Source organism: Mustela erminea, chromosome 12 (assembly GCF_009829155.1).
Source record: "Mustela erminea isolate mMusErm1 chromosome 12, mMusErm1.Pri, whole genome shotgun sequence".
NCBI classification, from domain to species: domain Eukaryota; kingdom Metazoa; phylum Chordata; class Mammalia; order Carnivora; family Mustelidae; genus Mustela; species Mustela erminea.
In genome coordinates, this window is record NC_045625.1 from 82,407,374 (window position 1) to 82,984,089 (window position 576,716).

Genomic DNA, 576,716 nt, shown 5'->3' on the forward strand with positions numbered 1-576,716 from the left:
AGCAGGGAGTTGATAATTTCAGTGTTAAATCCCATGTTTTCTTAGCGTTGAGTCTCACTTCATATGCTTTAAGCTGGACACAGCATTCAGCATTAAATTGTTTTAATACATGCGCGTACTCTGAAAAGTATTTGATGAAGTTGGGCATTTTTAACGCAAGATTGTAAGTACTACAAGGGATGTTTTGTGGGGAAGGCCTTTATTACTTTGTCTCATGCCTCTTCAGGATTGTATTTTAAATGACATACTATTATCTAATGCCTATTTTGGGTAGAAAACAGGATATAGAATTTAGCTGCATCATGCCAGAATCCCACAAACAGTGTTTAAAACTACAGTACTGGTTTCGCTTTGATATGCTAGGGAAGGGAACCAGCTCACTAAAGACAGTGTTGATCTGAGTTAGCAGATTATAAAAAGAAGCTCAGACAACAATTAGTATTAGCAAAGTGCTTCCCTGGGAAATTGCTGTGCTTAATAGGGTGCTTCTTGAAATGAAAGATTAACAGTAATAACAGAGGCAGGATGATACATTAATTAAAATTTTTAAATACGATAAACCTTTCATCATTTGTGTATATTTAGCAATACCACTTTCCTCATGTTGCAAGCTCAAATTTTGCTTTTAATGCTCTTTTTTTTTTCCTTTTTGAGAAGGAGCAGTGATTTGGCTTGTTTCTGTTGTTATTGTTTCAAAAAATGCCAAGGTTCCTCTCTGTCCCACTCTACTCCAGAATGGCTAGATGGGGCATCAGTTTTATTTAAAATAATAAGTTATGGGGCACCTGGGTGGCTCAGTGCTTAAAGCCTCTGCCTTCGGCTCAGGTCATGATCCCAGGGTACTGGGATCGAGCCCTGAATCAGGCTCTCTGTTCAGCGAGGAGCCTGCCTCCTCCTCTCTCTCTCTGCCTGCCTCTCTGCCTACTTGTGATCTGTCAAATAAATAAATAAAAATCTTTTAAAAAAATAATAAAACAAGTTACAGTATGCTCTTTTCTTATGAAAAGTGAAGTATCATTATATGTGTCCTATGTTACAGCAGAACTTGAAAATAGAAGCAGTAATTACTATAGTATCTTCTCTTTCACAGAAAGATTCTTAGAGTAATCCTGGCTGCCTGGAAGAATTCCTGTACCATGCCTTATAATTATATGAAGAACAGACAGGTAATACCTACAAATTTACTTTCAGTATCGAAATCCTCCGAAGATACACAAATCTCTTGTATTAAATTTTTTATATACTTCTCATAGTAATTATGGTATGATTGACAGAAGGTTTGTTTTCTGTGTAGAGGAGCTAACTGTGAGCTGAAATGGTCCTCCATCATGTTATTTTTGTATTCTCATATTTCTTAAATCGCTAGTGATCTCTCTAGAGTATGTGGGATTGGTAGAGCATCAGTTACCCATCTGTTTTATTTTCCGGGAAATTTTGTAGAGACTTACCCTGTAAGGTTCCTGGAGGAAAATCAATCACCAGTTCTCTCTTGTCTGTAACTAAGTGGGGACACATCTGATTGGTAACATTTAGCTCATAAGTCTTAATCTTAGTTACTCCATGTGAAGACATTTTTAGGTTAAACCATTTTGTGTGGCATTTATTATAGTAAAAATTAGAAATGACATGAATACGCAACAGGAGATTCAGTAAATTGGTATTTTCTTACAATGGTATTATATGTACTCGCAAAAGCAAAATATAAAATTACATGAAAAAGATCTCATAAATTAATTTTTGAAAGGAAGTTAAAGAGAAAAAAATAATGTTACAGAGAAGTATGTAAAGTAAGATTCTGATTTTATTTTAAAAATTAAAATGAATTCCCATTTTCAGTAATGGCAGAGCAGCACTCCTACTGAACACTATCTAAAATGTTAGAAAAAATATTAGAAGTTTTCTTCAAAGCAGGATAAAGAAATCCACATCATATTGAAACTGCAGAACACCCACAGAAAGATACCATCTTAAAAGTAATTGAAGATAAAGACATTAAATTCATAGCCAACTTCTTGTTATAGTCAGAAGATAGGAGAATGATAATGTGCTGGAGTTATGTAACTACAATTATAGAATTCTACATAGAGGAAGAGTTCTTTGGGGAGCAAAGGTAAAATAAGCACACATGCAATAAAATCATACACACATATATGATTCCCATTCATATAAAGTTTTAAAAATAGTCAAGTCTACAAAGTAAGCAAGAAAGTTAAGGTCACAATAGTGGTTGCATCTGGTCAGGAAAGAATGAGGCCACGATCAAGACTGGGAATTTCAGGGATTCTGGCAGGGTTCTGTGTCTTGAACTGAGCCATGTGGACATGTCTTACATATTTTATGTACTTTTCTCATTGCTACATTCACAATAAAAGAAGAATACCTTTTACGTTAGAGTACAAAATTGTTTTTAATAAAATACCATATTTGTGGACTAGCCAGTCCATAAAATATTCCTACCAAATTGACCTATAGATTCAACATAATCTGAAAATTCCAGTGAGTTTTTTCAGTGAAATTGATAAACTGCTTTAAAATTTATATGGAAATGAATAGGATTTAAAATAATCAAAACAGTCTTGAAAAGATGGCTTACTATAAAGGCACAGTAATCAAGAGTGAGCACTACAAGTGGAGTCTGGGAAAGGGAGAGAAAGAAGCAGGCTCCCTGCTGAGCAGAAAGCCCCACACAGGGCTCCATTCCAGGACCCTGGGATTATGACCTGAGCCGAAGGCAGCTGCTTAACTAACTGAGCCACCCAAGTGCCCCTGGTCAATTATTTTTTGGCAAGGTTGTCAAGACCACTCAATGGGAAAAATAGTCTCTTTAACAAAAGATTCTTCGAACAACTAAATATCAACAAACAAAAGATTCTTTGAACAACTAAATATCAACATGCATCCAACATAATTAATCTGGATCCCCACCTCACACCATATATAAAAATTAACTTAAAAAGGATTAGAGACCTAAATGTAGAGGTAAAACTATAAACTCTCAGAAGAAAACATATGTGTAAATCTCTGTGGCCTTGTATTAGGCAATGTTTTTGTTGTTAGGACACCAAAAGCACAAGTAACCAAAAAAAAAAAAAAAGTAAATTGGACTTCTTCAAAATTAAAAGCTTTTGTACTTCAAAGGACGCTATCAGGAAAGTGAAAAGAAAATCCACCAAATAGGAGAAAATATTTAAAACTCATATATTTTATAAGAGATTAGTCCCCAGAATATATTAAAAACCCTTACAACTCAACAGTGATAAGCAAATGACCCATTAACTTGTGGGGAAAGGATTAAGTATTTGAACATTTCTCCATAGAAGATATACACATGTCCAATAAACACATGAAAAGATGCTCAACATGGTTAGTCATTACAAAATACATACTAGAGCCATACTGAGATACAACTTAACATTCACACAGTGGCTATAATAATAATAATAGTAATAATACAAAAACAAGTGTCAGCAAGTATGTGGAACTGTGAGAGATTTTCATTTCCTATTTTTATCTTATGATGTTTTTACTTAAATTTAAATTCAGTTAATTAACATAAGGTATTATTTGCTTTGGGGTACAGGCCTGTGCTTCATCAGTTTTACATAATACCCAGTACTCACTGCAACACTTACCCTCCCCAGTGTCCATCACCCAGTTACCCCCTCCCCTCCAGTAACCCTCAGTGTGTTTCCTGAGATTAAGAGTCTCTTATGGTTCTCCCTCTCTGGTTTCACCTTGTTTCATTTTTTCCTCTCTTCCCCTATGATCCTCTGCCTTGTTTTTTAAATTCCATACTCCACACATCGGTGAGATCTTACGATAATTGTCTTTCTCTAACTTATTTGGCTTAGCATAATAGGGTAGTATGATCATGCTTTTAAATTAATGTGTCCTTAAATAATTTTTAAAGTATTCCCATTTTTGAGGGAGGGTGAGAGGAAAGGCTCATAGTTATGCAGACTTTGTTTTAACTAGTCAGTTTTAACTAGTCAGTTAAAAGTTGATACGGTATGTCACCTGAAAAAGCACGTTGGGTTATTTCTCCAAATAAGAATTCAAACAGCCATCATGTATCCAAGTTAGGCATCTGGGAGAAAGATGAACCTTGTGGCTAGACAAGGGAAGCATATTACAAATTGGATTTATAACGGAAAAGAAATACGTGCACTTTGGGATTTGCTGAGTTGCGTAAGTCTGTAGCAAAGTAGATCAAAGAATATAAGTCAATATATATCAAACTGAAGCGACGAGAGGGGAAAATATCCAAAACAAAGTACTGAGACCACACTCCTGGCTTGTTGATTGGCCTAACTGTGAACAATGTCACAATCTCGAATGACAGGACAGCATGCAGTTGGAAATGTGTAAAGATGGCTGGATATAGATAGGCTGAGCTACCTGTATTTTTGCTTAGTGACACTAATTAAACTGCCCACCCCGCCTTCCTCATATAGACATCCTAAACCTGCCAATTTGTAACCTCTGTTCAAGAGTATGGTTGCTTCATTGAGAAGCAAACCATCCAAAGGCTAACAATAGAGGGCAACATAATTTGGCTTATTATCTTAATAAACACTGGATAGACCGGGATAGCTGTGATTCTGTAGTAAACATGATTATGAGTAAACATGTCAAAAGTATGTCCTATTTGCTGAGATGAAGTTAACAACTGTCAACAATTAATAAAACCAAAAGTATTTTAATGTGGCTTCTGGATCTGTTAATTTCAATCATAATGCCTTAATTTGAACTATGTTGAGCATATAAGTACACTAGAAGATGATGAGGATATTGTTATTCAATCCAGAATTCTAGTTTTTAAGTTAAATCAATAGCAAAACATGTAAATGTCCCAATTTATCTAATTACAGAAGCAACATAAGATTGAAAAGTTTGAAAAACAGAAAACAAAAAATTTACTTGAGTTGCCTCAATCCTAACAATTTTTTAATATATGTTTTATATGTGGTAACAAAATGTTGGATCCTACTTTTTAACAATTTTTAAATTATATCATAGTAATTTACCCATATAGTATAATCTGCATAAATAGAAAATGTTGGATCTTGGATGTAGGATGTTGAAAATTTGAAACCCAATCAAAGAGACATTGTGAAATATTTTTTAAAACCTTAAAATCTTACAAAATCAGCAAAACAAATTTTTAATTTGAAAATTTGATTAGAATGTTTTTAACACTTCTAAAAATTCAATTTGCCGGCACATTTGGTAAGAGGATAAAATGATCAAAAAGTTAATACATTTCTTTCATCAAAGTTGATGCTTCAGTTTTTTTCCAGTGAACTTACTTTTTTAACAGATTTCATTTGGCACAGATTCTAGCTTCAGCAAATATTTGAAGAGACCAATATTTTAATTTTTCTTCCAATGGCCACCCTTCAAAACTACAGAGATGACTTTTGCAGGTTATATGATGGTCCCCCTAAACACAGATGGCTTTGGGGTGTAACTTTGACCTCCAGCCTTTGTTATATGCTTTTCTACCTGAGGAGCAATATCTAGGGTGAGTATTAGACCATCGGTCATTTATTCCCTGCCCTGGCTTATGATTCCACTGATGGGAACGGGTTCTAGGCTAGCTGCACTCGCACAGCCTTGCCCCTTTGAAGAACCTACCCCACGCTGATTCCTGGAAGAGTCACACTCAGAAAAATGGTCCCTTCCCAGAGCCTTAGATTTTCCAACAGGATAAAACAGGGTTGCTTTTTAATTTGTTTTTAATGAGTGTACCATTTTGGGATGAGCTGTGTGTGGTTGATAAAAGAAAGACAAGCATTCTTTTAAGTGCAGATACTACAACTATGATCTTATCTCAAACTAACAGTGACTTGAAAAACAACTGACCTCGCTCCCTAATTACTGCTACTACAGAAGTACTACAGATGAATTATTCTGGAACAAAGTTGATAATTACGGAAAATCTTTCCCAGTATTTAACAAATTTAGAATCATGATCCCTTACAAGTGAACTGACTCAGTTATTCCGCACATGCTTTATCTTGGAGAGCAGCACATCCAGAACTAACATAGCTCAAAGCTAGGTGTTCTCTTCATATTTTTTTAAAGGATCGATGATCTTTTTTTGCTTTTTTTTCATGACTAAAGCAGGCATCTGGTTTTACTGCCTTAAAAATATTCAGACTAAAAATATTGGAGCCATGATAGAATCAGCAACAAAGCCCGGCACCAAAGCTCACCCTTTCATCACTGTGTTAAAGGGGACCCAAAGTTCTCTGTAAGGGAAAAATCTGACCCTTCTCCAGGCACTCTCTCTTGCTCCTTTCTATCAGAGGGGCCATTTGATTTAGGGCACCAGACCTTCCGCAGCCCCTTCACATCCGTGAGAGAATAGAGGTCTGTCCCCAGCTGAACTGGCTCGGTTAGGCAGCTGTGTTCCTGGCCACAGAAAATAACCAGAACCTGGGTACTCATTACAGAAGGCAAACTCATTGTTGCCTAACTTCCGTAAAATCTCAGTTGAGAAACACAGTGTGAATGTGGGATTTCTGAACGATACAAAGATCCATGCATTCTTTCAAGAGTATCAGAAAGCCAGGTACTCATAAGAGCCAGTGAGTAGAGAAAGAGCACACACTTTCAAGTGTGAGATTCCTTTTATCACTTACTAGCTGCGTAACCTCCCTCTGGCCTACGCGATGGATCACTTCCTATTTTAAATTTTTGCTATCCTATTTTATGTATCCTCAGAAGCAGCCTTCAATTGCCTGAGATAAAGTAGGGGAAATTATTTCTACAGTTAATCAAATAAATAATTGACAATACGTAATAGAGAAAGGAAGTCTAGTGTATCTTAGGGACTTACACATGGCTTAATATTTTAAAATACATCAACATGGCAAATCAGTAGCCCAACTAAGGAAGGAAAAAAAAATTTCCGCTGATGCTGGAAAGGCATAAAATAAAGTCAAGACTATCCAACAACAAACAGAAACAGACTCATAAATACAGAGAACAAACTGGTGGTTGCCAGAGGGTAATGGGTTAAGAGGATGGGCAAATAGGTAAAAAGGAGGGGCACCTGAGTTGCTCAGTGGGTTAAGCCTCTGCCTTCAGCTCAGGTCATGATCTCAGGGTCCTGGAATTGAGCCCCACAGCTGGCTCTCTGCTCAGCGGGGAGCCTGCTTCCCCCCACCACCCCCCTGCCTGCCTCTCTGCCTACTTGTGATCTCTGTCTGTTAAATAAATAAACTCTTTTAAAAAAATAGGTGAAAAGGATTAAGAAGTACTAACCTCCAGTTATAAAATGTCAGAGAGATGAAAAGTACAGGACAGAGAATATAGTCAACAATACTGCAATAATATTGTATGGGGACAGATGGTAACTCCACTTAATTGAGGGGAACATTACATAATATATGGAATTGCCAAATCACTATGTTTTGCACCTAAACTAATAGAGCATTTTATGTCAACTATATTTTAAAAATCTTTATAAATTAAAAATGTAATTGAAGATTAAAACCGGGAAAATTTATAGGATAGTTATCCCTCAATCTTTCAGATTCTGTATACTCTTAAGTGCGCCCTACAGTTTTATTTGCCATGCAGACATTAATTTAATATTTGAGGATAACTGGGCCACTTATCCTAGTTAATATTTTAATGGTCATGAATTCATTTGCTTTAGAAAAAAACAAGGTATAATCTAAATGTGTACAGTTTAACCTCTAGTGAGAAATGGGTTAATTCAATGAACTTTTTTTGTTAATTGAGTGAACTTCTGTGGCATGTTGGTTTATATGAAATTAATAAATAATGGTTGTGATTATTTGTTATTCCAAAAAAAGACTATCCTTGATTTTTTAAAAAAGCACTTAATAACTCAAAGGACTCAAAGGCTATTATCTTAATAGAAGAAAATCTATCTGAAACCAATAGCCACATAATTCTTCACAGAAACATTCATTAAAATTAGAAACAAAATCAGGTCTAAATTTTCACATTATTTAACGTTTAACACTGAGTTAGAACTCTGGCCAATGCAAACAATATGGCACAGAATTGAGATCTACATTTGGGACAAGAGGAAATATAATTATCATTACTTACGAACAATTTATACACTAGAAAAACCATGATAATAAGATGAAATTTCTAGAATTAATTCAAGCTCAGTAAGATGCTAGACCTAAAATGAATATGTAATTGGCTCTTTGTTATCAGAAGATGGCATTTTTGTTTGTTCCTAATACAGCAGCAGTAATCAGTTTCAAAACATAATACAATTCAGCTGAAAAAATTCTATTCACAATATATTCTAATCTCCTAAGAAATGTGGAGGACCTATATGAAGAATGCCACAAAACTGCAGAGAGCTATAAAAGGAGAGACATCCTGTTCTTCGATGGAGAGAATGAATTTTGTAAATTTGTCAATCGTATTTTGTATGTGTAACTCAATACAAATAGCAATGCAGTCAGTTTTCTTTACAAAATGATGGCAAAGTTTGAAAAAACAACTAAGTGATGCTATCAATGGGGAACAGACTTCTGTAAAAATGGAATAATTTAAGACATACAGACAATACAAGCATAAAAGTAGACACATGTACAAAACAGGTTCTACTGTGTACAAGAATTTAATATGTGATCAGTGGGGCACTGGAAACCAACAACAACAGGAAAGATTATTCAATAAACTGGAAAATACTCATTAAGTATTTGGGGAAAAATCAATTCAGATACTCCTCATACTTTTGAGTGGGCTAAAAGGATAAAAGCAAAATACATAAAACAATTTCAAAAGATCTTGACAAAAATGGAAGAAAATCTCAAACCTCTCCAGTAGGGAAAACTATTATGGAAAGGATTAAATAATTCAGAGAAAAATGCCCAGTGGATCAAAATTTAAGTCTAAAAACTACCCCAGCACCTTAAACTAATAGAATGCTATATGTTAAATATACTAGAATTAAAAATAAAATACTAAATCTTAACAATAAAAAGATAAACTATGAGTTGGAGGCAACATTTGCAGGAGTGCCACAGATTTTAAAAAATGTACTTTTTTACACTTTATTGCAAATTTCTTATAAGTTTATTTCACTTTTTTTATCTTTTTTTTTTTTTAAGTAAGCTCCATGTCCAATGTGGGATTTGAACTTGAAACCCTGAGATCAAAGTTGGATGCTCTCTACCAACCAACGTGCCCCTAAAATTATTTCAAATAAAAAATATTTATGAATACCTTGATCTATGAAGAATTCCTGCAAGTTTTTAAAAACACTAAGACCCTAGTAGACGAATGGGTAAAGGATATAGACACAGTGTAGACACCCGTGAATATACACACACACTGACAAAGAAATTAAACAAGGTGGTTAACAGATGTGGGAGGAAAATATTGAGTCTTTGTAGCAAAGAAATGCAAATTAAAATAAGACTTCAATTTACAACTATCAAATAAGCAAATGTTTTTGGTTTTGTCTTTCATAATATAATAAAACAGGCACTCTTTCTCATGATGGGTGGACGCATAAATAAGAATAATTTAGTTTGTGTAAAGAGTATTGACATACTTGAATACAGTGTTCATCATTTACGTTAATGACTTGGAAATGACTTACATGTAAGATATTCAGGAGGTTATTAGATAAGTTATGAAATATTATACAGCCATTAAAATGGTGTTTATAGGGGCATCTGGGTGGCTCAGTGGGTTAAGCCGCTGCCTTCTGCTCAGGTCATGATCTCAGGGTCCTGGGATGGAGTCCCACATCGGGCTCTCTGCTCAGCGGGGAGCCTGCTTCCCTTACTCTCTCTCTGCCTGCCTCTCTGCCTACTTGTGATCTCTCTCTGTCAAATAAATAAATAAAATCTTTTTTTAAAAAATGGTGTTTATAAAGAAAAGTTTCAAGCCAGATATTTTAATTTTATTTTACTTTTAAAATTCCAGTATAATTAAAAAAAAAATTCCAGTATAATTAATGTAGTTATATTATTGTTATATATTATAATTATATTATTAATATGAATAATATTAATATAATAATATAATGTTATATAATATTATATTATATTAGTTTCAGGTTTAAAAAATAGTGATTCAGGGGTGCCTGGGTGGCTTAGTGGGTTAAGCCTCTGCCTTTGGCTCAGTTCATGATCTCAGGGTCCTGGGATCGAGCCCCACATCAGGCTCTCTGCTCAGTGAGGAGTCTGCTTCCCCCCCTCTCTCTTTTTTTACTTCTTCTCTTCCTACTTGTGATCTTCTCTTCCTACTTGTGATCTCTGTCTGTCAAATAAATAAATAAATAAATCTTTAAAAATATATATATATATATAGTGATTCATTAATTCTATACATTGCTCAGTGCTCATCACGGTAAATGTACTCTTAATCCCCTTTACCTATCTCACCCATTCAGCCGCAACCATCCCCCGCCCCAGCCATCAAGTTTATTCTTCATAGCTAAGAGTCTGTCGTTTGGTTTGTCTCTTTTTTTGTTTGTTTTGTTTCTTAAATTCCACATATAAGTGATATCATGGTTTTTGTCTTACTCTATTTCACTTAGTAATAGCCTCTATCGATCCATCCATGTTGTTCCAAAGAGCAAGATTTCGTTCTCTTTTATGGCTGCGTAATAGTCCTTTCTATGTATAAACCCATCTTCTTTATCCGTTCATCTCTCTGTGGACACTTGGGCTGCTTCTCTAATTCGGCTATTGTAAACAATGGAGTAGTGGAATTACTAGCTCATATGGCAATTCTATTTTTAATTTTTTGAGGAATCTCCATAGTGCCTTTCACAGTGGCTGCACCAGTTTGCAACCCCATCAACAGTGCAAGAGGGTTCCTTTTTCTCCACATCCTCGCCAACACTTGTTTCTTGTGCTTCTGATTTTAGCCATACTGACAGGTATGAGGTGATACCTCATTGTGGTTTTGATTTACATTTTCCTGATGATTAGTGTTGTTGAGCATCTTTTCATGTGTCTGTTGGCCATCTGCATGTCTTTGGAGAAATATCTGTTCATGTCTTCTGCCCATTTTTTAACTGGGTTTTTTTTGGGGGGGGTGTTGAGATGTAGATGTTCTTTATGTATTTTAGATACTAATCTTTTATTAGATATGTCGTTCATAAATATCTTCTCTCATTCAGTAGGTTGTCTTTTAGTTTTGCCGTTTCCTTCACTGAGCAGAAGCTTTTTACTTTGATGTAATACAAATAGTTTATTTTTGTTTTTGTTTCCCTTGCCTCAGAGACATATCTAGAAAAATGCTGCTATGGCCAATGTCAGAGAAATTACTGCCTGTGCTCTCTAGCAGTGTTATGGTTTCAGTTCTCAAATTTAGTTCCTTCAAACATATTGAGTTTACTTTTGTGTATGGTATAAGAAAGTGGTCCAGTTTTCCCAACCATTTGCTGAGAAGACTGTCTTTTTTCCTATTGCATATTCTTGCCTCCTTTGTCAAAAAATTAATTGACCATATAACCACAGGATTATTTCTGGGCTCTCTATTCTGTTCCATTGATCTATGTGTCCGTTTTTCATGCCAGTACCATACTGCCTTGCTTACTGTAGCTTTGTAGTATATCTTGAAACTTGGGATTATTATCTCTCCAGTTTTTTTTCTTCTTTTTCAAAACTGCTTTGGCTCTTCAAGTTCTTTTGTGGTTCCATACAAACTTTGTTATAGTTCTGTGAAAAAGTCTGGTTGGTAGTTTGATAGAAAATGCATTAAATACATAGATTACCTTTGGTATGGACATTTTAACAACATTTGTTATTCCAGTCATTGAGCATGGATTATCTTTCCATTTGTCTATGGCATCTTCAAGTGCTCTCATCAGTGTTTTATAGCTTTTAGAATGCGGGTCTCTCACCTCCCTGGTTAAGTCTATTCCTAGGCAACTGTAAATGGGATTATTTTCTTTTCTTAAAAAAGATTTTATTTGTTTATTTGGAAGAGGGAGAGAGAGAGGAGGGGCAGAGGGAGAGAGAATCCCAATATGGAGCTCTATCCCATAAGCCTGAGATCATGACCTGAGCAGAAACTAAGAGTCAGATGTTCAACTGACTGAGCCTCCCAGGTGCCCTGGGATTGTTTTCTTAACTTCTCTTTCTGCTACTTCATTATTACTGTATAGAAACGCAACAGATTTCTATATATTTATTTTGTATCCTAAGACCTTGCCTAATTCATTTGTCAGTTCTAGTAGTTTACAAAGGAATTTTTAAAATAATGTGATAAATGTGCTAAGTGAAGAAAGCAACATACAAAATTATTTGTACAGTGTGGCCACATATTTTTAAAAGATTTTATTTATGTATCTGATAGAAAGAGAGAAAGCACAAGCAGGCAGAGAGGCAGGCAGAGACAGAGGGAGAAGCAGGTTCCCCACTCTGCAGGGAGCCCGATGCGGGGCTCGATCCCAGGACCCTGGGATCATGACCTGAGCCAAAGGCAGAGGCTCAACTGACTGAGCCACCCAGGCACCCCTGGCCACATATTTTTAAAAATGAAGAGGGAAAAAAGGATTTTTAAAAGTGCATGCAAAACAACAGTAGGTGTTTTGGGTAGCAGACCTGATAGTAATTTTGTTTTTTCAACTCGTATATGGACCCAATTTTCCTCAAGGAGAATGTATTACAGTTTTATATAATATGACAAGCAAATCCCTGGTATGTCCAGAGCATTGGGGAAATCCCATGGTATGTGTTCATCATAGATTCCAGGTTTCTGACATTAATAAAAGCATTCTAGAGGGAGCAGGGTGGCTCAGTCAGTTAAGTATCCAAATCCTGATTTTGGCTCAGGTCATAATCTCACGGTTGTGGGATTGAGCCCCACACTGGGCGGCATGCTCAGTATGGAATCTGCTTGAGATTCTCTCCCTCTCTCTCCCTCCCCTTTGCCCCTCCTCCTGCTTGCCTCCCACAAGCCCTCTCTTTCTCTCTCAAATAGATAAGTAAAATCTTTTTTTTTTTAAAGATTTTATTTATTTATTTGACAGAGAGAAATCACAAGTAGATGGAGAGGCAGGCAGAGAGAGAGAGGGAACAGGCTCCCTGCTGAGCAGAGAGCCCGATGCGGGACTCGATCCCAGGACCCTGAGATCATGACCTGAGCTGAAGGCAGCGGCTTAACCCACTGAGCCACCCAGGTGCCCCGATAAGTAAAAAATAATTTTATATGAACTTTTAAGCCAATGGTGGCATCTTTTCCAGTTCCATCTGCCTACCAGCCACACAGAGGTCGGGTGTACAGAAAAAGGCTAACTGATCACATCACTTTGATGCTGTAAGATACCCAATGATTAGTTGTGTCTGAGGAGGAAAAAAAACCTTTTAGAAAAAAAGGCAATTCTACCAGAAATTTTTAATGGTGATTTTTTGTTTGCTTTTTTTCTTAAACTACTTTTCCAGAACACAAGAATAATAAATGCTGGATATAAAAGGTGCAAGTGTTACAGGTGTTTATGATGGGGAGAGTGACTATCACTATTAAAGTTTGATATATATTACTCCCAATTTTTTGGGTGAATATATAACATTTTAAAAAGAATAATGGGACCATTCTGCACCTGTTGTTTTGTAATTTAAATGTTCTGTTTAATAATATATTGCAGACAGCTTCCCTTGTTAGAACATATATGCCCCCTCTTTTATTTTAATGGTTTAAAATAGTCCTCTTTTACTTTATTCTAATTTATTTAACCAATGGCCTATGATAGTCCTTTTCACTACCAGCTCATTATTATCAACAATGCTACAAGAATATATACGTGTCATTGTGCATTTGTACAACACAGAAGTGTCTGAAATATTTGACTATGTTACAGTAAACACCCATCACTCTTGATTATTTGTGTGTGATAAATTCCTAGAAATTGATTTTCTGGGTTAAAGCTTATTGCTAAGCAGGCCTCTACCAATGTTGTTTATATTCACAACTAATTTATAATGAAAATGCATCTTTTTTTAATCTCCAACAATGAGTACATTATCAAGGTTTATTTCCTTTTAGCCAGTCTGATTGGTGCAAAATATTATCATTGCTTTCTTTTGCATTTCTTTAATTATTACAGAGGTTGAGCATCTTTTCATAGATCTCTTGATCATTTCTGTTCAATTCTAGAAATTAGCCATTATAGTCCTTTGTCTGTATTTCTATTTGCTTATCTTTTCTTGTTGATTTGTGAAAGCTCTTTTTATATCCAGGAATGTAGCCCTTTATTATGTTATTTGCACAATTTTCTAAGGCTTTCTTTTCACTTTTTATTTTCAGTTTCTTGTATAGAAAATCTTTAAGTTTAATGTGTTTTATTTATCAGTATTTTCTAATTCTGGATCTGTGTCATGCTTAGAAAGATTTTCCCTACTCCAAGAATGTAAATAATACTTACTTATGTTTTCTTCAAGTATTTTTTATGATTTTCATTTTTATTTTTGAAGCATCAGAATTTATTTTGATGTAAAGTATGAGATGAAGACCCAGTTTCTTCTGTCACAAATTGCTAATCAGTTGGCCTGTTACCATTCACCAAATAATCCATCTTTTCTGCACTAATTTGAAATACCGTATTTATGATGTACTAAATACTCATATATAGTTGGTATATTTCTGGGATCTATTTATCTTAGCCCCTGAGCCAGACGTGGCAGTTTGCTTTTGCGTAAATATACACTTAACAGAAAAACAAAATACTACTACAATGGAGTTGAACATCCCTAGACTAAATAGAAAATTCCTTCTTATTAATGTATCTTTCAAGAGGAATCTCTGGCAATAGGGTTAACATAACTTAAAAAGTCAGATTTGGTATCATACGCAAGTCACTGTGAGCCTTACCCACAGTTTTTTACCCCTACTTTACTTGTCAAGGAAGGATTAATAATGTTCCTCTCTCAGCATTTCTGGTCAGTGAGTTCATTGTGACAAAATAATAGAACCACAAATTGAAAGTCCTAGTAAAAGTTGGTGGCATCAATCTAAGCAGTGGAACTTTTCCTTTGAAAGACGGCCTGAGTATGAATGGATTTTTAGATTCATATGTAGACACGAGTAACTATGCATCTCTTTTTCTAGCTCATGTATCTAACTAACCCTGTGCAGATTCACACTGAACCCATTAAAAACAGACAAAGTATTTTAGTTTAAGGGAACATTTCTGGGTGGATAGAGTTGACACAGAATCAATGACAGGGGGAGTTGCCCTATTCAGCTTTCTTGCCATAGAGTGTGTGTGTGTGTGTGTGTGTGTGTGTGTGTGTAAACTCTCCTTTCTTCAGCTACCCCAGCATAAAGGAAGAGAATGACCCTGGAACCCACCATCTCAGGACCGCTGAAGGACCGCCATACTGTGCTGCCTGATTCCATTGTGTGGGTTTTGTGCGGGAACTCACTCCTCCTATAGAACACCTGTCCATATGGCCAACCCGCCTCTTAGAATAGGTACAAAGCCTGGGGTCCTCAATACTTCTAGGGGCCCACAAAAATGTTTTAACTTCATTTAACATCAGAAGCAAAAAAAAAAGGACTTTTAGGCCAGAGAAAATGTTTTGTTATGTAATATTAATATATTCATCCTTATACTAACAGAGTTCTAATCTTTAATATTTGTTTTTGAAGGATGGGGATCACAAAAGTCATAACACAGCCTTGCCTGTACCTCCAAAGATTTCTTGCCAAGGGAACACCAAACATTTTAGAGGTTATATCTCTATCCTCTTCCTGGAAATTCACGATTAAAGGCTCACAGGAATTCTGCAATAAAAATAAAACAAAACAACAACAACAACAACAACAACAAATTATAGAACTTCGTTTACTCCAAGGTTCTCAAGGCCTATTCGATCCTGGAATGTCTTTTTTCTCCTACATAATAACTACTGTCTTCTCCCAGAACTAGTAATCCACGGAAGAATTCAGGAAATAATTAACTCGCCATTACATTAAGATTCAGCATCAGCTAACATTCCTCAACCATCCTTTTCTTTTTTTTTTTTTTTTTAAGCAGACCATACAGAAGCCTAACGGATTATTCTTTGTTCTTTAGGAACAGAATTAGAATGATACCTGATGCCCTTTGAGCCACGTGCTAGCAACACAGTCCTACCTACCCACTCGGCAAGAGAATTTTATAGTTGCACAAGTTTTAGATTTATGCTACACAGCTCACTGAGACCCGTTTCAATTCAGTTTTCTTGATTGGTCTGCAGCAGTTTGAGGATGAAAATAATTCCCAAATGGCAAAGAAGGGTGAAAAGCTGCTTTCCTGAATCTCAGAACATGTTATTCCTTAACCTATCAGACCTTATTAAGAGTGACTTAAAATCTGTCAGTTCTCAAAAGGTTTCTCCAGTAACAGATTTCTTGGTTCCATTTCAGTTCCTGCAGTTCCCACAACCACAGCCCTATTCAATTTAGCAGGGCTCGGCTGCATGAATGCCGAAATTAAAATGTGCTTTCAAAATTCAATCCACAGCAAAACTGACCTAACTTAGAAGCATCTCCACAGTCAGATTTAATAAAACGATATGAGTCTGGAGGAGAAGGCAGAAGAATGATGAGTGTCTTTGAGGTATAAAAGAAAGGTAGACAGTGTTTTTTTTTTTTTTTTTTTTTTTAAGTTACGCTAACATATGTCCCTTTTTAAAAGTCAGTTTTCTGTTTCACAGAAAAAGTAAAAGACCCTCCGCTGTTTCTTTTCAATTTTCAGAGGTTTATCCATTAGGAAGATGATCCCTATTATTTTTCTGGAAGCAAATGCATTTGTCTACCCTTAGTGCTTTAAAGTACATGTATTTCTTGCCTAGGAGACACTTTAAAGCCTTTTGGTTAAACGGAAACCATCAAAGCTAGGGGCCATAATATTTTTTACAATTAGGAAACAAAATGTTTTTTTCTTAGGAAGAAAAAAAAAACAACAACAACAACGCTGCTCATTAAAGTATAGATTTCAGTTCTAGAAGAGAGAGAACTAACCTCATTCCCTGAACACACAGTATTTAGCCTAACAAACACGGACAACAACAAAAATGAAAACACAGTTTGGCCAGACCCTGCTTTGTCCATTTTTTCTCATCCCAGTTGGTGTGTACGCATGTGTATGAGAGAGAGACGATCTCTCTTGGCTGGCAGAATTGATGAAGGTCTAATAAAACGGCTCACACTGATTTTATTTCCTATTAAAGGCCTACCTGGGCTCCTTATTTTTGAGCCAATAGAGATACCTAACTTTTTTCGAAAGCTACTGAATGCTTGCAAAAATAGTAGCAAAGGGGGCACCTGGGGGGCTCAGTGGGGGAAGTGTCTACCTCCAGCTCAGGTCATGATCCTGGGGGCCTGGAATGGAGCCCATATGGGACTCCCTGCTTTGCGCGGGGGGGGTGGGGTGGGGGGGGAGTGGGGGGGTGCTGCTTCTCCCTCTGCCCCCACCCCCCAGCTCATGCTCTCTCTCTCTCTCTTTCTCTCTCAAGGAAATAAAATCTTAAAAAAAAAAAATAATAATAGTAACAAAAGAAAAAGAAACCTTTCTAAAGGCAAATCACTTTGATAATCTTGAACAACCCAACTGGAGTAATGGGAAGGACAGTTAGTAAATGTGTCACCGACCAACACATAGAGTAGGTACTCTGTGGTCAGCTAGGTGCTTGACACTGGGTTCCCGCTCTTGAAAGTCCCGTGAATCGGTCCGGGAGGTAATACAATGTACCTGAGACAAAATGCCGATCAGAAAGTAGGAACAGAGGAGTGTTTTTAAATTATGCTTCCGTATGTCAGTCCTATCCTAGAAACAGAACTGAGGTATCTCCTGCCAAAAATGAATAATGGTAGCCGATATCTTGGTTTATGAATTGGTAAAAGAAAAAAACTGGTTATTAGAATTTTATCAATTTTATATTTTTACCCTGTCCACCTTCCTTAAACACTGGAGTTTACTACCATTTTGCTATTAATCAGATGGTAAAGGGCTATGAATCTGTAGAAAACACATACTGAGAGAAAAAAAATTTTTGAAATTGCTGAGGACTTAATTTCACAGTTTCTTATTTTGAAGGAAATACACTCCTGGTTGTAATGTTTTATATATATACATATATGTATATATATAATACAAACAGCTATATTTTCTCCTGATTAAAGTGTTCTCAGTTTGCTGGATGAATTAAACATATCAATATATTATGGCATTTCTACCACATGACCATAATATTCAGTTATTTTTTTACTGAAATAAATTGGGAAACAACCAAGTGTATAGGGAGATGTGAAATGGAATGAACAATTTTATCAATTTTTGTCTGTTTATATCCTGACATTGCATAGAGGCTGTAAGGCTGATAATGTCACAAACAAATTTTCAGACAGTAAGATACACCTGTGAATGCAACATAACATGAGAACGTTTTCTTGAAGTATGTGGTATTTCAAATAAGCCAGGAAGGATAAATCAAATCTGGAAAAAAAAATGCTTTAGAATGCAAAGTGACCCAATAGTTATTTTTACAGCATCCGGTGGTAACGTTAATTTTACAAGCCACATTTTTAATAATCTTGGTTATTCAATAACATTGTCAAGGTCATTGTACATTGTAGATTTTTTTTTTTTTAACCACTAAATGAGTGGACCATTACTAACATTTTGACATACTTGTTTTCTGTGTACTTTTTAATCGTTGTAATCAACTGACCATACCATTTCCTATCTGGAATTTTTCAGTGCAGATGGAAACTTAAAACTTTTTCTCATGTTATTAAAAAAATCTGTGGATGTGGTATCTTTAACAGTTGTATACTGTAACACTGTAAAGATGTATCAATTCCCTTATTCCTGTATATTTAGGTGAAGGTTTCTCATCTTTCACCATTATAAGCCTGAGATGAACACAGTGGTTGGTGTTTCCGTTGGCCTCTGTCCATTTCCTGCTCCGTGTGGTCCCTAGGTCTCACTCTCTCCTCTATCAGCCATGTGGTTTGGGGAGGTCCGACCCAGCTCCAGGAGCGGGCGCCATGCCACTCACTGTGGAGGCTGGTTCCGGGGATAGGCAGACAACCAGTTAAAAAAGACAACACACTGCTACGACACTCCTCCCTCAGAAACTTCATTTTCAGAGGCAGAAATAGTCTATGTGGCCCCAGAGTGCCTTCCAGTGCATCACATAAGCCCAGCCATGGGACATAGCTCTGGATCAACTCATTCAAGGTCACACTGAATGGGAGTCATGAAAAATAAAGAGGGGGCCTCCTGACCTGTCTGGGGAACAAAAGGAAAAGAAAGGGACCTATCTGAAGCCAAGACAGAATTTATGTCTAGAGAAAAAGCTGATGAAACAAGAGTCAGCATGTAAAAGCAAATGTATTAAGGTTTAGGACTTGTACACTTCATAACTGTTCATTTTGTTCACACATTTAAAATTCTGTGACAAAAATGACTATTCCATGGATTACAAAGGTCTCTGGATTACCCAATGTTAGCAGAACTAACATCCTCAAGAAAGGGGAGCCTGGGTGGCTCAGTTGGTAAGTATCTGACTCTTGACTTTGGCTCAAGTTAGGATCTCAGGGTCACGGGATCAAGCCCCATGTCAGGACCCATGCTGGATGTGGGGTCTGCTTGAGATTCTCTCTCTCCCTCCCCACTGCCTCTCCCCTGTTCTCTCTCTATCAGATAAATAAATAAATAAATAAATAAATAAATAAATAAAATCTTTAAATCCTCAAGGAAAAACTCTTTACCCAAAGGCCAATGAGTGTTTGTTTTGCATATACCCTCAGCTCCTAAGATATAAGCTTGAGGGGACACCTGGGTGGCTCAGTGAGTTAAGCATCTGCCTTGGGCTCAGGTCATGATCTCAGGGTCCTAGGGTCAAGCCCTGCATCGGGCTCCCCACTCAGTGGAGAGTCTGCTTCTCCCTCTCTCTCTGCCCCTCACAAACCTCCCCCCACACCTTGTGTTCTTCTCTCTCAAATAAATAAAATCTTTAAAAAAAAAAAAAAAAAGACAAACTTGAGGACTGAGAGAGAAGGAAGGTAATCACTAAGGAACTTGAAATCAAGGAAGAGTATCTACTGCTACCAGAAGAGACATTTCTAGTTGTGGCTGTCCAGAGTCACACCAAAGGTTGGAAGACATGGTCACATCCTTGTGAAGTGTGAATGAATTTAGTGAATCCTGGAATCTTCAGGTCTTTGCTGAGAAAAAAAAACCTAATGAATAAAAGTTCATGGATGCCTGCCCTCTTCCCAAGTGACAAACAGTGCTTGGTACGGGCAGGGTGATGGAGTTTGGGACCTCAGAGATCACACCAAAGGAAATTACCTATGAGCCAGTGGGGGACAAATGAGTTTGCCTGTAACAGAGGGCTCTAAACTGGTAGGCACAGAGACTTCTGATCCACACGCAACGCCGGTCAAGGCTTCAACTTGAACCCCAGCCACTTGGCATCGTGTCTATAGTAGCTGCCTGGTACAGTGGCTGGAAGGTTGCCGTTGTTTTATATGCTGCCTTCGGAAATACTGAATACCCTGGTTAAACGTAGGTAAGCTATATATTTGAAGTGGCTTATAAGAATACCTGTAAAAAATTAGGAAAATACCAATAAAGCAGGCATAGAAAAACCTGCAGATAGAATAAAAGAACAAGACCAAAGGAAGCGCTAAGACATAGATATGAATGCACTGTGAATCCACTCATTTCCTACAATGACCTGCAAATTGGGCTTTCAGTTTCCTGCCGGCCAAGGCACAAAGAGTAGCAAGAGCACTTTGGAGGGCGATCTGTGCTGTCCATGAGGGATAAATACATTTGTGTCTTTTGTGGGAGGGTGGGGGACAAGGAAGGAGTGAGTTTTCCGAATATTAATATTTGGTAACTAATTAGTTTTGAAGGTCTCTAAGCAGCCATTATAACAGTTATTACTTTCACTCATATGGCACTTAATGCTTCACAAAGTAATTTACACACTTTCTTTCATTTGCACAAAAATCCTGTGATGCAAGATTTGAGGGGATGGTATTATTAAAGCAATAATGTATCTCTCACTCAAGCATCCAGGAACTTCGCCTCCCTGGAAACACAGTGCAGAAGGAGAAGATAAGCAGAAAGATCTCTGAGATAAGAAACCAAATGGCAGAAAGTCTATGCAGAGGAAAGAATCTCCCTCGGAACCTATATCCCCTTATTTAGCCTGAAATTCTTTTTTCTTTTCTTTCTTTCTTTTTTTTTTTTTCTTTTTTTTTTTTTTTTTTTTTTTTTTTTGGCAGACAGAGATCCCAAGTAGGCAGAGAGGCAGGCAGAGAGAAGGAAGCAGGCTCCCTGCTCAGCAGAGAGCCGGATTCAGGGCTCGATCCCAGGACTCTGGGACTATGACCCGAGCCGAAGGCAGAGGCTTTAACCCACTGAGCCACCCAGCGCCCCTAGCCTGAAAGTCTAATACTTAACTTCGTTCCTAAAACCCTAGCAGATTAAAGGTAACAAACAAGGGACTATTACAGAGAGGCACTTTGAAAGCCTCCCAAAACTGAGACATAGGAAAGCAGGGTAGTGTAGAAACTGAAAACACCACAGGGCTCACAAAGTAGGGTACGCAGGGGTGTGTCAAAAGGTCAGGCCTGGACCCTGGCCCTCTAAGAATCAGGTGTTTACACGGTTACATGGTTACCTCACCAATCTTCCAGGAAACAAAATGAGCTCATGGTCACTGGCTCCCGACCCTTACAGCCTTTCAGTGACCTGCCAAGGCTCATAAGATAAAATCCTTATTAAATGGCCCACAAGGTCCTGCAGATTCTGGCTTCTGCTGCCTGCCTCTCCAACTGGTCTCACATCCCCTCCACTTCAACCCCACCTGAGTGGGCTTCTTCTGCACACTTTCTTCTCTCTTTCCTGAACCTGTCTCACTGCTGCCTCTCCTGGGCAACCTGAAAGGTCATTTTCTTGGGGAGCTTTACTCAATCCTGGAGTCTAGGTTTCCTTGTAAACCCTTAGCACTTTTGCATTTGAAAATGGATCATAGTTGCATTGAATCATTAGTTTGATTGTCGCTACCTGTTTCCTCCAGGGTACTGTGAGCTCTGGGAGAACAAAGGCCATGTCTGGAATACATGCGCAATAAATATTTACTGGAAAAAAGAAAAAAAAAAAAGAGTATGTAATGTCACAGCACAAGCATGCTACCTCTTCCTGGTAAATATTTCAAGTTCACTACAAGATCTTTTTGACAAGGGAGAAGCTATTATTTTCTTTATTAAAGCAAAAATAAAAGATTCATTATGGAGTAGAATGCAAAATTCGTATGAATTTTAAAGCTAAAGCACAAGCTTCCAGGAATGCTTCTGCCTACGCCCCCCCGATTTTTCTCAAGGCATTGTGCTTAAAATAATACAGAAACACGGTGTGGTAAAAGATCCACTTCCCAAGAGATCTGGATAACCAAGGCTCCTCTCCGTTTTACTTGATGAGAACGCGTACGAAGCAGGCTTCGCAAACCGTAAGGCTGTGTGCAAATATAACTTATTATTACTGAGAAATCTGTCCCGAAGAGGGGGGATGGCTTGGTTCGTACTGCACCGCCCATTACAGGTGAGGCTGGCGCCAGGACCCAGGTCTCCCGAGGCCCGTCCCGCCCGCTGTTTTTCATTAACGCACAGCACCTGCCACCTGCTCCCGGATGCAAAGGTCCCCTCCCTCCCAGCCACATCTGGGGCTGATGCCCTAAGCCGGCCCCCAAGACACTTCAAGTTCTGACCAACCAGAATCGAGAAGCGGGCAGAACACCCAGCCGGGCACTTGGAGGCTTCGGAAGAGGGAGGCTTTCGGCCTCGCCCTCAGGACCCGGCAGCTTCCCGGCAGGGCTGCCGACGCGGCCGGCTCGCTCGGGCCCGAACCCAGGAGGCGCTCCCTCTAGCGGCGCCGACGCAGGACTGCAGCGCGCCCCGGAGCCGCCGTCAAGCCGCTTTTCTGAGGGGGCCGTGCGGCCGCCGGGCTGAGAAGTGCCGCGGGTCTGCCCCGGGGCTGGGGAGCGGGAACGCTCAGGAGTAACTCGGGAAAGACACCACGCGCGGCTGCCCGGCCTCGCGGTCCTGCGCGCCGAGGTTGGCCACAGCCGCTGCTTAAGGGAAGCGGGACCCCCCTGAGGCGCCTGCAGAGGCGGGTGGAGGTCCCCGTCAGGGCCCGGGGCGCTGCGGCCGCACTTCCCGCTCCGTGCGCCCCGCCCGCGCGCGCCGGGACTCGCCCTCCCGGCCGGGGCGCGACCGGCTGCGGGAGGCTCCCGCGCCGCGCACGCCCACCCACGCCGGGGCGGGCGCGCCGGGGCTGGCGACCGCCGGGGGACCCCGCCCCGCTGCTCGGGCTCGCGCGGCGCGCGTGCGCGCGGGTGGGCGTGGGCGGCAGGGGCGCTACTAGCGCCGGCGTGTGCGCGCGCGCTCCCCCGGGCGCCCTCCCGCGCAGGCCGGCCCGGCTCGGCCCCGGCGCGCGTCACGAGGGGCGGGCGGGCGGGCGGGCAGAAGGGGGTGGGGCCGCGGACCGGAGGGGCCCGAGCGGCGGCTGCCGAGCCCAAGCCGGAGCGGGGCGAGGGCGGCTGCGGTCCCGGCGGCGGCGGCGGCGGCGGCGGCGGCGGCGGGAGAAGATGGTGGCGCTGGAGGTAGGAGCGGCCGGAGCGGAGCTTTATTCCCAGGCTTGGCCCCGGCGCTGTCATTAGCGCCGCCTGCTCCCGCGGGCCCGCGGACCCAGCTGTCAGGCAAGGTACCACAGCCAGAGAGGGAGGGGGGCGCCCGGCGCTGATGCTGCCCCCGACGGAGCCCCGGTCCTTGCCGGCGGGGGCGGGGGGTGGGGTGGCGGTGCTCCCGGGCGCGACCCGGGCTCTGAGGAACAATAGTGCGGATGAACGGGGACAGCCGGCGACATCCAGGGGCAATGCCTTTAGCCATCGAGCCAACGGGGCGGGGGAAGGAGGCGCTGAAGGCAGGGACGCCTGGTGTCCGGTGCGCGCGGAGATGCGGGGCTTTGGGGGCAGCGGGCGTGCCTGATGACAGTCATGCAAGGAGTGTGTGCGCGCGTGTGTGTGCGTCTGTGTGTGTGTGTGTGAAAGGTACAGCCAAGGGGATGGGGGCGGTGGACTGAAGGTGTTGGAGAATGACATTTCCAGGAATCCCCGCTAGGCTCGCTCATCCCTTGGCCGACTCTCCCGGAGAGAAGAGCGCGGTGGTGGCAGCGGCGAGGTGGGCAGGATGCACTTGGTGTGTGCGCGGAGAGAGGCAGCGGGATAGGTGCGGATTTGTAAAACCCCATGTGTGTAAGTGTGTGGATGTGTGTGTACTCGTGTGATTGCCTCCGCGGCTCCCCAACCTGAGCTCCAAACCCAGAGATGCGCGGGTGCCCTGACTCGCCGCCACCCGCTGTCTGTGGGACAGTGTCTGGTCTTGTGGCCCTGCAACTCCGAGTACAGTCTGTGTTCTGCTCTTCCGTGTGCATGGGATTCTCACTTCCCCTTTCTCTGGCTTCTTGACGCGGGGATGTGGAAGTGGGCATGTGGCTTCGGGCGCATGGCAGGGAAATAGGATCATGGTTACCCCTTCTGGGCTTGTTAGCCTCCCTGGATTTGAAGGCAGCCTCCACCCTGTGGGACCTCTCTCCTCAGCCCCTGTTCTGTAAGGGTCTTGGATGCCCCTGACTCTGCAGTTTCTATTGTTTATCTCTTGTCTGACCTGAAGGCGAGGGGGGTCTTTCATGGCCACATTCGCCTCTCCGTCCCCACAACTTTGAATGTCAACTAGACCTCCGTCCACATTCCAACAGTGGAAACCTTAGGGCTGAAGAATGGTTGATCTTTATGTTGGTTCTTCTAGAATGAGCTCTGGAGGTGTGTATAGAGAGAGGGGGTCAAGGGGAATATTTGAAGAGAAGAGAAAGATCGTACAGAGAAATGTTTCGTACGGTTGGTCAGCGTCACACAGGCAGGGCGTTTTCCGAAGGAATAGGGACACTTTATTTCTGCTGCTGGTGTCACCCACTCTTCCAGCTCTCACAATGGCTAGGTGGTCCATATATCATTCACGACCCGAAATCTCCTAAGACCCCTGGTGATGGGGTCCTGGTTTGGTAAAGTCTGCTTTCCTAGCCGATGTAGTCTGCTAACAGAGAATTCGAAAAATGTCAGGCTGGCAGTAAGTCACCCAGTGGGAGCCAGGACACGGAATTGCATCCAGAGTCTATGGCTGTTTAATTGTCTCTGCGCGATAAAGATAGGCTTGTGTGGGGCTGGGTAGAGATAGGGAGATAGCATATTCCTGTGTGTGTCCACTGCAGTTTGACTCCTCGGTGCCTGTATTTCTCCTGCGGTATTTGTAGGAATTCATGCACCTCTGCGCTTAATATCTTGGTGCTTCTTTATTAAAATGTTGTGTGAGAAGATTCGCCTGCTTAGAACATATTTAAACTACAACACCTTAAATTCTGCTGCATTGCTGTCAGAATCCAAACTAGCGGCCCCAATCCTCTTTGAAAAGCCTGTAGCAGTCATGGCTATATAAGTAAATATATACCACATTGGCCTCCGAGGGTTCTTTCTCTTTTTCTTTTTTAAAAAAAATTCGGTTTTGTTTTGCCAAAGCCTGAATGATACTGCTGTTACATTGAAAATAATAAAACTAGTGCTGTGCATGTATGTTTTTTTTTCTTCCTATGTATCTTCTCTTAATTAATGATGATACATGGAGCAGGTGCTCTTGAAACTGTAAACATTAAATTTCCCCATGTCCTTCAGTCAAGCCTTCTAAAATGTTAGTGTGACTTTATTGGATCCCCTCCAAGATTTAAGGATAGATTTATAAAAATGAATTTTGAACCTTAGTTTTACTCCCTATTAGTTCTGCCAGTGTCTTTCTGGGAAAAGTACTTATGGAATTTAAAAGGCGTTAGAAGAGGTTCTGTTTCTTTCTTTCTTTTTAAAATTTTCTTTATGCTTGCAAGCAAAAGCCAGAGATATAAAGGTCTTATGGGAAAGTTAAAGGGTATTAGAAATTGACAAGGTAAATACACTGTTTAGAAGAAGAATAATTATAAACAACATAGTCGATGACTCAGGAATTAGTGATTTCCTTTCTAGTGTAAATGAGATGATTTAAAAAATACAGTGCCTGGCTTTTCCAAAGATTGGACTCATAAATTTAATAGTACAGCTTAACTTCTATAATTCAGTCTGGTAAACAGTTGTACCTTTTGTTTTGTGTGGATGCATCTTCTTCACTTAAAGGGCCATTAGTGCTTTTTTTTTCCCCCCATTATTGAGTTTCTTAAAGAAGTTCATTTTTCAGAAAACTTGGAAGTAAAAGACATTTGAAAATTGGCCTGTGCAGCTGAAAGGAATAAACTATGGTACCATGGGGAGATGAGATTTATATCCTACAAGGAAAAACTAATTGTGGCTAAAATTGAGAGAATTTCAAGGACTAGAAGCCAAAGTTAACCCTTTGGGTTAAACTCATTAACTCACAAATATTTAACTGCGTACTACCTCTCAGTCTCCGTGTGCTTTGGATGAGTTTGGGAGATTGAGAGGGCCAGAGATGTGAAAAATAAGAAGACTTAGACCCTGCTCAGAGGAAGTTCATGGTCTGGAAATCTGGGAGATAGGGTGTACCTATAACTAACTATAAAAATGGTGTGAAATGGCTACCTTGCCAAAAAGCTATATTCCTTCAGTGCTGTGGGTATTCATAAGATGTAACAATGACTGGGTGCCTGGGTGGCTCAGTGGGTGAAAGCCTCTGCTTTTGGCTCAGGTCATGATCTCAGGGTCCTGGGATCGAGCCCCGCATCGGGCTCTCTGCTCAGTAGGGAGCCTGTTTCCCCCTTTCTCTCAGCCTGCCTCTCTGCCTACTTGTGATCTCTGTCTGTCAAATAAATAAACTAAAAAAAAAAAAAAAAAAAAAGATGTAACAATGACTTCCACTGGAAGAGCTGGGGAATGTTACGTGAAAGAGGTAGCATTTGAGCTGACACTGAGACAGGTGGTGTTTGGGCTGGCTGGGAACGGAAGGCATCCTTGAGGAATGAGTAGCAGAGACTTGGTGATGGGAAGGTGGGGGCTTGCCCAAAGAATGGTATGCTTTGGCTGAGGCACACAGAATGCCAAGGGATGTAATGAGAGGTCAGGGGAGAAAGATAGGTTGTTCAAGGTTATGGAACAGCTTGGGTACGGATTTCATTCAGTAAGCACCAGGGAGCCATGGGAGGTTTCTGAGGAAGAGTGTTGACAGGGTCAGAACTCTGCAGTAACCCTGTAGCATTGTGTTGGACATAATGCAATGAGAAAAGACTGGTTGTAAGGAGACCAGTTAGAGTCTATCCTCAAATTTGGGGTAAGAGGAAATGAGACAGCAGGAGTGGAGAGGAATAATGTGAACGCTGAGCAGGAAAGTCAGAAGTCATTGCTGGGCGCAGCTGAGACAGTGGTTGGGTCGTTGTCAGAGAGAGGTTCAGAGGAGGATGAGGAAGAGGAGAAAGGAAAGAGGTTTCGTCCTGGACAGGACAGATTCATCCAAGTGAAGGGACTAGAATACAGGTGTAGGTTTTCTGGAGAGAAGTCAGAGCTACAAAGAGAATTGTGAGTCATCTACTTAGGAGTGATTTTGATGCCTCAGGAATGGCTAGTGAAGACAATGGAGTGAAACAAAGCAAAAGATAAGGGTAAGGATCCTTGGGGCATGTCTGTATGTTGGAGGGGAGAGAGAAAGAAGAGGATTAGAACAATATTAAACAAACAATATTAAACAATTTAATTTAATTCTTTTTCTCTCCCCTCTAATTTAATATTAAACAAATTAATATTTACTTTGTTTAATATTTACTGCTCCATTTACTGGAGCAGAATGGTGCCAGTCATATGGTGCCACGGAAGCTGGGAAAGGTGAGGGAGCCACCACCATCCACATCTCATCAAACAGCACATCCCAAGGGCTGAGGGTAAGCAAAGGAAAAGCCACTGGATTGGATTCCTGGCTTTCCTAAAGTATTTTTTAGGTAAACAGTGGTGGCCGCCAGGCTGCCAGGTGTTAAAGAGTCAGAGGCTGGGCGCCTGGGTGGCTCAGTCTGTTAAGCATCTGCCTTCACCGCAGGTCATGATTCCAGGGTCCTGGGATCGAGCCCCACATTGGGATCCTCCTTGCCCAGTAAGGAGCCTGTTTCTCCCTCAGCCTGCTGCCCCTGCTTGTGCTCACTCACTCTCTCTCTGACAAATAAATAAATAAAATCCTTCTAAAAAAGTTTTAAAGAAGAGTCAGGGGTGATGCATATGGAAAGTGTGGAAAGACACACTTCCTTTTTAAATAAATCGGATGGCAAAGGAGGAAGGAATCTGATGCACCCAAGAAGTGGCGTACTATAGAGAAAGTAATGTTTTTAGCTTAAGAAGACTAGAGCCTCCTTTATCGCCAGAGAAGAATCCACAGAGAGGAAGAGACATTGAAAATGTGTGAGAGAGTCTAAGCGGACAGAATGGAATCCTCAAGAAGATGGGAGAATCCTGGGGAAGGCAGGAGAAGGACTCTCGAGACAGAAGCCTGGGGGTTTTGAGGTGGAAAGAGAATCGTTAGACCGTCATCTTCTAAGTAAAGTCAAAGGACAGGTGGGCAGATTGAGACCGTAAGTAGAATAATGAAGTCTTGGAGTGCGCCTTGTGGAAAGGTAGCGGTGAGTCAGTTGGGGGGAACAAAGGTTACCACCTAGCTATGAAGGCCTGAACGTATAGTGAAACCAATAAACCCTATTTAAGCAGAGCTTGACAACTACTTATATAATTTTTGTAATAGAGCGCATTTAATGTCGTTAAATATAGTGGTTCCTCTTTCCCTTAAACTCAATGAAAAGAGAAAAATGTTTACCTTTAAAATTAGCTGAATAAAGACCTCCACCTGAAGTATTTCCCGTGACTTTTCTCTCTGAGGGACTGCTGACTTAAATCAATAAAGCATATAGTAAAATAATGGGGGAAAAATTGTTTTCAAAAAGATGAGCTTTCTTTATCTATAACAGCAGGATATGGCTTTACAGGGAAGTGTGAAGTCGATTTTTCAAAAGAAAAATCAAATATAGCACCTCACCCAACACCATACTCATCATAAGGACTCAATAAATATTTGTCACATGAATACATGAATAAATTTTTCTTTTTTGTAAGCAAGGTAGAGTATCCAAGATCCAAAATACGGGGATTTCTTTCTTATTTACACCATGGACATTGAATGAGTTGCATTCCATGGTCCATACAGGTTTATGGTAGAATTAAACCAATTTTATTTATTCATACCTGCAACATATGTTGAAGCTTAACCAAAAAAAAAAAAATTTTTTTAAACAAAACTGTTTTTTCACAAAATAATCGTGTATCCTTTAGATCCTTGAGCTATGGGGCTTTCATGATTCCAGATGAGTTTATAGCATTTCGACTGTGGTGAGTGATGATTTTGAAGTCCTCCGATGAAATCATTTATTCATTCCTTCAGCAAGCATTCACCAAGCGCCTCCTCTAGACCAGACACTCTTCTAGGTACAAGGGATACAGCAAAGGGGAAGAAGTCTCTACTTTTCACCGACTTCTTAGCAGGAAGAGAACAAATAAGCAAATATATATCATGTCAGGGGGCGACAAGTGCCGAGAAGAATAAAGCAGAAAAGATCATAGGGCGTGATAATGTAGAGGGTGCTGTTATTTTCATAGAGGGTGTTCAGGGAAGGCCTTGAGCAGAGAGAGCTTAATGGGAGGTGAAGGAATGAGCTGCACAGACATTTAGGGGAAGGGCCTTGGAGCCAAAGAGAGCATCGAGAGCTCAAGGCCTGAGGTGGGAATGTGCTTGGTGTGATCGAGGAACAGCAGGGAGGCCTCCTGGCTCTCCTTGCTTCACCAGGCCATGCCCTGTCTTCCCAATGGGTGGAGTGGTCAAGTGTCCCTTGAGGGACACTTAAGGACAATGTGATGCTTTGCCTTTCAATATTTAACCAGTTGCCCATAGGCCTCACCAGCTACCATGTTTGGGCTGACCTGCGTGTGAATCAGTGCTGAGTTTGTAAAAAGGTGGATGTCCTCCAGCAAACCTTTAAGGTTGGAAAACTTGAAAACTGGCTCTCTTGGGGCCATGATAAAATTCTAGTCAGCTGGAAGCTGTGCCTCTCCTGGAACGGCCACATGGCCCTTCCGCAGTCTGAATCTTCTTTAGTTATAGGGTTTCTTTCCTCCCTCCATGTTTCTTGCCCCATTCTCAAGTCTACAGTCCTTGAATATGTTTTGTTCACCTGGGCACACCCTACAGCCCACAGAAAAATGTCTGTGCATCAGTAAGGGGTCATCGAGCCCTTATGGAAAGGAATGGATGAGACGTTGCCAGAGACGTAAGTCATGGAGGTGTAAAGCTCGTTCGCCTTGACTTTTGTAGACAGCTGGTTTTCAAAAAGGACGAAATCACCACATGAGGCTGAAGTAGTTTGTGCGTGCAGGGCCTGGGATAAGGACTTGGGCGCAGGTAGATTTTGAGGGGAGGTGATCCCAAGAAGCAAGAAGCAGGCTCTGGAGGCACGGGAGAAATCCCTTGGGTGGATAAGCAGAAGGCAGGGTGGGCTAGAGGTGGGAGTCTGTCAGCTTGTTTGGGAGGTGTCCTGGCAGAGCTGGGGCGGGGGCGCGGGGCGGGGAGGACTGGGGACATGAGACAGGGCATCACATCCTCCTTTCCACATGGAACAGTGATAACATAAAGAATTTTTTAAACACATAAGAATGGTTGGAAAGCAGCTATTGGTGTTTTAATTGAGGGATTTTAATATATTGGGATAGTGAACCCTAGTTCACTCCCAGCCCAGCTCTGAGGACCCTCGGTTACCTGGGAGGCAGATTACCGTATATGCCCATGTATAAGGTACCTACAGTTATAAGATGGTTCCCAATGTTCCAATGATACGTTTTTTTTTTTTTTTTTTTAAAGATTTTATTTATTTATTTGACAGAGAGAGATCACAAGTAGGCAGAGAGGCAGGCAGAGAGAGAGAGAGAGAGAGAGAGGAGGAAGCAGGCTCCCTGCTGAGCAGAGAGCCCGACGCAGGACTCGATCCCAGGACCCTGAGATCATGACCTGAGCCGAAGGCAGCGGCTTAACCCACTGAGCCACCCAGGTGCCCCCAATGAGACGTTTTTTAAAGAGCCTTTACATCAGCTTGAAAACACACATTTGGGAGATACATATGAAGGGTGAGATGTCTGCTTGTATTTAATTTATTAATTTGCTTGCATATATTTAAAACCACATTATATAAAATTAGTAATTTAGAAAATACGACATCCTTCTCCCCTCCTATTGTAATGAAATCACTTATTCATATCTTCCATGTGTTTCTTTGACTTGAGGGCCACGTTTGGCATATTTCTATCAACTGGTTTGAAATAAAGCACTTCTCAACTGACACCGACACTACAAACTGTCCCAAGTCACTGCGTGTCCATTTAGATAACAGAAGAACAGTTGTTTTTTTCCCTTTCTTCTGCTGGGTATATATTCACGGTCTCCACAACCCAGCACCTCTGAATGGCTTGGATAAGGACATCCAATACAGGCAACGGTGAAGGAATTTTTTTTTTTTAAAGATTTTATTTATTTATTTGAGACACAGAGAGAGAGAACAAGCACAAGCAGGGAGGAGGGGCAGGGGCAGGGGTAGAAGCAGGCTTTCCACTGAGCAGGGAACCTGACATAGGGCTTAATCCCAGGACGCTGGGATCATGACCTGAGTGGAAAGCAGAGGCCTAACTGAGCCACCCAGGTGCCCCAACTGTGAAGGAATGTTTATTTAAATTGGTATTAAAATCTTGGCCTCCTTTGTGCATGTTTGCATGCCTCCGTCCTGTCATTCTTTTTCAGCCACGTGAAGTCCAGAAGCATCCCTCTCCAGTACCAATGGCAATTATTTCAGGCTATCTCCCGCAAGACTGTTCTCAAGAAACCTCTGAAACCTACACTTCCTTTTCATGAAATCTTCAGACTTAATGGAAAAACATGTTTTTTACCTGGTCTCTCCCTTTAAAATCCATTGTCATCCCACCCAGCATTAATGAATTGCTTGATTTAGGCTCCTGTGATCTTGGAGATAATGGGCTCTTTGCTTTGCTTATTCTCAAGAAAGGAATTGAGGGAACAGCCTCAGGAGATGGGAGCTTTCTATGGAGTCAAACGTAAGGGGACTTCCCTTTTCCAAAGTCTGATTTTGGGTAGCGGTAAACCCATCCCAGTCCACTAAATGTACTCTCCAGCTCCCTCCTCTCCTACTCCATGGTGAATTCACTAATGTGAAAAATACCGCAATCATTTATTTCATAAAGGTGTTGATTCGTTATCATTCTGAACAATATAATCATTTATATTTCTGATTTCTGATAAATTCTCTATCTTGAGATCAATTCTGTATTCATTAACAGGTACACCTTATTTTAAAGAGGAGGTGTACTTGACAAGTTCTGCACGTATTTTTCCCCATAAATTGTAGCGTGTTTTAAATGCAGAGGAAGAGTTTGTCAATGAAAGAAATCCCATTCAGCAGGAATAATTAAGCTCTTAACGTGGCTGTTGAGTGAATTAGGATTCTTACACTGAACTTTCCTAACCTGGATCTCCCCTGCTTCGGTGGCTTTAAAAATTTTTGGACCATGATCCCTAGTGAAAAATACAATTTCCACCAGAGCCCAGCAATATAGGTGAGTGAATATAAGCACACAGGCGTGTGTGCGTGCACACACAAACACATCACTGGAAGAGAAGTTTCACTCAAGAGTACTTGTCCTTTATAACGTGTAATACACTCCGATATTTTCTGTTTTGTTCTGTTCTGTTCCATATGGTTGGCAGCCCATTAAACTGATTTCAGCACTAATGGGCTCTGACACGCAGTTCAAAAAACACTGTTCTGTTGTATTGTATCCATCAACAAGAGTGCTTATTTTCTTACGGTGTGAAATAATTTCATGTCGGAAGGTTGGGTTTTTTAAAAATGTGTTTCAGATCATTAGCATATTTGGATATTGGGTGGTGTGTGTTTGTATAATGTCATAGTAGTCCTAAAGGGAAACTTTATTGTTTAGTAAATATTTTATTTCTGAAAGAAGGAATTATTCGTGTGGGAACTGGAAAGCGGAGTCAGATGAATGGATCCATTCTCAAATCTGGTGGCTTTCCTGGGCTGTGCAGACCACGCCCTGTCACTGGGCCCTGACCTCACCATTGGACTGATTACTCACTGGCCTGCCTAATCTCTCTGTACAATTCTCCCCACACCCCCCGCCCCCCTCCTCCCTTCCTGCCGCTTACAAACAGCAGCCCCCAGGCCCCGGAAGTTCAATTACTTAATCCTCAATTGCAACCAAATATATTTCCTCCCTGATGTGAAAACAGTTTTACACCCAGTTCTCTTCCAAATAACTTGAAAGTACAAGAATTTTTTTGTCCCCTGAGCTAATACCTAGGGGAGTCTTGTCCTAAAGGGGCTAGAATTTGTTCCACAGGTGGAATGTTTTCATAGTGTTAGGTAGTAGGAAAGTCTAACCTACTCTTACACTCAGGTATGAATGCCTCCTTTATGGCTCTCTAGTGTTCTGATAGGAGTACATATCATTCATTGTTTTAAATGTTCCACAGCTTCCCCATCCAGTGACTGAAAATAATAAGGTAACATTACGCCTGCAAAGTGCCAGGCATTGTGCTGAGTAGTCCATAGCTAACTCATCTGCTTCTCGTAATGATCTCATTTACTCTTTACAACCTCATCAGGAGGGGGGTTATGCAGCAGAGAGGGCTCTGAGGCTCCCAGAGGTCCTGCCAGCGATTAGGGCACTCATGTCGGGCTCCAGGGACACACACCATCTGAGGCTACTTCTGCCCTACAAAAACGTGTAAACCAATGAGAAAAGCTGTATTCCGATAGAACTTTATTTCTGGAGACTGAAATTTGAATTTCATATCTCTTCTACATGTCACAAAATTTTGGTACCTTTCTTCCTTTTTTTTTTTTTTTAACCATCTAAAAATATAAACCACTCCCAGCTCTCAGGTAGTAGTACAACAACAGACAGTAAGCCGGAACTTGGTTTTCTGACTCCTGGGCCCAGATAGTTCCTGCTCAGTCTTCTTTGTCCCAGGGCCCAGCAGTATCCCCTCAGCCCCACTCACCCAGCTGGCCTCCCTTCTTTATGATGTCCTTGTCCCACATGGTGTGTGTCTGTGAGTGTGCGTGTGCGCACGCGTGCGTGTACGTGTGTGTGTGCGCGCTGCTCTTGCAGTGAGGGCTTCTCTCTACTCTCAGCGCCATGAGACAGTTGTGACTTGGTACTGCCATCAGTTAACCCCCAATATTGAACTAGTCTCTGGATTGGGCCAAGCCTCAGTATCTCCAGCCGTAAAAAAGCAGAATGATGAAACTGCCTTTCCTATCTCTTCTCACATAGGACGGCTGGGAGGGTCAAATGAGGTATAAAAAGGTAGAGAAAAGTAAGGTAGATGCATCACTTCCTTCATCGTGACCTTGAGCAGAAGTAATGTCTCCCTCCTCTAAACAAGGAGTGGGCAAGCATTTCCAGTCTAGAGCCAGATAGGAGGTAGGTTCTGCAGGCCAGACAGGTCTCTGTCACAGCTTCTCAGCTCTGCCGCTGTAGTGCAAAAGCAGCTACAGCCAACATGGAAACCAAAGAGCGTGGCCCTTTGCCAATAAAACTTTATTCGTCTTTGTCGAAACTTGAATTTCATATCACTTTCACATGTCACAAAATTTGGATTCCTCTTTTGATTTTTTTTTTTTTTTTGACCATCTAAAAATGTAAAGAACCTCTCGCATCTCCCAGGCAGTCCAAAAACAGGTGGTGGGCTGGATTTGTCCCATGGAATCTAGTTTGCTGACCCCTGGAATAAATTCCACTTGTTAGCAAGCAACCACGGTTCACTTTGGACGACAGCAATGCGTGCCCACTTTATTCCAACTCTCTCTTGCCCTTCTAAAATACACATCTGCCCACCCACATTTTTCCCTACCTGCTTTGGCCCTGGGAAGGGTAATAGCATATAGATAGCATGCACGGAAACACACACATAGGAAGTATATGCTCAGAACGTGTTTGTTGAATAAATGGGGAAGAGCAAATCTTGCTTTTCTCTGTATCTTATTTTTCTATCTTTAACAGAAATTCCACCTATTCTCTAGTAAACTTTTGGGAATGACTGAGTCAACTTTTGTAATTAAATTTTGGGAGCTTTAAACTTCATGGCTTGATGTCCCTCCCCCCGCCCCCGCCATTAACTATAGAAGGAAAAGAATGTCAGGGAAGAAAGAAGGGGGAAACAGTCAAAACAAAAATCCACATTTCAGCAAAAAAAAGGCTTATTGGAGAATAATGAGAGTGGCCAAACATTTAGCTTTGGTCCCTGGGGCTTCCTATCACTCTAGGAGCTCCGAAGGCTGCCAGCTGCCCTGCTTTTTGCTGTGCTTTCCCAAAATTTTCACTTGGGGGCCAGAACTCTGTGCATTCGGCTATAAACCAAGAGGACCCGGTAGAATGTGCTTTATCTCTTCATCTGTATGTCCCCAACATGCGTCAAGGCATCACACACATCTCTGAATGGCAAAGCCTGGAATGTGGCTCCTGTTTTATTTTTGGATAAGTATAGGCCCAGAAGTAAAATAATTAAGAGATATATACGTTTACATTTTTCTTCTCAAAGTGAGATGGACAGAAACTGGGTGGTGGGTTTATAGCCGCATGTACATGTGCGTTATTTAACCACATGATGATGAATATGTTACTCTGTTCTATCATGAAGAAATTATATATGTGTGTGTGTGTGTGTTTAAGGGATGGGAAGAAAGGAATAGTCTAGAAAATTGGAACTGGAATTATTTATAGCATGTACCCTTTAATAACATTTGTTAAGGAAAGGAGCAGTTAGGTCAGCTTTCGAATAAGCACTTTTTTAGCGTGCCAAAATATATTAATTATCTGTAATCCGGGAAAAAGCTCCATGACCGGTGTAAAACACATTATAAAGTGTGCTTTCAGGTTGGCGTAGACGGCCCCTGCTCTAAAAGACGCCGTCTAGCCTGGAAGACAGAATGTTAAGCTGGTGTCAGAAGCATACATGACATTCGGTCATGTGAGGCCTTTGAAGCCTGTTTGGGCAAGAATGAAGGCGGAGGGGTTCAGGCTTTCGTTTCCTATTGTGTCTGAGCTGCTCTGGGTGAGACACAACATAGGGCTTGCTGGCTCTCTAAAGACTGTTTCCAAAATGACCCTTAGTGGGTGGAGGCAGAGGGGGATGGGAGGGGCGGTGGGTGGCAGGTGGCTTACCAGAGAGCCACAAGGTGGTGGGGAGCTCATTACCTGTCCATCTGCAGTTTCTTGTACAGAAGGAGGCTCCCCTTGATGAAGTCACGGGACTGTGCTTACGAAGGCAGAGGATGACCGTTTTGTTCCTCATGTTATTTGCACAGTGAATCTTACCTGCTCTTCTGAGTATAATTTTTCCTGTCTTAGACACAGACACCCCCTCCTCTATCTGTTTTCCCCTTGAGCAATTACAGTGGGGCTGGTTACGTTTCATGGCTTATGGGGACAGCTCCCTTCCACGCTGGAGGTTTCCAACAAATATCTGGTTATCATTGATTGTCCATTCGTATGCAGGTTATGACACTGAAGCTGGCCAGAGGTCTGTATTCGCTGGTTAGGTTTGTAGAGGTCTTAGACTGGGCTCCCTTAGAGCAGACACTGAGAAGAGGGAATCTCCAAATCCCAGTCTTCTTCCTGGGGAGTGGCTCCTGGCTCCTGGTAGTGTGTGTGTGTGGCATGGAGCAGAGGTCCGGGGTCTGTCTGTTACAGTGAATCCCCTGTTTCTAGAGCCTTCTCCACCCCCATCTTCTGCTAGGATTCTGTAGTCCATTTATTCCAAAGAAATGTGTCAAAATCTCTTGTATGTGGATCTTCTCACTTCCATTCTCTTTGTGGATTTATAACTTATCTATGCCTCTCTCCTCATTTCGGTGGGCTCCTGAGAGGAAAAGGATGAAAATCTACATGGTCAAGCTGCCACCTTTAACCAGAAGCTACTCAAAGCAAAAGCCAAAGTAGAATCTTTGAATGAAGCAAGCGCACATGCGTATGCACACACTTGAACATCGACGGTACTGCAACCTCTTGGAAATAGGCCAATCATTGGTAATTAGCCAATCCAAGTCTTATCTAGCAAAGTGCTATATTAGCTAAAAGCAGTAGTTATAATCTGTTATAATCATTAGTTGGATCACGTGAGCCAGGGGCTGTTACTGATATCTTTGGGCTAAGCTTGGGGATGTCTGTCTTCCCCAACATTTTCAGGTAGTAACCTAGACACAGGTCAGTAAACAGATGTCCCCTGAACTATGCTTCCCTTATCACATCAGAGTTAATCTTAGCCATTATTGAGTAGTAAATCGGAACCTAAGTGAAACTTTGGCAGTCTCCAAAAACACCATCTTGTTGTTCAAGGAATCTTGAATTAAAGCAGCTGCCCTCTGTGTGGGACAAGTTTACGGCAGGCTAGGCTCAGTACCATGCAGACAGCAACCATCTCTCCCGTTCTTCTGGCATGACTCCTTCCTATGCACTGAACAGACTTGCCTTTTCTTCCTTATTGGAAGAAAATCTTGGGCTGGTCCCTTAGATTTCCCAAGTACTCTTAAGTGGTGAAAAGTTAAATCCGATCTGTTAATCCCATGATACAGTCCTGGGTGATAATAAAAATTCTAAACTCCAACCTAATTTTTGATTTTTAAAAGTTGGAATATAACTTGAACATAAGTGAAGAACAGAAATCCCCAGTGGAGTGTGTGTGATTTTCACACATCTGAAAACCCATGTAACTGGATCAAGACCAGAACATGTCAGGCCCCTCCCCCCGTCAATATCAGGTAACCACTACTTTGACCTTTAGCCCCATAAAGCAACTTGACCTGTCTCTGCAGGTGTGGAGCTGCCCAGTCATATGGTCGGTGCATGTTTGGGTTTAGAGACATTGGGCAAACAGTTTTCCACAGTGGTTGCACCAGTGCCTGCCCCCCGCCCCCAGAGATTGTTTACAGGAGTTGTAGATGTTCCTCACCCTCGTGGGCACCTGCGTCATACCCTTCGGTTAGCCTTGGCCGTTCTGGGAAGTGTGCAGGGGCGTTGGGCGTGTCCAGTTTTAAACTTCACCTCCTCTAGCTCGAGCCGGCTGCTTCTGTGGAGCCCGTGTTATGACCACAGGAAACACACGCCTGTTCCCCTTACAGTAGAAGTGCCTTGTGCACTAAACACAATGCCTTCTCTTTGCCCTGCCTGCTCTGACGAGCCTTAGATCTCTCATGGCGAGAGCCGGACCCTGGCACCCGGCTCCCACAGACTCCCGCGGGCCTGCGCCAGGCTCGTGGAGTTTCTTGTGAAGCCTTCTTCGCTGGGTGGGTTCCTCAGCTGGGGCTGCCATAATGAAACACCACAGGCTGAGGAGCTTAACCAACAGAAATTTGTTTTCTTACGGTTCTGCAGACTGGAAAGTCCAAGACCCATGTGTCAGAAGGTTTGGTTTCTTCTGAGGGAGGCCTTGCTCCTTGACTTGCCAATGTCCACCTTCTGGCTGTGTCCTGTCACGGTCCTTTCTTGTCAGAGCACCTCTTCATGTGTCTTCCTGTTCTCACAAGAACATCAGTCAGACTGGATTAGAGCCCCACCTCATTTAACCTTAATTACCTCTTTAGAGACCCTGTCTCCAAATACCGTTACATTAAGGATTAGGGTTTCAACCTTTGGATTGGTGGGTGTGGGGGGGCGGTTTACAGTTTCAGCCGTTATTCTCATGTGTGTGTGTGTGTGTGTGTGTGTGTCTGCCAGTTCTCCAGAAACACGAGGGGACAGTGACCTTTGTTAAATCAAAGTACAATCAGTCATGATTGAACGTACTAGTTGGGAAGACTTTTTTGAATGATATAAGTAAAACACGTGCAATGAAGAGCATAAACTACCCATCCCTTCAGTGTACAGCTTGAGGACTTTTACATATATACACCCTACCACCCAAACTGGAATGTAGACCATCGCCAGCACCCCTTAGATTTCAGAATACTCCTTCTCAATCTCTGTCTGTTCTTCCTCCCCAGGGGTAACCACTATTATGGCTTCTATTACCATTTACCAGGTTTGATGATTCTTGAACTTCCTATGAAGAAAATCACGTAATACCCCTTAAATTCTGATTCTTTTATTTGGCGTATTATCTGTGAGATAAACCCATGTTATTATATACATTGGTAGTCCGTCCTCATTGCTGGAGAGTGTGCAGTAGTATAAATGCACAACAATTTGTGTATCCATTCTGTTGATAGACATCTGGGCTACTTACAGTTTTTGGCTATCATGAGCTAAGCTGCCGTGACATTCCTGTATATGTCTGTCTGCTTTCATTCATATTTCTTGGTGTTTGCTTGAGAGTGGAATTCCTTGGCCATAGGGTAGGTATGTGTCTAGTTGGAAACATTTTAATTGAATTTTTGTAATAAGTCTTTCTGTTTGGTGTAGTTTCAACAGCTACCCTTCACAACTCAAGTATGGATGTGGGCATACATGCTTCCCTTTAATGTGGCAATTTGTTTTGTTGACTTTTTTTTTTCTGATTAATTTTATCGTTGAGCTCAGTTCACTGAATGTGATTTTGTTACTTTTTATATCGAAGGTAAACAAGGCATATGGTTGTGAATTCACTGGATACTGAACAGGTTATTCATGCATATTTGAGGAATGTTTTTGTCACACTCTGTTAAGAAGCCAACAACCATCTACTAACAGGCATATTACTTTTTTTTATCTGAATCAACAAGGTTATGCATTCAGAATACTTTTCATTAAAAATAGTTTCTTGTATAACAAAATAAGCCAGTGCATATCTTAATTTTTAAAATCTTAGTTTTAAGCCTTAGCTGAGTCCTGTTCTAACCAAAATATATCAATTTTAGCTAGAATACTATAAAGCAGCTTTTAAAAAACACTCAGTAATAAAATGGCAAACATTTATGTACTGCTCACTTATAAGTAATGTCAGACACTGCTCAAAGCACTTGACATACATTAACTCATTTAATCCTCATCAACACTAGAAGGTATGCTATTAGGGTCTCCATTTTACAGATGAGGCCACTGAGGCACAGAGAGGTCAAGACACTTTGCCAGGATCACACAGCCAGTAGGTCCCCAGAGTTCAGAATCTGCAGGCATAACCATGAAACCACACTGCCTTTTCTTTTCTTTCTTTCTTTTTTTTTTTTTTTCTTTACCACACTGTCTTTTAACTCACTCTCACCCTTCTGTTTATTCATGGGGGTGGAGACTGTGGGAAAGAGCCTTCTGCTTTCTCAATTTCTAGACAGTTTCTCAGTTTAGATGGAAGCTAGAGCAGTTAAAATCTTTATTATTACTTTGATTCCAGGAATCAGATGAAAAAGAATGCCACCTACTATCGCTATCTTTAAAGAGCCCGCGATGCAATACCTCCCTTCCCCCTTTTTAAGTCCTGAGGTCATAGCAGGGAGAGCTGCTGGTGGCCTGGATGTTCCTACAGATACTCCGAGGTCCGGGAAATCTAACCTTACATGGGATGAGGATGATCCTGAGTGAGATAGGCCTTCACCGCTGTGGTCAGAACACTAACTCCTTACTCCGCGGTCACTTGGCCCACATTTGCTGTGCGTGGACACAGTCCCAACCCTGCACACGACCCAAGCAGAACCAAGCACAGAACACAGGTGCTCACGCAAAGCACACACGTCATCGCTATTGTTAAACCGGCAAGTGCTAGGACGGAAAGGTGAGGGTGCCTGTGACAAGGAGGGAACCCCTGTCAGGGTCATTCAAGAAGGACTTCTCTGTGTGAGGAAGTAGCCGAGGGCGTAAGAGGAAGTAACTCCAGGCAGAAAGGAGAGGCTGGACCCCGGCCCTGGGAAGGGAGGCGGTGTCTGGAGGGGACAGTGGGAGGTCAGCGGGCTGGGGATGTTGCCAGGGCCAGGTCAGGCAGGAGCTCCAGGCTGCCCTTTAGTCTGAGGATAATAAGAAGCCAGTTCAGTGTTTCAGATAAAGCAAAGAGGCGATCAGATTTGTGCTTTTCTGACAGTAGATTGGAAAGAGGCCAAGAGGGAAAAGCACATTTGTAAATATTTTGCACAATGGAAGGTGATTCCCATTAGAGCACATTCCAGAACTCCACATGGAAGGTGGTGATTTGGAAGCGGCTGGTGGAAGAGCGGGGAGCAAAAGATGGATGAGAGGTGTTTATCGGGTGACGTCATCAGGGCTTGGGGACGCCCTGGGAGGTGAGGAAGTAACAGGCATCGCTGGCTGCCTCCCAGGGTTGGTTTGTGCTGCTGGAGGGATGGGGTTTTCAGGCACGGAAATCAGGGCTGTAAGATGAAAGATGACTCAGTTGGGAGGGTGGGCGGGGAGTGAAGAAGGCCCGGACCAGGACGCCTCTGGGAGGCCTCCAGGTGGGGGGTGGGGTGGGTGCTTCGATAAGGAAGCCCAGAACTTGAAGGAGAGGTCTGGACTAGAGAAAATGCTAATCAAGCATCATATCTTTAGAAATTAGATTCAGAGGCCACCTGGGTGGCTCAGTTGGTTGAGCGTCTGCCTTTGGCTCAGGTCATGATCCTGGGACCCTGGGATCAAGCCCCATGCCAGGGCTCCTGCTCAGCGGCGAGTCTGCTTCTCCGTCTCCCTCCCCCAGCTAGGGCTCTGTTATCTCTCTCTCTCAAATACATAACTAAAATCTTGGGGAAAAAAAAAAAGAAATTAGATTCACTAATCCACAGGGATGCCTTGAGCTTTGGTAGATAAGGTGCTTTAGAAAGGCAGCATGGAGAAGGAGTCAAGCGGAGAGTCAGGAGTTAGACCAGTCGAATCGTCCTTTCTTAAAGCTTCAGACCTTCTCCGAGCTACATCTGGAGCCCTAAAACCATAGAGCTCTGCAATAGCATGGGTGGTTCGTGCTCTTAAGTGGAAAACCTGTCTACGGTTTAGAAAAAATTTTTGACCACTGTGAAATGGACAGATAGGTTGGAAGGAAAAATGGTTGAGCGGATAGGATTTACAAGTGTCTAAATATTTGACCAGTTTGTCTTTAAAATAGGTAAGCAGTTTGTACAAACTATTTATAAACATGTTTACCTATAAATTTGGCTAGTAGTAAGGTTTAAAGTATCAGCTGTGAATGACTGGAAAAGTTACTTTGACGTCCTGGGTTTTAGGTATCTTAGGGCAGCTTATTCAAGTGTCCTTTGTAAGTTTATCATGACGTTAAACCCATGCTCGTATTCTGACCCAGCCTCTGGTATCATTTTGTTCCTAACCACGTCCTCATCTCCCTACACATTTCCCTGGAGAACATTGCTCTTGGTGAGAAATGGTGAGGCCGAGGGTCTAGTGGGTAGACGGTGAGTAACCAGCATAAAGGGTTAATGACCATGATGCTCACTTTCCTGGCAGGTGACACGATAAACAGAAGCATCAAGGAAACTTCCAGCTCTGGCCAAGTGCCAGAGGGGTGCTGCAAGATCCAGGCCCACATTGGGGCCAGCCATGTGGCCCCGGGCTGGCATCCACGGCCCAAGCTCACCAGCCACACAGTGCTGGCCTCGAGGCGCTGTCTGTTACACTTGTGACCCTCCCCGCAGAGAGCCCAGCACCGAACCCCTGCTCACAGCCTGACCATTCTATTCAGAAGGACACGAGCTAACATGGGTCATTTTGCACCTTGGACTTGATTTCCTAGAAACCAATGTTGTCAGAAACATTTTACCTGGAGATTTTTAGACACTCAGTATTATTATTCCGTTCTTATGTATTGCCGGGTGCTCAAGTCTTTGTATTTTTGTAGCACACTACAGCCAACTTTTAAGGCTTGATTGTTTGAGGTTTGCTTTTCTGTGTAATGACACACATAAACGGTTTCTTTCATGACCTTGAGTTTAACTTAAGAATAAATCCGAGGAAAATAGTGTGAGGAAACCCAAGAGAGAGGTAATTGGCTTTGGTTATTGTCTCCCCAGAAACCTGTCAGATAGAGATTAAGGGAGTTGGGCTGGCTATCGGACTGTGGTCTCTTGCCCGATCTGGCTACTTTGCAAAATGTTGATAAACTCTTGGGGAGGTGGGTGTGTTTTTATAGCTTGATTTTAAGAGTAATGATTTATGAAACTTAGATACTTTATCTGAGAGCAGCAAGGAATAATAAACTAGCCGAGTAGAACTGCAGATCTGAGGTTCCATGATTTGCTTCCTTTTCATTCACTTTGTGAAGGAAAAGGTTAAGATCAATAGATAAACTTTCTAGACTTGAACAGTGCCTGCTTTCTGAACGAAAAGAGTCATAATCCCATTAAAATGTCTTGCTGCTAATGAAACCTCAGGCCCCGGCTTCAGATATTTTCTGTTTCTATTTTCATCAACCTGTGATGACACAGGTTTTATACCACGTTCCTAACGCACGGAAACCTGTTGAGGGGTTCTGAATATTAAGTACTGATGCATTTCGTGACAAAGCAGCGGGGTGAGTGGCTTTGGGCCCCGCTTTTCAGGGGGCCACATGTGTTCTCCCCAGTGATGGGCCAATGAGACAGGCCTTCCGCCACAACTGTGTTTCCCCATGTCCGGGGACTTGGGCTGAGAGGGCACTTCAAGGAGAAACAGTGTCCCTCACGGGTCCCTGGGTGCCTGGGCGTGTCTGGAGCTGCTGAATCCCAGCCCCCAACGCCCCTCCCAGCTCTGGAAGCAGGGAGAGACAAATGGAGCTCTGTTACTGATAGAGCCAGCCGGAAAGGGCGCCTCGGGTGCGCGGTGCTCTAGGATGGGCTCCCGCGCTCCACCTGGACACGGTAGGGCAGCGCCTGCCTGGGAAGCCACCTGTGGGCGGAGAGCAGTCCACAGTGCAGCCCGCTGTGGGCAGGCAGAGGTGGGAGAGAGGAAGGCCTGACGCCGGCCATGCTCTGGACTTCCTCCCAGTATTCCCGTCACCCCACGACGAGGGGGAATGTTGGGGTCGGGCCGGAAAGGCGAGGACGTCACTGCCTAGGAATCCCTCATGGGAACATCAGAACAAGGGAAGGAAGTTGTTCCTAAAACATTCTGACAGCCACGGAAGGTAGCAATCGTCATACCTGCACAAAAAACCCAAAAACAAAAACCAGACGGATTTCTGTATGTTCTATAATAACGTTCTATCACATAAGAATTATGATAGAAAACTTATTAACTATATATAAGCAAAATGAAGGAAATCAACATCGCTCATTACCCTACTAGCGTGAGATAATGACCGCTAAGATGACGGTATAATCTTTTCCTGGGTGTGGAACCAAAAATACTGCATACGTGCTGTTTTTCATCTTTTCTCTTTCCATTTAGCACTATCCTAAGTTTTAATAAATCTAGAAAGCTTATAAATAAATCTGGGAGCTTATCAAAATGAGACTTTTCCTATTTTCAGCTTGCTTATGTGCTAGAGGGCTGGCTTTCAGCTGGTTGTAAGAGTAGTGAGTGGATATACACCTGTTGGGTTTAAAGCACAAGAGAGCAGAAGCAGTGGGTCAGGATTCTTAGACGCGAGCGACAGAAAGTCACGCTGGCTGACCAAGCCGGAAAGAGTTACCCGAAGCATTTAGCTCTCAGAATTGCTGGGAGAAGTGGGAGCTGGGATGAGGGCTGAGCTTCCTGGAACAGCACCCAAAAACCAAGCCTCGGAACCGGTCTGGCGAGAAAATGCCTTCTCTTCTGAGCTCTCCATGATGGGCCCCTTCCGCATCAGGACCTTAACAGCCCCCGACGCTTCCCCTGTGCCAGGTGCTCAGCCTTCCAGGCTCTGCCACCGCTGGGGACACAGTGGCCTCCCCTTCCCCTGTCACACCACCAGCTCGTGAGTCCGCCTCTGTGCTCCTTTGCCTGGTCGGCAGAGCCCCGGTCCCCGTCCGTTTCTCTAGCTGCACGGGAAACCGGGCGAGCAGGTATCTCCCTCTTTGTCTCCTGTTTGGAGGGGCTCTCTTGCCCGCCTTACCTGGAGGCGTGAAATGTGAACTCCCACCAAACCCAGGACAAAGCTCAGTGAGCGGGGAGCCAAAGGGAGGAAAGGTGTTTTTGCAAGTGCCGTGTTGGTGTGAGTCCTTGCTTTAATCGATGTTTGCGGATAACTGACCGACTGTCTATCACAATCAGGGCCGAAAAATGGACTTCAATCCCGTTGGCTCACGTGGCTGGCACAAATCAAGGCTCTCTTACCTGCCTATCTTACAGGTCAGTCAGGATCAGATAAGGTGAAAAATGCTTTGTAAACAATGAAGAACTTAGAACCCCTAGTTATTCAGCCCCTCACCCAAGTTCTTTTTACCGCCTTTGCAGCCCAGCCTCCATCTGAAACTGTTCCCTGGAGGATCACCGTCTCCCTCTGGTTCCATCGTACATAGACTGCTGGTCACCTGCCAGTTGTGTGGATTCTTTCTGCACCCGGTGCTGTGTTATTCGCTGGGGCCCCCTTTCCAGAGCCCTGTTCAGACCCATGTCCTCACCCACCCCAGACCATCACAGACATTGGCATTCTCCTCAGTGCAAACAGGCGTCTTCCTAAATAACAGCTCTTATTAGCTACCCTAGCTCAGAAGCCATCAGTGGCTCCCTGCTACTCAGGGAATAAAGTCGGCTTCACCATTAGGACCCTGGCTCTCTATCCAGCATCACGTCACAGTTCTCAACAGACACCTCCCAGCTGCCTCTGCTCAGACTGAACACTTGTTGTTTCCCAAACACAACCAACCCCATTCTGTTTTATTTGAATCCTCTCTCTCTCTCTCTCTCTCTCTCTCTCTTTTTTGGTCAGTCTTAACAGATACCTATCTCACAGAACCTTTTGAAAGAATTACCTTTTGGCTTTGTTAATTTTTTTTAACCTTGTTTTTGTAGTTTTCTTGTTTTGTCTTGCTTTGTTTTTGTAGTTTTCTAATTTATTGATTTCTATCTTATTTTCTGCTTTTGGTTAATTTGGACATGCTTCCCCCCCCTTCTAACTCTTTAATTTGAATGCTGAGCTCATTTATTTTTAAATTTTGTTATGTGGTAAATTTGTTTAAAGCCCCAATTCCTCCAAATACTGTTTTAACCACACCTATGTATTTTTACATGTAATGTTCACACTCTAATTCAGTTTTAAATATTTCTTCTCTGCGTTCTTCAAGGCCTTTTACATACACTGCCTCCTTTCTGATACCTGTTTCATCACACATTTATCATCTCTCATTCTACCCTTCTTGACTTTGAGATTTTTTTCTTTCTTAGTACCCTCTTATAAATCTGGCTTTTAGTTATCTGTGTGGATTTTTAAAAATTTATTTCCAGCTCTATAAATTAGTTTTTTATTTTAATTCAAGTATAGTTAATAGACAGTGTTGTATTAGTTTCAGGTATCCGATATGGTAATTCACCAATTCCATAAATCACCTGGTGCTTATTATAATTGCACTCTTAATCCCCATCACCTATTGCCCTCATGCCCCCACCCAACTCCCCTCTGGTAACCATCAGATTGTTCTCTATAATTAAGAGTATGTTTCTTGGTTTGTCTCTTTCTCTCTTGTTCCCCTTTGCTCATTGTTTTGTTTCTTAAATTTCGCATATGAGTGAAATCATATGGTATTCATTTTTCTCTGATTTTTTTCACTTAGTGTAATGCTTTCTACTTCCATCTGTGTTGCTGCAAATGGCAAAATTTCATTCTTTTTTATGGCTGAGTAATATCCCATGGTATGTATACATATGTGTATGTGTGTGTGTGTGCACGCATGCGTGTGTGTGTGTGTAGATGAGTGTATATTTATGTATTTATAGCTCCCCCACATTTTCTTTTCTTTTCTTTTTTTTTTTAAATTAATTTTTTATTTTTTATAAACATATATTTTTATCCCCAGGGGTACAGGTCTGTGAATCACCAGGTCTACACACTTCACAGCACTCACCAAAGCACATACCCTCCCCAATGTCCATAATCCCACCCCCTTCTCCCAAACCCCCTCCCCCCAGCAACCCTCAGTTTGTTTTGTGAGATTAAGAGTCACTTATGGTTTGTCTCCCTCCCAATCCCATCTTGTTCCATTTATTCTTCTCCTACCCACTTAAGCCCCCATGTTGCATCACCACTTCCTCATATCAGGGAGATCATATGATAGTTGTCTTTCTCTGCTTGACTTATTTCGCTAAGCATGATACGCTCTAATTCCATCCATGTTGTCGCAAATGGCAAGATTTCATTTCTTTTGATGGCTGCATAGTATTCCATTGTGTATATATACCACATCTTCTTGATCCATTCATCTGTTGATGGACATCTAGGTTCTTTCCATAGTTTGGCTATTGTGGACATTGCTGCTATAAACATTCAGGTGCATGTGCCCCTTTGGATCACTACATTTGTATCCTTAGGGTAAATACCCAATAGTGCAATTGCTGGGTCATAGGGCAGTTCTATTTTCAACATTTTGAGGAACCTCCATGCTGTTTTCCAGAGTGGCTGCACCAGCTTGCATTCCCACCAACAGTGTAGGAGGGTTCCCCTTTCTCCGCATCCTCGCCAGCATCTGTCATTTCCTGACTTGATGATTTTAGCCATTCTGACTGGTGTGAGGTGATATCTCATTGTGGTTTTGATTTGTATTTCCCTGATGCCGAGTGATATGGAGCACTTTTTCATGTGTCTGTTGGCCATCTGGATGTCTTCTTTGCAGAAATATCTGTTCATGTCCTCTGCCCATTTCTTGATTGGATTATTTGTTCTTTGGGTGTTGAGTTTGCTAAGTTCTTTATAGATTCTGGACACTAGTCCTTTATCTGATATGTCGTTTGCAAATATCTTCTCCCATTCTGTCAGTTGTCTTTTGATTTTGTTAACTGTTTCCTTTGCTGTGCAAAAGCTTTTGATCTTGATGAAATCCCAATAGTTCATTTTTGCCCTTGCTTCCCTTGCCTTTGGCGTTGTTCCTAGGAAGATGTTGCTGCGGCAGAGGTCAAAGAGGTTGCTGCCTGTGTTCTCCTCAAGGATTTTGATGGATTCCTTTCACACATTGAGGTCCTTCATCCATTTTGAGTCTATTTTTGTGTGTGGTGTAAGGAAATGGTCCAATTTCATTTTTCTGCATGTGGCTGTCCAATTTCCCCAGCACCATTTATTGAAGAGGCTGTCTTTTTTCCATTGGACATTCTTTCCTGCTTTGTCGAAGATTAGTTGACCATAGAGTTGAGGGTCTATTTCTGGGCTCTCTATTCTGTTCCATTGATCTATGTGTCTGTTTTTGTGCCAGTACCATGCTGTCTTGATGACGACAGCTTTGTAATAGAGCTTGAAGTCCGGAATTGTGATGCCACCAACGTTGGCTTTCTTTTCAATATCCCTTTGGCTATTCGAGGTCTTTTCTGGTTCCATATAAATTTTAGCATTATTTGTTCCATTTCTTTGAAAAAGATGGATGGTACTTTGATAGGAATTGCATTAAATGTGTAGATTGCTTTAGGTAGCATAGACATTTTCACAATATTTATTCTTCCAATCCAGGAGCATGGAACATTTTTCCATTTCTTTGAGTCTTCCTCAATTTCTTTCATGAGTACTTTATAGTTTTCTGAGTATAGATTCTGTGTCTCTTTGGTTAGGTTTATTCCTAGGTATCTTATGGTTTTGGGTGCAATTGTAAATGGGATTGACTCCTTAATTTCTCTTTCTTCTGTCTTGCTGTTGGTGTAGAGAAATGCAACTGATTTCTGTGCATTGATTTTATATCCTGACACTTTACTGAATTCCTGTATAAGTTCTAGCAGTTTTGGAGTGGAGTCTTTTGGGTTTTCCACATATAGTATCATATCATCTGCGAAGAGTGATAGTTTGACTTCTTCTTTGCCGATTTGGATGCCTTTAATTTCCTTTTGTTGTCTGATTGCTGAGGCTAGGACCTCTAGTACTATGTTGAATAGCAGTGGTGATAATGGACATCCCTGCCGTGTTCCTGACCTTAGCGGAAAAGCTTTCAGTTTTTCTCCATTGAGAATGATATTTGCGGTGGGTTTTTCATAGATGGCTTTGATGATATTGAGGTATGTGCCCTCTATCCCTACACTTTGAAGCGTTTTGATCAGGAAGGGATGCTGTACTTTGTCAAATGCTTTTTCAGCATCTATTGAGAGTATCATATGGTTCTTGTTCTGTCTTTTATTGATGTGTTGTATCACATTGACTGATTTGCGGATGTTGAACCAACCTTGCAGCCCTGGAATAAATCCCACTTGGTCGTGGTGGATAATCCTTTTAATGTACTGTTGAATCCTATTGGCTAGTATTTTGTTGAGTATTTTCGCATCTGTGTTCATCAAGGATATCGGTCTATAGCTCTCTTTTTTGGTGGGATCCTTGTCTGGTTTTAGGATCAAGGTGATGCTGGCCTCATAAAATGAGTTTGGAAGTTTTCCTTCCATTTCTATTTTTTGGAACAGTTTCAGGAGAATAGGAATTAGTTCTTCTTTAAATGTTTGGTAGAATTCCCCCGGGAAGCCGTCTGGCCCTGGGCTTTTGTTTGTTTGGAGATTTTTAATGACTGTTTCAATCTCCTTACTGGTTATGGGTCTGTTCAGGCTTTCTATTTCTTCCTGGTTCAGTTGTGGTAGTTTATATGTTTCTAGGAATGCATCCATTTCTTCCAGATTGTCAAATTTATTGGCATAGAGTTGCTCATAGTATGTTCTTATAATAGTTTGTATTTCTTTGGTGTTAGTTGTGATCTCTCCTCTTTCATTCATGATTTTATTTATTTGGGCCCTTTCTCTTTTCTTTTTGATAAGTCGGGCCAGGGGTTTATCAATTTTATTAATTCTTTCAAAGAACCAGCTCCTAGTTTTGTTGATTTGTTCTATTGTTTTTTTGGTTTCTATTTCATTGATTTCTGCTCTGATCTTTATGATTTCTCTTCTCCTGCTGGGCTTAGGGTTTCTTTCTTGTTCTTTCTCCAGCTCCTTTAGGTGTAGGGTTAGGTTGTGTACCTGAGACCTTTCTTGTTTCTTGAGAAAGGCTTGTACCGCTATATATTTTCCTCTCAGGACTGCCTTTGTTGTGTCCCACAGATTTTGAACCGTTGTATTTTCATTATCATTTGTTTCCATGATTTTTTTCAATTCTTCTTTAATTTCCCGGTTGACCCATTCATTCTTTAGGAGGATGCTGTTTAGTCTCCATGTATTTGGGTTCTTTCCAAACTTCCTTTTGTGGTTGAGTTCTAGCTTTAGAGCATTGTGGTCTGAAAATATGCAGGGAATGATCCCAATCTTTTGATACCGGTTGAGTCCTGATTTAGGACCGAGGATGTGATCTATTCTGGAGAATGTTCCATGTGCACTAGAGAAGAATGTGTATTCTGTTGCTTTGGGATGAAATATTCTGAATATATCTGTGATGTCCATCTGGTCCAGTGTGTCGTTTAAGGCCTTTATTTCCTTGCTGATCTTTTGCTTGGATGATCTGTCCATTTCAGTGAGGGGAGTGTTAAAGTCCCCTACTATTATTGTATTATTGTTGATGTGTTTCTTTGATTTTGTTATTAATTGGTTTATATAGTTGGCTGCTCCCACATTGGGGGCATAGATATTTAAAATTGTTAAATCTTCTTGTTGGACAGACCCTTTGAGTATGATATAGTGTCCTTCCTCATCTCTTATTATAGTCTTTGGCTTAAAATCTAATTGATCTGATATAAGGATTGCCACTCCTGCTTTCTTCTGATGTCCATTAGCATGGTAAATTCTTTTCCACCCCCTCACTTTAAATCTGGAGGTGTCTTCGGGCTTAAAATGAGTTTCTTGGAGGCAACATATAGATGGGTTTTGTTTTTTTATCCATTCTGATACGTGTCTTTTGACAGGGGCATTTAGCCCATTAACATTCAGGGTAACTATTGAGAGATATGAATTTAGTGCCATTGTATTGCCTGTAAGGTGACTGTTACTGTATATGGTCTCCGTTCCTTTCTAATCTACCACTTGTAGGCTCTCTCTTTGCTTAGAGGACCCCTTTCAATATTTCCTGTAGAGCTGGTTTGGTATTTGCAAATTCTTTCAGTTTTTGTTTGTCCTGGAAGCTTTTAATCTCTCCTTCTATTTTCAATGATAGCCTAGCTGGATATAGTATTCTTGGCTGCATGTTTTTCTCATTTAGTGCTCTGAAAATATCATGCCAGCTCTTTCTGGCCTGCCAGGTCTCTGTGGATAAGTCAGCTGCCAATCTAATATTTTTACCATTGTATGTTACAGACTTCTTTTCCCGGGCTGCTTTCAGGATTTTCTCTTTGTCACTGAGACTTGTAAATTTTACTATTAGGTGACGGGGTGTGGGCCTATTCTTACTGATTTTGAGGGGCGTTCTCTGAACCTCCTGAATTTTGATGCTCGTTCCCTTTGCCATATTGGGGAAATTCTCCCCAATAATTCTCTCCAGTATACCTTCTGCTCCCCTCTCTCTTTCTTCTTCTTCTGGAATCCCAATTATTCTAATGTTGTTTCGTCTTATGGTGTCACTTATCTCTCGAATTCTCCCCTCGTGGTCCAGTAGCTGTTTGTCCCTCTTTTGCTCAGCTTCTTTATTCTCTGTCATTTGGTCTTCTATATCACTAATTCTTTCTTCTGCCTCATTTATCCTAGCAGTGAGAGCCTCCATTTTTGATTGCACCTCATTAATAGCTTTTTTGATTTCAACTTGGTTAGATTTTAGTTCTTTTATTTCTCCAGAAAGGGCTTTTATATCTCTAGAGAGGGTTTCTCTAATATCTTCCATGCCTTTTTCGAGCCCGGCTAGAACCTTGAGAATTGTCATTCTGAACTCTAGATCTGACATATTACCAATGTCTGTATTGATTAGGTCCCTAGCCTTCAGTACTGCCTCTTGTTCTTTTTTTTTGTGTTGAATTTTTCCGTCTTGTCATTTTGTCCAGATAAGAGTATATGAAGGGGCAAGTAAAATACTAAAAGGGTGGCAACAACCCCAGGAAAAAATGCTTTAACCAAATTAGAAGAGATCCAAAATCGTGAGGGGGGAGAAAGGGGATAAAAAGAGGTTCAAAAAGGAAGAAAGAAAAAAGAAAAAAAAAAAAGAAAAGAAAAGAATTTTTTTAAAAAAGAAAACACCTAAGAAAAATGTAAAAAAGAAAAAATATATATATTAGATAAACTAGTAAAAAATCGTTAAAAAAGAAAAAGGTAACAGTTAAAAAAAAAAAATTTTACCCGAAGGCGAGAAAAAAAACACAAAAAATGAAAAAGAAAAAAATTAAATTAACTGCAAGACTAAAAAAAAAATCACAGGGAAAAAGCCATGAGTGCCGTGCTTGGCTTTCTCCTCCTCTGGAATTCTGCTGCTCTCCTTGGTATTGAAACCGCACTCCTTGGTAGGTGAACTTGGTCTCGGTTGGATTTCTTGTTGATCTTCTGGGGGAGGGGCCTGTTGTAGTGATTCTCAAGTGTCTTTGCCCCAGGCGGAATTACACCGCCCTTACCCAGGGCCGGGGTGAGTAAACCCCGCTTGGGTTTGCTTTCAGGAGCTTTTGTTCCCTGAGCGCTTTCCGTAGAGTTCCGGAGGACGGGAATACAAATGGCGGCCTCCTGGTCTCCAGCCCGGAGGAGCCGAGAGCCCAGGGCCGCACTCCTCAGTGCGCCCTCAGAGAACAGCGCCCAGTTACTCCCGTCTGCCTGACCTCCGGCCGCCCTCCGAGCTCACCGAGCCTGCGACCGGTTCAAGGTAACACCGAGCTGTGAGCTTACTGTCGGCTCTGTCTCTGTCGCCGGCTTTCCCATTCCAATACCTGCAAGCTCTGCGACACTCAGACACCCCTGATCCTTCTGTGACCCTGCGGGACCTGAGGCCACGCTGAACCCGCGCGGGCTTCGCCCCGGTTTAGCCTCTGGAGCGATGTCCCTCAGCGGAACAGACTTTTAAAAGTCCTGATTTTGTGCGCCGTTGCTCCGCCGCTTGCCGGGAGCCGGCCCCTCCCCCCGAGGTCTATCTTCCCGTCGCTTTGGATTCACTTCTCCGCCGGTCCTACCTTTCAGAAAGTGGTTGTTTTTCTGTTTCCAGAATTGCTGTTCTTCTTCTCTTCGATCTGCCGATGGATTTTCAGGTGTTTGCAATCTTTAGATAAGCTATCTAGCTGATCTCCGGCTAGCTGAAGCAGTCTCAGCCTGCTACTTCTCCGCCATCTTGACTCCTCCTCTCCCCCACATTTTCTTAATCCATTAATCTATTGATGGACATTTGGGCTGCCTCCCTAACATGGCTATTATAAATACCTCTATGGATGTTTTAATCTCTGCACTGAACAGTGTGTCCCTTGGCAGTGTCTAAGGACTGTGTATTGTTTACCTCTTCTGGCTCCAGCCCCCAGTGTATGCAACAATGCTATGTGCCCACTATTAAATTGTCTGGAACAAAGGTTTTTTAATTTTTCACACCTATCTACTGAATGATCAATCATTAAATCTCAGTCTACAAGTCCTTGTTAAGCTTCTTTTATTTATAGGTCCCTGTGCTGTCCTTGAGTGTATTTAAAGAAGCTTAAACTCTTGGGGTGCCATGTTGGAAAGAGACATGGCTGAGTTGCAAGAGAAGAACAGCATCGCTGGGCCTTTGGAAATAGAGCTATTGGGTCTTATGAGTTTCCTAAAGCCAAACTGAAACTGCCAGAATGTAATTAAATAGTTCATAGGAATTGAGTCACATCTTCTATTGAGAACTAACAACAGAATTTGGGGGGAATGGGAACAAAAAACTGGTATCAACCTTGAAAAACTATAAAATGCCATAGACATCGTAGGGCATACCCGCCGTGGTATATTACCACAGGGGATAAATGGACTGTGATATTGGTCACTGAATTAAAACACGCCTGTGAAACAACATTTTATTTAACAAATATTTACGGAACATTTACTCTGTGTGTGATACTGAGAGTCTTGGTGATACAGTAGGGGACATAACAGTCTCACTCTCATGAAGCTTTCATTCTAGCGGAGAAAAATATAAATTAACAAGTAGATATGTATCATCATGTCAAGTTCTTATACTACTCAAGGACAAATAGAGCAGAGTAATGGCAAAGAATGTGACATAGGTGTTGGTATTTTCAGTAGGGCAGTCAGGGAAGGCCTGACCATTTGAGCAAAGACCTGAGGAAGTGCAGGAGCCAGCCTTGTCAATGATTATGGGAAGAGCCTTCTAAAAGCACTGAGCCAGTGGCATGGTTGGACTCCTTGGAAATCATAAAAAGATAAGAGATAATAGTATGAGCTTAGTATTAGCTCAGGTAGGGCCTCAGGTAGGCCAGGAGGCTGATCATTACTACCCCACTCTATATCTCTCTCGCAGAGTGTTGTCATATAAGCCATCCCCTCCCTGCTCACTGGACATTGGGCCTTAGGGCATGAGCTCTGTATCAATAGCCAAACAGACCTCAAGACCAATCGATCCAATTCTTTCTCCTGAGAATTTGGGCGTAAGACTTTATAAAGTGATGAGGCCAGGCAGGTCTGGGCCAGCTTGTTTGGCTCTTGTTTCCAGAACAAAAAAGAGAGAGAGAGAAAGAGAAGAAGCGTGAGGTAGATATGACAGAAAAGAAATGGATATAAGAGGCCATTGGATCTCGAAGAGTAGAGGCGTGCCAATTCTTGTCTCTGACTTTCCTGGAGTACAGCAGCTGTACTCCATTTTAAAAAGTTGTAAAATATCCATGTCCTTGTTCATAAATCCATGTATACTTAGGCCAGCTCAAGTGAGCTCCTATTTCTTTCAAATCAGTGGTCACCGAGTCAGACAGTTTTATCCCTCATGAGGTATGGAAGAGGTACAGAAGAGGGGCTGTCATGTTGACGCTGAGGAAGGCAAGGTCACTGGGACTGGACAGGTAAAGGAAGACCTCCTAGGAGGTCCACCAGCCTCAACAAATACAATAGCTGTTGGCACCTAGGGATGTATTTCTCGTTTCATAGTGCTTACTTCACAACCAACTGTTACCCTTCTCTTAAAAATTACAATTTATAATTAGAACTGTATGTATATAATTGTAATATACACACATAAAATTCATCTTTGTACTATGTGCAGTTTGATGAGTTTTGACAAATGTATACAGTTTTGTGACCTTCACCGTAAGGCAAGATCCATGATTTATGTCACCCCCAAAAAGTTCCCTTATACCTCTTTGCAGTCAATGCCCTCCCGTCGGCCTCAGCCCTTGACAACCACCAATCTGTTTTCCATCCCTCTAGTTTTGCTGTCATACAAAGGGAATCCTACGCTGTATAACATTTTATATCTTATTTCTTTTAATTGGCATAATACAGTTGAGATTAATCCATATTGCTGCATGGATGAGTAGTTCATTTTTATTGCAGTTTTATTTTTTATTTATTTTTAATTTTAAAAAAATAGGCTCCATGCCCAGTGTGGAGCCCAACACAGTGCTTGAATTGACAACCCTGAGATCAAGACCTTAGGTGAGATCAAGAATCGCACACTTAGCCGGCTGAGCCACCCAGGAACTCCATCACTTTTAAAATTTTTATCCCAATACATAGACATATTACATTTGTTTATCTACTTAACACTTGAGGCACATTTTGGCCTTTTCCCGTTTTTGTTACTATGAATAAAAATACTAAGAATATTCACACATTAGGTCTTTGTGTAGACATTTGTTTCCATTTTTAGAGGAGTAAATCCTTAGGAGTGGGATTGCGGGGTTGTATGTGAGTATAATTTGGTAGGAAACTGCCTATATTCAAATTCTCCAGAGAAAAAGAACCAATAGGATATGTATATAGAGAGAGAAACAGGGATTTATTTTAAGGAGCTCATGTGATTGTGGAGTCTTGGTAAATCCAAAATCTGCCCCAGTAGGCTGGAGACCTAGGAAAGAGTTGCAACTCAGGCTTGAATGGCAGTCTACTACCAGAATTCCTTCTTGTTCAGGAAGGCCCGTTTTTGTTCTATTCAGGCCTTCAGATGGTTGGATGAGGTAAACCCACATTAAGAAGGATAATCTTCTTTACCCCAAGTCCACTGATTTAAATGTTAATCTCCTCCAGAAAACACCTCCACAGAAACTTCCAGAATGGTGTTTGACCAAATATTTGGATCCCATGACCCAGCCAGTTTGACACATAAAATTAACCATCCTACTGCCAAACTGTTTTGCAAAGTGGCTGTACCATTTTGACTTTTCCACCAGCAAAGAAGGAGGGTTCCAGTTGCTCTGCATCCTTGTCAACACTTGGAATTTCCAGTCTTTTTAAATTTAGCCATCCTGATGTGTTTGTAGAGCTAATTCCCTGCATTCCCTTAATGACTGACTAATGAGGTTGAGTACCTTTTCATATGCTTATTGGCCAATCATATGTGATCTTTAGTGAAGTATTCAAATCTTTTGCTTATATTTTTTATGCATTGTTTGTCTTATACCTAAACTATATAAACCACTCTTACAACTCAATAATAAGTCCTTTAGCACCAACATGTTTGCAGATATTATCTCCTAGTCTATGACTTGTCTTATTGTCTTAATAGTGTGTCTCACTGGCTAGTTTTTCATTTTGATGAAGCCAAAATTATCAAATTTTTCTTTTATACTTCATGTTTTTTGGTGTGTCCTGTTTAACAAGTCTTCTCCTAGCCCAAGAGCACAAAGAATTTTCTCCTGTGTTTTCATCTAGAAGTTTTAGAGCTCCCACTCTTATATTTAGGTCTCTGACCATTTCAAGTTAATTTTTGCATATAGTAAGAGGCATGGCTTGAACTTCTTTTTTTTTTTTCCCCATGTATGAATATCCAGTTGTTCCAGTACCATTTTTTTAAAAAATGGTTTTTCTTCATTGAATTATCCTAACACCTTTGTCAAAAATCAACTAACCATATATGGTGGTCTATTTCCAGACTCTGTTTTGTTTCATTGATCTATATGTCTGTCCTTATATCAATACCACATTGTCTTGATTACTGTAGCTTTGCACTAAATAAGAAATCAACAAATGTTGATTCCTTGCAAGCTTGTGCAAATTCTATAGATCCCAACAGTTCTAAACCTCCCCCAAGGGGTGTTTGTCCTCAGATGAGGATTACTATCCCAAGTATTCCACATTTGCTTGGTTTCCCAAGTGTGAGGGTCCACACTGTTTTATGATTTCCAAATCAAAAATACTATATTCTAAAACTAGAAAACTATTTCTAGTAATTTTTAAAGCAACTTTTGTGTTTACATGTGCATATAGGATGTTTGTGTGTGTGTATATGTGTGCGTGTGTGTAAGAGTCTTAGAAGTTGCTCATAAGTGTACATTGCAAAATAGACTGGCATCAAATCTGAATAAAGCTTGCTACCATTAGCATTTTCTGTTATCTTTTCTTTGTAACTTCTTTGTAGAAAAAACAAACAAACCAAATTTCCTATAGGATGTCCCAGAGTCGATATTTGTTGGCAGTCCCCTGTGGTATCATTCAACGTGCTATCTTTCTCTGCATTTTATATAAATTGCTAGTCAGATCTAGAGCTTTTATCGGATTTAGTTTCAATTACTTTTTTGCAAGACTATTTCATGAATGGTTTTTCTGAATCTATTAATGTATCGAGCATTACAAAATGACAACTTTCTAATTTTACCATCCTCTCATTTATTAGGTGGGTGTCTTCTGTAGAGAAGTTTCCCCATGTCAGCTATCTGGTTATTTTTAATTACAGTTCACACTGGCAAGACAGGGTAATTGCTTGCTTCTTTTTCTTTGTTTTCACCCGTTTTCGAAATAAGGAGTTGATTTGCTCACGTTCTCCAGAGGTAACTGGGGCGGAGAAGTTTTTATTGTGAGTGTTGACTTTAGTGCCATGAATTTAAACACATTTGCTGTGTTGTAATCCATTACAGTTTGGTGGGTAGTTTGGTTCCTGAATCCTTTTGACAGAACCCTATAGTCCTTGATAGCTCCCGTGCTTCTGGTGTGATATGACGGTCCCGGTTCATTTTTCATATTCCTGCATCAGACCGGAAATCAACCATTTCTCCTAAGAATCCTGTTTCTTTTAGGCAAGGTGGTAAAGCCCACAATCCATGGGGGTACTCATTGCTACTAGGGTGGTCATTACTTCTAGGCCAATTGAATAGGCAAAATTGGTGATACGTAAATTTTTAAAAGATAAAATACATCATGAGTTTATGCTGGTCTGCCCCATTCAAGTTGAGTCCTATGGGATTACAGCTCCCCTTTAGAAGAGAAAAATCTGATACTTCCTTCAATTAAAAAAAAATCCTCAAAAAAGAAAAATTTGTAACTTCATACAACTTCAGTGGGCTTCAGACCTAAGAATGGAGAGATGAAGGGGCACCTGGGTGGCTTAATTGGTCATGTGTCTGCCTTTGGCTCAGGTCATGATCTCAGGGTCCTGGGATTGAGCCAATTATTGGGCCACATAGGGGTCCCTTGCTCAGCTGGAAGCCTGTTTCTCCCCCACTGTCCCTCCCCCTTACCCTGCACTGCTCACCCACCCTCTCAAGTAAATAAATAAAATCTTCCAAAAAAAAAAAAAAGGAATAGATGAAAATAATACAATGCCAATATCTTTTTTTAAATAATTTTTAATTTTTTTAAATAAACATATAATGTATTATTAGCCCCAGGAATGCTAATATCTTTTAATTGCAAACTGTCCCTGCAGCGTAGATGGTTTTGGGTTTTGGGTTTGGGGGTTTTTCTTGTTTTTGGTTTTGGTTTTGTTTTATTTGCATTTACGACTAAAATAAATGATAAGATTGGATTATCATGGAAATTAAAACCTCCCTAAATTCTCCTACGCTTCTAGGGGCCCACAGGTGAACCCACCTGTTGGAGAAGCCCTATCTCAGGCTGAATCTCTATGTTACTCTCTTGAGATTTCACTAAAGGTTAAACCCTTTTTTATCTTTATTCCATTAACCTCCTGAAAGGGCACTGAGGCAGCTGAATAAAAGCTTTTTGTCTCTGCTTAGTCTGACTCCAAGACTATCTTTTCTTAGTAAAGAGTTGATGTGACTTTTAATCACTTTATAATCTTTTGCTGACTTGAAACGTGAGATTCCATAAACCATCTAACTCCATGCATACGAGGCTTGCACACGTACACGGACCAACTGCTTAACCTCATATACACAGAAAGGAAGGGAGGGCCAGGAGCAAGGGCTTTATTATTCACTTTATAAAGTATTCACGTGAACGTTTTGTCCATAAAGCTTGATTTCCTAGTGCACTTGAAGTATGATTCTCTGCACAAAAAATCTGATGTGTACGCAGCTCTTCAGCATATCTCTTGAGCAAATAAAATTAGAGCTTATCCGTCATTTTCAGAGGTTGCTAATGCTGCTCAGTTATGGGTTTTGTAAGGAGGCATTCATGCTAAAGTCGTGATTCAGGAACTATATGCCATCCTTGAACAACATGGTCAGTCTGAGTTTCCAGAATGTTCTTCCTTTCACAGTCTCATATTCCTGGCTCTCTTTTCCCAATGTTGAACCCCTTCTCTGGCTCCCTTTTTAGGCCCATGATCCATTTTTCCAAACGAAAATATAATTTCAGCACTACTGTTTATAATCATGATTTTTAAAATATTATGGCCGCAGAGAAGATCTTAATATCACTTTTGCTTGTATGTGTTTTGGGTCCACATTTAATTGAGGGAGAATGTTAACACAAGACAAACACGGCTTCTCTGCTAGGACTTGTCTGTGTTAGAACTGCCTTTAGCCTGGGTCTGCTCCTCCAGAGTATGGAAACACGCTTTGCCATTGTGTTCACTGGCCAGGGGTTCATGACTAAAGCAGCTCACAACCATTTACTGAGTAATTTTCACATATGGAGCTCGAGTGTGACCCAAAAATGCAATTAATGATTAATTCATATTGTGATGCTGAAAGCTGCTGTTGGTGTCACCTTCTAAAATTAAGCTTCTGGTTATAATTAAGAGCCGCAGCCTCAGGGCATTCAGTATTGCTGTTGGCTTGATAACAGGGAGAGCTCTAGGATGGATCTTTTAACTCCTGTTCCACTAGGTCAGCTAGGCAGAGGTGAGGTCATGCTGGAGAAAACCTGTGTTTGAACCTGTTCTCAAGGGCATGCGTGGTCACAAATGCCTCGGTGGAACTGAATGTGGATGGAGAGGAAACTTTGATCATTTGAGAGCCGGAGGACCGGGACGTCCTCTTATCCTGCAAGTCACCAGCGGGACTAGCATTCACCTGAACAGAAGGTCAGGGAGGACAGTGGAGGCTGAGAGGTTTGGGAGTCCCTCCCTTTGTCTTCCGTGTAAGTGACCAGCTTGGATGACAGGAGCTGGGCGCGCACTGATCTGGGCGAGAGTCTCAGCCTTCTGGCTCAATTGTCCTTTTTTTGTTTACATACAGTGTTCAAGGTCCCACCACCCTTCCTGCATGGCTGTACATCACTGAAGCCCGAGTGATGCGTCACTCTAGATCCCAGCAGGAAACAGTCAGGTAATTTAGGAGACTTTAATAGAGGGACTATTTAAAACCGCATGCTCAGGGTTAAGGAAAACAGTAAGATAGGGTGAAACATCTTGGAGCTTGCAACCGTGAGGAATCTTTACCCGCAGCTAGGCCTGAAAGAGGATTACCGAACCCTGGGGAGAGTGGCCGGCAGCCTGGCTGGAGCTGTGGCCTCCCAGAGGGGTCACCCGTGGTGACCCAGCAGAGACAGAGCTAGAGGAATTGACACCCAGAGCTCACTTTCCTTCCTCTCCTCTGTCTCCTGCCAGTGCCTCCCATGGGCTGAATCCAGCCAGAAGCCAGAGGATAAGGAAGCCCATTGAGGCAGAAGGTCAGCCTTCTGGAACACAGAACAGAGGGAGAGTAGATCCGGAGAGGCCAATGGAAAATACCCAACAATATCTTTTTCCTACAATACATAGAACTGTGGATTGTTTCATACAGGAAAACGACAAGTATGGACGAGTAATTCAGATACCTGATTTCAGGTCGCCTCATGGGGTTGAAGTGAGCGCACCGGAAAGAGCTGGACCAAAAATGGTTGTTGTTGTTCTCATCTTAGTATTCATTAGGAGCTTACTTGGTGCCAGGTTCTATTATAAATACTTTATATTAACTCATTGTGTCTTCCGAACAACCCCAGGAGGAATATACCATGATTAGTTCCATACTGCAATGGAGGAAAAGGAAGCACGGGGAGCCTGGGGTGTCTGCCCACAGCCCCCCACCTAGGACGTGGGGAGGCAGGACTGCAGCCCAGACTCGGGGGCTGCATTCATGCCCCGTACAGCCTCCGACTCAATCAAGTCCAAGTACATAAAATACATTTGAGGAGGGACATGGCGGTGTTCAGTGATGATGAACTATTTGCTGACTATTTGCTTCCAGTTGACGGTTGGAAAGAGATTTTGTATGTTGTAAATATCGTCCTACACTTGAGGATTTCAGGCTTCTAAAGCAAAGATTGTTAATTTGTGGGGGGACTCCACCTAGAACAACTTACTAATGCTTTCTATCTCCCCCCCTTTAATGCTGTTTTTCTTTCCTCTATTATTCAGAAAAAAGGTTTTCCTCTTCACCCTCAGAAGGATGGTAACAATAGAATAGCCTCTACCAGTACCAGACACTAGCTGGAGGGCTTGAGAAGGATAGATTATTTGACCTTCATTAACAGCCCTGCAAGGCAACTGTTAAAATCCCTATTTTGCAGGCAAGAAGACTGAGTCCTAGAGACACAATTTCTTGCCCAAGGTCATACAGTTAGGAAATCCAGGTCTCATTTGCTCTGGTTCTATCTTTTCCACTATTGTTTCTCACCCTGTGACTTCCCCAGGGCCAAGGCTGTCAAGGCTGATGAACATGCTTTTATTTAACCAAAGCCCCTAAGTATTTTTCCCCCTGAACACTTACATTTTTGGGGGGTCATTTCCAAGAAGAGAGGCTGGGGAGAGGCCAGAGACTCTGGAGAAGGTAAGGACGGCTGTGGTGTCATGGAGAGAGGGGAGTGTTTCTAGAAAGAGAGCATGATCATCAATGCCAAAGACAGCAGTAAGTTGGATAAATTAAGGACGAGTGGCCTTTGGACTTAGACATGTGGAGATCATTGGTGGCTTGAGCAACAGCAGTGTTAGGGGAGGGATCCGATTGGAGTGAACTGAAGAGTCATGTGGTGGGGGCAGGGTGTGGAGGCGGCACTTCTGGACTCTTCCTTGGAGAGACTGGGAGGGATAAAGACATTGAGTGGCAACTAGGAGGATGGGTGGTTCTTTAAAGATAGGAGAGGATAGAACATGTTTGAGACTGATGAACAGAATCCGTGGACAGTGTAGCAGAGATGGGAGACCACTGAAGATGACAGATGACCTTTCTGACTTCATTCTGCATGATCTGACCCCATTAACTGGTTTGTTCTCCCGGTCACCCTCGTTGTCTCTCTATTCCTCTGGGCTAAACTCAGCCTCACCTGAGGGGCTTTGCATTTTCTGTTTCCTCTGCTTCTGGGTGTTTGTATGTCAGGTTCTTCCTCGACATGGAAGGTCTCAGTTAAAATGCTTTCTTCTCGGCAAAGGCTTTGCTGGCCACTCATGCGAAGGAGTCCCGCAGCGCCCTTCAGTTATCCCACTATGACCCTGTCTACCTCCTTTAGACCACAATTTTCTCCTTCAAGTCACCTTCTTATTGGCATCTCCGCTGACTGCTCCATTTAGAATTGTGACCCACTGCCTCCTCACAAGCACTTCTAATTGCTTTGTTCTGCTCTTTATAGAGAGAGACATATACATGTCTCTCTATATATAAAACGTAGCACATATCACCTTATAACATAGTATATAATTTACTATGTATTATGACTTGTATTATTATCCCTTTCTCCTGCTAGAACGTGATCACTGTGAGGGTGGGAATCTATGTGTGTTTTGTTCACTCCTGGTGACTCTCCAGTGCCACAGCACTGCCTGGCTGGCAAGGAGTAGGACCTCATTAATATGTTCACTTGAATTAAGTTTCCACTATCTGAAGGTACCATGACCAGTTGTTGGCTTGCTCATTAAGTCTTTGGCCCCAATCCCCCAAGAATGCAAGTAGGGACCTTATCAGGCTTATTGATTGCTGTAAACCCAGAACTGTGCTAAGAGATCGTAGGTGCTCAACTAGCATTTGTTGAATGATTGATGGTTGTATTCGCTAACTTGACTTAACTCCCAGATGTGAGACTTTCGATTTGCCCTGAGCATGGCTGATCCAAGACTCTTAACCTGTACTGCCAGTGTCCAGACCTTTGCCATGCTTCATCCTTCTGGAAGTTTCTGGAATGTCAACCACTGCAGTAACACAAAATATGGATTCTGACTCCATTTTAAGCAACTGGTATCATCATTATATGGGTGATATTATATCTGTTTTTACTTTATACCTATAGATGTTTAATAAATATTACTCAAAAAATAAGATTAATTATGATCTATTAGCACTAGAAGGAAACTTAGAGGTTACCCAGATGTATAGCTTGTATCCCGATTAATATCAGGAATGGGTTAATTTCAGGATCAGCTGTCTAATCACAATCTGTATTAAGATTTTAACTAAGGGGGCACCTGGGTGGCTCAGTGGGGTTAAGCCTCTACCTTCAGCTCTGGTCATGATCTCAGGGTCCTAGGATCGAGCCCCGCATTGGGCTCTCTGCTCAGCAGGGACCCTGCTCCCCTCTCTCTCTGCCTGCCTCTCTGCCTACTTGTGATCTCTCTCCGTCAAATAAATAAAATCTTCTAAAAAAAAAAAAAAGATTTCAACTAAGAACTAAGTATTCCAAATGTTAGTCACCAAATTCTTGATACTGACATTAAATAAGGGAAAGAGAGGACTCCTGATGAATCCTAAACATACATTTCAGAGTTATTATTGGTTTCAATTCAGACTTCAGCTACCATTTTTATATTTATGCCTTACATATGATAGGGGCTACATATTCTGAAGTTACCTTTAGTATAGTTTGATATTAGCAACCTTATGTGGTTAATTTTTAAAGTTGCTAAACTATGAAAAAAGTGATGAAATTATGGAAAGCCTAAGCAATGTAATTAAGAGTTAATATAAGTAGAGATTAATGCATGAAGTTTTATAGCTCTGTGAAAACACCTTCAAAGTGGAAGGCTCCATTCGGCATTCCTTCTTTTTAATTCGCTTGTATGCCAGAAATATGATATGGACTCACAGGTATAGAGATTCAATGGAAGCTTATTTGCAAAACCTGAGCTATAGGCAGATGAAGACAAATTGATTGTCTCACTGTTCTTCATTTCCAGGAATTTTAAGTAAAGCTACTTAGAAGTTCCCTTTATAGTATAATAAGATTTTAGAACATGTCACTGTGCCCATTATTTTTCATTGTCAGCTTAAGAAGTTCCTCTGGTTAATAAGCTTTCCATCGCAGGATCCAGAACATCTACGAAGCTAATAGGCATCCTTTTGAGGGGTTGTTGACACAGGCTCAGCTGGCTCTGTCCAGCACTGTTCGAATGTTTCTTCCTGTGATTATCTGCAGAGGCAGGAGGTCACCAGGGCACTCCTTAGCCAAACTTAATGACCCTGGTTCCTTTTCAGAGTGGGCAGAGAAGGACCTGTGACCTTCTTTTCTTCTCTCAGCCAATTAGTTTCTTATTTCTGCATAACAGCTTATCACAAATTTATCAGTTTGAAACAGCACACATTTCTCATCTCACAGCTGCTGTGGGTCAGGAGTCTGGGCAAAGCTTTGCTGGGTCCTCTGTTCATTGTCTCACAAGACTATAGTCAAGGTGTTTCCTGGGCTGTGTTCTCATCTGGAGCCTTGACCAGCGGAGCATCTGCTTCTTCAGGTCATTGGTAGAGGGTATCTCTTTGGGCTCTATGACTGATGGCCCAAGTTTTGGTGGTTGCTTCCTGCAGTCCACCCATGGGCTTTTTGCCCCCATCGACTTCGCATCATGAATGTATATTGTCCCAAATTAGCGAGGAAGATCTTTCACAGGCAGAGTCGTGGAAGTGACACCCTATCAACTATGCCATGTTTTCTTGGTTAGGAGCAAATTACACATTAGGCCTACACTCAAAGCAGAGGTGGGGATTACACAAAGGCACGGTCATTGGAGTCCCCTTCAGGATTGTCAGTGGTGCTCATGTGTCTCCCCTCGCCCCATCCCACTAGTCACAGCCCTCCTGTCACATCTTTTGCTAAAGTGAGTGTTGACATAAAAGGAGGAATTGGGGCCTTATTTTTTTTTTTTTTTCAAATTGTGGGACTAATTTGTGTTCCTATGTCAAGCTTCTTACCCTGTTGTGGGATTGCTCTTGCTTTGGGGTAGCAAAGAGTCTCTGTGGGTCATGGAAGGGAAACAGGATTTGTTCTCCAGGAAGGAGGGAATCTGGTTCTGGAGTTTAGGAGTAGCTGTCACATGTGTTTTGTGTAGCAATAACCCAGTTTCCACTCAGTGTGCCATTATGTCACCAGAAAGTCGTTGGGATTAGAACAACGGATTGACACCCAGATGGTGCACGTGCTGTCAAAGGAATTCAGCAGTCCGGGTGGGAGCTGGTCCAGATGAACTCACCAGGCACGTCCCACCCACAAATACTCGGTGTGTGCTGCAAAATTAGAAAGCCCGCCCTCCCATGCAGGCCAGTTAAGGAAGGCTCTATTCCCCAGGGAGCTAGTTAACAGAAGAACTGTTTTTCAGAATCTCATTGAGATCGAGAAAAGGAAAAGTAAAAACACTGGGGTGAATCTAACTGCGTTGAACTATAATGAGCCTCAAGACAGTGTTACTTGATAATGACACCATAAAAAAAGGGACCCTTCACCATTTTAAAAAAAATAGTAATTTTGAGATATTTAAAAAAAAAAAATCTCTGTCACATTTAGAGTGCCCATGTTTTTGGTAATCATGATGGGGTGTATTTCTGTTTTCGTTCTTACTAATGACTGGCTTTTGAAGTGCTCTAAGAAATACCCACAGAGCACATTAGTTTTATTCTGAATAAAGAACAGATCAGCTGTGTGCGGCATTGTATGGAGGTTTTTGAATAGTGACTAGAAGGCACTTTTAAGTGCTGACAGCCGGAATTACTGAGGTAGAAATCTGCAGAAGCAAAAGCAATATTTAAAATAATAATTTTGAATTTGTCCAAGTTTTTTCTTTTCAGTAAGTGCTGTGTTTCTCCCCCAGGCCTCAGGATTATAAACTTTGGGGACTTAATGGCTGGCATTACTAGGCAAATAAATAAGAGAAGAGATGCCCATTGACTTTTATGGATATTGGTATGCCTTAGGATATGAACAGGAAAATACTAATATTTCTGTTTTTTCTTAGGCTTTGAAGGCTTATGTTCCTATTCCATTCTCTCAAGGAGGTCTGGCCAAGTCTTAAAGAGTACATTCATATAAATGGCCCAGGTTGCCAGATGCTTCTCAGAAATCCGTTGACAGATAAAGAGAGCAAAATGTTTCATCTCTCCTTTTCCCTCTTTTTGAGGAGATGCTTATTTACACAGTGTAGTTTGTAGTCCTTTCTCACTGTCTTGTGTATTATTATAAAAACTGTGACTCTTTATCCTTAATGGGAAGGAGGATGACCTATTAAAATGGAGACATATAGGGATGGCTGGGTGGCTCAGTAGGTTAAAGCCTCTGCCTTCGGCTCAGGTTCGAGCCCCCGCTCTCTGCTCAGTGAGGAGCCTGCTTCCTCCTCTCTCTCTGTCTGCCTCTCTGCCTACTTGTGATCTCTCTGTCAAATAAATAAATAAAATCTTTTAAAAAATGGAGAAATATTGGTTTGAATTTTATTGATCAGCTCACCCCCGTGGGCATGTATGGCATCCTTTAAGAGTACCAAATGTACAGCTCCTCCCATATATATTATCAAAACCAAAACCAAAACCAAAAAATCAAGTGTATTCCTATGCAGCGGAAAGAACTCCGTGACCAAAATCAGAGCCAACACAGCTGCTCTTCACTGTTGGGTAAACGCTTACGGCTGAAGCTCAATTCGTCACCCCCATAACCACGTACATCACTGGTGTGCATGCTGCCCTTCACTGACCTCATTTATAAGCATGGGACTCTATTCAGGCTCTACCAATTGGTCCTAGAAAAATCGTAACCGTATTTAAAGGCTCAGACAAAAATTTGACATAACCTGTACTTAACAAATTGCTTTCTCCTAGACCTAGAATTACACTTAAATGGTAGTTAGCGTTGGAATCTGCCCCGGGATCCCAGTTAATCCCCCTTAGCAGATAACTCGGATGAAACCTTTTCAGATGATCAGGGTAGCATTGGAGATACTGCCCTAATAACGTGCTTAAGAATTAATCTGCTGAATTTGTTTCTAGAGAGTAATTCAGGCCGTGATGAAACTCAAGCCCAGGGACATATGTTGTCCTTTTATTTATTCAAGTTCAAGGTTGTACATTGGGTCAAAACCTCTTGTAGTTGTTGGGATGTGTTTCAGAGTTTAGCGGCATTTCTCTAATAATAATGCTATGGATAATATTCAATTTTACAAAGCACAAATGTAAAGTTTGTGTTCATTTTTAAACTAAATTATCTCCAGCTGAGGACAGCAATGTACACTCGCTGAGTCTACGAGTGACCCTGGTCTAAGGCCCATTCATGCCGGAGCCCTAAAACAAGGCAACGTCACAGTTTCCCACATGCACTCAACCCGGCATTTCTAGGCCTATTATGTGCAGTTCTAGGTGCCGAGGACACCCCACTGGTCAGTAAAGATGTGATGCCTGTTATCACGGAGCTTTCTTTGCATTTGAGGAAGAAGACAATAAACCGAACTATAAATGTTCAAATTAAAGAGGGCCTCGTGATAAACAGTGATCAGACAACTACTTTAAGATTGGGAGCTCGGGGAAGGTCTCACTAAGAAACAGAGACTGAAAATGGAGATCCCAAAGTCAGAAAGGAGCAGTCCCGGGAAAACACTGCAGGCAGAAGATACAGTTGGTACAAGCCTGGTGTGCCTGAGGCCCAGGAGGGAGAAGGTGGGCGCTGGGGCCCTCGTGGACGTGGGAGGGGGAGGTGGCCCGATGTCAGGGCCAGACTGTGCAGAGCTGTGTAAGGCAAGGAAAGGAATTTGAATTTATAGTAAGCACAGAGAGCCCCCAAAGGTCCCAAGAATGGAAGCTCTATCAAGGCCATGAGAGGCCTCCTGGGGTGTGGTTGTTAGCAGGTCCCAGTCTGTAACAAAGGCTGCTCAGTGACCGGTTTTTCCTCTGAAAAGCTGGGAGGGAAAACCTCAAGGTATACGTCCCAGTGACAGCAGAGAAGGAAAAGTCTGAAGCATTTTTTTTTTAATATTTATTTATTTATTTATTTGATAGACAGAGATCACAAGTAGGCAGAGGGGCAGGCAGAGAGAGAGGGGGAAGCAGGCTCCCCGCTGAGCAGAGAGCCCGATGCGGGGCTCGATCCCAGGACCCTGAGATCATGACCTGAGCTGAAGGCAGAGGCTTAAACCACTGAGCCACCCAGGCGCCCCTGAAGCATTTTTTTAAATGACTGTTGATGTCTGTGTAAACTCAGCTTCACGTCTGGGTCTCTCTGCACTTAGGAAAACTGAAACTGTAAATGGTGCTTTGTTTCGAAACCCTTGCTCAAGAGCACAGTCGTGATCACACCCTTTTAAATTTTTCTTTCTTTGAGTGTGTGTGTGTGTGTGTAAAGATCTATGTAAGTTCTTAGAAATTTGACTTCAGTGGGTCGTCTCTGGGATTCACAATACATTTGGCCTCCCTGGGAGGAAGGTCCAGTGCAGGGAGGAGTGTGCAAGGACGTCCTTTGGCAAATGGAGCACCTCACCGGGGCTCTTCGCTGGGCGTGGGGCAGCTGTATCTGGGGTTCCTGATGATAGCTGCGGGGACGGAACAAGGACCCTCCTACTCTCAAACAAACAAACAAAAAAATGCTTTTTTGTAGGTACTTTCCTTAATAATTAATAAGAGGAGGGAATGGAATTATTGAAGCTGTAAAAATTGTTTCAATTGAATGTGTTTTTCATTTAGGATCTTGGCTCAGTCTGAGCAAATTGCTTGGTACAGTAAGAATGAACATTATTTGCTCTGTAAGTGTGTGGGATGTTTTAATCTTAAGCCTAGCCCCATCCATCCTGGTGCTGATCTTATGCAGTGTGGCTGGCTACTCATTTAAAATTCACTGTATTGGAAATTCATGCTGCTCTTTATTAAATTTAGAGACCATTTGATTTTCCCTGAAAATTGGCTCGGGCTACACAGTGTCCTAATTTGGGCCTCCAGGAACATTTTTTTTTTCCTCATATCTGGAATCCCTCAGAAGGTCTTTGCCAGCATGTTCTAAATATGGGTTATAAATGAGTGAGAAAGAAAAAAATGGATTATGATGATTTATGTTTTACATTTTATGTTGCTTTACATTTTCTAAAAAATACATTCACACCCACCTTATATAATTCTCAGGATATCCACGTGAGAGAGGTATTACAAGAAATGGCAAATCAGAGACAGTAAGGTCACCTCCTCAAGGTCACAAAGCTAGAAGCAACCAAACTGTCCATCAGTTTTGCTTCCCACACTGTGGAGGGGGTCAGACTGTGTTCCCCAGCATCATGACCAACCATGTGCATGCAAATGGCAAGAGATCCTTGAGAATGCAACTTCCAGTCCCCCCCACCCCCCAACATGAAATCATCTGTCTAGGTTTGGAGTCTAGGGATCTACATTTTCAAAGCACCCCTCCCCCTAGCTGATTTTTATATGTAGTAAAATTGGGACTGGTTAGTAGATCTTGTCAGGGTCAGCCCTTGGCAAAAGTATAAGGTTGGGGAAGATTTTCTGTGACCCATCCACCTCCTGCTCTAAATCTTGTTCTTCCTCTTGGGATACCAAGCTCGCTTGCTGTTTTTCTTTTATCAGACACCCCAAAAGAGGATGTGTTGAAAGTACCTCTCTTCCATAGGGTTTCTGCCTTTTAACTGACCAAGTTGTAAGAGAAAAAGGAAAGAAGAGAGGGAGAGACACAGGGACAGAGGAAGGAAGGAAGGAAAAAGAAAAGATCCTGTGGAGAAGAGGAAGAGGCATGTGGGAATAAAGGAAACCAAGACCCTCTCTGGGTCTCCAGTAGAATCACCCTGGGGTCAGCTTTCCCATCGTGGTCTCTGCTCAGGCCTGGGCACGGCGCTCCCGTTCAGGACCATGTTCCCAAACAACCACAGACTGATCATGTTGGCTCTTGAGTTGGTTTCCTCAGAGCCTCTCTATATGGCACTTGCTGTTTTCGAGAATTTTCAAGTACTTTTCTATTTGAACCGAAGATCATGTCAGACCCTGGCCCTTTGGTGACAAAGCTTGGCCTCCTCTTTCTAGTGGGACCCCTTGGAGAGTATTTGGAGAGGACCCCGCGCTCTGCCAAGGGTGTGGACACTTAGTCATGAGGTCATGGATGCGGAATCTGTTGTTGCCCTTGCTGATCACAGAGACAGCACGTGCCGTTTCTGTGGGCTGTGATTGCCAAAACCGCAGCTGACTGGGAGCTGCTTCCCAAACACCAGAGGGGCTCGCCATACGCGGTTGAGAAATCCTAGCTCTCATCCTTACTGAAACTTGCGGGCAGAAATCCTTTGCTTGGCAGGAGTTGAGTTCCTGAGCTCTGGATCAGTTGTCCTAGGATATACAGAAGAATGCATCACAAAAGGATTCAAAAAGGCCGCTTGGTATAAAAAGGTATAAAAACAGGCTTTGATTTCATCAGCTCTGGCCTTAAATCCTATTGTCACTGAGTGACTTTAAGGCCAGAAACACCTCTCAGTGGCCCTTCTGTCTGCAAATGGAAGAGCTCACGAAACCTAGCCAGGACGTACCTTCTCTTCTAATGACCTAGACACAGACGCGCTCCTATTTAGTCAGCTGGGAAGATTAAGCCCTCAGCATAAGATTCACTTCTCTGTTTCACTTTCCAGAGATGGTTTTGCTGGTGGAAACATCTGTCACGTGTGAGCCTTGCTCTGCCTCTTACTCACTCCAAGACTTGGGGCAAATGGACTCAAGCTGCAGGGTCTTCATTTTGTCATCTTTGACAGGACGGGAATGGATTGAATCAGTGGCTCCCAAATGTGCCTGACATCCCCCCGATTCCTGGGAGCCGGCCCAGATCTACTGAGACACAAACTCAGACCCTAAGCTCTGGGGATCTGCATCTTTAAAAAGCTCCCCCGGTGTTTTGGGTGCTTCTCAGGTCAGGTAGCCACGGCATCACGTGATCTTTAAGCCCTCTCCGGCTCTGATGGACTTGGAGGCAGCATCTACCCTATTTATTCAGTTGCCATTTGGGAAAATAGAACATGGCTTGTTTCTAATCATAGCCAGCATTGGGTGCCAATTAATTGCTTTGTTTCTGCCAAGCACCATGGTTTATTCACTAGTAGAAAGTAGATTAAAGATCATAAAACATTTGCCTACAAAGCCTGCTGAGCCTGACTCACTCACATTTTCCTATTATATTCATGAGGAATAGTCATAGTGCTGTCTAATACTCATTCAGTGCTGTGTGCCATGCATGTACTCTCCTAAGTGCTCGAGGTAGGTCAGCTCATTTTATCCTCAACCCTTCATGTTGTGGAGCTACTATGATGCCTCGCTCCCAGCTGTGGAAACTGAGCTGCAGAAAGGATGGGTAAGGCCCTACAGCCCTGCAGTTCATCGGGGGTGGGGCCAAGACTTGAATCTGGGCAGTCTGACTCAAGAGCCGTGCCCTTAGATACCGCGGTCTGCAGTCTCCCTGTCGCCGGCTTTCCTGCTTTTACTCTGCATTTCTATTTCTGTGCTGGTTCACTAGAAGAACTGGTGGGTGTTCCCCATGATAGAACAGCAGAGGGCCACAGGTTTGGCAAGGAAAGACATGTTTGGCCAGTCTGAAGCTATCTCATGGATGCTGAGAAAGGTTGGGTCTCATTCTCAGAAGAGGATACGTGGCTAGAAAATCAAGGTGTGGGGGGAAAGTTCCAGAACAGACATGGATGACACAGGTGAGAAGCAGAATCTGAAGCATCAGCGACTGTGGAGGCTGCCTCCCTTCTGGTCCGGATGGACGAGGAACCAGCCAAGGGTAAAGGAGCAGCCAAAGGAGTAACACGAGAACCAGGAGGCTGCAGTTTCAGAAAACTGAAAGAACACCGGTTTTCTCAAATGACAGAAAGCCACCGTGTGGAGCGCTGCCGTGCCAAGCCAGCAGGAAACGAGAGATCGGGCCATTAGGACCTCACTGGTCACCTTCCAGAGAGGAAATTTCGGGGGTGCCGGAGGACCAGACCACAAGTATGAAACAGTGTCCATGTGTTATATTTAGTTTAATTAATTCACAGTTCCTCCAGCTAGTAATACCTGTGGAGTGAGATCGTGAGGAAAAGCCCGCTTGCATCAAGGAGACTGGCTTAGGTGGGTGGGTAGCTTCAGGGAAGCTAACCTGGCCGGAGGTGAGGGCAGCTGCCATCTGGTGGAAGCTTACTCGGGGCCAAACACTGTTACCCAGAGTCCGTCCATCCCCGCTTCACAGACCAAGACACTGACACTGAGTAGTGACAAGACACGCCCTCCCTTTCCCAGTTAGCACAAGGCAGGGCCCGGATTCGGGCCTGGCGCCCGCATTACTCCTGGGGCAGGGCTGCCTCCGTCTGCTCTCGTGCCCTCCTGGTGCCACCTGCCTCCCCCTTTCTGGAACCTCCCGGTTCGCCCGTGCAGCTCCTGAGCTCACATGTTCTAACCCCTCCCTGAGCATTTCCACATGGAGATCTCCATCTGCCAAGGACCAGGACAGGGCCCTGCAGTCACTTTCTCACCCCTGGGGTTTCTCCTGGCCAGCCACGGAAGAAAGAGGTGGCATGTTAGCTCACTTACAAACAGCCTCCAGGGACAGTCACTCCGTTACCCATTTTCCCAGCTTAGCATGTACTTCACAGCCTCTTGGTTTTCTTCTTGGTAATACCAATTTGCAGGGGGAAAGCGAGCGAGAATTTCTGTGAGGCTCTGCCCTGACTTACAGAATACTTTTCTTTAAAACCCACTAGACCATCGCCAGGAGAAGTTACAAGCCACCAGTACTAACTGCCACATCTAATTTGGGGAGAGAGAGCAACTCTGGTAAAGAGGGCCTGCTTTTCCAGAAGACAGACAGGGCTTTGAGACCAAGACGTCAAGGGAAGACTGTTTTCAGTTCAGTATTCAATTGCTCATTTTTGAGCATTGGGAGTCTTTTCAGTTTTCCTAATATTCTAGAGATTTCAGGCAACTTTTTATACAAAAAACCAGAATAAAAATGTTGAGTGCTGTCAGGGAATTTTGCTGGCTGGGAAAACAAGGAATGGAAAAATTGCTGTTCATGTCATTAAGCAGAATATAGTGTGTGTGTGTGTATCACATGTGCAGGGACAGCCTAAGTCCCTCTGTCAATGTGAATAATTAGGTCGGAGCATATCCTTTAAAAACCTAGTATTTAAGAAATGAGTGTGTGTCAGGCTCAAACTTTTTCATAAAGTGAGTTTTTTTGTAAGCAGGTGAAATTTCCACGTGGCTTTTCTGTTTGTCCTAACCTAAGCACAGGGGAGATAGGGAGGGGGCCTGTGTTCTACTAATGGAGAGATTTTGTTGTACGCTTTAAGATGATGGTAATAAGGATGTCTTGCCTTTGTGTGGTTCTTAAAGGTTGGAAGGGCCTGTGATGGGCATTCTTTTCTTTGAGTTTCATGGCACCCATGTGAGATAGACAGAAGAGAGATTAACCTGCCCTTCACGGTTGAAAGAACAGAGATTCAGAGAGCTTAAGCAACCTTGTAAGGTCACACAGCTAGTAAATAAGCAGGATTGAACGAGCAAATATGCTTGTGGTATTTATGAGTCTCAGACTTCCTTCCTTGATTTATAGAGATCGCTCTGTTGCTTCTTTGCTGGTCTGCCCAGCCTTCCCAAACAAATACTATGTAATCACTCCGGGGGTCTGTTTCTAAAGTAATGCTCATGTTATGAGTTCCTTTCCGTGAACGTAACTTATGTTCTTAGGGCTCTTTCAGATATACATTTCCTGCCCTTCACCATGAGATGAATTCCTTGAGAATGGAACCTAAGATTTACATTTCTCTTGAAAATTGCCTCCAAGCAACAAATACGGTGCTTGTTTCAATAAATGTTGACTGCTGTGGTTTTGTGGTCCATTGGCGTACTCAGAACCCCTTAGATAAAAGGGAGCCAGAATACATTAGGTGCCCGCCATGTGCTGTGACTACTTTACTAGCTGTTCCACGAAACTCTCGGTTGACTGTCACACAGCCCTTCAGGGTAAGCGTCCTCCTCCCTATTTTGTGCATATGACATTTGGAGAGATTGAAAGACTCACCTAACATCCCCAGCTAATAGATGACGGGTTAGGATTTGAACCCAGATTGTTCTGGCTCCAATATTTTTGTACCTCTGCCTCTGTATAACACATCTGGGGGGGGAAAAGGCTGAAAATATTTGCTAAGAATCTCTTATTGAGTTATTATTAATCTCTTATTAATCTCATCTTGAGTCCTAGCCTCTCTCTGTGTCCGTGCATCCGTCCGTAGCCTTGGTCCACTTCTGCCCTGAAGCTGTGAGTTTCACTCCTTCTTCTAACAAGGTCTGCCCTGCCTCTCAGCCCTGCCTGATTCTACCCCTGCCCCTCTGATCTTTCTTCACCCACATCAGCCTAAATCAAATATAAACGATGATCTTAATCTACTTCTTACCTCCAGTTTTGCCTCTTTCCGTGGAAGCACTGCTCCCCTACCTCATGTAATAGTTACTCAAGTACCTGCCTTACCCTTCTTCTGCACTGCCAGCCTCAGAGGGTTGGAACGTAGCCTACTTACTCAATCACGGCAGCCTCCGGAACAGTGTCTCTTGCACATAGCAAGAACACACCAAATATTGAGTGCATTACGTTCACGAGGAGCTGACTGGTGCCCAGAGAAGTAGCTGCTGCCAGCCCAGCTGCCTGTATCTGCAGCCAGTGAATGGTTTGAGAGGTGGTAGGGACGCGGCACGAGGCTACGGTCTGTGGCTGGGTGCTTTTCAAAGAGCCTGAGCACCCTTCCATTCCTGTGAGCAGAGACTAAAGTGACTCGCCCTTGGATGATGAGTATAGACAATGGTCTCACGATGGCCTCACCCCTCCCACACAGCACTCTAGCAGACATGACCGAGCAACTGAAATTGACATTTAAGAAAATGTATCTGCTGCTCTTGTGTTGGTGTGAGTGAGTGTGTGTGTGTGTGTGTGTGTGTGTGTGTGAGAGAGAGAGAGAGAGAGAGAGAGTGGGTGGGTGTGTGAGTCCATAAGTTTAATAGTAAAATGCTGAGGCTAGACTTTTAGCATCACCTGTTTTCAGTATGTCTGTGAGCCCCCAGACTTAATCTTCTCCTTGGCCAGAAGGTGGGATTTAAAAGAAGTACAGGTGCACAATAGCGTGAATACACTTAATGCCACTGAATGGTACAACCCCAAATGGCTGAAATGGTACGTTTTATGTTATGCCTATTGTATCACATTTAAGAAGTATAAATCCCAAAGAGCTGGTGTTGACCATTGCAGGGCCAAGCAGTAGGGGTGGGTAGAGTTCTCAGGAGAGCGGAAGTATAATCCCAGTTTTTTCTCCATTATGCTCCCAAATCCAGCCCGCAGTTCTGCAGTCCTACAGCAGATATACATCACGATCACAGGTCATGCTGCTGGCTCTTCAAGTTGGACGCTACGTATAGGGAACAGCCAGGAAATATTTGTCACTGATGGGACGGGTCAACTCTAGGGGCGATATGCGCATACTCACCAGATTGGATTCCGTTATTGATCGTTCAGTGTAAATATAACGGTTGGTTTCTACACTACACCATCCTGGTAGTGGGTGGGTCTCCTCCTCCATCTGGCATTAGGCTCTCTACGATCTGTTTGGAAGTCAACCACTAGAATATGAGCCCTACAAGACCTGAATCATTATTATTTTAACATCATTTTATTATTTTATTATTATTTTAACATCATTATTATTTCAACATCATTTCTCTGTCCCACTCCCCAGTACAATGCCCAGCAAGAAATAAGTATCAGCATTAGAATATGTGGTTGAATGGAGTGGAAGTGACATCTGTTTTGTTTTTGTATTCATTACAGCACCTAGCCTCATCTGTCACACACACAGTGTGCATTTGTAGGTTAACCCGATGTTTTAGATGAAAAACAGATCTCATCCCACAGTGGGTGTCACCTCCTTGTACGCAGGAAGAGCTAATTAAACATTACTGATTGCTATTAGAATTTGTCTAGGAAACATTAAAGCGAACACAGTGGCACACGGGGTGGAATGAGCTACATCAACAGGGGAAAGATAGGGGGCGATGGAAACATTGGATAATTAGGGCCCACACTGGGGAAAGCGTACTTACTGGGAGTGTGACCACAACCTGGGTTCTCAGCGTGGGTGCTCTTTACTTCCATTTGCTTTAGGTAATTGCATGTAATTATCCTCCGGGTCTCTGTCACTGCTTCTAAGAAGACCCAAAGGGCACCTCTTGAAGTAATGGCATTTGGATGTTCCTTTGTGCCTTCTTTTCTCCGTGGATGTTGGAGATTTTGTCTTCATGGGGACCAGAACCTTAAGTAAGACTTCAAGCCGTGGCTCAGCATCCCTTTGCAGTCGGTCCTCATCCTTCTCTGAAGTTTCCTTTTTAGGCCTTTTGATACTTTGAAGTGAGCTGTGAGTGTTGGTTATAGTTCTGCTCTGTGATCCGCCTACCCTCCTTCCCTTTTGAGTAATTTGATGATGGTACAGATTCAAAAATCCTTCCAATTAAAAAATAAAAGAGGAAACCAGATGGATTAAGGTGTACCTGATCTTGTGTGGGTGCATTAAGTCATCACTGTAGCAATTTCCACCTTGGTAAACATTTCTTTTTTTTTTTTTTTTTTAATTTGAGCATTCCTTTTTTTTTTTTTAAAGATTTTATTTATTTATTTATTTGACAGAAAGAGAGATCACAAGTAGGCAGAGAGGCAGGCAGATAGAGGAGGGGAAGCAGGCTCCCTGCTGAGCAGAGAACCCCGATGCAGAGCACGATCCCAGGACCCTGAGATCATGACCTGAGCTGAAGGCAGAGGCTTATTAACCCACTGAGCCACCAAAGCGCCCCTCTATTTTTTTTTTTAATGACTGAGTTTGCACCCAATGGTGCTCATATTGTAATTAAAAAGATTTCATGATTTACTAAGTGTTCTGGGAGGAATACCAGTGGGTATAGAAAGAGTGAATCGTAGGTTAGTTTACAGTATGATGTCCTTGGACTTAGTGATGATCAGCTGTGGTTCAGTGTAATCTAAAACAGTAGGTGTGGCTTGTTTCTACCCTATATTACTTTCTTAGCTCTAATATTTTCTAGGCATAATCAATATAATGACTAACATTCATTTATCTCTTCTATGTGACAGGCACAGGACCATGTGCTTTCATATATGACTTCACAAAGACCCTAATTACAGAACAACTCAGAACATCCCCACTTTATAGATACAGAAATTGAGGCTTAACCAGTTATGAAGTTTATCCAAAGTCAAACAATCAGTAAAAGGCAACCCTGAGATTATGACCCAAATAATCTGATTCTGGAGGCATAGCTCTAATCACTGGTTAGTATGGCTTTCCATGCACCAGTGGTTGGCACAAGGAGACCTGTTTTTGTCCCACTGATTCTTTGCTTTAGTAAATAAAAAGTGAGCACAAAATATTTGGGGAAAATAAAGAAAGTACGTGGTTTTATTTGGGGATGAGTGCTGTGGCATGTTATTCGAAGTGCATAGGGCAAGGCTCAGCTTTGAAGGTGAGAGGAAGCTTGAAGTAAAAGCTACAAATGTCTCCCTTCACCCATTCTAGAAGGTTCTAGAAGTAACCGCAGATGTAGTAGCAACTACTTTCTCTGTTTTCAATCCAACAGTTATGATCACAGAATAAACTAAGGGCTGACTTTCTCATTTTTTTTTAAAGATTTTATTTATTCATTTGACACAGAGAAAGGGAGACAGCAAGAGAGGGAATACAAGCAGGGGGAGTGGGAGAGGGATAAGCAGACTTCCTGCTAAGCAGGGAGCCCCATGCGGAGTTCTGTCCCAGGCCCCGGGATCATCATGACTTAACGACTGAGCCACCCAGGCACCCCTGACACTCTCATTTTTAAAGCCAATTAAAATCCTGGCTGGGACTCTGGGGATTACTTTCAAAGCGCTTCTAGCTATGTTTCTTAGAAATAAATGGGACAATGTCATTTTATTTTTTAATATATCCATTGACCCTCAGGAAAGGAAATCTCTTTGTCTGCTTTTTGACCACTTGCTTTCCTGCCCCCTCATGGCCATGTGTCACTTCTTTAAGGGAGCAGCATGGCCCAAGAAGACAGGAAGGACCCTTAATTGGACAGACTTGGGTTCAAGTCTGGGTGAGCCTTTTTAAACTTTTCTGTCATCAATTTCCATATCCGTATAAAAGTAAGTGATACTTGAAAGCGCACCCCACAGAGTTCCTATAAAGTTTCAAGTATAGTTATGAAGTTCCTGTCACCGTGCCTCCTGGCCTGTAGTAGGTGCTAACCTAATACATTCTAGGTCCCTCCTCTTGCCCTTTTTTTCCTCTGTCCTTCTCCTTCGTACCACCATTTACTGGTGTTGGGTTTTGTTAATCAAAAGCAATTCTCTGCTAATAGATGGGGACAAGGAGCCGTCCTTGGCTGCAGGGATCTTCTAGGAGAACACCCGTCTGTTTGCTTGCATAGCAATACTTTTTTTTTTTTTTTAAGTGAGTTGGAGATAAAAATCTAGTGAGTATACATGTGGATTCTTTTTTGTGTATATTTACAGTTGTTGAGCCCATTGGTGGGAGTCTCTGCCCATATTCTTCCTTCAGGTTCCATGAGGCTGGCACCCATGGGTCTATTCCTTATAGTTACATGAATTCCCTTTGAGAATTCTCCATTCATCCACTCAGTCATTCATTCACTGAGTACCCAGATCTTGACTGCGAGGTACCCTGTTGAGTGCTACATGTAACAGAGTCAAACCAACCAGACCCAAATCTCTGACGTCATGGAGCTTCCGGTTCCAGGGAAATTCTGTGTCCCTAAATGACCATTTAAAACCAAATTTAACATCAGTACATTCTAGACTCTTTGGGTGACCACCTTCAAGCTGAACGCTGCTGCAAGGTCCCCGTGCCCACAATGACATGTGTGTTATAAGTGCCCTGGCATCCGATGATTTTTCCTAATAGCAGGATAGGGTGAATATAATTGCAAATGATGCCTTCCGGCCAAGGCAAGTCCAACTGACGGTATGGGGCAGTGTCTGTGACAATGAAAGCTGCGTGGAGAGCCTGAATAGGAAACAGTGGTTGGAGAATTGAGTCATCAAATAACACACAATAGAACAGGGAGGCCATACTCCAACGATCCGGGCCACAGTGTGGAAATCTAATTTCAACAATATATCATTATATGTCGGATTAACTAATGCGATTCATTTGGATTTTATTGGCTTTGTGGATTTGTTTGTATTATCAGTTATAAATTTGTTCTGATTTTATAGCTATGGAAGAACTTAAAACATAAGCAATTTATAGCCTCATAATAATTTTGTTTTAGTTAGCCCAAGGGAGACCTGACATCATTTTTTTTTATGGTAAAGGAGGTCAGTACCATTACTTAAGTGCAGAGACATTGCTCCAAAGAAATCTTCTCTACAGGTAAAATCCTCTGGAAATATGAACCGTTTAGCAAAACTAGTTATATCCTTGATTTATCAGAATAAATAAGAAAAGGGCTATGAGGAAAGATTGTAGCTCTTGGTTTTACCCCAAAATCATTCTGAGTTCTGTTTTGCAGTTGTGAGCTCTTGCTTTTATGTTAGCTATCACCGACTTGTCCTGCTTTTAAGCACTTCTCATTGATTTAAAAAAAAAATTACACCTTCTTTCTTCCTTATTACACCTCTCCACTTAGCTCATGTGTATGCACACACACAGATACATACACACGTTGACCTGTAACCTCTTCTGACTTACCACTTACTTATTTCAGACCTGTCCTTCTTACAAAGTCCTTGGTACAGGGTTGCAATATTTGTTGTAAAACATCTTTTTGTATTCAGGTAACTTGAGCCTCTCCGAAGAGCATTAGAGAGAAATCACAAGAGATTATCTCTTTATAATAATCACCATTTTCTGCTATGTATTATGGAGACTCTGCTTTCCCCTTCCAGATGCTAGGCTCCAAAGCAGGACTGGGGAGGCGGTTCTCTGCTGGGACCTGGTGCGAGGCTCAGGTGAAGGATGACCACACCTCTCTCCCAGCTGGTCTGCACGGTCCGGGCTTGTTTGCCATCTCAGCTTATTAGAGGGGCCTCTGTTCACTCTGGAAAGTATGTCATTTGGATGATAAATTATAAGGTCACTGTAGTTACATGAAACACTTTGGCCATAAGGTCCTACTAGATCCAAACAGGGAAGCTGCCTCACAGACTCACTTCAACCACTGATTAATTCCCTGTCTTCACTGACTCTCAACCCTGGATCTGTGTTGGAGTCTCCACAATGGGGAAGTGTTTATGTGCAAAGAGATGGTGGTAGGCACATAATTGTTGACGCTGTCTCTCTCAGGGGTTGTGGTCAGCTCCAAGCAGTGACTGAGCTGCAGCCAGACTTTCTGAAATGCGACCTGATCAGTCAGGACATCTCATATCCAAGTCAAATCCCACGAAAGTCCTGTTTTGGTAAACTGCTAGGACCTCAATACCATAATTCCGGGCGCCTGGGTGGCTCAGTGGGTTAAGCTGCTGCCTTCAGCTCAAGTCATGATCTCAGGGTCCTGGGATCGAGTCCCGCATCGGGCTCCCTGCTCAGCGGGGAGCCTGCTTCCCTCTCTCTCTCTGCCTGCCTCTCTGCCTACTTCTGATCTCTCTCTGTCAAATAAATAAATAAAATCTTTAAAAAAAAATTAATAAATAAATAAATACCATAATTCCTCCAGAAATTACAAATGAAATTGCGTCATCATGTCTTGCCAAAAACGAGTATCTCGTTGCCTGGGTAAGACTCAGAAGTTTTGACTGGAACTTGCTCTTCTGGGGGATGATCACGCCTTTGGCAGAAGCTTATTATTTGGGGGTTAGAGCTGACGTTTGGGGGCAGTGATTGGGCTCAGGGGACGGTTTGTGGCATAAGGCATGTGGACACAGGATAAAAGACCTTCTGGTCATTTTGGAGCTGACTGTCTGCCCGACTGCGGCCCCGGCTGTGCTTCCCCCCCTGCCTCTTACTCTTTCGCTCTTTGGTTTGAACCTCTCAGCCCTCCCAGAGGACCAGGAGGAGGAAAGAAGGGGAAATTCCCACTTAGAGTTTTCCAGAAAAAGTCATTTGATAAAAAAATGGTTAAATCTGTTTTGCTTATTTTTATGCCACCGCTGGGTGTGGAGGAGGGAGTGAGTTCTCTTTTTTGTTCATTGGACCGAGGTTTTTCTCTTTTCTTGCACATGGTTTCTTCTCAGTAAATATATGTTGTTTTAAATTTATTGCAAATGCCTAGAAGAAAAGCTCCTTTAGGGGAGATCCATAGCTGGTTTTGTTCACTGTCTCTCCCTCTATGCCTGAAATGGTGCCTGGTGCTAAGGGGATACTCAAGAAGAAGGACAAGTGACCATCGCGGAGAGCTTGTGGCAACGGTTACGCACACGAGGAATGGGGACCTGGTTTCTTCTGTGGTGATGAGAATGTACTGGAGTTCCTAGCGATGACTGCACAGCCTCGAGCACATCTGAAAAACCACTGTTCTGTACATTTCCAAAAGATAAATTTTGTGGAATTTTAACTAGATCGCAAATTTTTTTAATTCAAAAACCATTTTTTCTTAAATGAAGGAATGAATCGATTACATGCCTTAGACATGTCATAATTGGTGCCTACTAAAGCTATCTTTGGGGTGAATGAATGATTGTTGTTCTCTACCCAGACAATCTCAGTGTTTCTCCCAAAGCATGGTAACATCTGAGTTCAGGAGGTGTGGGGCCTGCCATGGTACCCCAGGCTCAGCTGGGACTGACGGGAATCGAGCACAAAACGTAGCCTCTGGGAGAGTCAGTTTGTTTGTGAGTCAGACAGGAGTAAGTGCCGTGTCCGTGGAGACCGTCTGATCCCAGCGCAAGCGAGGAAGACGCGGTGTTTTGGGAGGACTTTCTTAAAACGGGAGGAGAGGAACCTCCACCAGGTTCTGATCTTGCCGCCTCTTTCATTCCTGCTCTGGTTACGTCCATGTAAGGTTCCTACGAGTCTGTTAGTCTTTAGAGAGCAAACTCTGTCGAAACAGACTAACGCCACCCCCCGAAACATTTGGCTGTGTGTGGACAGCTCCTCTGGAAGGACTGATCGGGAGCCATCCAATTCAGCCACTTACGAGTGGCCAGCGGGTGGTTGTACAGTCCCCGGAGTCAGCAGAGGCAGGTTCCGGAGGTGGGGATGATCCTGGCTCCTCTTTAGCACAAAGTCATACCAAATTCTAAACAAACAAACAAACATGCAAACACCCCAAATCACAAAACAAAACAAAACAAAAAAACCTTCCTGTACTTAGGCCATTTTCTCCTCTTATCTTCCCTCCGAGCTAGCATGGATGAAATTAGTTTAAAGAGTATTTACTGTTCTGTGAATGTTAAGTAGTATCATCTTTATTCCATCTGAAAATCTATGTTTGGAGAAAGAAAAGAATGACCTCCTGATCCAAAGAGGACTTGAAGACTCTTGGAGTTTGGAATATATTAGCATTTTCTGGGTGAAGCTTTTTCTGAAAGGTGAATATCCTTCTTCGTTTGCACGAAGCTAATGAGCTCAACAAAAAATACAGCCCTTTTTTGTTGTTAAACTACGCGGCTGCTGCACATACCATTATGCTGTTATCCATGTTTGCTTTTGTGCTCCAAAGCTAGAGTTAGGATACCTGATCTTTCTAGAGCTGTAAGCTTTACTACTACTGTTACTAGCATTAAACTGGTGTATTTCTTTTTTTACCGTGTGTACGAAGTGTGTGAGGCCCTTTATGGCTATTGCCTTGTTAAATGCGCACGATGACCCTTTGAGATGGTCATTGGGTCGATATCATGGTTTTAATGTCATACGTGATGGCCACGTGGTAGAGCTGGATACAGACATGACCTGGGGCTGCTCTCACTCCCGTGTCCTCGCACGCCCACAAGAACACCTGCCACCCCCATCTTCCAGATGGGAAAGCTAAGGCTCAGGGTCGTAAGGCCAGTGACAGACAGAAACAGGCTCAAACTGAAGTCTTCTGATCCCAAAACTTGGTGTTCCCTCTACAGAACCACTTAACCATAGACAGTGGAAATCAGAGGTCCTCACAGCCTGTGCCCTTCCTCCCCTTCTGGGAGCTTCCATGAAGAAGGCAGAGAAGGGGGGTCAACAGAAGGCCTGATATTTATGGTAACCCCAGCTGTGGAATAGTCCCTTTCCCTTATCCTTCCCAGAGAGTCAACAGATTAGGTAAGAAGGGGGTGCAGCGTCTTCCCTGAGATGAACCAGCGGGTCGATGTGGGAGCTTTGGTCTCATTTCCTGAGGGCACATGAAAGCTGTAATCCACTTACATGTTTGCAGAAATGCCACAGGGGAACTTTCAACCCATCTTAGGTCATTTTTACAAAAACCTCAGGAAGCCCCAGAGAAGAAGTACTTTGCTATTCTGTGCGGACCCTTCTAGTGAACACGCCAGTTCCTAACACTGTGGAGTCACAGACCTCCACTTTCCAAATTTCAGTGTGCCTCAGAATCCCCTAGAGGACTTGAGAAAACACAGACCCTTGGGCTTCACCCGCCCACCACCCCCACTCTCTGATTCAGCAGATGCAGGCGGGGCCCGAGGATTGTCTTTCTATCATAGTCCCAGGTGATGCTCATGCTGCTGGTCCAGGGCCCACGGTTTGAGAACTATCATGTTAGGGAATTTGGTGAAAGCTCTAGACCTCCTCCTCCTCCTCCTCAGGTAGATACCAAGTTGCCCGTGGGAGTTTATGAGTTCTTGAACTCCGGCAAGCTGGTGCGAGCACTGGTGAGTGGTTTGGTGTTGGAGGAAATATAGGAGGAAATATTCAATGAATGATTTGACGTCACTTTGGTGAGTCAGTGAGGACCTGCATGGAGGGCACTGCGTCTAGGATGCGTGGTGAATCAGGTAGGAGCTGCTCCTGGAGGACTCAGAAGGGACACTGCCTACTGGGGGTGAGTTGTAAGAAATTGATTAAAAACCATTTAAAGTATTTGCAAAGCTGTTACAGGCTGCGGCTAAAAGGCTTCTTAAAATATTGGCAATTGCAAGGAAATGCCGTTCTCTGATATATGCAATTCATATTTAGTCTCATCTTTTAGACTCACTTTTTAATTGCAATACAATATAGATGGCATCAAGTTTACCATTTTGACCATTTTTAAGTGTAGAATCCAGTGGTGTTAAGTACGTTCCATGTACTTAACATGTATGTCACCACGTCCTAGCTCCAGAACTTTCTCTTCTTGCCAAAGGGAAACTCTGTTACCCTTGAAACAACTCTCCTTCCCCTGTCCCCCAGCCTCTGGCAACCCACTGTTCTACCCTCTGTCTCTATGAATGTGATTGTTCTCGGTGGCTCGTGAGAGTGGCATCACACAATATTTGCTCTTTTGTGAAAGGTTTAGAATAATTTTTAAATCTTAAAACAGAAAATGTAGCGATAATACCCCTAACAATGAATGGAAAATAAACTAAAATAAAACTTAAAAAAAAAAAAACGCATAAAATCTTCATCTGTGGGCTTACCAGAGTCCTCCTTTGCTGACCACTGTGACTCGAAATCTATGTGTTAATGCACTGTAGGCCCAAGGCCCCTCTGGCGATGTGGATAGACTCCTTTTCCTCTCCTGCCAGGTGACTTGCTCCTAGCACTTCCAAGAACCCTGTCATCTTGACGGCACCAAGGCAGAGCTGGGTCTCCAGCCCCAACGTCATCTTTCATTCATTTATTCAGCACAGCCTAGGTGCCAAGTCCTGTTCAAGGTGCAGGGATCTAGAGGGGAAGCCAGAGTCCTTACCCTCCCCTTCTGCCTCTTAGCCCGGAGCTTCCCCTGGAAACCTGGAAACTCAGTGAGATACACTGTGTTGGTTCGATTTTGCAGAGGACGACTCTTAACCGTGGTGATGGGAATCTTTCCGCGAGAGCCTCAGTCCTTCCGTGCCTTAAGCACAATGTGGCAAACACAGTTTAACCTTCCCTCTATGACCTAGGTCTGTGTTGCACTGTAAATATTGATTTGCTCTCCCACTAAATGGCTCTGAGCAGAAGCGTGTAATTCCGCGGGCTCTGCTGCTACAGCTCTCAGCTTTTAAGGTGCCTTCATGTCCCCCTTTTATCTGCTAGCTCGAGGAAGATCTAAGGAGAGAATCAGGTAGCCTAAACCTTGAGAGCCAGCTGACTTGGCTGAAGACGGATGGTGACAGAAGGGAGACTTGGGCCCTTCCATATGTCTCTCTACTTCTAGATATTTAGAATTCCGATTGTTTGGTTGGGTCTATGGCCATGAGAACAGGGAGGACCACACTTCCCAGCCTCACTTGGAGCTGTGCATAGCCGCATGACTAAGGGCTCGCCAATAAGATGGGAATAGAATGCATCTTCAGGGAGGTGTTCTTAGGGAGTGGGTGTGTCCTTCTTTCTCACATGCTTCATACATGGATGTAGTAGCTAGAACTCCACCTTGAACCAGGAAGATAAAGAAAACACATCTGGGATGGTGGAACAGAAAGCTTGAGGCTGTCTAGTCTCACATAACCGGTACTCTCATACCACACAGGATCTGGATTTTTATGGAAAATAGAAATGAAGGTATACCTTGTTCGTTCACTCTTAGTTCGTGTCTTCATTACTTGAAGCTAAACCTCATTGTAACGAATACATAGATAAATTTGATGAAAGGATTTAGATGCCTTGAAAATAAGTATGTCCCACATCAGTGGTTAAAAAAATTTGTCAGCAGGGGTGGCTCGGTTGTTTGAGTGTCTGACTCTTGATCCCAGGTCAGGTCTTGATCTCAGGGCCATGAGTTCAAGCCCTACATTGGGCTCCATGCTGGGCATGGAGGTCCACTGAAAAAAAAAATTTGTCGTCACAACTCCAACATATAAATAGATAAAAAGAGGGGTGCCTGGGTGGCTCAGTCGTCGAGAAGCTGCCTTCGGCTCAGGTCATGATTCCAGGGTCCAGGGATCGAGTCCCATATCGGGCTCCTTGCACAGCAGGAAGCCTGCTTCTCCCTCTCCTACTCCTCCTTCTTGTGTTCCCTCTCTTGCTGTGTCTCTCTGTCAAATAAATAAAATCTTCAAAAACAAACAAACAAAAATAGATTAAAAGGAAGTGGTTCCTATTGGGTGGAGGTATGCGGAGCCCCCTGGCTCAGCTGCCCTTCCCCTCTACCAGGACTCTGACACAGTTCTTACTATGGATTGCTAAAGAACATCGTTTTTGGAAAGTGGTGTGTGTGACCTTAAGGTCTTTTCCAAAGCTCAGATTCTGGGAGGTAAGTAGAGCCGTCCTTCAGACCACCCTGACTGTTGTGTTCACCTTGGGATGCCTCCTTAAACATCTTACATAATCATTTACCACCAGCCCATTGGATCCGGGGTATCTGATGTCCCTGTGAATATGACCAGATTTAGCTATAGGCTGGGGAGCTTTTAGCAACTTCAATCATTTGGAAATAATCTGGGAACCCATGACTAAGCAAAAAATACTTGTGAATATGAAGGAACACAGTTAGTATCTATCCCATACCCTTTATTGCAGAGGCTTACTGTCCGACTGCTGCCAGTGGACATAAAATGGCATATGAATTAGAGCTCCACTAAAATACTTCTTGAAAGAGTGACATACATAGCCCCAAGCTCCGAAGAACAGATTGAACTAGGCAGTTTCAGAGGTCTTTGCCATTCTATAACAAACTGTCATTCTATTAATAAGCAGGAAGGCAGAAGTTGGGAACTAGGTAGATTTTCTTTAGCATGCTTTGAAGTTCCCCATAAGTACAGATTCCCATGGAAACCAAAGTAGAAGAGAAAAAGGAGATTTAAAATAGTCAATATTTAATTATTTAAATACTTCCTGAAAATGTTTATTTAAATTATGTGTTACAAGTATTAAATATTAGGGGCGCCTGAGTGGTTAAGCCTCTGCCTTTGGCTCAGGCCATGATCCCAGGGTCCTGGGATCGAGTCCTGCATCAGGCTCTCTGCTCAGCAGGGAGCCTACTTCTCCCTCTGCCTCTTCCTCTCTCTCTCTCTCTTTGACTTTCATGAATAAATAAATGAAATCCTTAAAAAAATTAAATATTAGAGAAGTATTCCTTTGACTTACTGCCTGTTTGCTGTTTCGTGTTAGACCTTGGGCAGAAAGGCAATATGATAGACAGGACCTGGGCGGTCAGGGGGAGCTTTAGTACAAAGTTGATTTGAGTCTCTGTTCTCCATCTCCTTGTTGTTCAGACCATCACCTCAAGAGTGAACTGTAACAATCTATGGTTGGGGAACATATATTTTGCCATTAATAATACCCTTCATTATCGTCATGAATTGAGTATTAAGTACTTCATACCATATTTCTCAATTAAGTCTTACAATTACATTGTAGTTGTTAATATCCCATTTGACAGGTGAGGAAAATTATGTCCAGAGAGGTGACTTGCCTTACTAGGGACAGCAAAGCATGCTTCTGGCCTCTTAGCAGACTCCAACAGCACTCCTAACCACTTTTTCCACACCAGGAGGTACTCCACAGTTGTTGGGGGCAATACCTGGTCATCAGAAAAATTTGGAAAATGGTAGGTGGAAAGCATTTCAAAACTCCTTGGGCCATCAGTTGGTGGCCATCTGATGGCCACCCATTAGTGTTTTTTGTGTTCGACAGGAATCCCTAGACATGTTATCATTATAGATCATTATCATTCCTAATCATATCATAATCCTATAATCGTATCATATTATGCACAACTTATAGTCACCACAACCACCCTCCTCTAGGACCTCATCTAAATAGTTCTAGGTCATTCCTCTTCCCTTCACCCACTCTCTGATTCCTCTCGCAGCCCTTGGTTCACCCTTCACCTGACCTTCTCTCTCATGGGAAATAGTAATTTGGATAGATAAGGAGGGCTGATGGCCCAAGGGCCAGTTAGACCTATTGGCTCACCAGAGATGGGAGCCCGAGACCTTGACTATACCCCCAGTTCCTTGTGACTCCAAGTGTGGCATGAGGGTCCGTAGCAGCAGCACCTAGAGCTGGGGAGAAATGTAGACTCTGGGACCCCACCCAAACACACTGGGTCAGATCCCGCATTTTAAAGACAACCCCACCCCCAATGCCTGCGCAGATAGTTTTAGGCACATTAAAGATCAAGAAGCAATACCGTTGTCCACAGCTGCAGCCATGCTATGGCGTAGATCATCCCAGAGGCTGTTGACAAGGGGCAAGGGTGGGCAGAAGCTGTGAGGAGAAGACCCAGATCCTGTGGCCCAACTCAAGGCTGTGATACATCGGTGAGAGGAGAAGGCAAGGCTTTCTCAACGGAAATAAGAATCATCTCCGCTTTGGAATCTGCAGACTCTGACACCCGGGGGGTCCAACACCTCTATTACTGTGCAAATGCAATAAAACCACATTTGGTCCAACTTGGAAATTATTATAGACAGTTAAATAAGAGTGGGGTAATCAAGGTCAGGAAAGTCATTTAAGAGAGCTTCACCGAACAAATTTCTTTTTCCTAAGTCATGAGTCCTTAAGGGAGTAAAAGAGCTGATGAAACAAAAGGTTTCCTTTTAGAAAAGTAATTCTGTATTTTGTTTATTTGCTTAATATGTTTTTTGGTTTTGTTGGATTTTTTTTTTTTAAAAGCCTAACCCTCTTATCTACTGTGGCTTTCATTGGAGCCAATAGGAGTGTGAAAGAATTGACCTCATTTGTAATTTCCTTTCAGCAAATGGTCAAACCTTTGTTTTCTGCTCCATTGTTCTCTAAACTGGTGCATGAAAATAATGCTTGTGCTTCAGGCCTGTGCTTGCGCTGTTAACCTCCTGTAATCTCCTGGTGTGCATGGTACATCCGTTCTCCACTTGCATATAACCTCAGCTGCTCACTCTCTGGGTCTCCTTCATGGTTCTCCTGGCCCCTTGTTGATGGTTGTCTGATAATTCATACGGTTATAATTCCATGACTATTTTTTCAGTTAAACTGGGTGGGATCTGTGCAAGCGAGATATCACACGCTGAATTTTTTTTCCTCCCAAAGCAACCTCATATCTTATATGCATGGAAGTGCAGTTTCTGTCTTAAAAACCGGTTCTAAAAGAAAAAATGTCATGCCTCCCAGTGATTACAAATGACTAGACAAAGATAAGATCAAGTGTATTTATATCAGCTTCCAAATATTACAATAAGAAGAAAGAAATACAGTCTGTTACTTGACTTTCAGTGGATAAGTTTTTAAAATATAATGGAAATGCAGACTCTTGGCTTTGTATTTTAAATACTTTACCTTTGGAAAATACTATGGTATCATGAGGAATGGACACTGCAGTGCCAAAGGTTAAGGTCTTCTGACAGCGATAAGTACTCTGCAGTATTTGAGTGACTGCATTTCTTATGTGGCATGATATCACATGTTATCACATGGTTGCAGATGCCTTTCTCACTTTACCTCATGTAATAGAGTAAAATGACATACCATCCCTATGTGTGTAAAAGGCCTCAGGCCCCAGGAATGGAGGGCACTCATATTTACGGTTTGGTTTTCAGGTTTGACTATTTTAGTTTTAACAGTATGAAGAAAAGCTTATCTAAGAAACCATGTTTCTTTGGACCCACAAACCCACAAAGCGTAAGCTTTGTGGGTCCATAAGAATGAAGGAAGATATCATAAAATACTGTAACAGTAGGATGTGGAGTGACTTCAATTTCCTGTTCAGTATGCTAATGGAGGTAATTTAGGTAAATTGCTAATGATTGAAAATGATGAATATATCTAGGGAGGGAGAGAGGGGGAGGGAGGAAGACAGGAAGGGGAGACTTAGACAATACAAGCAAGAAAATATAACCCAGTCATAATGCATTCTGTAAAATTGCTTTCAGCACCGATCAAGTAAGGTGAGGACACCTATCCCATCAAGGACGGTTAGGGAACATGAGCATGGATGGACGACCTGGCTTGTTGGTCCTGGCGCATCTGGCTGATGGCTTGTGTATTGGGCATTCAAAAGAAATGGCAGGCGTGGTCCTCTGTTTTAAGGTGTGCACTTAATTGAAGAGATCGGACATCTTATATATGAAGATACTTAAGAATATTGGGGGGACATCTACTTCTGAAAGCATAAAATGTTCTTCCACTGGAAGATTTTTATAGGAACTATGGACTTAGGAATCCATAGGAGCAAAGTACAAAAGAGACCTAGAACAAAGAGGAGGAAAGAAGAAAGGCGTTTGGAGGGAGCGGGGAAGTACGGTTACAGGAAACATTGGGATTGAACTCAGAAGCTCTATTTTGAAAGCATTTAGAAAGAGGGAACCTACCAGGCAGTGCCTTCTGTCCTTCTGGACCCTGCCTTGGATCACATGCGATTGTTAGCTCCTCTCACAGTCTGGGACCTCCATGCAGGGCCTCTTGGAGTCACGGCAGTGATGGGAGAGGGTCTTCATAGGTCTAGGTTTGCTCTCAACAAAAACTTCCTGCTGCAAGTTCCCAGTACTTAGGACTTCGGTCTGAATGTTGAGTTTGGAGCCCAATCCGGAGATTAAAATATGCCGAATATTCCCTGTGCTGTTTAGCTGTCTGTAGAGCATAGCCGGCCGAAGGACCTCACTTTCATCAGGTACCCAGGTGTGTCCCCTGCCCACCTCCACCTTGGAGAGGTGAGGCAGTGGGGGGCCGGGCGGGAAAAACCAGGAGAAGCAGGGAGTATGCACTTGGCTGGAAGAAGACTGACACAATTAATAGACATTAGAACATGATTCTCTGTCTGGAAATTGAGGGTGATTATTTCTCCTTCATTGTGTGCAGCATCCTTTTGAGATCGTTTGGGGAGGGATTTTGTCAGACTGGAGAATTGTGATTAATGAGGGAGGCCTTGCGGAGCCCGTCTGTGTGAATGCATTATCCTCAGTTGCTTTCCCATCTGTGCGCTCAGATCGCTCGGGGCCAGAGCTGTAAGGCCCTCAGAGCTGAGCTGGTCCAGCCCCATTATTTTGGATGACGAACAAACAGACCCAGAGAGAGTGAAGGGCTTACTCTCTGGCTCGCAGGGAGTCAGGGGCAGCACCAAGGTCTCCTGGGTCACAGCTTCCTGTTCCTCCGGCCACACAACACCAGTCCATTCCCCACTCAGCTCAGCGTTTCTAAAAATGTCTAAAATGAGAAGATAGGGTTCCCTTCCATGGAGAACTCATCATCTGGGTTGGGGGAGAGAGAGATTGGTAGCACAGCTCATCACTTTTTTAAAAAAGTAAGGCAGGAATGAGCTCAGGCATAGAAACCTAGTGAAGAGCATGGTGCCCTCCAAGGAGCCCTGGTGCAATTGGATTGGAGCCTTCAAGGTCTAGCAGGGGTGAGTCCTAGGAAGAAAGAGGAGAGCCCCGTCCAGAGAAGGGAGCAATGCGAGCCTCGCCACTGGTATCCTACCAAACCACTTCCTCATGACCCTCCACTGAGAAGTGGTATGGTCTCCTTGAATCTAGTAACCTCATTTCTCTTAAAATTCAGGGGGAGGTTGTGGCAGATATTTTGAATTATTATTTTCCTATTTCATCTAGTGGAAGATTGACCCAAAATGTTTGGCCAGAGACAAATAGGAAAGACAATCCCAGTGTGAACTACTTGAATCTGATTCCATCATGATCTCAAGTCTTTCTACTCATGATTTCAGCTCTTGTTTGGAAACGACTTGAGTTTTTGATGGACCACAGGATGAGTTTGTGACTTGATGTACTACAGACTGCCCCCATAACCTGGAAGGACTGACTGAAAAGCATGAGGTAAATGAGCTACGGACAGAAAGCTGTACGCCGAGACCACCCACCCCTTGTTTCTGGTGACTCTGTGCTCCTACTCTGTTCATGACGTACTATACATACCCCTCTGAAGAATGTTCTTCATCCTTGTGAAAGAGAAAGGTGGACTAGAGGGTCATCAGCTCCTTGTTAAATGGAACTATGGAATAAGGAGGTGAAAGAGAAGAGCAAAGAGTATGGTGGGAAGCCTTCTATGTTTGGGTCTCACCCCCCACCATTTTGTCTTTTCTCATGAGTGATAAAATCAAGCAACAAGCATTGACTGAACACCTTCTAGGTACAAAGCACTGTGCTGTGTGCTTTGAGGACGTAAGAACAAGATGCACTTCTCCTCTCAAGCACCTTATAATTTAGTTCAGGAGACACAAAACACTCTGTGACGGTCTCATGCCATATAATGTAGAACTCTACTATTTATTTGTTTATTATTATTATTATTATTATTGGCAAGTTGCCTTACCAAATCTGGCTTTCCATTTCCTTCTCTGTAAAATGGGGGTGCTAGCTTACAGGGAGGGATGTGGTGAGATGACATGGGATAATCGATGTGAAGTATGATGCCCGCTATATAATACGTACTCAGGGGGGGTGCCTGGTTGGCTCCATCATTAAGCATCTGCCTTCCGCTCAGGTCATGATCCCAGGATCTGGGGATCAAGCCCCACATCGGGCTCCCTACTCAGCAGGAAGCCTACTTCTCCTTCTGTCCCTCCCCCTGCTTGTGTTCCCTCTCTCATTGTCTCTCTCTCTCTCTCTCTGTCAAATAAATAAATAAATAAAATCTTCAAAAAAAATAGTACATACTCAGTAAATAGTAGTGGTGTGTCATTATCATTGTGGTGTAGAGGAGTTAAGGTCTGACATCTAAGATCTGATGTCCACACGGACATCCATGCATAGATCTTCAACAGGAACATCAAACCTAACATATCCAAAAATGGTTACTTTTCTTGTCTCATCATCTAATTAAATAGCATCACCATCTAACCAGTTGCTCAAAGACTTACAAGGCATTGATTTGCTCCCTTTTTTCCTTCCTTACTTTCTGACCACCTAGCAACTTTTGTCTGCACCACTTCTAAAAAATACAAAGAGTTTACCTACTTCTTTTCCACCTTCATTGCCTCCACTTTGATCCAAGGCACCATCATCTCTTGCCTCAACTACTGGCCTCTGCCTATTACACTTAGACTGCAGGAGCCTTTTGTTCTCCTACTGTGACCTTTCTAGTCCTCCAATGTGCCACACCCTTTTCCCCCTCAGAGCTTGAGCACTAGGTATTTGATCTGCTAGAATGTTCTTTCTCCCTCTTCTCTCTTTAGTAGCTTCATTGCTTGCTTGCTTGCTTGCTTGCTTGGCGAAGCAGGTCTCTGCTCAAATGTCTTCCCCACAGAGTCTTCCCTAAGATTGTCTGCTGCCTCAGTCCCCACCCAGTATTCCCCACAGCACTCTATCACCTCATAGGTGCTATAGAAGAGGAAAAAAGCACCAGAGTATCTCACAGGATGTTTTTAGGCAAGAGCTTGAAAGTGGCTGACATCACTTTTGTGCATATTCCTTTAGCCAGAGTTCAGTCTAATAGACCAACCTGCCTGCAAGGGGAGGCTGAGAAGTGTGCTTTTCTGGTGTGTCCAGGAAAAGGAAGCAACGTGGGGACACGTCATTCACTGCCACAGCTCACATAGCTGAGAATCCAAGTGTGCAGTTTCATCTAGATACTCAATGACACTGTCATCTTTTTGACCTTCTCCATCTCTGGATTCCCTTCCAGTTTGGCCACATGCTCAGAGAGACCCTCTCTCACGGAAGTAAAACGGACACAGAAGCTCCACATCTTGCCACCTACAGTAGTAAATAGTGAGAGTCTTTCCTGGAAGCCTCAGAAGTCTCATTGGGTCACCGTCCCATCACATAACTAATTGTTTTGACCAAGGGAATGTGATCTTAGAGCAATGTGTGTTCTCCATCCCAGGATTTAGAGGATGGGGAGGGGGGCAGCTGAACCATAGGGGATCGAGATTGGGGGTGAAGTAAGTTACCGAAAGAACTCTGATGAGATGTGGGATGAAAGGATGCCAGTGGCAAAAATGGCACATATCCACTACACGGCTTATAGGATTTATTAACCAACACACTACAATTCTAAAGATTCCTCCAATTAGTTTATCTAGGGATCAGTGGGCCAAAAATCATTTTGAAAAAAGATTTTTCTTTCTAGATACCTCTGGCAGCAATGGCCTGTATCAGAAGCATATTGTCCAGCCTCAACTATTTGCGAAAGTACACAGAAGTTCTTGATGCTTTGATTTGTCTTACTTTAGCCTACATTTTTTGTTGGTGAAGTATAAACCTGAGTGGCTTCATTCCAGTTAAGAGATAAGTATTTTTAGATGTGAGTTGTAATGGGCAGCAGGGACTCACCTTAAATCACCCCATCTCTGTTGAGGTCACAGAAATTGCAATTATACTCATGATAAGTTTGAAAGAAGACTGAGGAACTGAACTAAGGTAGGAACAAGACCATCATAGAGGAGGAACTCGTAGTCATGCTGTTACTAGGATGCCATGGTGTACACTGAAATCATCTAGGATTATGATGCCAGAGAGGGACTCAGAACCCAAGAAATGAAGCCGAGGGTCACAGAGATTGTTGACTCAATGAAACGATAATGGTTGATTTATAGCATGATCAGGTGAGCTTCAAAGCTGAAGGGGTTTTAGGGAATAAGGAGACAATGTGTGGAAGCAGCGTCAAGTAAGGAAGATACCCACTGTTCTTCCTGGTCTTGCTGTGGTAAAAAGGGACAGCCACCATTTCGAAAACCTTAAAGAGGAAGCAATGCACTCATGAAAACCTCAAGTGGTGGCTAGAAGAAGAAGATAAAGAAAAATGTTCAGCCAAGAGGTTGACTTTAAGATCTTCTGCCCAGTTTACCATGATAGTAGCTCAGGTATGGGCTGGATCAAGGAAGACCCTCGTGTCAGTCAACCAGAGACCGATTTCTGTTGATGTGCCCTCCATTAAGTTCAGCAGATACTGTGTGAGCAAAGCAGACACAATCCCTGTCCTCAATGGGGTTTACAGTCAAGTGGAGGAGATAGACATTAAATAATCAGATAAAAATCTGAATATAAGTAGAAGCTTTGATAATAGAAATGTGCAAACATTCAGAGTGTAATACAGGGAGATCAGATTCTGGGCTGATTCTCCACAGGTAGGGGTAAGAACATTCTCAGTGTCTATTTGGATACAATTGTTCAGTGCTCAGTATTAAGTATGGTAATGACCAAACCCTAGAATTATAGTTCTCTCTCTTTTTGGTGGCTATATGTGGGTGGGATGTTGAGTGATGGTCCTAAATGCTTGCCCCAGCAGAAATCCTATTGAGCACCCACAATAAGGGTTCAAGAACCCCATGACAGTAGAGGAAATTTCTCGAGCCAGACAGTCAGCCATTGTGGTAGGGTTCCATCAAGAAGCTACAAGACAGTCATATACATGGGTGGACCATCCAGAAACAGACCCAATTTGGAAATGCTGGAAGAGGTTTCCTGCAGGTAGCATCGCAAACTGCAGGCCTGTTTAAGACCATATGAGATGAGCAGGAGAAAGGCACATAGTCCCCAGTCCGAGTAGTATTAGAGTGCTCAGCAGGTAACCAGAATGGGCCTCAGGACAGGAATTAAAATGGGAATCCTGTCACCAGAGGTGGGCCATTGGTTGGGAGCCAAGTCTGATGAACAGGGAGGAAGCCTGCTTGTCAGAGCATTGAGTACAGGTCAGAAATAGTCAAGGGGATCTGGATACTGAACCTCGGATGTCAGACTAGTGCTCCAGAAATCCTGCCACCCGCCAGTCAGAACTGTCATGGGGACCTGGCTAGGCTGAGCCTGCAGCTGGGGTCAGACGACATCACTGGGACCCATGGAGGTGGCATCAGCCTTGGAACCACAGCCAGGACTAGATCTGTTCTGAAGTGTTCTTCTCTCACCGATGTGAGCCATTTTCATCCACCACCACCCTTGAGGAGCTCATGATATTGTAGAGATGACAAGCATGGAGATACATGCTTTCTATATACCTTCGTTTTTATCTGGGGTTGACCAATATTTTCTTTCACTGGCAGAAGTTGGGAGAGAAGGGCCAGTGACATTAAATGAAATTTAATTAGCAAATACACGAGAAGGGAGTATGACTCACTCCTGGAGAGAAAGCAAATCTTTGCCATTCTTCTGCTGACCTGACAGAAAAGCATTTTACAAGTGGGAAAAAAATGGCTGACATTTACTCAGTGTTCACCGTGTGCTGGACACTGTGAGTAGATGACGCCCTTGAATCCTCCCAATTAGGTAGTATTATCCCCATTGGGAGGATGAAGACGTGGAAGCCTGCAGAGGCATGCGCTTGCCTAGGGTCCCCCAGCTGGCCAGCCACCCCCCAGAGCCAGTGCTCCTAATGATTCTACAACACCGCACACCCCAGCGCTCACCGGGTGAGAGGAGGTGGGTTTACCGCTATCTAAAGTTTCTATGAAATGCAGGGCATAGTCAGGATGGAAACCCTGGTAATTTTTTTAAACTATGTAATTAGAAATCTCTTTTCAGATGATTTTTTTTTTCTTTTAAATCTCATTCATTTGCTGGATAATTTTCTTGAGCTAACTCTAATAACACCATTTTAGTATAATTACTTGAGATAGAGGAGCTCAAGATAGAATTCTTACGAACGGTGTCTGATTGATGAAGGGTAATTTTGCAGCACAGTAATAGATTTAAAATAAATTCCAGTTGTCAAAACCATTAACACCCAAGATTTCTATAGGGGCTGATTGTATGTGCGTTCATTTGTTTGCTTCACTCATTCATTCACTATATATATATATATAGAGAGAGAGAGAGAGAGAGAGAGAGAGAAGCAACGTAAGCCAGAGAAGACAGTGACAGGCAGCCTGCCTAAAATGTGCAGAAATATCCAGTTTACATATTCCTTTATCTCTAAGTCTATAGTTCAGTTCGATGGGCGGATCCATCACCGTCCCGTTGCATGATTGGCAAGTGTGGAGAGGGACGGGTCCCACCCGTGGTAGAGCTGTGTGAATGTCCTGCAAGCAGGTTGGAAAGTGCCTGTTTTCACTTCTGTGTTGTACACGGGGACATTGATTGAGGGTAAATGTCATGTTAAATGTTCTTACCAAAACTAATCCCCTGCCCAACAAAAAGACTTTTTTGTTTGGACCCCTGCAGTATCTAAAAGGGGGAGCTTAGCTATTAAATGGCCTTCCACAGATGCTTTATCTTTCTTTGTATCTGACCCTTTACTTCAGAAGACAAATTGTGGCTCTCCTTGATCTGTTAGGTGCTAGGCTTAGATGCCTGTGGGCACTTAGAATAGGTGCATCTGTTGGTGAAAAATGTAGCCTCTCCTCTCCCTCTTAAGTGAATCACTTGAACATCCCTAACGGAAGGGCCTCAGGCCTTTCCTAAGAGTCACATGGAGCCATGGCACATTTTATCTATTTGCAAAAAGCTACTGTGTCCTCAAGAAGATACCTAATACATTGGTCCTCAAGCCGAGACTCCTATTACCAACCGCCTGGGCCGTACTGGGCTGCCAGACCCAGTTGCCCAGGTCACCTTCAACGCCCCCACAACATTTCTGAGAGAGAAGCCAGGCCCTTGTCTTCACCTTCGGGTTACCCTCAAGGAAACTGAGGCTCAGTGGTTGAGGTGACTGGATCAGATTGTGCAGCCGGGAAGGAAGAAGTGGGGTTCGCCTTCATGTCTGCTGCCCCCCAGGGTCCTCTCTGTGGGGACTACTTATACCCTAGGGGATGGCCAGCAAGGAGGAGATGCACGAGTCTTTCTCTGTTCATTAAATATTTGCCGGGTGCCTACCATGTGACAGAAACTAGTCTACCTTTTGTCCTAAAACCAGATTTCACAAGGCAAAAACAAGACAGTCCTTAAAGTGTGGGAGTTTCATGGGGGTGGGTCCCTCTCCACCACACACACCTGAAGACAGTCTCTTGGCCCAACAGAATAACTTGCCCCCTTGCATCGTGTAGCCTCTTGGAAGCAGTCAGGACTCTTTGTTTCTTTCCTTCCCACAGAGACGTGTGGTGAGCTAAGCTTCTGGACGCACTAAGGTAAATGTCAAGGATGTTTTCTCAGTGAATCTTACTGGCTGGTCTTATTTTTACTTGCAGCAGAAATAATAGCTCTGGCCATGCGAACGTATAATCCTGAGGTGAGGAAATTGCAGGGCAGGGCGACGGGAAAAATGCATTTTGACACTCTTCCTTTGACTGATACCATTTATGTGGCCTCTGGCGAGCCTGAATTTGATGCAGGTCAGATGTCCCAGGAAATTATAATACCAGAAAAAAGGTGCCCGGAAATGATGCTGTGCGGGGGGGGGGGGGGGCATTTCAGTGGCGCCGTTGACTGGGGCCATCTTTGATCCCTGTCACCTGCTGCTCAGGACGTGGGTGACTATCAGTTATATAAGCTCTCAGAGGCTCAGAGAAGCATGCCAGAGAGGGATCCAGGTCAGGATATCCATCCAGCATCTGGAAAAGCAATTGAGCTATTCAACGTAGGGACAACTAGTCAGCTCCTAATGGGTCTTCGTTTTACTTAATTTTGGGAATAAGACCCATAAAGCTGCCCAGGCGACACAGCCAGGGATCCATGGGTGGATATAGTGGGAGCTGGAGGTACCTCATGTAGCCCCAGGATTCTGTCATCGCCACTACTGTGCGTCACGTGCAATACCATTCGGTGGAGCGAAAAGCATTTCATGCTCTTGGTTTTTCAGAAGAGGCCTGTCAGCAGGTTTTCTAGGGCAAAAAAAAATACCTTGTGCCATAGTCAAACTTCACTAAGGGCCCTATCCAATGTCATCCCGCTGCAAAGAGGAATCCAGGGCTTTGCTAGAATAATAGGATACGAATCACTACCAGTAGGACTCATTACTGCAGACAAGGAGGGTTGAGTGGAGCCTCCTTTACGTTTCATGCGAAGTCTGTCTCCTTTTCTCCATATCGGTTCTCTGTCCTGAGGTCGGGCCCAGTGAAGAAAAGGTTGTCCTTTGGTGCTCTGGTCAGAATGAAGGTTTCTAGGACTTGACTCAAGGCAAAATAATATTTGTTGTGCAAACACTCAGTGCTAGGCATTGTGCTAGAAACTTCCCCAGTATATGCCCTTGGCAGACATTTCTAATTGGCAAGTACATTCATCCATTCAGCCTGGATTCAGGCTCAGATCCTCCGTAAAGGGGCATCAAGGGTGGCTCAGTTGGTGAAGCATCTGCCTTCAGCTCAGGTCATGATCTCAGGGTCCTGGGATGGAGCCCGGCGTCAGGCTCCCTGCTGATAGAGAGCCTGCTTCACCTTCTCCCGCTGCCTGCCTTTCCCCTTGCTTATGCGTGCACATGCTCTCTTGCTCTCTCTCTCTCTCTCTCTCTCTCTGTCAGATAAACAAATAAAATATTTTTTAAAATTACTAAAAAAAAATCCTCAGGAAAGGGCTCTTGGCAGCCATATTTGATCAGTGGGGTTTGTCCCACATGCCTGTGCCATCCAGGTATTTTTAAATGATTTCTTCAAAGACAGAGACCATGGCTTCCCGTCTCCTCATGGATGCTTCGCTGTGTTCACTGCCCAGTAAAGAGTAAAGATCCTCTGTTAAATTAGGGCTTGCGTTTTGAGAATGGCACCCACAAGCAGATGTGGTTATTTTTTTTAAGGAAGTGGAGAAAAAAATCCATCTGGGGCTGCAGATAGCCCCAGCTCTGGGTCAGAGGCTGCCTGATACAGTGCAGGGTGCACGCTGTAAAAACCGCACTGTGGCTAATTAGCTTTTGAGAAATGGGATAGAACCAGGAAGAATCAAACTAGATCTACGACCAAACTGGCTTTTCTCTGTTTTCTCTCCTCCTCCCACCCCCACTGTCTCAGCTACCTCTCTTTTTGCGTCTTCTCACAGTGATGATATATTTAATCGAGATCAACAACTTTTCTTTGAATATCGTGATAGGTTTGATAAGACATTTAGCAATATCTGTTTAAAAGTCAGACTGCCAGCTTTAGCTCTCCCTTTCTTCCCTGACGAGCTGTGGAACCTTGGCCAAATTGATTTCTCAAAACAGTACAATGGCAGCAGCAACGCAGAGCTAATACCAGCCTCACTACGTTGTGAGGACGGAAAGTGCTTTCACCATTAGGTAGATGAATATAAAATACAGCCCCTGTTTATACTCTGATTGAGGAATTACACTGGCAAAATGGGAAGGAAACAAAAAGGCAGATATTCCCCTATGGTTGGAGACACCATGAAGCAAACTGCTTACGCGGGAGCCTGTCATCTGGGGAACATGGTGTCCCTCACGTGTCCTCTGTCAGTGACGATCCAGACCTGCTCAGCATTTAGTACCATCCCTAGAAACACTACTGCCCTGGGTGGAACCCGGTGGTGCTCTCCGTACTGCATAGCTTATGCTCTGCTCACATTGGTCACTGCATGATAGGTGGGGGGCGGGGGGCACCATATCATGCTTCACGTTAACAAACACTGAGTGTTCTTGGCGATGCTTAGGATTTTTTTTTTTTTTTTAAGATCTATTTACTTGAGAGAAAGGGAGCATGAGCAGGGGTAGGGGCAGACAGAGAGAGAGAGAGAATCTTAAGGAGACTCCCTGCTGAGCAGAGAGCCCGATGAGATGCTTAGTCCCATGACCCCGAGATCATGACCTGAGCCAAAAATCCAGAGTCAGATGCTTAACCAACTGAGCCACCCAGCTGCCCCTAGCTGTACCTTTTTATCTACAAAAATCTCATTGAAACGTCTGTAGGAACTAGAACTCAGCTATTTCTGGAACTCTGTTCCCTAATCCTCTTTTGCCCATTGAAAGAATGGCTTTCTATAAAGCGGTTTTTGTCACCTCCAGTTTTCTCATTGATTCATTGATGCCTCAATTCATCCATCCCTCCTTCCTTCTTTCCTTCCACCCACTCATCCATTCAACAACCATTTAGTGCCTAATATGTGTTAACATGGTGGCAGGCGCCGCATGTACCGATAGACACAAAAACACAGACTCTGTGCTCATGGAGCAGTATCATTGTTGTGACGTTCTGATAAAACTGCATTTGTTAACATACAGAAATCCTCGACAGCGGACACAGTGCATTGCTGAGCTGGGCTCTGAAGCCTGGGCAGGGAAAGAACAGAGGAGGTCCCAGTCATGGCCAGGGGGGTAGGCGGCTCCCTGCTCCCATGAAATCCGCCATGTCTTTCCTGGTTGGCCTCTCTTCTGCATAATAATATTCCCAGTTGTAGACAACTGATTTCTCAATCTTGGTAAAGTGTGAGTAGTAAAATGATTTTTATCATTGTAATAAAATTAAATGAAAGAAATTTTAATAAAAGCATTTTTAGTAACTTTGTGACTTCTAAAAATTTAAAACATATAAACTAAGTACAATCAATGGGCTTACTCTCAACACCTCATGGCCCCTTCTATCCAGATCTGCTAGGTGAAATTTAAAGAAAGGAGAAATCAATAAAAGTGAGAAGACCTCCAGAACCTCAGGCAAGGGATGGTCTGCAAATCAAGCCTCAAAAGATGATTTAAAAATCTTGATGCTAGATACCCCAGGCTTCCACACATAATCAGCACATTCCCACAAAGGAAACCACCATGCAGCCAGGTGTGCTTGGGTTTGAAGCCGTAGGGTCTTCAAGGATCTAGGAAAGGCTCTGGTGGTTGGATTCTGTGTTCCTGGTGTATGGGCCTGGCTTCTTGCTTCTCAGGCCATGTTGGGCTTTGCCAGCGGCTCCCCTGATGCTGCAGCTGGGATGCTCTGATTTTGCTTGGTTGATTTAATTTCTCACTCTAGAGGAACAGAGTGCAATCAGTGTTTTCTAATTTGCCTCTAGACTCCTTTAACAGTTACCTTCAGACTGCAAATCTGAGGCACTTCACTTTATATCAGCTACAAGGTACAGGAGAGAGTGCTTACAGAGTCACATGGGACAGAAGGATTTCTCACACTGGGCCAGTTCTGCCGATTGCCTAGGTAGCTGCCGTCCTGGGGGTGTCATGGTGGAGAAGTCCAGAGACGTGGATTCCAACTGTGTGACCTCGGGCAGCTCTCTCTCCCCTCTAGGACCTTATTTTTCCTCATCTGAAATATAAAGCGCTTAAATCAAAGTTTCCTCTACTGTGATTAGTTAGATCATTATAAGTGACTAAAAGATGAGCATTCTTTAGTTACTAGTCAGGTATTTTCATGGTCGATTCCATTTATGGGAAGTGATACCAGGTTTTCACAACAATGATCATTGTTTCTTTCATTTTATTTGAGTGACATTTTCCTGGTATAGTTTCTTCACTCTTAAGCTGAGCATGACTCATTAGCCACCTCGTCCCTGTGGTCCTGAATTGTAAACCCTACAATCTCCTTTCCAGAGCCTTTGCCCTTGGTCTTTCATTTCATAACAGTGAGGGAACCTCTTCATATTGTGTGTGGGCTGTGCTGGAGTGAGCCCTCACTGGAAAACCACTCGAGTGTTTTAATGTGGGGTGGGTCCAGCACAAGACTTCCCAACCATCATTCAGTCCCAAGCTGCCTTCGCAGCTGCTGCCATGTCTGTGTCCCATAGTTGACTAATAATCATTTGATATTTTCTTCAGACTGACTGGGTTTATTTTTCACTCAAGTAAAGTTATTTGTGAAGTTCTTTTTTTTTTTTTTAAGATTTTATTTATTTATTTGACAGACCGATCACAAGTAGGCAGAGAGGCAGGCAGAGAGCGGGGGAAGCAGGCTCCCTGCTGAGCAGAGAGCCCGATGCGGGGCTGGATCCCAGGACCCCGAGATCACAACCTGAGCCGAAGGCAGCGGCTTAACCCACTGAGCCACCCAGGTGCCCCTATTTGTGAAGTTCTTAAAAATATTTTTCAGAGTTACCTAAAATAGAAGTAAAACCAGTACCTCAAATATTGAGAATTAATCATGACCCTTTACACTGTTTAAACTTCAGTTCCCTAGGACTGCATAGGATTTCTTTTGCCAGAGTTTCAATAAGAGATCATTACATTGGTTTGTTTTGTGACAGGTTATCTACATAGTTAGAGGCTTTTAAAAAAATTTTTTTTTGTTTTTTATTCTGGTTCTACTCTCCTGACAAAATTGGAAGAAAGGAAAAATTAAGGTTGGGGAGACAATCTCTATATTACAGCTTTGTAATGATTTATAAACATTAACCAGCTTGGAAATTTTCTAGAACTCAGTAGCAGAAAACAAAAAATACCAATTTAAAAATGGGCAAAGGACTTGAATCAACATTTTTTAAGAAAGACATACACATTGGCCAACAGATATATGAAACGGTGTCCAACACCATTTTGAGTGACTGATCATCAGGGAAGTACAAATCAAAATCACAGTAAGATTTCACCTCACCCTTGTTAGAAGGACTATTATTTGAAAGAGAAAGAGAAAGAGAAATTAAGGGCTGGCAGGGTTGTGGAAAAGAGAGAACGCTTGTGCACTGTTGGTGAGTGTATATTGGTGAAGCCATTGTGGAAACAGTATGGATATTCCTCAAAAAATTGAAAGTATAACTACTGTATTGTCTAGCATTCCCACTTCTGGGTATATATATATCTGAAGGAAATGAAATCACTGTCTTGAAGAGATATCTGTACCCCCATGTTCATTCCAGAATTAGTCACAATAACCAAGACATGGCAACAACCTAAATGTCCATTGGTGGATAATTGGATCAAAAAAAGCTACGTGTCTATATACAACGTATATATATAGTGACACATACACACACACACACACATACACACACACACACAGGGACATTGGAATATTATTCAACCATTAAAAAGAAGGAAATCCTGCCATTTGTGACATGGATGGACCTTGAAGACATTATGCTAAGCAAAGTAAAAAAATTTTTGATTTTTCAGATCAAAAAAGAAAAATACTGTATAATCTCACTTATAGGTGAGATCATAAAAAAAGCTGAACCCATATAAATGAAGAGTAGAATGGTGATTGCTCAAGGCTGAGGACTGGGGGAAATGGGGAAATGTAGGTCAAAGGGTATAAATGTCCAGTTGTAAGTTCTGAGGATCTAATGTATAAATGGTGATGATAGTTTACACTACTGTGTTGTCTGCTTGAAAGTTGTTGTGCGAATGGAGTACCAATGTTCTCCTCATAATAACAGCAAGCAGAAATTGTAATTAGGTGATGGGTGTGTTAACTAACCTTATTGTGGTAAACATTTCCCACTATGTGCATGTATCAATTCATCCATTGTATGCCTTTTAACTAAAACAACATTATATATCAATTCAATCTCAGTAAAGGCGGGTGGGGGATTTTTCTGGGAGCTTTTAAACTCCAGATCTCTGTGCCCGTTCAATAAGTAGCAGTGGCCCCAGATGACCCTCAGACAGGTCCAGGGAATAAACCACATTTTGAAGTTCTCCACCTGCATGGAAAAGTCCCTTTTTAAAGACATTCGGTGGGGGTGGGGGGAGATTTTTGTTTTATCAATAATACATTTACTTGGGAATACATAAATAAGTATATAAGCACATACAGAAGTATATAAGCAAAACAGACATTGCTGGTACTTTTTAGGAGAAAAAGTTTGAATGTCACCAATTCCATATTACCTTATAAGGTTTGAAAGAAAGTGTCATAAGTGGGGTCAGGGGAAAGGAAATGTCACTGGATATAAATGCAACACTCAGTGGTGTTTCTGAGCCATTGCATGGAGTTGTGGGAACTCCAGATTCACAGTCACCTCTCTGGCCTCTCTGGGCCAAAGCTATAGAACTGAGGGTTTCTTCCCTTTCCCCTGACCTCGTGGCAGAGGTGGCTCTCCAGGTGTAATGGTATGGCATCAGAGCCCCAGCCTGGCATCTTTGAAATCAGCAGAAACAACAAAATTCTTCAGCAAGAATGCATTTTTCAGGGCAGACATTAATCTGAGCAATTGAGCTGATTTGTGGAGGCGACAGCCATCAACATGTAGAGTGGAGCCTGGGATTTCAAGACACAAAGCCCTTCACTTTGGCGATCAAAGTCTTAAGATGTTCAAAGTCAACAGTTCTACACTTTAAATTTTATTTTCTTTAAAAAAAAAATAAGATTGATGTACTAGGATGTTCCCTATAAATTATTTATAGTACCTCTCCCTCTCCCCAACCAAAAGGGGACTATAATAAAGAATCAATAGATTATACATAGAACATTTTACATAACAAAATACTGCATTACTGCTAAAATCGCATTTTTGAAGATAAATGATGTGGCAAAAAACCATTCAGGCAACCACCTTCTTGAGTGTCTACTATGTGTCAGACCCTGTGCTGAATGCTTAGGATGGACATGACAGCTCTGACCTTGATGGGCTTTCGGTCCAGTGGAAGAAAGAGAGGAGTAAACAGGCAAACACAATGCAGCAAATGCTCAGAATGGGGCACTTCCTATGGGCTCTGGGCCTCCTTCCCAAAGAGGGGAAACTGACCCAGACAAGAGGTCCTGAAAGATCACAAGAACATAGACACTTGAACCAGTGGATGGGACTTGGCCCTAGTGAAGACCAAGTGAAGGGGCTTTCTAGAATGACAGTGGATGCTGGGGGCTGGTAGTTGGGAGCTGGGAAGGATGCCTTCCAGCTAGAGCTCAGGTGGCTGGAGAAGGAGTGGGAGAGGAGAGATGGTCAAACAGCAGTATGTCTCCTGGTGTCCAGTGTCCAGGAGCTCAGTACCCATCATCCCATTTTGTGTCATCCCGTGACCATGCTAGAAAGAGACTGGGCAGGCTTCTGACCAGAAATGTCCAGCTCCAATGCCTCTGCTCCCAGCTCTGCCCTGAGCTGGATCAGGGGGCAGAGGTCCGATCATTTTCCTCATTTCTCACGTAAAGCAGTTCGGACATGGAGCCATGCAGAGTTATAATAACCAAAAACGGAAAAGGCCTCTGCCTCCCCCCAAAAGAGAATTCAATAAAAAAGTTATGTCCATTAAATGGCATATTGTGCAAGCATTAAGATGATAGTTATAGAAACTAGAAGCATGGGAAATTTTTAATGTAATAGATCTTTTTTCCAATGTAAAATGAAAAGGGTTCATTGTAGAAATTTGGACAATTTCAGAAAGATGAGTAAAGTAATCCTACCATCCACAAATAACTAGCATTAATATTTTGGTATAGTTATTTCCATGTGTATGTGTATGTATACACACAAAAATTAGGCTTGTAAATTATATAGTTTTTTGTCTTGTATTTATTACTTGACATTCTACTAAACACATTTTCCCTTGCATGCCATTACGTATTCTCAGAAAATGTACATTTTAATGCCAGTGTAATCCATTTTATAGACAAGCATTTAAATGAATAAAACACAACACAAAATTGTACAGACTTTGTGGTTACAGCTTTATAAAATTGGCATAAGAAACACATTAATAATGCCAGGGTTAGGGACAGTTTTTCTCTAATGTGGTTATGTCCATGACTTTGCTCTTTAAAAATTTTCAACCATTGGCGTTAACTCATTCAATGATGAAAATTGTTTCATCATTTTACAACCAACAGAATTACCAGTGAAGACCCAGTTGTGCTCCTGCTTGACATCCAATCATGAGTTTGAGTTTGGAGAAAATGCAGTGACCAAGTAAGAGGGGAATCTAGCCGTCAGTGATGCCATCTCATAGCACCCACCATCCTGCCGGAGAGCTGGAGAATTGTTTTGTCAATGTAAAAAGTCATAAAAACCAGGAGGGACTTGTTTTATGAGGCTGATATTGTTTCATGTTGATTTATTAAGCCTAATGCTTTTTTCTTTAGAACAGAGTCACAAACAAGCCAAGAGGGAAAATTGAGATTCTAATCAGAAAGGCTTTGGTGATTCATGGCTCTGAGAGTGGAGTGTCATTTAGCTTATAGTCTGCTAAAGGTTTGTCTGCGGCATCTCCATCATGATGTGGGGAGAGAAATATGAAAGCCCGCCTTTGCCAGCGAGGCCGTAATTCATTAGTTGGGTGAGGGGTGCTGGGGAAAGGGGTGGGGGTTGCTGTAGCAAAACAGATCCAAAAATTCCTTGAAAGAGCTACATAACTGGCAGAAAGCAGGGTTTTTTTCCTACTCCAAAAGAATTTACTTAGCCCCCTTTTAGGGAACCCTTCTGTCATGTATGTTTATAAAGCCCTAGATGTCAGGAAAACAGAGCTACTTAGAGGAAACCATAATATCTTTGGGAAGTCACTTTGAATCCTAGATAGGATAGATTATGAAATTATACACTGTTTTAAACATAATCCTATATGACCCTGAGGAAGCTTCACCTGATACCATGAAAGTCATTTATTTGCCAGGCCCTAGCCCCGGCTCCCGCAGCAGTCCCTAACCCGTCTCCTCCCCTCACAGCCATGCACTCGGCTCCAGAATGACAGTGTGCTGAGCCCCCTGAATGCCATTGGATGCCACGGGGTCTTTGCACGGCCACACACTTCCTCCCACCCCAACACTACATCTGGGGAACATTCTTCCTCCTTCAGAGCCCGAGAAAATAGCCTCTTTTCCCAGGATACCTTCCTCTAACAGCCCTAAATAATGAGTCCTCTTCATTTTCTCTGGGCCGTTGTGGCATGACCCTGTCATTCATTCATTGTACATCTCTCCATCCCAAGCCATCAAGGGCTGGGTCTCACTGTTTCCTTACCACCTGGCACATGGTAGGCACGCAGTACATTCCTACTAGTGTGAGTGCTTCCATTTCATAGCACAAGGTTCTCTTATTAAAGTGCTCTTAGGAGCCTTATGTCCTAAAGCCTGGGCAGGCTCCCATTGGGTCCAAGTGACGCCTGCCCCGCCCCCTTCTTGCTAGAAGAAGAGGCGATGACCTCAGGGCCTTCTCAAGCTTCTCAGAATGCTTATTATTATTTTCTGAATCCCCAGCTTAGAATACACTGGAACCTCTCCCTCAAGTCTGACCTACCCTCCAAGGGGAACAGGAATTCAGTGAGGGAGACTCACGCACGTGAAGATTGCTTGCCTGGCAATTTGATTTAATCATTTCTGGAGCTTGGTTCAGGCTGCTCTTACCTGCCTAGAAAGAAAAAAAGAAAAAGGCTCTGTCTGGTAGGTTTCTTGGCCACTTTGACTCTATATCATCCCAGAAGAAAACAGTGTAATTGTTGTTTTTCTCCATTTTTAAGCTTGGCATTCGCCTCTACAGCAGGGTTTTATTTTTATTTTAAGTCTTACAGAGAAAGCTTTCTGTTTCTTCATATTCGTAGAAATTTTTAGCGTTGCTTCAATCACCCTCAGGAATCACAGGAATCTATGTAAAAATGAATGTTTTTCCAGGGTTTCTCAGCCTCAGCACTGTTGGCACTTTGGGCTGGATCACTCTGTGTGTGGAAGGCTGTCCTGGGCATTGTGGGAGTTTCGGTGACACCCGTGAACTCTACCCACCCCCCAGAGGCTAGTAACAGCCCAACACACACTTGTGATCATCGACAATGTCCCCAGATACTGAAACATAGAATAGAGGGAGGAGGACATTCCCAATTAGGAGCCAGATACACATGTGTGCGCACGCACACACACACACACACACACACACACACTATAATATATAGAAACATATACAGGTAACACTTTTTCCTGAAATCTCCTTCATATAGCCTTGATGCCTGGCCTATTCTGCTTGCTACATGCCGCATACCAGACTGTCTCCTAAACCCCGTACCCAAGCTGTTTCTTTTAGCCCTTACCATAATTTGATCATGCAGGCATCTGGGAGGAAACAGGGCTACGACATTGCACACACGCAGCTCTAGGGAGGCAGAGCTCACTCCTGACCACTATACTGTCTTATCTTCTGAGGGATTGGTGCATCGGCTTACCAGGATCCCCCTAGGACTACACCATGAACCACTGAGATAAGTGACTTGTACATTTTTGCTATGATCTCTTCCACGGCGGGTAGAAAATGAGAGAGGCTGGAGAAAAAGAGAATATACTTAGAATTCTCGTGGATGTGATCAGAAACGTGGTTGGGGAGGGCCGGTCCTTTGTCTCCTAGCTACATGTGATCTAATGCATGTATTCTGATTGTGTTTTTTATATTAATTCAAAGGAAGATATAATTGTTTTTTTCCACTCTGAATAACCCATTAATCCAAAATGCAAAGTGCCTAGATTATCTGTCCCCAAATTTAAATTTTTAAATGAGCGAGTGATTCCCCCCAAACCTAGGACCTTCCATGAGCTTTTCTCCTGTTTTCTCCTTTTGTGGAAGTGTTATCACAGGCTGACTCTGATCAGAGGCTTTGAGAAATGAGAACTTTCACTTAGGGCATGTGAGACATTCCCAGGGAATCCCAGGGACTCCCACTGCTCTCCTGTAAGTAGAAAACATTTCCCCGTCACCTCCCACCTGGACAGCTGGGTCGCCCACCCCATGGGGAGAGTGGGGTTGTCCTGGCATGTCGTTCTGTAACTTAGTGTGGTGGGTAAGCTTTTTTGGCAGAAGGTATAAATCTTTCGGGGGACAGGGGGAGGCGTTTTCTGATGAAGATAAAGTCTGAAAAGGAGAGGAGGCACAGCCGGGGCCGGCCAGCCCTTCCCAGGATTCTCAACACAAGCCCAACAGTCTCCATTAATGCTCCCGCCTCCTGCCAGCTGAGGGAGGCAGCACTTTCTCCAGAACACGGGATCCTGGGATGGAGGCGGAGCCGAAGGTGGAGGGTCAGTGGTGAGGCAGTCCCCCAGCCAGGATGTCCGGGACCAGGGTGTCTTTTTGAAAAAGCCTCACAGCTCATTCCAACAGGCCTACCTGTTAGGAATCTCTGCGTTCATCAGACAGACACCAGAGGATGTGGACCAAACCCAAGGTTCCAAGTTAATGAGAAATATTGAAAACTCAAAGATTAACAGTTTGAATTAAGTGAATGACTACATGTCGGGTGCCCGTGGGACTGGCGGGAATTTCCTTAGTGTGGGAAGAAGCTTTCCTATCCCTGGTCTTCCTCTCTGCAGGTGTGATTTTCCTCTGCGGGCAACGCCCTTCTGCAACTGGCAGGTGTCGGTCCATCTCCCAGGAGCCCACTGCGGTGGTTTCCTCCCCTGTGCTCCCCTGCTGTATGCAGAATCCAGGAAATACTTGCCGAATGAATGAAGAATTCCACACTAGAATCTATGCTTTTTAATATTATTATTAATAATCATTGTAAAACAATAGAAACAATCCTGAAGTGCCTGAGCCATTTAATTTTGACCATTTCGTCATTCATTCAGCAAATATTTCTTGCATACCTGCTGAGTGCCCGGCATCGTTCCGACATCTGGAAATACAGGCAGAGCACCTTGGACAAAGTTTTAGGTTTCTCCAACCTGACACTCGCACGGGGCAAGGCAGACAGTAAACAAACAGCAAATACCTAATATCAGTTGATAATGCACCGAGAAGAAATATAAAGCAGGGCAGGAGGGTTGCAAGCTGACAGGTGAGGCGAGCCTGTCTCTCTGTGACCGGACAGCTGAGGGGGGGTGTGTAAGGAGCTGGGCAGCCAGCAGCAGGGATGCCGGGAAGATGTCCAGGTGGAGCGAACAGCAGGTGCCAAGGCCCTGGTGTGAAAATGAGTGCGGTGAGTTTGAGAAGCAAAAACAACAGTGTGGGGCATGAGGTCAGGTAGGTCGCAGGGGCAAAATCGTGCAAAACCTGACTGGTGGTAAAAAGAGCTTTGAATGTTATTCTAAGTGGGATAGGAAGCCCCGAGCAGGGAAGCATCAGGATCTGATCTGGTTTCTGTACCGTGGCGTCGCTTCAGAGCGTTTTCCTCCCCCTGCGTTCATTCGGCATTTATCTCTGGCATTCAGCACTGCCCTAGATCCTGGGGCGTGGTGGATAAAAGACAAAGTACATGCCTCTAAGAAGCACGCAGCGTGGTGTGGAGACCAATGTGCCACTGGCCAGTGATAGAACACCGCACTCGCATCGTGGTCCGCGTGGTGGAGGGCTGCCGACCCGGGACGAGGTCAGACAAGGGCAGGACAAGGGCAGACGAGGAGAGTTTCCAGATGAGGTCGTTGTTAATGACTCTCCTAAACATGTGCTGTAAAAGCAGGCGTTTATGTTGCTATGAGATATGTAACAGGAAGACCTAGCCCGGTGTGGGGGAGGCAAGGGAGCAACCTTGGCAGAAAGGAGTTTAGACTCAGCTCAGAGAGATGGGCAGTAAGCTGCTGGGCAGGCAGGAGGGTGAGGGGAGAGTCCTGATACGTGCCCAGCATGGGGGCAGGAGCATGATGGGGAGAGATGAAGTTGGATGGGTCAGTGGGGTCTGAGCCTGCGGGCCTTGAGGCCACAGTCAGGGCTTGGGTCATTCCCCAGAGAGCTATGGTGAAAACAAGCCTTTCAAAGGAAGGAAGGCCATGAGTAGAGTTGCGTTTTAGGAAGGCAGTCCGGGTGCATGGTGGAGACTGTTCCGGAAGGAAGCAAAGATGGGCAGGAGGACACCTGTAGTGTAGATGAGAACAGATGTTGTGGGTTTGGGGCCGAGTGGTGGGTCTGAATAGTGTAGGAGACGGGAGCAGGAGCCTGCGGGCAAAGAGGAACCACTTTGGAGATGTGCGGGAACCGCGTGTTGAGTAACCGATAACCTCGGGACGAAGCACGGTGATGGGAGGGGACGACCCTCGGTGGTCTTCGGGCAGGGCAGACAGCTGCAGGGAGATATCCAGGAGAAAGTAAACCTTCTGACACGAAGCCCGATGGAGAAGAGTGTAGAAGGGATCTGTCTTTCGGAGAATTAACGTGCGGATAATTGAGGTCATGGAAACGGTTGCTGGGGACAGTGAGCAGAGCCATAACCGAGGACACCGACACCCATATTCAGGACCACCTAAGGACTCCCACCAGATGTGTACTGACACTCAGACCCTTCGTGGCCTCACAACGGCATCTGCTGCGGGCACCGGGACACCGAGCGCCAATGTGCATTCGAGGCTCCCCTGCCTACGGGGGGGAGGGGGTGTCCTCATCATGGAGGCCTCCCTGGTGATAAAGGAGCCCAGGTCTCTGCCTGACAAAGGGTTTCCAATCAGCTTCACATTTCAGTTGGCTTTTGTGGTTGAATAATCAGTCTTGTTGTCTGCTTCCTACTTCAGGATTAGAAGGAATATTTTAGAATGTTTTCTTCTCTTGGCTTTATGCCCATGCTATGAGGAGCAGCAAAGGAAGATGGGCCATTTTTTTCTTACAGACCTGAGCTGCGGCCTTTCCACTAAAGTCACACCAACTGTGTTTCAGGGAGGAGGGGGCCGTGAGAGGAACGGGGGACGGCGGTCAAGGTACAAACTTCCAGTTATAAGATGAGTAAGTTGTGAAGGCGTGACGATAGCTAACAATATTTGGAAGTGGTTAAGAGAGTCCATCTTAAAAGTTCTTACCCCCCCCCCCCCACCTCACCCTCTTCACACAGACACACAGGTTGTAACTTTGGGAGGTGAGGATGTGTTAACCTTACGGTGGAAATCATTTCACAAAACATACACGTACTCAATCAGTGCTTTGTACATTTTAAACTTATACAGTATCATATGTCAGTTATATCTCAGTGAAGCTGGGCAGAAAGGAACTACTTCATGTGGTTTCAGAACGGTTACTAAATGTTATAGAGCTCTGACATCTCCTTAAACCAGAGGCATGGCAGGGTGGAAACAAACATCGAATCAATCATACTTGGCAAAAGCAGAATTGATCATTCTTGGTAACACGGGATTGTGGTAGTAGCATTTATTCTGATTACTCAGAATGAGAATTGACTTCACGGACCCTTTCTAATCCTGCTGACGTCCGTGTAGACTCACGTGACAGTCCACACAACGCCAGCCACACTGCCATGCAGTAAGTCCTCGTGGAGTCGTATCCGTCGTTGTTGTTGTTGTTTTGTTACTATTACTTTGTTGTACTTGCGTGCAGGCACATGGCTTCCAGACGGGGACTGAGGTAAGGATCTTGATCTTTTTATACCCTTGGGACTAGCAGAGTCCTTGACACAGGGTAGAAATAAAGTATTTTATATTGACTTCTAATTAGTTGATTACATCAGTTATCTTTTCCCACTTGGAGTATGAGCTCCTTAAAGACAGGATGATGTCTCCTACCTCTTGACTTCCAAAAACACTAGCCCAGTTCTGAGCACATGGTATTTATTTAAAAACTGCTTGTATTTATTTAAAAACTGACAGTCTGAAATCACGAGTTTCATGTTTGTCAGTTGAAGAAGAGCGTAAGATAGTAACAATCATCTTGTGATCTCTGACCCCAGCAGCAGAAGCCAGGTCAAGCCCTCGTCATTGACAGGCACACCTGTAACCTATAAAAATGATGGGCCTTTTGCAGCCCAGAGACGCTGCAGTTGAAACTGAAGACACCCTCCTTGTTTTTAAATATTGCTCTTTGATCAGGGTATTAATATTCATAAAGCTCTTGAAAGAAATTTTCATTAGGTATTAAAGCCATTACAGTTGTCACGGGTTTCAGAGTGTTGCCACAGAGACGAAATTGCCTCTGGGATGAGCTGCATTTGGGTGTTGGAAGACCTGTGCCCCTGACACCAAGAGGTGGAGGTCAGAAGTACAGAAGTCAGGGGAGGATGCTTGGAAGGAGGGTCTGGAATTCAGAGTTTGGGGCAATGTCTTTTATGCGCACTCAATAAGGAAAATGTCACGGGGAACGGAACCCCACCACTGGAAAGCAGTGGCTTGCCGTCACGTGAATGCTACCATACATACCTTCCTGAGAACTGGCCTTGAGGAGAGGCTGTACTGTCTGTTTTCCAAGTGGGTAGTTTGTATTTCTTGGCATTGGAGCCCAGTGACCTTCACAGTAACAAAAGTCAATGGGTACCACAGGAAGAATCCGTCTTTGGCAAAGCTCAAGACTTCCTGTTCTCTCAAACACCTTGGAAAGCCGTCCATCTGAGAGTCCAAAACGACAGGATCCAGCTCAGTTCATCTAGAAGCATTTGGTGTCTGCAGAGGGATCTGGATCTTGATGGAGGGGTGGACAGACAAGTCTAATAATTTTTTTCAATCAAAACCAAGTAAACAGTAAACTCGAAATTATATGAGCCAATACATTCTCTATTAAGATGAGTTGATAAGGTGGCTTGTTTGGGTGCTTCATTTTGTAGTACACAGCTCCTATAGCTCAGATAACCTTTCCTGCTTTTGAATTTGAGAATTCTTTTTATATTTCAGAAAATAGAGCATACACCTTAAATTGGATCTTTATGAAAATTCTATTAATACTGCAATAGCTTTTCACTTGTAATCATTTCACAAGAGGTGTTTTTGATAGTATCTCCTCTGCTGGTGATCGTGGAGGAGAAATTTAATAACAAAATCTTTTTCATTTCTAAGTCCATTTTGAGTGGATGGGGGAAACAAGTCATATTAAACTGAAAAAAATGACAAGTTGGATAAATTTATTAAGACTGCTGTGTAACCACAAATGCAGAGAATGTAATTCAGATTTTAAGACTTCTGTCAAATTTGGGTGACTTTACATTTCTAGAATAAGATAGACTAGAGACTTGCGTGTGGAAAGTGTTCTTTACAAGACTATGGGCCCTGCTGATGCCCAGAGCAAACATTCACTGGCGGCTTTTAAGGACAGTGAGGTGACTTTAAATTCTGTGCAAGATTTAGAAAACTGTTATTTCCAAAATAGCCGTGTAAATTCTATAAACCACACCTTTGGGAGGTGACGTCGATAGTGAATTTTACAGTAATTGTTTTGTGTGGTGTTCAAGTCTACCAACACTGTTTTATCAGATCATTTTTTACTTCATTCTTTTTAATTCAGTGTTTTAAAAAATCATCATAGTTTTAAGCCCAGAATTAAAATTTTCTATTCAGGCAGGTCTAGGATATTCTCTTTGCAGTAGACCAGGGACACCCAATGTTCTGTTTGGGTCTTTGGTTTGGTTTGGTTTATGGGGTCCTTAACTCAATCTTGAAAAGTTTTGACTAACATTTAGTTAGCGGAAATTCAAAAGAGAATCCACAAAATCTGGGATATTTTGAAAGTGTCAGTAATATTTACACAGTAAGGTTTAATTTTCTTGCTGTCCCACTGCAGGGATTGAAAAAATTTCTTCTGAATTGAAATTAATGTTTGATTTGACCTTACAGTAGCAATCCAATTCCTTCTGAATATACATGGAAAATATTACTAGATCTACTTTGGAAGTTCAAGTCAGTCCAACTGCTGCTTTTTTTTTTTTTTTTTAATAATGAAAACACTAACTGAGAAAGAACTATCACCTCCTACCAAAAAAAAAAAAAAAAAGTTAGAGGGGAAATAATAGAAATGAATATTGTGCTAATCATAATCACCTTAAAAGATCCCTGAACCCCCAAATGGTACGTTGTAGGACTGACAGATCCAACTAGAACCCAAAACCAGCTCTAGTCCAGACTCCAGCAGACCTCTAGACTCTGTAACAGATGATGACTCATTCATTATAGACCAGCAATGATCTTTCCTTGATGAGGTAGCATAATTAGCTCTATACCTGAGCTATCTACTTCCTCAAGCCCTGAGCATCGTTTCCTGAGGAAAAGGTACTTTCTTCCCTGTATAATGGCAGCATCACCTCCATCATTGTGCTAAGCTGTCCCCAGAGCCATGCTATTCGAAGAGTGATCCTCTGACCCCATCAATGAACCCTTTATGACCGGTCCGCCATGAGTTAAAGGCTTTGGCGCTGGGGTCCAAACCAACCACAGGGCTAAGAACCCAGTTTGGTCCATCTGTCAATCATAACACCTTCCTCAATGAGGAAAGCAAGCGCATTGATTTACATTCTGAGGGAAGCAAAGTGCCTGCCAGCGTCCTCGGTCTCAATGTTCTCTTTCTGGCTTGCAGGGATTTTCTCGACAGTTTGGAAAGTTCAGCTCAGAATGTATAAGATATGAGCACGCAGGGTTTTGTAGGGCACGGTTTACAAGGAGCAGCATGACGGACGGCACGTCTACGGAGCTTACAGTACCGTGGTTCTGATTCCCTTTACTTCCTTTACGTGGAAAAGTCAGCTTGTGCATAACTTGATTCCTAGGGATGCAGATTAATAAATGTAATAATATTATGCAGTGTTTGTGTCAGCTTGTGCATAAACTTGATTCCTAGGGATGCAGATTAATAAATGTAATAATATTATGCAGTGTTTCATAATATCAATAGTTATTGATGAAGTGTGTCCTAAGGTCCTGGGCCAAGTGCGTTACATACATTAGCATATCTTGTCCTCCCCACAGCCCTCTGTGGTAAGAATTTTTTTTTTAATTTTTTTATAAAGATTTCTTTTATTTATTTGAGAGAGAGAGAAAGAGCATGAGCAGGGGAAGGGGCAGAGGGAGGGGGAGAAGCAGATTCCCCACTGAGCAGGGAGACCCCACACAGGGCTCGATCCCAGGACCCCTGAGATCATGACCTGAGCCAAAGACAGATGCTTAACTGACTAAGCCGCTCAGATACCCCTGTGGTAAGAATTTTTATCATCTTCTTTTTTGGAGTTAAGGAAACTGAGGCTTAGGGAATGTTAATAACCTACCCAGTACCAATCAGCTCACCACTAGTTACAGCAGTGATTCAAAAGCAGGCCAGCTTCGCTTCAGGGTCCTTGTACTTTGCTCCTCACAAGCCCCCAAAGGCCAGCCAGATAACTGACAAATTGGTGAGTGAGATGCATATTCCGGGAACATCATGGACAGAGTTCAGATAGTCTCCGTTAGCTACAAGTAAGGTGGAAAGTTGGTTAAAATGCACCTTTTAAACATAACCATTAAGATCAAAAGAAAGGAAGGAAGGGACTCACCAGGTTCAAAAAAGGAAGCAGAAGCTCAAAGGAGCCAGCTAAGAAAGTTGCCATGAGGGGCCTGGGATCAGGGTCTACAAATAGACCCTCGTGTTAACTCCCACGCAGGCAAGGTCAGAGGATGGGACAGACCTGGTGCTCGCTGGCACCAAAAACTTCAGCCCTGAACCAGACTGAGCTCTTCAAAGGTTGCCCTTTTTTCAAGAAGGGGACTTGAAAAACCCCATCTGCCAAATTCATTCCACGTCCCCGTATGGGGTCTGGATCTACCCCAGCGAGGCCGAAGTCTGGCGAGTTGGCTTGTATCTGAATTGCACTCAGCCGTGACCTTGATGAAGCCCTCTGACCTCTGTCTGTTCTTGCAGCATTACCAAAAACACATCCTCCTCTTGACATAACATATGGACATTTTAGAACACCAAAGATGAAAGGAGCATTTTAAACAAAACCAGAAAGGGGGGGGGGGGGCGGAGTAAATAACTGAGAAAAAGGACCAGTTGCCATCAAAGGAAAAACAGCTCAGCGGCGGCATACCTGGTTTTTTGGCAACAGTAAAGACTGAAAAAACATTGAAATAACATCTTCCCAAAGCTGGGAAAATAACTATCAACCTGGAATTCTGTACCTGCAAACCATCATTTAAGAGTGATAATGGCATGGAATCCACATGACAGGAAAAGCTGTCCTGTAAAGAACAGTAATCTCACAAATATTATGTTGAGAAGCCAGACGCAAAGAGTGCCTACTCTATGACTCCACTGATGTGAAATTCAAGAACGAAGCTGACTTAATCAGTAGGGAGAAGTGTCTGAATGGCAGGGGTGACTACTGACAGAGAAGGGATGGACAGAGCCCTCCGGTGTGATGAAAATATCCCACATCTTGATCTGGGTGGTATTTGCTTGGGTAGAGATGCAAAAATTCATTGAGCTAAGCCCTTTGCATGCACGCCACACACCTCCCTACGTGTATTTTGACTCCACCCACCGCCCAAAAAGAACATATTTTTTTAAAGCGGGAAGACATAATAAAGACTTTATACATTTGCTTTTTATAAACACTTCCTAAAGAATGGCTGAAGATTTATTTCCGTAAGAATGAGATGGAACCCGGAGGATCAGAGTGGGTTGGAATAATGAACAGTGACAAAAGAAAGTGGTAATAAGAGGTTTCATTTAAATAAACATCGACTAACAACAATAATGTCTTTGGGGTGTGGGGTTTAAACCCAAGATGGAATTAAAACACTAGGTAACAACCAGTGTGTGTGGTGGATGGTAAGTGGAATGAAAATATTCAAAGATCCTTCCTGGGGCACCTGGGTGGCTCAGCAGGTTGAAACCTCTGCTTTCAGTTCAGGTCATGATCCCGGACTCCTGGGATCGAGTCCCACATCAGGCTCTCTGCTCAGCGGGGAGCCTGCTACCCTTCCTCTCTCTCTGCCTGCCTCTCTGCCTACTTGTGATCTCTGTCTGTCAAATAAAATCTTAAAAAAAAAAAAAGATCCTTCCTTGTTTTTCTGGAGGAGGGTAGGAATGTTGATTAACTTTGAATCAATGTTAAAAAGTTAAGGTAGTCACAAAAACAATAGCAAGAGAATATCTGTCATTTTGATTGATTGGAAAGTAAGAATTAAGATGTTATTTAATATAGGAAAAGGAGAAAACCAGAAGCAAAGAATAAGATTCAATAAATAAGAAAAAAAATAATGGAAGCAATAGGCATAGGTATATTAGCAATTATAATATAAATGTAATTTATTAACGGATGGAACTTTTGACATGTTGGAAGACAGAGATTCTACCTTACTATTTATGTGACTGACTCCCAAACCAAAAGCCATAAAGCCAAAGGGATAGAAAATGAGAAACCTGGAAGATATTTTGTAAAAATAAGAGCCTATATAACTACATAAATGCCATGCAAAGCACACTTCAAGACACAAACTTTTTTTTTTCAATAATTCATCAGAAAGATATAAAAATCCTGAGCCAGGACCCTCCAGGCAAATAAAGCAAAATCTGACACAATGACAAGGAGAAAACAGACAAATTCGTACTTACAGTGGGGGGTTTTAACGCACATTCCTCAGAAAATGATAACTTAAACAGGCAAAAAAGAACCAAAGATGTGGAAATGTTGAACAACATTATTAATGAACTCAATCCTTTGAATATAGAGAGACCCCTGATCAAAGGTGAGGCAATATACACTCCAAGCACAACATACATGGTTTACAAAATTGAATGTGCATCAGGCCACAAAAGAAATGTCAGTAAAGGGGCTCCTGGGTGGCTCAGCTGGTCAAGCAACTGCCTTTGGCTCAGGTCATGATCCTGGAGTCCCAGGATCGAATCCCCCATCAGGCTCCCCACTCAGCAGGGAGTCTGCTTCTCCCTCTGACCTTCCCACTCTCATGCTCTCTCTCTCAAATAAATAAATAAAATCTAAGAAAAGAAAGAAATCAGTAGAACCAGTAAGGAGTAAACCAGACAAGGTCTAAGACAACTGGGAACATCTAGACTTACAGCAAACAGGAGGGAATATGCCTTCTGAAGGAAAAGCCAATAAAATAAAATAAAAAAAAAAAAACAAAAATACTCTGCAGCCTATAGCCTCCAGTTTGAGACTTCTTTCTAAGTGCTTGCACTGTTATGAAATGATCTAAGCCCATCCAACATCTCCTGCTACCTTTCTGTCTCGTTGCTTGCCCTCTGATCCTGAGACAGCTCAGCTATTTTCAAAGACGGGAAAGGTATTGCCAGTGGATAGGACCTCCCTTCCGCAACCCCTCCCCCCACCACCAAGTCAGTCATCTTCGGAGTTGTAGACACTTCTGATAGGAGGCAACAGGGCATCGGAAGGTAGAGGGAGAAGAGGAAAGGCCATTGTCTTAAATTAGGTTTAAGGATTCTTTGATGAATCAGGGGTTATTCATTGCCCTGGTCCCCCAGATTTCACCCCTAGGAGAGGTGAAAGTCTTGTATGAAATCTTTCTCTGAAGATGTGAAGGAATTGATAAATAACTTTCTTCTTGGATACAGTTAAGGCTGTATGTGTTGAACACATTCAATAAGTGCTTATTTTCATGATGGGAAGAACTACGTGAACCTGAGGATACTTGGACATAGATTCAATGTGGCAAACTTGGGATTTACCAGGAACCCTATAGGACTCCACTCAGATATCACCTTCTTTTCCATGGTCTACAAATAACATTTTTTTTAGCATCGAGGTGATCATATTCTAGATTTGGTATATGTCCTCCTAATTTGTTAATCTACAGCATTCTTAACCTTTAATAAATGATTCATGGAAGCCTCTCATTTCGTTAGATTTTAGTAGCTCTCCTGTATCTTTTGCTGACCTGGAAATTCTACAGACAGCTCCATTTTTAGGCTGATGAAATGCAGTGATCCCTGAAGCTATCTGTGCAGTGTCCCACAGGAGACCTCCTTCAAGCTTGAAATGATTCCATTTATTATCATGAATCCCTGCCCTTGAGATCATCGTGTCTGAATGTTTGCTAATTTCCCTCTGAGCTCTGCCTTTGCTCACTGGCTATCACTCTGTCTCCTAAAATTTTTCTTAACTTTTTTTTTTTTTTTAAGTTACGAGCTGATCGCTAAATTCTGTATCTCATGAGTGGTTTTGGTTGATAAAAGAGGAGTAAAACAACCCACCACGGTTAATTTTACACTGTAATTGAAAAGCTAAAGCACTGTGGAGGGCAGGCATCTTCCCCATCTCTAAGGAATAAATATTGCTCAGATTCGTATTTTTCTGAAAGTGCTAACTCTGAGTCCCTTTGCAAAGAGTGATCTATAGCTGTACCTGGTCACACACTCACCCTGGGGGTCAGGATTCCTGCCACAGTGGAAGTTGTCATTGGCCGTGTTGGCGTGAAATGTGACAGGCTGTCCAGTGTAGCTGTGCCCACAAGCTTCCCGTCTTGGGGTACATGTCCGGCATGTCTCTGGTTTTCCATATTGACCCCAAAGATTTCAGCCTTTTGCGTGTGAACTGAACAAAGGTGTAAAATGCTTTGGCTTCTTCTTGCTGAACAAAGGAAACCTGGTTTTGTGCAGATCCAGGTATGTTTAAACGGGTTCAGTATTTTTTACTCGATATGAAGTGGCGGGAAGTGTCAGTGTGATAGTGACAGAGTTCTCTGAATTCTCTCTGTGTCACGGCTGTGCTTTAAAGGTTCCTGTGAAAGACTCCATTCAGGGCTTTTGAGTTTCTAGTTGGAGAATTATCTAATTAATTTTCTGATTGAGACTCAAGTAGCCATTCATATTGAGCTATAAATACAAAAGCAGTTTGGTTTGGTTTTTCCTCTCTTTTTTTGCTCTCCTACTTAACTTCTTCCTCATTTTGGATTCCTCCTTTAGGATTAAGTTAAAATCAGCAGGCACCTGAGTCATCAGATTTGATAGTTAAATGGATACTATCCCCATTATATTATAAATATATATATATAATATACATTATATATAATTTTTATGAATAACACAAAGGCCATAGTCGATAAGTGAGCACATGAACAATTCACTAAAGAAAAAAAATCCAGATGGCCAGTAGGCCTTTAAAAAAACTGTTCAGCTCACTAGTAATCATAGAAATGTCAAAACAACCATGAAGCCTCATTTCTCATCTTTGAAATTCTACTTGAGTAAGTTACTTTAGTTATTTCTAAGCATTTTTCTTATAAAAGGGCTTGGAAGACTTTGACGTTATCTTGTTGAATTGATGAATTTCGAGATATATGCCCAAGATGTTTGCCACATTGTTGATCCAACTCTACTCCCAAGTAGGCCAATGTTGGGGAAAGATTCCTGTCTCTACTCTACCACATCCATGGAGAGGATCCGTTTTTAAAATGCTGCTGAGTGAACGAATTACTGTTTGACTATAAGATATAATACTTTCATGAATTAAAGGTGTATTTTTGAAGATCTTATAGAACCCAGAAGAGATGATTATGGAAAGCTCAAGTGACACGTGGAGAAGCTCTAGCCTCTGCACTTCACACAAACAGGGCCTGAGGGAGGTTAAAGGGTGTGTGGTATCCAGCCCCTGCTCTGCACCAGGGTGGCTGTCCCCTCCCTGCTTCTCACTCCACACACCCTAAGGAGTGTTTAAAATCTGGATAAACACCCTTAGGGTAGCGCCGTTCCTTCAGTGCCCTGGAAAATGGGTGTGCAAATATCAAAACTGGTTGCTGTGGTTAAACCATCCGCTACTCTTTTTAAGAAACCTGGGTTGTCTCCAGGCAAAATGAAGCTCTGAGGTTGAAATGTTCTTGTCTGCGGGGCCTCATCTCCCTTTGTCTTGGCTGCTTCCTTTATGCGGATGGCGTCTTCTCGGGACACACGCAAGATGGCCATCATTCTCGGCCCTCTTGGCTGAATTCTCTGTCCTCTCGTCTGTTGATGTCTGCGGCGGACTCTTGAGAAACTGTCTTGCAAAGAGAGTCGCTCTTTCCACCGGTGGTCTAACCACTGAATCAAAAGGAACAGAGCAAGCGCTCACAGGAAAACTTCTCTTTGGAATGTGACATGTCTCCGTGTATGTGTGTTTTAATAATATTCTGTCTAAATATTTAGAATATTTAGATATTCTAAAAATATCTGCCATTCTTCGCTATTTTTTTTCTTTCTAAACATATAATGTATTACTAGCCCCAGGGGTACAGGTCTGTGAATCGCCAGGTTTACACACTTCACAGCACTCACCATAGCACATACCCTCCCCAATGTCCATAACCCCACCACCCTTTCCTTACCCCCTCCCCACAGCAACCCCCAGTTTGTTTTGTGAGATTAAGAGTCACTTATGGCTTGTCTCCTTCCCAATCCCATCTTGTTTCATTGATTCTTTTCCTACCCCCTTAATCCCCCATGTTGCATCTCCACTTCCTCATATCAAAGAAAGACAACTATCATATGATCTTCGCTATTTTTAAATGGTGCGCCTTATTTGAGAGGCAGTAGCAAAATCTCACAATCAAAATAATTTTATTTTCAAGATAGAAGAAAATTAGAAATGATGAAATGTTTTGACTGGTGCACCACCAAAGGACTGATAAAATCTGTTCTTATAAGCTCAGCAGATACAAGTCTTTGTTGTATATTATTTAAGGCCCTGCAAGTTCTGGGGGCTGGGGGAAGCTTTAGGGGCCAATTCTCTCTTTTTTATTTATTTTTTAATTTTTTTTACATAATCTCCACAACCAACGTGGGGCTCGAACTCACAACCCCAAGATCGGGAGTCTTACACTTTACTGACGGAGCCAGCCAGGTGCACCAGGGGCTGGTATTTTGGCACAAAGTTATCAGAAGATTAAATTCATCCTCGTCAGAACCATGGCTAGATCATAAGTGAGCCAGTTGTACCTCTATCTAACTTTGTTAAGTATGCAATGTATGGTGCCTACTAATTGTATGAAAATGTCTTAGAGTAAGGAGGATCAAGTTCTGGCTCTGCTGAATACTGAGCCTATGACCTTAATTTACTTAATGCCCCTGAGTTCGTTTCTTCACTCGAAATGTGGGTATAACAACACTCACTCGGTAGAGCTGTAATAAAGATAATGTATACAATATATAAGAATCACTATGTATTAATTAGTGTTAATACTTCCTTAAAATTCTATTAACTTTGTCTAAGTAGGTATTTAAGTAAGTTGCTTTTCAAATGACTTATTGATTGACCCAAAATTTTTTTCATTTTATTTTATTTTATTTTATTTCTTTTCTTTTCAGTGTTCCAAGATTCATTGTTTATGCACCACACCCAGTGCTCCATGCAATCCGTGCCCTCCTTAATACCCACCACCAGGCTCACCCAACCCCCCCACCACCGCCAAAACCCTCAGTTAGTTCCTCAGAGTGCACAGTCTCTCATGGTTTGTTTCCCCCTCTCATTTCCCCCAATACCCTTCTCCTCTTCATCTCCCCATGTCCTCCATGCTATTTGTTATGCTCCACAAATAAGTGAAACCATACAATAATTGACTTTCTCTGCTTGACTTATTTCACTCAGCATAATCTCCTCCAGTCTCGTCCATGTTGATACAAAAGTTGGGTATTCATCCTTTCTGATGGAGGCATAATACTCCATAGTGTATATGGACCACATCTTCCTTATCCATTCGTCTGTTGAAGGGCATCTTAGTTCTTTCCACAGTTTGGCGACCATGGCCATTGCTGCTATAAACATTGGGGTACAGATGGCTCTTCTTTTCACGACATCTGTATCTTTGGGGTGAATACCCAGTAGTGCAATTGCAAGATCATAAAGTGGCTCTATTTTTAATTTCTTAAGGAACCTCCACACTGTTTTCCAAAGTGGCTACACCAACTTGCATTCCCACCAACAGTGTGAGAGGTTTCCTCTTTCTCCACATCCTCTCCAACACTTGTTGTTTACTCTGATTGACCCAAATTGACCATAGTACACTTTGGGCACGTTTTTCAAGGTGATGCACACAGACCCTTTCCACTAACTTGTGTGTGCCCCACAGCATGCACTGGCATGCACTTTTCTGAGACCCAGGAATAGAGCTCTTGTTGCCAGAAAAACCCACAAGCTCACAGAAGGTTCAGTCCACACTTTTGTATTCATTAGCACCATGCTGAACCAGATAGTTTTAACTGGATGCTTAATAATTCTGATTCAGACACTTTATAGGGTGTGAGAAAGATAGATTCTATTTCTGCCAGGAACTTGTAATGTAAAGTACCAGAACAATCTGAAAAAAAAAAAATTTCTGGTCTTATAACTTAGAATTCTCAGTTCATCTCTTGGGCCTCTCTGGCCCAGTCTTAAACCACATCAAGATCTGTCAAAAACAGTGTCCACACCAGAAACCACCCAAAGTTCCATCAGCAAGGAAAAGAGGAAACCCTGTAGTATGTTTGTGTCACGGACTACTACTCAACAGTAAACAATTCTGAGTTATTAAAGAAAAAAATCTGAGTTATTGACAGATGAAACAACATAGGTAGATTTCAAAAACATTATGTCAAGCCAAAGAAGCCAGAGACAAGAGAGTATATATTAGATGATTTCATTTTGGAGAAGTTCAAGAAGAGGCAAATCTAAGCTATAATGATAGAAGTCAGAATAGCAGTTATCCCTGGGGCTAATGAGTGGGAAGGGGCAAAAAGGAATTTTCTAGCATGATAATTGTCCAAATCCTATAGATACAAGGTATGCACACGTGCGCGTGTGTACACACACACACACACACACACACTCATACACTCATTCGTTCATCAAGCTGTACCCTTAAGATCCATGCACATACAGTAGGTAAGTCATACCTCCATTTTCAAAAGAGCGTCCAAGGGGCACCTGGGTGGCTCATTGGGTTAAGCCTCTGCCTTCGGCTCAGGTCATGATCTCCGGGTCGTGGGATCGAGCCCCACATCCGGCTCTCTGCTTAGCGGGGAGCCTGCTTCCTCCTCTCTCTGCCTGCCTTTCTGCCTACTTGTGCTCTCTTTCTCTCTCTCTCTCTGTCAAATAAATAAAATCTTTATTAATTTGAACTCTGATTTTTCAACAAAATAAACCTTGTCAGAGTAGCTCCCAGTAGTCAAATAAATTGGATCCCAACCTTGTGAAGTAAAGTCGTAGCTCTGAAACTCAGAATTAAGAAGCGCCATTGACTTTAACTGCCTCTTGGAATGCATCGATGTTTCAGTCCAGAGAAAAAGAAATTTTATGTTGGAAATTCATCTCCCGTCTTGGGTTTGTTCAACTCCTCTGTAAGAGCATCAGGAGGATAAATTACTTAGAGTTAAATGTGAGTGTGTCTTTTGACTCAATGTAAATTGATTTTCATGCAGGACACCTTCATTTTCTGCATAAAGAATGAAGCCATTAGTTGATTACTCTTCGTTTGCTCTATGGTATGCTTTTTCTATGATTAGCACTGAGCGGAGCAGTGCACCTGACCGGCTCCGTCAGTAAAGCATGAGACTCCTGATCTTGGGGTTGTGAGTTCGAGCCCCACATTGGTTGTAGAGATTACTTTAAAAAAATAATAAATAAATAAAAACAAAAGAGAATCGGCCCATGAAGCTTCCCCTAGTCCCCAGCACCTGCACCTGCAGGGGCCTTAAATAATAAATCAAGCAAGTTGGGGGAACCTATGGAGGCATAGCCTTAATATAACAAACGCCTAGCTCATGAAGAGGGGAACCTATAGAGTCATAGCCTTAATATAACAAACGCCTAGCTCATGAAGATCGACTCGAAGGCGAATACTGACTCTCCTCTTTCACTGTTTTTTCTTTCAAAACCTTCATGATGGTTGAAAAATTTGTAAACAACCTCTTCTCTTCTAGTATTCAAAATCTTTCGAGATGTTTTTTGTTCATCTCTCTAGACACATTCCCACGTTTCCCACAGGAATCCCCACCCCCAGCTTCCTATCCGCAGTGAACAATGTGATTCCTTAAAGACTCCGTGAGTGATGCCGTGTCAGCTTCTCAGCCCGATTCCAGTCTCCCCGGCCACGCGCTCCCCCGTGTCTCTCTGCATTAACCACAAACACCGTACCTCACACAGAGTAGACACGGAAAGTTTACAGAAGGAAAGGGAGTGGAAAAAGAGCAAGACTGCATCTGTCTGAACAGTGGAGATTAAAAGGAAAAAATGATTTTCCATTTCATGGTACATAGGTTTTGCGCTAATAAAGATTTCACAGAACCTTTCAGAAGGTTTCTTCCTGCCTTCAAAGCCTCATAATACAGAACATTAAGATATTTGTTCCAGGGATTAAAAAAAAAAAAAAAAAAAGCTCACCTAGACCCTCATGTAGCCAATAGTTTAACAGGTGCAGGGAAAAAATATCAATGTTAAATTTAAAAGCCCCACAGTCTGCAGGGAGTCACAATCCGTAACAACACTATGAGGAGGTGTGACCTCGTCCCCTGGAATCTGTCACCAAGGCCTAATAGCTGGTTTCAGAACCATAAGATATCTTTATATTTCCAAACGTTTTTCTTTTCATGAAAACACATGTTTCATGAACATTATCTGAATGTTACGTGTTGACACTAGCTCCTCTCAGAGCTAAGGATTTAACATTACTCTTAATGAAGTTTTAAAATACTCATGTACATATTATATTTATATATGTATCTGTAATATCCATGTTGTATATATTTATGCATGAATATGTACACACAGCGATGGAGTATACCTACACATCTGTGAGATGGCCAATACATTATTTATACATGGTGAAGTGCAGTATAATGCACACCCTTGCTCCTACCTCAGGACCTTTGAACATGCTTCTCATTCTGGGATGCTTTTCCTTCAGGTTCCTAACTGCATGCTTACTCCCATCCTCTGTATCTTCATCCTTGGTTGTCCCCTTTACAACACTTCTCAGAATTCACAGCATACATTTGATGACTCCCCAGCACAAGTTCCACAAGGGCAAGGATCTTGTCTGTCTTATTCACTTAATATTCCTGGTGCTTTCCACAATGCCACATATATAACAGGACCTCATTACATAATTTGCACAACAAATGACTTAAAGGTCATCTGACTGACCCTCTACCATGCACATGAATTCCCAATAAGAACCTACAGTCATAAATGAATTGAAGGCCATTTATAAGACTATATGGGAACAGGCTGGTTACAGAAAGATAAAAGTAAAATAAAGCAGATGAAGAGGAGGAGCAAAATTTCAGAGACTGCTCACAAGGAAAGGAAGAAGAGGAAATCAGTCTGACCCATTTTGGAATGTTATTGACAGGTGACTGGTGGACAAAAGCTCCATCATTGGTCACAGAGTTTATTTTTTTTCCTTAATCCCTGAGAAATTAATATCAGTATAACACTTTATGGTTACAGGTACAGCTTATGACATTTAAAAATAAGTAAGTGGCTAAATAAATCATCAGGCCATTTAAGGATCAATCATGAGAGCATATCATGAACTGCATATTACAAGGTCCAGAGAGAAAACGCTGTGCACGCCTCACTAATTAGGGCCTCATAACCACCAAGTCAGCTCAGCAGGCATAACTATTAATATTCCCATTTTTTTCAGACATGGAGACTGAGTCTCAGAGACTTATAAGTGATATTCCTTAAGTTCATAGACCTTATGCGTGGCAGATTCCCAAACTGATGCCAGATATTTAGAATCTGAAGCCTCATATATAATGGAAAACTCAGTTCCAATTTCTGCTGCAATCCTGGGAAGCAAGTTATAAAAAAAGAAATTAGAAAATTGTATCCTGTGTGTCCTAATATAAGCTTCTTTTCCATGATGACACCTGGAAGATTTCCATAGAATTCTCTTTTTTTTTAATTACAGCTTTATTTCAAAAGTCCTCTAGTCCGACTTTCCTTCCTTACTTTATGACTATGGAAGGAATTGGTGTGAATTGAACGGTCTTGATTTGAAAGGGACTTAGCTGTGCAGTTACCCTCTTTTACCACGAGAGGTCACTTTGGGGCCAGTGAGGCCCAGAGCACTGAAGGATGGATGAGCAGTTGTGAAAGAACTCAGGAACTAAAAATCTGTAGACTGTGTCATGACTACTGTCACGCCATGAAGCTGATGACTCATGGGATCAAAGTGGCAGAAAATGAAATAGTTTCGGGTTGCAGACACTCTTAGATGAGGGGATGACAGGATACAGGAGGACAAAAGGCCTCACGCAGACCCCTTATGGGTCCCGACTACCCTTGACGTAGTACTTCTTTGCGCAAACCCTATCCTAAGCACCTGCTGTGTCCCAGGCGCCGCACTGGGTGTTTGGACAGTCACAGCAAGGACATGGGCCTTGCTTCCCCCGAACCCGACCATGCACTCCCGCTAATCTTATCTGCACTTTGCTGTGCAGGTGAGGTTGGAAGCCTCCGGTGCCCACCCCTGCGTGTGCTCAGCGCGGGTCCCCACTCTGCTCTGGGACTGCTGGAGGTTGCTTCTCCGCCCCCCCTCCCCCGCCTGGCTTCACGCATGTGACCCACGTGGCTTCTGCAGACATCGAGTTTTGTCCCCGTGACTTCTCTGTGCGCTCCTTCACCTTGTCCATTGTGAGGACAAGCCCTGTCCGCCTCTGGGCTTGCCTTGGGAGAGCTCTGTTTACCAGCTCCTCGGGCATTCCGGGCCTTCAGCTGTCCTGCTGCTTCAGCAGCTGCTGTAAAAAAAAAAAAAAGAGAGAGAGGGAGAGAGAGAGAGAGAGAGATGTCAGCTCCTTCTACTCTGGATGAGATCTGAAGGCAAATGGCCTTGTTTGCCTCAAAGAGAAGAACCAGCTGGCTCTGGGGAGAATGGGAGCTGCCAGCGCTCTACCTGGAGCATCTTGGGCATGGCCGGCTCTGAGGGCACCGATGGCCAAAGGCTGGTGGCACCCAGAGGCATTGGACCTTGTGCTTTGTCTTCAGGTTTTGTTTCTTACCCCGTCCCTTCCTTCTCCCTGTTTCTTCCCTCATGCCATCGACTCACTCATTTTACTCCTTTCTTCCCTTGTGTTCTTACTGCTTTCTGCTCCCTTCGGTGGCCTTGGCAGAAGCTGAGGGTGAGGCAGGAGCTGAATGGGGCCCCTTAAACGGAAATCTTGCTACTCGAGCTGTGTTCTAAGTCCAGGAGCATCTGAAGATCTTTGGACGTGGCGTGTGCGACCCCATTCACGCCACGGTCCCCACCGCTCCGTCTCATACCCACATTTAATTTGCCAGCCAGCCCGCAGCCCCCATCCCGCCCACAAACTTCAGAGGTTAAGGAAACATTGAGTCATACGTTCATGTTATGTTATGACATGACTTTTCCAATACCTGGGATCTCGGGCATCCCAACCACCATTCACCTTTTAATGGCTTCCACCGGTTAAATTGTCAGACATCGTTCCTGTGCAGGTAAGGAGACATTTCATTTTTTTAGCTTACTTAAAAATACGAAAAATAGGGGCGCCTGGGTGGCTCAGTCGGTTAAGCGTCTGCCTTCAGCTCAGGTCATGATCCCAGGGTGCTGGGATCGAGCCCCGTGTCGTGCTCCCTGCTCAGCAGGGAGCCTGCTTCTCCCTCTCCTGCTCCCCCTGTTTGTGCTCTCTTGCTCTCTCTGTCAAATAAATAAAGTCTTTCTTAAAAAATACAAAAAAAAAAATAGTACAAAAGAGCTTGCAGCCTCTGTCTACCCACTTGAATTTATTTCCTATTGCTGCTGTAACATTATCACAGATTTAGAGACTTAAAACAATAAATTGTATTATCTTACATTTCGGTAAATCAGAGGCAGGTGCGGGTGCCTTGAAGCTGAGATCGAGGTGTCCAAGGGCTCCGCTCCCTCCTGGGGGTTCCAGAGGAGGATCTGTTTCTTTGCTTATTCAGGTTGTGGCCGAATTCCGCCGTTATTGGGGTTGTCAGGCTGAGGTCCCACTTTCCAGGCTGGCCATTCTGGCTTCTAGAGGCCACTTGCGTTCCTCGGTTCATGTCCACCCCCCTTCACGAGCTCTAAAGTCAGCAACAGGGAGAAGGAGGGTCAAGTCCTCCTCGAGCTCTTTGCCTCCTCCTTCTCTGGTCTCATCTCTGTGACGCAGCTGGGGAAGGTGCTCTGCTTTTAAGAACTCATGGGATTAGATCGAGCCCACCTCCATAATCCAAGATAAGCTTCTCATCTCTGGTTCCATCCCCATGATCACATCGGCAAAGTCCCTTCATCACAGAAGGTAGCATCTGCACGAGTTCTGGAGATTAGGGCATGGACATCTTTGGGGGCCATTATTCTGCCAACCACACCCCTGATTGCAGCTCTCGGCTGGTGGGAACCTCACACAGTGGTTACATTTGAAACCAAGCCATGGGGCAACCTGCTGAGGAAAGCGCTGAACCAGGGATGGGGAAAGCTTGGATCTGCTCCAGCCCTGCGACTGTGACCCTGGCCAAGACTCTGGAGCTCTGTTTCCCTTAGGATGTTGCTAAGATGTCCAGCTTAAAATCATCTTAGAAATTGAGAATGAATAAAATTGATTAACATTCTAGTGTTCCCAATTTTCGATTCCTGGCATAACAGAGACCAATTCAATATTCTTCCCATTTTAATTACTAAGAGAACTCTTGTAATTAAATTTGGTCTTGGTGCCCAAACCAAAAAAAAAAAAAAAAAAAAAAATCAATGGAAATTACTGGATAGGAATTTCAGGAAAACTCTCTAAAAGGAACTGACTCAGCTGGTACATACCCCACCTTGCCCATGCCCTCCCGCGTCTGCCTGCCCAAATTACAGACGTGGTGGCAGGCAATCTGACTGCCATCTTGAAAGTATGAGGTTGAGAATTGAGGCATAAAGATGGCAGCCTGAGAAGCTGGAAAGAGCCAAGTCCCCAACAATGTAGATAGTGTATGACCCTTATACCGGCCCTAGACTGACCACTTGTGGGTTTCTTTTATATGAGAGGAAAAGTATGCCAGTAGTGGAGTTGGAGAGGGGAGCCAGTAGGGCTGCTCTTCTCCTAGTGGCTGAATTGAATTCCTTTAATTTCTGTGCTCTAACAATTGATTCTTAGCCTAAAGACTATCACAAGAGTGTCTTCTACCAATGGGAAATGAACTATGAAAAATAGCTTTTTTAAATAATAAATTTAGCCGTCAAATGAATTCAAAACAGAAGTGGTTATAAATGTATGTCTAATGCTTTTAACACGATAGCTATTTCGCAAACATTATCTCCTTTTATTACCAGAATAACGCAGTGAGGCAGGTGGGTTGGACACTGCATGGCTTTCGTTTGCAGTTCAGGAAAGCAAAGCACCAACAGCTTGAGAAGCCCCCTTACAGATCCTGAGTCATGATTTTTAGTTTTGGACTTGAAGCCATTTGCTCTTTCCTGCTCCTATGGTTTATGCCTTCGTGTCATATTTAAAGAACCACTGATTTATGATATAAGCCCAAAATGTTTTTCTTTGCCTCTGATGTGTTTTTAACATGGAAACACTAGAAGATTATCCTTCACGAGGCTCCCCCCAGGAATGGGCAAGCCACCCAAGCTCCTTCTGATTAGGGAGGAGTCGGTCATACCCACTGAGAGACCTCTCAGGATGAGGACAGCCAGGTCCTGGGAATGGGACTGTGACCTTGGAGGCCACTGAGGGGCATCATTCTCTGGGTTCTCTGACTCCCTCCAGCCCTCCTGGTCTCCTCAAATTAAACACAGGAGCCCCTTCTCCAGAGTCTCTGGGTGGGAACAATTCCTAGAGGAACAGAATTGTTGAAAGCAAAGACAACCCACAACCTGCACTTGGTGATGATTTCAGGGCCCTCAAGAAGACTGACCCTTGAGCAAGAACTCGCTCTGCTGCTGGAGTGAGCTTTCCGTCAGAGGCAGTTCAGATTTTCTAAGTCTCCTGGGTTAACCTGAAAGGCAAAATGCTGACTTTCATGATAATGAATGGACTCTAGGCCATAAAGGACAAACGAGAGCCCCAAAGACAAACACCACCTTTGCTTCCTCCGTCTGAACTGGAGAGTTCTCGTCCAAATCATGAACTTTTAGGAGGAAACGTACCTTGTATCATTTCCAAGATGATAATACTTAGGAAATGTCATTAACTGAAGAGGAATAAAGAAGAGCAGGCTCCCACCGGCCAGAGCAGAGAGCTAGCTTTTGGAAGACCTTCCTTTTCCCTGAAGAGGTAATGACTTTGACCGAGCTCTTCTCTTAACAGCTCCTCTGTTGAAGGTCATTTATTGGTACATTAATTGATTTAAATATCCTGTTTTCAAATTCTGTTTCTGTTAGCACTGAAAATAATTTCACATCTGAGTCAAAATGGTAAGATTCAGGACACTGAAAAATGTCCTTATGAATGCAAATTTACAGAGAACTCCCTATCCATGTACATTATAAAAGGTGCCCTGAGGGTTGCTAATTATAGTGGAGGCTGGGGCTGGGAATGTTGGCTGGAATGTTCAACAGGAAACTCTACACATGCATTTGATTTTATTCGTCGCCTCTTTTTTTTTTTTTTTTCATTTGTCTACACACAAATTTACTTTCATCTTACTGCCTAGAAGAATGTTATAGACATAAATATAATAAATTGGTTTTAAAAAATCCTTTTCTGAATGATAGAGAATATTTAAATTAACTGACTGCATTACTTTCAATTCCGTGTGGTCACAGGAGCTTGGCCAACAAAGGCTGGATGCAAAAAGATCTTTGTAAATGTGCCATAAGGAATATTTAAGCATGACTTGTAATTTGCATGGTGATTGCTGACATGTGAGCAAATGCTTTTACAGTGTTTTAATATATCCCTTAAAGGTACCTTAAATACTAAAACTACTGTTCATACCATTTTACAAATTCTCTGCAAAGATATTGCTTGGAGAATGTTCCATTTTAGCCTTAAAAGAACAGTAACAATAAAATAATAGTAGTGGAAGCTCGTATCTCCGCGGTAATTCCCTGATACAAGGACTCTACACTTTAGAAACATCTTCTGGTATTATTCTTGCAACGAATATCAGTATTGTATCCACCCCTGTTTTGTAGAAGAGGAAATTGAGTTGGAGAGGCCTGCAATTTATGTCAAATTATTTGGATCCAAATTAATGCGCTTTTACCGTTTGTAAAAATACTCCCTCCAGGGGAAGAGATGGTGACAGAGAAATTCCATTAACCCGTTATGGTAACTGAAGGAGATTCAGGCCTGGTGGGCTCACCAAAGAGATGCCATGGCTTCATCATTAAGGCCAGATCCTGGAACAAACCAGACTCTGCAAATTTCAATCCCAGCCCTTCTGCTTACCTGCTTCGTGACCCTGGGGTAGTTAACCCGACCTGTCTATTCGTTAGTTCCCACCTACCCGTCCTGAAGACGAGTAACAACTAATTTATAGAGTTGGGATGAGGATGCGGTAACATTGCCGTGCATAGGAGAGTCCCCCGCACGTAGGAAATGGCATCGGGATGCTTTTGATTGGAGCCTGTCCTTGTTGGCCCAGGTGTGGGGTATTAATACCAGTGCTATTTCCAGAAGCCTGATGGCCGAATCAGTGGGGTGGTCTGGACAGGCAGCAGGGTATGACTTTCTAAGCCCCATAATTCTCTTTCTTATGGTTTCTGGACCTCTTGGCTCTGCCCATGAGTGGAGAACCCACACAGCAGTCGGGCCCCCGGGCACGGTGCAGGCCATGAGAAGACAGACCAAGGAAGGGGAATCCCAGCACCACCGGCTGCCCAGCTGGGAGAGCTGTCAGGGACCTCCCTCCGGTTACCGGCCCCTGCCCCTCCCAGGACTGATAGGTTTCCATTGTAGATGCCCCAGAGGGCCATTCTTAGAAACTAAGGAACGCTGGCTGATGGGACAATAAAAGAAGAGTCGGTCTAGAGCAGGTGTGGCAGGTACCGCAGCTGGCCGGCGGGGGGTTCTGGGGAAGCTTCTTCACCTCGCTGGGCTGATTTCCCCTGCAGGGAAACGAGAGCCGCTGCGCTTGCCCACTCTCTCTCCTCCCCGGGAGTCCCCAGGAGATCGATTGCTATTTGTGATTGCTTTCAGTTTGGTTCAAAGAGAGGGGACTACAGAAGTGCTGGAGTGAAATGGTTTTTCTGTAATTCAGGAGCGATTAGCTGTCTTCAGTAGAGTGACCATTCAGTTCAGCCCCCAAACTTAGACACTCCTGAGAATAAAAGGAAGCACTAAGCAAAATTAAAATTATGTAAATGTTCTTGGAAGGCAGCTTAGCTGTTTCTTAACAAAACGAAGCATATTCTTCCCATACATATGACCCAGCAATTGTGGTCTTTTTGCTATTTACCAAAAGGAGTTAAGAGCTTAGGTCGACACAAAAAACATGAGCACGGATGTTTACAGCAGCTTTATTCATAATTGCCAAAGCTTGGAAGCAACCAAGACATCCTTCAGTAGGTAAATGAATAAATATACCGGTACATCCAGACCATACAATAGGATTCAGCACTGAAAAAGAAATAAAGGGCTATGGAGCCCTGGCAAGTGACAGAGGAGCCTTCAATGCAGATTAGTAAACTAAAGAAGCCAGCTGGAGTGCAGGGAGTAAAAAGTATGTAGTTGTTTCCTGATTTGTTCTGAAGGTAGGAGGGACAAGGGTTCCTCCCAGATTTGATATCAGCTGGAAGAAAAGGGATTCAGGCATGACCTCAAGGATTTGCCTCAGTAGCTGAAAGAAGAGCAGTCAGGAAGACTGGAAGGAACAGGTTTAGAAGGAGAAATCAGAAACCTGTTTTTAGACATAATTTCCAGATGCCTGTCAGCTATCCATGGGGAGGGGGCCAGGAGGCGGAGTGTCGGGAGGGACCCAGGGGAGTGGTCTGAGATGGAAATACAAATTTGAGAACTGTCCTAATGTAGATGGTTTTAAGCTGTGAGTTCGAGATCCTGAGGGGATAGTGTGGACACTGACAAGAAGGGTCCTGGGACTGAGGTCCCCCGGGGTGGGGGTGGGGGGAGCCTGGGGTACCAGCCAGGGGAACCATCCAAGTAGATGCGGAAGGAGCTGCTGAAGAGGGACCAGAAGAATGTGGTGTCCTGAAGGCAGGAGAGAAAAGCACTTAAAAAGGAGGGTTGAATGAGCTATACCAAATGCCTGCTGAATTTTGGTGACCCAGACAAAAGCTGACTGAGTGGAGGGCTAGGGATGAGAGCCCAGCTGGACTGGGCTTAAGACAGAACAGAAGAAGAGAAAGGACAAGCCAAGGGGCAGGCTCAGAAGGGTTAACCACCTTGTTCATGGGAGCACATCTTGTGTGTGAGCAGTAGAGCCGGGGTTCTAACTCGGTGGGAGCTTTCTTACGCTTAAGTCTAGAGAAATCAGCAAGGGAAAGAGTCCTAAACTTATTTATATACAGCTTTTTATATCTAAACTTATCAGCTCTGTCGCCTGGAGAAACTCATCATTTAACACACAGCCCTGAGGTCCTACGAGGTGGCAGGCACAGCGCTCGGTGGGAGGATCCCAGAGATGGAGTCCTGTCCTGACCAGACCAGCAGGTGGCACCGGAAGTTGGGGGTGGCCTCCAGAGGGGGTGCAACGGCCATTTGGGTTTGTCTCCTCTCTTAAACAGTTGGGGAGGTGGGATGAGGGAGGCCCTAAGCACCTTCCTTACCCTTAAATTCACAGGTTGGGATATGAGCAAATCCTTTCACCTACTGAGACGGGGAAAATCAGCACCGATTTCCCACCTCCCCCCGGGGTGTATCACCAAGGTATTTTAAAGATGTCAGCCCCTAATTGGAATTTTAAATTGGGAGAAGTGTGTGCGGCCACTTCAGGTGCAATTAGTGCAGTAGATTAGAATCACTCTGAAGTGACCTCTTTTGCTCCCCAAACTGTTTAAATTGATTTTTCCATTTTCTACCCCTGTAAGTGGACAGATGACATACACATAGCTGGGGGACTGCTAGTAGATTTTAATGAAATTACCCTTGTCAACCAAGGAAAAAAGGCAAAAGCTACCACAGCACACATTTTCACTGCATTAATAAAAATAACAAAAGGCTTCATCCCTTCTCGATGGGCTTTTACAGTATTTGCAATTAACCGAGAATGCCCAAGATTCTGTTGCATTTCACCAGCCCAAAGCCATCCTCAGCTTTGCTAGGTGGCACCCCTAAATAACATCCTGAAGTTTCTGTATGGAAAGAGAAACTCTAAATCCAATCAAAAGACAAATAATACACTGGGAGAAAATACTTGCAGCAGTGTGACAGTCAAAATATTATTTTAAAAGCCAGCTGCCTGTAAGAAAAAGATCTGGTAGAAAAGCAGGGAGTTTGCCGAAAAGAAAATGCAGCAGCCAATAAGCTTATGAAAAAGAGGCCACCTCATTAGTTGTCAGAGAGACTCCAATTAACACATGACCTATGAGACTGGCAAAAACAAAATATATTAGTAAATATATTCATACCATCTTTGGGGAGAGTTCCATTCCCCTGTGTCATGATTCATCATGGGATGAATCCACAAGGAATATTCCACAAGGAATAGCTCCTTGTGGACCCTCTCCTTGCCCTTGAATGCCTCCAATCTGGAAGAATGGTTGCATGAACTGGGGAAGGAACCTGAGTGTGTAGCCTTGGTGCCGTCCTGGTCCTCTTTTCCCGCTCTGCCTGCCTGCAGTGAGAATTCATCCCGCTGGGCTCCTAGCCATTTGGCGGGCTTCCCAGCTGGGCCCGACACTGTGAGGGATGCCTGTGGTTTACCAGTGTCCTAGTGACTAGGAGGGGTCCGTATATCTAAAGCAGAGGTAAAGCACTGGACAATTTGGCTAAAAATATAGAGGCAGATCATCTAGTCCAGCTTGTCAGATGATATTTGTGTGGCTTCTGTACATATCTCTGTTGCTTCAAAAGTTGGGAAGGGAAAGGGGACATGTTCATTGTTTCCTGGCTGCCCTCTTTACCTGAAAAAGAGAGAGAGAGAGAGAGAGAGAGAAAGGAAGGAAGGTGGGATGGATGGGTGGATGGGGTAAGGGAGGAAGTAGAAGGAAGGAAGGAATCAACCCATGGCTGCATGTGGAAAAATAGAAACTCATTGGACTTGAAAGGGAATTACTAAGATCTAGGGGAAGATACCTGACTGTATCTATTAAAATTTGAACAAGTATTCATTTGGATGATTAGATTTCTGGCCTTTGCGTTAACATAATCCAAGAAGGTACAAGTGGCTAGGGTAGGGATGCGTCTAGACTGGCCTTTATCGTGTCTGCACATTTTTATAGCCTCTGAATCCAATTAAGAGAATAAGTGTGCTATTCTCTCTAGCTTTCCATGTGTTTGAAATTTTGCATAATATAAAGATGTTTTATCGTGTGTATTATTTTCAACCAGCAGTCTACTTTTGGGAATTTATTTCATAGAAGTAACTATCAGCCCATATGGACACATATCTATGAGGATGTTTATTAAAATACTGTGTAGAAAAAAATACGGAAATAACCTAATGATGATCATCAATAAGAAAAGAGTTATACAGACTGTGTAGAAGTTGAAATCATTTTTCTTAGATTTTCTTTCTTTCTTTATTTATTTGAGAGAGAGCATGAGCAGGGGGAGGGACAGAAAGAGAAGCGGGCTCCCTGTTTGCAGGGAGCCAGATTCAGGGCTTGATCCCAGGACTGTGAGATCATGATCTGAGCCGAAGGCAGACGCTCAACTGACTGAGCCACCCAGGCACCCCTGTATATGTTGACATCATTATTACGCAGAGTGAATCAGGGGAAACAATCTTAAGCGACATCAAGAAAAACTCGCACCCTCCTCCTAATCCTTTGTCCTCGTATATGAAAACATCGGAACGACCAAACGCTGGGGAAGGGTCGGGGAGAATGGAGAAAATAGCGGCATGAAAGCGAACGGAGCCAAAATGAGCAGAACTGAGCACCGAGGAAGCATAGATAACCCAAGACACTTCGAACAAACACATGCACAGCAGCTCTCATTAGTGTGCTCAGCGAGATCCAAGGGCTCAAAACATCCATTTTAGAATATTAAAGCGGATAATCTAAAGAAAATCAGATAATATGAAAGGAAAGAGCTCTTCGAGGTTAAAGACAGGCTGTCCAAAAATTCGGGAGAAGGACCTGGGGAAATATAAGGTGAGGATGATTAGTAGAACGTGGGGCAAACAGAGAAAGAAATGGAAAAAGAAGGAAGATGAGAAGTAAAGGACCAGCCCAAAAGTCCTAACAGAGCCACACTAATACTGAGCTTCCTCCAAGAATTAAAAATAGAAATACCATAGGATTCAAAAATTCCTCTTCTGGGTGTTTATCCAAAGGACATGAAAACAGGCTCTCTGAGAGAAAGCCTCACACCTCTATGTTCAATGCAGTGTCATTCACAGTAGCCAACCTCATGTCTGTCGGGGGAGGGGTGAAGGGATCAAGACTGTGCCCCCCCCCCCACACACACTCACTCGGGAGAAATATCACTGGGCCATGAGAAAGAAATCCTGCCATTTCCCACCCATTTGGCTGGACCATGAGAGCTTTAGGATAAGTAAAATAAGTCAGAGAAAGATAAACACTGTGTGATATCACTTAGAGTCGGAATCTAAAAATCAAAACAAAAAAAAAAAGTGAACTCAGAATAAGATGGTGGTTCCCAGAGGCTAGGGAGTGGGGGGGGTAAGGGGAGGTGGTGTTCAGAGGGAGCACACTTCTAGTTAATAAGTAGGTTCTGAGAGTCTAATGTATAATACAGCAATTGTAGTTCATAATGGTACATTATATGCTTGGAAGTTACCAATGGAGTGGATCTGAAATGTTCTCACCACAAAAAAGAAATGGTAATTGTGTGATGTGACGGAGGTGCTATGGTCCGAATAATTTTACAATATGGAAGTGTAACAAGTCAACACATCATGTACCTTAAGCTTACACATTGTTATATGTCCATTATATCTCAGCAAAGCTGGGAAAACAAAAAAACTCCAACATCTGACCAATAGGAGTCTCAGAAAGTAAAACCAGAGAAAATAGCAGGGGATGAGGGAAGACATAACCAAGAAAATAATAGAACATTCCCCAAAGCTTCGGAGAGACACAGATCTTCCGATTAAAATGGCATATTAAGTACAGAGGACAGTGATTAAGAGAAAATGTAAAGCCTCATCTTCCAAAAACTTCCAAACACTAAGAATAAGAACAGTATGTTGAAAGATGCCGAAAAAGGGACACAGAGTATCAATTAGGCTAACCAGACTGCTCCTCAGCCCCACGGAATGCTGGGAACTCACTACCCAGCAGGGTCCACAGACCAGCAGCAGCTAAGGGTTTATTAGAAATGCAGAATCTCAAACCCCACTGAGAACCATGAATGAGAATCTGCATTTTTTAAAGATTTATGTAAGCAGGGGTGCAGAAGGAGAGGGAGAAAAAGAATCCCAGTCGACTCCCTACTGAGCACGGAGCCTAACGCAGGGCTCCATCTCGAGACCCTGAGATCAAACCGAGTTGAAACCCAAGAGTCAGATACTGAACTGACTGTGTCACCCGGTGCCCCCAGAATCTGCATTTTAACAAGATCCTGTGAACAGACTAGAATGCAAAGCATGATGACTTCATAACACGAGGGAAAAAACATGATGAGTGTAGAATTCTATGCCCAGTGATCAGTGGAGTGTAAGAGCCAGATTAAAGCACTTCAAGGCAAAATACAAAATACAAAATCTTTACCATTCTGGTGAGTGATACAGATGTGTGTGTGTGGGGGGGGGTGCGGGGAGTTTTGGGGAAATCTCAGTACTTCCTTCTTAATTTTATTGTAGAGCTACAACTACTCTTAAAAAGTCTTTTTTAAAGAGGCTAATGTTTAAAATTACAAATATGATCAATAAAAATACAACTGTTAAATGTTGGAAATGGAAGGAAAAAGATTAAGTAAACCAAATTGTCCTCTTCCGTCATCTTTCCTGACAGAACATCAGTAGACATCACCTAAATTAAGTCAGTAAATTGCAACCTATTAGGGAGAGTTCTAGAGGTAACCCACAGAACTAAAAACAGAAATAGTATTATTTTCTCCCACTACTCAGTAATTTTTTTTTTTTTTGGATTTTTATTTATTTGAGAGAGAGTAAGAGCAAGAGAGGTCACAGAAGGAGAGGGAGAAGCAGACTCGCTGCTGAGCAGGGAGCCCAATGTGGGGCTCGATCCCAGGACCTTGAGATCATGACCTGAACTGAAGACAGATACTTAAAGGACTGAGCCACCCAGGCATTCACTCAGTGATTCTTTTTTAAAGTGGAGCTTTAGTGACTTGTTTTGAGACCCGGCTGAAATAGCCTTGTGCACTGATTGATGAGAATAACATAAGCAAATTCCAAAATTTTATTGTAGCCACACACTGAAAGTTATTTTACTAACAGTAGCAGTCCAAGGTAGGTTATTTCTGGGCAATGGGCAGTTTTCCTGCACGTGCTCAATTCAGGACTCGGGGCCACTCTCTTCTTGAGATTCTGATATCCCACAGGTCTCAGACTCTTCTGCTTTTAACCAGCGGATAAAGAAGGAGTGCATGAAAAAGGCAAGCTCACTTCTTCGATGAGCTGTCCCAGAAAGGTCCTCCTCACTTCCACCTTCCTTCTCTTGGAGAGAGAACTAGTCATGGCCCCAACCACATGTACGGAAGGCTTATAAACATAGTTATTGGTGACAGTTCTACACAACGGAGAGTGAGCTTGACTTTTTGATGGGCAACAAACCATTTCTGCCACACTGTATATTCAAAAGGCCATGTGGAAATGGCATGGGGGATTCTGGACACTGGAAAGTCAAGTGTCTTGTAAGTAGAAAGGATGGTGTGTTGAAGAGATTTGCTTTGAGTTGTTGGAATATTTTTAATTCTTTTCCCTTTCTCTGACACCATTTAGCCAAACACCTTTTTGAAATTATTTTCTTTCATTTAGTCGATCTGTCTTTTATAACTGGATAACCTGGGAAGAAAAACTGGGCAATGTGCTTTTCTCCAGTGCTAGCTAACACACATGACTCTGAAGGAGCCACATGACCTCTCTACTCCAGGGTCTCCTGATCTGTAAAATAAGTGACTTGGGCTTTGCCAACTCTGTCAGTTCTAACTTCCAGCTACTTTGTAATTCTGTTCATCCATGAGCTAGTAATGTGGGGTTTCTAGAATGCAGACTTCAAGGACCTGCACTAGAAGTTCCCATGTAAGTAGAACAACGCTGAATGTTTCCTTTAACGTGCCCACCCCTGTGATCTACCCACAAAGACATCACTCACCGCAGTGAGGCTCAAGGAAAAACAGAGGCTGAGTCCTAGCAGAGCAGCAAGAAACCTGGTGCACGGTGAGAAGTTTCTGTCAGTGACAGAAGAGAACGCTTTTGCAGGAAGTCAGCACATCAGCCCTACCTCGAACTGCTCCCCAAAGAGGAAGGGAGGTCAGTTTCCCCAGTCCTTACATTCAGAAAGCTGTCACCATCCCCATAAGGTAGAAAGAACAGGTTATTTCCATTACCTAGGTAGAGTCTTTTTAAAATAGATTCGTGGCCCAAACATCAAAAAGTACAAAGAGGCAGGATGCCTGAGTGGCTCAGTCCCCGTTAAGCATCTGCCTTCAGTTCACGTCATGATCTTGGGGTTCTGGGAACGAGCCCCACGTTGGGCTCTCAGCTCAGCAGGGAGTCTGCTTCTCCCTCTCCCTCTGTTCTCTCTCTCTCTCTCTCCCAAATATATAAATAAACCTTTAAAAAAAATGCAGAGAGGCATATGATGGGATTCTGTTCTATCCTAGTCCCTGGCTGCCCAGTTCTCATTCCTCACCTTTGCCCTCTCCAAAAATATATATATATATATTTTATATATTTATATTTATATATAAAATTATATTTATATATATTATATATTTATTTATATTTTATATTTATATATTAAATTATATTTATATATTTATTTTTATATATAATATATATTATATATATAACCAACTAATACTAAACTAATATATATAAGTTGGTTATATATATATTAGTTCGGTATTCGTTTTTTGTCATTTCAGAGATCTTTATACATAAGCATTCTTTCCCCTCCTCCACATATATGATGACATTCGTCATGCACTGCTCTGACCTGGCTTTCCTACATCAGGAGGTTCTTTCCATCATCTGTGCCTAAAGATCGTCCTTGTTCGGTGGAATGCTCTCTATAATCTCTTTTAGCAGCTTTCTCATGATGGGTGTTTTAGTTGTTTCCGGGCTTTTACGAACACAAACTGTGCTTTAGCAGTTTCGGGAGAATTGGGATGAAGTCATTCCACACGCTTGTGCATGAGTGTGGTAGGCCAAGTCCCCAGAGGGGTAATTTTGAGAGATGCTTTCGAGTCACCCTTCGTGGACCCACTTGACCGATGAGGAAGAGTGGGGAGAATTGATGATGGCCAGTCAAGGGCCGCAAACAGCCGGCCTGCCTGCGGGGGTGCTCCCCACTCCGGGAGCACCCGGAATGGCTGGCAGGAGCACGGGGGCAGAGATTCCGTGCTGTGAGCCGGAGCAGGCTGCTGTGAGGCCGGCAAGCAGAACCACTCCGCGGCTCCGCTCAAGGTGGCACCAGCGGCAGGAGCCGGGCGGAGCCGCGGGGTGCTGGGGAGTGTCGGCCGCAGGGCTGAGCCCGGCATGACCCAGTCTGAGCCAGCCCTTGGTGAGCCAGAGCGGGTGGTCCCGGCTTGGATGGAGGCTCCAGGAATAGCCTGGACACGCACATGGCAGGGTGACCTTGGAGCCGGGTGACCTTGGAGCCAGTTGGCCAGGAGGTGACTCCCTGTGCCGCTCAGGGGCCTGCCACCCGCGCCTGCACTCATCAGGTCTCAGAATCAGGACGGTGATGGGACAGTTGCAGAGATGTGGCCAACCCACATGTCCCTTAAGCTTCAGTGAGGAGGGGTCATGAGTTAGTTGATTTTAAGTCATGAAATATATATATTTATATTTTCATATGTAATAGATTGTTTATATGTATTTTCATTATTTATATGTTATATATGTTTGTATTATATATACATATTTATATATCTATGCTTTTTACTTGTGTGATACGTATTACATATAACATATAAAGCATATACATGTATTTATAAATAATGGAATATATTTTTCAGGTACATTTTAGAGCAGTTTTAGATTCATGGCAAAATTTAGTGGAAAGAACGGAGATTTCTCCCGCCCCATACGTGCTTCCTCTCCCCAGCTGTCCATACTCCGCCCCAGAGGGGTTCAGTCATTACAACCAATGAAACTCCATCAACACACATTGCCATCCAAAGCCCGGAGTTCACATCACAGTTCATTCCTGGTGTACATTCTATGAATTGACAAGTACGTATTTTACTCTGCTATTTGCGCTCCCTTCACTCCTGTAATTCTCCGGTGACCTTATGAGGTAAGTGCTACTATTATCCCTATGTAGAGAAGGGGAAGCTGAGGCAGAGTAAGGGTAAGTGCCTTGCCCAAGGTTGTAGAGCTGGTGAGAGCTGGAACTGAATTTGAACCTAGACCATCTCATTCCGTGTGTGTTCTTAACCAGTGTGCTCTGCTGTCTCAGACTTATGTCCCCAGTCCCTGGGGTTTGCTTTCCACCTGGTCCCCTCCTGGTGAGAGAAAAGGGTTCTCTTTGTTCTTATTTTGCTTGCCTTCTCCAGAACCTCATGGCGTGTTTGAGGACTCTTTGAGCAATTTCCATTCTCTGCAAGCAGGGGTCCCACATGCTGAACGGCAGGAGCTGTGGGTTAGTGTGGCCATGAGCCTGAGAGCTCTCTGTTGGGGAGACAGAAGGGAAAGGGGGGGCAAGGGTGAGAGGTACGGAGAGGGGGGAGGAGTAGGTACAGCCACACTGGATGTGGGAGCACGGAGATCTCAGATTAAAGGGCAGCAGTGAAGATTGGAAGAGAGGGATACGGGACCAGTGTCCTTGGGACATCAATGACCAGGCAGTATAGAACTTGGTTCTGGGTCACAGCAACAACCAAGCTTTCCACACATTCATTAATTTGTTATTCATAACCTCCTAATTGTTTGGAGGGAAAATTCTGATAACAGGAGGGTCTTTGCTGGCCTGGGTGATGGCGGAGGGTGACTCTATGTACTTTGGGAAGAGCTTGAACCTAGCTAAATTGTTCTGCAAAAGAAAAGGAGAGAGTTTGGGAAGCCTAGAAGTTCGATGTAGAATTAGGCTATCCAATATGGTAGCCACCAGCCACATGTGGTTATTGAAATGTGGCTAGTCCTGAGATTGCTGTGAGTGTAAAATTCACATCAGATTTGATGACTAAGTAGGAAAAAAGAAGGTAGAGTGTCTCAGTAATAACTGTTTATATTGATCATATGTTCAAATGATAATTTTTCTGATATGATAGGTAAAATAAAATATATTATTAAAGTTAATTTTATTTTCTTTACCTTTTTCAATGTGACTGTAGATGTTTTAAAATTACATGTACGGTTGATATTATATTTCTACTGGACTGTGATGATCCAGAAGGAAGGGACAAGAATCATGAAGGCTCAGGACCACAGGGGAAGGTTCATGAAAGAGGGAATCCCTGAGGCTGATGACTAAAAAGGACGTTGTGGGAAAAGTAACCAATTAGCTTTTGAGGAGACGGTAAGGGGTGTGGTATGAGATACAACCCTTCATGTCCGTCTTCTTTATGAAATCTGCAGTAAAATCAACACCATTTAAAAATATTTTTGTTTTAGATGGAGCACCTGGGTGGCTCAGTGGGTTAAAGCCTCTGCCTTCGGCTCAGGTCATGATCCCGGGGTCCTGAGATTGAGCCCCACATTGGGCTCTCTGCTCGGCGGGGAGCCTGCTTCCCTCTCTCTCTCTGCCTGCCTCTCTGCCTACTTGTGATCTCTGTCGTCAAATGAATAAATAAAATCTTTTAAAAAAAAACTTTTGTTTTAGAAAGAGGATGTACCCGTGGCGGGGTGGGGGGCCGGGGGTGGGGGACCAGGGGGTGGGGAATGAGCAGAGGGAGAGAGAGAATCTGAGGCAGGCTTCATGCTCAGCATGGAACCCGACCTCAGGACTTGATCATGACCATGAGATCAAGAGTCAGATGCTTAACCGACTGAGCTGCCCAGGCACCCCAACACCATAATTTAAAATAATTTCCTTTGGAGAAGTTCATGTCTTCCCTCAAGGTAACCAGAAGGCTCTGGGTGCAGGGAAACCATATTTGAATTTCACCGGTCTGTCCTTGGGGCGTAAGTGAAATCAGTTGATGAGAAGAGTATAGCCAGTGCCCTGCCTCTCACATTCTAGTCAACATGTCCAGCGAACTCAGGAGAGTTTCCAGGCAATCCATGAATCATTCTGAAGAGAAAGTAGCTTTCTTCTTTTCCTATGTTGTGGTTCTTTCCCTGTTAACTTTTTGCTAACATGACTGATAGAGAAAGCGGGTCGTCACGGGAGGCTTTGAATCAATGTGGAATTTCTGGCTCATCAAATCCAAATTCAAGTCATTACCCGTGTTGCCACCTAATAGTTGCTTAATGGATTTTGTGTTTGGGGAATTGTGAAACTCCAGTGTCAGAGAGCAAACCTTTTTCTGGATACACTGTTTTTTAATCATCTAGGATAACCCTGGCATATCAGATTTAACGTATAGCTGAAAAAAAAAAAAAAGTTTGAAGACGATCGTCAGCGCAGCCCAGGCTGCTTTTGCGACCTGCGAATAAAAAATAGAAGCTTGAAAACAACAATTTAATCCGAAGCTTCATAGTTTGGATCTTGGCTAATGTTCTGGCGTGAATCTGGGGAAAGAAAATGCTAGAGAAAACTACAGAAAACTTGAGGGAATAGAGAGTAGCAAGTTAGCTGGCTTTCTAATGAGCCAAATAATTGTAAAAGTAACAGGAGCAGTAAATTTGAGGTGATGTGGTCTCAAAGGAAAGACTCCATTTTAATGAATTACCGTTCTGTTCAGCCTCAGTATGATATTCCCTTGTTTCCATGTCCTTTTGCAGTATGAAGTAATGAGCCTCTGAAAACTAACATAGCTGAACTGATTTTAGAGATTCACTATCTTTAACACCGTCGTGCTGAGTGCGCATGGCTTTCTGTATGATGACGGAAAGACCAGCACAATGATCCGGATTGCGTCATTCCTAGTGATTTAATACCCCTGAACTAAGCGTAATGTAGCAACAGAGGTAATAAATGTAGTGGGGGGGTAAAGAAAGGAAGTTATAAAGGGACATAAAAAAGGAGACTGTGAGAGAAAAACAAATATGGATTATGCAGATATGTTTGAGTTTTGTATCAGGTGCATTTCACGAAAATTCAAATAGACTTTTAATTGGCTTTGATTTCCAGAGAATGTTTCTTGAGTTTTCTACAGTACTGGCTAACTTCCGCTCTGAGTTTCCATGATTGCCTTAAGCTTATTTCATGTGTTTTATTGAAGTAAGAATAATAAATGTATATAATACATACATATATATGTATATAATATGTATATGTATATAATACATATAAATGTATAATTCGATGGTTAAAATGCTAGATGAAGAGCTAGACAATGAAGACGTCTGCACAAAGTCTGAATTTTCTCTTTAACGGAAAGCTGGGTTATCATCAGAGCTTTGGGGATGGCATGACTAAATTCATCCAAGGAGGTGAATTAATTTTCCTGCCCAGTTAGTGTTAGCCACAATCATACAGATTTCAAGGTGGACGAAAGCCATGAACCTGATTTTGCAATAATCACACAAGAATGCATTCACTCAAATGGCCTCTGTCCCTCTGCTTCTCTGCAAAAATAAAAGCTTATGAGAAAGATGTGGCCATTGGCCAAACCATTTTTAAAGCCCTCTTTTGGAATTGACTTTGGAGCTTGAACCAGAGTCTTTTTAAGACTCTTGGCTGTTGCACATATTCAGCCTTTGGGGATAGATTTGATGCTTGGAGAACATCAAACAGCATCCACAGCCAAATCTTGTAAATAAGGTGGATGATAAATCTGGATGATACCCTTGAGGTCGTAAATCAAATATAACTAAATACGACTGTAGAATATTGAAAACTATTTGCTGGTAGCTTCAAAACCCTTGAATCAACTTGGAAATCAATTCCAATATAGGACTGGCCGAAGTGTTTTGAGCAAAGGCAGCGAGTGCCCTTGGAACACATAAGTATGGAGTGCCCTTGGAACACATAAGTGCCAAGGTGACTATTCTAAAAGGGATTACACCAAATTTAGATGTTTGTTTAAAAAAAAATCAATCCCATCACTTTATAGGCTCAGTGAAATGTAATAAGAAAAACATGGATGGTGAAATCCAGACAAATCTACCTCCAACCCTTTGAGCTCTGACTGACCTTGGACAAGTTGCTTAGGATGTCTAAGCTTCTGTCTCAAAATTAGCACCTGGAGATAGTAATTCCCACTGGGACTTCTGGGAGGGTTGGGCCATAGTACGCAGGGCACCCTGTGTATTGGCCTACACACACAGTATAGGGTTTATGATGACTATTTGGTGGATTTATTTGTGCTCAGCCTTATTTCAAGATGACTAAAAGTAGCCTAAATGCTTCTTTCCCATCCCTACAAGGACTTACTTGCTAAAGAGTAATAAGAAATGTACCATGTGCTCAAGGCGTTTATAGTAACATTTAGTTGTTCTCATCTTTTTTTTTTTTTTTTTGCTTTTTAAAAAGTATGTATTGATCTGTTAAATACTATGGTATTATTATTATCATATTATAATTATATATGTTATATAATAATTATATAATATATTAAAATATTAATATTATGGTGTGTGCAGAAAGTGCACTGAGGTATATCAAGTAGTACTTGTATCAGACAGACACTATTGTGTTTTATATATATATTAACTAGTATCATCCAATCACCCCATGACATAGGCACTGTTACTATCCCCTTTTTAGAAATGATCAAGCTGGGGCATTTCCTGTAAGTTATCCAAAGTCAAAGAAAGTCGGGATGCATCCCTAGTAAGTGATACAACTGTAAGGCATTGAGGCAGACTGTCCCCCACGCCTGTCCTCTTAACCATTGTAATAGCTCATTAAGTGGATAGTTGAGATGATCCTTTAGAGATAAGTTAAATATTGGAAGAATATCAGGCACCATTCCTAGCCAAATCTTATAAATAAGGTGAGGGATAATCTGTGGTTGGCAAAAATCAAATATGACTTAATATTAGACTAGAATATTGGGAACAATTTGCTGGTAGTTTCAAATCCCAGCAATTAACTTTGAAAGCTGTTCCAATAACGGAGTCGCCAAAATATTTTGAGCAAAGGCGAAACATGTAAGTGCACAGACTCCCAAGGACCGGGACCACCTGTGCTGGGCAGGAGCTGGGAGGCAAGTTCAGCTCCCTGTGTGATGAAAGTTGAGTCTGGCAGGCATTCCATCATCGCGAGGGCATAAGGCAACAATCCACGAGGGGCTATCCCAAAAGCCATTGGCATTCTTGACCCAGAAAATGGGGAATCCACTGCCAACATTGGGGCAGTCTGTGTATAGGGGAAGAAATCCAATCACTGGGTGGCAGATCCCAGGCCAGATCTTAATTCTTGAGTGAGAGGCAAAGCTAGATCTAAAATTAGGATTGACTAGAGACTGGGAGCGAGCGGAGCCTGCAAGTGGCAGACTGGGGCAGTAGGAGAAGGTCAAGTGGCCTCCGTCCTTGGGAGAGGAGAGATGTCGAGGCTGAGACCCAGACGGGCATGCTTTTATGCCCATTATGCTTCCTGTGTGGATTTACCTTGTCAATTCCCTGAGCCCATGCAGCCTTTGGAGAAGGAGTGCTGTGGGGCGAGAAAACACAGCAGAGCCTAGGATAGAATTTCCCATTAGGGTGCCACCCTCATGATGTTTACTATAGCTGTACTATTTATCGTTTTACATCTATCTTTAAATGATTATTTCTTATCATCTGCCAACATGGGTATCACACATTTGGTACCAATTAGTGTCCCAACAGGAAATAGAGAGGCATTCAAATTAGGTAACGTGCAGAGAGGCAGAGAGCTGAGGAGAGGGACCCTATCACCCCTACAATGCGTTAAGCCTCAAGGGAAGGGAAGGGGGCCATCCTGGGAAGTCATTTGGAGTGGGTCACCTGCAAGGGAAACTGAAGATGTTCAGCCCACATGTCCTCCTCGAAGTAGGACAGGGTCAAGGACACAGACCTCTGGTTGACATCTGGCTATTCAGCAATACTCCTGGGGTTCAAGTACTCAGCTTACTCTGAAATCAGAGCTGTCAAGCCAAGCTTCGCACAAGGATAACAAAGAAAACAAAATACTATTTCACTGAAGTGAGATATTTTGTGTGTAAGGAGGCTTTTCCTGACCTTGTGAGCCTATTTAAACTGGAAATGATTTTCGGAAGGAAAACTGTATGATCTGTATCCATCTTAGTGCCCAGTATCATTAAATTTAATTTTCAAATGACTCAAAGGAGATTAAGCTTTAATGGACTCTATTTTTTTTTTTAATTTCTGTCTTCTGTTACCCTTGTAAATAGATGCATTGAGTTTAGAAAGCTGATGATTTACCTGGGGTTCCTGATGTCCTTTGGTTTCCCTGGCAGATGTTCCACAGTTGATCTCACTCATATAAAGAAATCAGAGAGAGTACAGATGATAGACAAGAACACCTGCGTGTTTGTACTCTGGGACCGTCCTTCCGTTTTTTTCTTTAGCGAGAACCACTCATCTTGCAGCCTGTGTGGACGGTGTATGTGTGCGTGTGCGTGTGTGTGTGTGTGTGTGTGCGTGTGACGAATGTGTGTACACCTGCAGCATTGAGGGCACAATCCTGTTTGGCAACCAGAACTGTTTGCTGCTTTGGAAATTAATACATCACCGCAACCTCGGGGTCACTGGCGGCCCCTCCGGTGGCTTGGCAGCAGACATCATGTGGACTGGAAATGTATGTGACGTGGTGAATTAGGACAGGGTACAGTCCAAAGAAATGGGACTTCCTTGCATTTCTGGCAGGAGACAAGGAACAACATTTCTTCAGTCCATGGGAGGTAAATGGACTTCTCAAATATACACAAAAAATATAAAAACATGGGGGCGCCTGGGTGGCTCGATGGGTTAAGCCTCTGCCTTCGGCTCAGGTCATGATCTCGGGGTCCTGGGATGGAGCCCTGCTCAGCGGGGAGCCTGCTTCCCCCTCTTTCTCTGCCTGCTTCTCTGCCTACTTGTGATCTCTGTCTGTGAAATAAATAAATGTCTTTACATTTAAAAAAATATATGAAAACATATATATGGAATTCTATTGTTCTTTCCGGTTTATTCAGGGGAGCGGATGGCTAGCACGGTCTCACCCTGTTCTCACTCCTGCGCCCCCCGCCTTCCTGGTTTCCTGATACCAGCCTCGCTCCCCGCCAAACCTTCCACGTTAACCACCTGATAGGACTCCTTTTCTTCTTTTTCACATTGCATTTCGTCTTCAGTCAGACCTGCTTTCTTTTTTTTTTTTTTTTAAAGATTTTATTTATTTGTTAGAGAGAGAGATACAGAGCGCAAGCACAGGCAGACAGAGTGGCAGGCCAGAGGCAGAGGGAGAAGCAGGCTCCCTGCCGAGCAAGGAGCCCGACGTGGGACTCGATCCCAGAACTCCGGGATCATGACCCGAGCCGAAGGCAGCTGCCCAACCAACTGAGCCACCCAGGCGTCCCCAGACCTGCTTTCTAAAACTACTTCTGCGAGTGTTAAAAGGGACAGTCTGCTGGAATCTCTTATCAATGACTACTTAAGGACAGATCCGCCGAAGTAATTGACAGCTTCCCCTTCCATTAATCCCAAACCAACAGGAGTCTCGGCTATCATTATGAGATACGGAACTGTTCTGCCGCTGAACTGTGAAATGTTCTCTTTATTAATGGGGCATTGCCTCGGAGTTCACCTTTGTTCACCTTTTCCAGCTGGTTCCCTCACTCCTGCAGCCGGGACACCACAGCAGCCCCTCTTGGTGTTGTATGGGAACTTCTGCAACGGTGGGGGGACTGTCCTGCCTCTGTCTTCCAGGTCACAGGACGCTTCTGCAGGAGGGGAGGGATTTTCTTGGACCAGCGGCTCCTCCTCCCTTTGCCCCGGCCTCGGGAGGCACATGGGTCCTAATCAAGACCATTGATTGGCTGGAGGCACTCTTCTCCCGGGTTCTTCCCGTAGTTCCCAGGATGCTTAGGGGCTCATGAAATCTAGACCCTTGAAGAACAGCAGCACTCGAGTGACCCACAGAGGGGATGCGGTTGCAGTGGTGGTTTTAACTCTAGGCTCCTTCCGTGGCTTCAACCTATTTCTCCTTTGCGTGTAGAAAATAGAAATAGGAGAAATTTGTGTTGTAATTATTAGAGCTGTCTGCCCTTGAAGGCTGGGACTATGCTTTTGAAACTTTTGCATGCCCTTTGCCTTTGCACGGTACCTGGTACATGTCTAATAAATGCCATATGGATCAATAAACGCCAACATCACTAGAGTTCTTTGGACACTTGACTCATTAGAAGAAGGTGGAGGAGGTTCAAGGGCGGATAAGGGCAGCGAAGATTCGGATGGAAAGAAGAAATGAGTTCTCTAAAGCCTGAGCATGCCAACGGCCACAAGGCCCTAAATAGTTGGGAAGGGGGGTAGATTTTTTTTTTCTCTTTAATTACTAAAAATTCATTGACAACCAACTCTGCAACCTCTGTCCTTGGCACTGGAGAATCAAAGATGAATGTCAAGTTCTCTTTTCCTGAGGATTCCATATTTATAAAGAACCATTGCTTTGTGTGACATGTGCTATAATATAAATTTTATATATATATATATATATATAATATATAATTGGAGCGATTGGGTGGAGCGATATATATATATAATATAAATTATATACATATATATGTATATATATAAATGGTAGACAAGATGTAATGGGGACAAAGTGAGGAGTTAATTAAGCCTTGTAACTCCCCTGATTAAAACCACTCAGTAGCATGCCAATACCCTTGAGATAAAATCCAAACTCTTTACCATGATGTACCAGGCCTGGCCTTGCCAGTGCTTTCCATCTCCCCATCCTCATCCTCCTCCACACCGTCCCCGTCTCGTTCACAAACATTGCTTCTGCCCTGGAACCCAGCAAGTGCCTTCTTGCCTCATGGCTCTGCCCTCAGATTTTTATGCAGCTGCCCCTTCCCTTATCATGCAGGCCCCAGCTCAGACATCACCTTCTCTGGCCATCGTGTGCATAACCCTCTCTCCGTGGTCACTTTGCTCTACCCTGACCATCTTATTTCTTCCTGAGACATTTCACTATTCGGGGCTCTCCCATTTGTTAATTTATGTAGTCACTGTCTGGTACCTTCTCCTTTCTCCTCACCTCCCTCCCCTGCCCCCCACCTCGTGCACCAGAATGGAGGGTTCATGAATCAGAGAAGCCCATCTTCCTTGGTCACCCCTCTGCCCCAGTGCCTGGAACATTGCCTGGAGACCGGCACATAATAGAGAGTCCTCAAGGGTGAACTTGCCCTGGGGAAGACAAGGGAGTCGCCAAGCACAGGTGAAAAATGGGCTGAGAACAGGTAAGGCAGCTCGGGTCAGCGCTGGGGGTGTTAGAACGCGGGGGGCAGGTGAGGTGTGGCGGTGGTGCTGGTGGAGTGATCGGCTCTTGGGCTTGGTTTGCAGGGAATAGGATTCAAGAACCCAGAGCTAGAGCTGGACCCCGGGGGTCAGGTATCAGTTTCACCCGTTCCATTGCTCGTGACACCCGGAGCAGTCACCTAGTCCCACCGTGCCTCCGTTTCCTCAGCTTTCGAGGAGCTGGTAATTCTCTCTAGGAAGACAGTGGAAGAGTACTATCTTCATAGGCCAGCATGGGGATTTAACATGTCTTCTTGTAGAAGATGCTTGGCCCTGCCTGGTATAGTTAGCACAACAGGGGAACCCTGGAAGAGTTGGAGAGATCGGGTCTGGGCTTCGGATTTGTATTTTGGAAAGATCGTCCAGCTAGCAGTGGGAAGGACAGCCTGGACGGGGTTGCGACATGAGTCGAGGAAACAGTTGTAGGCAAGACAGGGACCCAGACAAGGCAGTGACGGCGAGGGGGACGCAGGAGGTATTAAGACAATGGATTCGGTTGTTGGTTTGGGCAAGGGGGTGAGGAAAAGAAACGAGTCAGTAATGATTCCTAGATCTGAGCTGGGGCGACTAGGGGTGCTGGGGGTGCCCTTCACCCACACAGGGATACAGGAGGGGTCTAGCAAGAAAAACCCCATGTCTTTCTGGCTCCGAAGATGATGCTAAGATGCTTAGCACTCTACATACTGGGACTTAAGGTCAGCGCTTAGCATCTCATGTTTATAACCTTTGCCATTTAAGCAAACACCTTGAGAATCGTCTTTGTCCACATTTGAGTGTTTCCCTTTAGATTTCTATAAGTAGAACTATTGAGGTAAATGTATGTTAACTTTTAAAGATTTTAATTCATATTGCCAATCACTTTCCAAACAAGTTGTACATACTTTTTTTATTTTTTCACAGTAACTGCGATTTCCACAACCACCTAGCTTTGTAATTTTTTTTTAAATAAATGCCACTCCCAAAGTTACCAGGGTATGGGGAACATTCATCTCGTGGACTACCAGTGGACCTGATCCGCACCATTAGCTCAGTCCTCAGAAGCTGCCAGTTGCCTTTTTCTTACGGAAATCCCTCAAATCAACATGTTATTAACTAACATGTTGCCAATACTATGACCCAAACTATAGTCTTGAAACCCTGATAGTGAGTGAAATAGAAATAATCCACGAATAAATGTTGCCCTGAGACTTGGGGATGGGGGTATGAGGAGAATGCACTTAGTGAACAGAAATCTCCATGATATTGAGCAACATTACTTTTCCCCCAAAGAATGGGCTTCTTGGGGAGCCTGGGTGGCTCAGTGGGTTAAGTCTCTGCCTTTGGCTCAGGTCATGATCCCAGGGTCCTGGGATTGAGCCCCACATCAGGCTCTCTGCTCAGCAGGGAGCCCGCTTCCCCCTCTCTCTGCCTACTTGTGATCTCTCTATGTCAAATAAATAAAATCTTTAAAAAAAAAAAAAAAAAGAAATGAATGGGCTTCTTGTAACTTTCTTTACCATGATCTAGTGTACAGACATGCACGGACATCCTATTTCCTTTGAATCAGTCAGTAAGTGCCCTAGGAGAGGGCTCTGTTTGCTGGTCAAACAGCGATTTTAACCCAGAATAAACTAAAACTTTTTTGAGAGAGAGAGTGTGTGTGTGTGCCCATGTGCATGGGAGTTGGGGGGGGAGGGGTAGAGAGAGACTCTTAAGTCTGACCCTGAGCCTGACCTGGGACTCGATCTCACAACCCTGAGATCATGACCTGAACTGAAATTCTAGGAGTCGGATGCTCAACTGACTGAGCCACCCAGGTGCCCCTACACTAAAACTTCTTTTTAATACGTGTATCAGTAGATTTTCATCAATAAGAATCTATTTTCACTGTACACAGGGTTTTGGTCAATTCCGCACACAGTTACCATGAATTGTTGGCCAGTCACATGCTTTGAATACTCATTATTATATTGCTAACACTGTTCAGTATCCCCCTCTGCGACCACTTGATTTGTGTCCATCAGACTGAGATGTGTTCATTTAATTTGTTGTTTTTAATTTGTTTTCTTTTCCAAAGAGGCCTCATAAACGAAATGTGGGTAGACTGTGCTTGTCCGTGTGCTGTATTGAATAGTATATTTGTTTTGTACTTTCCATGGTCCCCTGGAGACCCCTTGGCTAGGGGGACCTCAGCACCAATACTTGCCTCTTCTGTTGGAAGCACTGGCATCCATCAAAGTCTGAATGGGACCTCACACTTGCTTTTGGAAAACTTCCTTCTGCCTCCTCTGAGTCACTGTTCTCAAGGGTTAATGAGGGGAGGTCACAATTTTGCAAAGGAGACTGGGTCTCACTTGTATGAAATAGGACTCTTGACAAGGAGGAGAGCAATTAGGATTGTTCAACTCTAGTAAGCCATCATTTTCTTCCGGGGTGTGCCAGCCAGCAGTGGGGGAGGAGAGTGGGTCCACCGGAGAATGGGAGAAAGATGGTATTTCTGTTCGAAGGTGAATCTGGAGCTCCAGAATGCCCTCCTTTACTTCTGGGATTGTCCTAGTGCTTAAAGGAAATTGCTGTGTTGTGGGGAGCTGAGTATAGTGCAGTCCATTGCAACAGTAGAGAGTCAGTCACATGTCCCTGATCCTCTTGGAGCTTTCTGCTAGTAAAGAGTTCACTTCCCATCCATTTTGTCCGGTTGTAATGTGGGTTCTCCAGAAGAACACTGAGAAAAGCCTACACTCATAGCTGAACCCATTTTCCCACAGGTGTCTTGAAATCATGGGACTCCTGCCCATTTTTGTTGTTCTGTACATCCTCTGTATTTATTCTGTATTTATTCTCTGTATTTTACACCAGACCCATTATGCTACAAAGCTATTTTGTGATAACAACTGAGAGAGGTTGAAACCAAGTCCATCTCTAGCTACAAGTTTCTCTGGAATGGGTCAAGAGACATACCCATATTTTTGAAGAAAGTAGCCATGATTTCCATGTATCTAGTACCAGCTATAAATGATAATTTGTAGAATCAGAGAATTTTAGGTCCAGGGTGTATGGGGAAGTATCCTAGTCAGTGGTTCTTTAAGTGGGGTTGTCCAAACACTGGCCTCTAGGAAAGGGTTTCCTCCTCACCCAAGTCTGGGAAACGCCACCTCTCCTGTTTTGCCTCTTGAATAGTCACCATGAAAAGTCAGCGTTTCCCACGGAGTCTTTTCCCCTGTGTAACAACCCTTAGTCAGTGAGTCTGATCTCCTCGTGGAGGTCCAAAATATTAAGCCACTTGTCCAAGGTGACAGAGGCAGTCACGACAAGCCAAGAACCCTCTGATGGTGGGTAGCAGGCCTCCCAAAGGCTGCGTGTTTATATTGACAGCCGGAGCTCAACACATTACGAGGTGGTTGGTTTTTTTCCCTTGAAATTTATTCAGAGAACGGTTTCTAAAGTATCTAGGCTCCTAGTTTAATTTGGAGAGATTTATCCCTTAGCAGATGGAAAATGTGTCAATTAGCCCATTCAATTTAGTAGTACTCTTTATTCATGTGCATCAGAAACGGAACCTGAATCGTAAGCGTGGCGGAGAGAGAACAAACGCTGCCGAGGCTCGCCGTCTGAGGGGTGGGTATGGAGAAAGCCAGTAAGCAATTAGACAAGTAGATATGTAATTACAAATTACGATACGTGCAGCGAAGAAAACGCACGACGCGCTGTCAGATTGCGTTTAAATCCGCAATCCTGTTTGAAATGACCCGGATTCAGGAGGGATGCTTAGCAGCTGTTTTCTATGGGTTCTCTGGGCGCTCCGCGAGCACGACCGGCTGAAGGCCATTAACAGCCCCTCCCCTTCTTGTCTTCCCAGACGGGTGGAGCAAAATGAGAGCGCACTGAGCCGGCCCAGCCTCGCTCCCAGCCGGCCCGACGCCCACCATGAACCACTTGGAGGGCTCCGCCGAGGCGGAGGTGACCGACGAGGCGGCAGGCGGGGAGGTGAACGAGTCGGTGGAGGCTGACCTGGAGCACCCCGAGGTGGAGGAGGAGCAGCAGCAGCCGCCGCCCCCGCCGCAGCAGCGCTATGCGGGGCGCCCCGGACGCGGGCGCGCCGTCGAGGACCCCCGCGCGCAGCCGGGGCAGCCGGAGGAGGAGGAGCGCGGGGAGAGCCTGGCGCGCTCGGCCAGTACGGAGAGCGGCTTCCACAACCACACGGACACGGCCGAGGGCGACGTGATCGCCGCAGCCCGCGACGGCTACGACGCGGAGCGCGCGCAGGACCCCGAGGACGAGAGCGCCTACGCCGTGCAGTACCGGCCCGAGGCCGAGGAGTACACGGAGCAGGCGGAGGCCGAGCACGCCGAGGCCACGCACCGCCGCGCGCTGCCCAACCACCTGCACTTCCACTCGCTGGAGCACGAGGAGGCGATGAACGCGGCGTACTCGGGCTACGTGTACACGCACCGGCTGTTCCACCGCGGCGAGGACGAGCCCTACGCCGAGCCCTACGCCGACTACGGGGGCCTCCAGGAGCACGTGTACGAGGAGATCGGGGACGCGCCCGAGCTGGAGGCGCGCGACGGGCTGCGGCTGTACGAGCAGGAGCGCGACGAGGCCGCCGCGTACCGCCAGGAGGCCCTGGGCGCGCGGCTGCACCACTACGACGAGCGCTCGGACGGCGAGTCCGACAGCCCGGAGAAGGAGGCCGAGTTCGCGCCCTACCCGCGCATGGACAGCTACGAGCAGGAGGAGGACATCGACCAGATCGTGGCCGAGGTCAAGCAGAGCATGAGTTCGCAGAGCCTCGACAAGGCGGCCGAGGACATGCCCGAGGCCGAGCAGGACTTGGAGCGCGCCCCCACCCCGGGCGGGGGCCGCCCCGACAGCCCCGGGCAGCAGGCGCCGGCGGGGCAGCAGCGGGCGGCGGGCCCCGCGCCAGGCGAGGCGGGGCAGCGGTACAGCAAGGAGAAAAGGGATGCCATCTCGCTGGCCATCAAGGACATCAAAGAGGCCATCGAGGAGGTGAAAACCAGGACCATCCGTTCGCCTTACACCCCCGACGAGCCCAAAGAGCCCATCTGGGTCATGCGCCAGGACATTAGCCCCACGAGGGACTGTGACGACCAGAGGCCGGTGGACGGAGATGTAAGTAGGCGCGGGTTTGGGCTCCAGCTCCACGCGTGGCCTTGCTTGCCACTGCGAAATGACTCCACGACATCAGTGGTCTGTGGGGACGCTAAAAACGTGTCCACCGCGAGCCTCGGAGACGGCTCCTGAGTGGAACAGGGGTGGGATGGAGTTCAGGGGTGGAATGCATTTATCAGCCCCTTCGAGGGGTGGCCATAAATCACTGCGTCTCAAACTGTGCCCAGAGCGGTTTCTTACTTAGAAGGTCTGGGGTGGGGCCTGAGAATTGGTAATTTATAATGTCAAGGAAAAACCAAGTTGGAATTGTGCATGGAGAGACTTCCTCGGGAACTTTTTGGAAAGGGGGAAAAGATACTCTTGTAACAGGGGTTTTCCTATGGCTATGGGTCAAGAGACCTACCTATGGCTATAGGAAAACCTCTGATTGTAGAATCTGAGGCTGGACAAAAAAGGTCTCTTTTCTAGGGAGGAGTAAACAGGACTAGAAAGAGGGAGGTGTGGGGAATAATGGCTGGAATGCCTTGCAGAAGAAGGTATGTTTTAACCTGAGGCCAGCCCGTTCTGCAGAGGCCGGTGGAGGAGGGGGTGTAGGCTGGCTAAAAGTTCAAGTACTTGGAGGAAGGAGAAAAGTTCAGGTGAGGATGGTTAGCAGACACTTTGTTCCGACTCCTGGGCAGTTCGGTTAATCATCGTCAGGCAAAGAAGGGAAATTTGGAGGGTCTGTGTCTGGATTTGTCATAAGTCAACAAGGCGACACCTGTGAGTCTTCCGTAAGTCCTGTGGAGAGGGAATGGTCTTGGCAGGAAGCCATTGCCAGAACACAGAAGGGTAGGGGGAGGTTTACTTTAACCTTCTCGGGTTAATGGAATCACAGGGCTCCGGTGAAGTTCGACACTGTCCGCTAACAGGTTCCCAGGTGGTGCTGATGCAGCTGGTTACAGGACCACAGTTTGGGAGCCACCGCCTTAAAGCAGCCCTTTGACGGACTGGAGCCTCCATGGGGTATCCTTGGAGGATATCCAGGAAATCCTCCTGAGCTTTTCCCTGCCAGGGGTGCTGAGGTTTTTACCCACCCTGGGTCTCACTGTGGCTCACGGTAAGCGCTCAGTGTTCACGTCTGGTGGGCCCGCAGCACATTTCTCCCCAAAATACCCACGTGGGGTATTTTGCGTTGTGCTTCCTCGGGAAAAGGTACGGAGAGCTATCGCTGCCTCTGCCAACCGCTGATTTTCCATTTTTGGATACCTAGAGAAATGTGATAACAAGGCAAGCTGGGGTGTCCCCGTCCGTTCAGAATAAATCAAGACGACCCCCCCCTTCGCCCCCACTGCCTGGCACTCGGGATTCTCCTTCTGCATCCTCACTTCTTCGTTCTCCTGAATAATTTTTCAGCACTTTCATTTAAAATGGGAGCTTGGACTAAAAGAAGGGTTAGGAGGGTCCGTTCGATTTCATTTAATTCTGCTTTCTGTGAATGCACCAGGTTATGGCTCAGTATGTCCTTTGGAGGGAGAAGCCCTTACTGGAAGTTCTTTGTTGTTCCTGCTTATCCGTGAAGGGCCATGCAGGCCGGAGGTATCATTCACCTCCACTTTAAGTAACTAACTAAACTGGTAGCTAATTAAATCGCTGGCTCCCTTAAGGAGAGGTGGAAAACCAGTGGAGAAAGGCTCTGTGTCCTCCCCAGCAAGGAGGCAGCACTGGAACAGGGAGGGCAGTGATGCTCTGTGTCTTTCCTCTGGTGTCCGGGATTCACACACGAACAGGTCAAGACAGGTGCGCTCACGTGTCCACTCCTTCCTGACCTCCAGCTGCCTCCAGGTTCCTCCTGGCAGGGAGGGAAATACTGCAGCATTTTGCAAATGTAGTGGAAATGGAGCAGATTTTCAAAAGTAAGGAGCTGGCAAGAGGCCGGGTTCCACAGCCTTTTAGAAACCTGGAAAGCCATTAGAGAAAAAGTTGCAAGAGCCTTAGGTCCAGATGCCGCCTTTCTCCCCCAACTTTCTTCCGTGCTTCAGCTCGTTGACATAACCGACTTCATCCTGTTCCTGCAGCCTCGCGACGAGCCCCCGGCACAACCTGTCTTCGGGCTGGGTGGGGGGGGTGGTGCTTTGATTCATTTGAACGAGGGGACCAACTCAAACCTCTTGTGCGATGTTTCTCTTGAAAGTAGAATTGAGGACAGGACTTCGGGGGATGCTTTAGGAGTTCCTGCTGGCGGAAGTTCAGCTTGATGCTGCGAGATGGCTGGGTAGGGCTCCCTCCGTTATGAAGGGTTACTCCAAAGCAAAACCCCAAAACCTGTGCTTTAAAATATCCCACCCGTCCGTTGGAAGCTGTTTGAGTTTGTGAGTTCTATTTCTTCTGTCCTGCCGTGTTCAATAGTAAAGACCTTCATTTGCTACCTCTTGGATGGTATCGTGAGGGGAAAATAGGCGTCTGTACATTCTGCTGATTTCCATCTCCGCATCAAAAAATATTTACTCGCATGCTCTTTCTGTGTGTGATGGTGTAGAAAATGAAAAAGCGCGGCTGATGTGTGGCCCGAAGTTTGCCTAGAGGGTTCTTGTTGAAAATACAAATGCCTGCCTCTCCTTTCCAAATTAGAAGGCCCAAGGTGGGGCCCGGGATCTGTTTTTGTTTGTTTGCTTTGTTTTAGTTTGTTTTGTGATCATCAGGACAGTTTGGATTTGAGACTTGACTCCATCTTGTATTAGCACAGGTCTGTGTTTAGCAAGCGGACTGACTTTCCTTGGTCATGGTCAGCAGACCTAGAGGAGTAGCCTTGGAATGCATCTTCAAATGGTGTGGTCACATGGTGGCCCCGTTGGTTAAGCATCCAACTCGATTTCAGTTTGGGTGCCAACCTCAGGGTTGTGAGTTCAAGCCCCACATCAGGGTCCAAGCTTAGCATGGGGTCTGCTTAAGATCCTATCCCTCTGCCCCTCCCTGCTCGACTCAAGTTTTCTCTCTCCCTCTCAAAGAAAAGAAAAGAAAAGAAAAGAAACCCACACAAGAACAACAACAAAAATGGCACAGTGAGAAGCTACAGTGAGCCCATAGAAGGAGATAAAAAAAACACCTGCATTACCACTAGCCAGTGATAACTGCTGGTTGCTACACCTGCTTTTAATGCCCCTCTTCATTTCCTCAGAACTCCAGCGTTTTGCTCTTCCCTGGGAGCAAACTGGCATTTGTTTCTGGGCGAATGTGAAGATAGGACTGCTCATTAGCTAGGACTCGGGCATACGCTAGAGGCTCAGCACCGATCGAAAATGACTGGTTTTTGAAAACGGTTACAACCTGCAAATGCTTTACTCCTTCTCAACATTTCTCTATTCCGAACGTATCTGAAAACTACCTCCCAACCCCCTCCTGGAAAAATACCGTTAAGGAATGACTAGTTCTGGAAAGTTTCATAGCCTACCAGACTCTCTTTAGGCAACAGAGATCCTTTCTGAGCGGAGAACAGGGGCCTGGTGGGATCCGAGAGGGAGGCAGGAGCAAGCGCACGATGGCGGTTGGAGGGTTTTGGCTCTTTGGAGCACTGTGCTGTGCACCTTGAAATGGTGTTTGTCTCTGCTCTCTTAAAGCTACCCTAAAATGACAATAAAATAATAAAAGTGTGTGAAGCCACAAGCACTGAGAGACAGCAGGAGAGAGCGGCTGAAGAGAACAGCACAGTTTTGGAACACCAGCGTGGGGACTGGCCGCGCAGAGAGGCGTGCTTCCCAGCATGTCCAGTTGGCCTCTTCCTTCAAGCATGGGGAGGACGGCATTGCCCTCCCCCATCCCCTGGAAGCTAGGCATGGCCCCTGAAATGGGAGTGATGATGTGTGATGCTGCTGCTGGGCGGGGACACCTCAGAGCAGGCTTCTCCCCCTGAAGACCCCTGTTAAGATGGCGGCGTCATGAGACCGCCGAGCCTCTATCTGCACAGGTCTCCAAGGGACCTTGATGAGCAGGGCTCTCTGATGGGACATGAAGCATGAGAGAGGGATCCGCTTCTGTTTTCAGTCGTGGGGATTTGGAGTGGTTGTTACCACAGTCCGGCCTGATCGATTCTGACTAGTAACGCTGATGAGGTTTCTGTTGGTGTGCCATGTGCCTGTGGGGAGGTGTGCCATGGATTCTCGGAGAAAGGCTCAGGAATCTGAGATGCCACGTACCTCAGATAGAGGGAGTCTGGCTACAAAAAAACAGAAGGTTGTTTGAAAGTCTGTCACCAGAGACACTGGATTCCTTCACCAGCCTGGGCCCTGGGTTACCCCTTCCCCTCAGCCCCACAGAAGGTAAGAGATTGACTGTAAGGGAGGGGACACTAGCCACAGCTGAAAATGGGAGTGAGACACCTGATGGAACAGGGTCCTACACCCCAGTGAGGCTCCGAGAACGCCGTAGAATTCTTAGCTGTCAGGCTTAGGAAACCTGCTCCCTTCCCCCGGACTCCATGTGGGTGGTTGGAGGATTCCTCTCTGAGGAAACAGACCCAAGAGCAGAGCCGTACAGAGCCGTACAGATGTTCATGTCTAGGGGCTTCCAAACCCAACCTGGGGCCCCCACCTGATCACTCCGCAGTGAAGGTTCCTGCCTCTCGTGAAGATTCCACTGGTTTTTTGGGGACCCACTGTTCGATACAAGTGGACCCCCAAGGATCCCCAAACATCTGAAGAAAATCCATAATGTGAACAGCAAAGACACAGAACAACAGGAAGAGGAACTTGAGGAAACCAAGGCAGTGCTCCGAGCGGGAGGAAGCTGTAAAACACTTCGTATCCTCAGAAAGAAGAAGACAAGGGAGCCATCAAATTGGCCACACATCGCCCCCCGCCCCCGCCAATTTTTGAACTAGAAAATGTGACAGCACAACTTTAATCTTTCAGCAGGAAGGAAATGAGCTGAGGGAATCTTTCAGAAAGGAGAACAATGAAGACAAAAGGATGAAAAGGAAGTGGGAATGCAGATGAAATGGAAAAATGATGAAAGACTGTTTCCTAGCACCAAAAGACAGGAGAATTACCTGGTGCAAAATTCCCCTGGGTGCCTGGAACCATGAAGTAAAAAAGGCCCCCAGAAATTTCAGAACAGGCAGGAGGAAGAGAGGAGCCTGCAGGCTTGCCGAGAGGTAGAAGCAGGTCACAGATGATCAGGACTCCCGGCGGTGTCCGTCTTCTCCAAAACAGCACTGGAGACCGGGACGTCTGGTTTCCGGTTGAGGGCAAAGGTCAATAAAGATGTTTTCAGATACACGGGGCCCCAGGAACTTCCCTCCCGTGCACCATTTCTCAGGGAGCTGCTAGAGGATTGCTCCCCCCAAATGGGAGCATCAATCGGGAAAGAAGATTTCCTTCAGGAAGCGGGGGATCTCCCACGGGAGAGAGACAGACACCCCGAGCGTGGTGGGGAAGGAGATCCCAGGTGACAGCGGCGTGCGGGGACAGGGCATCCGCCAGTCCAGTGTGGACCAGAGCCTGGACGGTTGCCAGACAGGGCAGAAGTGAGTGATTTCCTCGTGTATTGGGATTCCCTCATATATTTGTACCGAGAGGAATCTTCGATTGTTTTGGCAGAGTTCGGCATAAATTATTGATCAGTAACGCAGAAAACTAAGCAAATAGAGAAACAGTACAGTTATTTGCCTCATTCAAACAATTGTTCCCCGGGCAGGAAATGCGGTCCTAGGAGGCCCGTGTCTCACCAGGGAGGAGCGTATGTGCCGTCCTCAGAATGCAAACACCTGAACACCCAAAAAATATGGTATTGAGAGGATAAGGGAAAGTATAATATAAAAGAGGTAAATCCTAGTCTGTCTCATTTATTTATTTATTTTTAGAATTTTTTTAAAAATTTAGAGCGAGAGGAAGTGTGCAAAGGGGAGGGGAAGAGGGAGAGATAATCTCAAGCAGCTGAACTCACAAGGAGCCTCACGCAGGGCTTGGTCTCACGGCCCTAAGGTCACAACCTGAGCGAAAACCAAGAGTCAGCCGCTTCACCAAGTGTGCCACCCAGGCGCCCCTGAGCCCTGGTCTTTTAGAGACGCTAAGAAATAATGGCTACACTTGAAAAGCCAAGGTGAGGCTGCGGGAACACCCGGCTTATGAATGTGGAAGTAAATACCAGAAGGGACGCTGGCAGACTTGGCAATGAGACCGTGGCAGAAGGAGGGGGAGGGAACGAACCTGAGTTGTTGCCAAAAGCTTGGCTTTTCCGACTAGATTCATGTGTTTCTTCTTTGCCTTAACTTAAAAACAGAAAAGATTGGGATCACTCAGAGATCATCCACTCATTCTTATTGTCTGTTTTCTTTAAGAATGAGAAGCTAACACCTCTGGGTATTATGTGCACGATTTATAGAAAATGACCGGGCTGCGTGGGAAGATGCGTGTTGCGAGGTTCTCATTGTACCTCTGTGCTGTGCTTGTGCGTGTGTGAAGCTTGCACACTTCTGCTTGCCTTAGAAGAGTAAAAAAGGAAAAAGTAGGTCAAGGCGGAGGCTTTCTGATTTCAGGTTGAAGAGCTCTAATTGCTATGTGGATTTGCACCCGATGACGAAAACCCTGAAGAGCTCAGGATCTGTGGATCCCATCTTGGCACTGGAATTAGGGTCTGGAAGCCACCGAAGGTGTATGGGAAGGAAGGCAGCCGGCGTACTAACCCGCAGTGGGAAGGATGCTCGCTGGCCGGGCTGACTCCTCGGGTTTGTATGCTTAGTGAGGTTAATGGGTTTGGGTTTTGTTGTTTTTTTTTTTTTTTTAAGATTTTATTAACTTATTTATTGGAGCGGGGCAGGAGCAGGAGGTGAGGGAGGGAGAGAATCTCGAGTGGACGCTGGGCACTGAACGCAGACCTGGATGTGGGACTTGAACTCAGGACCCCAAGATCATGACCTGAGCTGAAATCAAGAGTTGGATGCTTAACCGACCGAGCCACCCAGGCGCCCCACGGGTGAAGGTTTCTAGCTTAAAAATGAAATGTGTTCAAGGTGCCTTCCTTTCCCAGAGTACGTCCCATGGCCCATCCTGAAACATAGGGCCAGCAGCAATTTGTCCTTTGTGGGGACAAAGGATGGGGAGTGATGCTCCCCATCTTAGCTGTCAGTTACTTAGTTGTCAGTAACAAAAAGGGGAGTCATTTTTCCATGACCGGGGAGGGTCCGGATCTGATTAGGGTAATTTTTTGGGAAGGTGTGATAATGATCTTACTATTCCAACATTGCGTTGACCTTGAAATCCCTTTTGGAGAACAAATAACTCATTTCAATTGTGGGGGAAAAAAAGAGAGAGAGAGAGAGAGAAGAGTATGTGCTTTCGCTCTCTCCCCCTGGATTTGAAGCATTATCGTTGATCATTTAACTCCCTTTTAGAGTTGACCCAGGGAGGCCTTGTTTACAGGGCTGAGGGGGTGTCTCCCTCTGATCTCCGACCAGAGCTGTGTTGGAATCACCGAGGCAAACTTGTCCAATGATCCGCACAGCAGAAGGCAAGGTCTCCGACTGGACCTTGTGCTCCGTGGAATGAAAGTAAGTGATGGGGAGATTGATTTTTTTTTTTCCCTTAACCTCCAGGCTCCAATCTTTTTCTCTTCACCTGACACCACTCCCAGGAGGAATCTTTCTCAACTTCTTAATGGATTGTCTTACTCGTCCGTGCATATGTGAAGCTGCCCCGAAAATAGGGAAAAGCAGCGAGGAAGGAAAAGAAGGACTTAGCCAGAGGGAAACTGGTTATCACTTCCCAGATAGAAATGCAGCACACAGGGCTGCGGCCGGTGTGTCCGACATGATCGCTTAATAAATTGAGGCTCAGGAAACTTCCCAGGAGTCTCTAGAAAAATTGTCAGTCCCCCCCCCCCCCCCCCCCCCCCGCCGAGCACTCTCGATATTTTCTGATAAGCGGGTAGGGCTTCAGAGGGGAGGGCAGAAAGGTGCAGGAGAGGAACAGATACATCGTAGATAATTGAATTCTGTTGTAACCCAATTAAACCCCGGGCTCATGGAGTCATGGGGAATTATGAAATGTGATTTATCTATAGACGTGATCATCTTCGAAATGAGACCTGCTCCCATTACAAGGGTAACTGGCTACATGTTCTTAATACGGAATGGAGTCTCTCAACCCGCTTTCTGGGGAACACGATTTTCACTGGCCGCTTTCTTGATCGTAGCCGTCGAGAGGATGTCAGAAAAACAGGCACTCGGCTACCTGCTGGGTGTGCCTTCTTGATGACTTGAGCTGATCAGACCCTGCCAGTGGGACTCCAAAAACCAAACAAGCTAGACATGGATCCAGAGAGACTCAGAGCTGGACTGGACATTTGGGCCTCAGTTTCCCAGACAAAATAGGGGACTATGTCTGGGCCATGTGACCTCAGCCTGACTTTCACAGTCATTGACAAAAGTCACAGAGCTTTAGGGGGCAAACCAGCCTAGATGTCTAATTCTCTTCATCTTGGGCAAAGACAGAGAGGTTCCCCTTAGGAAGTAATTTCTTACTGTAAATTCCAGGCCTGACCAGACAGACCCTGCTGGACGGAGACCGGTGACTCCTTTGGCGAGTAAGGATTCCCATCCCCCACACCCGGGGCTCACCTTACCCGCTGGCCTTGCATTTAAAAATTCCAGATCTACTTCTCTTTACCCAAACTTGTCCCCGTGCCACTCCCCTTACCACAACGGGCTCTCACTTCTGTCCAGATCACGGCCCCGTTAAGTAGAACCGAGGCCCCACTCTCTACACAGATGAGTCCCGAGATTCTGATGAGAATCTCTGGAGGTTGGGTCTTAGCATCAGTACTTATGAGGCCCGGTCAAAACTGGTAACCAGGCAGTTAGAGTGCAGAGGACATTTGAACACAGAATTCTTTACTGTTTTATTTCCCCCTTGTCTTGCTGGCGTCGGCCCGTGGCCTCTCTCACTCACCATCAGACCCTGAAGGCACCGTGTCGTACCCTCTGGTATCGGAGCACGTCAACACATGCAGAATCCCCAGGAAGCGTTTATTACGTGTAAATCTTTGACCTGCTGCAGTGACCTTGAGTTGGTCATTTGCTTTCCTCCACATTAGCACAGTGAGCTCAATTGATTCCCCAGAGTGACCTCGAGAGAACGTGGTTTCGCACACATGGAGTCCTCTGCAGAAATGTGAAGTGAGACCACAAGTGTGGTGCCTTTGTGGCCTTCATAGGTCAGAGCTCACTCAGCATTTGGGACTCGGCATTGGCAGACTGTGAGCTGGAGGAAGCCGGCCGTAGCAGCCCTTCTCCTTCACCTTGTCTGGGCTGGCCCACCCCTTTGCTTTCCCGCCATGCTCAGCGCTATGAGAACCCTCCTGGCATCCCAAGGTCTTTGCCTCCCCCCACGGTGCATGCCGTCCCCCTTGTTTCTCCAGCTCACTGGGCGGCTGCTTAACAATAATGGCAACATCCCCCACCCCCTTCGGATAACATATGCTTTTTACTGGCAACCCCCATTCGAGAGATGGATCAGAGAAAGCATTTTGAGGCAGGAAGACAGTTGAGCACTAACACTTCTTAGAAACCAGCCACTCTCCTGCCAAGAAGGAAATAATGCCCAAATCCTGGGGTGTGGAGTCTTGACGTTAACAGCTGTCTTGATCATGTGTACTTTTGTGCCTTTTTTTTTTCTTTAATTCTCAGAAAGATGCTGTGAGTGTGGAGAGACACTCTGGCCTCACGTCCTCCTTGTCCTCTTTCCCCTCCCCCCCGCCTTGAAATCCGCATCAGCCTTCATGGATTTTTTTCTTTTTTTTTTTTTTTTTTTTTTTTTTTACTGTTGCTAAGAAACTATTGACCAAGGTCAAGTGCACATGCTAATTCATTAAGACTCGTTAGCAAGCTTCTTGTCCTGTTGACCTTGTGGTTGTCTTGTCAAGCTTAACAAGGACAAGCGAAAGAACTGGTCCGCTGCCGAAGGAGTCTGTTTCCCTGAAGGTTCCTCGTAAGGTGTATTTAGAACTGAGAGGTTTCCTTCTGCTGGTCCTCACCTCCTCGGGGAGCTCTGGCCAGCCCTAATTTTTCTGGATCTGGATAGCAAGGGATGGAGTTGACATGGGATCTGAAGTCAGGTGGACAGGCTTTAGGATGAACATTCGTTCTGTGGGGGCCTGGTCTCCCCCAAGCAGATAAATCCCTGGCTGGAAGCAGGGTCGTCTTGGTGTGCGGGGAAGGGAGTAGTGATGGGAAGAGATGGGGACCATTGTGCTGAAGAGTTCGCTTGATTCTGCCCCCTTCTGTGGCCTGAAAAGGACTAGACTCGAAGCCTCCTTATCTCAGAGCGTCCTCCTGGCCTGCCGTGGAAAGGATTCATCCCAGTGTGGGCCGTTAAAGCCAACTTTGTTTTTCTATGTGTTCAAAAAAAGAGGGGCTGGCAGACCTTCCAGGTCCACATCCCAGAGACTCATCCAGAAATATAACATTCGAACGTAGGATCTGCTGCCATGAGAGCAAAAAGGGGCCCCAGCATGGTTCCCCGAGCAGGCCTCAGAGACAAGAGGAAACTTTCAGCGGGTGATGTCAAAGGAATAAATGTGTTCCCAACCATCTTCCATGCAACGGGCCACAAAATGATTGGGTTGAGTTGATACAGCCGTTCCCTTGTTCACAATTCTGGGTTTCGTTAAGCACCAGCTACATACAGGACATTGTCTGTGAATAAGAAATCGGGTCTGGCCGCAAACCGACGCTATTCTGCATTTTGTTAGCAAACTAGAATGAGTTGCGGGCGCTGGCCCCGGTCACGGACTGAAACTCTGACTCGTGATTTCTCATCTGCTCATTCAGTAAATATTTTTAAGTTCTTCCAATGGGCCAGGCCCTGAACAAGATGGGGCATAGCAGCAAATGAAACACGCGCTCTGCCTGGGACAGACAGACCCTGCCCGTGCAGTGTAGGATCTACTCGGGCTCGTCCTCTGGTGAGCCCTCAGCCGGGCCTCCAAGCCGCCTCCGCTCCCAGGCCTTTCTTCTGAATGCCCATGGAGTGTCTCAGCTGTCCACTGCTGACTGACAAACTGCCCCAAAGCAGTGGCAGAAAACGAGCCACAGTGATGATCTCCAGTGTCTGTGGTCAGGACGCTGGCGTGTTCTGGCTGGGCCTTGGCCGTGGGCTCTCTTAGACCCCATGCAGTCAACCGTCGGTGGCCTGTGGTAACCTCCAGCCTGTACTGGGGAAAGAGCTGTTCCCAAGGTCATTTGCTTGTTGGCAGCATGGGTTGGGGGACCGAGGGCCCCGTTCCCAGCTGACCACTGGCCAGAGGCGTCTTGGGTCTCTGCCCCGTGGGTGCTCTGCTCGATGAAGCGGGCAAGGTCAGAAGGCCTTTGAGGCTGACGGCAAGGTGTTTGTCACAGTCTTTTGTAACACAGTCACAGAGGGACAGCCTGTTGCCTTTGCTGCATTTTATTGCTTGGACTAAGGCCCTAGCCAGTGCTTCCTGCCCAGGAAGGGGATTACACAGGGTCTGAACACCAGGAGGTAGGGCTCTCGGGTCTCTCGGAGAAGCCTGTCCACCATGTTGTGGGTCCATCCTGGGCCAGTGGAGGGCTGGGGAGCTTCAAGCCTGAAGACACAGCAGTTGCTGGCTGGTCTGCCCCCAGCTGGCCTTGTCAGCCCTTCCCACCTCCTTGGCCATCTCCATTTTGTTGTCTGGCTGAGAATAGGCAGAGAATAGGCAGATCAAGTGACCCTGAAGGGACCGGCAGAGTGTGAAGCCGACGTGGTGCGAAGGGGCCTGGGTGTGCGGGACAGATCGTCCTGAAGGAACGCGCGTGCCCACGTGAGTTCTTCACAAGCAGAGGACTGTCACTGTGGTCCCAAGGGTCTGCCAGGGTCAGAAGAGCTTGTTACAAAGACTCCTTCATAAGTCAGGGCAGAGCTTTCATCCAGGGTCCTGATGCTCCCCGTGGACTTTGGGTTGGGGGTGACCGGAGGCCATCGGGCATGTTGCCTTCCCGCGCAGCAGCCTCATGCGGGGCTCTGGGTCCTCTCCAGCTGACGCAGTGTGTCGTACGCATCTATCACTTTTCTATAGGCCACGGCGCAGGGGAGGCTGAGAGGCACAGAACTGAAGGGTCTCGCTGGGCGAAGAGACCCACGCGGGAGAGGACGGCCCCGGAGGCCGGCATGTCATCAGGCTCCCGGACGTCTCTCTCCGGGGTGGAGTGTGGATCCGATGCTCTGTGCGCCCATCTCAGCCCCCGCCGTGCTGCGGCTGGTCTCCGTGGCCGGCATCATCCATTATTGACGAGGAATGGAGAAGGCCGTGGTGAATAATTAAGCAGGGCTCCGGTGCTGGTTGAACACGGAAGGGAAGGGAAGAATTCTGAATTCTGTTGTGCCAACAGGACTCTAGGTGTAGACGCCTTCTGTACCTTTCCAGAAGGCCTAGCAGGTGTCTCCGTGGTTTGTCTGATGTTAAGTCTCATGTGTGGTTCTCTGGGTAATAACCGAACGTATTCTAAGCGTTCCACAGCAGCGGGAAGACTCTGAGGGCTGCCGCCTGACCTCAGGGTCCATGACTCCAAACCAAAGCCATTTTTAAGAGTGACAGTGAGACCCCTGGGGCTAATAACACATTATATGTGAATTAAAAAAAATTTTTTTTTAAAAAGTGTGACATTGGGAAAAATGGCTTCTCCCATAAGTTGGGGAGAGTCCAAAAGGTAGGGAGAGTTCAAACTGGACTTGAGACTCAACACGCAGAGATTTTCTATCTTCCAAATAGTTAACAGGAAGAAGTAAGTATTGGAGAGCTGGCCGGACCGTCTGCTCCCCCGCTCACCGTTTTGCAGGGGGCTCCCTTGAATGGGGACCCACAGCTACGGGAAGTGCATCACACTGACCTAGATGATAGGAGGGGCAGGCCGACCTTCCTCTCCTCTGCCAAGGGCCCCTGGTTATGTTCCAGCCCCTGAGCCCAGTTTGGGATCACGTGTTGGTTTGAGCCAAACCACGACGGCTCTGGGGACAGATTTCTTGTTTGTGTGTGTCTGGTCGCCTGCCATCTCCCCATTACTCAGAGCACAGTGCAAGGACTTTGGAGGCACTCAGCAACCCCAAAGAGTGGCGAGGGTCCAATCCCAGGGTCCCGACCCCCAGGGGCGCCGGCGCTGTGTGGCCACCGTGTTCCCTAAACTCGCCGCCGAGGCCCAGGTGCGTTCTGACGCAGGCGGGGAGACAACCCCCTTTTCCCAGCCTCCACCCATTCTTTGCACATGAGCCGGATGCTTTTTCACAGGTTCTATAAACGCAGCAGCGTTTAGAGCGTGTGAAAGTTTCTGGTTGCACCTCAGAACCGAGTTTATTTTCCCCAGAAATAGTAGGCGTTGCTGCCAGAAGGGGTAGGCCGGCCCCTTCTCCCCAACGTCAGGTGACACGGGACCCGACCAGTGACGCACGACTGCTGGGGGCCCTTCAGACACCAAGGGGTTAACGCGGATGCCTCGGACACCCCGGGAGGTGGTCCTCTCTCCTGTTACAAGTTGCATTATTGACAGAGGGCATCGGATACCAGTGGAAACAATCCACCAGCCCGGCCCTGAGGTCAGGAGTTAGCCTCAGCTCACAGGTGGATGCGCCAGGCTGGTCCTGCTCCCCAGGCAGCCCCCGGAAAGATGGAGAATTTTTGGATGTACCAGTTTGAGTGTCACGAAGAAGAGGTAGGTGGCTCCTAGGGCTTCAGGACGATCTCTCCCCCTTTGCTCCTGGTCTTCAGCCTGTAAATCTTCGGCAGGTCCCTCCAGCCTAGGAATATGGGAATGGAGCAGGAGGGGTGGGGGGAGAGTGGGCGTTACCCCACATTCCCCAGGGTGGGAGCAAACCTAGCCTGGATTGCCTGTTGCTTGGAAGCTCAAGAGAGAGCTTCGATCAGGTAGAAGGACGCCGGGCGCTTTGCTTTCTCTCCGTCAGCATCATGGTGTCCGGGCTCCTTAGTTTCCAGCTTTGTTCTCTGTGTTGTGTCTTTTGCTTCCAACATGCTGATGACAACGAGGGAGCTTGGTGCCTTGCACATTAGGAGTGGCTTTGCTAGGTGAGGGAATGGGCACCGCGCACCTGTCCGGGGCCGGCACCCAGTAGGCCTTCTGGGATCGTTCTTAGTAGGTAATGAGTCGTCAGAGCAGACCGTGTGCTCTTAGCTGCGTCTCTTACAGAAGCTAAAAGGGACTGTGGTTTTCTCCTCTTATGGAACTCAGGTCTGGAGGTCTGGGAGAGGTAGTGCAGGACCCCCAGTGGGGAGATGAGACACAGTCTCCTGCATTTCTCCATTACACAGTGTCCTGCCTTTCAAACACAGGGAGGCCCTTTCAAGGGGTAACAGATAACCTGTGTTTCCAGATCCGCTTTATCAGCTGGTCAGTGAGCTCCGCTGACAACAATGACTGGTTAATAGTTAACTTAGCTTTTTTTTTTTTCATCATCTGAGCTCATGCTTCAGAAGCTTAGGGCCCTGTGGATGGTAATAAAATGAATAATTTGTGGACAGGGAGAGCCCCTCTGTGTGAAGAGACTGGCCCAGGGCAAGGCTCTCTGGGGCTCGAGCTGGTCCAAGTCTTGCCATTACTGCAGTGGCAACGTGGGGACTCGGGGTTGGGAGGACCCCCCCTTCCCCGGGGGGAAGACAGAGACTGAAAATGGTTAGAATATTTTAACCGACCGTTACCTCAAAATGTTCGGTTGGTATTAATTGAATCCATTATAAATGTGTATATAAAACACTTCATTAGGTCCAGGCTATTATCATTTTAATGACATAATTATGCTCCTACAATGTCTATACTAACTTTCCTACTTCACCACATTAAGGAAACAGAAATGTGCATTGATAATACAGTTTGAATTGAGAGTGAATAATTACGGATTTCTTAACCCGTTTCAATTTTCAGAAGCACGAATATATCTTGCAGCGAGAAAAACTTAATCATACAAATGTATGTCTCTTTTTTTATCACTCTAACATGCAGTAGGGTTAATTTAAAATGACTTCTATCAGTAAGGAAAACAGTGGACGTTTAGTTAAGAAAAGGGGATAAAGCTGGATAAACCCAAGATGCATAGGGGAAAAGCTCTTCGGGGATGCCGGAACTAGAGAAATCCCACACAGGTCCCAAAACAGAAGTTTGCCGGAAGGAAGAGAGGAGGTACCGTAGCCCATCGCCGGTAACCACACCTTTGAAATTCGGTATAGAACCAGAACCTTCGGGCTCATAAGGAATTGAATGACCAAGTGTTTGATTACAGTCTGTATGAAATGCCGCCTCTGAGATCCCTTATTCTCGCTGGGTCCACATTACTGTTCTGCTCACATGAAGATGCATAATTAGCAAGCGATGTCTGACCGGGAAGGAGTCAGACCATGACCAAGAGCCCGTGATCTGCACGTGGGGACCAAAATCCATGGGAGCACGTCTGGGCAGTGCTCCAGTGGTTTAGAACTGACTCTGTGTATAAACATATTTTTTTTTTCCTTTCTCTTTGGGTACAAAAGACTGATGTCCATGCATCCTTCCATACGCTCAACACATTTATTAAACGCCTGTTGTATATTTTATGGAGAACCTGGACTAAGCACTTGAAGAAGAAAAAGTTCATGAATCACACATCCTGCCTTCATAGTGCTTATTGAAGTATTGTAGGGGCACCTGATGGCTCAGTCGGTTAAGCGGTTGCCTTCGGCTCAGGTCATGATCTTGGGGTTCTGAGATCGCATCAGGCTGTCTGCTCAGCGGGGAGTCTGCCCCTCCTCCCAGATCCCCAGATCATGTGCACCCATGCGTGTTCTCTCTCTCTCTGTCTCAAAATCTTTTAAAAAACAAAGTACTGTAATCAAACTATCCTATAGTATTTATATTTTAATAAAACCTAAGGGAGGAAGTGATGTACAGAAGAATGGCACCAGTAGAACCCAAGCAAGTCTCATGGGAGAGGGCTTCCACTCAACCCAGAGACTAGGAAAGATTCCACGAAAGAAGTAGCATTGGAAATGAGCCTTTGGAGACTGGTGGACAGGTGCACTTCAGACGAGAGCATGGACAAAGGTTTTGCTCAGAAACGCTCAGGTTTGATACAAGAGGCAGCTCAGCTCGGCTTGATGGTGGAGGAGAACTGGAAGGGGGAAATAGCTAAGAAGTTAAGGCTCAACCTTGGAGTGCTTAGGTACAGAGTCTAGAATTACTTCTCCTTCTTCTTCTCCTCCCCCTCCCCCTCCCACTCCTCCTTTTTAAGATTTTACTTGCTTGGAGCACCTGGGTGGCTCTGTGGGTTAAGCGTCTGTCTTTGGCTCAGGTCCTGATCTCCAGGTCCTGAGATCGAGCCCTGCATCAGGCTCCTTGCTCAGTGGGGAGCCTGCTTCTCCCTTTCCTCCTTGCTCATGCTCTCTCTCACTACCTCTCTCTCTTAGGAAAAAAAAAAAAAAAAGATTTTGCTTGTTTATGTAGAGAGAGAGGAAGAGAGTACGCATGAACAGGAAAGAGGCAGAAGGAGAGGAGAGAGAGAATCTCAAGCAGACTCCAAGCTGGGCACAGAGGCTGATGTCAGGCTCAATCCCATGATCCTGACATTGTGACCTGAACTGAAATCAGGAATTGGACATTTAACCTGCTGAGCCACCCGGGCGTCCCTAGGATTTATTTTAAACAAAAGCAGGAACCCCTACAGTTTTTCACTTGAGGAGTATCTTGCTCAGAACTTCTTACAATGTTTTTTTAAAATGAGAGTCATGGGTCTGGGTGGCTCAGTCATTGAAGCGTCTGCCTTCGGCTCAGGTCATGATCCCAAGGTCCCCAGATCGAGCCCCATATCGGGTTCTTTGCTCAGCAGGGAGCCTGCTTCTCCCTCTCCCTCTGTAGCTCCCCCTGCTTATGCTCTCTCGCACTCTGTCTCTCTAATAAATAAATAAAATCTTTTTTTAAAAATGAGAGTCATTTCAATACCAAAAAATGAGAGTCAATAAGTACTTAGTGAAAAAGTGTCTGATTATCTTAGTTTGGGTAAGACTGCATGAGATGGTATCCTGCATAAGAAGGATACCATAGGGTGAGAAACTTACACAACAGAAAAGTACTTCTCACAGTTCTGGAACCTGGGAAGTCTGAAAGCGGGGTGCCAGCACCGCCAGCTCCTGGTGTAGACCCAACCCCCTCCCAGTGGCAAGATGGTGCTCTTCTTGGCACATTCTCACACGGTGGAGAACAGAGAGAAGAAGCAGGCTCTCTTGTGTCTCTTCTTGTAAGGGCACTAATCACGTCAGGAGAGCTCTACCCTCCAACGTGATTACCTCCCACAGGCCCCCTCTCCTCACACTGTCCTCCTGGAGGCTAGAGTTTGATGTGCGAATTTGAGGGGGACACGGTTAATGACTAAATAATGCAGTTCCAGATAGATGTGGTAAAACTGTGTCATTCCTAAAGGATTATTTTCTCCTACCCTTCGTTGTGAAACTTTTGTCACTGAGTTTCCTGGGAGGCAAGGACCAGCACGTGCTGGGGCTTGTCAAGGTTATAGCCAGAGCCGGCCGGAGCCTTTAATCGAGGCCATCACAGTAGAGGATCTTGGTGTGTGGTGGTTGTGCACAGGCTGCAATTCACGCTTGCCTATGCACCTGATTCTCTTTTGTAAACTTGTCACCAGAATAGCATCACTCTCAGCCCTCATATTTCAAAATACCCTCCCATGCTCGGATGGGAGACAGCGGGTATGCCAGAGACTGCACACAGTCACTGTACCTAGCCCCGGCCGTGGCCAGGAATGAGCTCTTCTTACCAATACGCCACGAAGAGTCTTGGGGCTCATAAATTAATTTAGAGTCTTTGTAGTAAGGTTTTAGGGAGTCTTCTGTGTGCTTTCTAATTTTATCCCGGAGTAAAATTTTAGTAAGGAAAGAAGCAGGAAGGTGAGATGAGGAAGCCATCCCCGTGGGTACGTGTTGTCCTTGTGAACTCTCCCCAGTGGCCTGAAGTCGTTGTTGCTGTTGGAATCTTCAAAGACTCTCGTCAAATGCTGGTGGGAGGCTTTGTGGGTACCCAGGCGCTGAGCTGACGTCCCGTGGGCGTCGTCCCCGATCAGTCCCCATGCCGGCCCCGGTGGCGGGTGGTGACTGTTGTCCTCAATTCTCGGGAGGATCCGAGATGATGAGTAACTGGCCAGAGTCAGAGCTGGGAGCGGGAGAGCAGAACTGAGATGCTGGTTGTCCAGATGCCGGGGCTGGAGGGCTGCAGCAGCTCACTGTCCGGAGACCTTGAGAGCTTTACTTGTCCGGCCACACTCTAAGCTTAAAACACCCCAGCTCCTTTCAAAGGAGCAATGGAACTTGTATTCCCTGAAACAACATGGCACTTTTGGAAATGGATCCTAGTAGAAAGCCAGATCACGGTGGATTTGAAGACCAGATCCTGTATCTTAGGAGCTGAGTGAGTTTTTATGTCCGCCAACCAACAAGCTTTGCTCCGGGGTCTCCCAAGTCCCCAGTACTGGGGCAGGAATGGCATCTGTGTTCACCAGCCCAGAGCCCTGCCCGCCCAGCCTCTGCGGGTCGCCTCTCCTCCCTGCTGTTCCTCGCGTCCTGCTCAGGCCTCTCAGGGCCCCTGTTGTGTCCCATTGTAATGATGCAGGCAGGGTTCGAAGGAGTCCTGCAGAAGTAAACCTTCTAAAATTAATCCACTGGGACGCCTGGGTGGCTCAGTCAGCTGGGCGGCTGCCTTCGGCTTGGGTCATGATCCCTGCATCCTGGGATCGAGTCCCGCATCGGGCTCCTTGCTCCGCCAGGAGCCTGCTTCTCCCTCTGCCTCTGCCTGCCACTCTGCCTGCCTGTATTCTCTGTCTCTCTGGCAAATAAATAAATAAACTCTTTTTTAAATAAATAAATAAATAAATAAAATTAATCCACTTAAAATGAGGACCAGAATGGGGAGGAAGGAAGGGTTTGGTTAGACCCTTATCTTGCAAAACAGTATTAAAAATTATAAACATAAGCTTAGTAGTTTTATTTATTGACTAATAACATGCAGGTTATAATTTCACTTACATGTGAATTCTTTAAAAAAAAAAAGATTTTATTTATTTATTTGAGAGAGAGAGAGAGCACAAGCAGGAGGAGCAACAGGCAGAGGAGGAAGCAGGCTCCTCACAGAGCAGAGAGCCCGATGCGGGGCTCGATCCTAGGACCCTGAGATCATGACTTGAGCCGAAGGCAGATGTTTAACCCACTGAACCACCCAGGCGCCCTGTATGTGAATTCTTAAAACAAAAAAGGACTATTGATTTGAGAAGTTGTAACTTGTTTGAGAAAGAACCCTCGAGTCCTACACTAGCACAGCCTTCTTCAGGTCACACTGTGACTTCTGCAGCATGACCAACAGGGCCCCTTCCAATCAAAAAGTGGACAGTTTCAGCAAAAACACACGAGGGTTGATGCAGGTTTCGCAAGGGCCTCTCTTAATGATTTGATATTCCAGTCACGCTCCTCTGAAGCACCTCTAGTGTCGTCATTCTCTGTCTTGTCGTCTGCTTAATCTGTGAACTGGTGTAACCACCTCCTCAGCGACCTGTGGTGGGTGTGAGCAGTCCTCCACCTGGGCCGACTCTAACTTTCTAAAAGCCTGCTTTCTCTTTATTTTTGCAATATTTGCACTTGTGCTCTGCAGTGCATTTGCAAGTTCCTGGTTTTCTGTTTTGTTTTGCTCTGGGCCTTGCGACCCCAGATGGTCCCAACCGTCAACAGAGACGTGGGCCGAGGAGATGCTCGGGTTGGAGGTGGGGGCTGTTAGGTGGACACCAGCATCGTGAGTGGTCTGCTCAGTCGTGACTGCTTTCGTGTCATTGTGACTTCTGTTCTCAAGGACTTGGTGGCCCCTGCTTCCAGAGCCCACCCTGTGCGTGTTTGTATGTCTGTCTCCCTAGCTAAGCCAGGCACAGACTGGGGTCTGGGCCTCCTCGGATGCTGTCAGAATTCCCATGTGAAATGAATGAATGACAGTCTCCGTGGAACTCGTACTTTTCCGTCTTTTGACTCCAGTGTCTCCAGAAGTCTTTCAAGATCTTTCTGCGTCCCTCCCACTCACTGCTTTGCACTCCGTCCTTAGGCCTTTCCGAAAAGAACACCACCCACTTGGAAAGAGCCAGTGACCCCTTTGCCTTTAGTGCAGGGTCTTCTCGTTGTCGTCCCATCGACTTCTCCAGGATGTCCTCTCTTCGTGCAGGTGGCAGGGCAGAAAGCATGGCGGGACGGAAGAGCGGAAAGTGACAGCTCATTCTCTCCATCCTTTAGATCTTGAGTTCAGCTGAGGAACTAGTCCCTAAGTGCCCAGACTGAGCTTCTGCCCTGAGGACAACAGGCCAGGGACCCACCAGGAAAACCCCACCTGCTGGGCAGAGAGTAGACGTGGCTGCTTCTTCACCAGATGGGGCTCCAGTGACCTGTCCTTGCCCTTCAGCTCAACCCCTGCTTTCCTGCAGAGCTCCACTGCCGCAGCTCTCTGTTTCCAGAACCTTCCTCCCTCTCCTCATCCTGTCCTGCGCCATGAATACTGCAGTTTTCAGGATTCAGCGGAAGTATCACCTTCCCCAGAAAGCACTGGGGATTCACCGTAACATATTGACTCATCTACCCATGAAGCTGATACGCCCCTTTCTCCCCTCCAGCCGAAGTGCTCCCTCCCAGCCTTGTGTCTTACGTCCTACATATGGGTGACTGTTCGTGCCACCCGCCACAGCCCTCCGTCCCAGCCCTGCCTACGCCCATCACCTGGAAAGTCATGTAGGGCAGGACCTATCTTGTTCCTCCTTGTATCTTGGGCCAATATGCAGAGCAGAGGTAGGCACGGGCATGTCCGTTGAAGGAGTAGATGGACGATCGTTATTGTGCCCGGTTCCTCTTCCCTGCAAGGACGGCCGAAAAGTTCCCTGTTGAGCTTGAGTTGTTTGTTTCACCTCTACCACCCTTAGTACAGCGTTGGCCGCTAGAACAGTTTGGTCGGAAATAAAATGAGAGATTGGCTTTCCCTCTGGATGCTTCTGCATCCCGAGGCCATCTCTGGCCTAAGGACGGGACTGTCATCTCCCGTCCTGGCATTGACGGACTGAAGTCTTACAGCTGAGAGCCCTGCTCTGTGGAGCCCTGGAGCTCTGGCAGTGAAACTGAGACTGTGCTGGTGGAGAATGTGCTAGAACACAGTCTGCAGAGGACAAGCCATTCAAGAAGCCCTCCCGTGATTGACCAGGACAGGGAGTTGCCGAGTTGTCTTTGGACATTGTAGATGCCCCCTACTAGATGCCCTGTGTGGCACGGAGTGAATGCCCAAACCCACACTTGCTTCCTGTCCTTAGTCTCATTTCCTTGAAATGGAATACGCAGCCAGTGACCCAGCAGGCCTGAGGCTTCAGCCGGAGAAACGTGGTAATGACTCCCTTTGTGTATCATATTTTATTAGTTAAACTTCGCCTCCAGTACGTTCTCTGAAAGGAGGAGGTGTTCTCAGATTTCTGGTCTTGATTCCTTTTTTTGAGTGGAGTATGGCAATATGGAAGCTGGAGAAGCGGGGCAAGAGGCTTTTAAAGCAGACATTGTAGATGAATCGATGCTAATAACTTTGGTTAGGGACCTTGGGGGCTGTTTGCCTACCTTGACTTTGTCAGCAGTGGGTTGGAGAGGCTGGGCTCCCACGTCTGGGGTCCTTATGTGGATACAGCTTTGAGCTTCAGGAGAGCTTTGCTGGAGCTCAGGTCAGATCTTTGCAGGCAAAGACCCCTTTTTTCTCATTCAGAATGCAGATTTAGCATTCCACACGTAAGAGCAGAGCATGAGAAGGCTATCCAGAAAGGGCTTACCATTGACCACTAAACAAGAATGGAAGAGATCCATGGTTGTTGCCCTGCTTTCCGCAGGTTGGAAAATACAGTAAAGCTGGAAATGACTCTGAAATCATTTCCTCAGCAAAGGTTTGCCGGGGGCCCGCTGCTTATGAGACCCATGGTCAGGCACTTGGATTCCAAAATGATTAAGACAAGAACCCTGCCAAAGAGTTTGGGGGCAGGGGAGACCCACACATAAGCAGATAATTACAAAACTTGACAAGCCATCAGGGAGAACATGACAGTGAATAGAGTCCAAGAATGCTTCAGCAAGACTTGCGATTTCAGAGTCAGCACTGAAGGTAGGCAAGAGTGCGGGAGAACTCTCTAGAAGGAGGTCATTAACTGCGCATGCAAGTGGAAGGAAAAGTGAATGAGCTCATTTGCATGCAGAAGGCTAGAGCATGGAGCACGGAGGGGACGTGGTCCCTGGTGCAGGGCACTGTGGGTCCCTCCTCTCCGGGGCTCCCTGGCAGGCACCGGGCACTTGTCACTTAGCCTCACTGTGAAGTCTGACCTGCCCCTTCCAGGTCATGGCCTGCTGTCTGGATAACCTGCCTTCTGCATCATCCTGAGGCAACCCAATGTTTGCAGTGTTGCAGAGAATCCATTTTTAGGATTTAGATTTGTGATAGCAAGTGGTTAGATAAGGAAATAGGAACTGCTGGGAACTTAAGAAAGGTGGGGTTTTTTTTTTTCCTTTTTTTTTTTAAAGGAAGGTGTTACAGTCCTCGAACCAGGTAATTAATTTTTTTAATTTTTTTAAATTTTGTTTTGTGGTTTTTAAAAATATTTTATTTATTTATTTGACAGAGAGAGATCACAAGTAGGCAGAGAGGCAGGCAGAGGGGAGCGGGGGGAAGCAGGTTCCCTGCTGAGCAGAGAGCCCGATGCGGGGCTCGATCCCAGGACCCTGAGATCATGACCTGAGCCGCAGGCGGAGGCTTAACCCACTGAGCCACCCAGGCGCCCTGAAACCAAGCAATTGAAGAAAAACCAGCCATCCTAGCTTCCCAGGGACCAAACCCTTAACATCTTTGCAACAGAGAAAATGACTTTTGGGGGGAAGTGGAGAGATGTCACTATCTAAGGAAGCTCTTCAAATTTGAAAAACTGGGAAAATGGAAAGGCGCTGAAATGTCATGGGACCTCACTTGCCTGTGTTTGAGTAGAACAAACAGAGCTAACTCAGCCAGTACCCTTCACTCTCTTGGGGGCCAAATGAAAAATTCTGTGCGTGATTTTTTTTTTTTAAAGGCGTGCAGGGCTGTTTTCCATCCAGGGGCTGTGGAGCTTGGGGTCCTTATGTCCACCCTTACTCGCGCCCATCCCCTCGGCTCGATGCTGGAGGGGCCGATGTCTACACATGAGCAATTAAGAGACTCCTTGGTCCTCACCTCCCCACTCAGAATCAGATACAGGGGCTCACGGAAAACAAACCCAGGCCTGACGGGAATAGCAGCATCTCAGTGTGGAGAAAGCGGCCCTTCACCACATCCCCATCGGTCAGTTCCTTTGGTGCTCCCTGCATTTTCCTAGAATTCAGACTTTCTGAAAAAGATTTATGTTTTTTAGAATTTCCCATAATGCTCATTGAGGCCCCGTTGTCTATGAGCATGCCCTTGCTCCAACTCAGCACGACTGATTTCATGGAACATTCTATCTTTCCCCGTGGAAGTACTCAGCTGAAGTTTCTACCTCAGCCTCCCCATGGGGACAAGTAGCAGGACATGAGGAACAGATTCAGCTGCCACCGGTGTAGCTCGGCTTCCTTCGTCCAGGACGGAGCTCCCCGCACATCGCCACACAACAGATGCTTGCACAGGTTCTGTTCCAGGCCTTTCCGTCAGGTTTCACAAGCTGTGCATGCTTGCTCTCAGAGGACCAGCGCTACAGAATCCTGAAGCATCCCTGTGGCTCTCCTGAAGGTGCCTTTACCTCTCAGGATTACAGGGGCACGCAGAAATGTTTGGGTCTCGGCCGGGGAGGGTTTCCAGTGCCCGTCTCAGGCCCATTCTTGTGGCCGTTTGCTTGCTTTGGCCACTCATTCGGTGAGTGTGTCAGGCCCCGGCCTGGGGCTTCCTCTTCCTTCCAGCAAGGCCGGCCTGGGCCACCACCCGAGGCAGTGACACACCTAATGGGGACCATATGCTCCACATCTGTTCTTCTAACCCTATTTCCAAACAGAGCATTTAATGAAGGACTTTTGAACGGTTTCAAGAGCAGCCGAGGTCAAGCCAATGTTTGGATGCTGACGTTTCTCTGAATTTTCCATGACCTGTGGATTCAATGAGAAAAAAATGCTTGAAATCAGGACGAGAGAAATACAGGTGGTATGGTTTCTGGTCACCAGTCCCAGCCACCTCTGAAAATCCCTGTTTTCATTTTTACATTGTCATTTCCAGGTCATCGTGGGCAGGTGACTTTATTAAGACAACGAGTACCCACAGTCTTTGTGAGAAGAATCTTATTTTATTTTTCTTAAGATTTATTTATTTACTTATTCGACAGAGATCACAAGTAGGCAGAGAGGCAGGCAGAGAGAGAGAGAGGAGGAAGCAGGCTCCCTGCCGAGCAGAGAGAGTCCAACGCAGGGCTCGATCCCAGGACCCTGGGACCATGACCTGAGCCGAAGGCAGAAGATTTAACCCACTGAGCCACCCAGGTTTCCCTGTGAGAAGAATTTTTAAAACCACAGACCTTTGTGTCTCCCCATTAGCTTTATTCATTCAGGGCTTGAAGTTCCAGTGTCAGCTTTTGCTCTGTTTAAACCCTTGGCCTAAGGAGGAAAAGTAATGGCTGAGCTTTCAAGGATTCCTTTGAAAACATGGCGGGAATTTAAGAGAAAGCACTGAAAACCCAGGCCTTTTAGGTACTGCTGGTGGCTCCTCTGGCAAGTTTTCTCCCCGTAGAAGTGTGTGTGCCCGTGCGTTGGGCTTTCTCCTCTCGACCCTGCCCCCCCGCGGGTGTTTGCGAGTCCCCAGACACTCACTGTGTCCTTTCCTTGCTGTGTTCCAGTCTCCGTCTCCTGGCAGTTCCTCCCCGCTGGGTGCAGAGTCCTCGAGCACACCCCTCCACCCCAGCGACCCCGCGGAGGCCTCCTCGAATAAAGAGGTAGGGAGCCATTTTGTTTCAGAAGCCGCCAGCCTGTGTTGTTTTCTTCTTCTTCTGGTGTGAGTTTTCTTCAGCTTCCCACACAAACCCCCCAAACTCCACCCCCGCCACCACCACCACTACCAGGGAGAGAAATCCTTACCTCTCCTCTTGAGCGTGGAGTTTAGTGACAGAAGCCATACCGTCCAGTCTGATAGCCACTGGCCACAGCTGTCTGCTTTGACTAACCAATGAAATAGAAAGTCACCTCCTCAGACACACCAGCCACTGTTCAGGTGCTCAGCAGCCACACGTCATGAGTGGCTGTTGTATCGGACAGGGGAGATGACAGAACATTTCCAGTCTTTCTGGAAAGTTCTCCTGGACCACGCTGGAAATGGAATATTACGAACTCTAGAGCAGCATCCTTCCTCATGGCATTACGAGCCTCTGAAACGAGGCTGCCATGTGGTTCGGGAAGTGGGCTGGTTTCTTAAATACCCATTTACTTCAGGCACAGGTGGAATAAATTTCATGACATCTGGTGACTGCTTGTCCTGGCTTACGGGGGGTGGTTCCCGTTCACACCTGTTGTACAAGCGGTGAACCCAGGAAACGCGTTTCTAAAGCAGCGCAGTCCCAGAGAACATGCTCCAGGGATGGAAACCGTCTGCTTCTGCGACGTCCTGTATGGCCGTCACCAGCCCCAGGTGCCTACCAAGCTCTTGAGGTGTGGCTCGTAGGACTGTGGAACTGAATTTTGCATTTTATTCCATTTTAATCAAATAGTCACATGTGGCTAAAGATGATTAGACCGTCCAGCTCTAAAGTGTCCCCCTGTTGGACAGTGAGCCATACGGTCCCCCTGCCGATGGAGGCCAGCCTGAGCCCCCATGGAGAATGCTGAAGTGAGAAAATGCTGCTGTTCCCACAGAGGTTCCTGGGGCTATGAAAACACAGATGCTCTTCCCACAGGGGAGCCCCTGCCTTTTCCAACTATTGTCTCTTTACCCCCAGGCAGATGCCACCCCTACCTCATTACGAACCAGGGTCGGGCAAATAGTGGCCTGTGCTAGAGTCCACATGGGGGTTCAGCGCACCCTAAATACAGACGCTGCCTAATCATTGCTGAGGGTAGGCAGAAAGATGTGCGCCGGGTAATGAATGATTGCTCATTTTCCTTCCTTTTGTTAATAATATTGTGCTAAATGCAAGAGAAGAAAGCCATCTCCATTTAACCCTGAGTGGCAGATCCCTTCTAAAGGGAGTCTTCATTAAAATAGACCCTTAAACTATCACTGAATATACATCCATTCGCCATTAACTACTCGTGCAGGGAGAAGTATAATTTTCAATAATCTGTTCCTTTTAAAGCAAACAAACATAAGAGAGACCTTCTCTAAAATGACACCAACATTAGGATGGAAATACTTTGTCCTCCTCTGGTCTTGTCCTCAGACCCTAGGTCACGGGAACAGGAGTAGGAAGGTCACTGTTTCTGTTGACCCCAGATCCCACAGCTTTGCCATATGCTTTTATTCATAGTACAGGGATCGGTGAGAACCAAAAGCAAGAAGAAAGGGGTCAAGGCCACAGTAATAATAAGAGCAGTGAGAGTTACCATTTCTTGAGCATTTACAGCATTCAGGAATCTGTCCAAGCAAATCACAGGTAGTATCTCATTTAATCCATACAATAATTCTGTAAAGGAAGAATCACTTCCTCATTGTTTGTTGAGGAAGCCTAGAGCTTCAGGAACTTACCTGAGGTCCAGGGCCCACAGGTGGTCAGGCCAGGATTTGAAACCAGATCTCCTGTGGGGCCAGGCTCTTGACCCCAGGTGAAAAGTGCCCCAGGCCACACACATACAGTGTAGACAAGCTAACTTGTAGGTCTTTATTCCAACTGTCAGACCTCCAGGCTCTGCACACGGTTCAGTGTGACCTCCTGGAAAATCCCAAAGATTCTGGCCTTTCATCCTCTTGAATGTGGCTTTATTAATTCTTGAATATTAAGGATCAACTGATGTTCGTTTCTGTCCAGTGTGAGAAAACAAAGGACTAATCAGACACCCGAGTATTCAGCGTTTGATTATTCATCAGATATAATAAGCCGGGCAAATTTGTTAGTTTCTCCGTTCCTACAGGACTTGGCACACGTTTCTGCATATCCTTAGAAATTATGATGAGAATCCTCTTTGTGTGCAATAATTAGAGATTCTTTCATTTCTCAAAACTCTTTTTTCAAAAAACTTACTACTGCAGAGACTAAAGAAAGCCAGTCATGAGCTTATGAATAGAGAATAAGTAAATGTACCAAATCCCCTCCATTGTGGCTCTAAATAAAACTACAGATTTTTTTTTTAAAGATTTTATTTATTTGACAGAGAGCACAAGCAGGGGGAGTGGCAGGGAGAGGGAGAAGCAGGCTCCCTACAGAGCAGGGGAAGCCCGAGAGGGGGCTCGATCCCAGGACTCCGGGACCATGATCTGAGCCGAAGGCACTCGCTTAACCAACTGAGCCACTCAGGTGCCCGAAACAGCAGCTTTTAGAATTATAGGCTGAAGTAATACTTTTGTAGCTTCTGCTAAAATCTGGGGACTGTCCTTGTGATTAGCATTTAGAAAAGTGTCCTACTGGCCCAAGAAAATCTGAATTAGTTTCTTGGATGTACTTGGAGGCTAACCATTTTGACAAAATAAAGGAAACCCTCACTCCCCCCGGACCCCTCGCTGCTGAGGGCAAGGCCAGTGGGGGTGTAGGGAATAATAATTTTAAAGCCTTCAGTCTTTATGAGGAAGCTGACTTCCACCTGCATACCATGAACTTAGGGATTTTTGTTTGTTTGTGTTTAACCAGAATGAGACAGACCTGCCACTGGCACTCACCTGGGCCTGTCTTCTCACTTGGAAAGTAAAACAAGTGGGAAGCACTATGGAAATGCGAGTTGTCTTTCCTCCTGTGCACAGAGCTTAGCTGGGTGTGCATTTTTCCGTGAATGCATTAGCAGCCAATGATCTTTCCTTCCCAGAGGACTTGTCTCTTTTGTTTCCTTAAAGATAATCCCTTCTGAAATAAGAAACCCACCATCCTTGGTGTAACGGACCATTGCACCCAGGCAGGCACATCCTGGTATCTTGTGTGATGAGTGTCAGATTCTTGTCATTGTCCTGAATTGAGTGAGATTCTTAAACCTGGGTGTCTTTGCCTCTGGTTTTTTGTTTTTGTTTTTGTTTTGGGGGGTTTTGTTTTGTTTTTTTTTTTTCACATGTAATGGTTAACACTACTGTGTTTAGAATGTTGTGCGAGTGGTAAGTGGTTGGTGTCCCTTTGCTGTCCCATCTCCCCCGTGAAGACGTTCTACACAGTACTTCGAGATGGGAGCTCTTCCGGTGGTGTCCCAGCCCTCTGTTGGGCCCTAACCCTTCCAGCCACCAGGCACCCCCAAGTTCACCATCAACCCAGGTCAACGTGTTGAGCAACTGTGCTATACTAGATCTCCTTTTCCTAGAAGGGACATATTTAAGTGATGACTTAACGCTAGATTCTTCTTAAGATTTATTTATTCATTGATTAGAGAGAGCACACGTGGGGTTAGGGGAGCAGCAGGCAGAGGAAGAGGGACGGGGGAAGCAGGCTCCCCACAGAGAAGGGAGCCTGATACAGGGCTCCATCTCAGGACCCTGGGACTGTGACCCGAGCTGAAGGCAGACGCTTAACTGACTGAGTCACCCAGGTCCCCGGTACCTGCTAGATTCTTAACACTGGAGATCTTTAGGCTTCCTGAGGATAACTCTTGGCCATGCAAACCTTCCTTTTTGCTCATGTGCAGGACTCTTGTCTTTGCCATTAGCTCCCCACCCCCCTGCAATGCTCACATCACCCTGCCTCAGATGTATCCACTACAGAGTCTGTGACTGGATAAAGCAGGAATGAATTTCTTGCTCTTGGGCCTCTCAGAGTTACCTTTAGGCCATTGACTTATGGAAGGAACCAAATGGTAAGTGTTGCTCCTCTGCGAGCTTTTAAACCACCATCCGGTCAGGTTCTAGAAGGTCTTAGCTGATCACGACCACTTCCGATAGTGCTGTTGGAAGACTGACCCTTGCTATGAGGTCTTACTTCGAATAAGAAATTCTGGGTTTTTCAGTTCACATCTGTGTTTAATGTGTTCTTATTTGAAGGTAACACATAATAATTACCCACATAATGGAATTTTTAAACCAGTAAGCAGTGAAAGGAGGCGTGGAAAACTCTAGCAAACATTTTTAGCACAATGAGAGATTACTGAAGCAAAGACCTCCAGGGAAATAAAATTCTCCAAGGAAATCCTTGATTTCAACATATAATCACGTTGTTGGTGCTTTTACGAATCCAGCAGGTTTTCACTTAGAAACCCAGATTCTTAATAAAAACTGAGCCTTTTGTATTATTTTGTATTGATTATGGGTTTGGGTCTGTGGGATATTTTTTTAAAGCTGTTGGACATCTCTCTGATTGTGGAATGTAAGGTTTTCAGATGACCTAAACTAGGAATAGAAGTTCTCGGCTTTGGGTAACTTTTAGTAAGAAATGTATGTGATTATTCACACTTTTCTTCCTTGTCCAAAAATGGTTGACATCTGGCTAATATCTGTCATTGGTGATTTATTTATTTTTCATGTTGCATGGATAAAGTTGTGTTAATGCATTTTTCATCACGGTTTGCCCTTTTTGAAACCTCTTTGTCTTGATTACAGTCAAGAAAAAGCTTGGCTTCATTCCCCACCTACGTTGAAGGTAAGAGCTGAAAAGGAAGTTAATTGAATATTGAATCATGCATGAATCTCCTAACATTTTGGATATTTGAAGCACTGGGCTGTGAGACCCTAGTGGGGAAGAAAGGCCACGAAGTCATTCACTCATAGTCTTAACAGTCTTAGCATCTTAGACTGGAAGAACAGTAGCCATGAGCCTGTCAAAGATCCTCCCCCCAACTTTGCTGACTGTGCCCATAAATTTGCAGGGAGGCTGAGGTTTGTTCCCAGCTTAGAGACAGTCATATGACATCTGAACCCAAGACTCTTTATCTCCATTCCAGGACACCTCTTAATATCAATCAAGGGCCATTCGAGTAGGAATGAACTTTAAGGGAGACATTTTGGTCCCCTTAATTTAGAGGGGGGGAAAATGAAAGACCTTCCCAGACATTCCCATCTCTTGCTTGGATGAGTTAAGCACAATGTTTATCAAGCTTTCACTCTGCAAGATACACACTTTCCATATAATAACTGATTGACTCCTCACATCTGTCTTGTGAAGTGGGCTTACTACCCCTGTGTTATACAGGAGAGAAATGAAGCATTCTTACTCCAGGTGCTAGGTGGGTACCTTTCCCAAGATGGCACAGTTATGAAGGATCAGAGCCAGGCCATGAGCTGGCAGTCTGATACCATAGCATCAGACTCTCCTAGTAAACAGTATTCTGTGCAGGATGGCCATGTATGGTTGTGCAGGTTATTCACTGCTCAAGGGCACCCAGTCAGAAAGCAAAGACCTCAAGGGAAATAAAATTCTCCCTAGTTAGGCCAGAACTTGACCCAAGCAAAGCACCCTAGGTTGAGATTGGACCACGCAAAGGGAGTATGTATTCTTCATCCACACAAAGGCCCCCTTTAGCTAGAGGTACCACTGATCCTCTGCCAGGGACAATGGCAAATGGTTTTTCCAGTAGGGTAGCTAGTCATTTCCTTGAAAGAGGATTTTCTGGAGATGAGCGAATGTGCAGAAACCACTATAAGTTCTGTCTGGCCCTTGGGTCCTGGGCGTGAACCGTCCGTGTGCCCCACAGCCTGAGAGTGGGTCACCAGGATTCGCACACCTTCCTGACCCCGCGCTCCTGAAGCTTAGGTCAGGCTCGTGGCTTTCATTCAGTTACTCAGGTCTCTTTCTTGAGTGACCTGTAAATTATCTGTGCCATTTTTGCAAGGTTCCAGAATTCCACGAGTACTCCTTGGGGAGTTTCCAGGAGTTTGGAAATTCCATTCTTCGTAGTCATTCCACCAGGCTCAGCATCCCCGTGAGTGTGACGATGACACCTGTATGCTTGTTCACCCGCAGAGCAGAGCAACACAGAGGCCCCCCGAGAGGAAACACACGTTCTAAGAGGCCAAAGTGAAACCTGCAGTTCTTCGATTTAGGGTCATTATAATGTTAAATTTTTTGACTTTTAAAGAATTCCCCAATATGAAGTTATGGACTTAGGGCTTTTTCCTTCCCAGATGTGATCTGGCGGCAGTGATGTTTGATTATGATCAGTTTCTCTGGAGGGTAAATGTCCTAAGATTGTATCTCAGATTATAGTGTATTTAGGTCCAATATTTCTGTCTCTTGCCTGGTTGACATTTATACAGTCCTTTAAATATTACTAGGATTGCTCTTATACCTATCTGCAGATCCACACTTAATATGGTCGAAGAGGGACCCTTTCAGGGAATAGAGCCAGCTCAGAGATGAATAGACAATACTAGAAGTCCCATAGAGAAGTATGTCATTAATTCTTCTTTTTCTTTGAACACTCATTATTTTCACAAAATAAATGGAAGGTTTTTACAAGTTACTATCCCAGATGAGATCTTTTTTCTCAATGCCTGGTTAAAAATGGCAAAAATGATTATGTTTAAATCACACTTAAACCCATCACAGGAATTTATGGTAGGTAGGAGACAGATAGGTGATCTTTTACTTTTTACGAACTGTAATGTGGGTGCAAACCTGTCCGTGTGTTATTTTGGCTAGAAACGCTTCCCTGCTCTACAACTAAAATCGTCTGTTGGAAGTACCCTGAATCCTTCTGACATCTAGCAAAGTTTCAGGGCAGGAAGTGTGTGACTGTTGAAAAGGGGAATCACTGGCGCATGGTGGACGCAGATTAACTGTCTGTCCAGAAGCCTTTCTCGGAAAGATCTAGAAAAAGACAAATAACAAAAAAATTATTTACTTACTACACAGATGCTTTGTGAAGACCTTTCCTAAAACACCGTTAATTTCTTTGTTTCAACCACTGCCTTGGCTTTAGAGAAATGATCAGATTATTTTAAGATTGTACCCTGATAAGTAGCTTATCACAGGAAGCAGCTGGTTAAGCTCCAGATGAGCTTGATGTTGGGGGATAAAAATAAAAATCATTTCAGATTAGCTTTCCAAAAGGAAAAAGCAAATTGTTTCCATTTCCAGTTATCTAATTTAAGAGCCTGAGGTTTGAACAGTAGGTTAAAACGTATATTTTTAATCTCCCCAAATATGGCATTCAAGCCAAAGAAAATATACATACGTTTCCATTGTAGAATTAAAAGCCTTTCTTGGTGCATCTGTTATAAAGTTATGTGTTAGTCCCAGACATGTTTTAATTTCAAGTAATGTTTACATATGGGTACAGTTAGGATCAGGTGCCCCCATTTTAAATATTTTAAAACTAAGGTTTAATTTCAAAGGCCAGTCAGTTGAGAACAGAAAATCTGACTTTCCTTGGACTTGATCGGTACATGGAGGCAAGCTGGGACCACGAGAGCCTCTGAGTCAGCAAGGTCTGCAGCAGGAGACTCCGGCTCTGGGGTAATTGTCCTCTGCCTCCCAGAATCAGGGTCAGAGATCATTTAGGAATCTGGATATTCTGAAGCAAATTTATACAGTTTGTTTTCCCCATTATGGCTACCGTGGGAAGGGGGGGGTGGGTGGCAGCTGAAGGAACTGTTATTAAAAGAGGTTTTCTAACAAAGCAGCCCCCGTGCTCCTCTAGCCACGTGTCTGGCACCCATTTATTTGATACCCACTGGGTGACAGACGCGGATGAGACACGAGAACCAAAGAGGAACATGACGTGGTCTTTGTCCCCAAAGGGTTCACAATCTAACGGGAGAAACAACACCCTTTCTCACGGACTTTACGTTTCATATTTAAATAAGCGCATCCCTTCTCACAGTAAGTGGTCTGGGCGACATGGATTAAGAGGAAATTGCTCCTTCCCTTTGAGAACGAGGGGTGAGCGAAGGCAGATGCAGGGGGACGCCTCGGACTCCGCAGGGGCGTCTGGTGTGGGGCCGCGCAGCGGGGTGAGGGGGGCCGCGCGTCCTGTCCGGGGGCTCCGGTAGGGGCCCGGCCCCAGGGCGGCCTCGCTCACCGCCACGGCTCTGTGTGTTCCAGTTCCCGGACCCTGTGACCCCGAGGACTTGATCGATGGGATCATTTTTGCTGCCAATTACCTTGGCTCCACCCAGCTGCTGTCGGACAAGACGCCTTCCAAGAACGTCCGCATGATGCAGGCCCAGGAAGCCGTGAGCAGGATCAAGGTGAGGGGCCGCGAGGGGCGGGCGCCGGGGCCTGAGCCGTGCCCTCGGGTCTCCCCACACCTCGTGCAGCCAGTGTGTGGGTGGGGACGGCGCACCTGCTAACACTCTGAGCAGAAAACACGTGTGCGGGAGCCCTGAGGTGGCAGTGCTGGGTGTTTGGGGCGATCCTAAGGGCCAGTCTTAAAATACACGTAGGAACGTAAACTTGGGGAAGCTGGTGTGGTGAGGAAGGATGTCGTTTCGAGCATGCCATCACCCGAGTGAGAACTGATTCCCGGATTTCTGCAGACCTGCTGGTCAGGGACTTGCACCCTCGCAGGAGCGCGGGGTTCCAGTGGGGTCTCCTGCTGATCCTGCGCAAGCCACATTGAACTGGTTCGGTTCCGGCACTGAACTGCTGGATCAGACCTAATCAGAATGAGTCCATGCCGGGCTACCCCAGTTGAAACTAGTTTGAGCCGGTCATAACCTGTTGGCATCTGGGGAGCAGGCCAGTTTGATCCGGGAACCCCTTCCGTCTGGTTTAAACCACCCCCTGCTGGGCTGAGTCGGCCAGGACTGCGTCCCCACGTGGCAGTGCAGGGCTCTAAAATCAGCACAATGCTGGGACCGCCGGGAATCCTGGACAGACTCCAGGCTCCGGGGACACATCCCATGCCCTTAAAATGCCCCCAGAGCCCCAGGGATAGCAGCCCTGAAAAACCCAGAGCCAGGGATTTCAGGCGACTTGGAAGGGATTAGGACTCACCAGATTTGGTCCTTTCCGGCTTCAGCTGGTCAAAATCCCGTTGGTCCTCAGAGAGCCAGTCCCTTTTCCGTATGGTCTGGTGCACACGCTCCCTGTCGCCTCCTGGAGTTTGTGTGGCCTGGCGGAGAGAGGAAGAAGCATGAGGGCAAGACAGGAACTTAGGGTCCTTCATCTGGGGAAAGTATTTCTTGAGCACTTACTCAAGTGTGCAAGGCTGTCCGCGGTCTTAGGAGGGAGAGGAAATGGCCAGTTAGAAGGTGAGCTCCTTCCCCTCGGCTCCGCAGCACCGGCAGAAGTGAGCCAAGCCAGCGACTGTGCAGGATGGACCCGAGCAGGAGGGAAGGGGGTGATGTGGTGGGTGCCCAGGAGAGCCGGGGCCCCCACGGGCTCACTGGCGGGACCAGGGACAAGGAAGCATAGAGGTCGTGTAGGGCTCAAGGCAGTGTTTCTGGCCCGTTTGCCCAGACTGACTCCCTTGTTCTTCACGGACTGGGAATGTAGGCAAGAGGCCCTCACTGTGATGACCCAGGCCCCTGCTGCCCCGTCGAGGTGCAGGGTGCCCTGCATCCTTGTCAAACTGCCTTCCATGGCTTCAAGGGCCTTAAGTTGCTGGCTTCTCTTAAACCCTCTGCTGATTTGGAAGAGGCACATTTCTCCTGAGCTCGGCACTGGTTCTCCCGGAGCTCACCACAGTACAGCAAGCCTGCGCGTCTACACCCGATGCTGCTGCGGCTGGCGTTTCAGGAGTTAGGTTGTCTAAACCAGAGTGCAGCTCCCGGCTGCGCCACAGTGACAGGCCACGCCAGGCCAATGTCACGGCTGCCCACAGGGGCCCGCCCACTTCTTGCAGGTGTCTGGGACCCACTCCACCACTTTATCCAGGGTCTCTGAACCTCAACCTGTGCCTCAGAGACCCTGCCTGCCGCCCCAGGGCCCGCTGCTGAGGTGGCCATGTCTTCTCCCAGAATTAGCCTCTGCCGGCATGATTGACAGTGGGAAGGTCCACTTCTCTCGAGGGAAGTCCCGCCCCTGCCCACAGAGAGGTGTGGCCCCCAGCAGGGTAACCCCATGCCAGCATATCATACGACCTTTGTACCTTCTGGGTCTTTTGGACTCATGAGTTTTACTGGTGGAAGAAGCATTAGGTGCCCATTGAGCTGCCCATCCAGGCTTGGCCTAATTCCTTCTGTCTCCCCTTATCCTGAAGAGAGGCAGGAATTCATCTAGGTCTCCCCAAAGTCTTCTGGAATTGAGGATGTCCCAGACACAGCATTCAAAACAGGAACACCCAGATCGTATGAGAGAGCCGGCTACTTTTCAGGCAAGAACTTCTAAAGCCGACGTCTGTCGGGACGTCATTCTGACTCCTGATGTCCCACAGTTCCCAAACAGAGCCCGTTAGGATTTTGTGAAGTTAATATTTGTTCAGCAGAGCCCTGACGTGCCAGATGGTTGAACCAAAGAGCACAAGGGAAATGGAAATGGAAACATTTATTACTCACAGGTCCTCAAGGAAGGAGCCAGCATGCCGCAAGGGGGCCGCAGGCTGGGGGTCCAGGCCACGTGAGAGCAGGCAGAGGGTGAGACCGAGCTTGGGGCACGTGCCTTTATGAGGGTCTGTGAGTGGAATACTTTTGTGGTTCCTGGGTTTGACTTGGCCGGTTCCTACCTAGAAGAGCAGGGTTTGGTAAGCTCCACGGGGGTCTTGTCTAAGGGATGCACATGCCGGAGGCCCTGGAGGTGAGGGAGACTATTTATTACAAGGGCCTTTGGGAATTTATATCAAGAGCTTACGTTTGCCTGAGACTCAGGGGGCTGTTATCCAGGGTATGGACTTGCGTGAGGGCCTAGTGTGCATGCAAGGTCACTGCAGGCCGCTTGACCAAACAGAACAGATGCTGAGCAACACCATGAAGCAGCTTCACCCCCGAACACAGGCCCGTGGTGCTGCTCGCGTCCCCAGGACCAGCGGGAGTGCAGGACCCATCCCGGACCAAGCATGCTGTGAATTACAGCTTCTGCGTTCCACAGTGAGGTCCCTTCCTGAAGCCCAGCTCCCCTGATGAGAAACCAGAACGTTCACTCAGAAGCTTCAGGAAATGGGTATCTAGAAGTTCCACAGTGGGTCTGAAGCGAAGAATTAGATGGTGGTGTTGATCAGAACAAGCAGGATGAGGCTGTCTGATGGTAAATCCATTGCAGACCTGCTACGAGCAGAGCAGGCATCTGGAGAACATAGATTTATTTTTACAGCACATTAGGGTGGTGTGAGGAGTTCATTATAGAGTGGTAGAGTTCAGTGGTTGCATTTCATTGATAAGTATCATTTCACAGCGTGCTCCCATGCCTCTGAAGGAACCGCTGCCTGCCATCAAATATTTCCTGCCTCCGGTTCCTTTTCCATCCATTGAAGTGTCTGTCAGATTGCTTTACCTGACACCCAGCCTCTTTCTCGAGTTCTAGGCGGAGTCTGTGCTCAGACCCACATTTACCCTAGCAAGTTGCTGTCAGGATGTGCACCGGCATTTTACGTCCGGCAGAGGGCGCCAGGGGTCCTGGAGCATCTCTCCCAGTCAGGCAGGCTGCCCCCCCCCCACCCGGGGGCGCATGCGCCGTGGTTCCCGCACCTGCTAGGGAGACCCCTTTCTGTAAGGGAGTTGGTGCCACGCTTTTTCCCAAAGGGGTTGACCTTTCAGAAAGGAGTTATTCTAGGCCACCTCTGTAAAGATGCCGAGAGGAAGGAAGCTACAGATGTGACTGTCCAGGAAGGAAGGAAAGAAGAAAAGCTTATGGATTTACTCGGAAATCCCTTTAGCAATATCCTGGACCTAAACCGATTAGTAATTTCCGCCTTGGTGCTGTCATCTGAACAAGACAGAGGGTGTCCTCCTCCTGTTTCCGACTCCTCCTCCTCCCCCGACTCCCCGCGGGGATCCCCGCCTTACTCCTCTTTGTTACCTCTGCCCACGTGGCTGGTTTGACCTGGTGGATGCGGCTGACAGTGGAGCCCCGCCTCACCCCGGCCCTGCGTGGACAGGGGTGTTCGTGCTGCTTGTCTCTGAGCAAACACCAAACCTGAAGTTTGGCTTTCAGAACCGACTTTAAATTTCTCTTCCATTGGTTGGTTGGGGTGCTCCTTGGATTTACACTTGGAGTTTGAAGAATGAATATTTTCTTAGTTTAAAAAACGTGTGGATTTATTTGCTAGCTAGGGAGAGAATTTGGAGTTGTGGTTTGGCCAGAAATTTTATACTTAACTCGAGAAGAAAACAAAGGAATCTGGCTCAGGAAGCAGAGTGTTCCTTTACAGACCCTTGTGATGGGCATCTCAAGAGATAAAAACCACCCAAGACCCAGTCCTTGACCTTGAGAAATGTGTAGTCCAGAAGGGAACCAAGAAGAGTGTTTAAGTAGCAATAACAGAGGCAGGCTGAGGAATCCGAAATTAAAGGCTTTTTCCATCTACCAAGATATAATAAGTAAGGTGGATCTAAATGCAATAGCAGAATCAGAAGACATCTGCCATTTTTCTTGAGTTTGTTTTTTTTTTTCCATCTCTGGACCCTCCCTAATGTACTCTTTCTGCCTTTGTTGTTCGCTATTTTTGAGAAGAAATAATATCCTTTTAGGAAACCCCCATCCGACAAGGAATGCATTCAAGCAGTGGATCTCAAAATGGGAGCCCTTCCCGGACAGCATCAGCGCCGCTAGGCAATGCTGGAAATGCAGCTTCTCGGGCCCACCCCAGTTAGAAACTCACGGCAGGAGAAGGGCCCAGGAATCTGTGTTTCCATAGGCCCTCCAGGAGGTTCTCCCGTGCCCTACAATTTGGGGAAGGGTAGACCACCCCCGCCTGACGGGGTATCTCTTCTCCCACTGCCCTGGGACATCCCAGGCAAGCTGAGCGCTCCTCACCCATAAGGTTCTGTTGGCACATTAGCTCAGGAGACACTGCAAAATTTCTCTCTTTTTTCGATATTTGCCATCTGTGTTTTCCTATTAAAGATTTTTGAGAAGTCCTGTACTAAGAGCTAATTCGCTTGGTGTAACGGGAAAGCCGCATCATTATTTGAACACGGAATGCACGATCACTATGTGATACCCACTTGACTCTGTGGTCAGATTCTCTGGAACATGTTTTGGGAGAAACCTCTGCCCTGCCTGGTGGCAGCATCTATGGCCCCCACCCCCACCCCCGCTGCCTACAGCGTGGGAACCATGCCGTAACCCTCCCCAGAGAACCAGACCCGAGGCCAGGGAGGCTAGGTCCCTTGTCTTCCTTTCTCTCCGCTACGTCCCCATGCTCCATTGCACCCTCATGGCCACTACATTTTCTGCTCTTTGGCCAGAAGACGGGCTCCCCTGCCGAGCCCTACCTGAGCCCCAGAAACTGCTCTGTGTCCACGCCGGAGTGTGGCGTCTGTGTCTCCATTCTTCCCACATTTGTGAAGCTCGCGTGATTAGCTCACAAATGGTGTTGGATGTTTTTCGGTCGATGCGTTTGTGTAAGGAGCTTTCATTATCAGACATGCTCATATCTGTCGTTACTAGCTTGTCCCCAAAGATCAGATTTTTCTCTTCTTTTATGGAAAGGTTTTCTTGAAATGCCACAAATCAGGACTTAATTGTAGAATTACAATTTCTATCACTGAAGCTCTGTGTAAGCCACATGATTTCCCAGCTGACTCGAAGAAGTCTGTGATTAGTGAAGAGGCTATTAACACTTAAAGCAGGTTCTTCCTGTGAACTCACTGTGAACTCCACGAACTCATTTACTCCTCAGAATGGAGGGGCTAGGGGATCCTGGGAGGTAGGTATTATTAATCCTGTTTACAAAGTAAGAAGTTTATAGATGCGAGACTTGCCTCAGTTGGACAACTAGTGGTTTGGAGTGAGACTTCCAGGGTTTGAATCTCTATTCTGCCTCTTATCAGCTGTGTGACCTTGAGCAAGTTAATTAGTCTCTCTGTGCCTCAGTTTCCACTTCTGCAAGAGGAGAATACTGCAGTGCCTACCTCACGGGGCTACTGTAAGCTTTCTCATTGCATACACGTGAATGACTTAGAAGGATCCTGGCTCAGAGCAAGGGCTCGGTGAATGTCCGCTGGGGAAAGGAAAGCTAGAATCCTCAGGAGGTTCCCTAGCGTCACTAACCTAGAGAGGATTAACCGTAAACCCTCAGGACGCATTGCAGAGTGAGTGGGTGGACAACCACTGTGCCACAGTCTGTGTCCTTTGCACCGCAGCCTCCTGGGGGCAAGCCGCACTCAGTCCCGTGAAACACAAGGATATTAAATGGATGGTATCGTTCCTTGCCTTATGACCCGTGCTGGCCCTACGTTTCTCCTGGGCTTCTCTGCTCCTGCAACTTCTCATTCCGGATCCGACCCCCTCCCAATGTCACGTGTAAATTTTTAAAATTTAGGATTTGAAAAATAAATAAATTAATTAATTAAGATTTGTTTCAGGGCACCTGAATATCCTGTGGTGGAAAGATGGTATTACTTTAAGTGCTTAAAATACCTTTAACTCCCTAAAAGTTACTTTAGAATACCCTTCATGAAACTCAGTTTGCCCTTTTGATCCCTTCCTCGTCACCCATTCCAGTAAACACACACACACACACACACACACACACACACACACAGGCGCGCGCGCACACACAGAATTTGGTCATTCCATTGTAGCAGACTTGGTTTCCTTTGAGAAGACCTTTCAGATCACTTCTGCTTAGAGTGAAGAATTTTGACCAACAGTTGTTAGGTTTTGGTATCAAAGATATTAAGAGATTCTTACATTCCTGGCAGGTGATTTCAGGGGAGGTCATAGAAAATACACGTGCGTGCACACACACACAGTAGGACCCCACAGCTGTCACTCATCATGAGAAGTAGAGCTTGTACAGACCAGAACATCCCCCAGCAGGACTTACAGATTCCACAGAGGAACCCACGTGGCGTGGCGTAGCCTAGCCTGGGCCCAAGGCCACCCCACAGACACAGACACATTTCCACCGTCACATGCAGTCAGGATGCCCCTGGCTACTTGCTGCCTTCTGACCTTCCCAGGGCTGACTGTTCCCCATGGATTCATGAGCACAGTAAGAGCTCTGGCGGGGAGCCTGTGTGGGAGCAGGGCTGCCCTAGTTTCCTGACTGTCCCAGAGAGTAAGTACGTGCTGTTTGGATCCCTGACTCATGCAGTCTCTCCACAGTGAGGTAAAACAGACAACACATTTGTCTCATTCGTGAAACAGAGGTGTGCTGCTGGGAACAAAAGGGCTTTTCCGCAGGTGAGTACCAGGGAGCGTGAGGGAGCAGACGATCGTCCACCCGCCCCCACCACCACAGCAGTCTTTTGGGTTTGGCCATTGACTCACCACTATTCGTGCAAGGTCTGTGTGTGTCCAGCAAGCCCTAGCAAAGCCAAGAAACTGCATTCTGACATGGGTAAATTATAATTCTAGAACAAACACAAATGTAGCGTTCATAGTGCACCAGGCAATGTTTGAGACCTTTGCATATATGTATTTTATGCTCACAATAGTCCCGTGTTCATCCTCATTTTATAGATGAGGAAACTGAGGCACAGAGACAGTAAGTGGCTTGCTCCAAGTCACACAACTAGTGGGTGGCAGAGCCAGGATTCAGTTTTAGACAATCAGGCTGCAGCCGATCTCTCTCTCTCTCTCTCTTTTTTAATCAACCATACTAGCTTCTACTTAGGAACAAAGGGAGGACTATTACATCTATTCCTAGTTAGGAATAGGCCATATTAACATGACACAAATTGAAAGCAAGAATTACTAAAGATGAAGAAAAAGAAAAAGAGACATAGCACCTTAAATACATATGTACCTTATAACATGGCTATAAAATAGATAAAGCAAATATGGGCAAGAGCCAAAGGAGACACAGACAAATCCACAGGAACAGTTGGAGATTTTAACACACCTCTCCGTAAATTTTAGAATGAGCAGAGAGGAAAAAACCACGTACCTAGATTTGAGTCACACCCTTGACCAACATCATTGACCTCACTGACAGTTGATAGAACACTGTTCCCCACAACGCAAGAATGCATCTTTTGAATTCCCCCTGACATTCACCATAGTCAGTTGTGTTTTGAGCCACAGGGCTAAGACTCAGCACAGTTCAGAAGGTTTGGAACCAGGGTATGCTCTCGAACCACCGTGGAATTACTTCAGAAATCTGTAACAGAAAGATAACTGGAAAATCCCCCGATGTAATAAAATTAATAACAATCCTAAATAATCCAGAGTCTAAAGGAGAAGTCACTGGAAACTAGATATTTTGAAGTGATCATTGCAACATATCAAAATTCGTGGGATACAGCCACGGCAGTACTTGGAGGGAGAGTCACAGTTTTAAGTAAATAAGATCAGGGGAAAAGGTTAAAAATCTGTAATTTAAATTTTCATCTCAGGAAGCAAGAAAAAAAAATCAGCAAATTTAATGCAAAGAAAGTAGAAGGAAATTAAGATGCGGATGGAAACCAATGAAATACCAAACAGGCCAACAAGAAAAAGTCACAGAACCAAGTCGGTTCTTTGAAAGCACCAAATGCCTTTTCCTTCTTCCTTCGGCCCCTGCCACCTACTCAATTTTGAGTTAGGAAACGGATTGTCTGCAGAGTAGGGTGTTTTTTTAAAGTCCGTCTTCCTCACCCAGAAATGCTTTATGTCGATTCCCTTTTCGACTTGGAGTCTCTGCAAATTCTTTTCTAACTGTTCTCCTGTCTCTGTTTGTTCCATGCTAAGCAGATGGCCCAGAAATTAGCCAAAAGCAGAAAGAAGGTGCAGTACAAACAACCTCATCAGCTTGGTGTTATGCCTGTTCTTTTCGTTTGTTTCTGTTCTGCCTTTTTATTATTTTGTGTTTTTGTTTTCTGCATCCAGCAAGTTTTCGTTCAGATTTCTTTTTGAACCGCCCCATTAGCCAACGTTTCTCAAAACTTAGTTGCCTAAAGTGGCTGTTTTCTGTTGCTCATTAGTCATTTCACATCCGAGAAACAACAGGGAGCAGATTGGAGATGCTAAATGAAGTCTGCGGTAGCAAAGAAGTTCCCACCGTTCAGGAGCACTAATGCGGCAGGGACTTGGGTCTATTCAATTCCAGTCACGTTTGACTTGCGGATTTTGTCAGATTGCTGGATGCAAAAAAGAAAACTCGCTAATAACCACACTGTGCAGAGTTAAACCCTAAACGAACCAGGCAGATGTGCTTTTTGGGTTATGGAGCTTCTAGGTGCTTCCAGGCTGCCCGTGGGGTGTTGAGGCATTTGGGGTTCCTTCCTGAGGGGGCGGCTTCAGGAGTGGGGACTGCTTCTGTGTTGCTAAGGTGGCGTATGAACACGAAGACCCTCTTACCAGAACTGCATCCAAATGACTTCCTTTTGCACCTGCTGCAAACATCGTCCCCCATCTCTTGGCCAGGGGCAGACTCCTAAGTGATGTCTCCAGGGTCTTGGGATATGGGCGACTTGCCCTTTTTCTTCAGCTTGTTGGGCCCCACGAGCCCTGCTGAAAGGGCATTCACGATCGTTGCTTGTAGAGTCAAATCGGCAGAGAGTTCCTGCTTCCATGGGGGAGACGCAGAGGGAATTTGGCATTTTTCACTAGGACTTGGCGATGCGAACACTTGTCCGCGAGTCCCTCCTCTGTGGTCCCTTCGGCCTTGGTGGTCTAAATCTGGAGTCAGTACTGCCGTTCTGGTGACTGTGTCTCAGTGCCTTTGTGTGTGAGCTGACCTTGCTGCCATGCACTGGAGTCGGGGAAGGGATTAAGCTCTGCCCCGGTGTGCGTTTCTCTTCTCAGGCTCCGGAAGGTGAGTCTCAGCCGATGACGGAGGTGGACCTCTTCATCTCTACCCAGAGAATCAAAGTGCTGAATGCTGACTCCCAGGTACGAGCCAACCCGCCTGCCTGTCCCAGGGGGGACGTGCCCAGCCCCACAGGGCAGCTCAGAGTCTGTGCCCGTGTCCCTAGCGCCGCTGTCCTCGCCAATGGCTCCCACGCACACTGGAGGGCTTTGTCTGCAGTGCCCACTGCCGGGGGCCGCGGGGCCGTGGGGCTGCTCTTGGGACCAGTCCCTTAAAGATCAAAGGGACACGTATGCCGTGGATGTTGTTTGCTAATAATCTCGTATGTTTTGATGAGGAGATTCATGAACTTGAACAGATCAGCCTTTGAAGAAATTGTGTTTAAAATCACACACACACACACACACACACACACTACAGCCATCACCCATGCATCATTCTACCTTCTTTTTTTTAACTTCTCCACCAGAGATTCTACTGGTTATAAAATGACTGAAGTTTTTTCCCACGGGCCCCAGACACTCCCTGCTCTGGCTATATTATTAGTCGAGGTACCCGCCCCCGGGCCTGGGTGGGGTGTGTGAGGCCGCCCGCTGTCTCTGCAGGGCGCCCCTGGGTCCCCGAATATGGACCACATGTGGCCAGGCTGTGGGGCGGCAGACTCTCTCCCGGGCCGTTAGTTGCCTCCTGGACTTAGCACCCTCTCCCTTGCGCCCCCAGGAGACGATGATGGACCACCCCCTGAGGACCATCTCCTATATCGCCGACATCGGGAACATCGTGGTGCTGATGGCCCGCCGCCGGCTGCCCCGCTCCAACTCCCAGGAGAACGTGGAGGCCTCCCACCCGTCCCAGGATGGAAAACGGCAGTACAAGATGGTCTGCCACGTCTTCGAGTCTGAGGATGTAAGCCCGCCTCCCCTGATGTCCCTCTGGGTGACCTGGGCGGCCCCTGGGGGGGCCAGATGCTCTTTCTCAGAACCCGAATTGGTCTCCTTAATCGTGCACAAAACAGGTACATGGGAAACAAGGCTGAATTAACAGGCAAGGTGTTCATCATGAGGCTTATAGGGAGACAGAAAATAAATTAGGTAAATATACTTAATATAGAACGTAATGGTGAGGAGTTTTATAAACAAAAATAACACTGGGACAAGAGCTGTGTCCGATGGGGTACTCAACAAAGTCGTCTCTGAGGAGATGACATTTGAGGAGAGACCTGTATCAGCTGAGAGAAAGAAGAGCAGTGCAAAGGCCCTGAGGCCAGGACCTGCTCGTGTAGTTTGAGGACAGCTTAGAATGAGAGAAGAAGAGCAGAAGGAATGTGGTCAGGCGGTCAGTCCTGTGGGGACCCCCGGCACATCTCACCTGGGCATGAGGGCAGTTCTCGGTTGTGTGGGATTGCCCTCTAGACCGCAGGAAATTCAGGATTCCTGCTCCTACCACCCCCCACCCCACAGTGGCAGGAGCACCCCCCGCCCACTCCCAGTCCTTACGAAGACCAGCCACTGCTCCTGTTATAAACCCAGGGATCCCCAGCCCCATCTTTCCAGGTGACACGGTCAACAGAGAAAAGTCATTTACGACAGAGGCAGGGCCCGTTCTTTTTGGCTTCTTCCCCCGTCGTCCCTGGACCTGCTGGAGAGGCGTCCGGGCACCAAACTACATTAGGACCCAGCTTCTCTGAAAGTCTGATAGTCCCTCGAGGGCCAGGACCACAGCCTGGAAGGTCTGGGACCACAGAGCCCCCTTCCCCCACCACAACCCGGAGGGCCATGTCGATGCTGTTGACTGAGATCTTCCTCCTGCCGCAGTGGAGTAAGCTCCCTTCCTCATAGTGAGCAGAGAGCCCTTCGCTCCTTCAAGAAAAATTGCCTGTGGTCGCCCTGACTCCTTCCAGGAGACGATTTCTCTCCAGGAGAGCATTACATCTCGCTGCAGTAAATTGCCGTCCTGCGAGAAGTCAGGAGGCAGAGGCTCTCTTCCCCGGGGACTCGGAGCCGTCACAGCTGCGGCCGCAGGGCCGTGGGGATGCTCACGCTTTTTGCAGCATCCTGTACTGGTCCAGTTCTCGAACACAGGCCCTGGGGACACGAGCACGGGGACAAGAGCACTGCGACGGCACACGGCCTGATGCGCCTCTCCTAGGCATGCTTCCTGCTGTCCCTTTCGAGCCTGAGACCGAGCGCTCAGACTGGGAGCGGATGGGCTTTAGAAGTTTCTCAGAAGGTTTCGAAAGCTGGATTTCCAAGCTTACGGCTCCTGTGTCCTGCAGGCAGGTGAAAAGGTGGAGTTAGGCCAGCTCCCCGGGCTGCAGGTGCCTGTCACCCTCTGCCCCCTCCGCCTGGCTTGCAGCTTCCAAGGAGGGGCTGCTTGTCCTCAAGAGTTCCCGAAGAAAGGGAAGGATGGGGAAGCGAGAGTTCAGACAAGAATGGGCCTGGGGATCTTGCCGCTTTGCTTCCAGAGCTGGGAGAACTGGCTCTGGAGCCTGCCTCCGCGAGCAGGCAGGGAGGCCGCCGAGCTGCTGTGACGTGAGAGTGGCCCCCGTCCTGGGCCGCCCACCCAGCAGCAGCCTGGGCGCCTGGCCTGTGCGTCCACAGGGACGTGGTCCCGACCGTGGTCCCGGCCCTGCTGCTCACGCCCGGGGCGAGGCCTCACTCCCTTCCCCCTCTTCCCCAGGACAGGGGCTGGGGGTCCTTGTCGTGGCTGGTGGAGTCCCCAGAGTCACAGAGGGAGAAAAGTTCAGCACGGCCGTGGAGCCAGTTCTTCTGTCCCTGTTCCTTAGCGGCTTTTAGCCGAACTCCTGAAGTCAAGGCAAGGAAGAGGGATTTAGGACTGTGTGGGTGTTTAAAACACTGCTCTCGAGATTTTCGTTGTTCTTCTAGGAGAGGCAGTCCCACAGGGTGGGTACGAAGGTGGGCTCTGGCATCCGTCTGCCAGGATTCGGCCCATGTCACCCCCTTCCGGGGGAGCAAACACCTTAACTATCAACCTCTGTCCCCTGCCTGTGCCGTGGAGATCATAAGCAAGACCTCCGGTTCCAGCTCTGATGAGCTCTCAGAGGGGCGCCTGGGTGGCTCCGTCAGTTAAGCCTCTGACTCTTGATTTTGGCTCAGGTCCTGATCTCAGGGTCCTGGGGTCGAGCCCCAGGTAGGGCTCCCCACTCAGCATGGAGTCTGATTAAGATTCTCTCTCTCCCTCTCCTCCTGCCCCTCCCAGTCATGCTCTCTCTCCCTCTAAAATAAATAAATCTTGGGGTGGAGCAGAAAAAGGGCTCTGAGAAGCAAAAGGGATTTTTGTCGTCAGCCGGCTGAGGCACCTGCCCCGAGCTGCCAGGAGACCGTGTGTGGGGCTTGTCCCGCTCACCCTCAGTCTGGCACGTTTTGCTGCAGGAAAATTACCGGTTGTTTATAGGGCAGGTTCTTCCTCGGGTTCTAAAGAGGTGTTTTGTTTTTTTTTTTTTAGTTTTTTTTTTTAATTTTTTTTTTAGATTTTATCTTTTAGATATCTTTAATATCTTTAATCTTTAGATTTTTTTAGATGTTATTTAAAAAAATCTTTTTTTAAAGATTTTATTTATTTATTTGACAGAGAGAGATCACAGGTAGGCAGAGGGGGGGGTGGGGGAAGCAGGCTCCCCACTGAACAGAGAGCCCGATGTGGGACTCGATCCCAGGACCCTGAGATCATGACCTGAGCCAAAGGCAGAGGCTTAACCCACTGAGCCACCCAGGCGCCCCTCTAAAGAGGTTTTTAGACAGTGGATGATAGAAGCAGCTTTTACCTTTCTGAAATCTAAAAGTTTCTAGATTCTGAAACATGGCCTCAAGAGCTCATGACGAGGGCCTGTGGCGCTGTCCTGCTTCCCTCAGTCGTGGGACAGGCGTCCAGATTGCTGCAGGGGTCCTCAGGTCGCGTTTCATGCAGCACAGAAGCGTGAGAAGTGCCCGGTGGCTGCTGACTCGCCGAACCCACAGCCTGGATGACTTGGTGCGGGGAGAGGCTATCAGAGCCCAGTGCCAGAAAAGGAGCCACGGAAGCAGCTCTCCTGTGCTATGAGCTGTGTGACCGTGAGCAGGGTCCTTCGTGTCCCTGGGCCTCTGTCTTCTCACCCAGAAAACAGGGGGCTGGACTCAAGCAGGGTTCTCAAGGGGGCCCTGAACCCCCTTTGTACAACAGATGTTTTATGATGCTCTGTTCCAGTCCTGAGATAAAACTCACAGATAACATAACCTGCCCTTTTGAAAATCTGTTCACAAGCTGAAGTACGGTTGTACATGCAACACAGAGGGAAAATAAAAGGAAAGCCAGTTAAAATAAAGCGAACCTTCCTCCAGTATGTAGATGCTTGGCGCCGGCCACGCCAGAAAGGAACAGTGGAGCCGTCAGAGGCTCTCACCTCCTGGAGTAATAGGTTTAGATGTAAGAATGCAGTGTATCGCTGACCGTCATAATCACTTGTATGTGACATCTTGAATGGAGGGCCCATAAGAAAATAAATACGCAGACCCCACCCCTGCGGGATCCCCTTACTGTGCGGATTCCAGATACCATGACGAGCACTGAGGCTAGTGATTTTCCAGAGTCACGATGCTTCTTTCCAGTAAAGTGCCAGACAAAGCCAGTCATCATCTTCTCCCACTTGACACGCAGCTGTATTCTTTTTTTTTTTCTTTTTTTTTTTTTAATATTTTATTTATTTGACAGAAATCACAACTAGGCAGAGAGGCAGGCAGAGAGAGAGGAGGAAGCAGGCTCCCCACTGAGCAGAGAGCCCGATGCGGGGCTCGATCCCAGAACCCTGAGATCATGACCTGAGCTGAAGGCAGAGGCTTTAACCCACTGAGCCACCCAGATGCCCCACGCAGCTGTATTCTTGGAACGTTCCACGTGCATTAGAGCTGGGCAAGTCATGCCTTTGTGTTTTATATAACCTGAAGTCGAGTCCCAGACACAGACCCACATGGTTTGTTCCCAGTGTTACATGCACACCAGCGTCCGGGGGCACTCGAGAACCGTTTGGGGTGTAGGATGGTTCATCATCGTGCAGGCCAGTCCTGCTCACAGCAGCAAGTCCAGATCTCTGAGTCCTGTCTCCTCAATGCCATGAGCCCCCTTGTGGTCACTGCCTTAATAAAACACGTCCCTAGTAATTCTGAGCACGGGCTCTGGCCAGGATTCGTGCCCCGTGTCGACCACCTGGCCCAGCTGACCCCCGGGGCTCCCCGTCCTGCTGCCCAGCTGACCACTGTCTTTCCTCTCCGGCTGCTGTCTAGGCCCAACTCATCGCACAGTCCATCGGGCAGGCATTCAGCGTGGCGTACCAGGAATTCCTCAGGGCCAACGGGATCAACCCTGAAGATCTCAGCCAGAAGGAGTATAGTGACCTGCTCAACACCCAGGACATGTACAACGATGACCTGATCCACTTCTCCAAGTCGGAAAACTGCAAAGATGTAGGTACTTCTCTGAGCTTGGCCGGGCAGAAGTCCCAGCAGCGTGGGGCGGCCCCACGGCGGAAGGAGGCGGAACGGTGTGGGGGCAGGAGGTGGGGTGGGGAGTGGGGTTGGCAGGACGCCGCTGAGGGACGGGCAGCTTTGGAGGAGAACGCAGCTCCCTGAGCTGGTCGGGACGACTGGGTGTTCTTGGGGAAGCGTAAAGGATTTGGGGGCCTGAGCCAAAGTCACAGAAGCATGAAGGTCAGAAAGTTCCGGAATTGACTGGGGAGCCATGAATGAGACAGCACGACTGGTGCACGGGGTGTGTGTGGGAGAGGAGGGGGGCCCCCACAGGGTTCAGGTCAGAACTGGGGGCCTTGAACGTCTAGCTGGGGTGCTTGGGCTTTATCCAGTAGACAGAAGCACCTTTATGAGAAAGCGATTCCTGTTCTTTTCTTCACTGACGTAGGTCAGGTGTCCTCCGTGCCCTAGAAGCAGAGCCTGGGACAGGGATTCCTGTTCAGGGGGTTTTGGGGAGAGTGCACTCAGGAAAAAGCGAGTGTGGGCACCAGGGCGGTGGGGACCCGAGAAGGAACGTGGCCTTGCTGGAGACCAGCGTCATTCTGATCCAGAGGGGCTCTGGGTCACAGATCTCAGGGTGGGCTTGTCCCACCTTGGGCCAAAGGGGTTGGCAGGCCTTTGTTTCCTGTGCCAGTCAGTCACGGCCACCAAGATCGAATGGGGGTGTCAGTGCGCTTGGGCTGTCTGAACAGAGCACAGCAGACTGGGCTGCTTCGTGGCAAAAAGACGTATTGTCTCCATTCGAGAGGCTTGAGGTCCAAGGTCAAGGTGTCCAGAGGGTCAGTTCCTTTTTAGGGCTGAGGGAGACAGGGCGTTCCAGGCCCTACACTCTGGCTTGGAGAGAACGGTCTTCGTGTGTCTTCACATTGTCTCCCCTCCGCGTGTACATGTCTGCGTCCAAACCTCCCCTTCCTGTGAGGACAGCAGTCATCCTGAATCAGGGCTCACACCGATGACCTCATTCAAATATGATTGCCTCTAAAGACTCCGTATCCAAATAAGGTCGTATTCTGAGGTCCTGGGAGTTTGGCCTCCAACGTAGGAATTTCGAGGGGAGCACAGTTCAGCAGCCCACCACGGGGACTGTCTCCTGTCGGGCAGCTCTCCAGAGAAGCAGCCAGCTGCAAGCTTCAGCAGCCTGGAGAAGACACAGGGACGCCAGCCTGCGGGGGCGGGGGGGGGGGGGCCGTTGTCAGACCCCAGCAACCTCCGGCCGTGACTAGGATTCAGTACATACTTACGCTTTTTGTCAGAGGCTTCAGAAAGTGTTGTGTCCCTTTGTAGTGTCTCTGCAAACCTTCGCAGGCTGCAGGCATCAGACCTGACTCCTGTCTCCTCCCTGCCAAGGAGGGCCACACAGAACTCCGTCTGCCTAGAAACACGGTCTTCCTACGTGCACCTCCAACCATGTTGGTTGTGATAACCTTAGCCCCCTCCTTTTTCCTTTCTCTTCAGCTTGCTCCTTGCAAAGAAATGTTTCTATAATGTCTGTTTACTTATTTTTACCTCAAGAATCTTAAATGCTGGGGGCGGGGAGGGGGGGTTGGTGAGCGCTGGGGAATAGGGCAGCCTGTGCAGAGACTCCAGAAGCTATTTCTGGAAATCGTAAATGCCCCCCGCCCCCCTGAACGTCCCCAGCCACACACCCTCTCCTCCTGCTCCCCGGGGACCGCAGGAGAAACGCACCTGGAGCCCTTTGTGTTCATGTGGCCCCGGCAAGCTTGCTCCCCTGGAACAGGCATCAGGGGACGGCATCATTTCTTACCAAATGCCGCAGAATCCAGAGAGGACGGGGCTTGTCCAGGTCAGAACCGGCAGGGAGATGCTGTTCTCCTTCAGTGACCATGGGAAGTGGCGGGGGGCTTGGATGTGTGCCGCTGCCCGGGTGGCTGCTGAGTCAGGTTTCTGGCTTTGCGTTTTCCTTTCAGGTCTTCATAGAGAAGCAGAAAGGAGAAATCCTAGGGGTGGTGATCGTGGAGTCCGGCTGGGGGTCCATCCTGCCCACTGTGATCATAGCCAACATGATGCACGGGGGGCCCGCCGAGAAATCGGGGAAGCTGAACATCGGGGACCAGATCATGTCCATCAACGGCACCAGCCTGGTGGGCTTGCCTCTGTCCACCTGCCAGAGCATCATCAAGGTACCTGGAGGTGGGAAAAGGGGCTGATGTTACACACCTGAGATGGAGGATGTGAGACCGCCTTTTATTCATTCGTGTTCTGAGCAGACACTCAGTGTCAGGCCCAGAGGAGGGGGGACACGGGTAATAAAAGTCCGGGCCTGTGCTCAACCTCTGAACCACCAAGTAACTAATGCAGACTCCTCCCTGAAATCGTTCCTACGTCGAAGCAGTGTATTTGGCTCACACAGTACTCCTGTCTGTACAGTGCACCCTGCAGACATCACTAGTCAATCGTAGCACTCCCTTTCCCGAAGCCAGACCCAGCCCTAACTGAATTTCCCGCCGCTCAGGAGCCCCGTCACTTAGAGTCAGCTAGATGCACTTGAGGTGGTGGGCCATCGCTGCTGGAAATCATGGCAACGCTTCAAGTCTGAGAGCACGGTTTCCTTTGCGGTGGCCGCGGCGGTGACCCAAGCGATCGCGTCCAGCCCCGGAGCTTGCATATAACGGGATCCACATGCGTCCGGTGTCGTGAGAAGGGGGGACTTGTGGGGCAGGCCGTGTGCTCCCTCTCGCACCTGAGCCTAGTTACTTCTCGTTCAGCCCACACGGACACTCTTGCCTAAGGCTGAGAATAGCTACTCACGTGAGGCTAAAACGTGGGTATTTGAGAGGAAGAAATTAGATTTTCTTCTTAGAAACCAAGCACTTGTGTGTAGTTTGTCGCACACAGCGGGACTTGCCGGCAGCATGGCCAGTAGGGACATTCCGCCTTCGTTACCGTGTCTGTCGACCCCGGCCCCACCAGGCCCCGAGACCCCCAGGCCGACCGGGATTCCACGACACGCTCTCGTCCCTCAGGGTTCCCTGAAGGCCTGGGAGCTAGAGCTCAGCCGTGTGCGTGTGTAGGAGAGACGGAGGGAAAATGAATCCATCTTATTCCAAACTAAGGACAAATCACAAAAGCCAGCATCTGTGGCTGGGCAGCCCGAGCGTGGAAGTCTGAGTGCGTGCAGAGGGCACAGGGATGGGTGCCTCTTTGTCTTTCGTGATGCAGATGTGTTCTGACTCCTCACAAGATTATCTTACCCAGAGGGAGAAAAGGGTCCTCTTGGGCCTCATTTATGTTTTGCTACATCTTACACTTAAATAACTTCTACCCCTTCTCAATGTACGTTAAAGATTCAAGAACCGAGGGGCACCCGGCTGGCTCCGTCCGTGGACGTGTGACTTCTGATCTCGCGGTCGTGAGTTCAAGCCTCACTTTGGGTGTAGGAGTTACTTAAAAAAAAAAAAAAAAAAAAAAAGAACCTACTTTGAACGTACGTATTCACTGAGACGTGTTTAACTGGGCCTCCGTGAGGCTGAGCTGAGCTACGGGGAAGCCAGAATGTCAGCCTGCGCGTGGAGGATAATTCATAACTGGAAGGTTCCATGTTAGGCGCCTGGGCATCTCAGTCTGCCTCCGGCTCAGGTCGTGATCTCGGGGTCCTGGAATAGGGCCCCATCGGCTCCCTGCTCAGTGGGGAGTCTGCTTCCCCTCTTTCTCCTCCTCGCCCTCTCCCCTGTCCCCAGGCTCATGCGTGTGCTCTTTCTCTCTCTCTCTCTCTCAAGCAAATAAAATCTTAAAAAATAAAAGGGTTCAGTGGACCCTAATGGCAACAGAGAGGTGAAGAGCTAGAGCCATGCAGAGGAAGGAGCTTTTTCTGATTTCGAAGGGGGACTTGGAAGGAGGGGTAAGACATAGGCAGGTGCATAACAGAAAGGAAAGCGGCCTTCGGGGGTTCCTGCTGGAACCGATGGGCAGGCGGCTGGCTTTGCAGGCGGCCGAGACAAGTCGGAGCCTGGCCAGGGAAGGCTGAGCTGGTGCCGTGATCTTGTGGCAAGGCCAGGGGCAGGGGCCGGATTGGGAATACAGGATGCACGTGTTTGGCAACTGAGTCGCACAGGCGAAGGTTCACGGATGCCCTTTCGCACGGGCGAGCAGGGCACTTGTGAGCGTGGTGTGTGCATGAGAAGCGCTGAGGGGCCGTGGGAACCAGACATGGTAGAGGCTGTCTGCGCCATGAGCTTGGCGTTGCTGGGGAGACGAGAAGCTGCCGGCGGCTGGGCGCGGCGCCCCTGGCGTCATTCTGGGAATGTACGCATTTGCTCATGGAGCCTTCACGGCAGCCTGCTGCAGGGTGGGGGCTGGTGTCGCGCCTGCCGTACACACAAGGAAACTGAGGCACGGAGAGGTGATGTAATCATTCAGGGTCACGCAGCGGTCCGCCATGGAACAAGGACACTCAGCCCCCGTGACGTCGCTCGGCAGTGTCTGGTTGGCCCCTGGGGCAGTGGTTCTCAGACGAGAGATCGTGTGTCCTCTTCCCCAGGAGACAGCTGAGGTCGAGACAGCCAGGGAGGAGGGGTGCTACGGCGTCTCGCGGGAAGAGGTGCAGGGGGCAGCCAGTGTCACCTGCCAGGCAGCCCCGGTCACCTCCTCCCGCCCCACAGCAGCCAGCCCCCTCCCCTGGGCACCTGGCTTGCAGAGGACCTGCCTCTTTCCCCAGAGTTCAGCTGCATCCAGGCCCAGGGAGGCAGGCCAGATGCAGGAGGCTGAGCCCACAAAGGCAGTGCCAGGCTCCGGGGCCACACGGGGACTCCTCTCCTCTCTGCTGGGCCGCCCGGCGGGGTGCACACGCCGCTTGCGCTGCGGGCGACCCGTCGGACCACCGTGGAAGCCATTTCTGCAGGGGAAGCCTTCGTTGCTGCCGGGAACCGATCTCGGAGGTCTGTAAAAGGGTCTGTGTGGAATCAGAGAATTAGAAGGCCACGTGGCGATGAAAGAGAGATCAACGCAGAAAATGCAGAGCAAGACATTAGGGCCTCCGTGGGCGCCCTCCGCAGAGGTGGACGGGGCTGAGACACGGCTCTGCGGCCCCGGTGTCCGGGGATGTGCTTCTGTGTCTGGTGCCGTCGTGGGGCCAGCCCACCCTGGCTGGGGGCAGAATTCGAGCACTGATTTCAGCTAGAAATCCAGCCGGTGCCCGGATGAGGACTTCCAGCGGGGGGATGGTGGTTTAAAACTCCCCAGACAACATGCTCTTCCGCCTCCCCCCATATCCCGAGTCCCAGCTCCCACGACTGCCCCCCCACCCCCAGGACCAGTGCCGGGAGCATGCGGGGCTTCCTCCGGGCGCCGGGGAGTGTCGCCTGCTTCGGTGCCGCGCTGCCGAGGCCGCTTGCCGTGAATTTAGCAAGCGCCTCTCACCCTGATGAATCACCGCTTCGAAAACTTGGACGGGAGACCCCTGGGGCCGCTGCTGAACGTGGGCGGCTGCCCCAGGTCCATCACGGGTCCTTTGTCCACACTGGTGATGACATCACCCATCCTCCAGTGCAGCTTGAGAAACTACGGTGTAAACCATGGACACAGAACGCATTTCTAGAATAGAGTTATAGGCACGGAGTCATTTTAATCATTTTAATTGCTTTCTTCCCTAGCCATTACTTCTCCTGTCGTAATTCCCAAGGCAACGCCTCGAAGCAGTCGGCCAGTTTATTTGCCTCCATGGTCCTTCCCTCCTGACTTTTTTTTTTTTCTTTCCTGAAGTAGAGCACTGCTTCCCCTTCCTTCCACAGGCTCATTGCCGTCTGGCTTTCCTGTTCCTATAGCAACCATTCTGGCTTCTCCCCTCCCCCGTCCTTTCTACCCTCCCCTGCCCCTCCCACAGGGTTTCTTAATCGGCTACACCCTTCCCCTGCGGTCAGCCGTGGGGTCAGAATGACCACTTGCGTCATGGTCCCCTCCTGTAAAATGGCAGCTCAGAAATCCAATGTCTAACGGGCCGCACCTCGAAGCATCGCTCGGGGTCGGCCAGCAGACACCTGGTCTGGTGTTCCAAACGGCCCCTCCCTTGAAGCCTAGCCCTGTAGCACACGTCCCCAGTCTAGAAAGTCACTCACTGAGGGACAAATCAGGCCTCTTAATTCTCACACACACACACACACGCACACACGGAACCCACCAGCACGATGTGAACTTTATTCTGTTTTTAGGTGATCGAGAAAATCGAGTCGTTCTCTGGCATTTCAGGGTGCCCGGAAGGTTTCCCCAGGCCTCATAAAACCTGCGTAACCCCAGCGGTTAATAGGTAGAAACATTCAAAACGGGTGGCTTTATCCGAGGCTGTGCCTTTCACTACTGTGCTGGTTTCTTAAGCATTACTTCCGTCTGGTTTCCCACGGATTCCTGATCTCTGGGTGTGTGACTGTGGAGGGAGCGGGGGACAGGGGCTCAACCCTCCGGTGGCCCCACATGTGTCTGCAGCCCCACCCCCACCCCCCTCCCGGTGCCTGACACCTGCCTGGGCACACTGAGTGTGACCGATACTTGCCAGTGACTGAGAAAGAGGAGGCACTCGAGGGAGAAATGTGGTGTCCCCGTGAACAGCACGGAATCGTGGGTGTGTTTCAAGAAATAACAGCCCAGAACCGTACCCGTATTTTCTCTTCCCTGTGACTTTCCTAATAACGTCGGTTCTCTCGAGCGGACTTTACTGTGAGAACGCAGCGTAGAAGCCACACACCAAGTCTGGGTTAACCGTTCGTGTTATCGATGAGGCTGTTACCTGTTCGGTTTATACACATCAGATTTTACTGCACCGGTCGGCGGGGAGGGGGTTGGCGCTCCTGACCCCTGCATCTTAAAGGGTCAACCGTACATTCATTTATATCTGAGCACCACCCCCCGAAACAAGCCTCCTTGATGTCGTAGAAACGGATGTTTTTAGGCACAATAGTCAAGACGCGGTGCTGTCGGCAGATAGGCTAGGGAAAGAGCAGCAGGGGAAGCTGTGAAGTCAGAGCCAGGACGGGAAGGGACCTCCGGGTGTCACCGCCGCTTGTCGGGGCCACAAGGAGCCTGAGGTAGAGGACACGGGGGGCAGAGAGTTGAGGCCCCCCAGCTGCCAAAGCAGAAGCACAGCGTGAGCACAGGCTCTGTGACCCCCCATCCGGCCCCGTGGGTGGGGACCGTGGGCCCCGTGTGCGGAAGCCTGGCTCCCCCGTGGACCAGGACAGTGGCTGCTTCGGCTCCGCTGCTGCTCCGCTGTGACATCGTCACGTCGTGAACCGGAGAAGTTTCCTATAGAAGCTTTCGGAACCACAGAGAGGGGCTGGTGAGGGCTGCCTGCGTGTGCACCCCAAGTCACCCTTAGCCCAAGGGCAGCCACGGGAGCCCCCAATCCCGCAGAAAGCCGAGCGGTTCAGAACACCAAGTGGGGGGGGCAGAGAGGCTAGAGGTGGGATGTTACACTGGGCCCCGTCCACACTCACGCCGAGAGCACCCGCGGCCGTCCACCGGGGCAGGCGCGGGTCAGAGGGCAGGAGCCCTGGACTCTTGCCAGGTAGGAAAGTCAGCTGGAAACAGGCCCCGTGCAGGCCAGAAGAAAGGATTTGGTGGCACAAATTTGGTGGCACAAATTTGTCCTGACGTTTTCCCCAGTGTCTTTGTTGAGCAAACCTGGCTCGTCATGATACACAGCTGCCACTGTCTGTGTGGGGATCGTGTCTCGGTGAAAACGCTTGGGTTTGGAGACGCAGCAGACGTGGGGTTGGATCCGCTGCCGGTGTGAGTTGCCGAGAGTCTCTGAGCCTCAGTTTTTTCTTCTATGAAATGGACATAGCGCTGCAAGTTGTCGAGGAGACAAGGAAGATGGCCCCTGCGGGTGGCCGGAGGCTGTGCTCAGTGATGGGTGGTGGTTCAGCTGGTTTCGTCATCGGGATGGATTTGGAGGGACAGTGACGGTGCAGTGCTCACACGTGCTGCCGACTCGGTGGTGGCCGGCGGGTCATGCCCCCCCCAGCACACTCCCCCACTCGGAGCGCACTGGCCGCGGGGGTGGGGTCCCTGACCTCTCTGGAGCCTGAGTTGGGTCATCGGGCTGTGGGTTGTCCCTGCCCGGGCACTGTTGGCCTGTGTGTGGGGCTGCTTCACGGGTCCCCAAAATAAGACCACTTGGGGCTCCTTTGGCCTTCGGTGTCATCTGCTTTGATCTCCTCTGCCCGCTCCTGGCTGCCGTCTCCACCATGCCCCGTTCCCATTCCAGGGCCTGAAGAACCAGCCCCGGGTGAAGCTGAACATCGTGCGGTGCCCCCCGGTGACCACCGTGTTGATCAGGAGGCCGGACCTGCGCTACCAGCTGGGCTTCAGCGTCCAGAACGGAATCGTAAGTACGGCTCCGCGGCCCGTCGCCGAGGCCTGGCACACACAGCTCTGGCTTGGAGCCGGATCCTACGTGTTTACTGAGAGCCGGGCAGGTCCCCGGATGTGTGCAGCCAGGCGAGGGCTGAGCGGGGGCGGCCGCTGGGCCTCCTGCGCGGGCAGATCCCGTCTAGGGAGAGAATTCTGGGCCTTCCACACGAGAAGGGAAAGGTGCTTCCCACAGCAGGGCCCTGCAGCTCTCCGGGGCGGGGCAGAGTGCTGCTCCCAGCTGCTGACTTGAGACGGTCTGGGATGTGCCCCCCCCCCCAGCCCTTCCAACCCCTCCGGGCCCAGGGGGGCTGCTCACATGAGCCCCTGCAGAGTTGCTGCCCCCCCAGCCCTGGAGGGTGCAGCACTGGGGTGGGGCGGGCTCCCTGGTGACTCCAGGCACAGCCCTGGAGGGAGCCCCCAGGCCCCTGACCCACGCCTAGTCTCCATCTCACCTTTTTAACCTGAAATAGCACGGTAGGACTGAAGAGTATTTTCATCACTTGGAGGCCTGCCTTGAAACAATACTTCCTTTTTTATTCTTTAGTGTGGTAAAATACACACAGTGCTAAATGGACCATTCAAACCATTTTTTTTCTTTTATATTTTATTTATTTGACCGAGAGATCACAAGTAGGCAGAGAGGCAGGCAGAGAGGAGGAGGGTAGCAGGCTCCCCGCTGAGCAGAGAGCCCGATGCGGGGCTCGATTCCAGGACCCTGAGATCATGACCTGAGCCGAAGGCAGAGGCTTAACCCACTGAGCCACCCAGGCGCCCCCATTCAAACCATTTTTAAGCCTACAGTTCAGTCGCATGAAGTAGATCCATTCACAGAACTTACCAGAACAACTTCGTCCCAGACTGAAACGTCCTACTCAGTACTTCTCCCCTTGGTCCTGGTTTGTTTGCCTCGTTCTGGACTCACAGGAGATCTGGGCTGTGAGGACGGTCCTGTCCACGATCTGTGACCCTCTTGACTTTCAGGTTTTAGATGCGCCCTCCCTCTGCTTGCCTCCATCTTTCCAAATTGAAGAACCTTATTCTCTTCCCCCTTGAGTTGCAATTAAGAGTTGTAAGTTATTAAAAATTTATTTCACGTATGTTTTCAAGGTTTAGAAATACCCTTGAGGCTCCCAGCCGGCGTGGAAACATCCGCCCCTCATCTGTTCTTCGTACCTCAGTGGCCTCGTGCTGGGCTGGGGAGCCAGGGTCCTTATGGTTTGGGGCAGTCGGCTGCTTTTATCCGCGGGCTTTGTTCACTTTGTGCATATTCAAATAACTTGAGAAGTTGTTCAGACGTGCACAAAGGGTGGACGGACAACAGCAGCGGATCCGCTGGTTTTGCCTGAAGTGTGGGAACCACCTGCGCAGTGTTTGACCCCAGGGTACCCCGAGGCCCACCATGTCCACACACCCAGACACAGCGCGTTGTCCCAGGACGCCGAGGTCTTGTCTACACGGGCTGAAAAGATGCATGATCTGAAGTGAAAAGTCACCTCTGTAAATTCAGAACATGTTTTTGGGGGGAAAGTCTGATGCTTTGTGTGCGGTGGTGATGGCTCGGCCCCCAGGGCTGAGCCCAGAGCCCCCCAGGCCCTGGAGAGAGCGCACCTCCAGCATGCTGTGGGCCTGGCCCTGCGGCGGCAGAAGCCAGCCGCAGTGGCCGTTCCGTGACAAGTGAGTTTGAACGAGGGAGCTGGCCATGCTTGGGCTCGTGTAACTGTGACCCCGGAAAGCAGGCTTCGAACGTGAGCCCGCTCGATGTTCGAGTCTCAGGGGGGAACATGGGACATGACATTCACCTGTGCTCCACGGCCTGCGAGCTTCAAAGCAGCTGGTGACAGGCCCACACGGCCCGGTCTCCCCGGCCCCAGCTGCAACGACAAGCGATCAGAGCTCAGCGGGCTGTGACACAGAGTGCACGGGCGCATGGTCCTGTGCGTCGGGAAAAGAAACTGAGAGACTCACCTGCCCCCAAAGTAACCACAGCAGCTTCTTAGGGATGAGAGGGCAGGGGGTCCAAGGACAGGCCCATCCCCCCCCACTGCGCCCCCACACGTGGTGCTGCCCTGAAGGGTGACGTGGCCTTTGACCCCAACAGATCTGCAGCCTCATGCGAGGGGGGATCGCGGAGCGCGGCGGCGTCCGCGTGGGGCACCGGATCATTGAGATCAACGGGCAGAGCGTGGTGGCCACCCCCCACGAGAAGATCGTCCACATCCTCTCCAATGCGGTGGGAGAGGTAGGAGCCAGCGGGGCTGGGTGGGGGGCGTCCCCTGTTTGCCCTTGGCACCCCTGGCCTTGCACTCGTGCGGCCCCTCCCAGGCCTTCCAGGGAGTGTCCGTTCGGGTCCCCAGCCCCGCGCGCCAGCCAGAGCCGTCCGGGCCGGCCCAGCCCCAGCCCCAGCCCCGCGACCAGCCGGGCCGCAGAGCAGCTCCTGCCGGTGGGGGCCGGTCTCTCTCGCATTATTCGCTCTCCTTCCGCTTCGGACTCGCGACTCGCGGATTCATCCGTGGGGCTTCCCTCAGGGGCCGCCCGAGTTCTGTCCGTCTGTCCAGTTAACGTGCTGGGGAGATGGACGTCTTCGATGGGGTCTGATCAACAGAACCCCCCCGCTCCAGGGGCCGCACCCGGCCCGGGGCCTCCTGAGGTCGGGAGGGCTGTCCCCAGGCCCCCTTCCTGCGCCACCCGACCTGCAAGGGAAGGAGGGGGCGGGAACAGCGACAAATCACCCGCATTCTCCTTAGGTTTTCCTTTTTGGTGGCGGGGGGACACAAAACCCCAAACAGCCTGCTGAGAGCAAGAACACGGCACTGGCTGGGAAAACACATCCCATCTGGTTGTCCCTGCCGTCCCAAACATGTTAGAAAGCCCGTGGGTTCCTCTCTTCCAGGAGGCCGGGTCACGTCCCTGTTGGTGGTTGGGGGTGGGGGATGGGGGTCTTCAAAGCCCCCTGTGGTTAGAGATGCTGCCCCCCCACCCGGGGCCACAGGGGCCGATGCCTCCACAGCCCCCGGCCTCTGGCCCCCTGACCCCCGGCCTCTGGCCCCCTGACCCCCGGCCTCTGGCCCCCTGACCCCCGGCCTCTGGCCCCCTGACGCGCCTTCCCACCCCCAGATCCACATGAAGACGATGCCGGCGGCCATGTACCGACTGCTGACGGCGCAGGAGCAGCCCGTGTACATCTGAGGCCGCGCCCGCCGGCGGCTTGCATGGAGGACTGCCCTCACTCGTGGTGTTTCTCGTTCTGCATCTGTGTGCCCACTGAGACGTCCCCCTCACGCCCAGCACCGGTTCTCCACAGGAAGAGAAGAATCCGCAGACCTCTTTGCTCCGTCTCTCTCCGGTCTGCACATGTTTTTCTTTTTCTTTTTTTTTTTTTAATGCCAGGGAAGTTTTTTCTGCACCCCCTGGAGGATGGAGAGCAGTCAGGGTCCACCGGGTGTCCGCCCAGCGCGGCACCGTTCCGGAGGGCCCCGGGGGTGGGTCTGGAGGAGGCCGGGTGCTGCTTACAGGGAGCCCTCCCTCCCAGACAGCGGCCCGCCCAGGCCTCGTAGGAGGTGCTCCTCGGGGCAGGGAGGGCGTGGACGCGGCCAGGCTTGCCCTCCAGCCCCTGGTCCCGGCTCTCCTTGGGGCAGCGTGTGGGAAGGTGGGGGGACAGCAGGGACCAGCTGCGTCTTTAAGGATTTGCCCAGCCAGCTGTGGACCAGGGACGCCCCGCATCTCTGCCCAGGATTTCTGAGCCAACCTTATGCCTCTTCTGTAGCCAGTTTTAGGTTCAACATCATTGTGTTGTTCAACGTGAGCCTTCTCAGCCAAGGGTCGAAGGGGAGCAGCCTGGGGCACCATCTCGTTGCAGAAAGCTCAGCGGTTCGGGGGCGGCCTCCCTGGGTCGTCCGAGGTTACCCACCATCAGATAAGCACGGGCAGGGGCTCCCCCCCCTCGCTGTCACACACATACGTATACGGTCCCTCTCACCACCTCCCATCACCAGTGAGGCACACAGGGCCTCTGGAAGGCCCACATGGCCTCTCCGGGAGGCCCCTTCCCCTGTTCGGGGTGGCCTACGGGGCCGCCCAGCCCTGTCCTGAGACACACTCTCCCTCGGGGGCTGAGGCCTGGTTCCCGGCATCACCTGGGCTCAGAGAGCATTAGTGGGCTCCCCCCCCCGCCCCCCACTCCACCCACATGTGGGGAGTCTGGGAACGACAGACTGCTCCCGCCCGAGGAAGAGGGCCCGGGTGCCCAAGGCAGGACCAGCTTTCTCCTCTGCTCAGGGCCCCTGAGGCAGCACAGGATGGTCAGAGGCCAGAACAGTAATAAACCACAAAACTAAGAGGACAGGAACGGACCTCCCCCCTATGCCTAAGAATCCCCAAGCGTGTGCTAGAAACACCTGCCTCGTGAGTCCGAGAGCTTCGCGTGTCCCCTTCAGGTGCCTCATCCGTGGGCTGGGTCTCAGTTCGGTGCGGGTGTTTTCATAATATTATTCTGAGCCAGTTGTCACTTATTCTGGGTCCAAAGAGCATTTTGTGTTCATGTAGGTGGGTGTGGGTCGGTCTGGTTTTCGTTTTGTTTTGTTCCTGACCTCAGCAGAGACGGGGGAAGAGAAACTAATATATTTTGTGATATTAATATAGTCCTGTTCTCTGCACCGGGACATTTATGTTGTGTCTGTGGAAATAGGAGTTCGGCGAGCACACGTCAGCTGGTGTATTCACGTGTCGGAGGGAGGGAGGAAAGGGGGTTTTAAAAAACAGGACCAAAAGCCCGCCCCCACCCCCAGCAGTCGGTTCCCCTGGGATTGCTGTGCCTCCTGTTTTCTGAGAGTCAGGAGAGCCGAAGGTTCCAAAGGCGTCGGTGGCTGACCCTCGATTTGACTATAGTACAAGCACTAAGGCAGAGGGATTGCCGCCTCCTGAATGTTCTCTGGCAAGGGGCTGCCCCCTCTCCAGGGGCGCCGGCGTGGAGAGTCAGGACCCCTGGACTTTCTGAGGGTGCTCGGCCCCACGGCCGGCCCGCCACAGCCGTGAGCAGCAAATCGTGGCTCCAGGCCCTCCGGTGGCCACACGGTAGGGTGTCTGACGACATAAGGAAGTCTCAGGAGCCATCGTCCGTCCTTCCTCTGGCAGAAAGACTGGGTGAAACAGGAGCAAAGCATTCCTGGCGGTATTTTAGGCATCAGGAGTCTTGGCTAATCATGGGAGGGGCTCAGGTGCGCCTGCTGCCCGAACACCTGGGCGGAGGCCTGTCCCTGACGCGCCAGCAGATGGGGGGGGGGCTCCCCGAGCACAGCCCTGGGCGGTCTCCCCTTAGTTACAAGGAAGCATCTCCACGCAAAGGCGAGGGGACAGTGGACACCCATTCTGTCGCTGTGGCACAGAAATCTTGGCACGTTCGGCAGCGTTTGCTGGAAAAGTCTGGTGAGCTCTCCGGAGAGGAGGGTGGTCTGTCCACCACGCCCCTTCCCTCCGTCGGAATGGTCCCTCATGCCCGGATAGCGGTGTTCCTAGAGCTCAGCTCGGCTGGGCCTGGCTCGAGCCCCTTCTTCGCCCAGCTCCCAGCGGACGGGGGAGGAGAGGTCACCCACCTGCCGTTAGCCAAGGAGGCGGGCTCGGAAGTGTCAGCACGTCTGTTCTGGGGAACCCCGTGGGACAGGGTGGTCTTTCCCTTCTGGCATCCCGATGTGTGTAGTTAGAAGTATAAATGCCCGAACCCCCATCTCCTGGGGGAGACTGTATACAGAGCAGCTTCCCAACAGGGCCCCGGGCAAAAAGCCACTCCTGCTGCTCGGCTGGGACATGCCGGTGGCTCAGCTTTGGCGACAGCTTCTCAGATCCAGCACCCCTAGTCTAGCCAGGATGCACCCAGAACGCATCATCTCTGCCTTCTCCCCTGGGAGCATTTCAGGGAGCCACCGTCCGCCTTGGGTTCACAAGAGGAGGAAACCCCCAGAGACCAAGACCCAGCGTCCGCTCCGTCACCAGAGCGGGCCCCACGGGACCCCGAGCCCACCCGGGGGCACTGGCCACCGAGCCTCCGCGCGCGCGGGTCTGCTGTCCGGACGCTGCCCACCCCCCCACCGGCCTCAAAGAGTCCCAGAGTAACCTACTACCTCCCCCATCGCTCCCGCCGCCCCCAAGGCCCCCGTTCGCACTCCACACCCCCATCTGCACGCTGAGGAAACCCACCCACGAGCCCCACTTGGGTCCCTCGACCCGGTGGTGTGGCTGTTACCACTGTTTACAACCAAGGGCCACCTCCTTCCGGATATGTTTACTCTCCCGCTGACAAGGCCGCTGGCTGGTTTGAGTTCCGCGTCTGTCTGCGCCCTCCCTGGTCCCGGCCAACGGGGACACACGCCCCGATCCTTCAGTCCCGCCCCCCACCCCCGTCAAGGCAGTGCGTGCGTGAGGACCCGGTGGGGAGGAAACTCCTTGTACATATCCAGTGCAGCCCCTGCAGTGTGAACTTGTATACCGTCTGTAAAGAGGGTGCAACAGAGCTTACTGTAAAGCTTGGGACAAGTAGAGTATTGTATTTGTAACAATATCGTTCTTTGTATACACAAAACTCGATCTCTATATATAAATATAAATTATATAAATACAGTATATACGCCCGTGAGCCTGGAACGTTGGCGCCGCACACCCACTGAATGTACTTCTCCACCAGCGTGGTCCCCGGGCCCGGCCCGCCCGGCCCACCCCTGTGCCGCGCGGGGGGCGGTGATGTAGTCGGTGTGTTCTCTTCCTTTACTTAACGGGACGCTGATGTCTGTAAGGGTTGCTTCAACAATAAATATGAACTTCACCTCTTGACCCTGGCCAAGCGTCCTATTATTTCGGGGAAGGGACAGTGAGGGGGCCCCAGGGAGGGGAAACAGAGGGTCTTCCCCATCCCCCACCCCGTCCACCGCAGGCCACCCCGTGGCCCTCACGGAGGCCCTGCCTCTGCCCAGCGCCCAGGCGTCTTCTGAAACTCGCTCAACACTGGCTGTGTCGCCTGCTACTGTGGACATCCCAGCACCCTGGGAGGGGGGTCCTGGGGGTCCCCTCGTGTCACCAGCACCGGGCGGGAGCAGCAGGGCGGGGGGGGGGGGGGCAGGCTTACTCATGGGTACCTCTCAGCCAGCCCCCTGGAGGAGACGACTGTCCCCTGTGGGTGCGACTGCCCCTGCCCGGGGGAGGGGGAGCATCTCACACCATCCCCCCTCCACTCCATCGCCCCTGCAGTTGCCGAACTAGAGAGAAAAATCCACTTACCCATCCCATCACACACAACCTTCATTTCAGTCCCCCATCGTTTCCCTTACACCGCACTCCCCCGTCCGTTCCTCAGTCCCCGCCGCCCCAAGCTTGCTTCCTCATCTGCAGAAGAACCTCTATCCGGTGGGGACCCGGCGAGGGTCAGCGGACGCGTTCAAAGCCTTTACAAGGTGCACAGCTCCCTACAGTGTGCTCGGCTCCCGGGAGGGCTGCGGAGGGGCCGCCCCGGCGCGTGAGAGCAAGCACGCCCACCGTCCCGCACCCGCAGACCCAGGCCCGCAGACACTGCCTGCCACGTCGCCCACCCCTGCACGGCCCCAGGGGTGCTGGCGGTGTCTCTGCGCAGCTCGGGTGGCCCCCGGACTCCCGAAGCCCCAACTTGGCTGGCAGAGCCTTAGAAACGGATGGAGCTGATTTCATCCCACCAACGCGTAGTTTCTGGTAAGAAAAACCTCTGGTATGTCTATGTGTCACTTTTTAAAAGTTAAAACTCCGACTTTCCTACACATACAGGATGAACACATAGCAAAGATGAACTCAGTCACAGAACACTAAAGCTGGTCCAAAGAGCATTTTGAGGGACCCCAAGTTTACAGACATTCAAAAGGAAGGGGAAGATAAAACGGCGAGGTGGGCTGTAGCTGGCCAGCGGCCTTAAAGGGGATCTCGTCTACCGAGAAGCAATCGTCAGCACATCTGGCCAGGGGCCGAGGGAGACAGCTGGATGGGGCTCCGTGCTGTGCAGGAAAGTAAAGCCTAGAAAAGAGCAGGTTCACCCCAGCCTTCTTCACAAGAGTGGGGGCAGCGCAGGGGTCTATCAGCAGACGAATGAGGAATCCAAACAGGACATCTAGAGCCCATATAGAAATATCACACAGCCTCGAAAAGGAAGCCAACGGTGACACAGGCTATAACACGGACAAGGCTTGAAGACATTAAACTAAGTGACCTAAAGCAGTCCCAAAAGGACAAGTACTGCAGACTTTCATGAGACAGAGCAGTCAGATTCGTAGAGACCGAAGAACGGTGGCTGCCTGGGCAGGGGGAGGGCAGAATAGGGGCTGTTGTTCAGCGGACATCGGATTTCAGTCTGGGAACACAGAAAAGGTCTGGAGATGGATGGCCAACAGGGTCACACCACGACCTGTTAATGCCACGGAACTTCAAACCTGAGGGCGGTTAAGATGGCAAAAATTTTGGTGTGCCTATTTTACCACAGTGTTTCCAGTTAAAAATAAAGCATGGGGTGAGTTTGGAGGTTTTTACGTGGGATGGCTAGGAAAGGACGCACTGAGAGAGAATGTGGGAGGTCCCTGTGGCTGTCTGGGGGATGAGTGTTCCAAGCTGAAGGGAGAGCACACACAAAGGCCCTGGGGCCAGATCTTGCCAGGAGTGCTGCAGGCAGCACTAGGAGGCAGACGTGTCTAGACAGGAGGAAGGGAGGCAGCAAAGAGCTAGAGATGAACTCCACTGGGCAGGGGTGATGGTGGCAGACGTAGGGCACTGAAAGAACTCTGCTGCTGCATGCAGACACACAGACACACACACAGACACACACGCTCAGCTCATACCACCACACCTCTGAGATCGCTTCCCAAAACCATCCCTTGCTTATTAGGGAACCAATTCGGCAGGAGCTGGGATTTGGCGCCATCTGGTGGCAGAGCATGAGAAATGCCTAATCCAGACAACCACCTGCCAAGAGCCCATGTGGGCGAGGGAATGCGGAATCTCAGCCCCCCATCCCAGGCCCTTCTTTTCCAGACAAGGAGTAGGACTTGCTGGAAGCCACACAGTGAGGAGCCCACCAGAGCCTCACTCCCTGGCAGCTGCTTACGGAGCGGGGCGGGGGGGGGGGGGCGAGGGGGGGTTGTGCATCCTTATCTTCAAATCTTCAAACTAGCCAGGCCTGGATTGCCTGGATACATTCCTGGGGGCACAGCGCTAGGACCTCAGCTGGGGCCACCTGTGGAGCCTCTGAGAGCCGAGCTAACCGCCGGCTCCCCATCCCTTCTGCCGGGCTGGAGGCGGAGGGCAGCCCTGCGCGAGGCAGGACACACAGCCTCACTGCTGCCCGCGCAGCCCTCCCCGGAGCCCACTGCACGTTCTGCTCCTGCTGGTCTCGCCAGCCGCCTCACCGCATCACGGCTCTCCTTCCCCACCAGTCTGATGGGCAACGGCCACATTTTTCTCAGCTTTCTAGTCACGGTGGCTTATAGTCAGAAGAGTCACAGACAAGGATTCAAAGTACAGCTCCGTATTAGACGAATCATCATCTCACTGTGCAACCCTGGCCAAGTTCACTAGCCAACCTGAGCAACTATTTCTTCAGCGGTCAACTAGGCACAGCTTGTCCCCCTTAAGAGGAGAGAGTCTGCCCTGGAGTCATCTCACATGTACAGCAGAGGCGGTCGTGATGTGCTGGGTACAGAACCGGGCCTGGAGGGGGCGTGTTAGGGAACTCTTCTCAGAGGAGGGCAGGTCTCTGTGAGGTTTTGAAGGTGCTGTAGGAGTTTTCTGAGTGCCATGGCTGGGGGGAACGTTCCACGTGGAGGCATAGGAACCTGGAAGAATGTGACGAGGGGATCCCACCGCACTTGGTGCTCCAGAAGCGCGGGGTGGGAGCTTTCCACCAGGTCGACTTAGCTACCCTGGGACTTCTTTCTTCCAGAATTCGCTTTCTGTATGGTTCCAAATTCTGTATGGTTCCAAATTAGGGTTGTTCACAAGAGAAGTCTGGGTGACCTTTGGATGGTAGGCACAAACATCGGCCAAAATGCCCTGAAGGTCAGCTCAAAGCTGGGAGCTGGTGCAGCTCCCGCGGCACCTGGGCCATCAGTGCCCACTGTGGGCTCGGGAAGAGACCATCCAGCGGCCCCTCCAGTGGCTTCTAGGACCCGGACTAGGCATGTCCAGCTGGCTCCTCAGGTCACCATGTCCCTGAGATGGGAGGTGGCAGGTGACAGACCCAGTACCACTCTGAGCCCAGTTTCCGGTCTCTTGTCCACAGCCCCAGGCACACCCACTTGTCCTTCCAACAGCCAGCCCTGCCAACCCAGAAGCACAGCCCACACTGGACTTCCTCCCCGGCTCCGGCAGCCGCATCAGGTTTAATCCCTACAGTAAACGTCAAACATCATTCAGAGCGACCAAACCCAAACAGACAGAGAAGGAAACGGGAGTGGAGAGGCTCCATCTGGGGCTGATCACAGAATGTTCTAGAAAGCCTGCGCAACTGCTTCAACTTTGTTCCCCTCCAGCTCCTTCCAGCTGAGAATACACAGCCCCTGGGGGTTGCCCCCACTCCTGAACTTTGTAAGACAGAGTTTGTAGATGTGAGAACCTTTCCAGTTCCGCGATGAGAGGGCTCTCATGGAGAGCCGCGGTGCAGGAGAAACTGTTCCAGCCCTGGGGTCCGTGAAGGGCATGGCTGGGAACTGCCCCCTCCCCATCCCTGGCCACACCTGGGTCCTCCCGGCGACCAGCCACAGCATCCCATTTGGCTGTCAGGAAAGTAAGGGTCAGAGACTCAGGAAACTCAGCCCGGGGACACACGGCTGCAGAAGAGTAGAGGGTGTCCCCCACCCCGGGGGCTAGAGGTGGAAGCTCCACAGCCCCAGCCACATCACAAGACAAAACCAGAAGGAAAGTAGGAGGCCCTTGTCTGCAAGGGCGGGACAACAGAGCGACTGCGCCCCTATGCCCCGAACTCACTCGTCTTGTCTCCAGACCGGCTGGAGCGCCTCGCTTGCCAGGAACAGGGAAGGATAAGGAAGCTTTGGTCTCGTAGCCTCCAAGGGCCCTAACGACCTCCAGATGCCACAGGGCTGCAGAGGACACCATGCAGCTGACTTTCCCCCTGGGGACCCTCACACTGCCCCCCCCGACACTCTAGGGGGGCAGGTGGGCCCTGGGTTTGGGGTGCCTCTGGCCATGTGTGCTGCAGCCGGCTTGCCATCACTCTCGAGAACCCACTGTGCAATTCTCAGAATTTTGTTATCAGCCCTTATTAAAATGGATGAGAGCTCGTTGGAAAACAAAGGCAATAAATAATCAAAACTCAATCACGAATTCCTTATTGCATTTCACCATAAATCCATGCTCTTCCGCTTCCCCGTCACCTGTACGACGGAAACACCAGCTGCTGCGCTGGGGCCCCTCCCTTCCTAACAGATCCCAGTGACATCACACCGAGAGCTCGCCATTGGCCGTGGTGGGTTAGCATTTACACGCCAGACAGAAGCAAACTCTTGACCTATCCCTTTTGTCGACCGTCGACAGTTAAGAAAGTGGAAGAGAAAATGCTCTTATAAATTAAACAGGAAAGTTTCATGTCTGTGGCCACCAAGCAGTGACTCGCACGGAAACAGAAGAAAAACCAACCATTTGCCCATTTGGCCAAAAAGTCCCTCGCATCTTTGATGGACAGGGACATTCTGACACACGCCCCCGTCGTTTCGCTTTGCCTTAACATAAACATAAACATCATAAACAACCATCAACATAAACAAAAGCATCAGCCAACATTCACATCAGAGCTACCCTCGTAGGTCAGTGGTGTGAGTGGTGTGTTTGCGGACTCGGGCAGTAACCAGGCATGGATCTGTGGTCTGGTTTGTAACACTACTCTTGGTGCTAGAACGGTAGAACTGGTGAGGATGGAGTTTTCGAGAAATATTGGGTCCCACTACAGTTACAGAGCTTTGGCATTACGTTAAAGATTGTTGATGTCAGATTACTTATCTGTACGCTGTGTGCTACACATCCTCTTCGCAAGTGATTTATAATGCATTGGGGGGGCATGTATTCTTCCCACGCGGAGCTGGCTGTTAACCCCTTCCCAGCACTCCCGCTCTAGGCCAAGCTCTTCAGTCGGCTTGGGCTGCCCCAAGCTGACTTGGGAAGAGCTGGTCTGCAAATCTTTATTTAACAACTAAGTACTGTTCTCATGGCCCGTCTGAGAGCGAGTAGGTCAACATGTCCACGAGTCTCCTTAGGTGTTTGTCGCGACACCAGGAGGCTCTGGCTCGTTGAGGGGAGGATGCATGCTGGGTAACATCTGAGGGTCCCCTCGGTGGGGTGGACTGCAGGGGGGGCGGGGGGCGGTGGCTCAGAGCAGGCTTCCGCCCAGCTCCCAGCTGCCCAAAGTCTCCAACTGCGGGACTGACGCGGTTCACCGTCAACAGCTCAGCCAACCTTCCTACCCAGCTCCCCTCCTCACGTCTTCCCTGGAAAACCTCCCGTACTCCATTTCTCCCAGTAACTTCATTGACAAACACACACTCCCCCACAGCCAGGCCCCCCAAGCGTCCTCATGAGACTTCCATCCCTTGAGCCCCTCTAAGCGCTGGTCTCCCGTCTCTACACACACCAGTCCCACAAAGCAGCCGCACCTCCATCTGGGAATAAAGAAACTGACCTGCACGTGGTAGGCAGCTTGTCCCGGAACCAGAAGAGGCTATTCCCACCACACGGTGGCTGGCGGGAGCACGCAGTCAGCGGGGTGGCCTGCACGTACCCAAGTCCCTGGGCCCCCAAGCAGGGTGCTTGACACAGATGTCACCCCCAGGGAGCCTGGGGGGGGGGGGCACCTGGAAGGGGCCATGGAGAGTGCCGTTGGCCCACCGGCCGTCCATACAGGGGGGCTAGCATTGCCCTAGGGGGTCCATGCAGTCCAGACAGGAGAAAATCCGTTTCCAATTTCCTTTTATGTTATTTCTTTCACTTTTCACCGAAGGAGAGCCCGGGGGCTGGCACAGTCCACTCTGCCGGTGCTGCTCGCTGCCCTACAGACTCCCTTAGCGCCGGCCTTGGACTTGGGTACGCGCTTGTGGGGGCGCGGGGCAGAGACTGCGGGTGCGGGGCCGGGGAGAGCCGCCACCCGGCCCCGGGGGTGCCCAGCCACGGCCCGCGCTCTGCAGGGCGGTGCGGCCGGAGACCGTGGGCCACGCTGGGCTCGGGGGCCCTTCCCACGCGGATCCCACCGGCGCTGAGGCATTTGCTAAGGTACTTAACGTCCTCATTGCGCTTCTGCGGCCTCACCTGAGCCACGGGGCCGCTGAGCGAGCTCACCTGCGAGGCCGAGGCCGGCTGCGGAGAGCGAGGGAGAGCCGGGGCCGGGTTTCCACGGGCTCCCGGCCGCGGACGCGCGCGGTGCGTGTCCGCCTGCTGACCGCGGAGAGGCCCGGTCACGGACCGCCCGGTCCGGTGGCCCCGGGGAGGACTCCAACAGCCCCGCCTGAAGGGGGCCCCGGTGTCCCCGCGGGGCGCCGGCTCTGCCGTCCTTCCCGCCCCGCCCGCCCATGCCTGGCACCTCAGTGACCGTCCTCACCACCTGCTGGGCCATGAGGCAGCAGAGCAACTCGCTGACTCAGCTCGGGATCCTGCTCCTGGAGGGAGACGGCGTCTGGGAGCCGGGATGGCGCAGATTCACCCCCCCCATAGACTGCTCGGGGCCTGCGTTATCCAAACTTCCCTCCGGGAAAACAGCAGCTAGTGCGGTGGTGTTGGCTGGGCTTCTGCGTGGTGGGTGAGGTGGAGCGCGCGGGCTAAGCCCTTCCCACTGACCGCTTGGCTCAAGTGATTTTCATAAAAATCAGGTTCGGTGGGGCCTAGAGATGGGAGAGGGTCTCCACCGACTTCCAGAGTTCCAGAACCTTCCATCCTGTGCAGTAGCTCTCACTGGCCAGCGTTCCAGGGGTCCCCGCCAATCTGGCCAGGAGGTGGTGAGTTTCCTGGGCTGGGACTCCACAGCTTTGGACACCAGGTGAGCCCCAAGCACAGCTTCCCCTGGGGAGGTGGTGACATCAGCTCGGGGCAGCTTCTCAGGGAATGGTGGATACGGGTGCCCAGAGCCCCTCAGCAGGAATGGCCAGCGCCCGCCGCTCCACAACTGGAACGAGACCTGCCAGCACTATGGAGGGTCAGGGCGACGCGCTGGAACGAGCAAACCCTGGAGGGCACTCTCCCGCGTCCTCGGAGGGCTGAGCACCGGGGACCCCGTCCAACCCCCGCCTTTACTCAGAGTCCTTGCTTCTAGGACCCACTGCCACCCCTACTCTTAGCCACAGAGACAGTGATATTGCTCCTGAAAACAAAGAAACCAGCCAACAGATAAATCACGTGGAAATGGAATTCTTAATAATGGACCCTTAACTTTAAAGATTTTATTTATGTATTTGTCAGAGAGAGCGAGCACAAGCAGACAGAGTGGCAGGCAGAGGCAGCGAGAGAAGCAGGCTCCCCGCTGAGCGAGGAGCCTGATGTGGGACTCATCCCAGGGCGCTGGGATCATGACCCGAGCTGAAGGCAGTGGCTTAACTGACTGAGCCACCCAAGCGTCCCTGGACCCTTAACTTTAAATGAACAGAGAGAATTTACAATTTCAAGAAGTCTGGCTATCTAATGCCTTTTACTGAACAATGGCAAATCTGATGATCTTTAGAGTAAATGGAACCTTTGGTTTATTCAGATTATGGTGATGCAGTCAGCAAGCATTAGCTTAGTATTGACTGTGCCAGGAGCTGGGGAGACCTCAGTGAACAAAAGAAAACCTCTGCCCTCCTGTAATTTATCTTCTAATGGAAGAGAAAAAAACAAAAAATAAATAAAATAAATAAAATATATGTTTATATTTTATTTATTTATATATTTATATATATTTATATTTTATTTATTTATATGTTTTATTTATTTATATATTTATATATTTATATTTTATTTATTTATATATTTTATTTTTATATATTTATTTATTATTTATATATAAATATATATTTTATTTTATTTATTTTTTGTTTTTAATATATTTTTATTTATTTATATATTAAATAAAATATATAGTTACCTGAAGTTATGATGTTGCTAGAGATAAATACTAAGCAAAGGAAGGACGGGAGTGCCAGGGGATTGAGGTTTTGGAGACGGTGGTCAGAAAAGGCCTCCCTGAGAAGAACAGGTAAATGGGCGAAACAGAGATTTCAGGAAACATTCCAGGCAAGGAGATGGCAGGTGCAAAGGCCCGGGGACGCGTTCAGAAACAGTGAGGCAGCCAGAGCAGAGAGTGGGAGGAAGGGAAAGAATAAGACCACCAAGTTAGAAATAATCCTAGGGTCGGTATTTGGGGCCCTGTAAGGGACTCAAAGGGTTCTGGCTTTTATTCTGAGCCAGATGGGAGCCACTGGAGGGTTTTGAGCAGAGGAAGAAATTGATCCGAATTACATTTTTTTTTAAAGATTTTATTTATTTATTTGACAGAGAGAGAGATCACAAGTAGGCAGAGAGGCAGGCAGAGAGACAGAGAGAGGAAAGCAGGCTCCCTGCTGAGCAGAGAGCCCGACGCGGGGCTCGATCCCAGGACCCTGGGATCATGACCCGAGCCGAAGGCAGAGGCTTAACCCACTGAGCCACCCAGGCGCCCCGAATTACATTTTGATCAGATTGCTCCGGCTCCTGCCAAGGAGAAAAGACAGAGGAAGCGATACTTATCTTGGACTCTTGCCTCTCCCTGTCTCCCATATCCAGTTCGCCCAAAATTTCTGCCGGTCCTGCCTCCGAAGTACTTACTCCTCCAAGTCAGGTTCTTCAGGTCCCCCTTTTCGGTTGTGCTAGGCAAGCCCCAATTTTAAATCGATGTGTAATCTTTATAGATAAGCAATTTTTCTGACTACAAAAGTAATCCATTTTTCTGTGAACATTTTCAAAAATTTAAGAAGGTAGAAAAAGGAAAATGTCAGACACACAAATCTCAGCTCCTAGAGAGAAGTGTGAACATTTTGCTACGTTTCTGCTCAGCCCGTGCCTTACGTGCTCTGCTCTATTTCCTAGATCTGTTGGGTTTTTTTACTTCACATTATATTGGAAACTTCTCCCTATGTCATTAAGAATTTCTCTGAGAACATTTTTCCCTCGCTACACATTATTCTATCACACACACCATTAAAGAATTCTAACACAAGAAAACGTAATGAGTCCGCTTGCTGGATATTCGATTTCTTTCCATTTTTTCTCGCTGTTTCTGCATTGTACCACGATCATTGTTGTTGTTCTTAAATCCTCCTCTGCTAGTGTTCGCAATAACATCCCAACGGGAGTCTGTATTTCCAGCTTTTTCCATTCCAACCCATGCCAGATGGGGTCTGCGGGCTCTTTCCAGGGTTCCCATCAAAGCCGATCACCTCATCCTGAAATTCCAGGGCCTCTGCAAGCCTGCTTATAACTCTCATCCTGCCTCTGCTCTGGCAACTCCTCCCTGCTTCTGGAACCGACCTCCTCCAAGCACAGCTTCTATCTCCAGGGAGACGTCGTCCTTTGCCTGTAACACCGACCACCCCATTCCTGCCTGTGGAAGTCCCCTGCCGTCCTCGGGGTCCCCGCCCCGTGTGACAGGCTCCCTGCCCTGTGACACCTCCAGCACTTTCTACAACATGGAGTCCAGAATGCCCTAATGTGTCTTTTCCCTGCATCTCTGCCCCGCTGTTCTGGAAGTGCCATATGAGGGTGGGCACTGTGTCGGTCCTGCTCACCTCCATACCCATATGCCAGCACAGGCCTGGCACGTGGCTTACAGCACATGGTGCATTCACAGAATGGTCAGCCATTGACTCGAAACTTGCAAATGCAGCAGGAACCTCAGTGCATTAGGTCGGTGACGTCACCATCTACATATAAACGATTGCAACAGGAGCCAATCTGCCTCTGACCGTGTGTCACGACTTCTACTGCGTCCTCTCTAGAACGAGCCACCCCCATCACCACGACATGGATAATTGCAGCAGCCTCCTGTCCCGTGTTCTCTCTTCTCTCTTCTTCCCCCTCTGCCCAGCAGCCCGACTGAAGCCCGAAGCATGGCAAAATCAGATTAATCCCCACTCAAGTCCTTTTAAATGGGTCCCAGTCCACAGGGACTAAAACCAGGGATGCCGGCCGCCTCTCTGATTTCCTTTGCCAGTGATTATTCCAATGCTTTCTCCGTACTGACCAGAACATTTCACGAACACATGCCAAGGTCACTCCTGCCCCAGGGCCTTTGCCCTTGCTGTGCCCTCTCCCAGTGACCATGTGGCTCATCTCCTCTCAGTCAGGTCTCTCAGCTGAAATGTCACCTCAGCAAAGAGGACTTCTCTGAGCTTGTCCCCTGAGACAATACAGCAGGGTCTAATCCGTTCACCCTGTCTGGGGCAGTGACACATGTCACCTCCTGTCCTTTGATTGCGCTTTATTTCTCTTCATAGTCCTTATTACCATCGCCGTTATTTTAGTCATTTCTTTATGGATTATCTGGCTTCTCACACTCAGATAAAAGCTCCGTGAGCACAAGGACGTCATGTCTTTTGTTCACTGCTCCGTCCCCAGCTCCCGGAACTGCACCCAACATCTAGTCGTCGCTTAATAAATATTTGCTGAGTGAGTGCATGCCTGGAGGCCTGAACGAAGGTGACCTCTTCTCTCTACCCCACAGGACGAGGGCTCAGATCTCCAGGAAGAGCGAGGAGTGGATTCTGGAGGATGACCTCAGTCCAGGCCGAACCCTGGTGACAAGTCCCGTGGCAGGGAGAAATTCTGAAGTCTCCCCATACACACGATGGCACTGTGGTGGTTTTAAAAATACGTCCACACATTTTTGGATACACCTCCCTTCAAAAGGCACAGCTTAATTCCGCTCCGGAGAGTGTGGGCTGGACTTACGGGCTTGCTTCTAACAAGCAGAAGTGGTGGAATGTCGCTTCCAAGGTCAGACAGAAGAAGCCTATGGCTTCCCTCTGAGGGGTCTCCCCAGTTTTTCTCTGTCTCTCAGAGCACACAGTCTGGGGGAAGCTGGCTGCCATGTCCTGAGCATCCCAGGGGACAGGTCTACACAGTAAGGAACTGAAGTCTCTAGGCGATGGCCAGCAAAGAACGGAAGCCTGTCCACAGCCACGTGAGCGCATCTGGAAGCAGACCCTGCCGTCCCAGCTGAGTCTTTGGACGGCAGCAGCCTCACGACTGACCCGAAGCCAGAGCCATCCAGCCAAGCTGCTCCCAGATTCCTGACTCTCGGCGCCTGTGACGTCATACATGTTTATTGTTTGGGGATCCTTTGTTACACAGCAGTACCTGACTGATGCAGTCAGCGGGCTCTGTCCGATTACCTGCAGTAAACGCCCTGCAACACCAGCACGTGCCCTTCCAGGTTCTTCCTGTAATACAAGTTCCAGGCGCCAACAATATGGTGGGTGTAGTGAAACAGACATAGGCTGCCATATTGGACTCGGCGAGATTTAATCTCGCCACCTGTGTGATCTGCAGCAGGTGCTTTAACATTACAGAAATTCCTCTTAATCATTTATAAAATGGTAATAATAAAGCAATCAGGCATGAGGTAACGATTGCTGAGATCAATTCTGTGACACACTAAGCACAAGCTATGCAGACCGTCAGAGTTCTTTCTCTTTCCCATTCTTTTCTCTTGCTACTCATGTGTCAAGGACTTCGCTGATGACTAACTCATCTCAAAATTCCAACCACAAATATCATGTTTAAATCCCAAGACTTATTTTTATTTTCCTTCTTTCTTTATTTAATCTATTTAATTTTAGAGAGGAAGGTGGGGGAAGGGGCAGAGAGAGAGAAGCGAGGAAGAGGAAGAGAGAGAGAATCTTAAGCAGCCTTCATGCCCAGTGTAGAACCCAACGTGGGGCTCAGTCTCACAATCCTGGGATCATGACTTGAGCCCAAATCAAGAGCCAGAGACTGAGTTACCCAGGTGCCCCTCGAGCCTTACTTTTAAACAGAGGTGGATTTACTGTGAAACTAGTGAAATTCAAGCACCACGGCCCCTCAATTTACATGGCCCCCTTTCAAGGTCTCCTACCTAGTTTTATATTCATAATTTTGTATTCTTTTTCCTCAAGAAGGGCCCCTAATCACAAGGAAAACATATCATACTCTGTAGAATGCAAGTAAAGTAGTAAATAAGAAAAATCATTGCACTAAATACATTTGCCAGTAAGAATAAAATAGTAAAATGAATTCAATTCCCAGCTTGAAACACTTTAAAAAGAGCAAGGTAAACCAAAAGAAAGCACAAAAATAATAAAGATAAAAACAGAAATTAATGAAACAATAGAGAAACAGGAAATTGACAAATAAAATCCTGTTTTTTAAAAAAGTCAACAAACTAATCATTTGCTAACTTTGCTAACATAAATAGGAGAGAACACAAATATCCACAATAAAGGATGTCAAGGAGGAATTAACCATTGCAACAGAAGAAAAGTGCACAGTGATAAGAGACGACTTCACAAGATGACTTTGCAAATAGGGGTGCCTGGGTGGTTCAGTTGTTAAGCTTCTGCCTTCGGCTCAGGTCATGATTCCAGGGTCCTAGGATGGAGCCCCACATTGGGCTCCTTGCTCAGCGGGAAGCCTGCTTCTCCCCACGGATGCTCTCTCTTCTTATCTCTGTCACTATCTCTCTCTCTCTTTCAAATAAATAAATAAAATCTTTTTTTAAAAAGTGACTTCTTTGCAAACAAATCTGAAAAACTATGTGAAGTGGATGATTTCCCAGGAAAATTAAAATTTCCCAAAGTGACCCCCATTAGAGTTAGAAAATTTAAATAGACCAATTCCACTGAAGAAATGGAGAAATTTAGTAAGGAACTAGCCTGCACAAAAGCTCCAGACATTCCACAGGAAAGTCTACCACACCTTCAAAGACCAGATAATCAAATGCTCTTAAAATATTCCACAGCACTTAAAAGGAAGGGAAACTTTTTATGAAGCAAACATAACACTGATGGCTAAAGCAGAAGCAGTAATATATAGACCAGTATCATTCATAAATATCCCTGTAAAATTTCTAAATAAAACATTAGCAACAGTGAATCTAACATCACATTAAGGAAATAATACATCATAAGTAAGTGGGATTTGTTCAAGAATTCAATGTTGGTTCACTACTATAAATCCATTAAAACCATAGTCCACATTAATAAATCTCAGGCCAAAAAAAAAATCTTGATTATCTCCATAAATGCTGAGAAAAAATTCAATACCTCTTCACAGAAAGAAATAAAAAGAAGAGAACACTCAAGAACTTAGAGACTGTGGTATACCTTCTTAACATGATGGAATATATATAATTTTGTCCCAAAGCTAGTATCTTATTTAACGGGAAAGCATCAGACGTATTTCCTCTAAGGTCAGGAACAGAGCAAGGATGTCCACTAATCTCTACTACCCTTTGACACTGTGCTAGAGATATCAGCCAATGCAATTAGATAAGAGAAACCAAGTTCAGCCATAAGAACTAGTGAATTGTGAAGCGATTATTGTGAAGATCACCTCAACTAAGTTAATTCAACAGCTCTGGAAGGACTCCTAATAAGTGTTGGTCATTATTACCATATTTAACTGATACACTGGTGTTAATGTTACAGTTGTTTCTGACAGAGGCAGAAGACATAGGTCAATTCTTTTGACATCCGCAGGTTGTGTCATCTTCAGCAAGCGAATTAATCTCCCTGGATGTTGGGCTCCTCGTCCATAAAACGAAGAGGCAAGCCTCTGCCCTTGACACCCCTGATATTGTGGTTTACGATTTATTGTCAAAACCCCACTTACCTGCACCAAGCAGATATAGAAGCAGTGGGAGAAACAGCTCCTACCAAAGCAAAAATAATTCCAGCAACTCTCCTTGTTTGGATCCTTTGCTGCCTGATATGTGTCCCCACTCCACATTGGATCCCCATTGGATCCTTCCGAATTCATGCTCAGTATCTAAAGACACTGGAAAGTCTCCATACACCTGGGACCTACGGCCACTTTTCAAGAGAGGAACTAGGATTCATTCAGAATTTTGGCCCTAGCTCCTTTGTTAGGGCAAAACACAAAAGATCCTGCCAGCTATTGGAATGAAAAGAAGATTCCTGCCAAGACAGGGACATGCCTGAGGCCAAGGGCACCGTGTGGCAGGAGGTTCTCACTCAGAAGAGAAGGTATTCATCCGATTCTGACAAAGACGCTCTCTTTGACCAAACCTGAATTGGTTCCTCCAAGTCCTCTTTCTGACCAGGCTCCAACCTTGAGCCCTGTCCTTGGCCCGCTCAGGCTGGTTTTAACAGGAATCCTGCTGAGTCGTTGAACAAAAATCCACCCCCCGCCCCCAGGCTTGGTATCTGGTCACCCTGGCCTGCCTCCAGAAATTTCCTCCTGAGTTGGTCTAGCAAGCATCTCCTAGCCCTAACGCCTCCTCTTGTCTTCTTCCATCCACTGACCACCGCCTGCCCTTGTGCTCGTAATCAGAGTTGAGCCTCATCTCTCTCCCCCACTGCAGAACACCACTGCAGCTCCTTGGTAATAAAATCTTCCTTACCAGCCTTATCAGGTGTCACGAATAATTTTTCTTTAACGATTTCCCAAGCAACCTCCTGCTGCCGCCAGCCCAAGTCTACAGAGCTTCACCCTGAGGCATCCCTGCCGGGACCTGTTTCATAATTGAGCAGGAAGGATCCCTTCAAACATCCTGATGATTCAGGCCCAGGACCTTTGGTCTTCCAAGCTGACCCAAAGAGGGTCCAGCACCTCCTGCCCCCCTGGGGCCAGGGAAGCAGCTCAGCAGCAGCCAAGAGAAATGTCACCTTGCATTTATTTTTTTTATTTTTTTTTTAAAGATTTTATTTATTTATTTGACAGAGAGAGATCACAAGTAGGCAGAGAGGCAGGCAGAGAGAGAGGAGGAAGCAGGCTCCCTGCTGAGCAGAGAGCCCGATGCGGGACTCGATCCCAGGACCCTGAGATCATGACCTGAGCCGAAGGCAGCGGCTTTAACCCACTGAGCCACCCAGGCGCCCACGCCTTGCATTTATTATTCTTATATACCTTTTTGGCTTGGCCCCTCTCCCCGCTCAGTGGTCTTTGTCCCCCACCCCCGGCCTGCTGCCCATACTCTGTAACTCAGTCAGCACCTGCTGAATGAGTGTGAGGAGAAAGGCTCCTGCAGCCAGAGAGAAATGGAAGGAACATGGTGCTCTTGAGCCCCAGACTTGGCTTCCACGGCAGCCGCTCCAGGCAGAAAAACCACGTAAACAAAGATGCGCTGGTCCAGGCCCCTCCCGCACTGCTCTGCTTATTTCTCTTCTGCGCCCTTCTGCTGGGCCGGGACGGGGTAGGGGAGAGCGCCCCTCTGTTCTGTTTCCCCAGCTGCTGGGTACAGACCAGCCACCTGTCTCCTCTGCCAGTTCTCCCTCACCCTGAAGGACCTGCCAAAGCACTCTCCGCTCTCGGGCATCCTCAGAGACACGCGGGAGCAGAGGGAAAGGCGTCTGCCTGTCTTCCCCCTCCCAGGCTGCTTCGGCATCCCCAGGACCCGGCACACAGAGCAGACTGGGGACTGAAACGACACTGGGAAGCTGGGGCTAGAACAGGAACCCCGACACACACCACACAGCCGGGCGGAGGATGTTCTCTGCTCCCGGTGCCTGACAAGAGCGGCTCTGGGGCTCTGGTGTGGGAAGCTGGTGGAGGAGCCGGGTGGGGGCCGTACGAGGAGCCTCTGCACTTGCTGTTCAAGTGTGCTGGGGACCTCAAACGGCTCTAAAAATAAAACCTATTTAAGGTGAGGAGGGTTTGCATTTTGTATGTCTTTTATGACTATTATTTCATTTTCCTGGTACATCAGTGCAACGGACGGAATGTTTGTGTTCCTCAAAATCTGTACACTGAAGCGCGAAGTCCCGGCACCAGGCTGTTCGGAGACGGAGACTTTGGCAGCGGACGGGGTTTAGGGGAGGTCATGAGGGTGGGGGCCCCCATGATGGGATTAGTGTCCCTCGAAGCGGAGGAGGAGACCAGCGCTCCTTCTCTCCCCGCTCCCTGAGACCCAGCAAGAAGGACCACCTGCAAGCCAGGAAGGCAGACGTTCTCCCGAGACGCCGAGTCTGCCGGCACCTTGATCTTGGACTTCCCAGCCTTCAGAACCAGGAGAGAGAAAGTTTCTGTTGCTTGATTCGTCTTGTTGTAACTGTCTTAGCCGACACAATTTTTAGTCAGTTTATTCTAATTTCCGAAAGCTTTTGGTCCATGACGGACTGGAGGGGGGGGAAACACAGTCCTTCGTCCCAGAGAGTGGGAGCAGCTCTGACCTGCACCAACAGCCCCACGCAGGAGCCCGACGTGCTGGTCGCCCGCGGCCGCACTGCCCTCAGCCCTGAGCCCTGAGCCCGAGTCCCAGCTTTGTCAGCTGCCAAGTGAGGCTGTGGAGCAACCGGACCTCACCAGTCTCGCTGCCCTGCAAACGTCCGCTTCTTTTGGTAAATATGGGCAGCCTCGCGCACCCCTCTCCCAGAGCTCACCACTGGGGAGGCCGTCCCAAAGCAAGCAGGGCTTGAAGGAATTCTGCCAGCCAGAGACACACTCATGGGCACGTCTGCCCAAAACAGTCCAGAAGCTTGGGACGTCCCACTCGGGCCTCAGAGACTTAGACACACAGCTTGTGTGAAAGGGTCCCAGTGACAACATTAGGAAGGCGCAGCCTGTGTCCTGACCCCATAACCGTGGTATGAGTTGGGGCCGGATTCTCGCTCCTCATGGGTGCAAAGGCAATGGTGACTCTATGAGGCCTCTCTGCCCAGCTGGAGAGATCTTGACCTTCGTTAGCGAAACCTTGTTTCGAAAGCTACTCATGCTAATTAATCAAGCTTCTGATGTAATTCTGGTAACTGCATTTGGGATGCTTCGTCACCGCCTCTGGACTGCGGATCCTTAAGAAACTCCGAATGCCAGCGGACTGCCCTCCCTGTGTATAGACAGGTATGGACGCCCGTGGTCATCGCACTGTAATGCTGAGGTTTGTCTAAGTATACCACACGCAGACTCACGAGCAGGGACATGAATTGTAGAACCTCGAATTCCCTCCCAGGGCAAATACATATAAAATACTGTATTCTAATTACATTGCAATTATATGTATTTTTACTGTAATATTCCTTTAAATCCGAGAAGCAAGACAGAAGTCAGTTTCCTGACTTCCCCAATACCTTCAAATCTCGCAAATACATGGGACAGGCCCCGGGGAGCCAGGTCAACTCTTCAAAGCAGAGACAGGTCCCCACTGCCTCCTGCCAGGTATCAAGCGATGCCCGCAGCTTCACGCACCCCTTTCCTGGTCTGGTTGTTGCTGGCAAATTCCCTTTCGTCAGAATGGCCCAGACCATTCCCGTGACTGTTTCTCCAAGGCTAGAAGCAGACGCCATCAGCCTGGGGGCGCCCACCTACCTTCCCCGAGCCTTCACGGTAAGGCCCGCGATGGCGGTTGGAGGCAGGGGTGCAGACTTCAGGAGAGGAGATGGGGGGGTGCATCTAAAAACTGTGCCGTCCGGGTGTGGGACAAAGCATAAACCTCGAGAGGTGAGAAAGGCCTGGCCTTCTCTCCCAGCCTCACCTGGAGACACAGGCTCGGGCAGCCACGCAGCCCGCTGGAGAGCACCCGGACCAGGTTCCGTGGGCCGCGTATGGCGGTCAGAGAGCCTGTGAGAGGCGGGGCTTGTAACACACTGGAGACCCCAGCAAAGGGGGCCAAGCCCCAGAGGGCAGCTCTGGTGCTGACAGCTAGGGCTTCTAGAGGAATCAAGAGGTGGCTCACTGGCAGAGAATTCAGGGTCTGGGGGTGGGCGGATAGAAGGGAGAAACTGCCCTGGGAAGCCGCATCCCCCTCCTCCACGAACACAGGGACCCCAGCACAGCAGGGGCATCTCCCCCCTCCCCCTACACACAGCTCTCCCTGGCTTCCAAGTCTGCCTCCCCAGCCGCTGCGGCTCCCCTCCCCACAGAGCACCTCCACACACGCTTCCCCTCTTGGTTACTCAGTCCCCAGACCCCTCTGCAATGCCGCCCCCGGCCTGGCCCGCTGGCTTGCAGCAGCCCACCTGGGCCCCCCTTAGCCGCGCTCCAAGCCTTACCCAGCACTCTGTCAGAGACACAGAAACACCAAACCGCGGCTGCCTGGAAGGTTCTGGAGATGGGCTGCTGGCGTGTGCCTGGCTTCTGCGCCACTGAACTTCGGAGCGACCTGGGACAAGGTCCTGAACCTCATCTTCCTCATCTGTAAAATGGGGACAGTAAGAGGCCCACCTCTGAGGCCGCTGGGTGGTGGACGGAGAGTGTGGGAAGCTGCTCACAGTAGCTCCAGCACAGGCCCGCCCAGCAAGGCCGGCAGCCCCTCAGCTCACAGCCTCCTACCCCAACCGCAGCTAGTCTCCAGCAGCTCTCCTGAAACGTAAACTAAAGCTGTTACCCCCTGTGAAAAACTCTTCTGGGGCACCTTACTGTTAGCAAAAAAATCCAGCCTGAAGCCCTCCCTACCTCTCCCTTCGCTCTCAAGTCCCACTGTCCTCTAGTGTTCCTGCATTGGCTGTTCCCTCCCCCTGGAACACCCTTCCCTGACCCTCAGAAGTCCAGCCCAGCTCAAACCTCACCTCCTCAAAGAAGCCGTTCGTAACTGTCCTCTTCCGTCTTGGCACGACTCCCCAGTCTGCAATCCCGGCTAGAAAGCAGCTCTGGGAAGCTGCTCAGCCAAGTGCCGCCCGCTGAAGGGGAAGGCGCCTTGTTGCTTAAACTGGTTCGGGGACCTGCGGGGACCTGAGAGGCTGCCCACCGCTGCCCCGAGTGCTCGGAAGGGAAGGCCTGGCCACCTACGCCCATACAAATGTTGTACACGGAGCCCAGAGGTCCAAAGTACATGTTTTTATTCTCGTTTGGGCCTTCACCATCTCGAGTTTTGCAAGCACGAACACATGGAATCAGCAAGAACCTCTCCCTAAACGTCTTTCCTTACCATTTGTCACTGAGCGAGCTCCCCGTTTTTCCTAAGAGACTGATGTGGGGACGACCTAAAACGAAGCTTGACACGTGCAGAACACCAGGGTTAACTGTCCTGCTTCTGTGCCCGTGACCCCCTGGCCCAGCAGTGGAAGGCTGTGGGAGCCAGCAGCCCTGTCTTTGGGGGGTGGGGGGTGCTCGGGGGGCAGGGGGAGGGAGGTGGGCAAAGAATCGTCAGCCCAGTTTCGGCCCACGTGACCTGGCAGACGCTGTAGGGAGGCTGCCTCCGGGGCCTCCAGATCAGGCCTCCGAAAGCCAAATGGGCCTGGAAGAACCCGTTTGTCCACCCCTGAATGTCCTCGGTCAGCAGAGCGAGGAGCTGGACAGTGGGAACACTTGTCCTCCGGGGAACCTGCTCCCCCTCCAGCAGCCGCTCCAAGGTCAGGGGGGATCATTCCACCTTCCAGTCCATCTGCTGTCCTGTCCCTCCCCGGCCAACGCCAGGGTGGAGGGGGTTGGGAGGCGCTGCGGGGGCAGGGGGACCCCACAGGTTCACAGGACGGTCTCCCGGATGACGCCGATGAGGCTGTGGGGCCGCTCGGCCTCTGCTCGCTGGAGCCTCCTCTCGGCTCGGGGCCTCCCCGCCGGGACGCAGGTGCTCAGGTCCCCGCAGCTCCGCAGGTGCAGGAAGCCAGGCCGTCTCGGTGGGGGCAGCGCGTGGGCCCCGGAAGTGCTGGGCTGCAGCGGGGCCATTATCTTGGGGACAGTAAGAGGGTGGGGAGGCGTTAGGCTGCACCTGAGGTGGTCCCCCCGCCTGCCTCCTCGCCCACCCACGCCCTGCCTAGCGTCACTGCTTTGGGAAAGAAGTAGGGAGTTTTCCCAAAGTAGAACACGCTAGAAATTCCAGAGGTAATTTCCACAGATGGCCTCTTTCCTAACGTTCCTAAAATGTTTCCCAGATTTTCTATTGTTTCAGCTGCCGACCTGCCTCACGTCACTCCCCTGATTCGCCCGTGGCAGATTCTTGCTCTATCTGTCGCAATCTTCTCGCCATTTTTACCCAGTTTCCCCGGGGTCCGAGACAGGGGTTCTGCCAGGGCCTGCCCGCTTCTCGTGGGGAGGAGAGGGGGCTGGTACCCCGGATTCCCGCCTCCCCCGCAGCCACTGTGACAGGCAGGGCTGGAACCTCTGTATTTCTAACAAGAACGCAGGTGCTCCCAATGTTCTAGAAAGGTTGATAACCACCTGTCTGGCATTCTGGCCAGCTAATGAGTTTATAAAATGTCACCCCAAACCGGTGATGCCGCCAACTCATCTGCTAACCCTTCAATAACAAAATGTAATAAACAACATAAAACTGTGGCCAGTTTATTCGTTAAAAAAATGCTTAAGAATGGTTCTAAACTAGATCTATTTTACAATGTAGCATACATGTAACTTGAAATATGTAATATTATCACTTACTTTGTAAAATGGCAACCATATGGGAAACCCCTCGTCCAGTTGGGACTGAGGAAGTAGGTACAATTTCCAGAATTTGCACAGTCATGCTATAGGACCTATAATATGGTTAGCACCTTGAGAAAAATCCCAGGTGTGTCGTGGCCACCTAACATCACAGAAAACCACTAGGCTGAAGTTTTGTTTAGCTTGTACCTTTCTGAGATTTTGAAGTCCTCAGGAGGTTAATCTCTCCAAAAGATGGGACATTAAATTTTGCTGACACACTGTCCCTATATGTGTCTTCAAAGCCCTATCCTTGTTTCCTGGTCAAAAATAAAATTCCAACATTCATAGGTGTCCATCGCTGTGACATGTAAGTTAGGGCAAGAGGTTTTGGTAGGGATAAACATCAAGATGGATCTAAAACCCGTTCCAGGCCCACTAGGAAAAGTGAACATGTACAAAGCTGGGTCGAGTGGGGAATAAAAGCTCTCCTTCTGCTTGTCCCTCCCTCCTTCTGTCTGGGGCTGGTGTGGCACCAGGAAGCCTCGCCGCTGGGGCTCCTGGGAGGTCGCAGCTGATGGCCCAGGGTCCATTGCAACAATTCCAGCACCTGAAATTCTATCCAGACTCGGCACAAAGACCCAGCAAACATCTGTAGTGAGAGCATGTCGTGAGTTTTAAGTACTCATTCATTTTCCCCAAAGCTACTTTCCAGGGCAGACGGAGCAGAAGATGCAGACTGACGGCTCGGCAGACGCTCTGACTCTCACCTCACTAGAGCTTGGCAGCCGTGGACAAGGGACTCCAAATACTTGCTCTGTGCGTCTGGCTGACAGGGCCAGGCGGAGGGGAGGAGGCAGGGACTGGCTTCTGGCACAGACCAGGGTTAGGAGGAGGTACATGTCTCCCCTACACGGATACCAACTATGGCGTGACCCAAGACCACTGGCATCATGACCGCTGCTTGAAAGCGGACAGCAAGAGGGTCTGAGGTTCATGTACGTCTTCGTGAGAATAACCAGACTGCTCTCCCGGGTCCCCTGAGGGGCTGGGAGAGAAACTGGCTTCTGGCTTCTGTCAGCAGATGCCAGCACGTCGGAAGGGAAACGGAAAGGAAAGTGAGAAGGAACTTGCTCGATCTGCCTTAACTCGCCTCGGACCCCGCAGCCCAGTGTGCGGGTTCCTGCACCCAGACACGGCCAGGAAACACTTTCGAGCCGCTGTGCTCTGAGGTCACAACAGCCACCCCACAGTCAAGGGGCAATGAAGCAAACGGCTTGATCCCAGGATACTGGGATTATGACCCGAGCTGAAATCAAGAGTCGGTCGCTTCGCTGACTGAGCCACCCAGGCGCCCCCGGGAACGGTTTCTTAAAGGGTTTTTCTCAGGGTCCTGGGATCAAGCCCAGGGGCTCCCTGCTCAGCAGGGAGTCTGCTTCTCCCTCTCCCTCTGCCCTTCCGTCTGCTTGTGCTCTCTCCCTCACTCTCTCTCTCTCTTCCTAATAAATAAATAAAATCTTTTAAAAAATAAATAAATATAAATGAGAAAACTGACGACCAAAAGGATTATGTTACACGCCTGATTTTATCTTTCCCCTGGGTGACTTCAGGTGAAGGAATTGTGCTTTTTCATCTATAATCTATGGAGAAAAGATAATTTATTCCTTTAAGTCCTATCGATCTAGGTGTCTTGCCATCATTTCACGGGGATCTGAAAATTCATGTCTGCCCATCATTGCCAGACAGGACACCCTGTCAAGGGAAACCCCACTTGGCAAACAGAGTGCTGATGGGGCCCTACGCGGCCCAGACCCCTTTTGTTCCCGAGCGACACCGCTTTCTTATCCCAGGCCTGTTCCACATTCCAGGAAACTGGTTTCTCTCTCTGGGCCTGGAAGCTTCTGGAAAAGTCATCAGGCCTGAAAAGAAATGCTCCGGGTTCCTTTCTCTCCTTCCCCAGACCTCCTCCCCCCAATTTCCTTGATACCCTGACCTTGAACTTAGGGCGCCCTGGACAGGAAATCGGAGAAGCTGTTGCAGCTGCTAGGAAACAAGCTCCCGGACTCTGGCGGAGGTCAGTAATAACACTACCTGCTCCAGGAAGCTGGCGCTCGTGATGGCCTCCTCCATGTGCTCCTCGTCGGACTTGAGGACGGATTTAATGTTCTCCACCAGCTCGTGGATGTCTGGGGTCATACTGCAGGACGACTGCTCCAGGAACCTCGCCACCAGCAGCTTGGTGTCCATGTAGGACTTGTAATCTATCAGGGACCGGGGCCGGCATCGCGCAGCTCTGCACCGCAGACCTCGCCTCAAGGTCACCGCGGCCAGGTCCGGTCTGCCCTCGGTCTGCGTCGCGGCTTCGCAGCTGAGCACGGGGGCAGCTGTGGGCGGAGACAAACAATACGCGCCCGTTGGCCTCACCCCTGTGAGCTCGCGCCCGACTCGAGGCAGCACGGGCCACAGCACGGGCCACTAAACTCGGCGTGGAACGCATGTTGCAAACACCAGCGACCATGCACAACTTGCTTTTCATCTTGCAGAAAGAAAAGGGGAAAAACAAAAAACAATGACATAAGCTCATTCCCTGAAGGTCCAACAGGATGCGTCCCCAGAACATTTCATGGTGCCACAGAGAACACAATCACCACGGGAGCGACAGATGACAGGGGAGGGCATCCAGAATGGAGCAACCGTGCTGGGGGGTGATGACCAATGTGGGGGGGGTGGGCGGGCGAGCAGAGGAAAGACGGGCGACCTGATGAGAAGAGGCTCCAAGGGAAGAGGAGGCAGGAAGGAGCCTCTTGGAGAGGCTGAGGAGAGACGAGACTATGAGAAGCGAGTGTTCCGCTCCCTCTGACTGTACCTTTGTCCTAAACATCCTCAGGGCGTGGTGCCGACTTATCCACGCTCACACCGGGGCTGGGAGGCAGCTCTAGGGCTGACTATTCACAGAAAGAAAAATCTAGGTGCGGGGAAATCAACCCGTCATTCCAGAAGTCAGTAGCGGCCTCGGAAATTCACCGCCAGGGGTTCTAATGTCCACAACGACCTACATCAGGAGGTTTAAGGACCAGCAGAACGTTGACTGTGCCATCGGGTGGGCAAAGGGGAAAGCAGGCCCAGTCTCCGCATGTTCATAAGCCAGCCAGCAGCCTTCAGTGTACAGAACCCTGGAGGTTTCGGTCTGGGAAGACCTGACAAGCGGGAGTTTGATATTCAAGGAAGAGAGGAAGTGGGGTTGGGAGGTTACGTAGAGGAAGGGGAGCACTTCTTTTCCTCTGGAGAAACAGAGGCGCTCTAAACCGGGGTTAGCGGCCATCCTCCAGCCTGCCACGTGCATGTCCCGGAGAGCCGGAGTTTTCCAGGAACACTCCCTGTGGACACTCCTGTGTGAGGACAGTCAGGGACTATACTCCGTCACGGGAAGGCAGTCGGTCCTTCTACAGCTGAGGACTCCAGCAGGTAAACACGTGTCTCCTTCTCCCTGCAGCACCCCGGATCTGGAAGGACCTCACTAAGCTGTGCAGAGAGCCAAGCTCCTGTTGAAGCAGGCAGGTGGCCCGCTCGAGCCCTCAGCTTGCCAGGTCGGGTAGAGACCTGCCGTGAAACGGGCCTGGGGAGCTGAGGGGCCGGGTTGCCGGCCTGTGGGTTTGCAGAAGTGCTCAGTCCCAGGCGGCGGGACTCCTCCCGCTCAGAAGACAGGCGAGTGTTCTCTCTGGCTCCCCGCACGGTCAGTCCAGAGCTGCAGCGAACAACACAGGCCGTCAGAGGGACAAAACCAAGACTGCAAGGGTGCGACACGCGGCCCCAGAGAGAGCAAAGAGAGCGTGCAAAGTCGTATTTGCACAGAGCAGGGCAGAGGCACTTGTTAGAGGAGGTCACCGGAAGAAGCCTGTGCTGGCGGGATTCAAGGTTTTCATTTTCTCCCTTTCTTTCCTTCATTTTACTTTTACGGTTTTCCGCAATGAAGAGCTATTTGGAGATGTTCAGGTATCCCACATTCAGAGAAAGCACTCAGGGTTATTTTAAGTCTTTAAGATTTTTAAAATTTAAAATTATTCAAATGACATCTAGAACAGACTCCACACAGAAAGGGAGAGAATGCGAGTGTGACTTTCACTCTAGCTAAACTTCTTAAAACAGGTCAGATTTAAATAACTCAACAACCTATACACAGTTTAAAAAAAAAAAAAAAAACATAACTTAGGTCATAAGAGAGGGGGTAAAAAAAAATACACGCCTTTAACTTTTTCCTTGAGAACACTTATTTCCATAGGACCGCAAGCACCCAGAAATCAGAACATTTGCCTTTTCTTCATGTTGTACCTAGAACACTTCTGTGTGCAACTAAATGCTTTTGATGACAATGAAAAGAAAAAACTCTACCAGCCTTCAACAATGGGACTGGTGAATATTCCTAATGTGCATGGAGAATATCTTATTTTCCCAAGACCTCTTAACCTCTCTCGAGACATCTCTCAAGCTGCAGGGCAGTGGGCGGCCAGAGCCACCCACTTTCGATGGGCACTTTTGGGCCAACACGCACAGCGCTGAGCAAGGAGCTTGGGGAGGGACATACCTCTCTCCGCGGAATGATGGAGCACAGGGTCGCTCCTTGATCTCGTCCTCAGGGCTGGGAAGACTGTCCGGCTTCTCGTGGGAGGCAGCTGGTTTGCATCGGGAGTTGAGATGGATGTGCTTTCTTCTCCAGGTGTGTTAGGAATGTCCTCACCTGTTTTTTTTTTTTTTTTTAAAGAAGCGAAACATAAATTTTTTCACCATTTGCTGCCTTCACAAGGTTGGGCAGGAAGCTGTGAGCCCGAACATTCAGGGGCAAGGGGACACAGTTAACCACATTTGCTTGGGCTGTTGGCCAGGTGAGTTTTTATTTCCCAGCATTGTGGGAAATGCTGCCTCTCCAAACCACCCCTCCACACCTAAAACAAGCCAACAAAAAATTGTAAGTCCACAAGTAAAGTCAAGAAGCCCTGCCAAAATGTCAGGTGTTTTGTGGGGTTTTTTTTTGTTTTTTGTTTTTTGTTTTTTTCCTGCAAAGGGCTTAGAATCTTCTCCAGGGAACCCTCCTGGTGTGGTGCCAGAAAGCTCCTCGCCACTTTCCAGTTTCTGGCAATGCAAGGTGAGCCTGGGCAGGGTGGGAGGAACACCTGCCCGGGTCAGGGGACTTCCAGGGCTGCAGACCATGAAGGCAGGCTGTGAAGGCGTCCACACAGCCCAGGGTGCAGGCGGGGATGTGAAAGGCAAGGCGGCCAAGGCAAAGAGTCTGTGGCCACCGTATGGATGGGGAGAACCACTCAAGAAATGGATGACTTCTGCTTAGGACAAGCACATCAGAGCCTTGGTGAGCCTGACTGTGGTCTGGGCAACTTTCTTAAGAAATGGGAGAATCACAACCGTCCTTACGGAAGAGAGCACTGCTGCCTTTGTCTAAGACGGAAGGTGAACAGAAAAGAAACTCATTGCAAACAGTGCTGCTGAAAAATCACCCCCACCGAAACTAGCTAGAGAGAGTCGATCCATTATTTTTCACCTCTGCCATTTCGTGCTGGTGCACAGTTCTCTGGGCCATTTAAAAATCTCTCCAAAGACAGAGAGTTGCAATCATGCTCCCTTAAATGACAAGGATAGCTGTAAACTGACTCTTGTCTTTTGAGGCAGGACGGAAAATCAGCATTCACTAGGCATGAAGGCGGCATGACCCAGACCCGAGGTTATAAATGACAGCACAGTCTCACAGCAAATCATCCTGCCATAGACAAAACTCATTTTTCCTTTTAGAAGAGCCCTTCTTATTTTAACAGGAGGAAGAAATCTTAGGTGGGAAAACACGGGAATGCCAAATTAAACTCTCTAATCCATTTCACAGGTCCCTGAGACAAGTCTGGGGACTCATCGAAGATTCTGAGCCTATCTTTATTTCTGTTCACACAGTATCTCCTACTCGCCAATTGTTGACAGTATTTTTAAAACTGGAAAGAAGAATGCAATTTTTTTTTAAGATCTTAAAAATTTACTTATTTGAGAGAGCATGAGTCGGGGAGGGGCAAAGGGAGAGAGATGAGCAGACTCCCCACTCGGCAAGGAGCCCGATTTGGGGCTGGATCCGAGGACGCTGAGATCATGACCTGAGCTGAAGGCAAACACTTAACCCACTGAGCCATCCAGGCACCCAAATAAGGATGTAATTTGAACCAGTGGCTTCAAGATATCTGACCTCCAACAAAATATATAGGTCATTATTATTTTGTTTTCAGTGAGTGTGATTGTATTTAAATTATTCCATAATAAGACTGATGAAAACACATGAAGGGAAAAAAAACCCTCAAGGCCTTAGGGTTTTACTATTAGCAAATTACCTCAGGGCAGGTGCAGTTTTAGGCAAGTTTGAGACTCTAAATTTTTGCTTTCTCTTGTCTCGTAGGAATTTATTCTCATTTCCTGTGATATTTATTGTATATTCTGCAGAATATTTGATGACTTGTTACAGGAGTTTTTTTAAAAAATTTTTCGCCAGTTTATTTATTTTTGCATTTTTAAAAAACTATTAACATATAATGTATTATTTGTTTCAGGGGTACAGATCTGTGATTCACCAGTCCTACACAACACACAGCACTCACCATAGCACATGCCCTCCCCAGTGCCCATCCCGCAGACACCCCATTCCTCCCACTTCCTCCCCTCCAGCAACCCTCAGTGTGTTTCCCGAGATTAAGACTCTCCTATGGTTTGTCTCGCTCTGTGGTTTCATCCTGATTCATTTTCTCCCCTCTTCCCCTGTGATCCTCTGTCCTGTTTCTCAAATTCCACATAAAATATATTGGTCGCTGGGGTGCCTGGGTGGCTCAGTGGGTTAAAGCCTCTGCCTTTGGCTCAGGTCATGATCTCAGGGTCCTGGGATCGAGCCCCGTATCGGGCTCTCTGCTCAACAGGGAGCCTGCTTCCCCGCCCCCACCCCCCTGCAGCCAACATGCCTCTCTGCCTACTTGTGATCTGTCTGTCAAATAAATAAATAAAATTTATATATATATATAAAATGACCTATATATAGGTCATTGTTTCATGATGTGTTACTCTAAGGAATCCTGCGTTTGGGCAGGAATCGTGTATTTATTACCTTGAGTCAGAGGCATGCAGATCGGTTCCAAGGGGCTCGCGGCACCTTCCGATCCTCCTGGCACGTGGAATGAAGACCCCTACATCACAGGAGAAAAGGGCTATCTGTGGGTATTCAGCTCGTCTCCCACCTGGACTCCGCTGGACTTAAAACCACATTCAGGACCCGTGTCCCAGGGTTCTCTGCGCGCCGGGCTGCGCTTCCCACCAGCGGTCAGCACATGGACCGTACCTGCTCCTGGTCCGTCTGGCTCACCACAGCTTCGTACGGAGGCGGGGGGTCCAGGGGACAGAACACTTCCACACCTTTGATTCGTGCTCCGTAGATATGGGGGAGGGGGATGACATCAGGACCGACCATCCTAGGGAAAGCATCTTGGCATCAGGAAGCAGGTCTACAGACCGTGGGTCTGACGGTGCTTGCTTCTGCGTGATGACGGCCTTTGCCTCGGGACGGCTCTCGGCAGACCGAGCAGAAGACCCCTGACCCCTCACCCCTGCATGACCGTCTCCTGGCCCAGAATCGGGGGGAATAATCCCAGCTGAGGGAGAGTCCAGAGTTTCTTAAGCAAGTGACGACCTATAAAATGCAATGTCATCGTTGCTTTTAAAGCCACTAGCCAGAAAGCAAGCAATAATCCACAGACAAAGCAGATGGGTGGTGGCTGGGGGAAGGGGAATGGGGGGTGACTGCTGAGTGGGTACGGGTCTCTCTGGAGGGGATGAACACGCTGCGGAGGCAGATGGGGGCGGGGTTACATAATACCGTGATTGTACCAGATGCCACTTAACGGTAGACTTCCAGACGGTTCCACTCATGCTATGTGAACTTCACCTCGATGGAAGGAAAAACAAAACTAGGGACTCAGGGCAACACGATTATTTCTTACATTAGTACACGACAAGATTTCTTGCCTGGGTTTACCTAAGGCCCGGATTTACCTGGGTCTGATTCATGGTAGAAACTCCCTATTTGTTAATAAATATTTCAAGGGCTGAATTACTTTTTCTCCAGGAAAGCGAACAACATCACAGCTCAGAGACAAGGCAGGATGAAGGAGAGTGACCCTTCCTAACTGTAGTCAGTCAAGCAAACGTTGGTTGAGCACCGGCGTCAAGCCAGGCACGGGGGCTTTTGTCCTGTGAGTGAGAAGCCCTCCATAGCAAATAACTAAATAAACCTCAAGATATTCTGCCTGTGTTCCTAGAAAGCTAAACACACACACACACACACACACACACACACACACACACACACACACACACACACACACCACACAGCCTAGATAATAAAGAGCCTCAATTATGAAACAGCGATTTAAAATACACAGAAACTTGTTGCTTTTGGCCACACTTCCAGTTATAAAAGAAGTCAGTCCCAGGGGATGTAAGAGACAGCACGGTGACCACAGTTGATAATACCGTATTCCCTACTTGCAAGTTGCTAAGATAGTAAACCCTCAAAGTTTTGATCACAAGAAAAACAATCCCGCAACGATGTGCGGGGACGGATGTTCACTAGACTGACGGGGGCCATCGCTCCACAATATGCACTAATATGGAATCATTAGGCTGTACCCCTGAAGCTAGTAGAATGTTCTAGGTCAGTTTTATATCCCATTTTAAAAAGGTACAAGGAAAACCAGAAAACCTGTGCTCAGGCCATGGAGCATTGGAATATGAAAAGAAGAGGTAATAGCAGAAGTTTCGTGCCCGTTCTCGAACGATGAAAGTGGTCACGAGCTGAAGGAGACGGGCAAAACGGCCCCGGCTCGCTGCACATTCAGAAAGGCGCTCTGTCGAGCTGTGGTTGTTTCGTTCTATCCCTGTGCCCATTTATAAAAATGCAACTGGTGGAGGAAAACAAGTTGAAAAAGATGTGATTTTTTTTTTCCTTGCAATAAAACTCAGTGAGCCCTGGGGACTCCTTCCGTCCTCTCCAGAGGGCCAGGCTTCCATCCTGAATTAGCAGGACCCCATGAGCCATCTTTCCAGTGCTCACAAATCCCCTGGCTTCCCCCTTGAGCCAGTTCCCCACATTTCCCCCGCTGCTGTGTCCTCCCCAGGAACACCTCCAGCTGTGTCTGCTGCTCTGTTAGCTCTGGTGATCTTTGATATTCCCCACCCAATGGCTATGTTCTCAGAGAAGAGAGGGTTTGCTTGGGACCAGGAGGTCAGAGGAACAGACTTCCGTTTTAGATCCTAAATGACCATGGAATCCCGGTAAGAAGCAGGAGCAGGGGACACATTTTCTTTAAATCAACCCCAATGAATGGCTTCTTATGGTGGTTACTGTGATGACCAAGAAAGCCTCCATGTGACAGAAGATGCTTCTAGAAAAGAAAAAGAAGCTTCCTTTCCGATGAAGCAGTTCTTATTCACATCTGTTTGGTACGTAGGGATCTATAGGGTGAAATCGGTGCGCTGTGTCCTGATAGGTGTTTTCCTGATCCCTTATGGCCCCCAACCCTAGCTAGGGAGTAGAATCACCTGGGGAAACCACTTGGGGAGGTTTGCAGACTATGGGAGGCCCAGGCCTCACCTCCAGAAATTCTGCTCTAATTGCCAGTGGTGGGGTACAGACAGGTAAGAAGAGATTTTTATCTCCTAAAAATCAGCTAAGCGGCCATGTGATGAATAAGGAAGCTGGGCTTCAGAGATGGTAAGAGAACCCCCCACCCCCCGTTGCCGGGCCCAGCGTCACCAGGGCAAGAGACCCCAGAGCCTGGGCTCCTTCAAGCTCACCCGAAACTCTCCAGGAAGCCTTCACTGGTTCACGCCCGTGAGCACTGAGTACGGACAGGAAACCCTCACAGAGCACACGAAATGAGTTCTGCTAAGGGGACAACCAGGCTTTGAGAACTCCCGAGAGAGGGATACAGCAACTAATACGACCCAAGAGTGTCCTCCCTTGCGTCCCGGGCTGGCGGTGAGGCCTGCGGGGCAGAGGCGCCCTGGGCACGCAGTCACCCTCCAGCAGAGCCTGGCTCCCCCTGACTTTGGGTGTTGAACCTCACGAGGAAAGGGAAGGAGTTTATTACGTTCACCACCGAGGAACAGATGCCTGTGTTCAGTTTGCCCTCATACTCCGCGTTCTGTAACACGTTACGGCCCCACGGTCCGACCAGAGCCCCAGTCACGGAACAGGTGGGAGGCGCTCCTTTCCGATCCCAGCTGCAACTGATTTGAGGATGGGGGCGGGGTGGGGGGGTTCCTGGGGTGGTGGAGGAGGAGCGCTCAGCCCCGACTGTCCTTACAAATCAAGTCCGGAGGCAGAAACCCATCTTCGGGCGGAAACTGCCATCAGGTTTCTGCTTCTGGCAGTAATTTGAGAAGTCCTTTCTCAAGCGGGGGCCAAGGCATGAAGGGGTTGTATTTATAGAAGGTAAATAAATAAACCTCTCTGAGAGGTCGTGATACCTTGCAGGAAATGGGGGGCTTGCATTGCGTGAAGACTCTTCACGTAACCGGTTGTGGAAACGTTAAAGAAAACACTCGTGACGATTCTTGCCTGCCGGCTTGTAAGAAGGAAAACCACCACCTGGCGTCAGTGGGTGTCTATAAAGTGGATATGGAAAAATCTAGCAAAGTGGGTCAAAAGCAAAAATACCTTTGCTACAATATGTATCGAAAGGTGAATAAATGTAGCCATTTTAACAGTGGACCGTCCTCTGGTATTGGGAGAATTTCAGAAAATGGGGCTGTTTGCCCACTGGAGATACGATCTAGGCCTCCACGCACAGTATATAGTATAGTGTATACAGTATATATTTTAGGCCTAGCAGTGTCTTCTTTCCCGCAGGGATGTATTGCTTTAACACCCTCCCCCATGTTCCTTCCGGAAAGTTCTGAATGGTAAAGCCCTTGGTGAGAAGCTTGTCTAGATCTGGCCGGGGGCGGTCTCAGGACTCAGAGGGGTGAATCCAGGGATTCACCAGTGTGGAAATACCCACACTGCTGAGTGTTACTGTGGAGAACCGAGAAGGGAATACGTTAGAGAGAAGGGCCGGCGGGGGAGGGGCGGTCCGCAGGACACGCGGCCTGGACAGCGCGACTCCTACACCGCATGAGTCACTTTCCCTTTCTGCCACTGCAGGAAATTAAATCTGTCTGTTGCCTCCTCTTAGGTCAACCAAGGGCTCACCTCCAATCTCAGAGAGCCAATTAATTCTCCGTCTCTAAGAGGGCATTTCTCTTCCCAACCACAAAATTACAGGCATTTTTTTTAACTGCCTTCCAGCATGTCCCTCTGCACACAGCCTGAGACTGGGCTAAGGTATGAGCAAGCGTGTCCGTCAGCACACTAATACGTCTCTCGGCCCCTGTAATTTCTGCCTCATTTCCTAATACACTACGAAAGTCATTCTAGCGCCCCCCCCAGCTTCGAAATTCCAATACACCCTCCCCTGCACAACCAGGAGGCTGAATTTCCCCGTGCATCCATGGGCACCCCTCCAGCTTTGTGGCCTTCTCGGGCCTTGCTTAGGTGGGCAAGGAGGGGAGGGCATGCAGGTGGGGTATAGGCAGGACTCTGAGCAACAAGTTGGGGGGGGTCACTCCTGGAAAAGAATGTTAACAGTGTCTGGGCGGTAGCTCACGCTGGTGACTTGATTCAAAGCCACAGGTGGCCGCCCAGAGCACTAGCAAGCCGATTCCAAAAACCCCAAGGCCGGCACCACATTTGTCTGACGACTCTCCACATCAACCTTGGGGCTTAAAAGTAGAAATTCCTGGCCGTCTGAATCTCAAGCTAAAGACACGAGTCTTTCTTACAGAATTCAAAGATTTTCTTTTGGAAGCTTAAGGTTTGCTGATCCTTGAAATTCGGCATAAGATCATTCCACCCACGAAGCCAACCCTAACTGGCTGATTCTTTCTCCAAAGCCTTCTATAGCCCATTTGCCATCCTGGGTTAGGTGGTCCTCCTCGGGGCACTCAAAATCTCTTTTTTGAGAATTATTAGGATCCTTGCAACACTCCTCTGTCACGACCTAGACTGTGAGTCCCCTGAGAGGGGAAGGAGGTGGGTCTAAGTCATCTGGAAGGTCACCAACCCAGCAGGGTGACTAATACGTGGCAGAGGACTGATTAAATGTTTGTTGAATGAATAAACAAAGTCATTCTTTAGAGAGGTACAATTCTAGAAGTCCCTAACAGCCAGACGAGCGCATGTAGCGTTTCCCTCTGCGGACAGTCATTTCTGAAATTTAAGAAGCTAACGATAGATTTTGAGCTAGAATTTGAGAAAGCAAATAAGCATGGTGTCTATTTTTTCTAGACCAGGGAGAAGTCATGAATAATTAATCTCTGCTTAATGGCTGGGAAGAATGTCAGGATTTGGGGACCCGCTGATGGTGTTATAATGAACATCGATTTGGCCTCAGCGTGTTTCCAGGGCAACCTCAGCCCTCAATCAAGTCACATGACAGCGGCTGTCTCACTGGGTGTCAGTTTTCCTGGGAAGCTAATTGAAATGGAAAAAGTATATCCTTAGGTCAAGGTGGGACTTTTCTTTGGTTTCCTGCTGTTTATCAGACAAAAGAGCAGGGTGGGGAAGGGGATAGAGAATCCTGAAAGGGGGCACCTGGCTGGCTCAGAGGTATAGCACCCAAGAGGCTTGATCTCAGGGTCTTGAGTTCAAGCCCCACATTGGGCGGGAAGCCTACTTTAAAAAAAAAAAAGAGGGAGAAAGAGAAAGAAAATCCTGAAAAATAACACCATCTGTCTACATTCTGGAGAGCAGTGAGCTCATGTTATGAATCCTGGAAACCTTTCCGTCTTCCAACCCGAGGGCACCTCAGGCACAGCCGGGGCGGGGGCACAGAGGAAGCCTACCTGCGGTTCATCCGGGGTGTGCACGAGTAAAACGTGGCGAAATAGGAAGGGGGGGGCACCGGCGGCACGAAGTCCTCGGGGTCTGGGATCCGTCCGTGTTCTTCCACATCCTCGGCAGAAATCTGAGATTCGTCCTGATGAAACGAGCACCTTGGTTAGTCAACAGGCTTCACGACAGCGGCTCCGTGGGACACGGTCATGGCGCCGCCGCGTGCGGACTTACGATGCAGGCTCTTCTGGCTGCAAACATCTGGAGGTAGCGAAGGGCGGCTGCCACCAAGCAGACGGTGGTGGTCAGGGCGTTCAAGGCACACAGGGCGAAAAGGACTTTCTAGAATGAGGAAACAGTAACACCCCTGAGCACATGGAAGCTGATGACCAGAAGGCAGTAGAAAAACTCCTTTTTTTTTTTTTTAAGATTTTATTTATTTATTTATTTGGCAGATCACAAGTAGGCAGAGAGACAGGTGGAGAGAAAGGGGGGAAGCAGGCTCCCTGCTGAGCAAAGTGCCCGATGCGTGGCTCAATCCAAAGACCCTGGGATCATAGCCTGAGCCAAAAGCAGAGACCATAATCCACTGAGCCACCCAGGCGCCCGAAAAAACTTCTTTAAATAATAACAATGATGTCTCAGTAAGGCTATTCTGGTGGGAAAACACATGCCAAGCACTTTGATGTCTGGCTCATGGTAAGTGCTAAAGAAATACCGGTTATTGATACAGCTCTCGTGCGGTCATGTATTTTAATTTTAAAAATTTATCTTAGAGGCTTCCTGTCCCAGAAAGCCCTGGTATTACAAATTTTCTTTTTGCCAGCACCACGCTGTTGTCTGGAGATGTTCCGTCCAGGAGAGCAAGGGGTGCCTCCTCTGAAGCTGGTGTCCCCGGCCTCCCACTCCCATCGGCTCCCCCCGCAGCGGCCTGCTGTTTGATGGAAGCCACTGATTCTATTTCAGGAGCCACTGGCCGAGCTCCCCTGGGCACCCAACGACGACAGTGGGGGAGCGGGGGCAGGCCAGCCAGAGTGTAAAAAGGGCATCTCTTCTCCAAACCCACATCTCAAAATAGCCGTAAGGGCACTTCGAAAAGTTTCTGTTGCCACGGTCCTGGCTCCCCAGGGAGGCTTTCCCCAAGAGGGGTCCTGGCTCACAGAAAGTTTGGGGATGACTCAGATACCAGAAATCCAGAAGCCGAAGACAGAAGGCCACTTTTACATTCTACACAATTCAGAGAGCTGGCCGTTGTGAGATTCCTCCTTTGAACAAGAAAACAAACCCCAAACAAAGATCTGGAAAAAGCCCTCAGCGAGGGATTATCCAAAAGCTAATACCTCGGGGTTTACCAGCTGAGCTCATCACTCACTGGGCTAACGAGTATAGAGCCGAGCCGTAAGTCTGGACTCAACTTTGATCCAATTCCCTACTAAAGGGTAATTTTTTCCTTCTCTGCAACTGGTACCATTTATTTTTAACCTCTCGATTATTGTAGTCGTGCCCATGAAACAAGAGGCAAGGTGCATGGATTTCCCTTGCATTTTCTAACCTGTATCTCTCCTAGGTGTCTTGGCTCACCAGCATCCAACACCCATGGGCGTCCACGGAGCCAACAAAGGAGCATCAGAACAAGGATAAATGGGCATGCAGTTCAAAGGTTTTGCCCAAAACAGGGGTGTTTGGCTGGCTCAGTCGGTAGAGCACGCAGCTCTTAATCTCAGGATCATGAGTTCAAGCCCCGAGTGGGGGCAAAGCCTTCTTTAAAAATTCAAGGTAAGGTTTTGCTAAAAGCTGCATCAGCTGTGTGCACCTACACCGTGCCTGCATCTGTACGGATACACGTGTATATCAATGTACCTACACACGTATGTACAGGTTCAGGCTCCTTTATGTCTTTTGCTATCCTGTAATTCTTGAACACAAAGCAAACCAGCCGTCATCATTTCAGGGTCTCACAATCATCTGTGATTCTTCCTGGAGTCACTCCTGTCTCTGGGTCGCTGACGAGGGTTGGCTCCTACCTACTTTCAGCAGCCCCATCGTGTGAAGGAGCTAACAGAGTAAGGATATTTCAAGTAGCTCTGCCTTCTCTGAGGGTTCCAGGGTGCACTACTGACGGGGTTGGGGTCCATTCACGTTACCTTAAGCAGAAGGTGAACAGCACTACAAGGCTGAACCGGAAAGAGCTTCAAGGCATTTTCTTTGTCTGTGCATTTGGCTGGTTGAAATTCTTCACAGCAGAAGCAAATCTTGCCTTCGCCTAAGTCCACCTTAAGGAGGGAAAGGCAGAACCATAATTTAATTACTGAGAGTAAATATACAGGCTACCCACGGGAGCACTAACCCCGCAGAATGAGACACGGTGGGACAGGCTCGGGTATGCCGTCGTAAGGACAAGGTTATTTTCTGAACACGCTAATGGCCGCCGCACGTTAGCAGGGGCTCTGCTCATCTTTGTCCCTTAGGATCCCAGGCTGATGAAGCACACACTGTTTTAGGATTAATGATCGTTATGCCAGAGAGGTGGAGAGCACATGATAAAATGCACCTTGGCGCTTAAAGTAGGGCTGCTGGATAAAATAGGAGACACGCTGTTAGAAAACTATTAGCTGTCCATTTGAAACCCGGATTTGTGTTTGTACTTGCTTAATCTTGTAACTCTAGCTTAAGTCTTCCTCTTGCAAATGACGCTCACCCCTTTAGCTCCCATTTTATTGCCAAAGCGAATCCTATGGCCCTACCTACCTAACTCCAAGAGGGTGAGGAAGTTCAAGCTCCCACGTGCCTGTGGGAAACACAGGGTGTATTGGGCAAACAGTAGCCCTAAACCGTGTAGGCTTAAGGAGATCTCTCAGCTGGACATCTTCAGTGTGGTCGCAGAATTGAAGTGATAAGTCATGAGTATCTCATATTTTGTAATGAAATGTTTTGCAAACTTTTAGCCACGTATCGAAGGTTCCCTTGAATCAAGTTGTGAAAAATGCAACACCTGGTTTTGGCTAATGAACACCCGTAATTTGGGCGCAGATGGTCATTCTTACTTGCTTTGCCTCCTGAGTTGTCGGAGTTGGCTATTCTAGTGTGGCTAAAAGGGAAAGTCATGCCCTTTTCATATTTGTTAAGGAGGCAGCTTTGACGTCACTAGCTGCAAAATTCTTCAGGAATCTTTAAGAATAACTGAACGTCTACAGTGTTTGAGTTACTTAAGAGGAAAGAAAGAGTCTTTTTTCTTATTGAATTAAGATTCTTACCTTCTTTGCCGGGGGAAGTGGGGTAGGGAGAGGGTGGTGGGGTTATGGACATTGGGGAAGGTATGTGCTATGAAGTGTGTAAACCTAGCGATTCACAGATCTGTACCCCTGGGGCTAATAATACATTATATGTTAATAAAAAAATAATTTTTTTTAAAGATTCTATTTATTTGTTTGACACACAGAGAGAGAAATCACAAGTAGGCAGAGAGGCAGGCAGAGAGAGAGGGGGAAGCAGGCTCTCCACTGAGCAGAGAGCCCGATGCGGGGCTCGATCCCAGGACCCTGAGATCATGACCTGAGCCAAAGGCAGAGGCTTAACCCACTGAGCTACCCAGGCGCCCCTAAAAAATAAAGAATTTTTTTAAAAAGATTCTTATCTTCTAACCAAACTTAACCCTCTAGTTACCCTCTAGTCACAGATTTACAGTGTTTTTCCAAATTAAGAGAAAATATAGTTCTTTATAATATGTTGATTAGGAAGCAAAGGGGAAAATTTCCACTAAATATTACACATTTGGGGGGGTTTGGGTTTCTCTTTCATTGAATATGAAACTCACATACACACACACACACACACAAAAAAAAATTTACATACACAAATCTTAAGCATACCATTTACCAATTTTAAGCAATGCATCCCCTGTGCCACGTCTTTCCAACCTTACCAACATCCAGACCATAACATCACCAGAGAAAATTCCACCATGTCCTTCCCCACGAATCCCTGCCCCCACCCTCTTACAGGCTAACACTGCTTTCATTTTTTTCCACAAGGATTAGTTTTGCCTCTTCCAAAACTCCAGGGATTCTATAAGATTTTTTTATTCTCTGTCCCCAAACCACCTTGAAAGGGGATACATTATTATATCAAACACCGAGGCCCAGATCTTGACATAAATTCTGCCTCTGACACCAAGAGTTACTGGAGTTACCTCCGTCGACTCCGTCTCTACCCTTTCCTTTCCAGTTGGTTTCTGTTCCTCCCTGGTTTGCCCACAGACACTGTTATCTCCGTAATGTCCCCACACCTAAATCCACACTCTGACCCCCAGACACACACAAAAGCAAAAGACTGTGTTTGTAATTTTCTTCTACTGTCTCACATTTTTGAAGGCACCCCCTGCTGCTAAAATCTACATTCGATTTTTACTTTCTAAGGGAAAACTACTGAGGCCATTCACGCAGGATTTCTCTAGCCAAGGTCTGGGCGAGGGTGAGGTGTGCGGGGCTGGGGTGTGCAGAGACGGGGCGGGGGGATTTTATTTCCTCTTGGGCTTTCTCTTAGCCCCTCTTGTATGAATTAATAATAGTCCTTACTAATAGTCCTTACTAATGGGCTAAATTCAGCAGGTAAGTGTTACTCCTAATGGGCTTCTTCCTTTGAAGCCCAGCTGAGATCTCCCGGATTTAACACTAACAGTACTATTTGGTAGTTACAAATAAGCCACCATTCAGTTGCTACATGTACCCAAGGCCCCCTTCTTCCCAAACACCAACCACACTCACTTTTCTCAACACCATGCCCTACGGGTTTCCAGCTCTTGTACTTAGGTCAGCTTCAGAATCTCACCTACGGATTCGGCCTCCCACAGGTAATACCCGGTGTCGTCTTACAAAGCACTTCCCTCCCACTCGAGTCCATTCTTGATCCAAGGTGTCCAGTGAAGAGAGAAGACAGACCGGTATTACTTAAACATAACCAGACTTGTATGTATCCGGAAACCTCAGCTATCCGGAACTTCGGGGTGAGCTGGTCCAGATGCAAGAATTTTCCAGATGGGTGAAAGTTAATCTCTTCACACAAGGCTTTCAGAAAGTTTAATCAGTATGCAAATAAAAATGAGTATCAGTGGCCGGGCGCAGCTGACACGGCAGCCCTGAGTCTCTGCACAGAAAGGTACCAGGCGACGTAGCATTTTGGATTTCTCGTTCTTTCTGTTCCTGACCCTTCCCCTCCCTTCTTCATCTCGGCTCTGCCCCAACATTTCTGCAGAGTTGTTCCAACTTCTCTTTGATCTCTTAAGCATCCACGAACATCCCTGTGCAAGCCTCTACATAAAAACCATCCATGTTGGGGCGCCTGGGTGGCTCAGTGGGTTAAGCCTCTGCCTTTGGCTCAGGTCATGATCCCAAGGTCCTGGGATCGAGCCCCGCATCGGGCTCTCTGCTCAGCGGGGAGCCTGCTTCCCCTTCTCTCTCTCTGCCTGCCTCTCTGCCTGCTTGTGATCTCTCTCTGTGTGTCAAGTAAATAAATAAAATCTTTTAAAAAGAAAAAAAGAAAACCACCCACGCTTCGACCTTGATGCTGTTCCCTGACACCATCATCCCTGACTCCATCTCTCTCCTCGTCACCAGGATTATGGTTCTCAGCACGGGCTGCTCATTAGCATCTTCTAGGAAGCCTTTTACAAAGGAGGACACCTTCTCTCACAACCAGGGGACTGCAAGCTGACTTGACTGAGTTCTCACACGGCCACCATGAGACTGACAAACAGTAGAGAGAAACGCTTGTAGCTGGCGGAGAGTCACCAGTAGAAACGTAAGTTGAACCCTTTAATAAAGGAACTGGCTGTATACCTTAAGTTAAAAATCCTTATTCCCCAAGCACGCTGGGAAACCGTTTAGCAGTTTCTTATAAAGTTACACAGACTTAAGTTTACCACGTGACCGAGCAAATCCCACACGCCTTTATTTACTCAAGAGAAACGAGAATGGGCCCACGGGAAAAACCACAACTCCGCAAAAATGTTTACAAGAGCTCTGTTCATAATAGCCCCAAACGGGAAACAATGGGAATGTCCATCAGCAGGAGAGTGGATTCAGCAAACTGTGATATTTTTATACAATGAAATCCTCTTGTGCAAAAATAGAAAAAAAAGAAAAAAGCAACGGACACAACACAAAATCATGGCTGGATCTCCGAAGTGTTATGCTGAGCAAAGTAAGACAGAGACAAAAAGGTACATACCTGAGGATTCCATTTGGGTGAAACACAAGAACTGGCCAGACGAATGTTCTAGCTCTGGTCTGGGGGGGTATACATGAATGTATACATTGGTCAAGATGAATGTATACACTGGCCAAAACTCAGTGAACTGTACACTTGAGATCTGTGCGTGTCAGTGTAAATTTTCACTCCATTTTAAAGAATGGATGGAGCCGCCAAAGGATTGAATGTGTAATTTTTAAAGAAATGAGACAAACCGAAGAAACACTGTACCTTCCCCACCAGGAACGCTCTCTGACCTGGGAAGGGGTTGTGCAAGAGGGTAAGGGTGGCTTGATTGTTTTTATCGGCCAAAACCCAAACTACTCCAGACAACAAGGCAATAGAGAATTAACCTGTTCAAAGCAAAGAGTGTTAGATCTGTAAGTGAGAAACACAGTATGGGGGTGGGGGGGGATACAGTAGGTCCCATTTTTGGAAAAGAAATCGCAATTAGGTCCACCCCCTACCTGTTTAGGTGGGATCACCTGAACACATGGAGGGACACCCCCAGTTATCAGCAAGAATTTGGGGGAACTAGCATGGTGGGGAGGGAATGAGGAAGAGTGTCCCCTTCCCCAAAAAGATTTCATTGGTCAAATAGCCTCCCTAATGGAAAACAACAGTTATGATATGGTCCCACTGATGGAAATTGTGTTTTTATGGATATAAAGACGTGCCCCCAAAATCTGCCTAACAGTTAATCGCGTTTACCCAGAAGAGTGAAATTTCAAGTGATTTTTAAGTTCTTTCCTATATGTTTATGACTTGTCTGAATTTTTACTGTTTTATAATCAGATACAATCACAGAGTGGGTTTTTGTGGTGGGGATAAATGTTTAATTAAAAATACACTTAAAGGGGGGCACCTGGGTGGCTCAGTGGTTAAGCTGCTGCCTTCGCTCAGGTCATGATCCCAGTGTCCCGGGATCGAGTCCCACATCGGGCTCCTTGCTCAGCGGGGAGCCTGCTTCTCTCTCTTCCTCTCCCTGCCACTTCGCCTGCTTGTGCACTCTCTCTCTCTCTCTCTGACAAATAAATAAATAAAATCTTTAAAAAAAAAATACACTTAAAGGGCGCCAGGGTGGCTCAGTGGGTTGAGCCTCTGCCTTCAGCTCAGGTCATGATCCCAGGGTCCTAGAATTGAGTCCCACATTGTGTTCTCTGCTCAGCAGGGAGCCTGCTTCCTCCTCTCTCTCTGCCTGCCTCTCTGCCTACTTGTGATCTCTCTGTCAAATAAATAAATAAAAATCTTTTTAAAAAATAAAATAAATAAAAATACACTTAAAATATTAAAAGATAAGGATGCCTAGACCCCTCCCCCTTTCTAGGTCAATGGACAATCTTTGGGAATGGGGCCCCATCCCGTTAGAAGATTCTTTACAAAGTGCCCGCAAGGGATGGGTACGCAGAATAGAGAACCACAGAATTTCTCAGAAAGTCCATTACATGTATCTTTGACCCCTCGCAATGTGGCTTCTGCTTTTCCAAGAGCTACCAAAGCTCCCTTTCCACTACTGCCTCCTGAGTCCTCTCTCGGGCTCTACCCACTCTCATTATCTACTCATCACTCAAGGTCCAGCTCACATACCTACATTCCTTATCTCTGCCCGGATACAAGCCCTTCTTTCTCTGCGTGCCCCAGGCGCTGTCTCCCTCTGACGGCCAGACCCGGCCCATCTACCTGCCAGCGGACACGTATCCATTCCCTCTGCAAACACCACTCAAGCGTTCGCCGTGCCTGTCCTGTTCCGCTTGCGCATCATAAACTTCTAGGTCAGCAACGAGGTCTGACTTTCCTTTCTACTCTCAGCAGCCTCTCTAATCAGTGTCTTGACATAAGAGGAGCTACAGTTTGGCCAAACTGTCTTTCCAGATAGGGCGACTTTTCACTTTCAGCCTGGGTCTAGCCTCTTGGCCCCTTCTAATTGGCTGTGTGATGAGTAATTAGAAAACCAAGCTTGGCTCAACATTTTGTTTTGTTTTGTTTCGTTTTGTTCCTGGGAACTCTGTCTGTGAAGGAGTGGGAGGCAGCTCCGGGGACCACTGAGAACTCCCAAATAGAGAAGCTAACATTGCCCTTGGGGAGATCCCGGCTCAGAAGAAGGGAGGAGACAGGTGCACGGAGATCTCTAGTCCAAAAAATGAAAAGGACATATGTCTGAGAGGTGGACATGTAGGACACTCTGGAAGATTATCTTTCCTAGGGGTTCAGGGACTATATCCTGAAGGAGTTACTCTTTGCATGGAGCTGTGAAGGACTGATATTTGGGGGAACAAGGACTGAGGGATAGGGAATTTGCGGGGAGAGATGGTGTTGTGAAAAGTAAGAAAATAAGGCCATGTCAGGCGGTCTTTGGAGCAAGAACAGGCAGTGCGAGCTGCCTCCGAGAGCTGGCAAGACAAGGTGAATTGCACAAGGCCTATAAAACCAGAAAAGTCTGTGAGCCTGGGGTCCCATGACGGAAGTTCATTAAACAACGGTGTGACAAAATCGGAAAACTTGTGAAGGAGTGTGCAGAGAGAGCACCAGGTTTGTGGTGAATCCCTGAGTCTGCCCATCAGGGAAGGCCTGGGCTTTATCAGTGTTTTGAGAAATGCAGCCCCTCCTCCAGTGGCAACCTCATGGTTTCTAAGGGGCCACACTGCCTTGTCACCAAGTCCCAAGTAGCTGAGACTGACTACAGCTTCTCAAGACTCCAGTCCCTTCGCTTTGGGCCACAGGGAAGTATGTGTCACTGAGAAGTCGTTTTCAGCAGTCCAAAGTTGGCCAGCAATTGGGTATACACCCAAAAGAACTGAAAGCAAGGTCTCAAAGAGATATTTGTATGCCCATTTTTATGGCACTTTACTGTCTTTGTGGTTAAAAGAATCATACGGTATGTGCGTGCAGTGGAATATTATGGTTGCCAGAGGCAGGGCCGGGTGGGAAGGGCAGGGGGAGGCCCCGGAGAGTGAGGGAGCTGTTTAATAGGTTCAGAGTTGCAGTTCTGCAACAGGAAAAGTGTTCCCGAGATCGGCTACACAACAATGTGAATATGCTTCAACCACTGAACTGAACTCTGAAAAATGAAGACGGTACATTTTATGCGACCACATGCATTTTGCCACAATCAAAAATTAAAAGAAAATATTCAGAGATGTTGCAGGCCCACAACCTCGTCTCCACAATCCTGAAATTCAAAAAGCCCTGGAAACTAGACGTTGTGATGACAGCCTGTTGCCCCGGAGTCCGGGGCGGTGGGGGGCAGGGGGTGCTACAGCGTTAAGTCGTGTCTGCGTCAGGTTCATCTTCTCAAAAATCGGGAAAACTCTGAAATACAACCGGCCTCCAGAAGTTTCCGAGACAGGACTGCTCTCCTGTATTCTGATCACGTCCGCTTTCCCCCTTCGGAGGAGACCGAGCCGTTCCCTAACTAACGACGCACGCATTTTACTGTGGCTCTGGGGCTCTGCTAGCTGGCCCCTGCTTTGGAAACAAAATGCCTGAATTCGGCCAGGGCAAGCGGGTAAACGAAGCAGAGAGCAGGCTTCCTTCGTGGCTGCTGCCTACCGCCTCCCACCACCACCCCCAGGAAAGCCAGGGTCCCAGCAGGTGCCCAGCGATGGTTTAGGTCGACTTACCAGATCACACCTGGGCACGCTGGACACAAACTGGGCGCCCTGGCAGCCGAGGATAAATCCAGCTAGATTTAAGAGGACACACACCACGGAGAGCAGCACAAAGAGATTCACCTGAAGTGGCAGGAAAAGAGGCCATTAAAAAAGACAGTAGCTAAATCAGAGTTTTGTCTGAGTAAAAATAAATAAATAAATAAAATTCATATTCTCTTCCTAGAGGACACACATTTTTTTTTAAGTCAGAACCATGTTCTTAATGTACCAACGTTTCGTTCATGTTGTAGAACTTTAAAACTGTGTTGAGGAGGACCACTGACTCTCAAGTCTTGTCAATAATTTCAAGTCCCTCGTTTTTTTTTGCCTCTCTTTGCATCTAAGGAAGTTCTGACTCCCTAGATCCGATCTGTTCATTGCATTAAAGCCATGGCCAATTCCTCCTTGAGCCCTTGTTATTTTTTTCTGAGTTTTGCAGGATCAATTGGTAAGTAGGTAAATGGAGAATTCTAGCATATTCTACTAGAACCCAGGAAAGTCGAAGCACTCAGAGCCCTTACTGGCCAGAAGTAAAAATAAAAGTAAGTCTTTTCTCAGTTCCAAACAGTGTAGGTACTAAAAAATAAGTCTACAGTGATCTTCTATGTACTTTTCTCCAAAGCTAAATGTTCCATATGTTACGCTAAATAATTCAGAATTGACAGCAATCAACCAAGAAGCCAGATTTTACTTAGTGCCAATTAGAGACTGCTATAGCTTTTCAACTTGAGGACTATATTGATGATCGAAATCAAATCTCATCACAAATAGGTCGTGATCCCAGGTTCCTGGGATCGAGTCCCGCATCGGGCTCCCTGCTCAGCGGGGAGCCTGCTTCCCTCTCTCTCTCTCTCTCTCTCTGCCTGCCTCTCTGTCTACTTGTAATCTCTGTCTGTCAAATAAACAAATAAAATCTTAAAAAAAAAAAAAATCACGTGATGTTGTTTCCTAAGAGGAATTCTTCCTGCCTCTCCAGGAGTAGTCTGACCTCCCTCCTTTCCTTGTTTTGTTGAACTCTAAAAGGGCTATGCGTGCTGTCATCAGATCTTGGGGGAACTGCCGGCCGCAGCTGCTGGGTTACTATTTCTCATGATTTGTCAGTGTCTGTGGGACTTACCTGGGTCAGGAGCAAGAAGAGCCACCCCCCTCCCCCGGGCACAGTGTCAGTCATTGTCATGCCAAAGCTTTGGAAAATGAGGAGGCCCAGTTAGCCAAGGACAGAACATGATCTTCTCACCTGGGCTTCTCCTGTGCACCGGCAGCAGCTACTCAAAGACACACCTAATACATCTGGAATCTTCATACCCAGTAACATAGTTATTGTTACTATGGGGAAGTCTAACTTTCCTTTGAAAATTATCTTTTCATGCAACAACAGATGCTTTGAAAAGAAGGCGTGGTTATAATCCTTATGCCCACCAGCACATCACAAATCTTCATAACTATGGGGCACCTGGTGGCTCAGTCAGTTGAGCACAACTCTTGGTTTCAGCTCAGGTCATGATCTCAGGGTCTTGAGATCAAGCCCCACATGGGGTTCTGTGCCCACCTCACAGTCTGCTTGTCCCTCTCCTTCTGCCCTTCCCCCATGTGCTCAGTCTCTCTCTCTCTCTCTCAAATAATCTTTTATAAATAAATAAATTAAAATCCTCATAACTAGCGATTAGCAGCATCAGATATAGAAAGAGTGAGGGTTCATTACTTCCAGCACAGGTTCCCAAATCTCTTTATTAAAATCTTCAATCCACGGGGCGCCTGGGTGGCTCAGTGGGTTAAAGCCTCTGTCTTCAGCTCAGGTCATGATCTCAGGGTCCTGGGATCGAGCCCTGCATCGGGCTCTTTGCTCAGCAGGGAGCCTACTTCCCCCTCTCTCTCTGCCTGCCTCTCTGCCAACTTGTGATCTCTCTCTGTCAAATAAATAAAATCTTAAAAAAAAAAAAAAAGTTTAAAAAAAAAAATAAAATAAAATCTTCAATCCAGCTCATCAAATGACACTGTTAAGAAAACCAGTAGGCAAGCCACAGACTGGGAGAAAACATTTCATGCATGTATTAAACAAAGAACATTTATCCAGATATAGGTATAACTCCTCAATTCAATAATAATAAAAAACAGACAACAGAAAATCGGGCAAAAGACTTGGACAGATATTTCACAAAGGAAGACATAGGAATGGTCAATAAGCCCACGAAAAGTTACTCAAAATCATTAGTCATCACGAATGCAAATTAAAACCACAGTGAGATACCACTTCACATCAACTAGAATGGTTAAACTTAGAAAGAGTGACAACAGCAAGTGCTGGTGAGGACGAGGAGCACACGGACCCTCCCGCGTTGCTTGTCTGAGTATAAAATGCCACTTCTTAAAAACTAAATGTAAATTTCCTTGCCAAAGAATTCCAAATACTGTTGACCCTTGTACAATGCAGGGCTCAGGGGTGCTCACCCTGAACCCCGGCATGCAGTACAAAATCGGAATATGACTTCCGAATGCCCATAAACTTAACTATTAATAGCCTACTATTGACCAGAAGCCTTGCCAATAACAGAGTCAGTTAACACATATATGGCATGTTATATGTGTTATATACTACATTCTTACAAGAAAGGAAGCTCAAGAAAAGAACATGTTATTATATTAAGACAATCATAAGGGAGAGAAAACATTTACAATTCTGTACTATTTTTATTAACAACAAAGTCTGGGGGTGCCTGAGTGGCTCAGTGGGTTGAGCATCTGCCTTTGGCTTGGGTCATGATCCCAGGGTCCTAGGATGGAGCCCTGCCTGCATTGGGCTCCCTGATGAGTGGGGAGTCTACTTTTCCCTCTCCCTCTGTGTGCTCTTTCTCTCTCAAATAAATCTAAAAAAAAAAAAAAAGAAAAGAAAAGAAAAAAGAAAGAATATGCATGTAAGTGGACCCATGCAGTTCAAACCTCTGTTGTTCCAAGGTCAACTGTGGAGATAGTCCATCCTCGACTCCCTATTCCCTAACCATGGGTTGTAGCAGGTGAGTTCCTTCCAAAGAATACATATGGAAGGGAGAGCGGGAGCAATCTTCTAGTGGAGAACCCTGAGAAGCCAGGGGACCGAGGTTAATATCACTGATAAGTCGCGTGGACGGCATGCACCCCTGACATGATGTGATGAAAATGGCATTTTACCTCTGTGTCTTGCTCTGCCAAACTGATGATAATCTCAGTCTAATCATAAGAGAAACATCAGATAATTCCAACTGAGGTCCGTGCTACCAAATACCTGACAAGTACTCTGCGAAATGGTCAAGTTCATCAAAAACAAGAGAAATCTGAGAAACTGTCACAGCCAAGCGAAGCCTAAGGAGACATGACAAGCAAACATAATGTGGCCTCCTAGGCTGGGATAAGGGACATAAAAAGAACATTAGATACAAATAAGAAAATCTGAAGAGTACGGATTTTAGTTGATAATAATGTATCAATATTGGTTCGTTAGTTGCAACAAATGTACTATACTAAAGTAAGGTGTCAATGATGGGGAAACTGAGTATGGTGTATACACGACCTCTATTATCTTTAAAATATTTCTGTAACTCTAACACTGTTTTACAGTAAAACATGTAATTTAAAAACTGCAAAAAAAAAAAAAAACTGAATATACACCTTCCTTTTGACCTGCTCTTCCTCTCCTAGGAACAGACCCAGAGAAATGACTGCAGTTACCCACAAAAAGACTTACAGAAGAATGTTTACAGCAGCTTTGTGCATATTAGACCAAAAGTAAAAATAACTCAAAATATCCAAGAGCAGGAGAAAAAGGAAACATATTGTGGCATTTCCGAATAATGGAATACTTCCAGCAATAAAGGGAACACACTACTGATGTACAACAACACACAGAAGTTCAAACACGTTGAGTGAAGTAAGCCAGATATTATATGATTCCACCTACATGAAGTTCAAGAAAAGACAAAATAATCGTAGTGATAGAAATCGGAAGACTGGTGCCTATTTGGTGGGGGGCGGGGATTGACTGGGAAGAAAGAGAAGAATTGTCTGGAATGATAGAAATGTTCCATATGTTCTTTGGGATGTTGTCTACATTGGTGTATCCAACTCTCAAAACCTAGCTAATTTTAGAACACTTTTGATCAGGGATTTATATAAATTATATTTAGTATATATTTTTTAAAGATTTTATTTATTTATTTGACAGAGAGAGATCACAAGCAGGCAGAGAGGCAGGCAGAGAGAGAGGAGGAAGCAGGCTCCCTGCTGAGCAGAGAGCCCGATGCGGGACTCGATTCCAGGACCCTGAGATCATGACCTGAGCCGAAGGCAGAGGCTTAACCCACGGAGCCACCCAGGTGCCCAATTATATTTAGTATATTAAAAAGAAAGTAAAATGGGCACCTGGGTGGCTCAGTTGGTTGGGCGACTGCCTTCAGCTCAGGTCATGATCCCGGAGTCCTAGGATCGGGTCCTGCATTGGACTTTCATCTCCATGGGGAGTCTGCTTCTCCCTCTGACCTTCTCCCCCTCATGTTCTCTCTCACTCTCTCTCTCGAATAAATAAATAAAATCATTTTTAAAAAGAAAAGTAAAAAAGAAAGACAATTCTGAATCCATTCTGCCAAGACAGGAATGTGAGATCATACAATGGATGGGGCTACTTCTTAAACGTCGGAATAACAAACGAGCTGAGAGAATGTTCCAGAGGTTCACTGCCTGGTAGACTTAGCTCCTGTCCCGCACTGGATGGGTTGCCAACGAGAAGTCAGAGTCAGATCACTGAACACCAACCCCAGAATGAGGACACAGCCAAGGCACATAGGCTGTGTACAAAATCACCGTGCCCTGTTCCCCATACTTATTCCTTCCGGTGGCTTTTTTATTACTATCATTAAAACTCTGGCCGAGCTTATTGGTTATTTGGTCATTCGAATTAGTCTAGTGCAGAAACAGCAGCATGTATCAGACATGGGAACTAGTAGGATACCAAGCTTGTCTCCTTCAGAGGCTGAATCAGGTTCAAGGGTGTATAATAGTGGAGTTACAAGGGACCCAGCTGGGATTTACAGGGACTTTCGGGATAGACCTCTCTGGCTTTCACCCAGCTATAATCGTGTAATTTCCAAGACCCAAATTTCCATCCCACTCATCACCAGAGGGTGTCCTCGCAAACAGAAGGCAGGAAGACATCAGCTACTAAGGAGGAACATCCTAGTCACAAAGTCTGCTCAGCTCTGTTTGCGAAGGGCAAGGATTTCTTACATTTCTTATATTCTCATCATTCTTGCTTTTTATTTTTTTTAATTTTTTAAAGATTTTATTTATTTATTTGACAGAGAGAGACAAAGCGAGAGAGGGAATACGAGCAGGGAGAGTAGGAGAGGGAGAGGGAGAAGCAGGCTCCCTGCGGCAGAGAACCCGATGTGGGGCTCGATCCCAGGACTCTGGGATCATGACCTGAGCCGAAGGCAGACATGTATCAGTCATGTATCAGTCATGTATCAGTCTTAACAACTGAGCCACCCAGGTGCCCCAATTCTTTCTTTTTAAAAAAGAAATCATTGCAGGTGACTTGAATTTTCTCTTTCCGGCAAGCACCTGAATTTGGAACCAAGATGCCTGGTTCGTTTGCCATGATATTTTTAAAAAAAAATTTTTTTTAAGATTTTATTTATTCATTTGACAGAGATCACAAGTAGGCAGAGAGGCAGGCAGAGAGAGGGAAAGGAGGAAGCAGGCTCCCCGCTGAGCAGAGAGCCCAATGCGGGGCTCCATCCCAGGACCCTGGGATCATGACCTGAGCCGAAGGCAGAGGCCACCCACTGAGCCACCCAGGCACCCCCACCGTGATATTTTAAGCAACCTCTGTGAGACTCACTTTTCTCATCAAACAGGTCTATATTCCTAGCCACCTCAAAAGATTAATGAGAGAATCACACAAAATGCTGTCCAAAAAAGTCCTCTGCACGCTGCAGAATGCTATGCAATCGGTCTCATTATTTATAATAATAGGCAGTTCCCCTTTGGGGGAGCAGCTTGTTATCACAAAATGGATTTCACTAGGCCCAGTACCGGCATTTTCTCCTCAACACCTGGGACATGCTGGAGTTAATGGCAGTTAGAGAGACACTCTGATTGTAAGAATAATCTGGAGGTATACTGTTTCCAAAACTTCTCTAAGAAGAATTCTTCCTACAGCCTGCAGATAAGTTCCTACAGGAACTCACTACATGTTGACCATGGACCCTTATGCGGAAGAGACCTCCTGACCCTCTCGCCTGAGCTCTTCCCAAGGAGGCTGGCCTATGAAGACTATATCCATGGGTCCCCTTTGGTCTCTTGTCTTTAGTGAAGTTCAGCCATTGGGGGGCCCTTGTGAAGACCGGAAGGAGGGAGGTGGGTGACGTGGGTAATTACTCCATAGGTTCCTTCCCTGTAGGCTGTGTCCCTTAACGGAAAGCCACAGGTTCTTTCAAGGGATCCTCGGTCCCTGATTCCAAATTCCAGATTCTAGTCAAGCCTCGGGACAATCCCAGCTTCACGGTTTCCTACACCTTGCACATTCCTTCATGAACAAGCCCTTTATGAACCTCTTCTCAAGGAATAATTTTCTCGTTATCTGTGCCCTGCCAGGACCTTGACTAATATTCTCTATAAATTTCTTCCTTACATTTGACCTATATTTTTTCTGATCTCTAAGCTTTGTTCCTATTGTTCTCAACTCACAGTCATCACCACCTGTCCCGTGAAGGGAACACCATGGGTTACATACAGTTCCTGAATTCTACCAAGACCAAATCATCATTGGAATTTACCATCAAGAAACGGAAAAGTCCAGAGTCGATGCAGAAGGGTCCTTCTAGAACTTGGATTTTAGACATGAAAGACAGTGGGACCCAAAAAGTGGAAGGCTTGCCCTCCATAACTGGCATCGGGGGCTTTTAAGGGTAAGGTGCAAAATCCAAGATCCAAAGAGCTGGTCCTCTCCCAGGACGGGCAACATGAGTGATACCTTTTATGCCTTTGGTTTTACTGTTATGAACTTGAGCCAGGAGTATTTTGTGATACGCACATACCAGTAGCTTGATGCAAAGGCATTATGCTTTGCATAACGGAATTCAGCTCCGCTCTGATCTTTTGCAAGTGTGCCCCCAGGCCATCCCAGGTCTCAATAAAAGCACGTTTGGGGAACTTGAGGCCACCGAGAAGGAACATCAATTTGCCCGTTCCCACCTGCTAAAAATTCCTCATAATCCCCATCACATAATGTCATTAAATAATTATGCCTCTCACAGCTTGGTATTGTTGAATGTCTCCTTTGGTACAAGAGTTCATTCCTTAACTAGGTTGACCTTTCCCTACTGTACAAGGACCTGTATTTTGCTGCTTCTTCCCCACTGCTCCAGACTCAAGATGCATCTGAAATGTGCCCAGGCATGTTTAAATAAATAGATGGTTCAGAGATTGTGTGGAAGTAGCGTGGTTTTAAAATGAGAGGTTTAGAATGGTGGAGTGAACATAAGCATTTAGTGCTACCAATTCCTAAAAACCCATTACAGGGGCAGCAAAGGAAATGTTTTAAATGCAGAAATACGTAAGGATGGAAAGAACAGGAAAATGGCACCACAATTTTAGAAGCTGGAAAGCCAGAGGGCCAGTGTGAACTGGACTCAGGGGTGCTGAGAAAAGAAATTCCTACAAGAGCCACGAGGGAAGTCAAAACCATGGGATTCACTCCTCAGACTCTCCAAATGTTCAGAAATGGGTGGTGGCCGTGACAGTGAGGCTAAAAACGGGACTGGCTGAGAGTCTAAGAAGCCATTAGAAATTGGTACAACCACTGTGAAGAAGCACTAGCATTTGTTCTTCCTCACAAAATTCAACACACATCGGCCTATGGGTCACTAGTTCACTTTAGGTATATGCCCAAGATAAATTAATGCATATGTCCCCCAGAAGACACACCGAGACACGTCAGAGCACTGGTTCATACTAGCCCCAAACTGGAAACAATGCCCATGTCCAAAAACAGAATGGATGGACAAATTAGAGGAAGCTCATAAAGGAACTAAAACTCAGTGCTACGTTCTGAATGTCTGCATCCCTCCAAAATATATTTGTTGAGATCCTAACTCCAAGGTGTTGGCGTTGGGAGGTGGTGCCTCTGTGGGATGATGAAGTCATGAGGGCGGAGCCTCATGAGTGGGATTCGTGAATCTGTGTGTGTGTGTGCACACGTGTGCACGCACTCACGTGGATGTGCGCTTCCATTTAAATATCAGAAGCTCATCGGGGTACCTGGGTGGCTCGGTGGGTTAAAACCTCTGCCTTCGGCTCAGGTCATGATCCCAGGGTCCTGGGATCGAGCCCCGCATCGGGCTCTCTGCTCAGTGGGGAGCCTGCTTCCTCCTCCCTCTCTCTCTGCCTGCCTCTCTGCCTACTTGTGATCTCTGTCAAATAAAATAAATAAAATCTTTAAATAAATAAATAAATAAATAAATAAATATCAGAAGCTCACCAAATTCTTTCCTCATGAAAAGAAACTTCTAGAAACTTCCAATTTAAAAAATACTATCACTTCAGAATTCTTTCCCTTTGTGCTCTTCTTTCTTTCTTTTTCTTTCTTCCTTTCTTTCTCTCTTTCTTGTTTTTAGAGAGAGAGAGGGGAGAAGGAGCACATGGACAGGGAGAGACAGAGAGAATCTTATGTGGGCTCCACCCCCACTGCAGAGCCCGGTCAGGGACTCGATCTCACAACCCTGAGATCATGACCTGAGCCAAAATTAAGAGTCAGACCCTCAACCAACTAAGCCACCCAGGGCCCCCTTTTTAGTCATCTTTCAATTTCCAAAAAAATACCCCTGGAAGTCATTTAAACACTTTTCCCTCATTTATAGCCTTTTGATACTGCTCAAGGTAAATGAAGACCAAAATACACTTTTTTCCCATGGGGCACAAAATCTGATCCAAAGACACAAAGATATAGGTGGTCTTAAATTATACTGAACTAGTTTGGAGGAACCCACCAATCAAGCAATAAACACAGGAAAGAGCCAATTCTTTATGATAAGCACTACATGAAGGCATTGTGCATTCTTACTAACATTCTGGAACAAACACAGAACAGATCTGAAGGGCAAACACGATTACTATCACTGCTGGCATGAAAATGGCTACCACCAGTGTGCCTGGTGGGAACTACGACTTTCTAGAGAAAGAAGGTGGCAACGATTGGGACTCCTGTCCCATTATATCACAGGAAGTAGGAGTGTAGGTGGTAAATGAGTAGGTAGAAGAACGAAGCACCCAGTCCTTAGAATGTAAGTTATATTTTCCCACTGAAACAAGAACGCTGTGGGATCAAGCTGGGAATCTGACCAGCATTTTAACATTTATGTCCTAAGCACCAGGGAGTCCAAGCTCCAAACCACTGATTAGTCACTGGTTAATAAGATGAATGTCATAGGACCTTTGACAGTTAATGTCACTGTGCAGTTAGCTCTTAATATTTAACATTTTAATTCCGTTTGGGGAACCATTTCAATACAAACATGTAGAATCATGAGCAAAGTTATCGGAGTAAAGCACACAGACACTGGAAAAAAGATTGAAGATACCAAAGGAATACTTTTCTGAACTACGTTAGCAAAATGAATGTTAAGATTGACCACCCAGCACCATGGCAACCAACAAAGCATAACAAATCACAGGCCACTCTCAAAGCCCAGACTCCTGCTGCTTTCAACCTATTTCAGGAGCTCACACATGCACTGACTTGGTCTGCCCGCGTGCCTGTAATCCTTGGATCCCTAACGAACCTACTCTGGGGCTTCACTTCCTTGACACCCTTTAAAACTTCTTCCAGAAGCTTGGCAGATATGTTACCAACGTCCATACTCGTTCTCCTTGCCAACAAGCAAAACACAGGCCCGTTGCTGTGAATATGGAACTAGCCGTCTCCCTTTCCTCCCAAAGATAGTTAAGTATCAGATTTACTCACATTATGGCTGTCCCCAGATTCTCTTTTTATAAAGTGTTTAAAATATAATAACATTTATTTCCAGTCCCAGGCTTCTTCCCATCCCCGCCCCCCAAATAAGACAGAAGAAGACGAATTATTGTCAGTTTGGGACACAGCTTTGAGATGAGCTTATAACCTCAGTTAAAGCATTTATAACTGAGAGTTGCTAATTCCTGGTGAAAACGTACAAATCTCAGGGGTACTTTTGAGGCTCCTTGCTTGTGAAGAAGAAATCCTGCCTTACCACGGGGCCCTATCCCCTGTTCCCTTGTAGACTCCCTGTTCCCTTGCAGACCACCCCCAGCCTCAGTCTCCCAGGCTTTCCTTTTAGGACATCAGCCCTCATTGCTCAGAAAGGTGACTTTCCTCATGACCTGAACGATCAGGCTTAGCCGAGGAGAGAGTGCCCTCAGTGCATCTGGCTCCATGAGTCCCTGAGGCAATGTAGACATTAGACAGCTCTACCACCCTAAATGCACATATACTAATTGAGAATGTGGTAAGGACCAGGAAAAAGACACTCTAATGACAGTCTCAAGAGAAATAATCAAGAGGATGATGTGACATGTGAGACTGGCTATTCAAACAAAATGGAAGGAACAGGAACATGGTTTGCTATGGCCCTTGGGAATAAGGTGGCAGGAGGAAATTGGGATTTGAAGATACCAACAGCCACAGAAAGGGGTTTTCAAAAAATATATTACTTATCTATTTGTTTATTTGACAGAGAAAGAGAAAGCACAAGCTAGGGGAGTGGTAAGCAGAGGGAGAAGGAGAAGCAGACTCCCGGCTGAGCAGGGAGCCCGATGTGGGGCTCAATCCCAGGACCCCAGGATCATGACTTGAGCCCAAGCCAGACACTCAACCGACTGAGCCATCCACGTGCCCCGGCCACAGAAAGGTTTAAACCACAGAAAGTTTGCAGATCTGTGATTCTTGAGACTCCACTTCTCTTACTTCATTATTCTTTTCTATTTTTCTTTGTGCTTCTCTAATTTTGGTTCTTTCCCTGATTCTAGTGGCTTCTCCACTGTCAGCTCTGGAGAAGTTAGGCAGAGTCAACAGTCTCCGTGGATGGCTGCCAACGAGTCTTCCTTCCCTCTGTTCCCACAGGCTGTCCCTCACATCAGGCAGTGGAGGACAATGCACAGTAGGGAATGTGAGCCAGTCCACAGGAGGAAGGAAGTACGGACCCGAGCTATGACATGAATGAACTGTGAAAGCACTCTGCTAAGTGAAGTAAGCCACAGACAAAAGGACATAGTACATGATTCCACTTATAAGAGGCACCTACTGTAGTCAAATTCATAGAACAGTAATTGCCAGGGGGGAATGAGGAGTTACGGTTGAATGGGTAGAGAGTTTCTGTTTGAGATGATGAACAAGTTCTGGGAATGGGTAGGAGGGATGGTTGCCCAGCATTGTGAATGTACTCAGTGTCACTGAACACTGTACACTTTCGAGAGTCAAAATGATATACCTTAAAATATGTACATTTTACCCCAATTTATAAGAATTGCAAAAGAAAAAAGAAAAAGAGGAAAAGAGGTGGAGTCTAATTCCCAATTTTCATCCCCTTGATTCTAGGCTCGTCTTAGGAACTTGTTTGACCAATAGAATGCAACAGACATCAAGTCTGGACCCTAGGAAGCCTGGCGTCCTCGCCCCACTCCACCCTCAGCCTCCCTACCTCCTACCCCCACCCCAGGCCATTGGAACACCCTTCTGAGACCCTCCCTTGCAGAATCCAGCCACTGTGCTGGGCAGCTGTTATGTGAGGAAGCCACACATCCATGCTCTAGCCAACAGCACTTGCTGAACTACCAGCAATGCCATTTATAAACATACACTAAAATACTTAAGGATGAAACGTTGTCAAGGCTGTTATTTATTTCAACACAATCCCATTGCAGGAGAAAGAGAAAAGTCAGGGGTGTAGGTGAGATAGGTCTAAACATGAGTCAATGATTATGATAGCTGGAACATGAGTACGAGAGAAACTGGAGATGTTTATTTCTTTCAGATAAGGGCATATTTGAAATTTTCCATATTAAAATTAGAATGAAGAGAAGGTGGAGGAGTGGGACAAAAGGAAATGGGGAGGAGGAGAAGATAAAGGAAAGAGAGGAAGAAAGGAAGAAATAAACCAGTGGACTCATCTTCACAAAGTCAACCCCTGGGAAAAAAAGGGGAGAAAGTGACAAGAGTGTTCTGGAACAGAGAAGACTAAAGAGACAGAATAATCTAATGGAATGACTGGACCTTGATAGGGTCTTGGATTAAAAAAATGTTATATAACTTTTTCTTAATCAAAGGCTTTTAACTGAAGTATGATCCATGAATATTTCTGTATGTGTGAGTGTATAGTTTGATTAAGAAAAAGTTACATAACATTTTGGAGTACCTGGGGAAATGTTAAAAGGGGCTGAATATTACATGGCATCAGGAAATCACCAATAACTTGGAAAAAAGGAAATTACCAATAACTTTCTTAGTTGTGATAATGTTATTATTCTGAGGTAGAAGAATGTCTTATTTTTAGGGAACACCTCACAAAGCATATAGGATTAAAGTATCATAAGTTGAAGACTTTGAAAAATGAAGAAACAAAGAGGCAAAAATTCAAGAGGCTCTATATCTACTAAATGTTCCAGGGAGAAAGAGCTAATGCAGGGAAGGAAATAATGAAAGAAACAATAAAGAAAAGTGCTCAGTGTTGAAGAAAGACACGTGTCTTCTAATGAAAAGACCTCAAAGCCTCACAGAGTAAAAGTACTCAAAAAGGATAAAGCAAAAGAAAACCCACAACTAGACACATCCTCATGTAATTTCAGAACACTGTCAGAAAAATTACCTGAAACTTGGAAGAAACAGAAGAGATTATTGGGTATTCCATTTACTTATCTACTTATGTAATTGGCTATTTTACAACTCCGTACAGGCACAGTTTAAGTTGTAGATTTTTTTCAGGAGAGATGAAAATAAGTTCTATCCAATGGAACAGAAAACCTTTAAAGGTACCATGTAGGGGGGGCCTACTGGACACCCACTCGTTTTGTATCCACCTCAGCAGTCCCCTCTTAACATGGCCTACAAACACTTAACTTCTCAAATGTTCTTTGAAACAGTTTTCCCTCATTAATGACGCATGTCACTTTGTGTTTTCCCAGAAGTTATGATGTTTTCTTCTTGAAAATGAAGCTTTATCAATACCAAGGTTAAAAAAAAAATCCTGAAAGCTTCCAGATAAGAAAAAAAAAGAGGCTGCTTACTAAGGAGCAAGAATCAGTCAGCATCAAGCTTCTCATCGGTGACAGAAATTATCAAGCAGTGCCTTCAAATTCTGGATAGAAAACTTTTTTTTTTTTTTGAACCTAGAATTCTCTATCCAGGTAAACCACCCTTAAAGTGGGAGGGTAAGCAGGAGGGCAAAACAAAGACACATCAAGACTTTTAAACCCTGAGAGAGCTCCCCTCTTCCTTCACATCATTTCTGAAATTTTTTATTTGATCATGTTCTCCAGTAAAATGAAAAAGGGATTCAAGGAAAAAGAATACATGAGGCACGAGATCTAAGAAACAAGAGTTGTAAGCAAGAATATAAAGAAAAGAAATGTTCAGATGACATCTGTGCGGCAGGCCGAGAAAACCAGAAAAAAAGTCCATACTAGATCACGAAGTCAGTAGTCCCAGAAATGTCCAAAGGGAAAAGTGAAACAGCTAGCAGAGAGTGCGATTAGAAGTCAGACGAAGAAACCTCCCACTTAGACTCAACTGATTTTCAACAAGTATTCCAAGACAATTTAATGAGTAAAGTACAGTCTTTATAATAAATGATGTTGGGACAACTAGAGACCCATATTCAAAAGAAAGACCGTGGACCACTGCCTCACACCATATGCAAAAATTGATTCGAAATGGACCACAGACCCAAGCATAAACTAAAACAATAAAACTCTTCCAAGAAAATATAGAAGCAAGTCTTTACAAACTTGTTAGATCGAGGCTTCTTAAATACAAATGCTTAGCAACACAAGAAAAAAATAGATAAACTGGATATCATCATGATATAAAAATTTGTGCCTCAAAGGACACCATCAAAAAAGTAAATTGCTAATTGGTAAGAGACTTGCAATCAAAAAACAACCCAATGGAAAAATGGGCAAGGAATCTAAATAGCCATTCCTCCAAAGCAGACAAGAAAGTGACCAATGAGCACATGAAAAGAGTGTCAACATCAAATCAAAAACATATTGAGAGACCATGTCACACCTATAATGGTGGCTCTCATCAAAAAGACAGACAATAGGGGTGCCTGGGTGGCTCAGCTCTTAAGCCCTTAAGCTCTTAAGGTGCCTTTGGCTCAGGTCATGATTCCAGGGTCCTGGGATTGAGCCCCACATTGGGCTCCCTGCTCAGTGGGAAGCCTGCTTCTCCCTCTCCCACTCCCCCTGCTTGTGTTCCCTCACTCCCTGTGTCTCTCTCAAACAAATAAATTAAATCTTGTTAAAATAAAAAAAGACAATAATAAGTATCGACAAAGAGGAACTGGAACCTGCACCCACCGCTGATGGGAATGTAAAATGACACAGCTGCTTAGGGAAACCGTTCCTCAAACTGTTCAACATAGAGTTACCATATGACTCAGCCATTCTCTCCTATGTGTATAGGCAACAGAAACAAAAACTTGTCCAAAAAATCTTGCATGCTCATGTTCGCAGCAGAGTTATTCATGATAGCCAGAAAGTGGCCATGATCACCAGCAGATGATTAGATAAATAAAATGTAATACATCCAGAGGCGCCTGGGTAGCTCAGTTGTTGAGTGTCTGCCTTTGGCTCAGGGCATGATGCCGGCATCCTGGGATCGAGCCCCACATCAGGCTCCCTGCTCAGCAGAAAGCCTGCTTCTCTCTCTCCAGATCCCCTGCGCTTGTGTTCCCTCTCTCGTTATCCCTCTCTTCCATAAATAAACAAAATCTTTTTTTTTTTTAATGTAATACCTCCATCCGTGGAATAGTATCCAACAATAAAAAGGGGGAAAGGCACTAATACACGCTATCATATGGGGGACCCTTAGAATACTGTGCTAAAAAATATGCTGAGTGCAAGAACCCAGTTACAAAGGATCCCATATTACAGGATCCCATTTTTCTGAAATGCCCAGAAGAGGCAAATTTATGGAGACAGACAATTCATTAGTTGGTTTTCTAGGGCTGGGGAACTGCAAGGAAACGGAAAGGATTTTTTTTAGGATTAATTTATTTTTGAGAAACAGAGCGAGTGTGTGCTCTTGCCCGTGAGCGAGCTGGATGGGGAGGGGCAGAGAGAGGGCGAGAGTCTCAGGCAGACTCCACGCTGAGCAAGGAGCCTGACACAGGGCTTGACTTCATGACCCGGAGATCACGACCTGAGCTGAAATCAAGTGTCCGATGCCTGGGGCACCTGGGTGGCTTGGCTGGTTAAGCGTCTGCCTTCAGCTCAGGTCCTCATCCCGCATCCGGCTCCGTGCTTGGCAGGGAGTCCGCTTCTCCCTCTGCCCTTCACCCCGCTCGTGCTCTCTCACGCGTGTGCTGTCTCTCTGTCTCAAACTAATAAAATCTTAAAACAAAGAAAAGAAAGGAAAGGAGAGGAAAGGAAAAGAAAGAAAGGAAAAAGAAAAGACAAAAGAAACGAGTCGGACACTGAACCGACTGAGCCACCCAGACGCCCCAGATATGGGAGAGACTCCTTTTTTTTTTTTTTAATTTTTTTAAAGATTTTATTTATTTGACAGAGATAGAAAGAGATCACAAATAGACAGAGAGGCAGGCAGAGAGAGAAGGGGAAGCAGGCTCCCCACTGAACAGGGAGCCCTGATGCAGGGCTCGATCCCAGGACCCTGAGATCATGACCTGGCGGAAGGCAGAGGCCTAACCCACTGAGCCACCCAAACACCCCATGGGAGGGGCTTCTAATGGGTACTGGGTCTTTTGGGGGTTGATGAAAATGTCGTACAACTGGTGGTAAAGATGTTTGTGCCTATCTGTGAACATGTAACAACTACTGAACTGTACATGTACAACTACTGAACTTTTACACAGTGAATTTATAATATATCAAATATAGTTCCATAAAACTGTCGAAGGCGACAACGATGGTGACATGAGGACGGCAGTGCCACAACGGTCAGATCATCTCTGAGATCAGAGGCTTTCTTTGCCAGGAGAAAAAGAAAAGAGGCGTTTAGAAACTCCAGAAAAGGAGACTCAGATGCATATGTTTTTAAAAACTCCAGAAATAACATAAACATATCTGTCAAAGTCATGGTCCAAAACTGAAGTCAAGTGAAATGCGAGACAGAACCCAGCAAATGACAGAGAAGAAGAAAAAACAACAGATTTGATGTGGTTGCTCAAAACGATCCCCCTTTGAGGGACCACAGGGTTACATTTCCTTTTCTCTAAACTTAATCACTCACGGTGATGCTACCAAAAATAATGTTGCCGATCCCTTGAGTAAGCAGGGCTCGCAGGAGCCAACAGAAAACCACTTTGTTCTCTCCCTCCGTGTTGTTCAAGCCCACGCTGCAGGGCTAGTGTGTCCTGACCCCTTAGATGATTTCTGGGACTGCACCTGTGACCCCTCTGGTCAATGTCAGGTGCAAAAAAAAAATCCTCCAGTCCCTTTAAGTTACAAAAATTCTCATTTCCGGGGCGCCTGGGTGGCTCGGTGGCTTGAAGCCTCTGCCTTCGGCTCGGGTCATGATTCCCGGGGTCCTAGGATCGAGCCCCGCGTCGGGCTCTCTGCTCCGCAGGGAGCCTGCTTCCCTTCCTCTCTCTCTGCCTGCCTGTCTGCCTACTAGTGGTCTCTGTCTGTCAAATAAATAAATAAAATCTTTAAAAAAAAAAAAAATTCTCATTTCCATAATTAACGTGTCCAGACCTGGGTCCCAGACAAAACTTGAACTTCAGTTTTAGCTTTTCTCTCTCTCTCTTTTTTTTTTTTTTTTTAAGATTTTATTTATTTATTTGACAGAGAGAGACCACTAGTAGGCAGAGAGGCAGGCAGAGAGAGAGAGGAGGAAGCAGGCTCCCCGCTGAGCAGAGAGCCCGATGCGGGACTCGATCCCAGGACCCTGAGATCATGACCTGAGCCGAAGGCAGAGGCTTAACCCACTGAGCCACCCAGGCGCCCCTCTTTTTTTTTTTTTTTTAAGATTTTGTTTATTTATTCATAAGAGACAGAGCGAGAGGCAGAGCGGGAGGAAGAAGGGGCTCCCCGAGGAGCAGGGAGCCCCGTGTGGGACTCAATCCCAGGGTCCCGGGACCACGATCCGAGCGGAAGGCGGACAATCCCGGGACCACGATCCGAGCGGAAGGCGGACAATTAACCATGTGAGTCACCCAGGCGCCCCAGCTTTTCTCCCTCTTATCTGACAGGTCACCGCAGGGAAGGAGCCAGCCTGCGGGGGAAGGCAAGGGACTGACGCCATCTTCTCTGTTTCCCTCTTTTTGGATCCACTTCTCCTAAAGCCTGCCAGCCACAGCTCTGTCCCCTTGGAGAGGAGGGAGTAAGGGGGAGACCGGGCCACGCCGGTAAAGAAGGGAAGGGCAGCTCACGGGACTCCTCCCGTCTGCTTTCAGTGTTTACAGAGCACTTGCTCTCGAACGCGCTTCTTGGTTCCTCTGCGACAGGACTGTGCAGCCTACCGTTCCCTTCTCTCAAGCATCAGACAGTGCAGGCCCAGCCTCTCCCAGTTTGGTCTTGGTCCAGGAAAGTACAATGATTTCCCAACAGTAGTCTTTAACTCTGAGACCACAAGGCACTCCAACCAGCCCTTTAAAATTCCCCAGGCAAGTGTCTGATACCAGTCCAGTCAACCAAGGGACCAGTATCAGGTTCTCCACGGGCTTATCTTAAAGCACTCATTCCCTCCCCCATGAGGAGGTGGACTCAAAATGCCACAGCAATTCAGTAACTTTCTCCAAACCATCTGTCTCTTTAATCCCTAATCTTTGTATAGGCTAGAGGCTGGAGATCAGCTAAGGGTTGCAAAACTGGTTTTTACCCAGAAGTTTTACAAGTCCTGCTTCAACAGTCTAGCACTGGAATGTGGAAGCTGTTGGCATCTCCTCTACGAACTGCAGCCCCAGGTGAATCTGAAAATAAAGAATCCGAGGGTGCCTGGGTGGCTCAGTGAGTTAAGCGTCTGTCTTTGGCTCAGACCCACGATCTCAGCATCCTGGGACCCAGCCCCGGGATTGAGCCCAGAGTCCACCTGCTCACTCAGCGGGGGCGTCTGCTTGTCCCTCTCCTTCTCCCTCTACGCCTTCCCCCCTCTCAAATAAATAAAATCTTTTAAAATAATTTTTTAAATTTTTAAATAAAGACTCCAATTCTCACACCCTGTTACAATCACGTTCACATAGTGAAAATACTGCAAGGCCCATTGTTGGGTTTTGCTCTTTTAGACACGATTTAAGATCAAAATCTGAATGGTCTAATAAAGTTTAAGAGCAGGGTGTAAATGTTAAAATACGGAGCATCTAAAAGTAATGGTTTTACTATCAGAAGGCGGCAGAAGGAGGAAAAAAGTAGATTTGAGGGCTAATTCCTTCATCTTATAAAAGGAGTCAAAAGATACTACCTCAAGTTGATGAACTAAGAAACAGAAGTTTATAAAAATTATTTAAAATTATAAACTTATCGAGAGGAGAAATAAAAATAATTTCCCCCCCAAAAAAACCCAAAACAAGAAAGGATAAATGCGAGAAAAGGTTATGAATCCCTCATCTTTAGAATGGAGACAACCATCAGGGGCACTAAAATCAGAGTTTAAAATGGTTAATTTGAGAGGCGCCTGAGTGGCTCAGTGGGTTAAAAAGGCTAATTCGGGGAGTGTGCTCAGGTCTGGGGTGCTTGGAGAAATGTACAGAGGTCTGATGACTATTTTTAACCAGAATAAGGCTGCTGATGAGTGCCTTCAATAAAAAAGATTTTCTTCCTCTTAAAAGGCATTTAGCAAATTATCAAATGTCACCATGTCACAGGGGTGTGTTTGAAATATATAAAAATAGATAGATACGTGCAGTGCATGTGTACATCATACATACGGCACATACGCACAATGTATGTATGTATATAACATACACAGGTTTGATAAATATACATAGCATATATGCCATACATGTGTTTGATATGTACAGTGTGCACATATATGTACTATATATACATGTTTTAAATATACAATATGCATATATACATTTATAAATATATTTTGTGGATACAGACATAAAATAAATAGGAGACAGTTTCAAAGAGGTGATTTACTTATTATGCCCTAAATTATGCACTTAGGGGACCCAGATCAGATCCAGATCTGACTCAAATCTCTACTCCCTCGTCTTCATCAACTTGCAGGATGCCTGCTAAAAGACAAAGATTTATACATTATTCTGTTTTCTTCTTTAAAGAATTCCTTAAGGCCACCCTTCGGTATCCTCATTAAGAAATTACATCTAGTAAGACCTGGTTCGGCCACCACCCCAGCCCTGACACCCAACACCAAGCACTCGCCATTAATTAATCGAACTTGAGCACCCACAGGACTGCTCATTTTTCCCCCGAGTTACCATAAGTGACCGAATATTTAAAATGAATCCCTTTCACTTATTTTTGAATTCGCTTTTTAAATTGTTATAAAAGCAACATTCATAGAAGACAAAAGTCACAGTCCTACAGCAGAGTTCTTGATTACGTTACGAACCACGGAAACCAACCTGGGCTGTCCGAACAGAAGAGGAATTTCTCACAGGGCTATCAGGTAGCTCACAGAAGCCCCAGGAACCAGGCTCAGAAACCTGGGGAGAAGCCAAGGGAAACTGGGTGCTTGCACCTCTACCAAGGTCATGGCCCAGGAAAACCAGGTCCTTGGTTGCCAGCCTTGGACCTAAGGAGGTCCAAGCAGCCTGGCTACTCTGCATCAATGACTCCAGCTTCAGAGTCTGGGGCAGGAGCACCCACGCGTGGAGGTCAGCCGGCTCACGTCCTGGCTGCTGGCATCCAGACGTGTTAGCATCTGGCCTCCGAAGCTTCCGTCGCTGGAAGGGCCCGGCCTCCCACCGAGATTCCCACGAAGGCAAATAAACAAAGCCCCAGCCTTCTGATACAAAGAGGCTGGCCACCAAACCCAAACAAAACAAGGAAATCAAAAAAGTTTCTAGGTCCCACAACACAATGCATGTCCTCTCCAGGTAGAAAGTGGGAAGTCCAAGTCTCTCTCCTTCCCCTTCCCACTCACACAACACACGCCACAGAAGTGCCTACTATAAACTTTCCTATATGTCCGTTCAGAAATTTTCCAAGTGACTATAAACACATAGGTATAGATCCCCCAGGTTTAAACACACACACACACACAAATGGCACCATATACATTACAACTTTCCACAAGACATGGTATCGATTTCAAGATGCTCGCCAGTTCAAAATGGTCTCCCCTCTTGCCCCAGATGGCTCGTGGCTTCTGCAGTTCTCTCATAAACATGTCAGAAATGGGTCCCTCCAAGCTGTGGGGCCCAGACAGCCCAGAGGCAGGGCTCACTCCCCACCACCACAGTGGGCCCTGTGACGCGCTTCAGCACAGACAATGTGATACCATGAACGTATCAGTTGGTCCACGTGACACCCTAATCCTAAGGACGGTCAGGAATTCAAATTCCAGGATAATGAACCAGCATGTATGAGCATGGCCATATTCCAGAAGCTTCCTTTGCTTTCATCTCTCAGCAACAACCAAGCAACTTTGTTAAATTAGCAGAATGACTGTGGGAATGAGTTGTCCCATCGACGAATCACTTAGCTTGTCTAATTTGCACAACGGATGTTAAAAAGGGGTACTCCTGGACATGTGTAAGAACGAAAACCAACATAATTTCCTGTCCCAACTTTAATCAGTTCTGCAGCTGGCCATACTCTTCTGACCCTATATTAAACAATACTGAGAGCAAGCAAAGATAACGCAGCTCCTTGCCCCGGGAAATATTTGTTCCTCAACTGTAAGACTGCCAACCCATTAAAATCGTTTATCCAAACGAACAGCTTACTCATCAGATCTTGCTTCCTGGCCCTCCCTTCTAGTCGACCACCAATCAATCCAAAGCTATTAGGTTATAAGTTTTTTGCCCAAATCCTATCAATTTCTTATCTTGTAAAGCTCACCTTACAATCCACCAACCGGGATCCTTCAACCCTATAAATGGGCAAAAAGAGCAAACAGGCTCTCTGATTCACCCCTGCTGAGAACTCCCGGCAAGGAGGTGTTCTCCCCGACTGTGCCAGATCCAATAAACTGAGCTTTGCTTCAGCAGCAGAATTTTGGGGCATCAGCAATGGTTTTCAAGACAAACGGGGAGAACAAGAACTAGTGGTAAAAAATTGTTCACGCGGTTCTGTGCGCTCAGTAAAAACCTTAGTCCTCTACCCTTTAAGCTTGCAGAACAGAGCACATGAACGATTGTTTTGTCTGTCGGCTAATAAGTGTGTGCATGTGTAGCAGAATTGGGCCTGAGGCTCACTTTCGTTGTAATAATGGACTTGGCAGGAAGGATACCTCAGAGCCTGGGCAAGTACCTGTCGCTGACAAACGAGCTGCTAATGAGAGCACACCCGCTTGGCTGAGACCCGTCTGCAAAGCAAGGAATGGCCCAGGCTTTAATTCAGCCCGGAGATGGGCCACCCCAAAGTCCTCCCAGCCCCTGAGGATGCCAGCTTCTTACCCAATGCACAGATTTGGGGAGCAGGTGATCAGAGGAGAGAAAAGAAGTTTCTGTTGCCAGCAGACCAGGCTCACTGTGGGCCCAGATAAGCCCAGCCCAGCCCAGGCTGCTTTAACGATGCCTACGTGCATATTTTGCTGCTATGGGTTATCTGATGACCCCAAACTGAGAGACCAAATCTCCTCTCGAAGATCTTCTGAGAGGATGATGAAAATGATTCATAACGTGCTCGCCTAAACTCAGATCCCATTTTACAGTTTACAGGTTTTGTTAATATTTTACTTATTTATTTGAAAGGGAGAGAGCACAAGCAAGGGGAGCAGCAGACAGAGGGAGAGGGAGAAGCAGGCTCCCCGCTGAGCATGGAGCCCGATGCAGGACTCGATCCCAAGACCCAAGATCATGACCTGAGCTGAAGGCAGATGCTTAACCGAATGAGCCACTCAGAAGCCCCCATTTTACAGTTTCGACACGCATCCCGATCTACAATCCTGAGAGATGGCTACAGCCCCATTGTACAAATGAGGAAACTGATCGGATCATTTCCTTGGCCGCTCAACGATGGAAAGTGACAATCAGGATTAAGACTCAAAGTGGGCCCTCCTGTTGCCTTGTTCAATTCTGCCACTTGCCCTTTTCAATGAAGGATACATTGACCCCTTTAGAACTTGAAAAAGAATCAGGCAGTCACAAATAAAAAAATAATTAATTTAAATTACACACACACATACCTACATTCACACATTGTTGGGCACAGAGAAGTACCTAGCAATTTGCTAATGGAGGAGGTGGAGATGGTACCAGGAAAGGAGCACTGGACTGGGAGTCAACATCCCCAGTTCTTTCTAATAATAGTTCATGTGTTTGTCAACCGTACAAGCTGGTTCACTCCTGAGCCACTGGTCCCTTAGCTATAAAATGGGAACAATGCCTGCCATATTAGCCACATGCTAATGATATAAACTCTCAAACATTATACACGTGCAACAGAGTGTTATTAACTATTCTGAAGACGAAGAACAGCCATCTATTCTTATACCTTAAAAAACCAAGAATGAAATAATCATAGTATTTATACACAGGTAGCTTATGTTAAAAATGTCCATTTAAAGTTAAAATGCCCTCCGGGTAACTAATGAGGATTCTAGAAACATACACAATGAGAGTGAAAGGACTCTTAGAAGACTGCTCTGATGTAAGTTCATCATTTTGTGGATGCAGAACCCAAGAGACTTCCCCAAGGTCACTGATAACTAGGGGTTACGTGTCAGCATTAAAATGCAGATCTCTTGAACTCTCAAACCAAGGCTCATTCCAAACTTTTGACAACCAGGAAATTACTTAGAAGAACCGGAATGCACAAAGCCAGAGCTTCAGAGCTCATCTTATAAATGTAGAAATCCCTAAACTGTCCACAGGTCTTCTGACCCCTCCTGGTCTTCATGCCATCAGAAAGGAAAGGGCCACCATCAGTCTCGCAGCTAACCCACCTACAAGTAATTCTGACTATCAAGTGGGGGTAATTCCCCAATCTCTTGACACTGTCTGGGGATCCATGAGTCTCCCTTCAAGGCACAGTAAGACGGAAAGACCCAGATCCCCAAATGGCTTCACAGAGCAGAACCATCTTTGCCAGCCTAGCCTGTGTGGACAGTTAGGTGAGAGAACGGAATGTCTGCAGATCTTACCAAAACCATTTTTTAGTTTCTTTTTGGGTAATGAAGTTTTACCCTAAATTCCATAATCTTAATGTTAGAAGAGAAACTGATGGATCCTTTTTTAAAAAATACCCAGTCCATTTACCTCTCCTATTCTCTCAGGCTGGGGTGCAGACCCACATGGCCCACAGTTGAGAACAAACCACATATGTGACCCAGAAACATCATCAAGGATGTTTCCTTGATTCTTGATGCTAGCACCTTTATTCTTGATGCTAAAGAATAAAGCGATCTTAACCAACCTTCAGATTATATTCCCCTCATCTCTTCTAAACTGACAAGAAAAATAGCCAAATGACCACTTCATAAGCAACCAAAATTATAGGCAGAAAGTCTGGCTAAGTTTTCACGGCGGAAATTCTTACCCAATGGACCACCAAAGAAAAACATCTTACTAAGACAATTCCATTTTTGTTTTTTTTTTTTAAAGATTTTATTTATTTATTTGACAGACAGAGATCACAATTAGGCAGAGAGGCAGGCAGAGAGAGAGAGAGAGAGAGAGAGGGAAGCAGGCTTCCTGCGGAGCAGGGAGCCCGATGCGGGGCTCGATCCCAGGACCCTGAGATCATGACCCGAGCCGAAGGCAGCAGCCCAAACCACTGAGCCACCCAGGCACCCCAAGACAATTCCATTTTTGAACTGAGGTGATGAACAAGACAAGACATTCTTTGAAATCACTCCCAGCACAGAGTCTATAATATCTAAAAATTTATAAACCATTTCATTAGAATGAAAAAGGAGGTAACTCGAAGAAATAAGAACGTTCTTTAAAGATGAAAAGGGGGGTGTCTTGGTAGCTCAGTGGATTAACCCTCTGCCTTTGGCTCAGGTCATGATCCCAGGCTCTGGGATCAAGTCCCATATCTCTGCTTAGCGGGGAGCCTGCTTCCCCCTCTCTCTCTGCCTGCCTCTCTGCCTACTTGTGATCTCTCTCTCTGTCAAATAAATAAATAAAATCTTTTTTAAAAAATGGGAAATGTTTGTTCTTGATAGAAAACACACAGCCTGAAATGATGCATGTGGGCACACGCACACACAAGTACACACACACACACACACACACACACACACACACACACACTAGCTTGATCCAAGTCATGGTCAAAAATAGCTGTAAATGTTTACACACGATGTTCCAAGATTATTATTTTTGTCCTGGGCACATGGAGTATTTAATCGGTATAACAAAGAGGATCCAGTAAATGAACACTTCCAACTCCGAGTTTCCACAAAAACTTGAATTTGAAGGAATTGGGTCAGGCTGAGCCTTCTTTGTTCACACCAGTATAAAACCGAATGTAATCACTGAAACCATCACAAAAGCAGCAGCACCAATATAAACAGTCCTCAGAAGGAAGTATTCAAGTGTTCTAGATGAAGTGTGCCCCCAACAACGCAAAACGAGGACAGTGTGCCTCTCAGAGGGCCCTGGGAAGAGCACCTGCCCCCTCCCAACGTCCCCCACCCTTACACTCCCTAACCCCCCGAAGTAGAAAGGGGAAGACTACAATGTTGTTGAGGATGGAAACTAGTGAGAGAGATTTAAGACAGAAGTAAAAAAAGAAACGCCAAGGACCTAGGACCTACGTTTCCTAGTGGCTGCCAAATTGGCTTCACAGTCAACAACAGATGTGTATCGGGCACACTGTTTCCGGGGACACTGGGTGAATGAGACGGACAAGACCCATGTCTTCATACAACTATCCACAGTGGGGAGACAGACAGCAAGTAGAAAATGAACAACACATAGGCTAATTACAACCTGTGAAGCCAAAAGTCCGTGCTGGGACGTGTTGAGAGACAGGGACGATGGGCCACTGTCATTAGGTGGCCAGGGAAGGTCTCCTTCAGGAAGTGACTGCTGAGCTGAGACCCAGAAGAAAAGGAGCCAGGCAGGGAAACAGCCAGGGGAAGAAGGTCCCCATTTGGTTAAGACAGCCAGGCTGGGTCCCAGTCAGAAGGTGCCCCTGTGGCTAGAGTATAGGGGAGAAGGGCTGGAACTGACCAGCCAAGCCCCCATCTGCAGAGGCAGAGACCCACAGGGCCCCCTGCTTCTCTGATGGAATGTGACCTCCTACCCCAAATCATTCAATGGCACATTCCCTAAACTCGGGAAGGGGTCCGGGGGAAACCAAAGGAAAGGTGAAGCAGCCATTATGGGGAGGGTTGGGGGAGTCCGAGTCCCCACCCACTTGGTATCACTAGATTAACCCCTCCAGTTCAGAAAAGAAAACTACACTCAGGAAAGTTAAGTGGCTTATACGTTACACAGCTCTTCGGGGGATGAGCTGGGAAGCAGACTAGGAGGGTCTGACAGGTGTGTCCAGTTTCCTTCATAACATCATGATTTTTTTTAATTTTTTAACATAGCAGAGGCATATGGCACAAGTTATAACAGAATATTATGAAGATTCATGTGAACTGAGGATTTTTCATTCAGGTTGTTGACCAAGACTCGAATGATCTGTTGCTATACCCAGAACTCTTTGTCGTTGTATAATTACTATCAACTAATTTATCTTCTTTATAAACTGATGTTAATTAGCATTTCAAAACAATCTCTACTTGATTCTATATACTTCTTGATTCTAAATACATAATTCATAACAATCGAAATACAGAAGCCCATGTGTCCGACAGGTTTATAACTGACGGTAACACAAAAATAGGGCAGAATGCCTTTCAGGCAGGCGAGTGGACTCCTTATACACGGAAACATAATATTTACTGATATGGACGTGATGAATGTAATGTTTAAACAGTAAAAGCAGCGCCACAACATGGTACGTACAAACTGGTTGTAGCTTTGATAGAGTTGTACCTATGCTTATCAACAAAGCTGAGAAATAAATCCAAAGGCATAACAATAAAGATACATCTCTACTAAGGTCATTTTCATTTACAGCTGTTTGAGCTCACCTAACGAATCTGTGAGGTACCATTCCAAAAGAAAACATTAGAGAAACAAATGTCTTAAAAGGTCCACCTTCTAAATACCCACCCAGAACACATGCTTTGATTCTTCTCACCACTGGGAACCTTAAAAGGACAAAGAACATTAGGGATTTTCTGATTTTAATTTAAATACTTGAGGTTTGTATTACTGAGCATTTTAATATTGACCCAATGGAAAAATCAGGACAAAAATGACTCCTATAGCCAAATATTAGTATAAACACTGGACCCCATCCAACATTTTTCTAGAGAGTTGTTGCAAAAGAGACCTCAGCCACGCATAACACATGCCATAAAACTCATCCAGAGCCTCATTTTCTCCTACCCTGCCATCTCATAGATTAAAATGCTGCACCAATAATTTACTCCAGCCAGAAATATTAAATGATGGACTTCTAAAATGTTACCTAACTTGTCTTGTGGGCCTGAAAACTCTAGTTTTTCAAGACCATCACCACAGTACCAGGATGCATTACTCTGACTGTGTTCTACAGTGGACTTCTCCCTGCTTTTAAGAATTTAGTTAGTTTTGAGGCACCTGGGTGGCTCAGTGGGTTAAAAGCCTCTGCCTTTGGCTCAGGTTGTGATCCCAGGGTCCTGGGATCGAGCCCCGCATCGGGCTTTCTGCTCAGCAGGGAGCCTGCTTCCCTCTCTCTCTCTGCCTGCCTCTCTGCCTACTTGTGATCGCTGTCTGTCAAATAAATAAAATCTTTAAAAAAAAAAAAAAATTTAGCTAGTTTTGTATTTATTACCCACCACCCAGCAAACAGTGGTCTGTTTAAGATGAACTGTTAAGCATATACACAAAACGGTTCTAGAAAATTATTTAACCCTATTCAAAATGGATGGGAGAAAAATCAGAAGAGATATTACATATATGTTATATAGATGTTATATAGAATTCATTATATGTATTTCAAATTGCAATTGTCAGACCTACTTCATCTTTGAAAGTTGACAATTCCATTGGCAATTGTCTATTTTTTATAGTATTCTCTGAATCCAAAGGACATAACAAACAAAAACAAAAACAAATTAAAAAAATGAATATTGGGAATGTGCTAAATGTACTAAATGCCACTGAATTGGCATTGAACTTTAAAATGGGTTAACTTTATAGTATGTTAAAAATATATCAATATCAAAAAAACCAATGACTAAAATTGGCATTGAACTTTAAAATGGGTTAACTTTATAGTATGTTAAAAATATATCAATATCAAAAAAATCAATGACTAAAAAAAAGATAAAGTTACCAATACAGGTCTTTATTACCAAGAAAACATGGTAGATCTGTGATAAAGAGAGTCTAAGTCATGAAACTCTGAGGCTGTCCAATCAAAGCATGATGACAAGAAAAAATTATGTATTCCTGATTTAATAACAGATTTACTTCAAAAGACTATTCAGAGAAAAAGAACATGGGAGCACAGGAATGGGCAGGGGTCCAGCTAAACAAGGCTGGCTGAGTCAGGAGTTGCTGAAGCCGGTGATCAGTGTAGCAAGTTCACTTAATTATTCCCTCTGCTTTTGTGAATGTTTAAAAATGTCCATAGCAGGGGCACCTGGGTGGCTCCGTGGGTTAAAGCCTCTGCCTTTGGCTCAGGTCATGATCCCAGGGTCCTGGGATGGAGCCCCGCATCGGGCTCTCTGCTCAGTGGGGAGCCTGCTTCCCACCCCCTCTCTCTGCCTGCCTCTCTGCCTACTTGTGATCTCTCTCTCTCTGTCAAATAAATAAATAAATCTTTTTTTAAAAATGTCCATAGCAAACTGATTTTTAAAATTATATCTTTAGGGACACCTGGGTGGCTCAGTTGGTTAAGCAGCTGCCTTCGGCTCAGGTCATGATCCCAGCATCCTGGGATCAAGTCCCACTACGGGCTCCTTGCTCGGCGGGGAGCCTGCTTCTCCCTCTGCCTCTGCCTGCCATTCTGTCTGACTGTGCTAACTCTCTCTCCCTTTCTCTCTCTCTGATAAATAAATAAAATATTTTAATAAATAAATAAATAAAAATAAAATTACATCTTTACAAGAGATCTAAGCCTGGAACTAGAAACACATTGGGTATATAAGAAGCTTAAGAAGAATCAGAAAACTGACAGAACTATGAACTCACTTTACGGTTACGAGAAGGTCTGACTTCTAATGCTATCCCTTGTGAGCTTCTTTTTTCAATGAACAAGAAAGCTTTGGTATTTCTTCAGTGGTTGATTCCAACAGACTTCTCACATAGCACATTTTACAAAGGATAACAATTTATGAGATCAGTACATACCAGGAGTATCATAGGCCGTTTCCAAGTTGTTAATCCTATGATTCCAGAGAGTATCACCTAGAAGGATAAACAGTATCATAAATCTAGAAAAGGGACCAATTCCAATAAACTAATCCTAGTCTCTAAAATTTTTTTTCAAAAAACCCTGAAATTTCAAAGCCTTCTAATTCTAACATTTAATGTTCCTACTGCTTACATGAGCCCTGATAGACCACTTTGGACTCGCCTTCCCTCCCAGGCCCCCAGAGCTTTTTTATTGACTCTGCATGGTTTTTCTCAAGGTCAATTAAGAACACACAAAGACGGGTGCCTGGGTGGTTCAGTCGGTTGAGCGTCTGCCTTGGGCTGGGGTCATGATCTTGGGGTCCTGGGCTCGAGCCCCACTTTGGGTCCCTGCTCAGCAGGGAGTCTGCTTGCCCCTCTGTACCTCTCCCTGCTCGTGCTCTCTCTCAAATAAATAAATAAAATCTTAAAAAAAAAAAAAAAGCACACAGAGAAAACAGTCTATCCTTCCAGTTAGTGAAGGGATCAGTTTTGTTGATCCAAGCTCCCTGCCCCAGAGCACCGAACCTGTTGCCTTGTCAACCTCGTATGACACATGCATGGCTGCAACCCTCCCTTCGTTAGGTGAGTCCCCATCCTCTGTGGGACAAGTGAACTCCCTGAAGTGGCACACAAGGTCTCTCAGGATCTTCCTCTGCCCGCTTCTCAAGTCTGGTTTCTATGCACCCCGCCCCTCCCCTGCCCCCTCTACCTCCCAGCACACCTGTCCCCCACCAGGCTGGCCAGGCTTTAGCCACCACAGGGCTCTATGCTTCTCTTGCTTCTCCCAGCTCCCCTCACGGCTGCCTGAGATCTACATGCATCTTGCAAGATCCTGACTAGCAGTCACCTCCTCTGAGAAGCCTTCATGGATCCCACCACCCCACACTCCCGGCACACTCCGGGAAGCCCTCCACACAATGTTCCCCCCCAAATGCTCTCTGTCCTAATAACCTGAGAGGTGCCTCTCTGCCTCGCCCGTCAACTGTCAACTCCTACCTTGTCTGGCAACCGATGACTGTTCCTGAGCCTTTATTCCACAATGAGGGGAGGGCTTACAGCGGGAAAAGTCTCACATTGCAAAATGACACTTTGATAAACAACAATCTAAAATCCTTGGTAAAGAAGAATCGACATTTGGCCAAAACGTAAACTGGAAATCACCACTGGCCCTCTGGATTACCCAGTTCACTAAGCCCAGCGGGAAAAACAAAGTGATTCTTCAGCTCAGGGACCTGGTCCTGTCCCTGGAGCACATTTTCCCTCGGGGAACAGTGTGCACGCCTCTGCTTAGTGCTGTTAGGAGGGCTTTCCTTTATGTACTTCTTACCAAAATCCCTCATATGTACAGTTCACGATTACTGTTTATCAGTACACATCAACAGGGATTTTAGTGTTACTTTAGATTCCAAGCTCACAGGCCTGCTACCCTGCCCTCCCTTCTGCATTCACTGGCTGAGAGTCCACACTGCCACAGTGTCAAACCAGCAGAGGACACGTCTACCCCCTTATATCAAGGGCCAGAAACCACTTATGGGCAGACAGGCAACCGATCCTTGCATCCCGGGGATGTTTAAACATACTCTCAGCTGCCTGCCCACCAGGAGCTAGATCTTTGCAAACCTCTCACATTCAGTAGCTCCTTCTGCACGCTGAACAGGAGCTGCTCGGAGACATGCAGGGCTCAGGTCTGCCTGTGGCCGCAGCTCCGTTACAGACTGGAACGTGACATCCGGGAGACCTTGGGGTCCAGGTTCCCCACCTGGCTTCTGAATAAGTATGCACCCTAGGCCAAGTCAGCTCACTTTTCTGGTCCTCACTCTTGTTTTGTTAGAGATGTGGTGAAGCGGAGGAAACCCTCTCCCTGTCTCTTCTAACTCAAAAGTTTCTCCTGCTGTGACTGTAGCAATTCCTCCAGATTCCCCACAATCCAGTGCTGGCTCCCCCTGCAGGCACGGACACTCGAGGGGGTGTGTGTGTGTGTGTGTGTGCGCGCGCACGCTCGCTCCCTGCCTGCCCGCCCTGCGGCTTACTGGACTCAGCTGAGGAAATGCAATTATTTTTGTAAAAACATAACTGAAACAGTTGACTGCCCTTGAGGGAAACACAAACTGCCCACTTCACTAAAGTATAAATATGATGTGAATGACCAGTTAGGGTTTGCTATCTAAACCACCTGCCTCTCTTAATGCAGAGCCCTGTGGTTCAGCCTTTGGAACATATTTTTTTTTTTCCATTAAATCAACATTATCTTAAAAATGAGGTGCCCAGCCCGGCCCATAAATTCCCATTAAAAAAGTAGTGAGAGACCTCAGCTCTACTCTCCACCTCCCCCATCAGCCACACGATCGCCCCCCTCACCCACATGAACAATTTGGTGTGTTTATCTATTTTACACATGTATAGATTTTTCTTTAAATTCTTATTACTAGACAAACGTGTATGTGTACATAGACACATGCACAGAGGTGAACTTTTATAAAAAATGGGTCATAGAAGATACTTTTCCTCCTCTTCTTTTTCATTCTCAATAAATATCTCAAGGGAATGTTTTCATGTCCACTGGAATAGCTCTCATTCATTTCTGTTTAATGGCTACATGACATTCCTTTGTACGGTTTGCCCAATGCATTCAATCATTTTCATGCTCATTGATAAGCATTCTATTTCCAGTTTTTTGCCCTCACAATGAATGCTAAGGTAACCATCCATGGCCAAATAATGCTTAAAAACAAGTGCTTTTTATTTCTGTTGGATAAAATCCCAGTAATAGGGTTGCTAAGGTGAGAGGGGTAATATATATATATTCATTTATCTAGTAGATCATGACAGATACAATAGTCATTTAAAATCAAGGGTCTCTGGGACACCTGGGTGGCTCAGTCAGTTAAGTGGCTGTCTTAGGCTCAGGTCATGGCACCAGGGTCCTGGCGTTGAGTCCTGCATCTGGCTCCCTGTTCAGTGGGGAGTCTGCTTCTCCCTCTGCCTGCTGTTCCCCCTGCTTGTTCTCTTGCTCTCTCTCTCTCTCTCTAGCAAATAAATAAAGTCTTAAAAAATAATAATAAAATAAAATCAAGGGTCTCTGGGGTAAAGGGACTAAGCTATCTTTATTATTTTTTGAGAGGGGGCTTTGCATATATGAACAATAAACTAAACTTAAAACATAATTTTAAAAATATGTACAAGATGTATTTGACAAATACTAAATATCAATAATCTCAAAATACATATGAACTTAAAGAAACTTGAGACCCAGTAGGAAGAAATACAAACCTTATTAAGCAGAATTAAATGAAGACCCAAATCAACATATACCATGTTCATGGATTGTAAGGCAAACTATTTAAAGGTAATAAATACATTTCCATTGAATTGTTTTACAGATTCAGCACACACTCACATTAAATCCCAATGGGACTTCTGTAAACCACCCTTCTTTACAGGGATATAAGGAATTACATTCCTGTTGCAAGTGGGACTTGTAGTTACAGCCACCTCCATCCTAAACCTGGCAACAAAGGCATGTATCTACTTCTACTCAACTTCTCCCATTCTCCAAGCCCAATTAAACCCTATGACATTTATGGGACCCTGCGAGAGGTGAGGCAGAGACTGATCAGTTAGAATCCGCTGGAATGTGGAAGAGAAGTTGGGGATGACTTTTTAAGAGCTTAAGACTTAGGAAATGATGCTCCCATTTCATCTGGGGCTGGGGGAATTCATAAATGGCAAGAAGGTCCCTTAATGCTGGCCCTCCACAGTACCCATTATACCACAACGGTGTTACTTGTTTGGTTGTGTTTTACACTCACTGGTAATCCCATGAGGGCTTGGATCTGTGAGTATTCAAGGCTCCCAGAGTCACTCAGTTAGTTATGGCCAGAGTCAACAAATGAATGAATGGACGGTGAATAAATGAATGAAGATCAGAAATGGGGGGGTAAACCTGCTCGAAGATGACTATTTCAGCCTAAATACATTTTCCACTCTTGTGCTTCCTAAAAGAGTTTACCAATAGCAAAAAGCAACCTCATCAGCATTCTTTCCACCCAGTACTAGATGAAACTTGCCCTGAATGAACAGGCAAGCACCTATTTTCTAATGCTGAATTATCTCTATGTTATTATAATGAGATTTATTATAATTTTGGTTTCACTCACTTGTAACCCATTCCTCACAGCTTATAGGAAAAAGCAGAGGCCTTTCTTTTTTCAAAGATATTGCAAAGAAGGATTCCAAGATACTTGACACGAGAATCGTTGTTACCCACCATATGTGGTTAATGTGCCTTAATTTCCCAACTGAAAAATCAAATCATTAAGAACAAAAGCTTATTATTTTAGTGCCCTATTTTTCCTTTGCTATCCATGAACATGCCTTAGGGCAAAAATGTTCTGGACTGTTTGCCAAAAGTTGCTATATCTGAACATAGAGATAAAAAGACCCAAGCTGTAAATGTACCATGTCCACCTTATGAATTAAGCACACAATAGTCAAACCTCTTCACAATCAATCTTACTTACAGCTTTTACACTGGCAATTGAAAAAAATGTGTGTGTGCAATTGTATGTATTGGTGTGTATCATGCTTCCCTATCTGTCCAGCATGATTCATTAAAAAGACTGAGAAAGTGGCCACCTGGGTATTTCTAATGTATACATGATGGTTACTAGAATGTCCCAGAGAAAACTGGCCTTTTCACTTTACTTGGATTACATATTGCCTTGATATTTAAAAAACACTGATAGAGGTTCAGCTACATGCCAGGCCTGGTACTAGAGCCCAGCAGCAAGTGTTTCTATATGTTGTCTAATTACACCCTCACAAAGTCAGTTCTGAGGCAAGAATCAACACACCCATTTTACAGACAGATAAATGAAGCTGAGAGGCTCAAAGACTTATTCAAGAATTTATCAATGTCACTCTGCTGCCACGCAAAACAAAGGATCAAAAAACATCCAAAAATCATCACTAAAGTTATATTTTAAATGGCCCATAAATATTGAGGTAGCATTTGGTGATTATGATAGAAAAAAAATGTATTTACTGTTGTTCAACTGGTAAAGACTTCAGAATTTTTTAGTTAGTTTCTCCTTTGAACCATTCATTCTTTTTTTATATTTCATCACTGCAATTTTTTTAAAAAGTCTTACCAAGTCTTATTGGTGAGTCTTGGCTCACCAATGTCTGTCTCTTTATAAGGAACCAGAATCTTGACAAAGAATTACAGACTCAAATGGGGTGAGGGACAGGGACCATGAGTTTAGGTCAGTGACTCAAACAGAGATGTATGCAGATAATATTAAGGATGTCAAGGCTCCCAGAAAAGAGCAAAATTTAATAATAACCAATTCTCTACCACTCGCCTAAAATATCTCCCAAGGACATGTCATCAGAGTAAGGAATTTTGGTTTTTGAAGGAGAAGACACAAACCAATGCAATCCTCTACTTTTTCAATAATCCAGTGTAGTGTGGTAGTAACTAAATGTGTTCCCAAATAAAAAATCAGGACACCACGACCTGAACATGGTCTTGGAGATTCTTCTCCTGCCACCTACCTGGGGTCCAACATTGGGATGCATTTAAAAGTGGTAACCTCTTAGTTCCATGCCCGTCAGGAATAATAGTAGACTACGTCATTACCCACTACCAGGAAGAAAATAAATGATCACAGAATGCTCAAAAACAATGAGTATGTTTAAAAACACTCTCTTCAAACTACCGATGGTGTGAATGTAAAGTATGGAAAAAGACTCTTAATAGGACTTGACAATTCTGAAAGATTTGCCAATTTAATCTTGAGAGCAGAGGAAGGCACGTCATGGTCATTCAGAGTTTGGAAATGAAGATATCCTTCCACTGTGTTCCATCGTGGGACAAAGTAACCTTAGACAAGCTGGCTCTACCACTCGACTACCTAGTTTCATATGCCAGCAACACTTCCAAGGGAGACATAAAACATCCCGTGTCCATACGGTGGAATCTCATGAGGCAATGAAGGAACAACGTGGGCCGTAAGCACGTGCCATAGCCTGAATGGACCTTGCAAATTATGCTAAGTGAAAGGAGCCAGTCACAAAGGACCACATACTGGATGATTCTGTCCATATGAAACGTCCAGAATAAACCAGAAAGTAAAATAATCAGTAGTTGCCTAGGGCTAAAGGGATCAAGGGGGAAGTGAGGGGTGGGGGTGACTGCTAATGGGTACGGGGGTTTTTGGGGGGATGATGACAATTTTCTAGAATTGGTTATGGCGATGTTTGCCCATCTCCATGAATTCACCAAAAATCATTGAATTGCATGCCTTAAGTAGGTGAATTGTATGGAATGTGAATTATATCTCAATAAAGCTGATATATATATATTTTAAATCCTGCTGTCCTCAAGTCATAATTTTTAAGCTTTTTTCATAAAAACCTCAATTTAGCTATCTTTATATTAGTACATTACAATGTGTTCTTGAGCCCTTTCTTTGTCTATTAAGCTGCTTTCTTTTAGAAATCCAAACTGAAATATTTCAGGGCTGAAATTATGATACCAGGGAGTTGCCTTTAAATAATCTAGTACCCCCCCCCAAAAATAATAATCATCTAGGACCAGGGACGCCTGGATGGCTCAGTGGGTTTAGTTGCTGCCTTCGGCTCAGGTCATGATCTCAGGGTCCTGGGATCAAGCCCCGCATCGGGCTCTCTGCTCAGCAGGGAGCCTGCTTCCTCCTCTCTCTCTGCCTGCCTCTCTGCCTGCTTGTGCTCTCTCTCCCTCTGACAAATAAATAAATAAAATCTTTCAAAAATAATAATAATCCAGTAGGGGAGTGGGTGTGGGTGACCAGCGGTCATGGGTTGATTAACTACTGAAACTGGATGATGGGTAAATAGGGGTTCATTATACTATTCTTTCTACATATGGTGAGATTTAAAATTTTCATAAGAAGAGTTGGGGTGGGGGTTGCTCTTAAGACCTGCCTGGTCACTTCAATGCAGTCTCCTTATTCTGTTTATATTTTCTTTCTGTTTAGATTTTCTTTTCAAAATGACACCCATATTGAACTATTTACAGATGAAATGGTATAATATCTGATATTTGCTTCAAAATAATGTGGGAAGTTAATGCAACAAATGGCCTAGGGAGCATCATGGAGCTCATTCCTACCCCCCTTAAAACACTCATCCTTCCGATACTATCAGAACACACAGAGCCAGCAGCAAAGCCGGCCAGAGGCAGAGATTAAACAGTTGTTGGAGCCCGGTAAGAGGCATAGGAGGGTTCACTGAACAATGTTTGAGTAAATTTAATATTTCCCATAATGCAGGGGTGCCTGAGTGGCTCAGTTGTTAAGCACCTGCCATCGGCTCAGGTCATGATCCCAGGGTCATGGTGTTGAGCTTCACATTGGGCTCCCTGCTCAGCAGGAAGCCTGCTTCTCCTTCTCTCACTCCCCCTGCTTGTGTTCCCTTTCTATCTCTGTCAAATAAATAAACAAAATCTTAAAAAAAAAAAAATTCCCATAATGCAGAGTTAAAAACTAACACACAAACCTAAAGTCTTTCTCGTGTATATAAATTCAAAAGTTACATGTTACTGGTGACATTTTTTCCCTAAAACGCCATGGTCATGGTGCCTAATGCCATCCTCAAATTCTACCCAGTCTTTCTGGACATGCAGTTTCTGCTGGTTTTACAGTCATTTTGTAAATTCTGTGGTCAACCTCAGAAACAGGTCACCAAAAAAGCAGCATAATGAACAACTGCAGCTTTGCATGTAGAGCTGAGGGGTGGGGTGTGGAAAACAAGCTGACAGAAAAGAAAGTTCCAAGTCACTGATCTTTCCCTGCTCTGTTTTGCTGGGTCCTAGATAACAAGGACACGCCCAGCCAGCAGGTCCAGGAAGAGCCGTTTTTATTTTGTTTATTAGCTATATGTACTTCATCAAATCCAACTGTGGCTTGACTGACATCGAAGGGCATTCACCTCTGAAGTAATTTACAGTAGTACATTGATTTGGGGGTTTGATTTCAGAAGAGAGAAAAAAAAAATAGGTTTAAATCCTCCTAAACTAGCTATCTTTGAGAGGACAAGAGATTACGGTTTTTATAAAGGGAAAAATCCCTACAAATGTATGCAAGATTCACTTCTGGTCCGTGGCATTTAGAGAAACGAAATGCATCCACCATTTGGCTGAATTTAGTCTGACAAGTGGACTAGGGAGCATAATGAATCTAATCCCGACCCTGTTGTTTTAAAGAAGACGCCAGGAGGCCATGGGGAGAGCCCAGTGGCGGGGCCAAGAGGGAGGGATTCCTCGAGCACGATGAACAGACCGTGAACTCCACAGCAAGGGCCCATCCAGTGTCCAAGCATTTCGAAAGGAGAGCAGACTGGCATCCATTTAGGTATAAAATGTCAGGCCGGGCTCACAGCACTTAATGTTCTTGATGTTCTTATTCAAACAACTACTTTGGGTGCAATTAGTTCTCCCTATCGTCTTAGAATTTGCTCTTGAATCTGGGTATGCGTGGACCCACAAAAGGACCATTTTATGTTTATTCGGCACATACATTCATTACGGATCTTCTTCAAGCTTTCAGATTTAGTTACTTCATAAAAAGTTCCTTTACTTTCAAACACCCATCTTCCACAATCATCCCACAAAGACCGATTTCCAAGTCTCTCAATCCCCAGCAAACCTCAAGAGGTTGGATGCCTTAGGTGCTAGGACATTTTAGGAGTGAAGGGGGAGGAGCCACCTGGAGTCCACGGACACTGAAGGCAGCAGCCTTCCCCAGAGGCTGGGCCCCTTTTGCCCCAGAGCAAACCACCCCCCCCAGAGGAAGCAGGGCCCGGTTGTGTTGGGTGGGTAGGTGGGTAGACATCTCCAGGGAGCTGCCCCCTGCCCTGGAGTCTTTGGGGAGCTCACACATAAGTACACTTGGAGTTCTTGAGAATTAAATTCTGCACAGCAGTCCGCCTGGCTCCAATAATCCAGTGGCTGTTTAGGGCCCTCCTTTAATGACCAGGTACTGGCGTGGTGTGCACACACCCTGTCATTACCTCCTGAACTTGTCCCCAGCTAGAGTGGAGCCATCCCACGCCACACATTTCACATTTCTGTGTGCCTTGAAGTGGAATAAAATAAATGGCATGGCCCAGTCAGGCTGTCACTTCAGTCATCCCACAAATGCACCTGCTAATGTGCCGGGCACTGTGGATACCTCCGTGGATACCTCCGTAGACAAAACAGATCAAATGCCCGTCCTCCCCCCGCAGGTGTTTCCGGAGAAGTGAATACTCAACGGCCCGAAGCTGAATCATTTTTCTCCTACTTTCCTACCACCCACCCCCATTCTTGCAGCCTCCCAGAGCGGGAAATCTATTTGAGCCTCCTAACTTGAGAGGAACAACAAAATCCTTCAGCCTGCAAAGAGCAGACACGGTCCAGGTGCAACCCATTTCACGCCTGAAGTACTCTCTCTCTGAGCCTTTTTTTCCCCCGCACCAGCCTCAATGTCTCCAAAAACTTCAACTGGCTTAAGGGGCTGTGCTCCCCAACTTCAGCCCTGGGCGGGGGCTGCAATGCCGGGGCGGTGGAGGCGACCCCCAGAGGCCCCCTGTCCCGCGAAGGGCCCGGTCCCGGCGAGCGGGAGGCGCGCGCGGCACTCACCGAGGAGCCGGCCCAGAACGGACACGAGTTCTTCACCTGAGGGGAGCTGCTCAGCGACAGCGCCCCGAAGCTCAGCGCCACCATGCAGCAGCCCAGGATCAGCTGCAGCAGCCCGAGCGACAGCAGCGGGCGAGCGGGCAGCAGCGCCGAGCCCGGGGCGGCGGCGGCGGCGGCGGCGGCGGCCCGGCGGGAGGAGAGCGCGGGCGGCCCGGCCAGCACCCCGGCGGCGGCGGCGGTGGCGGCGCAGCGAGGCCGCACGGGGGGCGGCAGGGCGGCCCGGGGCCAGCGCGGCCGCAGCGGGGGCAGCGGCGGCTCCTGGGCGGCGGCGGCGGCGGCGGTGGCGGCGGCGCCCGGGCCCCCGGCCTGCGGCCCGCCCGAGAGCCCGGCCACAGGGCAGCAGGAGCCCGGGAGCACCACGGGCAAGGACATGGACGGGCGGGGAAGGGAGCGGCCGGCGGCGGCGGGAGGGGACGCGGAGCCGAGCCGCGGGCGCCGCGCACTGGGCACCGCGGGCGGACCCCGAGGCCGAGGGGGAGGGAAGGAAACGAGCGCGGCCCAACCACTTGCTGCCGCCGCCGCCGCCGCCGCCGCGGCCCGGGCTCCCGCCGGCCGCACCCACCTGCCGCGGGGGGTCCGCCTCCCGCCGGCCCCGGGCGCGCCCTCGCTCTCCGCCCCGCACGCCCGCGCCGCGCCGCCGCCTCCGGGACGCCGCCGAGCCCGCGCCCGCTCCCCGGGGTCCGGGAAAGGGGCCCAGTCCCAACTGGGTAAGTAGGTCCCTGGGGCGAGGAGGGACCTCGCAGTCTGGCGCGTCGGAGCCGGCGGGGGACGGTCTGACCGTCTGTCCCCCGCGCGCCGAGCAGGGGCCGAACGCTAGCGCCGCGGACCCTCGCCCCCTTCCAGTCCCGCGGAAAGTCAGGACCCTGGCGAGTGCAAAGCGACGGGAGCCCGGCTTTAAACTACCCCCCCGACCCCCCGCAAGGGGGGAGATGGCAGGAAGAGGGGTTGTGGGTGACTTGGTGGGAAACGTCTTCGGGCTTCGGGGAAGGACCAGGCAGGGCGAAGTCACCGATCGCGCGCGCTTCCGGGCGCAGACACTGCGCGGCCGCCCCGCTGCCTGGAAGTGGGGGGTGGGGGAAGGGGCGGGCGAGCGGGGCCGCTTTCCTGGCACCGAGGTTGGGAGCCGGCGTGAACGCGAGGTTACCTTGGAAGTATCCCCCACCCAGAAAGAAAGAACGGGGTTGGGGGCGGCCCGGAGGGTGTGGCAGAGGCTCACCTTGCCTCCTGAGCTAGAATAGGCATCACCCGGTGGAACGTAGCATCCCAAACTAATAAAGAAATACCCTAATAAAATCCTAACCTCTTTTTGGTAACTTATAAGACACACTTAGAGCTTTAAAAAAAAAAAAAATGATTCGCTTTTGCAAAAAGATTTACTCTAGGAGTATATGCCCTTCGCTTCGAGGATTCTTACGTTTTGATAGTGCTCTTATACGTGAACACATTATAATGAATTTTTTCTCCAGGTTCAGAAGCAGGACAGTGTCGCTTTGCAGAGTCAGTCTCAGTATTAGGCTGTTCCTTTTATCAGTAAGGTGGGGGTATTCAACCTCCTGCACCCTAAGCCCAGGGAAATGTGTATCTGTTTATATGCTCTGCTTGCAAACGCTGTATTTATTTTGGTCGTTACTTACTCCAACCCACAAAGTGATGCATTGCCCCTGGGCAGGTGTGTTTACATATACACTTTTTGAATTATTAAAGCACCTGTGATTAACAGTCCCCAGGACTTCTTTTACGAAGTTCTCTTGGAAATGAACTTCAAACTCTGGAGAAACAGGGAGCTGTATTTTAAGATAAATGTTTAAAGTAAATTGCTTCATGCACTTTAAAAACATCTTACAGCCCATGTTCTTAAATTGCAGAGAATGTTAAAATCTTCTTCTATGTTGAGTTTATACCTTTTATTTTATACACAAACCCAAAGATATTTCATTTTTTAAGATTCTTCTACACCTTGCAGTATCAAAAGTCTGAGTCTTTAGAAATTCTTTCAGCTTAATGAATCTATTCCAGTGATCAATTCTAGACACCTGAATATACTATCGAAATGTATTCTATGTGTCTGGGAATACTGGTGCTAGAAGTTCGATATCCTGCTTCCCTTTGGCCAGTTGATGGAAAGGCAGGAGTTCCAGGGGAGCTGATAACCGTCCATTTCTTGTGGCAGGTGCTCGTTATGTGGGTGAAGTTCATTTAGAGAAAATTCATGCAGTTACATTTTATATACTTCTCTGTGTTTTATGCTGAAATACTTTAAAGTATTTCTAAGTACTTTACCCTTAAATTTTTAAAGTCTCCTTCCCTGTACAGAAGTCCTTCCTTACCCACAGTTTCAATTTCTGTGGTTTCAGTTACCCATCGTCGTCAACTGCTGTCCAGAAGCAGGCGATGCTCCTGACATATCATCAGAAGGTCAATAAGAGCCTGACACTAGGTCACAATGTCTACATCATTCCTCTCACTTCATGTCATCGCGTAAGAATTTTATCATCTCACATCATCACAAGAAGAAAGGTGAGTACAAAACATAAGACAATTTAAAAGAGAGACCACGTTCACCTAACTTTTACTACAGTATTGCTATCATTGTCCTATTGTATTTGTGTCATAGCTGTTACTCTCTTACTGTGCCTAATTTATAAATGAAAGTTTGTCATCGGTATGTACATAGGTCTTGGCACTATCTGTGGTTTCCTTGGAGCACATTTCCCACATAGAAGGGGACACCACCGTACAGAAACAGATGACAATGCAGGTAATGAAAATCCCTAGTTTCAAGACACTACACCTTTTCCAAAGCTGGTGATTACAAGCTTTCATACTGTAGTACCATACGTTTTCTTTTTTGTTGTTACCAGCCCCGTCTATAACTGTGAGCTTCTTTTTCTGCTTATCATACACACAAATCCAAGTAACACTGCCCCAGACTTTAAGGTTGGGCCAGATATACTCTTCACTATTTGAATGTTGGACTTTGTAATCCAAGCTTGACTCTCAGCATACCCCAACACTCGCTTACAGTAAGTTTTTGGCTACACCGGGTCAAGCTGGGCTGTATATAAATGGAATCTTAGGGGACGATTCGGAGTCATTGGTTTCAAATTGTCTTAAAAGACATAGAAGTGAGGACTTTGGGAAAACAGTCTGGCAATTCCTCCGAAAGTTAAACACAGAGTTATCACCAAACCCAGGATTTCCAGTCGTGGGGACACACCCAGGAGAAATGAATACAAAAGCTTGTACACCAAGAGCATGATTCGCGGGCGCCAGAAAGTAGAAACAAACCAACTGTGGGCGAATGGATAAACAAAATGTGGTAATCCGTAGAATGGAATATTTTGGACAATAAAAAGGAATGAAGTACTGTACTTGCTACAACATGAAGAACCCTGAAAAGTTTATGCTAACTAAACGAAGCCTGTCACCAAAGCCCACGTATCATATGATTCCATTCATTTGCAATCCCCAGAACAGGCAAATCCATACAGACAGAAAGTAGATTAGTGGTTAGGGTGGGGGAAGGGGCGAGGGGGGTGTGGAGACTGAATGCGGGGAGGGCAAGCTCTAAAGGGTGTGGGGTTACTTTCTGAGGTGATAAAATGTTCTAAAATCAATTGTGGTGACGATGGGACACCACTGTGAAGACACTAAAAACCACTGCATTGTACACTTGAAATGCGTAACTTGTATCTCAATCAAGATGAATGTGAAGTTTATATTAATAAGGCCCTTATCAAAAAAAAAGTTGAAAATAAACAAAGTGAAGAAGAACACGTGGAAAATTTGACTCAGGCATTTCATTGATGGAGGTGCCAGCTTTCCTGAAGATCAAAGCCAGACTCCACGGAGAAATTTCCACTCACTCTTCCCTTCCCCATACCTCATTTTCACTCCCATTTTCCACTCCAAGCCTTCCGTGCTGGGGAATTAAAGCTCTCTCCCTCAGGCTTCACCGGACACCCTTCCACAAACTGCCCGGCTCCCCCCACTCCTCACCAGCCCCCCAGCTGTCAGCTAAGTGCAGGTGTCTACTCCCTGCTGGAGGGGGAGCTGCTGCAGAAACCCTTCAGAGAATGTTCCTGAAAACCTTCCCCCAGCTCCTGCACTGTGCATTTTACAAAGAGAAGAGCTTCTCAGAGCAAGACATGGAGGGCTCTAGAAGACCTCATTTCATGTGTGGGGCAGCTTCACAAAGTGTGGTCCACGGACAGCAGAACCGCCTGGGGGAGCATGTCCAACTGCAAGCCCATGGGCTTCCTGAAACAGCCATGCAACCCCATGCTCTGGATAAGAGGCCTGGGAACCTGCATTTTAGCCAATGCTAAACAGGAATGGTGGATAGTACTATTCGGACTCCGGAATCTTTACATGGGGATTTGTCTGTGAGAGAGGACTAGTAGGAAGGAGAGGGTAGGGGATTTGGTTTGAAAACAAACTGAGACGTGAATAGGCTCTGGGGGAGGGGTGCTCTGTGGGTCCCCAGCCAGGCATGGGTTGCACAGCTGACTCGTATGCCCAGGAAGGATGTCGACCACCGCAGTCTATGGCAAAGGGCACCATATTAGAAGCCAGACATCCTGGGTTCCAGCCCCTCCTCCGCTCTGTGATCTCGAGCCAGTTCCAAGCTTCTCTAGCTCCCCGTTACTTGATCTGTCAAGTGCAAGTTCACGATGCTTCATCAGCTCCAGGCCGAGCCGTATGATCCGCTGGAGGCCCTGAGTGAGGTCTGCGATTTTGAAGTTCAAACATTCTAAGGACCAGGATTTCTCAGCGGACCATCGAGAGAGCAGGGGCCAAGAAACGCAGATGAGTTGGGGTGTGGAATGGTTAAACTCGCAGGCCCCCAATACCCAGGACAAAAGTGGAGATTCATTTTAAACTTTAAGGCCTTGCATGCCACGGTCTCCTAGCTTTGCATGAGGTACAGTGTTGCGTGAGGATTGTGTCAAGGAAATTGAGAAGCAGCTTCACTTTTACCTTTCCCTTTGCAGAGAAACGGCTGCAGACCCTTTTTTTTTTTCCTTTCTTTCTTTTTTTAAATTAAGAGAGTGAGACTAGAAGAAAGAAAGCGCTGAGCAGAGCTGGGCAGACTGGGCACTCCATTTTTCTGAAACAATGGTGCAGATTTCTAATGCCACTGGCCTCAAGACAGACTTATTTGTTAAACTGACGAGCTGCAGCCCTACTTTCCTCATTGTTGAAATGAAACGCTGAAAACTCCCTCCAGTGCAAATCCTTTTCACAAAAGGCGATCCAAGTCAACTGCCCTAAAGATTACAGCTTATAAACTTGTAAGGGCGACAAGCTACACATACATATGTAATAAAATGTGCCTCGTAAGAGTGGGGGCGGGGGAGAGAGAGAGAGAATGTGTGTGTGTGTGTGAGTGTTAGAGAGAGAGAGACCTCGTCATAGAGATTTCTGCAAATTCAAGTTTCAGTAGAAGTCAAAACTACAATTTATCTTTGAGTAGAGACAACTCTGTTCTGGGGAAATCTCTTGAACAGGCCTTTTGGTTATGCAGATGTGAAGCCTACACCACTTGGAAACAAAGATGTTTAGGGAAGAACTGTGTAATAATGGGCTCCAGAAGCTGCCTTTGCCTGGTGGCAGCCCCACTGCACAGCCCCCTCCATGAAGTCGCTCTTGGTCTGGGGGCTTCTCAGACTCACCAGAGGGACTTTAAAAATATATGCCATTTCGAAGCCCCAGGTGCAGAGATACTGATTGGTGAGATCTGCCGTGGAGGGGGAGGCCCATGCAGATATATTTAGTAAAAGCTCCCCTGGGCTGTGTGAGAATAGTGTACCTTCATGTGTACACTGTGTGCACATGTGCGCCCGCGTGCATTTTCTCCTTTCCCGCAAACATTCCTGGAAGAGAGCATCTCAGTCTCCCAAAGATTGCGTTGGAGGATGGGCTTTAATGCCTGACAAACTGCAGGAGAGTCAATAAGACAGACTTGGCCTGGGCTTAGTGCAGCCCATGTAGACAAAGCTGTGTGTGCCCCCCTACATTGGGTGTTGCCGCACTAACGAGCCCTAACTGTGGGAAAGGTACAAAGTCACTAGATTTGACATGTCTTAGCCATTGAACTACTGCAGACCACAGAGTCATCCAGGAGAAAGAGGTGGGGTATCCCCAAGAAGAGAGTACTCCCCAAGAAGGACTGCTGACAGCCATCCAGCAGAAGGTCATTCCTGGGGCAGGAAATGAGACCAGAGGAAACTGAGAGCTTAGGGAGCTAGAAGAGGAACATCACTTTGCTGGACAGTCTGCCATGACCGGGCTTTGCACACATTATTTCTAACCCCCAAAGAGTATGTCAAGTTGATCCTTGGCTTAACTGGGCCAGAAAAGAGGAGAAAGGAAGAGAATTATTCAACTTGTGCCTTTTGCACTGACTGTCCTTATTTGCCACAGTTTCAACAGTCCATAAGGATAGCGGGAAATAAAGTTTCTCTCCATGAAGTGTTAGGATACGAAACCTCTCTTCCAGCTCTTCTGAGCCAGGAAACAACAGCTACCCTTGGCAGCAAATGTGAGTTCAGTGTGTTTGAAAGTTCTATGCGTTCTTACTGTGCACCTTGTCCTGATTTAATAAATTGGCATCCTGACATGTCAGTCCTTGGGGCCAAACTCATTTTTACATTCGGGCTTTCAAATGTGCTGTTCCCTCTACCAAGAACACTGTTGTGTGCCAACAGCTTGTCCTCACTTATATACACACACATTCCCCTGAGACACTTCTACCCATCCCAAGATTATAGGTTGGAGCTCCTTTGCTTCAGAAGGTCATCCTTAACATTCCCATGAATGCCCCAGAGACCAGGTGAGGTGAGCCTGCTTTGGGCTTCATGTCACCTTCTACTTCCCATCATAGTTGTTGCCACACCATATTGTGATCATCTGATTTCTTGTCTCGATTGCTGTCTAGACTCCACCTGTGGGAGACACTCATATTTTTGTGGCATGGCCAAGATAAGATCTTTCTGAAACACTGGAAGTTCTTGTTCCTCTTGAGCCCTAGGAGCAACTCCTGATGAGAACATACAATTCATTCCATCAAATGAAGAGCAGCCTTGGGTTCCCCCCTCAGCAGCTGTCAAAACGAAGTCCACCCAGACCATCTCCAAAGCAGTAGGTTTGTTAGGAAAGAGTTGGCTGTGTATTTGTTCAGAATCTTTCTCTCAAAACTCAACAGCCCAATATAGATCAGCCTGAATGGAAAGAAGTACGTATTGCCCACTACTCTCCTTCCCCCATTTGCTCGCGCTCTCTCTCCTTCACACTCTCTTCTTAAATAAATAAATAAATATCTTTTTTTTTTTTTTTTAAAGAAAAGAAAAAAGGATCACGATTAGCACAGTGTGGCTCATTTGTCCATACTTCAGACAATCCCTGAAGCCGGGGCAACAGAGTACTACAACTGGTCATGCTGACTCACATTCCTACTCCGTGTTTAAGAGGTAGGGTCTGCATAGGAAATGAAGAAAGGAGAATGGAATATGTTAGACAAACAAAAACAAATAGCTTCCATGCAGCTATACCAAATCTTGGCACATCCCATCTGTCTGTCACTTTGGTTTACCATCAGTCCTTCCTGCAGCAAAACCTTCACACCATCCTCTTGAGAGCCATTACCCTGGTCACAGGAGCACCTAGTGTCTTCTGACTCTCAAGAATAAAGAAGCATGCTATAATCACTGAACCTTTTCATGGCACTCTGGACTTGAATTTGAGAAGGTGGGTCGCAAATAAAAGGAAAAATAAGATACTTGGTAAACCTACATTCACCACTTCATCGAGCTGTGCGCTTAGATGTGTGTACATTTTGCTATTGAGTTATAATAACCACAGCAAAGAAGAGTACATGAAAAATATTGGGAACTTACTCATTTTATAAATTAAAAATTAACTTTTGGGACGCTGGGTGGCTCAGTTGGTTAAGCAGCTGCCTTCGGCTCAGGTCATGATCCCAGCGTCCTGGGATCGAGTCCCGCATTGGGCTCCTTGCTCAGCGGGGAGCCTGCTTCTCCCTCTGCCTCTGCCTGCCATTCTGTCTGCCTGTGCTCGCTCTCTCCCCTTCTCTCTCTCTGATAAATAAATAAAATCTTTAAAAAAAAATTAACTATTAATTACAACTTTAAAAAACAACAATCCGATCTTTCAAGAGGGTTTGACCAATGATCGGACATTCAGTAGGGGAACAAAGATGGTCCCTCAGATCCCCTGATCTCCAGGTCAAAGCTGTTTGTGTTACGCTATATTGAGGTTCTGGGTCCCTGCTGTATCTGTGAAGGGCGCAAGTTCTGTTCCAACCTAGGCAGCATGGTGACTTCTAGGTTCTTATAGTCACCCTCAGACCTGGGCACCGTGTGACACAAAGACCCTTGAGACACCCCTGATGACTTTAGAGGCAATGTGGTTTGATGAAGGAGCTCTGGATGGTGAATCCAGATGTCTTGATCACAGTGGCCTCCTTACTACATCAGGGCCTTTGCACCTGATGTTCCCTCTTTCTGGAATGCTCTTCCTTCAGATATGTCTTTCCCCCTCATTTCATATACTTCTTAGAGAAACAATTGCTGACCTTATCAAATGTGATACTGCCTGTTCTCCTTCATTCTCTAGCCCTGTAGTTGGACCTCTTCCTAGCTCTTATCACCATCTGACATTATGCTGTGGTTTGTGTGTGTATGTGCATGGCCAAATGTAAGCTCCACAAAGGCAGGGACTTTGTGCTGAATAAACCTATGTTTTCATCTCCTAGAACAGTGCCTGGTAAATAGGAATCAGTAAACTTTTATTGAATGAATGGATAAATGGTGTTTGCTTTTTCTCTCACTTGCTGTATGATCTCAGACAAGTCACATCACATCGACGGGCTTCAGCCTTCCGGTGGGGTGCGGGTAGGCACAGCAGGGTTTGGACTAGAGGATGTACATGGTTCTTTCTGGTTCTAACATATAATTCTACATGCTCTCTTCTTATATAGTGCCTTGGTCTCTTTTGAAGAGTAATATCCTGATTACAAATCATCTCAGTGGGAAAGGACAAAGAAATGTGAGTGTGTGTGTGTGTGTGTGTGTGTGTGTGTGTGTGTGTGTGTAAGTAAATGAAGCTGAAAGAGAACCCAGGGCCCTGAAGCCCTGGTGTCAGGCTACTCTGACTATCAGGTGTCCCACTCAATGTAGCTATGTGATCTGTCAGCCTCTGAAGTTAGCCGCAGAGAGCAGGAACTATGTCCCCCTTCAGCCGGAGGTATGACTAGGGTGCACTTGACCATGACAGAGTGCTGAGGAGACTCACGTATCTAACAACCAAAATACCTTGGCTGGGATTGGGTGGGTGAATGGAAACCTAAGGCACTGATGGGGACAGGAATGGGAGCAGTGGCGCATGGTTTCCAATGTTCTCGGAAGTGTGGATGGACGCAGTCTGGCGAAAACCTCTGAGGACCCTAGAGGCCAACAGCCATGGACCTTATAAACAGAGACCCTAATGGCCATACGAAGTAGAGGGGTGGACATTGAGAAACGCTAAGTACACTTAACCAGAGATGAATCCAAAACAGCTTCAGAAAGCGGGGGGCTGTGCAGCAGCTCAGAGAGGAGAACACAGATCAGATGTCTCCCATGTGTGTAAATCTTTCCCTCTCATACCTCGTATCATACACCAAGGGCCATGCAGGCAGTTAATTCTTCCTCACCAAGAGATGAAAAGCTTGAGGTTCAGAGATAGAGAATGACTTCCCGAAAGTCAGACTACAAGCCTTCTGACTTCTAACCCAGTATACCACAGCCACAGTGTGTGCGTAACGTTACTCGGGATTCCAGAGAGTGTGGCAGAGAGTTCTGGAATGGTTGGATTAAACACGTAGGGGTCAAGGGCAGGCCGCTCCAAGATGGGCCACTTTGCATATTGATTATTTTAAATGAAACTTAATTTAATAGACAGTCTAAGCAAGAAGGACTTTCAGACCTTCCTCTGTCCCTCTGAAAACAAAAAAGAAATCTCCCACATGAAAGTCGCCTCCCTTACCAGGAGGTAAAGAGACATCCTTATCACCAGAGATAGGAAATTTAGAACCAAGAGGGTTGTATAAACAACTCTTGTTACTTACTAATTTACTACCCCCGTCCAAACTGTTTAGAATTTAGTACTAATTTAAGCTCCAAAGGTTAAGTTTCCTTTGTTCTGTCAATTCTTTTTCTTTTTAAGAATTTTTATTTGCTTATTTGACACAGCAAGAGAGGGAACACAAGCAGGGGGAGTGGGAGAGGGAGAAGCAGGCTCCCCATCGAGCAGGGAGCCCGATTCTGGGATGGATCCCAGGGTCGTGGAATCATGACCTCAGCCCAAGGCAGCCATTCAATGACTAAGCCACCCAGATGCCCCTGTTCCGTCCATTCTTCACAGATTTATAACCTCTTTGTCTGAAAAGCATAAAAATTACCCGCCTTCATCATTTCTTTAGGCCTCAATTTCATTTGGGGTCCTCTGTGTGCATGCAATTAAGCTATTTCTTTTCTCTTGCCAATCTATCTTAGGTAAAATTTAATTCTTTGTCCAGCTGTAAAACCTTAAATGGTAGAGGAAGAATTTTTCCTTCGACATCTGCAATTCTGTCTGTCCACCCCCATTTCTAAGGACGGCTCCTTGCCCATCCCAACCATGAGGTCCCAGATGGGCTACTGTATTCTTGCCTGACTCCATCCCTTGCCTGGAGATTGGGTCTAGAGCAGGTCCCTGAACATGAGGGGGGTCCATTCAGTTCTTCCCCTCTGGGCCATAATCAGCTGGTCCATTTCAATAGAATGACTTCATTATTGTAACCGCAAGTCGGACAGATCCATATGAAATGTTCAAGTTAAAAAGTAGGCTATCCTTTGTAATATTTCCTAAAAAGACATTTGACCAAATTCAGCATCTCTTTCTCTAAGTGAAAAAAGCCAGTCACAAGAAATCACATGTTATATGACTCTATTTATACAAAATGTCCATAAAAGGCAAATTGATAGAGGCAAAAAGTTGACTACTGATTGCTTAGGGCTGGGGGGAATGGAAGGATAGCTAAAGCATATAAAGTTTCTTTTTGAGGTGATGAAAATGTTCTAAAATTGACTGTGGTGATAATTGCACATATCTGTGAATATGCTAAAAAACTATGGAATGATACACTTTTATTAAGTGGATAAATTAGGGGCGCCTGGGTGGCTCAGTCAGTATAAAACTTCTGCCTTCAGCGCAGGTCATGATCCCAGGTCCTGGGATCAAGACCCACATCCGGCTCCCTGCACAGTGGGCAGTCTGCTTCTCCCTCTGCCTCTTTCTCTCTTTTGCGCCCTCTCTCTCTCTCTTTCTCTCTGTCTCTCATGAATAAATAATTAAATAAACCTTTTTTTAAAAAAATAGAAATAATAAATGGATAAATTATATGGTATATAAACTACATCTCATAAAAACTGTTAAAAAAAAATCCATTCCTGACTTTTAAAATCTCTTAATAAAATAAACAGCAGGGGCACCTGGGTGGCTCAGTCAGTTGTGTATCCAGCTGTTGATTTTGGTTCAGGTCATGATCTCAGGGTCCTGGGCTCTGCACTCAGCATGGAGTCTGCCTGAGGTTTTCTTTCCCTCTCCCTCTGCCCCTTCCCCCACTCTTGCTCATTCTCTCTCAAAATACATAAATAAATAAAATTTTTTCAAGAATAAAATAAATGGTGTAATTTCATAATGTTTTATCTACCCCAAGTCACCAAAGTCACCAAAAACATGTTTTAGGAATAACTTAAAAGTGTGTATGTTCTCCACCTGAAATGTTCTAGGCTTTCTAGCTAAGTAATGACATATGTTTGAAAGGATAATTATAATTTCAAATATATGACTTGTACCTGAACAACATACATAACCCTATATATCTGGAACATAAAAGAATAAAATAATACATCAAAGTCAAATATCTTTCAAGTTCAATAAAAAAAATACTTAAACAGCAAAGGCTACCATCAGTTTCAAAGTTGGATGGAAAAAAGACATTCTGTTTAGTAAAATCAGACAAATGCAAATCCAATCAAGTGACCAAGTGGGGTCCTTGCAGATTTGGTGAACAGGTAGAGACTCAAGTGTTTAGATAAAATAAATCTAGCTAGTGGTCTACACACGTTTTTAAAAAATATTCAGAGCTCTCTGGAATTCTAGTATTCCTTAGTACCAGTTTTTAATTCTGGGAAGTTTTAAAATTTAAGTATTAAAAATGTTGAGAGCAAAACTATGGTGTTAATACTTTAGTGTTTAGAAAGACTATAAATATTTGATATCCTGTACATTTGTAATATTGAAGAGAATTTGGTCTCTAAGGTGACAGCTTCATAACTCTAGTTATACAACTGAGGGACGCCTGGGTGGCTCAGTTGGATAAGCGGCTGCCTTCGGCTCAGGTCATGCTCCCAGGGTCCTGGGATCGAGCCCCACATCGGGCTCTCTGCTTGGTGGGGAGCCTGCTTGTCTCTCTCCCTTTGCCTGCCACTCTGCCTGCATGTGCTCTCTATCTCTCTGTCAAATAAATAAATAAATAAAATCTTTTAAAAAATAAATATATATATATATATATAAATATATATATATATATATACACACACACACACAATTGAGGGGCACCTGGGTGGCTCAGTGGGTTGGGGCCCCTGCTTTCAGCTCAGGTCATGATCCCAGGGTCCTGGATCGAGCCCCGCATCGGGCTCTCTGCTCAGCAGGGAGCCTGCTTCCTCCAATCTCTCTCTCTGCCTACTTGTTATTTCTTTCTGTCAAATAAATAAATAAAAATATTAAATATATATATATATACAATTGAGGAGTGCCTGGGTGGCTCAATCAGTTAAGCAACTGACTTGATTTCAGCTCAGTTCATAATCTTAGGGTCATAAGATCAATCTTAGTATTGGTCTCCCCACTCAGTGGGGAGATTGCTTGGGATTCTCTCTCCCTCTGTTTCTGCCATTCTCCAATGCCATCCCCGCTCCCCCCAACAAGCTTGCTCTCTCTCAAATAATAAATAAATCTTTAAAAATAATATAAAAAATAAAGTAAAATACACAATTGAATAACTAGACTTAAGATGTTCTATTGAAATCCTACCAAGTTCATGCACAATATTTGGACACCTAAGAGAAATATAGGTTTCCTTTATTTATAAGGTCAATGTATTGCATTTATAGGAGTTTAAGTCTTCAGGAAGATTTATTTGTTGGGCTAAGCAATTAAAATACTTAAGAAGAAAATTAAGTGTATTAAATTGATAATGATGTTTGAAATATTGAAGCAGTTTAATTAAGAGAATTTTTAAACAGATCAAATAATATTTAAAATCCTTAAGAAGTGTTTGTTAAGAACAGCTAGGTTTGGGTGCCTGGGTGGCTCAGTGGGTTAGGCCACTGCCTTCGGCTCGGGCCATGATCTCGGGGTCCTGGGATCAAGTCCCGCATCGGGCTCTCTGCTCAGCAGGGAGCCTGCTTCCTCCTCTCTCTCTCTGCCTGCCTCTCTGCCTACTTGCGATCTCTCTCTGTCAAATAAATAAATAAAATCTTTAAAAATAAAAAAAAAGAACAGCTAGGTTTATGAATAGAATTAAAAGTTCTATGAAAACTAGAGCCATAATAAATTGAAAGCTACTTGTTTCAACCAAAAGTGAACTTTTAAGGACTCTTTTCTGCAAGTAAAACCCATTCTCAATGTAACCAAAATCTTCATTAATATTCCAGAGGGGCACGTGACCCTAGTTGGCCAATCAGAAACATTGCTTAGAATTGCTCAACGGGGCTGGGAATAAGAGTCTTTCTGGTGGTGAAAGCCTGGAGTCTATGGTTTTGCGAGCAGCCTATAGTCTTGTCTAGGGCTACATGGAGAAGCCCAGCCTGATTGGAGAGTGAACTTAATGGGCAGAGAGATAAAGAAGTAAGACCCAGAGAGAGAAAGTGTCCTGGTGGCATTCAAGTCCCAGTTCTAGCTATTCCTCAGGCCCAGCTCCTCTTCACACTTTGTGCTGTCAGACGATTCAACTCTTTCTTTAATTACATGAGACACCTCAATATCTTTACAACAAAAATCTCCTTTTCTGACCACTCTGATTTGAATCTCTGCCTCTGGTAACACAAACCTTTCCATATTGCCACTGTACTTTGATAAATTTGGCTAAGAGCTTTATATTTGGAACACCCCAGCTTGCAGATGAAAATTTGTGTCATAGTTAATATCACCATTATTCATTATTAACAACTTGGAAAACTCTGCAAGAAGAAAACTTGTATTTAGGTTATTTGTCATTTAGGGAATAGTAAGCCTAGAACACACAAAAATTAGCTCACAAACATAAATGTAAGAGCAAAGACTATAAAATCCCTAGAAGAAAAGATGCGAGTAAATCTTTGTGACATTGGGTTAGGCGATGGTTTTTAAGCTTGACACTAAAAGCAAAAACAAAGAAAGAAAAAATAGATGAATTGGACTTCACCAAAATTTGAAACTTTTGTGCTTCAAAGGATACCATGAGGAAAATAAAAAGACAATCCATAAAATGAGAGAAAAATTTTGCAAATAATATGTCTGATAAAGGATGTGTATGCTAAACACCTCTTACAACTCAGTAATAAAAAGACAACTAACCCAACCTAAAAATGGGCAGAGAATCAGAATAGACATTTCTCCAAAGAGGATATATAAATGGCTGAAAAAATGCTTGACCTCATTAATCGTTAGGAGAAAAAAAAATGAGATACCACTTCACACCCATCAGGATGACCAGAATAAAAAAGACAATACAAGTGTTGGAGAGAATGTGGAGAAATTAGAATGCTTGCTCATGGCTGGTGGGAGTATAAAATGGTGCAGCCCATGGAACATTCTCCAAGATGGACCATTTGTTGAAGGATAAAATAAATCTTAACAAAATTTAAAAACCTGAAATTATATCAAATATCTTTTCTAACCACAACAATGTGAAACTAGAAATCAATAACAGCAGGAAAATTCACAAATATGTAGAAATTATATAACACACTTCTGAACAACTAAATGATGAAAGAATAAATCAAAAGGGAGGTCAAAAAGCATGTTGAGACAAATAGAAAATGGGAAAACTGGATATCCATGTGCAAAAAATAAAAATTGGATACTTATTTTATACCATAACCAAAAATTAACTCAAAATGGATGAAAGACTTGCATAGAAAACCTGAAGCCATAAAACTACTCAGGGAAAATCTCCTTGATATTGTTCTGGACAATGACTTTTTTTGCTAGGACACCAAAAGCACATGCAACAAAAGCAAAACTAGACAAGTGGGATTACAACAAATTAAAAAGTACTGCACAGCAAGGAAAACAACAGAGTAAAGGGAACCAACCACATGCCTGAAAATATTGGCAAACCAAATATCTGACAAAGAGCTAATATCCAAAACACATAAGACACCCATACAACTCAATAGCAAATAAATTGCCTGATTTTGTTTTTTTTCCCTGACTCCCAAATTACCTGATTTTAAAATAGGCAAAGGAGTTAAGTATTTTTCAGAAGAAGATATGCAAATGGCCAAAGGGTATATGAAATGTGCTTGTCATCACTTATCATCAGAGAAATGCAAATCAAAACCATAAGAGATATGACCTCACACCTAATAGGATGGCTGTTATCAAAAATACGAAAGATAAGTGTTGTCAAAAGTGTAGAGAAAAGGGAATCCTTGAACATGTTGGTGGGAATATAAACTGGTATTATGAAAAGCATTATGGAGGTTCCTCAAAAAACAGAAAATAGAACTACCATATGATCAAGAAATCCCACTTTCGGATGTATATCCAAAGGATTCTCTCTCCCTCTCCTGCTGCCCCCTCCTACCCTCTCCCCTTCTCTTAAAAAAAAAAAAAAAAAAAAGGAAATCCTGCCATTTGCAACAACATGGTTGAATATGGAGGACATTATGCTAACTGGAATTAGCTTGATACAGAAAGACAAATACTGCATGATCTCACTTATATGAAGAATCTAAAAATGTCAAATTCATAGAATCAGAGAGTAGAAGTTGGTTCTCAAGAGGTGGGGGAGGGGGAAATTATTGATCATAGTATACAAATTTTCAGTCATAAAAGAAATAATTCTGGAGATCCAACATACAGCAGGGTGATTATAATTAATAATCACATATTGTATACTTGAAATTGGCTAAAAGAATAGATTTTTTTTTTTTAGATTTTATTTATTTGACAGACAGAGATCACAAGCAGGCAGAGAGGGAGGGGGAAGCAGGCTCCCGGCTCAGCAGAGAGCCCGATGCAGGGCTCCATCCCAGGACCCTGAGACCATGACCTGAGCCGAAGGCAGAGGGTTAATCCACTGAGCCACCCAGGTGCCCCTAAGAGAGTAGATCTTAAGTATCCTCATCTCACACACACACACACACACACACACACACACACACACACAAATTGTAATTACGTGATGTGACAGGTCTGTGAATTAACTTGATTGTGGTAATCATTTGAGAATGAATGCACACATTAAAAATCACCAGGTTTTACACCTTTAAAAAAACATATGGTACAATATAAATATAGACAATCTTTATTTGCCAATCATACCTCAATAATGTGAAGAAAAAATCAAAAATAAAGTAAAATGAAATGAAATAAAGTGATATAGCCACACTGGAAAACAGTCTGAATGTTCTTCAAAATGTTAAACATATTATTCAGCATATTTCAATCCTAATTATATATACAAGAAATAAAAATCCATGTCCACACAAAAACTTGTAAGACTGAGACTCATAGACACATTATTCATAAAATCCTAAAGAGGGAATCAACCCAAATGTCCATTAGCGGATGAATATCTAAACAAAAATGTGCTCCATCCATATAATGGAATACTATTCAGTCATAAAAAGGAGAGATGTACTATTACATGTTATAATGTGGATGAGCCTTGAAAATACACTAGGTAAAAGAAGCCAGGATATTGTTATATGATTCCATTCACACAAAATTTCCAGAATAAGAAAATCTATAGAGACAGAAAGTAGGTTAATAGTTGTCTAGCCCTGGAGGAATGCGGATGTAGCGAGGGGTTAGAAAAGGGTAGGGTAGGTAATGAGTATGAAATTTCTCTTTGGAATACTGAGAATGTTGTGAAATTACATTTTGGTCATGGTTGCACAACTCTGAATATACTAAAACCACTGAACTCTGTACTTTAAATGGGTAAACTATATGGAATGTTAATTATATCCCAATAAAGATGTTCTAAAAGCTTCTCCTTAGAGTTTATGTTTAACACCCATAGGAATTGCAGGTTCTAAATTAAATCTTCTCCAACACTAGGATCTTAAGATTTCAGGAAAACAAGTGCTGTTCTTTCCTCTAAAAGGCAGAAGGCAATTAGAATGAGTAAATGCATAAGAGGGGTACCTGGGTGGCTCAGTTGGTAGCACCTGCCTTCAGCTTGGGTCTTGATCTTAGGGTCCTGGAATCGAGTCCCACATTAGGCTCTCTGCACAGTGGGAGTCTGCTTCTCCCCCTCACTTTCTCTCTGTGTGTTTTTTTTTCTCTCTCTCTCTCCCTTTCTGAAATAAACAAATAAAATCTTTTTTAAAACGCATGAGAAATAGCTTAAGAAACGTGTTAAGAAAAACAGTCTCCCAAGTGTCATATTGGAGTGCCCCCCTTAGCAACAGACTTTCCTCCTCAGTACAAAAATAAAGTCTAGACTTGTATTCACTACTGACATCTTGGAAGTGTTGGTGAGCTGTTGGTAGAGACCTGGAAGCTTCTTGCAGGTTCTGGTGGCTCCAGGTGCTCCTTAGCCATGGCTGCATCACTCCAGCCTCAACGTTCATCTTTAAGTGATCTTTTCCGGGTGTTTCTCTTCTCTTCCAAGGATACCTGTCACTGGATTTATGGTCCACCCAGAAAATCCAAGATGATCTCATCTCAGCGTCCTTAACCCAATTACATCTGCAAATGCCCTTTCCAAATAAGGTCACACCCACACGTTCTGGGGGTTATGAAATGAACCTGTATTGGGGGAGGGGTCGCACCATTCAACCCAGTACAGTATAGGTGAGGGTCACTGAGAAAAGCTGTGAAAGAAGCACATGGATTGAATGTATGTTACAGGAGCCAGCCAATATGGCATTTAAAGAAGACAGAAAATAAGACATCACCATCCAGATCGTCCAGTCCTCCTCTCTTTTATGTTAATAGCTTGCCCTGGAACAATCCCAGACCTAATCAGTTAGCCAGGTGGTGCTTCCTTTTCTTTTTTAAAACAAAAAACTCCAAAATGTCTATATCACCCATCCTATTGTTTGCTTTTTCCCTATAAATGCTAAAATGTTTGATTCTAGTCTGCTCCAGACCCCACTACAACCACTAACGAAGAGCAGATGCAGAATTAACTGTGTCAGAACAGTTCTTTCCCTCCAGCCTCATCCTTGTGGAATTCTAAACGCCCGTTGAAGAGAATCAGCCAGTGTCTGTTTTCTGAAAACGAGCTGAAGAGCAATCACCTTGCTTCTCCAAAGAAGCCGTACCAAGTTTGGTTTTTCCACTCCCAAAAATAACAGAAACTTTTTGCAGACAGTCACATGGCGGAGAACGAAGGAGAGTTGGAATGCAAAGCCTTCCCGTCTTCTGTGGGAGGCTCTTGAGTCGTTAAGTAGTTACATTCCAACATCACAAGGGGGCCTAAGGGGTCAGACGCAGCAAGAAGTGTGTTAGAGGCAGCCCTGGCTTTCCTCTCCTGGGAGATAACCAAGTTTGGTCATGGCCTGGAGAGGTTAGGGCACCCGGCAAGAGTTGTTGTCATCACTGTCACCAGAGAGGCTACCTGGAAGGAAATGCTGTCTTCCCTGAGTTCTGATCGGCTGCGTATGACACTTGCAGACGCCCACCTGGATGCCTGGATGCCACCTGTGTTATCCCTCACCCTACTCCTCACTCCAGACAAGTACACAACAGCTGGGCGTTGGTGCTTTACCTACCAGCAAAAATGAGAGTCCATTTCTTCCCCCGTCCTTCCCGCGGTAGTCTTTCTCCCCACTGTAACCACAGAATGACCCCCTATTTTCCTTTCTTTCTAACAGCACGTGACTGAGTTAATTCCTCCTTGAGCAATCCTTCCCTCTTACCCAACATCGTGTTGCCCCCAGAATTCCTACACCTGCCACAGCTCAGGCCCCATTATGTCGATAAGATCTGTCTGTCTGTCATCTGCAAATGAAAAGTAAATAAAAGTAAGGATTTTTTTTCAACAAATAGTGCTAGAGTAACTAGATATCCATGGGCCAAAATAAATAAACTAATAAAGATAAAAAATAAACCTTGACCTAAACATTCCACCTTACACAGAAATTAATTCGAAACAGATCACAGAGGTAAATGTAATATTAAAATCATAAATCTTTTTGAAAAAATAGAAAATCTTAAGGATCTAGGATTAGGCAAAGAATTATTAGTTTTGACACCAATCACACAATTTATAAAAGAAACATTTGAAAGTTGGAACTCATCAAAATTAAAAACTTTTGCTCTGCAAAAGGTCAGTTAAGAGGATAAGAAGACAAGCTGCAGACAGAAAAAAAGAATTGCAGACCATTTACCTGATGGGATAGAATCTAGAATACACGAGGAACTCAGCAATAAAAAGACAAACAATCCAATCAGAGAATGAGCAGAAGACCCAAAGTGCCATTCCATTGAAGAAGATCTATACTCGCCATCAGCGAGATGACAATTAAACCCATGACCCAACTCTCAGAATGACTAAGAAAAGTGACAACAACAACTTGCTAGCAAGGATGTAATTAACCGGGTCAGTCATACATGACTGGTGGAAATGTAAAATGGCACGGCCACTCTGGAAAATAGTTTGGTAACTGGTAGAAAAACTAAACATACAACTACCAGGCAACCTGGTAACTTGCACTCGGAGACACTTCTCCCACAGAAATGAACAGAATGAGATATTGATACAGGCAACCACTTGGATGACTCTCCAGGGAATTATCCTGGGAGAAACAAGCCAACCTCAGAATGATAGACTGTATGACTATATACGTAGTGTTCATTTCAAGATCATTGTAATAATACAAGTGGAAAGGAGGTTAACAGTTGCCAGGGTGTAGGGCTATGGTTACGGAAGGGCAGCAAGAGATCCTTGTAGAAGTGGAACAGTGGTGGTAATCCCCAGAATCTATACATGTGATAAAACTACATAGAATAAAACACACAAACATACATACACACACAAGTTCCTGTAAAACTGGTGAAATCTCAATAAGGGGGATCAATTGTATCAATTCAATTTCCTGGTTGTGATACTGTACTCTAGTTATGCAAGATGTCGCCATTGGGAGAACCTGAGTGAAGGGAGTATAGGATCTCTGTATTATTTCTTATAACGGCATATGAACTCAATTATCTCAAAACACAAAGTTTTGGCAAACCTAATGATGGTGATATGCGTAAGATTAGAGTTAAGAAACACCTGGATTAATGAAAAGGGAAGACATGAATCCATGAGGTAGGAAAAAAACTGATCTCACTGAGTGGAAATAGCATGGAAAAAAAAATGTCCAGAATAATCTTTGCATCATGGAACAGAGCAGGCAATTACCTTGTCTGTATGTCCCTAGATTTCATTTATAGATTACTTGCCTGAGACCAGGCCTAATAGTGAGTAGCTTTTTTCCTACCCTTGGGAAAAGGAAATGGAGAAAAGTGCTCTGAAAGTATAAGTAATCACCTCACCCAAAGCTCCGGGGCTGAGGCTGCCTCTCCTTCCTCAGGTGGGTGGTTCTGTTCTGACCTACCAAGATTTTTCAAGCTCCATCTCCTTATTCAGCAACTCCAGCCCTGGGAACCTAAACAGCATCACCCTATTCTGGGAGGAGGGACAATCCACAAGAAAAACAGCTGGCCCCATATAGTTCTCTGCCTCCCCATCTTCGACCCCGGAAGAATCCAGGTTTCTACTGCTGATCTGAGAGAGAAAAAGTGGCCCATCAGTCAGCTAGGCAAGGGCACGTACATACAACCTCAGAGAATGTTCTATCTGTTCTTTAATTCAGGTTCAGGCCATGTAATCCAATGCATATAGGTTCCAAGTTAAGGAAGCTCCTATTTTTTAACCTTAAGGAGTGCCAGGCTCAAGGAATGGAATAGAAAGCAATGGGAAGAGGACCAGATAAAATGGTCACAGTATAAATTACCAGGATATGTTTTTCAACAGGGGAATGGATGGGTTCGAAAGAAAGTGTTCAGACATCTTGGAAGATAAAAGTCATATGTCAAAAAGGTGACATTAGCAAGACAACAGACCAGGAGGTCCAAGCCTTCATTGCATAGAAAAACGAAAATTTAATGGTGTTTTTTTTTAAGGGGTTGACATTAAGTTGTTATCAACTTTAAATAGATGCTTTTAATTACAAGATATTTTATGCAAGTTGAAGGATAACCACAAAGAAAATCTAGAGCAGATACCAAACAGAAGAAGAAGAAGAAGAAGACAGTCAAAGCAAATCACTACCAAAATAAAATATCATCAAATAATAAAGGAAGACAGTAAAAAAGAAAGAGGGACAAAACAACTGGAAATAGATAGAAAATATCTAACAAAATGACAATAGTAAGTTCCATCTATTGATAATTACTCTAAAAGTAAATGGATTACACTCCTCTATCAAAAGGCATAGAATGGATAAACAGATTTTTTAAAAGATCCAGTGATATGCTATCTATAAGACACTTTAAATTTAAGGACAGGGGCGCCTGGGTGGCTCAGTGGGTTAAACCGCTGCCTTCGGCTCAGGTCATGATCCCAGGGTCCTGGGATCGAGTCCCGCATCAGGCTCTCTGCTCAGCAGGGAGCCTGCTTCCCTCTCTCTCTCTCTCTCTCTCTGCCTGCCTCTCTGTCTACTTGTAATCTCTGTCTGTCAAATAAACAAATAAAATCTTTAAAACAAACAAACAAATAAATAAATAAATAAATAAATTTAAGGGCAAACCTAGGCTGAAAGTGAAGAGATGGAAAATATATGCAATGCAAATGGCAATCAAAAAAAAAAAAAAAAAAGGGCACCTGGGTGGCTCAGTGGGTTAAGCCGCTGCCTTCGGCTCGGGTCATGATCTCGGGGTCCTGGGATCGAGTCCTGCGTCGGGCTCTCTGCTCAGCAGGGATCCTGCTTCCTCCTCTCTCTCTCTCTCTGCCTGCCTCTCTGCCTACTTGTGATCTCTCTCTGTCAAGTGAATAAATAAAATCTTTAAAAAAAAAAAAGCAGAGATGGCTACATTTGTGTAGACTTTAAATCAAAACAAAGAAGTTATATAATTTTAAAAGGGTCAACTCAACACAAAACTACAGCAATTATAAATATACATGCATCCAACATTAGAGCACCTAAATGTATAAAGCAAATATCAACAGATCTGAAGAGAGAATTGACAGCAGTACAAAAAGAATGTGTCAGTGAGGATGTGGAGAAAAAGGAGCCTTTCTGCACCGCTGGTGGGAATGCAAATCAGGATAACCATCCCAGAAAACAGTGTGGAGCTCCCTCAAAGTATTCGAACAGAATGACCTTATAATCCAGCAATCTCATTTCTGAGACTGTATCTGAAAGAAATGAAATCAAGTACTTGTATTCCCAGGTTCACTGAAACATCATTCACAATAGCTAAGATATGGACACAACCCTAAGTGTTCATTGACAGGGGAATGGACTCACACACTACACACACACACACACACACACACATATTTTATATATACATATATATATATGATGTATATACATTATATCAATCTATGTATACAACAAGCATAGTGATATATAATATGGGCATTATATAGATATATTTTAAAAATGCAATATTATCCAGTCTGAAAAGAGAAGGAAATCCTCTTGTTGGCCACAACATGGTTGAACTCGGAAGACATTGACCATGAATGAATCTGGAGGCGAAGTGAAATAAACCAGATACAAAGAGACAAACACTGCATGATCTCACTTAATGTGGAATCTAAAATAGTCAAACCCATAGAGGCAAGGAGTAACATGGTGATTTCCAAGGGCTAGTGGGAGTGGAAAATGGAGAAATGTTGGTCAGTGGGGTACAAAGTGTCAGTTATGCAAGATAATTCAGTTCTAGAGATCTAACGTACCACAATGTGACTGTTGTCAGTAATACCCTATTGTATACTTGGAATTTGCTAAGAGGATAGATCTTAAGTGTTCTGACCACCAAAAAGAAAAAAGGGCAGGGGGAGGGGAGGGCACAGTGCCTGGTGGCTCAGTCGGTTAAGGATATGGCCCTTGATTTGGGCTGAGGTCATGATCTCAGTGTTGTGAGACTGACACTAGTTGTGGAGCCTGCTTAAGATTCTCTCTCTCCCTCTCCCTTTGCCCCCCCCCGCCCTCTACTTACGCATGCGTGCGCACACACACACACACAAACACACACACTCTCTCTTTCAAAAAAAAAAAAAGTGGGGGGGGGGAGAAATGGGGACGGGGACAAAAGTAGAAAAAAAGAAAATAGTAAGTATGTAAAGTGATGGCTGTACTGATTAGCCTGGTAGTGATCATTTCATAGTGTGTACATATGTCAAAACACATGTCTGCACAACTCCCTCCTGATCACACCCCTCCTTACCTCCCCAGGAATGAAGATTCAAGTGCTTTGGGTAAGGGGCTAAGAGGAGAGCCATAGCATGGCTCCCACCCTCCTCGCCAGGGACTCTCTGTAAGCCCACTGCATTTGCCAGTATCCAGTCGTGTATTCTTTTGTTAGACCCCATGTCTGTTGGAGGGGAGGCCAAGCTCCCCTTTGAGACCCTGCCTTCAACTCTTGGAAGTCCCAAAGACAAGTCGATGCCTATCGATGGCTCCTGTCTGGGTCCAGCTCTTCCAGACCCAGGATCAGGATCCTTTTGAGAAGCTGTTCCACCTACATTGTGCCTGGCTCCCAGAGAGCCTCTTGCTTCTAGAGCCTCCTGGTAACGGATGGCATCTGGTCATTCTCCCCCGCCACTCGGAGCCCACACGGGCTGCACAAGGTCAGGCCCGCAGAAACAGCCAGTGTGCAGCACGGCACAAAATGCTCGAGTCTGGCCCCGTGTTGAGCTTTTGTTAACGACTCCTGGCCTATGAAACCCTGAGTAAACCCAAACTGAAGACCAACTATTGCTTTTTGTTCTGGATTTTACATGGAAACATCTCTGTTTAAATGGAAGATAGTAAGAGAAAAAGTTGCTGCAGCTTGTCACTCGACAAAAACACATCCATTCTCCTTCCGGATCAGAATTCTTTTCTTTCATCCCTTCTGCTGCTGGGAAGATAGCAAAGCAATTTAGATCCTAGCAGAGGATTTGACCTTGGCACAAAACTTTCTGTCAAGTCGAGAGATACAGAGGCTAGACATTCTCCCGGCGGTGTGGTAGCATCTAGTCAACAACAGATCAGAGCTATGCGTGAGCGGCCCACCGCAGGACAACTATAGGGACAAGACTGTAGGTTCAGGAGGGTTCACCCCAGAGGGTCACAAAAGCTGAATTTAAGGCTTTCCACGCCCGGGGAAAGGGTCCACACCCAGAGCAGATTCCAGTTTCCAAGACAAGTCCCTGAGACAGATGAGTCTCTCTGTTGTCCAGTCCTTGCTAACGGCGTTGCTATGGGAATGGAGAGTCGCAGAGTGTCACACTATTTGCAGTGCACTCTTCCGGCCACCCTGGGAGACTCCCAAAGGACTTCTGTGGTCAGCCTTTGTCACATCGAACCACACATCCAGAAAGAGCCCCTTGAAACTGCTCCTGTTTGAGTGGTTGGGATGACCACAAGGACACTGTCTCTGACGACACACAGGACCTCCTGAGAGTGGTAATACAGGAAGTCCCAGGAACAGCTCTTCTTCTCCTGAATAGCAAAGGTTTATTTTTGCTTTAACGATCGTACGCGTCTTGTCATTGACGGCCCTGCCCACTTTGTTTCCGATACTGACTGGCTCAGAGTCCAGCCTGTGTCCCACCACCAGGGAAGAGCACAGGATCCTAGGACATGAGTTTCGTACACTTGAGTCCTCCCTGAAACTAACTTCTTTCCTACCAGACTTTTCCGATGGCATAGTCTTTTTTTTTTTTTAAAGATTTTATTTATTTGACAGAGAGAGAGAAATCACAAGTAGGCAGAGAGGCAGGCAGAGAGAGAGGGGAGGAAGCAGCCTCCCTGCGGAGCAGAGAGCCCGACGTGGGGCTCGATCCCAGGACCCTGGGATCATGACCTGAGCCAAGGGCAGAGGCTTTAACCCACTGAGCCACCCAGGCGCCCCGGCATTGTCTTTTCATTATTATTTTTCCATCCTGTTTAATTCTACATGTCTCTACCAGCCACTTGAAACACACCATGGGGGGCGCCTGGGTGGCTCAGTGGGTTAAAACCTCTGCCTTCGGCTCAGGTCATGATCTCAGGGTCCTGGGATGGAGGCCTGCATCGGGGCTCCTTGCTCAGCAGGGAGCCTACTTCTCCCTCTCCTCCCCACTTGTGCTCTCTGTCACTATCTCTGGGTCTCTCTCTCAAATAAATAAAATCTTTTAAAAAATAAAATAATAAAAATAAAAAATACTCTGTGGGAGAGAGATAAGGTATAAATTAGTGAAAATACATCAGACAGATAAATGACAGAAATCATTTGTTTTAAAATACTTTTATAACACTTCTTTTGTAATCTTACCTTGTCTGCCTTTAAAGGGCTGTGTCTACACGCCATCATTTTCCTTATTGAAGTGTATGTAGAATAAGTCTTTAAATGAATGTGGTATTTTTTTAACTTTTGATGGATTTCTTCTCACTATTGGACTTCTTCCGAATAATGTGCCATAAAGAGCTTCTAATGAGCTCCGTAAGAGCATTTGTGGGGGAGGGGTGGTTCCCAAGACAAAACAGACTTCTAGATAGTTCTTGGGAGCGCCAACAAACACGGGCAGTGGTGGAAAGCAATACAGCTGCACGGAAGAACCCAGAGGTCTGAAGTCATGTGTGTAAAGCGTGACAAGTAGGAGCAGGTCCCTCTTGTCACTCTTCTCTACCCTTTCCACTGCCCCCTTCCTCTGGCCACAGCGAATGACCCACCTTCCAGCTCCTCCTCAGGCTTCTCCTCAGAACGATGTGGAGAGTTGCCAAGTGGTTGGATCCAGTTAGGAGCACAGCAGCCCAGGAAGACGCCATCTGGGAGGGCAGGCTTGGAGACAGGGAAGTCTCAACAGGCGAAGGAAGGATGGACGGCCAAGAGGCATGGCAGAGAAGCACTTCCCACCCCAGCTTTGGCCGTGACTGGCTCTAGGAGGCACATCAGTGCTGACTGGGAAGTCTGCGGGCTTCGGGGGAGGAGGGCCAGAGTGGGAGAGTGAACCAGAGGATCTGTCTGCATCAGGAAGTGATGGGTCTGTGAAGCACACGAAGGATTATCAGAGTTTTTAGGGATCAAGCCGTGCTTATCATGTTCACATACAGCTTCGGTTTTTCTCGCTCTACTTCTCTCTCCTTAGGATCATTTTTTAAAAATCAGACATATTTCTTTTTTTTTTTAAGTTTTTTTATTTATTTGTCAGAGAGAGAGAGAGAGAGAGTGCGCAAGCAGGAAGAGAAGCAGGCTCCCTGCTGATCTAAGAGCTCAACGCGAGGCTCATCCCAGGACCCTGGGGCCATGACCTGAGCCAAAGGCAGACACTTAACCGCCTGAGCCGCCCAGACGTCCCCAGACATATCTTTTCTGTCTTTTTATTGCAGTAAACCCCGCATATAACATGTACCATTTTGACCCCGTGTAAATGTGCTGTTCAGGGGCACCAAGTACATTCCCACCACTGGGCAACCACCCCTACCATCCATCTCCAGAGCGTTTTCTCATCTGCCCAAACTGAAACTCTATACTCTTTCAACACCGGCTCCTCATTCTCCCTCCCCCACTCCAAGCCCCTGGCAACCACAGTTCTATTTTCCATCTGTACGAATTTGACTATTCTAGGTACGTCGTGTAAGTAGAATCATACAATTTGCCATGCGTGAGTCACGTGGTTCGCTTACATGATGTCTTCGAGGTTCACCTGTGTTGCAACAGGTGTCACGATTGCCTTCCTTCTTAAGTCTGAAAAATACCCCATTGTATGCATGGGATACCTTCTGCTTCTCCATTCGTCCATCCATGGGTGTTCGGGTTGCTTCTTCCTTTTGACTCTTCCAAGTAATGCTCCTATGACCATGGGTGTACAAATATCTGGTCCACTTTCTGCTTTCCATTCTTTGGGAGTTTATACCTAGCAGGGGAATTGCTGGGCCATAGATACCTCTTTTTTTAAGAAGTTCTTATTGCGGAAAATTTCTAACTTGCGCATAGGTAGAGAGGACAGCCTAAGGAGCCCTGCGTACCTCTCAGCAAGCTTCAACCACTCCTGATCCACGGCCAATCCTGTTGCATCCGTACTGTCTACTCCCTTCACCACTGGAGTCCTTTGGAGCAAATCCCAGACACCATATTATTACATTTATAAATGTCTCCGAGTCTACGTAGAGCAGAAATGCTCTAGATATTTCTTGGGAAGTAATGTACATTGTGAGTGCTTAATTACTAAACACCCAAATGGGTAAATACACAGTGAATATTCATTGTTGTTTGGAAGTGTTCAAAGTGGCAGCCTTTTAAAGAAATGTTTCATCATTAAAAACTTTCAAAAATACTACAAACTAGAGAAAATTGAACAATGAACTCCTACATGCCTATCACCCACCTTCAATGACTATCAATAACAAAATGGTATGCCTTTTAAAAATGTAGGTATTAATTTGAGAAACAAGACAGGCGATCATAGGGGAAGGGGGAGAAAATGAAACAAGATGAAACCAGAGAGGGAGACAAACGATAAGAGATTCTTAATCTCAGCAAACAAACAAGGGTTGCAGGAGGAGAGGGGGTGAGGGAATGGGGTGGTTGGGGGATGGGCACTGGGGAGGGCATGTGCTATGGGAAGTGCCGGGAATTGTCTAAGACTGATGATTCACAGACCTGTACCCCTGGGGCAAATAATACATTATATGTTAATTTTAAAAATGTTAAGTATTAGGTTGTTCAAACGGTATTCGGACACTTTATTCCTCTGGAGGAGCGAACAGGGCCTGGAAAGGGGCTGACAACAGGAAAAACCCTTTCGATTCGGGAAAGGTTTATTACTCACCCCTAAAAGCACATATTTTTAAATGACTGAATCTTTGCTACAATTGCTCATAAATATCAGCCTGAGTTCTTAGCCACAATGTGACCTGTGGTTTTTCTGAGCTTACTTGTCGCTCCTCCCCGGCCTAAATCTAGGTGACTTTCAGCTTTCCCCACCTAGATGCTTATTTACCGAAAGAACAGGTTGACATTTAAATAAACGCAATGGCTAAGATGTCATTTCTCCTTTTATCATAAACACAGATATCTAACTTTTTATTTAATGAGGAATCAGTATAACTTTAGAAACAGATGCATTTCATGACTAACTTTATAAATGAAAATATCACTAAGATTTTGTTGCATAATAAATCACCCCCACGGGCACCTGGATGGCTCAGTGGGTTAAAGCCTTTGCCTTCAACTAAAGTCATGATCCCAGGGTCCCACATCAGGCTCTCTGCTCAGCAGGGAGCCTGCCTCCCCCTCTTTCTCTGCCTGCCTCTCTGCCTACTTGTGATCTCTGTCTGTCAAATAAATAAATAAAATATTTTTTATAAAATAAATAAATAAATAAATCGCCCTCAAAGTTGAGTGGCTTAAAACAACCACCACCAAGAGGGAAGGATTCTCCTTATTAGATATCAAAACTTAGTAAATGATATTGACACTAAGATTTTATTGCCCCTGAAATCAGCGTGCGTAGGTCTAAGAATCCACAGCGTTGTGTGTTACTCTTCCCCAGGCATTAGTGAGGACGTATTTGTGCTTTACGAACCGGAGCCTGGTCGTGGCTGTTTACGTTATCATCGCTGCTCATCTGGATAGTCTGCACTGTTAGGTGCATGTGTGACGGCATCTTCAGAAAGATCATACTATAATTCAGCATGAAAATGAGAAGTTACTATGTATCTATTGTGTATCTGGGAAGATCAGTTGGAGAGAAGATTGATTATCGGTGAAACAAATTTTCATTGTTGAAGACTTGACCTTGATTAGATAGATATTTCTTTGCAGATCTGTGTTGTATAGGACCTGAGAAAAATTAGATGACATGGCGTTATATTTTGTAGCTGAAATGCGGGTAAAACAACTGCCGATCACAAACTAAGAAGGGGTAGCAGCAGCTCGACTAAAAACATCCTCTAACAAATAGTTGAGCACTCCTTTAAAAAGAGCGACCTCTTCTTTTTTTTTTTTTTTTTAAGGATTTTATTTATTTATTTGACAGACAGAGATCACAAGTAGGCAGAGAGGCTGACAGAGAGAGAGAGGAGGAGGAGGAAGCAGGCTCCCTGCTGAGCAGAGAGCCCCATGTGGGGCTCGATCCCAGGACGCTGGGATCAGGACCCCGGGATCATGACCCGAGCTGAAGGCAGAGGCTTTAACCCACTGAGCCACCCAAGCACCCCAAAAAGAGCTACCTCTTTAATGCTCTTGATGCCTGACAGAAAATCCAAAATACCATTGGCTCAAGAAGCTGTCAATTAGTTTCTCTGAGATATAAAAGAATTCCAGTGGCAGACTTCACAGGGTTGGTAGATAGTATTACAAAGTTATCAGGCCTATGGGTTTGCTTTATTTTGCTGTTCTGCTACCCTGGGTACATGACTCCTGCTTCATGGTATAACATAGCAGCTTCAGATCCAGACATCACATCCATATTCCAGCCAGCTGACTGGAGGAAGCAATGAAGAGGGAGCAAAGAGCAGCTCACGTATCCTTCTAGAGACTTTCCCAAAACTTGCCACACGATATTTATTCTATTTCATTGATTAGAACATGGTCATAGAGCCAATCTTAGGAAACCATTCCTTTGTACTTGTAAGGAACACTAGTTTGTGGATTTGTTCATGTTTTCTTAAAATTCTATCAGTTTCATATTTTATACTTAAGTTGTTGAGTGGTCTTCCTTATTACTTATTATTACTTATTACTTATTACCTTATTAATGCTTTTGTTTTTTTTAATTTTCTGTCATAAAAAGCTTTTTTTTTTTTAAGATTTTATTTTATTTATTTGCCAGAGAGAGAGAGATAGCGAGAAAAGGAACACAAGCAGGGGAAGCAGGACAGGGAAAAACAGGCTTCCCGCCAAACAGGGAGCCCAACTCTCAGCTTGATCCCAGGACTCTGGAATCATGACCTGAACCAAAGGCAGACACTTAATGCCTGAGCCACCCAGGTGCCCCCATGAGAAGCTTTCTTTTCAGTTAGTATTTGCTTGCTATATCTTTTTCCATTCTTCTATTTTCAACTTTTCTAGTGGTGGTATTAGAGATATATCTGTTGTAAGTATAGTTACACTTTGAAAACCCAACCCATTACCTCTATCTTTAATAGGTAATATTATTTTTTAAAAGATTTTATATATGAGAGAGAAAGAGAGAGAGCGAGCACGAATTGGGGGTGGGGGTGACAAAGGGGGCAGAGGGAGAGGGAGAAGCAGACTCCCCACTGAACAGGGAGCCCAAAGCAGGGCTCAATCCCAGGACCCTGAGATGATGACCTGAGCCAAAGGCAGACACTGAACTGACTGAGCCACCCAGGTGCCCCAATAGGTCATTTTAAAATACATTAATACTTTTTGTCCTTGTTGATTCATTTTTACTTGCTTTTACCATTATAGTATATATTTTCCCTTTTAGCATACTTTTCTTATATTTCCTCTATTCTAGACTGATGAGTTGATAAAGTTTTCTATATTTTCCCTTTCTGTCTTCCTCTGCGGCTTTGTACACTGATTTGCATTTCGGTACCCTTAATACTACTGCCAATGCCATTCAACTCTTTTCCACAAATATTGAAAGTTACTCCATATTTCTATGCTATTCTAGGACTTGAAAAAAAATGTCACCACAATTTTCACAAAGTAATTCTGTACCCATCTCCTAACCCTTCATGTTATCATCGACATGAATTTAAATTTGCCATCACATCAAACAAAAAAATAGCTATATTTTATAACAAATAAGGATGTGATATACATAACAATGATAACACAAAGAGGAGAGATGGAACTATATTTAAACAGAGTTGCTATATCTTAGCAGAATTAAATCAGTATCAGTTGGAAGTAGATTGCTTCAAGTTAAAGATACATATCACAATTCTTAGAGCAACCACCAAAAACAAAATCTTGAAACTCAAAAATACATGCAAAACAAATCAGGGCACCAAAAATACAAACAATCAAAGAAAAAATAGATAAACTGGAAATTATGAAAGTTTAAAATGTGATTCAAAATATACCAATAAGGGACACCTGGGTGGCTCAGTTGGTTAAGCGGCTGCCTTCAGCTCAGGTCATGATCTCAGGGTCCTGGGATCGAGTCCCACATCAGGCTCCTTGCTCGGCAGGGGGCCTGCTTCTCCCTCTGCCTCTGCCTGCCTCTCTGTGTGCCTCTGCTCGCTCGCTCTCTCTCCCTCTGTCTCTGGCAACTAAATAAATAAAATCCTTAAAAAAAAAAAAGATACCAATAAGAAAGTGAAAAGATACTCCCTGAATGGGAGAAACTGTGTGCAAATCTTGTATTGATAAGGGACTTGTATATCAACCATATAACTCTGCAACAAAAAGACAAATAACCCCCTCTCCCCTTCAGGCCGTGTCTCCCCGACCCTGCTCCTCCCTTTCATCCTCCTGTCCTTTGGTTAGCATTTGCCTGTCACTCTCTAGAGCATGGTACAGGCTCTGGAGTCACTAAGACCCAATCATACCCAGAGCCAACATCCGGGGCCTAATAATCACTCAGTGAATCCACTCAGGATATGTGAACTGATGCATGCAATCCTGTTCCCTCTCAGCGGGGACTGAATTCCTAATGGTGTCACCTGCAACTTGCAGGCCCCTTCCTTTGGAGATGGCATGAAGAGAGAAGTGGGTCAAAAAGTGCACACAAGGCTCGAGGGTCCTCTTCACAGAGCGCCTCAGAAGCTGGCCACCCTGGGGTACCTTGGGATGCCAATGAGCTGACGGCACAGCCCTCACCCAGGACATGCCGAATGGAACCCAACTGGTCAAGCTCAGAACCAGTCTCCAGTCTCAGATCTTTGCCAATAACCCAGCCCTGCCCACGGCCCCCTTGCCCACCCGTCGCTGGGCTGGGATATGTGAGGCACTTTGGACACCCGTCGGAGCAGAGCAGACTTGGTCTCTGGCTTCACAGAGCTCTGTCCTTCCAGTCTGTCAGAAGAGTCAACTGTTTAAACTGAAGATCTCCATAGTGGGGCAGGGTATTTCGAACAACCGGGTAACCGATTTTGACCTTGGCTCCTTCCTACAGCCTTCCTTTTTCCTTAGACTTTCTCTCAGAGATTGCTCAGGGAAACCAGACCAAACATCTACCTTTGGTGCTCTGGGGCCAGCCATGCTCTTTCCCAACACCATCGCCACTCTCTATTTTAAAGTGTAATTATCCAGGGGCACCTGGGTGGCTCAGTCGGTTAAGCATCTGACTCTCTTTCAACTTGGGTCATGGTCTTGGGTCATGAGGTCGAGGCCCATGTCGGGCTCTGGGCTGGGCGAGCAGTCTGCTTAAGATTCTCTCTCCCTCTCCCTCTGCCCCTCCTCACCCTCTCTTCCTAAATTAAAAAAAAAAAAAAAAGTATGATTATCCAGAGTCTTGGAAGTACCTTGGTATTCCCACTTAGAGACCAATGCGTGACAGTGGCCGATTATGTTTTCCCAAAGCCATCACAGCAAAATTTCCAGTCTCCCATTCTTCCAGAACCTGGCCTCCCTTCATCCAAAGGCAGATTCTATTTAGTCTCTCTCTGAACCTGACTGGGACTGATGGCTGCTTCAGTGAGTAGACTGTGGTAGAAATAATGATTGCTGACTCGTGAGGCAAGGTCAGAGGAGGTATCGTTTCTCCTGGCTCCTTCTTCTGGAGCACGTGCCTTCAGAACTCAGCCACCGTGCTGTGAGGAAGTCTGCACCAACTCTCCGAGAACCCCCATGGGAAGGCAGAAGCGAACAAGAGCTGAAACTCCACACAACAGCCAGCACCAGCCAGCTAGACCTATGTGCGAGTGACCGCTCAGAAGAGCCCAGCCATCAGCCTCCAAGGCCTCCATGGAGGCCCCAAACATTCATTTCAATCTTCACTTAAACTGCTCAAGTCTAGAGCTGGGCGAAGGGGAAGCCCAGCCTCCAGCTGCAGAATCCTGTCGCTTTACAAGAGCGTGAACTGTGCAAAGAAGTCTTAGAGTTTCATTGCCTTCTTTCAGAGGCTCTTAAAAAATGCAAATAATAATAATAATAATAATAATAATAATAATAATAATAATAAATACACACACACACATATATCCTTATGGCCTCCAATCAAAAGCCTCTGGGAGAAAAAGTCTCCAAGTGTACAATGGAGAATTGTCTGGCAAACACAGACCCAGGGCTCCCGGCTGGAAGCCCGGCTGAGAAGGAACGTTCTCTGGGACCTTAATAAGCCTCTCCAGGCCATATTATTTGGGCGATTATGCGGCTGACAAGATTTCAGGAAATGCATGGACAGCAAAACCACAGACCAGAGGCCAGCTAAGGAGCGAAGAACAAAACTGAGTTTTAGGTCTATTACAGAAGCCTTGGCAGGGAGCAGATTTCCTCGTGGCCCCATCGCTGTCGCCGTCCTTCATCAGTCAGGTTCCTATTCTTAGTTTTCAGTATCTCAGTTGTCGCCAAAGAGAACTCTCAACTGGCTGAGGAATTACAGGGGCCCAGAATAGCTCGTTGGAAGCTGGGAAGAGCTAGCCGGCAGGCATTGCTAAATTGTTAAGTGAAACAGAGGGTAGGAGGGACATTCTGAACACTGAGGATCCAAGAGCCGGCCTCCAACACCTCCTTCCTTTTTACCCAAGAAAAAAGTTGGAATAGCTGGTTTGTTGCAAAAACAATGGTTTAATCAAAAACTAATGCTGTATTATATGTTGACAAATTGAACATGATTAAAAAACGAACAAACAGGGGCGCCTGGGTGGCTCAGTGGGCTAAAGCCTCTGCCTTCAGCTCAGGTCATGATCTCAGGGTCCTGGGATCGAGTCCCACATTGCATTGGGCTCTCTGCTCGGCAGGGAGCCTGCTTCCTCCTCTCTCTGCCTTCCTCTCTGCCTACTTCTGATCTGTCTCTGTCAAAGGAATAAATAAAATTAAAAAAATAAAAATAAATAAAAAAAATAAACGAACAAACAATGCTTTAGGGAAGGAGAAGCAAATTCAAAGTAGAGAGCTAATTGCATACTAGCCCCCCCCCAAAAAAGTCTTAATTCATTTATTGTCTTTTATTGATTCTGCCAGATTAAAAAACAAAGGGATAGTTTTGTTGTCCTGTAGTTGCAAAAATTAATGTCTTCTCACTGTAAAAATTTCAGAAAAGAAATTAAGGGGCGCCTGGGTGGCTTAGTAGGTTAAGCCTCTGCCTTCGGCTTGGGTCATGATGTCAGGGTGCTGGGATCGAGCCCTGCTTCGGGCTCTCTGCTCAGCGGGGAACCTGCTTCTCCCCCTTCCCCTCTGCCTGCCTCTCCACCTACTTGTGATCTCTGTCTGTCAAATAAATAAAATCTTTAAAAAAAAAAAAAAAAAAAGGAAAGAAAGTAAAAAAAAATCACTGGGAATTCCATTATCTAAAGCTCAGTGACACATTTTCATGGCTGGTATTTGCCACCCAGAACTTTTCCCCCTTCCTCTAGGAAACTTTTTCCCAAACTTTTTCTGGGACATATTCTTTGTCCCTAGTTCTCAGTCTGGTGGTTAAAGGATTGCTTTGATGTCAGCTAACTGTTAAAGCCCAACCCCCTGGCCAAGGAATTTGGTTCAGGGAGGTCACGTGACCCAGGCCAGTCCAATGAGAGTGAAGTTCATGTCTTTTTCCGCTGCACTGAAACAAAGAGGCTCTCTAGGTCCTATTGGGCTTTAATGAGGAGACACGTAACCCAGGAACTGTTGGCAGCTCTCTTGGGATCCTGAGAGAAGAAACAACTCCATGGAAAGCAGGAGAGAGAGAGACAGAAAGAAACCAGGTCCTCCAGAACATTACCGGTTCCCTGGAAAGCCAGCCTGTTGAGCTACAGGAGCGGATAACTCAACTCACTTTACTGTTCAATCAGCTTTGAGTCAAGTTTGCAGTTCCTTGCAGCGGGGGGGGGGGGGGGGGGGGGGGGGGGGGGGGAGTATTCTATTCAGTACTGGTTCCTTCCCACGTCTTTCTGGCATACAGCCCCTTCCAACCCCCTCCCACACTGAGGGCTTTATGGAAAAACATGGTTTGTAATATCTCTTCATGTCAAGAAATACAGACCTATATAACAATGCTGTCCAATGTCCTTGCAATTTACCTCTCAGTCAGGCTTTTCCTGACCTACTTAACCTAAAGTAGCCCTCTCACCCATCACTCTCATCACACTCCCTTTTAATTTTTTTTTTTTTAAGATTTTGTTTATTTATTGAGAGAGATTGAGAAAGAGCACATGAGCCCGGAGCAGGGGCAGAGGGCGAGGGAGAAGCTCTGGTACGGGGCTTGATCCCAGGACCCTGGGATCATGACCTGAGCCAAAGGCAGACGCCTAACCAACTAAGCCATCCAGGTGCCCAGGTGCCCAGGTGCATTGCTTTTTAAAGAAATTTTATCTTTTGCCCATTTTTCTATTGACCTTTCAGCTTTCCTTGTTAATATGAAAGAATTTTTTTTTTTTAATTTATATATTTGACAGAGAGAGACAGTGAGAGAGGGAACACAAGCAGGGGGGAGTGGGATAGGGAAAGGGAGAAGCATTGCTCCCTGTAGCAGAGAACCCGATGTGGGGCTCGATCCCAGGACCCTGGGATCATGACCTGAGCCGAAGGCAGAGGCTTAAAGACTGAGCCACCCAGGTGGCCCTGAAAGAATGTTTTTAAAAGAACAGATTGAAGGTAGTAACCTACACTTTTGTATGATATCAATATCCAGACACGTAGTTCTGAGCCTTCAAACATTCACAGAAGTTAGAAAGTTTAGCTGCAATTTCTGGTTCTTCCCTTGTGGGTGGCCTTCTCAGAGAGGGAAGTGATGGGATCCCAAGGTAGTAGAGGCCAAGTGGCTGCATTTGGTTCTTAAAGACGTGGTAGGCACGGCTCTAGTGATGGGCAGCAGAGGGATACGGAATCATCAGTCTGATCTGCAGAGGTCTTTGGCCTGGGCTAGTTGGTCATAGTGTCCTCAGAACATACAGACGGCTAGCCTTCAAAAATCCAATTGGTTTTGTATAAGCCAAAAGCTTTCATTTTGGTAAAGAGATGTGAATAATCATAATGGAAAGGCACAGTCCCTCAGTTTCCAGTTGTGAGCAGTTTACATACTCAGAACCCCTTGAATGAGGGGGAGACAGGCCCCCATTGAGGTCAGAACTTATGACTCCACTAGAATTTTAAACCTCCTCGCCTTCCTCCAAGGGACCTGAGGCTATTTATCAGGTGATTATAGAATGGATAAAGAAGAAATAATCAGACTTTTGGAGGATTACTGATCATTTGTTTAAATTGAATTACTGATTTGAATTGATTCTATATTCTTGTGACCCAAAATACCACTATTGCCCGCCTTAGTGTATGGAGGTCAGATAATCAGGGGGCTTCCGGTCCATCTCATGGGGGCCCAGTAGTCCCTGAACCCGTCTCTCCATTTCAAGAATGCACAATTGGATTCAATCTATGCAGTAACTGGCCGAACCCCCAAAGTAGCTATATCTGTCCACCCACACACCCGTCTACTCATCTACTCTTCTTACTACCACTACAGATACTATTACTACTATAATGAATAATCAGAAAATATCGAACAAGGCGCGATGATACCAGTAATAACAACAGCTACCTCCTGTTGAGTACCAAGCTTCAAAGACTGTCTAAGCTCTTTATATGGATTTACTCACTAGTTTCTCACAACACAGAGTTCACTGGGGACCTACCTCATGTTGTTCATGTTTTTCTCTTTCTTCCTTCCCTCTTCCCTTCCTCCCTCTCTTTCTTTCTTCCCTCCTTTCTTTCTTTCTCTCTCTCTTTTTAGAGAGACCTGCAGTGACCTGCAGCATTGTCTCCTACTTACCCCAAAATATCTGGCACCCAAACATGCAGAGAGGGAAGCTCTATTTATCCTAGAAGGTGTTTGAACCATTATTGGTTTGGGGGTTTAATCTCTTATGGTCACTTTCAAAAAGGATCCTAATAATTCTGGAATGTTAGTCAGACAAGTTCAAAGGGTAGTGATAATCAAAATAATGGTTTTTGAGACTCCGAGTTATTATGCTATGTGAAAGAAGCCAGACACAAAAGGTCCCGTATTGTAGATACGTCAGATAGGTGTATCTACAAACATCCAGAATAGGCAACTCTGTAAAGAAAGTAGACTAGGGGTGGCCAGGGACTAGGGAAGGGGTGCATGGAGAGTAGCTGAGTAATAGAAACAAGGTTTCCGTGTGGGGCGATGAAAATGTCCTAGAACTAGATAGAGGTGATGTTTGCCCAACACCGCTAATGTGCCAAGGGTCCCTGAATTGTACACTTTAAAATGGTTAATGAAGGGGAGTGTGCCTGGGTGTTTCAGAGGGTTAAGCATCTGATTTTGGCTCAGGTCATGATCTCCAGGTCCTGGGATCAAACCCCACATGGGGCTCCCTGTTCAGTGGGGAGTCTGCTTCTCCCCGCCCCCTCACTCTGTCTCTCTGTGTCAAATAAATAAACAAAATCTTTAACACACACAAGGGAAGGAAAGGAAAGGAAACGAAGCCAACATATATCAGTTGTAGGTGTTTGGCTCATATCTGGGTAGTACCTTCCGAGTTCCAGTCACTTACACCGATTCTTCGTTTCTCATAATCACACTTTGTGAGCGGAACTATCCCATTTTTGTAGAGGAGACTGAGCCTCAGGACCAGTCAGTAACTGCAGCCAGATCTCTGAACTAAGGACAAGGGTGACTGGCTCTACCCCGGGCTCTCAGGCTCCCTCTCCTAGGACCCTTTTCCTCCCTTAGCACAATAATCCGTGCAGCAAACAACAAAGTGATGGGGAGAGAGAAGGTACGGTCTCCCCTCCCCATCCCAAGAATGAGTTCTACTCTCCTTCCGTGCGACCCCCTTTCAGCCCAGTCAGTCCAAAGCAGAAGAGTGTAGAGTTCGCTTCCTCTCCTCTCTGCCACATGCATATCTATGACTGGATAAATAATGCTAATTTATGAAATATTAATTAATTTAGGCCTGAAGAAGAAAATAGGCACAGGGACAAGTTCAGCACCTGGGCCTAAAACGATTAACTCATCTCCTGCAGTGTCCTAGACAATGTTCTGTTCCTTTAGAGAATTTCTCAGAACGCATTTCCCCAGACCAGGTCCACAAATAAAAGCTGTGCAGTCATCTTACTAACAGAGGTGGCCCGCCATCCCTCGGAAATCCCATTTGGTCCTTTTCCAGCAGAACTTCAAGATCTAAGTGACACGAATGTATCTTTCACTCTTCCCCAGATCTCTTTTTCTTGTTGCCATTCCAGCAGTGGTTGCCACAGAGAACAGGGCTTGAAGAGGTGCACTCATGAGTTCTCTTGAGGGCCACGTGAAACTTCTGGCCTATCTTGTCAAGTAAGTGACAAACCATCCGAGGGAGCTGCGGGGTTCCCTTCGCGATCTGCTGAAGGCTGGCTTCCCTTGCAGCTGTGTGGATGGTGCACACTGCCTGGGGACGGGCGGGGAGAGGGGGTGCAGGGACCAGGTGAGCTAGGGTTGCAAACTCAGTGCGCTCAGCCATAAGGAAGGCCAGGTGAGTAAGGAGGTTGTGCGGGTGCTGTCCGTAAGGGGCAGCAGACACCCATCCCTGGCCTGCGGTCACACACAGATGTGAGCCTCCAACTACCAGATCTACCATTTTGTAAAGAAATGCCCCAAATCTGGACTTGAGTGTAAAATCTGCTCATGTTTAAATTTAAGAAAACTTCATTGCCTTGTGTAGGCCAAACAAGCTGGTGAACTCGGTCAGTTCTATGGATTCTGGCAATTTGAAAGTCCAGCTCTAAAGGACTTTTCTTTTTTTTTATTGTAAGTTGAAGGGCACCTGGGTGGCTCAGTCAGTTAAGTGTCAGATTTTTTATTTCGGCTCATGATGTCGAAGTCATGGGATTGAGTCCCACATGGGGCTCTGTGCTCGGTGTGGTCTGCATCAGATTCTCTCTCCTTTTCCCTCCTTCTCATTCTTTCTAATAAATGAATAAATAAAATCTTTTTTAAAATTGTAAACTAAAAACCAAACAACAGGATCCACAAACTATTTCAAGACATCCTATGAAAGGGGCCTCTAGATGGGGAAACAGGAGGACTGGGTTGAGAAACAGAAAACCTTGTTTTGAATCCAGACTGTATGTGTGATTTAATAGCTGAAGGCTTCTGAGCAAGTTACATGATGAAGTTATGGAATACTTATAAAATGGGCAGAGCCATACCTGCCATTCTCACTACGCAGGGCTGTTGCAGAGAACCAATCTGACTATCTATTAAGGAAATTCCTACACCAATAATTTGCTGTGTATACGCCTGAAAGTCAGAGAATGGCTCATATTCAGAACATAGTGCTTTTGTTTAGCTGCACACAGACACACTCAACAAATATTTTTAATTGACATAGCTTGCCAAAATTCCTGCTATAATCCAAATTTCAGGAATTAATCTTTTTAATGATCTACAAAATAACTGATTGACTATTAAGCATAATTCACATGGTGACTAATTAGTGCTAAAACTATTTACCAAAGTTCCCAGACTTAGGGAAATGGCATGTTACTGTGTAAGTTTTCATCTGATAGAGGTACAAATAATTTCCGTGTGGTGAAAAACGTATCTATAAAAGTAATCATTTACTGTTCCATGGGCTATTAAGCAGTTTTGGATGTAAGTCAGAATTCCTATTGTAATATTCCTAATTAATTGCTTACATATACCTAGCTCCTCAAATGCTCTTTAAAACAGTATGAATACCTTACTGGTTCCTTCATTAAATAATGTACTGGATAAAATCTTTGCTATGGGTTCATTTTATATTTGCACGAGAAAGACAATTTCATTCTTTTGAAAACTACACTTTGAGTTTGTCTTTCCCTAGAAAAACTAATTCTTAGCCATTTTTCTTGACTTGTTTTACTAATGTTCTCCAGTTTAAATCAGCGGTATCTGAATGGAAGTTTAAACTGGGCCCAATGTCAGCAAATCATTAGGTCACTAATAAGCTTTCGTGGAAGACAGAGATTACATTTGAATTCACTCCTCCCTCATTTATTCATTCTATTTTTCCAACAAGCATTTCTGGAATTTATGCAGGGCACTGAAGAGGATACAATGATGAGTAAGTCCCACACATACTCCCCTTGAAGAAGCTTAGAGATGAGTGAGAAGCACAGGTGTACTTGGATAACTAGAGTATCAGAGAATATAGATAAAGAGCAGTGGGAGATTATCGAAGGAATTGGTGTTATCAGAGGCAACAGAGGTATCAGAAGGCCTGACAGAAAATGTGACCTAGGGGTGCCTGGGTGGCTCAGTGGGTTAAGCCTCTGCCTTCAGCTCAGGTCATGATCCCAGGGTCCTGGGACCGAGCCCTGCATTGGGCTCTCTGTTCATCGGGGAGCCTGCTTCCCCCTCTCTCTCTGCCTGCCTCTCTGACTACTTGTGATCTCTGTCTGTCAAATAAATAAATAAAATCTTAAAAAAAAAAAAAGAAAGAAATAAAGAAAACAAAACAAAATGTGACCTATTAGCTGGACCTAGAAGGATGAGTAGGGTTTTGAAAGATAAAGAAAATCAAAGGGTATTCTCATCTGAAGGAACAGCAGAGAATTCAAGAACTGTATTGGTCAACTGACATCAACTTTTTTTTTTTTTTTAAAGATTTTATTTATTTATTTGACAGAGAGAGATCACAAGTAGGCAGAGAGCTAGGCAGAGAGAGAAGGGGAAGCAGGCTCCCCGCTGAGCAGAGAGCCCGATGCGGGGCTCAATCCCAGGACACTGAGATCATGACCTGAGCCGAAGGCGGCGGCTTAATCCACTGAGCCACCCAGGCGCCCCTGACATCAACTTTTTTATGGTTCCCTGACCCAATTCCATGGGATGCGGATTTGGAGAAGTTCCCCATACACAACACCAAGCAATTCTCAACTACCACTTGGGTGTCACAGAATTCAACTTAGTTGTGACACTGTGGACCCAGAGTTAGCATCAGATTCCACAGGTTAAGGACTCAGTCACTCCACTCATTTCAGATGCCAGTCACAAGCCCCAGGCTGTTACTTGTGCTTCTGATCTACCAGCTACAGACTACAGGTTCCAACCATCCCCTCCTTGGGGTCCTTTAATGTGCTAGAACAGCTCACAGCACTCAGGGAAACACTTAACTTACGTTACCTGTTTATTAAAGAATATGATACAGGATACACAAATCAACAGACAGATACGTAGGGCAAGGGAGGGGGTCATTTTGAGGAACTTTCATGCCCCCTCCTGGGTGCCACTGTCCCTGCATCTCCACATGCTCACCAATCAGGAAGCTCTCTCAACCCAGCTCCCTTGGGTTTTTATGGAGGTTCCAATGCATGGTCATGATTGACTAAGTCATTGTTCAATAGCTGGTTCAGCTTTGGGGGGTGGGCCCTGATGTTTCCAAGCTCTAATCACATGGTTTGTTCTCCAGGCAACCAGCCCACATCCATGGGTGGGGACCAAAAGTCACCTTGTTAATACAATAAAAGATGTCTTTACCACTCTTAACACTTACGAAGTTCCAAGGGTTTAGGAAGCTGTGAACCAGGACCTATGGACAAAGACCAAAGTGAGAAATATATTTAGGTTATCTGAACTATGTATTTTTTTTTTCTTTTGACAGAGAGAGAAGCAGCGAGAGAGGGAATACAAGCTAGGGAGTAGGAGAGGGAGAAACAGGCTTCCCGCTGAGCAGAAAGCCCGATGTGGGGCTCCATCCCAGGACTCTGGGATCATGAACCAAGCTGAAGGCAGATGCTCAACGACTGAGCCACCCAGGCGCCCCTGAACTATGTATTTTTAATACATCACAGTATCACACTTGGGAAAAAGTCCTCCTATGAATTTGGAACATACATGGGTTTTGCAGGAGAAAGTTACCTGAAAAAGGATTTGGGAGTCTACTATTGCATAACAAACCACCCCAAAACTCAGTGGTTTAAGACAACACTTGTTTATTATTTTTTATGCATCTGCCGATATAGGCTGGACTCAGCTAGAATGTTTCTGCTCCACATCTCTCTCACCCTGCTCAGAGAACAGCTGCTAGCCTGAGCAGTTCCCTCTCATAAGATAGCAGAGGTGCAAGAGAGAAAAACACATGGTCAATCCAAAGCCCAGGGGTGGGGAAATGCATTCCAACCCTTTAGTGGAAGGAACTGTAAAGGCATACAGCAAAGGTCATGGCTGAAGAGAGGGCATGAAGAATTAGAAACAATGATGCAGTCTACCTTAGGAACAGACAGTAGAAAACCTTGAAGGCTTTGATAAAGAACTGAACTTTATTGCTAAGAGACTAGGTTTTACTTGTTCTCACCACACACACACAAACAAAAAACTATACTTGTATAATATGATAGAGGTGTTAGCTGACACTGAGGTGGTAATCATAATGCAATAGATAAATGTATCAAGTCAACGTGTTGCACACCTTAAGACTACACAATGTTATATGTCTATATCTCAATAAAAAATAAAAGAATTAAACTTTGTGATAGAGAAGGGAAGTCATCACTTTTTTTAAGCAACAGGAAACATTCTCAGATCCATTTTAGAAAGATGATTCTGTTTAGCTGGAGAGAGGATTAGAAAGTTTACAACCATCTGAACTAGGGTAGTGGCTGTGGGAAAAGGGACAAAGGGACAAATTAAAAATAGTTCTTAAGTAGAATAAAGTAGGTCATCATCTGGAGGAAGAGTAAGAAAATCAAAGACAGCACTCATGTTTCTAAGTTGGTATGGTGAAACCACTGTCGGCGATAACGCTACTAGCTACTTTTATTGAGCATTTATTTTGTGCCAACTACTACTGCAAACGTTTTGTGCACACCATCCTATGCAGGGGTGGGGTGTGCACACGCACACACAAAGTATGACATAGTGTTGCCGTTTCCTGTCCTTTTATACATGAAAAGAACCAGACTTAAACAGTTGAGTAACTTGCCCAAGGTTCTGTGCTAATAACTGACAAAACTGGGGATTGATGTAAAACTGCTTTGATTCTAGAACATGAGCTTATAACCTGTGAGGGCTGCCCCTGCAGGAGGTCTCTATCGACCTCTGCCTGCTCTACAGATTTTGGAGGTACTCATCCTATGAGCCAATTCCTTCAAATAAATAAAAATACATAGACACACATCCTGTTGGTGGTTTTTTGTTTGTTTTGTCTGTTTATATTTTAGTTATTTATTTGACAGAGGGAGAGAGAGCACCAATAAGAGCAGCAGGCAGAGGGAGAGTGAGGAGCAGGCTCTCTGCTGAACAGGGAGCCCAACAGGGGTCTTGATCCCAGGACCCTGGGATGATGACCCGAGCAGAAGGCAGACACTTAACCAACTGAGCCACCCAGATGTTCCATCCCGTTGGTTCTGTTACTCTGGAGAACCCTGGCTGATAGGGGTGCGTAGGCTTTCCCCTCCCTATTCTGCCTAAGGACAATGCCCTGGTTCTTCTAATGTCTCTCCCAGCCCGGCGCTACACAGAAAACACCTCTCATCTTGGAGACTTCAGTAGATCCACAGTCCATGCATCATCCTGACACATGCTGTGGGGCTTTCTGGGCCCCGGTACCTTGCTCCGCAGGGCGCTCCTGCTTCTCAGCCGTCACTCTCTTGCACGAAGTCCTTTGTTTATGAGCGAGGGGCGAGGACATGCAATGGGCACACGTGCACACGCACACGGGCGCATGCGCAGACGCACGCAGAGCGCATGCGTACACATACGCGCGCACGCGCACAGAGCAGCCCTCAAAAAGCCGAGGCCAGCTGGCCAGCAGGTGGCCGGGCTCTCCCGCCGCCTGAGTGGGAAAACTATGAGGCAACAGTTTTACACCGTTCGGCAGCATTTCTTGGTGGGATTAAGCTCCGGCCTCCCATGAAGGAGTTACCTTGTACTTCCTGCGCAGTTTATACTCAAGACCCGGTGTTGCCGGCGCTGCCGCCCGAAGTCAGACTTCCCCGGAGCGCCTGCCCCCCACCCCCACCCCGCTCCATTTCTAATGTCCCTGAAGCAAAAACGAGGTGGACAGAACGAGACGTTCGGGGACCGATGGGGTTAGGAAGCGCTGCTCTGACTTGCAGAGACGGAGCGCGCCGCTTGTGAGGCAGGACCCCCGCGCGGAGGACGCCAGAGGCTCGGGCCAGGCGTGGAGGCCCCGGGGCCGCGCCCCTGCTCAGGAGGCAGCGTGGATCGGGTAAGAGCCCTGTCCCCTTCTGCAAGTCGCGTGAGGGCTGCGTTGTGCTGCGTGACCTCCCCCGTGTTTAAACGCCGCCCTGCCCCTGCCCCGTCTGCGTAACATGGAGTTTCTTGGGACTTTATGCCTCTTGTGTTGCTATTTGGGAGGCATTGGCCCTGGGTACTGTAGAGTTGACGTCTGGATTACACCAGGCTCCAGGGGGGGTCTTTCTCCAGAATTTTGACCTAAGGGCCCGTGGAATTGTGCTCCTGGCTTCCATGAAAGAACACGTAAGAAACACGTCTGGCGGGAGCCTGGCTGGCTCAGTGCGTGGAGCGTACGACGTTGAACTCGGGGCTGTGAGTTCAAGCTCCAGGTTGGGTGTAGACATTACTTAAAATCTTTAGGGGCGCCTCGTGGTTCGGTTGATTAATGCCTGCAGCTCAGGTTGCGATCCCAGGGTCCTAGGATCCAGCCCATCGGGCTCCCTGCTCACCAGGAAGCCTGCTCCTCCCTCTCCCTCTCTCCCCCTGCTTTTGCTTCCTCGCTCGCTGTGTCTCTGTCAAATAAATTAATTAAATCTTAAATAAAAGAAATCTTTAGGAAAAGAAAAGAAACAGACCTCCGAAGTCCTCTTTGCAAACAAGTGGCCGTGGGTGCGTGACACAGTGTGAAACCCCGCAGAATAGAGTGGATGCAGGGGGAGAATTCCAGAACGATTCCCCCACGTCCTTATGGGCATTTGGAGTTCAGTCAGGTAGCGGTCATCTTGTGCACCTTGTACATGGGCCTTTGGAAAGCAGAGGATCCCCGACAGTGTGTATAGTGAACACTGCCTTCATTTGTGCCTTTGTCTTTCCTACTCTGACAATCTTCTCCCTTCTTTCCTCATTTGTCTTGGGCCCGTTTTTTTCCTTAATTACAATCCATATATATCACAGACAGCCTTAATTCCTTTCCAGAACAGAGTATTAATGAAAAATGGGTGGGGTAGGCACTAGCGGTCCATCAGACATACTGTGGGGCCTTATGGGGAACAGAGGTCCTACTGGTCTGCACCACTTAATGTACCACAAAACAAATGCTAGAGCCAGATGACAGCCCAGCTCCCGATGAAAAGCCCCCTTTCCCTTCCCTGGCTTTGCAGAAAAGCTCATTCAGGTAGTTCATGGACACAGGCAAACCAACTCATCTTATAACCAATGTATCTTTTTCCATCCATAAAAGGGGACTTTTATTTACCAAATACACAGATTGGAGTCAGTGTCTTCAGGACTGCTCAGAAATTCATCATACTGCACTAAATGGTTTATAAATTATAGCACCAAGATTGATAAAGACACCATCAAGGACATATTACCAATACAACTGTTTTGAAAAAGCTGAATTTATAACAACTTAAAGCTAAACACCTTTGTAGAAATTCACATTATAAAAGACTCTTAATGGGAACCAAGACTCTTCTCTTTCCTAAATTCAGTGTACTTTTAATTCATACAAGCCTAAATTCCTAGGCTGTCTTGTTTAACTTCTAAACATATTTCAACCTTTAGAGAGTGAATGTGGGAGTATAAATTGATGCAACTTTTCTAGGAAGCAATCTGGCAGTAAACATTAAGAGCTTTAAAAATGTTCCTTATGCTTTTGCTCAGTAATTCTACTTCTGAGCAACTACCTGCAGAAAAGGATTAAAATGCTGATCATTGATGTACAGAAATGGATTACACACAGAGGTACATTTCATGTAAAAGAGACAAAAAACTGAAAACAATCCAAACTACCAAAGATAGCGGAATCGTCTAGTTATAAAGTCACAGGATGGTACTATTCTGCAGTTGCAGTTACTAGCAATGATGCATACCTGAGTTTTAACTGTCTGTGAGAAACGTTCATGATAAATGTTAAATAGAAAAGTTAGAAAACAGGCGCCTCAGTGGGTCAGTTGGTTAAGCATCTGACTTTTGATTTTGGCTCAGGTCGGGATCTCTGGGTTGTGGGGATCAGCCCACATGGTGCTCCACGCTCAGCAGGGAGTCTGCTTGTCTCTCTGGCACCCCCCTCCCCCGCCCCATGCTCACCCTCTCTCTCATGAATAAAATCCTTAAAAAAAAAAAAAAAAGGAAAACTGCAAATACAGTATTTGCACATACAGACATCCAAATTATAACACATATAGACATCCACAAATATGTGCTCCAAGGAAATGCACTAAAATTGTCTGAAGGATGAGATGATGGGGAAGTTTCATTTTCTTTTCCACATGGGTCTCCATTTTCATCTTCAGCAATGAGTGTGTTCTCATTTCATGAGCACTAACTGAAATAAAAGTTGCTTTTAGAAGTAGAAACTAGTGGAGTAATCTCCCACAAAGCAAATTATTGATTGCAATATCCTTTTTATTAAATTATAAAACTTGTCAATACACGCACTTTTAGAAATACAGTTTTTCCAAGTATCTGCTTTTATGGAGCACATGGTTTTAAAGAAACAAAAAATTTCTATACCAATTTCTTGGTCTTCAAGCTACTGAACACTGGTAGCTGAACTACCAAGTATAGCTACTATATATACAGTCAGATTTTATGGAAAATATTACAAAGACAAATGCCTTAAAAAGATGACACAGTGCAGAGAAAACCATAGCTATTAAGCTGATATAAAACTTTAGTCAAAATGTTTTTAGTCCATTATGGCTTTGCATACAGCTTCAAAGGAAGAAAATTTAAGACACTTCTCATCAAAGGCACTTAGAATTGTAATAAAATACTTCTTTGAATTTCGTTTGAGTCCAACAGTATTTTAATTTCTTTTCCACATTCAGTCTCATTGAAACAGTACTCAAAGGCAGATATTAATGAGGGAAAATAGTTATCACTTCTTAATATACATGTTAAAAATCCGCAAACAGAATTAATACAGATTTTGGTCCACTGAGAAAGGTAACAGTATCAGACTGTAGTGTTTTTCTTAATTCTGAGCAAAAAGCCATAAACTCCCAAGACCCAGTTCCACAAACAGAGCCTTCAGTTCATTAACTGCACTGGCTGCCCCATGGGCTCCTCTTGAGGAAATGGGAGTTGAGGTCCCACATCTCCACAGTGTAGTTATACTAGAAAGAACCATCCTGTGACTCAGTGGGGCCGCTGCTCTGAGGTCGTGGCAGCGGAGAGACAGAAGAGTCAATTCGCCGTCCTCTATAATTCTGTGTCCCGGTACCGGGAAGGCTGGCCGTAATAGCCGCGCTTTGAGTGTTCTGAGAGCTGCTGGCGGTATTCCTCCTCTTCGGCATCACTGCCGTAACTTCCTCTGGGATCCTGATAGAGTCTGGAAGGACCCTTCTGGGGCTCAGGTGGCCTGGAACTAACAAAGTGAGAGTGTTAAATGCATCCCACAGCTCATCCAAGGCTTCCGACTGCCCTGTGGAAATGCAGCCATGTACCCGGACTGATCACAAATCTCTGAGACACATGCCACACTTTGCTGACAGACCAGGGCCACTTTTGGCCCTGCTTCAGGTTCATCATGTGGGAGTAACAGGTTGAGGCCAGTGCCGACTGGGGCAGTGAGTGAGGAAGTGCTCCCTGACCTAAGAATTCCCCTACTGGACCGAGGGTGTCTTCCCATCCCTGTGTCTTTGGCTACAAGTTCACCCAGCAGAGTGATTTCTCTTCTAGTTTCAGTCAACTAGGGGCCACCTGGTTGGCCATGGTTCAGTCATTGAGAAATTTGCCTCTAGTTTTCTATTGCTATAAAATTAGACTCTAACTTCCAGTCAGATTGGCCACAAGAAAATGTGACTTTTTTTTTCTATCCTTGGAAGCAGGAACTATCCAGTATAAAAACACTGCCATAATTCCTGATGCTTATGTAGCATTTTAAATATAAAGCAGCTTACCAACACTGGTCAACTGACTGTCACCTTCCCTTAAGATCTCAGTTCAGGGGTGCCTGGGTGGCTCAGTGGATTAAAGCCTCTGCCTTCGGCTCAGGTCATGATCCCAGGGTCTTAGGATAGAGCCCCCCATCAGGCTCTCTGCTCAGCAGGGAGACTGCTTCCCTTCCTCTCTCTCTGCCTGCCTCTCTGCCTACTTGTAATCTCTGTCAAATAAATAAAATCTTAAAAAAAAAAAAAAAAAAAAAAGACCTCAGTTCAGCACAAGTGGCCTGACTTTGCTGCGTGTTGCAAAGGAATTAAGGAGCTTGACTAAGAATCCAAATATATTAGTGACAAAACAATTAGTGTCTAAACCCAGGAATTTTTCTCATGTGCTGTCTCAATACACTGTAACATATCTGTGCTTCGGTGTGACAAAGGGGACTAATTTGAAATGTCAGTGATTACACTTTGTCAGTTGTAGCACAAAAGCAAAATTATTACAAAATTTTGACTCTTTAATGTTCATAATTAAGTTTGATTTTGATTGAATGACGAGGTATCTGAGTGGCACAGTTGTGTCCGACTCTTGGTTTCCGCTCAGGGTCCTGGGATTGAGTGCGCTCAGTGAGGAGTTTGCTTGAAATTCTGTCTCCCTTTCCCTCTGGCCCCTCCTGCTTGTGCTCTCACTCCCTCTAAAATAAATAAATCTTTAAACTTTTTTTTGACTGCATAAGTAAGGGAAATAGTTGGGCAGGAAAAAAAAGTCTTCCTGTTACACTGAGATGTAGGTGAAGAAATTCTTTCTTAGGAGTCCAAATCTTAGACCAGCCCCCTTTCTAGACTTAATACTGCTGAGCAGCCCTTACCTTGTGTGCTGGGAAAGGCCAGGGTCTGGCTTGTGTGTTTTGATTGGAACTGCATAGATATCAGGATGTTTCTGAGCAATTTCAATCTGTGGTAATTAAGGGGGGGGGGGGAGAACAAAAAGGGAAGAATGAATGATTGCTGGGTGGCTTGCTGGTTTCTTGTTGGTTCCCTTTTCCAATCCCATTTTAAGTAGAGGAGAAAAAATAAAAGCAACTCTCTAGTTTTTATGGTTGTATGTGATGGCCTAGTATTACATATCAAATAAGAAAAATGTTTAAAAGCAATGAAATTCTGCCACATGCTACAACGAAGACAAATACCATGTGACTCCATTTAAATGGCTCCTAAGTTGTCAAATGCATGAAGACAGAAAGTACAGTGATTACCAGGGACAGAGGAAGGGGATAACGGGGAGTTTCAGTGAGGAGAGATGAACAAGTTCTGGAGACGGATGGTGGTGATGATGGCAGATCACTGTAAATATACCCAATGCCGTGAACACTTAAAAAAATAGTTAAAATGGGAAAAAATGGTTAAAATAATAAATGTTATATGTATTTTACCACCAAAACAACCAAAACAAAAGAAAAATGCTCAGAAGCACTGTACTGTTGCTGTAATAGACTTAAATGGAAAAAAAACCTCCCATATACACTGGGTAGAATATGTTCCATGAGTCTTGACTTCTACTCTTCTTTGTCTTTTGGAAGGTTAGATGTGCATACAGTACAAAAATTCAAACAGTATCAAAAAGTATAATCTATGGGCCTTTCATTTAACATCAAGCTTTGCTTGGTTTCTATGGCATATCTGGGAGCAAATTAAAATTCAGTTACCAAACGAATACAACAAATGTTTTCATGAGAACTAACTTCAGAGAGGCCCTGATTCTCTTGTCATACTTCCCCATTCCTAAACCTGACAGAAAGTTCTGAGGTATGAAAAGAATCTTTTTCACCTATACTGTTAGGCTTCCTTGATGAGAAGAAAAAGGGACACAGTGATAGCTGGCAATCTGGAAATAACATAAACATAGGATGTGCCTGTGGTATCAGGCATGTGAACATGCTTTACATGTCTGTACCAGTGAAAAAAAAAGGACTGCAAATCATTATATGAAATGAAATTTAACATTTTTACTGCTGACATACTAAGATAATCTACTGGTTTAAAAATAATTACCCTTGCATTCTGTGCTTCTTGGAGCTCTTGCATTCTCTGTAATCTTGCCTTGTGATCCATCTTCTCAAATATTTTTACTTTGCCCAGGACAGACTTGGGAGTGCCTTCTTGTTCCTCACTGCCCTCTCCCACCTCTTCACTCTCTGGGGGAGGGACAGGAGTGGAGGGCTTCAATATAGACCTTCCCAAGGCAGGTTTTGCTGCAACAGGAGGGGGACAGCCTTTGGTAGATGCTCCGGAAACTTCATTACCAGCAATGGCTGAGGGGTTTGACTTATATTCATGGGATCTGGAGAAGTCAAAGGATTCTTCTCTGTTCTGGATTTTGGCCTGCAGAGAATGATGAACAAATTTTTACCTTTGGCTTTCAGTTTATGTTCAAATCTGTATTAGTGATTTAATACACACTCCCATTTCCTGATCAGTTTCCAGAGGTAGTCAACAAATACCATTCTGACAAGAAATCAAATACTGCAGGACAAACAGCCACTGGCTGGGCATCCTGAGCCCTACCCTGCTTCCTAGAAAAAAATATTAAGAGCACTAGGAAACCAGAGGGTATTGGAGAGGGGCTGGGAGGCCTGTCAGTGTAGAGGCAGATCAGACCTACTTTTGTACTAGAAGAGATTAAGATCAGTATCTTGAAAAAGACCTCAGAACGAGTCATGGGGTTTAGGATTGAAGAGTGGGATCCTGAGTTCATATACTAAGGGTGCATGCCCTACCCCAGAGGGAAGGTCTCTGTCCAGCCACGAATGAGACTGGAGCAGGAAGGGCAGCATATAATGCTCATGGCCACTTTTCCTTCATACTTCAATCCTGTTTGTACATTTTCAGTGATTTATCTTATGAGGCCACTGTTTCTGACAGCTTACATAATCACTGACTACTTTCTTCCTATCTAAAGTATTGAGTTAAATGGAGAAATTTTATTGGGTTATTAGGGAAAGCCTTTATTTATATAGAATTGATTCAGAAAGGGGGTAAAAAAATCATATGACATATACCATGTCAATTCTTATTGATTCTGAGTAATGATATAATTTAAAAATAAATTAAGCTGTCCTGATAACGAGAGGGATCATAAACAGTGGTGGTGATTGTTTTCTTTAGTAAATAAATCATCAATCAGGGATTTTCTATATCTATATTTATATCTAAATCAGATTGTGAGCAGAAAACTTTAACTGAAAAAGAAAAACAGATTGTGAGATCAGTGCTTCCGGACATTCAGTATTTGTCCAACTTTTATTCTTGATAGAAAAAAGGTTTTGAAGTAAAAAACAAAATAATAAATGTATGAATAAGTGTATAAATAAATAAATAAAATACCAACAGTTCTAAAACCTTATGTTCTCCTAAAACTGCCCTTCCTTCTTTTTACTCTTCTCTACTTTCGGGGTTCACCCCACAAACCAAAAGACACATCTTAGTAACAAAAGAGCCAAAAACAAAACACCATCTCATTTGTGCTCTTCCTGGCTATGCAGGAAGCCGTCCGGGTATCTGCTTATTCTTCCTCCCCATCGTGGGCTTCCCAGCCACGTACCTTAGGCGGCTCTGGCTTGAATGCTGGGGGTGGGCTACTGTCCCTAAGTTGATCTCTGCTAGCAGCCCTCCTCATCTGAGCTCGTGGCTCTGGGCTGGGTTTCCTTATGCTCTACAAGACATAAAGGTTCATTCACAACAAGAAGATCCCAGCAAAGAGAAGAGAACGCTCATCTGCTTTGCTAGAGTTCTGCCAAGTTGCAAGATGTTCCAAAGTTGAGGTTCATAACTTGCACATATCGGGATACTGACCCAGTGCTGCTTTACTGAAAAGGCAGATAGGTACTAGCATATTCCCATTAGCAAATGCTTTATATATATATTTTTAACTATCATCCATTGTAGTAGTCTCTTCCTTTAAAATAACCCCCCCCGCAAAGTTCTCCTAAAGTCTAAATCTCTTTTATCACTTAAAGCTGTTAATATTTTTAAGCATTAGCTCATCAACACCTTTAGACATTAGCAAGTTAATTTATTCTTTGAAACTTGTCCACTGGTATATACTAAATTTTTGGCCTTGGTGGGTTTTACCCGCCCCCGACTTATTTTTTTGGTACTTTTATTTCATAAAGAATAAAACTATTCACCCAAATGAGCTGACTTGTTAAACAGAAGTCCACAAGAACAACTATTCAAATAGATGAATAACGTCATCTACATTATCCCAGTGCTCTCTGAGGTGGAGCTAATAACTGGTCCTAACTTAGTGCCTGTTGACACGATCTCTAAGATCACAGAAGCTGTCTATTCACCGGTGGATGCACAGTACACATGATCAGATGTATATCTGATCATAAACTCAATTAAAAAATTGAAGTACAAAAAAGAAGGAAACTGATGGGGAAATACTCAGGAGTTTTGGCAAGATTAGAAAGGTTAAAGGTAGGATGGATAAGAAAAAGCAAGGATACCTAAAAGTACAAAGAGACCTAATCAAAGGTTACAAGTAAATACCACAAAATTATATTTAAAAATAATGTTCCACTTGTAATTTAGACAGCTGGCACATAGAGCTGTTTAGTGTATCCGTCATGCTCGAGAACATCAGTGTGAGAGTGCTTATCACTCAACCTCTCCCAGCACTTAGTTCCTGTCTGGCTTTCCCATGGACCACAAATGCTATCGTACAAGCATCGACTTGGAATCAGAAACCCCCTAGAAGTCCTCTGTTCTAACTCTTAGGAATACCTTCCACAGTACCCTAAATAAACAGTTATCCAGAAGAATTCAAGTGAAACAGGAGAACCTCCTTTTCCTGCTCATGGCCTCACAGCCTGCGGCCTGCCTCACCTCACCTCCTCATGCTGCACCGGCTCCGAGGAGCGGGTGATGGAAGACACCGGTGGCTCCTCAGCTGGCTCATCCAGCTCATTGTCAGTGTAGGCGCCTCCTTCGCCGTCGGTGTCCTCAAAGTCACTGATGAGGCGGCTGTCGCAACTCAGATAGTCTGCACCCATGGCAGTTAAGTAGGACATGCGGTCTTCAGGGTCATCATCCATCCCTTCCATCTAGAGGAATTTGTTTCGGAGGGTCAGTGGGGTCGTCATGGCTCCTGGGAGTGGGGACTCAAGAAAATTCCCAAGGGCACAGCCAAGTGACTGAAACTTTGACATGTTGTAGAAAGGGAAGTCATCTTTATTTTCCTTAAATCACTTGGCTTGAGATTACTATGTTAATTTTTTGTGCAGGGATTCAAATTAGGAACCTCCACCCTATCTACCTTACCACCATCCTATCTCCCACTACTGAGCCATGCTTCCTCAAATTGTTACACTTCTCCTCAAGAATCTGGGCTCCTTTCCAGCTTTTTCTCCTAATGCTTGTCTCTTATAATAAATGTATACTGCCTGGTGCTACACACCTCTCCATTCCTCCGTAAGATTCTCAAATCCTTAAGGGAGGAAGCTATGTCATGTTCAACCTGTTCTCATAAAGGGAGTTAGCATAGAACCTAGCAGGCTGTAAGCACTCAGAAGATGCTAGATGCCTAAACTAAATATGCAGTTTCCAAAGGGCAAGACAAGGACTCAACAATCTAATTGGTAACTGAGTCACTTTCGCAACAGAATCATCCTCTGACATCTCACCAACTAGTTCAATTCAGCTGGACTACAGAATACTAGCACCAAAGCCTTAGAACCACAGGAGATTGGTATAATTTCTTTGCTTCCTCCCTTCAGCAGAACTGTGGGTAAACTACCTGCATGAAGGAGAAGCTCGCCAGTTTTAGAAGCCAACACAAGGTTCTGAGCATTCTCTTACCAACCTACTCGAATTCCACATTCCTAGGACACATTCTCTTCCAGTCTTCTAAGCAAATGATTCCAACTTTTCCTTTTTTAAAATCAATTTTTAAATACCTTCTCCATGACCCTCATCCTCACCTCTCCCTTCCATGCTGACTTTCCCATATCCTTAGTAAGCTGTGGAGCTCAGCACAAGATCTTGTAAGCTCTGATTAGTGTGCTTGGAATACAACACTAGTTACTACGTTAAAAGTAAAAGGGAAGTGAATGTAGGGTCACATACATCACATTCTACTTTTCTTTGAAAAGTCTTAGAGAATTTATAAAATTCCAAACTTGATTAGCAAATACACTGGAATCACTTCAAATGGCCATGGTGTTCTACATTCACTACCCTCCTGAGAAAAGATTGAGAACATGGACTCTCACCTCATAGCAGAGTATCTATGCCACATACCTTTCCTTCAGAGACCCAAACTGCTTCTCCTTGCTGATGCTGAATTGTGTCCTTCAAGCTGCCAAACCAGCTATCATTGGTTGAATTTAGGTTGATAGTAGCTTCAGAAATGTAAACAAAAGGTTTGCATCAATTTCCAGAGCAATGTCTATTAAAAATGTTACTTCACATAATTTTACTCATTTGTCATATTTGAATTAAAACTTTGGCAAATGCAAGAGAAAGCAGACACATATTTGAACAATAAATCCCTTTAGTTGAATGTAATTAATGCCACTACTGGTCTAGCTGTTGGGAGTTTGCATTACAGATGAATGTTATAAAGCTAAAAATGAGTTACTTTCATTTCAGAATATGTTTTTCAGAAAAGATACCTTTAAAAAATATGGTTGGGTTTTTTTTAAGATTTTATTTATTTATTTGAGAGAGAGAGTGAGAGAGACCATGAGAGGGGAGAAGGTCAGAGGAGCAGCAGACTCCCTGCAGAGCTGGGAGCCTGCTGGGGGACTCGATCCCAGAACTCCAGGATCATGACCTGAGCCAAAGGCAGTGGCTTAACCTGCTAAGCCACCCAGGTGCCCCAAAAAGTATGTTTTTAACAAGTGTGTTTTTAGGAGCAAAGAAAACACATCTAGAACAAATATAAAAGCACTGTATTTTAAAGATTGTTACCTCGGCATGTATGTTATAAATAAGAAAAACATACACAAATTTACTGTTGATATCTTCAAAAAAATACTAAAGGTAACATTTAAGTGTATGTAATTTTGATAAATATTTTAGAATATATATTCAGACTAAACTCTACAAGGAATATATATTTTCTATTCAGAACGAAATATACCTTATATAACCACTATGCATTAAGCAAGCACTTTTCCAAACACCTTACATGGATGAGCTCATTTCTCGTTTACCCAAACTTTACAAAGTAGGTATTATTGTCCCCATTCTACAGAAGAGAAATTGACTCTTAAGACTCCACATTTGCGAGACGCCTGGGTGGCTCAGTTGGTTGAGCAGCTGCCTTCGGCTCGGGTCATGATCCCAGCGTCCTGGGATCGAGTCCCATATCGGGCTCCTTGCTCAGCGGGGAGCCTGCTTCTCCCTCTGCCACTGCCTGCCATTCTGTCTACCTGTGCTTGCTCTCTCCCCCTCTCTCTCTGATAAATAAATAAAATCTTTAAAAAAAAAAAAAGACTCCACATTTGCAAAAACCCAGTTTATTATAGACCACTCTTTACTGTACATTTGGAGAAATTACCTGTCAGTTTCACCATTTTCATCCCAGTGGTAAATAGTGCGTGGTTTTGGGGGGTTTTTTTTGTTTTTTTTTTTTTTTTTAAGTGCGTGTCTTTAACAAGAAAAGCCAGTGACAATAAAACAAGAGTCCAATGTGGACATATTTCATCTACTCCCTCCCTCCCCAGTGTCAGATAGGTAGATGGTGAGCAGCACTCAACTCGAAGAGCTATCATTACCCTAAGGATGTTCTACCCATACATTCCCCTCATGCTGCTCCCACAAAACTGTATGACTTGATTTAACCCTTTTATTTTTTTAAGATTTTATTTATTTATTTGACAGATGGAGATCACAAGTAGGCAGAGAAGCAGGCAGAGAGAGAGGAGGAAGCAGGCTCCGGGCTGAGCAGGGACCCTGGGATCATGACCTGAGCCTAAGGCAGAGGCTTAACCCACTGAGCCACCCAGGCACCCCTGATTTAACCCTTTTAAACCCTGAATTATACCACATTTACAGAAGCAGTCACATATATAGCTACTGCACATATTCAGTTACTAAACATGCTACATTCTTAGATTATTTTACTTTTATGAGGAATACTAGCTAGCAGGGGGTCTTCATTTCAGGAACTTAAGAAATTCTATTATGTGAAATTTTAAACATATACAAAGTAGAGAGAACATGAACTTGTCTACATTACCCACCCTCAGAAACTATCAACTCTTGGCCAGTCTTATCGACATCCCCAACCACTCTCCTCACCAAAGATTATGTAAGCAAATACTAGGCATCATATTAGGTCATCCATAAATACATATTAGGTCCATCTATGAATATTTCACTTCGTATGCATTTCTATAGGATAGAGAACTCTTTATTTTTAAACATAATCACAGTATCATTTATTATCCTAAAAATGGGAGTAATAAATCCTTAATCATACAGAGTGTTCAAGCTTCTATTTTGGGGATCTTTTTAAATAATGAAACCAAGTTCCTACCACTCTGTTAGTGCACACATGCATGGTAAGCAGAGAACAATGATAGAATCTAGATAGAGATGTGGGTGCTAGATGGTGCACTGGGCTCAGTCACTGGCCTGTAGTTCCACACAAAAATCTGAACCCATCAAAGTGACCAATTTTTGCATGTCATGGATTTCTATGATCATTTTCAATCAAAATTAAATCTACAAATGCCATGAGCCTAATATCATTTTAGGATTAGTTTCTTTTCAAGGAGTCATGAATAGGATTTCAGATTACTCTTTTTTGTTCAGATTATTTTCTTATTTCTCCCATTCTTTATTCCAATTCTCTATTTCCCACTGTGGAGCAAAGAGACAACATTTTATATTTCACTTACCTGTGAAGAGATGTGCACAAGTTTTTTTAAGCTTGTTGGCTTGATCATATAACTTCCGAGAACTTTTGTTGGATGTTGGATTCAACCTCTGTCTCATGGTTTTGACACCTTGTCTAGAGTCTGGTTTGAAAAAAATCACAATCGGGAACCACTGAGTGTAATTCAACAGGTCCACGGCTTTAGGAGTCACGTCCAATAGTGCATGCTTATCCTGTTAGAAATGGGGCAAAGTTATGTCAACAAATATGTAGTCACAGGGCAGCAAAGAGTTTGTCTCAAGTAAAGGCTACATCAGGTAAAACTTGTCAGTTTAAATCAAAAAGCATTAAACGTTTTTCTCCATATTATGCTCACTTCTGAGAAAATGAATGAACAGGTTATTTGGTATAATGTTGAGAACTCTGAAAAAAACCATACATCACTGCCACTGAACATCGACTGTTTCCACATAGACTGGTTGAGCCAACAGGTTATGTTTATATTCACTTTTTTATCATTAACATTTAATGATTATTAAAATACAGGTTCTATTCCAAAAAGGACTGTGGCAAACTGTGACTCAGTTCTTTCCAACAACATGGTTTTTGGATGAACTTCCTCACCTGTTCAATAATTTGCCGCACAGTATTTAACCGCACTACCCCACTGGATTTCTCAGAACCTGCATCTTTTGGTTCTGTTTCTGCAAAAGCAAAGAACAAACAGCTAATTAATATTTTCAGAAATCAGGACCAAAGACTCCAACCCAGCATCAGCAATGACAGGACATCCGACATCAGGAGGCCCTGAAGAGAGACCATGAGAAGGACATACACTACCTCTCTAACTGAAACCTAATCACAAGGAAGGTGGCAGTCTGACAGGTGAGACAGGGGTTTGGATGCTGCAAGACAGCAAGTCGGGAAATAAAGTAGAAGAAAGGAGGATTCTAGAAAGACAGAAACAGACTATATAAACAGACTATATACTAAGCAGTATTACCATATCTTTGTTAAATTTGTTAGGTGATGTAGTGTGGTTATATAGAAGAATGTCCTTGTACTGAGGAGATTTACATGGGTAAAAAATGGCAGGGGAGGTATAAGGCAAACTTTTTGACAGGTGACAGTGCCTTCATGTGAAGGTATGTGGGTATTCATACCACACTTTTCACTTTTCTTATATATTCGTATTTTTCAAAATATAAATTGGGAGAGAAAAAAATCATCAACAGACTTACTAGCAGTTTGGAACAGGTCCGGTAACTCGTTTGCCAACTTTTCCAGTGCTATATCTGCTATGGGGCCAAATAAGACCACAGGTCTCTTGAAACCAGCTGAAATGAGACAAGAAAGGCCATAGGAACACATCTCCTCGGCTACTGGAGGTATGAAGCAGAAGTATTTTATAGGCCGATGATAACATTACTGAATCGAAGAAATTGTGTTCTTCCTCCCCCATTTCAGCCCTGTTCTTTTTCTTCAGAAAAGAAACCAAAAGAAATAAAAAAAAAAACTTTGCTACAGATAATATATATAAACTTCTGAATGGTAGTATTAACAGAAATAACCGAAGACATGGAAATACACCTGCATGTAGGAGTTTGTACAAGTCACTTTTCTGAAAGTTATTATTGCATGTATGAGTATGACTGCAACTCAACAGCCTGGCTTTGGCTTAAGTAGTATGGGAAGTTTGAACCTGGCTACTGTGGTCTGAAAATGAAGAAGACAGGCGCAGAGCCCAGTCAGATCATTTCCTGGCCCCACTTGGCTTCCTTACCTTCTCGCAGCAAAACCCTCTCATAAGCCGGGAACTTGGTGCTAACCGACACAACAGCTGTTAGATCTTCACGGCTCTTCCTTAAGTTTTTCTTCACACCAGATCTCTGGCCACGCATTCTCCAGAAATCTGCTCTGTCCCCAGCATTGTCTCTCTGGGCATTCTGAACGCTGGCCATTTGTTCAGCTCTGAGAGAAAAAACCAAAGGTAGTGAATCTCTAAAGCCAGAAAATGCACAATTGAAGTTAAAATGAACCAAAACCAGTCAGTGAGGTTTATGAACTTGGATTAAAGAAGATGCAGCTTCACAGTGGAAGAAGTTTCACAGAGTGGGCAAAGTGTGGACTCTCTTCATCCAGTGGAAGCAGAGAAAGGCTGGGTGCACATCAAATCTACCAGAAATAGCTCAGTAACAAACACAATTAACTTGGCTCATTTTGGTAGGCTGGTATATACTAAACATAACCAAAATCCCTGCCAAAATTTTACTTCCCCCAGCCAACAAATAAATGTTAACTGGAGTGCATAAGCCTCTCCCCCAGCATGAGGGCCAGACAGTGGACAAGGGCAGCTTGTCGGAGAGCTGTGCTGATGCGCTCCAGCCACTCTGGCATCTGCTCAGACACGCCATAGGACTGTTTAAACACCAACCAGGCGCAACAACCAACTACGTGATGCGAACTAAATACAGCAAACCAGCTGGTGGCTATCTCCCAGTCCCAGGCCACTTCTCATGAACCAGAAGTAGGTGATGGGAGAGGACACGAAGACAAATGATGAAGTCATGTGGGGCTTCCTCTCTGAGCAGGGAAAGGACTGTAATGATTTTGGGACTTAAGAGAGGTGTGTGGGAGTACGGGATCTCAGATACCTGCTTTTGTTGGGGATTAAGCCTTTCTCCAATTCGTTTCCGATCCTCACAGCCAGCCAGTGGCCCAGCTTGCCATCGTACAGCGTATCTACGACTCGGAAGACCTCCCCCCTGGTGAAGGCCAGGCTCTGTGGGGTTTCCTTCTCACATTCAAAGTGGCTTCTTATAAAAAAGGAATCCCCTCTGCCACAAGCCAGGATGTCTCTATACACTGAAAAACAAAAGCATTCTTGTATGTTGCAATCTGCTTAGCCAGAGGCCTTTTCTTGAAGAGTTACCAGCTGCTTCTATTTCTGATCCCCCTTTTCACTTCTCTTCATTTAGTAAACTCAGTGGACAGGCCCTGTGGGAATCAGGGCTCAAATAGGAAGGACGACAAAAAACTAATTTCATGAGTTGCTGTGATGGTTAATTTTGTGTGTCAACTTGACTGGGTCACCGGGTGCCCAGATTTTGGTCAAACATTATTCTGTGTGTATAACTGAGGGTATTATCGAAGGAGATTAACATTGAAACGGGTAGACTGAATAAAACAGATTGTGCTCCCTCATGTGGCAGGCCTCATCCAATCAGATGAAAGCTTGAAAGAACAGAAAGGGGAACCCTTCTCCAAGAAAAAAAGAAGTCTTCCTGCGTTAGAACTAGAACATCAGCTTTCTTCTTGCCTTCACACTCAGATGGACACATCAGGTCTTCCTGGGTTGTGAGCTTGCCAGCCTTCAGACTGTAACTGCACTACCAGCTTTTCCAGTTGTCAGGCCTCCAGTCTTGGACTAGAACCAAATAATCGGTTCTCCTGGGTCTCTAACCTGCCAACTCACCCTGCAGTCCTTGGGACTTGCCAATCCATAATTACATGAGACAATTCCTTATAATAAACCTCTATTTATATACACACACACACCCTATGGATTCTTTCTCTCTAGAGCACCCTAATACACTTGCCAGTCAGCCTCCGAAGCTGACTGGGAAGAGGCTGTCAACCTCCAATTTACAGATGAGAACAGTGAGGCTTGCAAGGGGGCAGCAACCTGTCAGATTGGTAAGCGTTAATGTGGAAGCTGACCCAAAGACATGGCCCATTAACTCTTTCACCTGGGAAAGTCAGTAAAACTCCAGACAATAATTAAGGGTAGATAACTATCCAGAAAAGCAGTTTTATTCCAAATTAACACAACTGGTAAAATTATTTCAATTGGTGCACAGAAAGCATTTCTATAGAACATTAAGTGGTACCCAAATTTTCTCCACAAAACTCTAACCCAGAAACTGATTGTGAAGATATACTTCAGATTTTTAACACCCAAATTTACCTATTCTGGTCCCAAGATACCGCTCTCATCCTTCCCCCAACTCCCCAAATTAAACTAATGACCAGATTTGCTCACCATCAGCACGGCTCTGAGCTAAAATGGTTACCATTTCACCCTTGGGGATTTCCAGCAGGTAGAGAACGGCATCTTCCCGAACTAGCCCTCTGAAATCCTGCGTGTTCACCTGATAGGAAGGTCAAACAGAAAAACAAAACAAAACAAACAACAAAAAGAGAAAAGAAAAGTTCTTAAAAAGATGCCACATAAGGTTTTTTGGGTTTTTTTTTTTTAAGATTTTTATTTATTTGACAGAGATCACAAGTAGGCCGAGAGGAAGGCAGAGAGAGATGAAGGGAAACAGGCTCCCTGCCGAGCAGAGAGCCCAATGCCGGGCTCGGTCTGAGGACTCCAGGATCATGACCTGAGGTGAAGGCAGAGGCTTAACCCAATGAGCCACCCACGCGCCCTGCCACACAAGTTTTTTAATATTCTTTTTTTTTTAAGATTTTATTTATTTGAGAAAGAATGAGAGAGAGACAGCATTAAGTGGGGAGGGTCAGAGGGAGAAGCAGACTGGGACCCTGATGCTGGACTCAACCGGGACTCTAGGATCATGACCTGAGCTGAAGGCAGCTGCTTAACCAACTGAGCCATCCAGGCACTGCATCTGTTAGGGTTTTTTTGGTTTTTGTTTTTTAAAGGATTTTATTTATTTGACAGAGAGATCACAAGTAGGCAGAGAGGCAGGCAGAGAGAGAGGGGGAAGGAGGCTTCCTGCTGAGCAGAGAGCCCGATGCGGGGCTCGATCCCAGGACCCTGGGATCATGACCTGAGCTGAAGGCAGAGGCTTAACCCACTGAGCCACCCAGGCGCCTGGCATCTGTTAGTTTTTATCCGGGCCTGCCCAAAGCAAAACCCAGATATAAAAAAGTCTTTAGTGTCCCAACTCAAGCCCTCCCAGTACCTGCTATGGGCCTGGGCTGTGCGCGTATTGCCACACCTTCCTGTCATAACTGTCCCTTAGAAATATGCCATTCCAACAAGGATTTGTCACTGAATCATATTAAAATTTCTTGTTATGCTTGTGTCTATCTCTTCTTGAGTTTCCCACAGAGGTGGTCAGGGAGGTAATATACAATTATGAAATTTATCTATAATGCTATAGGGAGTGGTGGAGTCTTACGGCAAACAGACATGCTGGCCCAGCTTAAGGTGTTAACACTTTAAACTGATTCAAAGAAAAGCCTGAAAATAAAAATCCAATTCTACCTCTCTCCTATAGCTTCTCTCACCTAAAAGGTTTTTAACACATGTTTATGAAATTGAAGAGCATTAGCCTTATAAGGGGAAAGCATTAGCCTAATACATAGGTTTATATATTTAAGCTTCTGGCACACACTTATTTCTGACAAGAAGCCGCAACATTTAACCCCCACTGACCAAAGAGGGAACGCGGTAAACAGCTTTTGAAGGATATTAGAAAGCAAGTAAAATTGAAATGTGGCAGAAAGAAAAAAGACATTTTGGAATCTTTGTTCAGTACCTTTAAAACCATTTTAAAGCAATTACACATAAATATAAAAATTATTTTAAAGTACCTAATATTTTAATAATATAAAAGTAAAAAGAAGACAAAAAAATTCCTATGAATTTTTTTTTTTTAGTCATTGAGGACTATAGAACCCTTTATCACTGAAAAATGTCAATAACTGAGCCTAATTTAAGGTTGGAACTTGTGATTAAGTAAAAACAGGCATTAGGTTGACACTTAGTTGATGCTTTTGAAATAAACTAACTTGTTAAAGCGGTCTCATTAGCTCTTCCTTTGAAACATTATTTAGCATTTCAGGTGTCTGTCATCCCCATCTCTCTATTCCCCCAGTTAGGGATCATCGCACTTCAGAATCTAATCCTTTCCTGTGCCATTTATCTATCTATACCTGTATCTGTGCATGGCCACATGTCTTCATATGCCCTGTATGTGCTTTCACTTAAGTAAGACAAGGCCATAAGCTTGAGGGAAGATGGTGAGGGTCCCTCTCTGTCCATCCTATGGCCATGCGGGATGGACCTTCCATCAAGCCAATAATACAATGGTCAAAATTAAGTCACACGTAGTAACTACATTTAAAAACTTAGAGGAGTTTCTCTTTTTCACCCCACAAAAGTTTCTGAAAGAAAAATAAGAACCACACCAGGTAAATAATATACAAAGAGACAATCAGGCCAAGCATGAAAACACACAAACCCCTGTTACTGGTCGGGCGTATATCCTGCCACAGCACCTGAGTGCGATCCCTCTGCTTGTCAAGCTGCCACCTTTCCAAAGGAAAAGCTGCCCTTAAAAAAACCCTCAACAGAAAAAAGTGATTAGTAAATGCACAGAGTTCACCACATCCAATCTGGCCATGAAAAGGAACATCGAAACAAGTTACAGTTAAAAAGATCAGGACAGCAGCGCCTGAGTAGCTCAGTCGGTTAAGCGTCTGCCTTCAGCTCAGGTCCTGATCTCAGGGTCCTGGGATAGAGCTCCACATCAGGCTCCCTGCTCAGCAGGGAACTGCTTCTCCCTCTCCCTCACTCTACCCCTCCCCACCCCTTGCTCTCTCTCTCTCTCACATAAATAAATAAATAAAATCTTAAAAAAAAAAAAAAAAAGCCAGGACAGCACTTTGATACTGGAAGGTTAGGTTGTACAGTCCTCTCCAAGAAATATCCTCTTTCATTATCTGTTTAGTTGTCTAAGGGGGGGGAGGGCCCGCCTTGTCTGCTGTGATCCTGTAAAGGACTCAGTATCAGCAACAGCTTTTGACTGTACAGCAGCTTCTCTGCCCCAGTAGGCGAACTCGATCTTTTTTACCCCTTTATAAAACTGAGGGCTCCTTTAACAGAAAATTTATTCACACCCAAGAACCAGAACCGTCTACTGTCTGACTTTCAAATGGGATTACTGGGGAGGGGGAAAAAAAAGCCAGTTCCCATATTTTTTTTCCTTGTCTTTCACCAGGGTAATAACAGGAAACAAGACACTTCTTAAGTATAAACATTGCATACCGTGAATTGTACCCATGGAAATGACTCTCCCAGTCTTTAACAACTAACAGAGTTTTGTCAAGCCCAAAGGTGAATTCACTACTTTTTTCATGGAAATTCAGAAAATCTCTCTTCCCCCAGGACATAAAAATATTTTATCCTTGAACCTTCATGAGCAAAGGCTTCCAAATTCCTGACTTCATATACCCCACACCGTCAGGAAATAATGCTTTTTCTTCTTTGGCATCAGCTCAAGAGTAAATTGGTATGAGTTGGCACTCTGATGGGATTCTTATCAGGAACACTTGGTAAGTGGTATTTCCTGGGATCATGTGGTACCACGAGGTTCACTCAGATATACTTAGTCTTCTAGGACCATGACCAGAGCCAAAGAGGGTCTAGAATGTCAGTGGAAAGCTTCAGCAAAGCTCATGATCAAGGTTTGCCCTTCATCTGCTCCAGAAATGAAATCTGAACTACTGCAATGAGGCCAAGAGCCAAGAAGGAAGAGGAACACCTACTTCTGTGCTCTGTTGCCTGCTTCCTGAGAAACTGTGTGGCTTTTTTCTTCCCCTCTCCTTTGAACTGAGATGCTTATATCAGACCCCCTAATAACTCATAAGAAATGCAAGTTTACAGAAGCAGAAATTCCAGTAAAGACAATTCCCTAGGAACTGTGTGTATTTTATATAGTCACAAGATACTTGACATTCTTTTTCTTTTTTTTTTTAAGATTTTGTTTATTTATTTGACAGACAGAGATCACGAGTAGACAGAGAGGCAGACAGGGAAGCAGGCTCCCTACTGAGCAGAGAGCCCGATTCGGGGGCTCGATCCCAGGACCCTGGGATCATGACCTGAGCTGAAGGCAGAGGCTTTAACCCACTGAGCCACCCAGGTGCCCCGATACTTGGCATTCTTGATATTTATACATAAGTCAATGGACAATATATGTATCTCATGAAATGTCAAAGCTGAGTTTTTTGGTTTTTTTTTTTTTTTTAAGATGTTAATTATTTGAAATAGAGCAAGAGAGAGAGGACAAGGAGGACAGAGGGGCAGCGGGAGAGGGAGAATGAGGTCCCTGCTGTGCAGGAGCCTGACAAGGGGCTTGACCCCAGGACCCCAAGCTCATGAGCTGAGCCAAAGGCAGACACTTAACTGACTGAGCCACCCAGATGCCCCTGTTTACTATTTTTTAAAACCGATGGATTATATAAACATACATATAGTAACCTTAAAAGGATCAATATTTGATTAACTGTTCCTGTTCAATTTTAGATGTAAACAACATACTGAGTGGCAGCAACCTGTTATTTTCCAATGGCGAAAAGAACGGACTTTGACTTTCCTACTTCATGCCAGAAACTGCTATTACCCATTCTAATCTTCCAGAGCCCCTACAAGGCAGGTATTCTCATCCCCATTAAACAGACAGAGAAACCGGAGTCTCAGGGTTGAATAAGGGTCACATAACCAATGAGAGGCTGGGACTGGATTCAAGTCTAAAGATCGAAGCCAAAACCCACCTTTGTTCAAGTACAGCACATGGCCTGAAGAGTGACAACCAGACAGGGAATCAACAAAAACCAAACTTAAGCAAGATCTTTTGTCACAGAGATCCTCCTCCCAGGCCTTAAGATAGAATCTCATTTTGTTAAGCAAACTAATAAAAATCTCTGCAAGGGGGTACCTGAGTGGCTCAGCTGAGCGTCTGCCTTCGGCTTGCGTCATGATCCCAGGGTCCTGAGATCGAGGCCCCCATCAGGCTCCCTGCTCAGCAGGAAGCCTGCTTCTTGCCCCTCTCCCACATTCCCTGTTTGTATTCCTCTCCCACTGTGTCTCTGTCTGTCAAATAAATAAAAATTTTTTAAAAATTTCTTTGCAAGGGTCTTGAACACTGTAAATTCCCACAGACATAGGGATGAGTTTTGAGTTCCAGGACTGAGAAGACAGTTCGAGGGAAACAGACCTTACACTTGGCATCAACCTGCAACTGGTCTATTTTCACAAGCTAGACTACTTCCCCTTCCCTTTCATCAGGCCCCAGAAGGGGCACCTGCGTGGCTCAGTGGGTTAATAAGCCTCTGCCTTTGGCTCAGGTCATGATCTCAGGGTCCTGGGATTGAGCCTCGAGTCGGCCTCTCTGCTCAGCAGGGAGCCTGCTTCCCCCTCTCTGCCTGCCTCTCTGCCTACTTGCGATCTCTGTCAAATAAATAAATAAAGTCTTTTTTTTAATTAAAAAAAAATAATAAGGCCCCAGAAAACCCCACTCTTTCCCAGTAATGTCTAGAACAGGGATGATCTTCCCTACCTTCAGAATCTGGTCCCCTTCTTGAAGGCCTTCTTGCTCTGCCGAGGTACCCTCTTGAATGCCAGCCACAAATATCCCAACGTCATTGCCACCAGCCAACCGGAGACCCACGCTGTCTCCCTTCTTAAACCTCACCATTTTGGTGTTGGGACTGTAGTGAGTTCAGTTTTAGAAAAGAAAGATGGGAGATTTGTCTTTGTAAAGGGAGAACCAACATTAGCAGTGAAAGAGTTAGTTTCTTCTATCTGTAGAAAGATTTACATGTTAAAAAGCTCTCATTTTTATCATTTTATCTTTTTTGGGACTATGAGAGGAGTATCAATAGGCCCACTTAACTGGTTAGTAAGTAGAAATACAGATATTTAAATAAACTCATTCAACATTAGAAAGCAAATAAAAGGCAAGGTTAGGCCATCTGACTGCCAGTCCAGGATTCTTTAAAAAAAAAAAAAAAAGCCTGCTGCTGCCACAGCCTGGGTTCATCAAGGCCACATCCTACTCCAGGAGCTGCTGCTCTTGACCACCACTAAACAAGGGGCTCTCCTTATCCCAAATACAGCACTGGGTCATTTCTCCCCTCCCTCCACAGGCCAGGATCATCAGGGCACCGCAGCCCCTACAGAGGCCCTGTAGTGAAACAGCACTGCACCTATTTGAGTTACGGGTCTGGTAAACTCAACTACGCAGAATCACATTGTAGAAAAGTAGCCAGAAAAGTAGACAAGCATTCAAAGTGAACTTCACAAAGTTCCCCGAATTCCACATTTTACTTTCCTACAAGTTACTTCTTTCTCATAAACACCAGCAGTAGAGGTTGGTTAAAGGTGGCTCATTGTATGCAAAATCATCAAAAAGTACCATTCTTCTGGATTTCAGTTCAGGAGATTGAGGTATGTGGAAGGAGAAAGCAAAAAAGAAAGAGACTGAAATACATACCCATAGATTGCTTCATCTTCAGGACTAGGACGAAGAAAAGTTCTTGGGGCTGCTTTTGGTTGAGGCGCTGTGGATAAAAAAAAAAAAAAAAAAGTCTATCATTATCAACCTCGATTAACGGAAGTGAGTCTGTTTCTATAAAGATCATAAAATCCACAAAATTCAAGTCTGTACTTTATGTTATGTATAAGTCATTACATGAAACAACAAAAAAGTCTTTAAAGTCAAGTTTAATGTTGAGGCATTAGAAAGTGCCAATGGTTTCTCAAAGTAAGTGGGGTAACAAATGAACCTTCCAAAATGCACAATCACATGCGAAAGAAGAAAGTATTTTTGTCACTTAAAAACCATATAAATCTTTTCCATCAATACATATTTAAGCATGTAAAATCATGACGATAATTTTAGGGTGATGGGGGGCAGGGCTAGGGGCTAGGGTGGAGACCAGAGGCAGAGACAAAAAGGACTTCAACTAATCAAATAAGACAAAATGTGACTGTGACAGGACTAGAAATAGATATATTTGGTCTCTGCCCCAGTTCCCAATACACAGTTCCTAAAATCCCTGTAATTTCCAGAGTGGTAGGGGTGCCAGAAGCATCCCTCTTTGCCTCCAATTCCTGACAAAGAACTGCCGCATCCCTTGGAATTTCCTGGGTGGCAGAGCATCTTTTGTTCTAAAGAGATAACTCCCAGACAGCCTTGGTTGGGGGGGCTGGTCACCGGAAAGAGCAAGCCACGATTAGAAGCTTGAAACTTTCAGCCTACCTCCCCACCATCTGGGAGGGGACGGGGGTTGGAGACTGAGGCAGTGACTGATCATGCACATGACAGAGACTCCATAAAAATCCATCAACCTTGGAGACTGGAATGCTTCAGGATTGGTGAACACATCGCAACACCGGGAACGGTGGTATACCTGGAGAGGACTCGGCAGCCCTGTGCCCCTTGCCTTATACCTTGCTTCCATTTGGCTGTTCTTCAGTTGTATCCTTTATAAGAACTGGTAATAGTAAGTAAACGGCTTTCCTGAGTTCTCTGAGCCAGCCTAGCAAGTTATCAAACCTGAGTGAGGAAGGGCACTGGGAGCCCTCCGTTCAGATCCAGCTCGACAGAAGTATGGGGGGTTCCTGAGAACGGGAGTGGTGTCTGAAATGGAAGCATCTTACTGGACTGAGTCGCTCACCTGCAGGCTGTGCACTAGTTCTGGGCAGTCAGTGCCAGAACTGACTTGAACAGACAACCACTTGGTGTCTGGAGAATCTGAGAATTGGTAGCTGAGCAGGGGAAGAAACGCACACATGTGCTGTCAAGAATATTATTAAGAGCAGAGCAGTCTGGGTTGAGATCAGGGATGACACAAGGACCATAACTAATTAAATACAACAAAATGTGGCCAATCCGTTAGAATATGGAAAGGGCTGTTATTCTTTGTTTTTTTACTATTAAAAATGTTTTTTAGTACTCTTCCATGTATAAGAATGATTTTTTAAAGTTTGTCTCTCCTTCTAGCCATCCTCTGGAATTACCAAGCATACACTTTGAACACGTTTAAAAGGACCTTCACCTGGTGGTTCCTCTTGGTATCTGGGTTCCTTGCTGTTCTCTGTGCCAACCGCAACTGCAGTATCCCCCATGGCCTTGAAGGGAGTGGGTGTGGCGCCCATCCTGGACCATCTGTTCTGCATGTCCTCTCTTGAACTTAAGCACACATCACGTTAATGTCTCATAACGTCACTTCAGATATGCATATGTGTACACTCATGGGGTCGCGTGTGAGGGAAAATATACATCATCTTACTTTGGCCTTTCCTTCAGCTTTTCATTTGAGGAATGATAGTCATAATCAGAATACTGCTGCCGTCTCTCCTCTGGAGAAAATGATCGGTTTGACTCTATTTCTGAGATATCTGGTTTCAAAAATAAGAAAAGACTTCTTACTAAAATATTTAAGAACTGTACCAGAAAAGATACTATTCTCTGGGTAAGGCAACATGGGAAATGGAAAAGAGGCAGGCAGAAACTGTGCCATTAGTCTAGCAATCTTCCCTTGAAGAAAATCTAAGCCTCTAAAGGGAAAGGCATTAATTAATAAAGAGGAAGCCAAATTCAGAATTTTATGTTCCTCTTTCATTACACTTTCCTTCAAAGCTGCTACTGGGAAATCAAAATCTATTACTGGATCATATATGTATACACTCATTTTTTTTTTTTTAAAGATTTTATTTATTTATTTGACAGAGAGAAATCACAAGTAGATGGAGAGGCAGGCAGAGAGAGAGAGAGGGAAGCAGGCTCTCTGCTGAGCAGAGAGCCCAACGCGGGACTCGATCCCAGGACTCTGAGATCATGACCCACTCATTTTTAACCACACAGAACAGTGTTTCTCAAACTTGAATGTGCATGTCAGTCACCTGGGATCTGAATTAGAATGTAGCTGTTCTGGGGCAGGACCTGCGATTCTGTGCTTCTAGCAAGCTCCTGGATGTTCATGGAGCTGGTGGGCTGAAGCTTGGAATAGCAAGGAAGTTAACTATAAGCACCTAGCATGCTGGGATTATTTCTCATGCTGTCTTCCTGCACTGCATCCACAGCAGTAACCAAATGATTAGACTTTTGATATAATGGAAACTAAATGAAGTCTTCAGATTTTATGAAGTAATTCTTTAAAAAATCAACACAGCTGTCTTCAGACTTGAGAACTTACTATTTTCTAAACTCTACTGCATGAAGGTAGTACCAGATAATTAGTTAGGAAGTATCATCCTAGTTATTTTTTTTATGCCTACTTATTTTTATTGGTAATTTATACATAGTTAAAATGTTACCCCATGTATAATTCATATTCAAGAAATGAATACTGCCTCCTAAGACAGAAGAGGTGATACAGACTGCTAATCAATGAATACCATAATATTCAGCCATTCTGATCAATTCTTTACTATAATGTCTACCTAATTTTAGCTCTTCCATATGACCCTCTCTTTGTTGGAAATATTCATATCTACTTTTTAAAAATTTACAAGAGGGCGCCTGGGTGGCTCAGTGGTTAAGCCGCTGCCTTCGGCTCAGGTCATGATCTCAGGGTCCTGGGATCGAGTCCCGCATCGGGCTCTCTGCTCAGCAGGGAGCCTGCTTCCTCCTCTCTCTCTCTCTCTGCCTGCCTCTCTGCCTACTTGTGATTTCTCTCTGTCAAATAAATAAATATAATCTTTAAAAGAAAAAAAAAATCTACAAGAAAGTGCAAGGATGAACAGTTTACAAATGGGTGTGGTTAGGTCTTTGAACCACTCATACATACATTTTTTACTAATAAGTTTCATTTTCAGTGGCCTAAATCAGAGTCCACTGGGAAGTTCATGAGTGCATCCAAATGTCTTATTGGGAAACTAATCTCAACAGACACTTTAACAAGAAATCAGCCACCATTTACTGGAATTAAAGTTTAAAAGAGAAGCTTTTGTTGGAAATTTAGCTTCCAGCTGGATGGCTATGCTAAACTGAGTTGCAAAAGCAACAGCCTTCCTTGCTTCCAGCTAAGCTCACAGCCTCCCCCCTTCTTTACCTTCTATTTCTGAGTCACTGTCATTTAACGATGGGATGTTGATGAGCGTTTGCTTGCTGTCTCTCAACACCACCAGCTGAAGTTTTCCTCTTGACTTCTCTATCAGTTTTCGAGCGTCCGTTAAAGACATGTTCTCAGTTACAGTTCCATTTATCTGTGTTCATGAGTAACAGTCATGTTACATGCAATACAACTACACACAGCACAGTGAAACAGGAAGTTTTTATTTTCCCCTTCTAAAAGTGTAAAGTCTTCTGCTTAGTTACTCAAACAGACATGGGCTTTAGGATGACTGACTAAATAAAAATGAAGTATCCTTCAAATTAAATATGACCCTGTACAGCTGGATCCCAAATACAGGCACAAGAGAACTATGGTGTACTGAAGTTACTGTGCTAATTTATTTAGCAGAGTAAATAAGACAAGCTCAAGACAGTGGATTGGTTTACTACTGGAATGTGTTTCCTGACTAGAGAGGTTTATAGAAACTTATATTAAACATTCAGCAATCAAGACTACCAGCTCTCCCCTCATCTTTCCTTACTTTAGGGAATAGGAGCTTAAACTTTAAATAAATGGGGAAGAAGAAGGAATTCATTGAGTTTTTTTTTTTTTTTTTAACTGACACTACAGTATTAAAAATCTCCATGTCTGCTTTTTGTGATAAAAATCTCACCTTACTGGCCCCTCCCCGCTTTTGTCTTACTACTTTCTCCCATCTCAACCAAGTTTCACTATGTCAGCACTCAGATGTGAAATTTGGACTAGAGAGCCAAACATGAATTCAGTTGTCTTCTCCCCTAGTACTCCCACCTTGAGAATTATGTCTCCTTCATGCAGGTTGCCGTCCTTAGTTGCCAGACCAGTTCTGGTCATTTCCTTTATGAAGATCTGACTCCCGAGCCGAAGACCGTATTCTAGGGGACAAACATACATATTTCATCCACTTGTTCAGAATATGTAGTCTGGTTTTTAGGTCAATTTAAAAATATTTATGAAAAACTGATTTTGCCTGTGGGACATCCTGTAGGACAACTAGCCTGGACTCACTGAAAAAATTAGTGTCATAAAAAATAAGAGACAGAGGGATTGTTATAGAGTTAAAACAATATAAAAACCAAATGTGATGCATGAACTTTTACTAGATCCTAGATCCACAATGGGACGGGGGAGCGGGGGATGGCAGTTACGTATTTTGAAGCAACTTCAAAATGAGCCGTACTACAGTATATTAAAAGGGATATTAATGTTAATTTTCTTAAGAACCGGTAATGAGGGGCGCCTGGGTGGCTCAGTGGGCTAAGCCTCTGCCTTCAGCTCAGGTCATGATCCCAGGGTCCTGGGACTGAGCCCCACATCAGGCTCTCTGCTCAGCAGAGAACCTGCTTCCCTTCCTTTCTCTCTGCCTGCCTCGCTGCCTACTTGTGATCTCTGACTGTCAAATAAATAAATAAAATCTTTAAAAAAAAAAAAAAAAAAAAGAACCAGTAATGGCATTAGAGTTATGTAGAATGTATCCTCTGGAGATACCTGTTGAAATATTTAGCAGTAAAGGGCCACCCTTGCAACTTACTTTCAAGCAGTTCCCAAAAAACCACGGAGAGACAGTAGTAGTGTGGGAAAGGAGAAGAAGAAAGGGGAAAAAAGGAGAAAGAAAACAAATGTGGCAAAATGTTAGCAAATGGAAAAACTAGGTAAAGGCTATGAGTATCTGCTCTAAAATCAACACTTAACATTAAATTGGGAACAAAAAAAAAATAATAATTCAGTACATTTCAGTAAACATGTTCTGCTGACAGCCCTGTTGCCTACAGGAAGACACTGCCAGTAGTATTCCCTTCATGTGTAACGCATGAGATGTGTGGTGTTTGCACTGAAAATATTTCATTGTGCAAAGGAAAAGGGTCATTAAACCAAGCAAAGCAATAAAGTTTTTAACTAAAACTAGCGTATTCTGGGGGTTTATGAAATCTGAATTGCTCTTAAAAGAAAACACACTCTATTTTAAGTATGCGTATTTTAAAGTATTTTAAATACTTTTCAGACTCTTCTAATTTTACTTATGAAACTTGTAAAAATACCTAACTTTAGGATAAATGTTGGTTATTTTAGGAAGGTACCACAACCTAGCAGGTTTTAAAAGACGCACATTCAAATTTTATTATTATTGTTCTGGACTCAAAATATTTTAATTCCAAAACAAAGTAACTTTCTACCATTTAGAAAAGTTATGAAGTAAATTTAAAGACACTTTTTTTATTCAACTATAATTAACATGCGATGTTATATTAGTTTCAGGTTTACAATATAATGATACAACTATTTTTTTTATGATTTTCTTTGAGGGAGGGAGAGAGAGAATGAGCACAAACAGTGGGAGGCAGAGGGAATAGCAGACACCCCACTGAGCAAGGAGCCTGATGTGGGGCTCGATCCCAGGACCCTGAAATCATGACCTGAGCTGAAGGCAGATGCCTCACTGACTGAGCCACCCAGCAGCCACAATAATATAATTTAAAGATTCTATTTTTATTTATTTATTTATTTGAGAGAGAGAGTGAGCAGGAAGGAGAAGGAAAGAAAATCTGAAGCAGACTCTGCGCTAAGCACAGAGCCCAACACAGGGCTCCATCCCAGGACTGAGAAATCATGACCTGAGCCAAAACCAAGAGTCAGAAGGAAGCTCAACAATTCCTCTATCCTCTTAAAAGCTGCAGTCTTACTGTAGAGTTGCAGATAGGTTGTTAACTGGTGTATTTTGAGGGCATCTCTTAAATGGAGGGAAAAAAAAAAAAACTTGAGCAGTTTCTAAGACATTTACCAGCAAAGCTGTCTGGTGCCCATGAAATGTAGCAGCAGGCTATATAAACGGATCATATTTTTCTTAGTCAAAATAAGTCTTGCCTACTGCTAGATTTCTTTAAAGATCAATTTTTGTGCAGCCCTAGCCGGTGATAGCTAAATTACTGTGCAATCCTAGCAAACGGTGGCAAAAAACCTTAAAAAAAAAAAAAAAAGAACGTTATTCCCCCAATGAATTCCAAGTTTAAATAATAAAATGGCCCAGGAGGAGTAAAATTTTATCTCAACAAAGGTATGTAAGCCCCTTTTATCCTTGATAGTATTACTAAGACCAGGCATGACTTGGGCAATCTCCTACAACAGTAAAGATCTTTTCAAATTGTGGTTTACAACTCATTAGTGAGTCTTAAAATCAATTCAATAAGTCATGAACAGCATTTTAAAAATTTAATGTAATGGAAACTCTCAGAACGCATCACACAGAATAAGTTCTGTTCCATGAAAAGCTTGTTCCAGTTTTTGATAGGGAGGTACATCCATGACTTGCAAAATGTGGGTCTTTCTATGGCGGAAGGAGAGGAAAAGAGAAAGAAGGGGAGAGGCGAGGAGGAGAAAGAAGGGGAGAGGCGAGGCAGAGAAAGGGGAAGAGGAAAGCTTGAAAAGCATTGTCTTGGGTTAACTGAAAAACCTGGGGTACAAGTCCTATAGAATGTGCATCAGGGCTCTCTGAAGGAGGTCTCGTGCCAAGTCATTCCCAAAATTTCTCTACAGTCCACCCTTCAGTCTGGGAGCAGAGCTATTTCTACTGGACAGTTCCTGGGAGCTGATGAATTAGTATGTCATTACCAGTGGTTATAAAGATTCTATAGAATCCTTAAACCTCCTAAGATGCACATTACTTACTGATAGTGCAATCTCTATTTCTCCTTTGTCTTCTGGGACTGGTCTCTACGTACCCCATTACTCACGTCCCTGTGTTATTCAGGTATTGTGATGGGTATCTAGTTCTATCATTCGACCTTGTGGTGTTCCACTAGAAGTAAAAAAATAAACCCTTTCCCTTTCTTTCCTCAGACAAGCCATTTGAAATCCAAGTTCCCAACCTAAAGGGCAAGAAGTTCCCTCTGCATTCTGGGGTGCTCTTCTTTTCGTCTTGGAAGAATTAGGGAACAGAAGGAGATAAGAGATAGGTTCCAAGTAATTTAAAAAGTCAGAACCAAGAAGTGATGTAAGGAATACCTCTGCACTGGCCCTAAAGCCCTGTTCATTCACCTTCGTGTTTCCGATCATCTGCTTCCAGGAGATGGGATTCAAGTTCTGGCTCTGCCACGCATCTACTGGCTTCAAGATCCAAGCAAGTCACTTCCCATCTTGGAGTTTAGATAGTCACCTAAACTACAGGTACCACTGGCTTCTCTAGCTGCCACATGGGGCTTTATCGAATTTTGGAGGAAATGAAAGGTATGCAAGTGCTCCCAGCAATGCATCGTGGGACAAGCAGCCTGGGCTAGGGCCCACCTCATCTGTGGGCATGCCAAAACCTCTCTGCCCTGTGGTCCTCCCCCCTGTACACAACAGGAAGTCTCCTACCTCCACACAGGGTTCCGGTGAGGACTGAGAGTATTTATGCAGCATAGGCCAAAACTCAAGATCAGCTAGAGTCCTATCTACTCCCATGGTTTCACCACTTAAACCACACCAGGCTCACCAGGAGAGCTTGCTAACACAGACTCCAAGGGCTCTCCCCAGGGTTTCTGGTTCTGTGGGTCCCGAGCTGGGGCCCGAGAATCTGCATTTACTACAAGGCGGTGCTTAAGCTGCTTTGAGAACCCCGGCCTAGGAGTTTAAAGGTTCATTTCAGCAGCCTGGCTCTGCCATTACTGATAGCTTTGTGCAAGTTAATGAACGTTTCTGTGCCTCACTTTCCCTGTCTATGTAATGAAGATGTAAGAAACTCCCACACGAGGTGGTCATAAGGAAGAAATGAACCAATCGGTGCAAAGCGTTTGGGTCAGTGCGTGGCACACAGGAAGTGCCACGTAAGAGTTAGCTGTTGTAACGGTGCTTTTCCACCTCGAGCACGCCTACCTTCGTTTGCTTTACTTTTCATCAGAAGGACCCCGATGGGCCTGTCCGAGTCGGACTGGCCCGCGTGGTCCGGCCGCCCCCTCAGCTCAGGGCTGGGGCTGCGGGAATGCAAGTGCTCGCGGCTGCGGCTCCGGGGCGCCGAGTACCGGGCATCGGGCTGGGCCCTACGGCCATACTCTGCCTCTGGGCTGTAGGTGCGGTCATAGCCACGGTCATAGCCCCGGTCGTAGGCCTGGTCATACTGGTCATAGGCCCGGTCAGTGCCCCGGCCGAGGCTGCGCTCTCGGGACCGCCCGTAGTCATCGTGGTCCAAACCCCGCTCCAGGCTCCGGCCACGGCTGCGCTCTCGGGCCCGCCTGCAGTCGTCGTCGTCCAAACCCCGCTCCAGGCTCCGGCCACGGCTGCGCTCGCGCTCCCGGCTCCGCGCCCGCTCGTGGGGACGCCCCCTCTCCGGGCTGTCCTCCCAGCTGCGGCTGCGCCCTCCGTGGCTGCTGCGCCGGCTCCTCTCGCTGTACCCGCTGCGGGCACTTCTGCCATCAAACTCGTCCATCACCTCAAAAGCACGGTCATCCTCATCGATGGGTGGGCTGCCCTGGGGCGGGGCCAGCTGGACCTTCCGGGGCCTCTTGACCACCTGTCACCCAAACAGCGGGGATGCAGGACAAGGACAATTAAATACAGAGAATGCAGTGGCTAAGAGCCCAGTCTGGTTCTCCTGTTAGTAACTCTCTGTCCCTCTCCACTCACTAAGCCTCTGGTTCCTTGGGGGGAAAAATACCCCACAGGGTTGAGAATAAGACAATGAGTATAACTAAACACAGTGCCTCCAAAAATCTGCTTCTATACTCAATAGCATCAAGGAACTGTAAATCCCTAAGTTAAAAACCTCCAGAAATCGAGACATTCTAGATAAAACTGCCTAGATTCATCCAGAAGTCAATGTCATGGGGGGGGGGGGGGGTAAGGACCCTTCTAGATTAAAAGGCACTGAAAAGATAAGGACCCAGTGCAGTGATGAGCTCTGATTGGATTCTGGATGGGGAATAAAAATCTTATCAAACATGTCTTGGGATGTGGACTGGATATTAGATGGATACTTTAAAGTCACTGTTAATTTCCTTAGATAGGATGATACAGTGTTCTAGTGATGTAGAAGAATGTTCTTATTTAGGAGATGTGCACTGAAGTGTGTAGGATTGACACTGTCATGTCTGTAACTTTCTTTCAAATGGTTCACTAAAAAATATGCATTTGTATACATAGAAAAATCGAGTGAAGATGGTAGAATATTAATACTGTACAAGATATACTGTTTATTACACTAATCTTTGAACTTCTCTGTTTGAAAATTTCATAATGTATCATTGGGGGAAAAGAAAAATAACCGCATACCCGGTACCTCCCCCCAGCACTGCCTTTAAACATACTGTATTTCAATTTTCGCTGTAAGTGTCCATTTGCCTGGCTGGAGTAAGCACCCCTTGCTCAGGCTCAGGAGGCATCTGGCTCAAAGCTGATTCTCATCCAGTGTTTGCTGAATGAATGAGTGAGCAAACAAATGAATGAATGCTACAGACTGCCAGTTATCTCCTAGGACAGTCTAGTTCATTAAGACATGACAGTTCTTGTTTGGGCCTTTACAAATAGGTTTTGAGCTGGAATATATCTTCTATATAAACGCTGTCTTACAAATGTTCTCGCTCAGTCTAGTTAATTCTCTTAGGATTGTCTAATCTGGTTCCTGAGATAAGAGAATCACTGAAAGTTAGGAAAAGGATGAGGAAAAGGCAGGGAGAGCTTACTTACATCTTTACATCATCCATAACGTCACCCCAAAGTAGAGGAAGCAAGAAATTAGCAGTCCCTAAATTATGTAATTCTGTCAAGCCCTTACAAGCAAGTGGTAATTTTCCTCTGAGCATAAAAACCAGACGCTATTAAGGCAAGCGGAAAACAACCAGGGCTTACAATGGCAGCGATCTTCCCACTCTTTCTCAGCTGCTGAACAGCAAATGAATGGAGCACGTCCTCCATGGGGGTGCCATTAACCATGACCACCCTGTCATTTTCTCTGCAAACAAAAAATAAAAACAAGACCTGAAAAACTCCCATCTAGTCACTGTAAATCACTTATTTAGGAACACACAGAAGCAGCAAATTGACCCCAAACGCTTAAAGGACTCAGTGCCTGATGATTCCTGAGGCTCAGTCAGTCAACTCAGTGTGAGCCCTTCCCAGGAGGGAACTCATGAGCGGCTCAGCCCACTTTTGACACTGTCTACTGGAAACCAGCAGGGGATGACCCCCCCACCAAAGGGCTCCTCCACGAGGCACAAAAGGAACTTCTGCACCAGGTCCTCCCCCGCCGCAGGTGCACGGTGGGCTTCAGGAAGTCTACCAGTAGCCCCCAAAGCAGGCTGATATCCACCTGTGTCTTTCAGGGGAGGGGAAGAGATCAGGAGTTTGCCTCTGATTATCAAAGAAATTTCGAGGTCATTCAAAACTTCTTACCTCATCCCAAAAATTATTTTTTAATTCTACACTGCTCTCTGCATGAAAGACTGCTGACTTAGATATGACCATATAGACATGAAACGCCAACAGAACCTAAACTTCTGAGCTCTCTAGCCAAGGCAGTCATATAATTAATTTTAGCTTCTGCCCTGAGAAATTATCTGGAGGGAATTCAGATATGCATCTTTTAAAATGGTGTCATCTGTTCAGACCAGAAGGCTGGAAATTGGAAAATCTGTGTTTTCATGTACTAAATCTTCCCAATTTCCACATTCCTCTTACAAATCAGATCATCATTAGGCCAAAGTATCCTCACTGAATTCTGAATGAATGATAAGGTGAAATAAATACAAAGTGATGAGGGTAGGAGGGAAAGCATGCTGATTTTGTACTTCAGATTCAGAAATGACTCCTAAGCCTAGGAATGACAGCTGGGTCCGTTATAACCATTTCCGTGTGTAAATGACTGCTCTCCTCCCTCCAAAGTGTGGATATTTCCAAAGGTTCAGGGATTGTTAAAACATGGAGTGTCCCAGTATCAATTCTTGCTTAAAGACTTTTCTTTTTTTCTTTTTATGATTTTTAAAATATAAATTCAGTTAATTAGCATGTAGTGTATTATTGTTTCAGAGGTAGAGAGTTCAGCAGTTCACCAGTCTTACATCATACCCTGTGCTTACTATATCACATGCCCTCCTTAATGTGCATCACCCCATTACCCCATTTCCCTGCCCTGCTCTCCTAAAACTTTTCAATTTATGTAAAAACTCCTTTTTTTTTAAGTGCACGCCACCACCCCCTCCCCCACCCCACGCCGCCTCCAGCCAAGCACCCTGTCTAGACCCAACCATCGGGGCCGGCAGGGGCTGTGGCTGGGACACAAGGACACTCACTGAAGCAGCCCATCAGCGGGCCCACCGGGGAGCACGTCTGAAATGACGATTGACGTTTCTCCATTTTCAAAGTGGGGGTTGTCTCTGCCTCCAGACACTGCAATTCCAAATCCTCTTTTGGAATCCTGTTCATTGGAGTTAAAAGAAAAATTTTTTTAAAAATCCCTCTTCCATAAGTGGCTTTCAGGATTTATTATAAGCACTCAATAAAAGAAAGGTCAGACCAATAACAAGAGGCAGCTCAGGAACAGAGGCTTACAGAAACAAATGAGAAATGAAATAAAGCACCATCATGGTCGGCTGACAGGCTTATAAAGGGAAATTCCTCATCTAAAAGAAATAGTCTTGCGAAAAGCCGTAAAAGATGGATAGTACAGACTGGAGTTATCAGTAGAAGCTGGCAGGGGATGGGAAATAACATCTGTCCACACCAGGATGTGCTTTTCAAATCACCAGTCACACTGTTCTCATATCCCGGCCTGAGCTGGGACAGCTTCGGTCACAACTGTACCTGTGCTAAAACCCCATTTTTGAAGTATACCTTTAACTTTCAAGTTAGGTGAACTGTGGTTTCATTTTAACATAGGATGACCAAAAAAGTAAACGGATTTTAAAGATAAAGTAAATTCTGAAGATAATAAACTTGGTTTTAAGGCCTTCTGAGAGAGCAAAGCATTAAACTCCTTCCTGCATGAAAGTAAGACAGAAAGTCTAGATGAATTACATCATGATTGGTCTAGAAATGCAGAGCAGAGAACCCACTTAATACATAACCCTAACCCATTTCAGTGTTTAAAAAGCTAAGCTCCCTGGGTACTTGGCTGGCTCAGTCAGTGGAACATGTGACTCTTAAACTTGGGGCTGTGAGTTCGAACTCCAGGTTGGGTGTAGGGATTACTTAAAAATAAAACCTTTAATAAAGCTAAGCTCCCTAGGTTTCATCTAGATGATATGGCTAGATGTTCTTTTAATTATAAATCAAGGTTGCTTATATAGACATGTACTCAGAGAATAAAACAAAGTTATGTCTTCCCACCCCCACCCCCGCCATGGAAGATTTCCCACATGGGACCCACTGTGCCAACTAGAGGCAAACAATTAGCAATACCAAACAGGCTAGCCGACTGTCCCTTAATTACGTGTCTTCAAATGGGGCAGCACCATCACCTGGGTAGCTGTTTTATACAGAGGTAGCTCCATCCCTATACTAGTCCTAAAATGTTTCTCACCTTCGCCCCTGAAAGGGGCATGTGAAATGCTGGTGGCAGGGTGCAGAGAAGAGTCAGAAGAGGACTAAGGTTAAAAAGTAAAACTCAAGGGGGGAAACCAGGAGAAATGGTATTATGTCACTGCTCTGAAAGTCTGGGCACCTAAGCACTGATCTGGGTTTTTTTCTACCAGGATTAATTTAATTCATGTATACAGGAATTAACTTTTCACCAAAGTCAGGGTTTGAAAAGTTCACGGTTCTCGGGACGCCTGGGTGGCTCAGTTGGTTAAGCAGCTGCCTTCGGCTCAGGTCATGATCCCAGCGTCCTGGGATCGAGTCCCGCATCGGGCTCCTTGCTCAGCAGGGAGCCTGCTTCTCCCTCTGCCTCTGCCTGCCATTCTGTCTGCCTGTGCTCGCTCTCTCCCCCTCTCTCCCTTTGATAAATAAATAAAATCTTTAAAAAAAAAAAAAAAAGAAAAGTTCACGGTTCTAAGGAAAACTCTCCCTCTGAGGAACTTACAGCCCCTCTAGGGACTTACAGTCCAGAGCCTGGAGGTATTCAGAGGAGTACTAAGATCCCAGCAGAGCCCACAAAAGTCACACGGATGCTGACGAGGGCAGCTGACGGAGAAGACCTCAGGACTGGTCAGGTCAGCCCAGGCGCACACAGATCCCACACCGACTCTCGGTGGCTGTGCTTGTTTCCAGTAGGACTAACACCTATCATGCCTACCTCAGACTGCTGTCAGAAGAATAAAAAGGAACAGAGCCAACATTTATTAAGCAACTACTGTGTGCTAGACTCCATGTACAAAAGCTGTTTGTATGACCTCATTTACTCAAGAGGAGCAGTAGCTCTGAAGTAAGTAACTCATATTTAAGTGAAATACATTTATTTCTTTTTTTTTTAAGTTTTTTTTTTTTAATTTATTTGACAGAGATCACAAGTAGGCAGAGAGGCAGGCAGAGAGAGAGGAAGGAAAGCAGGCTCCCTGCTGAGCAGAGAGCCCGATGTGGGGCTCGATCCCAGGACTCTGGGATCATGAACTGAGCTGAAAGCAGAGGCTTCAACCCACTGAGCCACCCAGACGCCCTGAAATACATTTATTTCTGATACTACTACTTTCAATCCCATGGGCAAGAGGGGAGGATTTTTTTAAAAATCTGATTAAGTCAGTACCTCTTAATATGATCACGAATTGGGCAAGGAATAGACAACCCATGTCTCCTGACTGCTAAACCAATGTTCCAAAATTCAGTTTGGACTTCATGTGTTACAATTATGATAAAAGTTGGGGTACCTGGAGCACCTGGGTGGCTCAGATGGTTCAGCACCTGCCTTCAGCTCAGGTCATGATCCTGGAGTCCTGGGATGGAACTGTGTCAGGCTCCCTGCTTAGTGGAATCTGCTTCTCCCTCTCCCTCTCCCTGCTCCAACCCCTGCTTATGTGTGTGCTCTCCCCACCACCCCTCAAATGAATAACTTAAAAAAAAAAAAAAATGGGGGCGCCTGGGTGGCTCATTCAGTGAAGCGTTTGCCTCCAGCTCAGGTCATGATCCCAGGGTCCTGGGACGGAGTCCTGCTCTGGGCTCTCTGCTCAGCGGGGATCTTTTCCCTCTCCCTCTGCCTGCTGTCCCCCCTGCTTGGGTGCACTCTCTGTCAAATAAATGAATAAAAATCTTTTAAAAAAAGCTATAAAAGTTGTAGAAGCTACCTCAACATCCTTAAGCAGTACAGGTTATTTCCATTTCTCCGCTCCTTTTCTCTCTTTTTTCCATAACCTGTTTTGTCTGGAGATCAGTGAATGCACTAAACAACCTCTATGATTTTCTAGTACACAGACCTTAACCAAAAAATCGTAATGTGCAAATCTTTTTGATAATGTAGTAATTACTGCCAGCTACAATGCATCATCCACCTTAAGGGGCAAAAACTATATTTGGGCAAAAATGAGTAAGATCCGGGCGCCTGGGTGGCTCAGTGGGTTAAGCCGCTGCCTTCGGCTCAGGTCCTGGGATCCAGCCCCACATCGGGCTCTCTGCTCAGCAGGGAGCCTGCTTCCCTCTCTCTCTCTCTCTCTGCCTGCCTCTCCGACTACTTGTGATTTCTCTCTGTCAAATAAATAAATAAAATCTTTTAAAAAATAAAAATTAAAAAATGAGTAAGATCCATGACCTACGAACTCAAGGACACGACTGTAGCATGTATTGTACAGCACTCACCTTTTGTAGGGTCACCGTGTACTGTTCCCATATCAGTTCTTCCATGCCTGGAGCCTGTTTTAAAACAGTAAGACCAATTTGATTAAAACCACAAACATTTCAATGCTAGAAATAAAGCTAGAAATGAGAATGTCTCAATATCAAGTCCAGTTCCTACATTCCACAAACCAAAAAGACGTGGTAGTTTTTAGGAACACCGTATTACCTATTTTTCACACTCCTTCAGTCCAATGGCAGTCTTAATAATACTGGAAAATTAGTGAAATCCATAATAAGAGATATATAAATATTAAGTGTTGAGCTTTATTACTATCACCACTCCAAAACAACCATTATAAAATCCCTCAAAAAAAAAAAAAAATCTAGAGTTTCTTTTTTTTTTTTTTAAAGACATATTTATTTACTTGAGAGAGAGAGCCAGCATAGAGAGGCAGGGAGACAGGCAAAGGGAAGGGGAGAGAGGGAGAGGAAGACAGAATCCCAAGGAGACTCTGCTGAGTGCAAAACCCAATTCGGGGCTCCATCTCGTGACCCCGAGATCACGATCTGAGATGAAATCAGCAACTGGACATTTAACCCACCCTGAAATCTAGAGTTTCAAACATATATATATTTTTAAAGATTTATTTATTTACTTATTTGAGAGAGAGCGAGCACATATACAGGAGGTGGGGAAGGATGAGCCAAGGGAGAGGGAGAGAGAATCTGAAGCTGACTCAATGGAGTGCAGAGCCCAAGCTGGATCTTACAATCCTGAGATCATGATCTGAGTCAAAACCAAGAGTCAAACAGTTATTTTTATTTTATTTTATTTTATTTTATTTTATTTTTTTAACCACTGTTCCCTCCCTTCCTGTCAAGGGTGATCTCTTAGGCAAATTTTACACATTTTTATGTCTAAAGGAATCCTTAGCTTCCTCAAAGAGTGCCCAACTGGGTATCCTCTTATCCATCAATACTGCCAGACGTGAAAAGAGGAAAATGCCTGCATAAGTTGATGGAGGCTTCAGTTTCTGACAATATTCCAAAACAGATGTCCATGAAAGCCTGAAAATGGTAGCTATCAGTTGAAAAATACTAATAATAATCCTTTAAATGCAGGCTGACTTTGAAGAGAAATCCTTAAAGTAGAAATACCAAGAAAGCTCAAAGCCAGAGAGATAAACCAGCACTGAAACAGGCATTTACACAGGAGGCCAGGAAGAGAGATAAAATGTAGGACCCAAATAGGGCAGAGATTAGATCGGACTGGACGCATAGGGGAAAAAATATCATTAGGCTCATGGAGATGGCAGGGACCCATGCCTTGCTCATCCTTGACTCTGAGCAGAGTGGAAATAACTAAAAATATCTCCCTAGAGAATTCCTATCAACATACCTGTACTCAAACAAGTTTAGGACTACAACTTTTTTTTTTTTTTAAGATTTTATTTATTTGTCAGAGAGATAGAGAGTACAGGCAGGCAGAGGCAGAGAGAGAAGCAGGCTCCCTGCAGAGCAAGGAGCCCACTGTGGGACTTGATGCCAGGATGCTGAGATCATGACCCGATGCAAAGGCAGCTGCTTAACCGACTGAGCCACTCAGGCATACCAGGACTACAATTCTTAATACAAATGCGGCCACACCTCCTCAGAACACACTCAAAGTGGTTTTGCATGATAATGCCACACAGGTACACAGAGACAAATGCAAATTCTCACCAAGGAACACTAAAGCACAGGTTTCAGAGAATCCCCCAGGGAAGTATCTGAGAACCATGAGTTCACAGTTTGAATGCATACACACATAACAAGTTACCGTGAGTGACAGCTGAAAGAAAAGAAAACCGCAGAGTCAAAGACTGTAAATATTGGAAAGATCAGTCACAGACTCAAGAGATGTAGGTACAATATGAAGTTATCATAAGAAATTAAAAGGAGACAGGGTGTCTGGGTGGCTTAGTCAGTTAAGTATCTGCCTTTGGCTCAGGTCATGATCTTGGGGTCCTGGGATTCAGCCCTGCATTGGGCTCTCTGCTCTGCAGGAAGTCTGCCTCTCTCTCTCTCTCAATTAAATAAAATCTTTTAAAAAAAATTGTTTAGACACATAAATCAATGAAACAGAATAGAGAACCCAGAAGTGCACCCTCAACTCTGTCTATGATCAACTAACCATTGACAAAGCAGGAAAGAATACCCAATAGAAAAAAGACAGTCTCCTCAACAAATGGTGTTGGGAAAACTGGACAGCCACATGCAGAAGAATGAAACTGGACCATTTCCTTACACCACACACAAAAATAGACTCAAAATGGATGAAAAAACCTAAATGCAAGATAGGAATCCATCAGAATCCCAGAGGAGAACACCAGCAGCAATCTCTGAGACCTCGGCTACAGAAACTTCTTGCTAGACACATCTCCAAAGGCAAAGGAAACAAAGGCAAAAAATGAACTTTTGGGACTTCATCAAGATAAAAAGCTTCTGCACAGCAAAGGAAAACAGTCCACAAAACCAAAAGACAACAAACAGAATGGGAGAAGATCTTTGCAAATGTCTTATCAGATAAAGGGCTAGTATCCAAAAGCCTATAAAGAACTTCTCAAACTCAATACCCAAAGAACAAAGAATCCAACCAAGAAACGGGCAGAAGACATTTCTCCAAAAGATGTACAAATGGCCAACAGACACATGAAAAAATGTTCAACATCACTCAGCATCAGGGAAAAACAAATCAAAACCACAATGACATATGACCTCACACCAGTCAGAATGGCTAAAATTAACAAGTCAGGAAATGACAAATGTCAGCGCGGATATGGAGAAAGGAGAACCCTCTTTCTCGGGAATGCAAGCTGGTGCAGCCACTCTGGAAAACAGGATGGCGGTTCCTCAGAAAGTTGAAAATAGAGCTACTCTGCGACCCAGTAACTGCATTACTGGATATTTATTCCAAAGATTTAAATGTTGTGATCCAAAAGGGCATGTGCACCCTAATGTTTATAGCAGCGATGTCCACAATAGCCAAATTGTAGAAAGAACAGAGATGTCCATCGAAAGATGAATGTATAAAGAAGATGTGGTGTATACAGACACACACACACACACACACACACACAGGAATATTACTCAGTCATCAAAAAATGAAAAATTGCCTTTTGCACCGATGTGGATGAACTGGAGGGTATTATGCTTAAGGAAATAAGTCAATCAGAGAAAGACAGTTATCCTGTGATCTCACTGATATATAAAATTTAAGAAACAGAACAGATGAATATAGGGGAAGGGAAGAAAAAATAAGACAAAATCAGAGAGGGAAATAAACCATAAGAGACTCTTAACCATAGGAAACAAAATGAAGGTTATAAGGGGAGGGGAGTGTGGGAAAGAGGTAACTGGATGATGGCCATTAAGAAGGGCATGAGATACAATAAACACTGGGTATTACATAAGACTGATGAATCACTGACCCCTACTCTGAAACTAATAATACATTATATGTTAATTAAGTGAATTTAAATTTTAAAATAAAATTGTTTAAAAATTGTTTAAAAAGAAATTAAAAGGGGAAACTGGAAGTGTACTGAAAGAAAAACATCAAAAATGATCAAGCACATCTGGGGGGGAAAAAGTAAACAAAACTTTAGAAATAAAAATATGTAACTGAAATGGGATAAAGGATGGAGTGAACCACATACTACACACAGCTGAAGGCCATAAATGGAAGACAGGTATGAAGAAATTACACAGCCAAAAGCATTTAAAAAGTGTGATCTCCTAAAGAAAAGTTAAGATCAAGGAAGTCTTACAATGTGTCCAGTCAGATTTCCTGAAGGAGATGGTAAAGGGTACGGGGGAAATACAAAACTCAAAGAGATAATGGCTCTTCCAGAATTGAAGATTTTTCAGGTTCAAGAAGCCCAACACATCACAGGCAGGGTACATGGGGAGAGATGGGGAGAAAAACACTTTTAAATACATGATAATCCCAAAGCAGAAAAAAATGTAAAGACTTGAGAACACCTAGACAGGCGAGATAACCTATAAAAAAACAATTAGAATAACAGCTGACTTTTTTTTTTTTTAAAGATTTTATTTATTTATTTAAGAGAGAGCGAGCTCGTGCGCACAAGGATGGGGATGGGCAGAGGAAAAAGGAAACTCCCACTTAAGCAGGGAGCCCACGGCAGGCAATCCCAGGACCCTGGGAGCATGACCTGAGCCAACGGCAGACGCTTAACCCACTGAGCCACCCAGGTGCCCCTAACCGTGGACTTCTAAACAGCAATGACGGAAGCCCAAAGTCAACAGAATAATATTTTAAAAACAATGCATGTTGATTTAAAGGGCAGAAAGACCTTTTTTAATAAAAACTGGAAGAGATGATTACTCTAGACCAGCAATAAAACAATTTCTGAAGAATAGTTGGGAAAAAAGGACCGTAACACCAGAAGTAAGGCCCAAGAAGCAAGAAGGAATGTAAGTGAACCTGAACCCCCTGGCTATATGCTACTATAATAATATTGTGCCTTTTTTAGAGTTAAACAAGATGGAACCAAAGCAGTGGGCAACACTGCATGTAAATCCATAACGTAATTAAGAGTATTCTAAATGTTTTATTCAGGATCAGAGTTAAACTGCTGATTAATTTTGAACTTCAATGAGTTAAATCTACTTGTTAAGTTTTCTGGGGTAACCAGTCCAGGAATACTTATAGTAAGTACATAACTTCCAACATAGCAGAGGGAAAAATTAAACAAACAACAACCAAAAAGTCAATCCATAAAAGGCAAAAGAGGAAATTTGGAAAAAACAGCATAAATATAAAACATAAACTAGAATATAGAAGAGTATAGAAAAGTAATCACAATAAATAAACGCAAACTGTCAGGATGAATTAAAAACAAGAAGGTCCGGCTATGTTTACTTATTTTAATTTTTTTTTAAGAGAAAGTGTGAGTGTGAGTGAACAGGTGGGGTGGGAGCAGAGGGAAACTGAGAGAGAAACATAAGCAGTCTCCATGCCCAATCTGGAGGCCCAAGGCCAGGCTCAATCCCATGACCCTGATACCATGACCTGAGCTGGGATCAAGAGTCAGACGCTTAACTTACTAAGCCACCTAGGTATCCCCAGCTATGTTTTTTAATAAAGAATTTCTAGGGGTGCCTGGGTGGCTCAGTGGGCTAAAGCCTCTGCCTTCAGCTCAGGTCATGATCCCAGAGTCCTGGGATCGAGGCCCGCATTGGACTCTGGGCTCAGCAGGGAGGCTGCTTCCTCCTCTCTCTTCCTGCTGCTCTGCCTGCTTCTGATCTCTGTCAAATAAATAAATAAAATCTTTAAAAAAAAAAAAAAAGAATTTCTAAAACATAAGGACACAAAGAAATATAATTATATAAATAAAAGGTCTTACTAATATACAAATGAAAATAATTTAAGAAAAACTAGTTGTTTCATATTAAATTTTTTTCTCAATAAAATCTGCCATTCCTGCACTGATATTAATATGAGAGAGAGAAAAGAACTGAAAATGTCCAGATGCAGTGCTTCTTTTTCCCTGGTTAAGAAACTCTCTGAAATGGGGAGAACACAGTGTAACATAAAAGGCAATTCTATCAACTGATCTGTGGGAGCCCATCATGTGTTCCCTTTAGCAAAGGGGAGTCAGAAAAAAGCAATTTGGGGCGCCTGGGTGGCTCAGTGGGTTGAGCCGCTGCCTTCGGCTCAGGTCATGATCTCAGAGTCCTGGGATCGAGTCCCACATCGGGCTCTCTGCTCAGCAGGGAGCCTGCTTCCTCCTCTCTCTCTGCCTGCCTCTCTGCCTACTTGTGATCTCTGTCAAATAAATAAATAAAATCTTTAAAAAAAAAAAAAAAGCAGTTTTGTTTGTACAGAAGGTAAACCAGCCTACTCTTGAGTAGCTATAACTGATGACTCAAAGTGAGAAAAGTAATCTCCTTCAGCTCACCCTCTCACTATGCATTCACTTTTAGGACATTTCCATGGCTAATACCATCTGGCTCCAAGAGATCAGAATTCTTAGATTAAAAACTAGAATAAAAAAAAATCACCTCTAGGGTTAAAAAGAAAATACAAATTGTCTGAGGAACAGGAGAGAACTAGAATATATGCCATGGGACCCCTGAGACCAGCTGCTATGGGACAGGGGTGGGGTGGGTGGGAGCAGCATCCCAAAAGGGGTGATGTTTAGATTAAGTGAAGGCAGATCAACACAGTGAAACAGGCAAACATTCAAAAAAGATCATTATCTAAATTATGTAAATATCCCCCAGTTATTTAAGTTTGTTCACCAAGACCAGTGTCAATTGGAAGAAAATGAAAGTGGATTTTCAGATAAGATTTTTATATCTCACTCACTCCTAGTACAGTGGTTAGTGCAGAGGAGGCACTCAGAAAGATTTCCTTCTCATAAACCAAGAAGTAGATACACTGTCCATCAACAGCTGTTAATACAATTAAGACACGATTTCTTTTTTTTAATTATTTTTTTATTTTTTTATTAACATATAATGTATTATTAGCCCCAGCAGTACACGTCTGTGAATTGCCAAGTTTACACACTTCACGGCACTCACCAAGCACATACCCTCCCCAATGTCCATAACCCTACCCCCCTCCCAAACCCTCTCCACCCAGCAACCCTCAGTTTGTTTTGTGAGATTAAGAGTCTCTTATGGTTTGTCTCCCTCCCGATCCCATCTTGTTTCATTTATTCCTTTCCTACCCCCAAACCCCCCATGTTGCCTCTCAACTTCCTCATATCAGGGAGATCATATGATAATTGTCTTTCTCTGATTGACTTATTTTGCTCAGCATAATACCCTCTTATTTATTGACTTATTTTGCTCAGCATAATACCCTCTAGTTCCATCCATGTCATCGCAAAAGGTTTTTCTTTTGATGGCTGCATAGTATTCCATTAAACACACAGACACACACCCCCATCATCTTTATCCATTCCTCTGATGATAGACATCTAGGTTTCCAAAGTTTGGCTATTGTGGACATTGCTGCTATAAACATTTGGGTGCACATGCCCCTTCGGATCACTACGTTTGTATCTTTAGGGTAAATACCCAGTAGTGCGATTGCTGGGTCATGGGGTAGCTCTATTTTCAACTTTTTGGGGAACCTCCGTGCTGTTTTCCAGAGTGGCTGCACCAGCTCGCATTCCCACCAACAGTGTAGGAGGGTTCCCCTTTCGCCGCATCCTTACAAGACACAGATTTCTACTAGCAAGTTTTCCTAAAGGAAATTTTCTATTCCTCTTTTTTTTTTTTTTTAAAGATTTTATTTATTTGAAAGAGAGCAAGAGTGAGAGCACAAGCAGGATGAAGGGCAGAAGAAGCAGACTCCCCGCTGAGCAGGGAGCCCAAGGCAGCTGGATCCCAGGACCCCGGGATCCTGACCTGAGCTGAAGACACTTAACCAACTGAGGCCCCCTAAAGGAAATTTTCTATTACAGTTGGTGGCACCCTGCTTCTGGGACAGCACTCCTGAAGTGATGAGGCTGGGAACTCGGCCTCTGTGATCTGGGATTCTAGGAGTGCTTCATCACTGTCCCTCTGGAATGCTCTGGTCTCTGTCTAACATGTGCCAGTATAACACATGTTTTCTGAGATTAAAGTTTTCTATTAAAAAAAAAAAAGTTTCCTTAAAAGGAAATAGGAAGCAGAAACCTAGTTGATCAAAACTGATCATCTCTTTCTATTTCCACAGAACACCTCCTTAACTCCCCGACACCTTCAGATTTCACTGTGGCCTTAATCAGTCACCTACCAACTAGAAATGAACTAGCAGGCATGCTCCCCAAATCCATCTTCTCAGTGCCTGATGCTACCTTAAAGCTGGCAAATTTCAACAAAGTGAATTAATCTGGAAGTTGGGATAGAATAAATACAGATGCCATCTCTTCTTTGAATATAGCTATATCCCTACATGTTAAGAAAAAACATCATAAGGGGCGCCTGGGTGGCTCAGTGGGTTAAGTCTCTGCTTTCCACTCGGGTCATGATCTCGGGGTGCTGGGATCAAGCCCCTCATCGGGCTCTCTGCTAGGTGGGGAGCCTGCTTCCCCGCCCCGTCTTTGCCTGCCTCTCTGCCTACTTGTGATCTCTGTCTTTCCAATAAATAGATATAATCTTAAAAAAAAAAAGAAAGAAAGAAAGAAAGAAAGAAAGAAAGAACATCATAGAGCACCCTCTCCAAAAGACTTACCTAAAAATCATCAGGAAAGAACTAACACAATACCATGACAATCACCCCTAGGACTGGGCAATGCTATGGAGCAGGAGGGAGCACAACGTCCAAAAAGGGAGTGATATTTGGGTTAAGTGAATCAACACAATGAAATGCAGAGGCACTGAAAATATTTAACTTCCACCAATTTTTTTGAACTCTTTGTCATGAATACTCTGTTTTCAATTAAAGAGAGAAAGAGCTAGTTGGTTTTGTGTTTTTAGGTCTGTCTGCTCTTGGTGGAAGGCGTGGAAAATAAATTGGTATAAACCTTGTATAAGCAGATAGGAAAGAGGTAGGAACAATACCAAAAAATGTTAAATTTCCCCAGGAGTTATAGTATGGTAGAGAATATTTTTATATAGCACATTACTTTTAGAATACTTTTTTTAAAAGATTTTTATTTATTTGAGAAAGAGAGGGAGAGAAAGCACAAGCAGATGGAGCTGCAGGTAGAGAAAGAAGTAGGCGCCCCACTGAGCAAGGAGCCTATTGTGGGATTTGATCCCAGGACCGTGGGATTGTGACCTGAGTCAAAGGCAGACACTTAACGCACTGAGCCACTCAGGCGTCCCAAGAATATTTTTTATTTTTAAAATAAAAACAGCAAATTCTCTTTTTAAAGTTTGGGATTTAAAATTTGTTATCATTTAGCCAAATTAAACAAAACTTTATTTTTTAAACGTTTCCCAAGTAGAATGAACCTGGCTTTTGAAATTCACTATTCCTCCATAATGAGATTATATTATCTATGTATTCCTATGTTGCCCACAGGAGTAATTTTTTTTTTAAGATTTTTAATTTATTTATTTGGGAGAATGAGAGAGAACAGATGGCGTTAGAACCAAAGTTGGGGGAGGGGGCAGAGGCAGAGGGAGCAGCAGACCCCCTGCTCAGCAGGGAGCCCAGGTTGGTCTCTTCCTGAGATCATGATCTGAGCCAGGGGCAGATGCTTCATGGAGCCACCAAGGTACCCTTGCCCACAGGAGTAATTTCAATTAGATTGATCAGAAAGAGAATTAAACCCCTATTCCTACCACCCCAAAAGGACTGAATTAAAGTTTTCATCAATCCCACTTTGCCAAGTGCCCAAAGAGCTCATCACCAACTTGTATAAAATGATCAGTTTATAAATGGCTTCTTCTTTACCTAGGGTTAGTGGGCTGTGACATAAACCATTAAGTACTTAAACATAATATTAAAAGAATGTATATTCTGTTACAATAAGTGATGAATCTAAAATCTTATTTTTTAAAGATTAGGAAACTGAAGTAAAAATACATCTTAATAGCTCTTTTGAAAACTATTAAAATATCCCGTAACTGTGTACATTAGCCCACAGAACCACGACTTTTTATGAAGGTCTCAGAGCAAACCCTCACGCATTCCTCAGAACATCATCTCTGGTATATCCCCCAGGGACAGGCTGCCAGCCAGCGTAGCAGCTTAGCTGAGGGCTTCAGCTCCTGCCTTGCAAACTGGGCCACTGGGCTTGGGCCCCACCCAACCTGCCCTGGGCTGCGCACAGATCCCAGAACTGCTATCAATATTCAGACTCCCTCTGCGTGAAAGCCAGTGGGCTGTTGCTTAGCTCTAAGGAGCTTTACATACAGGGCCCCAGGAAGAGCTCACAGGTATCGGGTCAAAGACACACATACTCCGTGATTTCTCTCCTGGGGAAACGCCTGAGAGGAAGGTACGAATTAATTGACAAGGATACACACACAGAGTATTCACAGCAGCAACATTCTCAACAGCCAAAACCTGCAAGCGACCCAGATATCTATCAAGAGCAGAACAGACAAATAAATCATAATATATTATTAAAATGCAATACTACACTATAATGAAAACAAATTAGAGCCCCATAGATCATAACACAGATGCAACTCAATCAGAATGTTGAGTGAAGAACATCCTAGAAGAATGTGCAGAGCCTGATGCCATTTTTGTATCGTTCAGAAAGCAGTGTTTCACAATGTGAACATGTTCAACACTGCACTACACACTCAAGAATAGTTAAGATGCTGGGGCGCCTGGTTGGCTCACTCGGTTAAGCATCTGCCTTTGGCTCAGGTCATAATACCAGAGTCCCAGCACTGAGCCCCGTATGGGGCTTCTGGCTCAACAGAGAGCCTGCTTCTCCCCCCGCCCCTCACCCTGCCCGCGCTCTCTCTCTCTCAATTAAATATTTAAAAATAAAAAAAATTCAATAAAACAGAGAACAGTTAAGATGCTAAGTTTTATTTTCTGTGGTTTTTTTTTTTTAACCACAATATAGAAAGAGCAAGGAAACTAATTTTTTCGGTAGGGATGTTTTGTTTAGGGATGCCTGTGTGTATGCGTGCACTAAAACTACGAAGAAAAAAAAGCAAGGGAATGAAAACCACAAACTTCAGGATGAAGGGAGCTGGGGAAGAGGCAGAGAGAGAAAGGATTTTGTATCCACCTCGTGAGGCTCCATGGATGGGCGTGTATGATAGGCTCAAGGTCACAGGTATTACATAATTCGTTACGTGCACCAAACATTTTATAAGTTCAAAACCAGGGTGGGGGGGCATATGAGTGAATTTCAAGGTGCACCTGATTCCTAGACAGGGACCTTATACCAAATATTTTTTAAGCCCAGACTCTACAAAGTAAAAGGGCAGAACAAAGTGTGATCACTCAACTGGAAACAGGAAAGACAGGGTGGTGGTAATAATTTGAAAAATGCACGAAAGGCCCGTGAGGGAGAGATCATTTAGCTCGGTGGGAGCAGTGGGGGCACAACTCCCGGGTCTCCTTCCCACCCCAGTCAACACCCCACACACCAGAAGCATCTTCTTCAGTGTACTGCTCCCAGCCCCTCCCCACTTCCACTTTTCATGTAAACTATATTAACTGTAACTACTCTGATATTATAACAAGTCATTCCTAGACAATGCGGAAAGTTAAAGGGAGCTAATTTTCTACAATAAATAAAAAACTGTGTTTAACACACAGTATTTACATGAAGAATGAAGAGAAAGGAACAAATAATTCAATTCGATATGTCTTTTAAAAAATATCCTCAAGTTGTTTTTTCCCTCTGAAATATCTTGGCCAAACAGGTAAAATCCTACATTTCACATAAATATGTTAAAAACCAACTAGAGGGCAGATAACTAGAAGTCTTCACCGCCTCTACTCCCCCAACAGGCAAGTTTTAGGCATTCTGTCCACAAAGTGCTGTTTCCCAAATATGGAAGCCATAGCTAAAGCTAAAGATTATTCAGACTCAGCCCATAAGAAGCGACCTGATAAAAACCGCAAGCCATAAAGATAAACACTCATATATTACAGTGGCACTTACTGTTCAGAGTCTAAGAGGAAAAAAGAACATGTGAGAAACTGTTTCCTATAATTTCAGAACCTAGTTATAAGAATAAGGATTTCTGTAGAACAAGGAAGCAAAAAGTTTTACCCCAAAACAAGAAATTCCCAAACACAAACATCTTCTACGAGGCAGTGTAATGAAGTCATTCCCGGGAAGCAACACAGTGCTCGCAGACAGACTCCCAACACATGGAAAACAGCAGCCTTTGATTCGTGAGTCCCGTAAGAGGCTATCAGTTTCACACGTCTGCTAAAAATAAGCCAAGTATTTTTAAAACCCACCACTGACTACACGCCGTATGTCACAATTTGTTACTGAAAGCTGCCAGAAGCGCAAATAAATCCGAAGAGAAAGGAGTCACTGTGAGAAAGCCTTTGCTCCCCAACCACTTCCCACCAGGAAAAGCTGGGAAAGAAAAGGGGGGAGAGCTTGCAGAGGGACTCACATGGCTTTTCAATCTCCCCAACTTTTTAACAGCCTGGATCCACATCCTCTGGAGGACCTGAGCCGTCTTCATGGCCTCTGGGGACGCACCGGCCAGGCCACTGCCTACAGCCCAGGCTGCTCACCCATTGCCATCGCTCCCTGGGGTTACGTAAGGCGGGTACAATAGTGGCCCACATTCCCAGCAAATCCTGTTGTCATCTCGCACAGTGACACATCCATACAGCAGGGACACCGGAACGCTTTGAAAAGCACCACTTGGGAGGGAAAAAAAGAAAGCAGTGGGGATTTACACCACTTGAACAGCTTTCTTTCCCGCCCTCTCTCCCGTGCAAGGGAACGAGAGAATCGGAGCAAATATTCTTGTTAGACACAGAGAGTGACTCAGTATCGAAGTAGAAGTTACTAAACAAATAGGACATTTTGGAGCAAAACTCTGGAAATGAACATTTAGAGAAGTGTTTATTTATACAGACCCTCCCCTGCACACACACACAAAACATGTACGCTGGCTGGAAATGAACAGGTAATGTTTCAGGTAATGGAACCGCTGATATTACACAGAAATTAGAGGTCTGAAGATAAGATGTTTCACATCCTTGGAGATAAGAGGTCTGGAGGCGTGAGGAAACTTGGAGCCAACTGGGGGACAGACTGCTCCCTCAGCAGAGTCTTCTCTCTCCCTAACCTCTCTGTAAAATTAGCAGATAAAAGAGTAACAAGGAGCCGCACCAACCGTTTCTGTTTTTACCGATGGTGGGGGGTGGCGGAGAGTAAAAAGTACATTTTAGGGTTTTGGACATCTAGAAAAGGCTTCATGGGATGCCCGGGGTTTCAAGTTGGGTTTGGGATTTCGGAAGCATGGTCTTGGGGATCCAGTTGTCATTCTTGCTACTACTGTGCATGTTACACAGGGGGTCACAGCAAGCAGTCTGTTCAATGAGAACAGTGCACCCTCCGAACCGACTGATAAATATGGACCATGAGACGGAGACCACACAGAAAACAACATGAAGCAGAGGCAGAAATGGAAGGTGTAAAGGCAGATCTGCAGAGCAGTCTCTGTTCTGTCACTGAGCTGTGGCCTTGGATAATGTGTCTCCTTTTTTAAAAATGGGATAATACCTCTGCACCTCAGAGGGCCACCGTCAGTCTGAAATGAAATAACCTCTACAAAGGGCGCATGCTGAACAGCACTCAAAAAAATGTTCATGCCTTTCCTTTAAGCTTTTCACAAGCATTAGGACAGCAAAATAGAGTAGGACATGAGAAAAAGTTTGCTTCAAATCTTACACTGACAAAGGCAGGAAATACAACGATGCGTACTCAGCAGAGCTGTTGGGGGGAGGCAGGCTCCCAACACACCGCCCAGGCTCATCGGGCCCTCGGGGCAGAGGAGCACAAGAATGGAATCGAGGAGGGAAGGCGCCAGCAGCTCCCTCCTTGCCTCTGACAGTCCTTCTGAACATACTTACACTTCCCTGATGAGGAAATAAATACTTTCCCTAATTTATGCATACTGCCCAGAAGTCACAGGCATCCTACCACTTAAGAATCCCAGATTCTTGGGGCGCCTGGGTGGCTCAGTGGGTTAAGCCGCTGCCTTCGGATCAGGTCATGATCTCGGGATCCTGGGATCGAGTCCTGCATCGGGCTCTGTGCTCAGCGGGGAGCCTGCTTCCCTCTCTCTCTCTCTCTCTCCTTCTCTCTGCCTGCCTCTCCATCTACTTGTGATCTCTCTCTGTCAAATAAATAAATAAAATCTTTAAAAAAAAAAAAAAAAAAAGAATCCCAGATTCTTGTACAGTGATTTCCAGAAGTCACAGTTTCTGTCCTAATTCTTTTAATTGTGCTTTTAAAAAAATGCATAACAGAATTGCCATCTTAATCATTTCTAAGTGTACAGTTCAGTAGTGTTAAGTACTTCACATTGCTGGGCATCCAGTCTCCACGACTCATCTTGCAGGACAGAAACTCTATACCATTAAACCACTCCCCACTGCCCCCTCCTCCCAGCCCTGGTAACCACCATTATACTTTCTGTTCCTATGAATCTGGCTACTAGATATTGCATGTAAGTGGAGTCTCGCAGTGTTTGTCTTTTGTGTGGGACGTACTTCACTTAGTATAATGTGCTCCGTGGACATTCTTGTAGCATGCAACAGAATTTCCTTCCCTTTTAAGCCTAAATAATATTCCACTGTGTGTGTATCCAGCATTCTGTTGACCTAGTCATCCACGGATGGACACTTGGGTACTCTCACCTCTTGGCTATGGTGAACAGTGCTGCTGTGGAACATGGGTATGCAAATACACTATCACTAATTCTTCACTCATTCAATCAGCAAATGTTTACCAAGGGCCCCCTACTAGACTCTGAGGATGAAACGATACAGATACAGCACTGGGGGACCTGGCTGGCTCAGCTGGAAGAGCATGTCACTCTTAATCTTGGGATTGTGAGATCGAGCCCCATGTTGGGCACAGAGATTATTAAATGGATGGATGGATGGATGGATGGATGGATAAATAAAAAACATGGCCTTTAGAGATATGTCACCGCCCTCAGGAAGCCCAGCAAGAGTCAGTACCTGACGGGGGATGGGGGGGAGGTTCCCCTTAAGCAAGTGACACTGAGATAAGGTCTGAAGAATGAATGGGATTGGGGTGGGGGTGGGGTCGTGCAGGATGCCAACAACAGCACAGAGCAAAGACTCTGAGAAAGAAAAAGTGGTGTGGAGAGTGGCTTTCGGAACCTGGGCCTTTCCCTAGAAGTTGTTCTACCACGGGCATCCAAAGGACATTCTGTGGTAGAACACCTGCCTCAATGAGAAGACCTCAAGTTTAACAATTTACCTTCCCCAAGATTTCTAACCTCCACATTCATATACTTGACAAACGTTTACTAAACAGCAGCCTGTGGACTGAAAGACAAAATTACCCAAAGTCACTGTGCAGGGGAGTCACAGCAGGACAGTAAGGAGGACAGTCCACAGTAAGGACAGCTCAGCGCTGCTTACTGCCACGGCAGATGAAGATAAAGGCTCGCTGTCTGCGTTAGTGGGAGACAAGCCAAGTCCTTCCCTCACAGGAAGGATTTTAATGGGAAAAATAATAAACAAATAAACATACATTATAATCGCAAGAGCAGTAAGTGCCACAGGCTATGATACTAGAAAGCACTAATCCTAAAAAACTCGGAACCGTTCTCCAAGGAGAGGGAACAGAAGGGCAAAGGCCCCAAGGTGAGAAAGAATCTGGTTATGTTCCAGGAAGGAAGAAGGCCGCGTGGGGCCGGAGCAAGGTGACTGATGAGGTAATGGCAGTTACAAAGACCATACCCCTCTCCTGTCTCACGAAATCGGTCTTATTTTAATGGTGGTAAAGGATTTAGTAAAAATTCCAATCGCTGGGCACAATTTCAAGACGCCTATCAAAGAAGTAGGCAGGAACCACTATTTCCCAGGAAAGGCAGAAAATGAGCTCCAGTCTGTTTCCCTAAAATGATTCATTTTTTAAATTATAAACCAAGTCCTTGACTTTGGGGCAGTTGGCTGTGGTCTCTCCAAGTAAACCCTTCCTTATAACAGTAAACTAGTCAGCAATGAATTAACTCTTCAAGCAATTTTTGGTTTGCCAATAAAAATTGTCCATCATTTATTCCAGAAGTATTTCACTTTCCGATGGGATAAACAAGGCAGTCTCCCTTCACAGCTCCAGAGAGTAAGTGCTCACAGCACACACCTTAGAATGTTTACAGTTAAGAAAAAATAACATACACAAGTTATAAGAGGGATTCCTGACAGGTCCTCAGAATTCATATGATTAGATTCCAGGCCCACTGCTGAAAGGTACCGGGGTTTACTGAGGTGTTTTTTGTTGGATTTGTTTTTTTTTTTTTTTTTTTTCAAACCCATCACCCTTTATTTACCTAAGGGAAAACTTCCGTCTGCCTTAAAATAAAGAAAGAATTGGGAGACAACAATGGTATAATGGTCTGCCTGGGGACCCCACTGTTGTTTAGAAAGCAGCTCTGCTGAAATGCAAAGAGCAATGAACCTAGACTCCAAGAAGACACCTCCAACCAAGACTCTGACCCTCCAACCCACCCACGACCTTGGGAGCATGGGGAATTCTGCTGCCATTTGATACAAATAAGAAATGAGTATCACTGTCTACTTCATAGGGTGAAATGAAGCACGCTCCTGTGGAAAGCAGTCTGTTAAATCCAGGCCAGCAAACCTCAAAGTGGGAGGCAGGGTCTTCACAAATATACCTCTGGGTATACTGCCATATGGTGTTCAAGTAAGAGCTCTGCAGGCCATCCCACACACCTGGTCTGGGCTCCGCTCTCTACATGCTCTACAAGCTCTGTGACCTTAAGCAGTTCACTTGGTGAGGGTCAGTGGCCCCATCTGTAAAACAGGACACACAATGTCTACCCTGTTATAAATGTAAGGACTAAATGAAGCAGCATTTGGAAAAGCCTGGCTCAGTGCTCATCACTGAATTAGCGCCCTCAGTAAAGGTACCCACCAAAGGCACTGCAGCAACAATGTAACCAGATCACTCCCAAGTAAGAATGGCCTGTTTTCTGTCTCCTGGAAGAGTACAGTCTAGTAGTTAAGAACATATCATGGACACCGAGAGAACTGGAAGTGTATGTCCACGCAAAAACTGTACACAAATGTTCACAGCAGCATTATTTATAATAGCAAAAAAGTGAGAACAATCCAGATGACTATCAGTCGATAAACGGGTGAGCCAAACGTGGTCTATCCACACAACGGACTAGTGTCTGGCCATGAGGAATGAGGTACCAACACACGCTGTGCCATAGATGAATCTTGTAGACAATATAAGAAGCCAGACAGATGCAAATAGACAAATACTGTAAAAATTCCATTTACATAAATGTCCAGAAGAGGCAAATCCAGAGACCAAAGCAGATCAGTGGCTGCCTAGGAGTAGTTATTCAGGGAGAAATGGGGGTGATTTAACTAAAGGTATGGGAATTACTTTTTGCAGTGATAAAGATGTTCTAAAATTGATATGGTGGTGGTTGCACAAGTTTGTGAATATATTAGAAACTACTGAATTGTACACTCTTATTGTATGGTATGTGAATTATATCTCAAAAAAAGCATTTTTTTTTTTAAGGGATGCATCATGGATTCCATAATCAGAAAGTAGATATTCTGGTCTCTACTAACCACTTAACTCAAGCAAATCTCAAGCAAATTACATTAACTTGTCTTTGCTTCAGTTTCCCCAACTGTAAACCTTTCCAGGCTTGTTACGAGAATTTAAGCAGACCATGCACGTGGAGATCTCGGGGTAGTGCCTGACACAGAGTAAATGCTCCATCATTTTTAGCTATTACCAATATCATAATTATTAGATTCCTCTTACAGAAAAGACGACTTAAGTCAGAGAAGTAAAGTCACTTGCTGAAGTTCTTACAAGTATAATGTGGCAGAGAACAGATTCTAACCCAGGTCAGTGTGGCTGCAATGCCTGAATCCTTTCCACTGATAAACACTGCCTTTTTCCCTGTGCACTGATAGAGCCTTTCAGAAACTACTGTGATCAGTTCCTGGCCTTAAACCCGGAGAAAAAAAAAAGGAAGGCGGCCACAGCCGCAGCCCTGGTTGTTGGCTTGGCGCTAGACCAGCAGTGGATCCAGTCGCTCTGACAAGCCTGACACTCATTTCCAAGTAGCTGGTCTGGGTCCAGTCAACCTGGCTCAGCAGCTCTTCGGAGTCACCGCAAAACCGTGGTGACTTGGGAGGGAGAGGGTGCAGGAAGGGAACCGGGGCAGACTTCATTTCTGGCTCTTTCAATAGCCAGCCAGGTGTAAGTTCCCTGGAGCTGCACCTCTGTGAACACGTGTGTAAACCAGGGGACCCAAAACACATCATCACTGACTGAAAATTAAAAAGCGCCAGAAATTGTATCAAGTGTTCAATGACTGTTAACAATTAACCCTTCCAAAAACCCAACTCCTCCCTTTTTTACTTATGCAAATATCAGGTCTGATGAGCCATGAAACAAAGATTGACAAGCTGGACTTCACTAAAATTACAAACTTCTGCTCTGTGAATGAAAATGAAAAGACTAACCAAAAACTAGGAGAAAATACTTGCAAAGATGCCCGATAAAGAACAATTATCAGACAAATGCATACAAAAACCTCTGAAAACTCAACAGTAATAAAACTACCTGATTACAAAACAGGCCAAAGACCCACAGATGACAACTAAGTATATGAAAGATGTTTAACATACTGTGTCGTCAGGGGTACGCAAATTAAAACAAGGAGAAACCACTCTACATAGTAGAAGGGCCAAAATCTGGAACAATGACAACACCACATCAGATGAGGATGTGGAGCAGCAGGAGCTGGCCAGAATGCGGAAACGGGGCGACCACTCTGGGAAGACAGGGCAGTGGCTTCCTTAAAAACCAAACATACTCTCGGGCGGCGCCTGGCCGACTCAGTCGGTGCAGCGCGTGACTCTTGATCTCGGGGTTTTGAGTTCGAACCCCGTGCTGGGTGGAGATTATTTAAAAATAAAATCTTGGGGGCGCCTGGGTGGCTCAGTGGGTTAAGGCTCTGCCTTCCGCTCAGGTCATGATCCCAGGATCCTGGGGTCGAGCCCCGCATCGGGCTCTCTGCTCCACAGGGAGCCTGCTTCCTCCTCTCCCTCTGCCTGCCTCTCTGCCTACTTGTGATCTCTGTCAAATAAATAAATAAAATCTCTAAAATAAAAAAATAAAAAAAAAACATTTAAAAATAAAATCTTTTAAAAAAATAAACAACAACAAAAAAACCAAACATACTCATCACACAATCCAGCACTTGTGCTCCTTGGTATTTACCCAAAGGAATTATAAACTTATGTCCAAACAAAACAGATGTTTATCGCACCTTTATTGAGAACTGCCAAAACTTGGAAGTAGCCAGCATGTCCTTCGGTAGGTGAGTGGATGACTAAACATGCAACGCGTCTCAACAATGGGATATTACTGAGCACTGAAAAGAAAGAAGCTATCAAGCCATGAAGAGACATGGAAGAAACTGAACGCATCTTACTAAGTGAAAAAAGCCAGCCTGACGAGGCGGTATCTTGTTTGATTCAAACATACAGCCTTCTGGAAAAGGAAAACTATGAAAACAATAAAATGATCAGTAGTTGCCAGGGTTAGAGGGAAAGAGAGAACAGAGGCAGAGCACAGACGATTTTTTAGGGCAGTAAAAATACTCTTACGATGCCATAATGATAGATGCATGTCATTATACATTTGTCCAAATCCACGGAAGGTCCAACACCAAAAGTGAGCTGTGGACTGTGGACTTCGGGTGATAGTGATGTGTCAGTGTAGGTTCGTCAACTGTAACTCACATGCTGCTCTGGTAGGAAGTACCAATGATGGAAGGCTTTACCCTGGTAGGTCCAGGGGACAGATGGGAAATCTCTGTACCTCCCCCTCAGTCTGGCTGTGAATTTTATTTACACTGCTCTAAAAAATATATACTAAAAGAAAAAAAAAAGTGTATATATATGTATATAAATATAAGGAATTTTCACACAGTTCCACAGCTAGGAGGTGGCTGATCACAGTCTGAGTCCAAATCTGCATGAGTCCAACTTTAATAACAATATATGGGGGGGTTGGAATCAGCAGATCAGATAATTACATTTCAGACCTCTATGTTCATAGTGCTGATACACTGAGCTATGAAGTATAATTGTAATTTAAACAGACCATTCTTATTTGTAATTACACAGGAACCATTAATAAGCCAAAAAGGAAGGTGCTAATTTGGCAACAGGGACATAGCCCTGTCTACTCTATGATTTTGAATCCAACTAAGCCCATACAATATTAAAACACAGCTTCACTTTAAAAAAAAAAAAAACAAACACATATACAAACCACCACCCCATGACAGGTACCAAGATAAAGAAAATTATAAACTGCTTTGTCAAAAGACAGGTTAGAAAACCAGTTATTAGAGTGCTCAGCTAAATCCTGCTAGCAGGGTTGGCCCTAATAAAACACAGAATAACCTTTCCCTCCCAGACCCAAGGCACCATCACAGGGATGGGTCACACAGAAAAGAGTGACAACAATGCTTCCACCAGAGATCAATATCCCTAGTTAATCCCCAGAAAGCCAGTTAGCCTTACAGAGTCTGAAGTCTCAAAGCAAGCCTTTTCTATCAGAATCAGGAAATAAATGCAGGAATTTCAAAAACCTCATGTTTAGATACTGTACTGCCAACACTTGGGAGCTTATTAGAAATGCTGAATCCTGGGGCATCTGGGTGGCTCAGTGGGTTAAAGCCTCTGCCTTCGGCTCAGGTCATGATCTCAGAGTCCTGGGATCGAGCCCCACATCGGGCTCACTGCTCGGCGGGGAGCTTGCTTCCTCCTCTCCCTCTCTCTCTGCCTGCCTCTCTGCCTACTTGTGATCTTTGTCTGTCAAATAAATAAAATCTTAAAAAAAAAAAAATGAAATGCAGCTACTGCAATTAGGAAACTAAATGTTTGGGGCTCCTGGGTGGTTCAGTGAGTTAAAACCTCTGCCTTTGGTTTGGGTCATGATCCCAGCAGGCTCTCTGCTCCGTGGGGAACCTGCTTCCTCCTCTCTCTCTCTGCCTGCCTCTCTGCCTGCTTGTGATCTCTGTCAGATAAATAAATAAATAAAATCTTAAAAAAAGAAACTAAATGTTTAACTTAAAATTATAAATAGCCACATTTAGCATATAATTTATTAACCACATCCCTAGCAGTCATTTAATGTTTCTATATTTTTCTGGCTACTTTAACTAATACTGTGACAAAACTGCAATGCCTGGAGACCGCTCCGTATTTTGTAGTATTTCTGAATCGAACACCACTAACATTTCCAAGCATCTTCTTATAAACTGACCCATAATTTTTTTTTTTTTTTAAGATTTATTTGTCAGAGGGAGAGAGGAGAGAGAGAGAGCGCGCGCACAAGCAAAGGGAGAGGGAGAAGCAGATTCCCCACTGAGTAGAGAGCCCAGTGTGGGGCTTGTTTCCAGTACCCGGGGATCATGACCTGAGCCGAAGGCAGATGCTTAATCCACAGAGCCACCCAGATGCCCCCCCCCTTTTTTTGCCTTTAATGTAGATTTATTTAAATAAACCTCCTTTCTTTACAAGACACATTTTTGATACTTTGAAAACACTAGTTTAGCCAGTTCTCAATATGAGACATAATAATTTTATATTAAACCATTAATCTATGAATAAGACTTAAAAGCTTACAATTTATGGTTTGAACAGCGTATGTATTTATTATACATTTAAAATATCAAACTTGATAACTGAAAGTGTGCTTCAATGGTACATTTAGCACAGTGTGTGTCCACTGCATCTCATGGAATCAAGAGAGAAAAACAACTCTCGGTTGTACTAGAACACACTCCATTAAGGGGAGGGGGCAGCAAAGACCAGAGACAGGAAGGGGAAAGGTGAGGTTTCCTGCATCCACCTCCCACACCAAGGCAAAGTGGGAGACCAAGCCAAGCTATTAAAAATACTGAAAATGCAAATCAGCAAGCCTTACTAATGACTCTGACTTAATAATAAAACACAGATGAAACTGAATCAAGTTATACAAAAATAGTGGGCTTCTCCTACTGCTTTCTTCTCATAACAAAATATATTAAATAAATAAAAAGTTAAGATGTTTGAAACAGTTTTGTTTCTAAACTTAGAAAAAGATCTCATTCTTTAGTCTAATCTGGTGTCATTATTACATAAGCTGAGCTAAACTGAGTCCATACTATACTGTGTAGTTACCCCCCTCCCCCACTCCACACCATTCCTTTATTGGTAACATGGGAAATTTCACGTATGGGTCAACATTTCTTTAAATTCTGAAGTCAGCAATGTTGAGCTCCTCTCAGAAAAACCTCACTCTGCCTAGTAAGAGAAACTACTGGTAGAAACTGTATGCAATCTTAAAGCATAAAAAGGTACCCAAGATTTCCCTTTTGTGGAACTGGTGACGGTCAGGAAATCAGAAAAGGCCACTGCGTAGTAAAGACAAAATCCACTAGGTGGTGCAATGATGCAGAAATAAAAAGAAGAGTTTCTCTTCAAATTTAAAATTTCAAAATAAATGCCATTTAGAGGAAATTGGCAATAAAATCCTGCCACTATAGCTTTTATAAGAGGCAAGATAAATTTGCAAGTGGGGGGGCTAAAAGTAGAAATAACACTTTTATTTGTCATTCATTAACATTCTATAACACCCAACAAAGTTGCTAACCTAGCTCCGGGTGCTGTAGAATAGTCAAAGGAATTTAAGCCATCTGGAAAGCAGAAGATAGCACTTTCTAACTGTTAATCACTGGACGTAAGCAATACAGAGGAACATAATTTCCAGAAGACAGACCTACGCGACACATTATTTATCAAGCGCCTCTTTCAGAGCAGGATTTGTACTGAGCACTTGAGATTAAACAATGAGGATAACAAACACAGCCCTGTCTTCAGGGAGCTCAAAGACTAGCGAAGGTCAATGTAAATCCAAGTAAAGCTGGAAAGTGCTAGGAGGGGCAAGCACACACAGGTCTAGAACAGAAAGGTTCTGGTGTCTTCGGCAGATCAAGGAAGGCTCTCCTTCTTAGTGACTGTGGAAGTAGGGTAAGCAGCTTCCTGAGGAAGGGCAAACAAGAGACACCACATCTGGGGCACAGAGGCAGGTGGGCAAGCCTGGGACTCAGGAAGGATCTTGGTCTCCTCTGTGAGTAAGTCAAACTCTGAGGCAGGTCAATGAGAGGTAGATTTGTATTTTTATACATTTGAATCTAAATTTCTTATTTTACTGAGAGCCAGAGAAGAAAGGTAAGCCTAGGGCGCCTGGGTGGCTCAGTGGGTTAAGCCACTGCCTTCGGCTCAGGTCATGATCTCGGGGTCCTGGGATCGAGTCCTGCATTGGGCTCTCTGCTCGGCAGGGAGCCTGCTTCCTCCTCTCTCTCTCTCTCTGCCTGCCTCTCTGCCTACTTGTGATCTCTCTGTGTCAAATAAATAAATAAAATCTTTAAAAAAAAAAAAGAAAAGAAAGGTAAGCCTAGGTGGACAGCCCCAGCAGACTACTGGCCACAGAAGTTGGGAAAGAGGAGGACAGAGGAGCCTGGCACTGATTCTACGTGCAGTAATGGCTCCTCAGGTGCAGTAATGGCTCCTCAGGGCAGCTAAAGCCAAGAGGTCCACCCAAGCATTTAAGCTCTGGTCAAGATCCCCCTTCTACAGTGAGGAAAGACCGAAATGAACTATAATTTCCAAGCCAGGTTCCAAAGTCTTGGCTGCGGTCTTATTACTGAGAAGTGGGCAAGAAAAAGGGGAATTTTATGTGTGAGCTTTTATAAACTCTGAAGTACCACACAAGAGGGGTGTTTCCTATACTAAGTAAGCCCCACCCTTAAAAAGGGCAGTATGGTATAAATTTAATAAGATTTAAAAAAAAAAAAAAAAAAGATTTAAAAAATAGATTGCATTCAACATTTAAGTGTCTGTGTACCAGGCTCTGAAAACAAAGAGCGAACAACATAGGACACAGTCCCCACCCTCAAGGGATGCTTGTTTTTAGGATGTAGGAAGGCCTGGAATAGTACGGAGAACAATGAAAGTAAATGCTTAAGAGCTGAGGTGTCAGTCATTGGTAGCAGTCCAAAGCCTTTCCAAATCTCCTAAGCTGGGGGAACATCATTAACTCCTTTTCTGTATTACATTTCTTCAAGACTTTTAGCCCATGATGGCCTTTTATTATAATTTTAAAGGTTTCCCTGACAGGAAAGAACAGATGCTTGGAACTGAAAGAGTCAACAAGTAGAAACACAATAAATGGTACTGTTCCAAGGCTGGAATCCAGGGAAATCGGAACATCCAAAGCCCAGACAGAAATGTTTCATTGTAGAGGGACATTTCAGTTTCGTGGCCTTTTTCTACATCATAAAGAAGTATATTTTCTCCACAGTTTCTTGTGTTTATGTTACTGCTTAACTCGGAGGAAGTCTACACTCAAAACTTGTGAACTGGCCCCTGTTATCCGTCACCTTCCTGGACTAAAACCAGGAAGCTAAGTAGCCCAACCCCTCCTCTCTTTCACTTTCCCACTGCCAAGAAGGATGTCAGACAACAGTGTCCTTATGAAGCGAGACTCTTTCACAAGTCGACATTCTGACATACTTATTTCCATATAGCAGAATGGGCTAGAAACCCAAGCCTCCTGCTCCTGGAAGTTCTAAACCATGGCCCAGCAAATGTTTTCTTAAAGGGCCACACAGTATATTTTTTAAGCTTTGGAAGTAGAGGATATTACATAAATACTTACATAAGCAATTTAAAATGTACCCATTTAAAAAGGTAAGGACAATTCTTTGCTCGTAAGAGGGGACAAGTAAAAACAAAAAAACATCCAACCAAACAGGCAGCTGACTATAGTTTGCCAACCCCTAGTCTAAACTCATGCAAAATTCAGTAATGGCCTACTGACGTGCAGGTGTCTGTTCACCAAGACACGATCTTCACCTGCAAGGCCCTCACACCGGTACAGAGGGAGGGACATATACTTCCTGATTCTTGCTGTCCTTCACCTTGGCTTTCACTGTAATCTTCAATACATCTTCGGGCTGCCCTTAGCATCCAGTCACCATTGAGGGATAATCCTGTTCTGTTTGCTTATTTCTTTTCTTTTTTTTTAAAAGATTTTATTTATTTATTTGACAGAGAGAGAGGTCACAAGTAGGCAGAGCAGCAGGCAGAGACATAGGGGAAGCAGGCCCCCTGCTGAGCAGAGAGCTCCACTCGGGACTCCATCCCAGGACCCTGAGATCATGACCTGAGCCGAAGGCAGCGGCTCAACCCACTGAGCCACCCAGGCGCCCCTACTTTTCTTTTTTTAATTAAAAAAGTGCTAGTTCTGAGTGGGTACATAATCTGAAAGGTCAATTCAAAGTAAACTATACTTGGTTTTGGTAGCAAAAGAACTTATCTGGTTATAATTTACCTAAGCTAAATTCTGAACTTGTTCACAATTTCCAATCACATACCACAGGGGAAGCTGGCGTAAGATCAAAATCTCGCTTCAGATAATCCTCAAAGTAGATCATTAACTACATGTGTTAGTATTATCCACACTGAGCAAGACACAAGAAAGAACTGTATGTTAGACAACAAGAAGTAAAAACCTCAGTTCCTGATCTCAAGCTGGAATGCTCTCTGTGCACCCTCAAAAAGAGATAACCAGGACGTGGCACCCACAAAGCAAAGGGACACTTGGGTGGCTCAGTCAGTTAAGCGTCTGCCTTCGGCTCCGGTCCTGGGATTGGGCTCCTTGCTCAGCAGGAAACCTGTTTCTCCCTCTACCTGCTACCCCCACCCCTTGCTTGTGCTGGCTCTCCTTCTTTCTCATAACTAAACAAAATCTTAAAACAAAAAAATTTTTTTTAATTTTTTTTCAAGAGAGGGTGTAACCACTGCAAGTTCCCATTCATTGTCCGGCCTGAAGTCCGACTTAGAATCTGGTCAGAATTACATAGCTAGCATTATTGTAGCTGACAGAGTGTAGGATCAAGAATTAACATTTCAAATAGTATCAGCTTTAACGCACTGTTCATGGATGCTCATCTAACTCATCAGTTCTGGGTCCTGAGGGAGACAGCTACGTGGTGAGATGGTGAAGAAGAGAAAGGCACCCTTAGTAGATTCCAGGGGAAAATCAGAAAAAAATATCTGTATTTGGAGCCTTCCCAGCTCTTTCTACCCCTTGTGCTGTTTGCTCCGGTTTTCAATATCCTCCTACCTCAGCCTGTCCAAAGGTGAACGCATGGCACTGCATAAAGTCTGCTCCACCACCAAAATGCTCTAACTCCAAAATGACCACTCTATTTGATCCTCAATCAAAATTTTCACTATATCCTGCAAATGGTCTTGGCCCCATATTAAAAGAAAGCTTACTGTTACACTTCAAACGAGAGTGTATCTGCTAGCCTAAACTTCTTGGAGGTATGTGATGTTTTAAAAGATGCACTTTGATCCTCAGGCAACTTGTGATGGAATTCTGACCCTTAACAGCCAAATTCCCACACACAGCAAGTCTCAGATGTCCTAATTCCACAACGCATGTGCTTTGTAGCCACAAGAAGTTTTTCTTGACATTAACAATTGGTGGGGTTTGTTTTTCGGGGGGAGGTTGATGGGATAATAGTCCTTTCTAACTACTGGCTGTGAACTTGAAGAAAGACTCACAGACAAGACATATTCCTAATATTTCTATAATAAATTGTGGTTTTAGCTAGTTGTTTATATAATCTACTTCCCTATAAGGCTGTGCTTACTCATTTTAGAGTCTTTGAGATCCCATACAGTAATGAACACAAACAAGTCATTGAAAAATGAAAACATCTCTTAAAAACACTGATATTTTATTGTGGGGCGCCTGGATGGCTCAGTTAAAGCGTTCGACTCGTGGTTTCAGCTCAGGTTGAGGGATCAAGCGCCACACTGAGCCCTGCACTGGGCTCTACAGCTGGTATGAGAATGTTTAAACTCCTAAAAATCAACAGAAGGCCTTTAGCTTCTCCCATTATGTCTCTGCCCATCTGGTTCTGAAAAGCAGAAGCAGGTGAAGCTGGAAGAAACCTACCGGTTTTGAGTTAGTCACGCAGGCCTCGGCCCACATGCCCTGCCTACCACGCAAACTGTGTGACGTGGGGCAAATCACTTAATGTTTCTGAAACCGTTTTCCTACCTATCAAATCAGGTTTTAACACCCACCCCCCAACTAGGCAGGCTTCGTCAGGGAGATCTGCACCAAGGCTCGAACACTGTCAGTCATGGTTCCTTCCCTTGCTTCACTACAGGAAAGTCAGAAGTTCAGTCGTACAGAGCAAAACGCAGGGCATCTCGCTTGGGGTCCTGGGCACCCTCACGATTAGGCATTTTCTCACAAACGTCAGGACTTCTCTTGCACACTCGGGAACGGAGCAGAGAGAGCCTGCCCCCAGCACACCCGTAGTGGTAGAAATCAAGGACACGGTCTCAGAACTGCTCGACAAGCTCTACGAATACATATTTTAGATTTGTTGCTCCAATGATGGAATGTTGCTGTTTTCAACAGTCTCCAAGCCCCGTGCAAAGTGCTTTTTTGCTGGGCTGGGAACACAGTAGGAAAAGGGAGACAGTGCACACTCACGCAGATCCCGTATCAGTTGTTTTGAGACTTAACTGCACTACTGTCTTCCTCTCCCCTTCCTGCACGGCCCGAGCACCTGTGCTGTGTCTGGGCTAGGAAAGCAAAGGTCTAGCTGACCTAGACCTGCACCCAAGAACTCACAGTCAGCCCCCAACACTGATACTGATACCCTCTCAACACTCAGCAGAACACAGGTTTCCATGAAAACACCCTGCATTTCTGAAAAGATAAACACATGCACTGAAATTTAGCTTAGATCTACTTGAGGACTTTTATTTTGCAGTTCCTCGTTTCCAAGCATTCGTTTAGATTAAACTCATCCCAATCAAAAAGCTTATGTTACTTTTTCTTTTTAAAGATTTTATTTATTTATTTGACAGAGATCACAAGCAGGCAGAGAGGCAGGCAGAGAGAGAGAGGAGGAAGCAGGCTCCCTGCTGAGCAGAGAGCCCGATGTGGGGCTCGATCCCAGGACCCTGAGATCATGACCTAAGCCGAAGGCAGAGGCTTTAACCACTGAGCCACCCAGGCGCCTCCTTATGTTACTTCTTATGAAGATAACGGAATATCCATGTAGTGGACTACACAAACAGAGCTAATATATCCAAATTGAAACAGGTGAAAGAGACAGACAAGACAGCACCCCAGTTTCTAGGATACTCCACTGCATAAATTATTATCCCAAATATAAAGCCAAAAGAACAAGTCTGGTAACTGTTCGAAGTGATAGGTTACAACAGTTTTTTTCAGGAGCCTTCATGGCTGAGATCTAATCCAGTCAGGTCAGCATTTATAGATCTGATCATCCAATCACACCCAGCACTTAGAACAACAATGCAATTGTTACTTGAAACTTACGACTAAGCCCAGTGAGATTTTTTCCCATTCTTCTTTGCTCCTGTTCTATTAATAGGTGAGAGATACTCTCTGAGGAAGTACATACTGACTACAAATATTTCATGGTAGTAAACAGCAAAGGCACTGGCAATTTATGTTTTCTGGACAAAGTAAATCACAAACACAATACTCAGAAATTTAGCAATGCCTGAACTAACGTTATTTTTAACCCAGTTCTGTTTTTCCACATTTTACAGAAGAAAGGCTCACAAAGAAATTTATCTCTAAAAAAGTGCATGACGAAAATTCCTGAATGTGAAGAGGTTTCAGGACTAAGGAGGGTGACGTGTGACTTCGGCTGCTTTTCTTAATTCCCTAACCTTTGTGAAGCAGCAATTCATGCCAGAACTTGGTTTAAAAAAAAAAAAAAAAAAAATTCTAAAGGCCATTGTCAAATAAAAATAAAGGCTGTACTTTTACAAAACACACACAGCCCTTCCCGAGGCTCCAGTACTACTGGCTGAAATATATAGACACTGGGATCAGAATACATGTATATTTAAATCATTTTTCTTGAAGGAATGAATTAGGTCAGTGCCCTTAAGAAGCTCCCCATCAGCTCTCTTTTTCAGTCTCCAAACAGTGAAACCCTTTGTCCATTGTATTAACCACTGTAAACTGTTTGGACATCTATTGTTAGCCCTGGCCGACTGGGTAAATCTGGTTAAAAAGAGATAAAATGGGATTCTGTCAATGTATTTCTCGCACAATCAAATTTAAGCAAACTTTGCAAAGAGCCAGCTCACTCTAACTGCTACACCAGTGCCTGAAATGAAGTTCCTGGTCATACTTATCTTGGCACTCAGAATATTTGCGTTCCTGTCGCTTCAAATTTTTCTGCAAGGAGCCTTCAGAAGTAGCACTAGAGATAAAAGCCTAAAATAAAATGTTAATCAATAAATCATCTGGCCAGCCCGCTTCAAAGCAATAATAGTAAGGTCCCTGGAAAGTTAAAAATTGATTCAATTGATTCAAGATGTTTAAAGGTCTCAAGAGCAATGCAGTGTAGCTCAAATTTCATAATACTAGCTAGAAATAGGACAGTCACTATTGCCAAATGGTTCAGTGGACTAGCGTGTGCTGTGAGCATGAGATTCTAGGCACCGAACAGGATAAAAATCTAATCTCCCTCCAATCTCCCTCCAGTTCGTTTGTCAAAAGATAAAGACAGAAAAAGGGAACATCCTTTGTAGCCCACCTGTCAACAAGATTTATATATCACCTTTTACTTTATTAAAAACGAACAAATCAGAATGACTTCCAAAAAAAAAAAGCCACACTCATTAATTTTTATAAAGTATATATCAAAGCAGCTGTTCTTAGAATTAAGTCACCTTTCAGTTTCTGCATTAATTGGTAGGTTTGCAAATTATAACTTCTCAAGCTTACTCATACAGAAAAGTACCTAGAATCAGAGATTAGTAGCTAAAGAAGCGGAGGCCCTGCAGAGAAACAATTACGTGGCAGGTCTTCCGGCAGCCGCCATCCTCCGGCAGGTCACTGTAATGAAGTTCAAGATTTGAATGTGCGTTACAGAGAGTGGTCTTAGGACTGCTTTGGCATCATGTTTTTCTGTAATGATGATGATACTAGTAAGTTATAACCACTGCCACTTAGGCTGCCAGTGCAACGCCAGAAGGCATCTATCCCATTTCTTGTTGGGTGGCACTCATCTTCCCTTACTCCCAGAGGCCAGAAACCCCCGGCCCCCTGGCCAACAGGTTAAGATCTAGAAGGAGGAAGGAAAGCAGATGCCTTTTGTTTTCTTCTTTCCTACAGCAGCAGTCTCAGGCAAAGCGGATTTGCCAGACCTGAGCTTTGCCGGTGTCACTAAGTTCCCTACTATTTCAGCTGCCTCTGCTAGGCAGAGGCTGAGCAGTTGGAAGCGTGTTTCCAAGGTCCCAGCTCTGGACCACAGCAGCTTTCTAACTTGCTGGGGGGCAAATATGAAAGCCAGTGGTGGGCTCTTGGTTTCTGTCCCTCTAGCCTCTTGTTTTGTCAGCATTAATGCTCTCCATTAAGTTCCTTTCTCCTTGAAAGTGCTAAAATGATGTCTCTTTTCTTCACTGAACCCTGACTGATCAGGCACAGAGTGCCCATTTTACAGCTGAGAAAAACTGAACATGAGAAAAGTAAACTACCTGAGGTAGAGCAAGCAAGTGGCAGGACAAAGGAATCCATACTCACATGTGCCTGACTTCAGAGTGACATAATGAAAGTTAAACATGTCCCCAACACACGACCCAGCAATTCTACACCCAGGAATTGAGTCCACAAAGCAAAGTGTAGGTGATTTCCCCAGCAGCTTTAGTCATCAGAGGAAAACACAAACAAACAGACAACAACCTAAATATCCATCAAGAGAAGAACGGGTCAGCAGACTGTGGGGAACTCATGTAAAAGGACAACTACTCAGCAGCGAACAAGAACTGCTGAACCACACATAATACGGATGACTCTCAGTTACGTTGAGCAAAAGAAGCCAAACACAAAATACTGACTTCATTAATACAGATCCTCTGAAAGTCAACCAAAACTATCCCACGGTGAGAGAAGTCAGAAAAGAGGCTCCCTTGGGGGTGGGGTGATAACAGTCAGAAAAAGTGGCAAGAGAGAAGCTTCTAGAGTGATGGGAAGTCCTGTGCTTTGGTCTAGGTGGCAATGACACAAGTGGCTCCATTCATGTAAGTGTTCATGCAGCTCTGAACCAGATCGTGGTGTCCGCACGGTACTGCGGGTACACTCAATGCCACAGAACTGTACACTTTAAAATGGTTAAAACGGTGGCTCCTAGGTGATGTGTACCACAACGAAAACAAATTTATCAAGCTGTCCACTTGAGATTCTGCGCATTTTTACTGCAAGCTATACTTCAATAAAACACCAGAAAAACAACAAGATTAAAAAGGCTTCATTATGAGTAATCAAGCTTACAAGGACAGACCCTGGATACCACTGTTTCTATGGGAAAATTTTTCTCAGTTTCCCACACATTTTTTAACCTCATTCTTTGGTAAATTGAGTCCCCCTCTCGTGCCTCTTCCTGACTTGGGGAAAGACACATGCAAACACTACACTTAAGCAGGATACATGTAAATACTGCTCCCACACCTCTGATTAAAATTCAGATTTGATCTGCTAGAAAGAAGGCCATCGGTATTCAAGATGAGCCCACTGCCTCTTCTCTTCATTTTAGCGTGTCGCCTGCCTGTTTTGAGACTCCCAACGATAACACCAGAAGGAAAAGCACCAGTGTTTTCAGCTCCATTTCTGGAAAATCTCAATGAGTGTCTAAGATGTCACAAATCTCTCTCCCCTCTTAAAAGTCATGCAGACACTAGACAGACCAGCCAAGGTAGGCAAAGTGTTCTGCCTCAAGTTATGCTGAGAAACTCATAAGTGCCTGACGTGATGCTGAAACTCAAGTGACAGTGATTCTGTGTCGGTGAACGATGAGGGCCTGTGGCCATAAGCGGGAGGCTCTGTCTTCAGCCCGTCTGCGGAGACCAGGCTCCCGACTCCGGGCCTGCCTTGCCTTGCTTCCTGCTCCGGGCAGCGGGGCCTCGGAGAAGGCCACAGGAAGAGAAGGGGGTGCGGGAGACTCCCAGTCGGCAGCTCTTCCTGGGAAGAGTGGAGGGGAACAACAAAGTCACGCAGGATGACCGCAGGTCCTGGCCTGGCCGCAGAGCACACGGCACACGCTTAGGTGGTACATTATTTAAGCTGTGACTGAGTGACAGATCTTCCCAGGAAGCTGAGGAGCTGAACAACTACTGCCACTTCTGGTTTCTCTGTTCTTTATTTTATTAATTAATTAATTAATTAATTTATTTATTTATTTTAATTTCTCCCTGCTGAGCAGAGCCCGATGCGGGACTCAATCCCAGGACCCTGAGATCATGACCTGAGCCAAAGGCAGGGGCTTACCCCACTGAGCCACCCAGTTCCCTGTTCTTTAGAAAAATATCTATCCGAGAAAATCTGCTGGACCTCTTCTTTAAAGAAACAAACAGAAAACAAACGCAAGTGTTTTAAGGAGCGAGGAAGTACTTTCAGACAAGAAAGTACTTTATACCAGATTTATACCCAACCGCTTAGAACGTTAAACACCAGAGAAGACTTCAAATACAACTCCTCATTTCCCTACACAGAAACTTCCATTCACGGGCCTGAGCTGCCACCACCCAGCTAGCTGCCACAGCTTACGCACTACAGAAAATGCCAGTACAGAACTCTACCGGTTTTTGCCTTACTCACAACTGTCCATCCACTATGTCAATGTCAGGAATCCACTCTTCTGACTTCCCAGTGGGTCTCCAATTCTTTGTATTCAACAGCAGCCTTCCCCAGATCCAGTCGGTTCAATGTGGTACACTCAATGGATATGTTTGGTGCCAGGTCAGCTTCTGGGGTTACCCTCATGACTCAGACCAAGGAGGGGCTCGGGGCAGACCGGAAGTGACTGGCACGGAGCAGACATGATAAGGGCTCTAGTAAATACTGGCATGTGCGCACCAACCAATCAAGGGCAAGAAGGAAACTGATTCAGCTGAGTGAAGAAGGTTAAGGGAGGAGCCAGGCTTCTAAAAATGAGCTCACAGGGACATTCCTTCTAAAGGAGTCATTCTTTTCAGAAACAGAAACGATCAGTTTTGCTAACTAATTCCCTCAAATAATTTCATTCTGCTTTCGCCAGACGTATTTGCAAATGGCCCTCTGTAGACTGAAAATGAGCTGGTTCCTCTTACAGCATACACCACCCCCCTTCCCAAAACAGACTCAGGGCCTCAGGGGTGCTCTACTACGTAAGGCACAAAAGAAACCCTGCAACCAAGAACTAGGAACACTGCCTCTACTGCTGTGACATAAATGGCTCTCATTTGGACCATTATTTCCTCCTGAGAGGAACGAAGGTCTTAGAAGCTACAAGTCTGAGAAAAGTTCACTTATTCCTACTGATGATTCGAAAGCATTATTTCCCCCGTCCCCCTTCAACTCCAATGACAAAATGTAGAGTATCTGCAGTGTTCTTTCATCTCTACCAAAGTTTTTCTTAATACAATGGCAAAGATATAACTGGACTTTAATCATTATCTGTTAATTACAGCCTAATAACGTTACCTACCAGGAAGACTAACTATCCCAATAATTGTCTTACAATGTATTACATATAACCCCCTCCAAATGCCTCTGGCTTGTCCCTAGCTATAAATATATAACTATATATTTAGTCTCATACTTACACACAGTATCTATGAGATGAGGCCTACTGTAATTAAATTTTCCAATGATGCCATTTTTTCTTATGAACATAATGTATATATTCATATGGCTGATTAAATTCTACAACAGAAAATAATAATTGCCCTATTAATTAATTCTGAAGTCCATCTTTATGTAGATGTAGAAAACACGTGCATTCAAGGATGGGACATGACATCTTTGCCATGATTAATGGTGTAATTTGAACTTTTTTTGTCAGTACACCTTCCTAAAATAAATACTTTATTCACTCCTAGCAATTGTGCTGCCCCCACCAAATCTCTCCCACACAAATGAAATGTTGAGAGAAGACAAACAGAAAGAGAAACTATAAGCCATGAATATTTAATTGGGCTGAATATTAGGCTGAAAGTTAAGATAAATGTTATTACAAAAATGCATATTGCTGTGGTCTAAAATATACAAGGTGTGGAGGCACCTGGTTGGCTCAGTGGGTAGGCATGTAACTACTGATCTTGGGGTCCTGAGCTCAAGTCCCACGTTGTGGGAGAGAGCTTACTTTAAAAAAAAAAAAAAGAAAAAAAATTACAAGATGTATAAATTATTGATAAACACTGCATTATGTTTTTAAGGTTAAAGACCTGATTTAACTGTAACCATCCGGCAGAGGCACTAAACAAGTATCTGCGTGGACTTAAAATGACTAAAGTACAAGTTACTAATTGAAGGTTTAGGATTTCATGTAAAAGGTGTGCACGTGTGTGCACGCATGCACGCACACACATGATTAAGGATTTTGGTGACTGAAACAAAGTATTTTCTATTTTGGTTTTATTTACCTACCATGACCGTGAACTTCCAATTATTCATATTTCTAGGTCACCGCAGGGTTACTTTTTTTTTTTAAACCTCAAGACTTCCCATTCCTACTACAATCCTAGCTAAAGCCTACTTTACAGACCAACATAAGCTACATTTTTAAAAAATTAAATGCATTTTGGGGTGCCTTCCTGGCTTAGTCGCTAGAGCGCGTGACTCTTGATCTCGGGGTTGTGAGTTCAAGGCCACGTTGGGTGTAGACATAACTTAAAAAATTAAACCTTTAAAAAATAATAAAAAATAAGGTTCATTTACATGTGAGGCTCTTTGGTTCTCTGCCTTCTCCAGCAGTGCTAGATTAGGAAAGCAAGCTGTGCTCCAGAGCACAGTGATGTCCCCTGCAGTGCGGAAGCACCGTCTCCATTTTCAGTCCATCCCATCACAGATGTCACACCAGCAGATTTTGTCTGGCATTCCTGAAGGTGTGGTCGAGGTATACGCAGCTCTCCATAACTAAACATCACACTCACATTTTAAAAGTACTACCAAGGCACAGATTTCAAGGGCCGTGTTCACAGTTTTTGCCTTATTCTCCTATGACTCAACCCCAAAATTTATTTCTCTTACATCAGACTCTTTCTTTTACTTAATACTAATCATGCCTCATTCTAAACAACCTATCCACGAAATAAGTGAATTCGGTAGCCATCTTTATATTTATCCCTGGAGCACAATATTCATGCAAAATAACTGAAAAATAATGTGCCACCTTTAAGTCTGTCTTTGTAGCACACTTTAGAAAACGCGGTTTAAGGAACAGCAAAAAAAAAAAGGTGGGGTGGGCAGAAAAATGCTTAATCAGCATATCAGGTATTTTTTTCAATAGGATAGTCTTTAGTCTCTTTTCTGAGCTCACAGGTTATCAAGGCTGATGAAACTGGTGTGGAGGATGGCCAGATGACAGAGGTTTTAGCCCCTTTAAAAATAGAATGAAACCATCACCTCGCTGGCCTGCCTGGGCTCTAGAAGCGAGAGGCCAAGTTAGGTGCATTTCCTAATCAAGTTGAAAAAGTGAAAACAGAGGCTTAGCAACTCCAAGCTCTGCCTTGTATGGAATGCTGTCGGTGGTGTACGTGGTGTACCAGGTTAGCCAGCTGTTATGTATTTCCCAGGTACCCTTCAAACCTGCAACTAGCGACTGACAGTACTTCATGTTAGGACTGAGTACCTGAAAATTTCTTTCCACTGCTGTTACATGGTATTTTTTTAAAAAATTTAATGGTAGTACCATGTTAGACCCTCATAAATTTCGTAGCGATATCAGCTATTGCTAACAAGAGTCATCGTAAAAATTCCTTTGGGGTGAACTAGGCCATAAATAGTTTAAGGTAAGATTTCTTTCTTAACCTCAAAAAGTTCACAAAAACTCTGGAGTTTTTAACCCCTAAACAGGTGTTGAATCTGACCTCTGAGTCTATGTTTTTGACCCCAATCCTTGGATTCAGGAGCAAAAAACTAGCTCAGTAAAACATCTGAAATAATCATTCTGTCCCTCAACTGGATTCCCCACGTACATGCGCATCAGTCACACCCTCTTATACCCCAAATCATCGTCAATGGAAAATGCCTTTCAGCACCAAGGCTGGCTAGTCCAAGGCCATCCGGCCAACAATGTTGGCCCCCCATTACTGCTCAGACTCTAATCAATGAGGCATTTCATAGGAAGCCAGCTTTCAACCTAGATAAATTAATCTGTAGCCACAACTCCTTAATGGGATTTGTTTTAGGGATTAGGCAAGGAATTCCCTGATGGCTCATATTCTTGGTAAGAGTTATGTTGAAAGTTTCAGCGGTGATTACTAACGCTTCCTCTTAACTCCACCCCCGCCACCCCCACCACCACCAACTCCCCGCCCAAATCTGCATGACTTTGTCAACTATGGAATGTAATACTGTCCACAAGACTCAAGCGGCCCCGCCTAGTTTCAAGAACTCACCTGTCTCTTAAAAAGAGTTAACTTCAGAAGAGAACCCTTTCTAAACTCCACTGCAGGGATTTTTACATCCCCCTTGCATTCCCAGGCACTTCTGCAAAAGATAAATGGCTGGCTGTAACCTTTTGTCAGTGTACAAAGAATTAGATCAAAAGTTAAACAAATGTAGGCAGAAGTCCTTGCAAATGGAATTCCCCAGGCAGATGAGGTTAGAATTCATCGGTCTTAGGCATTTTTGTGCCTCAAAAATGGTAATATTCCCTGTTTAGGGGGCGGGGTGAAGTGTTTACTGGGAAACTGGTTCACTTCTTTGCAGGGAAGTCAAGTCACTAATACATTTGGGATTTTAGGACTCCGCTCCCCACAAGTAACCAAGTTCTCTTACTGGCATTCAAGGCCTTTCAAGAGTGTGAGCAACTCTTTTTGTTTACCTCAGCTCCTGCCTAGACACCTACATGGTACCTCCTACCTGTACTTCTAGATCCTTCCTCCCAGGACCCAGCACTTGGAGCTTTCAGCACCTGCCTTGGTTCTTAGGACCCGGCACCCACACATGTCCAACACCCTAACAACATTTCACGCAATTCTCACTCAACCCTATGAGGTGGGTGTGTCATTCGCCCATCTTCTTTACTGGCTTGCGCTGTGAGGTACCTGTTCGAATGCGACCCTTTCTTCCCAGAAAGAATCCCTAAAGGGAGCATGTGTAAGGGAGTCCCATCTCGCCCGTGATTCCGTACTGCACAGTTGGCCTGTGTTGCCACACCCCCACCACGCCCCCAGCCACACGTGTCCCGGCGGAGTCCACAGTCTCAACAGTCTGAAATGTTCAGCTCGGACACACTCCTGAAGGCAGACACTGAGTCTTGCTCATATTGTACCCCTCACACAGACCGGCCCAGGTAGGCAGGGGCTGGTTATGAGCTGTGTGGTCGTGAGAAGCGGCAGCAGCCACTGCAAGGAAAGAAACCCCCCTCCATCAGTCTCTGGGAGCAGCTCTGAAAAAGTTCAAGAAACACCTCAAAAGCCATTGTTGCCTGAGTGAAGCAACCGTTCTCTCATCTCTGGGGTGAGGAGAAGCCTTAGCATCCCGTTCTTATTTCTAACTGGAACTCATCATTCTTAATTACGCGCACACTTTCCCTACAAGACAGTGTAACAGAGGCGCGCTCTTAAACACCCCTACTGCCCGAGCAGGATATTAAATGCTAAAATGCAACTACTCCTACTCACTTAAAGCATCTCCTCCTCAGGTGTGGGTGATGTCCCCCCCCACACCTCACACACACACACACACACACACTCATTGTCCCTCCCAGGAATGATTCTGACAACGCAGGGCTGGTTCCTCCCAAATGACTGTCCGCACACCCAGCACAGACCACCAGAAGATGGGAAGCGAAGGCCCTCTTTCCCCTCTACTAGGATTCCCCAAGCTCAGGGAGGGCGTGCGGAGTCACAGGGCAGTTTCTGTGACGGGCTGAGTGTCGGCTGGAACCGCAGGGAAACCACGTCCATTATTAGTCAGACCAGACAGCCGCCAGGGAAGCAGCGCTGCTGAGAACCGAAGCTAAAACAGAGGTGGGAGGCTTAGTCCCTTACTAAGCCCTGGAGTATCCACTCCCAAGTTCCGCCACATTTCAAGAATGTGAAAACCCTGCAGTCGAACCCTGGTTATTTATAACTTAAACTACTGTGTAAAAGCGGAAACTTGACAAATGAAGACATAAAAGCAAGGGAATGGTGACAGGTAAGATAATACTAGAGGAGAAGGCATTCCTCACTCCCTTTTTGTGGCTCCCTCCAAAACCCCATCTCCAGTCCCTACCGACAACAACTTCTACTTGCATTAGAGGCAGCTGATTAAAAGGGGAAATGAGGCTGCCGGTCTCCAAAGAGTTGTCAAAGTTGTCTCACACACACATGCCTGTAACTTTGCATCAAGCAGAGTCTGTGGTTTCCAACAGAAGGAAAACACAAAGGCACGCAGCAGCTCCACAACAGGCAGGACGAGATGCCTTCAAGGTGGCAGAGATCCCGGACGGAGTTCACGAGTTTCCCCTACCCTCCTGGAGGCTTAATCGGAAACCCGAGCGACTTCAGAGAGGACAGAAAAGGCTCCAGGAGCCTCGGAGGCCATGAGCCGCCACCCGGGGGGCTGAAATCTGCCCCCGCCCTCGGCCTCACCTTCAGGTGGGAGCGCAGCAGCTACCCAGCGCGCGCCAGGAAGCCCACCACGCGCGCCCACGCTCGCTCCCCGAGACCTTTCTCCCAGCCCGGCGGACTCGAGAGGGGACTTACACGGGGCCAACCTGACAGCTCCCGCCGCGGTGGGAAGCCGCGATCTCCTCGCACCGGCATCTCGGGCGCAAGTCCCGCCTGGGCTCCGCTCCTCCGCGTTGTCCGCGCAGACGATCCGTCCTCGGACCCCAAGCCCGGGCTGCGGGACGACCGGCCCCCGGCGCGCACCCTTTGTCCCTCCTGCCGCCGCCCGCCCCCCGCCGCAGCGCAGCGCCGCGCCTCTGCGCCGGCCGCCGGACCCGGGAAACTCTCAAACGGGCCGCTACCACCCCCGCGCGGCCGGGGGGTGCGGGGAGGGCTCGCAGGGCCAATCCCCGGCGCCCCCGCGACCGGCCGCTTCACAGGCGACTTCCGGCAGGAGCGGGAGGGGCCGGCGGCGGCGGCGGCAGGGGGACCCCGAGGTGCGAGCGACCCGCGGCCCCCTCGCCCTGCCCCCCGCCCCAGGCGGCGCGATGGTTCGCTCCGCGGCGCGCACTAGGCCGGCCGGTCGGGCTCCGGCTCCGGCTCCGGCTCCGGCTCCGGGCGCGCGCGGGGAAGCGCTGGGCCAGCCGCAGGCAGCTTGCGGCCGGCCTGTCCCGAGGCTCTGCCTTTGAGGTCGCTTGCGCATCCGGTAGGAACACTTTTTGGAGAGATTTGCGGCGCCTCTTTAGCTCTCTTCCGAGAGGAAGAAGAGGGGAAACCCCAAAGTTTTCTGCCCTGCCTAGAGGCCTGCCCAGCCAGCCAGCACGTACGCGGCACTGTACCCCACATTTCTCAGCTCAGCACCTGATGACCCGAATTCCGAGGGTGTTGGGATGTTCGTGTTAAATAAAACATGACTTCGAGGAAGAAATACTCGAGGTTATCTCTTTGACACATTTCCAACAACTCCAATAAAAAGACGAACACCTCTCATCGTCAGCTTAAAAGGCAACTGTAGGTCACAAATGTTTATCCAGTGGGATTTACTACTTAATTCGACTCAGTACGTTTACTCGTTTTAGAGGCCTATGTACAAAGAACTGCATAAGAGAAGTAAAAGTTTCCTCACTTTAGGGGCATGTAAATTATTCGGAGACTCAAAACAAGTACACTGATTAAAAATATAATTTGGGGGGGCGCCTGGGTGGCTCAGATGTTAAGCGTCTGTCTTCTGCTCAGGTCATGATCCCAGGGTCCTGAGATCTGGCTCCCTGCCCCGGGGAAGCCTGCTTCTCCTTCTCCCGCCCCCACACCCGCCTGTGTTCTCTCTCTCTCTCTCTCTGTCAAATAAATAAAATCTTTTAAAAATATATATATATATTTATATTATATGTATATAATATAAATAATTTAGGGTTTGAAATCTAAGGGAACCACCCTGCTCTTCCCTTAAAATTGCTTTCCCTTAAAGCAAAACTCCGCCTAGGCTCACAAGTAGAAGGTAAGAGGTAAAAGGTCTGGTCTAACCCGCTGACGAGATGCAGATGCTGGGCTCTCTCCCTGCAAAATTGCTTCACTTCCTGCCTAATCAAAACAAGCTTGGCAGTTTATGTGGAAAAACAAGTCCAACAGATGCCGCTCTGAAAGTGTTAGGCTTCTGGACTCCTTTGGGGTAGCTAAGTGTATGCCTCTGGATGAAAAGCACTGTGAGTAACATTTCCCACATCCCTTCAAGCCTCCAGACCTAGATGTTTGGGTAGTATTCCTGATGTCAGGTGTTACTATGCTGACCTAAGCACCGATTTAAAAAATGTTTCCCAAATTAGGTAGTGCCGCCAAACAATAACAGTGCTAGCCTTTGTGAACTGGTCACACCTTAGTGATGTGAGCTTTCATTAGCATTTAAAGAGGAAGAAAGGAATCCAGAATGTAGCACTAACATCTGCTGAATGATTTCCTTTTTCTCTCTAGAGATGCACTGTCCAGTATGATAACCACTTCCCACGTGTAGGTACTTAATACATTTCATTTTAAATTAACTAAAATTAAAGGAAATGACAATCTCAGTTTCTTAGTCACATTAGTCACATTTCCAGTGCTCAGCAGCTACCTGCAGCTAATGGCTACCATCCTGGACAGCACAGACATAGAGTGTTTCTACCACTGCACAAAGCTCTATTGGACTACACTGCTCCAAATACTAAAATAGTCTTATACTGGAAATACTCTTCTTCAGCCACAGTGCCTGCCACAGATTAACAATAAATAGTTGTTGAAAAACATGGTTCAGTTAGTACATTAGCATTGCTGGTGGCAGTTATAAATAAACTTTGTGGAGAAGGAATTAACAGTACATATCTTTCACAGGTGGGTTGCATTTTTCAACCCCACTCCCAGAATTTGTTTCTCCAAAGAAATGCTATCAAACGATCACTGAACCGCTTCTATCAAGCCAAACCCCCTGATAAAAGACTTAGGCTCCCACTCTGGGGATCTCAGCCCATTCCAGCAGACACTCAGTAAGTAATAAAAAACTGTAAGTGCTGGGGTTTCTGGAAAACTCAGGGGACTTTGGGGCGGGGTTCTTCACCCAGATGGGGTTCAAAGAAGGCTTTCCAGACGTGGGGTTGGTTACAGGAATGAGTTTTTGAGACAGAAAGGAGGGGAAAAGCTTTCCAGGTGAGGGGGATAAATACAAATGGAGAAACAAGGAACGAAGGGACACAGACCTGCTCTTCAGGGCCAGGAAGTGAGGTTGCCCAGGCAGGCAGTGGCTGTATTGTCCAGTGAACACCGTAGAAGTGGGATTAGACTGGCATTTTATAAAGATCACTCTGTCAGCTTCTGGAGGAAAATGAATGTGGCTGGTGGGAGTGGGGTGAGGGGTGTCAGTAAGCATGAAAAGACCAGCAAAAAAATGCATTTTTCTGTGGGAAGGCAGGTGAGAGATGACATGGCTATCGAGCAGGGTTAGACCAAAAGGAGCCACTTCTCAGAAACTAAGGGAGTGTAATCAGCAGGTTGGTTGACTGCCTGATGACAAACGATGTAAGGAAGAGGGAAGTGAGTCTAAGGTGACTCTTCGGGTTTCTGGCTTAACTAAGTAGATGATGGTATCTCTAGTGGAGAATGCAGGAGCGGGAGCAGATCTTGGGAGAGGCCTGAGGAAAGATGGTGAGTTTAGTTAAGGACTGACTGAGTTTCAAAGGCTGTGGGTCATGCAGGTGGAGTGCTCGGCCCTAGTCACTGATGAGTCCTTGGGTAGAGAGCTCTGGGGTGGAGGAAGAGATCTGAGAATTGTCCTTGTATCAAGAAAGCTGAAGTCGGGGGAGGAAGTGAGACTATCCAGAGACACTACGTAGATGGAAGCAGCAGAGGATTAAAGATAGGACCCATGCAGCCTGTTTTCATAATAACCTTTATTATGACAGGCAAAAAAAAAAGATAGGATCCGGGGCGCCTGGGTGGCTCAGTGGGTTAAGCCTCTGCCTTCGGCTCAGGTCATGATCCCGGGGTCCTGGGATCGAGCCCCACATCGGGCTCTCTGCTCAGCAGGGAGCCTGCTTCCCTTCCTCTCTCTCTGCCTGCCTCTCTGCCTGCTTGTGATCTCTCTCTCTGTCAAATAAATAAATAAAAATCTTTAAAAAAAAAAAAAAAAGATAGAATCCATCTCTGGAAATGCCAATATTAGGGGGTAAGCTCAAATCCCCTGAGCAGAGCCCAAAGAGGAAAAGGGAAGAAAAACCTCTCTAGAGCAGTATCCACAAAGTCAAAGGAAGAGTGAATTTCAAGCAGAGGAAACTAGCCAAGAGCAGGCACCAATGAGGAGGTCAGTTAAAGTAAGAACAGAAGATGCTCACCAAGAAGAGAACCAGTGCTCGTCATGGCCAGAGCTGTTTCTGTGGGAAGATGAGACTGGATGTCAGACTTCCGTGGCTGACTGGGAGGTGAGGCACTTCACTGGACGCCAAGTCATGATAACAAAGGATGGAAACCATCAATGTCCAACAAGAGAGGGCTCCTGAATTACAGCAGATCGACCGAATTGGTATAGCAGGCTATCGTTTAAAATTACAAGTCTGTCTGGCAACAAGGAGAATAATGATATAATAACCAATGAAAAAGAACGCAATCTTATCTACCCTACGATGACAACGAAGAAACTACGAAAACCATATAAATGAATTGGAAACCAAATGGGAACATGATCTGATGACAGGATAGGACAGGATAGGACTGCGTCTTTCTCTTTTCCAACTGTATATTGTTGGTACCATGCTGTTTGTGTAAGGGACAGTTTTTCAATACTTTTCAGTATGCATTACAATGTACAAGATCTTTATAACAAGTTCGTCAGAAGACCTCAAATCAATGTGATTAACTAAACAGTTTTCATCAAATTTCCTGAAGAATGTTAAGATTTGGATACACACACACACACAGACATAGAGACACACACGTATATGTGTATATATACACATCTATTTGTCGCACGGTTATGAAGTGTCATTAAGTGGGAATAAAGGGATCCGACATAGAAAAGCTGACGGGGTAACTGAGCAGTTTAGTCGGCCTCTACACAGAAAGGCTGACTGCAATCTTGGAGGCACTTTTCCGCAACAAACATTTCCTGAACACCTCGCACGTACCCTGGGGCACATACGGAGAAGACAAAGACGCTATATACTGGGGGCCTGGCTCACAGTGTGATAAAGACATAACCAAGTAAACAAATGATGAGAGCGCGGGAGAGTTGCCCAAGTCGCTATGACTAATGTGCAGAGGCCGCGGTTAACACTCTGCCGCAGGGAGGGGCACCTGTCAGGAGAAATGCCTGGCCTGCCCTCCCCTCCCCGCCAGGGGCCTCTTCTCTGCTGGCCTCCCCCACCCTCCTCAGTCCACAAACAGCCATCCCACTCACCGGGCATGTTCACTGAGAAGACTCCTTCCCTCAGCACCTGCCACAGGCCCTAAAGTAACATCCAGGAGAAAGGCATGGAAAGTTCTGCTCTGCCCTTCATGCCTTCACTTTTTCTTATTTAATACCACTCTTGTTCACTTTCAAAGTTTGTTAAAGTCTTCTCTTTGTTGGGGGGGGGGGTGCAGGATAGGATAAGGGTGACTAGCTACCCTAGGTATCCCAACTCCTAAGTTTCTAGTGAAAGCACCTGGTATGGAACTGCGCTTAATACCACATATTCTCTCATGACCGCCAAACCCCACAGAAAAACAGAGTTAGGATTGAGATTCTCCTCATCTAGATCTATGATGAGCTTATATGAATGTGATAATATGGAACAAAGTCCACTTCAAGTGTAATAGTCATAGATTTGTACACATTGCAGAGAGAGCGAATTATTTTCAAGGTAGCCTCCAGCACTTAGAATCCCACCAATGAAAAGAGGAGTGCGTGATAATCCACAAGAAAGGTTCACCTCAACCTTTTGGGCAACTCAAGATTCTTGCTTTACCTTTGGAAACACTGTGTTTCTAGTTCACTGATAAGCACTTTGCAGAGTCCCTGTCTTCAGGATTGTTCCCATATCTTAATATTATGTAGGAAGAGCAGAAAGCTGTCTCCCTTTTGCCACTTTCCAAAATGTTCATTTATCCACATGTTAGTGTCTCAAAGGGCAATGCCAATATTCACACAGCCATTCTGTTCAGGAAACTGGGTGGAACACTCTTTATATTGTTCCATGGTCAAGAAAACTATTTTCAGTTGTTCATTTTTTATACCAGTGAGTTTTTGGAGGGAAAAAAAAAAAAAAGATGCTCATTATAAAGCATTCAAAGCAGTTCAAAAAAGCACAAAGAAATGTAAAAATCATCTAAAATCCTAATAACCAGCTTCAACATTAGGTGAATTCCAGATATATGCAGATATAGATAAATGGCTAGCTATAAAACTACCCCCAGAGACCAGAATAATTTAAACAAAAATGAGAATTTACTACGGTGCTATTTTAATTTAAAAATAGTAAATAAAATTCTGTTTGACAGGGAAAAAAAAGAAAATTGAATAGAACAAAAAAATTCATGAATACAGGATATTTCTTCAACATATTTATCCCCAAAAGATCATCTAAAGAGTAAAGACTAACCTAAGCCAATCTTTAGCGGTGAGTTTCCAAAGACATTTCTAAAACATTAAGAGATTAATATTTCTTTGTTGTTGTTAAAGACTTTATTTATTTATCTGGCAGAGGGAGACACAGTGAGAGAGGGAACACAAGCAGGGGGAGTGGGAGAGAGAGAAGCAGGCTTCCGGCTGAGCAGAGAGCCCAGTGCGGGGTCTCCATCCCAGGACCCTGGGATCATGACCTAAGGCAAAGCAGACGCTTAATGACTGAGCCACCCAAGCTCCCCAAGAGATTAATATATTTTTTAAAGATTTTATTTATTTATTTGACACAGAAATCACAGGTAGGCAGGGGTGGGGGCAGTACCCTGCTGAGCAGAGAGCCCGATGTGGGGCTCGATCCCAGGACCCTGAGATCATGACCTGAGCCAAAGGCAGAGGCTTTAATCCACTGAGCCACGCAGATGCCCCAAGAGAATAATATTTTAATGGATAAAAAAATTACATGTTTGAGGTACCTGGGTGACTCAGTTAAGCATCTGTTTCTTTTTTTTTTTTTTTTTTTTTGGTAAGATTTTATTTTTTTATTTGACAGAGAGAGATCACAAGTAGGCAGAGAGGCAGGCAGAGAGAGAGGGGGAAGCAGGTTTCCTGCCGAGCATAGAGCCCAATGCGAGGCTCGATCCCAGGACCATTAGACCCGAGCTGAAGGAGAGGCTTAACCCACTGAGCCACCCAGGCGCCCAAGCATCTGATTCTTGATTTCGGCTCAGTCACGATAACAGAGTTGAGCATCTGAGCCCTGAGTTGGGCCCCATGCTGAGCAGGGGAGACTGCTTGAGATTCTCTCTCTCCCTCTCCCTCTGCTCCCCTCCGCAATCATGTGCTCTCACGAGCTCTCACGAGCTCATACTCTCTCTCTCTCAAATAAATAATCTTTTTTTAAAAAATTATGTTTTAATATTAGAAACTTTCTCTTCCTCCAGGACTTGCCTCTTTGTTATCTCCCTGTATTTAACCTTGCCTCTCCCAATCTTCCCCAACAGCCAGAATGATCTTTTCATGAGGCAAATCAGATCTCCTAAGTCTATCCTTTAAACCCTCCAAGTGTTGCCGATCCAGACTTCCTGTTATTGCCTGCGTTATGGCTGAATGTTTGTGTCCCTCCCAGCCCCCCAAAGGAGTTGAAGCCCTAACGTCCAATGTGGTGATATCTGGAGATGGGCCTTTGTGGGGGGGGGAATTCGGTTTAGATCAGGCCATGAGAGTAGGCCCCTCATCATGAGATCTGTGGTCTTGTAAGAGGAAGAGAGAGCTCTCTCTCCAGGCTCATGGTCCTAGGAAAGACCATGTGAGGACACATGGAGGAGGACCCCCACCAAGAACCAAATCTGTCAGCACCTTGATCTTGGACTTGTAGTCCCCAGAACTGTGAGAAAAAACCCCACCCCGTCTATGGCATTTTGTTACAGAGCACAAGCTGCCTAAGACAGCCTCCAAGTCGAACTGAACAGGCTGCAGGCTCCAAACGCAGCTCGTCCTGCTCTCTCCCAGGCTCTCATCCCAGAGTCACACTGGCCGTTCTCGGTTGCTCTCCAGACCCTGCCAAGTGCACTTCTGCGCTCGAGCCTTTGTTTGAGCTTCTCCTCCTGGACCACAGAGCCAGCTTCTGCTCAGGTTTCTCTTTCTCTCTAAAGAAGGCAGCATCCCTAGAGGACGCAACAGAAAGGGATGTCCTCAGGAGAGAGTCAAATTTAAGTTAAAGCAGGGACACGGGGTCCAACTGAGTGCTTTGTTCACCGTGAAGCGGACGTTTCAGAGAGGGAGGCAGGGGTGTGAAAAGGCGGGGGTGGTGTGGCTGGGCTAAGGGAAGCCTCTAGAGGAACCACCGCCCCAGACAGCAAAGGACCCCCGTAGCCACGGCTCACCCTTTTTACCTTTATTATTATTATTACTAAATTGGCAAGACATTGGAGGGGATGTTGTTGTTACTACAATGAAAAGATGAAAAGGAGTGAGTGCGGGGCACCTGGGTGGCTCAGTGGGTTAAGGCCTCTGCCTTCGGCTCGGGTCGTGATCCCAGGGTCGTGGGATCGAGCCCCGCATCGGGCTCTCTGCTCCGCAGGGAGCCTGCTTCCTCCTCTCTCTCTGCCTGCCTCTCTGCCTACCTGTGATCTCTGTCTGTTAAATAAATAAAATCTTTAAAAAAAAAAAAAAAAGGAGTGAGTGCCAAAGTGATCAAAGCACCAGACTTTAGGGGGAGAAAACTCTCAATTCTCAGTGGATGGTGGCTTTCAATTCACGCTCTCCTCTTTCTGCCATTGGCACAAATCCCAAACGGCAGTCTCCCTTCTGATGTTTCCTCCCTCCTGGCAATGTTTCTGGGCATGATGGGTTGAGCTGGCTGCAAAACTGACCGAAGAATTGGCTGTGCCCCTCAGAGTCATCTGCGGGCTGGAGGGTGACGTGTCTCAGGAGGCCCTGGCCTGGGGCTGCGGATAGAACTGGCAGACCACGTGATGCCAGGCTCCCGTGCAGGGTCCCACGACACAGGGATGGTCTGAGTGCGCTCAGGCTGGCAGGCAAGGTCAAGGTATACTCAGCCTGCTGGACAGGGTCGAGACAGGGCACGATGCAGCTCTGGGCCTGAAGATCCTAGAAGGATCCTTGAAGATCCTTTCAAGGCACAGTTGGGTCTAGACAGGTCCTGCCAGGGAGAGTGCTCCTCACCCTGGAGGAACCTCCCCTCCTGGCAGGGTGCCCTGGGGCCTCACGGGTGGGGTTTACTGAACTTCTGTTTATACTGCAAAGTATACAAAATCCACACTCTTTCCAGGGACAGATCCACTTGTTAATCCTCCGTTAAAAACAGGACCAGCAGGGGTGCCTGGGTGTGTTTAGTGGGTTGAGCCTCTGCCTTCAGCTCAAGTCATGAGCCCAGGGTCCTGGGATTGAGCCCCACATCAGGCTCCCTGCTCAGGGGGACGCCTGTATCTCCCTCTCCTGCCTCCTCTGCTTGTGTTCCCTCTCTCACTGTGTCTCTCTCTGCCAAATAAATAAATAAAATATTTTAAAAATTAAAAAAATAAAAAATAAATAAAACCTAAAAAAAAAAAAAAAAACAGAAACCCTGATAAACAAAAATGGATTGAACACATCATCTTTCAAAAGCAATTTTAACTCACTTCATGTAAGTCCTCAGAGCGCCTGCCTCTGTATGTGGTGTATTTGGTATCACCGCCGTGCTTCACCGATGCAGAAACTCTGCTTTGGCGAGGGGAACACAGCTACCGCCTGAGGTCCCTTCCAGTGGAAAGTGGAGGAGACTCCAGACACAGGTCTGCTGGATGGATGACCATCCTCCCTAGGCCGTGTCCACTGCCTCCACCGCAGCGGGACAACCAGGGCTGAGTGGGTTTTGGTGCGGCTACTGCTGTCTTCTTTAAGGCTCCTTTTAACAGAACTCAGGAGGGTTTTTGCTGAACCGGGTGCTGGGGAATCATGTTTGTGAAACTCTTCCTGTGCAACAAGGTAAACATCCCAGCTCTCTCCTCCAAGATGCCAAAAGGAAAGAAGGCTAAGGGGAAGAAAGTGGTCTCTGTCGTGAAGCAGCAGGAGGCCAAGAAGGTGCTCACTCCCCTGTTTGAGAAAAGGCCCAAGACTTTTGGCATCAGACGGGACATCTCACCGGCTTTGTAAACGGCCCCACCACACCTGGCTGCAGCAGGCAAAGGGCGAGTCTCTGTAAACATCTCCAAGTGCCTCCTGCCATGAACCAGTTCGCCCAGGCTGGGGACCGCCACACAGCTACTCAGCTCCTGAAACCGGCCCACAGATGCTGACCAGAGACAAGGGAACAGAAGCAGCAGAGACTGTTGGCCCAGGCAGAGCAGAAAGCTGCCGGCCAAGGGACGGTCCCCACTAAGAGGCTGCCTGTCCTTTGAGCTGGGGTTAATACTGTCGTCCCCACCTTGGTGGAAAACAAGACAGCTCAGCCAGCAGTGACTGTACCTGCGACGGACCCCACTGAGCTGGCTGTCTTCCCTCCTGCCCTGTGTCCTGGGATGGGGACAGAGTTGGGGAAGGCCGGGCGAGGGCCGGCAGGAAGACCTGCACTACTGTTGCCTTCACACAGGTTAACTGGAAAGACAGAGGAGCTCCGGCTGAGCCAGTGGAAGCCGTCAGGGCGGATGACAATGATGGATACGATGACATCTGTCATCCCTGGGGAGGCAACATCCCGGGTCCAAAGTCGGTGGCTCACATCGCCAAGTTGGAAAAGACAAAGGCTAAAGAACTGGTCACCAAACTGGGCTGAGTGTATGCTGTTGGATTTTCTGAACACAAAAGTAATAAAAAGTTCTCCCCACCTCCTGCCCAGAAAAAAAGGAAAAAAGGTAAATGCCACAATGCATCTGACTCCAGCCATGAGCTAGTTCGTGACAATCCTTGATACACATGTAATCTGGTACCTAATGGCATTCTACACACCCCTTCCCTAAACAAGTACTTTAAGAAAAAACACTTTATTAGGTTAAAAATTGGACTGCGTAAAAAGGCCCTCATCTCATTAGACAAGGGAGGGAACCTGAGGTGAGAGAGGCCCAAGGGACAGTCGCAGGAGACACAGGTCCCCCGGGGGAACCAGAGGGGCCTCTGGCGACACGGGTATTGCTTTTAGACATTATCACCAGAACCCTCCAGTTTGAAGAATTCGGTATCCCTGATCAGCACAGATTAAAGTTGTTGGAGAGTCTCCTAGATTTTCAGAGAATTCTCAGACCTGAAAGGGGCCTTAGAAAAACACTGCAAGCAGATAGTTTTCCAGGGCAGTCATAAATTAGCGCAGGCCTTGGAAACAAAGGACGCCGGGCCTGGGAAAGGCACTTCCAGGAGCCGCACAACCCAAGCTGAAGATGCGGCGCACGACATTTATGTTCCAGTGGGACTTCTGCTCAATTCCTCATTACCGGAGGACTCCCAGGTCTCTCCCGGGCATGCTGATTTGGAGGGTCTGAGAAGGGGCATGGGAACAGATGTTTTGAGCACTGCCCCCCACCAAGTGAAGTTCATTATCAGGGGTGTTTTCTTCTTTCCTTCCTTCCTTCTTTCCCCTTCTTTCTCTTCCTTCCTTCTCTCTCTTTCCCTCTCTCTCTTTCTTTCAGATTTTATTTATTTATTTGAGAGAGAAAAGGACAGAGTGAGCAAGAGAGCACAAGCAGGGGGAGCAGCAGAGGGAGAGGGAGAAGCAGGCTCCCTGTGCAGGCTAGATCTCAGGATGCTGGGATCCTGACCTAAGCTGAAGGCAGCCGCTTAAGGGACTAAGCCACCCAGGTGCCCCTAGGGACATTGCTTTAATGCTCTGACACAAGACAAGAAGATTACCATTTTGAAGGCAGGTAAAACATTTAAAAGGTCAAAAAATAATTCTCTCCATTTGCAAAATGCTGTCTTTGGCTTACAAAAGAAAGGATCTGGTCCCATCATTCTCTTTGTTGTAGTTATTTACATATATATGCATTTGCAGATACACATATCATTTGTATTTCAGTTATTTTTATATACATGATACTTGTTTATTTATCCAAACCATAGAGGAGTTCATAAAACATTAGCAAAACACGAGGCGCCTGGGGGCTCAGTCAGTCAAGCATCAGGCTCCTGACTTGGGCGCAGGTCATGATCTCAGGGTCATGAGCTGGAGCTCTGCCAGAGTGTGGAGAGTGCTTAAGATTCTCTCTCTCCCTCTCCTGGCTTGTGCACACGTGTGCACTGTCACATTGATGAGGCAGCAGGAGGCTGGCTGAGGACAAAGGGAAAGCTGGCACCCTGCACCTCCTCTCCACCCGCTCCCCTCGGTAATATGTGTAGCATTCACAATCCTACAAGACAAGAATCTCCCAACTATGATGTTAATGGCTTGCTAAAAGACAGCATTGATGGAGCCTGGAGGCATCTTGTACGTGCCCTCTTTAGCAGAAGAACACTCCATTGAAACCTCCCTTTCCCTCACCTTCTGCTAACCACAGGGTCAGGGTACTTAACCTGCCATCCCTCACAACCCAGGGCAGCAGCTCTTTCTGCCCACGGGTCCTGTCCCCGTGCTTTAATAAGCCACCATTTTGCACCAAAGATGTCTCAAGAATTCTTTCTTGGTCATCGGCTCCGGACCTCAGCCCACCGAACCTCACCTAGGTTCTAGAACTTCATCAACATTCTCTCTCTCTCTCTCAAAAAGAAGAAGAAAAATTAACAGAATAGAACGACCATCCAGAGCAAATAGAAACGAGATGAGTGTCCTTCCAGGAGCCTCTCTGCAGACAAGCATGTGGGGATCATATACCACTTTGCACACCTGGGGCCGTACTAGGCATGCACTTCTGTTACCTTTATTTCTACATACGAATATTGCTTCACTCTTTTCATGGCAATACAGATCTATGTCATCATGTTTCTAACCGCATAATATTTCATTTGTATGAATACACTATAATTTGCTGAATAAATACTCCTGTTTAAAGTTCTTTTTTTAAAAACTGGTATAGGGCGCCTGGGTAGCTCAGTGGGTTAAACCCTCTGCCTTCGGCTCAGGTCATGGTCCCAGGGTCTTGGGATCGAGCCCCGCATCGGGCTCTCTGCTCAGCAGGGAGCCTGCTTCCCTTCCTCTCTCTGCCTGCCTCTCTGCCTACTTGTGATCTATCTGTCAAATAAATAAATAATTAATTAATTAATAAAAATTACAAAACTGGTATAGAGTAGCACCTGGATGGCTTAGTTGGCTGAACGGCTACCTTGGGCTCCGGTTATGATCTCACAGTCCTGGGATCCAGCCCTGCATCAGTCTCCCTGCTCAGAGGGGAGCCTGCTTGTCCCTCTCCTCCCTGCCTGTGCTCTCTCTCTCTCAAATAAATAAAATCTTAAAAAAAAAAAAAAAAGACTGGTATAGAGGACAAAACTGGTACAGAGCTATAGAGGACGGGTGGATGAAACGCCTAAGATTCATTTCACATAGATAATGAGGAAGTAAAACCCCAGCAGAGTTTATAAGACATGTAGGATGCAGATAGTAAGTTAGTAACCTGTAAGATGGGTTAAGCAGAGTGAATGGACCATTTGTGTGTTAAAATAAAGATGCAAAGATTGAAACAAATGACAGTGTTATTTAGAAAGGGATGGAAGGGGGGTACCTGGATGACTTAGTCAGTTAAGCATCTGACTTCTGCTCAGGTCCTGATCTCAGGGTCCAGGGATGGAGCCCTACATCGGGCTCCCTACTCAGTGGGGAGTCTGCTTATCCCTCTCACTCTGCCCCTCCTCCTGCTTGTGCTCTTTCTCTCTCAAATAAATAAGATCTTTTAAAAAGGGGGGAAGTGGAAGGACGTAAAATAAATTTTACATAGTAGTAATATTTAATAAAACACTAGTAAATTTAATATCTAATTTATAATTATATTTATTTAGATACAAAGTATAAGAATAATACAAAATATTTTATAACTTATCATTAATATTGTTAAAAAGATTTCCCAGGTCCCCTGGGTGGCTCAGATGGTTAAGAATCTGCATTCAGCTCAGGTCATGATCCCAAGGTCCTAGGATAGAGGCCCGCATCGGGCTCTCTGCCCAACGGGGAAGCCTGCTTCTCCCTCTGCCTACCGCTCCCCCTGCTTGTGCTTGCGAGCTCTCTCTCTCTCTGACAAATAAGTAAATAAAATCTTGAAAAAAGAAAGATTTCCCATTTAAGAAAATATGAATACTCTATAATAAACCCTGGTTCATGTTCTCTCTAGATTGGCAGTTACATCAGCCCTAAACCGACCATGCTATCGGTGACACTCCTTACCTCTGGGTCTGGCCGCTCAGAGTTATCATGGACTCATCCCATAACACGGGCTTAGCAAGGCCAGCTGAAGGGGAAAACTTACAACTTTTACTTCTGCACACCTGGGAGCCCCTCTGCCTCTGTCTCCCCAGAAGCTCCCCAGTCTATAAGCATACTTAGGGCAACACCTCGTGGCTCAGTGGATGAAGCCTCTGCCTTCCTCTGAGGTCATGACCCCAGGGTCCTGGGATCCAGTCCCTCATCCAGCTCCTTGCTCAGCAGAGAGCCTGCTTCTCCCTCTGCCTGCTTTGCCTGCTACTACCCCAGCTTTGTGCACACTTTCTCTCTCTCTCTCTCTGGCAAATAAATAAATAGAATCTTTTATTTATTTTTTTTATTTTTTTATGATTTTATTTATTTATTTGACAGACAGAGATCACAAGTAGGCAGAGAGGCAGAGAGAGAGAGGAGGAAGCAGGCTCCCCGCTGAGCAGAGAGCCCGATGTGGGACTCGATCCCAGGACCCTGAGATCACGACCTGAGCCGAAGGCAGCGGCTTAACCCACTGAGCCACCCAGGCGCCCTAGAATCTTTTTTTAAAAAGCTTATGTAGGGAATTCCCACCAGCAGCAAACCTCCCCCTCTTGAACCACACAGACCCACAGCAGTAGTCTCCCACTTTAGGGTATCAGAAACTCCTGGGGGGGCTTGTTAAAGCAGATTCCGGGGTCACCCCCGGAGTTTCTGCTTCAGTCAGTGTGGGGTGAGGCCCGGGTGTATGCATTTCTAACAAGTTCCCAGCCAGCCCATACTTGGTTTCCAGACCACACTTTCAAGAACCGTCAATCTAGAGCATGGTTTAGAGCATGAGCTTGTTCATAGATGGTATATGCGGCCCATTTCCTTACCTGTGGTGAAGCAATTGTTTCCTCAAACATTTAATGCGCGTCTCACCCAGCACCACCTGAGGGAAATTTAGAGGAATATATCATCCCTGGGGGACCTGGGAGTCTAACTTGGAATCAGTAACTGGACTGTTCTGGAAGAGGCTTGTATCCACCCTTGTGTGGATGGGAACAGAGGTCTGAGGCAGTGACTACGTTGTAGGGGGAGAGGGGGGAGTCTCCTGGGGAAGGTGATACTTGAGAGGTCACGTGAGGATGAAAAGTCGTTGGCCACATGGGCAACGTGGGGAAAGGAACTTGGGGAACAGAGACTCTACAGCACAGGTCTTGGAGGTGCTGAGCCTATGGTGTGTGGTGAGAATCCTACTGTAATGCTGATATCAAGTGAGGCCTCAAGCTGTAGCGGTGATGATGAAAGCCTTCCGTTTCTTTGAGCGCTCACTACAACGTAGTTGGTAGGGTGATGAATGTTTTATCTGCATTGTCTCACTTAATTCTCACAGCCACCCTATGAGGTGCAGATCTAATTATATTCCCAGAGCATATTGGTTTCCTAGAGCTGCAGAACGAAGGCCCTCAAAAGCAGCTGGCTTCAACAATGGGAATTTACTGTCTTGGCCCTGGAGGCTGGAAGGCTGAAATCGGGCTGGAAGCAGACTAGTTTCCTTCTGAGGATGTGAGGAAACGCTCTGTTCTGGGCATCTCTCCTTGACTTGGAGACGCCTGTCTTGCCTCGGGGTGTGTCTGTCTTTGTGTCCAAATGGCCCCCGTTTTATAAAGATACCCTTGTACTGGATTAGGGCCCACCCTGAGGACCTCACTTTAACTTGACGACCCTGTCTCCAGATAAGGTCACATTCTGAGGTAATGAGAGGCAGGACTTCAACATATGAATGTTATAGGGGACACGATACAACCCAGAACACCATTCTACAGATAAAAAAACGGAGGCTCAGAGAGTTTAGGTAAGCTGCCCCGTCCCTCCTGCCCTGTGGGTAGGTCAGAAACAGCTAACTAGTGGTCATAGGTTCAACCTAAAAAGTAGCAGAACAGGGGCTTGCTGAAACGCAGGCCTGTCTGAAGGCACAGCTGTGCTCTGTCACCCGGTGCTTTACTGGCTTCTAGCGTTTGTTTCTGCCATGTTTCTGCAAGGCTCCCTGGGAACCCAGGGGCCTGGAGACCAGGGTGCCAAGCTGCTAGCCTGGGAGTTTCTGGTTCTTGAGTTTCTGGGTAAGATATTCTTCCATTTTCTATCTTACCTGCTTGACTGAGGGAAGTTGAGTACATGAAACATTTAAAATTCATGAAAGAAAGGGTCTTTTTCAAAATGATGTGCTGTTTTTTGTTGTTAAAATTTGAAATACTTATACATACAGAATTTATCTGAGTATAGCTATTTTTTTTTTTTAAGATTTTTTTTTTATTTGACAGACAGAGAGAGAGCACAAGCCAGGGGAGTGGCAAGGAGAGAGAGAGGGAGAAGCAGGCCTGGAGCAGGGAGATAATAGGGCTGGATCCCAGGACCCTTAGATCATGACCTGAGCCGCAGGCAGACGCTCAACCCACTGAGCCCCCCAGGGGCCCCCCCATCCTATTCTCTTTTTTTTTTTTTTTTAAAGATTTTATTTATTTATTTGATAGAGAGAGATCACAAGTAGACGGAGAGGCAGGCAGAGAGAGAGAGAGAGAGGGAAGCAGGCTCCCTGCCGAACAGAGAGCCCGATGCGGGACTCGATCCAAAGACCCTGAGATCATGACCTGAGCCGAAGGCAGCTGCTCAACCCACTGAGCCACCCAGGCACCCCCGCTATCCTATTCTTAATGTCCTGCTCAAACAGCCGAAACATTTGCAAACAATGTGTTAACCCTTAAACTTGCACTGTGAGTAGAATCACTTGGAATTATTTCAGCATTCAGGGATTGAAACACCTTAACTGTTTATCAATAAAGATTCAGACAAAGAGTTTTGTCGGAATCCAGACAATGATTCCATATTTTCCGAAGTATTTAAAAGGGAAGAGTCCTGGGCGCCTGGGTTGCTCAGTGGGTTAAAGCCTCTGCCTGCGGCTCAGGTCATGATCTCAGGGTCCTGGGATCGAGTCCCACATCAGGCTCTCTGCTCTGCAGAGCGGAGAGCCTGCTTCCTCCTCCTCTCTCTCTCTCTGCCTGCCTCTCTGCCTACTTGTGATCTCTGTCTGTCAAATAAATAAATAAAATCTTAAAAAATAATAATAATAAAAATAAAAATTTAAAAAAAAAAAAAAGAGGGAAGAGTCCTGCTCCAAATACTTATCTATAAAGACTTTGTTATTTTAGCAACTGGAGCAAACTTTCATCATGGGAAATTGGTATACCACTTCAGTGAAAGAAAAATAAAAATAAGGAGGGTTTATTCTTACTTTTGAATGCTTTAGCTATAGTCTGACATGTTTTCCAAACAAAAATTAGAGCACGTGGTTTACTTGTGAAATCAACAAGACAAAGTGGTGGCCATCTGGCCTATCTCTGGAAATGTGAGATGTCTGGACATTGTTAAGTACAGCACACAGATGAGTAATCCCGAAGCCGAAATTTAATCATACTCCTGCATGTTTAAAGGAATCCAGAACCTGGGGATTAGAAGATGACTGGGCGCTTTCCAGCCCAAAGCCCTATCTATCTCTTACTTTTCACAGCCTGATTTCTTAGAAGGATTCTCTGTACTTATTATCCCTTTTCCTCACCACCATCTGCCCTTCTGTATAACACTTTCTCCTCTACCTCTTCCAGCCACTTAGGGGTCCAGTCACGGTGTCAAGTACCCTATGGGCTAGTCAGTGCATGGCCTGAGGAAATTTACTTGGGTAAGGGCTCTTCCCCAGCTAGGAGTTCTGTCTTACTTGTAATTGGCAACCATGCCGCCGTGCGTCCTGCCTGATTTTGGCCCCCGGTGCTATAGTCGTGTGGGGAAACCTAGACACAGCTCATTTTATGATTCCTTCCTATTAGCCTGTTAAGACTGAGAAAAAGAATTTGCAACTAACTTCTGCTTGGAAGGGGTGTCATCCTTGAGCCCTAGTTTTTGGTACTTTGTCATGGTTTTATCAACAGAGTGGTTGGTGATAGCAGTTGTCAGTGCAGCCAAATTTTGGTTTGTTTGGAGGTAATCTGGTTGTATAGTTAGATTAGACAAAACACCCTGGACAGAATCACCCCCAACTTAATCATAATTATATTGATATTTTTTTAAAGTATTGATTTTAATAATGTACATAATTATGTGATCATAATTAATCTTACTATTTGATACTGATATTTGAAATATAATTACTGATATTCAAAAAGTCAACTTCAGATCTTACATCTAATTAACTAAAATAATTAACTCTGTCACACGCTTTGAAAGACTCTTTCTAGTATGTTAAACTTTAATTCGTCTCTTCTGATGGCTTTAGCTCAGCATAACAAATGTGACAAGGAGAGAGACTTTCCCAAGACTTAGAACAAGAAGCAAAGTACTTCAGGAACTGGAAGGTAGAACTAGATCAGGCAGAGAAACCAAGTATGGCCTGGCCGGGAACTTGTCAGAAATGCATACTCAGGACATCTGCATGGCTCTGTTGGTTAAGCGTCCAGCTCTTGGTTTTGGCTCAGGTCATGATCTCAGAGTTGTGAAAGTGCACCCCATGCTAGGCTCCGCACCAGGCATGGAGCCTTACGGGAGAGAGAGCTTACAACTCCCTCTCTCCCTCTGGCCCAGCCCAGCCCACAGGCTCTCCCTCCCCTGCTCTAAGGAAGGAAGGAAGGGGGGCGGGGAAGGGAAAGAGAGGTTTGCTGGATCTGAAACTAAGGTAATGTGAGATGCTCTTGGAAAAATCCTTGCCACCCAAGCTCACCTGAGGCTAAGTCATCCCAGAAAGCCAAGCTTAAGTTTTTACACAGGAAAGAGCTTTGGAGCCAAGTGTAAGTTTTTACACAGGAAAGAGCTTTGGAGCAAGACTCCGACTTGTGCAAACAAAATGACGTTAAAGGACCTGTGGTCACTAGTACTGGGCATTAGAACGAGGAAAGCGTGTATTAGGAGGGGCTTGCTCGAGTCACAGAGAACCTTCCCTCCTACACTCAGTGCCAGCACCATCCCCCTTTGCCACGCCCCACCCTGCCCCTCCAACTCATTCCACTAAATCAATAGATATGACCCAGAAGTCTAGTTTCAGGAAAACTGCAGGAGTCTTCATAAGAATCTGTTTTCTTGGGGCGCCTGGGTGGCTCAGTGGGTTAAAGCCTCTGCCTTCAGCTCAGGTCATGATCCCAGAGTCCCAGGATCGAGCCCCTCTCTGCTCCGCAGCGAAGCCAGCTTCCCTTCCTCTCTCTCTGCCTGCCTCTCTGTCTACTTGTGACCTCTGTCTGTCAAATAAATAATAAAATCTTAAAAAAAAAAAAAAAAGAATCTGTTTTCTTATGTTTGGAAACTTTAAGAGCTGCACAGTGAACATCTCAGCAAACAAAACCCACCCCAAGCCCAGTCAGTTCAGTGGTAACTAAGGGCTTCCCCATGCAAGTTGTCCCCATTGGGACATGTAGACTCCGAGAAAGACCTTGGTGTGTGCCTCGCTCCTGTGGTACGTTAGCTCCTTTACGGTCATATTGATGCTCATCTTTCACAGATAATGGATCTGCTGCACTCCGAAACGTTAAGGCACGCGTAGACACACTGAGATTTGCTATCTGCTACCCTGGCGTGTGCCGTTCACACTTGGTTAAACTCAAGCTCTGACACATAGCTAGGAGCCACCCAGGCAGGGGTTTTAAGCTTAAACAGACAGGAATTATGAAACAAGCCCATGAAAAAAATTCCAACCCCATTCTGTGGACCACGGACTGGCCTATAATCAGGGGTTAAAGTGTAACTAAGAAAAAATACAACCCAGCATCTGTCAAAATAAAATGTAATGCTTTGTAAATCTCATTTAATTCCTACTTAAAATTGAATCAGTAAATAGATAATACTCGCTCTTCATTCTTTTACTAAAAGCTTGTACATAATTAAATCTTTAGAAGCCAGGGCAACCCATGTCTTTAATATTTTCAGCAAAGTGCCTACCGTTGTTACATAATTCTGCTACCTCAAAGATAACAGAAAAAACATGACTTACCAGAAAGACCTATAACCCCAGACACCAAAATAACTTGCCAGGCATTTATTCTGAACCACGAGAATTGGATTTGTATGCTCTAGCCAGGAAGGACTTTATTTAGCTCTCACCCAACTGTGGCAAGAGTTTACCTATCAATTCAGACCATAAATGCAGGTATGACGTTTCTGCTCCTGGGTAAATACGACATGACAATTCAACTTTCTCTGATATTGAACAATTTCTCTATCAGCAACATTGAAAATGGTGGCCTTGACTACTTCTAGGGTGTGAAATGATTTACATCAAACTTTAGACGGAGGAAAGCCAGCAACCAAAAAAGCAGGCACCTGGTAAAGCACGCTGTCCGCCGGCCCTCGTCTGGGCTTCGTACAGAACTTGTGCCACGTGGCACCGCTGGGGCGCCAATCCCACTCACAGGGAGATGATAATAATGCCGTACTCCGCACCCTGAAAAAGACAGTGTGGTTACAAACCCAACATGGTCCCTCCCAGCGCGGTAAGATCTGGGGAAAGGCACTGAACTTCACACACCGCCATTCAGCCACTTACAACATGGCTTCCAACACAGTTACAGTTACAGTATTGGTGCAACTGTCTCCAAGATCCATTTTGGAGCATTCTCAGTACTTCAAGAAAGAAACTTTGGGGCACCTGGGTGGCTCAGTCGGTTAAGCCTCCGACTCTTGATTTTGGCTCAGGTCGTGATCTCAGGGTCCTGGGATGGAGCCCCACGTCGGGCTTTGCACTCCACGTGGAGTCTGCTGGAGAGTCTCTCTCTCCCCTCCCTTTGCCCCTCCCCACCTCGTGCAGGGGCACCTGCTCACTGGCTCACTCTCTCAAATAAGTGGATAAATCTTTTTTAAAAAGTATATAATAGGGGCACCTGGGTGGCTCAGTCAGTTGGACGTCTGCCTTCAGCTAGGTCATGATGGGATCGAGCCCCACGTCGGGCTCCTTGCTCAGCGGGAAGCCTGCCTCTCCCTCTCCCACTTCCCCTGCTTGCGTTCCCTCTCTCGCTGTCTCTCTCTGTCAAATAAATAAATAACTTCTTTTTTTTTTTTTAACTATACAATAGAGAAAGCATTTGAAACTAAAAGGGAATTCATTTTTCACAGCATTTATAATACTGGCTCGTCTCTACTTTTACATTTGCGGATTGCCCACACTTTGAAAGGTGGCAGTTTTTTGTTTGTTTGTTTGTTTTACCCCTAATTTTGAGGAAATCCAATGAACATCCCTTCTGCACATTTTTATTAATCCTGCGTATGCCTTTTATTTTATTTTTTTTTAAAGATTTTATTTATTTATTTGACAGAGAGAGAACACAAGTAGGCAGAGAGGCAGACAGAGAGAGAGAGAGAGGGAAGCAGGCTCCCTGCTGAGCAGAGAGCCCGATGTGGGACTCGATCTCAGGACCCTGAGATCATGACCTGAGCCTAAGGCAGCGGCTTAACCCACTGAGCCCCCCCCTGCGTATGCCTTTTAAAGCGCACAAGGAGGCAAGCTCACTCCCGGGCGAGGCCTGGGCCCCCGCAGCTTCACACAGGGCAGTCGTGTCCCGTGGGAAGAAGAATGTGGCTTCTCACCAGTTCTGCACATACTCTTCTGTTTGCAGACAAAGTGAGATTGTGGTTATCTATGCAAAACAGTCCCCACACAATGAAATAGCAATAAAGGATAGTGTCGATTTTATTTATACAGGCAAGGGACACATTTCCCTTCTCCTCCAAGGATCAGCAGGAAATGTAGGCAGTGGCTAAAGCAAGCCCATCTGGACATCCCACAAAGCGAGCAACAGGATTAGAGCCCGGCCCATGCGTGGTTTCTGTTATTACTTCCAAAGATAAATAAATGGCCAGCAAATCAAGATGGGCTTGGTTACGCTTTTGGCTTTAATATGAAATTCTTCTACAGGTATCAGCTCCAAAAAGTGCTTGTTTCTTGTATAGAATCAGATTTTTTTTTTTTTAAAGATTTTTATTTATTTGACAGAGAGAAATCACAAGTAGTTGGAGAGGCAGGCAGAGAGAGAGAGGGAAGCAGGCTCCCTGCTGAGCAGAGAGCCCGATGCGGGACTCGATCCCAGGACCCTGAGATCATGACCTGAGCCGAAGGCAGCGGCTTAACCCACTGAGCCACCCAGGCGCCCCGTATCAGATTGTTTTTTAATTAAATCCGTTTTCTGCATGTTCAAAACATCTTGCTTTTAACTTTCTTTGATAAGATTCCCAAATTTTTGAGATCTAACCCTAACCCTAACCCTAACCATTTCTAAAATACACCAATATTGACCAGGGCTACTTTTAAACTTAGAAATAGCTTGAGAAAGAACTAAATTATATTCTTAGATTTCAAGAGTATTGACAGATATGTGAAATTAATGTCAGGTAACATGAGAAACTGGACAAAATTTTAAAAGCAAAATCCACAGGTGGGTCAGTATTTTTGTGTTTGAATGTCAATTTTTTTAAACATTTTTTTTTCTTTATCTGTGGCTCTACTGACACCAAGTTAAGCACGGGCAGATCTTTGCAGAGCACCCCCAGGTGCCAGGTATTGGGGTAAACATGCACCTACAGAAGCCATGCGAACTGTGCCACCGTGAACTTGCAACATGCAGCCCACGGTGGGTAGCTGGTGGGTGGGGCCTGTCACGTGGCTAGAGTTTACAGAGGAGAAGCCCAAGCACAACGCTGTCTGCAGACGGCAAGACCAAGTACTCAAAGGAGGAGGGCGTTGGCGGCCAATGAATTCCTTGAGGTTTTGAAAAGTGAATCATGACCTGACTTCCAATTATGTTTTAAAATGCAAAAGCAGCTGCTCTTGAATACTACACAGTATTACACGTTGCAGCAACTGCAATATTTCTTTAAAAGAATGAAAGTACCTAAATTCCTGGAAAAAATATCAGCCTCAGTACTTAGTCAACCAGCCCCATCGGGATCCCGGGTCAGAAGGCTCGTGGCAGATTTCCCTCCACAGCAGCGGGGCCAGCCACCGGCCTTCTTACCACTGTCATCTCTAAGGCCAGCAGGGAGGGGGCCAGTATTGGGACGGCAAGCCCTCAGGAAGATCAGAGAAATTTAAAAAGTCAGGCCGCCTGACGGGCTCAGGCAGAGGATCGTGCGACTCTTGGGTCTCAGTGTTTTAGGTTCGAGCCCCACGTGGGGTGTAGAGATTACTTGAATAAATAAACTTAAAAAAAAAAGTTTGAGGTCAAGAGAAAAGCAGGTGTCCTCTCATAGGAAGCATTTCTTAAGAGGCTTACTCCTCAAAGTGTGGGTCACGGGCTGAGCCATCAGCATCACCCAGACCATGCACTGGTCATCACTGGGTTGACAGCAGAACCTGGATGCTTATTAAAATGCAGACTCCCAGGCCCCACCATAATCACAGAACTATAACATACATCTTAACAGTGATTCGTATGTACATTAAAATGTGAGAAATAGGGGCACCTGGGTGGCTCAGTGGGTTAAAGCCTCTGCCTTCGGCTCAGGTCATGATCCCAGGGTCCTGGGATTGAGCCCCGCATCAGGCTCTGTGCTGAGCAGGGAGCCTGCTTCCCCCTCCTCTGCCTGCCTCTCTACCCACTTGTTATCTCTGTCTGTGACATAAATAAATAAAATCTTTTAAAAAAATAAAATGTGAGAAATAAGACAAAAAAGTGACCCTGAAAGATTTGGAACTGATTAGTGAAATTAATCAGTAGGCGATAACCCCTGCTAGGTTACCCAGAAAGGAGATTTTACTAAAAGCTTAGTGAAGGATATTCCCATGTTCAAAGGAAGACTGTGTTAGGTGAAAAGGGAGTCAGTAAACCAAAGAATGAGAACCAGCAAAACAATGTTTAGTCCATGTGTATTTAAAGAACTCAAAGTATTACAGATCTCGTCGTCCTGTGACATAGTGCTATTTCATCAGGCCTCAGGGAATGCTCTCTTAAAAAAGAGAGAGAGAATGCGGGAGAGAGACAACATTCAGCTTCTTTTAGTAAGAATCACTTTGGAGTGAATGGTTTGACTTCTGTTTGGCTGGACTTGGGGAAACGAGAAGCAGAGATGGTTTTACTTAGGGTGCTTACTCATTCCAATGGCTGGAAAAGCTTATCTCCAAAAAGAAATGAATAATGTGGCAATCCATTTACACATCTGAATCATGTGGGTCTGTTTCGGGAGAATCCTTTAAGGACTGATCCCGAGCCAGAAACCAAGAACATTCAGTTGCTGTCTGAGGGCCAAGCCCTCGATCCTGGTGACTCAAATGAGTCTCGGTTTCACACTTGTAAAAATCAAAGACCAAATCAGAATCAGGGAGTGATGAAGACACAGACCTCGTGTTACAATCTTCCATTTTCCGTATTAGTATGTCCCTCCTCACTCACAGTATTTCTTTTCTGCTAAGCCCAGACTTGACCCGGGGGTCCTCCCTACTTGACGCTCCCAGCAGCCCACACACTGACTGGCTTTGCCATGCCACAGGAAACCTGTCTGCTGCCCCCGACAAAAGGCCCTCCCAGCTCTACACTTCTGTCACTCTGGGACAGAAGTCCAGGCTACAGTATGCCCCATCTCCAGGAGCAACTTAAAAATATCACAATTTGGGGGCACCTGGGTGGCTCAGTGGGTTAAGCCTCTGCCTTCGGCTCAGGTCATGATCGTAGGATCTTGGGATCGAGCCCCGCATCGGACTCTCTGCTCAGCAGGGAGCTTGCTTTCCCCTCTCTCTCTGCCTGCCTCTCTGCCTACTTGTGATCTCTCTCTGTCAAATAAATAAACAAATAATCTTAGAAAAACAAAAAAAGAATCACAATTTGATGTTACGTAATGAGCAATAGCCATTATATAAGATTGAAGAATCACGGACCTGTACCTCGGAAACCAGTAATACATTAAATGTTAATTAATTGAATTAAAAATTTTTTAAATGTTTAAAAAATTAAAACTAAAGAATCACAATTTGGCCATTACGACACGTCTCCCATGGCCCTCACTAAACATTAGCCCACATGGACTCTCCCCGGGTCACTACATACCCCTCGCCCTCTTGGTGCCTATATACACTTCCTTTCCTTAGTGACGAGGATGAAGTCTCAGGATTCCGTTCTAAAGGATCCCTAAAATTTCTTCAAGAAATAGCTCATGTATTGCTAATAATAAAAAGTACCTTTTAGAGATAGGAAGAAAATCTGCCGCTATCAAATATCTGAATGGCAGCACTATTGACATTTTGGGCTTTCTTGCAGGGAAGGGGGGACTGTCCTACCCACTTTAGGATGTTGGACAGCATCCCTGACTTACACCTGCTAGAAAGCAGTAGCAACTCCCCAGGTTGTAGCAGCCAAAATCCTGCACAGACGTTGCCCCATGTCCCCTGGGGGGCAAACCCCACCCTCTCCCTCCGTTGAAAACTTCTGTTGTAAATGATTATACGAACTCTCTTAGAAAGATGGGATTACGGATGATTTTCCCCCTTATTTTCTTGTACTTTCTAAATCTTGTCTAATGGATGTATATTGTTTATATGTTAAAAATAAGCTAGTGACTGGGGGCAGCTGGGTGGCTCAGTCAGTTAAGCATCCGAATGTTGATTACAGCTCAGGTCAGGATCTCAGTGTCCTGAGATAGAGCCCCAAGTCAAGCTCCTAGCTAGGCATGGAGACTAACTGGGATTCTCTCCTTCTCCTTTTGCCCCTCTAGTTCATGCATGCACGCTCTCTCTCTCTCTCTCTCTCTCTCTAAAATAAATAAATAAATCTTTAAATAAAATAAGCTAGTGACCTTCTACTTTTTAAAGAGAAATATCTGGGATGCCTGGGTGGCTCAGTTGGTTCAGCGTCTCCCTTCGGCTCAGGTCATGATCCCAGGGTCCTGGGATCGAGTCCCACATGGGGCTCCTTGCTCAGCGGGGAGCCTGCTTCTCCCTCTGCCTCCTGCCCCCACCCCCCCCACCACCGCTTATGCTGCTCTCTCTCTGTCTTTCTGACAAGTAAATAAATAAATAATCTTAAAAATAAATATCATTAGCTACACAGATGCCTCAATTTGATCCCTGAGTGAGTGCCAATGTGTGGTTCATTCAGTTTAAAAATTCAATTCAGGGGCACCTGGGTGGCTCAGTAGGTCAAGCGTCCAACTCTTCCTTTTGGCTCAGGTCATGATCTCAGTGTCATGGGATCTAGCCCCATGTCCGGTTCCTGCTCCGTAGGAAGTCTGCTTGAGATTCTCTCTCTCCCTCTGCTCCCACCCCTACCCCCAACGATTACACGTGCTCTCTCTCAAATAAATAAATCTTTAAAAACATTTTAAAAATAAAAATTAAATTCAGTCCCTAAAAATACTATCTGCCATATAGATACCTTAAATTAAACTTCTCTTCAGTGCGTAAAAGATGCAAAAGAAGGGACTTTAGACAAGAAAGCAGGGATTGAGGCCTCTAACCATTCAGAAAAAAACATCTAAACTCTTCTTCACCATGGTAAACCAGTGGGGCATTAGAAAGAGATGTAAAGTAAAAAGTATTTACCTAAAACATTCCACATGTACACTTTAGTCAGAAAAACACTTGCATTGTAGGAAAAAACAAGGCATATTTACTTCATCTTTAAGAACTGCTATGTGTATAGACTATGTAAAAAAACAAAGTCAAAATCAGAAAATTAAAATATCTGAGTTTAAAAACACCAATTACCTCATCTTCTTGGCTGCTAGACTAGGGTTTTTCTTTCTTTCTTTTTTAAAAGATTTAACTTATTTATTTGACAGAGAGAGCTCACAAGTAGGCAGAGAGGCAGGCAGAGAGATGGGGGGAAGCAGGCTCCCTGCTGAGCAGAGAACCCAGTGCAGGGCTCAATCCCAGGACCCTGAGATCATGACCTGAGCCGAAGGCAGAGGCTTTAACCCACTGAGCCACCCAGGCACGCCTAGACTAGGGTTTTTCTTAGTTATTATTACCATGAATTTTATTAAGTATTTTCATTCAGTCTGGCGAGGCCCTACGTGCCAGGAAGAAACAAGTTCTCAGTGAAGAACTCACCATCTACTACCCTTAGGACAAGGATGACCCTTCCCTCTGCCGAGACCCCCCACCCCCACCCCAGCACACGTGCAGCATCTCCTGCCCTCCTCTGCTTACCCGGGGCACTGCCAGAGGTTCGCATGTCTTCTGCTCTCGGGAAGAAGCTCCCTCTTGTTCAGTGGGGTGATCCCAACGGCGGCTTCCAAAAGAGCCGTGTATTTCTTGTACCTCATCTTGTCTCTCTCAGTACAAGGTCATGTACATTTCGGGCACTCATCAGCGGAAGCACACGAAGCAATCTTTGCACCGCCCCAAGCCCCTGCGTTTTTAGATGCTCTGTGTACCTCTAGCTTGAGCTATTAAACTCTGCAGGGTGGGGTGAGGGGGGTGGCGAGCGTGAGGCCAAGCCACAAATAAATAAAAAAAAGGAAAGGCTCATTCGGATTTCCCTGCAACGTCAGTATTATATAAGGCTAAAGAATTTTGAATGAAGCACTAATGAAAATGACTGGCAGGACAACCATGGTTCTAAACACAGCAATCTAACGTACACTCCCCAATTAATCCACACATAAATCTGTGACGCTGCTAATCCTTCGAGTACTAATGGCACAGGAGGTGATTTATCTCAAGGTCTGGAAATAATTGGTCCAAAGAGCCTGCCTGCCTCTGGGTGGACAAAAATCAGAAACTGATCTGCTCCTTCTACAAATACCTCTACCCAAAAAGCTGTGCTTTGACAAGTAAGGAGTACCAGTTGTCTGTTTTCTAGCAAGGCATTTCTAAGTGCTATAAACTCCTTGCTTGAGCTGAGAGCAAAAATTAATTAATTAACTAATTAATAGAGAAACAATTCTGTTTGGTGTTGTTGTTTTTTAAAAAGATTTTGTTTATTTATTTGACAGACAGAGATCACAAGTGGGCTGGGGGCGGACAGAAGCAGGCTCCCCGCAGAGCAGAGAGCCCGATGCGGGGCCCGATCTCAGGACTCTGGGATCATGACCTGAGCCAAAGGCAGAGGCTTAACCCACTGAGCCACCCAGGTGCCCCTGTTTGTTTTTGTTTTTGTTTTTTTTTAAATATCTTTTTAAATACCTCTAGAATCCTACATAGGCGAGCTCCCACAGCGTTAAAAATATACTGTCTGGAGAGGGTCAGACTCAGGCCCCTCCTCAGTGTTGTGAATGTCTCCTCTCAGCTTGGAAGAACTTTCTTGCCCTCTTTCCGTGGGCTAACGGCGGGCTGTCCATCACAGTGGCCCAGCTAAGGAGTCGTGGTACACATGAGCCCGTCTTCCCTGGGGTGAAAATAGGACATTCAGCAAAATGCCCCCTTCCTGTCGGAGCTACAAACCAGGGGAGATAGGACGCCAGGACTGTGGGCACGCATGTTCCCTGCCATGTGCGAGGGCTCGTCACTAGCTGTTAGGAAGAACTGTACCAACAGCAATGTGATGATTTCATTTGAGCTTCTGAATCCAGCTGTGCCGAAGGTCCTGGTCCTCCCGGGAGATCCCACTTACACTTTTTATCTAAGTTAATAAATTGACTGCTGTGAAATTTCATTTTAGTTGTGTTTCTGTCCCTCTGAAGAAGTTCTGACTTATCTATCTATCCCTGACCAATCTCTTCAAGCCTTATTTTTTACCACTGAATATTCTAGAGGACTTGTGCTGTTCCTTGTCTAAACAGACTCAGACATAAAAGGGAAGTAAAACGGGAGGGAGGCATTATGGATTAATCCTGATTAACCTAGATATCCGCAGTGCGTAAGTGTCCCAAACTCTTCCCCACCCTCCCAAACCTTGAACTCTTCCTCTATAGATTCTCTTTCCTCAATAGCAACTTTCTTTGTCTTTTTTTTTTTTTAACCTGAATGACCTAAATCATCGGTCTCCAAAGTAGGGTGTACACACCCAAAGTCCTCGGGGTATGGAAAAAAAAAAATTAAACCATCTATTTCCTATTTTCTCTCATCCATTAAAAATTTAGCTTGAGTGACTTTGAAACAGTCATAATATTTACTTTGAGAACTAATATATTATAAATTACACTAAGATACGCCAGTTATAAAACTGAGGGTTACTGGAGGGGAGGTGGGCCAGGGGATGGGGTAACCGGGTGATGGGCAGTAAAGAGGGCACTGGATGTAATAAGCACTGGGTGTTACATGCAACTGATGAATCATTACATTCTACCCTGAAACTTATAATACACTATATATTAATTGAGTTTAAATAAAATCTAAAAAACAAATAAATAATAATAAATTTTTTTTTAAGTTAAAAAGATATGCTAGTTATAAATTACTGTCATAGGTTGTGTTTTAAAAAGTGAATAGTTGGGGTGCCTGAGTGGCTCAGTGGGTTAAGCCTCTGCCTTTGGCTCAGGTCATGGTCTCAGGGTCCTGGGATCGAGCCCCACATCAGGCTCTCTGCTCGACGGGGAGCCTGCTTCCTCCTCTGTCTCTGCCTACTTGTGATCTCTGTCTGTCAAATAGATAAATAAAATCTTAAAAAAAAAAAAAAAAAGTGAAGAGGGTGGGTCAGTGACTTAAATAACCCTTCAATCCCTCCTTAAGCCACAGTTTCCCATTTAGAAGATGAGAGGCCTGTCCAGACAAATGCAGGGTTATGTTTCAATACCAACAATAAACTAAGAACTCCGCTTCACTTGCCTGATTATACAATTAATGAAATCCGACCACAACAGAGTGGTGAAAACAAGGGATAAACCACTTGGTCTGGGAATATTTCATTTCCATAGTATTCATGAATATTACTCCCACTGGTTGTTCTGTAAACAATTAGTACCAGTTAGTCACAGGAATTCTTTTATAGGCTGAACTTGGTTTTGCTACAGCTGCCACCGCTGAAAAAAGCTACAATACAGCCCTCATTTAATCATACAGGAAGATGTAATTATACTTACACACAACAGTCTTTGTTCTAACAAATTGTATTTCTAATGACGCGTGATAAAAATTACTATACAGCCCTCTCCAATAAGAAACGAAGCCTGAGCTAGCAACAACACAAAAAAATCAAGTTAAACTTGCTACCCACTGGCAGCTGCTTTACTTGGGTGAAAGTGACATGATACTTTATAAATGTCATGTTTTAAAGTTTCGTTTTCTGTAGGAATTTTTTATGCACTTCACATACATCTTATGAAGTGATTCTTATCTATGATGACCTCATACAAAACCAAAATTGGGTCTTTCATGAGGAAGAGAATTCTGCCTTAGCAGATAATTAGAAAGAATCTGCTTTTCTTCCATAAATGAGATTGTCCTGTTTTATAATTTATTTATTTAGCCCTTTTTTAAAAAAAAGATTTTATTTATTTATTTGACAGATCACAAGTAGGCAGAGAGAGGAGGAAGCAGGCTCCCTGCTGAGCAGAGAGCCTGATGTGGGGCTCAATCCCAGGGTCCTGAGCTGAAGGCAGAGGCTTTAATCCACTGAGCCACCCAGGTGCCCCTATTTAGCCCTTTTAAAAAATTGTCATCTTGGGGTGCCCCATTAGAGAGAACAAAGTCTAAACTTTCCTCTCTGGCGTGCCTGGGTGGCTCGGTCGTTAAGTGCCTGCCTTCAGCTCAGATCATAGTTCCAGGGTCCTGGTTTCTAGCCCCTCATTGAGCCTTCTTCTTCCTTTCCCTCTGCCTGCCACTTCTCCAGCTTGTGCTTACTCTCTCTCTGTCAAATAAATAAATAAAACCTTTAAAAAATAATTGTCATCTATGTGCGAACGCCTTCATAAGAGTACTTAAGGACAATAACACAGAAAACAAAAATCTAGCCAAAATACCCCCATCCAAATATGTACTTATATGGCATTTTCTCTGTAACTCCGGAAACTCTTCAGAAATATGTATTTATTTAGTTAATTCCCTTAAAATTCTAGAAATTCTTTACAACTACAACCATCTGATTAAAAATCACTTATCTATTTAAAAAAACGACTTTAAGTCTACACGATCCAAAAAAGCTTTTAAGTTAGGATACTCAAGGGCACTTTAGCCTGAATGATTAAAGTTGAACATAAAAATTCACAGATCAGACGGGTGTATTCCCTTGATCTGATTATTTCTACTTTATTTCTGCCGGAGGGAAACAGTGGACATCCTTCTTTCCTGGGTATTTTAACCGTTCCTGTGCTTTAGAAGTATACAAGTGGAAATGAACTAATGTCCCAAACGGGCTGTTTTACAGGGTGTGGTCTGCTTTTCAGGGAGCCGGAAAAAGCCCTAACTAAAAGTAGAAGAGTGAGGGAAACCACAATTTCTTTTTTAAAGCTTTACTGCAAATAAACCATATGACTTCATGCATATATTTTCTGCCCCCTTAATACCGTCATATATAATATATTTTACATATTTGCTACTCAGGTGATCTATGAGAACACTGTAAGAAAAACAGGCTCCATGACATAGCAGCATCACCAGAGTTCGCGAACACTAGCTGGGGCTCTCTTAGATTCGCCTGCCTCTGCCCAAACCGGCCTGCTCTCTTCACAGTCGCCAGAATGCACTCTCTCTGGGGTTTATTTAAACCATTACCTTCAACTGGATGCCACCAAATCCGTAGTTCTAATCCTCCCTTTCCACCCAGCCCAGTCCGTGTCTGCAATCGCCCCCGGCCCGCCCGCAGCCACGGCTGCCTCCTGCCCTTTCCTGTTTCCTGCATCCTCCTCCTGGTTTGCCTGGCGTGTGACCCGGACGCCACGCTCACCCGGTCCCCTGGTGCCCACTCACACCAGCCCCACGACACGGGCCAAGAGAGCTGTGCGTACGTGGCAAGACTGGATCTGAGTCCCACCTCTGCTGTTCAACACCTAGTGATCCCCATCAAGTTACATGACCACATGACCCTTCTGAACCTGTTTCATCATCTGTCAAACGGGAGCAAGACCAAAACAGCGATGGTTTTAGGAATGCCTGGGAGTGATGTAGATGCATCCAGCACCTCTCGTCTCGTCCCTCAGTCCACATCCGCCATCTGTCCTTCTTCCACTCCCAAGACCTCTTCAAGAAACCTTCCTAGGGGCCCCTGGGTGGCTCAGTGGGTTAAAGCCTCTGCCTTCAGCTCCGTTCATGATCCCAGGGTCCTGGGATCGAGCCCCGCATAGGGCTCTCTGCTTGCTTCCTCCTCTCTCTGCCTGCCTTTCTGCCTACTTGTGATCTGTCAAATGGATAAATAAAAATCTAAGAAAGAAAGAAAGAAAGAAAGAAAGAAAGAAAGAGAGAGAAAGAAAGAAAGAAAGAAACCTTCCTAATTCTCACTTCTCTATAGTCAAGCACGGGTGCACTTACAAACTTCTGACCCTCCCATGCAGCCACAACTCCCTTCAACACACAGTTAAAGAACCAGAAAAGCCCAAGACCGAGTGGTGTAGGGTAAAATCAGAGACTGAAAAAAAGTCAGGCTGAAAGGAACAGGAACCCAGGGGCTGGAGTGAGTGATAGAAACCCTGAAAAAGAGAACACAGGGTCTTGGTGGCCCACTCACGTGGTACCCACCAACTACAGAGGCTCTACCTTATAAGAGTCCCCAGATTTTTAACCTCCGCTATGGAACAAGTGATAGTCAACATTAGAATCACTTAATTAACTACTCTTCCCCAAAAATGTGCATACGTAGTAATCCGTGGATTCCTCATTCCCAAGAAATAAAAAACTTTCCACTCCTCATGTGCAGGAAGTCTGTTCCCAGTTGCTTTTGGAAGAAACTGTGTTCGTGTTACGTTTCTACTCTGAACCTAGAGTTGTAGGATTTTAGAGATTCTCTTGCTTGGGCACAGATGAGCGAGGAGGCACAGAATTTGGAACACTGACAGGAGCTGGCTTGAGTCAAGAAGGGCTTGCCATTAGTTGGGTTAGGGTATCTGCTCTGCAACTTCAGGAAAGGGGCAGAGTCTCTGGAACTTGGCTGGAAAAGCTGGGAACCCTGAGACACAGCGGTCAGCTGCCCGCAGCTGGGAAGTGAGGTTCACACAATCCCACCACCCCCTGCTAACACAGCCCTCCGCCCCCAGCATGAACTGGGGCGCCACACTGCCCAGGACTGAAGTCCAGCTCCCCGTCTAACTAGCTCTGTGATCTTGGTCAAGTCACTGAATCTCCCTTTGCCTCAGTTTTTTCATCTGCAAATGGGGTTAATAATAGCCCTGACCTCATAGGGTTGTTTGAAAAATGAAATCAGTTATCCCGTGTAAAGCATTCAGCACATGTAACACACGGCCCATAGCACATACCACGTAAGTGTGCGTTATCTTCTTTTCCTCCCCCCACCACGCCTGCCCCCAGACAGGGCTAGGTTACCCCTCCTTCTGCCCTCGCAAATACTTTCTGCTTCCATCTATCAAAACTGGAAACACAGAGTTTACATTATGTGTTTAAGCTTATGCAGAGGAGAGGGTGGGTCCTCTGGGCCACGGAAGAGATTAATTACAGGAAAGGAGGAGTCCTGGTGTTCGAGAAGGGTTGACTTCCACATTGACGGGACGGGCCCCAGCGCTCGGCAGGAGCGGTCCACCTGGCTGTCAGATACGGGTCCAGTTCCAGGCGGATCCCTGCTCAGTGACCACGGCTGTGGCTGTGCTGGACACACAGCCTCAGAGCGGGGCCCCATGGAGGAGCCTCGTCCAGCCCTGAAGCTACAGTCCTGGTGAACCCCCTGCTAACACAGCCCTCCGCCCCCAGCATGAACTGGGGCGCCACACTGCCCAGTTAAAATGGGAGCTCAAAACTGCAACACACGTGCCCAAAGGAGAAAGACGGAGGCCTGCAGACAGCACTCTGCCCCTGTGGGAAGTCAGTGCAAGGGTCTGCTGTACCTGCCGGGGACCACTTACTCAGGATCGGCTGCTCATTTAAAACCTTCCTATGGGGCGCCTGGGTGGCTCAGTGGTCAAGTGTCTGCCTTCAGCTTGGGGTCCTGGGATCGAGCCCCGCATTGGGCTCTTTGCTCAGTGGGGAGCCTGCTTCCCCCGCCCCACCCCGCCTCTCTGCCTACTTGTGATCTCTCTCTGTCAAACGGATAAATAAAACCTTTTCAAAATAAATAAATAAGGGGCGCCTGGGTGGCTCAGTGGGTTAAAGCCTCTGCCTTCAGCTCAGGTCATGATCTCAGGGTCCTGGGATCGAGCCCCACATGGGGCTCTCTGCTCAGCGGGGAGCCTGCTTCTCCCTCTCTCTCTGCCTGCCTCTCTGCCTACTTGTGATCTCTCTCTGTGTGTCAAATAAATAAATAGAATCTTAAAAATAAATAAATAAATAAATAAATAAAACCTTCCTATAGGGGCATCTGGGTGGCTCAGTGGGTTAAAGTCTCTGCCTTTGGCTCAGGTTGTGATCCCAGGGTCCTGGGATGGAGCCCCACATGGCGGGAAGCCTGCTTCTCCCTTTCCCACTCACCCTGCTTGTGATCCCTCTCTTGCTGTCAAATAAATAAATAAAATCTTCTAAAAACTTAAATAAAAAAATTTAAAAAGCAAATCTTCCTATAAAATATTTTGAAACTGGGCACCTGGGTGGCTCAGTGGGTTAAGTCTCTGCCTTCGGCTCAGGTCATGATCCCAGGGTCCTGGGATCGAGCCCCACAACAGACTCTCTGCTCAGTGGGGAGCCTGCTTCCTCCTCTCTCTCTGCCTGCCTCTCTGCCTACTTGTGATCTTTCTCTATCAAATAAATAAACAAAAATCTTTAAAAAAAAAAATTTTTGAAACTATCCTAAATTTTTGTTTAAAAATGTTCCTTTTACGTAACTGGTTCTGCTTTTTCCCAAATTGTATTGTGATGGTATTACAAAGCTTAGAGTACCTGTTGCCATCATGTAATTATTCTCATTACACTGTACACGCTACTAACAATAAAAAGCAGATTTTAATTTGATGACTCAGCCCACTATTTCCTAAACAATAGATTTTTTTGTGAGCACCAGTCATTGGAAACATTTGAAATAGGAGAACACTTCTCTCCACCAGCGGTTCTATGTACCATAGGAAAAGTAAGAGACAGTTTCTTGTTGGGCTCAACACATTTTTTTTTTTTTTTTTAAGATTTATTTATTTATTTATTTGACAGAAATCACAAGTAGTCGGAGAGGCAGGCAGAGAGAGAGAGGGAAGCAGGCTCCCTGCTGAGCAGAGGGGCTCAACACATTTTTAACTGGCTTCAAAAAATTATGTTTTTACAGGTCTGTCTCCCTGAGTGTTCTGTAATGGCCCGGAAGGTAGGTACAATGTCCTATTCATTTTTGTATCTCTAGTACTTCTTGCTCAGGAACCAGCGTATGACAGATACCCAGTAATACTGGGTTTTACTTCCTTATTAAGAGGGAGCAAGGTGGGGCACCTGGGTGGCTCAGTCATTAAGCGTCCGCCTTTGGCTCGGGTCATGATCCCAGGGTCATGGGATCAAGCCGCACGTTGGGGCTCCCTGCTCAGCGGGAAGCCTGCTTCTCCCCTCTCCCACTCCCCCTGGCCCCCGCTGTGTTTCCTCTCTCGCTGTCTCTCTCTCTTTCAAATAAATACATAAAATCTTTCAAAAAAGAAAAAAAAAGGGGGGGTGTGTGGCAGCGAGGCATAATGGTAAAGACCCTGCCCTAGAGAACCAGATTGCATGTGTTTGAATCCCAGCTTTGCACTTAATTAGCTGAATGGCCTCGGCAAGTCTCTTAAATTCTCTGAGCCTCAAGGGGATCCCCCCTCAAGGGGATGATAATAGCACCCACTTGTAAGGATTGGGGGAGAATGAAATTTTATGAACACACGCAAAGCTCTTAGGGCCTGGACCACAGGAAGTGCTACTGCTCTCTACTCAGCAAATACTTACTGGTCCAGGTTCAATGGACTGTGTCTCTCTAAAGTTCTGAAATTGAAGCCCTAATCCCCCGGGTGATGGTGCGTGGAGGTGGGGTGTTTGGGAGGTAAATTCGATTTAGATGAGATCATGAAGCAGGATAATGTCATCCTAGGAAGAGGAGGAGTGAGATCATGGTCTCTGTCCGTGCTCATACACCCCAGAAAAACCAAGGGAGCACACAGTGAGAAGGTGGCCTTCTGCAAGCCAGGAAGAGGGCCCGCACCAAGAGCCCCACTCTGCTGGGACCCTTCTCTCACTCTCCCGGCCTCCGGAACCGTGAAAAATAAATGTCTGTGTAAGTGCCCCGGTCGATGGCCTCCTATTCGGGAAGCCTGAATGGACTAAGGTCTTAGACCCCGCTCAGACAGGTCTTTCGGCTCCATGGGTGCCACCCCCCAATCAGCTCTGGGTTCCTAAACCCATTCTCAGTGCTCTGGCGTGGACCACTTCAACTCCCCAAGTGTCCACTGAGATCTCCTCTCGGTCCTGCCCTTTGGCAGCTGTGGCGCCACTAGCCTTTGATCTGCCTATCTATTCCCATCTGGAGGACTCCTGGCTCTCCTGGGGTGGCCCCTGCCTGACCAGTCCGTCCAGCCTCCAGCATCGTCCAGGGCGAGGGCACACAGCTCAGGGCATCAGCATTCGGACCGCGTCTGTCTTTCTGTTCCAGCCGCCCATGTGCCTAGAGCTGGGCCAGACTGCCGTCCCGTGTCACTCCTCGGTCTCTAATTACATATTTGTATGTACTTGTTTACCATCCGTCTCCCGGCCCAGACTGTAAGCTCTGCTCTGACGGCAGAGGCCTATCTTGTTGACGCTGTCCATTTCCTACTGAGTTTTCTAGTCGAACCCAACGCTCGCTCATTCATTCACTCCCTGGACAACCACTGAGCCACTCCCTGTCCAACACTGATTGACGATGGACATACAGACAAAACCCAGGCTCCCTGACCTCAAGAATCACCCAGTCTAATGGAGGGAGGGACAATTGTATGCTGTAATAGGGACATGAGTGACTTTAGGGTGACAAAGAGAGGGGACAATGCTGTCTGAGCATCCTGGCTTGGAAAAACCTTCACAGGTAAGGTACTCGGGTTAGGTCTTAATAAAATGCAGATATCTACTTAGGCTGACAAAAAATTCTGAAACATCTCGGGCAGACAGGAAAGTAACCCCAAGGGCCAGAAAAGCACAACAGCGAAGAGTGTTCCCAGACCAGTAAGCAGAGCGAGCACTGCTGAGTCCAGGGCCCAAGGGCGGCAGGTGCAGAGTGTACACAGAGCCTCCCCCCTGCCTAGACGCCACTAAACCATCATGTAGCGAACATGTCCACTGATCCAGGCACTGAGATAAGAGTTCTACATGCATTTACCTTGTTCGATTTTCACAACCAGCTTAAGAAGTGGTTATAACGTCTCCCTGTTTTCAGATGGAGACAGTCAGGCACCACGCGACTAAGCAGTTTGCCCACGGCCACACTGGCAATAGGTTGTAGAGGTGTGATTCCTACCTAGGCTGGCCTGATTGTAAAATTCATGCTTTCTTACACCCACTAAGCCTGGGTAGGTGCCTTGGGCCTTTGGTATGTTGCCATCATAATGAAATGTAATTGCCACTTACTTGTCTCCCTCTAGAAGGTGGGTCTCATGAGGGCAGAGACTCTGCTGTGCTCACTGCTATGTCTCTAGGACCTGGCACATTGCCTGGTAGAGTACAGGCATTAACAGTGTGTGTTAAGAATATACCAGTGAGGGGCACCTGGGTGGCTCAGTGGGTTAAAACCTCTGCCTTCGGCTCAGGTCATGATCCCAGGGTCCTGGGATCGAGCCGACATCGGGCTCCCTGCTCAGTGGGAAAGCCTGCTTCTTCTCCCTCTCCCACTCCTCCTGCTTGTGTTTCTTCTCTCGCTGTGTATCTCTCTGTCAAATAAATAAACAAAATCTTTAAAAAAAAAAAAAAAAAAGATAACTGAGTGCATGGGGGGGAGTGACTCCTGATCTCAAAGTCGTGAGTTCAAGCCCCACACCGGAGGTAGAGACTACTTTTTTTTTTAAAGATTCTATTTATTAGAGAGAGAGAGAGTCGGGCTGGGAGGAACAGAGGGAGAGGGAGAGAAAGAATCCCAAGCAGACTCCCCGCTGAGTGTGGAGTCCCAGGCAGAGCTAGATCTCGGGACTGTGAGACCACAACCCCAGCCGAAATGGAGTCCGGATGCTTAACCGACTGAGCCACCCAGGACCCCCGAGATGTTTGGTTTTTTTTTTAAAGTAATAATGAAATGAATGAATGAACAGGGCTTTGAACTCTTTTCTTTCTTTTAAAGATTTTATTTATTTATTTGACAGACAGAGATCACAAGTAGGCAGAGAGGCAGGCAGAGAGAGAGAGAGAGAGAGTGAAGCAGGCTTCCTGCGGAGCAGAGAGCCCGATGCGGGGCTCGATCCCAGGACCCTGAGATCATGACCCGAGCCGAAGGCAGCAGCCCAAACCACTGAGCCACCCAGGCGCCCCTTGAACTCTTTTCTAATGTGCACTACTGCCCTTCTTCGTCCCTTTGGTGAAGGAATCCTAGAAATCATTCTTAAACCAAGATCTGTGTGCAAACCACAAGTGGACTTCTGCCCCCTCTCACTTTGGTCAGACAGAGAAAAGCTCCCTGCGGTGCTGGACTGGACTCAAGCCGCATGGGCAGACCCCTCCCCAAGCATGGGGGCTTCTGCCACCTCCCTCCCCTCCACCCTCATCCCATCAGTGCACAAACTCTCAACACCCTTTGAAAGGATGCTTAGAAGGTTGGCCCTCAGCTGGAGTCTGGAAACCTGGACTTGGTGAAGGTTCCCACCATTCCCAGGGCCCATGAGAGTGCCTCACTCTCCCTAAACTGTTTGCACAAACAGTGTAATTCATCCTAACACCAGCTTTCCTTTGGGGAACCTGAACTTCTGGTACCTGCTCTGCAGAGAATGCCGACGGAGCAAGTCCCAGACTCGGCTCTGGGTGCCTTCTCCCTTTGCTGATTTCCCGTTGGATCCCTGACTGTAATCATCACCGCGATCACTCTGTGCTAAGTCCTCTGAGTCCTCTCACCCACCACTGAAACTGGGGTGGTCCTTGGGATGCCAAGACACTGTCTCTGCACAGGAGCAGCGTTGCAAAATGTTCCTGTCCAGTCCTGTCTGCTAAAGGAGGAGAGGCCACAGGGGCCGGGCTGGAATGCAAAGGTGTGCAACTGGCTGAGTGGGATCGGGGACAGACAGACAAGTCCGAATAGATGGGGCTAACTCAGCCCCTGGCCGACCAGCAAGTGCCAGGCCAGGCAGAGCCGAGCAGTTAGTTCACAGCCACTGACCGTGAACCCTCTCCTCTACTAAGGACAGGTTCTCCCAAATGATAACCTAGAACACTCTGGGCAGTGTTTGGCTTTCTTCCAAAACTCAAGAGATGCTCTACATCCTCAGATACAATGAAGATTCCTTTAAAATTAAATGTAAAAATAAAATGAGGGCATGTTTGTCTGGACGGCATGAAACCAGCAGGAAGAGTGGAGCACAGCTCAGCTTCGGAAGAGCCCAGAGCACTGGGCAGCCACCGTCCTTCTTGGCTTTCTCTTCTGTAGCCAAGCTGACCTTCATAACCCAGACGTCAGCACCCACGCTCTGAATCGGCTTATACCCAGTCACACTAAGGAGACTGGACCCATAGCGGCACGGATCCTAAAGCTATTAGGCTGAGCGGCAAATACATGAAGGGAAGAGAAGGAAAATTCGAGGCCACTACCTGCATAAAGGGCTCTTGCTCCAGGCTGACAAGGCTCACCTTGCTCGGTTCTAGGCGGAGTGTGGTTGGTGGTGACAGGCAAGAAGAGGGAGAGGGGTCAGTCTTGACTCCAGGACTGTGGCCGGAGGGACTAAAGGGGCCCCTGCTCTGATGAGGAAAGTTCGCACTTGACCCTGTGGTCCCCAAGCAGCACATCGCACCGCCCGGTAACGCTGGGCTTCCTGGAAGGGGTGGGAAGGCCAGGCCTACAGCTACAGCACCCACTACCATGACAGCCCTGTGCCTCCCTCCTCTGCAACCAACGCCCCAGACAGGCCCTTACTCCCCAGTTTACAAGGAGTTTGTGGGTCCCAGCTGGCTTTGGTCTCCTCAGAGCCTTCTGCGCCTGCTTTCCCTATCCCAGAGGCTTCTCTTCCCCCAGCCACCCCCGCCCACCGTATCCCTACATTTCAGCTCCCGGCACCGTGTCTGCCTCCCTCGGATGCTACCCCCTTCCCTGGCTCCACCAAGCTCCTGTCTGCCCAGGGCCCCCAGCTGCCCTCCAGCTCTGTCCCTTCCCCCACTCTCGCTCCAATCTGACATTTCCAAATGCCTCCCAACCACTGGTTCTCCACACACCAGCCCCAGCCCAGCAGCATCAGCGCTGCCGGAAAACTCCTGAGACAGGCAGATCCTCAAGCCCCGCCCGGACCTCGCCCGGACCTACCAAGTCGGAAGCTAAAAACAGGGAGCGGGCTGCGGGTCTGTGTTTGGACAAGCCGTCCGGGGGATCCAGACGCAGCCAGTGCTTGGGAACCACCGCCCTCCACACTTCACCTGCTTCTCCTGTGGCTGTCGCCAACAATTCTCCAACGTTTCCAAATCCAGCCTAACTTCCTATTTCTCACAACACCGCCCACCTTTACCAATAAGGCAGGAACAAAACAGCACAACCCAAGTTCGATATGGCGGGCCTTCCAAAATGCAACAGGTATTTTTAAAATCCATGACGGACTTGTGACTGTAGAGCGTGAAGGTAATTCTCTACGTTAGGATGGTGCACAACACTGCCGGGCAGCTTGGGAAAGAAAAAACAGAATGAACTATCTCATGCAAAATATCTATCAGTGTAGCCTGCATGGGGTACAGGAAGATGACCCCAATAAAATACAGACAATATATTGTATATAAAAACAATGTATTAATAGTATTTTTCTGTGAAGGGGCAGATGGAGAAGGAGAAAGAGAATCTTAATCAGTGCAGAGCTGGACAAGGGGCTCGACCTCACAACCCTTGAGACCGTGCCCTGAGCCAAAATCAAGAGTCGGATGCTTAACCGACTGAGCCATGCAGGGGTCCCAATAAGGTTATTTTTTAATGACCTAAAGCAAGAAGAGAATTACAGATTCAGTTACCTAAAAAGTATTAGGTACCTCAAATAGGTAGCTTCTTCTGTCTTTTTTGCATTATAAATTTCTCCCAAATGAAAATGAGATCGATTTCTACTATCTTTTTAAAATTTACAAGCACTTTTACAAATAAGGTTCATTGCAGTCTTTACTGTAATCTTTTTTTTTTTAAGATTTTATTTATTTATTTGACAGACAGAGATCACAAGTAGAGAGGCACGCAGAGAGAGAGGAGGAAATAGGCTCTCTGCCGGGCAAAAAGCCGGAGGCGGGGCTTGATCCCAGAACTCTGGGATCAAGACCAAGCTGGCGGAAGGCAGAGGCTTTAACCCACAGAGCCACCCAAACGCCCCTCCTTACTGTAATCTTAAAGGGAGATAATTGCCCCTAACTCAGAGTCTCTGAGCTGTTCCGGGCAGATGTCAGTCCTGCACCTAGAACCCGTGCCCTTCCTTTAGGACTCCTCTCAGGATGCCACACAGACACTGACTGGCCAGTCTGCAGAGATGGCAAGGCTGACTGAGTTCAGTTAGGAGAATGCCCACGTCTCGCCCAGCCACAATAATGCTACATTCAAGCCAAGGATTATCTAACTCCTCACTCATCACAGGTCTTGTGGTACCATGGAAAGAATCCTTCGATTTTAAATCATTTGCTCTTTGGGAATTTATTTCCGTTTTGGCGCATCTTTTTATTTGCCTAAGGACCTAGTGTATTGTAGTACCTGGTATTCCAAAAGATATTAATGAATACATAGCTTCTTGGAGGTGAAGGGGAGTTTGTAGGCAGGGACGATTCTACATAGAAGAACAATGGAAAGAGCCATGGTCTAGAGTAGGAACACCACAACTGGCTTCAGTTTTCTCATCTGTAAAATGGGGGTAAAAGAACTACCTCTCTCAAGGTCATTATAAAGATTTAATGAGAATGTATCTGAAAGTACCTAATTTGCAGTAGGCATGGACTCTAAGTCCAATAGTCCAATGCCTTGTTCTCTCCTATGGAGACCAGTGGGTTCTTTCAAACATTGAGGATACTGAACCTCAGATCTTAAGAATGATGACGTCATCCATTTTTACTAACCTCCCTAAATGATTCCCCTGGCATCACTGAAAAAACCGTTCACTGAACACATTCTGAGGAATTTTTTCCTCATGTATGGACTACAAAACAGCATTTGTGGGTGGCCTGGGTAGCTCAGTGGGTTAAGCCTCTGCCTTCAGCTCGGGTCATGATCACAGGGTCCTGGGATCAAGCCCCGAATAGGACTCTCTGCTCAGCAGGGAGCCTGTTTCCCACCCCACCCCACCCCCCGCCTGCCTCTCTGCCTACTTGTGGTCTCTCTCTTTCTGTCAAATAAATAAATAAAATCTTAAAAAAAAAAAAAAAAAACAGGGGCACCTGGGTGGCTCAGAGGGTTAAAGCCTCTGCCTTTGGCTCAGGTCATGATCCCAGGAGCGTGGGATCGAGCCCCGAATCGGGCTCTCTGCTCAGCGGGGAGCCTGCTTCCTCCTCTCTCTCTGCCTGCCTCTCTGCCTACTTGTGATCGCTCTCTGTCAAATAAATAAAATCTTAAAAATAATAATAATAAAAAAAAAACCAGCATTTGTTCACCAAATAAAACTCTGAACCATATTGCTATTTCAGAAGAGAACTCAGCGGAAGAAAGGAAACCTTTTCTCTTCAGCCTTCCTACAATTACGAGGGAACAACAATCTGAATTTCTGTGAGTACAAGAATATCCTCAAGAGGGAGAATTTTTGTCTAACCTTGCCCATTTAAATGATCTTTTATTCATCATTTCAAAGGGATTTTTTTCAGGCAAAGGAAGCTGTAAGTTCCTGTCTAGAAGTCGATAGCTTCTTTCTGATAAAAGTCTTAACACAGGAAAAGTCAAGTGTCTTAGTAAAAGAAAAAAGAATGTTGGGAAGAAGCTGTAGGATCTCCCACTCATCAGCTAGTCAGTAAATCTTCCCAATATCCTTGATCACTTACATATTCGAAATCACATTCTTTTTTTTTTTTTTGGAGATTTTTAAACTAATTTTTAAAGATTTTATTTTTAAGTTATTTCTACACCCAACATGGGGGGACCCCAACTCACAAACCCCAGGAGTGGCACGCTCTCCCTGCAGAGCCAGCCAGGCACCCTGAACCCACATCCTTGATCCGTAACAATGAGGCTCTTAGCTCATGGATGAAACCGCTCTTATTAGTTTGCCAATTCACACTTGTGTTCGCACTGAAATGCATGTCCTCACGTCACAAGCTGGGCAATTTTAAGCAGATGCAGGCAAATGACTTTCATTATTCCCAGGCTTTCCTTCAATTATAAGAACATTTTCACAACTAGAAATAGTGTTGTTGGACCATTAGACTCATTCAGGATGAAAGCAGAAACAAAATACGTAGTTTGGGATATTTGGGAAAATTATTTCAAATCTGCTTTCTGAAGTCTTGCTGTGACCTCCTCCTTTATATACCAAGCAACAACTTTTACCTTAAGGTTTATTCCAACTACTTTCAAAAATGTGTCTGAGTCACTGTGGAAAAAAAAAAAAAAATATATATATATATAAACAGGCTACCTAAAATAAAGCCAGTTAGCGGTGCCTGGGTGGCTCAGTGGGTTAAGCCACTGCCTTCAGCTCAGGTCATGATCTCAGGGTCCTGGGATCGAGCCCCGCATCGGGCTCTCTGCTCATCAGGGAGCCTGCTTCCTCCTCTCTCTCTCTGCCTGCTTGTCATCTCTCTCTATCAAATAAATAAATAAAATCTTAAAATAAAATAAAATAAAATAAAGCCAGCTAAAGGAAGCATAGAGATAAATGTCATCGGGCATCTAGTTATTAATGTGCATATAGTCTGAGCCCTGGGTAGCTCCATTCTTTTGGAGCCAAAACAAAAAGGAAACCCTCATGGGTTTCTGACTGTCTCTATTAAAAGAAAGCACATGCACTCCAAAAACCTGGCGCTCGGGTGCCGTGTCCACAGAACAGTGACCCAGGAATCTCTACATGTTTATACAAACTCTGTGAATCTGATCTTCCTTTTACTTTACATTCCGATCCAGCCTTTGTCCACCCTACAAAAAATATCATTTAAAATATCCAGAATGTGCGCGGCTGGAGAGATGGGAGAATGGGCTATTGTTTAATGGGTAGAGTTTTTGTTCCGAACCATGAAAAAGTTCTGGAAACGAAGAGTTGGGATGGTTGCACCGTCAGTGTACGTAATGTTACCGAATCGTACACGTAAAAGGGTTAAAATGCTGAATTTCATGATATGTATATTTTATCATAGTAATAACAGAGAAGGGGGTGGGAGAATGGAGTAACTGGGTGACGGACAGTAGGGAGGGCATGGGATGTAATGAGCACCGGGTGAGGGTGCTCTGTAATCACAGATCCGTGCCTCTGAAACCAACAATACATTATATGGTAATTAACCGAATTTAAATAGCTTAAAAAATAACAACAGTCAAAGAATAAAAGTACCCAGAAACAAAAAAAATTCACAGGCCAGTATGCCAAGCCCATGTCCAGATCTCGCTGAGGAGCCTGACCTTGAGGGGGAGGGGCTGTGACCCAGGCTGCTTAAGGGTGTTTGTCCTGCTTTGGCTAAATGAAGGTTCTGATGTAGGACTTGACGAAAATGTGCGGGAGCGTGTTGTAAATCACTCCTTCACAGTGGACAGAACAGTTCGCCCCAAGATACCCGAGGCCGGTGCTTTTCACATGTTAGTGTGCAAACGTTCCCCAGGGGCTCACAACCCAGCAGGTGCGGATCCACTGTCGCAGGCCCCCAGGTGAAGGCGCTGATGCTCGCGGCCTCAGTTGAACCCGCAAGGCCCCAGAGCCCCGTCCAGAACCACGGGCCCCCGCCAGGAAATGAGGAGGGCTGACCACACCTTTCAGGTGAACTGGTTCGGAAGAGAAATTACCTGCCAACCACCGTTCGTAAAAATGCGTTGAGAAACACCCAGAAAGCCTTGGCGCAGGGGGCTTCCCAAGTGTCCCCACCCACCCCGGGGACTAGGAACCCGCCACAGACGACGAGGACAGTTGACGGAGAGGCAGTTTCGCAGACAGCCCTCGCCCAGACTTCAAAACAGCCGAGAATGCCCTTCTCGAGCTCGAAGAATGCCTGGAATTCAGTGGCCTTTATCCAACATAAAGATCCCCAACTCGGTGCTGACTTAGTTCCCTATAGAACCCCGCAGCCTTGAGCACCGACAGCGCCCCGCATGTTAAAGGGAAGGGGGAGACCCTCGAAGGCTCTCGGGCGCTGGGGACACAGATCGCGGCTCGGCGGGCAGCTCGGGCCCGCGGGCACGTCCGGGAGTGTGCAGTCCCGGGCTCCCGGCGGTGTGGGGTGTGCAGGCCCCGTGGCTGAGACCCGCCCGAGACTCCGCAGGCGATCCCCAACTGCTTGCAACTAACCCGCGCCGCCCTCGGCCCCACGGCACCAGCTCCTGACCCCTTAAAGCTGGCTGCGCCAACAGAAACCAGAGGCCCTTCCATCCTGGTTCAAGAGAAGCTCAACAGAAAGTGAAACGGTCCCTGTTCCTTGGGGGAGAAGGCGCCAGTCCAGGTAGGAAAGAGACGGTGGCCGCGGGGCACCTGGAGCTGCCCCAGGTGCCGGCTAAAACCCACTTCCAGACGATCCCCCAAGAGAAACCCTATGATGCGCCATCGTCCCCCGGGAGGACCCAGAGCCAGAAGTCCGCTAAGCATCCCAGAGAGGAAAAAGTCGTGCCCGATAAAGTACACCCCGAATCCACAGGGAGATGGGGGGGGCATCAACTCGCATGTACTGTCGCTGCCCCTCAGCTCCGCTCGCACGCCGACCCAGGGCGCCAGTGCACCGCCAGACCCCGCCAAGTCCCTCGCTCGCAGGGGCGCGACGGGTGGCGGCATCCCCGCGACTCCGGGGCCCTGGCGGCCGCGGGGCGGGCGCTCGGGGGCGGGGGAGGGGAGGGGAGGGGGGAGGGTACTCGCCTGCGGGCTGGGGGCGGCCGCAGTCGCCGGGGTCGTGCGCAGGACGAGGGCGGGTCCCGGGGGCGCGCTCCGACGCGACGTCGGCTGCAGGGCGGGTGTCCCCTGCGCCGCCCGCGCTCGTCGCTGGTGGCGCCTGGCCCGGGCCGGAGTGCGGGACGCTGCCCAGGGAATGGGCGGGCACGACTGGCCGCGGTCGCTGCTCCTGTGTATTATTGTGGACCCGAGCTATTTCCTGTTTGGAGGTTTGGGAGGAAAAAAAAATATATCCAGGGTGGGGGCAGGGGGAGTGGGCGGCGGAGAGCCAGAGAGCGGCGGCGCGGAGGGGAGGAGGGTGGGCTGCGGCCGTCACCGGCTTCCCGGAGACCCCGAGGGTGCCAGGTGCGCCAGTCTGGCCAAGAGACGAGGCTTACTGCAGCTGTACTTCGGGGTGTTCGCAACGACTTGGGTGGGGGGGGGGCTCGCACGGGCCACCCAGCAGTGGGGCCCGACTGTGGCCCGAGGGACCACCTGGCCCCCAGCCCGGGCATCCATTCCCCTTCCCCTTCCCTTCCCTGCCAAACTGCCACTGTGCTTTCTTTCCGCCCAGGGGCAAAAGGGATTCGATGTGCTGCTTTATTCGTTCTCGCGTCGGCTTTCTGATCCCCTCCAGGGGTGTGGGCTAGGAGGGGGTTAGCTACACTACCCTTCACAGGAGCACGGAAAGGATGGTTGGGGCCACTGTTGTACGTGCTCGGTGGCGCTGGGGTCTTTGTTTGTGCTTGGGCGTGGGGGGAGAGGCAGGTTGTTCACGTCGCTGGAAAGTTAACTTTTATGATCAGCTTCCGTTCCCCTCCCCCGTGAACTTCACCCTTAGCCAGGATCACAGGGTCGGAGGCCCCAATCCGGAAATACCGGTTCCTCCCGCTGGGACAATAGGTGAGGGCGGGAGCGCAAACGCGAGAGCCTGCTTAGTCACCGCGGCCACCCCTGCTCAGCCTGGAAGGCGGCCCCAGCCTGCAACGGGCCAGCAGGTGCTCCTCGCACTTAGTCACGTTGAAAATGCTGGGACGGTAATAGGGAGTTACTGTTTAATGGATGCAGAGTTTCAATTTGGTCTGATGAAGAGGTTCTGGAGAGAGAGCGTGCTGTTGGTTGCACATGTGAATGCACTTAACGCCACTGAATTGCATGCTTAAAAATGGTTAAAATGGTTAATTTTACGGTACATGTGTTTTACCACACACGCAAAGAAAAAACTCCTAGGTAAGTTCATTGAATACACCTTTGCATATGACTGCCAAACCCTCCTGCCCTCAGTCTCACCCAGACCTCTGCCAGAAGTACTGAAATGAATGACCATGCTTCTGATTAAGCTCAAGTTCATTTAGTCTAGACTTCTGAGGGTACCTATTAGCAAGTTTTTCAAAAGTGAGTAGATTGAGCCTAAAGGATAGTACACTTTTTAAAAAAACAGCAGTTTTCCACGTAGGGGGGAATTATGTCAGGTGAATTTAAAACAATTATTTAACAACACATCCCTTAGGTATATACCCTAAGGATGGGAAATGTTTTTTAAAAGTTTAAAAAAAACCCAAAACTGCTTTTCAGTAATGATAATGATAGTAAGAGTAGTAAGAAGTAATTATGTTAATGGCCTTAAGAATCAAGATTTTTTAGTATAAAAAATAAATATAATATCAAAGCCGATAAGCAATATATTTTTTAAAGATTTTATTTGACACAGAGAACGCAAGAAGGAGGGGCAGCAGAGGGAGAGGGAGAAGCAGAAACAGCCTTCCAGCAAAGCCAGGAGCCCAATGTGAGACACCGTCCCAGGACCCTGGGATCATGCCCTAAGCTAAAGACAGATAGATGCTTAACCAACTGAGCCACACAGGCACCCTTTAGGGTATACTTTTCTTAAAAAATGTATTTCCAGGGTCACCTGCGTGATTCCGTCAGTTAAGTGTCCAGCGCTTGATTTAGGCTCAGATCATGATCTCAGGGTCATGAGATCCAGCCCCATGTTAGGCTCCATGGAACCTGCTTAAGATTATGTCTCTTGCTCTCCCTCTGCCCCTCCCCTCCTGCTCGCTCTCTCTCTAATTAAAAAAAATAAAAATAAAAAAAATCCAAGATCTAGCTACTCAAAATGTCCACCAAACACTGACCAGCCTGGTAGGAGTAAGCACTCTAGGATTTCAGACTGTGATCTCTAAATATAATATTTCTTTAAAAGGAAATAGATCTACTTGGAAAAGTGGTTGGTTTTCTGTCAGAGGCAAGAAATACCCAAAATAAGCCTGGAATATCTTGTCAATTGAGGAACCAGGGAAGCTATCAGAAACACTCAGATTGACATCAAACGGAATCTGGAGCCAATCTGTGGAAGCATCCACCATCCACCGGCCAAAGTAGGATAAATTTTAAGCTTTGAGAAGAAAAATAACGGGACTCCTGGGTGGCTCAGTTGGTTAAGCGTCTGCCTTTGCTCAGATCATGATCCCAGGGCCCTGGGACTGAGTCCCACATCAGGCTGTTGGCTTAGCGGGAAGCCTGCTTCTCCTTCTGCCTGCCACTCCTCCCTGTGCTCTCTCTCTGTCAGATAGATAAATAAAATCTTTTTAAAAAAGAAGAAAAATAACTGCAATGAATTGAAACATACCGTACATGTGTATATCCATAAGTCATGATGATAGAAAAACAGAAAAAAAAACCGAGTTACTTTGCAGATGCAATAGAACTAATTCATTATTTTGAAAGCTGTTCAATTTTAAGAGAAGGAATTACACATTTCACCTGCCTTTTCTGGACTGTGTCAAACACGTATGTACTACTTCAGATGCTCTTTGTCTTGTCTGCGTCTTACTCCAACCACTGCTGTAGCAACAAGGTCTAGGTCGGCTCTATCCAGCTTCATGCAGGAACAACTGCATGTCTTGGTAAGACAGCTGTTTTCTTTTCTTTTCTTTTCTTTTTTTTAAGGTTTTATTTATTTATTTGACAAAGAGAGACCACAAGTAGACAGAGAGGCAGGCACAGAGAGAGAGAGGGAAGCAGGCTCCCTGCTGAGCAGAGAGCCCTATGCGGGACTCGATCCCAGGACCCTGAGATCATGACCTGAGCCGAAGGCAGCGGCTTAACCCACTGAGCCACGCAGGCGCCCCGAGACAGCTGTTTTCATTACTGAGAATACACTCCTCTCCTCCCTCCTCCCCCAGTTCTCTGTGAGCACCAGCGTGGGGATACTCTTGCATATACCACCCTGAAGTCAATGTTTTGTTGTCTGAGCTTCTACCAGCGAGGGGTAGAAGCTGATATGTGAATTTTACTTTTTTCCCCCCACAAGATGAACTATCCTGAGATCCATATATATTGCTTCTCAGATATCAAGTCACAGTGATCAAGCAATCAGGTGCCTAAACCAGTAGCCTGCTGGGTGAGTCTCCCTTCAGGTGGCTTTCTCTGCTTCTCCCATCCCTCGCTTTTTTCTACAGGATCACTTTCCCCAATAATGTCCATGACTCAAGACTCTGCTTCCTGGGAAATCCAGGCTAAGACATGTACCAACTGTGTGTCAGGATGACTAAATAGTTGACAAAGAAATTATTCTAGCCAACAAATAAGGATTGACAAAATTTGAATATCAGCATTTTCCAAAACACTAATAAAATATTGGATCAAGGCAATAGCCATCGATGGCCACGAACATCACAGAAAAGATCACCGGACATTATGTGCCATCTGATGGAAATATACACTACCACAAATGGCACATTCTTGCCAAAAAGGGCAAACCTGAGTCTGACCAACTTTCTAGATCCAACTACCAGTGTATAAGAATTACAAGAGGGACACCTGGGTGGCTCAATGGGTTAAAGCCCCTGCCTTCGGCTCAGGTCATGATCTCAGGGTCCTGGCATCAAGTCCTGCATCAGGCTCTCTGCTCGCCGGGCGCCTGCTTCCCCACCCGCACGCCACCACCACCACCACCCCGCCCCCGCCTGCCTCTCTGCCTATGATCTCTGTCTGTCAAATAAGTAAATAAAATCTTTAAAAAAAAAAAAAAAGGAATTACTAGAAGAGAGGACTATGTTAAACAACACTACTATGAGGTACAATCAACAAAATCCAGAATCTGGGAAATACAAGAAGCCAAATGATCCCTTTCCCTCAACAAGAACCAGCAAGGCATTAAAGACAAAAAGGGGAAGAAACCTACAGATGAAAAGATTTAAGTGATAGCGATGAGATTAACAATGTGTATTTCTTGTTTGGGTCCTGATTCACAATAATCACTAAAAAAATGAAGAGGTATTTGGGAAAAACTTAGTATTCCCTAAGTTTTAAAATGTTTCAATCACATGTCACTGATTTAATCTAGTGTATGGGGTTGATGGTGCTACTTCATGTGTTTGGCATCTCACACACACACACACACACACACACACACACACACACACACACATCTGAATTGAAATGAACATTTCAAAGACTTGGATTTGGGATAATCTTTGAATGTGTTCAGGTAGAAAGAAAGGGACACTGGCTGGCACAGCTGGTAACTGACATTATCTCGGTTTCTCCCACCCACTCTTCATTCCGGGTACACGCTGTATGGATTCCTTTGTGCTTTCTTGTAATCAACAAAACATCATTTTCAGTAACTAATAAACATTTCCACTCTGAAGACTACACATTTCAAAATCTGCTCGGAGAAGCGAAAAGAGATGCCTCCATGGGCGCCAGGGGCAGTACCATGAAAAACAGGGCAAGAGCTCTGGGTTCTGACTTGGAGCTCAGCAGAGGTTTCCTCCCTGCACTGGCCCCAAGGCAGTCCCACAGAAACCATCTTGCCTTTCTGGGAGACAAAGCCCTATTCTGCCTCTCTGGACAGGGAGTTCTGTGTTCTGCGTCCCGAGGCTCTGAACTAGATCCTGTGCTTCACCTGCAGGCTGGGCAGGCAGGGTGATGGGGAAGAGGTCAAATCACAGTCTGAAGTGGGGCAGTTGCCTTGATAAATAAGACAGGTGTTTTCATTACTGGCAACAGGTGCACCACGGAGCCCAGAAAGAGCTTTGTTTCTCATCTTGACTTTGCTGTTTGCTGCCTATGTATGTTTGGTATTTCTGTCCAGTCTTATTATGAAATAATTGACCTATATCACTGTATAAATTTAAAATGCACAACAGGATCACTTGATTTACATCTCCTGTGAAATGATGGCCAGAGTAGGATCAGCTAACATCCATCCCCTATATAGATAAAATACAAAGAAAAGGGGATTCCCTGCCAGCTTATTCAGTGGAAAACACGTGAGTTCAAGTCCATTATGTGCTGTAGAGTTTACTTAAAATAAATTCTTTATTTTCTATTTTTAAGATTTTATTTATTTACACCTCCTCCCCAGTTTTGCATTTAACTTCAGAGTTTTCACCCTTTGACCCAGGAACTCCATTTCTAGATATCTATGCCACCCCAACAAGTAATGAAAGAAATATACTCAAGAATGCTGATTCCTGGGCTGCCTGGGTGGCTCAGTGGGTTAAGCCTCAGCCTTCAGCTCAGGTCATAATCTCAGGGTCCTGGGATCGAGTCCCACATCAGGCTCTCTACTAGGCAGGGAGCCTGCTTCCTCCTCTCTCTCTCTGCCTACCTGCGATCTCTCTCTGTCAAATCAATAAATAAAATCTTAAATAAAAAAAAAAGTACAGTTCAATGAATGTCTCTATATTCCCACCAATCACTCTATAATTTCAAAAATAGGTAGCCTTTTATTATTTTTTTTTTTTTAAGATTTTATTTATTTAAGAGAAATGGGACGAGTAGAGGAGGGGGAAGGGCGGAGGGAGAAGCAGGCTCCCCGCTGAGCAAGGAGCCCCAGGCAGGACTTGATCCCAGGACCCTAGGGTCACGACCTGAGCTGAAGGCAGATGCTCAACTGACTGAGCCACCCAGGCACCCCAGGAATGCGTCCACATTCCTAGATGACTTTTAGTCCATATTCCTAGATGACTCATTCTTCTTTCTCTTCATAGAAATCGACATCTTCCTCCTAGGTTAATCTGTTCGGTGAATTTTACATTCTCTGGCTCTTTGGATCTTCCTTCCTAACTCTTAACACCTTGGGCCTTGATGAATTCTGCTGCTTTCCCTAGGCCTCTCCTTTACAACTACACAACTCTGTCAGGTATTGAAATGACAGCCAACAAAGCAGTCACAGTCATCGGATCTAGTGCAGAGGATACTGGTCGGTGTTTACTGTACTCGTCTTTCCGTTATTTTGTACATTTGAAATTTTTCCTATATAAAAATGGGGGGAGAGTGAGGGATCAAATAAACTGATCGATTTGGGAGTCACATTTCTTTTTTATTTTAAGATTTTACTTATTTAACAGAGTAATAGAGAAAGAGCACCAGCAGGGAGAGAGCAGAGGCAGAAGGAGAAGCAGACCCCCTGCTGAGCAGGGAGTCGGACTCGGGGCTTGATCCTACAACCCTGAGATCGCAACCCAAGCCGAAGGCAGCCACTTAACCAACTGAGCCACCCAGGCGCCCGGAAATCACATCTTTTTAAGGTATATCTACTGGCTGATGCTGAGGAATGCTTTCTATGGTAAAAACAAGTAGCCTGGGGACACCTGGGGGGCTCAATGGGTTGAAAGTCTGCCTTCAGCTCAGGTCAGGATCCCAGGACCCTGAGATGGAGCCCTGAGTTGGACTCCCTGCTCAGCAGGGAGCCTGCTTTTTCCCTCTCCCTCTGTCTAACACTCCCCCTGCTTGTATATTCTGTCTTTCTCTGTCAAAGAAATAAATACAATCTTTAAAAAATAGTCTGCGTGACCCAATATGCAAAGTTGTCCACGACACATTGATAAGGACAAAAGCAAGGTACGGAGCAATACATATGGTCCGGGCCTCGTTGTGCAGTTAATACACATATGTGTGTACAAGTATATACATATGTACAGACGTGTGTACATATGTATACATGCAAATGAACAGAAAAATGGTTAGAAAAATGCTCAGCATCTTGGCAATTAGCTAACTAAGAAGGTGAGTGGGACAGTCTCTGATTTAGGGGAACTGGAAAATGGTAGTGAAGACAGTTCTGCTTTTGGGGGATGCTGTTTTGAATTTAATGAAAAGCCAAGTAAAATTAAGGGGCACCTGGGTGGCTCAGTTGGTTAAGCATCTGCCTTTGGCTCAGGTCCTGATCCTGAGGTCCTGGGATTAAGCCCCGCCCCTGAGGTGGCTCCTTGCTGAGCAGGAGGTGTGGGGGGGTCTGCTTCTCCCTCTCCCTCTGCCCACATCCACTTAATGTTCTCTCTCTCTCTCTCTTTCTCAAATAAAATTTTAAAAAGCAAAGTAAAATAAATGCATGGGATGAACTGGACAATCTGTCCGGTATCTTCTAGCTGACACTTGCAGTGATCCTAACAGGAGGGAGGTTGTCTGTCTTGATGGGGACTTAGAGAGAGATAGTGGGCACGGGGCCTGGGACGTCCTGCAGAGTGAAAGGGGGCCGCTGCAGCTCTCGGAAACACCCAGGCCGCAGGTGCGTGGATCACGTGGCTCTTCCTTACCCTGGCTTTACCCCCAGTCACACCTGTCTGGCCCAACAACAGGGCTGCTCCTGGGCCTGGAGAAACCTCAGCCCCCTCCTCCATGGGGCAAGGCAGGCAGCAGTCCCACTTCTCCCCAAGCAGAGGCAGGAATGGGGCAGGTAAACACCGCACATGCAGCGGCCTGTGGAGTACTGAGCAGAAAGACCGTCCCTTCTTCAGTTCAGCGGTCCCTGCGGCAGCTGCCTCGAGCCCCTTGCACACACTTGATGGTCCGCTCTGCTTTAGTGTGTACTTTGAGTCCTTCCTAAACTCTGTTTAGAGGCAGGGGTTATCTCTGGATAGTTTCTGCAGCCAAAGCTTTAGGAAGTTTTTCTAAGAAAATAGCAGTTTAAGTAACTGGTACACGGCTGCTTTATGGCCCTCCTGGATGGACTTGGACAGACAGCTCATAACGAAATAATACTTTCGGGCGCCTGGGTGGCTCAGTGGGTTAAGCCGCTGCCTTCGGCTCGGGTCATGATCTCAGGGTCCTGGGATCGAGTCCCACATCGGGCTCTCTGCTCAGCAGGGAGCCTGCTTCCTCCTCTCTCTCTGCCTGCCTCTCTGCCTACTTGTGATCTGTCTGTCAAATAAATAAATAAAAATCTTTAAAAAAAAAAAAAAAAAGAAAGAATACTTTCGGGGTGCCTGGGTGGCTCAGTGAACGGTTAAAGCCTCTGCCTTCGGATCATGTTATGATCCCAGGGTCCTGGGATCGAGCCCCGCATCGGGCTTTCTGCTCAGCAGGGAGTCGGCTGCCTCCTCTCTCTCTGCCTGCCTCTCTGCCTACTTGTCATCTCTGTCAAATAAAATAAATAAAATCTTAAAAAAAGAAAAAAAAGAAAGAAAGAAATAATACTTTCTGTTCATCGCTTGTTAGCAGTCCAAAGATCACTGTAATTTTAGTTAAGTCTCTGGTGAATATTAATTTTAAATTCACATGAAAAGTATTGTTTCCCTGGAGCTGGGATTGCCTGTGAATTTCCAGGGAGAAAGGCGGAGATAGAAACATATGTAGATAGGTAGAGATAAATCCTTGAAGAACTTTGTAGAAACAAGGATATGATGACTTATAGGGTCTAATGTAAAAATCATGTTTTTTTATTGTGATGCTCAAAACTCTAAACAAAAACAAAAGATGTAAACAAAATGATAATACCTGGCATTTACATATATAGCCAATCATAGAAATTAAAGGCTGAGATACAATTGAATTGCACCTGAGAAATAACGGGAGAATTAGGGACATAACCAAAATAAGGGGCTCACATTTTAATGAGTGCTTATTTGGCACACTAGGCCTGTGACACTGAAGTGAGGTTCTGTAAGCATGCTAATTGATTGCTAATTAATTCTTCCACTGAAATCAATACCAACAATTTAAAAACACAACACAAACCAGGGCAGGTGAAGGTGGGAAGAAACTGCTACTACATTGTTTGCCATGGTAGACTGCTCCCACCCTTTCAAAATGCATTTCCATAAAATGCACCAAGGCTCATAAAAATGTTCGAGTGATTTGACCCGGCAATTTTACGCCAGGCTCCTATTTTCAGACCATAGTGCAAATGCAGAGAAGACTATATGCACAGAACGTTTCATCAAGAAACAAGAGCAAAAACTAGAAAACAATGAAAATATCTAATAATTAGGAAAAATTAAATAAATTAAAACATAGCCTCTAGAAGGTACATTATATAGGCATATATATGTTAACTATGAAGAATATGTAGCAACATTTTTTTTAAGATTTTTTTTCTTTTTTAAGATTTTACTCTTTTTTTTTTTTTTTAAGATTTATTTATTTATTTGACAGACAGAAATCACAAGGAGCAGAGAGGCAGGCAGAGAGAGAGGATGAAGCAGGCTCCCCGCTGAGCAGAGAGCCCGATGCGGGGCTCGATCTCAGGACCCTGGGATCATAACATGAGCCAAAAGCAGAGGCTTTAACCCACTGAACCACCCAGGCGCCCCAAGATTTTACTCATTTGACAGAGAGAGATCACAAGTAGACAGAGAAACGGGCAGAGAGAGGGGAGGAAGCAGGCTCCCTGCCAAGCAGAGAGCCAGATGCGGAACTCGATCCCAGGACCCCGAGATCATGACCTGAGCAGAAGTCAGATGCTGAACCAACTGAGCCAGCCAGGCGCCCCCTGTTTTCCCTTTTAAAAGTGAGGAAAATAGTATCTGCCTCAGAGATTATTGTTATAAATTACATATATATATATAGGGAGAGAGAGAGAGAGAGAAACTGTAAGATAGTATATGAGAATTATGATCCGCTACAGAGAACAGAATCTCGACCACAGCGTCCAAACAAGATAGACCTCTGTTTTTCTGTTGGTTTTGTTTTGTTTTTTACATCACAGATACCTGGAGGCCGGCAGTCTCATTTTGGTACAGCAGCTCTGAGATGAAAACAGGGGTTTTCCAGTCTTTCTGCTCTGCCAAGTTTGCCTGTGGTTTTGACCCTCATAGGTCCTAGATGAGTCCCTCACCTCCAGGCGTCTAGGGCATCGTGTAGGCCAAAGCCCACGCTAGCTGAGGCTGCCGACAAGATTCCCTATAACCTTTTCTGACGTTAGTCAAAGTAGGTTCCTATGGCTATTCCTAGCTACATAATTATCCCCTCCACATACTGTAGGCTAGGATCTCGGCTCTGTAGACAGAGCTTATATCTGGCGCAGATACCCATAATATGTACTCAATAAATAATACATGTTGAGCTGAAACATTAAATTGTCTCCTCATCAAAGTATGACTCCCTATAAAGTAATAAATCAATATAAAATATTAATTTCTTGACTTGGTCTAAATAAATGCTCCTATCCAGAAAGTACTGGATGCTCCTTCTGTACCGAATACCCCCAGTGAGGACAAGACAAAAGCTACTCACCTGGCTCCCAAGCCATCCTAGGAACCACATTATCCAACTTGCTTTGCCTCACGCTTGCCAGTGTGAAACCCAGGAGACAGAAACCAGAGGTAGTCCAGCGTGTGGCCTGTCTGGAGAGCATGGTCCACGGTCTCTGTCAGGGATGGAACAGCCACAAGTACCACGTCAACCGTCCAAGAGAAATACGTCCCACATGTGGGTCTGGCGGCTGTTAGACAGCCATGTCTGTGAGAAATTGTATCAGGAGCTGAGGAGTCACTAAAATGAGGAGCTGAGTTAATTATCCTTACGTATGGTTCCCAAGGCAACAAGCAACAACCCTCTTAGGATCCAGGGTAATAAGATCCTTTCAAATCCGCTTGGGAGATATCGGTTTTCTTTGCCTGCACCTGCCTGCATGGATATGATTCATAGAGTCTCTGCCTTCTGCTGAGCCAGATATAAGCACCCAGCAAGTACATTGTAGTTCTTACTTGTGTTTTTTTCAGGTCCCGCTGATACGCACTAAATACCGACCCCTCCCCAGCACAGGACCACCTAGTACAGGTGTATCCACTTGGTGTGGACGGATGTGATGCTGAGCAATTCATTCCTCCCGAGGTCCAGATTCTTGGTTCATCACCGTGTAGCCACTCACGAGATGGGTTCAGGTGATGGCTTTTTGGAATCACACAGAGAAAGGCCAACAGGCCCACAATCCCTTAGCCAAAATTCTGAAAATTTAGAGTTTTGTCTCTGAAACCAAGAGTTTGGTGCTAAACAAATTTGGCAGTAAAATCTGGCCTGAATTGGATGTAAGTCTATTTATGGTCCTTATTTATTCTACTTGGTATAGGTAATCATACATTTCCCTGTGGTTATATCCATGGGTCTAATTATGGGGTACGTCCCTAGACGTATTATGCAGTGCTACGCAGTATACACTCCATATTCCCAAAGAACTGAATTCCAAAACATAGGGCCCAGGTGTTTCAGGTAAAGGATCATAGATGGGGAAAATAAACCTCCAGGAGATGAGTCGTTATTGATGAGTTTTCAGCAGGTCACAGTGCACTTGTTCCTCTATAAACTGTACAGTCTCTGTTGTCCTTCCCCAAACATACATTATCCAACCCTAGCTATTGTGTGCCGTGTAGAAAATTTTGCAAACTCATTATACACACCTCAAAGTTCTTACCTTACAAATTTGCCCTGGCTCTGCCAATATTTACAAGGATTGCCCCTCCTTACAGGAAGGACAACTCTACTTCCTCGTACTGGTTTTCATATCAATGAGAAAACAAGCATCCACCTAGAGCAAACAGGCTCACGTCTCTGCAAATTTCCAGGGAAAGCAAATTAGAAGACTAACTCAAAGGAGAATAAGCTCAGGTTTTTTTGTTTTGTTTTGTTTTGTTTAATTTATTCATTTGTCAGAGAGAGAGAGAGAGCTAGAGCACAAGCAGGCAGAGTGGCAGACAGAGGCAGAGAGAGAAGCAGGCTCCCTGCCAAGCAAGGACCCCCGATGTGGGACTTCATTCCAGGACTCTGGAATCATGACCCGAGCCGAAGGCAGCGGCTTAACCCACTGAGCCGCTCAGGTGCCCCTATGTTCAGTTTTTTATTTTATTTTTTAATTTTCATTTATATATTGGACAGATCACAAGTAGGCAGAGAGGCAGGCAGAGAGAGAGGAGGAAGCAGGCCCCCCGCTGAGCAGAGAGCCTGATTCGGGGCTCGATCCCAGGACCCTGAGACCATGACCTGAGCCAAAAGCAGAGGCTTTAACCCACTGAGCCACCCAGGCACCCCTATGTTCAGTTTTTTAAATGTATCCTCTAAGTTCCTTTATGTGGCTGTGGGGTAGAGTTTGGTTTTGTGACTTCTGCATAGTATTATCATAGCAAGTTAATCTCAAATATCCAGAGAAGTCAGAAATAATGGTTTAGATTGAAGGAAAGCAGAGTTTGCCACATCCAAATATGTCTCTGAAAGGTCCCCCAATGATAGGTCCGTGATCAAAGGAGCGAGACTGATACAAAGCGAAGGTCAAGCAAATCTATTTCGTGCCAAGCATCGAGAATCAAACTGACCAGTCAGGGCAGTCTCTTACAAAGAGGCGACCCCTCCCAGCCTTACAGACTAACTTTTATAGAACAAAGGCGAGTGGGGTTGGGCCTGGCCATACACCAGTGGCCAATGAGATTGTAACACACAGTGAAAGCTACACAGTCATGCGAGGTCACACACGGGTGGCCAATTGAATTACAATTTACCTTAGTAAATATTCGAGCTAGCCCATCACCTTGGTCAGAATTGGGGCCCCAAAGGCGGGACCCACGCTCCTTGGTAGCTAGGGAGACAGTATGCGCGCCCCACTGATTGGATGTCTCCACCTGGCCTGACCTGCCCTTGTATTTGGGCTTTGTTACCTGGGACTGGTTTCCTGGACTTGCTTTTAAGTAAGTTCCCTGAGTGGGCGGGGTGGGAGGGGGCACAGGGTCCATTTAAGTTTTACTGCATAAACAACAAAATCACTGTTTAACCAGATGGAATCGCTCTGGCTAAATAGGCCCTTACATCTCTTTGGCATAAGGATTATTTTAGAATCATCATTTTTTGAAAAACAGCAGTCAGGAGAGAAGCCCTAAAAACCAAGAAGAAGTTACTTGGTTTTGTAAGAGCAATTTACATTTGTCTTCCTGTGCCAAGAGAAGAGAAGAGATTCTGGAGCTTTATCTCTAAAGCTCTAGAAATTCTTATCAATGAAGAAGACAAAGATTTAAATCTGGACAGTTTTTTTTTTTTTTTTAAGATTTTATTTATTTATTTGACAGAGATCACAAGTAGGCAGAGAGGCAGGCAGAGAGAGAGGAAAGGAAGCAGGCTCCCCACTGAGCAGAGAGCCTGATTTGGGGCTCAATCTCAGCCTGAGATTATGACCTGAGCTGAAGGCAGAAGCTTTAACCCACTGAGCCACCCAAAGGCCCTTAAATCTGCACATTTAAATCTCCTTGTTTGGGACGCCTGGGTGGCTCAGTTGGTTGGACGACTGCCTTTGGCTCAGGTCATGATCCCGGAGTCCCGGGATCGAGTCCCGCATCGGGCTCGCAGCTGCATGGGGAGTCTGCTTCTCCCTCTGACCTTCTCCTCGCTCATGCTCTCTCTCACTGTCTGTCTCTCTCAAATAAATAAATAAAATCTTTAAAAAAAAATAAATCCCCTTGTTTACTGTGGTTTTCCTGGCGATATCCCCCCTCCCCTGCCTTTTCCCCAACATCTTTTGTGTATCACTGGAGATTATTGATGGCTTGGACCATTTCAGAGAGTTACTCAGTTTTCCTGCGTCTCTCCCATGTATACAGTAGGTACATATGTTGCTAAACTTCTGTTTATTTTTCTCCCATTAATCTGTCTTTTATTACGGGGCAGCAGGGAGGTGGGGACGGTCTCAGACAAGAACTTAGAAGGGTAAAGGGAAAATTATTTTCCTCCCCAGCTGGATCTTTCACTGAACAGGATTCAGCTCAGCATGCAGAACACATGAAGGTTTCCTGGATAACAGAATTATTGGATAGGATTAATGGATTAACGTCTAGAGTTATTTCTGGTGAAATATGGGTTTATTTAGGAACAGCAAAGGAATTGCAATTTGGGACATGCAAGCTATGGTGAACCATAGGCAAGTCTGGAGATCAAAGGAGAAGAAAGTTACTTTATACAGAGAATTGTTAAGTTGAGAGGGTCTACTTTATTTTTTATTTATTTATTTTTTGGAGAGATTTTATGATATTTGAGAGAGAGAGAGTGAGAGATTGTTGGGAGGTGGAGAGCAGAGGGAGAGGGAGAAGCAGACTCTCTTCTGAGCAGGGAGCCTGATGCAGGGCTCCATCCCAGGACCCCAGGGATGAGCCTAAGGCAGACACTTAACTGACCGAGCCCCCCAGGCACCCTGAGAAGGGCTACTTTAGATGAAAGTCTTTTGGAAGAAAGTGAGAAATCAGGGTGGTGATGTTTTCCCAGTGGCTGAGTTGTGGTATTTTCATATTGGCTGAACTTCTCGTTGGGCAAGGAGAAGTTCTTCCTTTCTCCTGCTGCAGGAATAAATTCTCTTGGGAATGCAAGGTCCCTCTCTTCTGGTTGGGTCTGCACTTAACGATGAGCAGCAGGATGAAAGCAATGAGCAGTGAGAGCTCTCCCTGCTGGCCTCCCAACTTCATTTTATTTTATTTTTTAATATGTAAAAGGTTTAAAAATTTTTTTAAAATTTAAATTCAATTAATTAACATATAATATATTGTTTATCTCAGGGGTACAGGTCTGTGATTCATCAGTCTTATGTAATACCCTTCCCAATGTCCATCATCCAGTTACCCTATACCTCCACTCTCCTCCTCTCCAACAATCCTCAGTTTGATTCCTATGATTAAGCGTCTCTTATAGTGGGACGCCTGAGTGGCTCTACTGGTTATGTGTCTGCCTTTGGCTCAGGTCACGATCCCAGGGTACTGGAATTGAGCCCCACATCAGGCTCCCTACTCAGCGGGGAGCCTGCTTCTCCCTCTGCCTCTGCCTGCTGCTCCCCCTGCTTGTGCACAATCTGTCTCTCTCTCGCTGTGTCAAATAAATAAATAAATAAAATATTTTTTAAAAAGTCTCTTATGGTTTGTCTCCCTCCCTCTCAGATTTCATCTTGTTTCATTTTTTCTTTCTTCCCATATGATACTCTGCCTTGTTATTTAAATTCCACATATCAGTGAGATCATATGATAATTATCTTTCTCTGATTGATTTATGTTACTCTAGTTCCATCCATGTCATTGCAAATGGCAAGATTTCATTTTCTGATGGCTCCATAATATTCCATATACCACATATATGTATATATACCACATCTACTTTATTCATTCATCTGTCAACAGACATCCAGTTTGGCTATTATGGACATTCCTGCTATGAACATTGGGATGTAGGTGCCCCTTCGTAGCACTACATTTGTATCTTTGGAGTAAATACCCAGAAGAGCAATTGCTGGGTTGTAGGGTAGCTCTATTTTCAACTTTTTGAGGAACCTCCATGCTGTTTTCCAGAGGAGCTGCACCAGCTTGCATTCCCACCAACAGTGTAAGAGGGTTCCCCTTTCTCCGCATTCTTGTTGACATTTGTCATGTCCTGACTTGTTAATTTTAGCCATTCTGACTGGTGTGAGGTGGGATCTCATTGAGGTTTTGATCTGTATTTCCCTGATGCAGAGTGATGTTGAGCACTTTTTCACGTATCTGTTGGCCATTTGGATGTCTTCTTTGGGAAAACATCTGTACATGTCTTCTACCCATTTCTTGATTAGATTATTTGTTCTTTGAGTGTTGAGTCTGATAAGTTCCTAATAGATTTTAGATACTAGCCCTTTATCTGTTGTGTCATTTGCAAATATCTTCTCCCACTCTATTCATCGTATTTTGGTTTTGTTGACTGTTTCCTTTGCTGTGCAAAAGCTTTTTATGTTGATCAAGTCCCAATAGTTCATTTTTGCCTTTGTTTCCCTTGCTTTTGGAGAGAGGTCTACCAAGAAGTTGTTGTGCCCAAGGTGGAATAAGGTACTGTCTGTGTTCTCCTCTAGGATTTTGATGGATTCCTGTCTCACATTTAAGTCTTTCATCCATTTTGAGTCTATTTTTTTTTTTTTTATGGTATAAGGAAATGGTCCAGTTTCCTTCTTCTGCATGTGGCTGTCCAATTTTCCCAACACCATTTGTTGAAGAGACTGTCTTTTTTCCATTGGGTATTCTTTCTTGCTTTGTTGAAGATTAGTGGACTATAGAGTTGAGGGTCCATTTCTGGGCTCTCTATTCTGTTCCATTGATCTGTGTGTCTGTTTTTAGTGCCAGTACCATACTGTCTCAATGAGTAGAGCTTTGTAATAGAGCTTAAAGGCCAGAATTGTGAAGCCACCAATTTCGGTTTTCTTTTTCAACATTCCTTTGGCTATTTGGGGTCTTTTCTAGCTCCGTACAAATTTTAGGATTATTTGTTATAGTTCTGTGAGAAAAGTTGATGGTATTTTGATAGGGATTGCATTGAATGTGTAGATTGCTCTAGGTAGCATAGGCATTTTCACAATATTTCTTCTTCCAATCCATGGGCACAGAACGTTTTTCCATTTCTTTGTGTCTTCCTCAATTTCTTGCACAAGTACTTTACAGGTTTCTGAGTACAGATCTGAGTACAGATCTGCATAGTGTATCACATTGGTTGATTTGCAGATGTTGAACCAACCTAGCAGCCCAGGAATAAATCCCACTTGCTTGAGGTGAGTAATCCTTTTAATGTACTGTTGGATCCTATGGGTTAGTATTTTGGTGAGAATTTTTCCATCCATATTCATCAGAGATACTGATCTGTAATTCTCCTTTTTGTCGAGGTCTTTATCTGGTTTTAGGATCAAGGCAACACTGGCCTCAGAGAGTTTGAAAGTTTTCCTTCCATTTCGATTTTTCTTTTTTCTTTTTTTTAGATTTTATTTATTTATTTGACAGACAGAGATCACAAGTAGGCAGAGAGGCAGGCAGAGAGAGAGAGAGGAGGAAGCAGGCTCTCCCCGGAGCAGACAGCCTGATGCGGGGCTCAATCCCAGGACCCTGGGATCATGACCTGAGCCGAAGGCAGAGGCTTTAACCCATTGAGCCACCCAGGTGCCCCTCCATTTCGATTTTTGAAAACACTTACGAAGAATAGCCATCTTCATTTTAAATGAGGCTTCCTTTTTTCAGTTTCATAAAGAGAAAGTACATTCCAAAGCAAACTCATGCCTCTTCACTCATGAGGAGTCTGAAAGAAAGTCCTATAACTCAAAAAGGAAACTCAGTAGACTTCACAGCTTCATAAAATTACATTCACTCATTTGCATTGCTCTTTAATACAGATATGAAAATCCTCTGTGATTAAAGAGCTTGTACTTAGCAATGGATTGTCTCTCTTCATGGATCTGCATTGGCCTCTCCACTAAATAAATTACTTCTGGGAGAAAAGTGACTCCCACGTCTGCTTTCCTTTATGCTCTTGGGTATGGGGTTTCAGCTACACCAAATCTTATTGTACCAACTCTTGCCTGGCCTACTGCAATAGTCTTAGCTGTTTCCAGAGAGAGGAACATGCTCCCTGAGCCCCAAATCTATTCTCACTCTTCACTCTGGCTTACAATGCTGCCATGTTAGAGAAGACTTCAACTATTCTATTGAAAAGAGCTCCACCTAAAAAAGTTCTGGAGACGGATGATGGTGGTGGTTGTACAACAATGTGAATGTACTTAATGGACTGAACTGTAGGTTTAAAAATGGTTAACATGGTAAAGTTTACCTTATGTACATTTTACCACAAGAAAAAAGAGAGAGAGAGAGAGAAGAAAAAAAGGAAGGAAGAAAGAAAGAGAGGAAGGAAGGGAAGAAAGAAAGAGAGAGAGGACCGGAGAAAGAAAGAAGGAAGAAAAGGGAGAAAATGGGCACTTGGGTGGCTGAGTTGATTAAGCATCTGACTGTTGATTTCAGCTCAGGTCATAATGTCACGGTCATGAGATAGGATCTGTGCTGGATGTGGATCCTGCTTTAGATTCTCTCTCTCCCTCTCCCCTCCCCCTACATTCCCCCACAATTAATTAATTAATTAAGAAGATTTTCCAGAAACCTCCAGCATGCTCTAGACTTCTCAACATCTTCATTTTTCTTTCTTTCTTTTTTTCTTTTCTTTTCTTTTCTTTCTTTCTTTCTTTCTTTCTTTCTTTCTTTCTTTCTTCCTTTCTTTCTTTCTTTTTCTTTCTTTTTAAAGTGATCTCTCCACCCAGTGTGAGGCTCAAACTCATGACCCTGAGATCAAAAGTCAGATACCCTACTGACTGAGCCAGCCTGATGCCCCAATTTCTCTTCTTAGCACTTTTTAAAAACCATCACTGAAGATTTCTATATCTGTTGTCTATATTGCCCTAGACCAAAGGGAGATCCAACAAAACAGGGCATTATTTTTCTTCATTCATATTTGTGGTGCCCTGAACAATACCTAGCACATTGTAGATACTTCTAAATGCGTTCAGAATGAATGAGTAAAAGCAAGCAAATAGAGATGCCTTCTTGGCTCAGTCAGTAGAGCATGTGACTCTTGATCTTATGGTTGTGAGTTTGAGCTCCCCATTGGATGTAAAGATTATTTAAAAAACCTTTTTTTTTAGGGGCACCTGGGTGGCTCAGCTGGTTAAGCCTCTGCCTTCAGCTCAGGTCATGATCTCAGGGTCCTGGGGTCAAGTCCCACATCGGGCTGTCTGCTCAGCGGGGAGCCTGCTTCCTTCTGTTTCTCCACCTGCCTCTCTGCCTACTTGTGATCTCTACTTGTCAAATAAATAAATAAAATCTTTTTTAAAAAAGTCTAAAAAAAATTTTTTTTAAACCTTAAAAAAAAAAAGAAAGGAAGAAAGCAAACAAGCTAGGTCTGAAACAAGCATTCCCATGTCTAGTTTTTCTCACTCTAATCCAATATTATCCTTAATACCATCCCAAGAGTTATCTGGGTTATCTTTTTTAAACATAGATGTGCTCTTGACACATAGATCAATGAAACAGAATAGAGAGCCCCAGAAATAAACCCACGATTATATGGTCAATTAATCTTCGACAAAAGAGGCAAGAATACTCAATGGTAAAAAGACAGTCTCTTCAACAACTGGGTTCTGGGAAAACTGGACAGCTACATGCGAAAGGATGAAACTGGACCACTTTCTTGCACTATACGCAAAAATAAACTCAAAATGGATTAAATGTGAGACTGAAACCATAAAAATCCCAGAAGAGAGAACGAACAGGCAGTCATTTCTCTGACATGGGCCATAGCATATTTTTCTAGCTATGTCTCCTGAGGCAAGGGGAACAGAATCAAAACTAAACTATTGGGACTACATCAAAACAAAAAGCTTCTACACAGCGAAGAAAACAACCAACAAAACTAAAAGACAGTCTCTGGAATGGGAGAAGATATTGCCAATGATATAACTGATGAAGCGTTGGTATCCGAAATCTACAAAGAACTGATAGAACCCAACACCCGAAATACAAATAATCCAAGTAAAAAGTGGATAGAAGACACAAACAGACGTTTCTCAAGGAAGAATACAGATGGCTGATAGACCCATGAAAAGATGCTTATTGTCACTCATCATCAGGAAAATGCAAATCAAAACCACAAGGACATATCATCTCACTCCTGCCAGAATGACTAGAATCAAAAACAGAAAAAACAATAGGTGTTGGTGAGGATGTGGAGGAAAAGGAACCCTCATGCACTGTTAGTGGAAATGCAGACTGGTGCAGCCACTGTGAAAACCAGTATGGAGTTTCCTCAAAAATTAAGAATCCAGGGCACCTGGGTGGCTCAGTTGGTTAAGCAACTGCCTTCGGCTCAGGTCATGATCCTGAAGTCTCAGGATTGAGTCTCGAGTCCGGCTCCCTGCTTGGTGGGGAGTCTACTTCTCCCTCTGACCTTCTCCTGTCTCATGCTCTCTCTCTCTCTCTCAAATAAATAAACAATTAAAAAAAAATTAAGACTCCACTAATGCCACCACTAGGTGTTTATCCAAAGAATACAAAAACACTGGGATGCCTGGGTGGCTCAGTCAGTTAAGTGTCTGCCTTTGGCTTGGGTCATGATCCCAGGATCCTGGGATCAAGTCCTGCATTGGGCTCTCTGCTCAGCAGAGAGCCTGCTTCTCCCTCTCCCTCTGCCTGCCACTCCTGCCCCCACTTGTGCTCTCTCTCTCTCTAATATGTAAATAAAATATTTTTTAAAAAAGAATATGAAAACATTAATTTGAAAAGATATATGCACCCCTATGTTTATTGCAACATTATTTACAATAACCAAATGATGGAAGCAGCCCAGGTGTCCATCTATAGATGAATGAATAAAGAAGAAGTGGGATATATATACTCCATGGAATATTATTGGACCATAAGAAAGAGTGGAATCTTGCCATTTGCAACAATATGGATACATCTAGAGGGTATAATGCTAAGTGAATTAAGTCAGTCAGAGAAAGAAAAATACCATATGACTTCATTCATATGCTGAATTTATGAAACTAAGCAAATGAATAAATTAAAAAAGAGACAAACCAAAAAACAGACTCTTAACTATAGAGCACAAAGTGGTGGTTGCCAGAGGGGAGGTAAATCGGGGGGTCGGTGAATTAGGTGATGGGGAAAAAGAAAAAAAAACAACAGTCCTGATCTTACCATTCCCATACCCCCCAATTCCCCATGTTTAAAAGAAAAACACTATTCTTTAAAAGGAGAAAAAGAACAAGTAAGTGCTAACTATAGAATGTTACACAGATCAACTCTGAGAAATACCGTCCTAACTTTTCTGCCTGCCAAAGTCTCATAAAAGGTTTCATAAAAATATTAGGTCATAAGCATATTATGCTATGAATAATAACAACAACAAAATTCCCCACACTAGCTGTGGCCTCTTACTAACCATGGGAGAAGGTCCAAATGTAATAGATGGCATGACATCTTCCTGTTTTTGAAGTAACAGTTCTAGTGCAGTAACTGATAAAGCCATGTAGTTTATAACCAGGTCTGTTCTTGCCCCCCAAGCACGGCATGGAGGAGGACCACAGAATCACACTGCAATGTCTTATCTACAGGTTCATGGCCTCTGCGACCTAGCCCCTGTCTGTCTGTCCCCTCTTCACTCAGTGCTCCCCAGACTCCAGTCTACCTGCTTTATCTGGATTCGCATTCTTCCCTGCCCACCTCTGCTCGAATCTCTCCCCAATCATAAATGGCCCCACTTGCCCCCCCAGCTGACCCCTTGCCATGGAGTGACTCCTCCCCTCTCCACCTGCCGTGGTTGGTTCATCCTTCAAGGCCTTCCTCTCCAATCTTCCCCTAAATCAAAAGCAATTGCCAATTGTCTTGAACTCATATGGTATTTTATTTTAAGCCTCTCTTTGAACACTGTTTTGGGTTTCGGATCAAAGACATTATACCCCTGCCTTTCTTGCCGACCAGGCAATAATGCATGAGAGGAGTGTGACCGTGTACACAACAGGTGCTCAGAGCAAGTTTGTCAGAATTGACCTCTTTTTTTTTTTTTTTAAGATTTTATTTATTTATTTGACACAGACAGAGATCACAAGTAGGCAGAGAGGCAGGCAGAGAGAGAGAGAGAGGAGGAAGCAGGCTCCCTGCTGAGCAGAGAGCCCGATGTGGGGCTCGATCCCAGGACCCTGAGATCATGACCCGAGTCAAAGGCAGAGGCTTTAACCCACTGAGCCACCCAGGCGCCCCCAGAATTGACCTCTTGTTCTGTGTACCTCCAGGACGTTATACTCTCCTGTTGTTTCTTTCTTTCTTTCTTTCTTTTTAAGTTTGGTCTTCATATTAACACTTTTTTAAAAAAAGATTTTATTTATTTATTCAACAGACAGAGATCACAAGTAGGCAGAGAGGCAGGCAGAGAGAGAGGGGAAGCAGGCTCCCTGCCGAGCCGAGAGCCTGAAGCGGGGCTTGATCCCAGGACTCCTGGGATCATGACCTGAGCTGAAGGCAGAGGATTTAACCCACTGAGCCTCCCAGGTGCCCCTCTCCTGTTGTTTCTTAGCTGTAGGTGTGGGTGCTGGTGTCTGTGTCATGTACCAGAACATGATGGTGCCACATGTGACTTCATGGCAGCTGTCCATCAGCATCTGCAGAGAGAAGAGGTGGCCCTATCTGTGTTTACCCTGTGAGCCCTTAGGTTTGGTGGAATTTCTGAGGGAGTTGGCAGGGCAGATGTTTTCTGTGTGTCATCACCGGAAAAAGAAGGCTTTTGATAAGTGAGTCCTGGAACTGAGGGAGGCAGAGCTTTGTTGGTATTTGTCTTTGCGTCAGTGTGGAGGCAGGAATCGGTGCTTACCCACAGGAAGCCCCATTGTCTGGTCCACGTCACCACAGATGTATGGTCATTGAGAGTCCTGCCGAGGCTGGTGGGAGATTCGACGGACAGAAAAAGGAGACTCAGCTCAGTGTGCAGACTGCACAACCCTTGGCTGATTTCTGGATCATGAAGGAGCAACTAAGAGAATAAACATTTTTTAAAAAGTTATTTGAAGGGGTGCCTGGGTGGCTCAGTGGGTTAAAGCCTCTGCCTTTGGCTCAGGTCATGATCTCAGGGTCCTGGGATCAAGCCCCACAGCGGGCTCTCTGCTCCGCAGGGAGCCTGCTTCCTCCTCTCTGTCTGCCTCTCGCCTACTTGTGATCTCTGTCTGTCAAATAAATAAATTAAATCTTTAAAAAAAAAAAGTTATTTGAGAATTATCAAGCCAAAACAAAACAAAAACCAAACAAACCCAAAACCCAACAACTGTCCCAAACAAATATACTTCTGTTGCTCCAAATATGGCTTGACTCCTTTTCTCCTATAGCCTGTGGGGATGTCCTACTCCTCTTTCTCTTCCCGGGGAATCCGGACAAAGCTTTGTCCCCAGCAAGCGGAAATGCAGGGAACAGTGAGTACGGGAACAAATCAATGACCAGGAGGCCAAGAGGCCTAGGTTTTTTTGTTTGTTTGTTTTTAAAGATGTTTTATTTATTTCACACAGAGAGAGAGATCACAAGTAAGCAGAGAGGCAGGCAGAGAGAGAGGGGGAAGCAGGCTCCCTGCTGAGCAGAGAGCTGGATGTGGGGTTCCATCCCAGGACCCTCGGATCAGGACCTGAGTCGAAGGCAGAGGCTTTAACCCACTGAGCCACCCAGGCGTCCTGTGGCCTAGGTTTTTGTCTCAGTTCTGCCTATGGTTATATGACCTCAGATTTCCTCTCTAAACCTCAATTTTCTTTTTTTTTAAAGATTTTATTTATTTATTTGACAGAGATCACAAGTAGACAGAGAGGCAGGCAGAGAGAGAGAGGAGGAAGCAGGCTCCCTGCTGAGCAGAGAGCCCGATGCGGGACTCGATCCCAGGACCCCGAGACCATGACCTGAGCCAAAGGCAGCGGCCTAACCCACTGAGCCACCCAGGCGCCCTAAACCTCAATTTTCTTATCTTAAAATGGGAAAGCTAGACTAGAGTAAAACCCTAGCTCTAATAAGGTGGGTTTTCCCGAAAAGGGTTCTGACTCCAGATGTCTGGAAAATTCTGGGTTAGACAGGTTTCTGTACTGCAGGACTCCTCAGACGTGTGCACTGTGACTTTTCCAGAGGGAGAGCAATGCTGTGTGCCCCCCCATTTTCTTGGTCACAGATTATTTTTATTCCCATAGAATTTGTGGGATGCCCTTGGAGAGATGCTAGAGTAAAGACTCGCTAAGTTCACTTTCAGAGAGTACTTTCCCCTTCCCGTGCCTGGCCTCGCTGTGACTTCTCTGACCATATGCTTCCTTATTTCGCACGTGTCTCCCTGTGTCCCATCCACTTGGCTCCCAGTGATCATCTTCCCAGTGCAGACGGAATAACCTGATTCTCTTCATTTTTCTGAAAATATAGGTCCATCATTAATTGTCAAAATGTAAAAATGAGAGATGGGAAAGAAGAAACAGATGGGCGGAAGAAACAAGCAGGATAGGAAAGTTTAAATATAGAAAATGAAATTTTATCCCAAATCTCATCACTGAGAAATAATTTTAGCAAAGCACTTTTTTAAAAGATTTTATTTATTTTATTTGACAGACAGAGATTACAAGTAGGCAGAGAGGCAGGTAGAAAGAGAGAGGAGGAAGCAGGCTCCCTGCTGAGCAGAGAGTCCGATGCGGGGCTCGATTCCAGGACCCTGGGATCATGACCTGAGCCGAAGGTAGAGGCTTTAACCCACTGAGCCACCCAGGCTCCCCTAGCAAAGCACTTTCATTTTTATTTTTGTAAAGTTTTTATTTTTAAGTAATCTCTACACCCAATGTGGGGTTCAGACTTACAACCCCCGAGATCAAGAGTCACATGCTCTACTGACTGAACCAGCCAGGTAAGACTATTTATTTATTTATTTGACAGAGAGAGAGAGAGATCACAGGTAGGTAGAGAGGCTGGCAGAGAGAAAGAGAGAGAGAGAGAAAAACAGGCTCCCCACCGAGCAGAGAGCCCAATGTGGGACTCCATCCCAGGACCCTGAGATCATGACCTGAGCCTAAGGCAGCAGCTTAACACACTGAGCCACCCAGGTGCCCCCCAACTAAAGCATTTTTAAATTGAATCAGGGGAGGGGTACCTGGCTGGCTCAGTCAGTAGAGCATACAACTCTTGATTTCAGGGTTGTGAGTTTGAGCCCCATATTGGGAGTAGGGTTTACTTTAAAAAAAAAAAAAATTAAGTCAGAGAATTCTGTAATTGGCAATATTCTATTTATTTATTCAATTACATATAGATATGTATATATCAAAACATTTTAAATAAATTTAAGTTTTAGAATCCTATATTTCTAAAACATTGAGTTAAGACCTGGTAATTAACATTGTTGTGATATTGGTGAGGGGGGGTTAATACGGGTTGAAGGTATGTTGTTCTGTGAAAAAGTATGTGTTGCAGTCTTAACCCCTAATACCTCAGAAAGTGAACTTATTTGGAAATAGGGTTGTTGCAGAAGTAATTATTTACATTAAAATGAGATTATATGAAGAAGTAGAGTGGGCACCTAATCCAGTAAGCCTAGGGTGCTTCTAAGAAGGTGCCAAGCAAAGACAGAGAGACAGAGAGGGCAGAATGCCAGGGACACCTGGGTGGCTCAGTGGGTTAAGCATCTTACTTTTTTTTTTTTTTTAAGATTTTATTTATTTGAGGGGCGCCTGGGTGGCTCAGTGAGTTAAAGCCTCTGCCTTCGGCTCAGGTCATGATCCCAGGGTCCTGGGATCGAGCCCCACATCAGGCTCTCTGCTCTGTAGGGAGTCTGCTTCCTCCTCTCTCTGTGCCTGCTACTCTGCCTACTTGTGATCTCTGTCAAATAAATAAATAAAATATTTTTAAAAAAAGATTTTATTTGAGAGAGAGAGAGAGTGCGTGCAAGCTCACAGGCAGGGGTAAGGGCAGGGGGAGAAGCAGGCTCCCCGCTGAGCAGACCCTGGGATCGTGACCCGAGGCAAAGCAGATGCTTAACCAACTGAGCCACCCAGGCACGTCAGGATCTGACTCTTGATTTTAGCTCCGGTCTTTTTTTCCCCCCTAAACTTATTTTATTTATTTATTTATTTTTATTTTTTATTAACATATAATGTTCTATTTGTTTCAGGGGTACAGGTCTGTGAATCATCAGTCTTACACACTTCACAGCACTCACTGTAGCACATACCTCCCCAATGTCCATCATCCAGCCACTCCAGCCCTCCCACTCCCCTCCCCTCTAGCAAGCCTCAGCTTGTTTCCTGAGATTAAGAGTCTCCTATGGTTTGTCCCCCTCCCTGGTCCCATCTTGTTTCATTTTTCCCTCTCTTTCCTACACAACCCCCTGACCCTGTCTCTCAAATTCCTCATATCAGAGAGATCATATCATAATTCTTTCTCTGAATGACTTATTTTGCTCAGCATAATGCCCTCTAGTTCCATCCACATATTTGCAAATGGCAAAATTGCAGGCTTTTTGATGGCTGCGTAGTATTCCATTGTGTATATATACCCCATCTTCTTTATCCATTCATCTGTTGATGGACATCTGTGCTCTTTCCATGGTTTGGCTATTATGGGCATTTCAGCTCTGGTCTTGATCTTGGCTGGGGTTGTGGACTCGAGCCCATGTCAGGCTCTGCACTCAGTGGGGAGTCTGCTTGCGATTCTCTTCCCCCCTTCCCTCTGCCCATCCCGTAGCCCATTCTCTCTTGATAAAATAAAGAGATAAATCTTAAAAAAAAAAAAATCCATATGACAGTGGAGGTAGGGATTATAGTTATGCAGCTGAAAGCCAAGAAATGACATTAGAAGCTAAGAGAAAAACATGGAATAGATTCTTCCCTAGCTCTCAAAAGAGCATAGCCTTGCCCCACACTGTGGTTGGGGATTACTGGCCTCTAGAACCACAAGCTGATAAATTTCATGTCTTAAGCCACCCAGGGTGCCACCCTTTGTTAAGATCGCTCCAGGAAATCATCAAGGGTAGAGGTAGATGGAGAGCTGATGAGAACAACGTGGCCGTGCTAACCGCCGTCAGTGGAACGCAGGCCTGCACCGTGTGTCTGTCTCGGCCTGACTCCACGTTCAGGGCGTCATGTGGGGAACTTGAAACCAGCCATTCAGGTGACCCCACCATCCTGTTGCCCATGAAGTAAGAGGTCTTGGAACTCAGGATTTTCAGTTAAAAGCTGGAAAGTTCGGGGCGCCTGGGTGGCTCAGTGGGTTAAGCCTCTGCCTTCGGCTCAGGTCATGATCTCAGGGTCATGGGATTGAGTCCCTCATCGGGCTCCCTGCTCAGCAGGGAGCCAGCTTCCCCCTCCCCCTCTGCCTGCCTCTCTGCCTACTTGTGATCTCTCTGTGTGTCAAATAAATAAATAAAATCTTTAAAAAAACAAAAGCTGGAAAGTTCTAGGCAACCTGGAGCAAACTGGGTTACGTTATCAGCCACGGAAGGTGTAGTTACACCATGGATACTGGCAAATTCCTCCAGTGAGGGCATTGGCCCCGCAGAAAACAGCTTGTCCCATATTTGCCAGCACACCAAGGTCTGGGTGTCGTTGCCCGGAACCGCTCCATTTTATTTGCAATGAACCCAGCTTAGGTTCCCTAAAGCCATTCCGGTATCTCCGTCAGATTTACGGATACTGGCAGGGAGGGGGACCTAGAAAATGATCCTTTTGGTTAGAAAAGGTAAACCTTTGTTAGATAAATAGTATGGTAATTATGAAGCACATTGAAAAATGACTTAAGAAGTTTCAGGAAAGATGTCCTCTCCCCAAATGTTAACTTTATGTTCTCTTCCAAATCAGTGGTTTTATTATCTCTCTACCTATCTATCTGTCTCAATCGAAGTTGTTCCCAAAGGGATACATGGATTACAGAACCATAGAGTTGAAGGGTAGGAGTGTGGGAAATGCTAGACACGACAGCTTTTCAGGTCTTAAATTTTCTAAGCACTCCATCACTAAAGTACAGATGCTTACTGTGGATTTATACACCTGGCTCTGAAGCCTTACAATAAGTCACATTTGTTACAATTGTGATTTCTTGAACACTGGCCATGCTTAGCCCACCATATCCACAGTATAAATACAACAGCTTCCCGGGTTCGCTCTTTTCCACTAGAGCAACTGCAGAGAAAGAAATGCGAGAGGGCGGGTGACATTTCCAGCAGGCGGAGCACTGCCCTGGGTCCCTCCCACTCCTAACCAGGCACCAAGCCCTGGACATGCTGGCCTGATGTTCCCTCCCCACAGACCCGAATCCTTCTGCCCACTGCTCACTTAGGGCCAGAGCATGTGTTTGTTTATTTGTTTGTTTGTTTAAAATATTTTATTTATTTATTTGACAGGGAGGGACCACAAGTTGGCAGAGAGGCAGAAGAGAGAGAGGGAGGCAGGCTCCCTGCTGAGCAGAGAGCTGGATGCAGGGCTCGATCCCAGGACCCTGAGATCATGACCTGAGCTGAAGGCAGAGCTTAACCCACTGAGCCACCCAGACGACCCAGAGTGTCTATTTAAAAGGCACACTGGGGGGTAGCAATAACCTCAGCTGTGGAGTCACACTATCTTGTATGTTGAATATGTGATGTGCTGTATTAGCACAATAAAGGGAGAGAGAGAAGAAAATGTCATTAAGAAAATCATAAGGAACAGAAAATACATTTATTTACAGTGTTGTGCTGTAAAAAAAATCCCCATGTAAGTAGACCCCGACAGTTCAAAGCCGAGTTGTTCAAGGATCAATTGTACTACCTTTTAGAATTTAAAAAGTATCTTATTTATATCTGTCTGTGTGAATATGAGGCCGTCTCTAGTTATAATTTTCAGTGATCAGAACTCTTCCCAACGCATTTTGTGTTAACTTTTCTTTTCAAGAAGAGGGAAAGTGTTCGTTCATCTTAGGTCCTAGCTCCTGGCTAGGCAATCAATAAAAGTCAGTTGAATGAATCAGTCATTGAATAAAGGCAAAAACACTGTGCTTAACAGTTTCCCCGTTGCAGCATGTTTAGTAAGCCAATTTTTTAAACATAAATACCCATCAGGTATGTCATGTCCTACCTCTTTGAAGTGTTTTTTTAAAATCAGAAAGAGCCAGAGGCAAAAAAAAAAAAAAAAAAAGTGATGAAATTGTTTGCAGACTTGCGTGCGCGCACGCACACACACACACACACACACACACACACACACACACACAGGACGAACATCTAATTAGACCCAAACAAAACCAATTTACAAGCCCTGGCTCATCATCTTGATAGCTATGTGCACTGATCCTGTAATTTATGACTAAACACTGTTATTTTCCTTCTCTGGGCATTAGGCAACTCAGGAAAGGGCTCCAGAAAAATTTCAACACTACTGACACTCTTGATTATTAATATTATTAGTACTGTTTATTTTTTTAATGGCCCGTCTTCTAAACCCACAATATCAGATCTTAGACAAGAATGTATTTATAGGGTTGCAGCCCCAAAGCAGTCTTGAGTGTGTTCCACTGGGAATGTCCCGCCTTCCCAACCCTGACCTCACTTCCCAGAGCCCCTGGGAATTTCTGCTTCCTTTCAAGCTGCCCCGGGGACTCCTTTTACTTGGTCGTGGGGGGGCGGGCAAAGAGGGGATGGGGGAGGAGCGCCTGGGTGGCTCAGTCATTAAGCCTCTGCCTTGGGTCATGATCCCAGGGTCCTGAGATGAGCCCTGCATCGGGCTTCCTGCTCTGCAGGGGACCTGCTTCTCCCTCTCCCACCCCCTCCGCTGTGTTCCTTCTCTAGCTGTGTCTCTCTGTCAAATAAATAAATAAAAATCTAAAAAAAAAAAAAAAAAAAAAAAAAAGAGGGGATGGGGCTAGAGAAAGGGGATATTCGTAATGCCGCTGAAGTTCCAACTTCTTCCCTCCCTTCCTTGCCCTGCCTGGATCCCTCCATCAGTGGGAGCTCTGATTTTCCAAATAAGCCCCTTCAGCTTCTCCGTGGCCCACGATTTCCCTCCTGCTATCTGTGGGAATCCCTTCGGGAAGCTGGAGTTGGTCAAAGATGCCAGTTTCTGCTCTGTTCCTAGAGTTTGCCCGGTTTGTGAGTTTTTTGTAGGATTTTACCTTTTTTTTGTATGATGGATATGGTTTCCGTTGGGCCTGGGGTGGACTTGACAAAGTGTTCTTAAACATCGGTGAAAGATCCCAAGAAAGGGAAAACCAAGCAGACCAAAGCTGGAATTTGTCTCCTGAGTCACACAGTGGTCACAAACCACAAGGACAAGGATCAGATCAGCTGTGAAGGCGGAGGCCAGCTGTATTCCATGATGTTTTGATAGCATCTTGCAGTCTTTTAACTTTTCCCTTGTTAGTTTTGTTTTTTCCTCCTTCTTTCTTTTTTTAGGATTTTATTTATTTACTTTTGACAGAGAACTTGAGCTTGAGTGGGGGGTAAGAACAAAAGGGGAGGGAGAGGGACAAGCAGACTCCTGTGCAGAGCCCAACTCCGGGCTCCATTCCAGAACCCTGATATCACCATCTGAGCCAAAACCAAGAGATGGGAGCTTAACCTAACTGACTGAGCCACCCAGGTAGCCCTTGTTAGTTTTTTCTAGACCCCACTCACTAGAGCTGCACTTGCTTTAAGAACTAGGAGCTTTAGAAAAAGCGTGAAGCCCCGACTGGAAGCAATGTTGAAGGAGATAGCGGGGTAGAGCTCCCTACCGATCCAGACATTGCCAACCCAGAGCAGGAGGTAGGGCTCATTTTCCTGCACTTCCTCCTCCCAGAGTTGAGCACACACTGGGCCCAGGATAAAGAAGTCAGGTCCTCATAAAGTCCCCATTATCTTCCAGAGAGCTCAACCTCTTATGGAGGGCAGATCGTGAGAAGGGTCTTCTCTGTCTCCTGCTCCATCCCTTGTGCCGTACAGCAGGGTCCCTTTAGGTTTCAAGGGCCTAGTAGCAGGATCTAGAAGATCTGCACGTGATCTTTATTATTGCAGGTGATGCGCAATATTGGATCAAAGGACGAAAGGGCCCTTAGAAGGAGAAGAAAAAGCCGGAATCCCAAATAGGGGGAGGGTCTTCAATGTCAGCATAGGGGATGCGTCAGCTGCCCTTGAGGGTCTAGAATGGGAGTCTTATGGTAATCCTAGAAATTCAGAAAACCGGGGTGGGATTGTGGGATCACCTCTAGAATAGGATGGGGCAGTGGTCTGAAGCTTAAACTAAAAAAAAAAAATAATAATAATTCAGGACCCCTTTACCCCTTTTGGTGCTGTGCCCCGGGGGACTTCTAGGGCAGTGAAAATACTCTGTATGATACTGTTAAAAAACAAGAGTTGAAGTGAGGACATTTAAAGACCTAACTGGCTTCATTAAACCTCAGGCAGCACCCCATCTGGCAAGGAGACAGGTGCTCCCCAGGAGTTGTACACCTTGGAAGGTTTTTATAGGCAGGAGAGTGGGGCAAAAAAAGAAAAGAATTGTTCCAGGCAAGGTCACTTTCCCTCCAGGGAGAAGTCGGGAGTGGGGGGTCTTATCATGTAGGTGACCTCATCTTCCCCTGGGGAACGGGGAGGGCCCTCGTGGTCGATTGCCTCCCTGATGCTGAGCCCAAAATTCTGGACTGACCAGTTAAGAGTGCAATCCTGGGAAAGGTTGAAATTGCAGTTAGATCAGGTATAACCGTGGTTTGGTGACTTGGCCCCAGTGATGCCATTCTGAGCCTGTGGTTTTCTCTTCACAATAATACTGTAGGGGGAGGAAGGCTTTCCCTCTGGTGTAACAGCTGGGTTTATGAAATAAGCTGACAGTGGGTGGATTAACAGGAGAAAATGTACATAAACTTATTAATTTTTGCTGTCATGTCTGTGAGGGTGTCACAAAACAAAAGAGAATATCTAAAAACACAGCGAGGGGCGCCTGGGTGGCTCAGTGGGTTAAGCCTCTGCCTTCGGCTCAGGTCATGATCCCCGGGTCCTGGGATCGAGCCCCGCATCGGGCTCTCTGCTCAGCAGGGAGCCTGCTTCCCCCCGTCTCTCTCTGCCTGCCTCTCTGCCTACTTGGGGTCTCTGTCTGTCAAATAAATAAAATCTTAAAAAATAAAAAATAAAATAAAATAAAAACACAGCGAGATTTGAGTTTATATAAGATCTTCCAGGGGAAGAAGACAGGTGGTGTAGGTCCCTTAGAGGGGAGTAAATAATTTTTAGAAAAGAGAGATGGGCCCTTGGGAAGAATCCGCGGGACGCAGGGGAGTGTGTGACCAAGACCGTCCGGGGCGTGGCGTCGACTTCTGGTCTCCTCTCTTGAGATAAGAGTCGAACCTCCCCGAGCTATGAAACTCCCCGCGAGGGGATTTGTGACACGGGATTTTCTTCCGACTACAAAAGGAGGCCGATAAGGGGAGGTCCGAGAAGGTCCCTCTCTGCCTTTTCTGTTTTTCAAGGGCCTTCTGCCACGATGGTGTATTTTGTGATGTCCTTACCTCCTTCGCTGAGATGCGTCACGCTTTTGTCCCCAATCACAGAATGTGCAGCAGCAAGACCGAACTCTAGTGTACGGCGTGGGTGGTTACGACTGTCAGTGTGCGTCCATCGGTGGAAATAAACCAACCACCCCAGGGGGGAATGTTGATAATGGGGGAGCCTGTCCCTCTGCTGGGGGGGGGCATGGGGCCTATGGGAAACCTCGGTATTTTCTTTCTTTTAAAAGAATTTCTTTCTTTCTTTGACAGGGAGAGGGAGAGAAAGCACAAGCAGGGGGAGGAGCAGAGGGAGAGGGCAATGTGGGGCTCTATCCCCGGACTTGGGATCATGAGCTGAAGGCAGAGGCTTAACCAACGGAGTCACCCAGGTGCCCCGGAAACCTCTGTACTTTTTTTTCTTTTTTAATGTTTGTCGATTTTTAAAAATGAGTTTTTATTTATTTCCATGCCAAGAGAGTACAAGCAGGGGAGCAGCAGGCAGGGGGAGAACCGGGCTCCCCGGGTGAGCAAGGAGGACTCGATCCCAGGACTCCAGGATCACGACCCCAGCCGGGGGCAGATCATTAACGACTGAGCCACCCAGGTATCCCACCACTGTACTTGCTGCTCAGTTTTGCTATGAGCCTAAAACTGCTCTAAAAATAGTCTTAAAAAAGAATGTGTAGAGGACTCCAAAGAACTTTCGTTTGTGTGTAGTCAGGGATTAAGAATTCCCGTCCTGGGACGCCTGAGTGGCTCAGTGGGTTAAGCCGCTGCCTTCAGCTCAGGTCATGATCCTAGATCCTAGGATCGAGTCCCGCATCCAGCTCCTTGCTTGGCGGGGAGCCTGCTTCTCTCTCTGCCTCTGCCTGCCACGCTGCCTGCTGGTGCGCTCGCTCTCTCTCTCTCTCTCTCTCTCTCTGACAAATAAATAAATAAATAAAATATTTAAAAAAAAAAAAAAAAGGGAATTCCTGTCCCGTTCAGGAGTCCTAGTTAAACTAAGAAGGTAAGAGACAAGAGACACGTTAGCAGGAGAAAATCAAATTTCCTAGGTACGTACAGAGACCGCACACAGACGTGGAGACTCCAAAGACCGCGCGATGGGGCGGACACGTCCTTCTGAACTGAGGAGGAGCGGGTAGGGGTCTGGGACCTGGAGGGACCGGGCATCACAGGACGATGAAAGAGACGGAGTGTTCAGTAAACCAATGTTTGCTGGGCCGGTCGGAAACAATGGGGCTTACAGGACTTGGATCAAACGGGTCTTTCTAGGTTCTTCTCTGTTCTCCTTCCCTAGGGCACAGAATCATGTATTATCCGTGCCCATGGCTCTGTCTGGAGCGGCTCCTCCATCTTCATTCTCGTTAGGTAGTCGAGCAGGGTAGGTAAAGAGCTTTTCCCGAATCCCCTGGGTTTCCATGCTTTTTAACTCAAAATAATTTTTATCCCTACGTGGCCCATCTTGGTTCGGCCTAGCCTTGGCCCCGGCAGTGTGCCTAGAATATGCCACCCCCAAAATAGGCCTCCCTGGTGTACGGGTTGTTTTGGGCCAAAAGCCGGACCGGGAAAAGGGTTTAACAACTCTTCTCAGCAAGAGGGCAGTAGCTTAAATTTGCATTACAAACTTCACTAAAAAAGTCTGGTTTTGATCCTTCTCATCACCTTCCAAGACTTGCCTATCCTGCCCGGAAGGCCAGAAACCTTTTGCCTTTTTGTTGTACCGATGGTAATCGAAGCCCAAATTCCAGCCACCGCTTTGGGCGACTCGTCCTTTGGTCTTACCTCGTGTTCATGCATAACGGGGGTGTTAGTAAACTTCTGTTTGTTTTTTTTCTTGTTAATCTGTCTTTTGCCAGTTTCTTTTTTTTAGGATTTTATTCTTAAGTAACCTCTACACTCAACATAGGGCTCAGATTTACAACTCCGAGATAGAGAGTGTCGGTCTGATTTATAGGGCCCCAACTCGGCAATCTAAGATGGGTCAAGGAAAAGGATTTCCCCCCTCCCTACACCCTTCACTGACACCCTCCCCTGCCAACCACTTTTCTCTAAAAGTTACATTTCTTGTTAACACTTTTAGAACTACCGTTATTGGAATTAATCTGGAGTACACCAGTAAATCCGTGATCACGACACATTCGTTTTGCAAGGACCAATTTAGCAAGAGGCTTTCATTCAAGTTAAACGGTCCCAGTTCCCCTTCCCCCAGGGGATTCACTTAAAAACAAATCCCGGAAACCAGCTCCAGGTAACAAAGCCCAGATAGGAGGGTGGGTCAGGCAAGGTGGAGACATCCGATCAGTGCGGGGGGTGGTGCATGCTGTCTCCCTGGTTACCAAGGAGTAGGGGCCCCGCCCTTTGGGAGCTTTTTGGGCGCCAATCCTAACCAAGGGGTGATAGCTAAATCGAATGTCTACTAGGGTAAATTGTAACTCAGTTGGTCACCTAGCATCACTGTGGAGTTTCCTGTGTGTGTTACAATTTCATTGGTCATGGCCAGGCCGACCGCACGGCATTTGCCCTTAAAAGCTGGTCTGTGAAACAGAGAAGGGTCGCCCTCTCTTGTAAGAGGTGCGTCCGTGAGCGTTCGGTTAGATTCTTGATGCTTGGCGCGAAATAAAGGTTTGCTTGAACTTCGCTTTATATCAGTCTCGCTCCTTTAATCACGGACCCATTATTGGGGCATAACGGTTTGACATTTGTGGAGCTCTTTTCGTGTGCAAGGAGTTGTGCTCCGGGCTGGGGCTAGAGTGGTAAATGGGGAGAGACACAGTTGTGTCCCCATTAGTGTATGATCCAGCAGAGGTGACCTGCTCTAGACTACTTAATTGCCATTGCTGTCAGTGCTGGGAAGGAGAAATACGTGTGTTGAGATTGTGGGATAAGGAGGTTCAGGTAAAGGGGCCCAGTGGAGGAGGGGTCCGTGAGGCTGAACCAAGAACATTTTTCAGGTGAAACAAATGCCCTAAGCAGAAAAAATGGGAAACAAGGACCCACATGGGTTCAAAGCTGGCCAAGCCTTCAGAGCCAGGAGAAACACACCTTTGGGGACTTGGGGATTTGGAACTGCCATAGCAAGTGTTGAGAGTGAGAGGGGAAAGAGCATCATTATACTGGAATGTCAGTGCCGGATGAGGTCAGAGGAGGTCAGTTTCACTCCTGGTTCTGCTGAGGTTTTCCAAGGGTAAGGGATCCTATTTACACTCTTGAAAGCTCACTCTGGCTACAGGATGGACGATGGGCTGAGAGAAAGGGAGGGAGGTGGCAGCGGGGAGACTTCTGGGATAACACCGGTGAGAAAGGATGAGGACCTGACTGTGTGTGGGTACAGTGTAGTTCTGGGATGTTAGTGAGGTCGGAGCTGATGGCCAAGAAGGAAATTCTCGAGACATCTTTAATGCAAAAAAGGTGATTTTATGAAAGCATGGGGATAGGACCCAGGGGCAGAAAGGGAAGGGGCACTGGGGTTGTGAAGAATGGCTGATTATATTCTGTGGGGTTGCGGGGAGGCAAGGAAAAAGGGAGGTGTCCAAAAGGGCTTTCATATGCTAAAGAAGGCCCTTAGGATACTGGAGGCCTTGCTATTATCAGACTAAAGTTGTTTTTCTCTCTAGCAAAGCATTAAGATAGAAGTATTCTGAAGGAATGTCACTTATCCCTCCCAGGGGGTGGGGGAGGTTTGGGGGCGTCACCTTGTGCTTTGTTCTCAGCTTGCCTTCCGCTCCCTCTTCTGGTAGAAGGGGGCAGATTTAAGGAATGTTTGGTGAAACATTTGAGGAGACTTGTTTATGGGCTGGTGAGGTGAATTCCAGCGCAATCAGGTGGATTTGCTTTCAAGAGTTTGCATAGCTCTAGGTGGCACCCGTGAATAGCGATGCCTAGATTTGTGCAGTGCACAGCCTGGACAGCATTATGCAGCAACTCTGATTCTAACTTCATCTGTTTGTATTACTTTTGAGCTTGGAGATTTTTTTATTTTTTAAAAAAAGATTTTATTTATTTATTTGTCAGAGAGAGGATGAGAGCATGGGCGAGAGGGAGATAGTGGCAGGTGGGGGTGCGAGAGTGGGGGTGGGGGGTGAAGAAGCAGGCTCCCTGCTGAGCAAGAGAACAATGAGGAACTTGATCCCAGGATTCTGGGATAATGATCTGAGCCCAAGGCAGACACTTAACTGATGGAGCCACCCAGGCATCCCTGAGCTTGGAGATTTTTTAAGTTTTCTTTCTCTCATGGTTTTATTTAAGCTGCTTTCTTTTGGAAAAATTTCAGTTACCACTGAAGGGAGGGATAGGAAATAAAAGTAACTAGGGAATGGCATTGTCTTCTTTTTCCCAGTAATTTAGCCACCTTTCCCACTTGACATGGCAGAAACAAGAGCTAAAAACTTTGAGGTCAAGATGTGGCACTACCGATTCTCCTGCAAATCACAGAAACAGAACTAACAAGTTGGGGTCTGTCTTGCACTAGTATTTATTTATACGTGGTCTGAGCCTCAAGGGCTCGACTTTTCAGAGTAGAGGAAAGTCTTTGGGATCCAATTTTCCTGCTGGGAATGATGTATGAAAAGATGTTAGGGTTCAAAGCCTAGGGCCAAGAAAGAATTCTTGAGATGTCTTTGGTGCAAAAAGGTAGTTTTATTTATTTATTTTTTATTTTTTAAAAGATTTTACTTATTTATTTATTTGACAGAGAGAGATCACAAGTAGGCAGAGAGGCAGGCGGAAAAAGAAAGCAGGAAGCAGGCTCTCCGTGGAGCAGAGAGCCCAATGCTGGACTTGATCCCAGGACCCCAGGATCATGACCTGAGCCAAAGGCAGAGGCTTAACCCACTGAGCCACCCAGGTGCCCCGAAAAGGTAGTTTTATTAATGAATGGGGACAGGGACAGGGCCCCTGGGCAGAAGGAGCTGCTCTGGGTTTGTGAGGGGCGGCTGATTATACCCTTATACACTTTGGAAATGGACGGGGGTTAGGGATAGTGTAAGTCTCTAAGGAATTTGGAGGCAGCGTTTCCAGGACCTTGAAGGGCTGGATGTGTGAAAGAGGTCAAAAACCCCAGTCATGAGACCCTTCAGATGTGTATCTGTGGGCCATATGCTTAGGGGATGATTGCCAATATATATTCTGGGGGGTAGAGCTAAAGGAAGTCTCCCAAGGAATTTTTACGTGTTAAAGTAGACTTACAGGGTCATGGATGTTGGGCTAAGATTGCTTTTTGCCCTTAGCAAAGTATCAACATCCTAAGTTTCTAGAGGAATGTCACTCTGCCTGTTTCAAGGACTCGTTAATAGGCTGTTCTACAGTTCTTTCTAAAGAAATTCAATAATTTTCTTTCTGCTTTTGTTTCCCACATCAGGTACAGGTGCTTTATTCAAGAGTTTAAATAAGTTTTCAGTAAACAGCTCAGTACATCTATTCTGGTTTATTGGCTTAAACTCTCTAGTTCTGGTTTATTATCTCTATAAGAATAGAAACAGTCTCTTTTTTTGTCCCTGAAAGTTTGAACCCTTTTACCAACCTGCCCTTTATTGCCCCCAACGCCCAAACCCTGGCAGCTACTTTTCTTTTCTTTTCTTTTCTTTTTTTAAGATTTTATTTATTTATTTGACAGAGAGAGATCGCAGGTAGGGAGAGAGAAAGAGGAGGAAGCAGGCTCCCTGCTGAGCAGAGAGCCTGATGTGGGGCTCGATTCCAGGACCCTGGGATCATGACCTGAGCCGAAGGTAGAGGCTTTAACCCACCAAGCCACCCAGGCGCCCCCTGGCAGCTACTTTTCTACTGTTGCTATGAATTTGACTTTAAAAAAAAAAAATTGATTGGTTGATTTACAGATTTCAGGTATAAGTACTGTGCAGTGTTTGTTGTCCTCTGGTTCCTGTCACTCAGCACGATGCCCTCCAGGTTCAACCTTGTTGTTGTCAAAGACAGAATTCTCTTGTTCTTTTTTAAGGCCAAATAGTGTTTCCTTGTGCATATGTGTGTGATTATCTGTACAGGTACATACACACATGTACACACACATACACACACGTACACGCACATACACACACGTGCATATACATCACATTTTCTTTGTCTGTTCATCCATCGGCAGACGCTTAGGCGGTTTCTGTAACTCGGCATCAGCAGGAATGCTGCAGTGAGTGTGGGATGTAGATGTCCCTCTGAGACAATGGATTTGTTTCCTGCGGACATACACCCATAGTGGGATCGTTGCATCATATGGTAGTTCTATTTTTCATTTCTCAAGGAGCCACCCTATGGTGGCACTAATTTACATCCCCACCAGCAGCGCACAAAAGTTCGCTTCTCTCCAGATTCTCCCAGACACTCCATATCGCTTGTCTTTTTGATAATAGCTGCTCTACCCGTGTGCGGTCAGATCTCATCCAGGTTTAGATTTGCATTTTCCCCGTGGTAAGTGATGGTGAACACCTTGTTTGTACCTCTGGATCATTCCTATGTCTTCTTTGGGAAAATGTTCTGTTGAGGGCCTTTGCCCAGTTTTAGTTGGGTTATTTCTATTTTTGGTATTGAGTTTTAGGAGTTCCTTTTGTGTTTTGGTTATTATTGCCTTATCGGATATGTAGTTTGCAAATATTTCTTTCTATTCGGTAAGTTTCCTTTCCAGTTTGTTGATGGTTTCCTTTGCTGTGCGAAAGTTTTTTATTTTGATGCACGTGTCCCACGTGTTTCTTTTTGCTTTTGTGGCCAAATCCAAAGTCATTGCCAAAACTGATGTCAAGGAGGTAACCCCTGTGTGTGTGTGTTTTTTTTTTTCTGAGAGTTTTATGGTTTCAGGTCTTGGGTTCAAGCTTTTAATCCATTTTGGGTTGATTTTTGGTTTCCGTGTAAATAGAGTCCAGTTTCACTCTTTTGCATGTGACTGTATAGTTTTCTCAGTACTTACTAAGAGATATCCTTTTCCTATTGTATGTTCTTAGCTCCTTTGCTGGAATTAATTTGCCACATATGTGTGAGTTTATTTCTGAGCTCTCAATTCCATGCCATTGATCTAGGTGTTTGTTTTATGCCAATACTATGCCGTTTTGATTACTATAACTTTACAGTGTAGTTTGAAATTATCAAATGGGATACCTCCTGCTTTGTTCTCCTTTCTAACAATTTCTTTGGCTAGTCAGGGTCTTATGTGGCTCCATTAAAAAGCTTAGGATTATTTGTTCTACTTCTGTGAAAAACGCCATTGGAATTTTGATAGGGATCTCACTGAATCTGGAGATCACTTTGTGTAGTTGGGACATTTTAACAATATTCATTCTTCTAATCCATTGACACAGAATAGTTTTCCATTTATTTATAGCTTCTTTAATTTTTAAAATCAATTTCTTCTGGTTTTCAGTGTACAGATTTAAATTTATTCCTTAAAAAAAAATTTTGTTTATTCAGTTTGAGAGAGAGCACGAGCAGGGTGGGGGGTGACCAGAGAGTGGGGACGCAGGCTGTCCATTGAGCAGGGAGCCCATGCGGGGCTCAATCCCAGGACCTTGGGATCATGACCTGAGTTGAAGTCAAAGGTTTTAACCCACTGAGCCACCCAGGTGCCCCAAATGGTAGTTTTCTTGATTTGTCTTTCTGATAGTTCATTGTTGGTTTATGAAAATGCAACTCATGTTTGCATATTGATTTTGTATTCTGCAGCTTTTCTGAAACTATTAGCTGTAATAGGTTTTTGCTGGAGTCTTTAAGGTTTTCTGTATAGTCCTGTCATTTGCAAATAGTGACAGCTTTAACTTCTTCCTTTCCCCTTTGGATGCCTTTCTTTCTTTTTCTTGCTTACTTGCTTTGGCTAGGACATCTAATATCACGTTGAATAAAAATGTTGAGTGTGGGCATCCTTGTCTTGTGTCTGATCTTAGACGAAGACCTCTATGTTTCTGTTCTGAGTCTGATGTTAGCCTTGCCATATGTGGCCTTTATTATGTTGAGCTATATTTATATTCCTTCTCTATCTAGTTCCTTGAGAGTTAAAATATTCTATGTCTTAATACATCCAGAAAAGATGAACCGTGTGAACTCAGATTCTTTTCCTGAAGCAGACATTGAATATAAGTGAGCTCAGTTTTATATATTCCCAAGAGGCCACTAATTGGGATTGTTAGGACATTATGGCTAATTAAGTCAAACTGAGGATTTGAAAGCATTTCTTATTGTTGTAAGATGTCTCACAGTAACGTGATATAATGTCTAACAATAGCTGGACACATAAAGACAGTCTTGAAGTCATAGTTTGAGCAGCAGGAAAAATTTATGTGATTCCTACCGGTGCCCCACCCTCCCCTTCTGGTATGTGACTGTTTTCATTTACAGAAGATAAATCCGTGCCAAGAATTCAACTGGACACGACCTAAAATTACTTTAATCTAAGGGTATACCTTGTAGGTGTGACGCCGCTTTTCTTGGCAGCCTCGCATAGCCAATCCGTACAGATTTTTCACTGTTATGAACATGGGTCTTTCTCTAGAAGTAGCAGTGGGGTTTATTAGAATATGGGGGCAGGTATAGCCTAGGAAACATATTGTAAACTTATTAGTTAATACAAACTATCAAACTTAAGGTTGGCCAAATTATTTTTAGAACTGTGCTGAAGATGGAATAAAACATAAGCACTGTAGGGGGCAAGGGAACTTGTTCCCGGAAGTCAGAATCGGTCACCAAAATAACCAAGACGATCATTTGGACTATGTTTGTGGCTGAGTGGAGGATGTCACAAATAATAGTTTGGGGGAAATGCCCAAATGTGAAATATGAAATCGTGTTGTGCATGTGATCATATTTGTCATGTACTGAGTGGTTTGCATGTGGGCCCAGGTGCCAGAGCTTTGATGTCACCATTTCACAGGGAAGAAAAGTGAGGCTAGTGTCAACAAATAAGTCCGTAGCCAGAGTTTTCTTTTTACATCTTAAAAATTCTGATTAAAAAAAAAAAAAAACGAACTCAGGTTCTCTTACACACCTGAGTGGTTCTCTGTATCCTCAGAGAAAGATAAGAGTTACATTTTCTTTTTTCTTAATAAAGGTTTTTATTCATCTATTTGTGAGAGAGAAATAGTGAGAAAGAGAGCATGAGCAGAGAGGGAGAAGCAGGCTCCCGGATGAGCAGGTGCCTGGTGTGGGACTCGATCCAGCAGCCTGGGATCCTGACCTGAGCCGAAGGCAGACGCTTAACCGACTGAGCCACCCAGGTGCCCTCGGTAGTTACATTTTCAGGTGGCTGGGTGTCTATGCACTCAGGAAGCTAAACATCACCGAAAGCGTTCTGAAATTATATCGCATTATTTTCTTCCTTCATTTAACATGTAATACTGAACATTTTCAACATTTTCCCGAAAACTCATCCTTAATGTAGGCGACACGGTAAACGTGCTCCCAGGGTCTGAGGCGTGGGAGGCTCCTGGTCCCATGCTGTGTGTGGTGCTTTTCCAGTTTGCTGGTCAGAGAACAATTTTTTTTTGGTTAAGATTTTATCTTTCCGTTTGTCAGAGAGAGAGAGAGAGAGAGCGAGTGAGCATGAGCAGGCAAAGGGAAAGAGGGAGCGGCAGGCAAGGGGAGGAGAAGCAGGCTCCTTGCTCAGCAGGGAGCCTGATGTGGGGCTCCATCCCAGGACCCTGGGACCATGACCTGAGCTGAAGGCAGAGGCTTAACGACTAAGCCACCCAGGCGCCCCCAGAGAATGATGTTTATTCCTCCCTGGGTGACTGTTCTGTGATCCTAGTTCTTTCACTGCTTCAAATGGGAATCTCCCAGGGCCTTAGGAAGGACGTAATTAAACCAGTTAGCATTGTACGTAAAGTAAAAGTAAATAGGCCTGAAAATCTAGACCATGAGGGAAGCAAGAAGAACACAGATCACCTAATTTACATTCTCCTGTTGCAGCAGCCTGATTAAGTCTTTTTTATGTTATGTCCCAGATAGGCGAGTGCATCACTTAACTGAGTTCCAAGTAAGCCAGACAGAGAAACTTTGATCAGAAGAGACAGATGCGTGGACACACACACATGCGTGTGCACATGTGCACACACACGATTTTATTTTCTCACTGGTACTGACCTACCACACTTACAAAATTTCTACCCACGCTAAAAAATAAGGAAAAAAATAAGGAAAGGAATATATATTTTTTTTTTTAAAGAAAGGCAACATTTTATGTAACCATTCAGTGTTTGTTTACCTTGTTCTATGCTAAGAACTTTTTTTTCCATAATGGAATGTGGTTTTTGTTCACCCATTGCAAAAGCCTTTGCCTCACATTTGCACAGACTTGTCACTAACAAATCTTTCTTTAGTAAGAACACAACAGAACAGGAGCACTACTCTGGAGGGGTTTTAATGTTCCCGGGCCTTGGTTTCTTCACGTGTAAGATGCAGGTCAGTAGAGATTAAAATGAGGTCCTGTGGGGGCACCTGGGTGGCTCAGTTAAGTGTCTGCCTTCCGCTCAGGTCATGATCCCGGTGTCCGGGGATGGAGCCGGTCGGAGAGTCTCATTCTCCCTGTCAGCTGCCTCTGCCGACTCCCTTTCCCCCACTCATGCTCTCTCTCTCTCTCTCTCTCTCTCATAAATAAATAAAAAATCTTAAAAAATAAAATAAAATGGGGCACCTGGGTGGCTCAGTTGTTAAGCATCCGGCTTTGGCTCAGGTCATGTTCCCAGGGTCCTGGGATCGAGCCCTGCTTGGTGGGGAGCCTGCTTCTCCCTCTCCCGCTCCCCCTGCTTGTGTTCCCTCTCTCGTTATGTCTTTCTCTGTCAAATAAATAAATAAAATCTCCAAAAAACTAAAAAATACCCCCAAATAAAAATAAAATAAAGTAAGATGAGGTCCTCTGGTGTGGAAGGCTGTCTTAGTCCGTTTGGAATGCCAAAACAGAATGCCATAGACTGGGCAGCTTATAAACAACCAGAATTTATTTCCCATAGTTCTGGGGGCTGGGAAGCCCAAGGTCAAGGCCCCACACACGGGGGGTCTGGTGAAGTTCTACTTCCTGGTTCACAGAGGGCCGACTTCTCACTGTGTCCTCACATGGTAGGAGGGGTGAGGAGAGGTGAGGGGCGAGGAGCTCTCTGGGGTCTCTCTCAGAAGGGGACTCATTCCAGTCATGAGGCTCTGTCCTCACAACCCAACCCCCTTCCGGAAGCCGTACCTCCTAACTCCATCACACTGGGGGTAAGGATTCACCACAGGAATTTGGGGGAGGGACACAGACAGTCAGCCCAGAGCACAAGTCAGCACAGTAAAGACACGGACGATGGGTACTATTTGAACATTAATTCAACTGAAATTCAAGGAACGATATAGGAACGATACCTATAGCCATATATTAATGCTCTGACTTAAGAAACTTGTTCATTGTCCTCCCCTCACCCGTTAAGCTGGCCTGACAGGACCACTGAAGGTCTGGACTGAGAATCCCCATGTTCTCTCAGTTCTACCCGCTCATTTAACACGGGGGAAACAGGTCCCGGAGTTTGTGAAACTTGCCCAGAGACAGAGAACCGAGATCCCGCACATCTGCCTAGACCTGTCACTGAGAAATCTTTCTTTCGTAAGAAAAGGTTGCACTGAGCCAAGTGAAGGACTAGGGCTCTTTTCATGAACACGAACATCTTTGCATTTGTGGGGTCCTTCACCATTTGCTAAGCATGACCTCACCCGGTGACCTAGGCTATTACACTCCATCCACGGGCTTATGATAATGGCCCTTCTTCCCTTCTTGTCTTTGGGAGAGTTTTTGCATTCTCAGACCTGTGCTGCAGCAGCTGTATCCATAAAAAATAACTTAAAAAAAAAAAAACACAAACACACGCACCTTGAGATGGAATGTGTGCGTATGTCCCTAGTATGTCTCTTTGGAGGAAACACCATCACGTCTCCCTGGGTCTCCCGTATAGGCCACACCCCGGCAGAGACCCCAGCGGGGAGAGAGAATGATCTTTGGTTTGAGAATTCCTGAACGTTACTGACACTTTCGTACTACAGGGCGTAGGACCATTGACATTTTCAGGAGGTGTGGCACCATTTATAGATGACCCTTTAATGCGTCTTCATCTGGGGACAGAAAAGGGAGGTCCGCCCGCCGCTCTTTGTGGGGTTTTATGCAATTAAGTCCTTCAAAGAACGAAGAGTGAAATCAAGTCATTTCTCCTCCTGAATTTCTCCTTATTTTTCTTGCTGTGAGGTTCTATATAAATGTAGGAGTATAGGGACACTATAAAAGAAAGGAATATATCCTGCAAGGGAGGACATCAGACAATAAATCCAAAAACACTACGGAAATTAAAAGTCCGAACTTAGGGGAGTGTGGGAGGCAACACGTTCTTTTCACCGAGCCCTTACACAACACGCCGCTGTCCTCCAAAGCGGGAATGGAACCAACCAGACCCCCAGCAGCAGGACGGAGCTGGAGTCTTGGCTTCAGACCTGTTACTGTCCCCGGGACTGGACGGGGCATCAAGCGCCTTTTCCGGAATAGGCCAGAGAGGATAAGTCCAGTTGGGTCCGGAAGGCTTCGGTCAGCTCCGCGGCCAGCAGCTCGTGCAGGGACACGCCGTCGTGCGCGTACACCCAGTTCCTCCCCGTCCAGTCGTAGCGCTTGGGGCCGCTGCAAGACAACATCGACACACGGCAAGTCCACGAGGAGAGCCCCTGCGCAGAAATGCTGACCCCACAGACGCTGCCCCCAAGAAACTGACCAGAAGGAAGCTCCTGAAATCAGTTCAACAGGGCGTCCCCCTGACTGCCTGTCTCAGCGTCTTGCTGTGGAAGAGGAAGTCCCCACTCATCCCCTGCAACACCTCGACAGAATGATTCTCAAGGCCTGGGAACGTCGGAACCCTCTCCATGAGGGTTCATAAGTCACATTCGGAGGTTTCACTTTTGGGAACTCAAGTAGGATACCTGCTGTGTCAAAGCAGTGTAGTTCAAATCACGGCCATTTGGGTACCACGCACGCGATCTGTCCCTTACCTGTGTTATTATTATTATTATTATTATTATTACTTTAGTACCTTTGTAATATGCACAACCACTACCTCTCCCTACAAAACACTCCATCACCCCAAAAAGGAACTCTGTGCCCATTAAGCACCCATGCCCTGCCCCCCTACCCAGCTCTTGGCAATCACCTATGCTATTTTTTTTCCAATATACTTTTTCTTGGGATGTGTGGCTGGCTTGGTTGGGCATCTGCCTTCGGCTCAGGTCATGATCCCAGGGTGCTGGGATCGAGCCCCACATAGTGCTCCCTGCTCTGTGGGAAGTTTGCTTCTCCCTCTGCCTGCCACTCTCCTTGCTTGTGCTCGCTCTCTAACAAATAAATAAATTAAATCTTTAAAAAAAAAATTTTTTTTTTAAAGATTTTATTTATTTATTTGACAGAGACAGAGATCACAAGTAGGCAGAGAGGCAGGCAGAGAGAGAGAGAGGAGGAAGCAATGAGAGCCCGATGCGGGACTCCATCCCAGGACCCTGGAATCATGACCTGAGCTGAAGGCAGAGGCTTTAACCCACTGAGCCACCCTGGCGCCCCAAATTAAATCTTAAAAAAGAAAAGAAATACAGTCCCATGAAAGGTGATGGGTGGGTTTGAACCCAGGTTCAGGTTTGAACTGATCCACCCAGCTTCTCCTGTGCTTCCTCCAGAGGTGAAGGACAGGAAAGTGCAGTCCTCACGCAGGGCTCTGGCCAGGGTCGGGACAACTGTTTGAGGCCAAAGAGAACAGCTAATTGGCCCATACGGGATGAAACGCCCAAGTTCAAGTTAATTGGGTCTAAAAAGGCAATGCAATCTGTAAGGGTCTTGCTAGAAGTGGGTGATTTCTGGAATTGTTTGTTGAATTATGACACACCTCCTAGAAGAGGTTGGGGAAAAATACAGGAGGCATAACGCTTTATTTATTTTGAGTAAATAATTTCACACCATGGCATGATAAACAGTACAGTAGTAACTGCCTAAAAATGATGTGAACATTGGGGCAGAAGAGTATGAATTTTTTTTTTTTTTTTTTGGAAAATTTATTCATTTGAGAGAGAAAAAGAGAGCCAGGGGAGGGGCGGGCTGAGGAGAGAGACTCCCAGACTCCCGCTGAGAGGCCTTGAGGCTTATCACTGTGGAGATCAGGACCTGAGCCCAAATCCAGAGTTGGAAGCTTAACTGACTGAACCACCTAGGTGCCCTTATAATTTCATTTTTTAAAAAAATGTAGATATCACTGGGTTTTGCAAGAATTGCGTGCTGGTTACATCTGGCCTTTCCCAATGCATACTCAGTCTGTTGTCTTTGGAAGTGCTCCTGAGTGACCCAGGGAGGCTGGTCTGAGCGCTTTTAGTGAGCATCTCCCCGACAGCCACCCAGACGGATGCAGGCGGGTGAGGCCCCTCTCTCCCTGCACGTTCTCAGGCCTTGAGACGCAGCGCAGGCGGCCTCCAACGCATGCCTTTATTCCAGGAGACTGAACGCAGAGCAGTGAAAATGGCAGGAGGGACTCGATGCCCTGGAGTCGCAGCCTCCGAGGCTCTCCCGGCTCCACAGGGCACGGGCTCAGCTGGGCAGAGGGAATCCAACTGGCCCCGAGCGAGCTGCTCGAAACAAACCAGAGGCCAAACTTGAACCTGCTCTGGAGACGCTGCGCAACTCATTCTGAGGCTGCAGTGTCAAGAGTGGCTTTTTTTTTTTTTTTTTTTAAAGATTTTATTTGTTTATTTGACAGACAGAGATTGCAAGTAGGCAGACAGGCAGAGAGAGGGGGAAGCAGGCTCCCCGCTGAGCAGAGAGCCCGATTCAGGGCTTGATCCCAGGACCCCGGGATAACGACCCGAGCCGAAGGCAGGGGATCCAACCCACCTAGTCACCCAGGCACCCCAAAAGCGGTTTTTTAAAAGGCGGGGCAATGGCTTCACAGAGAGAAACCGTCCCGGCCAGGCTCTGCAAAGTTACACACTTTTTACTTCAGGCCTCAGGATGTGCTTCCAGCGGCTGGACTACTGGTAGGCCGGTTACTGAAGCTGGGTTAACTGTGCTTTGAGGACGGGGTGACGCTCTCGGACACACACCCATGAGGGAGGTGATGCTCCTTTTAAAGGGTCCACGATGCCACATCTCACGAGCCCCGAGCAAGGACAGATGTGGACTTCCGGGACGTACCTGGAGGGTGAGGATAACCAGATCTGCTTGTTTGGGGTCTGCTTGTTGATCACGTAGGTTCCCAGATCTCCACCCAGTTTGACTGTCAGGACACCACTCTGGCGGATCAGGCGGCGAGAGCATGCGGGAAAGAGAACAAGACAAAGTGAATCACTCTGTCCAGTGGCTGCGCATCTCGACACTTAGACGCAACACACACCTCGAAGAAACGTGTTTCGTGTTAGACACGGCAGATCGCGCAGAAAGCGCACTGCTCTCAGAGTCCGACTGTGATGAATCACGATACTACTTAGACCCCGTGGGGCTTCCCTCATTCCCCTTGGGCCTGGCGAGGCGAGACTTCTCATTTTTCCCCTCCGGAGGTGAGGAGACAGCAGCGGCTTGTCTGAGGAGTGACAGCCCGCAAACGGGAACCTGTGGGCTGCCTCAGTTCCCTCAAAGCCCAGCCAGAACACACGAGAGAATGTTAAATGCAGACCCCGACTCTGCCGGAGTCCCACGTCAGCCCAAACACTGGACAGGACACGTTCATCACCAAAACAAGGAAAAGAGGCAAAAAAGAAGGAATGTTCAAACCATGAGCTTTGCTGGTCTTAGAAGAGCCACAGAGCTAGCTCCGCTTTATTTTCTCCGAAAGAGCCCTGAATTCTTTAAAAGACTGGTTGGTCCATCCTTGCTCAATAAATGCTCATTTAAATTTGAAAACACTGTTTCAACAAAGGAGCCCTTTACTCCCAAGGTCTGAGGTTTCTTTAGAAGGAGCAGGATATTACAGACGCAGTTGCGCAGCTCAGTCCCTTTACTGGAGCTGGGGTGCAGGGAGGCAGCCCCTCACTGTTCCCACCCCAGGCACAACCCGTGGAGACACACCACTGCCTTTCTCTGGGCTTCTAGAGCCCCTGTCCAATCAAGAGGCCCTGAAGGCTTCTGAGAAGACTTTGTGTTTGGTTTGCAAACACAAAGAGCTATTGAAAAGGTAGACAGCCGCGGCAATAATACACAATAATGTAATTGGCAGGCAAGGGAAGACTCTATTGGGTTGTACCTTTTTAAAAAATTTTATCTATTTGAGAGAGAAAGCAAGAGGGAGAAAGCACAAGGTGGGGGGGCAGAGGGAGAGGGGGAAGCAGGCTTCCTGCTGAGCAGAGAGCCCGACGCAGGGCTCTATCCCAGGACCCTGGGATCATGACCTGAGCCCAGTGCAGATGCTTAACCCACTGAACCACCCAGGCACCCCTGGACAACCACCTTTCATTTACTAAAAATTGTCCTGAGGCACCTGGAGGGTTCGGTTGGCTAAGCATCCAACTTTTGATTTCAGCTCGGGTCATGATCTCAGGGTCGTGAGATCCCCGGTGTCCTTGGGCTCTGTGCTGGGCAAGCAACCTGCTTACAAATCTCTCTCTGCCTCCTTCCCTCTGCCCTCCCCCTCTTTTTCTAAATTAAAAAAAATTTTTCCCTCCCCTCTCTTAAAAAAAAAAAAGTATCTTAAAACTGCACAGTTTAATAATTTCAATATTTCACAAAGTGTATTCATAAAGTGTGCAAACAACACTAATTCTCAGCTATTTCCACCCCAAAGAGAAACCCCCAGCCATCAGCAGCCCTTCCCCCCCACCGACTCCCTTACAAACTTCCAAAGCTGCTTTTTCCATGAGATAGCAGGCTCAGGGGAATGAGACAGAATGGTTTCCTGTTTGACCTACTCACGGTCCCTCAGTGTCCCACTGGGCCTTGCCCCCCACGCACGGGGAGGTGCAGGCACTGTGGGGAGGGCAGAGGGTAGGGGGTCCGAGTCTCATCAACCCTGCCACCATCCTCAGGACATCTGTACTGCCTCCTTCAGAGACCCAGGCAAGGATGGAGGGGCACGGGGCACGGTGGTCAAGGGTGGTGTTTGCTCCTGATCACGGTCACACCCTAGGGCAGGACACCAAATCAGTCCAGTCCCTGAAAGCCAAATCCAATCTTTCCAACTCAGGATCTTCTGGAATTATTCCAAGGAACGGGCCAGGCATTCACAAAGAGCATATTAAAAAAGCAGCCATGAGATTTCTTCTAGATGTGAAGACCTCAAGCTGTCTCCTCCCCCTGGCACCATCCCTGAAGCGCCCCTCCCTGCACAGGACTGAGACCCCCCGCTCAGGAGCCCCTGCCCGCCCACCCCGTGGCCCCATGCCTTCCTCCCTGCATCTGAGCTGCCTGCCTGTTTGCGGGACACCTGTGCCCTCCCCTCCACGACTCGAAGCGCCTTGCGGGCAGATCTGGCTTTCCATCCCAGAACCTCCAGTGTCCAGTAAATCCGCTCTTAGTGCGAGATCCTGGGTGACACGAAAATACACCCGTGGAGGAATGAACCGAGCCAGCGGTGACCAGGCTGGTGGTAACACGTGCGAAGTCGAGGGCAAGTTCACAGAAGGCAGAAAGTCTCAACCCTTAGCCAACCCGCCTCCTGTCGGTTGTGCGTGATTATTTTTTCCCATGGAGCCAGAGGCCGTTTCCAGAGGAATCCGGCAGGAGGAGGAAAAAACGGAAGGACAGGAGAGGCCTTACTGGTTCACCGGGAGCTCCTAATGCTCTCGGAACCGTCTGCAAGTACCCAGATGAAGATGGCTTTTTTTGTTCATTGGTATTATTCCTTAAGGGCCAGTCGGAGGCTGTTCTAGGAGTGTGGGCAGCCTTAAAAGCAGGGGCAGGGGGGAGTCAAACTCCTCAACAGCTGGGGCCAGAGGTGCTCGCCGGTCAGAACAGCCCCGTCCACCGCTGGCGGAGGCTCAGTCCAGTATCAGCACCGCCCCCCCCGCCCCTGCACAACTTGTGTCATCACAGCTCACTCCACAGAGACTGACCCCTACGCGATGGCACGTTGAGTCAGGAGATTTCGGGGATACGTGGCTTCCCACATTCCCAAACCAGCCAGCCCTCTGAAGGAACAAGAATAATGAATGTGAAGCCCTTTTATAATTTAATCCGAATGGGAATTCGGAGACGTAGAGGGATGTCACCCGCTTCCCAGCTGGAGAACCTGCCACTCACACAAGCGAAGAAGGAGAAAATACAAATCCAGGACGACAGGCTAATAAAAGGTTTTTCTCCGTGTCCAAGACGGTGCTGCGTCTGAGCAGGTGTCCGTAACCCGGGACCCGGAGCCCGGCTTCGGGCGTCTGCAGACTGCCCGGCCTCAACTGAAACTGGACTCACAGGCGTGCGGGGAATTCTTGGGAGAAGGTCCAGGGAAGTTCAAGGAACTTCTACAGTACGGCAGTGACATGCTGACAGCTTAGTGAGTAAAGAACATGACCGCAAACAGATTCTCATTAAAATGTCAAAGAGTCCAGAGCTCCAAGGGCAGGGAGCAGGGGTAGAGAAAACAAAGGAGGCTTGGCAAGAACCCCCTAGAGCACACGGTGCTTCTCGCGGCCCTGGATCAGATTTTGCCGGTCAAGTGCAGCTGACTCCATGGGTGCTGAGTGACGGCAGGTGCTGTCTGCCCTGGTGGGCAGCCCCCCCTCCATGGCAGGGCCAGTGTGGGTGAGGCCTGGACCCAGACCCTGACCCCCCAGATGATGCATTCCACTGACAGGAAGACACAACAGCCGGGGAGCCACTCACGTCACCCACTCCCCAGGGAGCAAACTGAACACACGCATTCTTGAGTCTCCCTGGAACACTGTTTCCGTTCGTCTGCTTGGCTGGGAGCAAGCAGATCGGACGTCTGTGGTGCTGAGCGGCATCAGTGAGAGTGTGTTCTGGAAACGTATGTGGGCCCCATTTCATTTGTATACTGGACCAACATTTATTAAGTCCCTATCACGTAGCCGGCAATGTTTCAGGCACTGGGATACCAAGAGCAAACAGTGTCCTGGCTGCCCAGGAACTCAGTGTGGCTGTGGGAGCTGGTGTGTAAACAGTACGCGGCGTGATCGGTGCTCTGCAGACTCACCCGCAGAGTGCTGGGCGAGGAAGGAAGCGTGGTATCTGCCTGGAACATCTGGGAGGGCTTCCCAGAGGAGGCAGTGCCCACCTGGACGACAGACTGCACCCCTGGTGTTACAGGTGTTCTGTTGCCTATTATGTAGTTTCAGTAGATTGATTTGTGAAATGTCTGAGTCAGCTAGCACCTGAGGGACTCTACTCGGGAAATCACCCCCCAGAGTAGACAGTTTTGCAAAGTGCTTTGTAAGAAGCCCCAACAACAGAGTCAGCTACTGGCCTTTAGTTTCTACATCTATATTGGGGCGTTTCCTAACTAGTAAATGATTTGTTAGAAATCACTTTCCCGGGGCGCCTGGGTGGCTCAGTGGGTTAAAGCCTCTGCCTTCGGCTCGGGTCATGATCCCAGAATCCTGGGATCGAGCCCCGCATCGGGCTGTCCGCTCCGCGGATAGCCTGCTTCCTCCTCTCTCTCTTTCTACCTGCCTCTCTGCCTACTTGTGATCTCTGTCTGTCAAATAAATAAATAAAATCTTAAAAAAAAAAAAAAAGAAATCACTTTCCCCTGGTGAGAAGAATGGTAACTTAAGGTACACGGGCTGGCTGCAAAAACACAGGTGCCTCTTCCCTTTGCAGGAATGGCTTACGGGATCTGGAAAGCCCAGCAGCTGGGTCACTCTTCAGAGAGACACTGCAGGTAGCATTCAGGTAAGATCCTGTGACCCACCATGGAGCAGGAACTTTTTTTTTCTTTTGAAGATTTATTTATTAGAGAAAGAGCGAGCACAGCGGGGAGGGGCAGAGGGAAAGGGAGAGAGAAGATCTCAAGCAGACTCCTTCCTGAGTGCAAGCCTGATGCGGGGCTCGATCCCAGGACCCTGAGATCATGACCTGAGCCGAAACCAAATCAGCCACTCAACCGACTGAGCCACCCAGGTGCCCCTGAGCAGAAGCATTTGCTGCTGGATTCCCCTGGGGGTGGGGGGTTGGGGGCATGGGGTGGTAAACAGAATCCAGCTGTGAGGACACCGGCACACTTGCTTCTAATGAAACACTCATGCAAAAATACTTGAGTCACTACGTATTCTCACTAATCTTACTAGAACGAGTGGTGTGACTGTATTTGTGGCATATTAATGAATGTTTGCATGTATGGCCGAGTTTAGCCTGAGACTTGGTTTCCCTGTAAGTCTCGTCAGCCCCTGGTAGGGAGACTGGGGGAGAGGAGACTGTGACTCTCTCAGCTCCATCATCCCACAGTCCGTATGGGCTCGCCAGCAGCTTGCCTTCTGAGGCTGTCTGCAGAAGCACTTCAATGCCCTGCCCCAGCGATGCTCCCAGCAGTCAGGGAACCCACCTGGAAGGGAGCCAGCCCTCTCTTGCCCCATTGCCTTCATTTTTTTTTTCCCCCTATTGCCTTCATTTTGACCTCCGCGTCCCTCATGTCCTTACAACCAGGCTTGAAATCTCCCAGGCTCTGCTACCTGCTCCATCTGATGGGGTCCCTTCCGTCCACAGTAATACCCAACACCATTTCTATCACATTAGCCTGACAGCTGGTTGTCCTAACAATTCCCCTTCATAGCATTTCTGACTATTAATTAATTGCCGTCAAGAGGATTAATCTCCGTGGGGGATTTTTCTGGCAAAAAAAGGAGCTGCTCCCTAAGGGGGAAACAGCATTCTAAAGGCAAGGAGGGGGGCGCCTGGGTGGCTCAGTGGGTTGAGTGTCTGCCCTCGGCTTGGGTCATGATCCCGGGGTCCTGGGATCCAGCCTCGCATTGGGCTCTCTGCTCAGGAGGGAGCCTGCTTCCTCCTCTCTCGCTGCCTGCCTCTCTGCCTACTTGTGAGCTCTCTGTCAAACAAACAAACAAACAAACAAACAAATAAATAAAATAAGGCAAGGAGGGGGGACTCAAGTCTGCCACCTGATGGCCAGTCGAGGTAGAGCAGCACTCCCCGGGCTTCAGGGCTCTGTGGCTCCCCCTAGCGGCACTGAGGATCATCTGAGGAGTGATTATAAAAACTTAAAAAAAAACTGCCCTGGCGGGCCAGGGATACTCCCAGACCAACTAAAGAAAAATATCTAGGGGTGGAACCCAGGGTGCACATTAGAATCTCAGGTGAGCTTTTCCAAAAATATGCTTCCTGGGAGTAGACCCTGACAGGCAGGTCAGAATCTCCCAGAGCTGGGGCCGCTGTCCGAGTGCTCGGAACACACACACCCTGCTTAAGGACCAGGGGTTCGGTTCTGCCTGCAGGACAGTCGTCCTGCCAGACAAACACAGGCCTGGGTCCCCCCCAGCTTACCTCACGGGTCCTGAGTGGAGCTTGAGAACCTGTACTTTTAAGCAGAAACGGGGCTCACAGAGGTCGTGACTTGCCCAAGGTCACAAGCCTGGAGGGGCAGGGCTGGAACACCAAGGCCAGTCTTTGGGTCTCCCCCTTGCCCCCCACCCCAGAATCACATGCGGTTGGATGCTTAACTCCACTGGAGGGGAATTCTCTGTCGTAGTGAGCTAGAATTCTTAGGAGGAAACAGAAAATGTAAGAAAATAAGCAAAAAGGTACCCCAAACGAGACATCATAGTCTTCGAACGTGTAGGGTTTGTCTGCGAGGTCTTCAAAGAACTCTGCTAAGGAGTCTAGTGTCTTCTCAGCCAGTCTTTCATAGGTGGTCTCATCCAGAGAGCTGCAGGGAAACACCAAAACCCCCCAAACACATTTATACCAAACTGCTCCATTTTATTAATGTCAAACCTAGATATCTATTAATTTCCTTATTTAGTTTGTTTTTAGTAAATACAACCAATGTGGGGCTTGAACTCATGACTGGGAGATCAAGAGTCACATGTGCCACAGACTGAGCCAACCAGGTGCCCTGAAACATCAACTTTTTATTCAAATTAGAAAAATTCATGGGAAATTCATGTACAGACAAAAAAAAATTAATCAGCATGAAAGAGTTTATATAGGGGCGCCTGGGAGGCTCAGTCAGTTGAGCCTCTGCCTTCAGCTGGGGTCATGATCCTGGTCCTCAGATGGAGCCCTTCCTTTGTTGCCTCCCTGCTCAGTGGGGAGCCTGCTTCTCGCACTCTCCCTGCTTATGCCCAGTCTCTCTCTCTCTGTCAAAAAAATAAATGAATAAAAAATCTTAAAAAGAAAGACTTTATAAAGAAGGAAACCTTTCTTCCCAAATAAGCAGCCCCGACCGGCAGAGTCAACTACGAATAACAGTTTCTTCTGTATCTGTCCAGAATTTTAAATTCTTTTTAATATGGAAATTGAAGCACCTTACAGGTTTTAATATATCCTGGAAATTGTTCTATATTAGCATATATATATATTTTCATGGTATTTTATTTCATATTATTTATTCAACCTCACCCCTTCAGCTGGACATTATGCTTATGAAAATTGCTTGTATTATGATTAAAATTATGTTGGGCGTTTGCCCAATGTGGGAGAAAATATTTATATTACATGTATCTGAAAATGGGCTTACTTCCAGAATAATATAAAGAACTAAAAAAACAAAAACAAAAATAAAAATGTACAAGTCAATAAGAAAAAGAAAACGCAATAGAAAAAATGGGTAAAATACTTGAACAGATATCATTTTTTTTTAAGATTTTTTTTTTTTTAACTTATTAGAGAGAGAGAGAGAGCGAGCACAGGCAGACAGAGTGGCAGGCAGAGGCAGAGGGAGAAGCAGCCTCCCTGCCAAGCAAGGAGCCCAATGTGGGACTCGATCCCAGGTCACAGGGATCATGACCTGAGCCGCAGGGAGCCGCTTAACCAACTGAGCCACCCAGGTGTCCTGAACAGATATCATTTTTAAAAAGATATCCAAATGGCCAGTGAACACATAACAAGGGGTATAACTTTATTAATCTTCAGGAAAATACACCGTAAAAAATTCACAACGAGATACCACCAGAATGGTTAAAATGAAAGAGACAGATAATAGCAAGAGCTGGCCCAGAAGTGAAGCAAACCCTCTCCATGGGGTGAGGGGGAGGGGGTGGTGGTGGTGGGGGGTGTGTGTGTGTGTGTGTGTGTGTGCGTGTATGGAGGGTCTACGTAGACACCAGTGGTGGCAGAAGCCGACTGTAGCAATGCCGGGGAGCTGTGCACGGGAACACACGGCTTCCTTCCAGGACACCCACCAGGCTAGATCTCCCAGCATCCCTTGCAGTCAGTTGGGGTCGTGTGACCAAGCCCCCTCCCCACCCAAATCGGAGGGAGGGACAAGTGCCACTTCCCAGACTTCCGTGCTCTTGCGCCTTTCTGTGGAATGGAACCTGGGCGGGGTGACCTGGCTCCCACCGTGTCAGGGACACAAGGGATGGGAAGGCGGCAGGACCCCGGTGGCCTGAATCCCTGCACGGAGGCACGCCCACTCTGGACCATGGGGACACAGGGCCCACTCTGGACCATGGGGACACAGGGGCGCCGACAGCTGCTGGCTCGAGCCATTACAGCGGTGGTCTCCCCGTCACGGAGGCCTGGCGGACCCCAACTGCTGAGTCATCAACGACAGTAACAACAGAACTCTGGAAACCACCTCATGTCCTGCAGTGGGGGACAGGTGGAATGAACTAGGATACGTCCATAAGGCTTAGTATTATTTCATTTAAAACAGTGCGGTAGAGGGGATGCGGGTGGCTCAGTCCGTTACACATGTGACTCTTGATCTCAGCGCAGGGCTCCGTCTCAGGGCCGTGAGTTCAAGCCCGGCTGGGCGTGGAGCCTACTTAAAACTAAATACATAAATAAACTAATACGGTAGATGGTTGGCGAAATGGAAAGATGCTTATGAGTGCTACTGCTAAGGGAGAAAACAGGTTTTGGATGGGATGGGCTGCCTTTTTTTTTTTTTAAACCAGTAAGAGAAATGGAAAAAAATTTAAAAAGCTAATAGAAGTATGAGCAGGTATGCAGAGCTGTGTACTGAGAGAGAGCAGGAGGGGGGTGGGGGGAAGGGCTCTCTGACGCGGAAGGGGCTTGAGCTTACCCAGGGTCGCCCACCGTGCCCACTGTTCTCACAGTCACCCAGCAGACACTCCGCTTTTTGACATTCACCATCTGATCAAGGCGGTGGAGGCTCAGACTCTAAAAGCCAAAGTGAAGAAGCACGTTACTGTTTTTCTGTGCATTACAGTCCCCGAACGTGTGGCTTAAATATCACTACTCCTGCATTTGAGAATAAAACCACGTTCAATTTTTCCAGGAGTGTTTCTGGAATGTTTCTGCCTCATTTTCATGCATTACCTTGTGTTCTCTCAGGCTCTCTCTAAGGCTGTGCGGTCCAATATAATAGCCCTGAGCCACAGGCAGCTAATTTACATTTAAATTTATTGTCATTTCCCGTCACTTCCCACTAAAATTTGAGTGAGGGACAAGCACCACTTCCAGGACTCCCATGTTCTGGAAGGCCACGTTTCAAGTGTCCTGTGGCCTCATGTGGCCAGTGGCACATAGAACACTGTCACCATCACGGGAAGCTCTGTGGGCAGCACTGCTCCAGGCTATTCGAGGTATGCGGCGGTTAGCACAGGCCAGGCGCATGGAAGCACCTGCAAGGCTCCTGGAATTTGACGAGTGCAGGCAAGCGGCCGATGTCTGCTGTGGTCCAAAAGAGGGGACTGGACTGCACATGGACAGGTCTTGTTAACATGATCTGCAGGAGATGATGTGACCTGTCGATTTCTTCCAGCACATAACTGGAAGAGGGTCTAGGCGCTCGTCTCTAGGGCTGCCAGCCCCACTGACCAGCTGGAGAGACAGATGACATGACCAGAGGACAGCGACAAACACCGAGGGGACCTTGGCTGAAGGACCTGCCCCAGTGAGGGAGGGGACAGCGCCTGTAAAAGGAGAGAAAAGTGGAGATGGCAGGGGAGAGGCTGGAGAGGTGGCCCCAGGGCCTTGTGAAGGCACTCAGCTGGACTTCTCCCTGGGAAGGCACCCACGGGCTGGAAGGGGTTGGCGGTTAAGATTCACCTTCTCTAAAGGTCACTCTGGCGCAGGGCTCCAGGGCCACTGTTCTCTTGAGCTACCGGTGCCCTTGGCAAGCTCAGAAAGGAGAAGGCAGAGGGCATGGGGCTGAGAAGTGAGCAGAAGAGGGGGAACAGGGGTGCAGAGCCCAGAGAGTGTGATTTTAAAAGGCTGGCTCCAAAGGAGAAGCAGAGAGCCAGCTTGATAACCAGTTATTGCTACTGCACATTCTCGAGCGTTCCCTACTACTGGGTATTGATAGTCTTGATAGAAATGGATGTGGTCAGTCCTCATTACAAGCCTGTGAAGCAAGTACTGTTATTATAGTGGTTCTTCTCGACAGTTTGCTCTATAAAGTCACCATGAACAGGAGGTCTGTGAAATGCTCCTATGGGAAAATACAGGCGTAGGTTCCTGCAGGCTTCGGGTCCCGTGTGACCCGGGGATCCGTACATAACCTTGTTTACAGGTGTCTCAGTTTAAAGACACCTTGTTAATATCCATTGTTGATTCATGAAACTGAGCTCGGGGCCACCAGTGCTGTAACTGAGGCCTGAACAAGGCTGATCTAGCACATGTGTTTTGTCGGTAAGGCCCATCACAGCCTTCCTGTGCTCAGACCACTAGACAGCACGTAGGCATTATGCTCCGGGGCCATGTTAAATAGCGAAATCACCAACCGGAAACACAAAAATGCAAATAGTGTGCCACAGAATAGGTGGTGGAAAGAACACTTGTTGACCCTGTGGGGGCCGAGAGAAGGCAGAGTGTCACCTTGTTTGACCTCAGTGGCAACACACAAGCATCGGGTGACTCCTCAGTTTTTGCTGCTCTGTGTGTGTGTCTGAGAGTAAGCATCAAATCTACTTTGGGTATTGATTCTGGGGTTACAGATAAATTTTACTGAATAGGTGAATTCCCGAGTCCAGGATCCATGAAATGCAAGGAGAGACTGTATTTGTATTTTATGGATGAAGAAACAGAGCAAATCACTCAGATACACAGATGCAAAGTGGAGGACCCAGGATCTGAACCCACACTGTCTGGCCCCAGGGTCCAGGCCACAAAGAAAAGAATCACACACCTGGGAGTCATACAGGGTTTTGGACATGGAAGGGAAGTTCGAGAACTAGAGGCTCAGAGTTTCCCTCCTCTCCAGGATCCTGGCCTCTCGAATCCTGGCTGTCGTAGTCTGACACCTTCGCACAGCCTTTTTTCTGTTTCAGATTTGGTTTTGACTCTTGTATCTTGAATGGCTGTTCTTGGTGGAAGGTTTGATCTGCTGCAAGTTACAGCCAGAAGTAGATGTCTACATGCGGCCATTTTTAATCATCAAAGGAACTGTTGCCAAAGACTCCTTGCTGGCTCTTACCCATCCTCCCCGGGCTAACGTTCCCTGGGTACCTGCTTACCCTTTCTGAGCCCCCGAAGGCAGGGGTCACAGTACCCGCCACACAGACCAGTGATGAGCCTTCGACAGGAAGACACGAATACCCCAAACACAGGGCCAGAGGGTGTCTGGTCAATTTTGGTTTTGGAGCACGTCAACAAGAGTGTGGACAGGCAGAAGGGGAGGCCTGGCCTGGCTGGCTAGCAAGGAGGCCGGCCCTCACCCCAGGATCCCCTTGGCAAAGCACAAAGCTGGAAATGCTGGAAAGGTGAGTCAAGTCTCACTCACCATTGGGGGGAATGAACTGGTGCAACCACTCCTGGCATCAAATGAGTTGAATATTTGCTGGCCCCTCACCTAGTAATGCTGTTCTTAGGAATTCGGCCACAAAGAACCTCTGTCCATGCACATGAAGACCTACAGGAACACCACTGTGACGGCAGCATCATGGCGGTCACCCGGATGTCACCAGGAGAATGGACAGAGCATGATGTGGTCACCCAAGGGGATACTACCCAGCCGGGAAAACGCATAAATGACAACTGAGTGCGTCAGTGTCAATGAGCCTCAAAAACAACACTGAACACGAGACACAAGTCATGGTGAAATAGACGCAACAGAATGTTTTCTATCAATAGCACGTGCTTTAGGGAGACATACATAGTGGGTGACACTCTAGGAAAAGGAGGGGATGCCTGACAGGATTCAGGAAAGCAGATCCCCCTCAGTGAGGCCCGGTGGTCACCGGGAGAGCCCCAGAGCCTTCCGGCGGACAGGTAATCAGTCTCTTAATCCGGTGGTGAGAATGTGGCAGTGTGTTATTAATCTTTAAATGGTACAGTTTTGTTTTGTTTTTAAGACTTATTTATTTGACAGAGAGAGATAACAAGCAGGCAGAGAGGCAGGCAGAGAGAGAGGAAGAAGCAGGCTCCCTGCTGAGCAGAGAGCCCAATGCGGGGCTCGATCCCAGGACCCTGAGATCACGACCTGAGCTGAAGGCAGAGGCTTCACCGACTGAGCCACCCACGTGTCCCATGAATTTGTTTTTTCAGTCGCAAATTTTATAAAATATAAATCAACCATTTCCACAACAAGTTCAGTTTAACATCTGAGCTTACGTGTGCTGATGTGAAATACACACTAGATTTGGATGAATGAGTACAAAAAAAGACTGTTAGCTCAATGATTTTTCAGTATCAATTACATGTTAAGATGATAATATTTGGAAAAACTAGATCACATAAATGTATTGTTGAAAAAAAATTTTTAAACGAAGCCCTAGGCCCGGCATGGGTTTGAACTCATGACCCAGATCGTGTGTCTCATGCTCTACCAGTTGAGTCAGCCAGGCACCCCTCTGTGGTGTTGAAATTAATTTCACCTATTTCTTTTGACTTTTTCAATGTAGCTGCTAGGCAGTTTAGAGTGACACAGGCAGCTCCCATTCTGTTTCTCTTGGATGGTGCTGGAGAAGTAGGAGTAGGAATAGGGGATAGAGAAAATAAGGATGAGGATGACGCCCCCATAAGGAACTCAGGTCTTGATGGGTTCTGGAGTACAGGGGCATTGGGGGGGTCAACCTGAGGACAGATAAGACCTTGAGAAAATTAAACATGGTGGTCCCAGTTGCCCCTGTCATACACCCAGCTCCATAAGTACTGGAGATGGTTGAGGGCCCTGTTTTACAAAGTTCAACAAACCCGATTAATTTACTATGGTAGAGGAGGCCCAAAGGGGGGACTCCGGTTAACTACCTCCCAGCCTCCTATGACCCCTAATTCCAGTGTGTGTCCGGTGCCCACCTCCTGATGGCAGCTCTCGGTGGGGCATGCTTCTGAATCAGCAGCCCGTAACAGCCACAGGTACCATCCCAAAGACCATGCCCTATCTTGTCACTGTCCTAAATTACAAACTGCCGGCAACCCACGGCCCGGCACCAGCAGGGGTGGGAGTTCAAGCCCGGGGAAGCTCCAGGTGGGAGCAGCACAGAAGAACAGGGGTAGTAAATGTCTCTGTTCTGCACTTGGGCATCCTAATAACAGGATGGCCATAACTGCCGGTATTTCCCAAGAAGCCAAGGGACCCAGTATCAAGGGCCCAAGTTTGAGTGTTGGCAACCAATCCTAACTTTCCTTTGAACACCGCCAAATAACAGAGCGGTCAAGTCTAAAGTCCGAATTTCAGCGCTCCAGGGACAATCTGGGTTGGGTTTCGCCGGCCTCCTCCACCATGCGCGGTCCACGCAGCGTGCCAACCACTCAGCATCCGGTATCCACCCGTCTTCTCGGCCCAGGTCTATTTCTTCGTCGGGAATGCCCTTCCCTGCTCTCTTGCCACCTTCCAGACCCGGTTTAGGTCTGCCTTCAGTTCAGGTCATCATCCCAGGGTCCTGGGATCGAGCCCCGCATGGGGCTCCCTGCTCAGCGGGGAGTCTGCTTCTCCCTCTGCCCCTATGCGCTTGTGCTCTCTTTCTCAAATAAATAAAATCTTTGGGAGGGACCCTGATTAAACATCGCGTCCTCCCCCGCTGTGAGTCTTCCTCAACCCTACCCCCATTCTTTGGGCTTTCTCCTTTCAGGTCTTGGAGTGACTGGGTCAGATGCTTTGCAGCCCCCAGGGGAGAAAAGGGAATTAACTTCTAGGGCTGAAGACTTTGTATTAGGTTAATCCTGCGTAATCCTCCCAACAGCTCCGCAAAATGGGCCGTACCCTTTCATGTCTTTAGGGAAAAGGAAGCCACGCCTCGGAGAGGTTCCAGATCCCCGAGGTCACACCGCTCTGCTGAACTTGGGAGGCCAGGCCCGGTCATTCTCCAAAAAGCCGCCAAAAGCTTTGCTGCTCTAGCTACTGTGCGCCGAGCCTCGACGTTTCCACCGCGCTCGAAGGAAGCGTTTCGTTCCTAAAAGCCCACGCGCGGAATCATCGCTCTAGGATTCTACATAATACTATCCTATACCATTATGTTGGTATGTGTGCAGTTTTATTGTACTTACGTATATTTACGCACCACACTAACATCTGTGTCCTACACACACATATGCATGCTACAGTACCTAGGACAGTATCTAGTATCCCTTAAATTGAAGTTCGGGCAAAGGGAAGTGGAGAGCTCGGCGACCACCACGGATCCCCGAGATCGCGTCCCCGGCCACTTCCCCTGCGCTGCGTCGCCCCCCGCAGTTACAATGCACTGCCCTTTTCACCGGAAAGCACAGGCCGGTGCAAACGTGACCGCGGGGAAACAGAAGGCCCAGTGCGCGGCCGCGCGCCGGGCAGAGAGCAGCGGGCTCCACCGCCCGGCAGGCCATCGGCAGAGCGCGGCCCCGGTGCGCGGCCCCGCCGGAGCGGAGTGGACGCGCGTGCCCGCAGCGTCCCCAGCGTGCGCGGCCTCTCCCTGCCGGCGTGCGGCCCGGACGGCTGCGCGGCGCGGGTACTCACGGCGTGGCTGGGTAAGCGGGTCGCTCCGGTCCCGACGCGCAACCCCCGGCGGCCGTAGAGCGGGGCGTTCCTGGTCGGCCCCTGGGTCCCGGCGCGGGCCGGGGCCGAGCCCGGGGGCGCCGAGCGGGGCAGGAGGCCGGCGGCCGCGCGGCGCCCGAACGTCCACATGCTGCTCCCAGGCTGCGGCCGCTCCGCCCTCTCGCTCCGGGGACGCCGCGGCGACACCTGGTGGCCACGGGGGGCAGGCGCCGCGGTTCGGCTCCGCGCTCCGGTCCCCTCTTCCGTTCGCGGTCGGAAATGGCCCGAGGTTAGACCTCAGGGAGAACTTCCCAGCGTTCCGCCCTCTCCGTATTTGACACAAACGGGGTGCGCGCTCGGTGCGAAGCCCAGGGCCTGCCCCTTGAGCCACGTGTGAATGCGTGATGCCCCACGGCTGCAGAACTGTGTCTGGGAGGGATTTGCCAGCTGCGGCTCCGGGCTTGCTGGGAACCCGACGGCCCGCAGGTGTGCGGCTTGGCTGCAGGAGGTTACAGCCCTTAGGAGCGGGCAGGCGGGAGAGGGATTGCCTGGTTAACATCCGAACTCTGTACTTCCCAGCTGTGTGACCAGGGGGCAAGTTAACTCACTTCTCTGTGCCTCATCTATAAAATGGAGGGTTTTTTTTTTACTCCAGGGTTGTTTTAAGGATTAAATGAGTTAATCTAGGCAAAGTGTTTTTTTAGAACCTGCCTGCTAAGTGTATGGTATTAAGCTGTTTTTGTTAAGATTTTATTTATTTATTTATTTGAGATAGTGAGAGAACACAAGCCGGGGGCAGAGGGAGAGGGAGAAGCAGGCTCCCCACTGAGCAGGGAGCCCGTGTTCAGGGAATCCCGAGAGCCGGGGATCACGACCTGAGCCAAAGGCCGATGCTCAGCCCACTGAGCCACCTGGGCGCCCCAATTATGAGCTTGTTAATACGCTATAGGTAAAAGACCATTTTACTTACGTTGTGTTTTGCAGAGGAATGCAAACTGTGAACTATTCATATTTTATATAGGCTTGAGAAAATACTACCTGTGCATACCAGAGAATATAATTTTTATGGAGGTGTTAGTGGACAGAGGAGATTGTTTGCGCTCAAGTTTTTCCAAAGCCACCTTGGTCCTTGGTGAATAGTAGAGATAGGACGCAAGTATAAATGTGTGGGACACTAAATGACAAGTGTCAAAGAAGAACAGAAACTTGGATATCACCACTGAGTGGGAGGGTATATACTACTAGGGGTGGGGACAATCAAGGAAGTCTTCATGGAGGAAGTGGCATTTGCACAGGGCCTTGAAAAAATAGGGTAGAGGAGGTGGGATCTGATTGGCTGTCAGAGGGGTAATCCGGGGCGTTCTTTTGTATGAGAGACATTTTCTTGCCTTCACTTAACCCTATGTCATTTATTGAGCACCTGTTATGTAAATACCCAGCCTGGAGAAGCCGTTTCCCCCTGTAAATTATCTGGGGATACACTGGAAGGTTAAAACAAAGTGGGGGTAGGGGGCGTGTGTGCTAATGGCATCCAGTGAGTAGAGCCCAGGGGTGTGTTAGATAATGTGCTATAGACAGGATGGCCCCCTACAACACAGAATTACCCAGTACAAAATGGTAATGGTGCCAGGGCCGAGAAGCCCTCACTAGAGGCAAAGGAAAATGTTTTGGTTGCCCGCCACAGCCCCAGGTCCTGCCACACTAATAGTGAGGCCTGTCTCACACCCTCGGAAGTGCATTATATACTTGGGGGGTTGCACTATGATTAACTAGCATGCTTAGCGTGCTCTGGCATAGAGAAGGCCCTGGCCCATTCCCTGCAAAATTGGTATCTTTTCAGCCAGGGAGGCGGACTCAGAGTAGCAGAGCTGACCACAGGAAGGCCTCCCTGGAATCTGCTTCTCAGTTGCACTGAGAAAGACGGATACTGTATGATTTCACTCATATGTGGAATCTAAACAAAGAAACAAACAAAAATCCGAATCAGACCCGTAAACACAGAGAACAAACTGATAGCTGCCAGAGGGCCAGGTAGAGGGGTGCACCTTATAGGACCCAGCGCTGTTTCCCCTTTTCCCCTTTCCATGTAGCTTCAGCCCAAGGGAGGTGGGGTGTAGCAGTGCCTGCCCACTTGGGGGTGGGAGAGAGTTCTAGAACTCACATTCTCCGCTCTTAGAGGTCATTTTTAGGACTTAATCGAGGGCTGTGATTCCTGAGATGTTTGGACCAGCAGCTTTAGCAGCCCCTGGGAACTTGTTAGAAAGGCACATTCTTAGGCCCTATGCAGACCTACTGGATCAAAAACTCTGGGGTAGGGCCCAGGAATTTGTGGTCTAACAAGCCCTCCGGGGAAATCGGATGCACCCGGAAGTGTGAGAACCACTATAGTGAGGTATGTCTTGGGGTAAAATTGTGAATCAAGCCAAGGCCAACAGGATTATCTTTTTTAAAAGATGATTCTTACTAGAAAAGCAGGTTTTATTAAAAAAAAAATTATTAAAAGGCGCCTGTGTGGCTCAGATAAGGTTAAGTGTCTGCCTTTGGCTAAGGTCATGATCTCCAGGTCCTGGGATCGGACCTCACGTCAAGCCCCCCCTTGGCAGGGAGTTGGTTCTCCCTCTCCCTCTGCCTCTATCCCTGCCTGTGCTCTCTGTCTGTATCTCTCTCAATGGAATTAAAAAAAAAATTATTTAGGGTGCCTGGGTGGCTCAGTTGGTTGAGTGACTGCCTTTGGCTCAGGTCATGATCCTTGAGTTGCAGGATCGAGTCCCACACTGGGCTCCTGGTCAGTGGGGAGTCTGCTTCTCCCTCTCATTCTGCCCCGTCATGCTCTCGCGCACGCTCTCTCAAATAAATAAATAAGTAAATAAAATCTTAAAGAAATTTATTTTTAACTGAAGTATAGTTGACCTACACTCTTATATTAAGGTTATTATTATATTATCATATATAATAATTATATTAATATATATTATATTATTCTTCAGGTGTACAGTATAGTGATTTGACATTTCTGTACATTACACTGTCCTCACTGGGAGATGTGTGGTGGCCATCTGTCATCGTACAACGTTATTACAATAGTACTGACCATATTCCTTATGCTGTACTTTTCGTCCCCATGACCTATTTATTTTACAAGTAGAAGTTTGTACCTCTTAATCCCCTTCGCCTGTTTTGCTCATCCCCTATCTGCCTGCCCTCTGACAACCACCAGTTTGTTCTGGGTATTTATGAGTCTGTTTTTTTTTTTTGCTTGTTTCTCTGTTTTGTTTTTTAGATTCCACATAGAAGTAAAATCATATGATATTTGTCTTCCTCTGTCCGAGTGATTTCACTTTAGCGTCCTGTCCTCTGGTTTCATCGTGTTGTTGCAAATGGCAAGATTTCCTGTTTTGTAATCGCTGAGTAACATTTCGTTTTATATATATGCCACATCTTCTTTATTCATCTTCCCATGGATACTCAGGTTGCTTCTGTATCTTGGCTCTTGTAAATAATATTCTAATGAATGCGGGGCTGCATATATCTTTTTGAATTAGTGTTTTCATTTTCTTCAGGTAAATACCCAGAAGGGGGATTACTAGATCATACAGTACTTTTAATCTTTCCCTTTTAAAAAAATGTATGTATTTATTTTAGCAGGGGTGGGGGGCAGAGGGAGAGAGAGAGAGGGAGAGAGAATCCCAGACAGACTCCCCGTCGAGCGTGAAACCCAATGAAGGGCTTGATTCCACAATCCTGAGATCATGACCTGAGCTAAAACCAAGAGTCTGACTCTCAACTAACTGAACCACCCGGGTGCTCCATACTTATAATTTTTTGAGGAATCTCCATATTGTTTTTCATAGAAAATGTACATTCGCACTAACAGTGCATGAGGCCTGCCTTTTTTCCACATTCTCACCAACACTTGTTTCCTTGTCTTTTTGATATTAGCCATACTGACTGGTATGAGGTATATCTCATGGTGGTTTTGTTTTGCATTTCCCTGACAGGATAATCTTTCTAAAGCTAAAAATCGAAATCTAAAATGTGAATGTAACCCATCAGTTCCTTTTTACCACCATCAAGATAAGTGTGCTCTTTCCACTGGACCCTACTCTCCAGCTAATCTGAGGGTACCAATTAGAATTAGGTTTTGCGGAGTAAAACAGAGAACAAGAAATTAACATTTTAAAAATTGAGAAGTTTAGGGGCGCCTGGGTGGCTCAGTGGGTTAAAGCCTCTGCCTTCTGCTCAGGTTGGGGTCCTGGGGTCCTGGGATCAAGCCCCGTGTCGGGCTCTCTGCTCAGCGAGGAGACTGCTACCCCCCAACCCCCTGCCTGCTTCTCTGCCTATTTGTGATCTCTGTCAGATAAATAAATAAGATCTTTAAAAAAAATTGAGAAGTTTATTTCTCTTTCACATCCAGAGAGGTCTAGAAATTGGATGTCCAGGGTTCTTGGACTGTTCAGCAAAGTTATCTGGGAGTATGATTTCTTTTTCCAAATCAGTGATTTAGTGTTTGGCAAAAATGACGTATATTTTATAAAAATTTGAAGAAATTTTATTTATTTATTTAGAGCATGCACAAGTTAGGGGGCTGTGGTGAGCACTGAGGGCCAGAAGGAGAGAATCCTAGACCGGGGGGCTTGACCTTAGGACCTGATATCATGACCTGAGCATATATCAAGAGTTGGACACTTAGCCATCTGAGGCACCCAGGTACCCCTAAGATTCAAGAAATTAAAAAAATATATATATTCAAAAGAAAGCAAGAAAATGCCCATCAGAATTCACTGTGGTAAGCATGATGAATATCCTTTCAGGCAATTCAGTAGATGTTTTTATTTTGTCTATGACTAAGCTGGTCTCAGAAGGATACAAGGCAAAATCAATCCTTTTTTTTTTTTTTTCCATTAGCCAATGTGTGGTACATCATTAGTTTTTGATGTAATGTTCCATGATTCATTAGTTGCTATTACACCCGGTGCTTATCACATCACATGCCCCCCCTTAATGCCCATCATCCAGTTACCCCATCCCCCCACTCACCTCCCCAAATCAGTCTTTATTAAAGATTTTTTAAAACAGATTTTACTTGGGGCGCCTGGGTGGCTCAGTGGATTGAGCTGCTGCCTTTGGCTCAGGTCATGATCTCAGGGTCCTGGGATCGAGTCCCGCATCGGGCTCTCTGCTCAGCGGGGAGCCTGCTTCCCCCTCTGTCTCTGCCTGCCTCTCTGCCTACTTGTGATCTCGCTGTCTGTCAAATAAAATAAATAAAATCTTTAAAAAAAAATAAGATTTTACTTATTTGTCAGAAAGAGAGTGAGCACATGCAGGGGAGTGGCAGGCAGAGGCAGAGGGAGAAATAGACTCCCCACGGAGCAGAGTCTGACATGGGGCTCCATCCCAGGACCTGAGATCATGACATGAGCCGAAGGCTTAACCCACTGAACTACCCAGGCACCCCTTAAAGACTTTTTTATAAGTGATCTGTGCACCCAGTGTGGGGCTTGAACCCACAACCCCGAGATCAAGAGTGGCATGCTCCACTGACTGAACAAGCCAGGCATCCCTGATATCGATCTTTTTCATTTTTTATTTTTATTTTGTTTTTAAGATTTTATTTATTTGCAAATGAGAGAGTGAAAGAGAGGGGGTGGGGCAGAGGGAGCGGAAGAAGCAGACTTCCCACTGAGCAAGGAACCCAGCGTGGGGCTCCATCCCAGGACCCTGAGATTATGACCTGAGGTGAAGGCAGAGGCTTAACTGACTGAGCCACCCAGGTGCCCCCAAATCAATCTTTTTTAAATACATGGCTCTCGTCTTCTAAAAGTATAACTTAGGGGTGTCTGGGTGGCTCAGTGGGTTAAGCCTCTGCCTTCGGCTCAGGTCATGATCCCGGGGTCCTGGGATCGAGTCCCCACCTCGGGCTCTCCACTCTGCAGAGCATCTGCTTCCCCCTTTCTCTCTGCCTGCCTCTCTGCCTACCTGTGATTTCTCTCTGTGTCAAATAAATAAATAAAATCTTTAAAAAATAAAAAAAAGGTATAACTTAATCATCTCATATATATAACATATAATGATCCTTCTCCCCAAGAAAAAAGTTATATATTCATTAATTTAAAACTTTATCATATAGGGCACCTGGGTGGCTCACTGGGTTAGGCTTCTGCTGTCAGCTCAGGTTGTGATCTCAGGATCCTGGGATCGAGCCCCACATCGGGATCTCTGCTTAGCAGGGAGCCTGCTTCTCCCTCTCTCTCTGCCTACTTGTGATCTCTCTCTGTGTCAAATAAATAAATAAAATCTTAAAAAAAACCTGTATCATGTATATCTATTAAATTTTATTTATATTATATATATCTAAATATATAGTATATAGAATTTATATATAGATTTTATGTGTATTCATATATTTTATATAAATTTTTAATTTTTATTATAAATATAGATGCATTAGGTAATATATTACATTATGTAGTAGAAATATAAATTATATGTGATTATATAATCACAATATGATTAATTATATAGTTACATAAACATAGTGTTATAAAACTGGCATATAATTACTAATTAGTGTTAACTATATAATCAATATATAATTATATAGAGATATATATTTCTTGGAGAAAGAGATCTCACCTCTGCTTACCCCTTCACACGCATCCTGTACCCTGTCCACGTTCCCCAAACTTTCTGTCACACTTCTACTTCTTCACCTTGCTGTGTCCTGCAGGGTGTTTGGCCTTTGCTCTTGCTGTTTTTCCTGAAACACGCTTTGTCTAGCTGATCACAGGGGGCTCTTCTCATCTGCGGGCCTCGGTCCGCATGTGCCCTCCCTAGAGAGAGCCCACTTCTGCCCACTGCGCCCAAAGGAGACTCACTTCTCCCTCGATCCCGATTCCCTCCTGCGCTTCCGTCCATTGATTCCTCCATAGTGATGAGGGGCCAGCGGAAGGCAAGCGTGTAGGGACAAGGCCCCCAGCCCTGAGAGGAAACCACCCTTCAAAGGATTTTACGCCACCCTGCAGGGACCCCACCACCCTTTCCCAACCTGATGGGATGTCAGGCCCAGGGAGGGTTAACCAGATTAGAGCAGCCGGGTAACAAGCCCGTAAAGATCCCTAGACTTAGAAGCTCCAGTGGCGGGACCACTGGGTGGCTCAGTCCGTTAAGTGGGTGACTTCGGCTCAGATCTCTAGGTCCGAGTCCTGCTCTTTGGGCTCCTTGCTCCTTGCTCAGTGGGGAGCCTGCTGCACCCTCTGCCAGTCCTGGTAGGAAAGAGGGAAGGAAGAAATCCTGTAACTGAACGCCTGCCTTGCTAGACCATGGGCTCTGTGTGTTCCGTTGGCCACGGTGTCCCAGTGCTGGGCATGGCACTGGGTGAGGAAGGGCCCAGTAACTGGCCGGATGAAGAATGGATGAATGACCTTCCCTGTGGCCTTACGGGCAGAATGGAGATCCTAGGCGCGTGAATGTGGCGTGAATGAAATGAAGTGGTGTGCAAACTTTTTGGTAATGGTACTCGGCTCATGGTAAGATCTCAACAGTTACTCTTCCCTTTCTCTGTCACTGAGTCGTAGGCTCGACTCTGACCCGCCGGAGGCAACCCTGGGCTAGTCATTGAAACTCTTGGGCCGTCAGAGTTTCTGCCATCAAGTATCTGTTGAGTGAACACGGTTCTAATGCTGGAGATACGGCCATGAATAATTAAACAAAACTTGCTTTCTTAGAACTTACATTCTAAGATCTCCATTGGACTGAATATATATATATATTTTTTTTTGAAGATTTTTTTTTTATTTGACAGAGAGAAATCACAAGTAGACAGAGAGGCAGGCAGAGAGAGAGAGGAGGAAGCAGGCTCCCTGCTGAGCACAGAGCCCAACGCGGGGCTCGATCCCAGAACCCTGGGATCATGACCTGAGCCAAAGGCGGAGGCTTTAACCCACTGAGCCACCCAGGCACCCCTGGACTGGATATGTTTTCTTAGGTTCTGTGTCATGCCGGAGCTGGAATGCTCTGGCTGAGTTTTGTTTTTTTTAAGATTTTATTTCTTTGGGATAGAGCGGACGAGAGAGCACAAGCAGGGGGAGCGGCCCAGGAAGAGGCTCTCCATAGAGCAGGGAGCCCAACGTGGGGCTCGATCCCAGGACCCTGGGATCTTGACCTGAGCCAAAGCCAGACTGAGCCACCCAGGTGCCCCCTAAGCCCCCCCCCCCCCCTTTTAAAGTGCTCTGGCTGAGTGTGGAGCAGATGTGGAATGCGAGTGGCCTAGCCTGACTTGGGAGGGGAGGGGGCAGTCCTCAGCTTAATTTCATCCAGTTCCAGCAGGTCTCTAAAGTCACTTGGCAGATCTCTTGAACTGTGCATGTTTGGAGGTTTGCCTGTTATGGCACAACATCTGCAGCTCTGGAGTCTTGAGAGCGCGTCAGAATTCGAGGAGGTGGAGGAGTGCCCCGGGAACCCAGGCCTCCTGGCTGCTGGAGCGGTTCTCTTGGCTGGAGAGGCTCAAAGACCCGCGGTTTCCCTTCTTTCGGGAGCCTCAGCCCCAGGAGCGGCTCTGATTGGCTCTGCCGGGCTCATAGGCCCGCCCCTTGGAGCAGACGCTGTTGCTAAGGGGATGGGGCAAGCTGATTGGTCAGGCCCGGGGCGAGGGCGTATTAGCCGACCGAGCGGGTGGGAAGGTTTGCCGGGGAGCTAGGACACCAGTGCTAGCCCACTCCCCAGTGGATGCTAAAAACTTAAGTCTCCAACTTCTCACCCATCCTTGCCTGGCCTTGGGCTTCAGCTTCTAACACTTAACTCTGGGGAAAAGCAAATCTGTTCTATTTGCTTCGGTTGATGGATAAGAGACATTTCCCAGGATGTTCCTCTCTACAGTTGCCAAGGGCACGTTTTTCTCTAATGAGGGGTGAGAAATAGCAGTCTGTCCCGGGAGGCTGGTTATGGGAGCAGGATCTGAATCCAGGCTCTGGCATGCCATCCAATACAGGACTTTGGAGCTTAAAAGAGATTAAGTTCATAAACTAGCCAACAAATGAATTGATCAATCATTCCAAAATGTTTCTGACAATAAATAGGAAACCTGTAAATTATTTAAACAATGCGCTGATTATTGAGACTTTCAGTAGCAAGAAAAAAAGGAGGTTTCTATTTATATGCTAAGAAAGGCTCCCTGAAGGGCCCTTTGGGGCCGAGTCTGATTGGGTTTGATCCCTGAGCTGGTGGAGGAAGAAAGGCTCTGGCGGAGACCTGTCACTGTACAAACAACGCTTAGTGGGGACTGGTTGAGAGAACAAGAGGAGGGAAGCGTGTCACATATCTGAAGTATCACTTTAGAAAGTCATTCTTGTTGAATTAGCGTTAATACACCAACAGCCGTAAGGAAGCAGCCTGATGCGGTAGGAACATGTGGATTTTGTGCACTGAGATCTATTGCAAGGCAAAGTCATTAATGTAATTAAACATAATCCTCTTACAATATATGTGCTGAGCACGTGTTAAAGATTAAATAATTGGAGAGGGGCTCTCTTTGGAGAAGAGCTTTTCAAGGAGCCCCTGTGCAGTTATTTTTTATGGTCACCTTAGAGAGTTAGGGAACCAGCAGGAAGGCACAGCTGGCTTAAAGAGGGTGAAAGACTGACCTGGAGTTAGGCACACACTGAGTGTCTTTTTGTTGCGTACAACTCCAGCCTCTGGGTTCCCTTCCTAGACAAGAACCATTTGCACCTTACCAGTTTTCTACAAGGTTGCATTTTTGAGATTGAATTTAATAGCAAATAATAAGGCAAATGTGGTCACTGTGTTGGGGTCCGTTATCAAAGGAACGAGACTGAGACAAAGTGAAAGTTATGCAAAGCTTTATTCTAGGCCAAGCATTAGAAGTTAGACTGACCGGCCAGGGCCGCCTCGGAAGAGAGAAACCCCATCCTGATCTCACAGGCTGGTTTTATAGGGCATAACCGCAGACCCAAGGTTCCTGGCTTCTATTGTTAAGGCGTTTATTCCCGGAATCGATACCGGGAACCGATACCAGGAACTACTGGGGTGTTTATTCCCAGAATGAAGTCCATAGATGTAAACAACAATAGGGTTACCTAGGCAAAATGGAGTCGCTCTGGCTAAGCAGGCCCTAATAGTTAAAGAGGTTTTAACATTAAATCGGCCCTAACAACTGTCTTAGAGCAGGGTTCCTCAACGGCGGCGCTGCTGACAGTTCTTTGCTGTGAGGGCTGTACTGTGCATTCGGGATCCGCGGCATCCCTGGCCTCTACCCACTAGATGGCAGTAGTATCTGCTTCCCCATCCAGTTGTGATGGAACTTTCCAGACATTGCCAAATAGAGGGAGGCAAGACTATCCCCCATTGAGAACCACTGTGCCAGTGTTCCTTTGAATTAAAGACCCAAAGCCTTACTTTTGCCTTACTTGTGTGTGTTAGATAAAATGTTAACAGTGTTCAGATCCCTGCTCTGCCCCTGGCTGCGAGTCCTTGGTCTAGTTTTTAACCTTTCTGAGTTTGTTTCTTCTATAAAACCTAGTGAACACACCTCTACCGCGGAGGTTTGTGCAAGGATTAAGTGAAAGCATATGTGCCAGGCATGGACATTAGCAAACTCCAGCCACACACTTGGCCTCACGCTTGGCCATGCGGCTTTAAGTAGCATGTTCATGGGGCACGGGCATGGCTCATCCGGTTAAGCATCTGCCTTTGGCTCAGGGGTCCTGGGAGCAAGTCCTGTGTTGAGCTCACTGCTCAGCGGGAATCTGCTTCCCCTTTCCCCCCTGCCCCTCCCCAACCCTGTTCATGCTCTCTTTCTCTCAAATAAATAAATGAAATCTTAGAAAGAAAAAAAAAAGGCATGTTCCTATGCCTGTGGCCCCCAAGGGCAGAAAGCACCACTGGGACACTTGGGCTGGCATTGGTCTATGCCTGAGGGGCCTGTAGGATCACCGAGAAGTCGGGTCCCTGCAGCTGAACTGGGCGCCTCCCATCAGCACTGGGGCAGGGCAGAGGAGTGGGGGGTCTTGATAAGAGTTAGGGGAACAGGAAGGGGCTACACTTTCTTCATCCTTGGCCATCAGGGTATGCCATCTCCTTTCCTTCAGCCTAATGGAGTTGTCGCCTGCTCTGCAGCTTTCTGCAGGACAGGGGGCTCTCCTTGCTCTCTCTTAGCCTTGGGCAACCAAGAGAGCCTGAGAATGTATATAGGGTCAGGACTTCCAGGTGAGAGTAATGGGCATCTTTGTTGCTATCCTTCTACCTCTGTTCTTCAGAGGCAAGCTTGTTCATGAACTGAATTTAATGTATACGTGTACTGGGAAGCTATTTTATGCTGAAGTAGGAGTGGAGGGGAAAGGAGCTTTTATGGTCCCAACCCCTCTCCCTGAAGGCCCGATTAATTGGGAAACTAACCCAGATCCCTCCACAGGAGGCCGAGCCCTGCCTTAGGTCCTGGGACTCCCAGAAGGGGTTATACTGGGGTTTCCACTTTTTTTTTTTTAAATTTTTTTAAATTTAAATTTTTTTCCATTTTTTTTAAAAAGCTGCTACATATGTGGTTATTTATTTATTTATTTATGAGAGAGAGAGAAAGAGTGTGTGCGTGAGCAGGGAGGAGGGGCAGAGGGAGAGGGAGAGAATCTTAAGCGGTCTCCGTGCTCCGTGCAGAGCTGGCCCCGGGCTGGATCTCACAACCCTGACGTCATGACCTGAGCCGAAACCAAGAGTCGATCCTTCAACCAACTGAGCCACCCAGGCGCCCCTGTGGTAATTTATTTTTGACGGGGAGGTTGTGGCGGGGGGAGGCGGTTCAGCACAGAGCTGGTTCAGCCCAAGGTGGGGTCGACTGCTCCTCATTCCCTGCTTGTGAAATAGCAACTGAGCCGCGGCCTGGCCTTGAGGCTCTGGCCTGGACTTGCCAGGGAAAGAGTGAAAGGAAACTGCCACCCCCTCAACCCCCAACCAAGAATCTCATCAGAGATTTGCTGGTACTTTCTGGGCAGCCTCCACAGCTCCCAGCAGTGCCCGGCTTGCCTGCGTGAGAGCCATGAGAACTGCTGTGAGTTCTTACTTCCACGAAGCTCCATGAACTTCGTGGAAGTTAGTGAGCTGAATTTAGTTAGTGAGTTCGTCTGTGTGGACTGTGACTTGTGGGTAGTGCCCAGGGCGGCACCGTGCAGCAGGGAGACCCTGGGCAGGGGTAGTGGGGAGGCTTGGGGCAGGGGCAGGGCGACCCGCTCCAGCCGCACCCGCCACCTCTGCGGACCCTGAGCAACAAGACCCTTCCTCTCCCTGGATTTCGGTTCCCTCATAAACAAAATGGCGGATAAACATGGTGCCCCGTGTCCTCGGAGACCAGGAAATGCAAGAACGTTTAAAGACTAGCAGCGGTGCTTATGAGCTAGGCTCTTTGTGGGAACTCTGGAGAGTTTCTTTTAGACATAGTGCAACTGAGTGGCTCATTTTCCGCCCATTTAACAAATATTTCCTGAAGCCCTACTGGGTGCCAGGTACTGCTCTAGGTGCTGATGAGACAACCGTGAACTCAACGGGCAGAAGTCCTCTCCTTCTTACGTTCAGTGGTGGGGAGGCGGAGGGGCAACCAAAAAAGTGAGTGAAACAATGTTAGTTGGTGAGAGTTGGTACGGGAAAGACCAGAGTGAGGAACAGGGAGGGGCATGTGGCAGCCAGCCCCACGTGGCCCCTACCCTTGGTATCCACACCCTCGCCTAGTCTCTTCCCACTCCGTCCCAGGCTTGGTCTGCGTGACCAGTAGAAGGTGGCAGAAGTGACGGTATATCACATCTGACGTTCCGTCTTAGGAGACCAGCTTCCTTCTTGGGCTCTCAGAGCACTCACTCGGGGGGACGCTGGTTACCATGCTCTGCGGACCCTCGGGCAGCCTGTGGAGAGGCCCACGTGGATAGGAACTGAGGTACCCATCAAAAGCCAGTGAGAGGGAGGCCTGGCGGGGTGCTCAGTCAGTTAAACGTCTGCCTTTGGCTCAGGTCATGATCTCAGGGTCCTGGAACAGAGTCCCGCATCAGGCTCCTTGCTCAGTGGGGACTCTGCTTCTCCCTCTCTCTGCTCTGTCTGTTGCCCTCCTGTGCTTGTGCTCTCTCTCTCTGACAAACAAATAAATACAAGCTTAAAAATAAAACAAAAATCCAGTGAGGAAACGAAGCTTGCCAACAGACTATAACGTCACAAGAGACTCTGAGCCAGAACCTTGGAGAAAGCCTTCTCTTCCGTGCTGTAGAGAATGTGGGTGGAGGGTGCCCTCCGCGGCAACTGTCCTCTCTAGGCAGTGGGCTAAGTGCTTTGTGGACGCTATCTCATTTAATCCTCCTCTAACTGCCATATTGGGGGTACCAATGTTGCCTCCATTTTCCACAGCAAGGCTCATTTGCCCATAACTCATTTGCCCAAATCCTCTAGCTAGTAAGTGCCTGAGCTGGGACTCCCACTTGAGTCTTCCCACGGTCATGCTCTTCTACCTTTTGTCTGCTCTTTCCACACCAGGCTTTGGACCTCACACTAATAGCCTCTCCCTTTCTCTAGTTCTCTCTTGTTCCCCAAGTCATTCCTAAGTGTTGACATTCATGGAGCTCTTTGGCCCCAGGCCACGGTCCTCCCTCTCTTTCGGTGTCAGATGGTGGTTCCAGGGTTCAGGAGGAGGGTCTGTCTGTCAGCCACATGCCCCAGTTGCATAGTTCCGGAATCTTCTTTCTGCTGACCTTCTCACACAGCTTCAGCAAGCTGTTCCCATGCCGGGTTGTTTATTTGCTGTCAGAACCATTCTGCATTCCTGCCTCTTTTTCTCCATCTGATGGGAAAGCTGATGCCTGCAAAGCACATTTCCCAAACTGCCCGGTCACTTAGCGTTGTAGGAAGTTCAGCCAAGGAGAGGCACTTGGTAGGAGATTAGAAGGTGCCTCCTCACCTCCCTGCAGGCAGCGCTTCTCATAGTGACTGGGCTCCCTCTGCGACTTCACCTCCTGCTGTGCAGGCCACCCTGGCTTCAGCCTGGGCTCCTGGGCCCCGGCAGCATACTTTCTCCCTTGGTTCCTCCGGCTGTACTTGTGGCCACACAAGCTTCCTGCATTTCCCAATCTTGAGCTTGTCCCATTTCTCCCTAGCTCTTTTAGCTCCCCTTTGATGTGAGCCCCCGGATTAAATTTCCTCTATGAATTGCTTGAGCTAGGTTTTCGCTTTCAGGTGGGATCCCAAGTGATATCAGGTGGGAAACCCTGGACTTTACCGTCATCTTAAACGGGTCTTCCTCAGATCTCTTTAACTACAGGATCCCACTCTCTGATGAGAATCTGCAGTTCTTCTATGACACTCAGGTTCTCTCTTTCAGTTCAGTGTTTGCCTCATGTATCCCTGTAACCATCCGTCCATCTGTCCGTCCATCTGTCCATCTGTCCATCATTATTCATTGTGCTGTGCTTGCTGATGATACAGTGATGACCAAGATTGAAAACGAACACATTTTCATGCAGCTCATGCAGAAGAGAGAATGTTTTTTTGTGGTGAGAACATTCAACGTGGGATCTAGCCTCTTGACAAATGTTAAGTGCACAGTAGTACAGGGTCGTCAACTACAGGCACCGCGTCGTGCAGCAGGTTTCTAGAACTTTTACTCCTGCGTAATTGACACCATATGCCTATGGCACAGCAGCTCCCTCTTCCTTGCTCCCCTAGCTCCTGGCAACCATTCTATTCCTTATTTCCATGAGTTTGAGTATTTTAGATACCTCACATAAGTGGGATCTTGCACTGAGGCTGGTTTGTTTCGCTTAGCATAATGTATCCATGTTGTCCCATATGGCAGGATTTCTTTCTTTCTAAAGGCTGAATAGAATTCCATTGTTTGTATATACTACATTTTCTTTCCACTTATCCATCGATGGAGGCTTAGGCTGTTTCCATATCTTGGCTGTTGTGAAGTACAGATATCTCTTCAAGATCCAAATTTCAAGTTTTTTTAAAAAAAGATTTTATTTATTTAAAGTAATCTTTACACCCAACATGGGGCTTGAATCCATAACCCCAAGAATAAGAGTCATATGCTCTACCAACTGCCAGGCACCTCTCAGGTTTTTTTTGTTGTCGTTGTTTTGTTTTGATATGTATCCAGGAGTGGACTGACTGGGTCATGTAATTCCCCAAAATTCCGTTTTTAATTTTTTGAGGAATCTCTATGCTGTTTTTCATAGAGACTGCATCAGTTTATATTATCACCAACAGTTCACGAAGGGCTCCCTTTTCTCTATATTTTGCTTAATGTGGTTTTGATTGGCATTTTTCTGATTAGTGATATTGAGCATCTTTTCATTTATCTGTTAGCCATCTGTATATCTTCTTTGGAGAAATTCCTATTCCCATCCTTTGTCTGTTTCTCAATTGGATTACTTTTTCTTGTTTCCCAAGATTTTATTTTTAAGTAATCTCTATACCCAGTGTAGGGCTCAAACTCACAACCCAGAGTTCAAGTCACAGGCTCTTCCCGCTGAGCCAGCCAGGCATCCTGTTGGTTTTGTTTTTGTTTTTCCTTTTTTCTGCTAGTGAGTTCTAGGAGTCTCTTATATAGTTCAGGAATTAACCCCTTAGCAGACATATGGTTTGCCAGCATCTTCTCCCCTTCGGGGGTTGCCTTTTCACTCCGTTGATGGTTTCCTTTGCTGTGTGGAAGCTTTTTAGTTTGATGTAGTCACACTTAACTAATTTTGCTGTTGTTGCTAATGCTTTTTGGTGTCATATTCAAGAAACCATTGTCGAGACAAATGTCATAAAGCTTTCCTCCTCTTTCTTGGAGTTTTAGTTTTAGGTCTTAACATTTAAGTCTTTAATCCATTTTGAGTTGACTTTGGGGAGGAGAGGGGTAAGATAAAAGTATCTACAGGGGCGCCTGGGTGGCTCAGTGGGTTGGGCCGCTGCCTTTGGCTCAGGTCATGATCTCAGGGTCCTGGGATCGAGTCCCGCATCGGGCTCTCTGCTCAGCAGGGAGCCTGCTTCCCTCTCTCTCTCTGTGCCTGCCTCTCCGTCTACTTGTGATTTCTCTCTGTCAAATAAATAAATAAAATCTTTAAAAAAAAAAAAAAGTATCTACAAAAGCCACGTAAGTGCAGGGCGGCTCTGTGGCTCTGTGGTTAAGCGTCTGCCTTCAGCTCGGGTCATGATCCCAGGGTCCTGAGATGGAGCCCTGCATTGGGCTCTCTGTTTGGCGGGAAGCCTGCTTCTCCCTCTCCCACTCCCCCTGCTCGTATTCTCTCTCTCACTGCCTCTCTCTTTGTGTCAAATAAATAAATAAATAAAATCTTTTAAAAAAAGCCACATAAGTGCTGTAATAGGGTACTTATAGGCTGTCGTAGGAGCACATGGCAGTGTCCCAGCCCTCCCAGAGGGTTTGATGAGGGCCTGAGTCCTTGAGGCCTGACCCATGAGGAGCTGGTCAGACAGAAGAGGGCAATAAGGAAAGAGAAGAGCGGGCTGAGAGGACAGTCTGCACAGACCCAGAGTCAGATGAGGAAAGTACCCGTGCTGGGCAGGCTTGAGAAGGGAGATTCTCAAATAGAAACGTGGCTATATTGGCCCCCACCTGCCTGTGGAGCAACTCCGCCCTCCACACCCACAGTTCAAATCTCTCCCTTCCTGTCCTGCTCTCCTGGCTCAGGGGGCACTTCTGGACCCCACAGGACAGCTCCCTGTTAATTTGTATCCCTTGTAGTGGATACAAACGTCCCCAAACGTCCTGCACTTCCTTACTTCTAAAATTCCCTCTCTGGAGCCATGGTGAATCCTATTTTTCTTGCTTTTTTAATGTAGCTTTCTTTTGTTTTGAAGAGCTGTCTAATGATTCCGATCATTGGAGCTGGGATCTCTCACTTAGCCCTTTGGCATATAGGCTGTGAAGTGGCTCGGCGCTCCTGTTGGGAAAACAGAGGGGGGCTGGCGGGTGCCAGAACGGGCGGTGGAGGCCCTTGGGAACGCCTCCTGGGCCTCCCGAGCCGCCTTTCCCCTCGGCTTCTGCTGGAGTCCTGGGGATAAGGACTGTTTGGCCTCTGCTGACACTGATACAAGAAGACCCACAGCACAAGCTGGACGATAAGCAGCACGGCTTGTTGGCCCTGTGCCCTGGTGACCGCGGGGAGGGCGGGAGGACTGGGGAGTGCTGAGAAAATGCTGGAAATGAGGCGTGGCTGCAACCCAGAGCAGCTGAACAGAGTCCTGTGGGAGCGCAGGCCAACTGTGGACCCATCTTCCCACAGAACACGGAAATCTGGATGGTTGCGGTCCATGCAACTGACTAATTTTTAATTTTTAGAAAAAAAATTTAAATTTAATTTTCTTTAAAAAAATATTTTATGTATTTATAGGGGGGGCACGAGGCGGGGCAGTGGCAGAGGGAGAAGCAGGCTCCCTGCTGAGCAAGGAGCCCAAGGTAGGGCTCCCTCCTGAAATCATGACCCAAGCCAAAGGCAGACGCTTTACCAGCCGAGCCACCCAGGTGTCCCCAAAGTTTTAAATTTAAATATACTGTACAGGCCATTGTAACACAGATGAAACTCGATGTTTATAGGCTTATTGAGGGGTTCTTAATCATGGCTGCACATTACCATCACCTGAGGAGTTGTTTTTTCTTTTTAAAGATTTTATTTGTTTGAGAGAGCAAGTGCATGAGAGAGCACGAGGGGTGGGGGAAGTTCAGAGGGAGAGGGAGAAGCAGGCTCCCTGCTGAGCAGGGGCTCCATTCCAAGGCCCCGGGATCATGACCTGAGCTAAGCCTAAGCGCAGCCCTTTCACTGACTGAGCCACGCTTCCCCCCTGCCTCAGGCCAATTAAATCAGAATGGGGGGGCACGATGAGTCATCAGGTTTTTCTACTGTCCCAGCTGATTCCGATGTACAGTTAAGGCTGAGGCTGAGAGCCTCGGGGTTTGACGTGTTTGTGGGCTTCCTCCCACGTGACCTCTGATGTTTACAGCATAGTTTGACAGAGGATGGGGGAAGGCCCTGTGCCACCTGCGGCCTTTTCTAGCGGTCACTGACAGGTGCACTACATCACCAGCGAGCCAGTGCCCGGACGGGACCTCTGAAGACAAACAGGAGGGGCTCTTCTGTTCTCTTTCTCTTGAGGACCCCCCACTCTTTGTCACGAAGTATGGACCCTTACGGATATGGCAGAAGAGGTCCCTGAGAAACTCATAGGTTGTTTCACCTTAAGTGGTTGCAAAAGCATCCTTCATCGCTCACAGGTCTGGATCTAGCGTCTTGTCCTGGGTACAGCTTCTCACTGGGTACCTAGCTCCATTGTCTCTGTGTTACAAGGACTAGGCGTCGTGTGCGTCACTGTGAACCGTGCAAACAATGCCCGGTCGGTAGGTAGGCATGAGGAATTCCCTTCAAGGTCTGGGAAGGACCGGATACGGCACAGCTCCCCAGATTCAACCACGGTGGGCCGATGGCAGTGTCTCACACGCCTTCCCTTTCCTCAAACGGTGGTGTTTCCCACAGTCCTATCCTTGACTGTTGTCTCTCTTAGATCCCATGCTGGGGCTATGCTCCCACCTCTTAACTCTGTGCCATCAATTCTTATTCTCTGCTGAGTTCCAAATACAGCTTGCCAACAGTCTATTAGACATTTCCTCCTGAATGCCCTATAGGAAACATGGACTTACTGTGATCCATCCTGAATTCATGATTTCAATAAATTTGTAACTGTCTACCTCCATGTGCTTTTCTTTTCTCTCTCTCTCTCTTTTTTTTAAGGAATTTACTGGAAGGACACATAAAGGAAGACTTGAGAAAACAGTGCAAAGGACAGGTGCTGAAGAAACTTGATTACCAGCCCCCAGAGGCACGTGGGCAGCCTTTGAAGATGCTGTCCTCGGCTGACTCACTTGCAGATGCCTCCAGCCCCCATGTGTTTCTGCTCTAAATTCAAACTTCTGAGAGAGAGAAACTGATTGGCCTGTCTTGGGTCACGGGTCTACCCCTGACTTGACTTAGGGGGTTGGATCCGGTGATTGGAAAGCCCGTCGGAATCAGATGAGTTAGGATCAGTCCGGCAGAGTGCTGTTAGCAGGAGAAAGCAGAGAGCTTGCAAAACAGGGAGGAAAGATTTTACAAAAATTCTCCCCATTTTATTTTTTAAAATAATATTTTATTTATTTATTTGACAGAGATCACAAGTAGGCAGAGAGGCAGGCAGAGAGAGAAGGAGAAGCAGGCTCCCTGCTGAGCAGAGAGCCTGATGCGGGGCTCGATCCCAAGACCCCGAGATTACGACCTGAGCTGAAGGCAGAGGCCCAACCCACTGAGTCACCCAGGCGCCCCCATTTTATTGTTTTAAACATTATACAAGTTACACATAAGTAAATGCACTTGTGAAAAGCCAAAGAAGGAAGACTAGAGAACTTCTCTCCATCCTGCTCTCGTCCTCAGAGGTAAGTTCTATCAAGTTATGGTCGATTTTTACAGGTCGTTTTTTCTGCTTTTTGATATCTATGTAAATATGTGTGTAAAATATGTATATACACATGAATGTAACTGTTCCTTTTCATATTACTATGACCTACTGCCTTCATGGAATTGACAGGTTTTCCCATTTCAAAACTCATAGTCGTACCTCATTTTTATTTTCGTAAGTGAAGTAATTCATGGTCAACACTCATTTAAGCAGTGCAGAAGTTTGTAAAATGAAAAGTAAAGATTTCCCTTGCTCCAGTCCACATTTCCCTGCAATTCTAGAGCTCTTCCCTAGAGGGAACCACTGTTAACATTTTCTTATTTATCAGAAGAAATACTTCCAGGTGACCAAATGGGGCTATTTCTAGGAGTGTTGATTTGCTGTATCCTGACATCCCCATGCTGACTGTCATGTTTTTATAAATGTAACAAAAAATGTTTTATAAATGTAACCAAAAAACCCGTTTTTATAAATGTAACAAAATCATGGGTACCAATGGATGGGTGACCCCTAAGATTTCTAAGAACTGTAGTACTTATTATTTTTTTTGGAGGGTGAGCACATGGCTGTGGGGGTTGGGGTGGCGGTGCAGGAAGAGGGGCAGAGGGAGAGAGAATCCCAAGCAGACTCCCCGCTCAGCACAGAGCTTGGCACAGGGCTCAGTCTTAAGACCCTGAGATCATGACCTGAGCCGAAATCTAGAGTCAGATGCTTGCCTGAGTCGCCCAAGTGGCCCCCCAAAATGTAGTACTTTATAAGTGACTGTCCATAAACTCTCTACCTTCTAAACTTCCTTCCGTCATAGAATTTTTTCATCTTTCATATAAGAGGCCATGCCAGTGTTTAAGTCCATAATTTGTAGATATCCTTGTTGCTTTTACATCGGACATGGAAACCCGGTGTTCAAAGCTGTTCTACACTGCTCTGCTACTAGGAGGAAAATAAACTGGAAGCGGGGGGCTTATCAAAAATCCAGTTACGATAAGCCTCTCTTTCGGGACCACAGGGTGCAATGTTACATAAATAACTCCTGCGGAGATAGACATTTGCAGTTCTTGTTTGACTTCTGGGGAAGTTCTTTCCATTGTTTGCATAAAGTATCTTGCAGACAGAGATGAAGTTAGAATTGAATGACACAAGCCTTCTTGTACTGTTAGCCATTGGAAACAGCGATTCAAGTGGTCAAAACGGGAATGAACTGCTGTGACTGCCAGTGCCTTTTCAGGCAGAGGGATCCTCTTGGTGGCCTTCTCAGGGGTACACAGGAAACAGGGCTGGCTCTCACCTGCCCGTTGGGCTCCGTAGCCAAGCTCCCAGCAGGACGTGGTGGACACACAGTTTCCTGACGTTCTCATCTTTTCCAATCAGAAGAAAGGGCTTATGCGGATGCAAAGGGATCTCCCTGCCCTTGGTCATGCTAAGGGCTCCCCTGCTTCGCCAGAAGAAGAAAAAAAGCAGAATAAAAAATGGAGGTAGAGCGTGGTTATTCTGTGCTGGTTCTGGGACTGTGAAATACTGATGTTCTGACCTCTTCTGGAGATGTTCCTGGTGTGCAGCCTGTGCTCGGTCTAGACCCCGGGTTTTTCTAATTGAAGTTTAGTGACTATTGTCACATGAATTCACGGAATGACACATGACCGCTTCGAACTGTCCTACTCTGAAGGCATGGGGCGTACATTTTAAGGGTAATCGAGCATTGACTGCTCTTCATGTATCTGTTCCATTGAATAATCTAGAGCTAAGTCAGAAGTGGGTAGAATTTCAGCTGATTTCCTGTGATGAAAGTGGAAATAATCTAAGATCATTCTATGGAGAACACAACTAGGCCTTGCACATGGTACATAATTGCTTCATCAACTTTTGCTGAAGGACCAATTTACGTTTACAGGAGACACCTGCCTGGAGTCAGGCAATCCAGAATTCCTCGCCTTTTGGTTCGGCTCCAGTCTCTGTGGCTGGGGGAATGGGTGTCGTGTTCGCGTGTGATAGCTAAAAGGGACAGAGCCAGGGCGGGTGAGCAAAGCTGTGGACTTGCGGAACTGTCAGACTCAAAGGACAAGATGAAGAGAAAGTGGGAGGAGAAATGTGCACGGCTGTGGCTAGGCGTTTGTGATACGGAACCGTTTGTTGTGGGGCATCCGCTGGTAAGGGCAGTTTGGAACTCTGTTCTGATGTGGTGGCCTGGGGGAGTGAGGAAGGGCCCATCCTTTACACCCTCTGCCTTCCCATGCAGCCCTATGGTATGTTTTTAAATAACTGATAGAACAAATAGAAAATCATTAAGAATATAGAAGACCTGCAGAAGACTTATAAACAACTACCCTAGCTGACATTTATAGAACATTCTACCCAACAAGAAACACATTCTTTTTGAGAGCGTGTAGAACGTCTACCGAGGTAGATTATATTCGGGGCCATAAAACAATAAATTTAAAGGGATTTAAGTCATAAAAAGTATATTCCCTGATCATAGTGGAATTAAAAGAGAACTTAAGAACAGGAACATTATTTTTCTTTTAAGTGTTCCATTTGATGAAATTTGAAAAGTGTATACAGGTGCATAACGAACATCACAAAGAGTATTTGCATCGCCACAGAAGTTTCCTCGTGCCCCTTTTGTAGTAAATCCCCTTGTAGGGATTTTGTAGTAAATCCAGTTCCTGTCAGCACTGATCTAATTTTGTCCAAGAACAGGAAAATTCTTAGTTATCAAAAATTTGCAAACTTCATACAACACTTTTTTTTTTTTAAAGATTTTATTTATTTATTTGACAGAGAGACAGACAGAGATCACATGTAGGCAGAGAGGCAGGCAGAGAGGAAGGGAAGCAGGCTCCCTGCTGAGCAGAGAGCACCATGTGGGGCTCGATCCCAGGACCCTGAGATCATGACCTGAGCTGAAGGCAGAGGCTTTAACCCACTGAGCCACCCAGGTGCCCCTTCATACAACACTTTTAACTGGCCCGTGGATCAAAGAAGAAATCCTAAGGGAACTCAGAAAATATCTCGAACAGAAAGAAAATGAAAGCCTAACCTACCAAAATTTGTGGTTGCCACAAAAATCATACTTAGGAGGACACTTACTGCCCTGCATGCCTGTATTTGAAGAGAAGGAAGGCGTAGAATCCGTGGCCTTGGTTTCCACCTTGAGAATGGAAAAGGAGAGCACATTAAACCCAAAGGAAGCAGCAGAAGGGAAACACATGTTTTTTATGTTCTTAGAAATTGAGATATAGTTGACACAGAATGTGTTTGAGGCATATGGGATAATTATTTGATACAGGTAGATATTGAGAAATGATTACCACTATTTAGTAACATCCGTCCCCTCAAAGAGTTCGTGTTTATTTTCTTGTGATTAGAACTTTTAAGATGTTCTAAGATGTTAAGATGTTTTAAGATGCTCTCGTAGCGTCTTCCAACCCCCCAAAAGGGTCTTGCTAACCGTGGTCACTGCGGTATTTATCTTCTAACTGGAACCCCTTCCCAGCCTCTGGCAACCACCAATCTGTTCTCTGTATCTGTGAATTAGATTTTTTTTTAGACCATGTAGAGGTGATCCCACACAGTGTTTGTCTATGTCTGACTTCTTTGACTTAACATAATGCTCTCTTGAGTTTCGTCAATGTTGTTGCAAATGGTAGGATTTCCTTTCCATGGGTGAATAATAATTGTGTGTGTGGGGGGAGGGTACATATATATCACATTGGCTTTATTCAGCGTCCGTCAACGGATAGGTTGTTTCCATGTCTTATGTACTGTAAAGAATGCGGCAATGAATGTGGGAGTATAGCTAAGTTTTTGAAATAGTGGTTTTATTTCCTTTGGGTAAATATTCCAAAATAGACTTGCTGAGTCATAGGTTGGACCATTTCTGCTTTTTTGAAGACCCTCCTTTCTCTTCTTCATTGTGGCTGCACCAGTTGACATTTCCGCCACCACTGCACAGATGTCCCCTTTTCTCCCCGCCTTCACCTATGGTTAGAAGAACTGGGTTTTACTCCGATCACATTTTTATGTAAAACTGAAGTATTTCAGGTTATCTTTTGAAATTGCTTATAATGCATTTTGTTAGGGTGCAAAGTAATGATTATTGATCTAATCAGTTCTATGAAATGTCCTGAGTCTTTACTATGCCATTGTACCAGTATTTTTCTTCTTTTCAATGGAAAATTTGACTTTTATTTATTTTATTTTATTTTTTAAAAATTTTATTTATTTATTTGACAGAGAAGGACAGCAAGAGCAGGAACACAGCAGGGGGATTGGGAGAGGGAAAGCAGGCTTCCCGCCGAGCAGGGAGCCCGATGCAGGGCTCAATCCCAGGACCCTGGGATCATGACCTGAGCCAAAGGCAGATGCTTAATGACTGAGCCACTCAGGCGCCTCAAAATTTGGGGCCATTCCATTTAACATTGAATAAGTTTAAGGTGTGCTTTTTGTCCTGTTATTTTGATACATCTATATGGTTATTGTTATAATGATATTTATCACATCACATATTTATGGTACAATATTATTTAATATAGCATATATATATATAGCATAGCTATTTTACTACTCATTATAAGTTTGTAACCTTAAACACTATTAGTCTTATCCCCCATTCCCTGCAAATACCATCTTATTTATTTTTAAAAGATTTTATTTATTTGTCAGAGAGAGCACAAACAGAGGGAGTGGCAGGCAGAGGGGAAAGGAGGCTCCCTGCTGAGCAAAGAGGCTGATGCAGGACGTGACCCCAGGACCCTGGGATCATGACCTGAGCCGAAGGCAGACCCTTAACCCACTAAGCCACCCAGGTGTCCTTTTTTTTTTAAGTTTGATTTTTTTTTAAGACACTGCATATAAGTAATACGAGTATTTGTCTTTGTCTGGTATGATGTGCTCAGTGGGCATCCATGTTGCACATGTCAGGATTTTGTTCGTTCTCCTGACTGTGTAATATTCCACGCATATATATGGCGCATCTCATTAACAGTCTATCAACAGATCAATGGGTTAGGTTGTTCCCCTATGTGGCTATTGTGAACAACGCTCCAGTAAACATGACAGTGCATATATCTTTTTGATACCCTGTTTTCATTTTGTTTGCCTATATATCTAGAAGTGGGTTTGTTGGATCATACGGTGGTTGTATTTTTAATTTTTTTGGAGGAAACTTTGTACTATTTTTCCAAAGAAACTGAACCAATTTACATTCCCACCGACAGTGTACAAGCTTTCCCTTTTCTCCCTATACTCGCCAGCACCTGCTTTTTTGTCTTCTTGATGATAACCATTCTAACATGTGTGAACTTATAGTTCCTTGTGGTTTGGGTGTGTGTTTCCCTTATAATGAGGGATGTTAAGCATCTTTTCATGTGTCCATTGGCCATTTAGATGGCTTCTTTGAAAAAAAAAATCTCCATTTAATTTCTCTGCCCATTTTTAAGTTGAATTATTTCTTTGTCATTGAGTTGTGCGTTTTTTATCTTTTTTGGATAAATAACTTCATATTTGATACATGTTTTGCAAATACTTTCTCTCTTTCTGTAGGTTGTCTTTGCATTTTGCTAATTGTTTCTTTTGCTGTGCTGAATCAGTCAAGTTTGATGTAGCCCTATTTGTTGATTTTTTTGGTATTTGTGCTATTGGTGTTCAGTCTAAAAAATCATTGCCAAGACCAATGTTGAGGAGCTTTGTCCTTGTGTTTTATTTTGGGAGTTTTACAGTATTTGAGTTGACTTTTCTTGATTAAGATAAAAATTAGTTTGTTTGTTTTAGATTTTATTTATTTATTTGACAGAGACACAGCCAGAAAGGGAACACAAGCAGGGGGAGTGAGAGAGAGAGAAGCAGGCTTCCCGCTGAGCAGGGAGCCCGATGCAGGACTTGATCCCTGGACTCTGGCATCATGACTGGAGCTGAAGGCAGACTCTTAATGACTGAGTCATCCAGTTGCCCCAAGATAAAAGTTAATTTTATTCTTCTACATGTTAGTATACAATTTCTCCATTTTGGGCTCCCTTGTCAAATATTAGTTGACCATATATGCATGAGTTTAATTCTGGACTCTTGATTCTGTTCCATTGGAATCTGTGTCTGTTTTTACGTCTGTTCCATACAGTCTGGAATCAGGAGGTGTGAGGTCTCCAGCTTTGTTCTTCTTTCTCAGGATTGCTTTGGCTATTTGGGTTCTTTTGTAATCCCACCAAATTGTAGGACTGTATTTTTTTTTTTTTAAGACTTTATTTATCCATTTGACAGAGAGAGATCACAAGTAGGCAGAGAGGCAGGCAGACAGAGAGAGGGAAGCAGGCTCCCCGCTGAGCAGAGAGCCCGATGCGGGACTCGATCCCAGGACCCTGAGATCATGACCTGAGCCGAAGGCAGCGGCTTAACCCACTGAGCCACCCAGGCGCTCAGGACTGTATTTTCTACTTTTAAAAAGTTTCATCGGAGTCTTGATAGGGGTGCATTGAATTATGGGTGACTTTCATAGGTTGGATATTTTAACCATTTTTTTCCCCATCCATGAGTAAGGTGTAATTTCCATATGCTTGTGTCCTCGATTTCTTTCCTTCTTTTTTTGGAGGTAGTTTTTTATTTTGTATTATTATTATTTTTTTTAGATTTTATTTATTTGTCAGAGAGGGAGAGCACAGGCACAGGGGAGGGGCAGAGGGAGAGGGAGAATCAGACTCCCCCGAGCAGGAAGCCAGAACGGGACTCGATCCCAGGACCCTGGGATCATGACCTGAGCCAAAGGCAGACACTTAACCGACGGAGCCACCCAGGCGCCCCATTTTGAGTTTATTTTTGTGTATGGTGTGAGAAAACGGTCCTGTTTTACTCTTTTGGATGGTCCAGTTTTCCCAGCATCATTTGTTGAAGAAACTATTTTTTCTCATTGCCTGTTTTTCCTCCTCTGTTGTAGATTAGTTGGCCATATAACGGTGTTTCTGGGCTCTCTATGCTGTTGGATTAATCTATGGGTTTAGTTTTTGTACCAGTTTTGTTTTGAGGGTAATAGCATGGTGGTATAGCTTGAAATTGGGGAATGTGATGCCTCTAGCCCTGCTCTTCGTTTTCAGGATAGCTTTGGCCATTAGGGGGTCTCATGGGGTTCCAAACAGATGTTAGTATTATTTGTTCTTGTTCTGTGAAAAATGCTATTGATATTTTGATAAGATTTCTTTGACTCTTTAGGTTGCTTTGTGTAGTATGGGCGTGCTCAATCCACGAGCATGGCTTATCTGCCTATTTCGTGTCCTCTTCACTTCTCTCATCAATGTCTTCCAGTTTTGGAGTAAAGCCTTTCACCTCCTTGGTTAAATTTATTCTTGGGTACTTTATTCTATTTGATGCAATTATAAATAGGATTGTTTTCTCAATTTCTCTTTCTGTTATTGTATAGAAATGCAGCAGATTCCTGTAAGTTAATTTTGTGTCCTGCAAATATACCAAATTTATCAGTTCTAGTAGTTTCTTGGTAGAGTCTTTAGGGTTTTCTAAATATAATACTGTATCATCTGCAAATAGTGGTAGATACACTACTTCTTTATTGATTTAATAAATTTCTTTATTTCTTGTCTGATAGCTGTGGGTTGGATTTCCAGTACTATGTTAAATAACATTGGCGAGAGTGCACTTTCTCATCTTGCTCCTGACTGTAGAGGAAAAGCTTTCAGCTTTTTAGTGTTGAGTACGTTTAACTGGGATTAGTCCTATAAGATCCTCATTATATTGAGGTGTGTTTATACTCACTTTGTTGAGAGCTTTTATTATGATGGATGTTTAATTTGTCAAAACATTTTTCCTGCATTTATCAAGATGACCGTGTAATTTTTTTTTTAAAGATTTAAAAAATTTATTTATTTGACAGAGATCACAAGTAGGCAGAGAGGCAGGCAGAGAGAGAGGAGGAAGCAGGCTCCCTGCTGAGCAGACAGCTGGAAGCGGGGTCGATCCCCAGGACCCTGGGATCATGACCTGAGCCAAGGGCAGAGGCTTTAAAAACCCACTGAGCCACCCAGACTCTGACTGTATGATTTTTATCCTTCATTTTGTTAATGTAATGTGTCATACTGATCAGTATGCAGATAGTGAACAATTCTTGCATCTCTGGAATAAATCCCATTTGTTTGCTGTGAATGACCCTTTTGCTGAAAAATTGCTAGTATCATTGAGAATTTTTGTATCTGTTCATTAGGGATATTGAGGTGTAACTTCCTCTTTTATAATGTGTCTGGTTTTGACATCGGTGTCATGCTGGCTTTGTAGATTGAATTTGGAAGAGTTCCTTTCTCAATTTTTTGAAAGAGTTTGAGAAGACTAGATATGAACGATTCTCTAAATATTTGGTAGAATTCACCTGAGAAGCCATCTGATTTTGGACTTTTGTTTAGGAGTTTTTTGATTGCTGATTGAATTTCCTTACTGGTAATTGGTCTGTTCAGATTTTCTTTTTCCTCCTGTTTCAGTCTTGGAAGAGCGTATGTTTCTAGGAATTTAGCGGTTTCCAGGTTGTCCAGTTTGTTGGCATGTAATTTTTTGTAGTAGTTTCTTAGAATCCTTTGTGTTTCTATAGTGCGGTTGTAACTACTTTAATTTCTGATTTTATTTTAATTTTTAAAAAAGATTTTTTATTTTAATTTTTTAATTAAAATTTTAATTTAAAAAAAGGGGGAGCCAGATGTGGGACTCAATCCCAGAACTCTGGGATCGTGACCTGAGCCATCTAAGTACCCCTACACACGAATTCTTAATTAAGAGTGGATGTTGAATTCTGTGAACTGCTTTTTAGTTTCCTGCCTCGGGGTGGACAGAGGAGTGTCCGAGTGTCTTCATATGGGTTGTTTCTTAAGTAATTTTATTTAAAATAATCAGTATGCTAACGTGGCACATTTTGGTGCCAAACGCTCTTGACCCCTACATTTTCCTCTTAGAACTGTTTTTGTTGTGTCCCAAAGATTTTGAAATGCCATTTTCATTTTCATTCATATCGAAGTATTTTTTTTATTTCCTCCCTGATTTCTTCGTTGACATCCTATATTGTTCAGTGACCCATTGTTTAACCTCCATGAAAAGATGCTTGATAAGATTTCAATCTTGAACTTATTGAGACTTGTTTTATGGCCCCAGGTGATTTATTCTGGAGATCGTCCTCTGTGTACTTGAATGTGTACTTCCTTTAGATGAAATGTTCTGTGTATATCTGTTAAGTCCCTCTAGTCTCCTGGGTTATTCGAAGCCACTGTTTCTTTATTGGTTTTCTGTCGGAATGATTGATCCATTCCGGATAAAGTAAGCGGACTCTTCCCTTCTCTTCTTGTGTTACTGTTATCTTCTCCCTTTATGTCTATTAACATTTGCTTTATATATTTCAGTGCTGCTATGTTGGCTATATAGGTATTGAAAATCATGACATTCTCTTGTTGGATTGATCCCTTTATCATTGTGTAATGCTCTTTTTTAATGGAAGTACGTTGATACAGTATCCTATTAGTTTCAACCGTATAGCATGGTGACTCAGCACCTCCATATGTTATGCTGTGCGTGCCTACCACAAGTGTGGCTCCCGTCTGTCACCATACAATGCTATCACCAGACCGCTGACTTTATTCCCTATGCTGTACCCTGTATCCCCTGGACTTTATCATCTCATAATGAGGAGCCTGTATCTCCCAATCTTCTGTACCCATTATGCTCAACACCCCCGTACGTCCTCCTCTCTGGCAACCATCAATTTGTTCTCTGTATTTATGGGTCTGGTTTTGCTTTTTGTTTACTCCTTTTTTTGTGTTTTAAATTCTACATTATAACTGAAATCATACAGCATTTGTTTTTTCTATCTGATTTAGCATCAACTTTGACATTTAATTTTTATGTGCTTTGGTGTGGACCTCCTTAGATTCCTCTTGTTTGGAATTCTTTGTGATTCCTGATATTGGATGTCTGTTTCCTTCTAAGGGTTAGGGAAGTTGTCAGTAATTATTTCTTCCAATAAGTTTTCTGCCCCTTTTGCTCCCTCTTGTCCTTCTGGGACTTCTATAACGCGAGGTTCATCTGCTTATTGGTGTCCAGCAGATCCCTCAGCCTATTCTGACTTTTTAAAATTCTTTTTTCTTCTTGGTGCTTTCCAGACTGTGCTCCAGACGTTGGTCTGTTCTTCTGCATCTGCTAATCTAGTGATTTCCTTTAGTGTATTTTTCATTTTAGTTACTGTATTCTTCAACTCCGATTGGTTCTTTCTTACATTTTCTACCTTTTTTGAAGTTCTCACTGAGTTCTTCAACTCTTTTCTCCAGTCCGATGAATATCGTAATGATCATACTTCAAAATCTTGACTAGGGGCCCCTGGGTGGCTCAGTTGGTTACACGTCTGTCTTTGGCTCAGGTCATGTTCCTAGGGTCCTGGGATGGAGCCCCATGTCACGCTCTCTGCTCAGTGGGGAGTCTGCTTCTCCCTCTGCCTTGGCTACTCCCCTTGCTTGTGTTCTCTCTGTCAAATAAAATAAAATAAAATAAAATAAAAAAGACTTCATTAGGCATATTGCTTATTTCTGTTCCATTTAGTTCTTTTTCTGAGGTTTTTGTCTTCTTTATTTTGGAGCATACCACTCTATCTCCCCATTTTGCTTTGACTTTCTATATTTGTTTCTAGGAGTTAGGTGGAACTGCTCCTTCTAAACTTGTTATTTATTTATTTATTTTTGAAAGATTTTATTTATCTATTTGAGGGAGAGAGCGTGTGTGCGTACAAGTAGGAGAGAGGGGGCAAAGAGGGAGGGAGAAGCAGGTTCCCCGCTGAGCAGGGAGCCCAACGTGGGGCTAGAACCCAGAACGCTGGGATCATGACCTGCGCTGAAGGCAGAGGCTTAACCAGCTGAGCCACCCAGGCGCCCCTCCTTCTCCTTAACTTGAATGGTCTTGTGTTTGGTCCTCCCCTGTGTAGACTGTGCCTGGTGACTTTGGCTGGCTGGAGCTGTGGATCACAGGGCACTCCCTGCTGGGGCTGCCCTGGTGGGATGGCAGAGCTGAAGTGGGTGTGGACTGGGGTGGTCCTAAGGCTCCCATGCAGAGGATGCCCTGGTCAAACACCTGAAGTTTGTGCAAGCCAGCGGGACCTAGGCCTCTCTGCATGGAGGGAGCCCCGGCAGGACAGCTGAAGCTGAAGTGGGTGCAAACTATGAAATGCACTTTTTTGGGTCTCTTGTTACAATTTTGTTTTTAAGTTTACTTGGTCTGATGAAAGTTCTGCTACTGAAGTTTTTCTTCCTTTCCATTTGCATGGAATACCTTCCTGTCCCTTCACTTTGAGTCACTATGAGCATTTAGGTCTGAAGAGCAGGTTTTGCAGATAGCGTATAGGTGGGCCTCGTTTTTTATCCCTTTAGTCACTCTACTACCTCTGATTGGAACATTTAGTCCATTCACATTTAAAGTAATATTGATAGGTATATACATACGTATTGCCATTCTGTTCATTGTTTTCTGGTAGTTTTGTTGTTCTTCTCTGTTCCTTTCTTGTTCTCTTCCCTTGTGATTTGATGTCTTTCTTCTTTTTTAAGTAAGCTCTGTGCTCTATGTGGGGCTAGAACTCACAACCCCAGGACTGAGAGCTGCATGCTCTGTCAACTGAGCCAGCCAGGCTCTCCTGATGTCTTTCTTCTTGAGTGTTTCACTTGGATTCCTTTGTCTTTATTTTTTGATTTGTGGTTACTATTGTCATAAAAAACAGACTAGGTATATCATAGTCTATTTTATTTTTATTTTTTACAATTTTATTTATTTATTTGACAGAGACCTTAAGTAGGTGGAGAGGCAGGCAGAGAGAGAATGAGAGGAGGAAGCAGGCTCCCCACTGAGCAGAGAGCCCAATGTGGGGCTTGATCCCAGGATCCTGGGATCATGACCCGAGCTGAAGGCAGAGACTTTAACCCACTGAGCCACCCAGGTGCCCCATATAGTAGTCTATTTTAAATTGATGATCTATTCCATTTGAACACATTCTAAAGGCACTGTGTGTGTGTGTGTAATTTTTTGTTTTAATTTTTCGAGTTTTTTGTTAAAGATTTTTAAAATTTTTTAAAGATTTAATTATTTTTTCATTTTATTTTATTTCTTTTCAGTGTTCCAAAATTCATTGTTTATGTACCATACCCAGTGCTCCATGCAATACCTACCCTCTATAATACCCACCACCAGACTCACCCAACCTCCACTCCCCTCTATTTATTTATTTGAGAGAGAGAGAACAAGAGAGGGGCAGAGGGAGAGGGAGAAGCAGAGAGACTCCTCACTCAGCGTGGAGTCTGATGCGGGACTCGATCCCAGGACCCTAGGATCATGACCTGAGCTGAAGGCAGATGCTTAACTGACTGAGCCACCCAGGCACCTAATTTTTTAAGTTTTAATTTATATTTTTTATATATATATATATATATTATATTATATTATTTTATTTTATTTTATTTTATTTTATTTTATTTTATTTTATTTATTTGACAGAGAGAGATCACAAGTAGGCAGAGAAGCAGGCAGAGAGGCAGGCAGAGAGAGAGAGAGGAGGAAGCAGGCTCCCCGCTGAGCAGAGAGCCCGATGCGGGACTCGATCCCAGGACCCTGAGATCATGACCTGAGCCGAAGGCAGCAGCTTAACCCACTGAGCCACCCAGGCGCCCCTATATGTAGTGCTTTTAGGGGTGTCTGCCTGGCTCAGTCTGAAGAGCATCTGACTTTGGATCTCAGCGTCATGAGTTCAAGGCACCACACTGGATATAAACATTACTTAAATAAACTTTTAAAAATGTGTGTGTGTGTGTATATATATATATATAGTGTGTATATATATAAAAATATATATGTGTATATATAATATATAAAAATATATATATATAAATTATATATACTATATGTTTTATTATATATAAAATTAAATTATATCAAATTATATCAAATTATACAATATATTAATATTAATAATATAATACATTATTAATACATATTATATTAGTAATCTATGAATATATATTAATATAAATATATATAAATATATATATTTTTTTGCCTAGTTCTTTTTTTTTAACTTCTTTTCAGCGTAACAGTATTCATTATTTTTGCACCACACCCAGTGCTCCATGCAATCCGTGCCCTCTCTAATACCCACCACCTGGCTCCCCGAACCTCCCACCCCCTGCCCCTTCAAAACCCTCAGGTTGTTTTTCAGAGTCCATAGTCTCTCATGGTTCACCTCCCCTTCCAATCTCCCTCAACTCCCTTCTCCTCTCCATCTCCCCTTGTCCTCCATGCTATTTGTTATGCTCCACAAATAAGTGAAACCATATGATAATTGACTCTCTCTGCTTGACTTATTTCACTCAGCATAATCTCTTCCAGTCCTGTCCATGTTGCTACAAAAGTTGGGTATTCATCCTTTCTGATGGAGGCATAATACTCCTTAGTGTATATGGACCACATTTTCCTTATCCATTTGTCCGTTGAAGGGCATCTTGGTTCTTTCCACAGTTTGGCGACTGTGGCCATTGCTGCTATGAACACTGGGGTACAGTTGGCCCTTCTTTTCACTACATCTGTATATTTGGGGTGGGGGTGAATACCCAGTAGTGCAATGGCAGGGTCATAGGGAAGCTCTATTTTTAATTTCTTGAGGAATCTCCACACTGTTCTCCAAAGTGGCTGCACCAACTTGCATTCCCACCAACAGTGTAAGAGGGTTCCCCTTTCTCCACATCCTCTCCAACACACGTTTCCTGTCTTGCTAATTTTGGCCATCCTAACTGGTATAAGGTGGTATCTAAATGTGGTTTTAATTTGAATCTCCCTGATGGCTAGTGATGATGAACATTTTTTCATGTGTCTGATAGCCATTTGTTTGTCTTCATTGGAGAAGTGTCTGTTCATATCTTCTGCCCATTTTTTAATATGATTGTTTTGAAGCACTATATTTTTATTCTTCCACATTTTATTTATTTGACAGCATGCATATATATATATATATATATATATATATATATATATATAAAGTTTATATATCCCTTAACTATTGCAGATACAGTTGATTTTACTACTTTTTTCTTAATATTTTTGTAAGGCTTGTTTGGAAGTGATGAGCTCCTTTAATCTTTATTAAAAGGAAACTTTATCTTTCTTTCAGTTACGAATTATACCCTTACTGGGTAGAGCATTACTGGATTACCAGTTGTAGGTTTTCTCCTTTCAATACTTGGTTTATTTCATGCCCCTCTCTTCTAGCCTGTAAAATTTCTGCTGAAATATCAGCTGATAGTTTAATGAGGTTTCCTTGTATATAACTAGTTGTTTTTCTCTTGCTGGTTTTAAGATTCTTTATCTTACATGTTTGCTGCTTTATTTTATTTTATTTTTAACGATTTTATTTATTTGACAGAGAGAGACACAGTGAGAGAAGGAACACAAGCAGGGACAGCGGGAGAAGGAGAAGCAGGCTTCCCACTGAGTAGGGCGCCCAATGTGGGGCTCGATCCCAGGACCCTGGGATCATGACCTGAGCCAAAGGCAGATGCTTAATGACTAAGCCACCCAGGCACCCCTGCTTTAATTATTTTGTGTCTTGGTGTGGACCTCTTTGGATTTATCTTTGGGGCTCTCTGTGATTTCTCTATCTCGATGTCTGTTTCTGTTAGAAAAGTTTTCAGCCATTATTTCTTTAAGTAAATTTTCTGCCCCTTTGTACTTTCTTCTCCTTCTGGGAACCCCAAAATGCAAATGTTAGTATTTTTGATATTGTCCCAGAGGTCCTTTAACCTTCCCCCCTTTAAAATGTTTTTCTTTCTTTTTGCTATTCAGTTTAGATGATTTCCACTATTACCTTCCATACCCCCAATCTGTTCTTTTGTACCTTCTAATCTGCTGTTGATATAATTTAGTGTATTTTTCATTTCAATTACTGTATTCTTCAGCTTTTGTTCTTAAAAAATTTTTTTTGGGGGGGCACCTCAGTGGCTCAGTCAGTCAAGTGTCTGACTCTTGATCTCGGCTCAGGTCTCAATTTCAGGATTGTGAGTTGAAGCCCCATGTTGACCTCCACGCTGGGTGTGAAGCCTACTTAAAAAATTTTGGTGGGGGTGGGGGGAGTATAGATGTTATTCAGTGTTAAATTAGTTTTAGCTGCACTACATAATGATTTGATAATTCTATACATTATGTAATTCTTACTAAAGTAAGTGGAGTTGATTGGTCTTACTAATGATTTTTATATTCTTTAATTTTAGGCTTTTATTTATTTAAGATTTTAAAATGTTTAATTTCTATACCCAATGTGGGGCTCGAACTTTGAACTCTGAGATCCAGAGTTGTATGCTCTGTGGACTGAGCCAGCCAGCACCCCTGTTAATTTTATTTATTTTTTTAAAAGATTTTATTTATTTATTTGACAGAGATCACAAGTAGGCAGAGAAGCAGGCAGAGAGGAGGAAGCAGGCTCCCTGCTGAGCAGAGAGCCCGATTTGGGGCTTAATCCCAAAACCCTGGGATCATGACCTGAGCCGAAGGCAGAGGTTTTAATCCACTGAGCCACCCAGGCGCCCCACCCCTGTTAATTTAAAAAATACTTTCTTTTTGTGGAACTCAGTTCATTCGCTTTTCTCCAAGTTTGGTGAATATTTTAATGATCATTACCTTGAAATTTTTATCAGGTGTATTTCTTTTTTTTTTTTAAGATTTTATTTATTCATTTGACACAGAGAGATCACAAGTAGGCAGAGAGGCAGGCAGAGAGAGAGAGAGGAGGAAGCAGGCTCCCCGCAGAGCAGAGAACCCGATGCGGGACTCGATCCCAGGACCCTGAGATCATGACCTGAGCCGAAGGCAGCGGCTTAACCCACTGAGCCACCCAGGCGCCCCTATCAGGTGTATTTCTTATCACCATTTTGAATAGTTCTTTTTCTGGGTTTGTCTTATGCTTTCGTTTGGAACACATTGCACTGTCTATTTTGTATGACTACGGGTTACTTTCCATTCTACATTTTACTCAGGTAGCTCTGTCGTCTGGTCTTGGAAGATAGTGACCTTATGTAGAAAGTGTGCTGTGGGGTCCACATCACAACCCCTCGGGTCACTTGAACAGGCACTGCAGGGCTGTCCTCTGTGGGTGGTGCATACACCCTCCTTTTGAGACCGGGCTGTGTCTGCTGTGTGCGTACTGGGGAGTGCAGTTTGCCCTGGGTGCAGCTGTCCAAGACGCCCATTTATAACTGTTGTAGGCATTAGGTGGCAGGCCTGTCCCCAGGGAAGGAGTCACATTGGAGGGTTGCCAGTCTAGCTGAGGCTTCCCACCATGTATGCCAGAGTGTGGACTGCTTTTGAGGGGGCGCCTTCATGGGTAGGTGCATTGGGTGGGGCAGGGAACACCAGGGCAGAGCAAGGGTGCTAGAAAGGTAGATGGAAAGTGTTAGAACTTTGACACCAGTGTCAAGCCAGCTTGGCTAAAGGCGGGCAAGAAAGATGACCCCTGGCAGCACTTCCACATCCAGAGAAAGTTCCTGTAGATTCCTGCCCCTCCAACACATGCCCCAAATTAGTCAATACATTTCCTACATGGATGGCCCAGATGCTTTGGGAACTGCTGTCTCTGCACTGTGTGCTGTCCCTTTAGGAGCGTGGGCCCGGTTTCCTATAGCTTTTCAGCTCTCCCAGACGTAAGCTCTGCTGATTTTCAAAGCTAGATGTTATGGGGGGTTTACGTCCCCCATGTGGGTCCTCACAGTGGGAGATGGGCTTGAATCCCTCTTTCCTTGGGGAGGACCTCTGGGCCTATGATACCCTTCCTGCTTGTGGGTTGCCCTGTGGGCTTTTGGTTCTCAACCAAGACGTGTCTCTTCCTTCCTGCCTTTCTCAGTATGGCTTTTCTTTGTATTTTTAGTGGTGCCAAAGGTGTTTTGCTGTTTTTCAGACTGATCTCTGAGACCATTCTCTACATAGTTGGAGCCCGGGCCTGTCCAGGGGGGAAGTAGGTCTTCCTCCTCCAATACTCACTCTTTTCTCTGATTTATTGCTGTCTTGCAGTTTTCAGAGTAGAGCTATTTTAGCTCTGTAGTTAAATTTATCCCTGAGTACTTTAATCTTTTTGATGCTATTATAAGTGGCATCATTTACTTTTTTGAGTAACTTGTTGTTAGTGCCCAGAAATGTTACTGATTTTTGTGTATTAATTTTGTATCCTTCAACTTTATTCATTCATTAGATCTAACAGATTTTTGATAGAGTCTTTAGGATTTTCTAAATATAAATTTTTAAAAACCTGCAAATGGATACTTCATCCTTTCCAACTGTGATGCCTTTAATTTCTTTTTCTTGCCTGATTGCTCTGGGCAGGACTTCCAATACGAGGTCAGTTAGGAGTGGTGAGAGTGGATGCCTTTTATTGGTTTCTTGGTCTTAGAGGAATAGCTTTCAACCTTTCATTATTGAGTATGATGTTGGCTCTAAGCTTGTCCTACGTGGCCTTTATTATGTTGGGGTACTTTCCTTCTGTTCTTCATTTAAGAATTTTTGTCATGAAAGTGTGTAGAATTTTGTCATATGCATTTCAGTGTCTGTTTAAATGACCGTACGTTTTTTCCCCTTTCATTCTATTCATGTGATCTATAACATTGATTTCTGTGTATGTTGAATATCCTTGTATTCCAAAGTAAATCCCACTTGATCATGGTGAATGAACCCTTTAGTATACTGCTGAATTCAGTTTGCTAGTATTTTCTTGAGAATTTTCATCTCTCTCTCTCTCTTTATAAATAAAGATTTTATGTATTTATTTGAGAGAGAGATCTGGAGCAGGAGGAGGAGCAGAGGGAGAAGCAGGCTCCCCGCTGAGCAGGGAGCCCGATGCGGGGCTCAACTCCAGGACCCTGGGATCATGACTTGAGCCAAAGGCAGATGCTTAATGACTGAGAAACCCAGGCGCCCCTTCATATCTCTTTTCAATCAGGGATTGTACCTGTAGTTTACTTTTCTGGTGTTGTGCTTCTATGGCTTTGGTGCCAGAGTGATGCTGATCTTAAAAAAAAAAAAGTTTGGGGGTGCCTGGATGGCTCAGCGGGTTAAAGCCTCTGCCTTTGGCTCAGGTCATGATCCCAGGGTCCTGGGATCGAGCCCTGAATCGGGCTCTCTTCTCAGCAGGGAGCCTGCTTCCTCCTCTCTCTCTCTGCCTGCTTCTCTGCCTACTTGTGATCTCTGTCTGTCAAATAAATAAATAAAATCTTTAATAAAAAAAAGTTTGGAAGTGTTCCCTTCTTTCTAATATTTTTTGGGGAAGAATTGTAGGAGTATTGGCATTATTCCTGTAAATGATTGGTAAAATTCACTAGCGTATCCATCTGGTCCTGGGTACTTCTTTGGAAGATTTTTTAAAAATGTATTTTATTATTATTATTTTTTAAACTATTTCATTAACATATAATGTATTATTTGCTCAGGGATACAGATCTGTGGATCATCAGGCTTACACATTTCATAGCACTCATCATAGCACATACCCTCCCCAGTGTTTGTAACCCTAAAATTTATTTTTTTCATTTAAATTCAGTTAGCCAAAATTTGGGAGATTTTTGATTAATGGTGGACTCTCCTTACTAGTGTTTTGTCTGTTTAGCTTTTCTATTTCTTCTGGATTCCTTTTTGGTATGTTATATATTCTAGGGTTTTCTCTGTTTCTTGCAGATTTTCCATTTTGGTATATAGTTGTTCATAGTAGTTTATTATAATAATTTATACTCCTGTATTAACAATTATGAGGTCTCCTTTTTCTTTATGATTTTGTTTTGTTCATTGTGGTTTCCTTTTTTCCTTGGTTAGTCTAGCTAAAAGTGTAATTTTATCCCTTCAAAGGACCAACTTGTAGTTGTTAATTTTTTCTATTTTTTTTTTCTGTATTTGACTTATTTCTGCTCTAATCTGTATTACTTCTTTCTTCAACTGTGGGGTTAGTTTTTTTCTAAGTCCTTAAGATATAAAGTTAGGTGGTTTGAGATCTTTGTTTCTTTATGCTGGTGTTTATGGCTATTAATGTCTCTTTCTGAACTGCTTTTAAAAAAATTTTAGTTGGCATAGTTTCAGGCACACAACATAGGGATTCAACAGTTGCATATATTAAACAGTGCTTACCACCACAGGTGTAGTTATCATATATCACCATGTAAAAGTATTTCAATTACAATATTAGTGACCATATTATGCTGTAATTTTCATCTCTGTGTCTTACTTTAGAACATGAAGTTCGTACCCTTTACCTATTGGATTCATCCCTCACATTCTTGCCTCTAGTTATCGCCTGTTTTTTGTTTTTGTTTTTGTCTTGTTTTGTTTTTTGGTATTTGTCCAGTGTTTTTTTTTTTTTTTTGCTTGTTTTGTTTTAGATTCCACATACAGGTGAAATCATAAGATGTTTTCCTCTGGCTTATTTCACTTAGCATAATACCCACTAGATCCATCCATATTGTCGCAAATGACAACTTTCATTGTTTTCTTTTGTGGTTGAATAATGTGTCATTGTATTATTACCACGTTTTCTGTGTGCATTCATCTTTTTCTTTTTCTTTTTTTTTTTTTTTTAAAGTAGGCTCTTTGCCCAAAATAGGGCCTGAACTCAGTCCCAAGATAGAGTTGCATGCTGTACTGACTGAGCCAGCCAGGGACCCCTGCATTCATTCATTGATTTAAAATACCACTTTGGCAGCACATATACTACAGCCAGAATGATACACAGAAGATGAGCATAGCCCCTGCGCAGGGGTGACATCCACATTTGTGAAGCATTCCATAATTTTTATATATACGATGGAATATTACTCAGCCATCAGAAAAAGAAATCTTACATTGGCAACGAAGTGGATGGAACTAGACTAACCCAAATAGGTCAGAAAAAGGCAATTACCCTATGACTTCACTTATATGTGGAAATTAAGAAACAAAACAGAGGATCATAGGGGAAGGGAGGGGAAACTAAAGTAAGATAATATCAGAGAGGGAGACAAACCATGAGACTCTCAACTATAGGAAACGCACTGAGGATTGCTGGAGGGGAGGGGAGGGGGGACGGGGTAACTGGGTGATGGGCACTAAGGAGGGCACGTGATGTGATGAGCACTGGGTGTTGAGTGCAGTTGATGAATCACTGAGCTCTACTTCTGAAACTAGTGATATGCTGCATGTTGAGTAATTGAATTTTAATAAATTTTAAAAAAGAAACTGGGATTATTAGTGTAAGGAAATATTAGTGTAAGAAAATATTAGTGTAAGAAAGTGTATTAAAATATTAGTGTAAGAAAATATTCGTGTAAAAGTGAGGTGTGAGCAGGGCAAAATGTAAGTGTAAAATGGGAGGACCTTTTCCCTCTAGCATTCAGAAGGCAAGCTATTCTTTCCATGCAGCTGATTTATCAGCAAGTATTAGGGTTCTCTAGAGAAAGAGAAGCAATAGGATGGATATTGGTCTATCTCTGTAGGATGGGTATCCATATATAGGTTGAGTTTATAAATTTATAGATTAGGATATATGGATTAGGACTTGTCTGCTCCCCTATCAGCGTGAAAAGACTTGGCTCACACAATAATAGAGGGTAGTAAGTCCCAAGACGCGCTGTAGGCAAACTGGAAACCAGGAGATTTGATCGTGTAGTTCTCATCCGAAAACCAGCCGGCTTGAGACCCAAGAAGAGCTGTTTCAGTTCAAGTCCAAAGGCCAAAAATAATTCAAATACAAGTCAGGGAGAAGTTTCCTCTTCCTTGGGGCAGGGGGGTGGGGTGGTGGATCAGCCTTGTCTTGCTGTTTGGGCTTTCAGCTGACTGGATGAGATCCACCAACATCTTGAAGGGCAATCTGCTTTACTCAGAAGCCATTTTAATGTCTATCATCTAACCAGTTGTGTATATATTTTTTAATTTTTAAAAAAAGATTGTATTTATCTGACAGAGGTACAGCGAGAGAGGGAACACAAGAAGGTGCCGTGGGAGAGGGAGAAACAGACTCCCCACTGAGCAGGGAGCCCGATGTGGGGCTCCATCCCAGGACCCTGGGATCATGACCTGAGCCAAAGGCAGACGCTTGATGACTGAGCCACCCAGGTGCCCTGTTGTGTATCTTCTTTTTTTTTTTAATATTAAAAAAAATATTTATTCATTTGACAGACAGAGATCACAAATAGGCAGAGAAGCAGGCAGAGAGAGAGGAGGAAGCAGGTTCCCTGCTGATCAGAGAGCCTGATGCGGGGCTCGATCCCAGGACCCGAGCCGAAGGCAGAGGGTTTAACCCACTGAGCCACCCAGGTGCCCTGTTGTGTATCTTTTAAAGACTTGATACAAGGGTACACATATCCCTCTCTCGAAATCTCTTTCAAAGCAGAAAAATAAAGGAGAGGAATGAAAGAAAAATATAGAAAAATATTGCTTCAGTAAGAGTAGGGATGTGTATATCTCTTTAAATTAGCGTTTTCGTTTTCTTTGGGTACATACCCATTAGTGGAATTGCTGGATCATAGTTTTTTTTCTTCCTTCACTCCCTCTCTCTCCTTTTCTTTTCCTCTTTCTTTCTTCCCTTCCTTCTTTCCTTGATTTTATTTATTTGAGAGAGAACATGAGCTGGCAGGGGAGGGCAGAAGCAGAGGGAGAAGCAGGCTTCCTTCTGAGCAGAGAGTCATACGAAGGCCTTGATCCCAGGACCTCAGGATCGTGCATGAACAGAGCCAGAGGCAGACTCTATCAACTCAGGCCCCTCAGGCACCCTTTATATTTCTATGTTTAAATTTTTGAGGAAACTCTCTGCTGTTTTGCTTAGTGGCTGCACCAGTTTGCATTCCCACCAACAATGTAAGAAGGCTCCCATTTCCTTATGTTGCCACTGACACTTACTGATTGTTTTTGGTCACGCTAGCCATCTGCACAGGTGGGAGGCAATAGCTCACTGTGGTTTTGATTTGCATTTCCCTAATGATTAGTGACTCTGAGCATCTTTTCGTGCGTCTGTTGGCCATCAGTGTGTCTTCTTTGGACAAATGTCTGTTTAGATCCTTTGCCCATTAAAAAATTTCATTTTTATATTGGTGTGTTGTAGGAGTATTGTAATAGTTTTGATAATAACCCCTTATTGGATACTTTATTTGTAAATATCTTCTCCCACTCAGTAGGTTGCCTTTTTGTTATGGTTTTTTCTTTCCTGTGCAAAACGTTTTTTAGCTTGATGTAATTCCAATTGTTTACTGTTGCTTTTGTTTCCGTTGCCTGAGAAGACAGATTCAGACAAGATCGGGCGCGTTCAGGGTTGTATGGCCGTAGACAGAAGACAGAGTCAGAAAAATGTTGCTAAGGCTTAGGTACAAAGATTACTGCCTGCTTTCTTTTAGGAATGTTCTGACTTCAGGTGTTACATTTAGGTCTTCAGTTCATCTCGAGTTTGTGTGTATGTGATAAGACAGCGGTCAAGGTTCATCATTTTGCATGTAGCTATCTGGTTTTCCGAGCCTTGATTTAAGAGACTCACTTTTCTCCATTGTGTACACTTACCTCCTTTGTCATAGATGAATAGACCATATAAGCATGGGTTATTTCTGGCCCCTTATCCTGCTCATTAATCTATATGTCCTTTTTTGTGTGGCTGTACCATACTATTTTGATTACTCTAGCATTGTAGTGTATCTTGAAATCTGGTATTGTGACACCTTCAACTTTGTTCTATTTGCTCAAGGTTATTTTGGGTACTCAGTGTCTTTGGGGGATTAGAATTATTTATTCTGGTCCTGTGAAAAATGCCATTTGTATTTTGATAGGGATTGCATTGAATCTGCAGACTGCTTGGGGTAATACGGACATTTAAACAATATTGATTCTTCTACTACAAGAGAATGATGTATATTTTCATTTGTTTGTGTCAACTTCAATTTCCTTCATCAAAGTACTGGAAGGAGAAGAAAAAGAGAAGGGGCAGAAAACTCAAGAGTTAAGAGCTGAAAATTTCCCCAGTGTGGTGCAGGAAACAGATACCCAGGTCCAGGAAGTACAGAGAGCCCTAAACATGATGAAATCAAGTTACCCACCCTGACACATAAGAATTAAAGTGTTAAAGGATAAAGCCATTCCATGTCTTTTGGAGAATTTAAGTTATTACATGTAAAGTAATTATTGATTACATGTAAAGTAATAATTAAAGTAATTATACATGTAAAGTAAAGTGATTATTGATAAGGACTCATTGTTACCATTTTGTTTTCTGGCTGTTGTGTAGATTCATTCTTCCTATTTCTTAACCTGCTGTTTTTTTTTTTTTTTTTTTTTTTGGTAAGATTTTATTATCTTTTAAAATCTGTTTCCTTTGGCTTTTTATCATTTTTTTTTTATGTTAAGTATTAGAGGCTTTTCCCTTATAGTTACAGTGAAGCTTACCTAGAACATCTTAAAACTATTTTAAACTGGTAATAGCTACAATAGAATTCTTAAACTTTTCATTTTAACCGCTTCTCCCCTGTGTTTGGGCAAGACCACTGCCCGAGCTCTAAGAGGGGTGCCAGCAGCTGAGAATTGTTGGGTAGGACTGCTAGCTTTGCTCCTTTCCCAAGCAAGGCTGTACGATGGACCCTGTAGTCGCTTGGGTTGTCAGGTCACGTTTACTAGTTGTTGGGACTAGTTATGGTAGTCAGTAGCAGGTGGGGCTATGAATTAGCTTCCCTTTCCCATCAGGGCAGCAGGAAGGGGCTCACGGTCTGCACGGTTCATTGGTTGGAGA

General features: G+C 45.6%; 5 protein-coding genes, 4 long non-coding RNA genes, 1 other non-coding gene and 1 pseudogene across 26 annotated transcripts; 6 read left to right on the forward strand and 5 right to left on the reverse strand.

Annotated features, from left to right (window-relative positions):
• Nucleotides 1-22,789: 22,789 nt before the first annotated feature.
• Nucleotides 22,790-222,089, forward strand: APBA1 (amyloid beta precursor protein binding family A member 1). 7 transcript variants are annotated; one of them, XM_032308661.1, is made up of 14 exons: nucleotides 23,502-23,731; nucleotides 92,189-92,297; nucleotides 157,250-158,523; nucleotides 183,402-183,497; nucleotides 188,216-188,255; nucleotides 191,658-191,803; nucleotides 200,334-200,366; nucleotides 201,387-201,473; nucleotides 202,111-202,296; nucleotides 206,667-206,846; nucleotides 208,838-209,050; nucleotides 215,125-215,244; nucleotides 217,369-217,509; nucleotides 218,385-222,089. In XM_032308661.1, exons 3-14 carry the CDS (start codon nucleotides 157,318-157,320, stop codon nucleotides 218,454-218,456), a joined length of 2,520 nt encoding a protein of 839 aa, XP_032164552.1. In that variant the 5' UTR covers nucleotides 23,502-23,731; nucleotides 92,189-92,297; nucleotides 157,250-157,317; the 3' UTR covers nucleotides 218,457-222,089. The 7 variants fall into 7 exon arrangements, with proteins under 7 accessions (XP_032164555.1, XP_032164552.1, XP_032164554.1 ...); XM_032308663.1 differs by having other exon boundaries at nucleotides 23,502-23,630; XM_032308664.1 differs by lacking the exons at nucleotides 23,502-23,731; nucleotides 92,189-92,297 and adding an exon at nucleotides 22,790-23,082.
• A 17,377-nt stretch (nucleotides 222,090-239,466) lies between these two features.
• On the reverse strand, nucleotides 239,467-241,362 carry LOC116571004. The gene is made up of 2 exons (XR_004277645.1): nucleotides 240,992-241,362; nucleotides 239,467-240,618 (listed from the first exon to the last, which is right to left on the reverse strand). It is a non-coding gene; the product is annotated as an uncharacterized LOC116571004 (long non-coding RNA).
• Nucleotides 241,363-241,393: 31 nt separating this feature from the next.
• FAM189A2 (family with sequence similarity 189 member A2) lies at nucleotides 241,394-304,605 on the reverse strand. 2 transcript variants are annotated; one of them, XM_032308668.1, is made up of 11 exons: nucleotides 304,065-304,605; nucleotides 294,359-294,415; nucleotides 265,608-265,718; nucleotides 257,886-258,014; nucleotides 255,976-256,083; nucleotides 255,753-255,886; nucleotides 250,150-250,279; nucleotides 249,919-249,997; nucleotides 247,363-247,515; nucleotides 244,872-245,164; nucleotides 241,394-242,090 (listed from the first exon to the last, which is right to left on the reverse strand). In XM_032308668.1, exons 1-11 carry the CDS (start codon nucleotides 304,491-304,493, stop codon nucleotides 241,887-241,889), a joined length of 1,827 nt encoding a protein of 608 aa, XP_032164559.1. In that variant the 5' UTR covers nucleotides 304,494-304,605; the 3' UTR covers nucleotides 241,394-241,886. The 2 variants fall into 2 exon arrangements, with proteins under 2 accessions (XP_032164559.1, XP_032164560.1); XM_032308669.1 differs by lacking the exon at nucleotides 294,359-294,415 and having other exon boundaries at nucleotides 304,065-304,228.
• Nucleotides 304,606-304,670: 65 nt separating this feature from the next.
• On the forward strand, nucleotides 304,671-309,570 carry LOC116571003. Of its 2 annotated transcripts, XR_004277644.1 has the most exons (3): nucleotides 304,671-304,828; nucleotides 306,476-306,638; nucleotides 306,796-309,570. It is a non-coding gene; the product is annotated as an uncharacterized LOC116571003 (long non-coding RNA). The 2 variants fall into 2 exon arrangements; XR_004277643.1 differs by having other exon boundaries at nucleotides 306,476-309,570.
• Nucleotides 309,571-333,002: 23,432 nt separating this feature from the next.
• LOC116570110 lies at nucleotides 333,003-349,217 on the reverse strand. Its single transcript, XR_004277287.1, has 3 exons — nucleotides 348,220-349,217; nucleotides 346,166-346,201; nucleotides 333,003-333,419 (listed from the first exon to the last, which is right to left on the reverse strand). It is a non-coding gene; the product is annotated as an uncharacterized LOC116570110 (long non-coding RNA).
• Nucleotides 349,218-351,201: 1,984 nt separating this feature from the next.
• Nucleotides 351,202-471,609, reverse strand: TJP2 (tight junction protein 2). Of its 8 annotated transcripts, none has more exons than XM_032306736.1 (24): nucleotides 471,541-471,609; nucleotides 445,819-445,939; nucleotides 387,133-387,186; nucleotides 383,700-383,824; nucleotides 382,261-382,363; nucleotides 380,293-380,926; nucleotides 376,216-376,319; nucleotides 375,403-375,556; nucleotides 373,639-373,747; nucleotides 373,405-373,538; nucleotides 371,838-371,904; nucleotides 370,902-371,052; nucleotides 365,630-365,738; nucleotides 364,242-364,452; nucleotides 363,371-363,558; nucleotides 362,829-362,924; nucleotides 362,212-362,291; nucleotides 361,610-361,820; nucleotides 359,001-359,101; nucleotides 357,593-357,805; nucleotides 356,299-356,409; nucleotides 354,750-355,079; nucleotides 353,567-353,652; nucleotides 352,018-352,183 (listed from the first exon to the last, which is right to left on the reverse strand). In XM_032306736.1, the coding sequence occupies exons 3-24, from the start codon at nucleotides 387,175-387,177 to the stop codon at nucleotides 352,018-352,020; spliced, it is 3,528 nt and encodes a 1,175-aa protein (XP_032162627.1). In that variant the 5' UTR covers nucleotides 387,178-387,186; nucleotides 445,819-445,939; nucleotides 471,541-471,609. The 8 variants fall into 8 exon arrangements, with proteins under 8 accessions (XP_032162621.1, XP_032162627.1, XP_032162624.1 ...); XM_032306733.1 differs by lacking the exon at nucleotides 471,541-471,609 and adding an exon at nucleotides 440,358-440,413 and having other exon boundaries at nucleotides 445,819-445,905; XM_032306730.1 differs by lacking the exons at nucleotides 445,819-445,939; nucleotides 471,541-471,609 and adding an exon at nucleotides 399,172-399,268 and having other exon boundaries at nucleotides 351,202-352,183.
• LOC116570109 lies at nucleotides 378,820-468,267 on the forward strand. The gene is made up of 3 exons (XR_004277286.1): nucleotides 378,820-379,605; nucleotides 460,707-460,742; nucleotides 468,188-468,267. It is a non-coding gene; the product is annotated as an uncharacterized LOC116570109 (long non-coding RNA).
• LOC116570102 lies at nucleotides 435,026-436,029 on the forward strand (annotated as a pseudogene).
• Nucleotides 471,610-506,178: 34,569 nt separating the features above from the next.
• Nucleotides 506,179-552,667, forward strand: LOC116570106. Of its 2 annotated transcripts, XM_032306747.1 has the most exons (4): nucleotides 506,179-506,739; nucleotides 523,282-523,353; nucleotides 532,761-532,919; nucleotides 552,262-552,667. In XM_032306747.1, exons 1-4 carry the CDS (start codon nucleotides 506,534-506,536, stop codon nucleotides 552,428-552,430), a joined length of 606 nt encoding a protein of 201 aa, XP_032162638.1. In that variant the 5' UTR covers nucleotides 506,179-506,533; the 3' UTR covers nucleotides 552,431-552,667. The 2 variants fall into 2 exon arrangements, 1 of the variants encoding a protein (XP_032162638.1); XR_004277276.1 differs by lacking the exon at nucleotides 506,179-506,739 and having other exon boundaries at nucleotides 523,217-523,353; nucleotides 532,761-533,001; nucleotides 552,262-552,664.
• Nucleotides 514,328-533,698, reverse strand: FXN (frataxin). The gene is made up of 5 exons (XM_032306746.1): nucleotides 533,474-533,698; nucleotides 527,663-527,760; nucleotides 525,217-525,337; nucleotides 518,713-518,810; nucleotides 514,328-516,171 (listed from the first exon to the last, which is right to left on the reverse strand). The coding sequence occupies exons 1-5, from the start codon at nucleotides 533,639-533,641 to the stop codon at nucleotides 516,021-516,023; spliced, it is 636 nt and encodes a 211-aa protein (XP_032162637.1). The 5' UTR covers nucleotides 533,642-533,698; the 3' UTR covers nucleotides 514,328-516,020.
• Nucleotides 552,668-572,666: 19,999 nt separating the features above from the next.
• LOC116571233 lies at nucleotides 572,667-572,769 on the forward strand. Its single transcript, XR_004277797.1, has one exon. It is a non-coding gene; the product is annotated as a U6 spliceosomal RNA (small nuclear RNA).
• The last annotated feature ends 3,947 nt before the right edge of the window (nucleotides 572,770-576,716 follow it).

Excerpts from the sequence above, each read along its gene's own strand:
- LOC116570106 (XM_032306747.1), top strand. The coding sequence starts at position 506,534 with ATGGGAAACAAGGACCCACATGGGTTCAAAGCTGGCCAAGCCTTCAGA. Across the intron at positions 506,740-523,281 it reads TCTGCTGAGGTTTTCCAAGG|GAATGGCTTACGGGATCTGG; the intron begins GTAAGGGATCCT and ends TTCCCTTTGCAG. Across the intron at positions 532,920-552,261 it reads ACGTTTCCACCGCGCTCGAA|GAATTTACTGGAAGGACACA; the intron begins GGAAGCGTTTCG and ends CTTTTTTTTAAG.
- FXN (XM_032306746.1), bottom strand. The coding sequence starts at position 533,641 with ATGTGGACGTTCGGGCGCCGCGCGGCCGCCGGCCTCCTGCCCCGCTCG. Across the intron at positions 518,811-525,216 it reads ACTATGATGTCTCGTTTGGG|AGTGGTGTCCTGACAGTCAA; the intron begins GTACCTTTTTGC and ends CTGATCCGCCAG. Across the intron at positions 516,172-518,712 it reads TGGTTATCCTCACCCTCCAG|CGGCCCCAAGCGCTACGACT; the intron begins GTACGTCCCGGA and ends GTTGTCTTGCAG.
- TJP2 (XM_032306730.1), bottom strand. The coding sequence starts at position 399,243 with ATGAAGACGGCTCAGGTCCTCCAGAGGATGTGGATCCAGGCTGTTAAA. Across the intron at positions 364,453-365,629 it reads AGCTCAGAGCCGTGCTGATG|TGTATAGAGACATCCTGGCT; the intron begins GTGAGCAAATCT and ends TTTGTTTTTCAG. Across the intron at positions 356,410-357,592 it reads AGCCGGTGCAGCATGAGGAG|AGCATAAGGAAACCCAGCCC; the intron begins GTGAGGTGAGGC and ends TATGTCTTGTAG.
- APBA1 (XM_032308664.1), top strand. The coding sequence starts at position 157,318 with ATGAACCACTTGGAGGGCTCCGCCGAGGCGGAGGTGACCGACGAGGCG. Across the intron at positions 201,474-202,110 it reads TGCTGAATGCTGACTCCCAG|GAGACGATGATGGACCACCC; the intron begins GTACGAGCCAAC and ends TTGCGCCCCCAG. Across the intron at positions 215,245-217,368 it reads TCAGCGTCCAGAACGGAATC|ATCTGCAGCCTCATGCGAGG; the intron begins GTAAGTACGGCT and ends TGACCCCAACAG.
- FAM189A2 (XM_032308668.1), bottom strand. The coding sequence starts at position 304,493 with ATGTCCTTGCCCGTGGTGCTCCCGGGCTCCTGCTGCCCTGTGGCCGGG. Across the intron at positions 256,084-257,885 it reads CTGTTCACCTTCTGCTTAAG|AAAGTCCTTTTCGCCCTGTG; the intron begins GTAACGTGAATG and ends TCCTCATTCTAG. Across the intron at positions 249,998-250,149 it reads GCCAGACGGACCAGGAGCAG|GGGTCTTCATTCCACGTGCC; the intron begins GTACGGTCCATG and ends CCTGTGATGTAG.